At 37.7% G+C, this 478594-nt stretch overlaps 6 protein-coding genes and 1 long non-coding RNA gene across 11 annotated transcripts; 5 read left to right on the top strand and 2 right to left on the bottom strand.

Moving 5' to 3' along the window:
- Nucleotides 1-413: 413 nt before the first annotated feature.
- On the top strand, nt 414-4340 carry trim13 (tripartite motif containing 13). Of its 2 annotated transcripts, none has more exons than XM_087804158.1 (2): nt 414-453; nt 2291-4340. In XM_087804158.1, exon 2 carries the CDS (start codon nt 2298-2300, stop codon nt 3495-3497), a length of 1200 nt encoding a protein of 399 aa, XP_087660284.1. In that variant the 5' UTR covers nt 414-453; nt 2291-2297; the 3' UTR covers nt 3498-4340. The 2 variants fall into 2 exon arrangements, with proteins under 2 accessions (XP_087660284.1, XP_087660283.1); XM_087804157.1 differs by lacking the exon at nt 414-453 and adding an exon at nt 1790-1888.
- A 70262-nt stretch (nt 4341-74602) lies between these two features.
- rnaseh2b (ribonuclease H2, subunit B) lies at nt 74603-81131 on the top strand. Its single transcript, XM_087803950.1, has 11 exons — nt 74603-74754; nt 75235-75303; nt 76645-76752; nt 76832-76908; nt 77473-77587; nt 78783-78847; nt 78919-79024; nt 79149-79230; nt 79288-79330; nt 79528-79605; nt 80968-81131. The coding sequence occupies exons 1-11, from the start codon at nt 74691-74693 to the stop codon at nt 81073-81075; spliced, it is 915 nt and encodes a 304-aa protein (XP_087660076.1). The 5' UTR covers nt 74603-74690; the 3' UTR covers nt 81076-81131.
- Nucleotides 81132-84544: 3413 nt separating this feature from the next.
- Nucleotides 84545-94278, bottom strand: c9h13orf42 (chromosome 9 C13orf42 homolog). Its single transcript, XM_087804525.1, is given in 3 exon segments — nt 84545-84789; nt 85620-85750; nt 93860-94278. Coding segments are annotated over 3 exon segments (795 nt in total).
- Nucleotides 94279-95230: 952 nt separating this feature from the next.
- LOC148068629 (TLR adapter interacting with SLC15A4 on the lysosome) lies at nt 95231-99090 on the top strand. Its single transcript, XM_087803999.1, has 2 exons — nt 95231-95295; nt 96338-99090. Exon 2 carries the CDS (start codon nt 96340-96342, stop codon nt 97258-97260), a length of 921 nt encoding a protein of 306 aa, XP_087660125.1. The 5' UTR covers nt 95231-95295; nt 96338-96339; the 3' UTR covers nt 97261-99090.
- Nucleotides 99091-120294: 21204 nt separating this feature from the next.
- Nucleotides 120295-122044, top strand: nr0b1 (nuclear receptor subfamily 0, group B, member 1). The gene is made up of 2 exons (XM_087803952.1): nt 120295-120925; nt 121718-122044. The coding sequence occupies exons 1-2, from the start codon at nt 120328-120330 to the stop codon at nt 121957-121959; spliced, it is 840 nt and encodes a 279-aa protein (XP_087660078.1). The 5' UTR covers nt 120295-120327; the 3' UTR covers nt 121960-122044.
- Nucleotides 122045-126558: 4514 nt separating this feature from the next.
- Nucleotides 126559-326047, bottom strand: il1rapl1a (interleukin 1 receptor accessory protein-like 1a). 4 transcript variants are annotated; one of them, XM_087804153.1, is made up of 12 exons: nt 325581-326047; nt 296041-296142; nt 236879-237164; nt 230024-230210; nt 225511-225664; nt 187513-187587; nt 144640-144772; nt 138722-138867; nt 136917-137063; nt 133364-133534; nt 131367-131411; nt 126559-128718 (listed from the first exon to the last, which is right to left on the bottom strand). In XM_087804153.1, the coding sequence occupies exons 2-12, from the start codon at nt 296120-296122 to the stop codon at nt 127997-127999; spliced, it is 2148 nt and encodes a 715-aa protein (XP_087660279.1). In that variant the 5' UTR covers nt 296123-296142; nt 325581-326047; the 3' UTR covers nt 126559-127996. The 4 variants fall into 4 exon arrangements, with proteins under 4 accessions (XP_087660279.1, XP_087660280.1, XP_087660281.1 ...); XM_087804154.1 differs by lacking the exon at nt 325581-326047 and having other exon boundaries at nt 136917-137060; nt 296041-296165; XM_087804155.1 differs by lacking the exons at nt 131367-131411; nt 325581-326047 and having other exon boundaries at nt 296041-296165.
- Nucleotides 326048-375894: 49847 nt separating this feature from the next.
- On the top strand, nt 375895-376908 carry LOC148068626 (uncharacterized). Its single transcript, XR_015713187.1, has 3 exons — nt 375895-376483; nt 376614-376648; nt 376747-376908. It is a non-coding gene; the product is annotated as an uncharacterized LOC148068626 (long non-coding RNA).
- Nucleotides 376909-478594: the final 101686 nt, after the last annotated feature.

The following is a 478594-nucleotide window of genomic DNA, read 5'->3' as shown; positions in this document are numbered from 1 at the left end:
GAGGTTTGCCAGTTTCTGCCTATTTGACACAAATAAATGCTCTGATATAAGTCATCTCCAGAGGAGCTCTGCACCAATCCCAACTCCAGCACCAGAACTTCCAATCGCTGCATGTGCTATGCTTCCCGGGCTGCGGGAAGAAACCAGAGTGTCCTTAGATGACTCACACAAGCAATTGCATACAGTTCTTGAAAGAATGTTGAATGAAAAAAACAACAAATTTGGTATTTGACTGATGAATTTCTCATCATAGATCAGACTTGGGCAAGGTCTGGTACGGGGGGCAAATGTGGCCGTTTGTTTGTATTCAGGCAGCCCTTGTGATGTCAGCGTAGAACTGATCTTCTTAGAACATAAAGACAGCTAAAAATGGTATTTTGTATTTCAGAATCAGAAACTTGTATTGCCAGTGTTGTTCACTCTAAATACAACTTGCCTAAATGCCAAGTTTTGGTAAGAAATGTTGAACTTTTGTGTCTCTTAAAAAATGGTGTAAATATTAAGCTTTTAAAAAATGTTATTTTTGGCATTTTTATGAAAGCTTTAATAATATATATGGTTGGCATAGTATGATATGTTAAATGTTTTTAATGCTCATTTTTGTTTTTTAAAAGTTTTCCCATCACATTTTGGCCTGACAGCCCATCAGATCCGTCACAGTATAATGTGGCCCCTGAGGACATTAAATTCTTTGCTCTTGTCCTAGATATTTATATAAATGGCAGCACTATTTTGCTGACAGAAGAATTAAGCAACAAATGCATGCGATGGCATTTTCGGCACAAATCTGATTTGGTAAATTTTGCTAAACTTTAAATACATCCTATACACCTTTGAGTCATTTCCCACGTTTGGGGATACATCCAATTTTTACTTTATTAATGTATGTGCTGACTCCCTCAAGAAATATCTTAAGACTTTCTTATTCGTTCAGGCTTTTCGATGATTTTCTTGGAACTCCTGTGTTGTTCTCGGTGTTATCGTGATCTTTTTAGTATATATTTTTGTTTTAGTATTTTTTGGATCGTTTAAGCGCTTTGTGACCCTGGTCTGGAAAAAGCGCTCTACAAATATAAATTACTATTAATATTATCATATATTACTTACTTACTTATGTTACAAATCATCCCATGACATCACATAAAGTCCTACAGAACATGGCAGGAGCAAAGGTCTCCAGCAAGTCAACAACACCCTGTAACAAAGCCGCAATAAAAGGTCAATATTAAGAGTGAGAGGAAAATATATTTCGCACATTCATAATGCGTTAAACTCAACGTGAAATTGTAAATATATTTATTGAATCATATGAATACATCATCATTTATTGATGGATTACACACATTGTAAAATCTGTCATGAATCAATTGCAAGTATTTCAAGAAGCCTTTTTAGAATAAAAGATCTCGATCTTTTAGATCAACGATGACTGTTGGGTCTGCATCAGCTGTTGTTGCTAGGCAGGTGGGCTATTCCGACCCCGGCATCAACATATGCCCAGTGACAGACACGTGAGCCAAAGTAGGCCAGTTAGAGAATCTGCAAAGTGGAACTAAAATCTGGTTGACAGTTTTTCCACGCTGTAATGTTTTGCATGGCAACAGCCCCTCCCCCATATGTGGGCTAAGGGACCGTCTGCAATTGAACGCACTCGGGGAGAAACGTAAACGTCCGATTAAAGTCACGATTGTGACTTTTAGAATCAAAAAAATGATCAAAAGAGGCTTCGAATATGAGTGTAGTATGTTGGATGAATATTTAGTCCAAAAAGACCGTATTTGGTATTTTATTTTGATTTTAATCCGGCGCCGAAACAGTTAATTCGACACCCGGAAAGGGCGAAGTCTGCACAGCAACAAGCGCCATGATCCAGGCGCTCCTCCGGCTGGTGAGTGACTCTCCTGCTGCTCCACGACTTGTTTCTATGCGCTCGCAAAAAACTTACTCGACACGTCGATCCTTTTTTTCTGCGTCTCGCTGCCAGCTGTGTCGACGCGGCCACGAAAAAAAAAATATCGATCCGAGTCGACGGCGGATCGTTTAGGGAGCGCGTGATTCTCCACTTCCTGTCGGGACTATATCATTGAATATGACGAGTGTGTTTCCCGCGCTAGTGGGTCATTTAGACCCGGTTTCTATACGTGTCTTGATGGATCTACGTGCACATCTGGAACGTGACATCCGTATCCTTTTGATCGAAGCGTGTGATTGATGTGATCAGTCGATTAATATTATTGAACCGTCAACAGTCGTCGATTTTAAACCATCTTTGCTCCACGTGTGTCTCCAGGTGAGTCATGGAGCAGCTGGAGGAGGAGCTGACGTGTCCGATCTGCTGCGGGCTCTTCGAGGACCCCCGGGTTCTGCTCTGCTCGCACAGCTTCTGCAAGAAGTGCCTGGAGGGTCTCCTCCTGGAGGGGGCGAGCCGCGCGACCTTCTACAGGACCCCCCTGAAGTGTCCCACCTGTCGCAAGGAGACCCCGCACAACGGCGCCGCCAGCCTGCAGGTGAACTACTCCCTGCGCGGGATCGTGGAGAAGTACGGGAAAATCCGGGTCGCGCCAAAAGCGTGCGCGTGCGAGGAGCACCCGGAGCAGCCGCTCAACATCTTCTGCCTCACGGACGTCAGGCTCATCTGCGGGTTCTGCGCCACGACCCCGGACCACAGGGGTCACGCGTTCTGCTCCGTGGAGGAGGCGGTGGCGCGCGAGAAGGACGCGCTGCAGGACCTGCTCCGGGAGGACGTGCACGCGCGGCTGGAGACCCTGCAGGTGGGGAAGAAGCGGACCCTGCAGGAGGTGAACATGGAGGCGGAGAAGGTGGCGGAGTACTTCGACAAACTCCTGGGCTCGCTGGAGTGCAAGAGGAGCGAGATCCTGGGGGACTTCGAGACCCTGAAGCTGGTGGTCATGCAGACCTACGACCCGGAGATCGGGGTCCTGAGCGCGGCCGTGGACGAGCAGAGGCGCGCGGCCAGCCTCGCGGACACCTGCGAGGACGGGGACCCGCTGGGCTTCCTGCGGAGGATGCGCACGCTCCGGCGCGCGCTCGGGTCGCTGGAGGAGGAGACCCCAAAGAAGCCTCGACACCCCGCGCGGATCACCCCGTTCGACGCGAGGAAGTGGGACTCGCTGCGGCTGGACGAGGTGGACAAGATGGCGATCCCCCCCGAGAAGAAGAAGAAGAAGAAGTCATCGAGACTCTGGTGGATCGTCGCCATCGTTCTGTTAACCGTTTTATTTTCGTTCCAGATGGAAGTCACCGCGCTTTACTCGCGGCTCCCGCGCGCGGACGCGGTGCTGCGCGTGGCGGGCGACGCGTGGGCTCAGGTGTGCGTGAACCTGCGGGGGTTTGTGGACCTGTGCTCGCCACTGCCGGGGGCTTTTTTGAAATATTTGGGCCACTCGGTGGACATGGCGCTCGACTTTATTGACAGGTGTAGGTTTGAGTTCGACAAGTGGAACTCTTTGGTGCAGAAACAGATCACAGACGCTTAGACAGAAAACACGAATCCGGACTTGAATAATGTTGCACTGCCAATTCTTTTTTAGTTATTAAGAATGTAATTGTATGAACTGGTGCCTTTTCTTTAAAATATATATATATAATTGAGGATAGAACACCTTTTGCTATTATAAAACACACACAAGCTTCAAAAATATTTCACAATTCAGGCCAAATCTCTATTTATATACATTTTTCAAAGAGCAGGCTGTTTCATCTTTTACACCTCGTTACGCTACATTTATAGTTAAATCTGACAAAGTTTTCCTTTCTTAAGGCTTAACTTATACTTGAAATTACACATTTTCTTTGTTTCATTCTATATTCACAGGATTTATGTTATGCATATTTAATATATGGTGGTACGTTTCACCTTAGAATGAATGTATATGCAAGCTGAGAAATAAACCACTGACACAATTTTATTTCACGCTAAATTACACGCCAAAAAATGTACATTTGGGGGGGGGGGGCATCCTTACTTCAGACCTCGGCTCTTGTAAGGGTTTTGCGTGACGTCTTCTGCTGAGTTCACTGAAATAAACACTGCCTTTGTAATGGAATATAAAAGCGAAATTGCAGGTTATTGTTCTTTAAATTAGATTATACTCAAAAAAACATGCAGTATATGTTAGGTGATACTATTATTACAATTTTGATTCTTTAAAAAACTCGTTTTTTCGACAGCTTATGAAATGGTTCGATACAAAAAGCAAAGTTACACGTTTTTTTGGTGCTTTATCGTCACCTTTTTTTCATTTTTGTGGCTTTTATAATGATTTAACGTTTCCTTCTATATCTGACGATCTTAAATAAAAAACTGAGATTTTTCGAGACCACCTTGTTCAACGTTTTTCCAAGAGCTTTACTTTAAAGCGGGGGAGACACACGTATAGGATTCCAGCTCCTCGCAGCTGCATGATGCGGCAACCCAGTTTCCAGGCGGTTATGTAACCAGACCCGAGCACAGATGAAAATCCACATCATAACCATCACAGATTACGGGGTGAAACCATTTAAAACGACAACTATTTCATCCATACAGTAACGCTAGATGTCTTATTTGAGATGTTTTTTTTTTATATCAGAAAGGTTTGATCTGAGTCGCAGGATTGACTCCTTGGACACCATTTTAAAGCTCGTTTTTTTTAGATTTAATGCGTTTTTGCATTTATCACAATAATAAGGGTCAGAGGTCATACACTACTTTGACATAAACACGCACATTGGAGACACGAATATTTAATAGCCAGAAAAAGTCGCGTGGGAATAAAAAGGGACTCGATATTAATATTTTATCGGTCGCAACAAATACATTTTGACATCGTAGAAATGATAGTGTAAGTCTTTTTAAATGGCTAAACTCAATTTATTAAATATATTTTGATGGATTATGTCGTATAAAAGGTTGGGTGAAGCGAATATTGCAGACGCTCGTCTCGAGAGAAACTGTGACTTCCAATACAACCGCAATTTGAGAATTTATAATCATTGAATACATTTTTTTTGTGTAAAAATATTGAAAATTAAAAGCAGTTGTCGTGCTCAATAATAATGTTAATGAAAAACAGCCGAAGGTGTGTAGAATTTTACCCCGGTCAAAATGTAAAATATTTCTACAAAATATACAAAATAAAAAATGTAATGACTAAAATAAATTAATAAATCCTTGTAATATTTTACATTTGCAATATTAGAGTAACTTAGATTTTCTTAATCTACCGTTTATTTAAAGGCCCACGAGGCCATCCTGAGCACTCGTTTCATTCGTCACGAAATTAAATGACCCAGATATCAACTAAAAACGAAGGTAAAAAATAAATAAATAAACAAAGTAAGTGGTCTAGATGTATTTTTACGTCATAAAAAAAAAATAGAAAACGTAATTTGGTAAATACTTCGAATGTTTCGTTTCGCTATGAAGTGGCAGCGGAAGTTACATTATGGCAAAGGCCATAGTTCTTCGAGGCCTAAATGCGAATGAAATAATGAACCTGTGTGACGTGATCCTGCGAGGTTTACGGTTGAAATCGCAAAATCTAACGTCATTAAATGACGAATGACGAAAGAAATGGAATTTAGATAAGCTGCGTTGTTTTACAAAGAGCGATCCTCACGATCAGCTTCAAAGAACCCGAGAAAAAATGCTCAATAAGAAAGACTAGTCGAATAAAACTACAGTATTTATTAAAAACGTGTGAGAAACGCCAAAGTGTGAAAACATCTACATCTTTTAAAAAAAGGAAATGTCCGCACTTTGCCGTGAAGCATTAAAGTAAATGAAGGTTCCGATACATTGCGTGTAGCCATTTGAAAAAAAATAATCAAAGTGAACAAAGGAAAATACACAACATGGTGAAAGAAAATCGGATTTTATTGGAGCAAACAAGATCTGAAAATACATAAAAAACAATACATTCAGCAATATATTTGAACACTTTACACTATTTTAGATAGTAAGCAGCCACACATACAAGTGTGAGTCAATATTTTTAGGCCCTCAAATAAAATGCAGGTGGTGCAATTCCGCAAGTGCTTCTTAAGCCACTTTTATTTATTTTTTTACTAAGTCACATGTTTTGCAGCCATTTACTGTTATTTAAGCAATCAGAGAACCAGAACATTGACTTTTGTAACCCGTGTGGAGACACTGTGATTTTTGCATCTTCTATACTCCAACTTGTGCTTTCAGCGTTATAATGGATAAGTCAAAAGAAAAAACAGGAAGAAAAATTCCAATGTGAATATTGTCCTAGAGTCAAATTACAAACAATTGAAATAAAAAAATATAAAGTAAGAGATTTTTGGAAACATTAAAAAAAAGTTAATCATCTCATTTTATCAAGTAATTCTTAGTTTATTGCTTTGTGTATTTGTGATTTGTGAAGAACAGGAAATGAGACGCATATAGTTGCAGTTGACTTTGACGTTCCACTTCTCACAAAACTCTGCTCCACACAGGTGACCTAAGATTCAACTACATCCAGATCAGACAAAAAAATTAAGTCATAAGTTAATCTATTTTTGGTGATTTCTGGTCCTCCCTACGATACATAGTTGTGAGACGAGAATCAGAGCGAGGAATTTACTTTGCAATTATAGAATAATAAATGTGTTCTGACCATTGTGACGCAGACTTATAGTATGTTAACAATTATCATTATTGTTTAACTTCTCATATGGCTACAGGTTCAAGGAATCCCCAAACATCTTAACATGGAATGAGAAGGTGACGTAAGTTTCAAAGGTTTGGTTTGTTTGATGATTGGCATTATTTGATAATGATCATTAAAACGAGAACAAACAACTAGTGATGTGTTGATGGGGCGTCATGAGGCAGCTGATGCTGTATCATGATACAGTTCGAAAGGCTAGTAGATGAATTCTTTGAATCAGTGGATCAGAGCCAAAGAATATAAAGCAGAGAGTGCCATCTACTGGTCTTTCAGAGTCAAGACACTGTATCATGATACAGCTGATGCTATACCATGAGGCCTCGTCGACCCATCACTCCTAACAGCCAACGTGATATTTGATCGAAACACTGTCAAGATCTGAACTGAATATTCCATTTGAAATTCCCAACCAGTTTCACAGGCAGGAAAAAGACATCAGCATGTTTATCAAAGAAAGAAAAGTCACCTATGATTGTGGTCACTTTGCTACAGCAGCACGATCAATACTGGAGGCTTCAGCTAGTCCTTACTCCAATATTTACGTGCTGCTACAGTGAAGTGACCGGAGGCGGAGCTGCGACCGGTGAAAAGGTTCTCCGTGACTGGGACGTTGGACCAGGTGTCGCGGCGGCAGCACAGTACGGCCTGCATCTCAATGTACCCACAAACCATTCCGTGCTGCTACAGCGCCACCAGAACTCTTATTTTGGTCCAAACCTAAAGTGAAGTCCTCGCTTTTCTTCGCTCTCCATCTGAAACACACAGAAGACGGTTTCATTGATTAGACGGATGGTTTCACGAGCGCCGATAATAGACTCCTTCTCCAGTGAAACTCCTCGGAGCAGATCATTGTTCTGACAAATGAAAAGCACCAGCAGAGACTCGTCGAACGCTAGATGATGCAAGTGCCATTTGATGAGTCAGACTCTGCAGGTCAATTTAGTTGTGCAGCACCAAATGAAAAAAAAAATACAAATACACATCATTCTAGTAAAAAACGTTAAGGTAAGACCGTCACCATAAAAGGGACAAAAATTAAAACATTACCTCAACAGCATGTGGCAAACTCAAGGTCCGGGGACCACATCAAGTTCACCAAGTCCTGCTTTAGTGACTCACATGATATTTCAACAGGGCGGCACCAGTTATTGAATCATTACGCCAAACTGTACGATGACACAATCCCATAAATCAGTTGCATTTGCTGCCCTCAACTGACAAGTCACACAGTAGCCATTTGTTGATGCAGGTTTGGTCACTTGACTACACGGCTCTGGCAGAACAATGGTGAACATGGACCCTAGAGATGAACAAGTTAACTTGTTTAGCAATTTGCATTTAGACACAAAACGGAGGATTAATGGCCGGCATTGAGAGTTGCTTTCATTTGGATGAAAGCATAATGACAAGGGGTGTGAGGATTTTTTTTTTTTTGTGGAAGACTGATATAAACATGCAAAAATGTACAGCTTTTATTCAATTAGGAATTTCATTTAAACGTCCAGCCGCTGATATTTGGGAATATTTCAGTTAAAATGTTTTAATTTAAACAAAAGAGAGTGAAAAAAATAACAAAATGTCAATAAAAATTCAGCGTCTCCTTAAATAATTACAAAAGTCATGCAAGTGTATTGAAATATACTGTTTTGTCAGCTTAATATATCGTATTGTGAGATTAGGGCATCGCTTCAGTCCGAGCAACGACACTCGTCTACTACACACTGGTTTACATTGAAAAATGTCATTATCTGGATGTTTTACACACTTCCTACAGCTTCAGGCAAGTCATTTAAATACTTAAACTCCATTTGAAATTAATTATCTTAAAATCTACCGCATGAATTTGGTTACCTAGACAATTTATCCATTATTTTGCTGCACAAATACAAGTTTCAGAAATACTTTTCTAATACATCCTATATGTTTTTTTGTAATATATCCAAATATAAACACAAGTTGATGGACACCATAATTTATAGTAAATCTTTTTAATCATAATTCTATGTAATATCTTGCTAAAATTATCTACCACACAGATTGGCACCGAATTCTGGTTATGAATAAACAACATGATGTAACCACACCAATTCATTTAAAAAAATGCTCAACATTTTTTATTTAGAAATATTCTTGTGGACTGTAATTTGTTTGATGTTTCAGAATTGCAACGCTGTTGGGAAAGTATTATATCTAAATACCTGTGGCTCGATCAGAATAAATGTAATGCTAATTTGTGCGCAGTGAAATACTAATGCATGTCATTCTTAACTATGGAGAGTTGTGTTCACCTTTCTACCCATTTAACATCCGACAAGTGGAGATTAGAAATGTCAAAACCAAAATACTGATGCAGATAAAAGAAGACGGGAAAGATTGAAAGGTAGATCCATGATTGTCCAATGTAACACAGTATACTTTTAAACTAACCACGCTTTCCTTTTGGTAGACATCATATTCTGTTAGGACAGTCATTTCAACAAACGTTTATTTAAGACAAACTTGTTCAGCATGTAACATTTTGGTAACGATTTTCAGCACTATATAAAAATGTGAAAATCACAATCGGAGAGACTTTAAATATGATGAAGCAAATCAACACTGTCTGATTTTCCAAGGGTCATCCGTCTCAATTCCACCAATTTTAACCATAAATGATGAAAATAGCTGATAAAATCTGCTGCGGGTGAGACTAAATCCAAACAGACATATATAATTGTGTAGGTAAGAAAAAGGAAATGATTATGATACTTATTACAAAGGTCTTTACAATCAGTGATCACACACACACACACACACACACACACACACACACACACACACACACACACACACACACACACACACACACACACACACACACACACACACACACACACACACACACACACACACACACACACACACACACACACACACACACACACACACACACACACACACACACACACACACACACACACACACACACACGAAACGAAACATGAAACGAACTGAGAGAAGGACTTGGCTACCAATTTCCTGAAGGCATCTTAACACCCAAATTAACTAATAAAGCATAAACACAGATATGAGCAGTGATGACTCCCTACAAATGCTGTGGTTTCTTTTCAGAGTGAACCTGCTAGAACAAAACAAACACGCGCCAATATAAATCATTGCCTGACAATGTAATTGACAGCTGCTGTTTTAGTAATATCAATATTCTATGTTAGTTTAAATGCACATAGTAAGTAAGTAAGTAAAGCGCCTTTCTAGACCAGGGTCACAGAGCGCTTTAACAAACAAAAACAAAATACAGCTAAAATATATACTTTAAAAGGTCAAGACACATAAGACAAACAGGAGTTCCAGAAATTCAGGAAAAAGCCTGCATAAATAAGAATGTCTTAAGATGTTTCTTGAAGGACTCAGTAGATCCATCAAAAACAGAGGGAGAGGAAGATCATTCTAAAGCTTAGGAGCAATTGCCAAAGGAACCATCAGTAGATTCTGATCCACAGACCTCAGAGCCCGAGCTGGGGTGTAAGGCTGGATCAGATCAGTGATGTAAGGAGGAGCCTGACCATGAATAGATCTGAAAGTAAGAACCAGAATTTAAAAGTTGATCTTGAAAGAAACGGGTAGCCAGTGAAAAGTTTTAACGATCGGAGAAATGTGAGTTCTTCTACTAGAGCAGGTCAGAATTCTTGCTGCAGAGTTTTGTATTAACTTCAGGCGAGACAGATCCTTCTCGTTTATTTCTCATGGTTTTGTTCTCCTCTTTTCTTTAACTCTGGTTCCTTTTAAAATATGATACATACAGGGTCTCATTTCTTGACACTAGGCATCAATTGAATCAGTCAAGCATGCTGTCTTCCTCGAAAAACTCTTGAGGTGGTTGACTTCCTTTAGTGCACCTAAAAGGAGACCAGGGAATAAACACAACCCATAATTACATCTCCTCTTTAGCAAACAAACACTTGGCTGACTCCGCATTAAGCAAAAATGTACTTTTTTTTGTTGCTTTAACCAGTAATGAGCAAATGTGTTTGCAATAAATAAATAAAAAGATTAGGAAATAAGATATTCCACCACAGAAGTTATGAAAGTAGAGTAACTGGAAAATAAGTGTTGCACCAGTTTGTGACCACCATGATAAAATATATCTGTAAAAGGAAATGTACAAATAAAGTTTCATACTTTCAGAGTTAGCTAATTTGTAAGGTACTGAATGTTCAGCTGAAAGTAGCCAGTACAACTTTCACATCCCATTTTGAACTTCAGCAAAGTGTATGAGAGCATCTTAGTTTCATGTTTGTTACTCTTAACTCGTGGATCTTAGATGGCTCTGCACATCTTGGTCATTTCTATGACACATTATCAATCATTGAGAGGCTGAACAGCAGATATTTTGTGAGTATCAAAGTTGCTCATCTACAAGCTCACGTAATCTCCAGAGGCCGCACAATCATATCGAAACATTCATCATAAAAGGATTGCTAGCTAGACTGTGATACACACAAATATTCATAAACAGAGGTGGATATAAATGTAGTTGCCAATAAAGACCAAATAATTAAATAATTTCTTCAATAAATAAAAATTGTGATAATCATTAAACTGCTCGTCATCTTTGCTGCAACTTTGAAATGAGAATTTTTAGCCTTTTTTAATAAACAAATGTTTACACATTACACAATATTTGACTCAATATTGAATCATAAGACAGCAGTCCCATTTCCCCATGTTCTGATGAAAGTATCTTTGACGAGAGAGACCAGAACAGCCGAATACGTAAATGTCTGTACAAAACAGTGGATGTGTAACTTCAAAACAACAGCTAAATAAATCATTTTAAAGCCAAGAGTAACACAATCTGTCTATTTTAATCCACTCTATGGTCACCTGCGTCACCATTGTTTACTTCAAAACAGCGCCTGCACGTCACACCCTCCTCTTCTTATCGAGCCCTGCAAAAGTCAAACGTGCCTGCAAAAAGGAGGGCTCCCGTATCCCGGTGCTGCAGGTGTTACGCGCAAGTTCAGGGACACGGGGTCAAATCTTAGTAAGCAAAACAGGAAAGGCAGGTGGTTCACACGGGCAGCACTACTGCGCTAGAATCTGCATGACTGACAGGAAAATGCCAGGAAATAACCCTATGAAAAACTCAAATGTAGTAGTAAACAATGTGATGTAACTCTGCGTTATAAGACAGAGTCAATAAAAAAGAACAACTTCACGCCCCAGGTAAGTATTACTCATGTCCACACTTTCTGTTCCTCAAACATGAATCATAACAAGGGTGTGAAGAATGCGTCAACATGCCTTGTTTAATTTGTAGTGAAGTTGTTTTCATTTCAGGGAACCGTTGAATTTTAATATTTGCACACGTTATGTTAATAATTTTTAAATCATATGTCGTTTTTTTCTATAGTGTAGTGTGTCCAGTATTTTTGCATCTATATACCCTTTTACGACGGTGCCAGGTAGCAGGATGTTGTTATTATTTATTAATTATAATTTAACTTAACATTAGGATCCGTTATATTAACGTGGTATCAGGGAAACCATAGTGAACTCCAAGTTAAGTCAGAAACCGGACGCTAAAACGCTTGAAAAAAATGACATGAAAAATATTATTTACCACAAACTATTAACTTGTCAAACATACCTTTAACTAGTGCTGGAAAATATTTGCATGGAGATTTTAAGCAATTAAAATGCTCTTACGGTTTAATTGTATATTTAAAGAGTTCTAAGAAGAACAGGTAAGTTGAGTAATCATCTCTGACGATCGTAACTGCTCAGTGGAGGAAAAAAGTGCTGAATCAGTGAACAACCTTCTCTCGTGTCTGCTGCCATTGTTAAAGAAGGCATGTCCGGACATGTCATCCTTGACGCTCAGCCTCTTTAACCCTCTCTGTTCGACATTTGCCACCCATTCAACGACCTCAAAGAGTCACCTGACCTGCAGGTCTAAGGTCAAGTAACCCCCCTAGACTCCGGCGGGCACGACAAGTCATCACCTCCACCAGATCAAGTGGTCTGGCCCTGGACTGGTCCGTGTCGGCCGGCCCATTGACAACACACCGACCCAAATTAGAACGACAACACAAGCACATTTCGGCGAGAAGCTCCCGAGTAGGAAGGAAAGGAATACAAAATAATATTTTCAACTGGTTGATAATTAAGTGAATGTCAACACAGATGTTTCCTTATCAGATCTGGCAAGTCTCATAAATTGAACTGACATGTTTACTTATTGATCAGGTTTCTATTAATAGCTTTTTTAAATATAACATTGAAAAAAACATAAATATACCGAGCATATAAAACGACAAAAATGCAATTCATACACATTTGGTAAAACACAATTTGTAATTGTAAGATAAAAAAACTTGACATTTTAAATCGATTTTTAAAATATTTATTTGTGTTAAGTCTCAGAGTGTTGAGTGTGTGTGTTAAGAAAATAATAAAAACTACCTGCAGGTAATTCATACAAATAAATCCTAATAGTTAACATTTAAAATGCCAGACAATTACACATCAAGATCAGTTTTCCAAAATATACTTAATTTATATTTTAAAAACAGCAGTGAGAATTTCTTTCTGGAGATTTGTCTTGAGGATACGAACTACCCAACATGTTATTAGAGTAAGGAAGGAAAATGTACAGTATTTATTTAAATACAGTTTTTTTGGTAGACATCATATTCTGTTAAGATTGGTATTTTAACAAATGTTACTTTAGACTTTTCTGTTCAGTGTAAAACTAATTTTGGTTTTCAGCAATGTTTGAGAATGTGAAAATCACAATCTAAAACATCTAAGAGATAAAATATAATTGAATAACACATTAATTTTGTAAAAGCCATGTTACATAAATAATAATAAAAAGGAGCAGATACAGTGAAAGACAAAATAATGTTAAGCTTAGAATACGAGAAATGTGTGTACATTTGTACTTACTTCACATCCACACCCCTCTAATAAATTTAACACTGTTAAAAAAAATTATATATATATATATATATATAAATTCATTACCAGCTATATTTGAAAAAGATAAATGGCAAATTCTAGAATTGTCCAAAAATGAATAAATAAGTTATAAAAAAAAATATTGTCATGTTCAGATAGTATTTATCAAGTTGCAATACAAGTGTAGACTCGCACAGGCGCGTACATAACAACACCACTATCAACCACAACAATGACAGCCACTGAAGTTAATCTGTGACAGAAATTTCAAGTTTAGTCATTATTTGGGTTTCCTCCTACGGCCGCGGAAAAAAACAGCAGAGATAAACAGGATGCAGACAAAGCAGCTCACTGTGATGCAACTTTAGACACCCAAAAGTGGTGGGCGTCATTTACGTTTGACCACCAGCATCAAGTATGAAGAAAATATAAAACCTTCCGAAGATATCATGGAAATAGTCAAACAACCTCTAGGAGTTAAAAGAGCAAGAGTTGGAGTCAAATTGTGTTTGTGTACGAGTAGATATGTAAGAGGAAGCGACGTGACACACCCAGGGACTAATGCACATACATATTACACAAGCAGAAAGTCGTTTTTTTTTTAAACATCGAGGCAAAAGTGTTGTGATGTTTGGAGCTTGAAATTTTTATTGTGACAGCTGGACAATCGTAGGAAAGTGGATCAGTTATGGTGAAGAGCAGTTATATCATACGTTCTTATTTCCATATAAACTACTGAAAGGTTGAAATAGTGATTGCTAGTCAGAGATCAACCATTAAAATTCTCCAATAATTTTATACACACTTGATGATTTGAATACAAAAGTATATTACCCTGAACTGAATAGATGGTATTTAGGTAGACTACACTATTGAAAGTTGCCTAAAAATATTATGACACTTCAAGCGAACAGACACTACAGTTATAAATGTCCTCTTGGACTGAGCAACTGTTATAAAGGCACACACACATACACAAGTCTCTGTTCTAAAGAAGAAGCAGTTTTCTTCTATGTGAAACATTTCATTCAGCATTCTGTATTCATAACAAGTTCCAACAAAACCTACATTTTATTTGTGTTGCTTTTCTAATATTAAGTGAAAATAAAAACTTTGACATTTGTAATGTAGTCTACAAGAAACGAGATTAATGCAAAAAATAAAATGGTTACTGGCTTAAAATAACTAACTAATAAGATGAAAATACAATTACATAATTTGCAATAAGTAAGATATGAAAATGTTATACAAAATATGCATTTGAATAATAAATATCAATGTAAAACAAGAATAAAATACAAAAATACATTAAATATAAATTAGTGTGGTGGCATTAATTGTGTATTTTATACATTTTAAGCAACAACATCCACAAGACAACACTAAAAAAATAAAGCCCTGACCAATAATTCACAAAATAAACATTAACAATTAAATGGTTTAACTGGTCAGCAGTCACACCACCCGGCTCTTTCTTACACTGGATATAAAAAAACGCAGAGATGTAGTCATTACACATACAGACTTAAGCTAAATAAATCCCTAAAGTGCAAATGCTGATATAAGGTTTTAGCCACAGAACTAGAACTTTTCAAAGGAAGCCACCACAAGTGTAAGAAAATATCTGTGGATACTGTAAATGTGCTTATAAATGATGATCTGGGAAAGTGGATTATGCTGACTAATTTCAAAGACCATTTAAATATAATGAATGTCATGTTTTAAATAAATATTCAAGTGTACTCGAGCAGAGATATAGAAACGTACGAAACTGCTTTGATCATCAAAAATGTAATTATCAAGGCACAGCAGTGACCTCTCATCAAAAGCTGCCCTGAAGGCCTCGCACGTGATAACACGTGAAAGTGTGGACGCCACAAACGCCGTATTACACTTATTTACTTAAGAGGAAATGACAACTAGATGATAAATACAGTACAGTAATAAATGTACGGTTTATTCATATTGCTTATGTAGTATTTATTATTGTTAGTCATTAGTTTCACATTCATGCTCAACCTCACGCTACAGTAATTCTTAGATAGATTAAATGAATAACTATAGTGGTATTGGTAAATTATTCATTTTAGTCAGTTTAGGCCATAAACACACCATAAATTAACAACCGGCTGTATAAAAAGGTGTCTCTTCTAAAAGACGTAACACTGACTCATCTCAATATTGTTTTAAAAATGTGAGAACACACTGCATCCCCATCAAATGAATTATATTTTGATTCACAGAAATATGTCATGAATGCCTGAACTAATAAAAAATACAATTAAACACCAATAAAATGATATTGGTCAAAAAGCGCACAAAATGAAACTAGTAATATTATTATTTTCGTAGTTAATATGAAAAAGGGGAAGTAGACAGATAACTATATTGGTTTTATTTTATCAGTGTAAAATTACGGTAATGCAAGAGAAAGTTTAAATAAATGTAAATTCAACTAAATTCCATAGAATTAAAACAGAAAATTAAGCACATGCACCATTACATCACACACCCAGATACAAACATTTTTAGTAGATACCAGAAAAGGTTTAATCACGTTCAGTAGGTTTATTTTTTCTGTCAACTTTCAAAAAGAATATGCTTTTATATGTGAAAGAATACAAGCAAAGAAAATAATGAAAGAAACCTCAAACAAAATCCAGACAAACTTTTTGCAAACCTTGTGTAAACCTGTTCCCATCACAGGCAGAGCAAAAAAAAAGAAAAAGAAAAAGCAAACTGAAAAGGAAAGAGAACTCCCTCTTTCACTCTGCAACACATGCGAGCACATATACGAAGAGCAAAGCACAGAGGCACCGTTTCACCAGGAAACGGGGGTGGGATCCCATTTTGCCAGAGGGGTCTAAGAGACAGAGTGATGAGTCACACAATGTCATGCTAACAGTCAGCAACAGGACAACTCCGCTTTGTGAAAAAAGGAGAGTGAAAAAGAAAAGTGTTAAGCTGTTACACTTTAGCCCAACAAAGTAGTAAAGCATGAGCCAACAACTACAGCCACTTAACAATAATGCACTTTGTCCTGAACACAAGAACTAAAATCCATCAAGTTATGAAGTATTTCGACTACACAACGATGGTACACAGCTAGGTTGTGAGGAACTATGTTACAAAATTGAAGGCACACAAATGCAGCCACGAGAAGCAAGTTCAGTTATTCAAAGAGGTAAGTTGCACACCCACACACAAACGGTTATTGGCTTGAAAAATAATAATGTTAATGTGGCAGTTCCAAGTTAGTGGATTACAAACTGGTAGATTTTGCAATGTAATAGTAAGAATTTGGAATAAGAGCAGGCACTCTAATGTGACAACCACTCCTTGACTTTGACGTCAGAGGCATCATATCTCCGCTGGGCACAGTTGCTGTGCATATTTAATCTTGTGCCCAACTCCTCTTTTGCCTTATGATTACGAGACCCACACACACACACACACACCAACAAAACTACACTGTGCTCACTATACCCTGGTGTCATTTCCTCAATTTATAGATCGGATTATAAATAACCTTCATTTGCGCTTTGAAAAAATGTAATATTTAATGATTTGTATCAGAAACACTTTCCAAATTAATAGGTTGTATTATGTTGATGTGAAAGTTACAGGAATATATATATATTTTTAAAATACATTTTAAAATGGTTTGGTGTGTGACTGTATCCACAAGAATTACCCTAAACTTAAAATGTAACAGTTGTGTAGACATCTTTTAGTTCCCATTAACATTTTAAGTTAAATTTAATTATTTAAGTTTTCAATTTTAACCATTTTGTATTTTTCTTAGTCTGCTGTTTTTTTTATGAATTATTTTCTAAAGACATCTAGGGAGGTGATGTGGTTAAAATAAAGCCATCATTTCCCCACACGTTTTTTTTAAGTATACAACATTTTAATCAACATGGTAGTAACACAATATATGTATACATTTTAATTGGAAATATGGTGGTGCTATTTTTGAATATATCATTTGTTGGAGCAAAAACAACAAAAGACAAAAGTAGGTGAAGAGTGTGTTGTTGTGTAAACTGTTTAAATCAATTAAATGTATATTTATTTAAATATATAAAACATTGCTGATGATTTTCCATCTGTGTTCTTAAGTCACTTTCTGTTGCTGTGAATCGATTATGAACCTAATGAACTTTTTTCATGGGAGGAGTTATATTTATATTGCAATGTCCATACGAAGAAAGAGGAACCATTTTAAATTACGACATTTCATGGAAATTAAGCTCGTCTTAGTAAAAAAAGAGTTCATCACAGTTAACTTATTTCAATTATTAGTTGAAAACATACACTTAATAAAATTAATATGATCATCCTGTGAGTTCAAATACCTAATATAATATTTTCAAACAATGCATGACGTTTTAAAAAATATATCATTTACAAAAAAAACGTACAGTAGTTCAGTTTCGTATGAGAATTAAATGAATTTAAGGCGCTTGAAGGCAGGAAGGCTTTGCATTATGTAACACATTAAACCGATCTCTGCTCTGAGGGACGAGGACGGGTTGAGACACAATTAATGGCCTTATTTCCTTCTTTAATTCCGAGAAAAAAAGGCCATGTGTCATTCAAAGGATTTCACTACATTAATAAATTAAAGATTCAATTTTTTAAAAAATGTCGATGATTCCTCAATAACTTAAAAATAATTGCGTCCAAAGTCAATTCAAGTTATAGTCACAGATTCCAGGGGGTAAAAAAAAATATCTAAGGATTAATTAATTTAAGTTAATATTTTGGTTGTTTATGCGATGAAAACTACATCAGCAAATAAAATGTAACCGGATAAAAAAAAGAAGGGCATCGCGAGCTGTCAGATCCACGGGCGATAGATATCTTTTTAGCTCAACATTTTGCGGGCGTTGCCTCAGAAACCAAAACTCACAACACTGAATAAAAAAAAAATCGATCTAGTCCTGAAACACAAATTCAGCCACTGCCTGTATCCAGGTCTGCCTTCTTTTCCCTCCCAAGTCAGTGTGCATTTGTTGACACTATCGACTGTCTCTCCCTCTTCCTCCCTCCCTCTCCGCGCGAGCCAGCGTCTGATCCCGCTAAAAAAGCAGGCGAAAAAAAAAACAATCCACTATCGCCAAAATTAAATTAAAAAACACCAACCTTAACATGACATATTCTAAATAATCCTGTAATATCCCTATTCGTGGATGAATTTGCGCTCTTTTTCCCCCCTAAAAAAAACAGCCAAATCTCCGAGCGCTTTTTTTTTTCTCCTCCGTTACAGCGAAGTCCGGAATCCCTCTCCGGCTGCTAGCAGGCTAACGTTAGCATCTAGCTGCTACCTGTCTCGTCCGCTCCACTCCACTCGCATCCACGGAACATTATAAAGATGTAAAATATGTTTCCTCCTGCACGGTTTAAAAAATATTAAAAATATTCCATCAATCGTTTTTACCTGTGTTTTCGCTCGGAATCAGGCGAGTTTCCCGTGTGTTAAAGCGAGAGTTTCGAGCGCTTGTTTTTTTTCTCTCCGTGTCAGCAGCATCCTCTCTCCGCAGCTCACTCGAAAATGGCGCCGAAAGATTCACTCCTCATTCAAATTGGATAGCCCCGCCCATTTTTCCTATTTGCTGAGAGGGCAGAGGAGCCCGCGCCGCCGATTGGTCGACGAGGATGCACTTGGCGGTGACGTCACACACCAACAGCGATCGACCGAGAGAGAGATTAACCCTTTCGAGGCTTCACGTGAGAGATCGCTACGCGTTTATTTTTTATTCTAAATAACGATTAACAACATTTATATTTGATTTTAATTTTCACTATATCTATTTAAGAAAAAAACTAGAAATAACTATACGAAAATACACGATATTATTGTCTTAATTCAGAATATTATGTTGTGAACATGTGTTTCAAAAATGTTGTACCTTTTTCCAAAATATATAACGTTTATGTAATATTTATGACGTAGTAAATCAAATCTTGTGTGTCATTCTGTTGCCTCCATGTTTACACCTCCTCCATTGTCTATTTCTGTCCAGGGCTATCTCTTACCAACTCAAGGCTGCTCTTTTCGCTTCAGTCATTTTCAAGAAGAATACGGTCGAAGGCATCTTTCAAGACAATGGCAGTCGGTGTTAAAAGACCTACTACTTTATTTTTTTTTGCTATTGTTGTACCACTGACTACCCGATGATGGGACAAAACTACTTATCTCTCTATTCTTGATCCTATTATCAATGTCTAAAATCGTTGTTGTACTATTCTGGTAGGTGGGTGAGAGATGGTAACCCGGTGCCCATCAATATTCTTACACATGAGTACTTCCAAGCTCAAAAAACATCTGGAGACTCCCTCACGTTACACGTTACATAACATCTTGACATCTATATAAAAAGACAATACTATCAATATCACCATTTCAAGAAAGACCAGATATACTTAGAAGGCCAATAAATGCATGCAGAGAGTGCAGAACCTTTTTTGTACATACAGTTTTATATTAAAATCTTTTTGGTATAAAATTCCTGTACAATTAGACGTATCAATAGCGTATGCTCATTAGAACAGCAGTTGGCGTGACTGTTTTCAGAGCACGTCACATAGCACTGGGTGGGTGGGAAAAAGAAAGGGAGTAGCTGTAGCTGTCCTTCAAACATTTTGCGGATCATATGGTAACACATCTTATTAAAAAATAGTTAAATCAATTTGATCACCTGACAAACATACCCATCCAATGACACTGACAGATTCATTATTGAGAAGTTTCATAAAAAATAAACACAACAAAACTTAAGTTGGAAGTAAATATTCAGTTCAATTAATTGGAAAACTATAAAAAAAAAAGGGAAAGACATATTAAAAATGGTTTTGTTTTCTCTACTACTTTTCAGTCTTGAAACTTGTGTGATCATTTGAAAATGGATGGATTACAGTTGAGTACGATTGTACTCATAAGTTGTATGTACGATGTTTTGATGGAAAATGATGAGATGGAAATAAACAATTAAGACATGAATGAATTTCACACATGTCCTAAACATGTCCTAGTATGTTTAAAATAGGTTCACTGTATGTTTTGCTAACATACAGAAAAACACCAACAAGTATACATTGAACTTTTTGGGCAGCAAATGAAAACGCAGAAGATATGATGCATCTGAGGTGTGCGTTATAGCTAGTGACTGAAAGCCCCCTTAAATTACTTATATACAGTATATTTCTATCAATAAATATGATGAACATGTTTTAACTATAAAACAACGGTGTTAGGAAGGGGAATTTAAACAACTCTTAACAAAAACATCTATAAACAAAAAATAAACTGGACTACAGAATCATAGAAAACATTTAGTGGACATTGGCATCAGCTTAAAGTTCAACTAATGTGTTGATTTAATTGTCTCCTAAATTAAACTTGGACCTCTACTCATCAGTATGTGTCTGTTTGGACAAATCTCTCTTTTTATTAAAATATTTTCATTAGAAAATGATCTTAAGCCCCGCCCACTGAAAACAAATGACTCCGCTCTCGTAACCTCTCATTCACTGAGATTTCAGACGGGGGTGAACTTTATAAAGTAATAAGTGCAAAACATGGTCATGATGAGGAACTTTATTTAATTTTTATTTGTATAGCGATTTTCCAGAGCAGGGTCACAAAGCGCTTAAACAATCAAGACAATATTCAATAAAGTATATACTTTAAAGGGCAAGATAAAACTGATAACACAACAGGAGTGTGAGTGACTCAGTAGAGTTGGGTTTTTACTTTAGTTGCCCTCACAAAGTGATGTTTGACGAAATCGAGGATGTGGGAAATGCATGCTATATTCAGACATACATAGGTTTAATTGAGCTGCAACTTCCTTAAGACTCTCTCAAACCAACTTAAAACTTAAAAACATTTGTTAGTTTATATTAGTTATTTCCAGAGGCTGAAAACCCAAAACCAATCAACATAAAACAATAAGGTTGGCAGGGTTTCAATCCAACATCAGTTGGTCATGAAAGACAATAATCTTATCATGGCAAAAGTTATATGATACTTCAATTTTATTCAGGAGTCAAAAGCAAACAACAAACCAAACATCACAGTAGTAACAGAAATTAAGTTGGGTGGAAGTACAACTACTGTCAACTGGTAGCAGTCGTTAGAAATGTGTCCTTCTCTAGAGATCATAGTCAATGAAACGGCAATATTGAATTAATTCAAAATGAACTTTTCTTTCTCTCTCCCTCTCACACACACTCTCACCAGAGCGCGTTTGAATTAGTTTATTCCACTAGAGGTCTCCCCTCCTCCTTTTTTACTTTTTCACCTGTGACTGTTTTTTGTCTGATGCTTTTTCCTGCCTTCTCATGTGACTATAGAACTTTATTTGTGCTTTGGGCTCTGGGTTTTCTATTGTTCCTCCGTACCCTTCACACCGAATGTCACTTATTGTTCTAGACTCAGGAAAGGCTTGAAATGATTTGATAAAACTCGAAGCAACCCTTTAAGCGATTCCAGTGTGAACTTGATGTTGTCAGCTTCACCCGTGAAACAAAATATGTCTTGTAGAAAAACAAACAAGTGGCTGTGCAGACGTGTGCCCATTGTGTACTTGCACGGTGCGGACAATGGGATAGGGAGGGAAAAAAATTGTTTACAGATTAACTGGTTTGGACAGGAAGCCAGAAAGGAGGAGCTATGTGTTGATAAACAGGCATGTGGAGCGGCATGGATGAGCCAGCATAAAAATTAGCAGTGTGACCAGAAGGAAGATCATGATGCAGGACTCCCACCTGCTCATGGACATTTTCCTAAAACAAGGTTGCTGAATAGTAAATCATGTTCTTTTTGATGATGTGATGAAAATTTGAGTAAGTTAGCTGATTAAAAACTGCAGTTTACTTTTCACTGAGCTATACATATATAGATTTACTTATTGACGTGGGACGCTGAGGCATACTTTATTTTTTTGATTTTGTACGTCTCAATAATTGATACACAACCCTTCTTATCAATCTGTGTGTTCCTACTGACTGCGTGATAAATGTATTTCAAAACTAAACCCTGCAGAATAGATGGAATGCTTCAGTTTTTGATATAGCACAATTCAAGCAAGAGACAAAGTAATGATAATAAATAAATAAATAATAAAACCTTTCAAAACATTATAAACGTTATTTCATAAAGAAATCACATAAGCTGTGATTCCATCACTCAATTTAAAATGCCTAGTAGCCTCTAAACACAACTTCAAGAAACAGTAAATAGAAACCCTGAATTTCTAAAATATATATATAAATATTGCATTATAGTTATTAATCTTTAATGATTTTTTTTCTCTTTATTATAATTACATGTTGCGTACCTACATCAATTAATCCTGAGAAAACATGGTAATATATGTGGACAGAAGAAGACATTTTTCCGTCCACACTTCTGTACACTTTTCTGACAATCCTACTTCAGATATTAGACACATCAGAATGTTTTAAAAATCTACTTGCAGCTTAATCTCTGGGGATTTTACAAAATTCCTATGCAACTGAAACTGAAAATATTGATTTATTAGCGATAATACTGCTAGCTCAGAATGGAGACGCAGCACTAACACGCAGCGCTGCATATGAGACTGTAAAGGAAATCAGTTAAAAAGATGGTATTGATTGTTTAAGTGTTTATGTGTTTAGTTCTGTGTTATATATAGTGTTAATGACTTATTTGTGCATCAACATACAATTATTGGCAGTCAAAAAAGAGAAACAGAAATAGAGAAAGAAGTTAAAGTATTCCTTTAAGGAGTTTTACTACACAAAATGCACTACAACATGAACGTTAACCCTAACCTATGCAGTGGCGGAGGTCATTCATCTTGACCCTGAGATAACACAAGGGTTAAACAAACCCTTGTGTCTTTCATTTACAAAGTAAAAATAAATCAAATAGCTTCATTACTTGCGTCAGACTAAAATAAATCTGGTCATTAATGTGGCTAAAATAGACCGACATTTAATTCACTAATCAAACATTCATTTATGCACCGTGAAAACCAGAAGGTTGTTTAAAGCTTCTTTAAAGCAAACAGAGATAAACGTCACTTCCAAAGACTCAAATAATTGAGCCAGATGGAACGGAATTTGATGAATGACAGGAAAGTGGAACCGTGTTTGTGTTGCTATGAAAATAGCATACAGACCTTTATCTTGAATCCAGTCTTTTTTTTTAACTTCTAAATAAACTCTTGTAAAAGCCTGTTTAACAAAATTATAATTAAAATAAAGTTATCACAAAGCTTTTGGCCCCTGATTAAGGTCGTCAATGTTTACAAATGTTCCTCATGTGTAACTGAGGCTTCAAACCGTTGTGTAACCGGTGACTTGAAGGAGATTTGTGATCTCTGACACGCCATATTTCTATTGCAGTTGTGCTATATAACCATTAGAGCAGGGGTCCCCCAACTGTGGCCAATGGGATACATTTTTATTGGATAATTTTTTTTTGTAATAACCTAAATTTAAAACAAGAATGTGTTATATCCTAAACCTACCTACAATGTTTTGCTCTCTAAGAAGGATATCAAAAAGATACCAAAATTTTAGGGCCTCAAATGTTAACAGTTAACGTTGCATGGACCCGGATAGAATTATTTGGTTATTATTTTGTTAATAGTGTTATGATTTATTTCCTGAGTACATTTCTGTGGCTATTTGTCGCTTTCTGGAAAACAATACATTTTGACGTTTAGGCACATGTCCAATCGTTTTTTGTTACAAATTGACCCTGGTCCCCTATCATAGAAGCGAAAGTAATGTGGCCCTCCCAGGAAAAAGTTCGGGAACCCTTGCATTAGATGGTTCTGTCTCAATTCAAAAACCTTCAACCTATTCCTTTCCATAAGTTTACAAAAAATGTTTATTCTTCCACTAAAATTATAGCCAACATAAAAAATACATCACATAGAACGTTATTCTTTAGATTATGCAGCACAATTAAAATCCTTTAATATTCTTAAAAATCTAAAGTACGCTTTATGAATTAATTCTGTGTTGTGCATATCTCGAACCAATTTTATGTCGTACACAGACTCAAAAATCCGTCCAAATGTTTGTAAACTATGAAGCTGCACCGCGAGTTGCCAGCACATTACTCCGCAGGGCTCCTGACGATAACTCAAATAAAATTGTTGTACTTGTTGTATCTTTTAACAAGCGTTCATAAAATCTTGTGAGTCTTCGCTGTCAAAGTCTTGAAACTCGATTTAAACCACAGGCTCACATCACATGACCAAAACACACACGCAAAGCCGGCTAAAAAAAACAGAAAGTTATTCATTTTTCTAAACAGTTATGATTTAATATCCGTGTAACCGCACATGTGAACTTGACACTTCTAACTCTGACCTATCAGCTGAAAAACATTGAATAAAAAAGGGAATGATATGGCGAAGGGATTACTTCAAATTCAGGACTATTGGAAACAAGCCATTATACTGAGGAGAGGAGCATCTCATTTGGGCCATTTTAATGATATAACTGCCGACCTTCATTCTAACCACTCTGAAACCAAACTGCCCTGAATTCAACCAAAACAAAATGATGAGTTAAATAAGGACATCAGTGTCAAGGTATAAATGCAGCAGAGTAGTTTCAGAACCATGTGGTTGTCTCGCCGAAAACCGTCCTTCTATCATGTTTCCATAAACCCGTTGAAAGACTTTTAAGAGGGTGCAAACATGAGTCTGAATTACGAGTGTATCAGCCTGAGCTCGGGGTGAATACTACAGACTCCCCACAGCATTGTGTCACCATCACATGAGCACACTGCCTTCCATTAAGGCAAGAGATCCTTTGGACTCACGAAAACACAAGTCACATGTTACTATACAAATGAATCACGCAGCAGAGACTAAGTTGTTTATCAACAGTTGCTTTTTTTTTTTCTGTGCAGATGCAATTGAAACTGTGATAATGTCAGCGTTCATTCGGAGGTATAGTGACGTTCCCCCCTCGTCCTCGGCTGGATTCGGCCAAGAGTGTGTGTCATGGGTTGAGTTTGTCTGCAGCAAATCAGCCACAGTGGGACAGTTTCATTTTAGCTTAATTTGATTTCACGTTAAGTGGCTTGCACGCATGGTTTGGTGGTTACTCTCGGCTCCTTCGTGTTCGAGGAAGAGCCTGAAAGATGTTCACACCATCTGCAAACATGCGACACAGACAATGACAACTAAAGTAAATCTAAAGAACTTTTGTTCTGACAATCTCCTGTAAAGCACTAGCAGAGCATTATTGACCTTTTAAGAATTACTATTGCTTGTTACCTCAAAAGGTAAGTTGATTATGCTTTAAATAAATCTATTTAAAATTGTTCAAAATTGTTAATAAGTGATCGAAAGTCATATAGCAGTGTCTTCCATCTTCAGAGCTCGGGAGGCGGGGCTCGACATGCCACGGGTTATTGATTTCCACGAACCTCGGTGCTACTGGCGTCGTGTTATGCATCGCTAGCCCCATGACGAAGATGATGTCATCACTTTTTTTTTTATTTTGGTTTTGCCACTCACACGTACAGTACCATGAACAAGGATACCTATATTCCATTCTACAGAATTAGGGCTTACATATCCAAATAGCTCACATCATCTGGTTACTACGACAACACTGTGTCTTTAAGTGACACCATAAACTGCAGGTCCGGAAACATTGCAGGAGCCGAGGTCCCAAACAGGTAAGTTGCCATGTAATGATGATGTTTACTTGCAACTTTATAGGTAGTTGGATAGGGTTGTTAAATGTTTAGAAAATTAGTGTTTTTGACCCCTAGTGTCTGAGCAGTGTAATTGCAATGTCAGAAAAAAGTCATTTAAAAAAAAAACGGATTTTTGTGTCAATTATCGTTGTATCGTAACGGTAAATTCTAAACATCTCTCTGTAATTCAAATAACAACACTGTTTCTGATTGTCCGGGGTTTCAGGCAAAGTTACGTAGGAAATATAATCGTTACAATAGTAGCTAGAGAGTTCTACATGAGTCATTATTATTCAAATTAAACACAAAATTATAATAGTATTAAAATGTTACATATTTTTGCTTTAACCTTTACTAAACCACACAACACTTTGTATGATTAAAATTTTCAAGAATAAGAATCTATAAATGTATTATACTAAATTGAAAAAATTATTTATTTATAATATTCAGGAATGAATCTTTAAAAATGGGTGTTGAAATAAATCAATATACAAACAAGAAGTTAATTGAATGTGAGCAAAATAGATTTTCAGGTTATTATTTCTACCAAATAATTTGTGTCTTAAAAAGTAAATGGAAAATTAAAATAAAAGGTGATATTTCACAATGTTCATTTTTATTAATTCATTCAAGTAAAAGGAGATAATATTATGGGAAATATCTTCAATTCAAAGCAAAAACTTACACTTTACAAAAAGTGACTTGTGAGATAGTATTACTATCCATGACCACTTTTACTCAAAACAGGTTTGTAGTCATAATAGTCAATTATATCATTATAAAATTAAACAAAAGAACAGCAACCTTAATATTGGGTTATCTGGTGGTTGGTTAACATCATTAAACGACTACATTATAGTTAGTAGTTCTAGAGACTCAATGCTTACATCCCTGTCGTCCTCTTTAGCGATCTGTCCTCCAACCATCTCCATGGACGTCTCCTCAGATCCCCTCCCCCTCCCGTCACCAGACATCTGTAGCAGCTGCCCCCTTGTGCTGCTGTCAGTGGGGCTCAATGAGTGTGATCTTGCTCTATAGTGGAGGTGGGGTTGGCTGGAAGGTTAGTGCGGGGCGTGTGGTGACACCTCCCCCTTTTTCGGAGGGCTGTGACCTAACACACTTGTGGGACGTTGCATTCATCAATGGCTAATAGTCGCTAGCAGGTCACCCTGAAAACACAACAGAGACCTCTGACCTCGTCTTAGCACGACGAGGCCACATTAGCTGCATAAATACACACTCTTTGATTCAATTGTTCGGCTTCAGAAGTCATGCTGGAATATTAACCCTCCTCTCCTCTCGCCAACAGTTCTCGCCACCGTGACTAATAGAACCTTAGGACGGTTGAGGACGTGTGACATGTGGGACAGCATATTGGTATTCAACTGCAAAATCTTGGTTCTTCTAACAAAGAATACTTTGAATAATAGAAATTATATTTTCCAAGTGGTCAAGAGGGATTTAAAATGACCGAAACTTGACCAATTGTCCTGCAGGTCCCGCTCTATGCTGAATGTTACCGCTCAATTTTAAGCCATTTGACTCAAGAAGCAAATAATGGAGCAAAGATTTCCTTTTCCTTATGTTTTTTAGAAATGAAAGTCCTCTTCTGAACATGATTAATGGAAGTAGAATAGCAGCATTGGTTCTCAGTAGTGATGGGTTGATGAGGCTTCATGAAACAGCTGTATAAAGAAGACAATGTATCATGATGCAGTGTCTTCATTATGAAACACCACTAGTTAGTTAGTAAGTAAGTAAGTAATATTTATTTATATAGCGCTTTTCTAGACCAGGGTCACAAAGCGCTTAAACAAACAAAACTCAAAAAAGTATATACACTTTAAAGATCAAGATAATACTGAGAACAACACAGGAGTTCCAGAAAATCAAGGAAAAGCCTGAACAAATAAAAGCGTCTTAAGATGTTTCTTAAAGGAGTCAGTAGATCCATCAAGCGCAAAGAGAGAGGAAGATCGTTCCAAAGCTTAGGAGCAACAGCCTGAAAAGATTTCTCTCCTCTGGTCCTGAGTCGTGTGCGTGGAACCATAAGTAGATTCTGATCCACAGACCTCAGAGCCTGAGCTGGGGTGTAAGGCTGGATCAGATCAGTGATGTAAGGAGGAGCCTGACAATGAATAGATCTGAAAGTAAGAACCAGAATTTTAAAGTTGATCCTCAAAGAAACTGGAAGCCAGTGAAGAGTTTTAAGGATCGGAGAAATGTGAGTTCTTCTACTAGAGCGGGTTAGAATTCTCGCTGTAGAGTTCTGAATCAACTGCAGGCGAGACAGATCCTTCTTGTTAAGATATGAAAACAAACTGTTATAATAGTCCAGACGAGAAGAAACAAACGCATGGATTACAAGCTCCAGATCATGTTCCGACAACATTTTCCTAATTTCCTAGTTGAAACTCTTATTTTGAAAAGAGATTCCAGTTTTCATTGAATTAGTAGTGCCATATATTATAAAGCAGAGAGTGCAATCTAGTGGCCTTTTAAAGTTATAACACAGTATCATGATGCATTGTCTTCCCATAAACTGTTAAGGCCATTACCTTGGACATAGTACTGTTCAACTTGATAGTTATCTGCCGTTTTAAAGCAATTTCAATACATTTTTAAACACCTGGAATAACTAAATACCTAAACTGTTTTATGTGGAAATATATATTTTTTGGTCATGGGTTTTAACTAAAATTGCTGACTCTATCCACATGAATTCACTGAATTGAATCGGCAACAGTTGATGTTTAAAAGAAACTAAGGTTTAAATATTAGCATTATTTAATGTGTATTGTTATTATTCAAGTGCTATTTCATTACAACAAAATATACTTTGCTATCTTCAATTTGTTATTTCAATGGGAGGTGCATCTGAGAGTGTATATTCAAAATATCAACATAAATAGCACAAAATGTTAAGTTAAGAGCTGATATTTGGACAAATTTCATGGTTTTCTTCTAAAATCACTTGAGTATTAGCATCAACATCAGCTATGACAGGCCAAGGGTCTCAAACTCCATCACCCAACGTGCCAAAATATTTGAACAGTCGAGGTCGCAACCCAACAAAATGCATGTTAACGAAAATGTCTGGGGTACATCTCTTACTGTGACATCGTGTTTTCACACTGGGTGGCTCCATCTTAATTATTAGTATTAGTTCTCCTCCATTAAAATTTCCTACCATAATTTCTACTCCAATAAGAAAATATCTTATCTTATCTTTAACGCTGCCATCTTTATTGGTAAAAATATCAACATGGACATTCATCTACTTTTAGTTTTAGCAACCATCTGGCTGGGCCACATAAAATAACTTAGGGGCCAGATTTGGCCCCTGGACCCCAGGTTATTTAAAAATTCCATGTTTTCTTTTCTGTCAAATGATACACACAAGTTATTACAAACTATTGTTTGGAATAAAACAAGGCTGCTCTATGTTTTATATGCCTGTATTTATTAATAAGTAGTGGAATTTAATTGTATTTCGCTCTTTGAACATTCGTTCACACGAAACTGAACAACTTGACGTTCAGTTTGTTTGTTTCCAGGACTATTATTAGCTCACTAAAATAACGGAGAAAGCAAAGTGATCGGTGGTGAAAACTGTTTTGGCTGCTGTGAAAACAAATGATTAATTTCAGTTCCGATTAGGAGAAATAAACATTTCTTAAACCAAACAACGCTAAATCTATTTTGCTGAAGCACTCAATAGAAAAAAAACACTCGTGTGTCACTGAATAAACTACCAAGTGCCCTTAAATATACCACCAGGAAATGTGTCTCTGCAGTTTCTGAAACTGCTGCATAATCCACAAACACACTTTCTCCTTAAACTGAGTATTTTCAACTGAAAACAACTTTCTCCAGACTAAATAGAGTCATGAGCCAAAACCATTGGAACAATAAAACCAATAACCTTCGTGGCTTCTCTTACAACATCGGACGAGGGCACGCCCTGCGCGATGTTGCAGCCAATCAGACTATTTTCCGTTCCAAACCCATGTCATCATCACTACTGTGGACTTTTTTTGTAATTGTGCACATAAACAGATGGAGTAGTAAACATCAGTGTAGTAAACATGTCTTGACTAGATTGACCACAGCGCTCACTTTTTGTCTCCTCACAGGGGCAGACTGTTGACAGGGATTATATGGCTAAAGACAAGCAGGATCTAATCCTGGACCAGCAGTTACTATGCAAAAGTCAGTAAAGAATCACGTTGGTGTTGCGACTCTCCATCTTAAATAACGTGATTCTTAACCTAAAGGGACCTTTTTGTTGCCTTAAAATAACAAACATCAAGTGACACGGTGGTGTCATCTGAGTGCATGTATAATACTTTATACAGTCATTAAGATATTTATGGTCATGACACGACATCCTTGTGACTTTACACTGATTTAACTAAAGAAAGGGGCAAACTGTATCTTTTCCATATAGTTATACTGTCATTCACTTACTTTAGTCACATAAATAAATTACCTTCAGTCTGACCAATGTTTACAGACTACAGTATGGTCAACCAGAAAAGCACTTTGAGGTTGCAGACCTCTAGCTAGCAAGGTGACAGCTGCATACTTTGAAGTGTTTTCCCTTTAGATACTTAAATCCATCTCTATAATAAGGGCTGTAGAGTTAACAAAATTAGTGTAATTCTAATAAACTAACTAAACTACTCCCAAAAAAGGTTCTTTTTTTGTGAGGATTACATGAAATTATTAATGATTGGACAATTCTCATGATCTAAAGTAACATTATGACCACTAACATATAAATAATATATGTGTTCAATGTCCGTAGTGGTCAGTACTCACATTCCAGTTGTGACATTAATAGAAGTATCAAAACAAAAAAAGGTACGTAGATATTGGTGTCTCAACTCGGGTTTGGTGTCATTTTCCCTGATAAAAAATGTCTGAAATACTAAAATTCAATATATATATACACAGTATATTTAAAAAAAAATCTCATGATAGAGATTCACAACAATCTCACTCCGCATTGGAACTCGCCCGACAAAACTGCCATCTAAGTCACCCACAGTAAAGCCCAAATTTAGCAACAAAAGTTGTCTTTGGATACGTTCTAGGTCATTTGTATCAGGGGCCCCAACCTTTTGTGCATCACGGCTAGTTTAATGTCAGCATTATATTCACAGGCCGACCTTCAGATTAAAACATTTTAAAAAATCATATGAAGTGTGTATTCCTCTTGTTTTCACTCGTTCACAGGTTTATTTATTATGAGTAAACTTGGCTTGAAAATGTCTTAATGGTCAGGAGTCACAGGCTAATGTTACTTAATATAATATTTACAACAAAAAAACAAATGCCTCTCGGACCAGTTCGGTTCCCCAGATCGAAGTCCGCTGATTTAGTTTGTTCCGATTTATTTTTGACAAATTCTGTGTTTATTCTTTAGGGAAACCTTAAAGCACTGGCACAGTTTAAAATAAATCTGTTTGGGCCTGGTATCAGTTAAAACCTAAACCCATCCCTGGACATTACCTGATCATTTTTGTTGTCAAGTAGTTTGTTCTTGTTCAGCAAAAGTTCCCGAAGTAAACCGGACCACAGCAACATACAACTTGATGTCTAGTTCACTGGACTTGATAGGAATAGCTTCTGCAAACTGGATGAATTCCGCTGGTGAAAAGGGGCAGGTGGTCACATGAGGCAAGTCTGCGGGCGACAGAGCGGCTCTCTGGTGCAGCCAGAACCATTTGAGGCTCGACAAACTCAAGTCTGTGGTGATGAGAGTGGACTTCCCCCTCATAACCCTGAACAGTTTGGTATCTGTGATGACAGGCTACAGATCCCTGGGCTACATTATCAACCATATATCCAAGTAGCTGACTCGGCCACCAAGCAGGACGAAAAACACACTACAACGAACCTCCAGTGCTGCAGAGAGGATGATCTCACCGACCTGCCCACTACTCGGGACTTCTCACCTTCTTTCTCCTCCGCCAAAAACAACAGACTGTCACACAGCTTCCTCCTGTTTCTGCCACAGCACAGAACCACCAACACCATAGACCAGTATACACTCACAGAATAGTCGGACTGAGGCTTCATTAAACCTGAGTATGTCAAGATACATTAAGATGGATTGTAGTTGCCGAGTTGCATTGAATCAGTTGTTACTACCCTCATGTCAAGTTTGAAACATTCATCGTTGTGTTTGTTCTTGCGGATCAGGAAGTCGTCTTCACTTTTCACTGTCTATTTTGTATTTACTGATAAAATGATTGGGATGTGAGAGCTAATGCTTGTTAATAAAGTAATGGTAATGTTATTTCCTCAATCAAATGAACAGCTTTGCATGCGAGAACAAGCGACCTTAAAGTTACCTACATAAATGTGGTTTCAGCCCAATTTTTAAGACTTGCAGACGCAACTCAAACATTGATAAAGACTTAAGGACCAATGCATTTTATTACATGTAAAAGGAAATTACCCTGCCTACACAGCCAGAGGCTGAATCGAGCTATTTTATGTTTTTGAATTCTGTCCTTCAAAGTATGATATTTGAAATGTCTGATCAAAGTCGGCTGAAGCAAATATTTCATCTTTTTGAGATCTCATATGTTCGTGGTCATTATCAAGCTGCGATTTGAAAATATGGTTAAAATAAATAAAGTATAAAATACTTAAAAACTTACGCAAAAGGTATTGGTTTGAACACAAGAGCAGTGGTAAGCATCTGAGTTTCCTTAGGAGACTTATTTTATAAACAAAATATCGAAGGAGCAAAGGTATAAAAAATAAGTTAAAAAAAAACATTTGCTTGAACTGTTATGTTAACGTATTTTATATAGAAATGTTATGTTTCTCTAATATAAAAGCAAATTGTTTCCAATTTATTTCGGAGGGGCGATAAAATGCTCACAAAACGACAATGACAAAATGACAATGAGGTGGTCCCCAAACAAAATATATATATTCATAATAAATAATAGAAACAAATAAATTATACTAGTTTCAACAAGCTCTAACGTGTGTTTGAAATTATGAGGGTCACCTGAATACATTACTGCAGCAGGTGCAAACAGTATGAATATTTTTTTTATCATATTTTTTGTTGCCCTTTGTCGATTGTACGCTGTCTTTTTGTAAATAGGATAGTTTTAAATTAAAAAATAAGATTCTGGATTATGAATATAAAGTGTTGTATAAAAACAACATTTACGAATCATTTTAATGTTGGCTGTTCGTATTGATTATTTTAAAAAATATCATATGGGAGAAATAAATAAGAAAAAGTGTGATTTTAAGCCGGAAAGTGTGCTTCATTGTCTTGTTTCACTGCTATAGAGCGAGTACCACCGGAAGTCCCGCCCCCCCCTCTACCTGGATGATGTAACCGCTTTCCAAATATAGCATGTTGCCGATGGTTGAGCTCGCACCGCATTGGCCGCGGGAGCTGTCCGTCCCGTGACGTCACCGCCGTGTTATTATTGTCAACAGCCCGCCTCGCTCGCCACCGACGCTCCGAGCCTCGACTTCTCCATCCAGCCCTTTGTTCGCGAGAGAGAAAAAACACCGAGGCGGACGCGCGGATCCGAGTCTCGAACCGTGACTCAAAGTTTTTGACAACAATGAAACAGCCCCTGCCATTGTTATATTAATTCCTTTTTCTTTTCTTTTTTTTTTTTTTTTTTCCCCGCGATATTCAAGCAGCCGGCGCGCCTGCTGCAGGGACAACAACACTCTGTGTGTGCGTGAAAAAAACACATTAATGTCCACTTGTCTCGTCAATGATGTAGCGTGTGGTGCTCGAGACTGACAGCGGTGACAATGGGTTTGTCAAAGGAGTATCGTGGGAACTTAAGGGAGAAAGAAAAAAAAAAAACACAACCTGCACGAGAAATACTGTGCAAATATATATTTAAAAAAAGTTATTCTTGTAGTTCTGAGTCAACACTTTTGCATGAGTTTCGAAGTTGAGTTTCAAACTTGTAATAACTCCACGGATTGTTTTTGTATGTGTGTGTGTGTACTCACGCGTCTCGGTTTCGACCCGCATCTTTTTTCTCTCCCGGTACCGGTGGAGGCGCCGGTTGACAGCCTCGCCCCGGACCTCCACCTCCATCCCCGGGTGGATGACAGTCCGGCTGCCGGGGGTCCAGTTCCAGCGAAAGCTTCTAGGAAGTTGTTTCTTTTGTTCCAGTGTTTTTTGGTTGCGTCAATGTTGCGAAAAAAGAGAGAGAGAGGGGGAGGGAGGCGGAGCGGTGGACACACACACACACACACACACACGCAGAGAGAGAGAGAGTGAGAGAGGGAGGGAGAGAGAGAGACATCGACGCTACACACGCTATACTCTGATGCCCGCTGAGAAAAACAACCTTCATCCAGATCCGCGATAAACACTTTCTTATCTTCCTTCACGTGTTCCACGAAAATTCTTCTTTTTTTTTTCTTTCATCCTTTTTTTCGCTGCTGTGTTCGATCCCCCAGTGGAAGTAAACAACACAATCGCCCGCTTATAAAAAAATAAAAATAAAACATGTTTCATTCATTTATAGTAGATTATTTCAAAATAAAAGCCGCCACTTGAATTATGGTGCGTTTAAGGACCATCAAAAACCTAACCAGTAACATTTTTTTTCAATTATTCTTTCTTTCCACTCATTTTTACGCACGACGTACTTTTTTATAAAATGGGATTCTAAAGATTGTTGATGAATTTCAGGAGGAAAAGTTGTTGTCGCTCGTGGAGACGCTAAAGCGGATTATATGCAGAAATAGGATCATGTTTGTACATCGGATGAAAAGGTGAGCTGCCGTTACAGCAGTGTTGCGTCAGGAGGGTGTCCGTGAACTCACCACCACCAGGACAGGATTCTATACATCCCGCCTGTAAATGTGGGTATTTAAGAATGTCATAGACTGCAAACTATCAGGTTCTTTTTCTGAATGAACATCAAATCTATCATGTTTTACGTAAATTGGATGAAAGTGCTCATCATAACAAGTCGTCTGTGCAGATTGTATAATGTTTGAAGGAATCTATTGTTATATTCCGAGCCTGAGGAAATATTTTCAAACATATATCATTATTCTGGTGTAAAGTATTTCACATCTTTTATTATACCTGGGAAAGCAGGTGTTTTCATTCACAAAATGTTTTGGTTCATATAGTTCAAGTTCAACTACATTATTCGGATCAATATATGTTGTTTTTTTTGCGCAAGGGGACGCGTTTTTATCAGCGTATGTTTTATATCGTATAAAGAGGATTATAACAAATTGAAATAGACTCATATGTCCGCATTAGTGTACGTGAAAACCAATCACTTTATTTTTTACACAATAAGAGATGCAGTAGAATAAAATCTGGGAGTCTTTAGATGTTGAAGTTGAAGTCTAGAACGATTTTAGATGAAAATATGAATGAACTCTTGCCAGTTTTAATTTTAAACACTTGTGAGTTCAAAGACGAACCAATCATTTGGGAAAAGTAGCCAAATATCTTGTTTTTGACTTAAAAAACTTACAGAATCAATATTTATTTCTGTGCTATCCTTTGTGTTATTGTACTTTTTAATTTTAAACACTGTGTTTTGAAAGAACATTGATTCTAGATGCGCAAAAAAGTGGTACAAATAGTTTATTTTCACTCTAGCGAACACTAAACTTTCTTTATATGTCGCTGTGTGTTCCTTTGATTTATCTCAATGCGCATGTTTGTCCGACATAAAAAAGTACAACTTATAACGTCTTCATCGTGCGTCTTTAATATTTCATATTGGTTCAGTTTGCAAAAAATATGTTTGATTTAAATAATTAAGAAAGGTGAAATAGTAAGAAGTAAACTACATTAACTGAAACTTCATAAAAGGTTTGTAAACATTTTATCCACACTATTTAGTAATATCAACTGCGGACATTTAGATTAAACGCATGCGCACTTGTGTTCACGTTATAGACTGTCATTTATGGGGTCGATTAGTATAATAACTATCACACAGAATTTCGTTACTTTTTGTAGTTCAGTTATATCGGACCTACATCAGACTGGGATTAGACACATATATTTATACATGTTACAAAAAAAATAGAAAGTTTTGTGTCAACATTTCGTGTCATTTACAGTAAATTTGAATTATTTTGCTTTTCTTGCGAATATATCATTGTTAAAAACGGAAATATATTAATATTTTGTTCCCTAATTTGGGGGATCCGGATCGAAAATAAAAAACGTCATATGAGGGCTGGTGCACCGGTTTATAGTCAAGAGACAGTTCAAAGAATTACAATATTTGTTTGATATTTCCACTCTGTGGGCAGCAAACCTAGAGTTCACATCGAGTGGGTGGGTTTCAAAAAAGGTTTGATAGAGATCCAAAGCTTGTTTTATAGCTGAAATGCCACAACTAATATTACATTTTCTTAAGTGTAGTGACACAGACAACGTCTTAAAGGTTAAAATTATAATGGATTGATTTTTAAATATAATTTATTTATCATTCAGAGAAGACATTCGAAAAGTAATCATCTTCTACTTCTTATGATAACACTAATATTATTATAAATTGGGGAAAAAAGTCGAATATTTTCAAAAGTTTTTCCCTTTTTACTTTCTTAACGCCGTGCGTCTTGCTACTTATATTCAAAACCACACAAAAAATGCAAATTACTGTAAAATCTGACCAACAATTAGATGTGTATTAGGGATAAAAAATATAAAAGTTTTAAGGATTTATTTTACTTTTTCTGGTTAGTTTATATTGATTGGTGGGCGGGGGGGTTCTTAAATCATATATCGATGTTGAGAAAATCAATTTTAAACAAACTGTAATAACAATTATGCCATTACATTATGACCGTATGTGAAAATAGCAGCTGTTTCTGGTCTTCATTGGTAATCAATAGTGGTGAACTTGCGATGAGGTCACAAGTCTCATTGATGCATGTCGGCTGACCTGAGATAAGCAGACAAAGTTGGTTTCGAATAGAAAGGTGTCACTGTGAATCAGAAGAAAGCTGACCCGTCAGATGGTGACACAGTTTACTAACTTACTTACTTACTTACACCCTCCTACATTAACACGTCTCTGAGTCAGAATCAGAATTAGAGACTTTTATTACCAGTGTTGTGAGTTCAAAGATGAACCAATCATTTGAGAAAAGTAGCCAAATATCTTGTTTTTGACTTAAAAAAAACTTACAGAATCAATATTTATTTCTGTGCTATCCTTTGTGTAATTGTACTAACTATTTTATCTTACAACATTTCAAGTGAAAACGACGTGAATTCACCTTGAAATCATCCGACATGTAACCATAATCCTTGTCAGTCACTGCGGCTCAGTTGAAAGTCAACTAAACAATTACACTGACGGAAACCAGACAGAAGGTATTTATCCTTCGCTATACGTTCAGCTGGATCATCAACAGGCCCAGAGCGAAGCCCGGGAGTGAGGCCTGACGCTGCCAGAGCACCCATGTGTTCAGAACAGAAGTAGGTCAGCAGAGACCGCTGGTTGCTGATTTGGAACCGTGCTACTCTCTCGCACACACAGAAAAGCAGAGAAGAAAAGCAGGAGAAAGAAAATCCTCGCCTTCATTTGAGAGATAATTAGAGAGTGTCTGACCTATTTGTCCCCTTAAATAAACTGTTGGCTGTGTAGCTGTGAGTGGGTTGAGAGCACAGTGAGACCATTGCTGGACCGGTCCAATTATACTTTTTAGAGGCGAGCAGCCGCTTTGACTTCAAAGTGCTCATGTTTGTCGTGGAGAAGAGAGACCGTTGTTCCCTGTCAATAATATAATGATGGTGGACGTTCAGCGAGGAAGAGGTGTGTGTTCAGATGTCGTGGAACTGCAAAGTTTTGTGGAACGTACTGTGTGACTTCTGGATAAGCGTGTGGAAAATATCATCCTTAAAAATGTTCCCAACTTATTCAGCTGGTAAGATCAGACTTTCTAGATGAGTTATGGGTCTGTTATGGTTGAAGGGGCAGTCACTTCTCGAGGCTACGTTTTAAAATATGGATTATGGGGCCTTGAGTTTGACACTTGATACGACCTGTGCATCCAGACGACGGGCTCCCCTCAAATGATTCATAGGCTGGGTTCAACCGTTGCTGGTGCTGGTTAGAAAACATGAATTTCCAGTTTTTGACGGCTTTGTACGAGCTGGTAAAAGTTTTGGCAAAAAAATGGGGTGAATACGGATGATGACATTAGGTCACCTGGATGGTAAAAGGCTGGTAACATCAAGGCGACTGTTTATTCGATGTTTAATGTCTATTCAAAGTAAAAAAGAAAATTTGGTTCAAGATTTATCAATGAAAAACATTTCATCCATATTCATTTGAAACTTAAAGTATCTTGTTCATTTTGTAAATTGATTAAATATCTTATATCCTATTTATTTATTATCTCCTCTTGTCTTTTTCCACTTATTCAGGTCAGCTCTACACCTCGCCTCTTCCGGATGACCATTATTCTCACCCCGTCTCTACGGATATAACTAATTTCGGCCACTTGCTTCCTGCAATTTCGTTCTTGCGGTCCCTTCCCACCATTCATGACCATAAATGAGTGTATGGGAGTAGATGGAGCGTCATACCAAGAGCTTTGTCATTTGGCTTGGCTCCCTTTTTACCAGCAACTGCGTGTGTCATCCCATTATAAGGCGGTCATGTGAAATCTTTGTGAGAAGAAACCACATTTTGCACTACATCTAAAAGAAGGAGTTCATGTTGTAATGTAACCAGGCGCTGGTGCATTATGTACTCCAAGTGTCACTAAGCTCCAGCAGATCCATGCGGATACAGATCCATACGTTACATAATTGACATGTCATCCTATACGGGCTGTGAGGTTATGTAAAGTGGATCACGTAACCCCGGCAAGCTGACATCCTTTATTCACAGGATGCTTATACACCGAGTTCCTCTATTGTCCGTCCGAAGACTCAGATCAACAGGTAACTTATTGACCCAAGACAAACACGGCAACTCATCCGAGCAGACACAAAGGCCGTGTGTGACGGGGAGCGACACAACAACGGTGATTCACGCTCAATGTCCTGTTTTTTTTTTCCTCATGCATGAGTTTCGTTCGGGACAGATTTGAATGCTTGTGGTCGGCGTGAGTGATAAGAGCGAGGAGGGAAAACACACACAAGTGAACAAACTGCGCCCTTACTCATGAGCAAAGGCCTATGACTAACATCCAAGGAGAGTAGGAGTGAGACGATACTGCAGAGAAGGAGGAGACGACGAGGAGCGGACCTTCAAGAAAAGAAATAGGAAACCAAAAATGTATTGGTTTGATATTCGCAAATGATCAGTTCAGTGTGAAAGGGTCATGCATTATGTACTGTACATGCTTAAATGCTTGTCTGTGGTGGTGAATTATTAACTCACGAGGATCGTTTGCGTCTTGGATGCACTTATCAGTGAAAAGGGAAGTTGAATCCCATAAACTCTCTTCCCGTCTGTCTAAAATTGTATGATGTAAAGTTAATATAAGGACCAAAAGTCTTTATCCTGATGGAAATGAGTAATGCATACTCTATAAAAGCAGGCGAACAAGTGAATTTAATCTTCTCAGGATTGTGTGTGCGCTCGTATCGCACAGTAAACACACCTGTTGTTGTCATAGTTAAAGTTCTGCAAATAGTGACAGTGATACACAATCAAGGAGCTCTTTATCACTGCTGGTTAGGAGGTCACATGATCGTATGTTTGCTAAATAATAAAAAAAAAAGAAATTTCAATGCTGAAATGCTAAAGCTGGAAATGTTGATTACAGGACGAGGAATTTATAAGTACATTTTGGTGGTATTCTGGACTCCCATGTGTAATTAGGAAAGTCTTAACTGCTGCTAACAACTTGAACAATAAGATGTTTTTAATTTAAAGAACAAAATACAATCGAGTAGCAAGAAGAAATCCCCTGTTCGTCATGTTTTAGAATTAGAAGGTTACAATTGACCTGCCCATCTCCTGCTGTAGTAAGTAAGTAAGTAAGTTTGTAATTTTTATTTATATAGCGCTTTTCCAGACCAGGGTCACAAAGCGCTTTAACAATCATAACAATACTAAAAAAAAGTATATACTTTAAAGATCAAGATAATACTGAGAACAACACAGGAGTTCCAGAAAATCAAGGAAAAGCCTGAACAAATAGAAACGTCTTAAGATGTTTCTTAAAGGAGTCAGTAGACAAGTGGAGCAAGTTCAATTCCATGTGAGGGCACCTGCTGTGAGCCAACACAATCCTATTTATATGCAAAATAATTTCCTTAACGCAGTATCACAGAGATGGTTTAGTACTTTTAACGTTATATCTTAACAAAAAATGACCTTGATTCATCTTGTTTTCAATGTATTAAATGTATTATTATCTCTCACTAAACGTTATTCATTATCTGACCTACTATACATCAATATTAATAAACTGGAAAAGAGAGTAGATTCAATTTTATAACATTAATGTTGCTTAAAATATTAGGCAGATTTTATTTTAAAAGTCTGTCGTCTCAGAGAAGAAGAGATTTCAGTCGGAGAGAGGACCCAGATGATGCCATAATCCAGGAATACCTTCATCTCCTCAGTATCTTTGTCTGATGGCATGTGGCCTCTTATCACATAAATTCTGCTTAACGCTTGCATTCCTGCTGCTCTCTGTTTGGGCCCGCACACGCCTTTTTATTCTTTCTGTTGAGTCAGTTTGCCACAGAAAGATGGGAGGGATAAGAGAAGTTGAATCATCTTTCTATCTAAAACAGGAACAGAGGGGTGTTAAGATTCTTAAAAGCTGTGGAGAGCTTGGAGATTCCATATTAGGTCATTTTCCTGTGTTAGTTTTTATATTAAATCACAGAAAGCTTTAAAGGAAAATAAACCGAATATATATTTGATTGGAGTTTTTAAATTTGTCCTAACAAACTCATCACTCTTGCTGATAACTAACCATGAATTCAGGAGGAACAGGATCCATTATAAGTAAAGAAATGTTGATGGCAATTTCCTTTTTTAGACGTTGATCTTAGAAGCTACAGCACATAGATTTAAGTCTCATTAAGATCGGCTATTACGTCATCGGTTACACTGGTTAGTTCGTTCAAGTTGTTAAGTGTTAGGTCGAGATGTGTATCGTTTTGTTTATTTGGTACTGATAACGGTACTATTAGAACAGTGCCCATTAGAAATGAATGCAAAGTTTCTTATACAACTTAAATTACAGTTATTTTAAATGGACTGACAGAAGTTTGTCGCAAAAATCCAAGTAGATTAGGATTATTGTGTTTATTGTAACAATGGGAGTAAAAAAGACCAAAAGATATTTGATGGGAGTGTTTGATAAACAACCACAGAGATAAATAAGTTAGATTGAACCTCCAAGAATGAAAAGACAACATTGCAAACAGACGCTTACCTCATCATACTTGAAAGTCATCTAAATATACCTTTAATTTGGCCCACATCCTCGACTGGTAAAAGTTTTTTGGTCAATTACAATATTAAGTTTGTGGTACATTACATTTTATCTCTGTTGGTACATTACATTTTGGAACCCCTGCCATTATTGTACACAATCCACAGTCTGTAGTTCTACTGATATCAGTATCTGGAGATATTAGTATTTTTTGATTTTCACATCTAAAGATATTAGTATCTAATGATCATGCACATTCTCTTCCTACCATTGGCCCCCATTTAAGCTAGGAGGAGTATTTCATTGCTCATTCAATAGTCATAAATATATGTTGTTCTTTAAACTTAAACTAAACAACAAAATACATTTTAGCCAATAGGTAGCAGTAATGAGTTGGACAAAGAAGTACTCTGTTGCTAGAAGACATCGGAAGTAGTAGCAAAGATGAGCAGAGCGATCTATATTTAACAATAGATATAATTATAAGATATTGACACCTGGAGTGCCTCTCTCATTTTGTTTAAACACAACTTTCATTGAAATATTTACATTAGAAAATGTGATTAAGCCCCGCCCACTGAAAACTCTTAGTTTTTCTGGACATTAAATGTTCTTTACCTTAACCAGGCCCACTCTGCTCTGATTGGTCAAACGTCCATGTTTGTCACCTCGGTCATTGATCCCGGTACTCGTTGTATAAACAAAGTGGGAGTGATTATAACTGGCTTAAGAAGGAGTGAAGCCATTATAACGTCATAATAGACTCATAACCTCTTGTTCGCTGAGATTTCTGACGGGGGAGAACTTTATAAAGTAATAAGTTCAAAACATGGTCATGATGAGGGACTTACGGCATCTTAGAGAGGAAGACTTCAACATTTGAAACATGTGAGTGAGTCAGGAAGGATGGATATTCACATGAGTTGCTCAGCGAACTAAGTGACTAAAATGTTTCATCCATCTCTACTGGAAAATATCACTGTTTTGGTTAAGCCTGAGTGTAGCAAACTGGAATGAGTACATCATTTTTAGTCACTTCCTGTAAATAATCCATCTTTATCAACCGCTTTTTTAGGGGGTAAACGCATATGCATATGTCTTCTTACTAATATCAGTTATGTCTTAACAATTATTTTGATTAAAAGTCTTAGGCCTAGTACTAATTGAAAGCTCAAAGACTGAGGCTGAAACAATAGTGTCATTTACCGAGGCTCTGGAGACTTTGCATTGTCAAGTGAGACAGGTCTATAGGTGTGTGGTTTCAGATGTCAGACATGCTGGGAACACAGTGTGGAGCACAGCACAACCATGTGGACAACAATGGAACCATGCAGAGGCACAGGTGTTTGCTTAAACCCCCCTCAAAAACCCCAAAGTGTTTATCTGTCTTAGTGTGGGTGATGTGTTCATGGATCTTGTGTGTGTGTGTGTGTGTGAGAGAGCACGCTAAGGCTTGACGTATGTGTTTGTGTAAGATGACTGGTATCGATTGACGTGCACTCTCGCTGCACTCTAGCCGCACTCATGCATGCTTCCCTCAGGACTGCTCTACCTGCAAATGGACGTTTAAGTATTCCTAAACGAGAGGTGCAGCTCAACAGGGAGGACGTTTTGGAAAAACAAAAAGACCTCTCTCATCATCTTCAACCTTTTTTTTTTATTTTTTATTAATCAGAGTCTTCCTCTTCACGTCTCCTCCTCACTTCCACTCTCTCCTTTTTCTCACTGGAGGATGCGAACTCATCAGGTCCCATGGCTCCCCTCCATGGGATGATGTCATTTTAGATGACATCACCATGCAGCGTGTGTGTGCATGTGTGTGTGTGTGTGTGTGCACACTCACATAATTAACACACACCCTCCCCCTGCTCTTTCTACAGAGGGAAGGTGCTGTTTGACACACACTCTCTACAAGGGGAAGCAGCGAGACGGACGCGCAAAAAACACAAAAGAAATCTGGTCTTTACAACCCTTGGCTGTGGTGCGAGCGCATGAACAGAGGAGTGGAGGTGTGGCACAGTCTGGGCGAGGGGATGGACCCGTGAGTGGCAAGTTGGTTTAATTACACAACATTGGTGCAAACCATAAACCCACAAAGCCCAGACATACACTGTCATTAAGATTAAAGCCAGGACATGGACGAGTGCCACTGGCCGTCTCCATTCTCCCTTTGTCTATTGTCAACACGCGTCTATTTGAGACTTCCCAGTCTGGAATTGGGAAAAGCCGAAGAGGAGATATTTTTCGCCGTTAAGTTTGAGTTAATAGCAGGAAATCACAAGTGACATTTCACGGCAGTTAAGTGTGGAAGATTTTATGGCCACAAGAACTCCACAAATAGTCTGGAGGGGAAAATGATGAGCAGCCATGATGGCATCGAACGAGTTCTTGTTTGACACTGAACTCAAAAATAGGCAGTAAAATAACATTTGGAAGAAAATGTTAAATTTAAGGCTTTAGAGAAGTGTTTGGAATTTATTTGATTAATGGGACTTTGTATTATTATAATTTTTTTAAATGGGGAAATTCATCAAAATTTAATTTGGATTTGTCACGAGAGAAATAGTTTAAAAAAAGTACATATAGTCTGGTTTATAGGGAGTATATGTGTTGGACTTAACAGAAGCTACTTAAGAAACCTGAGCCTGACGATTTATTATATACTGTGGACACCGACAGTGGTCGACTGATCTCAAGATCGCTCCATTTAAGAGTCTACAACTTACTTTAAGATTCTGCAGGACTTTCATATCTCAAAATATCTTTTGTGGCCCTCGTTTCAAGAAGCATTTTTATACAACACCAACAAAGTATCAAAGACAACAGTTAATATACTGTACCAACTTTGGGGTGAGGTTTTCCAAGTGGTTTCCTAGCCAGTGTAGAAAAAATAAAAAATTATAGTTATTCATTAAATGCTGATTCGATTGTCAACGACAAGCATTCCTCCAAATATTTAGAAAGACGAGCTGGAGTAAATAAAAGCTTCAACCTGGAGAATTCTTACATGTTCTATTTGGGTGTCACTTAATAACTTAAGGTAAAGCACCTTAGCACTCTGGCAAAGGTATGTCTTAGGAGGCCAACGATTGCTGAAAAAAATAAGATAAGAGTTCTCTGATGTAGATGAAGATGATGATAATGATGATGAAGATGATGATGAAGATGATGAAGGAGAAGATTGTGAAAATAGTGAAGATGATGATGAAGAAGATGAAGAAGATTGATGATGATGACAACGATGATGATGATGATGATGAAGAAGATGAAGAAGATTGATGAAGATTGATGAAGATTGATGATGATGACAACGATGATGACGATGATGATGATGAAGATGGTGAAGATGATAAAGCTGATGAAGAAGAAGATGGTGAAGATGATGATGATGAAGATGATGAACGAGAAGATGGTGAGGATAGTGAAGATGATGATGAAGAATATTGATGATGATGACAACGATGATGATGATGATGATGATGAAGAAGATGAAGAAGATTGATGATGATGACAACGATGATGATGATGATGAAGAAGATTGATGATGAAGATGATGAAGAAGATTGATGATGATGACAACGATGATTATGATGATGATGGTGATGTGATGGGATGATGATGAAAATGTTGATGATGATTATGATGAAGAAGAAGATGGTGAAGATGGTGAAGATGATGAAGATGATGCAGAAGAAGATGGTGAAGATGATGAAGATGAGGATGATGAAGATGGTGAAGATGATGAAGATGATGAAGAAGAAGATGGTGAAGATGATGAAGATGATGATGATGAAGATGATGAACGAGAAGATGGTGAAGATAGTGAAGATGATGATGAAGAAGATTGATGATGATGACAACGATGATGATGATGATGATGAAGAAGATGAAGAAGATTGATGATGATGACAACGATGATGATGATGAAGATGATGAAGAAGATGATGAAGAAGATTGATGATGATGACAACAATGATTCAGATGATGATGATGACAACAATGATTAAGATGATTGATGATGACAATGTTGATGACGATTATGATGAAGAAGAAGATGGTGAAGATGGTGAAGATGGTGAAGATGGTGAAGATGATGAAGATGATGATGAAGAAGATGAAGAAGATTGATGATGATGACAATGTTGATGACGATTATGATGATGAAAATGATGTAGAAGAAAATTGTGAAGACGGTGAAGATAGTGACGGTGATAAAGATGATAATGAAGAAGATTAATGAAGAAGATTGATGATGACGACAACGATGAGTATGATGATGATGATGAAGATGATGAAGATGATGAAGAAGAAGATGGTGAAGGTGGTGAATATAATAATGAAGATGATGATGTAGATGAAGAACATGAAGACGATTGATGAAGAAGATTGAAGATGATGACAATTATGATGATGATGATGATAAAGATGATAAGGTGATTGGATGATGATGAAAATGTTGATGACGATGATGAAGAAAAATAAGATGATGAGGATGAAGAAAAAGAAGATGATGATGATGGCGACAGCGACGACGGCAACGACGGCAACGACGACGGCAGCAGCGATGATGAGAACAATGTTGATGATGATTCATACAAAACATTTATGTATCATTTATGTATCGTTCCAGTATTATTTCATGGATAGAATGTGTCATCAGAATCAAAGGGATGCAAACAGAGGCGAGTACAAATTATTGATTCACAACAGACCATAATGGATTTCTTTATGGAATAAAACACAACAGTTGGGAGCGATCATCCTGTGTAATGCAAAGATGTTTCACATAAATGGAATGGAATCTACAGCAAACAAGGTCAGGAAACTTGAGAGCCGTGAGAATATTCCAAAAATCTTTTTTTTTTCTCGTTACAAAATATATCAAATGGAAAAAAAACAACTAAATAAATGAGAAATTAAATATTATAGAATAAGAACAACAGATTAAGCTTATATATTTGTAGGACCTTTTTAAAAAATTCTACTTAAAAAAAGGTTTCCCATCATAATAAAGCTTTCTTATTTCATTCCCCTCCTTCTTTCTTTAGGCTCGATGACCCTCACAACACTATATTATGTTGCCCATGAGGAAACGTAATTGCTCACTCCTGGTCTGACAGGCTCGGAATACAACAACTGTCTTTGTCCTCCAACAAGATACATTTATACAAATACAAAACGGTTTCTTTTTGTTCCGGATTTGGGTCACGACTTGTCAATAAGTGGTGATGATGGATCCCAAAGCTGGACCATTAAAAAAAACACATGTCTACAAGATTAGGGATGAATAGATCAAGACACAAACACTCCAGATTAAAAGTAATATAAAAACATTTCCCCTTAATTGAACTCAATTGAAAATAACAACTGCACTTCATTCATGTTTTTTAAGAATTATCTTCCATATCGGTGAACGCCTCCCTGAAGTTAAAACCCAGGCAGTAATAACTAACATTAGCAGATAATAACGTTCCATTAATGTCATCATTAATTTAGCAGAAAGATTTTTTCTCACTCACGTGTTCAGTCTCAGTGCAGGAGAGGCATTTCCACAGAGCAGCGCTCCGCCGCCTTTTCCAGCTCCGCTGGCACGCTCGGAGTCGATGATGTCATCCTGGTGAATGGCCCAGCAATATGGGGATCAGCAGGTTTGTGAAACCAGAGCCAGTGAGGAGAGACGTCGTGTGCAGGAGTAGGTGTTGTAGTATTCTGACGTCAAGGTGAATGATTCAGTTTTTTCTTTTTTTTTTTTTTAGAGGGGTGTGATTTCTTAAACACACACATCACGACCTCACATCACGACCGGCTTGGTATTTATTTGAGAAAGCAACAAAGCAGCTTGACTCTGTGTGTGTTGGTGCGGTTCAGATCTTTGGTCATAGAGTTCATCCATATGTCTCTTGAACCCGAGCCAGGACTCCTGCGACCTCCACCTGCTCCGACCCACGAAGCTGAAAGGCTCATGTTGGATGTCAAAAAGTATATTTGCAATTCTTGTCTGCTCTACATCTAATACACTGACAAAAACAAACATGTTTTGGTTATATTTACCAGGTTAACTGTTGAAATTTTTATTTTCTAATTGTAAAAAGACGAGAAAAAGCTAAAGCAGAACACCATGTTTCAAAAATATCAAAAATGTTTTTTATGTTTTCAGTAGAAAATAAAATAAATGGCCTCATTTTTCAAGTCATTGTTTCATTAAAGAAAAACAAATAAGAACATATATCTAATTTAAGTTGAAGAGAAACTGTGTAAAATGAGGTGTAAACGTTTCTTAAATATAGTCCATAAATAAAAGTAAAAAATGGTCATTTTAATATAATAATCGATCATTTTAATAATAAAATGATTTATTATTATATTAAATGTATCTTGAAAAGCCAGAGTTTAAATACAACTTTAACAGGAGAGAGTACAATTCAATACTAGAGATAAAACTAATCATTAGTAAAGTACCTGTGGTTTGCTAGTAAAAGTAAGTAGTACTTTCTTGACCAGGGTCACAAAGAGCTTTAACAATCAAAAGCAATACACAATTAAAAATACATACAGATTTAAAAACTCTTAATGGCCAAGAAAAAATAGAGAGAAACACAGGAGTAACTTAACTAATAAAATAACTAGTAAAGTAACTTTAATCTAAATGCAAGTTTACTTGATGATCGCCTTTGTAGATTTTTTTCAGGGACAATGTTTGTAACCAGGATGGATGTTTTTAATGTAGTGAAGTGAGGCTCATGGTGCAGACTCAGTACACACTGAGTGTCTCAGCTGGTATACAAACGTTTTGATATTTTAACAGAAAACCAAAATGTTTCTCCTTTTGCATTCTGTGTTTTTCACCATGTTGTCTTGGCAAGCATGTATTTTAAGTATTATTTTTGATTGTTTAAGTCCCTTGTGACCCTGGTCTGTGAAAGGCTCTTTACAAATAACTATAGAATATTTTATAACAAATAACTATAGAATATTTTATCACGTTATCTGAAATAATAATAATAATAATTTAATTGATATAGCACTTTTTTGACATTCAAACATTCACAGTTGCTTCACATAAAAGTAGCGAAATGCATTCAGGGTCAAGGTGAACAATAGGCCAGAAAACAAATGTGTTTGTGGTATCCCTTTACTTGCCTAGGGGTCAAGGTGAGCGACCTCCACCACCGTATAATTATTTATGGTGGCCTTGGGTCACCTTGACCCGGAGATAACACAAGAGTTAAAAATGAATCTGTTATGGCAGCAACAATATAATAAAAGACAACTTATTGAGTATTGTTTTGATTGTTTAAGTGCTTTGTGACCCTGGTCTGGAAAAGCGCTCTATAAATACAAATTACTTACTTACTTACTTACATTAGTTAATAGAATAACATATTAGAGTCAAATGCAATACAGTAATTAAAAGAGAGTCAAACCCATTAATGAATCCAGTTAAGAGTTAACAGCCTCTGCATCCAAATTTGTGTTAAATTGAATTTGTATTTTTTTTTTTTTTACAAAATGAAAGACATTATTTATTAAAATTACCTTGAAGTATATCTTACAATTCCTCATGGGAATACAGACGAATTGTATCAATAAACAATAAATCAACAAATATTTACAACGCAAACTTGACTTTAAAAATACACAAATCTACCTGAGTACATAGTTATAATAGTTTAGTTTTTGTTGTCAGCATTAGATTATTTAACAATGTTTATTGTTGATCAATCGTTGCATCAGATCCTGTGACATATTTTCAGTTGTTTCTTCAGAAAAAATGTGTGTTGTTAACCTCGGAAAAACAAGGTCAAATTCTGATATACATAAATTCATACTAAGTTTGTCGCTTTTTGATTTGTAACCTTGTATTTTTTCCGGTCTATGAATATATATGGACACCTTCCAATACAAACAGTTAGAATACAACCGCATGACAAGCCTGATAGCAGTAACGTTAAGTGCGTGAAAAATACATTTTACCATAATGCTGAATCTGCATGAAATCTCCACCAATGTTTTCTGCAACAAGATGGTCTTATAGACTGTTTGTGTTTCACTCATTTCCACTAGTTTACAGGTACATTTTTTGAGTAAAAAGTTTGACGTGTCAAAAGTCACATGCTAATGCTACGTATGAGAAAATCTTTCTCCAATTAAAACACATTAAAGACAGTAACAATCAATACAACAGTGACAGTAGTTAGATAAATAAGAAACTTTTCACAACTTCTCAAGTTAAAAGTCCTAAAGTAGGTCAATCAGTTTGGGGTCTAAAGTTAGTGGAAGGTGAAAATGGAAGATCACTGCAGATTTGTAGCTGTGACATAAAAAAGCAAAAGAAGATTTGAACGCAGACGTCTTCAGGTCCGTGTCAGCACAGACTCACTCCTACGATCGGTAAACATGCCAGGAATTGTCCCAGAAGTTCATATTCAGCCTCGATCTAAACTCCCTCCAAACCCCACCAGGTCCGAAAGTAACATTGACATGTCTCGGGTCATATCATCTCGGGAATCTCCTGGGAAGAATTACCATGTTTTAAAAGCTCAGTGTTTCCAATTTGCCGCCACATGCTTCAAATTAGCCAGATATTTAGGAAGGTCAGGGACTGGGCACGGCGCCCGCTGGGGAGCCTGGGTGTGGATTTGAGTGAAGGAGCGACAGGCCGGGGCAGGTTTAATTGCGATCCACGGCTGGAGTCATAGCACCGCAGAGTTGGAGCTAAATGCAGCGCAGGACTCGCTCAACTAATTTAACATCCGAGTGCTTGAAAAGTTTATGATTTACTCAGACGGTGCCGACAAAAGTCATCAAACGCCTCAAACTTTTTCTTTTCGGGACCGTTGATCAAAAAATGACCTCTTTGATGAATAAACATGAACACCTACTGAAATCAAACTTCTCTCAAAAAACGAGAAGATAATAAAAAAACAAAACTATTGTTAATGTTGATGATGAAGAAAATAAAATAGAGCTTCCTGTGTTTTGATAACTATAGCAGAACAGCAGAAAAATAAACATAAATAGGGTGGAAAATAAAATAAGAACTTTTTTTAATCTATACATGGATTTAAATTAAGATATATGCTTTTGCGTCATTGATTCCATGTTGGAAAATTACTATATTTACTTGAATAATTGTTTTTCTGTATATGGAAAAAAAAGAACAATAGGAAAAAATTAAGAAAATATAACCATGCTTACAAATATCTACTAATAAGTGTATAATACTACAACAAAGAAGTCCTGAGTGATAAAAATAAATAAATCACATTTTAATTATTATATAATTTGTTACAATATCTATGTCGTTTTTACTTTAAAAGAATATATTTGCGAGGAAAAAGTGTTTTCAGACACAGCTGGAAATATCTTGGTCAAGAACAACTAAAAAAAATGAAAGTATGTAATAAAGAAAAATAACAAATTTAAGGATGAGTTCGGGGGGGAAACAGATTTCCTCATGCGTGGAGTACCTCAAGAATGGTCAGGAAAGCCTCCTGAACAACATCAAATGGCTTCATTGAATACAGTTCTACTTTGGGTCGCTTCTAGATGACGGAGCTTGTCACACAGTAGTCACTTGTCCCTCCTCATGTTTACCCAGTCTGACTTCATCCCTGATCATTGACTGTTTCCACCTGTTCCCCCCTTTCCTCATGTCTTAAATAGTCTGTATCTTCGTTTATCGTAATCTAGTGTTTGTGTTCGTCCTGCTCCTCCAGCCATTGTCTCACACCACGACTTTTCATAGTTACCAAGTTGATCCTCTCAAGTGAGTGACTTTTGTTTGTACATTTTAATAGAGTAGCTTTGTTTAAAGCTTTTTTCTTCCTCCTCTTTGGAGCCACTTTGGTTGTAAAGTTATGAATTGCCAGAAAAGTTGAGTTGCTCTTTTATTTACGGAGTGAGCGATTTTGTCATTTTTTCTCTTTGTTTTAGAGTCTGTTTTGTGTTTGGTTTCTCCGTTTCACGCCAAGCACTTACAGTAGTTCATAGTGTTTTTCTTTATGTCACATTGCTTAAAAGAATCAAGTAAAAAAAGATAATACCTTGTAATAAACTTGCTTTAATTCTGCGTCTTCAGCCTGACAGATCTTCTCCCTTTTTAACTGCTTGTGTCTATGATCTCGGTTATAAAGGGGGTCAAGAATGGACATCTTTGTTGGTACTACAAAAACTAATAAATAGAAAGTAGATATTAGGTTTAATCTGATTAATGCTGCCAAACTGGGACTGCTGGTAAAATACGAAGGACAATAAATGACTACATTATAATCAGGAGTAATTGATTTATTTTGACATTTATTCACACAATAATTTATTTATACATTTATTTATGTATTCATACATTTATTTATGTATTCATACATTTATTTATTTATCATTGTGTCATTTATCGTCCCTTGTACTAAAATGGTTCCCCAAAAAAGGCTTAAAGAATAAAGACAAATTTCTAAAATATTTAATAGTATACTTTCTTTACGAGATAAAGTATGTGACTTGTGTTCTGACACTGTCAATGTCACTGTCACTCAATGGCTGAGTGAAAACACTTTACAGCTAAATGTGGACAAAACTGAAACACTGGTGATTGCTCCTGATGATAAGATTCCAGGGTTGAGTCAGTACTTGGGTGACTTAGGTCAGTCTGTCAAACTGAGCCTGAGAAACCTGGGTGTTATATTTGATAAAGACATGTCTCTTGTTCGACACTGCAGAAAACTGACCAGAAACTGTTTCCTTCAACTGAGAAAAATCTCTAAATTTAGGAAAATTTTGTCGGAACATGATCTGGAGCTTATAATCCATGCGTTTGTTTCTTCTCGTCTGTACTATTGTAACAGTTTGTTTTCATGTCTTAACAAGAAGGAGCTGTCTCACCTGCAGTTGATTCAGAACTCTGCAGCGAGAATTCTGACCCGCTCTAGTAGAAGAACTCACATTTCTCCGATCCTTAAAACTCTTCACTGGCTTCCAGTTTCTTTCAGGATCAACTTTAAAATTCTAGTTCTTACTTTCAGAGCTATTCATGGTCAGGCTCCTCCTTACATCACTGATCTGATCCAGCCTTACACCCCAGCTCGGGCTCTGATGTCTGTGGATCAGAATCTACTTATGGTTCCACGCACACGGCTCAGGACCAGAGGAGAGAAATCTTTTCAGGCTGTTGCTCCTAAGCTCTGGAACGATCTTCCTCTCTCTTTGCACTTGATGGAGTCTACTGACTCCTTTAAGAAACACCTTAAGACGTTTCTATTTGTTCAGGCTTTTCCTTGAATTTCTCGAACTCATGTGTTGTTTTCAGTATTATCTTGATCTTTAAAGTATGTACTTTTTTGAGTATTGTTTTGATTGTCTAAGCGCTTTGTGACCCTGGTCTCGAAAAGCGCTATATAAATAAATATTACTTACTTACTTACTTACTTACTGTGTTCTAGGGCTATATTGTCAGATCGCGAGTTCTCTCCAGCACCCCCATGGACCCTCCTACACTCTCCTCTTTTCTCTCACTATATCCTCCCTCACTCCTCTCCTTATCCATCTGTCTACCCCCCCATCCTTCCTCCCAGCCGGTCAAAGCGGCAGGCCGTCAACAATGAGTCTGGTTCCGCTCGAGGTTTCTGCCTTCTAAAAGGAAGTTTTTCCTCGCCATTGCTCACTGTACAGCTCACTGTACAGTGTTTTGTTTCTTGCTCTTTGTTGAATTGCTGGGATCTATTTTTCCTTAATCAACTGTAGTCTTATTTCAACTGTATAGTGTCTTGAGATAACTTTGTTATGATAAGACACTTTAAATAAAATTGAATTGAATTGAATTGAATTATTGTGTGCATGAGGAGCTATGCGAGGGAGATAGCTCCATGAATACATTTATTAACTGTATTTTTGTTTAATATATGCTGAATATTTGTATTGAACTGGATACCAATGTTTATATAAGAGGCAGCATATAAGTACAAGGAGTATCGACACCCACTCCTAATGACAATGGTGTATTTTAGATATGATAAACAGACTGAACATTGCTTGTTTCATGTTTGGATTCTTATTTTGGATCAATAAAAACAACTATGATAAAAACACTGAAACATTGTTTGTTGAAAAAATTGTGAAAGCTACCTTTGGGAGCCACATAATTACAGTCAAAGAGCCGTCTGTGGCCCCTGGTGAACTGATCTGTGATGTCCATCATTTGAAACGTCACATTCAATTCCGTTGACAACTCCATACAATTCTTGTTTTTACAACATGTGTTTTAAATCATAATACATATACAACTACTAAATATGCTACTTTTAAAAAACGGCATGTATGATTGAAAATCATTTGTTTCCTAGTCGTGCGCAGCGTGAGACGTCGTGGCCTGGCTTCTGTCTGGACGGTTTGCAGAAGCCTCGCGAGCATATTTACTTCTGGGTTTGTTCCGAGACGTTATTACATCCTTATCACATCTGTTGTGTGTTTGTTCTTGTGCGATCACCATTTCTGTGTGAGGCATCTTGAGTGTGTTCCATGTGTGTGTGTGTGTGTCTTTGTGTCTCAACATGCTCAAGAGCGTGTGCGCAGTCCAGCCTAAAAGCATTTAAGCGGGAATGGGAGAGGGTCTGGAATCCTGGGATGACATCATTGTCCATGATGTCATTTCTGCAGGGTGACTTTGGCACATGTGATCTTCGGGTGAGGTCAGGCTTTTTTTTTCGCTTCAGACCGGAGGTAATTGACGGCGAACCGTCCGAGCGAATCGTGAAAATGTGATAACTTTCCTGTCGTTTATCTCGGAGGGAAGTGTTTGGACTCGCTAATATTTGTCTTCCCCGGCCGGGCTCCTGGCGGCTCCTGATGGTTTTAGCATGACCAGGAACCAGACGTGAGCGCAGCATGAACAATGAGGCTCGGGAATTAGGTTTACGGCACTCGTAGGCAATGGATCATGTGTTAATGACAAATTAGAAAAAGAAAACGACAGATCGAGTGGTTCGTTCGGACCACAAGAGCTGAAAGTGGAAACAAACCGCTCCTTTGTAGAGACCTGGTTTTTAACAGATGATGTTCGCGCTGATGAGACTTTAATACAAACGTGGATATTTTTCCAGATGCTGCGAAGGCAGTAAGAAATAGATTAGATGATTAATATGTTACTCCGGTGACCGGTTCCTCTCATTTCTGCTTTGGAAAGTACCAGAATGTTCATGATTAACTCGACTTTGAAACTGGATTTTACATTTCAAACGACCGCAGCTCACATGTCTGAGTATGTGTTGGACAAATCACGCCAGCATGAGCTTAAAACCCATATTTATTACTAGTTATTCTAGTCACTTAGTGGTGTGAGAGTATGAAATCAATTAAATCATGATTTGTGCTTTTAAAATGTGACTTGCCTTTAAAAAAATATTCAAAGATTTCTTGTGTATTGGTCCTATTTATGCTTAAGTTGTTGGGGGTGAAAACATATCGTCACATACGGTGGTCCAGAAGTGCAAAAAGAATTTACAAACTGTGAAACAATATTCATAATCAAGAATTTTGTTTCAGGAAATTGTGAGTTTTTTAGATTTGTTTCAAGAAAAAGTATTTGTCTAAGAGCTTGTATAAATCTGTTTCAGGAAATGGCTATTTTGTTTCAGAGTTTTTAATTATGTTACTGAGTTTGTATTTGTTTCAGGAAGTTGTCATTTTCTTTTCTGTTTTTCTTAAAATTTTGTCTCATATTTTTAGCCTTGTAGACGAAAAGTGTTGGCATATTACCTCTTCCCCAAGTAGTATTAAATCAAAAATATTTTATATATTTTTTAATTTATTTTAGTGTATTTATGGATTAAATCCATTTATTTTCACTCAAAATGAATTTATTTCTTGTATTATCTCAGGGTCAAGGTGACCCGAAGGCCTTAAACAAATTTGTTTGTGGTATCCCTTGTGTTGTCTCAGGGTCAAGGTGAAAAACCCCCACCAGAGCATATGTATTTCTAGATGCCAGGGAAAGAGTCAATTCTCTTTACAACGCAACCAAACAGCTTCCCCCACTCCCAGCATGGTTTAAGAAGGAATAAACGACCTTAATAAAGTTAAGGTGAAGCTAAATATAAATTTACCAAACTGTCCGTCTCTTCAACAGAAAATATAAATATTCGTCTAATAATTTGATTTTATTCCTTTAGGCGTAAAAATATTTTCTACTTCTGTGTTGGTCCTTCTTCACTAACAATCCCATCAAAGTTTTACTCTTATCTGAAGATATTTTGGAAATGCATGTCCAAACATGAGCTTTAAGAGCTGCTGGAGTTGACTGTATCCTCTCATCCTCAGTCATCAGATTTCATTGTTCCTCTAGCGGGTGAGGACGTAATGACTGATGCCCTCTAGCGGCCAGTAGTTTAATTGCAACACAAAAATGAACATGTCGTGAATAATTGCATGTTTTCTCAAATAAAACAAAATATATATATATATTTTATTTCAAATAAACCTTCTTGAAATATAATTCATCGAATAACAATGATAAAAATGAATAGAAAAATATGTATAATTTTTTTTTATTTACTGTTATTTTGTTCCTAAATCAACAGTACTGTTGAATATTGCTACAGTACAGTGATTTTTTTTTCTAACACACCTAGTGATGACATTATCTGACAGATTTTTCTGGTATTTCGGTTTCATGTTTTACCTCCTTTTTTTCACCATGACTAATTAATGGTAGCAAGACAATAACTAAAAAACACATTTAGAAAGCAACAAAAATAAAAAATAAAACTAAACTGAAATCATAATTACAATATTAAAACAGATTTAAATAGAAGGAAAACAACATTAACTGAAAATGAACTATCGACTGATCTTTCAGTTCTGCTCTTTGTGGTTAGATCTTAAATCTCCCCCGGCAACCGTTTGGATGTCGATCCTTTCATTCCTCGTCTCTGATAAGCGTCATGTTCTGTCCCTCGTGTATACGTTCACTCGAAGCCCTCGAACATCTTGTCACACAAACATGTAAAAGCACACACAGCCCTGATAAAAGAAAACCCCGACAATGAAAGTGAAATGTTCATCAAAACCATCTCCAGCGATAAAACATTTGATCCGAGGAGCCGACTGGTCCCGGAGACACTGGGAAGACTCCAGAACATGCCTCGTCCGTGTGTCAACAGCTGCAGACCATTTAATTTGGCACACTTTCTCCGCCTCTTTATGAGCTACTGGAGGTCTCCGTTTAACAATCTATAAACTTTTAAGACGTGGATGTAGTGCCGTGCCACCGTCCGTATCGATGCGAGCCTCTGACGAATGACAACTAAGTAATTGCATGAAAAAAGAAATAGAAAATTAAAAAGTTCATTCACAGGAACAGTCGTCTGTATTTCAGTTTAAAATAATGTTAAAAATACTAGTATTTATTTCAATAAAGCCTAATTTACTGTAGTGAGTAAAAGCTTTTTCTTAAAGTTTATTATGAATGAATAATCAAATAGAAAACTACAGAACAAAAATCCACCCCTAAATAAATACAATATACTGAACAAGAAAATAAAAATGTGAGGTCATATTCAATTCACACCTTCGATTAACACATTATCTATGATTGTTGTTTATTTAATTAACATTTAGTTAGTAGGTATTTAACTGGTAAAATGTCAAATCAAAATACAAATTTAACTTTAAATAAATCTCACTATGGTACATTTTTTTTAAAGAATGTAATTTAAAACGAACTACTATATTATATTTGGCTTTTAAAACTGTCAATGTAAAAAATATTGTAAATTAAACTGTAGTTTTAAACGTTAGTAAAATCTTTTGGAATACCAGACGTTTTTTTTTTCTTTTTTAACAGTAACTCTTCCCAGAAAAGCTGCTGAGTCACCAGCTCAGCTTCCAAGAAAGTTCCAACATCTCATGATCGTGGACATAAAACACCACCTGGAAAACTCACATGACACGGTGTGAGTATCATCACGAGACCGCACACAGAGTTTCAGCAGACGACTCCACAATTCATTGTCCGACCTTAAGCACAAAAAGAAATCTCTGGAGCACAGGTTTACAGCCATTATCTTCTAAAGAACTGTCGAGGGCCCCGCTAGATTAAAAGCCTGTCGGAGCCGTGAAGTGACTATTAGATTTCTTTAACATCAAATAAATGGCTTAAAATTTGTTCATAAAATCAAATCTAAACAATTAAAAAATGTTGAATGAAAATGTGTTAAAATAATAAATAATTGTATGTCATTTTTGTTCCTGTGTTGCTTAAACTTCCTTTAGACACCAGACATGTCCAAAGGGTCATTTTGACAACACTGGCAATAAAAGTTCCTTATTTAGATTTTTATGTCCCTTGAATACAAGTTTACAATTGATGTGTTTTTTTAAAACGTCACATGGTTGAATAACTTATTCATTTGATATTTATGTTGTGTTTAAAATTAAGATTCCTGGAAGCGTTTCCTTCTTCTTCAAATGTAAAGCAAAGAGATATTTTTACATTCGAAAATAAACTACATTCAGCCCATCAGAAAAAGGGCAAATACCATTAAAACAATGGATTAAATGAAAACACATTTGATTTTAAGAATGAAAATAAGACAAACCTTACAGGTCCAGTTCAAAATCCAAACTGTTGTTCAGGAGAACATGGACCAAGATTATTTTCATCGTCGATAATTCAGTAAGTTCACCACAAAGCATAAGCTTAACCAGGACTTAAAAATACTTTCATGATCACAAGTGTAAAACAAACAAAACAAGAGTGTAGAACATAAAATAAAAAAACTAGAACAGCACTCAGACACAGCATACCTCAGACTAGGTGCTCACTTGAAAATGAATTTCCATTCAAATCAGTAAAACTACTATTCAGGATTTAAGAATAAAAGTCACATAAATGTTATTTAAGTGATTTATTTGTAGCATATTTTATGAAAAAAAAAAAAAATCAGTTTTTGTATGGAGGTCTGCGTGAATAGCAGCCAAACAAGAGAACTACGGAGTTAAACTAAAGAAAAATTCCACAAATATCTGACATTTTAATTGTAATATTCATTAATTCATTCATTTTCTACCGCTTTATCCCTTATAGGGGTCGCTGGGGGAGACCGGAGCCTTGCCAGGTTTCACTGGGCGAGAGGCAGGGGACACCCTGGACAGGATGCCAGTCTGTCACAGGGCACACAAAGACTGACAACCATTCACACACACACTCAATCAACCTCTGTATGTTTCTGGACTGTGGGAGGAAACCGGAGTAAACCCACGCAACACAGAAAAGTCACAAGATAATTTTTATTTTAAAAGACGACAAATCCTCAAAATAGGAATATTGCCTCTTATTTCATAAAGTTTAAGTGATAAAGTTTATCAACCGTTAAAGATCACACAAACGTGGCCGAGCTCGGTCGCGAAGAGGCAACAAACAGTTAACAACAGCGACTCACTGGGAGAGCTGCCACTGAACAAGCAGTGGACACAGGAAGCTCTGGTTGCGTCAGACAAACGGCCGCTGAGTCAGAGTCCTGCGATGCAGCCCGAGCGAGATTTGAACTTTGTCTGACGAGGCAAGACGACCGTTGAATGAAAAGACGGCTAAACTTTCATTTTGTACTGTGATGTGAGGATCATGTCATTCAAGAGCAAGACATGTTGTTTGTAAAAGTGATTTTGAAATGAATGACGAAAACATTGAAGTTATTATATTGTAATTATATTATATATTATGTTATTATTCTGGAGTAAGAAAAACTCACTTGACAAAAAAGCAACAAAAGTAAAAACACAAGGAAATAAAGGTAATGAAAATAATCGGAGGAGCTTCAATTAATTCAACTTATTTACCTGGTTTAAATAAATTGATTATAATATTTTATAGTAAATCAGTTTTCATCTTAAATAGGAAAAAAAATTCTCAGTTCATGTTTTACGTCAGAATAAATATATCTATAAATGTATATATTTTTTTATCCCTTGTGTAGTCTCTGGGTCGAGGTGAACAACCTCCCTGGCTTCCATAAATACATATGCACGGGTGGAGGTCGTTCACCTCGACCCCAAAAGCAACACAATGGATAAAACAATTACATTTTTTTTCGGGCCTTCGGGTCACCTTGACCCTGAATTAACACAAGGGTTAGAAAGAATGTTTAAGTTCAAATGTAACATGCCAGATGCAAGCAGATTATAAATTGTGTAGGAATTATAGAAATCATAAACTACAGAAATAAAACATTTAAATAAAACATTTAAAAAACAATGAGTATTATTGGAAAATACAAAAGTATAAAACCGTGACAGCGATGATACTAAGAAGATAAATTCTCTCCTCAGTAGACGGGAAGATAAAAGCATTGCAAAGAGAAGTATTCAACAAGTGTAAGTATTTATAGTTGAACATAAAATAAATTATATATCTTATAAAGAAATTGTAAATATTAATCAAAGAAATATTAAGCAATAATCGTCCATTTGTTTTAAATATACATATTATAACCGTATTTCCAAATAAACACTTTTATTGAAAAGAAAAATGAAATAAAATAGACATAAAAAATTTAAAATTCTTTGACTCACTTGCTTTCCTTGATTTGCGTCTGCTGCTCCCTTTGAAAGATCGTCCGGTCCTTGTTGTCCGACCTCATGGATGGATCATACGTGGACACACACACACACTCACACACACACACACACAATCCATTCTCATTAGTACACGGTTGCAGTTGGCTGACGGTAAACTGGGCATGTGCCAAAGTCATAAACTTCCCCTCCCTCTCGCCATTACCTCATAATCATGATATCACACCAGTGTCTCATAGTGATGACATCACACCTGCAGCTTTTTGTTTCTCTCTGTTGATTCCATTACACTTGCCTCGTCTGTGCCAGAACGTCATCCCCCTGAAAGGCCGGGACTCGTGAGGGCTGAGGGTCCGGGTCTGAGAGTCGTTGTCGAATTTAACATTGAGATGAAAGTGCAGAAATTGATGTTCGGCTTCAGGAGCTGATTGTGGGAAATGTTTTTTTTTTTTTTTTTTTTTTTTTAACGCTCCTAAGTTAATTGTTTTGGCAGACAAACTTGTCAATGGGGCTTTTTTTTTTGGACTCCCATGAGCGGTGAGATCACTGGTTTCAAAAATCTGCCAGAGGTCCAAGGGTTCAAGGTGAGAATTAGCGTCTTGATTGAAAGTTATCGCTGGAAACTTTCAAGTGAATTAAGTGTTGTGAGTTTCAGAGCTCACTCCTCTCACGGCCTGTTGTTTCTGCCCAGCAGCAGGCGATATGATGCACAACCCCTCAATATTTTGAACCCCACCCTCCTTAAAAACAACAAAACAATTGCTTTTATTAAGTTTTCTTTTGCAGTGGAAGTCTCATCCCTGAATGACCACTGGTCTTGATTTGAATGTATTAGTTACTGTCAATGTCTTGTCTAAACATACAAATGAAGTTTAAAAAATATATGATTTAATTAATAATTTCACAACAAGTCTATATTGAATTGTTGTGGGATATAACATCCTCTAGATCTATGGCAGTCATTGATTGTGGGTAAATATTGATTTATAGCTTCATAAACCTGACATATTTGACATTGACATAATAGTCATAGATGAAATATTACATTTTAATTATCAATTTATTTAAAGTTGAGTATTCAAAATCTTTAACCTGCCATATTAAATGATCTGAGACCGTTCAATTGAAAATTGCTGAAAATCCAAATTATTTTAAATGATCAATGGATATAGAAAAATATCTAATAAATAATAAATAATAAAGATTAAACATTTTTTTTTTTTTAAAAGGATTAGCAAACGTGGATTTAATCAGTATACTGTAAAGTTAGACCGTGATAGTAAAGGATTACAAGGAAGACGCAACTGATTCAATGCTCTTAATTTAAAAGCCATGTGTTTATTTCCTCCTATTAAATGGGGTTTACCATAAAGTTTAGCGAGAACTCTCCAGATTTAAGTTCGGCTCAAGAGTGAAGAATCTAGAGCTATGGTGTTATACGATTGGTTCTGTATTGACAGACAGACCCGCCTTTTGTTGCTTCTGATTGGTTAATGTTGCGCAGTGACTTACGTGATGTTGCAAATCAGAACAATGTTTATTATTTTGAAAAGATAAATATTGGGTATAAAATGGGTCAATATAAGCCTGAGAAAAAAAAGGATATTTAATTTAAGGCCAAAATGTAGTTTTTAAATATTCTATTGTATTTTTCTTAGTCTTATCTCTTTTATTATACGATTGAAATTTAAACCGTTTCTGGTCTTAATTTTATCTGTAAATAAAGTCCATACACCTTTAATTCGCCAAACAAACCTCTGTTACTTTGTTGTAAAAGCTCGTAGATCTGTAGATCAGCCGATAAAAATAGAGATGGATATCGTAAAGGTTTGATCAGATACCGGTACCAAACGAGTACTTTTGAAATAGTGCTTGAAGTATGAACTCAGAATCCATCCAAAAGCTTCACTAAAACACTTCAGTATAAGTTTGAACATATTTCAGAAGTAATAGGGTAATGGGTTAAGTTATGTTCTGTCAGTATACATTTGGGGGTAAATTGTGTTTTCTGAAGCAGTTGGAGTACACGCTACAAATCAGCATTTGGCAATAAAGGTTTCTATCATCTTACCAGTGTCAGTAAACGTCCCTGATGATGAAATTGAAAGTTCTGCCTTTTGGCTCAGCTCTGTCATTAGGGAAACATCACTAGATTAGACTCTCAATCCTTCTCGTACCCACGAGAAAGACTTCAAGACATATGAACTATTGTCTTGAAGCTGTTTGCGTACCGTTCTAAGGTTAAACTGTTTTTTCCATCAGAATCAGCAAGCGTGTCAACAACGATGTCCTCCGTGAGTTACTGCTCCTCGAATGAGACGCAAGATTTTTCTGTCCGCGAACAACAGCTCACGTTATTGCAAACATTATTTTAAATGATTGTGTTATTAAGTGAATGGATTTTGTGCATTTGTTACAGCCATCCCGGGCAACAGGGTGACGACTTTTATGGCCCTGGATGAGAAATAATCAAACGTCTTGGATGATTGTGTCGAAGTGAAATGATGAGCAGGTTGCAACGTCCACTGTATGTGTGTGTGTGTGTGTGTGTGTGTGTGTGTGTGTGTGTGTGTGTGTGTGTGTTTGAGGGGGAACGTTGTTAAAGTAACGTGCATGAGGTCATGACAAGAACGGCTTCAGCAAAGAAATGACAGTTTTGACGTGAAAAAAATAAGATATTGATCCATCACGGAGAACAATTTAACTAAAAGTCCGACTGGATGTTTCTATAAAGCAGTCGATTCAATCTGTCTTCTGACGTCAGTTCTACGGTCGCCATCGTCCACCTGTCACTGCCGTGTCGTCGCTCCATCAACATAATCTCCCGCGTGTGTGGATTTTTTTCAAGTCCAAAGAGCTGAAGAAACACACATCATTATTGCAAGAGCTCAATAAAATGCATTGGTTAATGGAACTTAATGGAATAAAGCACCAAAAAAAATCAATTTGTGTTGAAACTGCAAGACTTGTAGTAACTGTCAGGTGTCTGTGTGTTTCATGTCTGTCGTAAAATTAATCGATGACTCGCTAAAATGGGACAGAGGGAATAATATACATGAAATAATGTAACGACAAACTCTAAATGTAATTGCTGGTTACAAAAATGATGAAAAACCATATTAAGAAAAGAAAAGTATTGGAGAATAAGTGGTGGAAATAATAAAAATTCATCTTCCCGCTGCTCCCTTATTTTAATTTCTTTATGACAGATTATATTTTTTAATGGGCGCCTTTGTCGAGCCAAGTGAAGACACTGAGGAAGATAAAAATGATGACAAAACAATGTTAAAAAAAAAAGAAGTTCTCATTAAATTTCATATTATTTACTTTTTTTGTATTTTTTCAAACATATTTAATATACATTTTAAATAAACATGATTAAAAGGTTTTAAAAATAATTATTTAATTTTATGTTGATTTATTTGAAGGACAATAAATGCTCAATTGTGAACAAAAAAAAAATTCCCAAAGGAAAAGTAAAGGTAAAAATGTGTTTACCTTGTGCTGATTATTAAATAAAAGTTTTAAAACAAGTTTGTGAGTTTTAAATCAGTTTTGAAATGTGGCCCATGGGCTCCATATTTCTCCATGTTTTTTATATTTGAACTTTGTCAACACTTGCACTTTGTTCTTTTATTATGAACTTTGTTCTTGCTTTTATGAAACAGTTAGGGATCAAAAACAATAATAATCTCTATTTATATAGCGCCTTTCTAGACCAGGGTCACAAAGCAATGTTAAGTAATAAAACAAAGAGCTAAAGTTTTCATTTCATTTCATATTATTTCCTTCTTTGTATTTTTTCAAACACCTTAAGATAAATATTATATAAAAAAAGGTTTTTTAAATAACTATATAATTTCATGTTGATTTACAATGAAGGACAATAAATGCTCAATTGTAAAAAAAAGTTTTGAAATGTGGCCCCTGGGCTCCATTTTTGTCCTAGTTCTTTACATTTGCACTTTGTCATACCTTGCACTTTGTTCTTTTATTTGCATTATTCTTGTTTTTATGAAACTATCGTCTCCTGGGAACTGGAAACCAAATTTCCCGAAGGAGATCTCCGGAGGGATAAATAAAGTCTATTTAATCTAATCAAATTTTGTCACCATCTTTAAAATGAAATACTGAGGCAAATTATTCTTATAACCTCCGTACACATCACACGTCCAGCTTCAAAGAAACCAGAAAAAGTAAAATAATAAATAAACTTCTTTCTTTTAAAAACAAACTATAGAATTAGGACAACATGAAAAATTGCTCATTTTAAGTAAAGTGGGTCGTCAAACTTCCCCGTCTTTTGACAAACATTTTGAAAAGTGTGACCCGACATCCGTGGCAAGAAAGTCGAGCGTCTCTAAATTATTGATCATGGAAGAATAAAGTTAATATCGACTTCACAGACGCTCAGACTCACGGTGGCATGTTTTATGTCTTCTTGAAGCCGGAACATAAAACAAGTGCAGACATATCAAAGCCAAGTCTGCGACAGAGTCGGTGTAATCTTCCCTCGCGCAAGTCAAACTTCACCTTGTGAATTTATAAGGAATGAATAAAACGACTTTGCTTCCCAATGATCCCAGAATTCCCTGTGAGAGCTCTTGATAATCTTTTAATAGCCCGAGTTGTCAACTGTCCCGCTGCACAGCTGATAAATCTGGAAAGGGAGAACGCTCCACTCAGCAACTCTTGGTCTAATGCACTTTATTTTGCTTGAAACTGGAAACTAGTTTTATGTTATCCTTTCCAGCACGTTTCCTCAACCTTCAAGGCAAATTACAATCTGGACCGCCGGTGTCATTTTTCATATTGCTTGTTATTAAAAAGATCTGTCATGTTGTTGTACAGCATCTCACTCTGCCCACACACCTCAACCCATAACTTGCTGTCCTCCATCAGACCACACACGGAAAGAAAACTCTCCCGGAATTCCTCTCTTCATTATTTGCTTATTCCTGTCAAAAACAAGGATCCGTCATGCTCATAGTTTTCGCTCAGAACATTTTTTCTCTTCTCACCAAGATAGGAACGATTCCGACATCTTTAAGATCTTTTCTTTATATAAAAAAAACAACTTTAAACATTTTAACGAGTCAGTATTTTCAATCATGACACACACACAGCAGGAAATTTGCCAATAAACAGCCTTTTAATGTGGACAAACAGTATTTTAAATGCAGTCGTGTTAATAATTCAGGATGTTTCTGCTTCTTTGGAAGAGGCTGATGAACATGAGGGAATTTCTTCAAATCAAGTCTACATGCTTCGAAAGCTTCAATGTGAATTCATGTTTTAGTAAGTCTGGGCACATGGTATGATGGGAGTCTATTGAGATAATGAGATGTCGCTCTATAAATATAAACTACTTACTTACTTACTATATTACGGTATTGGTTCCTAACCATTTTTGTGCCTTGGACCTGTTTAATAAGGCACAGTTTGACCTTCATTTAAAAACAACAAAAATAAAATAGCATGAGTGGCAAAAATGAACATTAAAGTGCAACTTATGTGTTGATTTAAGTGTCTCTTAAATAGTGTAGTTCTTCTCTCTTTTGTACTCATCAGTATGTGTCTGTTTGTACAAAACTCTCTTTTCATTTAAATATTTACATCAGAAAATGTACTTAACCCCGCTCCATTGAAAAAATATTTTCTGGAGATTAAATCTTGTTTACCATAACCACACCCACTCTGCTTTGATTCGTCAAACATCGAAGTTTGTCACCACGCGTCATCAATCCAGGGAAGTCTTCACCTCCAAGTGAATCATTTTATAAACAAAGCAGTGTGTGATTACAGCTGGCTGGAGCAGGAGTGAAGCCATTATTATATCATAATGGACTCCGCTCTCGTAACCTCTTGTTCACCGGGATTTCAGATGGGGGAGAACTTTATAAAGTAATTAGTTTAAAACATCATCATGATGAGGGATTTACTGCATCTTGGAGAGGAAGACTTCAACTTTTGAAGGTTGAAAAGTACTCTCATTATAACCCTGAATCAGCATTAACTCTGGGCTTGTCTCTCTAGATCAACATGGTCCCATATAGATTTTGTATTTTACTCTTCTGTAGTTTACAGATGTAACTTAAATAAAAAAAAAAAAGTTTTTATGTAAACTTGATAAAACAAGTGACTTGACGAATGTCTCATAGACCAGTACTGGGTCCTGTGGTTGGAGGCACAATTGGATTCCTTCTTGATAACGGTATCGTCTACATTTAATAACAAAAAAGGGAAAAAATGTTTTAATTGCAGATCAAAAGCTGTGACTTGACGCGAGGCAACAATACATAATCTAATAAATCTAATACATGAAACACAACTCCAAATTAGTCATGGTCAGAAAAATCACTTAAATCTGACGACAACTCTGGAAACTCATCTGGACACAACATCAATTAATTTATAATAATGTCTTCATTGAGAGTTTGAAAGTCAAACTATATTGTGACAAAAACATTAAAATTCAACCTTAACAATGAAACAGAACTAAGCAGAACAAAGTGACTTTCCTTTTCAAAAAAAGTGTAATAAACATTTAACTAGCAATACAAGTAACATTTTTTAAATCATTTCTGACATCGCTGGCTCGGATTCTATTTTAAAAGTCGGTGAGAAAATCCAAGTCGTCTGAACCCAGCGACTACTTTCTAACACCCGGTACAAGAAAAGTCTTAACCTCTGAAATGAAGTTAGTGTAATTACCACCTTGGATATTTGCTGACTAGTCCCTCATTTCTAAATGAACACTTCGACCGTGGACCCGTCTGTGGCGGGACCGCGCCGGGGAGATGTAATTACCACATCATCTCAGAGAGCAGGAGACAGTTGAGAGGGAGAGAGACGGGCAGAGCGAGAGATTGATCTTGGTAAACAGCAATTACGGTTAGGGATGGTGCATTGTGGGACGTCTGCTCGACAACTCCGAAAGAGGGAAAGTCGAGTCAAGAGTGAGAGGATGACACAGATGAACAAAAAACAAACAGTGTGTGAGACAGAAAACATTCATTTGTATTTCAGCGTTTAGAGCTCAGTGATGAAGGTTTTATGATGCGTCCTTGAGTTATCTCCGAGGAGTTCCCAGACATTCCTACGACAGAATGTAACCAGTGACTGGTCTCCGTGTTTCATACCAGCTGGACCTCCAAAGTGAAGACGTCTAGAAGACTTTCCTGCTACTTACATTCTTCCAAGATTAAAATTCATTTGGCCATGCATAAGGAAAATGATACCTGCGTTTATACGGCCATCTTGAGGTTACACTAAAACTAAAAAACTGCTTATATCTCTCAGATAGCTTGCCAGCTTACAATTTAAAAGATATTTTACTAGTTTAATAACAAATTTAACTTGTGTGTTATGTCAACATATTTTTTTAAGAGATACTTTTTTTCAATTCCGATTTTTGTGTGTTTCATGTCACATTTAATTATTCTTTTGGGATTTTAGTTTCAAATTAATTTTATTTTAAATGAAATAACAATGCAAAAAATACATTTTGTATTATCACATCATAGTTTTTGTTTCTCTATTTATTAATTTTGTTACACTTGAGTATTTTCCTAAGCCTCCCCTCATATAAAGACTCACTTTTTCTTCCTCCCATTTCCACGTCTTCTTACTGGATCTATCGTGACCCCTCAGGAAGTTTAACTGATGAAATAAAAGGCAACTTTTTCAATTGAATTCAGCCTCGTACTTTTACAAGTCTTCACTGTCATTATAGTGTTTTATGAGCCGCATGACAGCACATGGCATTATTTTGTGGTTTGATTCTGAAAGGGTTAATCTGTTTATATGTCAGAGACCCTGTGGTCACTATTATCATTCACAACTGCAGCAAACAATAGGCTTTATATAGTAATGCCCGAGTTAGAGCACTTTATAAGTAATTCAGCCTAACCTCAAGTAAACTCTGCAGTCAAGCAAGAAACAATTTATTATTCCTGGTTAAGGGTTTTAGATGAGTTGGAATCATTTCTGCTTTGAAGATGCCGGTGCGGACCTATTCCTATTTGTGGTCAAGACAACAAAAACACTGAGCTTCTAACGAAACTGTTGCACTTTCAAATCTGCTTTATTATTAAAATGAGTGAGATAGTTGTAAACCACGGAGATAGTTGTATTGACAGAGCTCTAAAAACCTTTTAAAATATCATTTCAAATCCAAAGTTTTGTGCAAAATGCTTTGAATTGACATGAGAATACGACAACTTTAAAGTGTTGGCGACTTCTCACATGAGGATTAAACAGAATGATGAGTCCAACTCAATGTATCGTATGGCACTAAAGAAGAAAAACATACTTAATTTAGAAGATGGAACTTCAAATAACTGGTACTTGTTGCACTTGCACTTGACCTACTTGAAGTCAGAAACTTTGGTTCCTGTTGAGTTTAAACATCCATGATGGTGTCAGTATTTCATTCTAAGTTGTACTTAAGTGTCAACATCAGAGCATATCATGTGATAAAATTATTCTTGTATTGATTTATTTATACCGTTTTTTTTTTGAGAGTATGAGGATCAGAACTGTGACAAATATGGGGTTTAGCAGATTTAGAAGTTGAATATTTCAAGATAGTTACAGTGGTTCTTCAACTCTATATATGTAATTAAGTTAGTAATATTTGTAGAGCGCTCTACTACTGCTGAGAAACCCTTCAAAGAATTCTCTTTATTCCCGGAGAAGGAAAGAAAAGACGCTTCACACACATGTGTCTGAAGCTGGGAATTAGGAGTCACCGTCCAGAGGGGGCGGATTAATACTTTACGGGAAGGAATAGCTCCCGGTGAGGGCGAAGAAAACAACCCTGAGTGTGTGTGTGTGTGTGTGTGTAGACGTTACAAACATGCTTGAGCGATTATTTAGAATTCCCGGCATACTTTCCTGTGCGTTTCCAGTCACGGCGAGGGGTGCTGTTCCAAAGTGCTGACATCACAAGTGGGGTTCCACATTCTGCCTCGTGCTCGCTCACATCCCACCCATATTAGGAAGCGAGAGGAAGGGAATCCCACACGATGACTCAAGGGCTTCGTGCTGCCAAAGGGAATTCTCTACACATCTGTTTTTTATGTGAGTGTGTGTGTGTGTGTGGGTAGGTGGGTGGGGGCCAAAGGGGCCAATGTAAATGTATCATCCTTTTTTCCCTCCTCGTGCAACGGTGGGATCGTGAAGACTCGTGGGTTAGTCATGACTTTTTGTGCAAATGTCTATTTTTGAAAGTGAGTGAGACCCCGTAGTGACGACGAGGGGCTATTTTTAACCAGCGTACATCACGACCGCAGCACACACACGCAGCACACACACGCAGCACACACACGCAGCACACACACGCAGCACACACACGCAGCACACACACACGCAGCACACACACGCACAGCACCATTTCGCTCTCTAATCTGCCCTTTAATATGGATCAACCACGTTTGTTTGCAAAAAAATTGCCACATTTTGTGCGGCTTTTATATTTTATTCAGGACACGACACGTTTCTTTTCGTAGTCGTGTCAAGTGCATGTTGTAGAATAGTAGGTTTTGGATAAGAACTTATATACATCATCATCATTCATACATTTTCATGAAGAAGAAGAATCTATAATGATTGTTACATGTATGGTTAACCCTTATGTTGTCTCTGGGTCAAGGAAAGGTAAATTCAATAATTTGTATGTTTGAAATAGTAGATTTTTGTTTATTTTAATATTTTTTTAAATACATTTTCATAATGAATTATTGTTTTGACACATATAGTTTCATATTAAATATGTCCTAATTTAAAAATGTATTTATATGTAAGAAATGTATTTTTTAACCAAGAGGACGATGACAAACCAATTATGCCTAACGTTGACAAATCAAGCCCACCAAGTGAGTTTATGTGATGTGATGGATGTTTGCCTGAAAAAAACATTGAAAAGGGCAAATATAGGCAATAATGGAGATGCATCATGACCATGTTTTAAAGATATAACCTTATAAAGTTCTCGCCCGTCTGAAATCACAGCGAACGAGAGGTTACGAGAGTGGAGTCCATTATAGATGGCTAGATAGATAGATGGATAGATGGATAGATGGATAGATGGATGGATGGATGGATGGATGGATGGATGGATGGATGGATGGATGGATGGATGGATGGATGGATGGATGGATGGATGGATGGATGGATGGATGGATGCAGGGAGGGAGGGAGGGAGGGAGGGAGGGCGGGATGGATGGAGGGAGGGAGGGAGGGAGGGAGGGAGGGATGGATGGAGGGAGGGAGGGAGGGAGGGAGGGAGGGAGGGAGGGAGGGAGGGATGGATGGATGGATGGATGGATGGATGGATGGATGGATGGATGGATGGATGGATGGATGGATGGATGGATGGATGGATGGATGGATGGATGGATGGATGGATGGATGGATGGATGGATGGATGGATGGATGGATGCATACATAGATACATAGATAATCCAAAAATGGTGGCAAAAAAAAATCATTTAAAGGTTTCTTTAAACCACGACAAGATGTTTCTACCCTTAACTAAGCAAAATGTATGTATGGTCTCACATTTAGAGAAGCAGATTCTTACTCTGCACTCCGCCTGTCTTTAAAAATTCTGTCCATCAACATTAAGAACCAGCATCTCATTAATGTGCATTTAAGTTATGGGCTGCATATAGATTTCTATTATACCTGACATCCTGTTACAGCATTTAAAATATTCATTCGAAATCGTCGAGTCCCCGCTATTATTATTCACTGCAACGTGTCTGTGAAGGATGCGGTCTCGCCTGGCCCGAGCTCACCAGGAGTCGCACCAGACTTCCAGTCCAACTGCCCTTAACTTAATGTTCCAGCGAGCCGAGGAATGATGAAGAGACCCTCGTTTACATTTAATGATGCACGGTGATGTGATGAAAGGTCACGGCTGAGTGGAACTGTAAACTGTTACAGGTTTGGCGAATACCGGCGCCACAAATGAGGCCACGGCGCTAAATGTGACGGGAGTGACTCAATGTGTTCAGCAGAGTGAGACCAACCGTCGACTCAGCATTAGGACCCCCCCCCCCCCCCCTCGTCTCCGCCTCACCCTGACTTTTACAGCACCTACTGTGTATTTTTAACAAGAAGTCACAAACTTAGAATGAAATGATAGAGTAGAGTGAAGCTTTTGATATGAACCACTCGCGAAAACCCACGTCAAAGGTTGGACGAGGAAAACCCAACAGGTCGTGGATACAGTCACGAGATTGTTGCTGCGATTCTATCAGTAACTGTGCAGGAAAATGAACAAGCAAAATACACCTCATGTTGTGCCATCTTAGCTTAAAGCCATCCAAGGTTTTTCCACAGTGACAAATGTTGTAGTTATGATGGATTGATTGATGTTGAGCAGTGAACTTCCTGTGATAAAATTGACTCGTCACAAAGAAGAACGAATAGTACTTAAGTCAAACTCAAAATAAATCAATGTTCATGTTGATATGGTGACTTTTGGAAAGGCCAGAGTTTAAGATAAGATAAGACTAAGATTAACCATGTAAACTTCTATACAGAAAGAGTGAAACTGATGGAAAAAAATAAAGAAAGAAAGAAAGAAAGAAAGAAAGAAAGAAAGAAAGAAAGAAAGAAAAGACACACAATCAGATTTATACTTCCTTCTGAAGACAAACATTTGGTCTGGCCCGCAAACTTTTTTGACCACTTTTGTCTTTCAGTTACACATCCCTGGTGTAAACCTTATACTAGCAGTGACCACAAGGGGGACTCAAATAATTATAATCATAAAAAATTGTATCCTAAGAGTTGACTTTCTTTAGATAATTGTGTGGTTATTATTAAAAAATGACAACACAAGTAAATAAGAATATTTGATGGTTAAAAAAAAGTAAATGCTATTTTAAAGTTGAATATTGTAGACAATATTACATTTCTTTCAATATAAATCAGTAAGTATGCAGAAAAACAAAAATACATTTTTATGAAAATGAATCCAACATAAATAAAAGATAATACTTCTGTGTACTGTGTATCTGTATATTTTACTAATTTTCTCTTTTAACAAATTGTTACTATTCTTACTATCTTACTATTCCCATTTTAACATCCACCTGCCAAAGGCACTTAAGATGGAAATTGGCCATCAGCTTTAATAATTACATATACATGTCCATTAATATATATATATATATATTATGACTGTTTTAAATAACTCTACAAGTTCGATCAAAACAAATAAATATAGAAAGGATAGATATTTTTAACTTTTATATTTAGAAAAGAAAAAGCTATTATAATATAAGTGTAACTAAAAATAAATAAAGAAACATTTTGATCAAACAAATGCCAACTAAGATCCACTTTGACCTTAAGCAGGCCGGCCACATTTTGCCCTCGGGCCACACTTTGTCGAGGTCAGTCGTCGACGAAACTTAAAAAATATAAAAGTTCCTAGTTTGTGCTGCAGCTTCTTGACACTAAATACAGCAGTCGTCTCAAACTAGACAGTAGCTGTTAGCCCACGGGTTGCTAGTGGAGAACCTTTGAACTTTAGTTTCTTCTTCTTGAGACATAGTTAACCGGATAGTTTTGCTGAAACTTTGGAGTAGACACTACATTTCATGGTTTTTTATTTCGGGTGGTTTAACTTTTTTAACTAAGGAAACTTGTTCAAGTTCGATTTTCGGGACTCTGATCAAACTCCAGGTCTACAAAGTAATCCAGTGCCCTAAATGTAGGCGTGCTTTGTTCTGCTGGCTGGCGACTGAAGACGGGTCTCTGCAGACTCGTCTGTGGTCTCAGAGTGTATCAGAAAGGCGGCTGTTGTTCTCGCCGGCAGCCAGACACGCAGACGTTCCCTCCAGCAGCACCAATGAAAGAGAAAGAAGGCTTTCATGGAATATTCTGTTTAGCTGCTCCGACTGTTGTGCGAGATTCTCCCGGGAGCCAGAAAACAAGTAATTCACAGACAATATTTCACCCACTTGCTCTCTGGAGCTCAGAAAAACGAGCAGCAGCATCTGATTTCAACCAGGTTCTGGTTTTCATTCTGTTTTCCAGCACGTGATGCTGAAACCAGTAAATGGGTGTGTAAGACGATGTTTTGAAAGCAACACAGCTCCAGCGCTCCATCACTCATTCACATTCTCCATCCTCCACTTCTCAACAAGACTCGATGATAAATCCGACATTACACTGGTCGACCACTGTAGTTCCATAAATCTCTCTGAGATGCAGTAAATTCCTCATCATGACCATGTTTTGAAGTTATTAACTCGTCTGAAATTTTGGCGAACGAGAGGTTACAAGAGTGGAGTCCATTATGACGTAATAATGGCTTCACTCCTCCTCCAGCCATCTGTAATCATGCCCGCTTCGTTTATACAACGAGCCCTTGGAGGTGGAGACTTCCGGGATTCATAACATGTGGTAACAAACTTAATGTTTGACCAATCCCAGCAGAGTGGGTGTGGTTATGTTAAACGAGATTTAATATCCAGAAAACTGAATCGTTATCATTTTCATACTTCAGTCTTCCATCACTCGTGAACAAGACCTGAACGTCTCTAAGAAGATGCTCCATCACTCATGCCACGTTCATCCCTCACTCATGAACAAGATCCCCAACATTGTTTTAAGAAACCCCCGTGTAAGGCGAAGGGATATCTTGATCTTGTCGTCATCACTCACAAATGCACCACCGACACGAAACACACACATTGAACAGGAGGAGGAAAAGAAAACACAAATGAGTCACTGAAGACCAACTGGGACTCACAGTGTTACATCCTGAGCTGGAGAGCGAGAGATGCTCGTCTGTGAGAGGAACAGATGGTTCCACCAATCTGCTCTGTGTTCCTTTGCCAGAGCGAAACTAGGCTCTATATATTCCGTTTATTTCTCCTACTATACAGAGGCCAAATTATATTTAGAAAAGTCCATATTTGCACCAAAATATAAATTCAAACTCACCGTTGACTTGTTTAGGACAGCTTCCGGTCGCCCTCTAGTGGGCGATTTGAGTAGTTGTGGTGACTCCGTGATGTCATTTTGGACTGTACCATTTTAGCAAGACGGTAGATGATGTAAAAAGTTGTATTTCTCAATGATGGTATTCGTTTATTATAACTTTTAGCACCTTGGGAATGTGATTTTTTAAATTTTAATCTGAAACATATTTCGTTTAAGTGACATTTTATCTTATTAGAGATGCGTGACCCCCACAGTTGAGAAATAGGTATCGCCGAGTCCGAGGCGCCTTTTTCCTGCGCTCAGTCAATTCAAGCTAAAACTTGACTAACGGCGCGCTAGCTTCAAGTTGAAGTGCGTGTCATACCTTTATCGCTGGAACAATGGCTGCCAAGACGAAGCGCACAGCGACTGCAGAGACGGACAGTTGGGTTGTCATCGCTGCAGGTCGGTTGAGACATCTTCTTGTGTGTAAACAAACCTCGAGCTACTGCTAGCACATGTGATGCTAACGTCGCTGCGCGACTGTTGACGTCAGACTCAGATGCTTATAGATGGATAGAAATATATATACTTTATTCATCTCACAGAGAAATTCACGGTTCAGCAGCTCCAGAATATTTTACAAAGAAAAAGAAACAAAGAGGCATGCAAGTTATGTACAGTCGAGTATATACTGAAACATATGTATAAAAAGGAAAAAAGAAGAAAAAAAATATATATAAAAAAAATATATATAAAGACGTTAAAAAGAATGAGATGAGTCTGTGTCATGTATGATGCAGGTTGAAGAGTGTGATAGCATGGGGGAGGAATGATCTCCTCAGTCTTTCTGTGGAGCATGACATTGTTAGCAGTCTGTCACTGAAGCTGCTCCTCTGTCTGTGGATGGTGCTGTGTAGTTATTTCACTTTCGTTTGTCAACAGAATCCGCCGTCAACACTCAGAAGTCCGAGAGTGATCCCACTTTTGTAAGGTTAAGAAACCCCTCAACAGGTACGACACGATACCCATAAGTCTTATTAAGTAAGTAAGTAATTTATATTTATAGAGTGCCTTTCTAGACCACAGTCGCAAAGCGCCTAAACAATAAAAAAAATAAAAAAAATTATAAAAAGATCAGGGAAATGCTTGCACGAATAAGAAAGTTTTAAGATTTTTCTTGAAGGAGTCAGTAGATCATCAAACACAGAGGGAGATGAAGATCGTTCCAAAGCTTAGGAGCAACAGCCTGGAAGGATTTCTCTCCTGAACCGTGTTCAGGAACCATCATTAGATTCTGATCCACAGACCTCAGAACCCGAGCTGGGGTGTAAGGCTGGATCAGATCACTGATGTAAGGAGGAGCCTGACCATGAATAGCTCTGAAAGTAAGAACCAGAATTTTAAAGTTGATCCTGAAAGAAACTGGCAGTCAGTGAAGATTTTTAAGGATCGGGGAAATGTGAGTTCTTCTACTAGAGCGGGTCAGAATTCTTGCAGCAGAGTTCTATATTAACTGCAGGCGAGACAGATCCTTGTTTAGACATGAAAACAGACTGTTGCAATAGTCCAGACGAGAAGACACAAACGCATCGATTACAAGCTCTAGTTATTAGAAGTATATTTGCTGTCACCCGCGTTAACCGATCTAGAGTATCCCCTCGTCCCAAGTAGCTGGAAAAAAACCAACTAAATCAAACGTGCAAAGAACATAGCTTGTTAAGGATCATAAAGAAGATGTTACCACAAGGGTCTTCTTACTTTGAAAGTTTTTAAGTATTAAAAGAGCTTATGTAATAGTATTCAATAGAGTTAAAAGATGACCTGAAGTATGAATCCATAATTTCACTGTATTTACTAACATATCATTCACGTGATCTCTGGGTTAAATATTTGGTCCCCCCCATTTTGCAACAATAATAATAAAACATAATAAAATAGAGTATAGAAAATCAGAAGGTATTCTCATTTAGCATTGTGCTAACTCTGGTAAAGCCATCTTTTTAATGTAAATGCACATTGTCCTTTTAAATAAACTGAAATTGAAATGTAATTTAAGTAACTGAAGAAGAACAAATTGATAGTTTTACTGCCATGTGTACTTAATCTGTATTTAAAGCATATGCTACTATCAAAAATACGCCAACTGTTTAGAAAGAGTTTGAAATGTGTTTAAATGGCCCATAATTGGTAACAATCATGAATGAAAGATTCATATTTTCACTTTTCTTTTGAGTCTGGTCTGTAACATTTCTGATAATTGAGGGATGGTTCAAATAAATGGAAGCAACTTGTTTCTGTATTTCCACGAAAATCATGTCAAACAAGAATTTCACTCCTCTTCTTTTGTTGCAGACGCAGCATCGCTGTACATGCTGGGAAGTGGTGACGATGGACTTCATGAGGTCAAAGCATTCGATGAAGAATTCCACTCTTGGTTTGTTGGCCAGACGGTGCAGAGAGGTCAGTGTGAAATCGGTTTATTTTTTCTAATTCAGTTGCACCGCCTTTGTTGTGTCTCAATGTCCTTCCTTTGCTGCAGATGGTCGACTCCTGTTTGTGACGCCCATGGATCCGCTTTATCTTATTTTGCCCTACATGATCAAGTCTGCAAAAGAAGTAGGAACATTGCTTTTATCTTTTGTTTAATTCATAATTCAGTGTTTAAAAAAGCCCTGATTTGTGCTAAAAGTACAATCGAGCAACATAACTTTCGACAATTTCTTCCTTTTTTTCTGTCGGTGACTCTTTAAAATCTCATGGACCTCTCTGAAGGTTTCAGGACGTTTTCTATCTTACGAAGGACTATTCTCTTTTTGTGAAGTGCCGTCAAGCAATAAAAATAAAGGAACCTCATCATATGAAAAGCTTAAAAAAAGAACTTGAAATGTCAAATGTTGTTATTTTATTGTGTATTATTTCATTTTATATACATTTAGAAATCCAGTTGAAACACCAGAGTACCAAGAAGAATGCCGTAAAACAATCTATTTAAAAATACAAAAAGAAAAACATGTGATTGCTTTCATAAATATACGCCTTTATCAGTTTTGTATTTTTCTCCTGACCTCACCAGGGCCTGCTTAAATACAGTCAGAGGGCCCCACGAGGCCCCCAAGCTGCACAAGGAATGGTTTATAGTGTATGTAAATGTTAATGTACTTTGTTTATTTGGGTGTTCAGGGGAAGTTCCAGCCGGTGGATCAAGTCGTGATGGACGAAGACTTTCCTGCGTGCTCCAAACTGCTGAGTTGCCAACGATCGCTGGCCTCCATGCACCACATCGCAGAAGAAAAAGGTGAACTTAAAATATCTTTATTAAACTCAAGATTAATGAAGTTAACTTAAACTGTTTGTCGTCTCCTTCACAACCAATCCTTCCTGACTTTGTCTCAAAACATGAGATGTCATTTCTGATCTTGTCTCTCCTACTCACTCCCTAAAACTTCATCTCTGACGCTTTTAAATCTACTTTTTTACTCTCTGAGCATAAATCGAAGCTGTTACGTGAACTCTTACTGCTATTGTGATGTGATCGTGGCTCCATCCTACCTTCATTCACTGCTTCACCTTCATTTATCTAAGTTAAAACAAGAATAACATTGAATCTCCAACATACATGGAGGAATGTTTCAAGAGAACATGTGACATTAGGTTCACATGGTTATTATAGCCTGAGTATCTTTAAAGTTAAGACAGATTTAGTCTTTTTAACTAGTATACTATTATCTTTTAATGATGGTAAAGTTATTACATTTAGTAGTAGGTGCTATTGATTTTAGCATTTTCTTATTTTTTTATTTCTGCAAGATACATTTAGTTTTAACTACAATTATTCAACATTGAAACTGACGTTTTAAATAGAAAAATGGACTTCAAAACTTTTTTTCACTTCAATCAAAATAGGCACTTCAATAAAAAATATAAAGGCTTTTTTTCACTTTGATTAAAACCACAAGATCTCCATTGATTGAAGTAACTTTTTTTTTTAAATTGAATAATTAAGACACAAACGTCCTACCCAAAATGTGGCCCTGCAAAGACGACTTCAATCAAAGAAAACCGTTTGAAAATGTTTTTTTTTTATTAAATTAATTTTTTTTTTGATCAAAAATGTTTATTTTGATTAAATCTTTTTTTTTTTTTGTTGATTGAAGTATTTTTTTTTGATTGAAGAGCCTTTTTTTAATGAAGTTATTTCTTTTTGATTGATCAATAAAGAAACAAATCCAACTTCATACGGGACTATTCAGTTTTCCTGTTCGGTCTTGAACAATTCCTGAACTGAATCTGAACAACATTGACATAAAACAAAACTGTCCAACTTCGAACTAGAATCAATTAACTTAGCAACTCATGCTCCAAACCTTGTCCTAAACGCTTCCCTCTGTTCGTCTCATTCCCTCTCAGTGAACTCATCAGTGCTGTTGCATGCATGACTGGATGGTGTTTAAAGGAAAATAAATGTTTTTTTCTGGTGTGTTTCTCCACAGAAGTGGGGAGTCTAAAGTATTATCGTTACTGTCAAGATAGAACGCTGTCTTGGCTCAAGAAGAAGGTACTTTGTGTGTTGTTGTGAGTGTGTTGCTGGTTTTAAAAAGGGTGACTCACTGAATCGAACCTGTGCAGGTGGAGAGGACCGTCGCCGCCCTGAAGAGGAGAGGCGTCTCTGTGGGCGAAGGAGTCAAATCCTCAACTTTCCTCAGAGTCAAGTTGGAAAACGATTCAAATGAAGGCAATGATCATTTCTGCAGTTCCGCCTGCGAGGCAGCAGATGGCAGCAATAACGCATCCTCCACCTCAAGGAGACGTAGAAACGACCCGAGTGAACCTCAGGACAATGTTGTCTTGTGTTTCAGACGACTACCTGCGCTACGCTCACGGGCTGCTGTCGGAGTACGTCACCGACGACCTCAGCCAAGCTTTGCTCAAACACCTGGGGTACGTTTTTTTTCTCGACACATGTTGAACATGTTCTTAAAGAGCCTTGTGTTGCAGGCTGCCAGAGCTCACGTCACCGAAGCAGGAACCAGCATCAAAGGTTCGTCTGGACGACTCAAAAATAACATTTCCTGTCCTCTATAGTGCACAATGACCTTGATAAGGTTCAGAACATCACTCCCGTCCTCCTCCCCGCATGCCGTCGTTTAATCGCACTTCACCCGGGCCTGTCTTTGTGGTGCGAATGCTGTGAAACCTCTTCCCCAAAAAAACAAATTTACTTCCTCGTTTTGGCAGAAACGGAAACTGTCCGACAAACCCGTGGAGGCTGAGGAGGACTACACCAAATTCAATGGGGCAGACTTTGCGCGCAAAGTGAGTGTTTGTTCCTGAAGAGCGTCGGTCCAATTCCTGAGTTCAGTCAAATGAGGTTCCTCTGTCTTCAGACAACGTTCTGATGTTGCCGAGTGATAGATGGAAAGAAAGATAAAAATCAGCTACAGTGATGAGTTCACTGAGGGGGTGTGAGCACGCTGCCGATCAGTCCGAGAATGTTTTTATTCAGAGACAGTCGTTCCGCTCTCGCACAAAACTATGCCACGACTAAACACGGATGATCAGTAATACTACAGCAGCTAAAGTATTCTCAAATAACTTTTCAATGGCCTAAATATCTTATTTTAAATTTGTCAAAAAGATCAGAGTCATCTCAGTCATTTTTTAATGAAATAAAGCTTTTTCATTTCAATTAATTTTTAGACTAAAAAAATCTCACCGGAATGTGGAAGAAGTGTCAAATATTACAAATGTGACTCATTTTGGAAAAAAGGGATAAATCATTAATTCAAAACACATTTAAATAATTTTAAATCCATAAAATAAATATAAATATGTCTTAACATGGACCTGAAGCTTTACATACTTATTGTAGTTTGGAGAATATTCAGGCGACAATATCTTTGACAACTCTTGGGTATTACTGCCTAAATACACAACTCTATCTGCACTCATTACCTCAAAATGAATTTTTATAAACTATTCTAAAGCAATAAAATACTTATTATGATGTCAAAATCTAGACCTAAAGCTTTTCAGGCGACACAAAGTCCAGTGAATAGTCTGACAATACTGGTTAAATACACAATTGTATGTGTAGTTTTCCCTTATTATTGCACAGTCAACAACTCTCAGTAATGTTGAATAGTTTGTCAAAGAGTAGTTTATTTAGGTTAAAACGACAAAATCGCAATTCCACAGCCATATAATATAAATTATAATGTATAATTTTAGTACTTAAGTAATAAATAACCTTGAATATGTCCTTTTTGCAGTGTGAAAAATATTAGGGCAACAAAAATCTTGTGAATATTAATACACAACAGCATCTGCCTTTGGACCCATTATTACACAGTAATAAACTCACAGTATTGTTGAATAAGTGTCAATTATTACAAGTCTAATTCATTTGGGGTAAAAAAAAAACAAAACAATTTTTTTTTTTAACGATGATAACTCAAAATATTAATTCTAGTACGTTATTGTTATAATGACCTTGAATATCTCCTTTTGCAGTGTGGAGGATATTCAAGCAACAATAATGTCAATTCTTAGGAATATGTGATATTACTGCTTACGTACACAATTGTTTGTGTAATTGTCTTCCATTATTATTATTGTCTTCCTCCTCCTCCTCCTCCTCCTCCTCCTCCTCCTCCTCCTCCTCCTCCTCCTCACCAGCCTGCCAAGAAGATGACGACGGCCCAGAAGTCTCTGGCAAAGGTGGACAAGAGCGGGATGAAACCCATGTCCTCCTTCTTCAGCCCCAAAGTCAAAGCAGAAAAATGATTTATGGCTTTTTACATAGAATTTTTGTAATAAAGAAAAAAATGTGTGTAAAGTGAGGAGTCGTATCTTTCTGTCTGATTGAGACAAAAAATTATGACCATATGACTCGTCATGGCAGCGGTCAATGTAAGTGTGTGTGGTGGTTTTAAAACTCCAGCATTCCAACCCAACAGAAGCACTACTAACAATAACATTTTCAACAGTGTTTTAAAATATCTCCTTCACATTGTACTAAAAAAAACAAAGAGTGAAGCTCAGAAAATTACAGGAAGCAGAATATTATTATTTGAGCTTTCTTTGAAATGTGGCATCAACAGGTTCACCTGAAGTCACTGTTATTTCACTACAAACACACTGAAGTGGAGCAAATGTAAGTCAGGCACCATGATGGCAGCACTTCTCATGGAAATGCTAGTGATAATCAGATGAAGCTTCATGAAGCAGTGTCATTAATTTAGCATCCACTAGATGGCAGTCTCTGCACTATTTTCTGTTGTGAACAACTGCTCTAATGAACCGTCACATCATTTTTAAACTGATGGCGCCACCTACTGACCTACTAGTTCACTTGTAGTTACACAGTAAGTTACACTGTCGTAAGGCCTGTGAGAAAATATCAATACGAGGGATAAATAAAGTTCTATCTATCTATCTATCTTTCTATCCATCCATCCATTTCAATTTGTCTTTTTTGATGATATTGTCGATTTGTATTTTTTATATATTTTTATTGAAATTAATTATTCTTTTATTATTATGAATGAGTATTCAATTAAAGTGTATAAAATAATTCGATTTTCTATTTACAATGAACAAATATTTGCAGCGTTTGTTGTTGTAATTAAACTTCCCCCCACTAGATGGCAGTCGTTAAATCCTCGCAGCTAAAGGGAACAATTAAATTCCGTGATGTAAGTAAGTAAGTAAGTAAGTAATATTTTATTTATATAGCGCTTTTCGAGACCAGGGTCACAAAGCGCTTAGACAATCAAAACAATACTCAAAAAAAGTACATACTTTAAAGATCAAGATAATACTGAGAACAACACAGGAGTTCGAGAAATTCAAGGAAAAGCCTGAACAAATAGAAACGTCTTAAGGTGTTTCTTATGTCCTGGCGATGACTGAGGACGAGAGGATACAGTGGACTCCGGCAGCTTTTAAAGCTGATGTTTGGTCGTATTTTGGTTTCTAAAGAAATGAAAGCAGTTAAGAAATGAGAAGAAAGTTAAAAAAAATATTATTTCAATAAAAACATGGTCATCATTGTTTAGTTGTTCCAACAACAAAACAACTTTTGTTAAATCTTTTGGACAATTTCGCTTCAGTCTTGAATCACGGTGTCAGTGACCTGTTTCAAAAGTATAGATGAACCTGTTTTGTCGAGATGTTGTTCTTCCCTTGAGAACAAGGACAACATTATACAGAAATCCTCCTCAGCATAACAGCTTCTCAAATATAATAGAAGACATGTCAGACTTTACATCCGACCCTGGCCCATCATTCACACTTTTTGAGGCAAAGAACCAACTTTTTAACGAATTAAACCAAGAAAGACAAATCTGTGCGCTTTAAGAAAAAAAACCTTGAGCGTTTTTTGTTTTTTTTTCGTTTTTTTTTGTGTTCAAGTGTCAAACGATTTTGTGACGTTTGTGATCTGACTCGCTTGAATTAATAAACAAAATTAACTTTCTGCCTTTTAACTCTCCCACCGAGGGAGAACTTCAGAAGAATTCACCTCCACTTAATTAAAAAATTAAACCGGGTCCTTTCAGAGGATTTTGCTGCAACCAGACCATTCATGGCGTCTCTTTTGATGTCGCGCTTATTCTACAGCAGGTACAATATTTCTTTGATGCGTTCTCAAAGACTCAAAGTTCTTCTGCGCCAGAGGTCATTGGCTGGTCATGCAGAGGAAGATTTAAACCAAATGAATGTTTCTATTTTAATGAGAATTAAGTGAAATACAGTAAGAATTTGCATTTACTTTATGGCATTAAAATAGTTTTAAAATATGTATTTTCACAACACAGCCTTTGTGTCAACACCACTTCTGTTCAGAGTCTTTGGGCACAATAAGGTGTTGAAGGTCTGTGTGTGAGCATGTCAGAATTATTTTGAGGCATACTTTAGGTTTTAATAGCCTTATCTTATGTTCTGTCTGTGTTATTTTAAGGGACATTTTTACTTTTCGACAGTGTTTTTGTGTTGCCAGTATTATTATGAGGAATATTTTTTGTTGTAACATTCTTTTTATGTTGTTTTCTGTCATTGTTTTTTTTTTCATTTTATAATATTATTAATGGGCTATTTATACAAGTTATTTGATGCATTTTTCATTATAGTATTTTTAGTTTTGTCCCTTTAGTATTATTTTTAGGCCCATGTTTGTTTTTAACGACCTTTCTGTGTTCTATTCTGTCAGTAATATTTACTGTATATTTGTTTAGACATTATTTTTGTGTTTTTAACATAAAAGTTGCAAAAAGTGCTCTTAGGGTTATTTTGGAGAATATTTTTACTTTTCAACTGTCTTTTTGTGTTATTTTTGGTCAGTATTATGTTGACGAATATTTTTGTTTAAACATTATTTTGTGTAATGTTCTGTCATCATTATTTTGAGGCATAGCTTTAATTTCCAATAGTCTTTTGTTCTGTCAGTAAATTTTTAAAAGTGTATTGACCTTAGTTCTGTAAGTATTAGTAGAGGATTTTTTTGTTTTAACCTAATATTGTGTTATGTTCTGTCGGTAATAATTTGAGGCATATATATTTGTTTTAACAGTCTTTTATGAGTTTTGTTCTACCAGTATTTTTCTGTGTAATATTTGTACTTTTCATCAGGTTTAACCGGGCTATGTTCTGTCAGTATGAAATTGAGGCATATTTTCTTTTTTACAATATTTTGTTACCTTCGGTCATTAATATTTTAAGGCATTTCTTTTTTGGCAACAGTTTATGTTATGTTCTGTCAGTGTTTTTTGACGGATACTTCCATTTTTAAAGATCTATTTGTGTTAGATACTGTTAGCATTAGTTTGAGGCACATTTTATTTAATTTTTTCTGTTATGTTCCGTCAGCACATTTTTAGAGGTATATTGAATTTAGTTCTGTAAGTATTATTTTGAGGCATTTTTTGTTTTAACCACATATTGTGTTATGTTCTGTCAATAATATTTTGAGGCATATATATTTGTTTTAAAATATTTTCTGTGTTCTGTTCTGTCAAAATAATTCCAAGGCTAATTGCATTAGAGAAAGAATGAAACCAAATCTGAAAGAAAGCACTGAAATATGTTTTTTACTACCATGTATTTCAGAACCTGTTCATTAAAAATGTTAAAACAATTGACAGCATTTTTTGATGTATTAAAATTCTTTATCCAATTCCATTTTTTTTAGGAAATACAAAATGTATTTGTGTGAGTTCTGTGAAAGTATCAGCTCTCGAATGTCCCTATTAGAGCGTCATGTCTTTTTCAACTTGGGTTTAAAGCGAAGCGTCTGGAAAGCGCTCTCCACCACCTTCGGCAGGTGGATCGGGTTCCTCTGCAGCCGCAGCCTGCTGCTCGTGGAGCCGCTGGTTTTCTTCTTGCTCCGCACGCTTTCATTGGCACTTTGTTCCTCTTTCTGCCGCCTGACCTCCTCTGGGACCCGAGGGACCCTCAGCACCCAGTTGGAATGAAGGTCGTGTTCAGCAGAACTAGTGGCCACTGTGGAGGAGAGACATGAAGAAACATAAACTCTTACATCCACCTCAATGGATGCATTCAGAGTCTATAGATCATTGATCCTTTGAAAACATTTTTTTTTAATGAGTTTGAACTTGTATCTCATTGAATTCATTGAAGGTTCACCCAAGAAGAGAAAATTAAATATATATGTATATAAACGGTATATACTGAATATCTAACGGATTTCTATGATTTATGGCTGTTAAATTGTCAAAGATGTGTTACGAGGAATTGTTTTGTCCTTCTTTTCCTAGAGTTGCATTTTCAATATCTAGTTATGTAATGTTTTCAAAGAGAAAAACACAATTGACATGAATAAAACAACCGAGATGGTTATACTATTTCAAATATAATTAGGATAAAAAGCTTTATAACTAAAATTAAATCGTTCTTACTCAATAAATGCAACTTACATTCCATTTTTCCCCCAACACATCACTCTACAAGTCTCACTCCTTCTCATTAAACTCATCCCATCATTTGGAAAATGTGGCACTTGTCTGACTTAGAAAGTTTCCAATTCCATTTTTTTTTTAAAAATCGCACACATTTTGAACAGAGTCTGTTCAATAACTCAGCCTTGTCTGATCAATAACTGTGTAGCTCTTGACGCATGTGCATGAATCTTGTCTGTGTTTAGGTTTTACCGTCTGCAGAAGAACTGCAGAGATATCTAGTCAGGATAAACCTTTGAAATACACATGTCAAATCAGGCACTATGTTAGCAAAGTTGCCCCAAAACACTTCTGTAGCTAAGGTAACACATCACATTTATTTAGAACGTTTTTTTTTTCTCTTCATAATCTCACCAATAAAATCCACATCAGCATGTCCGTCGTCAAGGAAAGGCTTCTGGGGAGCTTCTGTATCACAGCTGGCGATGACCTGATCGAAGAACTCCAGGGTGTCCTCCTCACTGGGGGCCGCAGGGGCCGAATGTCTGACGTAGGTCTGTAGAAAGAAGAGAGATCATTTTCAATTCCCTGTTTAATGGACAGGAGGGAAGTGAATCCAGTCAGCTAGCTTAAAAAAAGGCTGATGAAGCTTCATGAAGCAGTGTCATTATTTTCAGAGTCCACTAGATGGCGGTCTCTGCACTATTTTCCTTTGTTTCAAAACAACTGTTCATAAAGCAGGCGTCATATTAATTTGAACAATTGACATTGACTTTGAACCAACCATCCGACAGGCCAAATAAAATGACATGATTTTGACACATGTCAAAGTCAATTTCAGCAGATTTTCTAATAAAATCAGACATTATAAGATTCTTAATCCAGATCGTCATTTTCCAAGCAGGCTGACAGGCTAATCTAATGGTCCCTGAAGGCAACATGGGAGTGACCATTGGTATAAGAAAACTGACTTTGTACAGATAAATGATATGACAAATTAATTCAATTGAAAACGGTGAGCCAGGGACATCAGGTCAGGGAGAGGAAAAAAAAGACAACATAATGAATATCCATATTTGTTCACTGATCTTTTCATATGACTAATTTAAATCATTTTTTCAAGATCTCCCTCGCGCCAGCTTCTTACAGGATGTTCTTTAAAGGCTTCTACAAACGTCTCCACAGGTACGCTCAAGTTCAGTTCTTACCTTAGCTGTCAAAAGGTATGAAACTAAAGTAGATTTCATTTGTGCACATTCAATATTGTATTCATGAACCACTAGCTGAAGTTTCTGGTGACTTTTTATCGTCAGTGTCCCCCTGCTGGGGGTTATATCAAAGTGCATCAGGAACTCTAGAACAAAATCACGCGACTGGAGGGTTGGTTGGTTTGCTTTGCATAACTCATCACTTTCTTCTTTCCCCTGTGACCAAGAACTAATGACAGGCCATGTATTTCAGCCTTAGTCCAGCCTAAAGAATCCACCTCATAATAGCATCAATATGACGCGACGGCTGGAGAATCGTATTTCAAACACATCGCATCCACCTTAATACAGGCTGTTCAAGCAACATTTCCAGAGCAAATCAATCAATAAGCTCACATTCACTGTTAAGAGAAGGAAACTAAGATCAAGGATGAATCTGCCAAATATCAAAAATAAAAGAAGATTTTAAGAGGTTAATCTACAAAGATGTAAAAAGTGAATGTGAGCTTCAGCAAGTTCGTCATGTATGTGAATTATCGCCTTTTCATATAAGTCACCAGCAAGGTGGTAAGAAGTAAAATAAATGTAATGCAAAGTGATTCAGACACAAGAATTCACTTCTTTTGAGTCTCAGATGATCTTGGTTGGTTCTATAAGACCTCTCTATTGTGTGTCAATCTACCGCCCGCCTGGTCCTGCGGCGGTGTTCTTGAAAGACTTTAGTGACTTCTTATCTTCCATTATTCAAATGGAATCTGTTCTTATTCTTGGAGACTTTAATCTTCATGTTGATGACGTCACCTCTTGTTCTGCTAAAGAACCTTTAACTTTAACAGAAGCCTTTAATTTTGAGCAACATGTTTCTGAACCCACTCATCAAAAAGGCCACATTTTAGACTTAGTTTTTACTCTTGGCCTGGACATTTCTAATGTATCTGTACATGATGTCCATCTGAGTGATCATGCTCTTGTCTTGTTTAACCTGGACTTCATCCCTGAACCTAAGCCTTTGAAAGTTAGGTCTCAGAGGCGTGTCATCTCAGCCGATACTGCAGACAGTTTTTCTGCTATGTTTGACCGTCTTTCCTTTGATGACTGCCCAGACGTGGACAGTTTGATTTACTGTTTCACTGGTCATTGTGTTGAAATACTTGATCAAGTGGCACCTGTTAAATCGAACTTGAAAATTCAGAAAAAAAGGTGCCCTTGGACAAATGAAGATCTCCTGAGTCTCAAGAGACTTTGTCCAAAGACTGAGTGTCTCTGGAAGTCCATTAAACTTGATGTGCATAGACTTCACCTCAGGGATCTGATGACTTCTTACAATGAGATGGTAGAAACTGCTAGATCTGATTACATCAGAAAACTGGTAGCAGCAAATAGGAAAAACCCCAAAGTTTTGTTTGACACGATTAATTCTCTCGTGTCTCCTGCTCCTCAAATCACGCCTGTCTTCTGTGAAGCTGACAGCAATGCATTGTTGAGATTTTTCATTGACAAAATTAAATAGATCAAAGAGAAAATCTCTCCCCCTTTGTTTGGAACCCCTACTGTCTCTGAGCCCCTCTCCTCCTCTTGGTCCTCCTTCACTGCTGTATCTTTGGGTGATATTTCTGCACTAGTGAACAAGATGACACCCTCCTCTTGTTCAGATGACGTCCTTCCTTGTAGGCTTTTTATCAAGGTATTTGATGTAATTGGCCCCTGGGTTACCAATATGGTGAACCTCTCCCTTTCCACAGGTGTTTTTCCCAATGCATTTAAACATGCCATTGTGGAGCCTCTGCTCAAAAAACCAGGCTTAGACCTCAGTAATTTCGACCTATTTCTAAGCTCCCTTTCTTGTCCAAGATCTTGGAGAAGGTGATGTCTGAGCAGCTGTCTTTGTTCCTGGATCAGAGCGACATCCATGAGAAGTTTCAGTCTGGCTTCCGTAAACATCACTCTACGGAGACAGCTTTATTGAAAGTGTCCAGTGACATCATGATGTCGGCTGACTCGGGTAAATTCACTGTTCTGGTTCTTTTGGATCTGTCGTCAGCCTTTGACACAGTTGATCACCAAATCCTGCTGAGAAGACTGAGGGATGAAGTGGGACTGTCTGGGTCTGTGTAAGAATGGTTCTCATCTTACCTTTCTGGGCGCAGTTTTAGTGTATCTGCCAATCAAATGAGGTCTGAATCGGCAGATCTGTTGTGTGGAGTCCCTCAAGGTTCTGTTCTGGGTCCTTTATTGTTTTTGCTGTACTTGATTCCCCTTGGTAAAATCATTCAGAGATTTCCAGATGTTTCTTATCACATTTTTGCTGATGACATCCAGCTCTATTGCTCTTTTGATCAAACTGAGCCCCAGAGGCTGAACAGCTTAGTCAATTGTTTGCTATAAATCAAACAATGGCTGAGTGAAAACACTCTACAGCTAAATGTGGACAAAACTGAAACACTGGTGATTGCTCCTGATGATAAGGTTCCAGGGTTGAGTCAGTACTTGGGTGACTTAGGTCAGTCTGTCAAACTGACCTGAGAAACCTGGGTGTTATATTTGATAAAGACATGTCTCTTGTTCGACACTGCAGAAAACTGACCAGAAACTGTTTCCTTCAACTGACAAAAATCTGTAAACTTAGGAAAATGTTGTCGGAACATGATCTGGAGCTTGTAATCCATGCGTTTGTTTCTTCTCGTCTGGACTATTGTAACAGTTTGTTTTCATGTCTTAACAAGAAGGAGCTGTCTCGCCTGCAGTTGATTCAGAACTCTGCAGCGAGAATTCTTACCCGCTCAAGTAGAAGAACTCACATTTCTCGATCCTTAAAACTCTTCACTGGCTTCCAGTTTCTTTCAGGATCAACTTTAAAATTCTGGTTCTTACTTTCAGAGCTATTCATTGTCAGGCTCCTCCTTACATCACTGATCTGATCCAGCCTTACATCCCAGCTCGGGCTCTGAGGTCTGTGGATCAGAATCTACTTATGGTTCCACGCACACGGCTCAGGACCAGAGGAGAGAAATCCTTCCAGACTGTTGCTCCTAAGCTTTGGAACAATCTTCCTCTCTCTTTGCGCTTGATGGAGTCTACTGACTCCTTTAAGAAACATCTTAAGACGTTTCTATTTGTTCAGGCTTTTCCTTGATTTTCTGGAACTCCTGTGTTGTTCTCAGTATTATCTTGATCTTTAAAGTATATACTTTTTTGAGTATTGTTTTGATTGTTTAAGCGCTTTGTGACCTTGGTCTGGAAAAGCGCTATATAAATAAATATTACTTACTTACTTACTTACTTTAGCTCGGCCTTCAACATCATCATACCCGGTTACGTCTCCCAGCTGAACGTGACCGGCTCCATCTATCAGTAGATAACTGACAGGCAGGAGCCAGAAGGTGAGACTGGGAGAGACCATTCTGACAATTAGCACCGGCGCACCCCAGGGATGCGTCCTGTCTCCACTGCTCTTCTCCCTCTATACAAACGACTGCACCTCCGAACACCCTGCTGTCAAACACCTGAAGTTTGCAGACGACACAACCGCAATCGGCCTGATCCGTTTTTTGCTGTGTGTTTACTATCTTTTGTATTTTTGTATATATTAAGGATCGGGGAAATGTGAGTTCTTCTACTAGAGCGGGTCAGAATTATCGCTGCAGAGTTTTGTATTAACTGCAGGCGAGACAGCTCCTTCGAAAATAAACTGTTACAATAGACTAAACGAGAACACACAAACACATGGATTATAAGCTCAAGATCGTGTTGCGACATCATTTTCCCAAGTTAAGATATTTTTCTCAGTTGAAGGAAACAGTTTCTGGTCAGTGTTATGCAGTGTCGAACAAGAGACATGTCTTTGTCAAATACAACACCCAGGTTTGGCCTAAGTCACCCAAGTACTGATTCAACCCTGGAACCTTATCATCAGGAGCGATAACCAGAGTTTCAGTTTTGTCCACATTTAGCTGCAAAGGGTTTTCACTTCTGTTTGATTTCTAGCAAACAATTGACTAAGCTGTTCAGCCTCAGCTGGATCAAAAGAGCAGTAGAGCTGGATGTCATCAGCACAAATGTGTTAAGAAACATCTGGAAATCTCTGAATAATTTTACCCAGGGGAATAAAGTACAGCAAAAACAATAAAGCACCCAGAACATAACCTTGAGGGACTCCACACAAAAGATCCACTGATTCAGACCTCATTTGATTGGCAGATCCACTGAATCTGCACCCAGAAAGGTATACAAGAACCCAGACAGTCCCACTTCACCCCTTAGTCTGGTGATCAACCTTGTCAAAGGCTGAGGACAGATCCAACAGAACCAGAAGTGTATTTACCCAAATCAGACGACATCATAATGTAATTCACTTATATTGTTTGAGACACAGCTCAGCTGCCTGGAGAGAGAAATCCTAGCAGGTACTAAAGAGTTCATCAACTCTATCACGTAGATGTTTTCCAACATTCTGCTCATGATCTTGTTGACCAAGTGGAGTTGGTGTCTATTTCCTTACTGGCGTCGCTACATCGTGGAGACAATCCAGTACAGCATGGACAACAACGAGGACGTCCAGCGGGAATATCTGACCTACTTACTGGCCAAAACACACGAGCACCAAAGACGTGTACGGCAGCATCGTTGAGCTTCTGTTGGCTGGAGTGGACACAGTAACCATGTTCTGACATCTCTACTATCACTGCTCACATCATCGCCTGGTTTTCATGTTCCTGTCAAGACGTCCAACACTCTGGTGTGGACTCTTCACCTGCTGTCGAATCACCCTTAAGTCCAAGACCACCTTCACCATGAAGTGTCCTTGAGGGCCCCTTCTGCTGATCAAATCACCCTCATGCCGTATCCGAAGGCTGTTATCAAAGAAGTGCTGAGGTCAGGCCGTTACACCAAAACCAAAAATATCTTGGTTTTAGATTTGAAAGCTTTAACCTTGCAGGTGAAAGATGTGGTAGTCGGTGGATATCATTTGCCTAAAAGGTGCAAAAACTTTTCTTTAGACTTGTTTTTTTAAACTTCTTACTTTGGCATATACAGACTTTTTTTCCTCATTTACTTTTAATTCATTTGTAATCATACATTCATTGATGTTTCTTACTTACGAACAAAATAAATCATTAAAAAGGCTGGATCAGATCAGTGATGTAAGGAGGAGCCTGACCATGAATAGCTCTGAAAGTAAGAACCAGAATTTTAAAGTTGATCCTGAAAGAAACTGGAAGCCAGTGAAGAGTTTTAAGGATCGGAGAAATGTGAGTTCTTCTACTTGAGCGGGTAAGAATTCTCGCTGCAGAGTTCTGAATCAACTGCAGGCAAGACAGCTCCTCCTTGTTAATACATGAAAACAAACTGTTGGAATAGTCCAGGCGAGAAGACACAAACGCATGGATTACAAGCTCCAGATCATGTTCCGACAACATTTTCCTAAATTTAGAGATTTTTCTCAGTTGAAGGAAACAGTTTCTGGTCAGTTTTCTGCAGTGTCGAACAAGAGACATGTCTTTATCAAATACAACACCCAGGTTTCTCAGGCTCAGTTTGACTGACCTAAGTCACCCAAGTACTGACTCAACCCTGGAACCTTATCATCAGGATTGTCATCAGCTGGGCGGCAAAGCAGGACGCTGTTCAGGTCACCGTTACGGAGAGTGTTGTTGAGACGCCTCATATGCACAGTTGAGTTTGCAAGTTAACAAAAGTCAAATAAGCGTTGTTAAGAAAGTTAATGAAGTGAAAAATCATATGGTCATTGCTTTTTTGAATGTGGGAGGTTTGAGAACGTGACCCCTGCAGTAAACGAGGGACTACTATTTATATACATCAACAATTGTTTTGTTTTAAACATAACAGCATTATTTTGTAAAAGAAAATAGAGTAAATATTGAGCAAATATAAACTAGTTTGTCAGACAAAAAATGCAAAACATGATAATCTAAAAAGGTGCATTTTTGTGCGTCTTTCTCTTTGATCAATTTAAAAATGTTTACTTCCTCCAGTCTGAAAACTTTCATTGTAGCATCAGCACAACAAAGTTCATTGAATAAACACTGATTTCTCTTCAGATTTCTTTTAAGCTTTGCAACTACGCCAACAGCTTTTATTCGTGTCGCCTTCAATTTACTTTTTATTGTCCACTTCTTTATTCCGGGATGAAAACGAATTTATAAAGTATTTCTCCTACAGTCCTGATGTTGAAGTATGTTTTTTTCTGCCACATACAAAGGCCAATTAGAGATCAGGGACTAAGTTATGATGTTTGTAAGTAATATTTCATTTTGCTCATAGTAAATCGCAGTGAAAAGACACTTGTTGAGGCAGAGAATACTCCGCCTCAACGAAGGGGGGCGTACGTGAGTCAACAGATGTGCGTTGCTGCTGTTTAGGAAAGAAATGGCTTACTTCGTCGACAAGTAGGTTAACTCGCACTTTTCAAACTGAGTGGTTGTCCTGAATAATGTATCAGAAAGAGATAAACACCACTGCATATATCAGTTAAGGTCACTCTATACCAGAGTTGGGCAGTTATATTCCCTCAGGGGGCACATTATATACTTTCCTATAACAATGATCTTTAATGACTTAAATGATTAAAATAATATCAAACACGTCAGTCATCAGAAACCTTTATATATCATACGTTTTTTCTAATAGTTTGTGACCTTCAAGAGGGCCACATGGATACAGCTAGAGGCCCCAGACTGCAGCACATTATAGCCATTCTCCTACTGTGTCTATTACTGTCAGGTTGTCCTGCTCTTCAATATCTTAAACAGTTTTTTCTTATCTTTACATACTTTTGTTTTTAAACCTTTTGGGTTTAAATATTTGAAATTTGAGCATCGTGCAAGCATGTGACCTGAGGCTGAGGCTCCACGGGCACAGCTCTTAAATCATATATCATAATAATCAATGAGGGAAATTAAAATACCTTTGAGGTTGAAAAACATTGTCTGCACTTGTCACGTGTATGTATATAAGTAGTTCCGAATATTTAATGGTTAAACTCAACATTTTCAAATGTTAACATTTTTAAAAAATTGAATTGTTTTTCTTTTTTTTACAAATGAAATACAATATTAAAGCCGTTCGCATATGCAGAGTGTGACGTCATCACGTAGGAAGTGGGGGGACGGAAATTGTAGGGGTGACCAAAATTGTACCTACACCGGCTTGTTATGAGGCGATCGCGCTGACCAGTGTTTCTACATTTAAATGTTACATTTAACTACAATATTCTGTTGTCACTGATATAATTCTGTGTGTGTTTGTAGTTTTCTGTTTAACTATTAGCTTAGCATGTTAGTCCAGTTGTTGTTGTTATTCTTGAAGAAGTGGTAGAAAAAATGGACATCTGTTGGCTAACGCTAAATTAGCTTCTTCAACATGACAGCAAGAGATGTGTCGATGAGGCTTCATGAAACTGTGTCTTCAGAGCCCACTAGATGGCACTGTGCTCAACCCTCTTCCCTCACCTCTTGCGTGGGCGGTGCAGGCGCCGGCTTCTTCTTGGACGCGGCTCTGGTCTGGGCCTTGACCTCCCTGGTCTTCAAGTCGCAGACACTCTTGGTGTATCGTTGCCTCAACGCCACCAGCTCCTCCAGGTACTCCAGGCAGTTCTGGTTCTGGGAGTACAGCCATATCCGGTCCTCCTGTCTCTGATAGAGGTACAGCGTGGACTCCACGCTCACGGTGCTCTTGCTCCGCTTCAGGGTCGACCCCTCGGCCGCCTGAGTCCTCTGGCCGACCACCAGCATGGAGGTGCTGCGCACCAGCCGGACGGTGCAGGCGCTGTGGTAGTCGTGCCCCGACCGACCGCCGCCATCGCGCTGATGGTTCGGACGGAACACGTTGTTGATCTTCCGAAACATCCCTCTCAGCCCGTCGACGGCCCGAAACCTTCGTCCATGTTCCTGCCTCAAGATCCCCAACAATGTTACGGCCTCGTTGCCGGGGCAACACGAGAGCGGCAGCTGGTCTGAAACTTTACACTCGGTGCCGTCATTATTATTAAGCATCCTGTGTCAGGTATCCTGACTCACTCGGGGACCTTCAGAGCGTCGTCACAGCCTTGAAGACGGCGGCCCTGAAGCCGCCAGTAAATATTTCCACAGAGGAAAAAAAAAAAAGCTCAGAAACGAGTCCCTCATAGCCACGCGAGGCTCGTTGGATCGATGCTTCCGAAACATCGATGAGATGGATCCAGACTTGAGAGTTAACACCTCATCATATTTATTCAGGGCGTCTCTCCTCAATATCTGATCGCAAAGTCTAACGTTACCCTTCGTAAGAAACAGTTTTAGCTTTGGTGTCTAGGCCGCAGCGACGGTTTCGAGAGGGAAATGAAAAGTAGTGGCAGAGTTTACGAGAGCAGCACTTCTGCTTTAATAAGTGTTACAGGTCGTGAAAAAAGGATTCGTGTCTCACCGCACACACCTGTTCATCCAAATCCTTTATGATGACATTACCTCGTCTTTTGATCCCGGCAGAAAAGACGAGCCGCTGATATTTATTGTACATAATGAGATGTTAAAATGCTTTAAACTGGATAAAAAATGAATCATTTAAGGTTAAAAAGCTTTTTCTGTCTCTATTTACATCATAGAAAATGTGTTTATGGTGACATTAGTCATGTGATTATGAGCCTGGATTTACTTAGGATTGACTTGTGACCCTGGTCTGGAAAAGCGCTTTACAAATACAATTTAATTACTTATTTACAGAAAATGTTATTAATTCTTACACTTTTTTTAAATTCACACTTCCTCTTTTCTGAGCATATAAGCTCCCGACTGAGTCTGACTGCTAACCAGCCGTGTCGAGCTCGATCTATATACAGACGCGTATCCTGACGCTGAGGTCGACTATTGTCTGGACTCGTCAACAAGGTAGGAAGGTTTTCGTTGATATCTTTATGATTAAAGTCTCCAGAAATAAAGTGGCGATAAAATAATCGTTGACGATGGAAACGTGATTCAGATTCATTTTTATTGGTGAAAATTAATGAATGAAAGCTATTTTAGTGAGAAAAATATCATTTTACATTTAACAACTTCTTCACACACTGTCTTTTTTAGTTAATTCAAATACTGTTTTAACCGGTTTTAGCTTAAAGAAGGCCCAGGAAATATACTTAATTCAACTCTTGATAATATTCTTTTGAGGAAGATAACTAATTAAAAACGTTTTCAATAATCAGGAAATATTTTTTATTTACATTGTTTTGTGTATGTAAAGAGAGACTCAGCTAAATGATAAGCGGGGCAATTTGTTGACTGTATTTGTTCCCAATTTTATTTATTGTTTTGAATTATGCTCAAAATTATTCAAGGTGATTTTATCATCGCAATTTTTGAATTTGTTTTTACCTCCTCAAAATGATTTAGTTGTATTTCTCCATATGCATTAATAATTAGAAATAGTGTTTTATTAATACAAATGTACAATTTTAGTTTATTAACCCTTATATATTTGAAAAAACTTAAAAACTTACTTTAGACAAAATATTTTGTTCCTGCTCAACAAATTTTATAAAATATTTAACAACTTTTGGAGTGTGGGTGTAATAGGTAATCACCGGAGTTGAGGAAATGTCCCGCAAGCATGTGACCTCTTTAAGGACCCCCCCTAAATGACATTGATCTTATTTATTTAGAAAATATTTTCTGTGACATTTTTTAAGAATAAATATAGAAATGCAAACATTGACTGGATGAGAATCAGAAACTCATCGCAAAAATGAGATTTTAAAAATAATTACAATTTACATGTATTTTTTAACTTAACCTTTGTACTATCTCAGGGTCAAGGTGACTGAGATAACACAAGGGTTAAAAAAAACCTGCCATAACAAAAACAGTATTGAACACATATCTGTTACTCCTTCAATTGCTTTTTGTTTCGTGATCTTTATGATTCGTTCTGTTGCAGCCATGCTGTGTGAAGGACGACTGCTGACGATGGCCTACGAGGAACTAAAGGAGCCGGGAACCCCTGCAGAGAAGTCCGGGTCTGGCTCTGGCTTGAAGCAGACCGCAGGTGTTTCTTTGCCTTCGAACCGCGCAGAAACCTTAGGTGTAAAAACCACCGCCGATGAGAGGAAGCATAGACCCACGGAAAGGATTCCACAGCGGCTGTCGGTGGAGGTCCACAGAGGAGGATCAGACCGGAACATCTCTCCGGAGATTCAGATCCCGTCCGAGATTCAGTCGGTCTCTGATGGCCCCTTTTTGGTTCCTTCGTTCTGTCAGAGCTTCTGCGATAACTACAGCGACCTTCAAATCAGGGGTGACAATGTGCTGGCTTTGTCCACCAGCGACGGCGAACTAAGACCTAACCCTGAAGTCCAAGCCCCGTTCCTGAAGTCCTGCGATGTACCCTCTGCTGTGGAGGACTCTCTTTTAGGCCCGAACCCTCAGGGCGGGCTCCTGCTGCCCTTCAGAAGAGCATCCAATCGCTGGAGACTCAGCAGCGGCCGAGATCGCAGCTTCTTGTTCCAAGGCAGGGAGCGTCCGTTCTCCAACTCTCTCCTGAACAACTACCTGGAGCAGAAGATACAAGATCTGTACCAGCAGTACATGATGGAGAACATGAACCGGAAAGAAGCTCAAGGGCCAGACGCGGGTCAGATGTGCTCGCTGCTGGGCTCAGACATGGTCCTCACCAGTTTGGACCAAATCACGCTGCAGCTGAGTCGGGAAGGTCACCTGGAGGCGGGTCGGGCCAAAGACATGGTTCTGAGCTGCCTGATGCGAGTGGCTGGTGACATGCATTCCAGCGAGATCAGCACTCCCTTCCTGCAGATCTCACTGGAGGCGTATCGCGAGAAGAGCAAAGACAGTTTAGGCGAGTGAGTCATGAGTCATGACAGCAGAAAATCAAATGTGGCTTCTCTCAGATGAATGGTTTCCATTTTGTGTTCGAAAATAAAAAGTATTTTATCCAAGGAAAAGTTTAAATAATACAAATAACGCTTTAACAAAATCTTTTAAATGAGATTTATTGGATTTTTTATCTTGTTTTTATTTGTTTTTATACTGTTTTAAACCGGTTTTAGCTCAAAGAAAGCCCAAGGATATAAAGATGGTCTGATGAAGCTTCACGAAGCAGTGTCATTATTGTCAGAGTCCACTAGATGGCGGTCTCTGCACTATTTTTTTCTGACAAAATATCACGTTTTTAAACTGATGGCACCACCTGCTGACTTCTAAACAACATGACACTGCTTCATGAAGCTTCATCAACCACTACACGAAATACACTTAATTAATTTATTAATATACATATATATAACATTTTTCATGATATATTAGTTAACTGTATGTTGGAATTTCTGAAAACAGGGAGAAAAACGTTATGTTCTTGGTAAAAATAAATAAAACATGTAGATAAACTATTCAGGATGACAGTAAAACATGCCTTTATCAATTCACTCCACTTCACACACAACAGTTTTGAGAATGTTTAATACACTTTGACAGACTTTCCAGAGCTCATGATCAATGGACCAAACAGAAAATTTCATCCTCAAGTTTTCTAGTATGGACTCTCGACATAATATATATTAGAGATAGTCTACAATAAATAATGGTTCATTTAAATTAATTTGAGGTATGTTTTACCAACAGAACAGGAAATAAAAATATTTCATCATTTTTAAGTTGAACTATGTGAAGTAAAATGTCGTATTTGCAGTGAAAAGTGTAGTTTCTTTGGCCTGGATATTATTTAATCATATATATATTTTTAACTCATACACCTTGAATTAGAATGACAGCCAAGTTCTTATTATTATCATACAATTCAATTTACAATAATCAAGTGGAAGAACACAATAGTGTATATAATATGTTAATATTATTATTTAAGTCCCGTAATTTAAAAAAATAAAATATGTAGACATGTATGTTTTAAATGTTATACTTCATGAAGTCAAGTATCTACATTAGGTATGCCTTAGTCAGTGTAAGAGTAAGTTCAGGTGGATAATGGCCTTTAAAATAGCTGAAAGTAGCTAAAACTATTAATATAATTCTCTTTCTTGTGCTTCCCTTTCTCTTTTAGCTTATTGAGTTTCCCACTAAAGAAACCCCCTAAAACCTTCACAGAGAGCCCTGTAGGTCACGTTTCAATTGTTTAGGTATTTTTGTTGAGCAGTTTGGGACATGAAGTCAGAAGTTTTATTGTTATAAAACAATTTGAAAAATGGTCTAAATAAATAAAGGGCCTACAGTGACAATATAGCTGAAAATAACCGTATCACTGAAAAACCAAAGCAATAGTTTGTAAGTTTTAATAGATCACAACCACTATCTATTTGGTGACTTTTAAAGAATTGATGTTGCTTATAGTCTTATCACTATAAACCTGTAGTCATGCTTGCTGTGGCTCACAATGAGCTGGAAGGAATGTGCCCAGTTAGAATTTCGTTTCCAGTTTGTTTTGTTTTGTACATTAAGATAGTGACCTCACCAAAGATAAGGGAGTCGAACTCAGCACACAGGCTATGACGCCCCACTCACTGACTCATACAGAAAACCAGTCTCTGCTGGCTGCGTCCAGCAACAAATGAACAAACTGTTTGTATTCAAGAGGTTCAGTGGTTTGGGACCTTCTTGCTGGTGGTAAAAACTGGATTCTGACTCTGTTTGTTATTCTAACACTTGTCTCTGTTCTTATTCCGATTGTCTGGGACAAAATCCCTGACAGTGACCAGTAACCATTCTGTCGCTCACATCTTTTGGTAAAACCAGTCTGGTCCGACCAGTGATTAAACCGCTAAGGTCCGTGTATCTGCTCCCTTATTCTTTCAATGTGATAAACTCAAGATTATGAAGAGAGGAACACTGTCAGAGAACAAAGCAGAGGCTGCTGGGAAAACACAGACATTTTCTCTAATAGTCTAGCGATGAAACGGTGAGGCTGCAGTCTTTCAGGGGTTCCTAAAGTAATTTCCTCATCACAAAGAGCTTTTAACATGGTGGGAGGCAGAGGCAAGGCCACATATTTCATATCAAATCCAAGGCCCTGGATGCTCACCATTGTGACTTTAATGCTCTGTAGCGCTGCACTGCCGGCTTTTTATTTAAAAGGCTTTTAGTTTGATGCCTTGTAAATAGAGTCATTTTTTCACTTTTTTCTCTCTCTTCAACTAAGACAAAACAATCTCCAGACCTATTGAAGACCTTTAAACACGCTTGATTTACTGGTAAGATACTTACGCAATACAAGACGCTTTCATAAGCCGTCACAAAGTTAGTGCGACGGTTTCCCAAGGTTGATGGTTCGGAAGCAGTTCTTTTGGTACCATGCTAGTAAATGAACATGCTAACATGTGTTAGCATGCCCTTTACGTTCATTGTTTGACTTGTTCTATTAAAATACTTGTAAAAATGTTGCCGATAAATGTGGCTCGGTCACCTTCTTAGGATGCCTGCCTCGGGACTAATTCTGGAAGACATCAAACTGAAAAGAGACTCTGAGGTAGACTCAAAACAGAGAAGGGTATTCCATTAGGTTTTATTACAAACTAGTCAAACCAGTACTTTAGGAATGGTGCTGGTAACAAAACAGTGCGAAAAGAATGACCGCGAAATGGGTCCAAAATAACTTTGGAACATCTATAGTTATACACTTAAGAGCAAAAGTTAAGTCTACGTTAAGCTCTCTTAGTATGGTTTTGGGAATTAATTTAGTCCTACAAATCACTACTGTGACTATATTTAAATACATCTTGGAATGATTCAAAATTATTCATCGCATTGACACCTGTGTTGCTTTTGTTTTTCTGGTACTACAGTACTCATAACCATATTATCGTACAAAGTATTGTACATGTCCCTACCAAGAAAGTCAGATCTTCTTGGCTTCAGCTGATAATCCTTCTTATCGTGTACCTCCGATGAACGGTAGAAGAAGTTATCCAGTAGGTTCCAAAGCGAAGAAACTGAATTGGGTAGTTTAGGGTAGACTTAAACTTTCCCATAAGAGTCAGGCCCAAATGCGTGTGTAATCAACAGATAACAGACAAAATTTGAATTTACAATAAATATATATATAAATATTTACACACTAACTAAAACAACAATGAGATCCACGTAGCAGAATCCAGTGTTTTCTTTGACGATAACAATGGTTAGCTTACTAACACGGCAAAAAGTAGGCACAGGCAATACTGTAGGTGAATTTTAAAAAAAACAACAAAACAAAAGGTAATCCAGAAAAATGAACGTGGAACAGATTCTACTGACATGTACCGTATTTGAATGCTGACAATCTGGCGCCTGTTGCTGGGCTGATGAGTGGATGAGTCAAAGTATAGCAACAGGTGCTGGTTGTCCAGGAAAAACAAATTAGAAAAAGCAGGAAGTTCCGTAATAAAACAGGACACTACATAAACGTTTCATCCAAGAGGCCATTTTCAGTACCAAATAACCGCTAAGAGATCCTGTTTCGGGTCGATAGATGGTAATTTAAAAGCTTCGGATTTAATAGAAAATCAATGTAATACCGACTGTAGTACTAGTCAGATTTGAATAGTTTTACTTTTGGTCATGAAGTTTTTTAAACTCATCAAGGGGTCATTGGTAATATTAATTGATGATTTGCACAGTATAAGACATGTTTATGAAAACCACAAGGGTCCGTCCAATATTATTTATTTATATTTATGTTTGTTTCAGGTTCCATAAATTCAATCTATTGGACTAAAAGACTTACAATACCGAATGTAAAAGTCATTTACTGACGTAAATATTACATGATCTACAATAGTCTTTAAACAGAATTATCACACCCTTTATTCTCCTTAAACATACTTTTAAATGAACACTGGGATGTTGACTCGGTTATTTAAGTACTTCTTACAGGTACTTGATTAATGAAAGTCTTGTGTAGTAAGATTAGGAGGGCACTTTGTGACGGATGACATCAGAAGTAGTATGATCACTTATAGCTATAGGAAGCACAGCTCAGCAAAAGATCTTATCTCTGATCTTTATCCAGTTATTTTTTCCGACAGGTTTTGAGACCAAACCACTTCCTGTTACAAGTGAGAAAGACGTGGGGTGAACATGTAAGGCCGTCAAAAACACACCTATTCAGAATAAAGGATCAGCAAGATGTATTCAATTCCTGTGAGAGAAATCAGGGTCACAATTACAAGGAGCCTTTGATGTGGAAGTATAGATGGTGTTGCATGAAGGACAGCACGTTGAATGAATCTCAAGGCTTTGCAGAGGAATGAAGGAATAACAGTGAGCACTGTCAGAATTCTGAGAACCTATACTGATTTTCCTTCCTATAAGAACTGTAGGCAGCTTCGTTTCTCCAAGAAGAAAACACAAGTCCACATTTGGCAGACAAAGCAACAAAAAAAACCTATGAGGAAACAAAGATTTTACAAGAAAAGAATGGTTTAAAACCCATCTTATCTGAAGGTGAAGAGAAGCTTCTTTGTTAACAGAGAGACAATATCTGACTATTGCGACTTCGTGAAATAGCAATTATTTTATTAAGAGAAGCGAGAAGATTGATTCAATATAAAGAGAATCACATTCTGATTAAAAAGAAAAAGAGACTCAAGTATGAACCGAGAGTACTGGATATTCCAGTTTGAATTCTCATTCAGTCGCCAATTACAGTAGAGATATGCATATGTGCATGTTCAACCTCCAATATAAACGTATATATTTTTGACTTTAAAAAAAAAATCTGTTTTGTTTAGAGAAAAATATTGATATATTATGTTTCCAGAGCTTCAGACAATAGCGGAAATATATATATATTTTTTTATTACCAGTTAATATTATTTTTTCTTGTTACAGATGATTATCTTTTAAAAATGGATTGTATTTATTTACTTATACATTTAGGTGGTTCTCCTCGATTACTATTTATGGTCTGATGAAGCTTCATGAAGCAGTGTCATTATTTTCAGAGTCCACTAGATGGCGGTCTCTGCACTATTTTCCTTTGCTTTGATCTGTTCGAATAAAAACATCACATCATCTTTAAACTGATGGCGCCACCTATGGACCTCCAAACAACGTGAAACTGCTTCATGAAGCTTCATAAGACCATCACTACCGATTACCATCTGGATCTGAAGCATTTTGAAGAATTTGTTTGCTCCTTTGTGTAAGTTTACTGCCATCTACTGACTAATTGGCCTCCTTTATATCCATTATATGACATGTTTTATACTTAAATATGTTTTAATCATATAAATAAAATACATATAGAACCATTATAATTTTTGATAACATATAAACCAAAGGTATTAGTGAAAATAGTTGCATTTTAATTATTATTTTTTTAACTTCGACTTGATGTGATGAGTCTTTGTTTGATCACAGAAAGTATAAGGAGGCCTTAAACATTGTGACAAAGTGTCGTGTCTGAACTGAAAACATGTTTGTATGCGTCAAGGTTGCCTGATATAATCAAGATAAATGTAATTTTCTTTCTTATCTTACGTCCTCCTGTGTGATTCTCAAAGAGTCAGGGCAGTCGCTTCCACAGACGACTTCTCCATAAATGAGATTGAATCGGCCTCATGTTTAAACAACAACCGACCAGATTTACGGCGGCGCCCCGGCGTCCGGGTCGGAGCATGCCGGAGCGTTTAACGGCGGCGCTGCTCTGCATCTGGCTGATCGACGCCGGGGCAAGTCGTTTTTTTTTTTTTCGGGAGCGGGAAAACAAACGCTGGTCAGTTAGCTGCTCAAGGTCTCCGGCAGCCTGCAGCCGGGCAGCCGGCCTTGGCTCAGCTCGAGCAGACAGCGCGAGACCTTGGGAGACAGCGGGGCAGCAGGAGGCGGCTCTCACAGAGCGGAGGCACATAATGAGATAATGCATGACCATATATCACCGCAAAATGGTGATCCTGCTGGAAACTTTTTATGTTCCCCGACAGTGACGATCATATTTTATTACGTTTATTATCATTCTGTCTGTCATTTTCATTATTCAACATGCCGGGGGTCAGTGATTTATTATGGATGGATGCAGGCTGGTCGGCTGTTGGACATCAGATCATCCTCAAAGGCAGGGGGTGCTTGGGATTATGACCACCTAATGGAAAAAGGGTCTCGCTTTAGCTGAGATATCCAGGTGGAAGGCTGCGGCAGGAAAATGTGCCAGGTAAAGGACAGATTGTGGAAGTTGAAATCATTTCCTGGGGAACAAGGTTGTTCACAGAGGGGGGGGTCACTAAACTGCTGTGCCTTGTCACACATTGAATCTTTTCTTACAGCAGTTTTTATCCTGCCGGTGCAATCCACCATTTTGACTTTCCACTGACATAAGACCCATGCAGATTGACTTTCTTTTTTTTCATGACAGTAGAAGGTAATGTTGTGTTGCTAGAAACCAGCAACCACTTTTTGCTCAGGCAGTGTCATCACATTAGGATTCTCACGGTCCCACTGTATAATACTACTAGCCTGGGATTTTTACAAGATAAAAAACTGCATTAAACATTTTAAATGAAAAGTACAAACGTCTTATCATTTAGTTATAATATTTGAATTATCTCTTTAACATGCTTACATGGTCTTCAGAAGGTGCTAGCTTCATTTTTCAGAATATGATGCGATCAACCGACTGAGCTGGAAGATGCTAAGTAAAAGAAGGCTGTTACTTGCCTATTATTTAACCCTTGTGTTGTCTCCGGGTCAAGGTGAACGACCTCCACCACTGCATATGTATTGATGGAAGCCAGGGATGTCATTCACACTGACCCGGAGACAACACAAGGGATACCTTAAACACAATTGTTTTTGGACCCTGAAATAACACAAAGATTAATATGATATTCGGAAGGAGACAAGTGAGCCTATTCACGCTATTGTAGTACTAATAATAAGGAAGTGGTTTGTTCATGACCATTACCTCAGTAGGACTACTGTTGCACACGCGAGAAGATAACAAAGCTAACTCAAGGACCCTATATAGATATAAGATATTATATATGGACTTTAGAAGAGACTGCACCGGCCACCTAATTGTATTATAATTATGTATTTTATTATCATAACTTACTTGTTCCGCAGTATTTAGCATTTTGGTTATTGGTATTAAACTTAAACTTAATAATGTGTTGTGTTGCATTTTCCAATTGTAAACCATGTGGAACCGTCAAGGTCCATTGTACCTCTTTTAACGTAATATATACTGTATATTCAAAACATGTTTTATCATACGAATACTTAAGTGATTATTATTATTACTATTATTTATTCTGATAGTTGATTCTTATTGGATAAAAACAAGATATTAACAAATCAGAATCATCTGTCTCTATTAACCTTTGTGTTATCTCAGGGTCACGGTGAGATACGGTGAGCGTGTTCAGGAACCATCAGTAGATTCTGATCCACAGACCTAAGAGCCCGAGCTGGGGTGTAAGGCTGGATCAGATCACTGATGTAAGGAGGAGTCTGACCATGAATAGATCTGAAAGTAAGAACCAGAATTTTAAAATTGATCCTGAAAGAAATTGTCAGCCAAGAGTTTCAAGGATCGGGGAAATGTGAGTTTTTCTAATAGAGCAGGGCAGAATTCTCGCTGCAGAGTTTTGTATGAACTGCAAGCAAAAACAGCTCCTTCCTATTATGACACGAAAATAAACTGTTTGAGTCTCAAAAAGAAGACACAAATGCATGGATTACAAGCTGTATATTTTGGTACGGAAAGCAAGTGGAAAATTGACCAATAAAAGGTTAGTTATATGGGGACGGGGCCTAAAACTACAGGGCCTGAAGCCTTAACGAAGTCTGACCAATGTCATCTCAGTGGTTAGAGGGGGAGATTTAAATGGCAGTACTTGACTAGTTACATCGAGCTAGCTTGGACATCGACAACTAATACGCTACACTCACAGCGGATTTGTCAGCCTTATAAATCTGCCCACTATCTCCAGGATTCTCTGGCATATCTGTTAGCGAAGGTCTGTTTGAAACTTAATTCCTATTTGGAGATATTAGGCTTGAAAACATTTGATAATACATGGCACATATCAACAGACAACCACTCACACAAACACTGACATCCATGGAAAAATCCTTACTTGATGTCTGTATTTCTGTAAAAAAAAGTACCCTTGAGCTGGATTTCAACCTTCTTAGAGGCTACAGAATGCCTCAGTGTGTTGCTTCACAATCTTGCTCATAAAACATCTTATTACAGACATGATTTATGATGCCTGTATCGTGTCTAATTCATAACTTTTTGATAGACGTTTATTTAAGTCGATAAAACCACTTATGTGATCGCTGATACTCAACCCTTCACCTTCACTTTCAATTTGCTTTGATAAATTCTTGATAAACTTATTTTCCAAGGTAAAACTTAAACTTTGAAAGCAGCAGAATAAAGCCACCATATACAAAGAGGTGTTTTCAAGGTGGTTTAGCGAGATGGAAGAAAAGCATGTCCTTTAAACACAAGTTCAACAAGCTCATCTGGCATTTGGTGGGAAGGCCATGATCCCGCCAAAAAGCATTATGTGAACAAGACATGGAAAAAGAAGCTAAAAATCGCTCTGCTACAAATAAATTAGGAAACGAGGCAGAACAAAACACTTCAGCAAGAATATCTACATATGCAAGGCCAATGGATGAACTTGAAACTGTAAGAAAGTGTTATTGGAAAGAACTTTTCTGACTAAAGAATCAGGGATTTAATTAATACTGGTTCCATTTAAAAGACGCCTGAACCTTGATTAAAGTTGGTGCAGTGGTTTGGATTGGCCTTTGAATATTCTATGGTGTTTGTATGTCAATGCCAAAAAGCATGAATACCAGTGGTGCTAAATCTGTCCAGTTTCCTGAATTGATTATCAATTCGACATTAACGAAATGATTGTATTTTCCAAAATAAATATTGCGACACCAATACCAGCCTTATCTGTTTTAATTTGAAACAGATATTGTTCTACATTTAATTTCTTGCATAATGTGCACAATGGGGGGCGACATTATCCCTTGTGTTGTCTCGGGTCAAGGTGACCCAAAAACCTGAAAACAAATGTGTTTGTATTATCCCTTGTGTTGTCTCTGGGTCAAGGTGACCCAAAGGCCTGAAGACAAATGTGTTTGTATTATCCCTTGTGTTGTCTCTGGGTCAAGGTGAAGGACCCCCACCACTGCATATGTATCACCTTGACCCAGAGACAACACAAGGGATACCACAAACCCATTTGATTTCGGGCCACCTTGACCTTTGTCACATAACATTAAGGAGTTGTTTGTTTCCTGTCAATTGAAAGGAAATACACATTTTAAAAGGAACAATGTTCTATTTTAAATTAATTGAAATGAAAACAACTTAACTAGAATCCTGCTATATTTTCAGATGTTTTTCACTGCTTTAATACAAGTAACCAATTCTGAAATATTTTACTTTTGCTGGCTCAAAGCGAGTGTTTACCCCCCTCAAATGTCATCTTTCAAACACACTCCTTTAATACGTGACCTCCGCTCCGAGTGCCACTCGGCGCCTCGCCTCCTCCTGGCACGCCCACGCGGTTATTAGTGTCGTAATTTACCCCCTTATGCAAACACGACCCTGTCCTCGATATTCTGCGAGGCAAAAATATTCATACAGTAGTCACAGTGAGACCAATAAAGAGGGAGATAAGAGGGACATAAATTACAGCTCCCTCTTGTCTCCCATGCTCTCGACCCACCGGCAGCCTCATGCGTGTCTCACTTTATTGTAATGGACATACGAAAGAACGTTATATCACCAAGTGACATATTTAGATAAGACGAATGCATCAGCAAGGACACGTGAAGATAGAAAAGGGCAAACAAGGAAAAGAGGGATGAAGGCTGATGAATCTGATATATAGGTGTCAGGTGAGGCAATCTGCATTTTAATCATTCTACGTCTAAATATGTTTTTACAGCGCCGCTCTGGACCTATTGTGGGGTACTGGGGCGATACGTGTAGGGTGAACCTTGGCTGAATGTTAACTAGTTTGAGTCAAGCTTGTGAGGCCAGCACAGTGGAACAGTGTCATTACACCGGATTCCATAGCAAATGCAAACTCATGGTTTTGACCTTGGCCGCCTCTCCAGCTTCTCCCTCCACCCCCATATGTTAACACCCAGTCCACCCACAACCCCCTCCAAATTACAACCCCCGGTGTCCCGCTCAACCTTGGTTAATTAGATCACGTCTTGTGGCATATGTTCACAACGCAATTTATACACAACAAGGACGTTACAACTGCAGTGTCCCGCCAGTACCCTTCACCTGGAACTGCTTCGCTTTCAACCGCAAACTTTCTGCAGAGTAGTGACAAACTTGTTTATGGATCTCCATTTTTATTCTCCAGTTTCTTCCTCTTTTCCCTTTATCGGGGTCTCGTTGTGGCTAATCCCAGCTGCTTAGGGAAAGAGGCGGGGGACACCCAAAACAGGTTGCCAGCCGTTCACAGGACATATTAGACTAGTTTAAGGTACTTTTTGATCTACCCCTGTTTGTTTCTGGACCCCCGGGAGTATCGATAGGTCTATGAAGCCTCATGAAACAGCATCGTCTGTCTCATGATACAGTGTGTTTATTCTGAAAGGCCACTAGATGGCACTCTCTGCTTTATAATGTTTGGCTCTGATCTACTAATAAAACCTTGTTTAATTTCACTGTGAGTGCTATCTCGTGGTCTTTAAATTGTATCATGAAACAGCATCAGCTGCTTGATGAGGCCTCATGAACCAAGTTTGTACATGGATCACTTGACACAGCATCACTGAACGTCCACGATGTTTCTAGAAGAGATTTATCAGATCGGATACAAACACACACTCACAGCTGATTTGTGAGCTATTAAATATACAGCAGGCGTACTGTATCGTCCAGCAATCTTTTTAAGAAGCTGCTTCAGTTAGAAGGGCTCATTACTAGGGTCAGGGTTTAGATAAATCGGCATATCAGACTCACGGCTGAGGAAATTCAGATCCGAGCTGGCAAAAAAAAGTCTGCCTGTGAGAAATAACATTTCCTCCCTGGGTTCCACTGCAAACCCCGACACACAACCAGTCAAGATACAAGTTCACGCAGGTGGTTCTTGTTGTCCAGAGATCTGGCTTCACTCAAGACTCCCATGTTCCCATTCTGGCAGTGTACAGTTAACCGGACACGACGCCCTTAGATGTCAAAACGTATCCACCTGCAACTGAAGCAGTTTCTTAATCAAGTTTGTTTCCATCATCCGTCAGCTGGGAAACTCCCGATTGAGAGAGAACTCAAAGAGGAAACAATCTTAGTTGACACCAGTTCGTGATGCACTTTCAAGTGTTTTTTTTTTTTTTACTGTTTTTTAACCTATAATCCAAACCGGGCAGTCTTAAGTTAAGCAGCTCAAATGTGAAATGTTTTATTTAGTTTCGGAAGCTAACGGATGTTGGTTAGTCACATGATAGAACTGCAACTTGTTTAGAGAACTGCTTCTTTTAATGCCATTTTCACTGGTGTTGTTCGTAAGAAGGTACAAATTGAATTAATTATATTTGTGGTGATCAAGGCACCATCAACACACAATCTATGCGGATTTTTTTTTTCATTTAACAAAGCATAGTATTTAGAAGAAGATTATCTCCACACACCCTTACAATACTTTTAAGTAGGTGTTTACCTTCTTCTTCAGGTTCCCTCACAAATGGATCAAGAATTCCATGTGCGTTTACCAACAAAAATGAGACTTCAGATTTGAAAGATACTCTGATGACAAACACTTAATGGTGTATTAGGTGAATCCAAGCTTGTCGACTGAAGTTTTTGAGCCGAGGAGATCAACATCTTACAGTCAATGCGGTAAAGAAGTAATTTGACGGAGAACTCTTCAGAGAAAACGTATGTGTCCTTGTTACTTGACCATGTGTAGGAAAAGTCTGGGAGAGGTACTGCCTCTGGCTGCGAAACATATCCAGAATCTGTGAAATATTTATTTTATTTTACAATTCAGATACAAAGCCCTTAAATTGTTCTGCAGCTCGATCAAACTGCCGTAACAGTTCTTCACAATAAGGATTTCCAGACAGCCATATACCTCTCATAAAACATGTTTATACAGCCGTAAACCTCGTGTTGTCCTTTTCCAGCTCACCCCAAGTCTATGACGTATCAGTGCCTTCCCGCTCATCTGAAATACGTCACTGTGTTTTATCTGACCTATTACGACAATAAGATGAAGAGCTCACCAAAAGTCTCTAAGATGATCTTATCTGGTGAACGTTGATAGCTAGCCTGAGAACCCCGAAAAAAAACTGTCTGCTATCCCTGCCTGTACACTTTTTACTCTTGAAGCACACATAACCCATTATTTTTAGACCTCCAACACAAACTCTCTATCCTTTTTTTTTTTTTTAAGTTTTGCTCTTAATTCTTGGCCCTTAAAAGTTGTGTTTTCATCCAGTAGAGTGAAGGACTTGTTGTCTGTTGCAAGACACAACATGGCATAAACAATATTCAAACAACAACAGTATATATATATTAAGCCATATTACATTTGAATCAAAATTCCTTTATCAAATTCATTGCGAATCATGTTAGAAAAAAAACAGCAATTTTGTAAAAACAAAACAGTAAAATTGAGACAACCACAAGGCAAAGTTTGCTTCTCCAAACCCCTATTATATACTATAAGTTAATGTGTCGCTTTTATATGCGTGAATGTGTGAATAATAATATAAAAAAGTATCAGTTTCTTGACTAGAACACACAAAAAAACAACACCACAACCACCTAATGAAGCCGCTGTGTGTATGCTAACGCTAGTACTTGTATGCTAACAACCATTCCTTCACTAATAGGTCAAAATGTATTCATATTGTGACAATTGTTTTTACATATAAAAAGGTTAAGAACAAAGAAAACAGTAAATACAACACATGATGTTGTGTTTTAATCAAACGCAGTTGCTCCCCCATTTTGTTTTTCGAACTTGAAATGAACTCTAGTCATTTGTTTTTCTAATCTTTAATTCTTTTTACATGATCTTAGCAAACCTATAGCTTGTTTGGTCACCAGAGTCACATGATCATCATTCGCATTCGACCACCGGTTGCATCCCTGAACTCGGAATTTCGAGCTCTTAAGGCGGAGGACAATCCAAGTTGGTTTAACTATTTTAAAGTATTTATGTTTCTTTTATAGTCTTATCACAATAAACATGTAGTCACGCTTGCTGCGGCTCACAATGAGCTGGAAGGAATGTGCCGAGTTAGAGTATCGTTTCTCGAGAAAAGACAGTTTGTGCATTAAGATACAGTGACTTCACCAGGATATGCGAGCTGGTCTGCCCGTGCAGGCTGTTATGCCGCGCTCACTGACTCATACAGAAAACCGTTTTTTGCTGGCTGCGTCCAGCAACAAATGAACAAACTGTTTGTATTCAAGTGTGTCATGCTCTGAGCTTTCGAATAAAAAGGCAGCAAGAAGCGGAGAACATCAGTGGTTTGGGACGAGCCGTGAGAAGCGCTCCTTGCTGATGGTAAATCTGGATTCTGACTCTGTTTGTTATTCTAACACTTGTCCGGGAGAAAACTTAGCTGTAACAAATCAGATCCGATTAATGCAACGCGCAAAATAAAGACAAAGCTTGCGTGCCGCTGTGTTTCCTCTTTAATCACATTTATTTTAGTTTAACTTTTTCGTACCGGCAAGTGCTCGGAATGGTGTGAAATTTATATTTCTTATTTCTTAATAACTGTTATACTTTTTTCCTCTTGAGAATTTCTATTCACTTGTAAAGCAGTTGCGACATCTTACCACTTACCACACAGTTTTGTTTTGAACCAGCCGGCACCAAGATGTTTTTCAAGCTCGCTCATCTTTTGATCTCCTGTACTCCGACTATAAGTAAACTATCATTATACAAAGTTTTAATGAGCAGAACGAAAGCCAACTTCTTTCTTCCTCCCAAACACACACTTTTACTCTGCTTTAAGTTTGTGACATGAGTCCTTGGAGAGTGCAGTATTCAATTTGTAACTATTATAGAGACAAGGACACAGTCCTTTATGTCCGTGGCCACAGAGAGAAAATGGAGGCAGTCACTATAGCAACCGCCAGAAGTGCGCCCAACAAATCAACAAACAATGCAGTACAAGACTTTTCCAGGGAAGCCATTTAATGCAAAGCCTTGAATCATACAAAGTTGTCCTTTCAAGTTTATGAGACCTGTCTTTGAGTGTCTGTGGGTGTCAAAGCCCGAAGTGTTTGGTAAAAAACCTTGTGTAGTTCTGTGCACTTGTTCTTCAAGGCCGGCGTGGCTGAACGTGCCAAAGAGCTGTCTCCTTTGGTCACGACAACCTCCGGGTCTTATTTGTGAGGTCAGCCTTCAGCGATTGCTTACGTCCGCGCGAGAACGGGCCATTCCCGCTTATTGATCACATTTAATTAGCGTGGTTTTTTTTCTGTAGGGGCTCAAATTAAACATTGAGCTTCTCCAACAACAAGATTGGAGCTGACTGCGGCGTTCCCGTCTGTCCTTTTTAACACTTCAATTCCTCTGAGCTGTTTTCACTTTCCCATGGCCTTTGTCTGATTAAACGGCTTCTCCTGCGACCTTGGAGACGATGAGCAGCAGGGAGGCTGTTGCTCCCTGACTCAGACTCTCAGGGTTTCATAGCATCTTACAGAACAGATCATATAACTTCTGTCTCTGCGAGAGGATCCACGCTCCTGTTGCTCCTGCGTGAAAAAACTGTTACGCTACAGCACATAGAAGTAGTCCTTGTTGCAAGGCAAGGGTTAAGGGTGCCACGTTCCTGAGAATTTATAAGGGCATTCAATTCACCTGTACAGTGATCTCAGTGAGAAACTTCCTTTAGAAACACTACTTGAGCAGGATGTTTTGAATTCCATCTCCTCAGCAGTAATGCACTCTTACAGAGATGAAAAGTAGGATTTTTTTTTTAATGAAAGTTGTTGAACAAAATTATTTTCATTCATTTCATTATGTTGTAAATACTTTCAAATATTCAGAACAAGGCTGTCAATCTGTATTTGTTGAGTTCATGTTTGCTCAAAGGATTAACATAGACCAGGGCTGGGCAAAAAAAAGGGGCCGTCAAGCAAAAAGAAAGAACAAACAATCAAACCAACAAAAAGAATAAATAATAAAAAATATTAAATAAGCTTTAATGTTAATCTGATTGTGTATTGTTCAATTTTAATCTGTATTTTATTTAAGGATTCTAAAAACAGAAGTCAATTTTATTTTTTTAAAATTAAAATAAAGTATATCAAACACATTATGCCATAAAATAGGTTTCGTAATATTTCAATTGATTTCATTTTTTAATGTGATAGAAAATCTGTTTATTTTCTGAAAATTAAAAACATAACCTTTACAACAAAAAAAAATCAAAAGAAATAAAAAATCACTTGAACAAGTTACATGTTGAGCTGCACTAGTTATAAAATTGTTAGATAGCCATCGAAAACTTTTTAAAAAGGTCTTAGTGTTATTTTGACCTCACGCTGGCCACATAGATAAGGTTTGAGAGCCCAAAGTGGAAATTAGTATCTATCTCAGCTAGTTCAATGGATTTTGAGAACAAACAAAAGCAAATGATATATTAGTTTGCACAGCTATCATCCGATATCGGTAAGAAATCGGTGAGAAAGGACTTAAACAGTGTCCGAAATGTTCCAATTTAAATTGTAATAATTCTGCGTTGAAAGCGACTCAACAGTACGACAATAAAAGCTGGACTGTGTTGCACGACAAGATATCAGTTTCTAAACAAAATGAGAAGTCAGGGAAAGTCAACAACCCATCAAGTGGCTTAAACAATTCCTCATTTAAAACACTCTGCTTTAATCGTACTGATCTAGTTTTATAAGCATTGCAAGCAAAGTTAGAGACTCAAGCTAGAAAAAAATGGTTGAAAACATCTTTAAAAATATTTACTTTCTACTATTTTACTAAGTCTGGTACGTGTTGCAATTCAAATTTATACACAATAAGAGACCCTTTAGGGAACAAAGTTCTTTTTCAAAATCATGAATGTAAAAGTGAATTTGAATAGGTTCAAGGATTAACAAATCAAATCAAATCAAAAGTGGTTAAAAATCCTTCCTGGTGTCTTTAAGAGTAACTGTTCAAAAAGAAAACTTATAAATGGAAGACAATAAAAAGTATCAAGGCCAAGAAAGTTCAAATCTGACTTGCATTTGGCAAATTGAAATAATATGCGGTGTCTGAAAAAAAAAATTTGGTTGATTGATTGAGGATTTTGCTTTGAACAAATTGAAAGTGCTTTCCTCTGCTGGAGCACATTTCACTTTACAAAACATTAAAATAAGCAAAACAGCTTCCATGATTCAAGAGTTATCAAAGCTCTAGCAATCTTATCTGGCAACCCTTAAACAAGAGTGGATGAACCATAACAACACATTATCACAGTCACATGAAAGTTGTTTTATTCCAAGGGATTATGAAGTTGAATAATCCTGAATAAACGTGTCGTTGTCAGAACAATAAATACTTAATACATAACAAACAAAAAACATAAACCAGAAAAATGACTCACAAACTCACTCTATTTTTAATTTTCACGATTTTTGCTTAAATAACACTGTTGATTGTGTGTTATGTTCTTTGTGAATTAAAACGATTCTGAGCTTTATTCCCGTCCTCGCTTCAAAACCTCCTGCTGCCAGGAGAGGCAGCCAAGACGCCTATCAGAAGGGAAGGAGAACCGGCATTTGTGATGAATAAAAGGGGGTTAATGAGGGTTTTTTTTGAGTCGCGTAATAACTGCACAAATGAAATGTATTGTCAAATCTTTTAAGGGCAACTAATGTGTTGATTAAAGTGTGTCTTAAATCAACCTCTATTGTACTCATCAGTATGTGTCTGTTTGTACAAAACTCTCTTTTAATTCTTACGCATTTAAGCATATAAGGGCCGCCCACTGAAAATGCTTTGTTTTTCTGGAGATTAAATCTTACCATAACCAAAACCACTTTGCTGTAATTGTTCAAACATCAAGGTTTATCACCGTGTTTTTTCAATCCCGGAGGTGTCCACCTCCAAGTGACTCGTTGTATAAATGAAGCAGGCATGATTACAGCTGGCTGATGGAGGAAGCCATTGTTACGTCTCGTAGCCGCTTGTTCGCCAACATGGTCATAATGAGAGTTTGGTTTTTAATTACTTCTTTCGAAGAAAATAGGAAAACACTTTGGCCACTTCAGAACTTAAATCTGAGATAAGATTTTTAAAACATTTTTACCGTGATTACACACTTTATAAATAAGCCATTTAAAAAAGAAATCCATTAGTGGATTTTTTTCGACGACGATTTTGTTCTGAACTGCGTCACTTTTCTTTCTTACTCCAAACTCCTTTAAAACATTTGTTCTGCAGATGAAACTGTGGCGTGATGGAACTCTTGAAGTTTCCCTTGAGAAAATTGATAAACAAATGCAACGAAAAGGACGAACTAAAACGGTGCTTTTTCATGTAAACACTACAACAAGACATAATGCAATCTCTCCTTGAGACCGAAGGATTTTTATAACCTGCACAGGCTGGGCCTTGAGCGGGCAAAGAGAGCGACTGAGTGAAGGCTGTTTATCCCGTGGTGTCCTTGATATAAACATGTGAAAAATCTCTCTGTTTTCTCTTTCGGCTAAATCAATACAAATATGTTCTGCCGCTGAACAATGCGGAAGCACTACCGCAAAACTTTTCCCATCCGGGCTCCTTTCACAGTCGTCCTTCAGTGCCATTAAGAAAAAGGATGCGTAGGTCTTGGTGGATGTAACGTGGATGTAAACATGCACCCAGTTTCTTTACACCTGAACATGGGGCGGGATTGTGTGATAAACGGGCCACATAACTGTGTCCTCCCTTGATACTTCCCTTTCACTGGAGTTGTCCTTCTGTCGGCAGCATCCTAAACTCTTCTCCCTCTGTGGAGCAATTAAGATAAAACCTCTAATTCATCTGCCTTAACCAGACCTGTCTTTCTCGGTCCCTCATTTGCTGACCTCCTCCTCCGCCTCCTCCTCGTTCTCCTTCTGCTCCTGCTCCCCATATCTCTTCAGTGTCAGAGGCGACAAGAGCATTGAGTCATGACATCATAATTCACTAACTCCGGTTTTCACGGTTAAATCAATATCAGAGTGTCCGAGTCAAGGTTGAGGGCTGGCCTTCACAGCTCAGCTCTTCCCACTTCTTTCTCATAGAAAATCATATAAATTGTCCCTAAAATAATTAAGCCTTCAGATCTGTCAGCGGACTATATTTTTTTTACCGGCGCCGGTCTGATGGACTGCTGCGCCGGCGAGTCAAGGCGACGCTGAGAACGGAAAGGACCAGTGATTCTGGGTTTTGCTTTTTCAGCTTTAAAATTGATTTGATTAAGATTTTACAGGTTACAATGTACTTACATCTTAAAGTCATGTATCAATCCGTCGACACCTAGATGACGATATACGGTGTCAAACTATAGTAGTGTCACATAAAAGTTAAATACAGTCTAAAACAAAAAGTTAACTAATTTAAAAGTTGATGAGAGAAAAAAAAAAGAGTCATCATCAGTTCACTCAGTCCATCGCTGACTTTCGTTGCTTTGACTTTGGCATTTTATTCTATTGATACGTTAAGTTAATTTACAATATATTGACACTAAATGGCCACTGAAGAAATGTTTAAGGGAAACGCATGTAAAAACCCAACTCTCCTGACTCACATGTTTCAAATGTTGAAGTTTTCCTCTCCAAGATGCAGTAAGGCTAAATTCCAATTCTCCATCTTAGCCCTACGCAGCCTAAGTCTCTCATCATGACTATGTTTTGAATGTATTACTTTACAAAGTTCTCCCCCGTCTGAAATCTGGACAATCGAGAGGTTACGAGAGCGGAGTCCATTATGACGTAATAATGGTCTTCACTCTTCCTCCAGCCAACTGTAATCACACCCACTTTGTTTATACAGCGAGTCCCTTGGAGGTGAAGACTTCCGGGATTGATGACGCGCGGTAACAAACCTAGATGCTTGAAAGAGTTTTGTACAAACAGACACATACTTATGAGTATAATTATAATGGGCTATATGAAGCATCTGTTGGTTGGTTCACTTCACCATCTTTCATCCAATTAACATCCAAATATAATTTGAAAGTATCAAGAATAAAGTTGAATTTTATCATCTCTCTTTGCAAGATAACTCTAGAACAGTTCACAGGCCAAGACATCAACATGAACGTGTTTTACCTTTAGTCGAATTTACAGAATTAATATATTTTATTCATCATATTTTGATCCGAATACTTGTTTAGAACTCTTGCAGGCCTTTACAACGACTGGGTGGATTTATCGCCCAGAACCTTGAGGCTCACAGAGCAATAATGGATATTAATAATTAAGAACACAATCATAAATAATAAGAAAGACTGTAGTTGTTGCCATAACATGAGGTCATGAATTTACACCAACATGCACAAGAGGTAAGAAACTCAACCACCAACCCACAACTTAAATTAGTATTTATTTATTTGTAGTTCTCGTCACAGGATTGTGTGGCAAATAAATGTAATGATATAAAGTTTATTTTCATTGTGTTATTCAATTATTTTCCTGCAATCATTTCATACAATTAAAGGCATTTTTTGGGCATTTTAATTATATATAATTCATGTTAAAATTTGAGTGGTACAGCAGGTATCAGTACCTACTCTCAAACCATACATATTGAAGAAGAAAGTGCTCATGACAGAGTGAAAAATCCTTCAACAGATTCATGGATCCAGATGGGAACTCAGAACACACTCAATGAGTCATTTGTTCCTTGTTCTCTTACTGCTATTTTAATGAAAATGTTTGAGTTATATCACTCGCACGCTCATAACCTTCTCAACACTGTCGGTGACGATGATGACTAAAGGCACAAAGCTTCGTCTGTGCAGAGAAGGTGAACGGAGTGGAGGCTGAGACAATCTGCGCAGCGAAGGATAGATAAACAACAGAAGAAGATTGTTGAGAACAATGTGCTGTATCTCAATTCACAGTTCGACATCTGAATCCACTTGTTGAACGACAATTGCCTTCATTCTTGTGGTGTCTGCACTCAAACAGAGACATTTGTTGTTTCGACTGAATGACCGTAAAGGTTTAACACAGGAGACTAAAATAAAGCTTATGAATAAAACTGTAATTAACACGTTTACTTAAAGAAAGATGGTGAATCAAAACTTAACAATACGAGAAACGATATTGTATGTTGGATCTTGGTCGACAACCAAAAACGGCAAATAAATGTGTGGAAAAATTGCCTGCTTGCGACCCTGGCTCCTGCAGCGTTTGACTGAGGAGTTATTTTTATTTATTATTATAAAATACATGTTTTTATAAAGTCAATAAATCCCAAAAGGAGAATATGTGGAGTCGATTTGTTGCAACATTTTAAAGGATTTTTTTTTTTTTTTTTTACGGGATTCTTACTCAGTTTATAAACAATATACTAATTTATCTTATAGCATTCCATAACAGAATTATCAGATATTAGCGACATCTCGTCGACAACATTATGTTATGTAATAGTAATGTTAAATATTCAGATTTTTAACAAAATATCATATAATGTCTATCTTCAAGTTCAACAAATCTTAGAAAACCAAGGTAGTACATTCTTCAGAATAACCTCTCTGGTGTCAAGTGTGTAAGAATATACATTTCTTTTAAAGAAAAACAAAAAGATGGCTCCGATTTTTCAAAAGAATGGCTCTTTCTATGTCTTATGAAAAAACTATAAACAATGCCTGAACATTCAGTTAGAGAAACTCATATTGCTCAACATATATTTTTCTTCAGTCGTCTGTTCAAAGCTGTTCTGGGCTTTAAAGTCACTATATGACCTTGCAGAGGCTGTTAAAACAATCTGAGGATGCATAATGCAGAATAAAAGCCCATTACATCATCAGTACATAAGTCATGGTACCAGAATAAAAGGTAAAGGTAAAGGTAAAGGTAAAACTTTATTGATCCCTCAGGAGGTCTCCTTTGGGAAATTGTTATGCCTTAAAGCGATAGTTCACCCACATTTCTAACTTCACTTCACAATTTTCTTATCACCCTCATGTCGACTAAGGGTTGTGATTATATTTAGAGTAATCTGCTCCTTTTTAGAGTTAGAGACAAAAATGTTTGTTCATTTTAATCTAAGTAAGTAAGTAAGTAAGTAAATGTTATTTGTAAAGCGCCTTTCTAGACTAGGGTCACAAAGCGCTTTAACAATAAAAGAAAATACACAGTTAAAATATATACTTTAAAAGATCAAGACACATAAGACAAACACAGGAGTCCCAGAAAATCAGGGAAAATCCTGCACAAATAAGAAGGTCTTAAGATGTTTCTTGAAGGAGTCAGTAGATCCATCAAACACAGAGGGAGAGGAAGATCGTTCCAAAGCTTAGGAGCAACAGCCTGGAAGGATTTCTCTCCTCTGGTCCGGAAGTGTGTTCAGGAACCATCAGTAGATTCTGATCCACAGACCTCAGAGCCTGAGCTGGGGTGTAAGGCTGGATCAGATCACTGATTTAAGGAGGAGCCTGACCATGAATAGATCTGAAAGTAAGAACCAGAATTTTAATGTAGATCCTGAAAGAAACTGGCAGCCAATGAAGAGTTTTAAGGATCGGGGGAAATGTTAGTTCTTCTACTAGAGCGGGTCAGAATTCTTGCTGCAGAGTTTAGTATTAACTGCAGGCGAGACAGATGCTTCTTGTTTAGACACGAAAATAATCTGTTATAATAGTCTAAACGAGAAGACACAAATGCTCAGTTGTCTTCATCTTCGTCCAAAAAGTCACACTAAAAATCATCCAAAAACCTCCTGCTTATATTGAAGTCTCAACATGAGGAATTGTTTCAAAAAAAGTTTATATTTTAAGCTTGTTTTTAGCTAAAACTGCTAGGCTAGCTGCTTAATTCTTGCGCACTAAAACTGACAATGTGTTTCAATGAAGACAGATTTCAGGCAGGAACTGAGAGACCGATAACTTCAGCTACAAACAATCTTAAAATATGCAGAGTTTGCTTTTTTTTCAGAACAATTCCTCATTCCGAGGCTTCCATACAAGATGGACATAACAGACGAGCAGTATGTACGTTTTTGGAGGATTTTAAGTGTGTAATTTTGGACGAAGATAAAGACTAATACCACAGAGTGTTTTATTGAAATATACTTTTTTTTGCCTATAACTCTAAAAAGGAAAAGATTACTTTGAAAAGAATCCCAACCCTTAGTCGACATGAGGGTGAGTAGAAAATGAATGAAGTTCGGGTGAACTATCACTTTAAATAAATAAAGGATGTCAGCCCTAACAGCGCGAGTCTCCTACTGCAGCTGCAACAGAATAAGGTCACTATTATAACCGCTTATCATTACAATCCCAAATATCCGGTTCAAAACGGAATTTTGAAATCAAAGCTAGATTGCCTGAGATAAATTGATGATCAACAAAATACAAAATAAAGTACAGCTGCACAACAAAATCCTGTGCATTTTAAGGATTTAAAAAAACGTAATATTGATAATAATGACATAAAGTGTTGATTTATACTAACAATACATTTTTTGCATTATTTGTTTGATTCCATTCACTTTGAAATTCTTATGAAATGGACCGAACAGTCTGGTTTCGTAGAGATAAAAAAAACGAAAAAAAAACACTCGAGATTTGAGCCCTGACTTTTAGCTCCATGAGAAAGAGTGGAGGCAGTGGAGGAAGGAGGGGCCCCCGACTCAAGGGAGGAGTCCCTACAGCAGGAGCCACGAGAAGGACCTCCAAACACATGGGCAGACGGGAGCCAGTATAAACGCGGGCCCCCCTGAGATCAGGGCTACCAGGGGCTCCAAACAAACACGCGCTACTGACCTCCAGCGCGGCTCATGCATGGACCCGCCGACGGGCTGCCGCTGCCGAGGCTCCAGCCACCGGAGCCCCGCCAGCAACAGCATCCTCTACAGCATTCTGAGAAGCGACGCCGTCGAGGACCAGCAGCACCTGATCCGCAGGAGCTCCGGCGGCGCCGCCGCCGCGCAGGAGCCCCGGCAGCAGGCGTGCTCGTGCGGCGCGACCCGGCGCCGCGGGGTCCTGCGCGCCCCGCAGGTCACCTGCAAGGCTGCCTCCGCGATCCTGGTCAAGACCCTGCGCTTCGTCAAGAACGTCCCTTGTTTCCGGGAGCTGCCGGAGGACGACCAGCTGACGCTGATCCGCAGCGGCTGGGCTCCGCTGCTGGTGCTCGGGCTGGCGCAGGACCGGGTGGACTTCGAGACCACGGAGACCGTGGAGCCCAGCATGCTGCAGAGGATCCTCACCGGGGGGCCCGAGCGGCACAGCGAGCCCGCCGTCGGGCAGAGTCGGGCGGCGGCGGTCGGGGTGTCGGTGGTGGACATCGAGGCGATTAAAGGGTTTCTGAAGAAGTGCTGGAGCGTCGACATCAGCACCAAGGAGTACGCCTATCTGAAGGGAGCCGTGCTCTTTAACCCGGGTGAGAGTTGGCACGTGTGCGGCAAACTTTATTCATTTTAACACTTGAGATATTCATCTATATTCCAGAAATAAAATGTAGTTCATCAGAAATAATTTACACCTGTTATGCAAATCAAGAATAAATAATAAAATAAAGTTAGTAAAAAATAATCTACATTCCAATGTGTTTTCAAATATTTATTACAATACAATATGACTTTATTTATCAATCAAATTTTTATTTTTATTGTTTTCAATATTCTCAACCTTTTGATACGCTTAATACGGATTTAGGTGAGATTTCAGACATTTACACTATACGAGATGTTTGTTCTTTAGTTTACCCCCATCTTAATAATAATTATTAAATAATAATTGCAAAATTAAATGACTTTGCAATGACGTCACAGTCTGGCACCAACTTAAAATAAAGTGTTGACCAAGTTTGTTACTATAATGACAATTTTAGCAGAATATGCCAACTTTTAATCACAGAAATGCACAAGATTTTCTTATGTATTTTATTCACACAGATTTAACGATTAACCATTTGTGCACGTAATTTAGATTATTAAGAATTAATAGGGATTTATCTTCTGTCTGACTAAATATATGTGAAGTTTATCTTCCCATTAATCTGTATTTATCATGGATAAACAATTTAGTTTGCTTTATTTTCAAAGGAACCAGAGTGTCCCCTCACACTCTGATCTATGGTCTCTTAAATATAAAGGAAGGTCTTTCAGATTCATGTTGAACAGGATCTGACTCAAGAAACATGAATGATCAGATCCTATTGTTGTCCCCACAGAGCTGGAGGGTCTGCGGTGTCTACACTACATCCAGGCGCTGCGTCGAGAAGCACACCAGGCTCTGAACGAGCACATCCGAATGATCCACCACGAGGACACCACGCGTTTCGCCAAACTGCTCATAGCTCTGTCGCTGCTGAGGTCCATCAGCCCGCTGGTGGTCACGCAGCTCTTCTTCAAGCCCATCATAGGCGCCGTCAACATCGAGGACGTGCTCATGGAGATGTTTTACGGGAAGTAGGTCAGATAGAGACTGACTGACGAGGACTGGAGGATCTTCTCCACAGACTTGTGTGGATGAGTGAGGAACCGATTGTAAAAAAAAAAAAAAAAAAAAAAGTGGCTGCTGGAATTCATAACTTATTTGTTTTTATATAAACTATTTTTTTATGAATAAAAAAAACAAAACTTCAGTCTGTGTGAAAGTGTGTTTTATCAGTTGCTGCATTACTGACACACTTTAAATGCCTCTTATCAGTATCTAAACTAAGATAGAAAGTTCAACTTTGATGACAATTTCAAAGAACTCAGCTGTTGAAAAGGTTATTACAGAGAGCAGATTTAAAGGCGAACCAAACTTTGACAGGTCAAATTCATGATGCCAAAATTGAGACTCAAAATACCGTGTTAGAAATAAAGTTGTACAAATAATATTTAGAACATAAAGTCAGGCAGCAGGTGTTTGTACCGTAACTTACATTTTTTCTTTAAAATTTCAGGAAAAAACTTTAACAACAAGCTGCTAAAACATGCTTTAAATGTTTATCTTTGGATTTAAATTTGATTTAAATGTTATCCTACCAATCCTCCTGGTGTATTAATTCAATTTTATTTAAAGAGTAAAATAATTGTCATTACCAGCCAAAAATAAATAAAAAATGTAAATTTTCTACTTATAAAATCACAACTCTTCCTAGGTCACAGGACTTACCTTAATTCTCCTCAATATTTCAGTGTTCAAGAACGTTTCCTATTTTTAAATGATGTAAAAAAGACCCAAAAAACCCTCAGCAACTTCAATGCAGAATTTTTCTTTGTGCATCCAAACACATATCCTCTTTAAAAGTTTTAACTCTTTGCGGTGACAGCTTCTTTAACTGGACACGTCCTTCGAAATATTAGCGGTAAAACAATATAAATACAGAATAATAACCTTTTCATTTCAGTTTAAATCTGTAAAAATCATAATCGAATGATGGTGTTTCAATACTTGATGCACAGCGTCCTCTAGCGGTTTAACTATAGACTTGTCACGTGGTAAAAAAATTCTCAACCAATAAGTCGGTGAAGATCATGAAATCGAGCTTGATTTCAATTAATTGACTGTTTTCAAACATTTGTTTTCCTTTGGTAAATTCAATACAATCATCTAGTCTTCCAAAGTAATGGAAAGAATCAAGAAGTAACCTTTATAGCAACAGGTTTTTGCCCCGCGAACTGGTTTTATGTAGGGATTCACGGAGAGGCCACCGCATAAAAATAGCTTCATATGAATAACATAACAAAACAAAAATAAATGTATGCAAAATACATCTGTCTATAACGTTGAATCAGCAGGAGCCCTGGATGGGATTCTCTGCAACAAGATGGTTCCATATACAGTTTTTCTTTTAGTATTTTACTCTAGTTAACAGGTTTGTTTTTCTGACTAATGGTGACTGAGACAAGCTTCTTGTGTTTAGAGTCCAATGTTAAACATTTTTCAGAGGCGAACTGGTCTTTTTTCAAAACAAAAACATTTCCAAACCGTAAAAATATTAACATAACATTCTTTTTTTTTCTTTCTTTGTGGTATTAAATGACTTACAGGGTGGTAAATATTTCCAGATACGTAAGGTTTAAAAACATTTTTACAAAATTCAAGAACAAAAGAAAACAAATAATGGAATGGAAAACAAACAAAGTTTGTCTTCACTGTGATTCACTCATTGTTGGAACCGTTTTACTTACATAGTTTTATTTTAAATGTGAATTTCTTGAGATAACTTTGTTATATTTGAAACTTGAAATAACATGGAATGAATTGAAAATTAAATTAAACTAAAGACAGTCAGAAACACTTTTTAAGTAGTGGCCTGAAAACAATGTACCAGTTTGTTATATGGAAACCTCCAAAAAAATTAAAATAAATGTATCAGTTGTTTTGACAACTACATAAAAGGAGTAATACACAATCCCTACATGAAACCACCTTGTTGCAGAGAAACCAGACCTGTTCCTGCTGATACAGCGTTATTATTTTTTATTTTCAGAGTAATCTGTTCCTTTTTTAGAGTTATAGACAAAAATGTTTGTTCATTTTTAAGTAGCGACTGATGCTCAGTTGTCTTCGTCTTCAAAAAGACACTTAAAAACATCGAAATATCTCCATGGTGATCGTCAGTAGCGTCCATCTTGTATTGAAGCCTCAACGAGAGAAATTGTTCCGGAAAAAATGATCGATATTTCAAGATTGTATTTTAGCAGAAGCCAAGAGTCCATCAGAGTAAATGTTCAATGACACTTGCAATGTGTTTGAATGAGGAAAGATGTCAAGCAGGAGCTGAGAGACTGATAACTTCCACTAAAAACGCACTTGAATTAAAGATTTATTTAAGTCTTTTGCTGAACAATTCCTCTCGCCGAAGGTTTGAAGATAGACGTTACAGACGAGCACCACAGAGGTATTTCAATGTTTTTACAGGGTTTCTTTGGACGAAGATGAAGACAATTGACCATGAGTTGCTAACTTTTTTTGCCTATAATTCTAAAAAGGAACAGATTTCTCTGAGAATAATTCCAACCCTTAGTCGACATGAGGGTGAGAAGAAATAAGTGAAATTTGAATATTGGTTGAACTATCACTTTAATGTCATTTTTATATTCTAACAATTGTCTGATTGATAAAAAATCTGAAGACCCCTGTTTAAAAGTTCCACTGTGATCTGATCAGAGCTGTGTTGACACATGAAAAAGTTGCATTTGCCTCGTGCAACACTTTGAATGATAAAATGCAAAAAGACAAAACACAATTGGAACTCATTCATGCTTGTGACAAAGAAAACACCAGGTGTGAAATCCATGTTTTTAATGTGCAGTGAGAAAAGTAGGGGCAACCGATAATGATTGTGTTTCTATAAAGATAGACATTTGTTTTCCAGTGAAAATCGTGTTTATATGTTTATATAAATATCTATATTATATATAGAATACATATCTATTTGCTATGCATACTCAAAAAACACACCTTCAAATATATTTAAAAAGTCTTTCAAAACACAAATGTATTGTTCTTTCCTTAAACATGAACTATTCCACATGGACCAACAGAATCGTCTGGATGGAAGTAATAGAATGCTTTGAAAAACATTGGAATTAAAATCGTTTTTTTCCCTCGTGGGATTGGAAAAAGCCACCTAATATCTCATAACAAACCCAAGTGTACAAAAACCAGCAGAGCACATATACACAAATCCTCTTCCGGTGGTTGGATGAAATGCAAATAAGTATGACTTCTCAAGCAAACTCTTTTCTGTTACAAAAATAGAATTCTTCTTTTAAAATAATCTACAGATTTCTTTTTAGGTGAGGCATTTCACTATCACTCTAGAACAGCGAGGCTGTTTGACTCAATAGAAAATACTTTGGAGGGAGACGTTAGTCGCTCTGATTGGAGGTGACTCGCACCAACCCCGCTGACTCGCCCTCCTTCTCGCCCTCTTTCTCCCCCCCCCCCCCAAAAAAGTTCAGGTTCTTTTTTTTTTTTGCCAGCTCTTCTGTTGTTTTGCATATTATATGATTCTGAAAAGAGTGTCTGTTCAAACTAGATACACCTTGTACAGGTTAGCAAACGCTCCTGTCGGCTCCTGAAAAGTCCAGGCAAGTTTCAAAGTGTTAAAAAAAACAATAATTCACAAAAAAACAAAAAAAACAAAACAAAAAAAAAAGACATTAAAAGTATGTGATACAATCCTAAATAAGTACTGTCTTAGAAATGTGTTAAAATAAAAAAGAATTCAGAGAAGGCAACAGATATTATTGAAATGAACAACAAATAAACAGGAAAACGATGATGCTACCAATAATTTGAAATATATACAAGACCCTGTTTTCCTTTTGTGTGTGGTTGCAAGAGACGCTCACTGTTTGTCATTTCGCAGAAAAACCTGTTCTGATGGTATTTCTCACCGAGGCCAGAGGTTTGCTTTCAAATGGATCTTAAAGCCCAGTGGAGCAGTATAGTACCTTTATTTGTTCCCTAAATATGAACTGATGTGAGACACATGTGGATCGTTTTCCACTGCGTCAGGGTTCATGTTGTAATCCTTAACAAGGGAAGTTACCAAAAAAATACTTTTAAAAATGCAATATATTTTGCGACAAGATGTGCAGTAACGTACTACTTCAGTGAATTATTATTATTCAAATTTGTTACAAATATTTTTGATTTGAACCCCAAGGTCTACTGAACCTGTGCATCGCTCTTATTGTGATACAATAATTTAACCAGTAGATGGGAGTATTGACTTGCATCACTTCTGCTTCTGACCAACGATTTAATTTGTATTTTTATGATGCTGTGTTTGTGTTGTTTACAAGAGCTGGTAAATTAGGTCAAATTTACATTAACAAAATGGCCGCCAAGTCACCTGCGTGTTGCCTTCAGTCTGACTTCACTGATTGGTTAACAGGTACATGTGACTGCGACCATTAAGTTAGTTCTTATTCTGAATGTTACCAAAATGCTATTATTTTTGTTTCAATAGCTCTTAAGGAAATATGATTACCATTGCTACATTGATAAGACTGATAAGACCTGGGGGCCGTAGCAGATTTAATTCGGCCCAACATTGTTCAACGAGGGAACGTAAAATACTCTATTTTAAAATCATAAACATGATTTGAACATGAGTCGAATGAAAAACAACTAGTTAAAGATGCTAACTGATGCTAATTCTGTCCTCCCGTGAACAGATTTTCCATCTTGCGTTGAACTAAATGATGATATAGAAAAGTTTTACTTTAAATTTTTGATTTAAAGCTCTTTGTATGTCACTGTTTTGGAAGTTTGAACACCCCTGGCTGTACTGATTTAAATGTATTTATCTGCATGGTTAGTTTGGTTTAGTGAATATAAAGTTATTTTGTGTTGCTAGATACAGTTAAGTTGATCAAGTTTATTGAGGTTTAAGTGGTTATTTGAGTCCAGTTTTGACTCAACTAAGTGATTAGTTTGACGCCACTTTGTATTAAAATGATCTAAAAAAGGAATACTGACATCATGTGATGACCAAGCTTTAAAAGTGGACATGCAGTACTTAAGTAAATTATTTTTTTTATAAAATAGTTGGTAGTGATTAACAGGGAGAAAATAATTTGGGAAGCCATAGCATTTAAATCAATGGACCCTGGATAGCAGTGCAGAAAGAATACCAACTTTTATTTTTAATCGTTACCGTCTGAAATGTGTTTTATTTTTACAAAAAGATGGTATTATCTCTAGTAGTAAAACTAGCTTGTGGCTGATGACACGTCAAGTCGCTTTAAGTTTAAGTTTAATTCAAGTATATTAAAGAAAAAATGACTGAAACACAAACTCTATATGATTTAATTTTACTGTTTTTCTGACATAATACCGTTGCGTTGGGACTCCTGCTCTATAGAACTCATGGCTATAGTTGAGAGATCTAAGAAGTTGCCATTGAACAACTTGAAATATAGACTTCAGAGCATAAAAGCAGTGTCTAAGACTATAAACATGTCATGTCATCTACTTTATGATGGCTAAGAGTGATGGCCACTGTTTGGACGATAAGAATAAATTGAGTTAAAAGTGGTTGGAATTTGATTAAAATAAGTCGAAAAGATGTTTGGTTGAACGGCCTCGTTGCTCCTGAAATACTGGCCAAGACTGTACTACTGCAGCTTCTTGAGGTTTTCTTCGACTGTCAGTCATGGCTGCCTCCTGGTACCACACATCTTAAGGCCCACATCTGCTTAAAGCCAACAAAGCTTTTTTTTGCAGATCAAATACGAAATGAGAAACAGTGATCGTGTGAAGTTCTAGCGAGTCCATCATCTCGCGTGTTGGCAAAACAGTGTGTTATTATTGTAGCTCCAGGCGTCTTAGTAAAAAATCCCCTGGAGAAGACGATACTGTTCGAAGAAGCTTCTGCAGCTTCTGGACCTCTTCTGCCGTCGTCGTCCCCCCACACCTTGGACCTGGATCACGTTCTCCTCGGATCACGGAGCCACCAGCTACTCCGAGAGATTCCCTTCCTTTTCGTGGAATCCGATCGTTACCAGATGACGCTGGAGATGCTGGTTTCCCGGGGCAGCAGTGGCAGCATGGCGTTGTTGGCGTGCGCCTCCTCCAGACTGAGCTCTCTGCTCTTGCCGGGCGGCCGCTGTCCGTTGAGCAGAGTGAGCGGGATGTTGCAGTAGGTGTGCTGGTTTCCCAGAGAAGACAGAGGCGGCAGGGTTCCTCCGGGCGGCATGTCGTACTCGTAGCTGCGGTAGTAGTGTTTCTGCCTCATGGAGGTGTGGTAGGTGTTGTGGAAGGAGGAGCGCAGCTCCGGGTGAGCGGTGGCCATCGCGGTGGAGGTGGCGGCGGCCATGGAGATGGCGGAGACGGTCTGCAGTTCTCCGAAGGGCCCCTGCTCGCTGACATCCAGCGCCGGCTCGTGGGTCAGCATGGGCTCCGTGCGTCGGAAGGGCATCTCGTACTGCAGCTGCTTCCAGAACTTGGAGCTGAGCTTGTTGCTCTTGGTGCCGCGCCACTTGATGACGGTGAGGGTCTTGATGGTGTGCTTGAGGGCCTCCACCTCCTGGTAGTTCATGATGCCCCGCAGCTCGGCGCACTCGATCAGGATGACCTTGATCTCGCCGGTGACCAGCATGTTCCGCAGACGGGTCTCCAGCTCGAAGATGCTCCAGCCCCGGCGGACCACGTAGTTGGGGGTCATGACGATGATGAGGCGCTTGCTCTGGTCGACGCATCGCGCCACGTCTTCGATGTAGGCTGGAGGAGAGAACATGAGGTGTCAGTGCTCTGGGGGGCAGACAGGGGGCAGTGTTGTTGTTTTTAAAGCTTTTGTGTCAAAACATTTCTTCTAGATCCATATCTGGAACTCTCTATACAATATATATAGATTAAAATGATTTATTTAACATGATTTATTAACTGTTTTGGTAGTTCGATAGAGGTCGTTAAGATGAACTGAATCACCCTTTAACTCAGACCTGACTCTATCCATGAGGTCAAAATAATACTGTAAATATATTTAGAAATGTTTTTCTCTGGTATCAGTTGAACTCTACATACAACTTTTTAAAGGTCTATGTTTAAATAAATGTTTTCTCCTCCTTTATACTGTTCATTTGTCTGTTTAATAAAAAAAAATGTACAAGAAAGTTTGTTTTCATATCATATTTGTAAATGAAATTCATTATTATTTAATTTTATGGCAAATTACACATTTTTGGAATTCAATGTATTTTATTTTACATGAATATATATGTTATGTCAAATTTTCTTTCTTAAAATTAAAAAAAAATCAAACAAAGATCATTATTTTAAGATGTTATTTCCAACATATGAAAGCTATATGAAAGTGTCCTCTTTTTCTTTTGGCTTGACGGCCCCTTATAACAGTTACAGTACGTAATGTGGCCCCTGAGGGAAATACATTTCTCACCCTTGCTTTAACTTAAGGGTGAGAAATTAAATTTTCTAAGGGGTCACATTCAATACCGTAACCAAAATAAGGATTGAAAAAAATGGCTCTCATTATAATTTCACTTCATTTCATATATATTGATTATTTAAAAATCCTTATACTATGTAATAAAATGTCATTATTAACTGTATTTAGCCAATTCAGCTTGATACATTGAAAGGGCTGCAATGACTCAATGACAACGGTTCAGGACAGTATTAAGAAAATCGAAAGTGAAGTAATTCAATTACTATCTGCAGTCATTCTTACGTTTGTGGTAAAAAAAAGACCCTTAGCTCAGGATAAAATGATAATATATGATACAGTGAAATTGGAAACAATTTCAAATGACCCACATTAATTTACATTAGGTCCTAATTGTGTATTTACAGAAAAATCTTTTTTTCTAAACTTCGTCTGCCTTGTTATTGATCGCTGCTGCAAGATCAAGTTTCCTTTGTTGCAGGATTTGTCTCTTATTGAAGTAACGCTTGTTTGAATGTGTGATCCTTTTGTTTTTCTTGTTGAGTCAGCATTATATGCTGCATCTAATACAGTTAATTGATTATTCTAATGACATTCTTCACCTGGCGGGGGGAATCTGCTGAGTCAACTTGCTAAGTTAAGAATCCTAAAATGCAGTGCAATAATGTAGTTGTCCTCATTCATTTAATTAAATTACGTCACCACAAGGGCTCAGGCTACAACAAAGGAGCGCAGCCTGTATATTACACATTCAATGGATCCTTTTAAAGCTCCGCTGACGTTAAATGAAATGTTACTTTTGAACAACAACACATTTAGCCTGATGTAATAATTCATGCTTTTGATTGTTTGATTGTGTAATAAAATTAGTTGGTGCAGTCCATGCTTACATCGGAACCATTGTCACATAAACAAGCAATAGACAGACACACAAGACAATGGGATGGTGAATTCAGAATTTATCTTTGTTCCATTTAAACTCACGATTTTCATGCTTCTTAGTATGTCTTGTATGGACGGATTGGAGCGCCATCATTTGGAAATAAATACGTAGACATTTACATAAATTAGTAAATGTAACGTATATGTGTGGATATTGGGGATGTAGCGGTACGCTAATTTCACGATACAATTAAACGTGTTATATTTTACACACTTACGCATTATTTTCACAACGCTTTTATTAAATTTTTGTGATTTCTACACTGTATCCTCTTGTCCTCAGTCACCGTTGGGATCTTGCAGGATTTCCAAGAATCTTTAGCTGCAGAGGACTTAATGGCTGCTGCCGTCTAGTGTTGGGAGGTTTAATTGCAACACCAAAATGAACATATCTTTTTTACGTTAATTGTAAATTATGTTATTAGTGATTGAATATCGATTCAGTAGCGATAAAAAACCCCCCATTAAATTGATATAAATCTGTTCATCAACTCTCCATCAACATCCTTAGTGGACATTATAATAATTATTATTTTTTACTTTCTTAATTAAGACACATCTATCACTTCATAACCTGGAACAGCTTTTCAGCCTCACATATTGTCCCCTATATAATCCAGGGAGTTGGGGGCCCCCCCTGGTGTAGGTATTGTTTTCCTTAAGAGCCGCAACAAATCGTCTAATACCGTCTTTCACGGTCTAATACTGATCCAGCGTTCTCTTCTTGTTGCTCTAAATCCATAAGTAAATCCATCCCCGAGTTAAAATTTGCAGAGTGTGTTCATTTGATTGTTTGCTTTTGACCAGTGTGACAAAGTATCTGAGCGTCGAGATCAATACCGGAGCGGACGGATGCTACAGTCGTGAGCTGAGCGCTGCACTAAACGGTGTCAGATGATTGATAAAGCTGTGGGATCTGTTCAATTATGGGACGTGTTGCTGTCTATTAAACAGCCCGATGCTTGGGAAGGACGACAACGAGCCGGCGAAAAGGAAATACGAGGAGAAGACTGAAGTGGAATACCTCCGAAGAGTCGTGTGTCATCCGGGTAATGCTCATTGGTGAAACCTAAACATAGACATGGCAACATTCAGGTCACAGGAAGAAGACAAAAGACAGACATAAACATAGACAGTTGCAAAAACTCATCTCCGCCACTTCATCTCTTGTTTCACAAACGATTAATCACAAACACTATTTCCCTGATTGGACATTCATCTGCGATGATTTAGCTCGCCGCCAGAGCTTGCGGCAATTTTCTTTTTGATTAAAGGCAAGAGGCGGCCGAGTCAGCAAGGCTCAGAGCTCTCGCGCACACTTCCCACTGATGTTTAATTCTCTGTGTTTCAACCGGGATGTGTTTGCGTTTTATCTGTTCCACAGAAAGCCTACAGTACAAACACAGAGCATCACTGCTAACTAGAGCAGGCTGTGTACGACGGCTCAGACAGACTACTAAGCACGGCGAGCACACTTGAGGACTTTTTCTGATAGAATATTTTTGGACTTATAAAAGCATAGATGAAATAGCAGAGCTATAATGAATATGAATACACCACTATTGTATCTCGTATTCAGATTTTTTTAGGTTTCATATGCCGGCCAAACATCGGCTCTAGTAGAGTTGTCGGGTGACTATGAGACTTTTCCTAGAAAACTAGAAAAACATTTACTTTAGAAACTTTTAAATTTAAGACAAACAGTAAAATGGAGAAAGTAGAATGGAGGCGAAAAGTTTTTTGTGGCTTCATAATTCTGAAAGACTTTAATTCATCGCCAACTTCAGCCAGAATTTGACATTCATAATAAACTGAACTGAACTCACTGCTGTCTACCAAAGTACCAAAGTCTCGACACAAACTGACATCGATACTATCACTTATAAAGTAATTAGTTACTTTATATTTGCAAGAAATGATAATTTCAACACATATATAACATTCTATATATGAAGGGCTTATTTCCAAAACATGATAACGGTCACATTATTATTGAACTCACTCGTCATCTTGTTCCACACGTTAGCGTTAGCTGCTTGTTTAAGTTCTATATACCGCTGTTGATTCTGACGTATAATGTTGACGTTAAAGTAATATTTTTGTTTTGTATCCAATAATATGACGTCTACCTTTGCTCTGAGTTCAGCTTTGCCAAATTTAAAAAAGCATTGAGGGGTTTCTCTATGATACAAAGTTTTACCGGTTGTTTTTTTCAACAACCGCAATTGCCAGAGACATTCCATGTCCAAATGATTGCCAGGGACCCACTACACCTGACCCCTTTGGCCCCTCCCACAGGGGGTGAGCCCACAGAGAGGGGGGTGCCATGGGTGCATTGATGTGGACATTTGTTGAGAAGATAGCCCAAAAGGCAAAACCTCAGCTATGGTCACAAACTTTGGGCAGTGACCAAAAGAACAGGGTCATCTAAATGAAAAGTCTGAAAAGAGTATTCTCTGCAGGGTGGTTTGGCGCTCCCTTATCGAGCATGGTCATCTGGGAGAGGCTCCGTGTAGAGCCACTACTCCTTCAGGCTCTGAGATGAACTGACTTGGGCTTCTGATTAGGACTGCCCAACAGTAGGAGGCTATGAGGAAGACCCAGGACATGCCATTTAATCTCCTTAATCCTCATACTGGTTCCTCATGCTCCAAATCTGCAATCCCACGGCAACGAGGGCTGACAAAAATACTAAAACTTGACGAATAAGGAACAATGTAAAGGTTGTACCTTCAGTTTTGAGATTCTTTGGGACCTCCCTTGGTAAAAAGGGGTATCCCAGAATGCCTTGTGCATCAAGCCTTAAATAAATGGCGGCTAATACCAGGAAAACACGGAGCTGACGGTGATTTATTGTCATGTTTTGGAAAAGAGCGATTCATGATTTTCTTTTATGCCTTCTGGCTTCATTAAGTGCATTATAAGACTCATCGTCACTCACAACACACGACAAGACGATGAATAGACACAAGACAAGACGATGGACAACATCGAAGATGGTCACGCAGAAATCTGACTCACTTCCTGTTGGGATGAGATCCCGGTCGGGAATAAAGAGTTTGTAGCCGTAGTGCTTCTCCAGGACGTCTGGAAGGATCTCCAGAGCGAAGCGTTCTTCTTCCCGTGTCTCCTGACTCCACTGGTCAGGATCCACCTTGGTGTAGGACAAGTACGCATCGTAGTCTTTGTTCTCTGCAAGACAAACATCAAGAGAAGACAAAGTTAGTCACCACAACTAAACAAAATCTTCATTCTGTAACCGTTGTTTTATCTCATGGTCAAGGTGACCCAAAGGCCTGGAAAACAAATGTGTTTGTGGTATCCCTTGTGTTGTCTCTGGGTCAAGGTGAACAACCTAACCGGGCATTCGGGTCACTTTGACCCTGATATAACACAACGGTTTAATTTAAAGTTTCATGAAAAAATCTGTGTAAAATCACTGAAAATTATGTAGTTCACATGCCAAACCTGTATGTGGCAGTGTAATACACTTTATAGCACAGATTCCATAGGCCTATAAAAGAGGGAGCACTACTCTACTGTTCTTCCATTGTGAAGTGATGAATTTGGGGTGAAAAACCGTGGTGACAAGGATGGGGTTACAACAATAAATCAACGCTGTTAATTTGATCTTAATTATTTTTATTAACATTTTTCTAACATTTTTACATCTTTTCTAAAACTATTTTCGTTTTGTTCGTGACGTGACCACGAAGTGGGGGCCAAATATCACTAACGTAATCATACTATCCAGAAGTTCAAAATACAAGCTAACTGTTTCATCACAAAATTGAGAACTTCTTTACAAACAGACAGAAGAAAAACAGTATTTACAGTACAATTATTTTGGAATTAGCAATAACGTTTAGCATTTTTGACATTCCCAACATAGCTTCTGGACTTCTGAGATATTTTATAAACCTTTTCTGAAAGTTAAGCAAAAAGCATTTGGTGAATATTTTTCTTTTTAATCCACCATGCGGAGCTCTAACTAAAGACCTCTAAATTAGATTCATTATTATGACCTTCTGTGTGATCGATTGGACTTTTTGTTATTGAAGTTCTATAGTAAAACACGTTAATGGATCCAAACAAAGTGGCACTTCTCGTGGAATAAGTCAGAGCCAAGAACAAACTTTCAGATGTCCTTAGGTAACAAAGTCTGCCAGCGTGTAATTGGGGAAGACACCAAAAACTCGTCAAATCAAGCAACACCTTGGAGAGATTTCCCACAAGACAGAGGGAAGAACTGAGACAGCAGAAAATAGATGATGAGTAAGACTGGTGACATGTTCTGTAAGTCCTAGTCATTATTCTCTGCAGAGACAGGAATATGGGCCAGCCAAAATGGGAAAAAGGGGCTTTATCGCAAACATCTTTGAAATGCACTAGCATGGCCACGACTGAGCTCCGTCGGATCTGAACATCAAACAACACTCTCAAATTACTAACCAACCTTGCAAATAAGCCACCTAGCAACCTCGGGAAATCAAAACAATTTTGTATCTGTGCTCCCTAATGGAATGACTTAAACATGATAAAGTTTGGGCCCACAAAACACAGTGTAATAGATAATTAATGGACTTGGAGAAACAGTCAAATTATCCTTTCTCCAAAAAGAAATGAGGTCATTCTCCGCTGAAGGTTTTGCAACACTCGGATTAATTATTTAAAACGAGAAGAGAAACACAAATTCTGAAGTCGAGCAGAAGTTAACTTCTGTTCCGCAAAGATAACAGAGTTGTACTCAGGTTTTCAAGATGGATTTGACAAGATATTGTGACGTTGAGGTCAGGCGGCCACTACATTTTATGCACTATAGACCAATTTAATGTCTGCTTTATTTTCATTTACCTGACAGTTGGAAAAAAAAGCAAAAATAAAATAGTATGATTCTGTATCAGCAGGACTCAAGATGATGATTTTGTTTTACTAATTTTCAAGTGAACAAACATCTTGATTTGTCATGTCAATAGTTGGACATTTATAATCAATAAATCTATAATTAAAACATTACCGGTAACAAATTCCTCACAGTACCAGGCCCTGATCTGATGCTCAGGGACCAATAGTTTAGATTCTAAAAAAACAAACTAAACTAAACTACAACTGCAGCTAAAAACAAGATTGATTTTGTTTGGCAAAAGAGACAAAGTCCTCCGTGCCAGTTTTCCGTGATTGCTTTTTAATCTGGGATTTCCTAAAAAATCAAATTGTTTTTCTTCAGCAGAAAAAAAGATTCCTCATCACAACAATGGATCCTTAACAAATAATTCCTGTTTGCTTGTTGGTGAGATTCCCCTGTTGTACTGTTGAGTCTTAAATTTGTAGCTTTGTTGGAATTGGAATAATTTCCTCTGGAGCTCGCGAGACTGGAGCCTATCCCAGTTTCATAGGGCAAGAGGCAGGGGACACCATGGAAAGGATGCCAGTCTGTTGCAGGGCACACAAAGACAGACAACCATTCACACACACACTCATAATTACGGACAATTTCCCCAAGTTCTCAATCAACCTCTGTATGTTTTTGGACTGTGGGAGGAAACCAGAGTGCCACAGAAAGGTCACAAGTTGGCTTGGCCTGGAAGCGAAATTAGCAACCCTCTTGCTAACCACTGCCCCACCGTGCACCCCTGACATACATTTGAATCTCTGAATTAAACTTTTAGTTTAGCTTTGCTGATAGACGGTTAGAATTGTAACAACTTTAAAACATTTACAATGTATTGTTGGATTTCAGTTGATAATTGCTTGATTTTAGTTGAAAATTCCGCAGTATTGTGTATACAAAACGAAAAGAAAGTGTATGTTTCGTACTGTAACTGAACTATTGAAAGAAACTTACAAAAGTACTAAAATCTGTAAAGTAAAGTACCAGATGGGATTGAAAAAAACGTTGGTAGTGTAGTGTTAGATCAACTATCCTGATTTTGTTTACTTGAATCCTGAAAGTTGTTTTATTTATTTGACATATACTGTGCTTTATAAATCCATGTAAACACAGCTTTTGGTAGAGAAATAAGTCATTTTTTATTAAACATTGGATTTTTACTTTATTAAAAAAACTCCTTCACTATATTAAAAGCGACTCCGATCACTGTCCATCAATATGTTATATCACCAATCTCCTCTCTGAGGATGTGTTTGGCTGCTCTGGGTTATCAAAAGCAGCTTTGATCCTGCGCAGCCCTTCATCCTCTTATCTGACCTTTGACAGCGGCGAGTGGCCATCACGCCCTGACATATGGAAACAGAGCTTTTTTTAAATGGGAAACAAATTGAAAACCAGTCCCTTTTCTTTTCTATGCAACAGAGACGAGAGTGTACACACAGAGAGGAAATGGGCTTCTGTCGCCGATTCTAGAGTCGTGTCACGATGAGATGCTCCGATACACACATGCACGGACACACACACACACCCGCTCAGTAAATAGAAACGAATCATTCACCTCCCTTTAAACAATCGGAAAAAAAAATCCCACTTTCTCACTGTTAAATTTTCAATCAGAGCGGAGTTTGGAGTTGAACATCGGAGGTTAAAGGGGCTTCGGTCAGACAGTGTGATTCATTTTACCTCCATCCACATCCTCGCTGCCGAAATTCCTCCTGTAGAAAAGCATCAGCTCGATCCGGTAGCATTTATAGAGGGAGATGAGGAAGATGAGAAGCAGCAGGATCGCTCCGAGTCCTCCTGCCAGCTCAACCGTGTACATGAGCTCTGCTGAAGACACACACACACACACACGGCCAGAAATATGAATATGTTCGACAAAAACAAAGCTTGAAAATGCATATACAATCAGACGTTTGAGATTTAGGATGCGTCTGGTCTCAATGTGCGGCGCGGATGATTAAGGTTGAATAGCCTTGTTGGTTCTGAATCAAATCAGATGGAGGGAAAGAAAAGAGAAGATAATGAGAATGTTATTCGCTCTAGTGACACGAGCCTCTGCAGTTTGGCTGCTTTCGTGATGAAACTTGTGAAAATGTTACAAAAGGACGAAGGCATTTTCCAAACAAGATGCCACAGTTTCATCTCCCTCCCCATCACTGTGTCCATCTCCTGCTGCTCTGTCTGCGCCTCTTCATTCATCCCTTGTCTCTATTATCGCCTCTCCATCTGAGCAAGCTGCTGCACGGACTTATGTCCTGTACAGAGGCAGCATTTACCTGCTTGCTACGGCGGGTTCAGTCAGCGGGGGGGTGAAATGGAGAGCGATTCCCACGCTGCCTTTCCTTGCATTTTAATAAGATACCACCAGTGTATCACATTATAGTTCTCTTTTTGTAAAATCCCTACACAAGCAGGCAGTATTGATGTTTAACTTTGACGTTGTAGACTACGATCTGGATCCACTCATCTTCTGAAGAATCCCACTGTTGAGAAATGTCTTCTTCGCTTATACTTATACTACTTATACTTATATGTTACTGCCACCTGGTTTTACATTATGCTCATTGTAATCAATTTTACTTTAATTACTTAAAACGTTTAAATCGATATATTTGAACCAATTATCCGTTCTTCAACCTGTTTTTTTATTTTTTTTTTTATTTTTAAAAACTTTTTTTTTTATTTATTTTTTTGCAGAGTGACAAAAAATACGTACAATACAAACACAATTAGACTGACTCTGTTAAATTAAAACCAAAATGTTCATTGTCGACCACGCCCCATGTTACATTTCACAATAAAACAGATAAAAGAAAGTAAAAAAGGTGCATTGAGATAAGTCAGGCATACATTGCATTTAAACAAAAACAGAAAAAATATGTGGCTTAATATCAGCGCGTTCTGGTGCAAATATAAATATTCAATTTCTTATACTGCTTGCTCTTCTTAAGCTTCCTGGTTACAGTCCGTAGTGTCAGGATGTTCCTATGCTGGTAACGCGATCATCCTTAGTGTTTGTTCTCATTTCCCTGGTGCTTTTCTCGATCTTTCCATGAGTGTTTGTGCTGTTTCTTTTCATATGTGTCGACCTCTGCGGTATTTATGGTTTGTTTTCTATGATTCACAACCTTGTTTTCAATCCGTGAATGATGCTTGTTTTGGTCTTTTACAGGTTTTTCCCTTTATTTAGTTTGTGTATTTCACCTTTTGTTCCTCCTGTCTCAGAAACGATTTGTCTTTTAATATATGTGTGTTATTAAAACTTTCACTACGACGTGTCTCGGCTTCCAATTCCAGTTCCTGGACGTTGGACAGATATCGCAGGAACATACAAGTACGATAGACTCAACCATAACACACACAAATGAACTGTTAGGAAATATTAAACCGGTCCAGAACCTTACTTAGGGGACAACCTTTTTTGTGTCACTCCTCACCTGCATAATTTCCTAATAATGTCATTTTACATCTTTATGAATTCTCACCTTTCCGGTTCAGCTGGATAGTAGCTTGGCGACGACCGATACCATTCTCCACGTAACAGGAGTAATTCCCCAGGTCTTCTTCTTCCAGAGAGTCGATGGTGAGGGAAATGGCCACCTCCTGCTCCCCCAGATGTTCCCTGACCAACCTGGAAAGAAGGAAATAATTAATATAAAGATATTAAGCAGCGAAGTCGAGGTAAGACTCAAGTGAAGCACATCAATCAAACAACATATTGCAGCCCAACGTGTTGACTGTGAATCCGCCATAGTATGTTAATTTCTTTCACTGCATCCAAAACACACGAGAAATGAAAATCAATAAGGACCCTTCTTCGCATTGTGCAGGAGGGGGAAATCAAATAACAGCGATGAGAAGGAAATCTTTTTATAGTGGCTGCCATGGTAACGGAGAGCGGAGAGCAAGTAATATTCCGTAAAGTAAATGAGTGGCCCTGGTGGAGCCTGCTGGAGGAGGCAATAGAGAGGTAATGCTCTCTCACACTATAGACTGGCACTACTTAGCCCACTTTTCTCATGTCCTCAGATTAAATGCACTTTGCGGCTGTGTTTGGGATGTGGCGTATGTAAAAGATGGAGAAGTTGGAGCGATGGGCATAATTACTCTCCCTCCGATCTCACCTTCAAGCTGCCAAGGAGTCGCTTGAAAATGGCCTTGGTAATTGAAAGTGCAGCACACTCTCTGCACAGGGACGGTGGATGGTATTTGGAGTTGAAGCTGATTTTGTTGCGCATCGTTTGTGGGATGGAGTCCTGTGAGATACGAGCTGCTGGAATAATTCATGTCTCTCGGGGGACGAGGCAGATACTTTGAAGCCTCCAGTTTCACACTCATAACCGCGGCACCTGATGGATAAGAATCATAAACTCTGCAAAACACTGGGCGTTGCTGCACACTTTGCATTTGCCTTCAGGAGTTTTGTGCAGGGAGAAGATTCAAGCCATGACCTTCAGTCATGTTATGTATAGCATTCGCTATGTTAAACAACAATAAATCAACGCTGTGTACATGTTTATGCCTATTAAAAGAGCAGAGTTGCTGAAAACTAGTTCAGAAAATAGCCAGAATATGTTCCCCACTCTAACTAACACGATTATTAAAGTGCTTTACTCTCTGCGGGACGTATTTATTGTCAGGTTCAACAAGCAAGGATGAATAAGGATGCTTGGAATTTGGATGGGAGTTTATTTTCTTAAGCGGGACATGCTGGTGAAGCTTCATGAAACAATGAAGCTCAGTCCAGTGTCATTCATAGCAGTTGTCCTGTCACGGGAACCAGTCCGTGAGGCATTTATTACCAGACTGCATAGAGAGAGGAAACCATTTATTTTTCGAGTATTATCTTTTTATAGTTGCATTAATTATTACTCTCCCAGAGTTTAATTTTGAAGAAAATAATGAGGTCAGCTTGTGACTCTGGATTTGTCAAGATGGCTGTTTTGGTTAAAAAATATGCATTTGAAAAATATAAAAATAAATAAAACACAAACTCCATATCAGACAATTTTGTTTTGAAGAAACCAGCCAACAGCCCCCACTGATTTTCTTACGCACGGTTTTTGTGTAAAGGTGGACATTAAACTGGTCTGCTGTGCAATAAAGGTTATGGACCGCTGACCTAGTGGGCTCTAAAAATATGGACCCTGCCTCATGTCAGTATCCCTCTTCTTCTTTTGTCATATTACCTAAATTTCTTCCTTCGCATCCTTTGTATTTTCTAATTCTACTTTTGTCTATGTTTTCTACCAGATTTGCCTGTGTTTGGGTCCTGAGTAGTTTCTGGTTCTCAAAATCAAAATGTATTGTTTAGTAATATATGGACTCATATGTAGTAAACCTATGGAAAATTGAATAATATTAGTTTCAAAATTAATGTATTTTATTTTTGTTTATTCTCATTTCTTAACTTTACGCCAATATTGAACATTTTTATGATTTACATACAGAAATTTGTATTTATTGCATAGTCTGTGCTTACAGATACATGTAGAAGCATTGCGCATATTTTTTTATTGTATTCAACACGACTTTAGTGTATCTCCAGTTGGAACTAAGTCAAGCTAATAGTGCGTTGGTTGGTTTTCCAGCACGATTTTTGACAGTTTAAAGGTTAAACTGTTGAGGTTGTCAGTACATCTGCTGTATGAAGGGCCCCTAAAACCCTGGTATACCTGGAGGGGTGGAAACTAGAGCTTTATCAACTGCATAGGATCACATGACCAGCAACATCTCACTAAATAGCCCTATAGAAGAGTGGTCCCCAATACCCAGTATAGGTCTGTAAAGGCATTTTATACCGGGTCACAGATCCTGAAAAATCGAAACATCAGCCAGTCTCTTTAGAAAAGATGCTTGTCAGGTTTACTAAATTAATACAACTGTAAACTAGAGAAAACCATTTTGTAAAGGAAAAAAACAGCCGAAGACTTACACTGATTCAGCGTTATTTTGAGGTTTTTTTTGTTGCCGTTTTAATCTAAAGATCGGTCTGTTAAAGCAACGCCCCCATTAACCCAATCCATGTATTTTGGGCAAGACATCTATGATTATGGTCCAAAATATTTGCTTTACTTGTCTTTTCTCTCATTCATTTAACAACAATTGTCTGAATGCTCAATCCCACACACACCTGCGAAAACAACCAGTGAATTTGTTCAATAGCGTATTGATCGCTGCCCTGATTATGCTGAACGAGTTTTGTTTGGCTAATTTATTCATCTCTGCGGTCTATGCTAATGTCCAGTCATCCGTGCAACGATAACAACAATAGCTCCTGTCCAGGTTTGGCAAATGAAAATTTATGTGCAGGGGTTGCCATAGAAATGAGTTCCCAAATCAATAGTTTCAGAGTTGGAAAAACAAATGCCAGATAATTTTCAGAGGCCACGGCACCACTGCCCCGCTATAGGCTGGCATTTGACTGTGGCTGCATCGGAATGAGGCCAAAAGTGTGTGGGTGCCAGCCTGAAAGAAGAAGGGACAAGAGAACTTGGCTTGCTCCATGTTAGAGACACATTTTGCTGGTGTTCTGCAAACCTCCATGTAACTCCTGACTCCTACTTTTTATAGCTTTATGCTAATACTTATAATGCATCGACTATGTGCAAAAGGCCTCAGGCAGCGACAGAGTGAACGATCAACTACATACATTATTGATCGACTGCAAGAAAAATTATGATAATCCATCTGCCAGTGAGAAACAAAATCCTTGAACGAAAAAAGTGGAAAAATGAGTTAGATTCTGCCGCCACTTAACTTAATGTGTCTGCCTCTGACAGTAATACATATGAACACAATGTGATACTTAAATTATAGAGTGACTCGTGATGAGTGTGGATTGTGAAGAGCACATTTAAAATTGGTCTTCACATATGTTTGAAAACGATACTTAATACAGTGTTCAGTGAACCTACCTACCTACCTACCTACCTGCCTGCCTGCCTTCCCGCATACCTACATAACTACCTGCCTGCATACCTAACTACCTGCCTGCAAACCCAACTACCTACCTACCTGCCTGCCTGCCTTCCCACATACCTACCTACCTACCTACCTACCTACCTACCTAACTACCTACCTACCTGCCTGCAAACCTAACTACCTACCTACCTACCTGCATACCTACCTACCTGCCTGCCTACCTGCCTGCCTTCCCACATACCTACCTACCTACCTGCCTGCCTGCATACCTACCTGCCTACCTACCTACATACCTACCTACCTTCCTACCTACCTGCCTGTAAACCTAACTACCTACCTACCTGCATACCTACCTACCTACCTACCTACCTGCCTGCCTGCCTGCCTGCCTTCCAACATACCTACCTACCTACCTACCTACCTGCCTGCTTACCTACCTACCTACATGCATACCTACCTACCTACATGCCTGCCTGCCTACCTCACTACCTGCCTGCATTCCTAACTACCTACCTACCTACCTACTTATCTGCCTGCATATATACCTACCTAACTACCTGCCTGCATACTTACCTACCTACCTGCCTGCCAACCTACCTACCTACCTACCTACCTGCCTGCATATCTAACTACCCAACTACCTGCCTGCCCACCTGCTTACCCGCCTACCCATTTATCCATCAAACTGTATATACATCCATCAACCCATCAATTTGTCAATCCACCCATCTACCAGTCCGTCATCCATCCATCCCTCCATTCACCCATCTGTTCATTCATCCATTTACCAATACAGATTATTAAAACAACATGTGAACAAGTGTTTTTTCTTGGAGTAAAAATGGAAACTCAACCAACAATATTTTTATGTATAATGAAGAGCCTTAGAAACCAACCTGTAAGAATGAAATTACTTCTGTCACAAGAAAAGATTGCAACGTTTCCTGTATATATAAGGCACCGTTTGTTAGCAGTTTGGTGTTAATCACATATGTACAAGACTTTCTTGTCTCTGTCTTCTGCCTCCTACTCGTCCCTATGGCCCATCTGCACCCAGCTATAAGGTGGTGTGCATGGAGGGAGATAGCATTAGTGGCGGTGTGAGAAATGGTGGCTGTTAACCATCTGACAGGGTTGTGTCCCCGGAGCGCCCGCGTCTTCAAACAGCCCTAATAGGAAACATGTAGAGGTCCGGGGAATGGACTTGTTTAGATGTGGTCGGTTTAAATATTTCAGTGGACACTTCTGAAGGTGACAGACAATATTTCGTGTGTACTGTTTGTAAAACCGAAGGAGACAACTGCGTCAAACATGTCTCAGTTTGTACACAGGTAGGTAACCAACAAATATTAAAATATTATGGGTCATTATCTTCCATATCTAACCATGAACATTAAAATATATCCTCTTTATTTAGCGTAAGAAAAGGAGCATGAGTATTTCCCATTATGTCACCAGGTGTTAGCATTTATCTAAGTGACCCACCAGGCAAAGCAATACAAATCATTTAGCTACAGGAGACTTAAATACTGCTCAACAAAAGATGTTATTTAAGAACATTGTACATTCAACTATAGAAATTAGCAGGAAATAATTGTAACCTAGCAACAATACTGCAGATCGCGCATGTGTATTTCATATTACAGTAATTCCTTGAAGGTTGATCTAATGCACAGGATTCTCAGTGCAATAACATTGAAGAATCGGTAAGATGTGAAACAGATTTTAACAGTCAAATATTTTGGTGATTTTATTAGAAGAAGGTCAGTTGGTCAGTGACTCCTCTTATCTTTCGAGTCAGAATTTCAAAGAAAATAATGTATGAACTGATATTACTGTCAGATTTGGTTAAGAAAGTTCTAATACAGCAGCTTAAAACACTTGGTTGTGAACTTAAATATGCAAAAAATTATTAAATCTCAGTTTGTTTATACATGTAATTTTAAAATCATTGGCATCAGGTTGAATAATTGAGATGTGTCTTTAAAATCTTCTTATCTACTTTTATCAGCAGTAAAACTCACAGAAATGTGGAATAACTGTCTCGTTTTGAAGAAGTAAGCAAACCCAGACTATTTATAACTGTAGCAGCATAAACTAGAGTGTTGAAAATGAAAAACCCAACAGATATAAAACCCACTACTCACTCTCATCGCCAAGATGATTCTCAAACAAAGTCAATACTTCTCTGCTAATCCTTTAGTTTGTAATAAGCGTTTGATATTTAACAGTGAAAATGGAATCCAAACTGCGACGATGGAAACAAATATCCACTTCTCTGTATTACACTGCAGCATAAACAAGTTGCTGCTGCTTCGGAAGGAAACACAAATCACTGGAAAATGGTTTAATGGACGTTATTCAGAGTTAATGAGCTAAAACCTACAATGCCATCTGATTCTTCCAGCGACTTTTACGACATCTGCTCTGACTTCCCCTCCCGGCTGCTGCGGCCAAACTCCAGCTGTGTGTGCCTTACTTGATCTCGCTCTCTTGGACCCTCTCCTCGTCCAGGTCCTCGATGAACTTCTCCCCCTTCATCCAGTAGACCAGCGGGCTGACGTCGCCGCTGTAGCCGAAGAAGGCTCGGCAGGTCAGGTTCAGGGCCGTACCTGTGCGTGGCAGAGAGGAGAGGATGTCGTCAGGTCGGTTCAGTTCGGGATAATCTTGTTTCCATAGTCTTTATTGAGAAGTGAACGCAATAGTTTCCTCATATTGTATCTGTTAAGAGATAAACCGACTTGAATGTATTGCCAAATTTAACGGCTATATTTCATCATTTCACACATTGCATACCTTCAACCCTAACCTTCCACCTTTTAACACTAAAATAGAATCAAATTATCTCATTCATATGACTACTTTATTTACAAGTATTTATATTCCTTATCATGACTAATTTACAGTGCAGGGATGATAAATGAAGCAGCTTCTCGGGTCTCTTGTTAACAGAGTTGAAAAAGAAAATCAGATCAAACTATGAACACAGGAGGGCAGTACACAGCTACATTAACCCTGTCAGGGTTGCATTCTTCTGATAAAGTTCCGGTTTATCTGGTGAAACACTGTTCTTAAAAGTACATTTTAAAAACAACATCTACATATCTGATGTTTAAGTATTAAGCCAGGTATTGAAACACAGTTTTTAGATGTAGGATTTAGACCACAAAGCTTTATTTTGTGATAAGAAAACGTATGTACTTGGAACTAATGCTTTAAACAATCTTTGTGAAGCAGAAGTTTCAACATTTTAAACACAAACAATGAACAATGAAAGGTCAAAGAACTGATGAAGGCACATTAAGCATAATCAAATTCAAAACTAAAACGTATATTTCATCAAAAACGCTATCACAAACAGTAGAAGACAATAGGTTCAGATCAAATATCCAGCAGTTTTCTTCCTTTCTTCGAATTTATTTCCATTGTTCTTCCTGTTTTCCGAGCTATCCTGATTCAGTGTTGAATTTGAATGAGTTTTGAGCCAACTATAGGTAAGATTTGGACTCTGGTTCTTCAGCGAAACACTTCTGTAAGTTCTTGTGTCCATTCCATCATTCCATCCATAATTCTATCATGATCCATACTTATAATCCACCCATTATTCATAGTATCATCTATGAGCTCTGTCTGTACTTAAACTTTTCTCTATGTTGACTGGATCCAGTTTACTTTATTTTCACATGCACATAAAGAAGTTATCCACAGTATGTTCTGACATTTCCCTCAGCAATGCATTCAAATCCATCTAAAGTGTTTCCATGTGCGGGAGCTCTGTGCTCCTGTCGTCCTCATCCTGCCTTACAAAAACAGATTTAGGGTACTTGATGATCCCAAATTGCACATTTTGATCGGTCGTCTTTGTGCCAACAGTAGCCCTTATGTAACTCCGCTGTAGCAACAGAAGCTATAATTCACAGCATCATAAGCACATATCAAAGAGGATCAAGAACGTCTTCCGACAGTCTCATCCTTTGATCACTAAATCCAAAGAGGACTTCCCAGATTGTTCCACTCAACACAGCTGAAGCGCTCTGAAAGATGACGTCTCCTCGTTCCCGACACCAAAGTGGAAAGATAGGCGGGAGAAGGGGAGGCTTGCTGGGGTGTTGTAAGCAGGAGTGAACCCACAGTGATGTCTGTGAAGAGCCGAGCATGACATTTCCAAAGTTCAACAGCCACTCTCAGTGTGATATTTGTGCACACGCGGCTCCACAAAGGCGACTTGCTGCAGCGACCACTCCTGCCTGTGAAAATAAAACTAAGGAAATGAACACATACTTAAAATGAAATGCGTAACAAGGTGGCGTGGAGATGGAATCACCGATCTCGGAGACACTTGCGACACTCTCACATCCATCTTCGTCCAACACCTTCCGCCACTTATCCGAGTGCTGCGCTAACAACATTCCGTCTCTATGGAAACACAATGAAGCCGGACCATTAGGCTCAGGACCAGAGTTCCGTTGTTGTCGGAGAAGAAAACATGCGTTTACAGCTTTCAAGTGATCTTTGAGAAGCATCACAACGTGGTCTAGCGACATATAAGTGCTACACAATCTAGCAGAAAGACCTTGATAATAACAACCTGTACATTGGACTGAGGGAGAAGATAGAGGCTATTAACTAAAGACAACCAACACAAAAATAGACATATTTTACTCCTTTAATTTCATTTATTTTATTTCTGAAGAAGCAATCATTTAAGAGGATATTTTTGTAAGTAATGTGAACATACAGTACATCCTTTTTTCATTTTCTCTCCAGTTTTAGCAAAACATTAAATGCAAGAATGCAAAACCCCCGAAATAATGATTAAAAAAATGGTGTGAACACATCATTGTTTCAGAAAGGATTGGGACACAGAACTGGAAACTCTGCTGGTCCTTTCTCTTGTAATTGCAATTAAAATGTATCTTTCATTGTTTAAAGAAGGTTTTAAATCTGACAAAAACCTCCTCACAAAAGCCTCAAGGTTAATGGGATTTAGCAGACAACATTTTTCATGATATTTGTTTTCAATTTATCTTGTTTTTTCAAATGTTTTTCTAAAGATGGGTTTTGAAAGACAGTTTAAAAACAGGAAGGGAAGAGTTGAATGCTTAGAAACCACAGCAGAGAGAGAAGCAGGGAGAACAAAAAGCAGCTGATCTAAGGGACGTTGAGGGTGTGCAGGGCTGATACGCTGAAGGCCTCTGGGACAATAAGAGGCAAATAACAGTTTTAAATGGACCCCAAAGTGTACAGGAAGATGGTATAAAGCGGGTTGGGGGTAATATAGCCTCTTTCCCAAGGTAGCATTTGAAGAAAGGCACCAGATATCTGACTCATCCCGAAGTAGTAAAGGCTGGATAACTCTATTCACTCGGAAATAAAACCTTTTATATCAACTCCAGTCAAAGCGAAGGTTAGCACACATGTAAGTAAGTAAGTAAGTAAGTAATATTTATTTATATAGCGCTTTTCGAGACCAGGGTCACAAAGCGCTTAAACAATCAAAACCATACTCAAAAAAGTACATACTTTAAAGATCAAGATAATACTGAGAACACAACAGGAGTTCGAGAAATTCAAGGAAAAGCCTGAACAAATAGAAACGTCTTAAGATGTTTCTTAAAGGAGTCAGTAGACTCCATCAAGCGCAAAGAGAGAGGAAGATCGTTCCAAAGCTTAGGAGCAACAGCCTGAAAAGATTTCTCTCCTCTGGTCCTGAGCCGTGTGCGTGGAACCATAAGTAGATTTTGATCCACAGACCTCAGAGCCCGAGCTGGGGTGTAAGGCTGGATCAGATCAGTGATGTAAGGAGGAGCCTGACCATGAATAGATCTGAAAGTAAGAACCAGAATTTTAAAGTTGATCCTGAAAGAAACTGGAAGCCAGTGAAGAGTTTTAAGGACCGGAGAGATGTGAGTTCTTCTACTTGAGCGGGTCAGAATTCTCGCTGCAGAGTTCTGAATCAACTGCAGACGAGACAGATCCTTCTTGTTAAGACATTAAAACAAACTGTTGCAATAGTCCAGACGAGAAGAAACAAACGCATGGATTATAAGCTCCAGATCATGTTCCGACAACATTTTCCTAAGTTTAGAGATTTTTCTCAGTTGAAGGAAACAGTTTCTGGTCAGTTTTCTGCAATGTCGAACAAGAGACATGTCTTTATCAAATACAACACCCAGGTTTCTCAGGCTCAGTTTGACAGACTGACCTAAGTCACCCAAGTACTGACTCAACCCTGGAATCTTATCATCAGGAGCAATCACCAGTGTTTCAGTTTTGTCCACATTTAGCTGTAGAGTGTTTTCACTCAGCCATTGTTTGATTTCTAGCAAACAATTGACTAAGCTGTTCAGCCTCTGGGGCTCAGTTGGATCAAAAGAGCAGTTAAGCTGGATGTCATCAGCAAGGACCCAGAACAGAACCTTGAGGGACTCCACACAACAGATCTGCCGATTCAGACCTCATTTGATTGGCAGATACACTAAAACTGCGCCCAGAAAGGTAAGATGAGAACCATTCTAACACAGACCCAGACAGTCCCACTTCATCCCTCAGTCTTCTCAGCAGGATCTGGTGATCAACTGTGTCAAAGGCTGAGGACAGATCCAAGAGAAATGTTATCTAAACAAATGCATTGATCATTTAAGTCAACCTTGATGGAGCTAAGGAAATGGAAACAACACACGCACCAGCTCTACACTCGAATGTATAATAAGACACTGATAAAAAACAAACTCTTTAAGGGATGCAGTATTTTGTTTGTTTTCCTGAGTCTCTTTAGGGTTTTTTAAAAGGACTTAATATAAAAGGTATGTATTCATTTTAATTCACTAAATTATCATTTCTACATCAGATAGAACATCATCAAACTACTAGTTTGATTTTCTAAGGACTTAAAAACACTGACTCAACCGTTAAAATACAATAAAGCATGTTCTTTATATTTAAGTCAGACCTGTTGAAGGAGCTGCTCTACAGATTGTGCAGTAAAAAAAATGTTCTAATCCTAAAGTATACTGAGGGAAGAATTGTGGCCACCATTAAATGTTTGAGTGCATCACACGCTTGTCTCAACCGTAACACGGAGCAACTTCTTCTCTGAATACATCATAGCTGTATGTCTGTCTTCTTACTAACAGTAAAGATTTTTAGATCAATCATGTAGTTTATCAACAGCGGATAGAGTTTGATTAGATGGTGATCACTCAGACGGCTTTCCATTAATTCGAAATTGGTTCCAAGGAGAACAGAAAACCATTTTGCCTTATATTGGCATTAATTTAAATACCTGTACCTTGAGATCAGTCTGGTACGCATTACATGAATGTTAACAATTCTTCTCACAGTCCTATCCACAAAGTTCAATTGAAAGCTATGAATTTTGTTGAAAATCGACTTGTTTTTTTCGATTTTTGGGTGTCAGTCTGGTCAGGAAAACACCATTGATGCGGCTTGTCCTGTGATCGAGGTCTCAAGACTCTCTGATCTCGGTAGTGTCTTGATATTTAATGTGGCAAAATGTTATGTCAAATGTAAAGGAGATGTTTCCAACTCTCACCTTCCACAAACAAAGGAATAAGGCCGTACATAAGTTAGTCAAAATGTACATATACTGTCCACCGAAATGTCTCGTTATCTAATATTCTTTTCACTATAAGAAAGTTCAATCCGTGCCTTAAGCCCCTTCCATCCTTTGCTGCTATCTATCTTCTCATCTACGTTTGTTATCTGTCCTCATTTTCCTCACATTGATTTCTGTTCCCATCACATTCTACTTCACACTGCTTTCATCACTACATGGTTTGTATCGACCACCGAGAGGAAGCTCATGCACACTTGTATACACAAATGATATACAAGGAATGAAATTAGTAACAGAGGACCAGTGATAGTGTTACATTGTGTGAAGATATACAGTCATCACGGGAAAGAGTTGGATTCTCTGCTTACGTGAGGTTCATCACTCGCCACAAATGTACATTAAACATGTTGGAGGTGGAGTATCTTAGGGTCTTGTCATGAGTGAGGCAAGGATGGAGTGTTTATTTTGTCTGTCTTGACTCACAAATATTGAAGTCTTTCTCTCCAAGATGCAGTATTTCCCTCATCACGACCATGTTTTAAAGTTATTACTTTATAAAGTTCTCCTCCTTTTGAAATCTCAGCGAAAGAGAGGTTACGAGAGCTGAGTCCATTATGATGCAATAATGGTCTTCACTCCACCCCAACACCAGCTAAATCCTTGTTGCAATAACAAACATGTATTCCCTGAACTTGTTAAAATCTAAAATCATTTGTGAGCCCACATGGCTCTCCCAGACCTTATTGTTAGAAGTTCTTGTTGCAAGACGCCGTTTGTTTTACTCTTGGAGCATATGCAGGTGAATCTGGTCTGTGATCCGACAGACCTCCAACATCCAGGAGAGCTAAAAAAAAAACCCGCTGAGAAGCCAGTGGAGGTCACACCTGTTAGGATGAATGTCTCTCTGGTGAGTTCGGTGAGTTGGCCCCGGGTTTGATCCAACACACGCTACTTAAATGGACGGAGGAATGACCTCCATCTGATAAAAGATAGACCTCACAAGCCAGCGTCTACTTGCAGAGTTAGACCATTAGACAGCCTTAAAAGCCTGGACCACCCTCCTCGTCTATTCCTAAAGACCCACATGCTACTTGGATCTTTAATCTGTTTTTGTTTTTCTTCAATAATGACAGCGCTCATGGCTACAGCTGGAAACACAACAGTTCACAGACAAGTTGTTTAGAGAGAGAAAAGGCATGTCATTGTTGTTTTCACAGGTAAACCTGCCATAACAAGATCTGACGAGATGTGATGAGGAAAATATCGACTGAGACTCCTGAAAGGCATCGAAGCAAGATTTTGTGTCTGTTGGAGCAGATCTGTGTGCGTCGCTGCTTTTTTTTTTTTCTTCTTCACACAAGCGTGGGTGTGGAACAAATCCGTGTAATCTGAGTGATTGACATCCTCCCCATGGCTGGGAGTTGGTCACGGAGCTTGCTGAAAACCAAAATTAAGATCCATCCTCTCTTACATTTCTGCTCTTGTGAAGGTCTCACCACAGACTGGACGATTTAACACAACGACGTGAGCGACTGCTTCCCCGCCGCGCCGCCTCTTCCTACGATCAGACTTTGATTCTGTAGCTTTAGCAACGCCGAGAAGAGATGCTTATCACTGAGAGATGACAAAATAAGCCTTATAGAACAAACACTGAGTCACAGTCCTCTCCGGACGATGGTCATAGATCTCGGAATAAATGACGCAGCTTATTTTATTATGTTGCTAAATGTCAGCCTTAATTTGGGGATGCTTTTAGGGAAAGTGGTGCCACAAGCCAACTTTTTTTTTTTAGGAACAAGATAGTGGCAGTTAACGCAGCACATATAAGATGATGCCTCATCATCCAGAGTGATTCATAATTGATGTAGTGCCAACGATCGGGCCTCCAGACCCGCACTTGTCTCTTTCGTGTTGATCATTTCCTGTTTCATCGTGACGTTTCTGGTTCCTGCACACTTGTCAAGCTACTATGATGAGTGTCAGCCATTCACGTATCCTTGGATTTCCTATATTGTGTTTTATCTCCCTGTTGAGCTTTTTTGTTCAATTTTTATGTTGTAACTTTTGTAGTTTTAGCGGTTTCTTTTTATTTTAAAGTTATATTTGGGGCCTTGGAGATGATATTCTGTGTCTTTTTACGAGTGCCCGACTCGCGGACTTTGTACAAAACCTGTCCGTGGTGCAAAGGACTCTCCAGACTGGTGTTACAATGCATATATAAAGTATATATATTTGATCATGTAGTGGAAAAATTGGAAAAAAAACATAAAATGAAACAAAAAATTAGAAACAGTGAAATCAAAGAAAAAAAACAAACTACAAAATAAAAATACAATTGTGATCATAGAAAGAAAACTTCAATGTGACTAAAGGCTGGCTAACATAAATCTTTGGCCATTTTGAGGGGATTTCATTTAATGTGTCATTGTATTCATTAAACACCGACTTTGAATAGGGTTTTGTTATGAAGCAAAGAACAAAATTCACTGATTAACTTTTTCACCTTATTCAAAGAGCTTAAATGAGAGAAATCCTGGAAAAGCCCGCAATTAAAAAAGGTCAGACATCACAAAAAGATGAACAAAAACTAATTTTCTAGCTTCTACATATCTTACAATGGAGCAGACACGTGATAGAAGCATAACATTTCACGATACAAACCAATTGTCAACGTGCTTATGAGCAACAATCCATATTAGATATTAGTAAGCGTGTCATAAACCATTAACCACAGATGCAGATCCTCTCAATTACACTGGTTTATTGCTTAATTATAAATCCTACATACATGCTACAGCATGTTTTATCACCCTGGCAACCATGCAAAAAAAATAAAATAATATCTACATAAATGTTGATAATTATCGTCTCCACTTTTTTTCTTAAATTCTTAAATATGTGGCAATTAAAACACCCTGAAATCACAAACTTTAGTTTGTGACGTACCATATTTGAATTCTCAATGCTCTTAAAATATATGTATGTTTTTGTAAAATAAAATACTTTAAACCAAACTATGATGATTACTACTATGATCCCTTTTTTCTTCTTTTGGTTATTCCCCCTCAAGAAGAGCTTTTTCTAACTATATATTCTAAGAGTCAGAAGACAACCTGGAAAGGTCCATCAGAGTACTCATATTGATACTCACCACTAATGTTTCCATGCGTTTGTATCTTTTGTTTATACTATTGTAACAGTTTATTGACGTGTCTTAACAAGAAGGATCTGTATCGCCTGCAGTAAATACAAAACTCTGCAGCGAGAATTCTGACCTGCTCTAGTAGAAGAACTCACATTTCCCCGATCCTTAAAACTTTTCACTGGCTGCTTTTAAAGTATTTATTTTAACTGTGTATTGTTTTTGATTGTTAAAGCGCATTGTGACCCTGGTCTAGAAAAATCTTTACAAATAACCTTTACTTTACTTTACTACAGTCAATATGGAATCATATGTTTTTAGACTGTAGGAGTGCCCAGAATATTTAAAAAGATACGATCCACAAATTAAAAGTATCACAAAAGTAAAACCTGTTTTGCGAACTTTTGGCTGGCGTTCTTGTGCCAGTTAATTTTCTGCAACGGAACAGAAATCCTGAATGGCGAAGCAATTTCTTCCAGACGAGGCCCCGTTGAGTAGCCAGATGACTGAATTATTAAATGCACAAATGAAAATGTGCACGCAGACGACTAAATGACTGACTGGAGATCAGATCTCTGTGCGGCAGAGCGTCAGGAATTCGATTTGCTTCACCTAGTGCCGCGTGTTTAGCTGATTTCACAAGTCTTGGCTTTAATTGGGCCTCACAGAGCCGCCGTTCAGACAGAAGGAATGGCTTCTGCGCCGGAGCAGAGGCAAACACAAAAAAACCTGCGTGGAGAGCAGTCGACAGCTTCTGTCCAAATCCAGGGCTGATGCACATGGTGAGATTGACAGATGCACAGGAGGGAAGATGAATGGAGAGACAACCTCGACAATAGCAGGCTGGAGCAGCAGAGATGCAGTTCAATCATGTGCATCTTCTTTTTACTCCTAATGACTCTCTAAATGTTTTTTTCCCTGAGAACTTCTGTTTGAGCTTTGTTCAAGTCTTGTCCCTCAGCTCGCATCAGGGTTTTTTTTGTGTGTAACACAGCTCGTAGCTGAGGTGGTTTGAACTATAGTCACATGCACAACGAGTCATCCACACATGTTCTTCAGATCCACACACCAGGACACTCATAACAACATTGCATCACTTACACATGTGATGATGAGGAGGGAGAATGAAGAGGTTCTTATGTCACTGTGATGGAGTTGATAGTACGTATGGACACATGGGACGTCTGTGTTGAAAATAAATGCACCAAGCATTTGGATAATTGCCTAAATGTATCTTAAAAACATTTAATTAAATGAGAAAGAAAAATGCAAAAATATCACGCAAGGCTATTCAACACATGGTCCACAAAAGCCCCCCAGTGTTCGTTGGTGTTATATTCATCTTTTCTATTTGGTCCTGCGTCAAAGTCTTTTTTTTAGTAATTGTCCAGGAGACTGTTTTTTAAATTTACAAAACATCTTGATTCTAGTTAGCATATGAGCTCTAGTAGAAGAACTCACATTTCCCCGATCCTTTCAAATTCTTCACTGGCTGCCAGTTTCTTTCAGGATCAATTTTAAAATTCTGGTTCTTACTTTCAGATCTATTCATGGTCAGGCTCCTCCTTACAACAGTGATCTGATCCAGCCTTACACCCCAGCTCGGGCTCTTAGGTCTGTGGATCAGAATCTACTGATGGTTCCTGAACACGCTTCTGGACCAGAGGAGAGAAATCCTTTCAGGTTGCTCCTCCAGATCTTCCTCTCCCTCTGCATTTCAAGAAACATCTTAAGACATTTTTATTTGTGCAGGCTTTTCCCTGATTTTCTGAGACTCCTGGTCTTATGTGTCTTGGCCTTTTAAAGTATATATTTTAACTGTGCATTGTTTGTGATTGTTAAAGCGCTTCGTGACCCTGGTCTAGAAAGGCCTAATAACCATTACTGGCTTTTCCTTGATTTTCTGGAACTCCTGTTGGGTTCTCAGTTTTATCTTGACCTTTAAAGTTTATACTTTATTGAATATTGTTTTGATTGTTTAAGCGCTTTGTGACCCTGGTCTGGAAAAGCGCTATAGAAGTATAAAAATGACTTAATTACTTACACATAATATAGCAAAATCCCCAGGATCACCAATTTTTCACGGACTTGCCTCCTGACAAAGTTATTTCTCTTTCGAAAAGACAGTTTGGGTCAAAAGGCATCTGGGCTCTGATTAGATAATTAGCCGGAAATTTGCGCTGAAGTTTAGATTCATCAACTTGGTTGTGAGATAATGCCGGTTTTCGCTGCTCAAAACTACTAAAAAATGCCGTGAAATGCTTCTTCTGCGTTGACCTCCCTTTAAAAAGGAAATGCTTCTTTGTGCAGTGCATCAACCGCTACAGCTGGGGGCAACAGCGAGTCACACACTTTAAAAAAGTGCAAGAAGTGAACTAATGTTAGGCTTTGTGAAGCAGTGTCATGTTGTTTAGAGGTCAGTAGGGGGCGCCATCAGTTTAAAAATGTAATGTAATGTTTCATTAGAACAGTTGTTCACAAAGAAATATAGTGCAGAGACTGCCATCTAGTGGACTCTGACAATAATGACACTGCTTCATGAAGCTTGATGACCATCACTACTTGTAGCTGAGGTGGTTTACACATAGAATCATACTGAAATGAATGCAAAATTGAAACACTTGTGAGTTTAAAAGACAGATAAAGATGAAGCCATCTCATATGAGTCAGTGTTTGATACAACATTAAAACGTTCTGCTCCAGATGAAATCAAAACTGCTGGACTTAAAGGCAGCGTGTTATGAAAGAACATAATTGATTACAGTCCATCAAACATCAAACATACAACTATATAGTTTTATTTCAACTTCAAAACATATCAAAGAAAAGAAGAGCCGGTTTTAACCGGATTGGTGGAGCTGATGGGTCCCAGAAATGCAGCTGTGTGAAGTCACTACTAACATATCCAGGCTTAAAGCTGCATCCTCTCGCCTCCGGACTTTACAGCATCACAGATTATTGCTCAACATTTTCAGGAATTAACTCATTCTACAGCTGCAGCAAACATCTCCACATTGTATTCTTGATAACGTTTTCCTCATGAGAATATTGCTTATATTTGAGCTTCCTTCTGTTGGATCAACCACCACTGAATTGAATCCTTTCTATTATATATCAACATTTAATATAATAATAATACAAATACAATTTAAAAGGGTCGAAAAAAAAACCTCTATATATATATATTTTTAATTTTGACCTACAGTTATTTTAAAACTAAGATTTTCACATCATTATATATAATTATTTAACATTATTTAAAATGTCTATATAAATATTTATTATAAAAAAATAAGAAAATGTTTGGCTTTATTCTATTATTATAAATCATTATTTAATATTTGTTTAATGTCTCTAAGATATTTATTATAAAAAAACAAGAAAATGTTTGGCTGACTTATATTATTATAAATATGATTTAAAAGGTCTTTAAAACATTTATATAAAAAAAGTGAAAGTTTTGACTGCTTTATGTCATAATTACTTCATTCATATTATTTAAAATATCTCCAAGATATTCATTATTAAAAGTGATAGCTTTGGCTGCATTATATTATTATAATTATTTTTTTTTAACATTATTTATGATATTATTATAAAAAATAACTTTAAAAATAAAAACAAATCAAATTGTATCTTTAGTCTTAACTTATCCTCATATTTATTTGCAATATGTCACTGGGATTTTATTTTTTTCAGAAAACTACCTTTACAGGAAAGCCTGAAGTGGCAAATAATGTTTTGAGAAATGGATAAAAAAAATGGAGGCTACGAGGAGAGACAATAAAAGCCATAAGGTCACAACATGAGTAAATATAAAGCTCTTTTACGATCTGTTAAATATATGTCCATTTCAAAATTGGAAATATGATCATAAACACAACTATATTTGCTCAGGGAATGACATGGAAAAGGCCCTGATCTCAATCGGCACTATAGTAAAACATGCTCTACACCAGGGGTGAGCCATTAAATCTGATTATTGGCAACAATATATACTGCGACTGTTGCTGTCATGGTTGAGAAAGAAAAAGAGGATGACGAAAATAAAACAAAAATGATTGATTAAAGTGCAACTATGTCCTTATAAAATAAAGTTAAGTAAGCTAGAAATAGTATTTATCTACTTTAGAATATGAGATGAAGGTACTTTTTGTTTCTTATATTCTTTCAAAATATTTAAAGGGACAATCAAAATCAAGTGTAACAATGACATGATACTATGAATTTAAGATGAAGAAAGTGTTTCATTTTTACATTTAATTTTCTTTATTTTAAACTTTTTTTTTTCCCAAGACTCTCAGGATAAACGTTGGGCTGTTAAAAATACCAAGAGTGAACATGGTACAGTGCATTTGAATCATTTCATATAGATAGAAAAATATTTAAAATAAAAAGGACAGTAGTTAGTTGCAGCTATTTAAAGAAGAGTACAGGAAGATAGAAATAGAAAAGGAGAGATTTCAAAATAATTGTTTAAAAACTAATTTCAAAAAACCCTAAGATCAATTTTCTGTAAGAAAATGTAATATATTTTTGTTTTTAAACATGGTTTAATTAAAAAATGAACAGAAAAAGAAAGAAGCGTCATGACACAAATTAGCTTAAAGTGACCTCGAGCCTTCGATTAGCAAACATGTTTTCAATACACTCTTCATTCACAAAAACCCATCATCACCGCACATTCAACCGGTTGCTGCTCAATGAAATCTCAATTGTTTTCGTGTCCAACTCCGCCTCCGCGGCAGCGTCGCTAATCTGTGCTCACCATGACAACAACCAGCGATAACATCCGATGCGGAGGACAGGTACTGTTGCACATCTGTGCCAGTGGCGCACAATCTGCTCGCATTCAGAAGAAATACAGCAACAAAGAAAAGATTTCTGCGACAATGAAGCAGCAAAAATGTCAAAACAGCTCTTTTTTAAAGCGACAAATAAGGTCAATGTATAATAAATGAGGCTTTTTGTTCGGGGCGAACAACAGATGTGGAACAATGACCGAAGGCTGAACTGATTACTTTGTTTTGGGCTCTGTGATGTAGTGCAGGTGAGAAGGAACAGAACATGTGACAGTAGAAAACATGTGGATATTTGTAAATATTACTTAACACCTAGTTAGACTGTGAATCACAAATGTTTGTAAACTTCCCTCGTTCAACCAACTTTTTCCTTAAACATCAAGTTGAACTCTTCTCACAACCTTAAGACTTTCAGAAGAAATAAATATTGTTTGCAGCCAACAAGGTGAAGTAGGAAGACAGAGGTCACCAGAAAAGCTTCAGCTCATCGAAAAGAGGTTGAAGCTAACAAGGCCTTGATACCAAAATCGTTCTGTGTACAAACCGAATACAAAATATTTGTGGATACGTCTCTCATTGCTGTCATGTTCGCTCATTGTATAAATGGTTTCTACCCATGTGACCAACAAACTGCTTTAAGGGTTGTGAGTTGGGATGGCGGTTGCACTCATTTCCATCCCAAAGTACAGAGAATACTTGAAGATTCCAACTTTCTCTTCTTTTTTTTATGTAAATTTAAATAGTACTTATTACATTTGACACCATGAAGGTCAACAGTGTGTCACTTTAGAAGATTTTAAGCAGGACAATGTCTTCATTATAAACCGTATTATTTGACCAGAAAGTGTAAAAAAAACACAAAACATATTTAATTCTCGTCTCGTCCTTCTCCCGCATATCTGGGTCGCTTATTTCACTATCAAATAGAACGTGTAAAATGTCGCAAAAGCTTTTTATGACCCAACAAATCAAATGATAGAATGTCAAAGTAAATGTAAAAATCTTTTTTGGTGTGAGTTATATGTATAAAGGGCACTTTAGTCAGCTTGGTGACCCCCTCACCAGTGCTACAGGGGTCCTACCTGACTCTTATTAGCCACAAGATGATCGCCATGAACTGATCCGGGGTCTGGACTAAGCCTGATTTTTCGTCCTCGGCATTATTCATTTCACAAAAAGCCAAATAATGGTCAGGAGTAAAGACATTTGTGGGCTTACTTTTCCTTATGAATAGCATTAGTTACGGCCTTTTAAAAGTCGCGACTCCTTCAACTTTTTAATCCTTCTTTTAGCCTTTAGCAGAATTAGCCAAATTTTTCGGAATCTACCGCGATGACCCGAAAAAAGCCACTAGCCCTCTTTATAGTCCACTCAAGCATGATAAAGAGACAATAAAGTATTTAAAACAAAAGATTTTAGAATTACATAAAATCATTACTATTATTAACATTTACTGAATTATTTTCTGATATTATTGCATTTACAGTTTGTCTGTCGTCTCTTCTTCCTGGCAGTCAATGATTTTTCTCGTCCTTCCACTCAGTGAGATTGGAGTGAAAATTGCCGGCCTCGGAAGGAAGAGGGCGGAAGTAAAGGTGGCACCTCCTTCTGTATCAGCTGCTCGCGTCCATCTTCTAACAACCCTCTTTTAACCTGTGATTCTAAAATCATTCCCCGCTCTGGACTCAGTAATTAAGGGAATCACCATAACAAGCCGGAGAGCTCGAGGAGATCCCGAGTCTCTTTATTCGTCTCCTGAAGATCCAGTGAGGAAACATAAGCCTTCAATTACTCCTCCAAATTACGGCCTTGGGGAACAGGTAGTTTGCCGCCCTTGCTCTTATTGCCACCATTTGGTCTCGCAATTGTCACGCAGTGATGACATAATACATGTCCTGTCTGAAGACACAAGTCAAGGACCTATTTTAGAATGACACAGAGGAAGTGTGCCTCGACTCCTGAATCACCAAATAGTTCTAATGTATCCTGGGTATGTATCCGATATCAAACACTTCTGAAGGCCTTGAACGCACCGCGGTTGATCCAGGGATGCTCAACTTCCACTTAATATGTATATTCCAGTAGTAGGTATAAAGTTAATTATCAACAGTGATAAGTCTATGTTTGTAGAACTCTTTACACTGATAAACTATATTTGCGTTGATTCACGTTCTGCTAATAATCTTGGTTTGTACCGTCGTTTTTTATATCCTGTCTATCTGGGGTGTGTGGGGTCACTTTGACAATAGCCCATAAGTGACATCACGTTTATGTAGCTCAGCCAATCACACTTCCCGGAAAAAGTGACGGAGAAGTGTCATCCAAAAGTATGATTTTGAGTGCTTGAAAAAGTGACCCCTGTTGTCGAAATACATAACGCTCGTATCATAGTATTTCAACAGATCGATTAGCTCAAGGACATGGGTTCGATCCCTGCTCCTGACAATTTTCTTTTTTTTAATTTAATTTATTTTTTGTATTGTCTTTGTGTGTGATAATGATTAATTGGTAGAAATTATCTCTTATGTCCTAGTGCACAGAAAGGTTATTATTATTATTATTATTTTTAATTTTCCGTTCTATAAGGCGCACCGGATCATAAGGCGCACCTTCAATGAATGGCCTATATTAGAACTGTTTTCATAAATAGGGCGCACCAGATTATAAGGCGCATAGAATAAAAGATACAGTCAGACGTTTGACTGTGGTTGCGTTATGCATAAAGCTAGATAAAGCTGTGCTAAAGGGACTGTCAACAAAACAGTCATATTTAGTCAAATTTTACTAAGCGTTCTGACAACTCCGTTCACTCCCATGGTAACGATGATCAAATGATGAGTGATTTTGGGCAACCAAGACACACTCGCTCCAACCGGTGACAGTAATCTTACTCCATAGTCGTCTGCCATGATGTGACGTGCATCATTAATCACAGCTTGTGACGTAACGACGTAATCCCGCCCACGGCGTGTCGGCTCAGTCATGAAAGTGTTTCTAAACAAGTCACCCACCAGTTAATGTTCATATATAAGATGCTCTAGATAATAGGGCGCACTGTCGTTTTTTGAGAAAATTAAAGGCTTTTAAGTGTACCTTATAGTGCGGAAAATACGGTATTCTGACTGGGTAACAGTGATCAGCACTCAGCGTGCTTGCACCAGCCCCCACTGGTATATACTAATCATTTTATGAATAAAATAATCATTACGTTGCTACAGAAATACACCACTATTCCCCGTTAGGTCCTCCATACCACTCACCCATTGACAAAATCATGCGACACATCATGTGACACACATTTGAAATGTCAATTATATTCTCAGGTGACCTGCTGATACCATTTGCTGTGATCCCACGCTCAGCCTTTTTTTCCGCTTTAAAGAAATGACAGTCATGTATTCCCACAAAGTGTCTTTGTTACTCGGGCCGTATCATCAATGCAGACTCCTTTCTCTCCTGGCTGCTTTCATTCGCTCAGCAGGGGGGGAGGAGAGCTGCTCTCCCTCAGCTGTGTGCTGACGCTTAGTATCCTTTATTTGTCAGAATTGGACGCCGAGCATTTAAGTTCAATGACACAAAGGAAGCAGATGAAATAGCAGCCTCTTGAATCGCTCCATGTGTTGGAAGTGAGCGCCCGAGGAGGAAAACTGTTCTCACTTTTCAAGACATGTGTGCAGGTGGGAGAGATGAGGAGGAGCTTCTAGGGAAACATGGGAGGAGGTGAACAAGTAGCCTTGGTTACTACGACTTTTCTTTTTTAAACGCTGATGTAATAACTGAATTATAAAGCACGTCCAGTTACAGACGGTTCAAACTTACACACCTTTTTAATGCAGGGGGCCGCCTTAACATTCCATGAAACTTCACATCATTCTTAAAGTGATGGCGCCACCTTTTGACCTCTAAACAATTCAATCAGATCAATAAAGTTTTACCTTACCTTACCTCATCTTAAACAACATGACACTGCTTCATGAAGCTTCATCATAACAACACTAATGGTTTGTTCAAAATGTAGTTTCAAAATTTGGTGTTCATCTAATATGGTGACCTATGAAGATGCCAGTGTTTAAGATAAGATAAGGAATAATTACACAGAGACGTCCAAGAGTGTTTGATTAAGGATGAGAAACCTTAAATACAGCCTTAAATAATAAAAAGTCAATATCACAATCAGACTTCCTGTTACAGCTGGATTGGTGACTATACATTTTGCTGGGCCCATGGCTGTTAACCCTTGGTTTAGCTCAGGGTCAAGGTGACCCAAAGGCCCCTAATTAAATGTGTTTGTGGTATCCCTTGTTATGTCACTGGGTCAAAACGACCTTCCTGGCTCCCAGAAATACATATGCAGTGGTGGAGATTCACCTTGACCCAGAGACAACACAAGGGATACCACAAAAACATTTGTTTTCGTGCCTTGGGGTTACCTTGACCCAGAGACAACACAAAGGATACCACAGAAAACATTTGTTTTCGGGCCCTGTGGTCACTTTGACCCAGAGACAACACAAGGGATACCTCAAAAATCATTTGTTTTCGGGCCATGGGGTCACCTTGTCCCAGAGACAACACAAAGATTAAAATATTTTGGCTACTTGTGTGATTAAATTTGACACCCTTCAAAATATTCTTCAATTTTGTGACCCACTTCTCAATGATAAAAACCTCTTGGTTTCCCAAGAAAAAAAGAAAATATTTCACAAAAGATTAAAGGTTTTAAATTAATATTAAAACTTTCTAAATTAACGCCAAGGATTCATCATATGAAAACATTTTATCCTTCAATTTGTTAATTCCCGCTAAATATGAAAAGGAAAGCCCTTGTTTTGGTAAGTTTTTCGGTCTGTAGAAAATAAAAATACATCATCATAGATCATAAAAAAATATTTTGGTTTACCTGGAAAAATTGCTTTAAAAAGAAGAATCGATGCATCCAAAAATTCTGTTATGCATTTAAAAACATACACAAATGTTGAATAAATGCTAAAAAAAAATCAAGTGAACACAAGTATTTTAGTATATTATTTCAACTCTAACTAGTGGCTTTAGCTAGTATTTGAATCTTTTATCGACACACATATCTCTACACACATTTACAACAAAAGAAACTATAATGAGCAAAGTACACAAGGGTAACGATCGACAAACAAACACGTCGTTTTGATTTAAGAGGCTCAATAAAGTGGAGACGAGCGAAGATTCTTCTGACGGAGATGCAGCGACGGAGGGTAAGAGACGCCACTGGCCTCAGTCCAAGCAGCCAGATGCCAATTAGGTGGCAGGATTTCTAACACTCCGCGAGAAGTGTCATGTAAACAAACCACCCAGAGGTTAGTGGCCGCGGGCGCCGACCCACTGACCACAACATCAACTCGGACATGATGATAAGTGACCGTGACATCACTTTCCCAGAAGCCCCGGTGGAGCTGGGGCTGTAAATCCACCCAATAATTCCTGTAATGGGACTTCTGAAGCCAAAAACACTGATGGCATCATCGGTGAAGTTACTGCATTCATACAAACAACATTTCTCAGCACCGCCTCTTCTAAACTCCACCCTGTCTGCACTCTCTTCTTTACCTTTTTGGACTGCTTTGATCCACAAGAACAACATCAATGTACATAAGGTAAGGTAAGGTACAACTTTATTGATCCCTCAGGAGGTCTCCTTCGGGAAATTGTTTTTTTTTTCCAGAAGCCCAATACATACAGCAATTTTTTATTAAAAAAAATAAAATAAAATAAGAACAAGAGAAATAAAGAGAAAGAACACAATTACACAATCTAAGTCTAAAGATAAAGATAAAGAACATAGATCAAAGAAAAACAACAAAGAGAAAGGATACAAAGACTAACATAGAAATATATTTGGAATTAAAACAATTATTTCTTATTGTTTTTTATAGAGTGCAAAAAGTCATATTTTAATCCAGGCAGCTATTTGGTACATCTTTTTAATTTAACTTTATTGACACCACAAATATTAACAACTGTTGTTTTCTTCTAGATCAAGTGGATTTACACTAGATTTTTAATGCTCGAAATTCAAAGGAATGCAAAAAAGTTAAACAATAGAAAATCAGTATCTTAACAAAATCATAATAGAATGCAGCTGAGATTCCTTGACACATCTTCAAATGATTTGTGGATCCAGATGGTTATTCAGAATTCCACTATCTGTTAATATTAAAATTGACTGTAAAATAAAATAAAAAATAAAAATAAAAATAAAAATAAAAATAAAAATAAAAATACAATTCTTAAGAAAAACAAAACCTTTGCCTGAGGTCATAATGTTTGTGACCCTATAAAATGATGAAATTAAAAAAGATATGGTTTCACATCGACAATAATTTAAATATTGTTAAGAATAGATAGCGATATCAGAAGATGTTGACATTAGAATGTCAACATGATCAATTAGAAATACTTGTAAAAGTAGTAGAAAGAAATATGTGAATAATTGCTGATAAATACAAACTATATTAAACTGGATTTAAAAGAAAAAGGCGACGTATAACGATGTTGACGGAAAGTGAGAATCGTACAATTAAAAAACTTTTCCTTAGACTTCTATCACTCCATCCTGAACACACGACTTCTGACAATCAGGACAAGTTGAGCCTCTCTTCCCTAATCCCTGTCATCTCCGTCTCCTCCCTTTGACTCCGGCATCAAACCAGAAACATTTCCTCCAAGCGTCCCAAACACCCACAGAGGAGGATGTCTGAGGAAGCTTACGACCGTCTTCCACGGACGTGTCCTGTTGATAAATCCAAATCCAGGTTGACAAACGACTCCAGCGGAGTGGGATGGAGATGCCGGGTCACGAGGGAGAACCGACAAGTTTACACACAAGCGTGGCCTGATGACGTCCCCTGGTGCGGGGAAAAGCTGTGGGATAATTTCATGCTGACAAATACCTGTGGGAACTGGAGACTCTCTGAGCAGCCAATCAGAGTGAGGCAGCGGCTCCTGCTAATTACTGCCATCATTCCTTCAGAGAAGTAGACCGTGTCGCCATCGCACGTGGGTTTGAATCATGTCTGCTCTACATTGGCAAGTGTGCGTCTACCCTGATTTCTCAGTTTGTGTCCTCATTTGTTATTTATGATGGTTTAATGCAACCAATCATGCTTATGTGTGTTTGCGTTTATTAATATTTAAATGGGTGTTGTGTGTGGTGTGTGTTGCAATTTGCATGTAGAATAGGGTCGGTATCGACGACAACCTAGTAATATAAAACGCATCTCAATACTTCATGATATTATCATGATATCTCACAATCTCAAACTATTGTGATGTAAAAAAATAATCCACATAGAAAGGAAATATTAGTTCTACACACTGATTTCTGGAAATCAAAGTTTCTGATATTGATTCTGATTCAACATTTGTTATTTGATCCATTTATATTACATTAAATATTATATAACCTCCCCTCCATAAAAACATATATTATGATACTGTACTTACAAGGATTTATTGCAGTATTGTCGAGTACTTGATTCTGGTGTTGCAGGATTTACAGATCACATGATTCTTGATTACCTGCTTTAATTTGTTTTATAACAAATTATTTTGCAACATCAGCTTTAAAAGCTGCTGAAGCCGACTGTATCCCCTCATCCTCAGTCATCGTCGGTATCTTGCAGGATTTGTTTGTTCTTTTAGCTGCAGAGGATGTAAAGACTGCTGCCCTCTTGTGGGCGGAAGTTCAATCGCAAAAATTAAGAAATGCTGTAAATAATTAAAATAAAAAAATATATATTATATTTTAAACAAACTTTATTGAACTTGAAACCACAAAATAACTCAATATCAGACTCATATCAATACAGTGCTGTCGAATAACGATACAGTATTGTGAAAATAAATATATCACTGTATCAATATTTTTTAACACCCCTTGTGTTTATACTGTACTTTTGTACTGTTTTTTAACTTCACTATGGCTTATTGTTGTAATTGTATTGTTTTGTTTTTTGCACTACAGTTATATCTATTACCTTAGTGTTATAGTATATTATTGTTAAAATCATGAATTATTGTTTTAATATTATTATTATTATTATAATTTTATATTATTATTATTACTATTATTATATTGATGGAGTCTACGGACTCCTTATAAAAACATCTTTAGACATTTTTTATTTGTTCAGGCTTTTCCTTGATTTCCTGGAACTCCTGTGTTGTTCTCAGTTTTATCTTGACCTTTAAAGTATATATTTTAGTGAATATTGTTTTGATTGTTTAAGCGCTTTGTGACCCTGGTCTGGAAAAGTGCTCTATAAATATAAATTACTTACTTACTTACTGTTTTTCAAACTGTCTGTTTAGTTAAATTATTATTTATGTTTACTCTATTTTTATATCTGTTTCTACTGTGGATTTTCTTCTGTGACAACTCAATCTTATCTTATCTAAACTTAATTTAACAAAAAATAAAAAACACACTCACACACAAGATATAAGTTCTCCTAAAAAGTTCCTTGATATCTAAAGCGTTTTATGGACAAAGGTTATAAAATTAATGTTGTTATTTTTTATTAAAAAATATAATATCACCAATTTAGTTTAACTACTTTTACACGTTAAATTCTTTTATCCAAAACAATAGAGAAGCATCGACAAGCGCAGATCTCCGCCAAAGAGCTAATGTCCAACAATTTGATTGTTGACAGTCAACACTAATCCAGAAATGTAATCATCATTTTTTTTTTTTCAAATATCAATGTTTCCTGAAAGTTTTAATTTTTTTAAATTTTCATAACTATTCAAGTGATGTGGAAAAAAAAAAATGCTGAAAGATGGAAAAAGTTGGAATTGCTGGAATCTGAATCCTAAATTGAACTCACAAAATAAAAGGCCTAGTCAACAAGGACCTCTCCAGCAAGAGGAAGTAGAATAAAACAATCAAAAGCCACAGCGCCACAACATGTCCAATCATAACAAAACGGACAAAAATGGGGAGGAACACAGTAATTTGTCAATCATTTGAAGCAAAGGTCGGACAAATATCTATTATTATGACCCTTCATTTCAGGGATTTTCTAATGCTTTAACAAAATGTATTCTCCCAACTTTTTTGACGACTTCATCTTTTGTTATTTTGCAGGTTAATCTGACATGTGGTCCACAAACAGAGCGCTGCAAACTGTGTTAGCATGAAGAGAAGGATGCAGCATTCACACAGATCCACTTGAGTGTGATGATGGAAGTAATTAGAGGATTTTTTTTTCCAACAGGTTTTCAGTGAAAACAGAAGCGACGGGTGGTTGAATAAAGAGAGCATAACTCGCTTTACGGCTTCGCATTTTCAGAAAGATGATGGTTTATTGTTACCTCTATCAAGTCTTTGTCTATCTGCAAAATGACTAAACAAAAGGGTTAAAAATGTTAAATGGATTCAAGGGAATAAGTGTTAGAAACGGATGAATACTATAGTCACCTGTCATCCCATCAACTGAATTCCTGTTAATAGAATTACAAAATAAAGGTATTGAATTATAAAAAGTAGCAAAAAATTGTGCAAGTTCACTAAACATGTGGAAATAAGCAGGTCTGGGCTCAATGAGTACTTTTTAAAAAAAATGTATCATGAATCTATGCAATAAGGACTCATATCTTCAAGTTAATAATTTGTTTTTGTTGCATATATTGTAGTAAAGTCTGTTTATTTTTTTTGCTGCTAAATGATTTATACTTCATTCAAGTTACTGATAATGTCAACGATATTCTTTAGCAACTTAAAACAATGTTTTGGTAAAGCAAAAATTAGTTTTTTTGTTTGATTGTATCATGTGTAATTTTTTTCTCTTAATTGTACTTTTTTTGTCCTCTACTTTTCCGCAGCAGAGTGAAAAATCCGTCAAAAGATTGCTGGGACCAGATTACACTCTGAAACACCGACAAAAGAATTGACCCCTTGAGCCATTATATTTCTTGAAACTTTTCTTATATGTAATCTTTTTGGTTATTTAGGTCACAAAGAGAAAGTTAAATTAAACAATAACCCTCTTTGTGGAGGCAAAAAAGCAATAAATATCAATTAACCGTCTTAATTAGCTTAGCATTAACACTAGCATTTAGCATTGCATTTTGTGTAAGACAACGGTTAGCAATTAGAAAAAGCTATTTTTGTAGTAATTAGTGTCGCAATTACTATAGTAAATCATACGTATTATTAATATACATAGAATAACTAGTAGTTGTGTTAAAGCTTCATTATAACAAATATTGGTTTTCATTGTCAAACTAAACAAAGTACAAATTATGCTAACACGTTAGCGTTAGCTTGCCATCAAGCATTGTAATTACTTTTGAGAACTAGAGAGACAAACAAGCTGACACGAAGCAAACAAAAGCAGGATTTAAAGAGGCAATTAAGCTAAAGCTAAGCCCTCTTCCTTAATTTCAGTGGCACTCATAATGCACCACAACAGCTCCACAACTGTTAGAAGATAACTGTGAAAAGCAGAATAAAGTTGCAAGAAGTAACTCATCGATTAAGATCTCAGAGTTTCCTGCGATTGAATTATTAAACACTCGTAATTACCAGCGATCAGCCACATCTTAAATATGGATTCTGGTGAAAAAAAAAAACAAGAATATGATTAATCTTGCTGCTCTTTAATCTGCCTGCGAGGTTGTCTGCGGTGAAATGTCACACTTTTGGAAATATATGAAAAGTTCAGATTGAGTTCTTCATCAGAATCTAATTTAAATTTGCTGCATGAACCTCCAGCTCAGGTTCAGATGCAAATAAACCTGCAGAGAGAGAAAGCGTCTGGCAGAAGACAAAAAAAAAGAAAAGAAGAAGCGAGAGCAAACAAACATATGAGACCCTGCACATGGAGAGCTGCCTGTATCCCCACAATGTTCCCTCTCTTCTTCCACCTCCTCCTTCTTCTTCTTCCCTATCACTTGGTCTTTGTGAAATCATGCGGCAGAACTCTCTCAGAATGCTAATACGCTCGGCTGATGTGGGTCAGGACTTAATCCTGTAGAAATGATTATCGCTGCACGACTGGAACTTCTCCTGTAGGATATCGCTCCGTACTCTTCCCCAGCAGTGCGTTAGATTCCACGTAGACGACATGGAAACTCGAACAATCGGAAACAGCATCGATATATGTGTGCACACATAGTTCCTCCTATGTTGCTGAAGTGACTTAAGAGCGAACTTTCAAATTGTGGCTTTCAGACGTTGAAGGAAATGGCCTCGATCTTTTATAGCGATCTTCAGACAAGGACATTGATTGCCGTGGAATGTCATTGTGCCTCAAAGCGGTGTTATTTAATAATAAAGATCCGTGTGGCGTTTATTCCTTTAAGCTCCGGGAACAACTTTGTGTTCAAGGTGGTGAATTACGAAGATTCTCGCCCCATTTGGTTCACTCTTCATTTAACTGTTATACTTACAAAAACACTTGTTATTCCACGCATTAAATCTATTTAAAATGATACTGAAATGTTATTAAAAAAAAACTTGCAGCCAAATGTGGACAAAACTGAAACTTTGGTTATTAGAATCCCTTATTAGTCCCTAACTAATTACTCCTGATGATAAGGTTCCAGGGTTGAGTCAGTACTTGGGTGACTTAGGTCATTCTGTCAAACTGAGCCTGAGAAACCTGGGTGTTGTATTTGATAAAGACATGTCTCTAGTTCAACATTGCAGAAAACTGACCAGAAACCGTTTCCTTCAACTGAGAAAAATCTCTTAATTTAGGAAAATGTTGTCACAACATAATCTGGAACTAACCAGTTTATTTTCATGTTTTAACAAGAAGGAGCTGTCTGGCGTGCAGTGGATACAAAACTCTGCAGCGAGAATTCTAACCCGCTCTAGTAGAAGAACTCACATTTCCCCGATCCTTAAAACTCTTCACTGGCTGCCAGTTTCTTTCAGGATCTAATTTAAAATTCTGGTTCTTACTTTCAGAGCTATTCATGGTCAGACTCCTCTTTACATCAGTGTTTTGATCCAGAGTTACACCCCAGCTCAGGCTCTGAGGTCTGTGGATCAGAATCTACTGATGGTTCCTGAACACGTTTTCGGACCAGAGGAAATAAATCCGTCCAGGCTGTTTTCTCCATTGATTGGATAATGGATACCTCGCCACAGGACCAACCCAATAATATAATACCCTGTAATTGTGTTTTTTTTTTCTTTTTTCTTTCTTTGTCACTGGTTAGTATGATGTAAATAATAATAAAAAATAAGCAATGCTTAGTCAACGTATATCTATGGCAAACAGCTCATAACCCATAAGATCTTTATTACACATATGTAATTCTACAACTTTTTTAGCATTTGAAATACCAAGCTACAACAGCTTCAGGAACTCACCTGCACAACACACACAGTAGAAACTGGACAAAGATGGTGCGTATTTCAGCACCAACGAAAATGATGAGTAGATCAAGACAGATATTCCGAACACCAGCAGTTCGCCTGACAAATCTTTCTGTTTATTGCATTGAAATTCCAAAGCTTTGGTCAACAGAAAGAAGGTGATATGACCTTCTTAGTGTTGATAGTGCACTTCTTCATCTATGGCTACGAAGTGAAAGAACATGATTTTGGAAACTGAATTCAGAATGTCCGGACTGCTGCATCTCAACTTCCAAGATAAGCCAGTTGAGGTTGTCCAGGCAACTTTTTAGAAATATCTAGTGATAGGTTTGAGCAGCACAGGTTTGTGGGGAGAAAAAGCGGCAGAAGATAGATGGATATAGAAATGTATTTGTACTGAGTAATAACAATCCTTGAACATTTATGTATGGATTATATTATCAAGGTACTGAGATGTATTTACCCAGGTTTAATTGTATCTCAGAAAAAGTCCTTGTTCCTACCATATTTACCAGCTCAGATGACTTCAGATTAAAACAGCGTAAGGCTGTTTGCTTTATCTGATGGTTGAGGTTTGGATTTGCCGTTCATGGAACAAGAAAATGATCCAAAAGATGGAACTGAAAACATTTTTAAAAGAAGTAATTGATGGTGACAAGCAAGATAAGACTTTAGTTTTCCTTTGGGACTTGACGGTTCTTGTTACACCTCTTAATGTAAGTCTTCAAAACAAGCTGCTACACGACTAGTTTGTATTCTCAATATCCTCAGAAATATCCAGGGAAATCCAAACGATCCAGATGAAGAGATTCAAAAACAAGTTTGTTACTCTGATTCCTTTAGAAGGTGCATTAAAAAACGGTGCGATAACCTGACGTTTCGGCGAGCACCGTGACGAGATGGAACACCGGGAACGACTGGAAGCGACAGATCACTCGTGAAATGTGATTTGGGAAAAACCAGTCTCCCCCACACAGAACACGACGCCGGGTCACGAGCTCCGGGTGAAAGCTTGACTACACTCGCACGCTCACCGCATAAAGGTGATACATTTTCTCATTTTCCGGTTGAGGACCAAAGACTGTAATGGCCTTCTCTTTGTTAAAGTCTGATGATGAAGTCCACTTTTCTCCCACATAATTCCGCGCTCGATTCCGCGGCTGCTGCACGGGTCATATAGGAACCTGCCAACACACAAAAGGTCATCTTATCTGCAGTAATGGGGCCTTGGCAATTAGAGAAGCTATGAATAGAAGCCGGAGAGGAAAGAAACAAGATTAATGCTGCTGGAAAAACCGAGGTAAGAATTAAAAAGGTTTACAACATATTAGCCAATAAACTTCATGATTGTGTCTCATGTTGAAGATAAAACTTTTATATTGAAGTCCTTTCAATGACAATGAAAACTGGAAACATTTTTAACTTTAAAGATCTGAACTTTATAGAATCATATAGACTCCTTATGATGCGATAAAATAAAATTCAACTTGTTTCCATAATACAAATAATCTATAAATAAATACGTAAAATAAAAATATGACCTGAACTAGAAGCAAGATAAAATAATTAAATACATTAAGGCAAAAATAAGTTTAGAATTAACAATAATACACAATAATAATAATAATAAAAATGATGATTATTAAACCTCTTTTCCAAGGTCTTAAAATATAAGTTTATTAAAAAACAATTTCTTTAAGAAAAAAGTTCAGTTTCAATTAAAATTTGTTATAATTAAATATAACAAAAAAAGCAACACTGTAACATGTAACTGTAAAATATATATTTTTAATAAATAAAATAAATGAAAAGAAAATATTTTCGTTATCTTAGCCTAAAAACAAAACAAAACTTTGACTCTAAACGCAATGATTATGATATGTCAAATATCGTGAATTAAATATATTTTTTGCATAATCTTGCCAAATAATAATTATTAAAAAAGATATAAGTTCATAACGCAATTTTATATTTTCAAGATCAGTCTATTTACTTTAGGAAAAAAGACATGACAAGACATTAAATGCGTCATATGTCACTGGGCATCTGACAATTGTCTTTAAAAAATACCATTTAAAATATGAATTTTAAAGAATGGTTAACAACGAACCTCCAAAGCATCACTTAAAATAACATTTCTACAAGATCAGTTTGATAGTTTCGCTCTGTGTCCTCGTGTCTCAGTCGACCATCGGCAGCAACTGTTTATTTTCTCCTTCTCTGGGGTTAAAAAATGAGCTGAAACGTCTCTTAAGCCCGAGAGATTTCGACAAAGCAAAGATACACTTTTGCAAATCACAAAGAATGATGTCTCTGACATCAGCCATTATCACCCGACACCGTGTTTACAAAGACAAATGAAGCCCGGGATACACCGAGATTAGAGATGTTTGATCTCACCGTTTCTACTAGTGAGTCAATACGAGCAGCTCTTGTAAATGTTAAACAACTTCCATTCGTGTCTTCCATCCTGACGGATTAGCAAACGCTGGATATGAAGATACTGTTTCAACAGTTTAAAACCTTTTATTGCACATTACCATCACTGGTTTAAATAGAATTTTGCAATGAAGGAAACATTTCTGATACGACCATTATGAGGAGCAGCTTTTGTTTGACAGCTCCAGTTAACCCTTTTCTTAACCCTTGCGATATCTCTGGGTCAAGGTGACCCAAAGGCCCGAAAATAAATGTGCTCATGGTATCCCTTTTGTTGTCTCTGGGTCAAGGTGAACGACCTCCACCACTCATGTGTATTTATGAAAGCCAGGGAGGTCGTTCACCTTGACCCAGAGACAACACAAGGGATACCACAAACACATTTGTTTTCGGGCCCCTGCGATAACACAAGGGTTGGAGTGAGGGAATGAATGAGATGAATAGACATTGTTGTGCAGGGTCACTTTTATCTAAGGGCAATTCATTTTCATAGGTTGGCACTATTGTTCTTTTACAACTATATTTCCTTTATTAATGTGTAAATAACATGTTTAAAATTCCCTTTTTTTCATTTATCAAACCCACTTTGGCCTGATTAAGGCTTCACACCCAACTACTAAACAACCAGAAATAAAAAAGTATAAAAATAAATGTCAATTAAATACAATAAGACTGTTTAAATTCCTTGTGAAATGTGAAAAATGATCAGCTCAGAGGGCAGATGAAGAGTCATTTAAGGGCCGACCAGTTTGTGCTCCCTGCAGTCGTGTGTCCAGTAATGAGGTTGATCTGTGTCCATGTGGCTTAATATGGTTGACAGATTGATGTAGTCACTTCAGAAAATCATCTCAAAACTTAACTTTTGAAAGACTGTAGAAGCTAGGAAGAGAAGCTTGGCCGCCCAGTTAAGTCAAGTCAAGTCAAGATCATAAGTATGAGACAAACTTGATAATTCAGTGTAAAATGTAACTTTTAGAAAAAAAAACCCTTCTTTTTTTTTAAAGATAGTTTGACTCCGTGGAAGTTGTTGTGCCTCCCACACAGGGCTCCAAGAATGACCTATAGAGAAAATAAACCGAGGTTACTTGGAGTATCATGTTTTTTAGTGTAATATCTACATTATGAGTTGTTGTTTTTTTTAAAGGGAGTGACAAAACAACCGCTAATTAATTGTGTTGCTTGTTAACCTGTGAATGGATAAAGTTATCATACGAACTTTGATTAAATTGCATTAAAAATCGAAGTTCAAGTTCAGATTAACTGATACCAGACCTGAAGACTTTAATACCTCTGGAAAAATAAACTCCTCTGTGGTCATAATGTTACGGCCGATGCGCTATTTCCGTGTTTCTCCCTGGAAGTTGCTTTGTCGCTCGTGAAAACGAGTTATCTGGCAACAAAAGAACCCAACAAGTGACGATCCAGCGACACTTAAAGTTGATAGTGCATTGAAGATAATTATGTCTCTAAAACTCTGTTTGTTCACTGAATTATCGTCAAACCACTTCGCCTCTGTAATTGCACTTTAGTTCTGATCCAGTGTTTACAGAGCAGGAGCGAGGAAGACGATGGAGAAAGACAAAGACGAAGAGTCCATTAGAGCGCTTGTAAATGAGTCTTCGCCATTTACCCCACGCTGGGCCTGTGGAATTCCTAAACTGTGCTCAGGATGCAGATTGCAGAAGGCAATTAAAGATGAACCGTCTGCAGACGGATGCCAACACACGCTCCGCTGTAATCTCGTCTACGTAGCCCTACGGCAACAGCTCCTGATCTCCATGGTAACAGGAGTTGCTGTAAGTGAGGGCGGAATCATGAAGATTGATTGTCAATTGAAAAAATAAATAAAACAAAAAACGCCGGAGCGGGGAAATGTTGGAGGTAAGGAATGTTAGGTGGATTTTTTTAATGCGGAGAAAACTGAACGAATGTACTTTTAAACAGAGGTTACAGATGCTTTCATCACATATTTAGTGATTTCCGTCTAAAAAGAGGAGATGATGAAAAAAAATATGCGTGTTGGTTTACAGATATCACAAAAACAAGATAAAATAATTGTCCAACGTAACACAAAAAAAGACGTCTTAAATATCTTAAAAAAGAGTTAAACTTAAGGTCCGGGGGCCACACCTCGCCTCAACGGTAACTATACATGGCCCACAACATAATTTCATTGTATTTCTTATAACAGATTATAAACACGTGGTTCTTCTTTTTTAGAAGTCCCATGATGCACTGCAACAGTTTGTTTCACAGCTGAACAGAAAGGAAAAATGTTCTATTTTGTATTAGTGCCTAAAATATGTTTCATTTAAAATAAGAAAACTGATATTCTCGTAAATAACTAAATAACTAGTAAAAGTGAGTAAAACACAAGCTCTTCAGAAACTAAATTTATGTTTCAAAGTCATCATTCCATTTAAATAATGTTAAAACAAAAAGTCACTCTTCAAACTAGGAGACACACACGTACAGAACACCATGGTCAGCATACAATCAAGTATACATAGATGCAAATACACAAACATGTTGTTGTAACCAGCTCTTACTGGTTCAGCGTTACGGTGAGATGATTTTTTCTTCCCCTTAATTGTAGTTTTTTGCAGGACATGCTATTGTATTTCCACTTGTTTTTAATATCGGTCCGTGAATATGAGCCTGACATTTAACCAGTCCACGGTACAAAAAAAGGTTTTGGAAAACTGCAATAAGCAACAGACGTAAAGAAAATAAACAATTTAGTCATAACGACCTGAGAAAAAAAAATCAGATATCACAATTGATAACAACAGACTGGCTAAAATAATGTGACCCTATATGTGAACAATAGTATTATTAATAATAATATGGTTCTAAACTTAAAATGAGTCCACAACCAATTAAGCTACACAATAAAGTTCCAAAAGAAATATAAAAAAATATATTTAGTTTTCTAGCAACACCAAAAAATATAAACAAAACCTTTTGATCTTCTTCAAATTGATCGATTATTTAAAACTCCTGTGGTTTCGTCTCCGTCATATTCTCTCCGCTTGTCTTCCTCTGAATATTAAGTTGAATTGCTCATGAGGACAGATGCTGTTTTTCAAATGACTCAAGTTGTTTGCGAAGGAAATAAAGTGTAGCAGTTTTTTTTTCACCCTAAAATGAAATAATTGAACAGATTTTTGACACCTCAAGCAGCGTCATCTGTCTGTCTGGAAGGCGTGTGACTCACCTCCTCGTGAACAACAAAAATCGGTTTAAAAGGTGTTACTATTGACTGTGAATTCACCTGAACTAGACAACTTTGAATACAAACTTCACGTTCAACTACAATATATAGAGTTAGTCTCAACAACACAAAAATCCCATAACATCTTAGACATACATGACTAAAAGTAAGAGGCTAGGCATTTATATTTTCAAAATAAAAGAAGCATGGATTGATGTTGCAGAACGACTACAGATGTTTCACAAAAAAAACAACAACTACAGCTTTCAAAATGGAATTAAATACATTTAAACAGTTGATTCAACTAAAAGTATGAAGCTGAAGTTAAATTGCATGAATGAATAAAATAAATGTAATCAATAAATTAACAAGTTATCAAATAAATGTGTGCGATTAATATGACATTATGAATTGAACACAAAACAAATAATAAGTCGTTAAAGATCAACTATTGCGTTGATTTAAGTTTGTCTTAAATATATGTTGGACTCTATTGTACTCATCAGTATGAGTCTGTTTGTACTAAACTCTCTTTTTATTGAAATATTTACTTTAGAAAATGTTATTAAGCCCCGCCCACTGAAAACACAACCGCATTCTGCTGTGATTGGTAAAACTTTGAGGTTCGTCAACGCGCGTCATCAGTTCCGGAAGTCTCCACCTCCAAGGAACTTGTTGTATAAACAAAGCAGGCCGTGATTACAGCTGGCTGGAGTGAAGCCATTATTACATCATAATGGACTTGACTCTCGTAACCTTTGTTTGCTGAGATTTTAGACGGGGGAGAACTTTATAAAAGTTTAAAACATGATCATGATGAGGGACTTACTGAATCTTGGAGAGGAAGACTTTAATGTTTGAAACATGTGAGTGAGTCAGGAGAGTTGGGTTTTCAAATTAGTGTCCCTTTGAGAAAGTCATTTAAAATTTTGAAATAACCTAACATAGCATCTTTGTTTACCAATCCAGAGGCCACTTTTTCTTGAACTCACTCTTTGCCCAACATAGCCGTACCAATAAACCCGTTGCTAGCTTGCTAAAGCAAACTGTGATTTACATTGAGGCAATATGGAAACTTTGGCGACAGATAAGCGGATGACGATGGACAGAGGATATGCACCCGGTATGAAGCTAATCTCCTTTGCTCATTGGTGCGACTGAAGATCCCAAAACAGATCAAGTTCAAAGGGTAGGATCTAAGTCTCATATGTGGTCCTTTCTTGCATTAGGGCATGAACTCAAGTGTACAAAAATGCATATATTCTTAAATAATAAGTAGTAACTAATACTAATTTGACGTAAACCTACTACATAAATGGAGCAATATGTTCATGAAAACAAATAAATTTTGGTCCGATGGACCATATTTGAGGAGGAATGATTCTCCTTTATAAAGAAAAACATGCGGTGAAAGAATGTTCAGGGCGACCGTTTCATCCTGGAAGTGCTCAAGTGGCGCTGTAACCTTAGATAAACACGGAGAGTGTATGAAGTAGAGCCTCAGATGCTGTGATCTGCTTATGTAACGAGAAGAAAAACAAGAAAAGATAGCGAGATGCTGTAGATGGTCCTCCGGGAATCAGAAGCTGACTGAGGTCCCTCTTGCTCCGTTTCTGTTTATCCTCCTTCTTTTTGTAACCACCATTTGTTTCTCAACTTCTTGTATCTCTTCTCAGTATTGACTGATGCCTCTCCTGCTCTTTCACCCCCTCGTCGTCGACTCACACGCTGACTAATTCCCTCGCTCAAAGCGCAGCTGGCTGGAAACATCACAGCTCCGAAGTTTGGAAGTTTTTACTTGTCTTCCTCTTTTTTTTCCTCTGGATGCTGTTTTTTTTTCTTCTGGAACTTGTTTTCTTCATTTCTCTGTTATGTAAGACCGACACAAGTGGTACAAGCTTCAAAGTGAATGGCAAAGCTGTACCCCCCCCCCTACCACCTCTTACTTAGTTGTACTGGTGCTTCCCAGTGCCAACATCCTCCATCTGCTAATCATTCTTCCATTCATCTTCTTACTAAATGTCCTTGTCTGTGGCGTGGCTTACATAAGCTCCGGGCTCTCTGCCTACTGTACCTGCTCTCTGACAGGAAACGCGTTGACCTTACCAGTGACCACGACTGAGCGCTGGGGGGCGGTCAATAAGGATAAAAGGGAAGCTTTTAAAGGGAGAAGTCCTTAGAAAAGAGAGACAGCTCTCATTATTTCTCACTCTGTCTGCCATCTTTGTATCAACAGAGTGATGTTCACTTCAGTAAGGTGAAATGATCAGGATTATCTCAGACCTTCTTGTTCAGGTAAAGGAGTCGACACTTAAGACTCAACTGTAGTCCACATCCCCATTTTAACGCTGAGCTACTCAATACACTATTACATTATATTGTTGTTATTGCTTCCGTGATCTTTCCAAAATCCATTTCTGATAACAAACCACTCTGATTATAAAGGTTTGTATGTTGCTAGCGAGACCAGTCTATGTGCTCATGTTTTCTCTAACAGCACAAATATGTTCTGGAAAAGATGCAGAAAGATACCAGTCATTAGTTGCGCCGATACTTCTTAGATGTCCGTTGCTATTACTTAAAGGCTCAATCTGTTGTGTTTCAAAACGGTTTCTGGCTCCCTCTAATGTCAGAGCAATGTAACTGCAATTTCCTAAAACTCAGACACTGATGTAGGCACATGACACGTACAGACTCTCCAGTCAGAATAACATAGTGAAGAAAATCATGAAATCAATAGCTTGAGCTTAAACCAATGATTATTAGGAAACTAAAATGTGAACAAATTACAATGATGTCAAAATATGGTAACCATATAATGCAGAATCTCTAAAAAAGAGTTCCATGTCAGTAAAACATTTGTTGAAACTACTAAGCTTTAATTTCATCGGAAAGCACATTTTCCTAATGCAGATAAATATTTTGTCATACAATAAGCCTCGTACCCCTTATTTTTGCTGAAAAGATTTGCCGTGTAAATTAAAAAATTGCCACAACAACACAACGATTTGTTTATTCTATACACCCAACACATAAAGCACTTGTGTTAAAAGTTAAATGGGCTCTGAAAAAAAACAAACTGAAAATCACTTCTTTCCAATGATGTATGGAATGAATAATGAGAGGGAGTGAGACAAAGAAAGAGAGAGAGCAATGTTGTAGAGTGTAACAAAGAAAATGTTGTTGTCTTCACTAGAAGGCTTTCTTTCTAATTCAAATGAATCATGAAGAAATATTAGTTTCAGTTTTCATTCAGGAATGTTTCAAGTCCTACCACACCAGACAAAAACACCTGGATATTGACAGAAAGCTGAATAATTAGGATCAATGGACATGTGTAAAGTACAAAATAATGGTCCTTTTTAAAATAATTAAAAAAAAGATAAATCAAAACAGTTGCAAACACCCTGAATTATTATAACTTTTTATTGTTATAGCCTTTTTAGTTAATTAGCCTCCGTAGAGACTCGCAAAACGTGCCATATTCAACTGTATTTCAAGTCGTCAAGGCGAGGTTAACAGATTAAAGTTGTGATTTGAAAGCAGAGGAATGTTGTTTATTTCTGTTTATAATCATGAATAAAAATAATTAACTTTGAACATAGTCAATAGATGTTCTATAATATATATCAGGAGCTTCAGAATTTATTTTTTATTATAAGAGTAGCATCAGGTGGGAGCCCATCCCAGCTACTTAGGGTAAAAAGCGCAAGACACCCTGGACAGGTTAAAATAAATTCACAGGACACATAGAGAAAAACAACCGCTCACACCTACAGACAACTTAGCACTTAATCGAAGGCTGTATGTTCTTAGACTGTGGGAGGAAACCGGAGTGCCCAAAGTAAACCTATGGAAGCACAAGAACAACATACAAGCTCAACACAGAACATTTTACTTTCACGCCACCATGAGGCCCTGACCTCTGGATATGTTAAATAATATGGAAATCTACAATAAGAAATATTAAGAATAAGAGTCAAATGACACTAGAGTAGGAGTGAAATCTGGACTAGGAACTCAACTGAGCGGAAGTGTCACTCTAAAGTTTTAGTTTTCTTGAGCTTGAGGAGAAAAACGGAGCAGAAAAGCACACTAAATGGGTGAAAAAAGCACTGGAGTGAACCGGCAGCCAGACAGCTCTTTCTCACTGACTGCCTCCACCACTGACTCAACATGCTGAATCGGCTTTAAAAGTTGATAAGGTCTATTAAAACTAACATGCTGGACACATCGCTGGAGCTCCAGTCACTCGTCTTCCTCGTGGCCTCGCTGCCAGAGGTGAATGTCAAAGCGACAGTCACGGAGCTGCGGCTGGTATTTTTCAGTATTTGTGTGTGTATCTTTATTGCCTGCAATGTGTTGCCCTCGTCTACGCGGTGTGTTTAATCATTTCCTGTCTTCCTCCTCCTCCTCCTCCTCCCTGTCAGGCATGTGCAGAGGTGCCGTGGGTTCATTTATCATACTGCAGGCTTGGGCTCTCAGCGTCAGACTCTGTGATTAATAACAACCATTCACACAGTTAAACACTTAGCTTTGTTTTGCTGACATGCTAGTTACCATAATAGGAACAGAGGGTTACTTAACACTGAGTCACTGTGGGACTGTCTAGCATGAACAATGGGACTGAGATTGCGCACCGTTTGATGCAACATGACCTTTTAAGTTGTGTCGTCCTTTGGGTCCCCCCACCCCTCCCCACCCTCCATCAACGTTGGATTTAGTTGTTAGAGTTGAATTAAGGGTTCAGATAAATGCCGTAATCCTTCTATTTTCATCTCTATTCAGCCTTTGAGTCTTAAAAAATGTCCCAAATTCACCTGATTTTTGATTATTCATCTTCTAAAAATAAGAAATTACCATCATGATTGACACAAAAATACACACCCAGATGGCAGATATTTCACTCTTTAACTTTACACTTTAATTACACCTCCTTTCTCCTCCGACTCTACCTATACTTTTCATGTAAACACCGTGGGACTCAAGGAAAATATTTTACAGGGACCACCATGGTGCGTTGATAACTCCTCGCAAATACAAACCAACATTGAGGAACATTTATATCTTCATTCATATGACTAATAGTCTATTTGAAAATATACCATTTATATGTACAGACACTCTCTTTTGATATTATTGACTTTCAGTCAAGACCGCCTCGGCGAGACCAAGACTAGGACAGAGTTCGTAGACTCTAGTTATGTTTTTAGTTTAAGACTAGTTTAATTTCAGTAAACTTAAAGTCTTAACCTTTGAGTATTAACAATAAATAAAATGAGAAATGAACTAGTTATTGTGAACCAATATTTTCAAAAGTAAAGCTAATTTCATCAAGAAGTGGAAAAATAATCACAAGCCTTTATGCTTCGAGACCACAAAACTGGGCAAAACGAAAAAGACCATGACCACGAAAAAATGGAATCAGTCTTGAGAACTACAACACCATATTAACACCAAGTTTTTACATTAACGCCCTCCCCTTGTCATGTTCCTGGTTCCAGTCCGCAGTGTCACATCGTCCACTCTTCTAAGTTAGGTTAGGTTAGGTTAGGTAGAACTTTATTGATCCCTCAGAAGGTCTCCTTCGGGATTTATTTTATTTTTCCAATAAGACACAGCAGTGTAGGTCAAATATAATTATAATAAATATGTATAATAAAATGTAAGTAGGTAAAATTATCTGCTGAGAGTTCTGTCTGATTCAGGTTTACCCTCAGTTTTTCGTTTGTGTTTTCCTCCCGGAGGAAGACATCCTTTGTTCTGTTGTTTGTTCTGAATAAACTGTAAAATGTACTGTTGTGTATTTTGCACTGTTAGTTTTGGCTCCACTCTGCATAAGATGACTTCAGGTTCGCTTGATTTTCAACAAACATTGTACAATAAATGTCGAAATTCATTTCATATTCCTTTGGCTTGTTTGGGGAAGTCGTGCGCACACATTAACACATGCCTGTCTCTTTACATCAAGATGGTTGATTTCATATGAGGAAGATAGAAAGGATGTTTTTCAGTTTGTGTAGAAACAGGTGACATTTGTCTGTTAATACTGGTCCTTCTGGCGGGTCTGTCGTTCTAGATTCAGGAAGAGATCTGGATTATCGTGCAACAGCATATCTGTAACATCTGATAACAGCACTGGACAGAATCTGTCACATCCTTCTTCTCATCTACAAACCAGCAAGTCACATCAATGAATTTTTGTCGCGATTGAAAATGCAAAGCTATCCAACCACATCCTCGTCGACTCTAACAACTCTCAACAAGTTTTTTTGTCCCCATTACCATAATCGCCCAAACCTTTATCATTACCATCTTCCCTTTTTATCCGAACAGCAAACACAAAAAATTCAAATACATGAATACATAATGTGATCATCTTTAAAAGATCTATGCACTTTCACTGCATGTCCAAAGTAAAAAGACCAAAACTGAGGGCTTGCAATGAGGTTAGAGGAGGGGGGGTGAGGGGTGCAGCACATCAAAATCGAATCCTGAAGCCTGTTTCATACGGCAATTAAAGGAGAGCCGAGAACAAACAGAATATAAACAATCAGACCCATAGAAGGGGAGAATAAAAGATTGATAGACATTGATCAAAAGAAAATTTAAAAAAGATGATCCCTTTGTGGTCTGAATTCACAAGTTCAGAAAGAATCAACTAATAAAGGTAAATCTTCATTCAGCATTATCGTCTTCAGAAACCACAACACAAAACCATGTCAGACCATATGGGTTGTTAAAAACTAGAGCAACCCTTATACTGTTGAAAGACTAACAGCAGCACATTTTAAGGAAGCAACATTTATTTTCTAGACGGAACAGGGATCGTATGCTGTAGCTGTAGAAGCCATACATGAAAGGGATGAATCCTTCAAAACCTTACTGGATACAGATGGTTTTACAAACACCATAAACAATATAATCTGCTATTCATCCCATCAGCAATCATTTTCCTTTGAGAATGATGCTATTATGTGAATGATTTTACATGTAAAAAGTATCTTTATGCTAATTATTTATTGCTCAAGGCCAACTAATAAAGTAAGTCTCTCATCAAGATGATGTTTTGAAGTTACTTTACAAAGTTCTCCCCTGTCTGAAAACTCGAGGTTATGAGACCATTGTGATGTAAATAAATAATGTATTTACTCCTAGTCCAGCCATCACACCCCACTTTATTTGTACAACAAGTCGCTGTTCTGAGGATGGAGACTTCCGGGATTGATCACGCGTGGTGACAAACCTCGATGCTTGACCTATCACATCAGAGTGGGTGTGGCTATGGTAAACAAGATTTAATCTCACTAAGTGTTTTCAGTGGGTGGGACTTAAGCACATTTTTTAATGTAAAAATCTTTATTAAAAGAGTTTTGTACAAACAGACTCATACTGATGAGAACAATAGAGGTCCAACATCTATTTAAGACACACTTAAATCAACAACAATTAAAAGCTGCAATAATCAAAAACTTCAAAGCCCTTCTTGTACAGTGTTGTTCTGCAGACTCGTGATCAGATCTACCTGGTAACTCGCTAACACACTGTTGTGTTTAGTATAAAATGTTTCACTTTTGTAAATTTCTAAGCTCTTCATTGTTATTGTCTACCCTTCCTGGGGTATTACCCACAAGGTGCTCGGTGTTTGGACATGTAATTAGCATGGACATTACTAGCTGAACAACATGTAGCCCAGCAGTGCTAAAGTCATCAGTTTTGCCCCCCTTCAGTCTCCCGTCGGTTATTATCGAGCTTTTCTCTCTGAAATAATGGATTGTAATTCCTGTCCCCCAGAGTGCATTGATCTGCTGGCTGTATGTGTAAAAGTAAAATCCTCTATCAGTTTCAATTATCCCAGTGATACAGAGAAACGCGCCCCAAGCATTTGTGTGACCCACGCACTCCGATGGTGCGAAGGCACACGAGAATACCAGCAAGCGTGTAAGCGTGCGACTGAGATCAAGGAGTGAAGACGCCTCGAGCGGATTCAGATGAAGCCCCCCCCCACCACCGCCTCTCACCTTCCAGGATAGGAAATCTATGAAGAGTCACTTTCTAACCGGAGTGTGTGACAAGAGAGGTTGTGATTTGCAGTAAAGACATCGACGTGTTCACGTTGTGCACTGATTTACATTCTTCTGGTGGCCTGACGCTCCGGCGTCACTGAGGTTTGTGATCATCAACGTGGAACTGCTGCAAGTTAAAGTTAGTCCCAACTAACTTACCCAACCTACTCAAAATAATTAATTATTGATTAAAATAAAATACATAACTCAATGTTCTAAAATAGATCTTAATATCGTATTTGCCGCACTATAAGGCGCACTTAAAAGCCTATCAATTTCTCAAAAAACAACAGTGCGCCTTATAATCCGGAGATTACCTGGTGGGTGACTTGTTTACACATTTTCATGACTCTGCGCCGACTGAGCCGACACCATGGGCGGATTTACGTCATTGCGTGATCACGGGTTGGGATAAACGACGCACATCACATCATAGCGGATGGCTATGGAGTAAGATTACCGCCACTGTTTTGAGCGAGTGTGTCTTGGTTGTTTTCTTGTGCAAAATCACTATGCTGCGCGCCCAACCAGTCATACACATGTGTTCAACATGTAATAAACGCGCTCTAGCTGTCATACAAGCGCTCAATTTACTTGTTACTCTATATTTTTAACATTGACAAGCTTGCGCCGCTATTAATCCTAGTTGATCTCGTCACCAGGAGAGCAAAACAGAAGATTGTTTTAATTAAACATAAACAGTTGTACGATTGAACTACAAGTATGAATTAGTAAGAAAGACATGACCCGGTGCATGTAAATGTCAAACTCATAAAAAGTTAACATTGAGAGTGAATCACAAGTTCACAAGTTAAGGGTTTTTCCTCTTTTCTTGTCACCCATTTTACTCTTCACCAACAACTGTGGATCAATCCTGGCTGTTTTGCACAATCACCATGGTTTCTATGATCTTGATTAATTCATTATAAATGTAAATGACTGTCAATGACAAAAAAAATAAAAATAAATGCTAAACACTTACACGCACACTGTCGCCTATAAGCTCGAAGATGATACTTCATTTAAAAGAACTGTTAAAGATAACACCCAGAGAGTGTGAACGTCTCCAAATGTTCCCTGTTTAACCTTAAATAAAGGCATCATTAATATTATCCTTCATATTTTCTGTCTGTGTTGGTGCAACTGGATGTTGCAACAGAAATCCTGTTGGAGTGAAATATTGAACTCTTGTGTCTCCTTGTGGCCCTTCGTAACGCACAGCAGACGATGACATTTTGATCCACCAATCAACACCTCTCTTCTATCTCTCGCAACGCTCCAGTTGATCCACTGTGATTTATATATCCACCGTCTCTCCGTCTGCTTCATTGTCTCTCATTTCCGCTCGTTGCCGCAATTCTTTTCTGATTGCCAGCCTGTTTTATTTATGCCTGAATGAGTCTGTTTTTTTACACGCAATTTACATGAGACCTGAAGATAAAGCCAGAAGATAAAGCCAGTTTGACTTTTTTTTCTCTCTCCGCCAGCGTCACATTTATCTCCCCGTGAACACCTCTGTTTTTTTATGGTGCCTCCACCAACCCCTACTGGATCCCGTCTCTTTATCTCTACTTTATCTGGCGCTATCCATATGGGACCAGTCTCCCTCTGTACACACCGAGGCCGTCATAAATCTGACATCTCGCTCCATGAAGTGTTCCAGGGCAAGGCTCAACAAACAGAAAGGGAGGGCAGGATGAATAAATAAAGCTAAATAAAAGGGAATCAGGAGGGAGAGACGATTTCTCTGCAGACAAAATGGAGCCCTACTATAAAATATTTACCTCAGTGTCTCTGTGTTTTAGTCTCTGCTGGGAGCCTGTGTGGGCTTGATGCAAGACACTCTTTCTCTGCTGCTATGACTTTCTTTTTTTGGATTCATCGCTCTTATTCCCGACGTATAACTGCAACCGACTGGTTCTAACATTTTACAGTGTTTAATTCCACGTGGAAGAACTTTTTTTAGAAGAAGAGAAATGTGATAAGAATGAGCAGGATTACAGGAATCAAACTTTTGATGAGATCGAACATTGGAATTGGATTGGTTTTGTTTAGGTGAAATCTGATACTGGTGCCAAACCAATGCTTTTGTTTTTAAGTTATGACTGAGTATATGTTTAACCCAAGGGGCAACATCTGGTTCTGAAAAAGTAAAGCCAGTGCTCAAGCGCAAAATGCCACAGTTCAAGTATGCCCTTGAGGTTGGCTGCAGAAAGACAGGAATTCACATTTTTTTACGAACAAAAAAAACAAAATATTTACAGCCTACTGAAAAACTGGCTTCAGTCTTTAAACTTATCTAAAACAAATCTACTGATGGGTTGATGAAGCTTCATGAAGCAGTGTCTTGTTCTTAAGAGGTCAGTAGGTGGCGCTATCAGTTTAAAAATGCCATCTAGTGGACTCTGAAAATAATGACACTACTTCATGAAGCTTCATCTGACAATCAATACACATATCTCTATCAGGACATAAGAAACCATGGTATACTGTTTTCTCAAAATTTCTCTTCTGATTATATTACATCAATCAGTTTCCCTGAATTTGTATAATAAGGCACGTTGGCAAGTGAGCAAGTATTAGCCATTTTAGCCTCAACTAAATGGGTGTGGCCTAACCACCCAATCATATTTGAGATAACCCAAAATCCGCCTTTTGACCAGAGTACTGTTCCAAGCATTTCCAAGATGTCTTTTCAAGGTGACCCTGGTCTAGAAAATAATATATTCCCCAAAACAAAAATGGATGGAACAAATAAAAAATACTTTAATGCAAATTGATTTCAGACTGTGGGAGGAAACCAGAATTATTGGTGGAAACAACTTGAGCACTCAGTTGCCTCAAGCTTGAATCGAAACCTTCCTTCTTTCTGCTATGAAGCTCTGAGACCTGGTGTTCCTTTTTCAAATAGTTTTACTTATATAAAAGTAGGAAAGTTGGATCGCTGTTCTGAACAAGCCTGAGCCCACACACATCCATTTCTGCACCACTAAAGATCAAGCAGAAGACAAGCAGGGAAAATAGCTGCCGGGTATGTATTGTACAAGCCGCTTATGTATGTGCGCGCACTCTGATATGTCAGTTTATCAACCGCAGCAATTTTTCACTCTTGGTCAGCCAACTGTGGGAATATTTTTAAACAGCTACCTGATTTACATCAACACTCGCTGCAGGACAGGAATCCTACCTCTCGGCTAATCATCACAACTTATTTTCCTCCATGTCTCTCTTGCCGCGTCGTCTGCCAATTCTGTGATCGCGAGCAGTCTCCTCCATATTGTGTTTTCCTGTGACATGGACATTTGTTATTCCAAGCGCCATGTGTAGAGCGGATTGTGCCCAGAAATCAAGCAATACGCTCGCACAGAACAAAAACAAACACATTCCTGCACCGACATTGGGTCCAGCGTAACCCCACGTCAAGGAAGACAAACAGCAGCGACAGACAGCGGCGGCTTCTCCATGTGGCGAGCCAGCGTATGGAGGCCTGGCACCATATGGGCTCACCATTGTTGACAAAACAGCCGAGGGACATTAGCGCCCGGCATTAGCATATACGGAAAAATGCTTCGACAATCGCTACGCTTGTGCCTTTCTCTCCAGCAAATAAAAGTGCCACCATCAATCCGCTTCTAGTGCCTGGAGGTGCGTTCAAGAGGATTTGTAAAGTCATCCATTTCTTGTCATTTGAAAATGACACATAAAGCCGACTACCGCTGGAGGAAATCCCATGGCTCACTTACCTAGCTGCAGCTCCATGTTGCTAATCTTGTTTTCTGAAGGAAACAGGATCTTTGGTGGCTTGTCGGTCAGAGGAGCTGCAACAGAACAAAGACAACGATTAAATAAAGTTGGTTAATGAAGTTAAAGAACTTAATGGCTAGAATCGGGCGAAACAATACTTGTCACGATACAGGGACAACAATACGATATACTGCGATAGTGTGACTTGACTGACTCTTTGTTTTCAAACCAAAATAAGTCCAAACATCAGCTTTACAAGCTGCTGGAGGCGACCGTATCCTCTCGTCCTCAGTCATCACAGTGATTTCTCAGGATTTCATTGTTCCTTTAGCTGGAGAGGACGTAATGACTGCTGCCACCAAGCAGCCAGAAGATTAATTACAACAAAAACACTTTATTGAACCCTAAATCATTAAAGTACTGTTATAAAATAAAATATGATTTTAAAGCAAAAAAACAAACAAAAATAAATGTTTCCAATTTTATATATATAAAAAAATAGATACAGTCGATATAGTATAGCAAAAAAGAATATTGCAATATATCCCCTGTATTAACAACCTGACCCCTAGGTCCACAGGCCTTAAGTTACTTACACATTACTTTTGTGTGAAATGATTTTTATAGTGACATATTATTTTATTCGCCAGGTAGCTTGAGACTCTTTAAACTAGAGGCTTGTTTTTGGCCAAGTTTACTCAAAAAATAAACCTTTACAGTGCAGAAAAATGTGTAAAAAAAACAAACTCTACATGGGGCCATATTGTTGCAGAGTAGCCCAGGGCTACTGCTGATTCAGCGTTATGGAGAGAAGTATATTTTACGCTAGTTTATTTTTTGCTGTTTCTCACTGAGGACCAGTCCCTGAAAAATAATGTCTTCATTAAACTTGTCACAGAAGCCCCCTGCTGTCAGTCATACATCATTTCACACAATCCACCCTACCGTCACTCTCTTCTTGGCCTCCCTCACTTCATAACTTTGATTGACCACATACTCTCACAACACGTTTTTGTACAAACTTTAAAGCATCAAAAAAGTGTGAGACATGTTGTTGCACTAACAATTGTCCCAGAGTTCACACATCTCGTACCATCTTTTTTTTTTGGGAGGCCCAGACCTTTGGAGTCTCTCACTTTTGCCCTACTTTTGGTCATGAATTAATCACTGTAATGCCTTGAGCGTCGCACCATTTAATCTACATCAGTGCAACGCACTTGAAGAGCCACAGTGGAGCGTCTGAGTGTCTCGGTGAGAGGGAGCAGCTGACGCTCTAATGATGCTAATCATCCATACGGTGGATGTCAGACCTGCTGCTGAAGCACTCTGGGGGGATGCTGCTACATGAGGGAGTTTACTGTCGTTAAAAGCTATTTTGTGTACTGCAAGAAAGGTCGCACACTGAAGGGTTGTAGGGTTAGCAGAACATGAAATGGTTTTGTGTCTACATAAGAGGAAAACAAAATCAAGAAGCAAAAAAAAAAGACTCCCCTCCTCTGGCTTCCAGACAAGAAATCTGCGGTATCGTGATGACTTTTTTCACCTAATAAACAAACTTCTACATTAATCATAAGAGATTCCCTTAAGGAAAGAAGGACATATTTTAAGGGAATTCATGGCGGATGTTGAAGAGGACGGTCTTTACAAATAAAACCAACCGTGATGTGTTGCATCCTGTCACCGTTCTCCTAAGAACCAGCTCTGACTCTCCATCAGAATCATCTGTCGGTCCAGAAGGGCCACTTTCTGCTCACCACATGCATCAGTGAACTAAGGCCACGCATGATGGTGTCAAGCTGTATTTGCTACTGGCTATTGCACCCGTGACACCTATCCGCAACACAGATTGATTCATTGATACGAGAGTGTCAATCTAAACTCGCCAGAGAACCTGACATTTGTAAGCAAAGTAAACTCAGATAAAGTAAGAGCCAATACTGAGATAAGAGAGTGAATCAAGACTATGGATTTTTATGGCTTTAATAATAATTGTGCAAAACGGTACTTTTGAAACTGTGCCTGAAACCCTTAATCAAAGTGATTTTTCAAAGATTTTGAAAACAATTAGTTAAATTGTGTGTGCATTAGACTTTTTCCAGGCGATTATGTGGCGTTCAGGTGCAGTGGATCATGACTATAATTTAAAATACATCTTGTATGTTTGTAGATTAGACAACACAATCTATGAGGGAAAATGACAAACAAAACTGAATAAATCATTCTAGTTACTACCTTTTATTTCAGAACCGTAGACATTAGGGTACCAACCCTATTCAAGACTAACATGAGTGTGAAATGAAATAGCATTAATCTATATTTAAGCAGAAGAATCATATTTTTATCTAAAAAACCTGCAGAAGACAAGGCCACATTCCAACATATGATTAATTTACTCAATTTGGAAATGATAGGCTACACTCAAAAATACATTAGATAAGAATGTTTAAAAAAAATCCAATTGTAGCTTAGCGAGTGGCTAACAGTGAAGCCACTCTGAGGTAAATTGTGAATGTACTATGAATATCTGAAAGATAACTCCCTTAATTTCATCTGAAATATCGAAACTTCTATTCCTGATGTCAAATGAAAGGACATTTCTTACAGAAAAAATGTTTGGAAACAAACTCATACATTAAGAACCAGAATCTCCCGCCACAACAACACTAACTTATTAACCTGCACTATTTAAATAATTGAACTGTATTTTGTAATGTTTTTATTAATTTCTTTTCCATTTTTTCCATGTTTAATGTTGCACAATTGTACCCATGCAACTTCATAATTGGTGGAACACTTTACTAATAATGGCTATAAAGATAATTCAGACTCTAATGATGGCGAACGAGTAGTACCAGGTGTACAAAAATGAGATGCGGTCACTTCAGTAATTCTAAAATGGATGGTAAAGATGAATGTATGTGACTATGACTGAGGTTTTCCTAGAAAAACATGTCTTGAGTAATGTGGATGTCTTGAATATCGGAATAGTTTCTATAGAATGACCAAAGTCTCCCATCTATAGATACGCAGCTAAAATAATAGTGTTTTTTTCAAACCTAATTGTGCGCCTCACTGGAAAAGACTCCTGCACACGCTTGTGTTGTAATGAGGCCGAGCACTGATTTTGCACTTCCTGAACAAGCCGAGTATGAAAATAAAAAAAAGCGTTATTGAATAAAACAGAGGCTCTAATCCCAACAGCGCACTTTTCAGCAACATCTAATTATTTTTGCGGGGAATTTGCAACGGTGGCTTTTTTTCAGGACAGTTTGTTGCCCAACCTTTCCATTACGACGCTCCCTCAGAGTGTCCTCAAAACACTCCCTCCTCTCCCCTTATTACAAGACCTTGCTAACAAGCTGCTTACAAACCCGGCTCTCCTTTTTTTTGTTTTTTTGTGCGCATACGGGTTCACGATGTATAATCCCCGGCCATGTTGCGGCACTCCCGGCTGACTGAATTTGTTAGTTTTGTTTCGCTAAAGTGTGTCGCTGCTTGATTAACAGCTGCATGATAACACATTTAGCAATTACTCAAGCTGTCAAAGAGGAGTGTTCGTGTGAGGAGACGAGAAGTGTTAATGTTTGTACCGAGCATGCTGCAGGAGAGACAAGATTTCCTCTCTTTTTTTTTCTTTTTTTTTGAAGCACCTGCTGGTATGTAAATAGGAACGGAGGAGCTCGCTGACATCCATGAGAGGGGCGGTCACGGGCTTTTAGGCACAACTGTTTGCATTGTTAATAGGTAATCACACTGCACAAATTACACAGCGTAGTGGTACCATTTTAATTACATATCAAACTGCACATACATAATTACACAATGAGCGATCCTATAGCTAATTATACGTTGGGCAAACAAATGAGGACCGGCCGGGTCGATCTATGGGAGACGCGAAGGGAGGCAGATAACGCAAGGAAAAAATGAGATGATTAAAAAAAAAAAACTGGTCTAGAAACGAGTGTCATTTTGAAACAGCCTCAAAAACACAATTATCTTAATTACTTCCAATTTACAGTGAACACATCGAACATTAAGAATGTACACTTGACCAGCTACGACTATAGATCATGGTTTAATAAAGACTGGATTAAAGAAATTAAAAAAAATGTTTTAAATGAAAGATGTGTCCAAATTTCTTTCAGTAAAGCAAACATTTGATAATGCTAAAGAAAATGCTATGAGCAAATGTAAACACTGACTTCACGCCAATAGTTATCTGATTCAGAAGTTCCCATTAAAAGTTCCTATATCTTTATCCACTTCAACAACAAATAAAGAACTTCTTCACGGACAGAAAGCGAAAACATTTTTTTATAAATGAAAAACGAGCTTCAACATTTATCATCTTTACTTTGTCTTTATATTTTAATTTGACTCATAATCTTGTCATTAAAAGATTGTAAAGATAAATAATCCCTTTATTCGTCCTATAGTGGGAAATTCCTTGACGTCTAAAATTTTTGTTTAAAAACATTTTTTTTAAGCGGGGTAAATTTTACATCGTTTTGTTTAATGATACATTATAACGGAGATGGCGGACCACAGGAAATCTGCTCAAGGGCCTTGAATGGCCCCCAGTTGATGGTCTAACACCTATAAAATACACAAACACCAAGATAAATTCCTTCTCCTGAGAATAGTAAAAGAAATGTTCAAAAGGGTTTAAAAAGTTGACATTTCATGAACAATGTCTAGTAGACATATTTTTATTAGTCATTAGTCAATCAATTTTTCTATGATATGGTCCAGTATAGTGAAAGTTATAAGTTATATTATCGGTTATAAATTCTTGTCTCCTCTTCCCTCACATGACTAAGACTTGTTGATGACATTATTGTTCACTAATATTATAATATAAATGAGCAAAGATATCTCCAGTATCGTGACCACTATCACAGTCCGATAACAAGACCACCGAGACCAAGACTAAGGCCATAAATGAATTAATTCCTAACCAAGACCGGTGTCAAGAAACTTTAACACGACTTTCTTGTAAAGTCTCACAGCAACCGGAAGGAAAAACTATTTCACAGCCAGGAAGAATTGTGGATTAAGCGGGGCCCCTAAAATTAGCATGTGTCAAACATTGTACTGTATTGCCTAAGTTTAACCATATAAACTATATGATACATTATTTTGGTTCTAGGCTGGTGGTGATATTTTCAAGTTTGCACATTGTTAACCCTGGTGTCATCTCTGGGTCAGAATGACTGGCTTTCATAAATACATATGCAGTGGCGGTTTTCGGGTCTTCGGGTCACCTTGACCCAGAGACAACACAAAGGTTTAAAGAAAAACTTGTGTTATGCTGTAAAATGTAAAAAAAAAATCAAGATTATTAAGATTAATTGATTTTAAATGTGTAATAATGTTTGAATTCCACTTGAATTTAATTTTCTTTTGTTTTGTTCTGTAAGGTTGTACATTTTGCACACCTTATGCCGACTTATTTAGTTGTGTCTAAATATATATCACTTAGCTGGGCCCAAAATTAAATATTTCTTCGGGCCCCATGGTGGCTTGGGTTGGCTCTGGACCTAAGGCGTAATGATGATGGGAAATTCTGCGCTACAGTCGATTTATTCACTTTCTTCAAACATAAACTGAGGCAACGAGACCAATTTGAATAGAACATCATTGCCAACCATCTCCCATGACTGCCATTTTTTCTTTGTGATTTACTGTAAGTATAGTAATTAAAACCCATATGAGTTCTTTATCCCCTTCATGCAGGTTTGTAGATTTAAAAATAAGATTCTTTGGTGTCAGATGTTCATGAGCAGGTGCTGTTGGGAAAGCAGACTAATTGTATCAAGATGGAAAAAAAATTTGCCACTTAAATACTGAAATCAACGTATTCAAGACGCAGATGCCGACATTCACCACAGATGTTCTCATGAGGTGATGTGTACGTCTTCATAAGAAGGAAAATTTACAATTTATGTTTGAATATTAGGCTTGAATGAAGAGAGGGAGGGAGTCCCTGACGGCTCTGCTGGGGATCACTATGTGCTAAGAGTGACCCGGCTTTGTGAGCTTCACCCCAGTTAAATTGCATTCTCCAGGAAGCAAAACAAGTTGAACATTTTCCTTTAAAAGTCACTTCAGGATATATATAACTCAATTCCAGCCCCATGCCAGTTCTTCCAAGAGACGCTAATGAAATATATTGAAACTCAAGATGAGCTGAAGCAGATATAATGTTTGTTTGAAAGAAAACAAGTAGCGAAATAATTATAATTGAAATCCCACTGTGTCGCAATAACTGAAGTTTAAAGTGATGAAGTAAAAAATATTCATTACATTTATTTCTGAGATGTTGGCCGTGTTTACTTCCAGGTTTGCCTGATTAAAGGCATCTTTTGTAAATGATATAAGCTAAAAGCATCCATGCATCAACGTCCACTGGTTCCTGGCGTGCCACAGAGTTTGTGCTGGACCTTTCGCAGCTTTAATAGGCAACAGCGGGTGATCAGTCTCGACCAGCAAATTGTGGTTTTATGCCCTTATTTATCCTGCTTGCATGAGGTCATCCTCAAACTGAGTTGAAATACTTTATTCTATATTTTTTATCGTCTTCTGTATCATTATGTAGATGGCTGGATGATGGATGGATGGATGGATGGAATGATGGATGGTATGATAGGTGGAATTGATGGATGGATGGAATGGATGGAATGGAATGGAATGGAATGGGATGGATGGATGGATGGATGGATGGATGGATGGATTGACTTCCCGTTTTATACCTTAAAAAAATTAAATATTTCACATGATTAATGGTTTTTCTCTTGTATTTTACAAAAGTTGTTTTATTCGGTTTAACCGTATTTACTTGCAGTAATTTAATATTATTCTCCATCCTATAAAAATCTAATTTTCTTTGTTGTTTTACCAATTTCTTTTTTTACTGCTTCAACTATTGGATGGCTCTACACAAAAGCCCTGCTATATCAATAATACCCTGTATATAATACATTTAAATGCCCCAGAATGATCTACCCTATTACAAGTTATGAAAATGTAAATTTTGACTCCCAAACGTATTTTACGACTACAAGGGTTGACAACTGTTTCTCAAAATGTTAAGCTCAATGTCGGATTTATTAATAATTCTTAATATGTTGTTGAATAACTGTTGTTGAAATGTTAAATTAACTGATCTGAATCTTGGACAAGTGATCACGTTAAACTGCATCTATACATGCTTTTTGGCGACTCAATTTATTTCTGAATCAAGATTACTTCATTTAAACTAATGGAAATAAATAAAGCTCACGCACACTTCTACACTGACCCTTAATATTTTGAGTAAGTGTGTCCTGCTGAACAGTGTACGAAAATGTAGTGTGCAAATCGCACTCAATTGGTGCACTCAAATGGCCAGAAAAATCGGGTGTGGATCGATGGACACGTTCCACGTTTTACGGCCGCCATCTTAGTGACGTAGACTTCACTAAACAAAATACATGTCACTGACGACGGGTCTTCGGAGAAGCTACAGGATACACACAACAACAATAAAAAAAACAATGAAACACAACTTAATAATTTGTTTCAATTTGCGAAAAGCGCTGTCAAGTGTCACAATTTGAGCACTGCGCAAGTAAGTGCCCCCTCTTAAAATTGATCCTGAAAGAAACTGGCAGCCAATTTAGAGTTTTTAAGGATAGGGGAAATGTGGGTTCTTCTACTAGAGCGGGTCAGAATTCTCGCTGCAGAGTTTTGTAATAACTGCAGGCAAGACAGATCCTTCTTGTTCAGACATGAAAATAAGCTGTTACAATAGTATAAACCATAAGACACCAACGCTTGGATTATAAGCTCCAGATCATGTTTTGACATTATTTTCCTCACACAACACCCGTACCAGAGTTAGCTTGAAGCTAATATACATCTGCAGTGTTTATTACCAATTTAATAAAAATAACGAACAGCAATACACTAATAGCAATTACTTAGTGTTCTAGGTATAGAAGGTTTAGAATGATTGCCTGTCATGTTTTGAATTATACACATGTTAATAGCTATTTCCAAAGCCTAGTTGATTAAATATTACCGCTGCCATAGCAACACAGATGACGAATAATTGCATTTATTGATATTATGTTTGTAGTTTTAACAGGGAGCAACAGAGGCTAACAGATGTAGAAACAAACACACACTAAAGCTTCAATAGAAGTGCTCGTCCTCCTTCTCAAAATGCAAGAAACTACTTTCCATAACTCCTTCATTACACTATTAAAGTGAGTGCAACACTCGGTGAAAATACAAAAGTGTGTTTCCTTCTTAAAAAAACCAGCAGCCACATTGAGACGGTCTTAATTACCTCTCCAGACACGCGAGGAGGATTATAATTCATACAGGTGGATAAAGTACATTTCCCTGCGTCTTCAAAAGCTACAATTAAGCAGCTGCAGAACACCAAGAGTGCTCGAGATGAATAAGGAGCGTTTCCAACCGCCTATTGTTTTCCGGATTATGGAGCGGACCGGGGGTGAAGAGAACAGGGAGAGACCAACACACTTAAGAGAAAAAAAAATTGGTTTTAATTATAGGTGTTTATCCTCATTTTGGCGAGAGATGAGTAGCAAGTGATTTCGATTCAGTTCCTGGCGCTTACTAGAAAGAACGACGCCAACCTTGACATCAAATTATCAGTGTTAGTTTTGGAATTAAATGTTAATTCAAATGACTTATCGTGTAGATGTACAATTGAAATTATACATGAAACATTACAAATGAATCTCAATAGTCTTGGGTTCAATCAAAACTACAAAGCGTTACAGTTTTCAAAAACGCAATTAAAAATATGAATAGAATTCTAAAAGATAGTGCATAGTTTTTCTTTATAATCTTTCTTTCGTCTTTTAATGGATTTATCTCTTCCTAAACTGTGATTTACAGATGAATATGTTAACATCTGATTGATGAATTGGCATGAATCATACCAGAGATAGACATTTTGAACTTTTTTCAAGTTTCTGCGAAAAGAAAATGAGACGTAACACAACTGAACACAAACGTAAACACAAATAAATCGTGCTTATTTGTGCTGATGGGAGATTTTCTTCAAGAGCACAAGCGACCCCTTTGTATAATTCCATCCCTCGTTTTGACAGTTGATGCTTCCCAGTTGCACATATCACTTCTCCGGGGGCCGGTGGAGGGGGGCATATTCTGGTAACTGTAGCCAAGATTTATTATAAAAATCTAGTTCTAAACGCATTATTGATAAGAACTTTGACCCCCCTGATGTACTTCCCATTATGTTCTACTCTTATAGGAGTAGTTAGCTTAAAAGATAATTTATCCAAACAACAAAAAACAACAATATTATTAAATAGGTTCTTACATAACCGGACCAAAGAGCGACCCACATTTTAAATCAGAGTTTAATATTTGTTACAGTACCTCCCTGCAATTGAGCAGTATTTCCAGATTCTCCTTCTAAAGAGACAAGAGTGACTCTGGATTCTTTGCCTAATGTCTGTTAGATGCAGCTTCAGTGATGAGTTCACTGGGAGGGAACCAGACGAAGAGTGTTAATCGGTCTTTAATGTGTGTCATAAAGTTAAGTTCAGAAAAACTTTTAACCCTTGTATTATCTCAGCGTCAAAGTGAGTGGTGAGTGGTATCCCTTGTGTTGTCTCTGGGTCAAGGTGACCCCGGGACCTGAAAATAAGCGTGTTTGTGGTATTCCTTGTGTTGTCTCACATTTGGTTTTGGGCCTCCGGGTCATCCTGACCCAGGTATAAGAAAAGGTTGTTAAGTACTTCCACAGCAGATTAAAATACCTGAACATATTAAAATGAGAAGAAAAAAAAAGTATAGTTCAAAAAGATTTATAGTACAGTATCATTTTTGTTATTTGAGAAAAGTTAAAATTCACAATAGTGTCTTTATTTGTGTCGTTTAAACTCATATTGCATAAAAATGCACAATCGTGTCAGATAAATGTCAGCTATAAAATGTAACTTATAAGGTATAAATAAAATCCTTGGCTATTATGGATTCTGAGATCAATACAGCTGAAAAAAGGTGACTCACATTGCCATTTATCAAGCACTTTAACTGACTTCAATGTCAATCACATTAGACCTGCTAAGGTAAGAGTTCAGCGGACACATTATCTCCGCACATGCAGGAGAATCTTCAGCTCAATAATGAGAAGAAGAACCTTGAGACGCCGCGGCGCTCATAATCACTTCCGTGGATGTCGTCTTGTCTCAGAGCAGCTACTTATGAAAGTCAATAAGAGACGGAATAATCATTTATAAACTGTGAGAGAGGGAGTCAGTAGTGGGTTGAAGGCAGGAGAAGTCAGGAAGAAGATGAGAAGATCAAATATGAGTGAATCAAAGGGACAAGTCATGTGGAGAATCCTGGAGACAAGGTTAGGGAGGCCAGATGGTTGGAGACGTGGAGAGAGGAGAAAATGTTGGATTCAATCCAAGAGTGTTTTGTTTTGTCATACGAGTAAAATTATTTTTAATTCTTGTAATGGTTTCTTCAAGGTGGCTGTATACTCCTTTTGTCTCCCAGATCACCATCATTCTGTTTATGTCAAAACAAACAATTGGACTAACATAACAAGAAAAATGGCCGACCCAGTGGCGATCATGTGAGTGAACTCAAGATATTTAGGGATATCTTAAGCTCTTGTAAAGCTCAAAATAATTTAAACAATCCTTTAAACAAACAAAAAAGTTACTGTGTACCGCAACAACACACGACTCTATGGTCTTTGTTCTTCTTCCTTTACAACACCAAACACCTCCGCCACCAAACACAACCAGCCCAGTCATCTCTTCTTCAAGTCTGCCACACATATGGCGCTGTGAACTCTGAGTTACTCCACGACTGTTCATCCTTACACTCGCCAGATGCTCGTTTCCCAGCAAGTTTTGACTTAGAACAAAGAGCAGCTTTCACAAAGCAGTGGGTTTTTTTTTTTGTTTTGTTTTTTTCGTTGTTGTTGCCGGAGAAATCTGCGAGTGTAGCGTTAAGTCTTACAAGAAAGGAAGCAGGAAAGTTGTCGTGTGCACAGGAGGTAGCTGCGTCTCTGATCGGTCCGCTTGGCAGGAGAGAATCCACGACCAGTGTTCAAAAGCCTCGCCAGTGTGTCAACCGTGTGAATTCAAGCATGCTTATTTAACATCATTCCAGGTAGGAGAGGCGCATGTACAAAGAGCAAAAACAGACGAATGAGAGCCTGCTGTGTGTTTGTTTGCTTTTTTTTCCTGGGTTGTGCATTTGTTATGTTAGTAAAAGTGAGGAGTGGCAGAATGCACTGGAATGAGAAACACTGTATGACCCTTTCACTTAATATACGGTTTGAAATAACAGTAGATTTGAAAAGTCTTTACTACCGTGTTGCGTTCATTTAAACAAATGCTGATAGACAAGACTCTTTCTTTACCACATCCACCAGTTAATCTCACACCTCTATTATTCCCTCACTCGTGATCAAGAACCCAAGGTACTAAAACTCCTAAACTTGGCACAGTGGAGGAGGTTCAGTAAGGTAAGGTAAGGTAAGGGTAAAACTTTATTGATCCCTCAGGAGGTCTCCTTCTGGAAATTGTTTTTTTCCAATAGCCAATACATACAGCAATTTTTTATAAAAAACAAATCAATCAAAATAAAATAAGAACAAGAGAAATAAAGTAAAAAGGACACAATTACACAATCTAAGTCTAAAGATAAAGACAAAGGATACAAAGACTAACATAGAACAGAACATCATGATACTTTTACTCCACTCCTGCCCCCAAACTCAAATTGTACAATTTAATAGCCCGAGGAATTAATGAGTCCTTGAGTCTATTTGTGTTGCATCTGGGTAGGAGCATTCGTGCACTCATTCTGCTTCTCTGCTCACTGATGACAGTGTTGAGAGGATGACTGTCATCATCCATGATGGACAGTAGTTTGTCCAGTGATCTCCTCTCAGCAACTGTCACCAGTGAGTCCAGCTTCATTCCAACCACAGAGGCAGCCCTCCTGATCAACCTGTCCAACCTGTTGACACTCCTCTTGGACACATTCCCACCCCAACACACCACAGCATAGAACAGGACACTGGCCACCACAGACTGGTAGAACATGCAGAGGAGCTTCTTGCAGATGTTAAATGATCGAAGCCTCCTCAGAAAGTACAGTCTACTCTGGACTTTCTTATATACATGGTCTGTGTTGCAGGACCAGTCCAGTTTACTGTCCAGTACCAACCCGTAGAAGGCTCCCCACCTATATCTCAGATTTGGAGGTGCTGATTAAAATGATTGGTCAAGTTTTGAAATGTATCTTTATTTATTTATCCTGCAATACCTTTGTTTCACCACTAGATGGTACATTCTAGATACATATCAGAGTATTATTCATCATCATATAAGTCACCAAAAATGTTGGACATGCCATTTATTCATCTATTAAAGTTGTATAACTCTCCTTGTAAAGCCAATACGAACTGAGATTCAAGACTTTGATCAATGACATAAGATCTGCAGACATTTTAAATCTTTTTTTTGACACTAAAAGCAGCCATTTAATTGAATTGAATGCTGTTATTGTCATTGTATCACAGCATGAAATTGGAGCCAGCATCAGCACAAAAGAAGACAGTGTGAAAAGAAAGTGTCTAAGAAATGATTAGAAATATATACAAACCCAATCACAGGAGTGGAAGTTAACATGACTGGTCAGGTTATTGCTTTAGGGAAAAAAACTACTTCAGGATCTGTTTTTTTCGAATCTTGCACTTGTAGCGCCTTTCTGAGGTCGGTAGGTCAAGATTGTGGTTTGCTGTAAGGCTATGGTCTGTGTTGGCAAGAGTATCAACATATATGGGAGCTGATGTCTTTTTTGATGCATTCTAAATGAATATTATATATATATATATATATATATATACAGTATATTTCTTTTTTAAATTAAACTTGATACATTAAAAGTTTTTTTGATGGGCCGGGCCTTGAGTTTAACACTTCTCTTCTGTAGAAATAATTGGATCAAAGGATGAAAATTAGGATCAAAGAAAGCATTATTCTTTACAACTGTGGTTTGCACATAAACACGTCTTTAAGATCTCACTAATTTGTATGTTTAGGCTCAATTAATCATTAAATAGTCTTTACAAAATCCAGTAATGCTGCGTTTAAAGACAAATTCCAACTAAGGTACATAATAGGATAATGTCAATTAAAAGGACAAGTTTAAAATTGACAACTATTTGCCAAATGAAGTATATTGTTTTCGATGGGACCACTTTAGGAACCAGAACCATATTTTGGAATAACACAAATGCAATGTACAAGGGAAGAAAATACACTTCCACCATGAGACAAAAGTATTTTTGGATCAGACAGATACCAGCCGCAGGAATATCAAGAACCTACACTGGGAGATGACAAACTAGTGAATCATTGCCAATCTCTGTGGGAAACCCAAAGTGAAGCCTGAGTGCCCTGATGTCCATTCTGTTCGAGCAGAAGGACATGGCTTACCCGGTCGACTGGGGGTGGATTAGCTCAGTTGCGGTGCATTACAAACAGCGTGTGCGGTGTAAAATCCAGTGCGAGGGGGGTTTTATGTTCCTGTTGCATTTAGCATATGGCTTGAATGTATCCAGGTGTGTCCAAACCCGGATCTCGCCAACTGGCTTCCCAACATGTCAGGTATAGGTCGGAGGTTTCTCATGATGAATAAGGAACCGCATAGACAGGCAGCATGTAGAGACTCACCTCAAAGCCATCTGCTCACCGCCCTTTTTAGGTATGTTCACCTACATTTTCTCTAACTAACTAATCTCTTCTTAATTTTGAACTCATCAAGTTATCAACTGAAAAAAGTAAGAAATGAAAAAGCATTGACAGCTCTCGAAAAAGAATACCTGCTTGTGCACCTAAGTTAAACACACTTCTTTAGTTAGAGGAATATTCTGAATACACAAAAGGTTATGTCGACCTCTTGGAGAAAGAAGTTGTCGATTTTGGTTCACCGTTATTGAGAGGAAGCGACTGAATTTGTCTACTTTTAGCCCCAAATAATATAATTCGGACTTGACACCACCTAAAAAGAGGTGTCTGGGTAATAAAGTAATAATCATTTCCATTTTAACTCAACATTATTATTTAAAAAGATGCAAAAATGTCTGTTTGTTCCACTAGTAGTCAAGTTTTTTGCACTGATGATTGATTTTCATGTCAACTGAAAGAATCAACTTGAGATGGAGATCGAGTTATTAATTGTAAAATCAACTTTGGCAACTTAAGATATGAAGTTGAAGAGCAGCAAGTGAACTTTCATTTTACCCACTTAACATGTATCACTGTATACATTTGAATTCAGCACATAATTATTTGTTTCATTAATTTCATGTGGCTTTTTTAAGAATTCAAGGATGATGCCTCACTTTATTTTCTTATTTTCTTTGATAATCTAAGATAGTGTTGCTTTTCAAGTGTCTGCTTGAGAGGTTGCTTAGCTACGAGCTAAGTAGTGGGACACTGGAATATCACGTTGGGTACTGTCAGGTCAGGGAATTGGATAGCAAATGTATTTGCTCATTATATTCACAAATCTAAGAATGTAATGCTCAATATCTTCTTTTATTATTATTAACTAAGAAAACATAGTTCAGTTTGGGAAATAAGGAGGGAACGATATGTTCTAGGAATGTATCACAAACTGTCTTTCTATCGAGAAAAATAACAGGATGAGCAAGAAAGGGTGAAGGGGCTATCAGATTTAGTTCCTGCTGTGCTAAATAGCACTAAAAAGTAGTTTCTGAAAGCTTTCATTACTTAAAAATAGTTCCTACAAAGTGGAGTGTAGAAGTCTTTCACATGTAGGATATATTTTAAATCGAAGTTAAATTGAAGGGTTTGTTGAGTCAACACAAAAAAAGTGCAATTTCTATTTCATTTGTAACGGAAATAAACTATTGTCACAGTCGCAAATAATAGGAATATATCCCACAAAAAATTGGCGTACCCACTTCCTCTCCGTGATGTTGCCACTGCAGAGTGGACAATCGATACTGCATAACAGTGAGAAGCTGCACTCTCTTGCTGCTCACACAATGCCACACACATTTAGAAAAAGAAAAGCCCTACACTTTTCATACAGCACACCATTTGCCGGAACTAAACATCGACCCCGTTCTTTTTGCTTTCAAAATAACACAGATTGGCCCATTCATGAAAAAGTGCCACAGTTATATCTGAAAATCTTTAGGGCGTTTATTTCCTTTCTATTTGGGGAAACCATGTGAGGCTCTTCTCCCTCGGCTCTCCAAGACAGATGGAGATCATTAGACCCTCGCTCTGCCTTTCTCCCTCTTTTTCTGCCTCCCTCAACACCTTTTCCAATCAGTCACATCCAAACCATGGCCGCCACTTCTCTCACCTTTCTGCTCATCCTTCAGATGTCTCGTGCGCCACCCCTTCACTCTCCTCCTCGCTTAGGGCACAGATTAATATCCAGGAATTTGAAACTGGATCACATTAACACGTAGTTCATCATGATTGCAGAAGTAGTTATGACAAATAAGGACATGAAACTCAGTAAGGAAGAGAGATGAGAGAAGGTTTGAGGCAGGGATATTATCTCAATTCCATTGATAGTATACACGCTACTTTTTTTAATGTATAGATAGGGGATCTGTCATTTTTATCTCATGGATGACAACAAGATTTTTAAGTCTCAACAAGTTCTTTTTTAGTAAGGGGTTAAGAAGAACTACACACACAATATACACACACCTATCATATATGAGTACATTTATTTTGAATGTACTTAAATGTGTATTTAATTTATTTTGAGACTGGTGTTACAAGCCTGCAAAAGCAGTACTCTTTCTATAAAAAAAGCTAAAAAGCATATAATTGTATATAGTTAAAGACAATCTTTATATATTGCTGTTGTAATACTATACAGAAAATTGGGATGGCAATTAAAATGGGAAAAAAAGTAATATAAAATATTTGAGAATTATATTTATTAGTCTTGTGTAGTGATGGTCTGATGAAGCTTCATTAAGGAGTGTCATGTTGTTTAGACGTCAGTAGGTGTTTGATGTTTGTTTAAACCAAAGGAAAATATCTGGTTGATGACACTGTTTCATGAAGCTTCAACAGACCATAACAAGTCTTGTTAAGTCTGTGTTAAGTAAAGCATTTAATTGTTTTGGAATTAAAATAAAACATCAAAATAATAGAAAATACAGTACCAAAATATACATGTCAAACCATTAAAGGCAGATTACCAAGTTGTAAGTAAATAAAAGTAACTAAATTGTAAATAAAAGTAACAAGTAGTACAGTTTTTTTTGCCCCTCATTTCACTCTGTCATATCATTTGAAATATCACCTAAAATAATGTGCTTATAGCTAGTGATGGTCTAATGAAGCTTCATGAAGCAGTGTCATTATTTTCAGAGTCCACTAGATGGCGCCACCTACTGACCTCTAAACAACATGACACTGTTTCATGAAGCTTCGTCAACACATCACTACTGTAGCTATAGCAGGTGGAAGTGGATGTTCCTAAATTTACACAGCACACAAAGTAGTTCTATATCTATCTATAAAGTAAAGCAGAGCAAAAGCTGTTCTCACACATGACTTTAATGTCCACATTTTCTGCTTGTTTTGTGTTTTACTGTGTCTTGTGTGGCATTTCCCAATACAATGTTGGAGTTGCTGTGTGCGGTGTGTGTTTGTGAGTGTGTTTCTGTAATTGCAGGTTGATTTGTGGTCATGCCGGGTCAAACCCGCAGCAGAAGAACAAGTCAAGCTCGGAAAAGTCTGGAAAATAAGCACACCACAGCAAGCAATTAACCCTTACCACCCCCAAGGAGGTCAAATCCCTCCATCAGCTGCTCTTCTTTTTTTTCGACCCAAAGAATTTATTGAAACAGTCGAGTTTGTTGTGTTTGGTTTGGAGATGTTTGCTGGACGTCTGCTAGTCAGACATGGACATGCTATGAAGAATAAGATATTATAGATTTGATTTAATATAACGCTTTGGATTAGAGAACATATAATGTGTATTAATTAGTGGCATATTAGCATCTTATTATTCATTTTAAACTTCTTAATTTATAGCATCACTTAATTCTTGCTGAATATAAATCCCTAATCCAAAGTCATACCAATAAAACATACCTATTTTACAGCTTTAATACAACTTTTTGGTGGATCCATAAGGCCACAAATATAAATAAAAAATGCACGGAATGCAAGGTGAGATGCTCACTTTTGTTTGTTTTTTCTTCGCAACAAGTTTATCAAAAAATAATTCAATGTAGTTTATTAAGAAATATCGTTGAACACAATAAGGTTAATGGTACTGCAGTGGCAGTTCCCAAACTTAGTGGAACAACCCACTGAATACAAGTGCAAGGACACTACCAAAATGGTATCCTTGTTGGTTCCTTGTCCCACTATTTCACATATTAATCCTGGCTATAGAACTATTTTGATGCCTTGATCAGAATACAAATCTGGTTTGAAAGTGAGAAAATGTGTGGCTGTTTCCATCCTTTTTTCCCTTTTTTCCCCCCAAATTCACAATCCCAAATAAGTAGCCTACCCTCCATGGAAACTCTCCTGGGGCCAAACCAAAGCGTCCCCCGTCCAGTTGTAAAACATAATCCCTTCATCATAATCGCTGGGGCCTAATCCCAGTTGGCCTTGCCCGGGACACCAAAGTCACCACAAATGGCTTCTCTGTATGTGGGAATAGGGAAGAGGTTGGGGGGCTCTATTTCGAGTTGACCATCTCACCCTAGAGTCAAGACAACAAACAATCCCATTGGAGCTGTTTGTGTTTAGAATTTTGACTTCCAAGAAATCCTGAACCAGAGTATTTGGGTTTTCATCCGCTGGCCATGACTTTTTCATGCCAACGTGCTACTCATGTGATTTATAGCCCTCCACTCAAATTTATTCATCGGCGAGACGAAGCAGACTAACAAGAGGTTTGAGTGGCAGATGTGTTTGTTGTTGCCTGAAACAGTTTTTCACTGGTGTCAAGTAAATAAATCTGGACCCAGAGGGTCGTCGATCCTCCCCAAGCCACCGCTTTTAACAGTCACAAAGGCCACGATTATTACACTTGGAATAACTTATCACAAAAAAACAACTCATTTTGAAAGAGACCCCCGAGGACTGGAGCAATATCAAATCCATTAGCATTTTGGATAAAACAACCTGTTAGCTTCAAAAGAGCGTGAACGCTCGGAAACGCAGAGGCTTTGACAGTAATGACTAATAATGGACCCGCAATACCAAATGAGCCTCTCTTCGGGGATCCTTTGATGCAGGTGAGGCTCGTTCTAAACATACTTATTAGGAGCGGTGGTGGAAAGACGACAGGGAGGGAGAAGAGAAATTTGTTCCGCACGTTAGTTGGCATGCATGGAACGACAAGAACAGAGGGTTGGCATAATGAATTTTGACGTGCAAACAGCTTTTAATGAAATCAGAGCCCCTCCTGGAAGAAGCTGTACGTACTCTCTGTGGGTGTCGTTGTGGGCAGGGAGTCGTGCAAGTGGCATGGAGACAACAACGTGAGAGAGATATGGTAATGAGTAGATCCTTTTTTTTTTCTTTCTATTAAAGCGTTTCCACTCCATAAAATAGATATTTAAGTTGATGGCAATGACTACTTTACTTTAATTGTTACCTCTCGGAAAATTATGTTCTCCTGTTTTAACTCTACTTTAAACTATTATTAAGATAAACAAACAGATAGGTAAATATACTTTTGCTCTATAGTTATTATTTCTTAATCATAAAGTGCCTCTTTCAGCATTTGGTATTTCATTCAAATCATCAACAATCAATGTCCAATAAGCTTAGGAAGGATAGAAAAGAAAGTACTTTTTTGGAGTTCGCCCTCTGCAGCATTCCCGCCACCATAGAGAGTGACCTTCAAAGTATTTGCAGACATAGATGGTAATTCAGTACACCACCAAAATGTCATCATATTTTGTGAAAATTCCATGAATCTGTATTGGACTTATTTTGCTAACAGACAGACCAACACCAACAATAAAATGCGGTAGTTTAGGTCCCATTGACACTACAACTAAAATGTGATAATCCGTCATTGTGTAAGTAAGTAATGTATATTTGTAGAGCGCTTTTAGAGGCCAGGGTCACAAAGCGCTTAAACAATCAAAACAATACTCAATAAATGCTTAAAAGTAGTGTTGTATGCAATGTTTGCATACATGTTGTTGTGTAGATTTGCCAAAAATCCTAATTGAAAACAGGTTTCATAGTCTGTGACGGTCTGGACACTTCCTATGTGATGATGTAACAGACTTTGAAGGCAAACTTCTTTTCAAAAGATATTTTTATGAGTGAACGAAACTTCAACTGAATAATTTTAACGAATACAATTTATACGCCACTGTAATTTACACAGATTGTATCTGTGCTACATCTGCTACTTTTTGGCCAAAGTGTTTTTTAAATGAGTCATCCATATATTTCAACTACATTCTTTAAACAGTTGAACAGCTATTTATTTGGTAATCCATGTGAGGTAGGGTTAAGTTTTAATTTCATCATACAATTACAAGTTTATGATTTTAGTGAAACACCTTTCAGCCAATCAGCAGCATCGTCACATGTGGCGCGGGTGTTACATTGCTACATCCGTCGTCAGACCAGGAATTGATCAAAAAATCACTGACAAAAAGCTACTTGGAAAAAATGGTTTGTGCCCCTAAAGTTTCATTCACTTGTCATAACCTGGTGCAAGGACCGAAACAGTACTTACAAAAATAGTACCTTCACCGGCTTCGTCACTCAAATTATGGTGCCAAAGAGCATAAGATCATGGAAATAACTTTTTTTCAACGGGTGGAAAGACTACCTTTAGGATCAAGGTGCCAGATTGGCCTGGAAATCCTTGGAGTAAGGATGCCGCTCTTCTTCATCGAAACAGCCAATAGAGTCGGCTCTTGAATGTACGATGCCTTCTGCACACCGAGCAAGTCCATCTGAGAGAAGGTATCCAGGGATGCCGTAGGTTAGTTGGAAAGAGTCTTTCGCTCGGCCCGAGATAATCCCAGAACACCTGGAGTACATTTAAAGTCTGATTATCTTCGCTCCGGTTGCAAAGGAAACTCACACTTACAGGGATCGTATAACTAAATTAGTTTTGGAATATACTGTATTCTGCAAGAAGAGTTTCAGCATCATTTCATCAGAGCGTGGATGCCAAACTTTTTTTTTTTTTTACGAGTTGGAGATATTTATTTACACTTCTTTGCACAAATGTGAGCGAATGAAACATGACCCAATTTCTCCAAACAGACATCTCCAAAAATGGAACAGATCACTCTTGACTACCATCAGGGATTAAAAGAAGAAAAAAACAAAACACCAGCAGGAATTGCGTTCTTTTGTGTCTCACATGGTTACACAATCAAAGTTGGTTCTCAGTAGGCCAGGTGGTGGAACACAAGGCTCTGAAGTGATTTCTAAAAGCCTCTGAAGACAGTCTGTCCTCACCCCCTCAACACAGGTTTGCTAATTGAGTGTTAATTGGGTTCTAATTATGTAACGTGTTATTCCAGTGAGACCCCCCCAGATGCCACACGGTGAAGGCATGAGCAAGAATGAGCCCAACAGTGAAGCACATCGTGCACAATAGCTCGCCTCCTCCTTCAACAGGCTCTCCACAACAGCCCTGACCCGAAACAAAAAAAAAAAACGCCGCTCTACAAGAGAAACTATGAATAAATCATTCCCCTGATCGTGTGATTGAAAGTTTAGGTCCTCCATTAATAATTCAAATATTTTATACTCGAAACTGTAAACTCTGCTGCTGAGTCTTTTAAAAGCAGTCGGTCTTCAGGGGTCAGTGACGCAGCTGGGATCTTTATTCCTGTCAGGACGTGGTCATGAATATAAGATTTCTCCGAAGCTTTTATATCAAACAAATGTTGCACAAAAGAAAAGAACACAAAAGCCAGATATTAATATTAAATAATATGTTTGTATGCCCTCCCTGTGTTGCGTGGGTTTACTCTGGGCACTCTGGTTTCCTCCCACAGTCTAAAAACATACAGAAGTTGATTGGGAACTTGGTTAAATTGTCCTTAGGTATGAGTGTGTATGACAAGCTCCAGCCCACCGCATCTACCATAAGGGAATAGGCGGTAGAAAATGAACGGATGGAAATATATATATGTTGTCATTATCACATACTTCTCTCCATCTTGTTCATTCATTTTCTTTCCCGTATTCCTTCTATTATCTCGCCAATTGGGATGTGTACTGTGTGACAATTTGACTATAATCGATCATCTATATTTAGCCGACGTTTCAAATAACAAATTAATTAACAGGTTATTTGATCCTTTTAATCCAATACCCTTGTCAAAACAGTAATTTCAATACGGAGCTTAAAAGGTGAATTACTGCTAGGAATATATTTTTGAATATATGTTGAATGCTGGTATTAAAAACAAATAACTGGGGAAATTAGACAAGAGAAAAACTGAAATAAGTAAGTAAGTAAGTAATATTTATTTATATAGCGCTTTTCCAGACCAGGGTCACAAAGCGCTTTAACAATCAAAACAATACTCAAAAAGTATAATAAGGAACTGTTATCTGCTTCGCTTTTCAGTCTGGTAGGAAACATTCCTATTCGGGATATGTTTGTAATAAAATAAAAATAAGTAGTGGTAAATTTGCATTAACATCCTGTGCAACATGTGCTTCAGGTCAGGTGAAGCCTAAACTCAATTATTAGGAGTTGGTGTCCAATAGTACAGACAGTACTGACCGGAGGCGTTTAGCTGAATATTCATCCTATAAAAGTTCTGCCATTTTGTTCGAACTTTGCCATTAGCACTTGACTTAGATGTATCTGCGATAGATCTCTGCTCTTGCTCTAGGTCCGTGATAAGAGAAGAAACAAGTATTTTCCCCTTGAGCTCATTCCTGTGTGTTTACCTCTGCTACATCTATGATGCTGGGGAGGTTTTAGTTCTGGGGAACAAACCAAACAGTACAAATGAAAAACAGTGGTATTCATGCCCGAAAACCTACACAGATTTTTGTGCATTATTTAATTAATTTTTTGTTATTCGCCCTCCTTGAATTTATGTCTAAGATAAAAACATTTCACATGTTTTCTAAATGAAATTCATGACAGCATTAATTGGAAGATGCTTGGCAAAACCCAACCATGTACGCCATCTCACCCACGATTGAAAAAAGTGCATCTATTGTTTGCTATCACTAAGAACTTTTGACTTAGAAAACAGGAAATACATTTAAAAGAAGGAACCGAGGAAGAGGAAGAAAATCCCATTCTGATGCTAGCAGGTCTAGCGGTGATAGTGAGCAGTGATAATGGATCAATGCGAAAGGTTGACACAAAGAAAAAGATAAATATTAGCCATAATAAAAAAAAACATCATTGTTGTCGGCTGAGACAGACAACATTGAGAGGCAGGCGCTTCAGGAGGAGGTATGTGTAACTTTAGGTTTGACACACATGTGACCTCCGCCCGAGAACATTTGAATAGTTAGATTAAAAGGAGACAAATTAGGAACTCTCTCAGAAATTTGACTTAAATACAGCGAGTTCCTACAGCTCGGGACCATTCTATCCGGGACTGTCAATCTGTGAGTCACTGAAAGAAGGGGTCCGGTCGATCGTTATAAGACGCTTGTATTTTCTTTGACTTGAAGTGATGAATAAAGCAACTTGAAAGTACTCTGGATTGTTCATCTTTCTCCACAAATCGAAGTATAAGACCCGGGACGGAAGTGACGTCGTGTTTGATCCTTTTAATCCAATACCCTTGTCAAAACAGTAATTACAATACGGAGCTTAAATAGTGCCCAAAACTTTGTTTAAAGAAGTGTTGCTGCCTGAATTACTGCTAGGAATACATTTTTGAATATATGTTGAATGCTTGTATTAAAAACAAATAACTACGGAAATTACACAAGAGAAAAACCGAAATAAGGAACTGACATCTGCTTTGCTTTTCAGTCTGGTAGGAAACATTCCTATTCAGGATATGTTTGTAATAAAATAAAAATAAGTAGTGGTAAATTTGCATTAACATCCATGTGTTTCAGGTCAGGTCAAGCCTAAACTCAATTATTAGGAGTTGGTGTCCAATAGTACAGACAGTACTGACCGGAGGCGTTTATTTTAATATTCTCATAAAAGATCTGCCATTTTGTTCGAACTTTTCCATTAGCACTTGACTTAGATGTATCTGCGATAGATCTCTGCTCTTGCTCTAGGTCCGCGATAAGAGAAGAAACAAGCATTTTCCCCTTGAGCTCATTCCTGTGTGTTTACCTCTGCTACATCTATGATGCTGGGGAGGTTTTAGTTCTGGGGAACAAACCAAACAGTACAAATGAAAAACAGTGGTATTCATGCCTAAAAACTTACACAGATTTTTGTGCATTATTTTAGTTTTTCTGTTATTTTCCCGTTTTGAATTTATGTCTAAGATACAAACATTTCTAATGTTTTCTAAACTTTGCTTAAAGAATGATCACAAAATAAGCCCAAAGACTTCTGTCAGGACAAGTTTGGGGCAAAGTTTTGGGTGGATGGCGTGCATTAGACGCTTTGCCTGGTGAGTTCAGATCAAGTGTGGCTCCCTGAATTCCTGCTAGATATATATTTTAATATTTTTATAAAAACAAATAACTAGGGAAATTACACAAGAGAAAAACCGAAATAAGGAACCAACATCTGCTTTGCCTTTCAGTCTGATAGGAACCATTCCTATTCAGGAGAAGAATCGGAACAAACAAAATGGGTGAACAGTTAAATGAAAAAATGTTTACAATAACACATAAAAATGGGAATTGAACAAAAGTCTATATAATCCATTCAAAAAGCTTAGGGGAAAGATGCAGAAATAAATCTGGATCATACAAACGATGAATAATGTCAGTTTTTTCAGAGGTACCAGAGAAAGCTTAGAAGAGGGATTTATAAACAACATGCAGGTCAAGATAACAAAACGGAGAGATATGAAGGTGTAAGCCCTGAAAACAGGACCAAACCAGGAGAAGTGATTGTATATTTTGAGAGGTAGAAGTAGAAACAAGATACTTAAGTCATATATGTCTTTAATTATAATAAAAATAACAAAATAAGTCATAATTATTTTTGTTGTAAATTATGATGGGATGATGAAGTTTCATTAAACAGTGTCATGATGTGTAGAGGACAGTAGGTGGCGCCATCAGTTTAAGAATGATGTGATGTTTCAATAGAACAGTTCAGAACAGAACAGGAGAAAGTGCAGAGATGGCCAACTAGTGGACTCTGAAAATAATGACACTGCTTCATAAAGCTTCATCAGACCATCACTGGTTGTTAATAAGCTGTATAAAGTCGAGGTCCAAAAGTGTCCAAAAAATATGTTAAGAATTTTAATGTGGATCCTTTATTAGTAGATCTAGTTGTTGTGGCTTCATATTGTCTTAATAAAAATAAAAAAAATACAGTAAAAAGGCATCTTGATTTTCGATACCACCAAAACAAAGATGGTGCTTTCAGTATCTCATGGGAAGTAAAGCCACAAAACGACTTTATATTTTGTTTCATATAGGGTTGTGGTTCAGCAACCATTCATTTATACAGCTTTTTAGGAGGTTTATAATCTGTTTTTCATGTCATAAAAAGCCATTTCCCAAGCGACACTGGAAGAAAACCGTCCCACATGGTCAAATTGTCCTTCCCCTGCTTTCACTAATTTCCCTTTTTCTCATCTAATTAAGAGGAGAAGTTCTAAAACGGCTCCTGGAGGCATGTGGGGAGGTGAAGAGGTCAGCGGGATCCATTAGAAGTGATGCAGTTAATTACCATAAAGGCCTGCTCCTGCATATTGCAAGACAACAACTGTTCATTATTTTTAAGTTTGGATCACCGGGATTCATAAAGGAAGCCATATCTGCCTCTGCAAAATTACTTGTTTTTTTTTGCGGCTCACCAGGAACCCATAATAAACCTGCAACTCTAGTTAAATTTAATTACGCCTATGTAGGTACATTTGCAAAGCAGCTCATAACAAAAAGACAACATCTTCACTGTGCAACAGCCTTTATCTTCCTTCTCTGGCAGCAATAATAATAAAACAGTGAGTAAAATTCTTTCTGTTTCCCTCACAGTCGAGATTGAGGTACAATTGGTTTCTGGTTTTTGATCTTCGATGATGAGATGGTTGGCATGGAGACAACAGACGACTCAATAAAAATTCTTTTGTGAAGTATTTAAATGGAGATAAACATGTGTTTTTGTGTAAGATGGTAGAGAGAAAATAGAAAAATGGAGACATAGGCATGCATGTATTAAAGGGAAAAATGAGACTTAAAAAACAAATTCTGTTTTTTCTCATTTCTAGTTGGAATTACTGTTTCAAAAAGGAAAGATCAAGGGTTGTAAAACTAAATCTCACAAAGGGCTTAGATGGAATCCAGGCTGCAGGGAAAGTAAACTAAATGTGCACAATATTTTCATCACAAAGTAATAAAGGTATAGTTTATCGTTTTGCAACAAAAAGCGGTTATATTTCGGCTAAAAGGAACATCAATGCAGTTTACTGCGGCGGGAAATGGGTTCCGTATCTTGAACTGCACCCAAACTCTATCAAATATAAATTTACAAGTTTTGTAAAAAGGGACATTTTTATTTGAAGCTTTCAGAATAAAGTTATGTCTGTAGAAAGAAAATCCTATTAAGTATAATTTCCCTTGGTCATTTGGATATGGACATGTCAGAAAAAAAGAGAAATTTGTAATTTACCACTTACATCTTTGGATGCACTTTAAATAATTGTGTTAATATCTTTAGGCCAAAAAATATGATTTGGCAGGCAGAACTTGGCCCCTAAAAAAAAATAAAAAAAAAATCTAAAAGTGATTATCCATTAGGTTTATGAGGCAAAAATGAATAATGAGAGTTGGCAAAAATGTTAAAATTGAATATTCAAGAGGAAAATTGTTTTAAAAAGTGAAGCAAATGCAAAATAAAACAGAATAAGAATAAAATGAAAATGAGTGAGCGTAAGATTAAATATCAGGACAAAATTGTTCAAATAAATGATGCCGATGCAAAATCAAACAGAATAAGACTAAAATGAGAGTTGCCAAAAAAATAGTTTAAATGGAGCAAATGCAAAATCATAGAGAACAAGAAAAGAAATGAGAGTTGGGTTAAGTGTAAAAACGAACAGAATTGTGCAAATAAATCAAAGAGAATCAGATCCTCAGAGCAACAACTGTAGCAATGTCATTCAAGTACCTGTTGCTCGTGTGTATAAAATATTCATAAATACATTTAGTCTCGAGGAGGCTGAAGTCAATCGCAGATACAAACTGCAGAGGACGCCGCTGACATGTTTCCCATCTATCTATATTAAAGATACATTTCCCCTCACGTTGCCATCCATTTATTTGAACGGCGTACCTGACATGAGAACTTATTTAGAATCACGTGCATATATTAGCAGCAGAAGTTCTGGTCGGCAAATCCTAATGACGTCCGCATCCATCAACGACATCAAACGGGGGACAAACGTCCTCCGAGCTGCTTAATGGTCACCTTCTTCTATTTTAATTGGAAAGAGGAGCTTTCTAGAGTGCTGTTTCCTTGAGGACTCTGAATAATGAGATGGTTATTTAGAGCCTGGTGACTGAACTTCTCATACTCTGTCATGAAAAGCTCAATGCAGATGACACGATTCTGATTAGCACCCAACCATGAACATGTTTCTTTTTTTTTTTCCTGGCCCCTCTGTGGAGCCTGCAGATGCAACGTTGGACAGACAGCGTCAGATGTTAAATGAAAACAAGAGAAGGGTTTTTACATCCGTGTGAGGGGCCAATTACCGCTGGACGGTCGAGCAGAGACTACATTGATGTGAAGATATAATCAGTATCAGAAGGACCAACGGTGTCAAGAGTCTGAGATGATAATGAAAATTACTTTTTAATCAAACAAAAAACGTAAGGTTTTCCCATTTTCAAACACATTTAAGAAAATAAATCAAAATATAAAATTTGGTATTCAGTTACGTCAAAGGTTTTCCGGATTTCAACTTTTTGCTTTTTGAAAAGTTGCAGTGCATTATGTGTTATTGTTGTTGAGAGTGCGTTTTTTCTGGTAATATAAGAATTATATATACAGAAATAGGAAGATACTCCTCATGAAAATGTATTTAAGTAGTTGGATGTTGAAATGTAGAGACCACATTATGCGTGAAAAGCTGTTGCACTACACAAGCGCGGAGGATGAAACGCTTTTCATCTGAATTAATTTTCTCTACCTTTTCTGCCATTTTATGCAACTGTAATTAATGCTGCTTTTTATGATTTAATGTGTTTAAAAAGGATAGGTACCGTGACCTCGAGTATCCGTAAAGGCACCTTAGTGAAGGTAGTAAGTAAGTAAGTAATGGTTATTTCTAAAGCGCTTTTCTAGACCAGGGTCACAAAGCAGAAGGTCAAGGTAGCCATTGAGGCCCACCAGAGATGTAGAAGAATATGGTGTACTATGTGAGAAGTAAATAAATGAATGAACTGAGAGAAGACTTCTTTAACCTTCCATAAAAAAACATCGGAATTTTGGCGACAGAATTCCCGATGCAATAGGTTCCATTGGAACTCACGGTGCTGATAGCACCTTTGAAACAGAGGTCCCCAACCTTTCCTTTTAAACGAAAGACCGGTTTAATGTCGACATTTGTTCCATCGTGTGACCTTGGGATAAAACAGCAAAAGTAAAATAGAATGACCTGCAAACAACCAAAGTCAAGGGCATGAAAAATACATTTCACCATAACGCCGAATCAGCAGGAGGCTGATTTCAACATTGTCCCATGTATAGTTTGTGTTGTTTGTGTCTTTTGTCATAGTAAAACTTTATTTAGACTGTAATAACCAAAAAATACAACTTTTTTTTCCTTCTTTGCCACCTAGCAACCAAATGGCTCTCTTGCTGGTGTTTTTATTACTGTTTGAGTGAAAAAAAAGAATGTGAGGATTAAAGATGTATTCATGCCAGGAAATGATCTCTGAAGGAGTAAACAGCACCTCCGACCTTGAGGAGAATAACTCTTTCAAGCTTCTTTTTGGTGAAAATCTTTTTTAGTAAGATAATTAACGGCTTGTGACACTTATATAGCAGCGAACTAACAGCGCTGTGCATCAGAAAGAATCCAGACGGATGTGTAAACTGTTTTTTCTTTCTCTTTGCGAGTAGATAATTGTAATTCTGTTCTTTTATTTTAAATTGTAAGTCAGATTCCTAACCTGATGAGAGCAATTGAACTTAAGACACACTTTGTTGTTGTTGACCAACTTATTAAAACGTCACCAAAGAGACTATGGAGTGAATAGTTCAACAGGTGAAAATGACATTTGTTGTAAATTTCACATCGAGACACAACTGTTTTAAAGTTATACAATCAACACATAAGAACATTGTACGTCTCTTTCAAGCTCCCCAACATGTCAAGAATATTTATTCATGTAGAAAGTAACAGACGGAAAACAAAACCATTCTAAACAAACATTCTTTGCAATCTTCCCTCCGCAGCTGGAGGCAGACGCTGTTAATTGCTCACACACTTAAAAAAGCTTCAAAAGACAGAATTATGATTTCAATTCCAGCTCCCGGCTCCAGATAATGACCCGGGGGTGTGTGTGTGTGGGCGGACCGGCGTAGGTCAGGCAAGATTAATTGAGGGGGATGTAAATTTCACTCGTCACATGCAGATGGATGTCATTTTTAATTGAATTAAAACCATGTGAACCCCTGAACTGCTCGGACTCCAGGGGGACAGCTGGTGGAACGGTGATGAAATGGGTCAGAGAACACTTAAATAAAGAGGGACTAAGCATAGATACTTGTTAGTCAGGATCATCTTTCCAGACTCTTGATTGTCGACCCTTGAATTACCTCGTAACGACACCATTATTCACCACCTCCACAAATTTAGTTGGTTACATACATGAATCACTATGTGGAGCAGCTGGTTAGAATCAGCTGGTGAGGAAGTGGACAACAGGCAGGATAACATCAAATCATGGAAATAAGTCCAATATTATGTTACCATGGGGACAAAATATATTGCTATTGTTCTTTCTATAATTGTATAATTGTTGTGAGGGATTGCTTGATGTGATTCCTTTTAATTTCAATGACTCATGATAACAGTTACAATAACTTTGCTGCTGTAAAAGGGCTAAAGACACACGTTCATTTGGAAATAATTGTCAAAACAGTCATTTTCATTTATTTATTTTTTCAATCATTTTGTTTCCCTTTGTTGTAAAATTCCATGTTTGTTTTTTTACCCTTCATTTGTGGTATTTGTATCCAAGTGATCTTTTGAAAATAACAATTACACTACTGTAACTATTTCTACTACTACTGCCACTACTACTGCTAATACTACTAACACTACTGCTACTACTTATAATACTAAAACCACTACTACCAGTTCTACTACAGCTAAAAATAATAATTTTTTGACATTAGCGCCTTGGAAGAGTGGATGGATTACGTTGATTTATTTAATGGCATTTTTTCTTTATTTCTTCAGTCAAGTATATTAAAGTTTGTGTCAGAGTATGATTGTAGGTCAATCAATTGCAGGATTTGATTGGTTTGATTGTAAATTTGTAGTATTTTTTTATTCTTTTTCAAAATGTTTATTTCCCTTTGCTGTGAAATGTTGTGTTTTTTTCCCTTCTTCATGTTTGGAATTTGTATATATGAACTTTTTTTTAAATTATTTTCAATAACAACAATACTACTACTTCAACTAGTTATACTACAACTGGCAGTACTACTACTACTTATAATATTAGTACAACTACTACTACTACAATTGCTATTACTAATGCATAATATTAATTGTACAACCACTACTACTAATACTAAAAATACTACTACCACTACTACAAATAATAATAATATGAATTCATTCCTTAGCAGAGGAGATGCAATACCTTGATTCTATTGAAAGGTATTTTTTATTTATTGAAAAGAAAAGTTAATAATTTTTTTGTCAAAGAATGATTGCCGGGTCGATAGTTTGGAGGATATGTTCTGTTGATAATGTCTACTTGTAACCAGGGTCAAGATTTTCAGATCTCAGAATATTACTTTAAGCATTGCAGTGTAACACCTTAACCCCCAAGTAGATACCTTTAGATCTCACTAGTAAATGGGATATTCTCCTACTTGGGGCAGTATTTAAGAAGTCAATGAATACTCTGAGTTGGACCTGAAAGTAATGATCACAGAACCAAACAACCCAAAACAAACGTTCACTCCTCAGGGCGTGGACTTAAGTTGGAAGATCTTCCCTGAGCTTCAAACCTGCATCAAAGATCTTCTAAAGATGAAAGAAAGCTGGAGAGCTTCTATTGTTGTAGTACACAATGGGATTCATAATGAAACACGAGAGTGCTTTTACATGTCGGTGGACACAAAAGACGATTTCACAAGCCAGACATGACTAATCGAAAGTAGCCTATCAATCGCATGCTGGAGCCAATTCAGTGTTCATTCAGGAAATATAGAAAAAAAATGTGTCTTGCAGGAGGCAGACACAGAACTTGTGGATGTCCTACAAGGCCTTTGACCTTCTGTCCAATGAAAGTGGACGACCAATATGATTCATGCAGGAACCATGTGAGCAATGGTCTCTGGTTTTGATAGATGTGTCTCTAGGCAGCTGATATAGGAGGGGAGTCTCCACCAGTCAGCTCGTGAGTTAACACTTATCTCCAAAGTGATTTTATCATCGACTCCCAGAGGACGTGTCGTTGAGGCAAACATGTGGTCAGCACACGGCAGACAGCGGCGGCTCGAGCAGATAGAAAAGGTTTCACTTGAGAGAAAACCATTTCATTTTTGAACTCGCAGCCCCTTCACACTCGTTGTTCCTCCTCTCACCGCTCTCCAGGATAATATCGGTGCTAATCAGCCGTCCGTCCATCTTCGGAATGATAGATTGTCAGGACAATCCCCAGATATTGAGAAGACTCTCTCGTTGTTGGTGTTGTACAGTGATACTTGTCATAGCTGGTGACTTAAAACCCAGATTATTGTGACGTAAACATGCTACTTTACAAAAGCTAATGTTTTATTTGTATAAACAGTTGAACAAATGATTGTCCTTATTACAAATCAGATGTATTGATTAAGCCAAAAAATATTTTAGATTTTTTCTTTGAAATTTGATATTAATAAAGAGTGTCAAGCTCTATATTTAGAATAACTTTATTTATCTTATTCTGGAATCAAAGAAAATTTATTATTTTTGTCATCTTACAAAAAAACTTTATTTGATTTTGTTTACAGAATACTTAATTGAAAAAGAATCATGCCCTTAATTCAACAGAGACTTAAGGAAATAGAGAAAGTGCAGTTAAAAGACATGTTTTTTAGTTAAGAAATAAATAGAAATATTTATCAAATAAAAAAATACAACTATCAACCCCACAAACATATATTAATCCACAGTAAAATCAACAAATAATAATAAAGATTTCACTTAATTACAAAGTAAAGCAGTGAAATTATCTTTTATATTCCTCTCCTTAATGCAACCGTATCGCGTTCACACCAGCACCAAAAACAAAATGCAGGCTTGTCAAAGACTGTCTATAAAATAAATCTCCGGGATACACATGCAGCTCAGAATATCATAGGCACTAACATTTTATAAGGCTTCATGCCTCTGAAGGTGACCCGCGGTAGCAGAACCGGAGCCTTTTACAGCGATGAGACGATGTCCTGAATCACCTTCCAACACCTCAGCTGCTCATTGAATATACCAGCGACGCTCTCGCTCCTTCCTCATCCATGTCATGCAACATGCACGCAGGTCTGTGTGAGACGCTGCCTTAACACTCAAGGGCAGTTTTTTTTTTTTTTAACTCTTAATCGTGTGGTCCAGACTTGCCGGATATCCACAGCACGACTCAAATTCCTTGTTGATGTTAATACTTCAAATTGTTTATCAAAATCCACAAAATAAAGTGTCCTTTCAGAAGAGATTCAAGGTTTTGTGGCAGCTCCATCAAAATTGTTAAGAGTTTCTTTGGACCAAAAAGATGAAGGTGTCAAATCATTCTTGCCAAATCAAGCTGCTTCAAGATCAACAAAAAAATAACCAGAGTAACATTTTTCATGTGAAGCACAAAATGGATTCCTTGTGCAATTATCAGATTTAGCTGTCAGTTACTTTACAGTACGATTCTTACTGAAATGTCAGTGGTATTAAACAGGTACTGATACCTAATGATGTTTGGTAGGTCAAAGCACTAAGCTACAGCCATGAGTTTACTGAGAGGGAGTGAGACAAGCAGAAAGTGGCCTTGGAAAGTTATATAAAAAAACAACCCTTTTTGTGTTAGTGTTCCTTTCTTTTTTAGAGTTAAAATCCAAACTTAAAAAAAGGCATCTTCAGTAGGGAGTAAAACGAGAAACCGAATAAGGGTCTAGGGGTAATGTTTTGGTTTTAAAATAATGTAATTTAAAAAAAAAAATACATTTATAACGGGGGTCTCAAACTTGATATTCTGCAGCCCTCTGTTCAATGTCTATCTTTTAAGAGTGTGATCTGAGCAAGGGATTCCATCAAAACCACGCAAAAATCCTTAAATAATTCAACAATAAATACATATCAAATTTGTATCAAAGACGTGCATAAAAACCAGTGGCTTAGTGTCAACAAGGATTAAGGATAACTTTACACTCCTGGTTTTAATTCATCATTTCAGGTCGAATATAGTTCAAACAAAAGTGTGTTGTCTGTTTAGAGTTCTTACCATACTATAAAGTTAAAAAGTTCAAGAGCTTAAAGACTTTTTTTAAACAATAAAACTGTTATTACATACACTTACACAACCATGTTAAATAATTAAATTAATATTGTACTAAAGGTCAGAACAAAAGTAAGCCACTTAATCCACACCTTTAAAAATTCTACAGCCAGAAGATGAAAAAGAAAGTCCGGGCAACCTGTTTATAATTGTGGTCACAAAAGAGATTAAATGAACAATATGCCGAGCCGGGGACCTCTGTAAGGTTTGTGGCTTCACGCTGCTCGTGTGCGCAGGAGGTTTCTAAATCTGTTCAGCAGCAGACTGCGACCCGACTCCTATGGGACCGTATCGCTCTGCTTGTTGTGGTTTTTCCGCGCTTGTGAAGTCTGTACCATTTTAGCTTTCTGTCTCCTCTCATTACGAGCGGCTTCCCTGACTTTGTTCACTGACCATAGTTTTTAAAAGAAAAAAAAAAGGAAAATCAGTTGCTACCAGAAGAAAGAAAGGAAACTTTTTTCCTATTAGAAATACATTTGCTCATCTTCAGCGAGAGGTGATTGTTTGTAAACTCCTTTCTTACTCTTTGTGTGTCCGTACAATGTATGGAAGATCATTGACAAGAGAAACACGGCTTTCATATTAATACATTTTAAAGTAATCATGGAAAGTTACCCAAGAATCCCATCCTGCACATCCATGTGAAAGCATTCTGATGGTTCCCTTCTGTTTCCACTCGCCCTCTGACACCCCAATTCGTGGGCTGAATGGTTCATTTACATTGGCCGTAACCTCAATCACTACACTCGCAGTGCTGAATATGCAGACAGATACCTCCACAGAGGTGGGATCCAGACAAAGGTATAATGGGAGCGAAAAGATAGAAAGCCTCGCCAGCGGCATCCATCAAACCAAACGACTCCATTACAGTAAGTCCGACAGAGGCAAACGATAATGTGCGCTGTGATAAACACTGGGATAATAGTCTGTTTATGGTCCCCAACACATGGTTTCTGCTGGGAAACACTGGCAAGGAATACAGATAAGAAAAATGCCTCTCTCTATCGTCTCTCGTTCTCTTCATCTGTCTTTTCTCCTTTGCGTTATCAGTCATTTTCATTTACATCGTCTCTATATTTGCGTCTGTACATCATGTCTTTTCTCCCTCACACAGAAAGCGAGCTGCGTAAATCGGCAGAACAGAGCATTGTCCCTAACTGAATCTGAATGAGCCAACAAATCAAAAATAATGGAGGTCTTCTACTGTATTAGCAGACAGACGTATCACCAACCATTATGTGCTTTAAAGACGGTGGTGGATGTATGCAAGCATAATCTCTTGTGTTCTGTATATCACTGCAGTAAATCCTAGGGACAAAGATGGAGGTTCTGCAAGTTCAGAACCGCAACATTTTGTGACTGAATAGATCTGAAATTTCTGGTGTTGAATTCCACGATGAAGTCACCGCGCCTTCTCTCTAGACAATCACAGATTAGTATTGATGGTCTGATGAAGCTTCATGAAGTGGTGACATTATTTTTAGAGTCCACTATATGGCGGCCTCTGCACTATTTTCCATTGTTTTAAACAACTGATCTAATGAAACGTCATATCGTTTTCAAACTGATGGCACCACCTACTGACCTCTAAACATCATGACACTGCTTCATGAAGCTTCATAAGCGCATCACTTCACAGATTCTAAAACTATACTGAACGAAAATATAAACACTGCTCCCACTTTCCAGGAGCTGATCTAGAAAAAAAAAGACCCATTTGGCTCAAATATTTTTCACAAATCTACCTTAAAGTCTTATTTTGGGGAGCTTTTCTTCTGAGAATCCTTCCCCTTCAACAGGTCTGGCATATAAAGATGCTGATTAGAAATAACATTAAACAAATGTACCAGAGGCGACACACTATTTTTAAAAGTAGCAAGGACGATGTGTTTTTGTGTGAACCATGCCTATAACACAAATGGGATGGGCTCAGTAGTGAGAGGTACTGGTTTCAACGTATATGGTCGGAACCAGATTGAAAACCAATGCAGTTTAATTTTGCTTAAAATACACAAAAGTATTGGATAAAATCCAACCAATAGGCATTGATAATAATACCTATGAACTACTACTATCTTTTGTTGCTGCTCTACATGACAGGAGGCATAAAGGGCAGTAAGTAAGTACCTAGTTTCACTTGTGTTACAGCCAAGAAAGAGGACAATATATTCCTCTCCATGTGTCACTCGCCTTCCATTCAGCAAGGCTGAACTCTATCAACATATAAAGCCGGGTAAGAACATTCAAATGAATCCTGGCATTAAACAGCAGCCGAACATAAACCAAGACAAGAGGTCCGTGTTTCTTTTACATTTCTATTAACCCAAGGGGAATCAGTGGTTTATTAAGGCGCTCCTGGATCCGCTTGATCTGAGCCAGTCAGTGTTTATACCCATAGTTAACCTCTATTACAAGTCTGACCTCACAGATTGTGGCTCTCCGACTGCCACTAATGGAAGTGGTTATGTTGTTCACAGGAGGAAATCGGAACTCGCTCGCGCACTTTTTCTTGCTCTTCAACGTGGCCGACAACAAAAGACCGTTTCAGACAGAATTTTTAACAAGAGACCTTTCATCCCTTTCTTCCGGCAGCGATTGTAATTTCATGTAACATTAAGTTCTCCAAAGTAATCCGCGGTTGTCGTGGGGGCCATCGGGTCAGCCCTCCAACAGAAGAGCTACAAATGTAAAATGTTCAAAAACTTATTAAAGGTCCTCTGTGCTCATGCCATGTCCTTTTTAACTAAATACTTTCCCCTAACAATTGACTCCCCTCTTTTAAAATACCTCCTATGAAAGCATTTTCTTTTTACTCTCTCCAACACTGAAGGTCTTTTTAATTAAACAAAAAGTGTTCGAGAAACAGAGTGTGAAGCTAATGGTCTGAATAAATGGCTGTTATTCAGATAGTGAACCACTGAATACAAATATGAGGCATGTGTATAATAAGACCATGTTGTGATCCTCTAATGAACTTTTTTTTATTATCACTTAAAGTAACCAAAAGCTTCGCACAGAGAGGACGATTAGAAGTTTAATGTTTTGTTTGCTCAAGATATGCAAATCTCTGGGATGAGGTGCAACAAAAGTGCAAAATATATGTTGTTTGTGTGTTTGTCTGCCTGATTCCTAATGTCTTATACACTCCCAAACTGCTTAAAATTTATCATGAAGACTACCGTCTTCTTAGCCCTTAGGTGACCCGAAGGCCCGGATACAAATGTGTTTGTGGTATCCCTTGTGTTGTCTCTCGGTCAAGGTGAACAACCTCCACCACTGTATATCTATTTCTGGAACCTAGGGAGGTTGTTAATCTTGCCCGAGTGACAACACAAGGGATACAACAAACACATTTATTTTCGGGGCCTTCGGGTCGCCTTGACCCTGAAATAACACAAGGGTTAATGAATGACTGATGATGGAGGGGAGGGCAACTTGATCAGATCAAGGAAAAAGGGGTCACAAGGGGTGCAGAAGGCCCCAATTAAAAGTCAATGGGTTTGATAAAATTTAAACAATATGTATTACATAGTAAGTAAGGGAGATTTCCAGAACTTTAGCTACCTTTGCCAATTTTATGTGGCCACAAAGGTACGCATAAGATCCACATTAAAATTCAAAACATGTTCAATATCAATAAAAATGATTGGATCTAAGGTAAATAGTGTTTATGTTCTTCTTTATTGTACTTTAAACAAAATCACGTTGAGTAACCGAACCTTCTTTTTTTTACAAAAGAAACTACTTTAAAAGCATTGTAACATCATCATGAGACGGTGCTTGTCCATCCCCTCAGTTCTTGTAAATACAGCAGAATTGAAAATAGAGTACATCTTCTTTCTTCTCTTGACAGCTCCATTTATCCTCCTCCGCATTTAACTTTAATTTACATGTTTGCTATTGTTCTGTACGCCATTGTTTGCTCGGGTTTGTTATGTATTGACGTTCAGAAGCAATTTTCCCCTGTCAGGGATTTCTCCCGCTTTCTTCCCCATTTTCTCCCTCACTTACTCTTTCATCCCCTGTGTTATTAATGAGGGTTCTGTATATTTAAAGTCGTATAAAGATTTGATGTCCTGTGTCACAGGGTAACCTTCAGGTCAAAATGTCATCTGAGGAAGAGGGAACAGTGACTACCAAAAGATACACTGATAAAAGTTGTGATTCTGACAAAGAGAAGTACCAAATATTCTGATTAACACAGTCAGTTATGATTCCTTGTTAAGTAAGATAACGGTTAAAAAGACTGACCTTCGCTTAATAATGTCATGCTTGCCTTCACTGTAAACCATTTAAAGGTTTTGTTTGCAAGTTTCACTAGGCGTAAATTTATCCCCAGGGTTTTACATGGTGTAACCCATCGCGACAGCTGGTAGAGGATCTCACACTCATCATAGAACCACAGTCACAATAATAACCTTGGAGGACTCTAAGCATAACTACCCATTCCATATGTTTTGATGTCTGAATAAGCATTTTGTGGCTATAGAACATGTTTTTGAGGTCTTTTTGTTATGCCGTCGGAAACTTGTATTCATATTGAGAAGAAATAACCTTGGAATAAAATTGCAAATACATACAGCCAAACAAACAGTATAAAGCCCATTAATGTCCTAATCAGAAACTACTATTATTATTATTATTTTTATAATTATTTAGTCAGACAGGTCGAGTTTCTGATCACGCTGAAAAATCATCTTCCAGGATTTCCATGATTCTCTTTTTCTGGGTCGGTTTTGAGGAAAATGTGTTTTCAAAAGGCACTGGAGTTCATTTGAAAACTGCACAGTAGACAGAGATAGAAAGAGAGGGCAGATCGGAAGCACTGTAAATCTCCACACTGTTGGTCATTTACTCTTGAGCCATCTGCGTGAGGGTTTTTCAGCCCCTTACCTTAAATATTTCAGCAGGTCTTGGTTGAATGGAATGTGCTGAATTAGTAAAAGGGATAGAAGCCTCAGCCTCCCCCAGCAATTAACGGAACAGCAGGTTATTCAGGCAGTGATCAGTTTAGTGATCTGAGTGTTTCTAGTTTTTCCGCTACATTAGCTAAGTAGCTCAGAGTTTAAGTCTTACCTGTGACAGTGAGCTCCGTCGTCCTCCTGACCAGAAACCCTCCGAACTGAATCTCGCAGGTGTAATTTCCAATATCGTCTTCTTTCACTTCCTGGAATGACAGGACGTCTCTCTTCTGGATGATGCTCGCTCGCCACTGCTTTGGATGACATTCCTGTCATGGGAGACAAAGAGATGGGGTGTTTGACACAACATTGACAATGTGTGAATCAATTTAGGAGCGCCACAGACTCTCCTGTTGTAATTAGAATATATAGAAGTGATTATATATATCTATATCTATATATATATATAGGATTACAAATTTATTATTAAAAATATGTTTTATACGGTATGTTTATTTGACTCTAACATCAGTCATAGAGTGTCAATCCAAAAGCCTTGAACGACATTTAAAAGCACAATCATGGAACTCATATAGTACTGTAACCGATATCATGTATTGTTTTGCGTTGTCTGTGATTTTAGAGTTAAAAACTATCGTTATTTTATAAAGGCAAACAAAAAGTATTGCATCTTTGCCAATTCTTAACCATTTCTGGATGATGGAATTAAGGAGAAAATCAATATAAAAGGAGCTTTTCTATTAATCTGTTTTATATCAAAATCAATCTTTACATCAGCACTTATTTATAAAGCACTGTGTGACTTACAGCTTCGTGTCCGGTTGCCATAGCAACAGTGGCACAGGCAAACAGTCTGGTTCAGGGGTGTCCAATTCAATCACGAGATTCAAAAAATGTAATAACGAAATTCAATTAAACAAAGCCCAAGCCATGGGCCAAACCAAACTTATTTTTATTGACGTGTATATCTGGCACTGCTTTAAATGGAAATAAGTCTAAAGAGTGTCTCTGTGATTAATTTATGGTAATACTTGAGTGACGCAGCAGCACTTTCTTTTCCTTAACCAGAAACATACACCTGTTTTCACAATTCCCAATGCATTCCCTTTCACAAATATACATTTCTGTGCATCAATAATCTCCTCATCCTCAAACCTGTCGAACAGCAGAAGCTCAATCTTATTTAAATTTGATGAAAAAAACAATCATATTGAATTCAATTCTGAGTCAGTTAGTTGCTCTTGTTATGGAACGTTTATGGCAGACCATCTTGATCTTCTACCAAAGCAAAGAAGGTTTTTAGAAAACCTTTTTTGCAGTTCAGATAGGAAGGTCAAGGTCATCCCATTTTTTTGTATTTCAGATAAGCAACATACTTGTGGTAAACAATAGTAGATGCAGTGAAAATTAATCATAAACATTAATCAGTTCCTCAGTGTGATAGTCCTGACTATTTTCAAGATCCCGTTTTTTTTTTTATTGTGGAATTGCAATTGGAGGTTGTGGGGGGTTCAATTTATGTGAGGTTAAGGATGTTCTCCCTGTGCTTGCATGGCTTTCCTTGATGAAAACTGATTCCCTCCTGGAGACTCCAAGTGTGAGTGTCATTATGTGCTGTGAGTACCCATTAACTTTATTTAAAAATGTCTTACTACACAAGTTACATGGAAGGCTAGTTAAAATCCCAGGGTACCTATGTCCGCTTTGTTTATACAATGAGTCTCTTGGGGTTGGAGACTTTCAGGATTGATGATGTGAGGTGACCACCCTCGGTGCTTGACCAATCACAGCAGTGTGGCCGTGGTTTTAGTCAATTCAATTTTATCTCTAGAAAAGTGTTTTCAGTGGGCGAGGTTTAAACACATTTTCCAATATTAATATTTCAATGAAAAGTAGTTGACCATCCTTTCACCTCCATCCGTTATTTGTTATACTCTCCTTTTTTTTCTCGATTTGTTTCCCACTCAGTTGGCACAATGTTGGACGTTTTATAAGACTTTTGCAGGCTTTTGTCCAATGGGGCCAAAGGGGTTTGTTGGTAATTGGTAGAGTTGGCATCATTGCTTGAAATTTTGTTTTCTTTTTCGACTGTCTATGGTCCATGTTTTGGTCCTGGGTTTGTTTCGTCACGCAGCATCGCCAGTCTTAATAGAGCTCTTGAGGCATCATTATTGGTCCTTTACTTTATTGATACACAAATGTATCACTAAGTGCAAAACACTGTCAAAATCGACGCCAAGCTGATGCTAATATTCTTTAACCTGAGCAAGGTATTGTATTTTGGTACTGTATAAAAAGTGTGTATGATTCTATTTACTAAGTATTTCTAGTCTCTGTTTCAGTCTCAGAGTTAGTCTGGAAAACTGAACTTCAACTGAACTTGAACTTGACTAGGTTCGTGTTGGTTTTAGTTCTGATCTTGGCTCAGGTGTTCATGACTTAAGGCTACCCTAAATATGTATAGGTTATAGTAATAATGTATTGTCAACTAGACAAACAACTGTCCACCTCTGACATTTGAACTCCAAGTCAACGGAGATTGAATCCAAACCTCTTAAACCAGGCGTGGACGGTAAAAGGCTAAGAAGAGCCAACGGTCTGGAAAGTGAAATAAACAAATCCATATGATAGAATGACAAGCCACATCTTCTTTTATTTGATCAAGATGTATTGCCCTGAACTGCACATCCTCAATTCAATAGCACTCTAAACCCACAAAAGTCCTTTAATGCTATTTACCGTCGTCATTGCAGACCAAATCTGAAAATAGTTTTTACTGCAAATGTGCATGTGTAGCGTGCACACGACTAGAGGGTCTTGGCAGTGACAAGGACTGCTCCATGGATTCCAGTCCACCATTTCTCCTGGCAACGTTCAGATTCAATCAACCTGGCTCTGCAGTGGTCTAAATAACTGGAGGTTTCAGGACTCCCAGTCATTACCTTCACTGTAATTGAATCCTGGAAGAAAGCTAGAGGTCGAGCCCTGCCAGCTCATCTACTGCTGATCTGCCTGTGATTAGTCTGGCCTGGGTTCTTCCATGGGATGCATTTGATGTCTGCGGGCTATACCTGACCTGTGGATGGCAAGAACCTACTGGAGGTGAGAGAGGAGGAGCTACACGCTGAATAAAGATCACGGCGGGTGAGAAAATGTAGCACAGCCACTTGTGCCGAGGGGTAATAGAGTGACATTGGACAATATCTAAGTCTTCTCTGTCAAACATCTTCCCTGCGAAATGCAGCTCTGCGCCTGTATCTGTGTGGCCGTGATGGGAAAGTCCTGCGCTCAAGTATAATCATAACATACACAAAATATATGACTTAAAACCAACCTCTCCTAACCTGAGAGGTTGTTTTAAGGATAAAGTAAAATAGTAAAAGTTATCATCAAGAAAGATTAGGGTCACTTCTGTGTCTTTCCTTAATCTGGACAAGACAAAAAAAAAATTCATTAGAGGATCCATTGATACATTATTCTTTTACTTGAAACCACTGATTATTCTGTTTATATAGTCAGGATAAAACCAGATTCCTCATTCCAGAGATGGGTTCATCTTGCTGCCTGTTCCCCATCTATTTTATGAATTATGTATTTTTTGTGTGCTTTTCCCAGTATTTTCAATCGATCGCTTGTTCTGAACTGAATTATTTATTTTGTTGATGTAACTGTCCTTTTTATTTTTTAAATGACAAATAAAATAAAAGTTGTTTTTTTTATCTTAGATGTGAAGACATCATTTCCTAAAACATTTACCCACCGCTGTTGTTAAAGTGACAATGCGCAAGTTTAAAATGTTGTTTCTAGCGGCCTCATGTGTTAGAGAAGTGAAACTGCTTTGCATTAAAATTTTGGAAGCGTCATCCCAGTATAAAAAGGGGTAGATTTTTTCATTTATGAAACCAATCATTACATAACATTTAGAGGGGCATAAATAATCTAAATGTATGTATTATGTATTTTATTTATTAATTTCTTCTTTAGATTTCTTTTCTTTTTTTTTTCTTTTATTTGCATTTTTGCATGCCATTTCCCACAGACACTTATAATTAATGTTCTGTCGGTATTTACCCTTGAGTTATCTCAGGGTGAAGGTGACCCAAAGGCCCGAAAAAAAAATGGGTTTGAGGTATCCCTTGTGTTATCTCTGGCTCAAGGCTAACGACCTCCACCACTGCATTTGTATTTATGGAATCCAGGAAGTTAATTTACCTTGACCAAGGACTAGATGTTTTTAAACTTTGGTCAAAACTTCCCTTGTCAATCTACTCTCACATATATTATGTAGAATCTCTGAATAAAATATAAAATAACATAATTCGATAAGAATTTTCTTACTTTTTTTAAAAATGTTTTTAAGAAGTTCTTTCAATATTTAAAGGTTTCCTTATCATCATTCAGTCTATTTTTTTGGATCCTCACAACCGTCACAGTATCTCATGTGGTCCCTTTGGAAACCTTCGCTCCAGCAGTCCACAAACATAATTTGCTTAAGTGATCTGGAACTGAAAAGAAAGCTTTGCCATTCTTGAAACCAACGAACCATTTCAGAATATTCCTCAGATGCAAATTCAGAGCCAGACCTGGATTCCTTCTCTACATACTGCGAACAAAGCCTCTCACAAAGTCATGGAAATGACATGCAAACGTGTGTCGCCCACGCTCACCTTGTACCACACGATGTCCGGCTCTTTGCCGGGCTCGGTGTAGTCGTCGATGTTCGGGCAGAGAATGTCTTTGCTCTTGCCGAGTTCAGCCTTCTCCGTCTGTCTCATGTTGGAGTTGTAGCACATGTTTGTGTCGTTCTCGGCCACGGTCAGCGACATGGAGACCTTCATGCAATACGTGGAGTTTCTGCGGGAGAAGAATCATATACATCAGTATTTAAACATATGATGACTCGGCAGGAATAGTGATGGTGAGCTACAGGTAAAAAATAAATAAATAAATCAGAAATCTGTTCTACCACGTTTTTCAAAAATTCTGTTAAATAGATTTTTTGTCGCCTCACATCCTCTTTGTAAATGGGAATCACCGATCGAGGGGATTCACGTGAGAGCACCTACTAAGAGAACCCCCTGCTTGCTTTGATGCAGTTATTTTTATCCTCTTTCTCTTCAGCCGCCACATCTGTTTAATGTTAGCGGGCTTAGCAAATAACGACGTACTCAGCAGCTTTAGCAAGTCAATGATTCTCATTCAAGACAACTATCTGATTTATGGAGGATCAACAGAGAATGCTAATCCGAGGGAACACAAACCCCTGAGAGGGCGACAAGGGAGGAGTAAAAAAAAAGAAAAAAAAGCTGCTTGGTCATCACAAGAAGATAGTCCTCTGGACAACCTGACACCGCCCCCATGTCCTTGTCTCCTAGCAACCACCAAAACACTTCCTCTCTTATACACAAGGGCAGGGAGAGGTGGAATCCTCACTTGCAGCTTAATGTCGTTGAATTAATTGAATCACACATGTGGAAAAAACAAAAACATACTCTCAGTAGAGTCACAAATAAAGAAGTTGTTTGTTGTTGTTTAATATCTATAAAATATCAGAATATCAAACAAAGAGAATATAGACATTAACATGTACATCTGTAATTTCTGGTGTTTACTGAAGTAGTTCTATTGATTTTGAATGATGGACTTCTGGAGGAAAACACCGCACACATTAGTGTGAGAGCAACGGTTGAAAATGCGGATGCTCCGGTTCAGCAGGGGATGAATTTCTATCTCGTGAAGTCGATAAGTGTTGAGTTCTTCAAGTCAATTAGCGAGGCCACTACGTGCCAATTAGCAATTATTTTTAATGGCCGATATGTTTGTACTTAATGAGGAGAAGTTGGTGCTTTAAATAAACCGCATGGCGATGTTCACGTGGTCCTAGACGTCTGACCGCGATGACTGATGATGTCACTCAACCAGAGTTTAGATTATTATGGGGCTCAGATGATGATGAATAAATAAGGATGAAAAACTATTTGTTTACCCGGGTGTTGTATCAATAAAGTTAGTTTAAAAGATAATAGGTAAAAAATGAAAGGTGAATTAATATTTTGTAAATTATTTTACTAAATCATACTTGGGTAAAGTGTGGCCACAGGGCCTAACGTGGCCATTTGGCTGTATTTATTTGGCCCTTGTCATTTTTTTGTGCTATTTCCTCCTTCTTTCTGACATTTTTATTCTACGTTTTCCTATCATGTAAAGTTTCCTTTGTACCTCATTTTTTTGTGCCCCTTTAAATGAGTCACATAATTAACTGTATTATTTTATTGTTCCTTGTTTTGAATAAAAATGTTAAGTCACTTATTTGTTTTTTTTAAAAGTGTGTTGACGGAATGAAAAAAAAAAAACAATGTTTAAATACCGGCATCAGTGTAAACAACTGCGTAAATAAAAATTAATATTTAACCAGAATATTTTGTGTAGCTTTGTGGTTTCAAAATGCAGCTTTCTCACAACATTTTGAACATTATCTACCCCACTTTTGAATCACATTTGCTATCTTTACTCCAGAGATAAACACTGTGAAAATGAGAGTTATAAATGGAGTTGTATAATAAAAAAAAAGCAACATGCACCTGGCATGATATCGACTGACGTGTTTTCCCCATTTTGCGATTCCACCGCCAGACATTGGTCGCTTATGTTGCAAAACATGTTTCTCGTTCCGGCCTGAATCAACAGACGTGGTCATTCACTTGGTCGGTCAAATAAAGAGCCACGCGTGTGTTCCCTATTGGCTTTCCGTTCCATTGCATTTACAGCTCGCCAGATGCTCCCATTCACTGTAAATGACAGGGGGTCACATGATCTTCTCAGGTTATGGACGCAATAAGGGAGTCACCTCACCCACATAAACACTACTGACCCCCTGTACCCATAAAACACACTTGCAGACACACTAACAGCATGTAGACAAATGTGGCTGCTTGGATCAGTGGAAGGGAGCGCAACATGAATAAAAGCTGTTGGGAATTGAAAAGATAGCGAACATTCGTACGACATTTAAGATAAGTAAAAGGCTATCTGGAGGAAGATGACCCTTTGACCTTCTCAAAAAGTGGGGAAAAAAAAAACACTTGGATTCTCAGCTCCTCGCCTCTCACTGATGAAGAGAGATGAACATAAATATCTCCCCCGCCTGATCGGAACGAGTCCCCGTCGTGACGATATTCTTTCTTTATTCACAGCAGCAGGTGTCGGCGTTTGATTGATAGACAGCCAGGGGTCAACTCGCAGTGACGTCGCTCGTGTCACACCGCCTTTGACGGCGTCTACTTCACATATTAGTCTTCGCCTCACGTAAGGTGTGATTCTTCATGCATTATTAGCCCACGTTGCCAGATAACACAATCAGGGAGAGAGATGCCAAAATGCTTTCACACACTTTCTCAACACAGACTCATTAGTGGAATTATTAAACCATTTGTCAGACGAAACGGAGGAAGGTGTGTGTATATTAGGAAGTGTGTGTGTGTGTCCATTTGTATCTGAATATTGCATCAGGAGATGATGACATAAATGGAATAGAAGCCTTTACAGACATCCTAATGGATACAGAATAATAATGTGTGATAAAACATTTACGTTATCAACGTCAAGCTTCGCTGATTTTTCTTGCCCTGTCAAAAACTTCATCTCATAGTTGATTTTACCGCTTCAAGTTATTTAATTTTCTATTATTCCTTGGCTTGCAAATCTTTGCATCTTTGGTTCTGTCCTGCTTTGGAGATGATCGTCTGCGTTTAGCTTGATTTTTAATTATGATAATGGAACAAAAATAGACGATTACGTCAGGATCTATGTGTATTTTGAAGGATTTCTCACATTCCTTAAATAATAGAGCCTCATTGTAAGCTCCTAATGTGAGTGTTGTGTACGTGATTTCTGAAACACGAAGCCATCAAATATATTTCAAATGCCGATGTGAGACCTTTTTTTTTTGTTCGGTTCCTTCCATTCCACCGTCTCTCTTGTTTGACAGATAATCACACATACCTGGAACTAATCCACCAATCAACAGCCACCTGCTGATAAGCCTCTCAGTTCCAGCACCATGTGTCAGATTGTCAATACTCTTATGTTGACCGCTATCGCTCCTTGTTTTTGTGTATTTCCTGCTGCTTTTCCAAGGCGTTCTCTCTTCTGGTATGTTTGTTAAACCTCCGTTCACTTTCAGTTTATTCTCTATTTGTTTCTCTGTTGTATGCGTGTGTTGACCGTGTTTGCTAGAGTTTGATTTCTGCAGTTTATTCCGTTTTTATTTCTCCCATGTCTTAAGGTTAGTGTCTGATTCAGATCCCTTCAGTTTGTGTGTACAAGTGTGTCCAGTTCGACGATGACCTTGGTTCACTCGTCTTTCGTTTTTGTGCATGTTTATTAAAAAGTGTATCTCAAAGGGATAGATCACCCATAATTCACATTTCACTATCCACCCCTGTCTCGAGTAAGGGTTGGAATTATTGTCAGTGTAGTCTGTTCAATGTAGATTCATTTTAATTTCGCTTAGTCTTTATCTTCGTCCAAAATTACACACTTATAAAACACCTAAAAACCTCTGTGGTGTACTTTTGTAACGTCCATCTTGTAGGGTTTTCAGTCTACTCTCTTCACTGGAAACGCCCGGAAAATTTACCCGTAGCAATTCTTGTCTTTGTAGGATGTTATCCTAGCAGAGTCCCATAAAAACAACTTTACAATAAAACACTTAAGTTTTTCTGCAACAATTCCTCTTGTTGAGGCTTCACTACAAGATGGACGTTACAGACGAGCAGTATGGAGGTATTTGGATGTTTTTAAACGTCTCTTTTTCGACAAAGATTTAGATGAAGACAACTGACTATCAGTCACTAAATTAAAATGAACAAACATTTTTGTCTTTAACTCTAAAAAGGAACAGATTACTCTGAAAATAATCCCAACCCTTGGTCGACATGAAAGCGAGTAGAAAAGAGAGAAGTAATTCTGTTCACCATCTGCAACACGCCTACAATTGCTTCCATGATAGGGATATTATTAAACTATTTTTTACCTGAAATAACCACAAGAAGTGATTGAAAATCCGAAAGACGGCACAGCAACATGGAAGCCTTTCAAATGCTACTGTAATACCCTAAATACCAACTATGCAAAGCCACCTTGATGGCAAGACACTTTGACGGTAAATCTTATCCTTTTTTTGCCGTCAGTGGATTCAGAACTCAAATCTTCAGCAACTTCTTCTCAAAGACCTATCTTAAACATTTTAAAACACTGGCAGAAGAGGTTGAATCTGGTGAAGACCTGCCTGCCAAAATCAATTTGGAGCTCAGTGTTTTCCTCCAGGACACCACGAGACAATCGCCCATCAATCCTACGCAGGTTACATGATGGACCCTCCTGAGCACGACTGCAGCGAGGCAATAACGCTCGGCTTGTCGTCTCTTTCTTCAGTCATTTCGGTGAAGGCTCCTTGAGTTTCGTGTGAAAACGAGAGTGTTGTACACTACTTACGGGAGGACGGTTGATTCCAGCCCCGGAAGTAAATCCCTCTTTATGAGTAGATCAAGATAAAGGTTTTTAGAATCCCTGTATGATTTTTAATATAAACAGGAGTAATAACTCGTTAGAAGAAAGTGCAGAAAACACTAATTCTCTGGGAAGCATTTGTTCTGGGTGAGTCCTACAGAGTGCAGTAATGAAATGATGCTTAGCCTTGTGTATCGCGGCGCACAAACATCCCACTTCTCACTTCCTCCCTACCGCCCTGCCCGGTCACACTCAATGTATTCCGCAAGCTTCCTTCAGAGGCCCTTAAACGAGCTTATTAGAACGCTGGCAAATGGAGAGTTGCAATGAGCCATTTGAAGATGGATGTCGTCCGGCACAAAGGTTAATAAGTCACCGCGCCGTGACGCTCGCAAACTCAAAATGATTATGATGTTTTGTTATGATAGCTCAACGAGTCACTTAATTTGGAATCAAATGGAGCGCCGCGTTAGTTCAAGCAGAGGACCAAAGTCACACTCGTGTTGGTTGATCGCCGTCAGCTTTGCTAATATGCTTCGTCGTCATTAGCTTCTACACAGCTGGTTTTTTTTAGCTTGAGAAAGACAGAGTATTTTCTAATCTAAAGAGAGTTTTGTACAAGCAGACACATACTGATGAGTACAAAAGAGGTCCAACATCTATTTAAGATACACTTAAATCAACACATTAGTTGAACTTTAACCTTCCTTCCTAATATCTTTATCGCCAAGAATGCAACAACACTCTTGTTCCAAAACTCTGTTAACAAAATATTCTCCTAACCTTGTCTCCAAACACCTTCATTTATATACGTATATCTGATCTAAGGTAAGGTAAAACTTTGAGTCTCTTGTGACTCCCAATGGCAATCTCAGCATCTTCAACTCTGACTATTTTTAACTCGAACAACCCTCTGTCTGATTAAATCTTCCAAAAAAAACCAACTATGTATGTTGTTGACCTTTGTATTATAAGAACTATATCTCTATTTTCTCCTTTTGTATATTTTCATTATACAAATAAAAGGTATAAAAAAAGAGAGGCTATCTAGATATTTCTAGATATTTTATAAATTATAGATAAACAACTTAAATACAAAATAAAATCTACATAATCTCCAACGATTTCTTTAGGTAGCGACAAGAAAAACTGTATTGTCATAAAAAGCTTCATTACGATAGCTCCATGTTTTAGAATAACAAAATATGTATGTAACATTTCCTGGTGGAATAATGCACGTTACAAAGGATGCTGCAGGCTGCCTGACATCTGCTCAATGATCGCAAATGGCGGTATATATATCTGTTCATTTTCAGGTTCGTTCAGGCATACATAAATACCCAACCTGCATATTCTAATCTTCCTCATTTGATGTGAATCTAACAAAATCATTTTATAGTTGGGCTCTATTTGATTATTTATCAAAGGAAAAGATAAGATTTCTTTGGAAAGGTTAGGAAGTGAAACTTGACTTTAAAAAAAATGTTGCATTGTGAGCTTAAAGTTTAAACTCGTTCTACTTTTGACAATTATCGAAGCATGTCCTTCAACATGAACCTCAATAGGTTTCCCTTCAAATCATCTCACAAACAAGAGGGAAGTCTAGTACCATTAAATCGGAGCATTGTTTCCATGTGAAGCCGTCATAATCTGACAGAACTGTGTTATGTGCCCGGAGGCAAGTGAAGTTGAAAACACATTCATAATAATGAAAGCACCAAATTGATAGTATAAAAAAGGCAAAAATAATTATCACGGTGTATTTACAGTCATAGTTTCCCATTGGGAACTTGAAAAAAGGACTAGTTGAAATGACACACCAAAACAAGGACTGCTTTTTAAAACATTTGTTTTGAATATGAAGTTAGACAAACCTCTACCCTATTTCCTTAAATTTTGTCTCTCGATTAATGTGTACATTAATGTTACACAGTCTGGTTTTATTTGACTTCATGGTGTTATTTTATTAAAAACTTTTTCTGCAGGGAATTATAAACCAAACACACTCTTACCTGAGGACGCAGGAGTAGAGACCTACATCCTGGAGGTCAGCAGGTCTGAACCAAATGGCGTCTTCTTCTTTGCTCATGCGCGTCCCGTCGAAGGAGATCGGCTCCTCGAAATCGCTGTGGCCGAGACCCGAGCTTCTGTACCACATGAGGCTGAGGCCCACGCTCTGAGCCTGGCTGTAGTTGGCCCGGATGTAGCCGTAGAAGAGGGCGCACTTCAGCCTCACCGGCTCCCCCTGCAGCACGCGGTACTTCAGGTAGTCCACCGACCAGTCCGTGCAGCCGTCCACTGGAAGGCAAAAACAAAGAGATCTATGAGTAGATAAACAAGGAAAGGTTACTGCAATGTCCTCGAGCGGTGGACGACCTTTAGAAAAAGAGGTCAGGCGGATTAGGTGAAGATCATCAATTGCGCGGTCGATATATTAAGAGGTTTGTTGGTTCTGGATTTACAATAATACAATGTTTTGCATTCAGAATTGAAGATGTGTTAACATGCTTAAATATTAAAAAGAAAAGCTGGCTGAACTAGCTTTGTTGTTGCTAATGTAGCTGCAATGCCAGCCTACCTGGATTTGTATTATACCCAAAGTCCCTACTGAACTAAGGTAAGGTAAAAAAAATATATATATTGTTTAGCTAGCTCACTAATGTAGCTGTGTCTTCTTTACCAATCTAAATTGCTAAAATCGCTGTTGTCTCTACTAAGTTCGATATGGAATGTAGCTATTTAATTATTGTGCTAACCAAGATAAATTGCTATTCAATCTGTCATGTTTATGTAATTACATTGCTAATGTAGCTCTCATTCTTAGTCGGTTTAGTTAGTCCTGTTGTGTTATCAGTTTTATCTTGCCCTTTAAAGTACAGTATATACTTTATTGAATATTGTTTTGATTGTTTAAGTGCTTTGTGACCCTGGTCTGGAAAAGCGCCATACAAATAAAAATTACTTACTTACTTACTTAATAAAGCTGAAGCTAGTGCTGAGCCAGATTGTTAGCGTAGCCGATACAAAACAAACAAAACAAACGTGATAGTTCAGCAGTGGTCCATGATTTGCGAACAGCTTTATTCCCCAGGAACTATAGATTGTTAATATCACTGTCATGTTAAGCAGGCTAAAGTGCTAACATGTCTGTAGTCCCTACTGAGCTAGGTTGCTAATGTAGCTGAAGTGCCTACCTAGCTATTGTAGCCAGCTGTCTACTGAACCAGATTGCTATTGAGCTGACATCTCTGCCAAGCTAAATTCATAATATGGGTATAGTCCCTACCAACTCAATTTTTAATGTAGCTGTCGTTCTAACCACGTGAACTAGGAACATCATCCTTACACAATTTCATTGCTACTAAAGCTACCATGCTAAGTAGGTTTAATTACTTATACGGATGTAGCTGCTACTGGGCAAGATTTTTTTTAATGTAGCTGATGTAAAAAACTAACTAAAATAATAATTAGTTAGTTAATAAGTGAACTTGCTAACACATTATTACACTATTCCCTATGAAACTATATTGTTTATTTCTCTGTCATGTTAACCATGTTAAGTGCTAATATGTCCGCAGACCCTACAGAGGTAGATTGCTAACATGTGTAGCTGGCGTGTATCCCAAGCTAACTTGCCAAGATGCCTGAGGTGGACTGCTAATGTAGCTTTCATGCTAACCAATACCCCTTTCTAATCCAATAACAGCCCCCACTGAGGTAGGCTGCTAATGCAGTCATGCTTACCAAGCTAAATTGTTAATATAACTGAACTCCCTATTGAGGTAGACTACTAGCGTATCTGGCATGTCTACAAAGCTAAATCGCTTTTGCTGAAGGGCCAATCCTAAAATGCACTTTAAAACACTGACAGTATTAATGTACCTTTCCCGACCTAAATCTTACGTAATGTCCTGATGGATTGTTTTTGTTGTTTTCGGCGCTAAGAAGAGAATTTCCTACTATTATTTGATATGCATCGCGTCCCTCACTACCTTGGGGTCCGCATTCACTTCTGCGCCGGCGAGACCACTGAGAAGACAGTTTCAACTCTCTCCTGCAATCTCCAAACATGCAGCCTCTGTGACATTTGCGAACGACTTGGAAAATATCTCAATAAATGATGTCATTCTCTATCAAGTACCTCCGACGAACCCGCTGGCCGGAGAGCGTGAGGCTTTATCTTAAACCGGGAACGGACTCTACAGCGAGGCGTGCGCCTGGTCTTGCTTGACAGTTCCATGAACAGATGCAGCTTTTCTCCTTGGGCTTTTTTTTTCACGCTCAATCGGAGTCCAGATCTTTTTTTTTCTTCTACATAATGCATGCTGCTTTGGACGGAGGTAAGTGTGCCTGAGAAGGTAACAGGCTTCAATCTGCAGATAAGATTATAAGGTTTTTCGAGAAGTGATGTATAAAAAAAGGTCGGCGAGGGCAGGAACAATAATGCGCCGTCCTCTGACATTTAGACAGCTCTGTTGTGAGCATCTCTCAAACCATCGACCCGCGATTAGTCTCCGACCACTTAGCTTCCATTTGTTTATCCAGCAGGTGTACTTGGGAATACACGTGTAGTCAGACGGGATGAGCAGGACGAGCTCGATAGTGCAGGGAGATAAAGTAATAAGAACCCTGCGGTGAGCCAGTCTGTGAGTGATACAGAGCCGCACAGGGAGAAGCTTTGCTTGTAATTAATACTTTTAATTACCCAGGAAGTGAGTGTGTGTGTGTGTGTGTGTGTCGGTGTGTGTGCCGAGGTATGCAAGTGTGTGTTCCCTATATGAACGGTGGTCTGTTAATTACGCGTGAGCTTTGTCAGAAATGTATAGGAAAGTGGAAAATGTAAGCAAGCACATTTGAATGCGACAAGCAGAGAAAGGGGGGGGGGGGGTTGTAGCTATGATTGGAAATCTATCTAATTATAACCTTATAATAAGATTCGAGCTCTTTTAAGCAATAGAAGCCAGATACTCTCCCTCGTGGACTTGACTTGACTGAATGTTTAAAGTGATCGTTCACCCGTTATAGGCAAAAATGTAAGTTCATCTTAACATAGCGGCTAGTGACCCGGAGGCCTCAAAACAAATGTGTTCGTGTTATCCCTTGTGTTGTCTGTGGGTCAATGTGAACGACTCCCTGCTGGAGGTCGTTCACCTTGACCCAGGGACAAGACAAGGGATACCACAAATCCGTTTGTTTTTGGTAGTGATGGTCTTATTTAGTTTTCATGAAGCAGTGTCATTATTTTTAGAGTCCACTAGATGGTGGTCTCTGCACTATTTATCTTTGTTTTGAACTGTTCAATGGAAATCACATCATTTTTAAACTGAAGGCGCCACCTACTGACCTCTTAACAACATGACACTGTTTCATGAAGCTTCATCAGCCCATCACTAGCTTTCGGGCCACAGTTTTGAACATGTTTTTGATCCCAGGGGGAGCACGGTGTTATTTTTTTTACTCTTGTTTGGAACGTTTACTTGTATTAAGCTTTATTTAATTTCTGTCTTCAGGTCCAAAAGTTGCTTTATTAACATTATTATAAGAAATCGTATTATTATAAGAAATCTTTAACGATCTATCTCTGCTTGGAGTAGGAATCTAATTAGTAGCATCAGATTAAGAAGCAAATTATTAACCCGGCACAATCTTGAAATCAAATTAAGGATCTAAATGTATCGTGTTCAGTTGCCTAGGAACACAGCAGCTATTTTTTCCACTAATTTTCTAGTACTTTTCTTCCACGTTATACATTCACATCAGTGAATAATGAATTAACTATTGCTATTGTGAATCATTTGGAACAAAAAATACTTTTAACTAGGATGAGAATGCTTCACACATATTTGGTGTTAATTTACTGATCAACAACTGCTTTAATATCGTTTCCTTATTACCATGATGTTGATCATAAGTATTCTTTGAAAGTGTTTTGATAGAAATTAACACAAAATCATATTCTCCGAATTCTATTTTCACTGTTTGAGCAGATATCTGGAGTCAAGGAAGGAAGAATTTCACAAAGGTCTTGATGTAAGGACTCAACTCTCCTGACTCACTCACATGTTGAAGTCTTCCTCTTCAAGATACAGTAAGTCTCTCATCATGACCATGTTTTGAACTTTATAAAGTTCTCCCCCGTCTGAAATCCTGACAAACGAGAGGTTACAAGAGCAGAGTCCATTATGTTGTAATAATGATCTTCACTCCTCCTCCGTTTGTCTATATTTTAAGCGGATGATATTTGTGATTAGGCAGTGGCAGTGCATTTTATAAACTTGGGGTGCGGGCGTCTTGTTGGGCAGCTTTGCGGGGGTCCTAGTCGATATTTACCAATTTAATACTCTTTTTTTCTTTGGCCACCTCGCTATATTAAACAATCAGAAGCAACATAAGGCGGGTCTTTCCATTTCTTACTATTCATAATAAATAGCGTACATCGTATTTAAGTAAGTTTTATTTGTAGTTTAAATAATCCAATTATTGTTTATAACCTTTTTTTAATTGTCACCCAGTTAATTGGTTTCAGATCATTTAAATGGCAAATATAAGATTGTGATAAATTCATTTTTTCCATGGGTAACATGATACTGATCTGGACTGATACTGACCTCTTCTTGAAGATGCGGACTATCCCACAAACTACCATATCATTTGAATGTAGAATTTAGAGAAATTTATAATTAAATCATAATAGTGTAGCTAAGACAAGTATGACGATTGTCAAAGACGACTGGTTTATGATATAAATCAATAATTATTCCAATTTAATATTGAACGGATGCGATACTGGCCTGATGACAGTACGTCTGATGTTGCTCACAGTACTTGTTTTTTTTTGTGTTTCAGTATATAATAATTAAAGCATAATACAAGGCGACAATTTGTGTGATGTCCTCCACATTTTGCAATAATACAGTAAGTAATCTTTAACACTAAATACAGCTTAAAAAAAGCTGTTTACATTATAAGATCCCCAGTTGAAGCACAGGAGAACACCAAAACCTAGCATTTCCTTGCTCACAATGAGCCCAAAGGGACTTAACTAATGCCACGGCCATTAGTCAGAGGGCACCATATTTATGTTTAAAAACCTAAAATGTTTTCTTCAACTCAATTAGAGGCTGACATTTCACATTTCCCCATGCTGCGCTGGATAATCAATGCTTCCAGCTGGAAGTGCAGTGGCCACCTCTCACTCTCTGTGCTGACAGAACACACACACACACACACACACAGACACGCACACACACGCTAACTATCTCAATATCTCTGTGGCACCGCTGGGACTTCGCAACTTTTGTGATGATCCTGTTTAAATCCACTCGGAGACAATGAGGTGAGGAACTTTCCGTGCGGACACATTCCCACAAGCTGTCACATTGACTCGTCTGCTATTTTTTTTTTTGACTCTTCTAATTCTCACTGCAGTACTTATTTTACTGCTGATGCCCCGACATTGTCATATCACATTACACGAAGGGCAAAACTGCAGGAAAGTTTCAAAGAAATGATGAGGAATGTTTGTACAGTATATACCATGACCTGACTTGACAGAATACTTTGGCAGAATCTTCTATTTTTCCACTCTTCTTTGGGTGATAAGTCACACATTATACGTGTTGAAAATCTTGATTTAACTTTTAGAAAAGCATTCGGCTTTTGTTTTTAAAGAAAAAGTCAACAAAATAACGGACGTGCAACACCCACTCGATTCGCCTGCCAACACACACAGTATTTAGTCCTGTAACAGGGAACCAAACCTAACCAGTATGTTATAAATGTCTGAAAAGCCATTATAGTTTGTCAAAATGCTAGGAAAATGGAAGGATTTTGCAAGAAAAGAAAAAGGTAAAATATACTTTAAGCATTGTTTCAAATACTATTTAACCCTTGTGTTGTTATAAGGTGACCAGAAGGCTGAAACACAAATGTGTTTGAATTATCACAACACAAGGGATACCTCAAACACATTTGTTTTCAGGTGTAAGGGTCACTTTGACCCAGCTATTACACATCGGTTAAGAAAGGTCGTTGTTTCAAAAGTTCAGATTTGGCAGTAGTATTACATTGAAATCACCACAATATACATTAAGTTTATGTTTTTTTCTAATCTTTTGTCAATCAACACATGCGTTGTTTGACTCAATCTCCAACATATCCAACGGTCTCAACCTCCCACATGGAGGATTTATCCTTTTTTTGTTCTCTAAATAAATAAATACAGTGTGGTGATGGAAGGAGTAACAAGATGAGACGTGCATCTTTATGGACAATGATGTTTGTGGATGATGTAGTTCTTTCTAGGAGAGAGTTAGAAGAAAGGTGAGAAGGAAGGAGGAAAGAGGGAACCTTGTAGGAAAGTATTGAACCATTGGTCACCAAACAACAGCTCTGTAGGAATCTCTTTTGTAAAGATTTTTCTGTCTGAGAGAGTATTTTATTTTGAAAAAAATCCCCAAATTACATTACCTCCAGAACTTGTTTTGTCGTGTTTACTTACAAAACTGTAGAAACTACTGAAAATGAGTTTAAAAACAAATTTACAGAACTCTTGTCGATTGATTCACCGTTTTTATCTGGAAGTCTGTGAACATATTTGTTATATATATATATTTTGCAAAAAAAGGTTTTTGGAAGACAGTGCTCGACCAAAAGTTTCTGAGATAGAAGAATAAAAGACATCAACTAATGGGGGTCGAGGGTGTAGTGAATGAAACAGAGGGCGACGCTAGAAGGATGGTCACGATAAGTCGAGTTGGAGAACTTACTCTCTACTCCCTGATCATAAATGGAGACACACACTAGAAGAGAAAGTTCTACACAAACAGGCTTTACTTTTACTTACATAGCAGCTTGAGATATACATTTAATTTAATTTTTTGAAAGGCTATTTTTAGTAGTGATGGTCTAATGAAGCTTCATGAAACAGTGTCATTATTTTCCACTAGATGGCAGTCTTCACGCTTTTTTCCTTTGTTTTGAACAACTGTTTCCACGAAACCTCACATCATTTTTAAACTGATGGCGCCACCTACTGACCTCTAAACAACACAACACTGTTTCATGACGTTTCATCAGCTCATCACGACTTTTCTAGGTCACGTTTGACGATGTTCTCAACTCCTCTCATTGGCTGCAACTCCATGTAAACAAGCCTTATCTCTTTCCTGTGCGCGTCTCTCCGCTCTTCCCCCTTAACTACCTGCTCGTCTAATGAAGAGTAATTATCAGATGTTCAGTGGGCGGCGAGGTTCTCACAGGCCAAGAAGCTTGCCGATGATCTATATGCAGACACGAAATCCAAGTCGCTGTCTGCCTCCATCATTCTCAATTTGACACCCACGCCTCACTTTCATCGTCACGTCGTCACGAGCCGCGAACATGAAGAGGTAAAATGATCTGTGGCTAAAAGCTGACAAATGCTAATAATCTCCAGAAATACCCCCCAAATGGAATCTGACTCAGAGATGCTCGGCCCACTCAAGGTAAATCGCCAGAATGAAGACGAATGGGGCGCAAAGGTATAGAAATTTAGGACAGGTCAAGACAGGTTAACCCCAATCTCTTGGTAAATTGCTCTTTATTTCATTGATCTTCCGTAACTTCAGGTTCATTCACTCATTGAGTTTGTGTTTAGAAGCCAGCTTTGGATGGAGCCATGAGAGACGGGGATTTAAGCACTCAAAGGCAGGTGAAAAAAATAACGTTTGCATTTTGTCTACTTCCTGGTATGACTGTTATATTCCTCTGTAGTCTATTCTTCTTTTTTTTTTTAAAAGGTCTTTCGGGACTCTGTGTAGAAGGTGAGCAACATTACCAGCTAGAAAAAAGCTCTCTCTCTGTGTTCCACAGATTGTAAAGGAAGGAAGGTCACTTTAAAGTCATGCATTGTGAAACCAAAAAAACACTTTTGATGACAAGAGTGGACTTCCTCGTTGATTAAATATGTTCTAAGTATAAGAAAAGACATCGAAAAAAAAAGCTAGAGTCCTTCAACTAGTGATGTTCTAATGGAGCTTCATGAAGCAGTGTCATTATTTTCAGAGTCCACTAGTTGGCGGTCTCTGCACTAGCTTGTGATATACATTTAATTTATTTTTTTTAGTATTGATGGTCTAATGAAGCTTCATGAAGCATTGTAATAATTTTCCAATAGATGGCGGTCTCTGCACTATTTTCCTTTGTTTTGCACAACTGATAGCACCACCTACTGACCTCTAAACAACATGACACTGTTTCATGAAGCTTCATCAGCCCATCACTACCTTTAACAAACTTGATGGAAAAGCACTGAGACCTGTGCTACCTGCTAAAATGAGTTGATATCATGTGACTTGATGAAATACACAAGGTTTAAATAAACAGACCAAACTTCCGTGATTCAAGAATCATCTTCGCTCATGAAAGCCATCCCATAATGAACTCTGTGGAGTTGGGGTACATCAAATATAAATGTTCTTATGGGTATGTTTTCTAAGAAGTGCCACATTTGATGAAGTCAAATTTGAGAAGCATCACACCAAGAGTTATCTCAGTAAGAACTTCAAATCGAGGATTTGTGTTTCAAAAAATACAACCCGTCCCATAATGCATTTCAACACCAAACAAATCATATAAATTAAAATGTTCAAACTAAAATTATAACGAAAATGACGTATTACATATTTAAATTCAATAAATTGCTAACATAATAACAGAATAACTAACAATTACAACTAGTTAATAGATCATTAGTTAACTGTTAATCGATGAGTTATTAATGACTTAAGTATTTGTAAACTAACTGTTCTTAAATGCGCAATAGTTGCAACTTCAGAATAACGTCCCAGTAATGTATACACTTTAATGACTGATACTTAATAAGTCATTAGTAAGTAATTTATCAAAAGTTTGTCAATGACTTATAACTAACTTATATAATATGGTTGTAAAGCATTAACATACAGTTACCAAGTTGTTTATAAATTATTATTAACAATTAATTCATTCTCTGTTAAATATGTTTAAGGTAAATAAATGTGCATTATTATTAATATACAAATTGTAAACGAATACTTAACAAGCCATTACTAACTCATAATTTAACAGTTAACTAATTATCTATGAACTAGTTATAACAGAGTGTTTTTTAAATACACGGTATTTCACTTTCTAATGCACTTCAACAGTCTCTCCTTAATTCTCTAGAAGGACAATGTTCCTTATCTATGTTAACCTTGTGTTACCTCAGGGTCAAGGTGACCCGAAGTCCTGAAAACAAATGTATTTGTGGTATCCCTTGTGTTGTATCTGGATCAAGGTGAACAACCTCTACCAGTGCACATGTATTTAAGGAAGCCAGGGAGGTCGCTCACCTTGACCCTGAGACAACACAAGAGTTATCTCTGCCTTGACAATAATTGGCAAACTATAACGTGTGAATACAGGAAAGATATTTAATGAATTTTATACCATTTTAGTTGATCCTTATCTCATTAGTCTCTAAACTAAAGCTGAAAAGAATTCCAACACAAGTAAGATGTTGCTTGTCATCACCTTTTTCCTGCATTACGAAGATTCAACATGATGTTGCCTAAATGTCCTAAAAGCTTCTGCGGTGTGTTACCGGAAAACAACAGATGACGTCTGAATTTAAAAAGTAGGAATATGAGAATATCCAGATAGAGCTTTTTTTTCTGTTTGTGCAGGCGACACATTACTGGTGTTAAACCAGGTCATGGAGCCCTCAACTGAACCAGATCTCACAGGACAGGCTGACCGGCACAAAACTGGGTTTTACTTCTTTGAATCGTGGACGAGATAAACGCTTGTTTTCCTCATCTGTCAATTCTTTCATTATCACTTTCCTTGTCGCAATTGGCATGGTGTTCCGGCAGCAAATTTGATTCCAGCTTCAAAGGGGCGAGCCTGTAACCATGCTCACACATCCACCATTGCTGCTCCCACTGAGCTGAATGGATTATCATGGATGAATGTGCGATAGCGGCAAGTTTACAGCCACAGATAGAACCAGGGACCTCATCAGTCTTTTGTTTGAAAACACTCTTCTAACTCGAGTTCATGGCTCATTATCTAGACTTATTTACGACTGGAAAAAAGCAAAATGGAAAACACAAATGGGAAGATAAAAAGTACTTTTACTTAGGTTGAGATATTGCAATACAAATAAAAGTTAAAGGTCAAGTTGAATAGGAATCTATTTTTATAGATAAAAGCCTCAACCTGTCGACCTTTGTTAGCTTTTCATATCTTTTAAGGTTGACTTTAAAATCTAACGTTTTCTCAGGTTTGTGAAAGAGGATATTCAAGTGTCTTTGTTGCTTTAAAATTTTTTTTTTTTACAGGAGATAATACAACTAATCATGGGTCAAGGCTGGGCAAATTCAAAATGTAACTATAATATAGTAAAAAAATATATATACTTACAAGAAAAAAATGAATTAGAGATTGGAATTAGGTTCAAGAAACAATAAATAAATCATGGGGTTATATATTTCTTGTTTGATTGTTGTGTACAAATTTCCATCTGGATCTAAAACACATTTGAAGAAGTAAACCTGTCAGTGTAGCATAAAGAAAAAGGATGTTATAACAAACTAAAACTGAAATATTCAATGGAAATACATTGAATTAAACAGACTATTATGTATTGCAAAACAAACGAGGAGAATTTTTTTAAATCATGAAATCTTGTTTCAGATTTCTGTCTAACAATTCTATTATTTTTATTTGTATTATAATTATTAGTTACTCTTGAAATATAACTTGTTGAAGCTCTTTGCTTAGATTTTTTCCTTTTTATTTTATTAAAAGATTTTGATATATATATATCAAGTTAAATAAATATAAAATTTAATATTACACAATTTATTTTATAGTACATTTCTTTACGTTTAATTTATTTTAAATTTAAATTGTAAAATGTAATGTTTTTTTGTTTGTTTTTTTTTAATTTCAAAATATAATTATTAATATACACAGTATATCTATACACACAATCAATGACATACAAACTAAAGCTTATTTGAGAATGTCCTTTTTATTTTTAAATTAAAAACAAAGTTTTCCGTTGATATTAAATTATTTTTTCCTCCTTTTGGCTTAATGGTAACTTAAACATTCAATTAAATAATGTATATTACATGTCCTTGAAGGAAATTAATAGTATAATTATTGTAGTGATGTGTCAGTAAAATGTCCAGTAAACCTCCAGACAACACTTCATGATCATGAGTCATAGTTAGAAATATTACCACTAGAAATACATTTCGGTGCGTCTTTGTTCCGAACCTTTTCTTTGAATCATAGTAAAACTTCATATCTCCCTTTTTAATCTCCCACTCAGTGGCGTGTCACTCCAAATTCTCAGTTTGGGGCTCGTCGACAGTTCGCCGCTGTTCATTTATATGCAAATGTGGAACCAAAACTGATAATTTTTACTCCAAAGCCGTCTGTCAGGAACACAGCATCACTGGGAAAAAAAGGATGAAATCCTACGTCTGTCTGGTCGGATTATTGCAATCATGAATGAAATAAATAGAATTAATTTGCATCCGAAAGTAACGCAGACAACAGTTTTTTTTCTAATCATCAGAAACAATAATACGAAGCTAATCTGTTCCGCGAAGATCAGCGACTTCGATCAAACTTCTTTGAATCAACACTTTTACAAGCTCCGATCCTGTGTCTCATTAGTTTCAATTCACCGTATGTTAAGAAAGCGACTCGTCATCTGAAGCCGACTGACCTTGAAAAGTAAAAAATGAATCAAAGAACAAAATATGCAAAACGATTAGTTCCAATAAATTTTCAAGTTAAATGGCTGGGAAATTTCAAGCAGGCGACTTCGACGGCAAACAAAAGACAGACCGGATTGATGGAATGTGATGTGAAGGCTGCATATTAAAACCCAGCAGAATGTCTCCCAGGCTCGCTGCCACCGAACTGCCCACTAACACCTTCCCTGCTCAACGGCTTCTTGCCAAACCCGGAATATGTCTGAACCACTGGGGTGTTGGCTATTGTTGCAAAAAATTGGCCAAAGGATCTGCGTGATTTACCTCTGATTGGCTAGTCTCAGTCCTCTGGCACTTTTACTGTGGGTTTTAAATGTCAGGATAAAACCCGACGATATTTCTTTCATGATTCAGGATCTAGTTTTTTACCCTTCGTGTCTGTTTTATGTGACTATTATTGGTGGTTTCTGCCGTGGAAATGGGTCAACATTAGCAAACATGCTAGTCCTGAACAAACCTGATTTATTTTAACAACTGTTTAAACAGTTGGTGCTGAAGTTTGTTCCAGATTTTTCAACCACAAATCTCTGAGCCTTGGCGTGAAACATACCTTGAACAGATTCACTTCAATAGATCTTCGCAGGTGCAGTATCTGTCAAGGTCCTTTTGGTGCAGCGATACAAATGCACATATAAATGACGCTTTATAAAGCTTCAGAAGAGTAATTACACTTAATGGTTTTTATGAATAAGGAAAATATGGGATAAATGCTTGTGGCTAACATGGACGTCCAACAAAATTTACAGAGGTTGTTTTTTATATGGTGAAATTGTATTTAAACAGAAAATTATAGAAATATTATTTATGATAAGTAAATAGATAGAAGTTAAAGAGTCTGTATTTAATCATCAATTATAAATGTATTATTTTATGTAAAAACAGTTACATAAAGTTCCTCTATATACTTGTAGATCCTGAAATAGTTGTATTTTATAAGGAGATTTTAATTGTATGGAAAGTCATCATAGTATAACATATTTTTGATTCTTCTCAACTCTTTTTTAACAGATAATGATATATTTATGTATTTCATGTAACATTCTATTTTATGTAGGTTTTTAATTAGTCTTAATGGATGAATTTGTGTCTGAGCTATTTTAGGTATTGTGATAAAAGTCATTGAGTGGTTTCAGCACGGTATCTTCTATTATATTCTCATTTTTAAAGAGTCGTCTGAGTCAGTCATAAAATCAGAAATAGATTTTAGAATTAACGCCACAAACATTTCTACTTTTGACTTGGAAAAAAAAAAAACTTTACTTGATCAGTGAAAAGTATTTTCGTTGGTATTCATTTTTATTTGTTTTCAAAATAAGGAAAGAGAGAGATTTTTAATGAAGAAAAAACTGTTTGGCTAGAAATAACATTTGAAATTCGATTCTAAAAATAAAAAAATTACTACATAAAATAATAAAATATTATAATAAATGTCGCAAACATTTCTAGATCATACGTTAAAAAACATTTTCCTTAGTCTGGTGTTTCGTACATGTGCCTGGAGTCCTTTATTTCACAAGTTGTATCTTGGCTACACAGTAAAGGAACTAGTGACACATTCTTTCAAGGTTTAAAGTCGTCGAATGAGCAATGATTAGACAAAAGTGGTGAAGACTTCCTGCTAATGTTTATTTCTAATACATGTTCATTATATTGACATTAACTTTTAATTAAAATGTCGGTGAGTAGGTTTATTGAAATCACATGATTTAATGCGTTTTATGTATGAACGTTAATGATTGTTTTTATTTTCTACTCATGTGTGATTGTCTTTTCCAGCCCCTTATGTGAGGTGCTGGTGCCACATTTAACGCTGCATCAACAGCGCAGTAATGGATATGGAAACAGTTGGGAAATGAAGTTGATCTAATTTGTGGGGCAGATGTTGATATTTACATACATAGTGGCTGAGTTGTATAAAAAAATACACAAGACGCTCCTACTGAGAACAAAAAAAAAACTACAACCTCAGCAAATCCTGCCTGCCGCAATGTCACGACATAATCTCAGTGATTGCTCGGATGCAAATGTATTTGTAGGGAGAAATTACGCTTTAACACGGAGTACTTATTCAAAAAAGATTTTTCCGAGCTGAATCCAGTTTGCCTGAAGGTTACAGATTCTGTTTGCTGCCCTTGACCAGATTCGGCACGGCTCGCTCCCGTCCGTTAATAACTCCGCGATTGACTTCAAATTAGCCAGAACCCGTTATAGAACATAAAATTCCCCTGCTGTGTGAGAAAGGATGTCAGTGAGACGTTTCCACTTTACTCTTTTTGTTCGTCTCGCTCATCTTTTCTTCCTTTAGTTTCACAAATTGGCTTTTTTTTGGAAAAGGAAAGCAGACGTGTTGGCTCCCAACGTATTCACCAAATTTTTGACAAGGTGTTTTACCTTAATTTTTCATCAGACTATTACAAAGAGAAACACCATTTATGTTCATGTTTGTAGTAGAGGAGGGAAATAAAGAGATCAGATGTGACAAGGAAAGATTATCAATGATTTATGTTGGGGACTTTCTTTGGTAACTACTGATGTGATACATTAAAGAACAAAAACATGTAAAAAAAACAAAAAATAATCAACAATAAAAGAGGTGCCTTGACTGGTACGTTACTTTGAAATGCTATTTATATGTTATAGGAAACCAAAAATTTGAAAAATGTACCAAAAAAAACAGAAAAATAATGAGAGTGAAAATAATCATGAATAATAATTAATTTTATTTATAAAGGGCCTTTCAAAAAAACCTACATACAAACATCTACTGTGACAAGACAGGAGTTAAAAGTTAAGGAGGTTGCAAAAGTTAAAAGAAAAGTTATTTGAAGGGATTTATAGAACATGAAAAATATAAGAACTCATTTTTTAAGACAATTTTAAGGTTTCTTCTCACAATCAGCAAAGAATGCACCTATCAAAATAAGCAAAGCATTAAATAAAAAAAAACATAGTTTTTGGTTATGATACATGTAACATCCTAAAACAAGTTCCTAAATCTAACTTAAAACTTTGGTGATTGTGTAATGAAATATTCTCACTACCCTTAAAAAATGCTTAATTCTTTCTAATTTATGTCATCTTTTGTATGCTGCCTCTGTAGTTCCATTCCCTCCTCTTCAATGAACTACACATTGTCATCTTCTGCACACAAATACTGTATATTGTGAAATGCAAAACTGCTTTGGTTTGCCAAAGATTTCTTGAGAATTTAAATGGCATGATATGTATAAAAAGACTAATACAATCCTTCCATTGTGAGCTTGAACTTCATAAAGTGTAAGAGTGGCAGCAGAAGCCTATTTCGCAACAGATGGTACGTCTAATTCTGATGAATTCATTATGTTTTGAAGTAATGAAACGGGGGAAAGAAGATGACAGAAATTAAAAAAGTAATGGCCTATTAATATCATTTAACTTATTTTTTGAGAATTCATATGAAATCAAAAATTTGTTAAAAAATATATTTTCCAACACCTACTACGCCAGCTGGACTGGTTGCTGGTTCATCCCACCTACGCAACAATTAATAGAAAACTGACGGATACGCTAGCACACAATATGTAGTCAAGTTAAAACTGCTTACGGAAATGTCCAGTTGGAAGATGCATTTGTCACCAGTTTTCCCACAAAGTAACTCAAAAAGATCAAAGGTAAAAGTGCTTGTTGACTTGTTTTGTCCGTGGGAGGAAACCGGAGTGCCTGGAGGACATCGAACACATGGAGAACATACACATGAAAGGCAACCATCGTTCGCAGCCTACAGTGATGCTTGGAGGCTGCCGCCTTCTGGCTCTAAAGCACAAACTGTTCACTTCATAAGTTGCGTTGAAACCTGGGAAAATAAATGATGTATGCATTCATTCATCATAAAAATTCTCATTTGACACTACAATCTATCAACAATTGAGGCTGTGGTTAAGTTCAGATTCACGGCTGTAACTTCATTTAAGCCTGATTTGTCACAGAGCCGGAATTACAGAAAGCAAATCACCACGCCATGATGGCCACACTGGTCCCGGACAGATCCCAGAATCTGCTCACAGATTCAAGTTGACTGCTGTAGATTGAAGCACAGTCATGTGTGAACAGATATAGTTTTGCAAAACAAAACTGCGAAGCGTGTGTGTCGTTTGACTGGCAAATGAAACGCATGCAAATAAATCCTGGTGAGTTACAAAGTCAAGGCTGCGTGTGAACGCCATCCATCATGCTGACGATGTGCAGGAAGGACACCTGGAGCCGGCGTGAGCCAGGAAATCTGTAACCATAAAAAACTGCCTGATGCAGAATACAGAAAAACGCTGTTTTTAAACAACAGGCAGGATCTAGTAGTTGCTGGTCCTCATAGCGGGTTAGCCTTTGAAACGATGATACACTTAAAAAACACTTTTATGTAAGTAAGTAATTTTTATTTACATAGCGCTTTTCCAGACCAGGGTCACAAAGTGCTTAAACAATCAAAACAATACTCAATAAAGTATATACTTTAAAGGTCAATATAAAACTGAAAACACAGCAGGAGTCCAATGGATTTGTCCAATTGGACAATTTGTCTCCGAAAATCCACCAAAATATTATCAGGAATCGTCTGTTTTAGAACAGGATCTCATGATAACTAGAAAAACACTGAAAGACACATAGCTCTGCTAGGGGGCTAACTCCCAAAACAAAAAAAGAGTTTAAACAAATATTTAAAAGAGTTTATTGTTACATGAGGGACCAAGGAGTAGAAGACAATGCAAAGAACACAGTGTGTGTCTGAGTCCAATTCTTAAATTATCCAATTCATAAAAAAAAAAGTGGAAGTCCATAGGCAGTACTGTAAGACAGGCTGACGCCGGTCCATTGAAAGTCTAGCGTATAGGAATAGCAGAGTGATGGCAGCTATGCCACACACTGTCTACAACTGCCCCGTAACTATGTAAAGTAAACTTAAACTAATAACTAAATGTAAACTTCTGACAAACAAGTGGAAAAAGGAGAAAAAACTGAAGGGTCCACACAAAATAAAATGTAGCGGGGGAGATCATAAAGGATAGATTACAACATTATGTTATGTACAAAAATGTATGAAATACAAATGGTAAACTAGATGTAAATAACTCTTTATGACTTCATGAGGCACAGCCAATTAAATAACAAGGATTATTATCCAAGCTTTTTCACGGGAGGTAGCGATGACTCCAAAAGGGAGCAGCACTTATAGCTGACAGATTACTGGAAGTCTTCTATCTGGTTGCATTATGCAACAAAGCACACACTACTCTGCGGTGATATTCATGATTCAAATCCTGCTAGCGTCCTCCATCCTCCGCGTCTCTCTCCTCGCTGCCATGATCTACGAGATCCCGGCTGAGCTGTCAGTCCACTAATCTCCCCCAGTAGAAATGCAACTTGGAAAATGTCATCTGAACATTTCAAATTGTGTTTACACTTGCTTCAGGTTCCATCACTTCTAATTTGACACGTCATTATCACCCGGGCTCGCTGTGCCTCTTGCGGCCAACGAGACGATGATAAAGAGGAAGACGGAAAAAAACAAAACAACAGAGCGCCTTCACCAACACAATGTGTTTTTTTTTTCTTCAACTATAGCGAGAACATTGATGATCAAAGGCTTTATTTCAAACGAGAGGAAGAAAAAAAAATACAACAAAAGCAAATGGAAGAGAGAAATATTAGCTAATGTGTCTGAAGGGAAAATCCTATCCCTGGCTCACTTTTTCATGATACAACACCAGCACGATCATATAAAATTGTATATTGCAAAATGTAAATAAACAAACAATGTTACAACTTAATTTATACATTTTAGATATTAAATACTCACCCTAAAGAGTTGAATTAATTCATGATAATATATTAACACATTTATGAAAAAAATAGAAATTAGCATTATTGTCTTTGGTTTGTTGAATTGCTCCAAGAAAGTGTACTTATTATGGATGCGGTCATAATCCTTATTATACTGTATAATATGGCATAGAGCTATAACCTAAGAGGTCAAAAACGTTTTGTATGTAGGGAATAAATATATAATACATAATTTAAAACAAATATGAAAATGGAAGTAAAAAAGTGAACTAATATATAGATAAATACATGTTTTTGTAATTAAATCAATCAAAACCCATTTTCTTAAATAAATAATAGCAGAAAATATTTATATACTAAAAGGAAACTAGTACTACTCTTATTTAGATTTGAGATTTCAACTTAAAATCAGGCAAACACAAAACTATATCTAAATTATGATGACTTTTTTGCACCATAGGATCATGAGTTTCTATCACTTGTGGAAAATTATCCAAAAGCATATTATAAAGTCACATAGCTGCAACAATGTCATTTAATATGTTGCTCAGTGATAGTTACGTCTGATAAATAGGTGGACTATTAAAAAAAAAAGATAATTAAACGGTAGCGAGATCAAGAGATTGATAGTAAGAAGTCACAGTCAACCACGCGACAAGGACATGTGTTCTCATTAAGTGCCCTCGTTCCAACATCGTGATGTATTTCCATAACTGTGCCATCTCTTCGCCGGTTAATGACAATGATAATTGTTATTTTTTTGAAAACATATCCCAGTTAAAACAGCGGCAGAAAGTGGGATATTGGTTCACGGCTAACTGTGTCAATCACGCATCGGGACAAGAGCGACTGGGGCGGATCTGTCCGTGGTGCTGATCAGTGGAGCAGAGGAGCCGAGCGCAGGCCTGTGACCCAGCTACATGGAGTTTACGGTGAAATGCACTGACCGCGAATCCACATCAAATCCCCCGGCGTGTCACTTTTGCCATCAATGTGCCTTTATTATTTACCATGTTTCATAATGTAGAGAGATGATTTATTAAACGTCTACATAAGGGACGCTTAATATATCAACGACTCTCTTCATTAATAATCTTAAGCTAATGTAAAGCAGCAATGCTCAGGCATGTATGTACTTAATTTACATATTAAGTACTTTTTGTGCACTTTTTTTTACATATAATCATATACGTTTGTATACAATAATAAATATACGATGGTAATTTTGGGGTAAATGTATGATCTAAATCCATATTATTTTCAGTTTTCTATATGTTGCTCTCTATTAAGAATATATCTTAAAAATAATGTTTCACAGCGATACAACATACATTATTAGGTCCCAACAGTTTCACATAAGGGAATAAATATGAGCATTATAGATTAAAATATATGAAAATGAAAGGTAAGAAAGTAAAAAAAACAAAGAATTCCAATAAAAAATGTTCCATTCATTACATTTTTAGATTAAAGACTTACAGCCATACATTTATACAATTTTAATTTTGAGATAAGATTTACAAATCTGATGAAATATGATATGAAAAAATATGTTTTTTTTGCAGTGTTTTGTCTATTTTGATTTTTTAATAAGAATAGATCTTAATAATGCAGTACAATGTTCCGTATTAGGTTGCAAACGTTTCATTTTTAGAAAATAATAATTATATTTTAAAATAAAATATATATGAAATGGACGGGGGTAAAAAAAAGAAAAATAAGAAAACTAATTTGAAAAAGAAAATTATTTGAAGAATACATTTATTTAAAAATAAATTAATGTAATTGTTTCTCCAAAATCGCATATTATGGAAATTTTTCTACACAGATGTAGCTGTTTATAGATATAATAAGGTCTGAGATGCAGTTTCTCTATGTTGTTCTTTATATAGGAATATTTTTCCATGTACTACCTTAAAATTCCACATTTGTTTTAAGGCGACCACTTACATCATACATCTTAATTGATAAAGTTCCTCCATCAATTTAATTAAAAATTGATTTATTAAATATATTTTAAGGGACTCATGACGTGACATTGCCTGTTGGATTCGGCTCCTCGGCCAAATTTTACTTTCCTTGTAATGGAACCAGCCATTAGATTAGAATTGAGAGCAGCTTTGGATTCTCCGTGCAAGATATTTTTTTAAGGAAGAGGACACTGTCTTAAGATGATTCATTCCACCTCAGTCACCCCCAAACCTACGTGATTGAAAAAAAAGAGGGCATGAATGACAAATGTGACATTAAACTATAGTGATAGCATGAGATGCCAGAATGAGACCGGGAGTGAGTGAAAGAGTGGGAGGGATAGAACCAATGAACCATTCTGCCAGTCAGTAAAAGGACATTTTCAGAGGGACTTGGGGCGAGGGGAGATAATGACACATTGCCCTCGGCATGGACCAGGGCGAAGGCTCAGGATCATAACACACTCAGACACAAACCTGATTTCCATTAGTCCTCGAGAGAGATGGAGGTCATATTAACTAGAGCAGCATATAAACCAACCACCATCACATTGGCAGCTGAGTACATACATTTATATCTTTACACTGTGTATAAGTACATTTCTACCTTCACTCTTCTACTATTGCAACACTATTAACGGCACCTACGCTCCTCTACGTCGATTCATACCAAACATAATGTGATATTCCATCATTCGTTAGGCTCCATCCCTCCTTTTCCCAAACACATTTCTCTGCCTCTTCACCTCCCTCTTTTTCATCACAGGAACCACAGGGGAGACGATAGAGCTATGATGCCTCATTAACACATAGCACCTACCGCGAGTCTTCCGGCTTACACTCCTCATCAATTCCGGTGCAACTTAACCCTCGTTTTGTCTCTGCACCGAAGGGGGAAAAAAAAATAACCCTCTAGTTGAAGGCCGGTATTCACAAGGGCCCTGCTGGGTTTTTTTTTTTCGACAGGATGTTATGTGTCACCTACCTTCAGCAAGGTCTTGTAGCGACAATCCACAAACTTTTTTTTCTAGTAGTTTTCTTCTGATAAGCAATAGAGGTATGATGTATTGGCCAGAACCTGGTGATACGATACATATCACGGAATCTGGTTATATGATACGTATCACAATGACAGTGACAACGATATATTGCGGTATATTGTGATACTGTTGTAACGAGGATATATTTGTAGTATTATCCCAGTACTTGAATCTGGTATTGCATAATTTACAGAACACATGACTCTTGACAAAAGCTGCTGGAGTTGCTGTATCCTCTCGTCCTCAGTCAGCACACAATATATTATTTATATATATAAATGTCATGGATGTCATGAATGCTGCCATCTAGTGTCTGGAAGTTTAATTGCAATACAAAAATGAAAATACAGTTTGAATGTTTGAATCTTGTATGTAAAAAAATAAATATTATCTATTATTTATTTTAGAAACGCTTTCTAATTTGATGTGAAGCCAAAAAAATAATACAGGGCTGTCAAATATCGATACAGTATTACAGTAGTAGTAAAGTATTAGTGGACACCCTGAATAGGAAGCCAGTCTGATGAATTTGTCATCAAGCCAAAGCTCCACAACAACTACTTTCTTTTTTTGCCGGAATCATGGCATGATTTTAGTTTCACTTTGGATGCAGATTTTTTTTTTAAAGAAAGTGGATGGGAAAGGAAAAAGCGAGTGGACAATCTATAATGCCAGCTCCACTGCTAAGGACAGTCTGTTCTGACACCTTCCTATTGGGACTAGCATTAGCATGCACGTCATGGCTGCCAAAAGACTGTATCACTGGATCAGTGCGTTTCTTTCTTCAGACCGACTTTGACACATTCTGACAGTGCAGGAGAGGCTGAGCTGCTGACCGACCTATCAAGCTACTTTTTTCTAGTAATATAATTTCAATCATACTTTACTCATTTATGAATGTAATTATCTTTTGATTTTATTACATAGTGGTATTTTGTTTTACTTTTCAGGCAAAGTGATTACACAGCATTTTTACGGGTTTCAATTTCCCTCATTTGACTTTCTTTTCGGTGTGCTGTAAATTGAATGTGTCTTTATCACGGTTGTCAAAAATGTAGATACTCCAAAAATAAGCTTAATTGCTGTTATTATGCTATGGATTTAAGGGTGTGCAGCCTGAGGTATCCAAATGGTTCTGTAGATATGAGACAGGTTAGTAAGGCTCATTATTTCCCTTATTGTTTGGAACTGATGATAGTCTGGCCCTTGAGCATTAATGTTAATGTGTTGTAGTCCACGTTGGCTTAGTTTAGCTCGCTGCTCGATGAATACTGGCTATTTAATCAGCCATTGACTTTGTCTATAAGCCTTAAGCTCACTAACGTGACACAAACGTGTTATTTTATACTGATTGTAGATGTAGAATCAGGGTGTAAATGTGGTTGAGCATGTACACGTATGACCAGGTGTGAGTGACACAAGATGCAGACTGAAGTAGAGAGGAGTCAACGCTCAACTGAACCTTAGATATGCAGGAACTCTACTAATGCTGATTATTAACAGTTTTATTATAAGTTGGAATTTTTGGTTTCGTGACAATCCAAGTGTGTACATAGTTAAAGTGCGACTAATATTGAACTCCGACTTTCCTGACACGCTCATTTTTCAATGTTTGAATTCTTTCTCTCCAAGATGCAGTAAGTCCTTCATCATGACGACGTTTTGAAGTTATTCATTTATAAAGTTCTCCAACGTCTGCAATCTCAGTGAATGAGAGGTTACGAGAGCTATTGATTATGATGTAATAATGGCCTCAGCCACCCTCTTTGTTTATACAACAAGTCCCTTGGAGGTGGAAACTTCTGGGATTGATGACGCTCGGTGACAAACCGCAATGCTTGACCAATGAAAGCAGACTGGACATGTTTTCAGTGCGCGGGGCTTAAGCACATTTTCTAATGTAACAATTTAAAAGAGTTTTGTACAAACACACATACTGATGAGTACAATAGAGGTCCAAGAATTTAAGAGACACCTTAGTTTCCATTGGGTGTAATGCACACTTATTATACAGTAAATGAACTACCTGTGTAATAGTAGCATTTTCTAACATTACAACAACTGAGAGCTTAATGTGCAGCTAATGTGTACATTTTCTGTGCAGTAAGACACAAATTGTTCCTCTTTTCATGCAAAATGACTTTTTTTTTCCTAGCCAGCAGACGTGGGCTGGAAGGCAAGAGTCAAAGCGTCGTTCCTCCCGTTGTACAGATAAACCGTTCCTGGAAAATCAAGGAGTTAAAAGCCGTAACATGTTGTGAGTGTTTTTTGTCTGCGGGATAATAAAGCATCTATAGTGTTCGTTAGATGAATGCTAAGCGAGCACCAGCTGGAGATGAAAGAACATATTCAATTAAAAACTTGTGTAAAAGCGGCTTCATTAATATTGCAAAAATCATTACCCCATTAGAATAATTGCACCCAGTTCAAAGACGCGTGAGCGTGCGTCTTCCTCGGAGATCGTCCACGTGAAACGGAGGATGACTTCCTCCCATATTCTCACATTCTGAGCGACGACTGAGAAAGCAGGACACAAAAAAAGACAACAGCCACACGAAGAGACTCGCCTGACGTGCGCCCCTAAATTATTTATGTGGCTGAAGATCCCTGTTCGCAATTCTGTGTCCAATTAAAGCCCTTGTCTAATAAACAGCGCTAACAGCAGGGAAACACCGCAACAACCGCCTCTCCTTCCTAAAGCATCCTAGTAGCTGAACACCGGGAGAGTAAGAAAGAAAAAAAATACATTGACAACATTAACTGGTGAAAGATTAAAGCGATCTCCTTTACATGTGACACCGGTGAATTATTCAGTGACTCGTCGATGTGTACAGCAACACCACAGTGATGGGGTTGGTGGGATGTAGGAGCCACCACTAATGACAGAGATTCTATCACACTCTCTCTCTATGACGGTGACACACACCTCTGTTACAGGATAGACAAGTAGAAATGGAAATAAATCACGTTTTTGTTTCAGGGCAGGTTATTTAAAGGATTCATGAAACTGGTTACAAACATATTAAAACTTAATATGGAATCAATTTAAAGGGCAACTAATGTGTTTATTTGTCTTGCCTCAGTATGTGTCTGTTTGTAAAAAAAACTATTTTCTTTGAAATGTTTTACATTAGAAAATGTACTTTTTTCTGAAGATAAAATCTTGTTTACCATTAACCACACCCAGTCTGCTGTGATTGGTCTAGCAGAAGTCTCGCCCTCCAAGGGACTCATTGTATGAACAAAGCGGGTATGATTACAGCTGGTTGGAGGAGGAGTGAAGCCATTATTTCATTATAATGGACTCCGCTTTCGTAACCTCTCGTTCGCCCAGATTTCAAGAGGATTTTTATGAAGTAATAAGTTCAAAACATGGTCATGATGAGAGACCTACTGCATCTTGGAGACAAATATCAACATTTGAAACACGTGAGTGAGTCAAGAGAGCTTCCACGTTCGTTGCCATTTAAAGTAGGCCAATGTCAAGATCATTGATGAATTCATTTAAAATTTATGTGGTTATACTTTTTTTTCCAACCATTTTCCACAGCCCCTGTCAAACCACTTTTTCTTTAATTTCAGTTTATTAAAGTATTTCCATAGTTTACCTATGTTTGCTCTCCATTGTCTTATGTCCACAGAAGTAGGTTGTAGCCAGTTTATCCTTTAAAAAGTAAGACATCAAGTAAAATCATGATAATCTAGTGATCAGATTTCCAAACACCGCCTTTAAATGTCCAGGTTTAAAAACAGATCCAGAGAAGGAGAATGTGTTATCCCTGTTTGATTTGGGTTTGGCTCTAAAAATCTCATGAGTTGAAGTTAATAAAAAAGATTTTTGATAAAAGAAAATACACCAAAAGAGCTTCAAATACTTACAATAAATGAGTGATTCTTTGAATCTAACACAGTTGAACCATTTCAGACCGGGTACAGTCCGTACCAATAGAAAACCAATTTTATATCTGACAGTCACAGTGTGAAAAAGAGAAGGGCTTCAGTATTAAATAAAAAAGTTCACTTATATAATGAGACGTTTTTATATAAAAAATAAAGAATACAAACTTAATTCAAGCAACATTTACTGTAGAATAATGCTGCTTTACTGACCAAACGTTGGACTTTGAAAACAAAGAAGAGCTATTCAAAGTGTTTTAACGTGATCCTTGAATGTTTAGTTTCGTTGAGATACACAGAGTTTGAAAAGAAAAGAAATAAGGTTGAGATAACAAAAGCTTTTCTCCCAAGTTCTCATCACTTGTTTGTTCTGCATCTTTAAATAGGAGTAAGCTGTAAGTTGCATAGTGATGGGTGTTGAGTAAGATTCCCTGGAGGACGACGCTCATTGTTACATGTTAATAAATCTATAGTAATCCATCTAATGCGAAGCACAAACACAAGTAACGACAGTATTAATATCTTCAATTAAGTGTGCAGCACAAACTTCCGTATTGTTTTCTCCCCGACATTTGGCCTTCGCCCACTTACTTTGAAGCTCTCGCTGATAAGATTCCAGTTGTTTGTGCGTCGCACGTATGGAAACGCGAGTGTATCTCATTCAACATAGCAACTGTGTGGGTGTGTCGCCACGTGTGTCGTTTAAACAACGTAGACGTTAATGTCGAATGATGACATTTGATCCAGAGCAGAAGCGTTTTTTAATAACCACACGGGCATCTGTGAGTGGACCTGATTTGAAATTTCATAAACCTTCCGACAAGGTGGAGGGTTTTTTTCTCCGGGACCGTTCCACGGCCTTATCAGTTGAGTGGTCTCAATATCTCAGAGTGGAGAGGTGAGTCTGCAAGGATCCTCCGCCGGCAAATCGGAAACGACTGCTCGAGAGGAATCCACAATCCATTAATCCCGACGTCTTCCTGTGGCTCTGGCCGGGGATCCCCAGGATCATAAATCAATTTTGCAGCGTGTGTTAATATAAGAAAGGTCAGATAGAAGGCACGTGATTATTTCTGAGTTTATTTGAAGTTGAATCATTTAAACTATTCAACAATTATTAGTGATGGGCTGGTGGAGCTTCATGAAGCAGTGTCATGTTGTTTAGAGGTCAGTAGGTGGCGCCATTAGTTTGAAAATGATGTGATGATGCATAAGAACAGTTGTTCAAAACAAAGGAAAATAGTGCTTTAATTATCCACCTACTGGCAAACATACTTTAAGATAATCTTAAAAAAGAATCTACACATCTCTCTTTTATAGTCAGAGCTTATGTCTTCTTTTTATCTCCTTATCATTTAACTTTTGTTTTATTTTAATTCATATATATTCGTTTTATTTTGTATTTTATACAGTTTGTTTCCTTGTATAAGACTCATTTCTGACTTTGTTTCTTCGCAGTTGTTTTATGTAAAGTTTACCTATACAAAAAAAAACTACTACAACAAAAAGAAAACAAAAGTTTTTTAAAACTTCTGTGAGGAGTCCCTGAATGCACCGCCACAATATCATATCTCCAGACTCTAGTCTTTCTTACAAAAAAACATATTTATTTACTTCACCTGCTGTTATCAACATTTCTGTTTTCTTTTTTTTTTTTCCTGTGTTTGTTGCACCCAAAGTTTGTGTCTCCAGTCTCCCTATCCTGTTTGGGTTACTTTCTTCTTATTCGTCGAGTGGATGTAGTTGTCTTATACTGTATATATTATTATTTATTAAACACTTCAACTTTCACTTGTTTCTAGAACTTTACTCCCACAGACCCTGAACGCATCACTCTGTAAACACGCAGAACAGAATTGTTCAATACAATAACTAAAACTTAAGATCTTAATTTGTACATTTTAGTGTCATTTTCCTTAATTAAATCTTAATCTTTAAAAAGCTGACTTTCAGCCCTGAATTCTTAAAAATCATGAAATCCAGGAACATCAGATATGAGGTCGCCTCAGGTACAATATAAATCACTTTATTTAAATACACAAAAGTAATAAAACACCGTTCATTATTATCCTTGTGTGACTTCCTTCCCTGCTTGGTGCCCACAGACATACAACTCACGCTGAGCAACAGTAGCTGTTGCTCTTCCAGCCCCTGCCTTTATATTCAAGCGCACGATGTATAAAGGTTCCTCTCTGGTGCACAGTAGGTGTTGTGGAAATACATATTATATACTTCCATCTAATTGCATTTTGTGGCCCTGAGCGCCCTAGCAGACAATCTGCAATAATGCTCTAATGGCTATGGTCCTCGGGGCGTGTGCACACATACACACCATCATTCTGGAGTGAAATTACACGACATTCCAACAGAGACTAATCCAAACCGACTAAGTCCACTTCCTGTTTCAGGGTAATTACATATTGAGATAAAACATTAACTACGATCAACTTCAAATACGATGATTTAGTTTCTTTTCTGGCTATTGATGTTGGTGATGAATGTTAAATTGTTTCATTATGACTCTTAACAAATGTGTATTTTACTGTATTATACAAAACTTTAACTCCACTGTTGAATGAATTGAATGTAGAAATAGATTGACATTGGAAACTCCTTCTTTCAACTTTCCATTCAGGGGTTGCCATTAGGGGTTTCAGAAAATATCGATATAACATTTTTTTATTCCAGATACTGTATTGATAAATAATAATGATCTTACCTTTGAAATAACATTTTCTTTTTTCATTCAAAGTTATTTTATGGTTTATATTTCGATAGTGTGTGTATAAACGACAATCATTCAATGTTTTATTTTACAATAACACTCAAATATTCACAGTGGTTATTCATTTTTTGTCGTGCAATTAAACCTCCGGCCACTAGTAGGCAACCTTGTCATTTTCTCCGAGCCAAAGTAACAACAAAACCGGCGAAATTGCAGCAAAGACTGAGAAAGGAAGTATACACCAGGTTCCAAAGACTACAGTTAAGAAATTAAACACTGAATAAACTAGATCTTGAATGTTTCTCCAGGTTGTTTGAGACTGTTAATGCACTTAATGTTTCTTTAAAAGTAAAAAAAAATGTATTGTTGTTCCTACAGTATTGCAGTATATATATATATATATATATATATATATATAGATATGCAGGCTTTTCCTTGATTCTCTGAGACTCCTGTGGTGGTCTTGGTGTTGTCTTGACCTTTTAAAAGCGCTATATAAATACAAATTACTTACCTACTTACTTAAGTATATATTTTATTGGGTATTGAATTGATTGTTTATGCGCTTTGTGACCCTGGTCTGGAAAAGTTCTATATAAATACAAATTACTTACTTAATTAAGTATATATTTTATTGGGTATTGAATTGATTGTTAAAGCGCTTTGTGACCCTGGCCTGGAAAAGCGCTATATAAATATTACTTACTTACATGTAATATTGAATGTATACGAGAAGTATACATTTTAAAATCATAAGATTAGTTTTGGATTTCCATACTGATCTAAGAAGAGACTGATAAAAACAGGTAAAGTTTCCATTGTTGCTAACTAGCCACATGCTACACCACTGACTGGGGCTCAGGAAAAAATGCGACACATCGAGATAAACATAAAAAAAAAATCCATTCATGTTTACAAACAGAATCAGTCTGATTAAGCTTAATCTTCCACTGAAGGCCTTATCAGCCGATTGGACGCGAGATCAGTGCTGAATCTATATCAACAGCTACGAGGACTTCACAGGCGGCTTAACCCACTCGAACAGAAGCCTGGAAAACCTCAAGCCAACTAAACAAATCCTCCACTCAACAAATCTAAACAACCAGCCGGCCACAGGACAGGATTTTTTTCTTTTTTTCATTTCGGCATTTTCTAGGCTGATTGAGTCTGCACGAGAGACCCCTGGAAGCCGGGCCAACCTCTCCCTCCCACGCAGAAAGAAAGCTGGTGAACAGATGGTGCCATGGCCAAACTTTGCAATTATTGACAAAACAGACAAACCCAAAAGCTCTCCATCAAGTGGCGTGTTCCAGGCTGATGCAAATGGAATTCCTGGACGACCACAACACTCTGATGACTAGATTATCATTCATCAACTTCCACAGTTACATCCAGAGGCCTTATTCAAACCCTCGGCCGACCAAATGCTCTTGGCAGCAACTGATCGTACCTAAAACCAGACATTTAGTAGGTTTTTTGGAAACTGAGAGAATTTAGCTGGAACACTGTGACAAGCCAACATTCAAAACCTCAAAATTGCCATCACATCTGAGTCATTCCAGGAACAAGTCACTCAACTGTTTTCTGAGGATTATTGATGGACATTTATCAGACTCGGAGTAGAAACGTTGCTTCTTCCAATATGAATTCAGAAACCACAAGTTGTAGTCAAGACCGCCCCAGCCCAAGACCAAGACCAAGACTAAGACTAGGACTGATAAAGAGACACAAAAAAGTATACACATACAAACATACATAATCCTTTGGGACCACTGTGACAACACAAGAACGAGTAAGACCAAAAGAACCAAGAAAACAAGAAAAAAGCAAGACCATCGAACTACGAAACTACGAAAAATGAACTGGTGTCAAGTGGGTTGAGTGTGAATGTGAGCATGTTTAAACTTTATACTTTAATTTGTGTGCCGTTCTTAAAGAGCAGACCCACTTATTTACTTCAAATACATACTGTGGGTTTCTTGTATCCTGAGAGATGAATTCATGGAATTGGGATTCTTTAATTTTGGAAAACAATGTCTTAAATTGAGTTTTTTGTTCAGAAAGGCCAATTCTTAAAACAAAGTATTTCTCTCCTCTGGTCCGGAAGTGTGTTCAGGAACCATCAGTAGATTCTGATCCACTGACCTAAGAGCCCGAGCTGGGGTGTAAGGCTGGATCAGATCAGTGATGTAAGGAGGAGTCTGACCATGAATAGATCTGAAAGTAAAAACTAGAATTTTAAAACTGATCCTGAAAGAAGCTGGCAGCCAATGAACATTTTTTTTAAGTAAAATTAGCTCCAAGTAAAATTAGCTTGTGTATCTTGACAAATCAAGACACTTGTTTAAGTCAAGTTTATTTATCTGTAGACTGTTGAAAATGAGTAAAACAAACTCTATACTATTTATTTTTACTGTTTTTATCTGAAGGTCGTTCCGTGAATATAATGCAGACATAATACCGGTCCGTAGTATAGAAAACGTTGGCGACCTCTGGTATAGGGTGCACCAACAAAACCATTTAGTTTTTAATAGCAGTTGGTGTTTCACATGTCTCAGCAGTCAATTGTTAATAGTCCTGCACCTGCCCACAAGAGTCAAAACGTTTGTTGCTGACACACACTAATCAGTGTCATGCAGAACGTACTGTTTCCCCCAGCACACGGCAGGCATTTACATAGAAATAAATAAGCAGAAAATGGAAAAAAGGGCACCAGTGTGAAATAATCCTGTTGAAGATCAAAGAGCAAACCTCCATTTCCTTCCTTCCTTCTGTTCTCCCCCGACTCAATTTTCCTCCAATTTACACCTCACACACCTTAACTCCTCCAAGTGCTCACTCATCCCTTTTTTGTTTTAAAGAAACCTCTGATATGCATTTTTACTGACTCTCCACACCAGCTCCCCCGTCTGCCATTTTCCATTTTGATTTCATGGCATATCTGTAATCTAGCACTTCCTCGTTTTCCCTTCTTCCTCCTCCGCTGCGTCCCTCTCTTCTCCCCAGTGCAGAACTAAATGGAGATTAATGAAGGGAGGAAGATGTGTCTGTCATCCAGACAGTGCGACCGTCGAGTCGTCGGGTCTATCCAGAACAGAATCAGGAAAAAGCTGTTTGCGCTAATACTACTCTTGCATATAACTGCAGATTACCTTTCCATATCTATTTAAACGTTTGCTCATAAAACCTACCACAGCATTCGTCTGCCGTGATGCCCTGCTCGCCGTGGAGGCTCCTCTTTTCTCCGACTCTTTATCCTATCACAGAAGGATATTCAGAGCACAGCCCGTGACTCATTTCCTCAGTTTAAATCCTGACAACCAACGGCCGCTCGCAGCTCACACGCCAGTCAAACAGTCCCGATAAGCCCCGCAGGAAATTGACTCGTATTCTGAAGCCTCATCTAGCACATCACACACTCCCACCACCCACAATGCCCTTGGTTGGAGGTCAAGCCGCTGTGACTAATCTGGTATGCAAATGTACAGGCATGGTAAAGGAGGAATACGATGACTACGTATGTCCGTGATTCAGAAGCTATTTTAAACAATCGATGGTGTCTCCAAGGTTTTGAATCAGCATTACCACTTTACTTGGAACTAAATAGAGCAATAAATTCTCCAGTTTAACAGCAAATCCTTTTGTCTTTTAAATCAAGAGCCGTTTGGTACCAATAACCACATTTATGACCACTTTCCTGACTAAATTCTTCATTAAATATTGGACCAGAGGTCAGTGGGAATCGTTGGTCATTACTAATTAAATCATCTGTCGATAATAATGATGAGATCAATTTGCTCCTTAGTTGGGTCCAAAAAAATGACATTTTGTGGAGGAAAACACAATAACATACGATTCTGGTGACTTCTGACCATCCGTCCAGTGTTGTGTTTTACAATAAAAAGGCCAAAAGTTTGGACCGACCTTTTCATTCAATGCTTTTCCTTTCTATGTATATTTACTGTATATAATAGGTTCTTGTGGAATTATGTATTCAACAAAACAAGTGTGAAATAACTGAATACTTCTAGTTCATTCAAAGCAGATTTTTGATATTTCTTTTGATGACCTTCAAAATATAGTCACCTTAAATAGTACTTTGGGTACTTTTTACAGGTTTGTCTTTTCCAGGTTACTTGGTGGTTATGTTTGCCCTATTTATGGGGTTGGGCCCATTCTTTGCGTTGTGCAAAGATCAGATTGATGCAAGATTAGACAACTCCTAAGATAAGTAAAGAGGAAAGAGTGACCATCATTCCTTAAAGGATCAGTCAGTCCGAAAAATTGCCAAAACTTTGAATGAGCCCAGATGATGTGTCTAAACTGTTTGTACTGTATATATATTTTGTCGTAAATGTTGAGCCATTGTTAAAGCTTTCAGCTTTCCCATCCATCCATTTTCAAAAATGCCAAGGTATTCCACCACAAACCTCTTCTGGGTTAATACCCAGGCCGTCTGAAAATCTGTTCTGGGTCAGAGGACCTCATCAAGGAAGTATCCCAAAAATTTGCTACTTTATGGAAAGCGAAAGAAAGTTGGAAGAGTGTGTTGGAAAAAAATAGAACCAATGGCTGAAGAATCAATATGAGCATTTTTTTCTCAACACCTGCATAATATTGTTTTTCACAACTGAAGTATCTCTCATTTATGCACATATTTATGGCATACCAAGTGTGTGCTTTCACCAGCAATTCATAATCCTTTTGTGTTCCGTCATTCACCAAGTCCCTATTGATGGGTCCTTCAAGGCGCAGTCTTTTCCGTGGAGTTCCTCTGTTGCAGCGTGGATGGAAGCCAGGGGAAAAACAGCAGGGGTCCTGGGCTTATGTGATGATACAGCTGGTGGAAAAAAAATGAGCTCGAAGAGACTCGCGGGCTGACATAGAAAACTGGGAATGCAGTTAAGTCGACAGGGAGAGTCCTGCAGTTATGCATTCAAGTGTTCGCCAAGTTACAGATTCCACGTTCTGGATCTGTCTCCAAGTCAACACCAGGGATTTGTCAGGGAGATGAAAAGTTTACCTGATAAACTGCTTGAATAATACTGGAAGTTGAATTATTTGTATAATATGTTACATTTATTTGCTTAAATAAACAGATTATAGATCTAAATATAACATAATATGTTTGTATGTGTATGTTTCCATGTGTTGCATGGGTTTACTCCGGGCACTCCGGTTTCCTCCCACAGTCCAAAAACATACAGAGGTTGATGTGGAACTTGGGGAAATGGTCTGTAGGTATGAGTGTGTGTATGAATAGTTAGTATGCCTTTGTGTGCCCTGACACATACCGGCATCCTGTCCAGGGTGTCCCCCGCCTCACGGTCAGAAAAACTGTAATAGGCTCCAGCCCTCCCCATAAGGGAATGAGTGGTATAGGATGGATGGATGGATGGATGGATGGATCTTATCTATATATTTTTCCCTAAAAGCATATATTGTCTTGAATTTACTTCCATCTATAGTAGTTTTTCTTCAGATGATTTGTGGATACACTGAACTAATCTAGTTTTTAATTTTCTTTAGATTAAAAAGTTCAATTATTTTTTATTTTCTTTGCCTAACTGTAAGTACTTGAAGATTTTGCGGGCCACTTAAATTGAGTCGGTGGCCTGGGTTTGACCTCTAGGCCTTAGATTTGGCCTGATTTAGATAAAGATTGTTGGAAAATATAATAGAACCACATTTTTCTTTTAAATTATAAAACTTAAAAACCAAAAAAAAAACTGAGTCGAGTTCAATAACTTAAAATTGTGAGCATATGACAAGGCTCTAAACTGACCAAATGAAAAGTAAAATGATCGTAAAAATCTAGATGACCTCAGTGCGGCCAGGTCAGCCGAGTGGAGAAAAACATGGTGCAATATCTTGTTGGTAAAGTGGCTTTGTTTCTGCGGGGCAGAAGCTGTGTGAGCGTGAATGCAAGAATGAATGTAACAGTTGTTCCAGGATGAGAGAGGACAGAAGATGAACATCTATCGTCAGCTGTTTTACCCCTCCTCTCCTTTTTTCTAATATCAAATCATTCCTTCATTCAACATACACTTCCACCTCATTCAAATGCTAATATCCATATTTTAATTCTATTCCCCCTCCCACTTGCTCGTAGCGTTCATTTCCTCCTCCACAGTGTTAATATCTTCATCGCTTTTCCTCCCTTCTCCCCCACACTTCCTTCCTCTTCCCCTCCTCTTTTGATCTGTGAGCCGAATTATTCCATCTTTCCCAGGCTTTTAATTCTCCTGATTGAGCCAATTACCTTCTGGCTGGATCAATGAGGGAAAGGTAATCATTTAAATGGCTTCTACATGAAGCCACGGAACCACTTCAGCTGGCAGAAGGACGGGGGACGTTTTTGAACACAAACCTTGAATGATTCCGCATGTACATGGGAGCGCGTCGTTTTGTGCCGACACGCTGTGTTCGACAATGCAACATGGTGCGGGAGAGGCGGCCTGTGAAAACCTTCTTTCCCCCGGGATTATCTAAAATGTATGGGCTCGGAGGAAACTGGGTCAGTCTGATCCTAAATGGTGCCATCGTGGCAGAAGCCCACTAAGTCAATATTCTTCAGCGCTACACACTCCTTGCCTGTCACAGCGACTCTCACATGACTGTCTTGTTCATGCAACATGTATAACCCCGACACACACTTTCTATACCTCACACACACCACTCCTTCTCTGCCTTGTCATCTCCTGCTGAGTGGCTTGTCCCTTCTCATTTAGTTTCTCTGCTTCATAGTACGATCCATTATTGATGGAACAGGGCATTGTATCTAACTGGGTCTGGGTGACAAGCGGGCGGCCCCGGTTGGATCCGGAACAACAGTTCGGGGCCAATGAGCTCAGACTTGCCAAGAAGACAAATGCACGTATGGCTTGACATTTTGTTTTAGATATCAGACGCCGAAGAAACGTCTCATTGGGTCGGCCCTGTGAGACCATCACTCACATGCTGATGGCAATAGGTAGTGATGGGCAGATGAAGCTTCAGGAAGCAGTGTCATGTTGTTTAGAGGTCAGTAGGTGGCGCCATCAGTTTAAAAATGAAGTCACATTTTATTAGAACAGTAGAAAAAGTCAAATAATGCAGAGACCGCCATCTAGTGCACTCTGATAATAATGACACTGCTTCATGAAGCTTCACTAGACCATCGGTAATTATTGAATAATCTAGAAATACATTATGTAGGAAATGGGTGATAAGTCGTTGCAACACACCAAATTCAAGATGAATACTTCTTCAAGTACATTATCTGCCAGTTGCATGGAACTGTACAGATTCTTTGTCTGTAAGCTTCTTTCAAAAATGTGTGATAAATGAGTGTTTTTGTCTCTTCTGTCCTCCACTATATACATAAGCTGAAATACCTGGTATCCCCCCGTAAAACCTTCACTGAGAGGTCAGTAGCTCCACATCCTCATTTTCAAGCAATTTTATCTTCAATAAAGACTTAAAAAAAAAGGTAACAGGAAGCAAATTTGATTCTTGAACATTGAACTCCAACAGAATGAATTTTATCTATTTAATATAATCTAAAAACAAGCTCCTGAAATATTATTTTTTCACTTTCTCTGCCAGTTGATTATTCGCAGTACAATTTTTACAGCTTTAACCAACAGTACTTTATGCATCTTTCCGAGGAAGACCGTGTCCCAACGGGTAATAACACGACCTAATTATCCCTTTAAATAAAAAATATTTTCAGAAATCAAAACAAAAAACGGTCTATTTCTCACTCCTTCTCTGTGAACTCATAAGCACAGCAGGGAAGATTAAAATTGTCATCATATATCATCAGAAAGCCATTCACAAATACATATTGTTTAAGTTTTCATCTCTTACAGAAAATGTAGAATGATCCCAGAAAGGGTCGTCAATAGGGAGTTACTGTAAAGTGTACAGAAGTTGTATTAAAAGATTGAATAATAACGTAAATGAGTTCATTCCTGTATTGTATGGTTGTGGAAATAAAACTGCTGCTTTTATCTGATTATATCCAAAAAAGGACGCCTTATTGATGAGCCGTATGTTACAGTATTAATGGCAACAACCCAAGAGTCAACTGAGAGTCTGAACTGAGAATTCCTCAACATTGTTTTATGTCAAAACTCATTTAAATAGAATCAAAGCAAAGCCAGGCTGCTTTGCCGAGGACACCGAAACATTGATGATGACGAGAAATGATCTCACGAAAAAAAACATTTCGCTGCGACCTTTGTGGCAAAACAAACCACTCGGGATTCAGGCTGCTTAAATTGGGCCGGCTGCCAGCGCAAACTGGGACAGAAACAAGACCATGTCGGGGTACCAGACGGGAAGGCACGGACGCCTGCGGCCTCCATGGAGGCAGAAAGACTTGGCCTAACGCCTGCTAGAGAGATTGGAAGTGACCATGCAAACCAAACTCCAGTGTGCTTGCCAGTAAAGAGTCTTGTGTCACCTCCAGAGAATTTATTTCTCACTCCACCAGTGAAAGACCCTTAGAGTCACTCAACGTAAGAATTGAGACAAAGACTTAGGAACAAGGGAAGTAGGACATTCAAAGAACTGACCTGTGATTTCATTTATTTACCCCAAAACCAGATCTGGTATTTAGAATATTTCACCACACTTGGGGCACCAACTTCAATATGATTTTCAACCCCTGAAATCATGTCGATTCATATAGAGTATGTTTTTTGATACCGATATTTTTTAACTTTTAGCATTATTTCTTGTTAAAGATTCCAAACCATTTTGACAGTATCCGCCTTCAGAATAAAAGCATATGCAGATTGCTTCTATTTCAAAATATGCTTAATACATACAGGGAAAAAAGAAAGCTAAAAAAAACACAAAGTCAAGATTTTATCGGCTAATTAGCTAATGGATACATTTTATAGAAAAGGTAATGGAATTTTCTGTATGTGCTCCTAAATGCAATACTTTACTAAATAGCTTAACCTCTTGACAGTTCATTAGAGCTTTAAACTTGCAGTAGACGTTCTATAAGGTCTGAGTGTGTGTAAGTGTGTGTGACAACCAATGCTAAATGTGATGACTTTCACCTTGCACTTGACTCATTAAACACAGACAAAGGGGAAAAAAACGTTGCTGAAAACTGAAAATGTTAGAACACTACACAGTCTTTTATGGTTAGTTTAATAAACTGAAAAAAATATTTTGTTTAACTAAAAATCACTTTCCTCTCCCTCTTTTGGAATTTCTTGTCAGGGTTAATCATAGTTAGTTGTCACAGTAACCAATCTTCATCATCCCTTCTAGTTACACCTCTTCATTGCAACATCCGTGAGAAAAATCCAGTGAAAACCTCAGTATTGAAATCTGACATTTTAAACTCTGCCTTTTTAATTCATGGAAGCGCTCACTCAACTCCCTACTACATTCTGAAAGGTAAATGGTCTGTAGCTCAAATACTATGCAACTTACAGCCCTTTAAAAGTTGCCCTTTATCCAACGTTGTTCTTATTTTAGTCCTTTCAGTATATAACTTGGCCTTTGCATTTTTTATTTAAAATATTTTTTCTGTTTCGTATCTTGTAAAAATCCCCAGGCAACGCCGGGTATTTCGGCTAGGAGACCATATGTGTCGAACTCAGGGCCCGCGGCTGAATCCCAATGAATGTTCATGTTGATATGTTGACCTATAAAGAAGTTGTGTTTAAGATAAGATAAAGGAAAGAGGTCATGTGTGTCAGCAACATGAGGAAAACTGGAATTTGTTTTGCGAAAGAGATCAAACACTACAATAATTGGGATGAATTCAACCTCAAAGAAGTAACTATAATGGAGGAAAATCAGACTCATTATATAAGGTTTATGTAATTTTTGTTTCACACTTTACTTGAAATGCTAAAAGATTTTTGGCCCCTTGTGCAATTCAGTTTGACACCCCTGCCACTTATAAAATAAGAACAAATATCTGTGATGTCCACCATCTTTCCTTGAATCACAGTTTTAAAGAGGGTTGCTCTGGTTTAGCCAAAAAATTCAGGAGGTCATGATTGGTTGTACTTTTAACCAGACTGTGAATATGTTTTTTGCTGTAAACAATTTTCTCTTTGTTTTTTTGACAGCCAGCCTGAAGTACTCTTTGTCAACTGCCGCTTTTTGTATTTTCCACGATTCACCTTTTAAAACGAGATGTTGCAAGAAACTTGAAACGTGAATAATTGTCGAAAGTAGCTCTTTACACAAAGCATCACAGTACAATATTTAAGATACAACTGCTTAGTGCAGTGGAGGTAAATATTCATGTGACACTATATAATGTATTTCCAAAGGCGTTGCGATGCTTTTTAGCTATTGCAGGTTTGCAAGACTTTCAACTTTTACCAAAACTATATTAAGGTTCATCTGTTTAGGACGTCATTGCAAAGCAAAAATCAACAACTATGAAGCGCCTATATAACAAGATCACAACGCAGTTCTGATCCAATGAAGCTCATTGAAAGTTAGACGTGATCCTCTGCTTTCACTCGTGCAGGTGCTAAAAAATAATGATGCTGAAACAAACGTCACACACAAAAATTCAAGAAGTCTTTGAAAGAAAAATAATAAATGAATCCAAGAGAACTACTTTTCATTTTTCAGCCATTTTCTGACAAACTTTCGTGAGGCATTTAAAAAAGTAACGGTATGAGTGTGTCGCTGAAATGTGACAAAAAAAAAATTCTATTCTTGCACGCCTTGTTGAACATACTGACAGATTTTTTTTTTAAATCCCTTTGCCTTTCATACTCCTCCACACACAACATCCCACCTGCCGTGCCCTTGGACATCCCTCGTCTCGCTCTTACATGCAGTCCCTGCCACTCCGCCACAAACAGCCTAATCCCTGTCATATTGTCACATTACAGAAGTTCAGATGCTAATGGCTGCACTGCTAATCCAGCTGCTAGTAAGCCTGGACGAGTGCCCGGCTGTACCCGTTCTGCTTGGCTCCGCCACAGCTGCGCTGTGCTCTGTCATGCCAATAAAGCACCGGGGCCGTCAGAGAGAGGTTATGCAGCAGTCAGGCTGGAGAGAGGATTGGACGTTAAGCTGGACATTCGAAATTTGACCTAAGGGCCCTGATAAGGCTGTATATCTGCAGAGGAATTTTCCTTAAAGGAAAGTTTTCCTGGACTGAATTTTGTATCTCTACATGTACCCTGATGTTGGGATTAAGAATTTGGAATTTAATTTATGTATTTTCAGTCTTTTTCCTACTTTACACAATCCTCAAAAAAATAAGAAGCAAATTGGGCAGGTTTTTCTTTCGTTGTATGAGTAGAGCACAATGAAGAGAATACGTCCTTCAATGTGAAGCAGATTAAGATATAATCTGGAGTAAATTAGCCTTTTATTTTTACAGAACAGTTCCTGTTCTCTCCCTCTCAAGAGTTTTAACTAGTGTCGGACAGAAGCCAGAATGTAAAATATTCATCAATGTGGTACAGCTGTCCTTACACATAATGTATTCATGCATTTATTTCCTGCTATTGTTTAAATTCCCACTGATCACTCTTGAGCTGTGTTTTTGACAATGGAAGTCAGTTCAAGACTTTTACTTAGAGGTCTCCCTTAGTTGTACCGTTTACCAGGCTCCATCTTTTCCAACATTTTTATTTTCTTGTTAATATCCTGGGCCACACTTTCTGTGCAAGTATACGCCCTCTTTTACCTTTAATTATTTTGGCCTGTGTATAAAATCCTTCAAATGTCCGGGGTTTTGAGATTGGGTAGCTCAACTTCAGCTGCCCATCACAGACCATAATATTAAGGTAAATTCACTTTTATTTACCCCTTACCATCTACTCTTGTTCATCAGGTTGTCAGTTCAAATCCCACACTTGGATTTGGAATTGTACCGTGTAAAAAATAATCTTTTTTTTCCATTTGTTCAGGCATTTTTTATATATATTTTTAACGGATGGTGCATCAAATGGCAGTTTAGTTTGATCAGCATAAAACCATCTAAATATTTAAAAAAAAAATGTTTTAATGATCCTTTTCAGGAGAAATTTTATTTTTGTGTAAATTTACCTTTTTTCGGTAGTGACTAATTCAATGACTGTAATTTGGATTTTTAACATTATAAAAAACAAACAACATAATTTCTAACAAATTCCCCATAAGCAGTAGCTGTCTTTGAGACAATAGAAAAATTTTTTTTTTATTATTACTGCCTTATAGGTGTTTCATTAGGAAAAAATAAAAGAGATATTATCGGAAATAACATAAGCGTGACACTTTAATAGTGAAAATTAATAAAACACAAACTTTACTTTTCAATCCCTTAAAAAATGCTTAAACAAAAACATGCTCAGAAAAAGTCTCCAAGAGATACACACATACATTACACCATCGTCAGCCTATAATCAAATATACATAGATGTTAATACACAAACATCTTGTTGTAACTGGTCCGGAGCTCTTGCTGATTCATCATTATGGCGAAATGTTTTTCATTTTTCATGCACATTATTGTAGTTTTTTTGCAGGTCATGCTTGTATTTTTACTTTTTTCTTTTTGAACGTCGCCCCATGAATATAATCCTGACATTTAACCGGACTTAAACCTGAAATCTGTCAAACACCCATATTTAACAAAATAATGCTTTTCTACCTGATTTAAGGCATCGTAAAAAAGTAGGGTTATCTTTCATTTTTAGGTGAATCAATTGTTTCACTCACAATCATCTGCCTGACAGCACTATCACATGAAAAGGAGACACGACTCTTCATCACAATAATGAGGACATCGTTTTAAAAAATGAAAATCCTTTATATAAAAAATATATATGGGTAGAGTCGGAGGTGGATAGAATACAAAATCAGGCACAAAGGAGCTCTTCTGGGAGGGCTTTGTGTACCTGCGAAGAGGACACGTCCTTCACCCTTCCACCCCCCCGCATTACAATCCACTTTCCCACCCATTTACACTGGCTCTCCAAAATAATGATCAGCTTCAGTCTGCGTTGATAAAAGCATCTGCGCTGACACTAATAAATACGTGTGTCTTCCAGGGATGGGTGGTCCATCAGCTCCGTGATGAATGGCGGCGACAGTAACCCCGGTAATAGACGAGCGTTGCAACATCAAGCTTTCCCGAGCCACAATTCAAGTCAGGCTACATCTGTAATTCTTCGTTATGGCTCTCTTAAATGAGTGAAATATGTGACTCAATTTCTATTTGGCAAATGTCTTTCACTTAAACAAGAAGTGTGTGTTGAGGTGACATTGCCCATTAAGATGATAAGAAGTGCCAGCCAAAGGTACACACAAATGTATCCGGGGTGTGACAGCTTGATGTGGTGCTACTTCAATGTGTTGATAATTGAGGATGTGCTTCGTAACAACGTTGTCATTGAGCCTCAAGTGGAGCCAGAAGAGTTGGTTGAATCACGACTGACAGCTTCAATGAGAAACTTTAGCACTTTCTATAGTTCATTTGTTTGAGTAACCAAATGAGTAAATATTTCTTCACGCACATTAAATCATCGTTGTACCTTTTTGCCTTTTCACAGCCCGAAGTTGTCAAGTCACTTTATTTTATTTGTAGTACAACAATAAGATAAGACAATCCTTTTTTTTCATTGGGAAAATTAAACATAGTGGTGGAAAGCAACAGTAAACTTACTGTACTGAAGCACATTTTTGGATTATTTAAACTTTACTTCCATTTCTTTTAGCAATTGTTCGCAAACATTTTACTTTTAAAACTACAAAATGTCCATTAATCCTCTACATTTTTGTATTTCCTGATTTGTACCCCTTTTGGTAGTACTGTAAAAATATTGAAAAAAAAACATTAGTTTTACTTTGTAAAATTACATTTTGGTCATGATAAAACATTGTTGTGAATTAAAACCCTAACTTCAAATACCATTAATTTGGTCATGATAAAAACAAACAAACAAACATCAAACCATTTACAGTTAAATATAACTTATTTTAAGTCTTGACCTGGAAGCCATTAATGGTATCTGCACATTAGTGTTTTATTTCACAACAATGTGCCCCATTAGCTAACACGAGTAGCAAAATAAGAATAGTACAATTGGTTTCCAGGAAGTACAATGTCTATGATAGTAACACCACAGATGCCTTCTGTGGATGGAAAAATCGGAAGAAAAAAATAGTTTGGGCTTGTGATTTAAAGCCAAAATCAATTCGATTATCTCTCTCTCGTTACTATCGATTGTCTAAAGAAGCTTCATGAAACAGTAAAGTTATTTTCGGAGCCCACTAGATGACGGTCTCTGCACTATTTTCCTTTGTTCTAATAAAACATTACATTTTTAAAATGATAGCTCCACCTACTGACCTCTAAACAACATGATACTGTTTCATGAAGTCATCAGCCCATCACTAATCATTAGCATTGTTTTTTTTAGGAATTTAGTTTTTATTCAACCATTTTCATTCTCATAAGTATCTATTTTCGAAAGGTCCCTGGAATAACTGTCACACTCGGGCAGTCCTGGATATGCAGATGAGGGTTTTGAGCAAAAGAAAAAGCCAGGAACACCAAATATCTTGTCAATCCTGCAGTGTTTAAAGTGAGTGACCTTTGACACCCATCCTCAAACAGAATGAGGTTTGGTCAGTGAATGGACACACTGTGTACTCAGCTCTCGTGTACACAAAGGATTCAGCTTCTTTTTCGTGTGTTCAAGCTGTTTACTTTTCATTATCATCCAAGACATGTCTTTTTTACCGAGGTTCTATTCCGTGTTTCCTCCTGAAAGACACTGGGAATATAAAACAACACATACAAAGTCTTGATGATTCTTACTGGGGATTCTGACAATTCTTTTGGATTCAGTTTCCTTTGCCTCCAGCGTCTCGAATCAAGTGAGCGAAATCTTCCGCACCTGAAGGCAAATGGCTTCTGGATGGAGAAACCCTGAGAAGCTCTAAATAAATGAGAATCTAGAGGAGGAAAAAAAAGGCAACACGAAGCTCATTCCCTTGATTGTGCAACCTTTATTTGTGGTTTGGAGAGAAGGTCTGGAGGTCAGGGTGGCTGCAAATGTGTGTTAAGGGGGTTGAAAGAGAGAAATTCTGCAGAGCTGGGGGTCTCTGAGGAGAAGCGGTGAGGCATGAGGAAGCCTTTGAAGCAAATCTATCATTAGCATTCGCAGAGAAACCTCGGACGTAGACGAGAGAAACAATTCTCTCACACACAAACATCTAATTGAAGGACTGCGGTGAAGAAAATACTTGACATGTTGGTCGTTGTTATGTGGGCAGTCTTTCAATTCATCACATTTCATTTGTATTCATGCGTAATGGTTTCATGTGTCTAATGGATTCTAGCCAGTCAAATCTCAACTGATTCCTTTTTATGCTCCAGAGACACGTAACCTTTGGTTTTACCTTTTAGAGTGGAGTTCACGCTGCATAACTCATCGTCAGAATACATAGCTTCAGCCTCTCTCCTGACTTTAATGCATTTCAATGTATCTGTGTGTTCGTTCATAACTCAAGATGGGATTCCAACAACATTTATAGGAAATGTTCATCATAGGGAAATAAATATTTTGGTGCAGAATGAAGGGAACTCTGACATAGACTGAGTAAAAAATGTACTCTTTTTCCTTGAATTACCTCTTTGAATTCCACCAATCAGATTCCCACTCTATTCAATGTCGGCCCAGATACTTGTGTGTTTCTGAACATCAAAAATTGATCTCAGCAGACAACTATAGGTGGTGAAAAGGATAGTGTAGACAGGATGGATAACTGTGTATGACTAGCAGTATTATCAACAAGGAGTGGTAGGTAGTAGTGATGGTCTTATTAAGCTTCATGAAACAGTGTCGTGTTGTTTAGAGGTCAGCAGGTGGCGCCATCAGTTAAAAAATGTGATTTTTCATTAGAACAGTTTGTTCAAAACCAAGGAAAATAGTTCAGAGACCGCCATCTAGTTGAAATAATGAAACTGCTTCATGAAGCTTCATCAGACCATCACTAGTGGTAAGAAGTGATGGATTGATGAGGCCTTATGATAAAGCTTATGCATTGTCTTAATTTTTTAAAGACCACTAGATGGCACTCCCTGCTTCAAAATCTTTGGTTAATGAAATGATCAAGCTTTTCACTGAGAGTTCTATCCTGTGGCCTTACAAACTGTATGATGATACACCATCAGCTGCTTGGTGAGGCCTCAGCAACCATCTCTAGTGGTAAGAGTGAATGGGAATTTATTTTTTTTGGACAGTAGTAAGACATGATATATCGCTTAGTGCGGGGGTCTTTGACTACCAGGTCAGGTCCTGTGGCCTTTGATACCGACTGTCTGAATAAAGTCTTTGAAGTAAAGTAAGTCTACAACTCTTGACAAGACACTTTTTATCTGTGAGGTTTACTAAAAAAAGAACAACTCTAAACTATTAAAAATAAGTGAATCAAAAACTTTAAGGCTCCTGCTGATTCAGCATTATAGTAAAATGCAATAAAACTTCATTCTTGGCTGTTTTTAATCAGCCACATATTGAAGGCTTGTCCCTAAAAATAACGTCTAGATTAAACTGAAGGGAAACGGTTTGAAATAAAATAGTCAGAAAAGACTTAATAAAAGAGACCACTCGATCAGAGGGAGTTTGGCGACGAAAGTAAGGACAGACAAACAGTTTTGCACCAAGAATGTTGGAAATGAGGTTCTAAGACGAGTCAATCGAAGAGACAATCAGGAGAGTTAATAGATCAAAACAAAAAGGCAATCAAAGAATTGGCTTGGTTTCTGAATTGATGAACACAAGCCGAATAGATTTTCCAGTTGGTTGAAGGATTTGAGAACAAACTGATTGGGGACATTTTCTGGAATCGTCCGACGTAAACAGAAAAAGGGGGGACAATGGCTCCAAAACCGAGATGCCTTATTATGTGCGAGCACACACAAAAGGCGGACAAATAAACATGAACAGAGTTTGATCCCAGAAGTCCATTGTATGGTAAACACAATGAGGGCTGTTCCAGTAATGAGGGAACCCAGGGCTGTATTGATTACATGCTTTGGTTCAGAGGACCTCTGTCAGTCCCCGAGAGCCCACTTTATACTGCAGGAACACAAGCTCCTCTCTCATTTACCACCTTGCATCTCTGTCCCTGCGCTCCGTTCGGAGTTTCCTGCAGAATCTCTCTTCTTTCGCTGCCTTTCCTTCACGTTTGTGGTTCGTGTGTCTACTTTCTCATTTATGTTGATCCCTTTTGTGGCGGGAATGAAGCTCGTCTAATGTCCTGAACATTGGCGGATTTCATGGCATTTCCTCCTGGTTACGGTGGAATAATGAAAATGTTAATATTGTTAAGCCGAGTGGCTTTCAGACAACCTGCTAATGAAGGGAGAGAAAAACAGACGCATCGGCACATTTCACTTTCAAAGAGCGTCAGTCGCTCGACATAAAGCCGACCAGTCGAGCGTGTGTTCGGACACCGGAGAGTGAGGGACATTAAAGTTATTTTGAAGAGTGGACTCCTTTTAAGAGTCATTTCAACTCGGGTGCTTTTAACACCATTCATGCGTCTCCCCCTTTTTCCTTGTTTGCTTCTTCTTGTGCTGTATTTCCGCCTCGATGGATCCACAGTTTGGCTTCAACGTGACATGACTTTATTTCTACTTTCCTTTCAACAACGAAACTGATCATCACAAGCTTGATTCTGAGAGACATTAAAGTAATTACAAAAAAGCAGGAAGTGAATTAAGGAACGAAGGCTTTCTGTGATTGCATGACATTGAGTTTTTTGAATGACGCTCATAAACTGGTAATGAGCAAAACTGAAGTTCACAAAGAGTCATTTACTACTTGAGATTCTTTTTCGTAAAAAAATGTTTGCCTTTTAAAAAAATGTAATTCCTGAGGCACAGACTTTATTTTGAATCATAAAGAAGGAATAAGACCTAATGGAAGGTATTTGAATTTTTAATAATACTAATATTTTTTCTGACATTCATTTGGCCTCTCAACACCGAAACTCTGTCGAATCAACATTAAACCAGTTCTTGGTTCAAAAACTGACTCCTGCTTTGGTTTGGGTCAATAAGGAACTTTGATGTCAAGTATAATAGTACTACAGAGGTTTCAAACTTGCAGCCCACCGACCATCTGTGGCCCGTGATTTGATATTCTGCAGCCCTTAATTTATTGTCAAGCTTTTATTTATTAGTGAAAGCAGAAAAAAGAAAATCATTTTTTGTTAAAATTGTAAGTAAGTAAGTAATATTTATTTATATAGCGCTTTTCGAGACCAGGGTCACAAAGCGCTTTAACAATCAAAACAATACTCAAAACAGTACATACTTCAAAGATCAAGACAACACTGAGAACAACACAGGAGTTCGAGAAATTCAAGGAAAAGCCTGAACAAATAGAAACGTCTGTGTAAAATAAGACAAAATGGCCCAAATTCACAGTGAAAAAAACACACAAATCTGTAAAACAAAAAACAGGATTGAAATTGAGACTTGTATATAATATGTCTCAATTTCAATCTTCCTCAAATGAAATTTGAAGAAATGTAAAAAATAAAATTAAAGCGATATACACACTTGATCTCAGTGTTCAACTTTGTGACCTTTTTATTCGCATTTTCTTATCTTAAAAATGAATCTGAGAAAAGTAATATGCTTTGACTTTGGCTCCCGAAGAAGAGACTATGACAGTTTTGCTGTACTTTGTGTACTTCTATGATGTCTTTGGTGACACAGGCAACTCTTAAGATAAACAGGCAACACTCTTCTCTTAAAGGCACAGTCATTGTGAAATTACATCATCATTGTCCATATTTATTTAAGGTTGGTATGTTGTATAACTAGGGGCTAAGGCATTCGCCCCAAAGCAAGAAGGTTGTTGGTTCGCTTCCAGGACCGGAGGAAGCCAACAAGTGACCTTTCTGGGTGGGGTTTCTATGTTCTCCCCGTGTTGCGTGGGTTTCCTCCCACAGTCCTAAAACATATAGAGGTTGATGCGGAAATTGTGTGTAGGTATGAGTGTGTGTGTGAATGGTTCTAGTGTCCTGCGACATACTGGTGTCCTTTCCAGGGTGTCCCCTGCTTCACGCCCGAAGAAAATATATATATTCCACATGCCAACCTCTAACTCAAATAATTCTAAAAACGTGTTGGTTTTCTAAAGGAAAATTTCAGAAATAATAATGTTAAAATAAAATAATCAAAAAGAATTTAAATGGTAATAAAAAGGGAAGACAGAATGTCATCCTGTCTAAGTCTAAGTTAGAGAAACAATATTTCTATTGTCGGTTCCAACATGACAACAAGCGTCATCATGGAAGGTTCATATTTGCTTGTTGAAATTTGCTTCACGTGTGTGTTGTAACATGTTCTCGCTCTTTCCCTCAAATGTCAGCGTCTGCTGGAAAAGCACAGATTCTGAATGTTAAAAGGAGCGGAGGTGCTAAGAAGGAGCCCTCCAATACGGGGCCCGTGTGACGGCTGAGTGAGTCACATGAATAAGGGGGCGCACGGAGAGGAATGATTAGTGATTTCAAGCCACGATTAAAAGAGATGGAGTCAGGCGGAGGAAACAATAGAGGCGGAGAACCCGGTGTGAAGCAGAAGAACGGTGAGCGAGGGATGACACATGAGGTACGTCTGGACTGTCGCTTTCTTTATGAGTCGTCTCGCATCTCTTCGCAGATCTTCATCGACAGCAGAACTCTGCTCGAGTGCCCTTGCTGTGTCTCAACCTTGGGATAACTCTGCATTAGCACATCAGCCTGTAAAGTCAATCCAGGAGAAGCTCAGCCAAAGAGCACATTGGCTTGATCTTTGATTGTAAAACCCTGCCAGGCTGGCAAGTTAATCCCAGATCATTGAGGGCCAATCAAGTTGTCAAACCCAGCTCACTGTCAATAACACATTTAGGTCAAAGCAAAGAGTGTGTCGAGCATGTTTGATGCATAAACAGAACACACACAAACTCTCATAAACAGATCAGTAAACCATAGGTAGGTTGAGAAATCATCGCCTTTCATATTGATCACCACGGGAGTTCAGCCACATGACAGCGTGAGCCCGGGAAAGGTTATTGTGCAGTCACCAGAACCACCCACATCTGCGGTGGCACAGAAAAATGGAATCTGAACGGAGTGGAAGGGACAAACGGCTGTGAGGGAACAGTGAGGGCGCCGTGGCAACCCGGAGAAGACACGGAGATGCCGGAAAGGGTTTCATGCAAAGGAGTAAATAAGTGAATGAGCGAAGCGAGGAGGAGCGCGGCTCAAGCACTGTTCATGTCAGGAGTGATATGGAGATGAGAGGGAAGCTGCCAGGTTTGTGCCACTAATGGTGTAAATAAGAAAATCTCCCATTGCTGGACAAAGAGAGAGATTTAAACATCCAATTTTGTGGTATGTATATTTGACTTATTCTGGCCTATATTAAACTTATATTTAAAATAACATTAAAAAACAAACAATGCATCTCTTATTTATATGATAACCGAAATGATGACGCTTCTGACGCATCTAAAGCTGTATCGTGATACAGTTTGAAACATCACTAGATGGTACCGTCAGTAAAAATGATTCGAGATTTCTTTGAGTTACTACATGGAGAGTGCCATCTAGTGGCCTTTCATAATTTCATAATCACTAGTAACGTCCGAATAACGTCAGTACTACCCAATTGGGAACCAATTACAAGACTGACTCAGGGTCTGTTATCTCGAAGAGAATTCTTGCTCTGTATTTGGGACGGTCAAAGACGGTGGTCTCAAAACTAGACTTAGAACTTGTAACTCAAAAAACGCAACCAAAATGTACTGCCGATAAAATCCAAAATTCATCGTCAATATTCGTAAAAAGAGTTGCTCTTTTGGTCACTGAGATCAACACAACTTACAAAATAATAGCTTCTTTCTCCGACACGGAGCTCATGTACGACACGCTGGCCACTTATTTGTAGCAGCTGTCTGTAAAATATTTCCACGAGGGCCAGATTGTTTTAATCAAGTAAAATAAATAAAGTTCAAGATTAAAACACATGTTCAGACATTAACTTTAAGTGGCTTTATATTTTTTCATGGTAAACTAGAAAATACAGCTACTTTAAACAGTGTTAAACACTCTAGTTTTGCTGTTTCTGGTAATATTTTAGGCTGACAAACAATAATATTTGATTACAGAAAGTTTGAAGAATAATTGAGGGTCAGAAATGGCTCCTGGGGTACACTTTTCACTTGAGTTATGGGATACAATTCAGTATTGACGGTCTGATGAAGCCTCACCAAGCAGTGTCATTATTTTCAGCAGATGGCGATCTCGACACTATTTTACTTGGTTTTGAACAACTTTTCTAATGAAACAGCAAATCATTTCTAAACTGATGGCGCCACCTACTGACCTCTAAACAACATGACGGGGTTTCATGAAGCTTCATCCCTATAATTAAGTAAATAATCTAAATAAACAAATGGGTCAACATTGAGGAAGAGAAAAAAATCCAATGGTTTCTCAAACTGAAGATTTATTATTGGTGCCAATTATTATTACCAAATAAGCTTCAGGTTACAAAACGTAGACGAACGAGGATTCAAACTGCCGTGAATATTGTTCATTAAAGGAAGAAAAAGGAATGAAATGAAAAAACCTTGAACCCGAGAAAAGGCTGAACCGCACGTGTACAACCATTAATGTAGTGGCATCTATAAAAGCTTCTCATCCTCATTAACAAGTATTTAATTACCCAACAGTCTATTTCTGTTGCAGACTCGGCTCATTTAAACACACACACACACACACACAGCGACACGCTAATCCAACATGCTTGCACATGCTAAGGACTAGATGATATACGCTTGTGCTGCAAACATGACTGGATCCCTTTGCATAATTGCTTCATTATCAGTGGAGTCCAGCACACGCATCCCACAACAATGCTCTTCAATCATCACTGAAGAACGCAGCCTCCCGCCAGCAGCCAACACACACCAACACAAAACGCACACCCGCCACGCAACTCCCCCGAGAGTGTATTAGTTGAAGGCAGTAATATGTTGTGGGAATTTAAAGACAGGCCACATGAAGACTACTTACTGTCCTTTGGTTAAGTCAAGTGTGGAGCTCCATCAATGTCTTGGCTCTTAACAGCGGCTCGTGTTATTTTCAAGCTGTTTCCCGACACACACCGGGGATTTATTTCAAAGGAAACATTGCGGCAACATGTAGCTTATTACAAAAATAAACCACCTACAGTTGATTCCTTGTGTGTGTGTTGCTCCTCTCTGCGGCGGGAATCAAAGCAAACTGCATCAGTCTACACAATGCACCACAGAAGAGCAGTCTGGCTCTCTACAGGAAAAGCCATTTAATCTCCAGTAGTCTGCATGTGATCAATCTCCCAGCAGAACAGTGTTACTGCAGCGGAGGCTATTCCTCATCATTTAGAGAGAGCAGTATTGACCTGGCCAGGACGGCCTCTGTACTGCTGCTGCGAGCCAGCGGACCAAATACAGTGACTGCGTCTGCCTGGGATTCTTAAATCGGATTTGCCTGAAGATGAAACACTTAGAACTATTTTTTTTAAGAAGCAACGTGAATCCACTTTTGGAATATCTTACAAATGGTGTTTATTTGTCAATTAGGTTTTGTAATCAATCTGAAAATCAAGTATTCTTGGACATATTTTACAAAGATATTTGGAATGTTATTGGTTGGTTTTTCCGATTTACATTTGAATGTCTGAAAAATCTAAATCAAACATTTATTACCAGTATTGTAAAATAAATAAATGTACTTGTAGTGTTTTAAATGCAATATAAAAAGAATAGATGAATTAAATGAATTAAAAAAAGGGACTAAAGTGACCTTATTACAATAAAATTAAAAAAATGCATAGTCCAACAAATCAATCAAATCACTAAAAGACTCAACATCCACATGTTGCCATTTTCCAATCAACATTGTTTAAGGGTTTCCAGATGTAATGAGAATATTGCACGTCTAATATCACAGGTGGTCCAGTAGCAAGAGCTTAACTTTCCGACCTTCTAGTCCCTGGTTTGATTCTCAGGGGTTTTGGGTTTCGTCATGAGCCAGCCCTTTTTTAAATATACGTTTTTTTTGTTAATCACGTGAAATGTGCTCCTTGGCAGAAGTATGTGCTTTCCTAGTGCTTTTATAGATTATATATACTTTCAAACATTATTGCCCAAAATTTGAGATGTTGAAGTCTTCCTTTCCAAGATGCAATAAGTCCCTCATCATGACCACGTTTTGAACTTGTTACTATATAAAGTTCTCCCCCGTCTGAAATCTTGGCGAACAAAAGGTTATGAGAGCAGATTCTATTATGACGTAATAATGGCTCCATAATGCCCTGCTTCTTTCTTTATACAACGAGTCCCTTGGAGGTGGAGACTTCCTGGATTGATGACATGATAAACTGACTCAGTGAAAAACCTAAATGCTTGACCAATCACAGCAGAGTGAGCGTGGTTATGCATAGCAAGATTTTTGACCTCAGAAAAACTTAAATTTCATTTTTTGTTTGTTTGTTTGTCTCCATTACCCAAATAAATCAAATATGTGGTCTATACTGACAAGGAAAAGCAAGTCAAAGGCATTATTCTTTTATATGTTCTTAATAATGTCTAAATAAAAAGTTTAATAAATGTGTTATAATCCTTCAAACAAAGGCTCACTTGTACATATTTTCTATGACAAATCAAAGATGTCCGCCTTCTTCTCATCAGTTCCTCTCATATACTCAGCAGCTCAGATTCACACGGACAGACACCAAGGACAGGCCGATCGTTGTTAATGAGCATCAGATGCAATTGGTGGAGGGAGAAGAGGTGAAACTACTTTTGGATGGGTTATCATTGAGATGTGTCACGTTAAAGGTTCAGAGTGATCGATCACACCTCGATAGACTGCAGCCTTATTATGGTGTGTTTGCATGTCGATACTCGTCCGCTGATCTGCCTCGAACCAATTATTCTCCGCCCCGGCAACACGTTATAGTGAAAACGAAGATTCAACACAATATTTTGCCAAGAAAATGTCGAGTTTTTTGACGGGAAATAGAAAGTCGATACAGCATCTCGCGAAGGGAAGACGGTAGCTGTGTTTGTTAAATGAAGGACTTGACAAAGGCTGAGTGGGATTTGTGTTGCTTCCCTTTGCACTTATGAGCCGTGTGTTTGTTATCTGGGCGTCAGCGTCGGAGACCTCATCCCCCACATTGCCTTGGGACCATGTCAGATTTACAACGCACCACGACAGGCTCTTATCAAGGATTTGGAGCGGGACTTTGCCGAGTCATCTAGAATATTGGCTGTATGGTTTTTATGCTCGCTCAGAGAAAACACCACGCTGCCAATGAGGAGATACTGCGACAGGAAAGAAACTATCAAGCACAGCAACACACACACACACACACACACACACACACACACTCTAGAGTATATATGTTCCTGACATCCTTGACAACTCCTGCTGGGATCTTCAGGTAGCAATCTTATGTCAGGCCATTACAGTGAGCTGACTGTGAGCCTTTAAACATGCAGCAAGAATTAATAAGATATTACTGAGAAAAACCTTGGACAAACGTTAACGCAAAAATAAACATTAATGGAATCTATCTATAAAAATACATTTTTAAATTAGCTGACATAAAGTCCCTACCCGTGAACAAAAGATACATTTGAAAACCGATTCACGAAAAAAAAATTGCGCTTACAAGTGATGAAAGAAATTCTATAAATGGTGGCTAGGGGAAAAAAACTAAAAAAAAATCCTCCTTATTTAATCATTATCTATTAAGGGGACTTGGTTCTACATAACTCTTCTTGGGCTCAGAATGACCACCATGAATTGATCTGTGTCTGGACTAAGCCTGATTTTTCGGCCAAAAACTATTGTTTGATTACTTATAATCACTGCTACCATCGCGTGCATAAGCTTGTTTTCTTTGTTTCATTCCAAGTAAGGTTTTAAACCAAATCATTGGCTCAAATATAAAGCATAACTATTTTTACTCCTCCAATTTTTCGTGCCATCTTTGAGCCTTTAGCAACTTCCATCTCATTTGTTCTGAATCTGTTCCGATTGGCCAGAAAAATTAAACTAGCTAAAATCCACGTGCAATACTGGCTACTTAGTTTCGGTTAGTTCTTCTGCTGCATCTCCTTGCACACCTAAAATTTTGCAAAATGATCTGGTACTTGGTATGTAATGTACAGGGTTTAAATGTTAACAAATTCTGTAAATCTCCCTTGCTTACTACGTAATTTCATTTTTAAAAATTGACTTTTTGATTGATTTTCATGGCAGTTTTTTGCCACCCTTTGGCCCCGTTGACCTAATCGAGTTGCCCTCCGTAGTAAACCCTTCACTGGCAGGTCAGTAGTAAACATGCTAATTTTGAGCAATTTGGTTGAGCCATTTAAGACATTCAAATTCTTACATCACTCATTTTCTACTCACCGTCCTGTCGTCTAAAGGTTGGGATTATTTTCAAAGTAATTTGTTCCTTTTTAAAGGCAGAAATATAAGTCGATTTTAATGTAGTGACTGATGCTTAGTTGTTGTCGTCTTCTTCTCTCTTCAACTCTTGATATTTGCCCGGAGTGTTTCCTGTCTGTGTAGCATGTTAGCCTTTTAGCTCCTGCCACAATTCATTTTGAAGTATCGACCTTTTTTTATTTCTTACCGAACAATTCCTCTCGTCCAAGTGTGACAAAAAGGTGGACATTATATAAAAGCACCATGGAGGAGCTTTATTAAAATTCTCTATGAATATGAAGACATCTGAGCAGCAGTCGCTACATTAAAATGAACATACATTTTTGTATATAACTCTAAAAAGGAACAGATTTCTCCCAACTCTTAGTCGACATGAGGGTGGGTAGAAAATGAGTGAAATCTGAATTTTGTGTGAATCATAACTTTTAGATCAGGCTGACACTCAAGCAAACTAAGGACAGAAAATCTTTTGAAAATATAGCACAAAAGCAGTGGAAAAGTGTTCTGCTATTAGACGTCAGGTAATGTACTATACCTGCACAATGACAAAAAAAAAAGCACGGCCCGATGGACAATAGAACGAAGGGAGACTTTTCTCAGAGGAAACACTTTTTAAACCTCCATTACCCTATATCTGAGGCTTTCAGGATCGTTTTCTCAGCAGAACTGATGGTCCAAATACCAAATAGTCACAGCTAAGGCTGAATTTCCATCATTGGTCAGCATATTTCTTGATGCAGGTGTTGGTAAATCTGCTCTGTGTTTGAACAATCCTAAAGAGACAGTTCTATAAAGAGCTACACAAGCAAAAAAAAACGGAATATTCTATTCATGGATAAACATTTGATGAGCCACGGCATTTTTTGTCAAATCTACTTGGTGGCACCAGGATCATATAGGTTAAAGGAGGGTACTGATGCTACATTTTCCTTCTCCAAAGTCTCTTTTTAATAGTTAAAATACAGATTTTGTTTTCTTAATGAGCCACCTTTTATTTGAACTTGATGGGGAGAGTTTATTTTCAGTGGCCGCACGGTTGGTGGCGCGTCGTCTGCCCGCAGCAGACATATAATGTGCTCACGAACAATAAGCCACACCAAGTCCTGGAGCACAAAGCCATCAAGGGATAATTAAAGCCTAAAGTATCACTTCGTCACAGCTCATTGAAAACCATATTTTGATGATAAATCAACGTCGAATAGGGACTCATGCTTCCCTGAACGTGTGTTTAGATGAATAGCTGCGGATGCCTAAGGTGTTTCAACGGATCAGGTGGTTTGTAGACATGATTGTTCATAGGTACGACGGATAGATGATGGCGTCATTATCATGAGTCACTTGAACAGTGTTGACTGCAGTGTATACTCGCCGCCACGATTTTCAAGACGCTACAGGGTCATTCCGGATGTTCGGACGAGCAAATCATCAAAACAGAAGTAATGAAAGGGTTACCTACATGGACCACATAAAGGAGATGATCCGATTTTTATTGTCATAATCATTTAAATACACACAATAAACGGATAAGTGAATTACATTGCCGAGCAATTTCAAATTCAATCATCAACATCGCTAACTCGAATTTCCGGAGGTCAATGACTGTTGCGTCAAATGAAACGAGTTTCGCGCAAAGGTTCTTCCATATTTAAAATTCATCACAGAAGCCGGCTGCAAACTTGTAATTGGGTTTGTGAGCAGATCGAGACCCCAGTTAAAGAGTCCCTGTCTTGTTTCATTAAAGCCAGGCCCTTTATACGCTGTAAAAAGGCTGGCTCAGGTCTGACTGGGACAGATAAGACCGAGATGGGACACAATTGGTTTCTGACGGATTCATCCTGACAGCTTGTGTCTGTCACAGACCCCGAGTCAACCCCGAGTAAGTGTCAACGGAGTCCCGGGTCATGGCTCCACTAGCCTGGTGACGCTACTTTTTCATTCACATTTGTATGAATTAGAAGACACTCTAGAGCACGAGACAAGCAGCAGCTGCCATTTATAACGTCTTTCAACAACAAGAAGAGAATTTACAAATGTTGAAACCTAAAAAAACCCCCACAGTTTAACATTCACCAATTATCTGAGTGTATGTGGAACCGGTATTTGCTTCAAGGCTAATGAAAGTGGTCACTTTATTAATAGAAAATGTGATAATTGCTTTGAAGAGTTTTGTCATTAGGTTCTGCAAAACTTTTTTTATAATGAGGGCCACAAATGATGAAGCTGTTTTACAAGTTGCCTTTAGAAGTTTATCCGCCACTTTTGTAGAATAAAGATCATTAAACTAAAATGTTCAAATCAAATATATATATATATTTATTTGAATATTTTAAAAATGAGGTCAGACGGTACCGTGGTTTAAATAGGTTCCCATTGAGGTGTTTTCTTTTGACCACGTTCTTGTCATAAAAGCTTGTGTGACAATAATTTGAGTTTTATTTTTACAATTAAAAAATAAATAATAAGAATTATATTAAGAATTAAATCTGCTAAATAGCCGCAAATGTCTTCAAAGAGTCTTCAAATTGTGAACAGTGTTTGACGTGTGTGTTGCCTAAAATCAAATCAAAGACAATTCTTAAAGAAAAAAGTCATGATGGTCGATGGTCAATTATCAGTTTTCTAATCATTTGTATTATATTGCAGCACCTTTATGGCAATCGTAAAGACTATAGTCCTATGAACTTACTCCCTTCTATTCTTCCCCTCTCTCTTCAGAGTTTAGTGGGTTATTTTTTTTATTAGTTATCCTCAGGCAACACAACTCTTGAGTTGTTTAACTTCTGTGTGCTCTGTTTTTAGGAATCATGTGAAAAGAGCTACTATGTGGAGGTATTCATTTTTTGTGAGCTTTTATATGATGGCTCACCAAGATTAGTTGTCAAGCTTTTGTGTTCCTCTAGCCACTTTATAGCCAGCAGAGCTGATGACTGTCATTTAGGAACTCAAATTGAAAGGGAAAAAAAACAAAAAACTGAGCACGTGGAAGGAATTTCAATGAAAGAAAGAAAAGAAAATACATTCTCTGTTGCAATTGGTTACAGAAGTGGGATTGCCACTTTAATCACCAATTGTATGGATTGCGTAAAGGACGACAAAATAAATGCACACATCAACATTACAAGCTCCAAAGGTGTCACGCAATTAGGAGAGTTCAACTCCGACCATCAACAACCAAATGTCATGATGATCCATCGAAAGATAAACGATTTTGGGAAATAAATCGATTAGAAGGAGCTTGGTTTCGTCTCTTGAGGGCCAATCTTGGGCCAAACTCGATCACATCGCACAGCTTCCAACACTGAAGGTAAGGAAGGAAAATCTGACTAAAGGTTATTCCCATAAGGTTACAAGTCATCACTAAACAAACATCCAGAGGTTTGGAACAACATACGATTTATATCAGTGAGGCAACACCACCTTTACAAGAGCAAGAGGAGGTCACTTATATTTAATTTGAGAGCAGCTCATGTCCAGCTGCTTCATCTCTTTCATCTCCAGCACATGAAGACAAATGTCTAAAACCTTTAACCCTGAAAACAATCACCCACCAGGGGCTTTATCAGACGATTGATCTCCTTTATCAACACATTTCATCTTCAATACGGAGCGTCCTGCACCACACTCGCCCGCTCGCTGAGAATCATAGAATAAAAGATATACAGTAGTAGGCAAGTGCATGAAAAAATCTCAACATAACGCTGAATCAGCAAGATCTGGACCGGTCACAACATAATGTTTGTGTATTTGCATCTTTGTGTATTTGATTGTATGCTGATGATGGTGTTCTGTACGTGTGCGTCTCCTAGCCTTGACCAATGAGACTTTGTGTGTCCACTGTGTGAGCTTGTCTTTTAGTAGTATTTAAATACTATGAGGTTTCTAAAGAGTTTGTGTTTTACTTGTTTTCACCAGTCAAGAGTCACACGCTAATGTTATTTCAGAGAAAATCTTTTTTTTTTTTTCAAAATAAAACACCCTTCAGCCAGCAATAATCAATAGAACAGATTATTTATATTTTTCTTTCTGTGCTGCCCCAATGCTTTCCAAAGTAATATAACTAAAAGTTGAGGCTCAACAATATTTTATTGCGATGGTTAAAAGCATTATTTTTAATTTTTATAAAGCTGTTAAACACATTATTATAGTTATATAATATTTATTTTTTATTTCTCTGATGCTTTTTGAAAGGTAAAAGCACAACATCAATATTCCTTTAGGAAAAAACATTTTGTTATTGATAATTATAGAAGCATTTTATCCTTTTGTTGACTTTTTTTTAACGCACATCTTCTTTTCAATGCCATAGTGAGCAGCTCGAAGCATCTGGGCCGGCGTGTGACAGGACAAGTGTTCCACATTACAACTCTAATGGACTCTTGTCTGATTCTCTCCGTGGCTTCATTAATAATCTTCCTGATAGACAGAAAGACGTTTCAGAAGGACATTAAAAAGGCAAACTACATGGTGACAGTGGATCACCTTTGACCCCCGAGCTGGGGGGTTATATTGACTTCCCTGCCATCAATATTTGACCGGGGGACCCGGAGGACTCGCTTGATTGGTCTGAAGTGCTTCCCTGGGTTGGATCCATACACCAGAATCCTCGGAAGACTGAAGCGCACAGGTACGATGGCCCATGTGAGAACACAAGGGATCCCGCCAAGATATAACTGATCCAGCCACCAAAGATAATCAATATCAACCATGTTATGATATAATGACGATTTAATTCTATTATAGCAAAACTGGTCGGATTCCCTCACTCTTGCTGTGACAGCTGTAGATTAAAATGAAGCTCAAGATTTTCCAATATTTGGATTTAAATAAATATCCATTCCGCATTGATCGTATTGTTATCTCAACCGTGCCTTGAAACCAGTCATTTTTCCACCCCAATTACAGGTATCATTGTCTTTTACACTCTGCATTATGCATTAAGGTCTGTCTTTTTTGAGCGCTTTAATCACTGCTGCAGGCTTGTAATTAGACACGTGGAATTTTCATAATGTTTTCCAAGCCCTACATTATCTCTACTTTGCAAGTGGGAGACAGTGGACTGTATTCAGCGGCCCATAAAAGCAGCCATTCACCGTTACTAAAACATTTTCCGGGGATTCGTTTTTCTATTTGTTTTCAGTCGGAATAGCTCCATTTCCAGATTACCTGCATTTGTTGTAATGAGCTCCAAGCAGCGGAGAACAAACTGCGGGTCCACTTGATTATCTGTACTTAGTGACTCTACAGATGATTTAGGTTGGATGAGAGAGGAAATCTGAGAGAGGACAACCTGACCATTTTGGTTCTAGGGAGATTTTTTTTTTTTTTTTTGCTTGGACTACTTGGACGAGTAGTCATTATCATGAGCAAGTAGGAACGTTTGAGATTTTCAGGTTAAAACCTGTTGAAATGTTTTCCTCAACAAATGACAAACATATACATGTTTACGAAAATGATCAAGGCCAGTGAAAAAGAGCAATCGTATTCAGTGATTAAATTAAAAATTATGAGAATAAAGTGATTTGTATTAAAGTGAGATTTCGAGAGGAAAGTGATCACTTTGAGATTAAAGTGAGAAATATAAGATTCAGATAAGAATGCCAAGATAAAAGTTAGTCCAAAGTGGAATTTCTGTGATCAAAGTGGGAATTCAATATTGAACCATAAATCAGATTTTTTTTTTTTTATAGCCAGTTTTGGAGACACAACACAGGAGAGTAAGAATTATAAGAATACAATTAGAATTATGAGATTAAAATAAAAAATAAAGTGCAAATTCATATATTGAAGTGAGAATTACTTCCAGATCCAGATGAAAGTGAGAACTTTGAGATTAAAATGAGAATAAAGTGCGAATAAGCATATTGAAGTACGAATTTTGAGGTTAAATGTATTACTTCAAAGTCAAAATACCAAGATAAAAAAGAATTATGGCATTAAAATTAAAATAAAGTAGGCATTTTCATATTGAATCAGATACTTTTATTTCCAGTGTTGTTAACACAAAAATACAGGAGAGTGAGAATAATGAGAAGAAATTCTACAACACGAATGCCAAGATTAAAGTGAAAATTCTGAAATTAAATTTCCTTTATTGAATTGAGAATCATGAGATTTCAATTATCATTTTCAAATTAGAATTCGGAGATGAAAGTGAGAATTAAGAGAATAAACTGAGAAGTTTTAAATTCCCTTATTGAAGTGAGAATCATGAGATTCAAGTTATTACTTATGATTTTTAGAAGAATCCCCTTTGTTTCTATCCAAAAAAAACATGTTTCTGACTAAATATTCTCAAGTCTCAGGCTCAAAAGTTATCAAAAGTAAAAAAATAAAGTTTGAGGAACACAGCAAACTTCATGTTGTCTTTCTGCCTCTGTCTGACTCATTCTTCAGGTACACACCCACAAGCGTAACAAGACTGGAAGACGGTTAAAGGAGGTTACAGACCTGAGCCTCTCTTGGAGACCACCTTTTGAGTCCTGGACAGCGTGAGGTACAGCAGGATCAGCAGAGGGACGGGAGGTCTCATCTTCCCCCTGTCCGTACAGCCTGCGACAGAGGAGAGGAAAAGGAGTGAGAGGACAGATAACAGCAGAGAAGGAGAACAATCAGTCACTGCTCGTACACCAGATCAGGCACTTTCTTGTCACCGCTGACAGGAGTAAGTGTCAGAGTGAAAGAATCATCTGGAGCAGGCCAAACACTGCAGCGAGCACACTTTTGAACAGAGACCTGCACGTCACCCCCGACTCCGAGCGACACACTTGGGGACTCGCATCAACATGTCATTTCCCAGTGTTCCCCCTGGGGGTCTTTCTTCTCCTCCGCGAATGTAATTGAGGCTGGTTATCGTGGTAGGAGAATATATCACAGAAACCCATTTCCCGCACATGCTGACGACTCAATAAAGACTTAATTGCATGTTTAAGAAACACCTTTATAATTGCCATTCTCATTAAAAGCAGGGAGAAGAAACGATTGAGGAGATTTGAAAAAAAAAAACACATCTTTATCCAGGTGACGCTCACATTTCATAGGAACATCTCATCTTCTGAGTAAATGACATTATCTTGCATGTTGTAATTACCGTCTAATGAGCAGCGTCTGCAAGGGAGCTCTTGCTGCAGTGAAAATGTACATTGAGTCGAGAGTGTGGGCTCTGAGTTGGAGGCATTTTGAATCATTGAATATGAGAATAATTTTGGAGGGACGGGGTCAAAAATTGCGCTAATAAAAGTAGACAAGGTCCTCATTGGACACCCAACCGGAAGTCCCTTTTTGATAAAGAAAGTCATCCACAGATCTCTCTATTCCGGTCTATGAAATTATATTTACACATAAAATGTCAATTACATAGTTAAGATGGAACAGATTTAAAAAACAAAAGATAATTTGTTTAACACAAAAATATAAAACAGCAAAAATCATATTATAATGGAAATATGTCTTTTGGCCAAGTCTGTTCACCAATTGGCCCAGCTCTGGCACCTTGGTATTAGGGCTGTAGGGACACACTAATCTCACCAGACAAACAAATTCATTTTGATACATTTGCAAGATTTAGGGGACACAAATTTGCAGTGTAATTAATGGAACTGAAAACCAAAATATGTCTAAACATCAGTTTTAAAAATGCCGGAGCCGACTGTATCCTCTCGTCCTCAGTCATCAACCAGATCTCGCGGTGGGACTATGGATACACCAAATCAAAATAGCGGATCTTCCTTCTGTGTCTGTATCTCTTGGATCATTGGATTTTAGTGATTTAGGATTAATCTCTTTTGGTTGTATTAGATAGATACAACTTTATTAATCCCTCTGGAGATCTCCTTCTGGAAATTGTTTTTTATTAAAAGAAATGCAAACCAAAATATGTCGAACAACTGTTTTAAAATGATGATGTATCCTCTTGTCCTCAGTGATCGCCGGGATCTTGTGGGATTTCATATTTCCTTTTTCTGCAGAGGACAGCTGCCATCTAGAGGCCCGGAGGTTTTATTGTTACACCAAAATGAATAAATAACCCAATCATTATATTTTACACAAAATTTTATAAAAGTATAACCTTAAAAGAACTATGATAAAAAATAAAATAAAATATTAATAAAATAAATATTTTAAAAACTTTTAAACCTGAAAAATTAATTTGATAGTGCTGTTTTATTAATAAAGTATCATGATAAAAAATATATAATATATATTGGATTCAATCTTTATGCCATGGCCAGTTGAGCAAGTCTTTCAGCCTGAAAAAACAGCATTTAGCCATGACAAGGGAACCCTCATTTGACTGACCACTGAAGCGCTTAAAGGTGGGGTAGATGTTCTTAAGATGTAAGAGTAAGCAACATTTTGAAGTCAAAGGTTTAACCCCCTGTTTTCAGATTGTAACCCCAATATTCTAATTTGCAAGGCTAAGCATATCATGGCTAATTCACTGAGCACTGAGGGGAGGATCCAGAGGGGGAGGGACGAATGTAGGTTATATTGATTGACAACCCAACAAGCATTTCAAACAGGCTGCTTAAGATGCTCAACATCAAGGTCCACGATTTGCTTCCACTGTGCACCGCCATTACAATAAGATATGTGGACACACTAGAGGTGAAGTGACCATAAAAAGAAAGATAAGACGACCCATTACCCCAGTGACCACAGCCATGTTTAGCCCCCTCGTCACAGGTTACACAACAAGCAGCAAATTAACCCAATGAACCAAAGAATCAGGACGGCATTTGGAAAGAGAAAGTATCCGTGCAGAGAGGATGAACTTGACAGTCTGCAGGTCACGTGTACTCCAGATTTGCATATCTAATGAAAGGCGCCTCTTTCTCCGAGTGTGTGTGTGTGTGTGTGTGTGTTCGCGACATAACACACCATCACAAGATCCTTTCTCTCCTCCTCCATCACGGACGCAACATCAAGTCAATGATGGTCCGAGATTCCAATAACAGCCTGGAGAATACCACCACTGACAGATTAGCTCGCCTAAAAAGCCCCTTAAAGACACATGTCAGTGGAGGGATACGGCTTTGGTCAAGCTAAACTGATTTAAAGGGTTAGTTCCCCTACACTACACATTTAACTTATTTTCTACTCACCCCCTTATCCAATGGCCCACGGCCTGTTGGGATTATTTTCAGAGTAATTTGTTCCTTTTTATTGTTATACACAATAATGTATGTTGGTTTTAAAGCAGCAACTGGAGCTCAGTCTTCGTCTTTTCGTACAAAAACAGACGTTAAAAACCATCCAAATACCTCCGTGGTGCTCGTCTGTAACGTTCATCTTTGGTTGAAACTTAAACAAATCTATATTTTAAGTTTTTGTTTTTTTTGCGGACGCTGCTAGGCTAACATCCCACATAGACAGGAAGCACTCCAGGTAATATCGAAAGTGTTTCCAGTCTATAAAGGAATATTTACCGTGAGTACATCCTGTCCCTGTGGGATGTTAGCCTAGCAGCTAGCCTAGCAGCGTCAGCAAAAAACAAGCTTAAAATACAGAGTTTTTCTGAACAATTCCTCTTTTCAACACTTCAATACAAGACGGATATTACAGACGTGCATCATGGAGATATTTGGCTGTTTCTAAGTTCGTCATTTGGGTCGAAGCAAAGGACAACTGAGCTCTGGTCGCTACATTAAAATGAACAAATATTTTTGTCCATTTTTTAACCTGAATGTTTGCTTTGTAAATTACCACACACCAGATCCAATAGGGGTTCTACAAACTTACGTCAAAGGTACCGGTGAGGCCGCTGTACTGCACGAGAGCGCTGCCATGATAGCGAGGTTTTTTAATTTAAGAACCGGAGAAAGACAACGTCGAGCGTGCAGGAGGTTTTTTTCACTGATGTTCACGTTGATTTCCATCCTGGATTCATTCGCTGATGCTAATGAGGCTGATTGGTTGCAGGTGCGCCGGCGTCTGACTCCCGACAGGTATGCTAACACTCACAGCGTGAGGCCGCGGAGATCAACACTTCTGGAATTTGTAGTTGCCGCGATGTGTTTTCAACAGTATCGTTTGAAGACGCATCTGGTCTGAACGAAAAAAGAGAAAGTATCAAATCTACCATTTTGTGCCGTTTAATTGGGCCCCTGTTGGTAGGACTTTGGAAACACATCTAAACCTACAACTACTCTTGAAAAAACAACTTCCATGTGACTGTGCGGCCAAAGCTTTTTTGTGTACATACGTATGTACTGTGTGTTTTGAAAAAAGACCCTTATGAGGCGTTCACACTGAATTTTGACACCTCTGTGCGAGGCACCCAATTGTTATTTGTTTTTATTTTAATGGTTTGATTCATTACAGCATAAAAGACACTCTATAAATCTATCACTATCAATCCGTTTTGGGGGGGGGGATCTCTGTATGTCTACTCATTGCCGTTAAGTAAACTATTTGGATTCTCCTAAGCTACTGCATATCGCGTGAGTTGGTGTACAAGCTAATGTAAAAGCTAATATAGCAGCAATTGAGTAAATCGTTTTAGGTCTGGGCTATTTAACTTATGGTTGAAGAAATTTGAAATTGCTCGCGGCCTATTCACCCATAAATAATGAATGTGTCATCAAAAAGCTTTCGTTTTGCCGATCTTCCACAATTTTTTGACACTTTGGGTAATTTTTCATCGATGGCTGTGTTCCACAGTAAGCCAAGAAGCTTCAGTATAGATAATTCAAATTGGCTCTTTCAGAACGATGTACAGTTTAATCAGAAACAGACAGTTTAACTTAGAATGGACAACAAACATAGATACAGAAAGCAAATACCAGTGGCATTTCCATGTTTCTTATGTGTCATACGCCATCAACAATGAGTACAACTTGAGCAGCCAATTAGCTTTCGCTATTTCCATACTTAAGTGCTTAAAGGGGCAACTAATGTGGAACTTCAACATATACTAAGCGGTCGTACGGACATACTTTTCCACGTTAATGTATATCAATAATGAAAAGAGCGTTAAAAAGTTTGACAAGTACGTCCTTATTTACTGCTCAGATGCACGTCAGCTTCCCTAGTCATGTTACATAAAAGATCAATATTCAATCAAAAATAAATATTTCTTAAAAACGTTTAAACATTAAAATATGTAAATTATGGCGTGGAAAGGGACGAACAAGTCAGCGATTAATTCCACATTGATTGGGATGTACAAAGAAAAAGTAAATAATAAGTAAATATCTTAATTAAAAGAGAGTTTTGTACAAACAAAAACATACTGATGAGTACAATAGAGGTCCAATATCTATTTAAGAAACACTTAAATCAACACATTAGTTGCCCTCTAATGATTTATAACTATTTGTATCTAGTTTGAATCTGTTTTCCAAATATTCAACAGGAAATAGTAGTACAGGGGTTGGCCGGCCCACAAGCTGGACATCCTTCCTTAAATCTGGAAATTTTTTCCGAACGTTTGTCGAGGTAAAGTTGGTGTTTAAATATTCCAAAACAAAGTGTAAGTCTACTTTGTGTTATCGTGTTGGTCAGTTGTTCCCGTCAGAGAAAAACGCCAGTGACACTTGCTGAAGTCACGGTCAAGTCACACATTCACTAACCCCCGTCGGGCACCTCGTGCTGCCAGCGCTGACATCACCCGCCTGAAAATCCTCCAACAAATAAAGCCATTGTGCACCTCTCAAACCCCAACTTATCCGCCGTCTCAACTAATTCCCTCATTCTTGACACAAAGAAGTTGTAACAGCTCCACAAAGGAACTAAATAAAAGAGCTGCAACTTGGTGCTTGCTGATGGACGGATAGGCGGTAAGCCGACAGAAGGGCGAAAACATGGACCCCCAAATCAATTTAACCCTTAAATGAACCTTATATTATTGATGTTTTGAGATTTAATTTTGATGTTTTTTTTATAATAGACACATTCCAGAACAATCCTCACAGATCATTTTGAGTACTCGTGCAGGAAGGGTGAAGCGCTAACAACTACCACAGGATGAACCCATTTGCTCAAACCTAATCTACTGCAGTGGTGTAGAAATCAAGACACCTCATGTGTCAACTAAAATGTTTTACTAAACTCTTTGGAAACTTCAAAAAAAAAAAGATAAGTAAGTGAAATTTAAATTCAGAGACGTTCTCTTTTACATTACCATTGTGTTATCTCAGGGTGGACACTGGGTCACTTTGACCCAGAGAAAAAACAAAGGATTCCTTAAACACTTTTTTTTTTCGGGAGAGAGGGTTAAGGATTTCAAATGTTAAATCACTGTTTCATGTTATTTTATTTTGGCGTGTTTCCTGTCCTCCCTCCTGTGTAAGTAAGTCATTTATATTTGAAGAGCGCATTTCCAGACCAGGGTCACAAAGCGCTTAAACAATCAAAACAATACTCAATAAAAGATATACCTTAAAAGGTCAAGACAACACCGAGACACGTCTTGACAGCTAACATGTGCTGGAAACGAGCGACACCAGCTGACGACTACAAAAGCTTTGTGTTTCCAGTTGGCGTTATCAGATCGATCCTCTTCATGCGATTGCTTTATTATCTTGTGTTTCAAGGTTGTTCTAGCGTTTTTTCTGCGTGAGATTCTGAACCGCTGTCACCTTTTGAGTTTTCCTTTCCTCCTGTTTTATTCCCATCATAACTACTGTTGACCACTGTGTTATTATTTATTTATTAGTTCAATTAGTTCTGTTTGTTATTTTTTTCAACAAACACAGACACCATGTTGTAGCCACCTGGTGATGAACGTAGATATGTCTGTTAAAACACGTCATGCAGTCAAGGGGGACTAAATGAAAAGTGGGTTTAATACTTTTTAAATCAGATGAATCATCTTTAAGAACACTTCTTCCCACCCTAAGAATCCTTTGATGCAGCTGTTTGTTTCAACAATCACGTTCTATTCATCGTGACCCAGATTTTTACTCGGAGTGGGGGGGTTTTTGGCACTGAAATGTATCTGGAAATGTGGAGATGTTGCTTCTGGCTTTTTCTCTGCATCAATAAGAACGTACTTTTCGAGTTGTCCGATCAATATCTTGCGCCTAAAACCAACAAGACTTTTCTTCCCCGCTTTAAGCCGTGGATACATTTATCTTAAATCTGAAGAACGCCGTCCACAAATCTCTGGTTATTTTTTCCCACAATCCCTCATCTGTAATTATCTCCAAGTCATTGTCCAGGGGGGGTTGGAGATACACCCCCTCCGTGGCGACTTCTTGTTACTGCTCCGTCAGTCCGCGGTGTTGAACATTTCACTCGCAGGCATCAGAAGCAGGTGTGTCTGAGCGGGCATTCAGAGCCTCGGCGTAATACCCAGGCTGCAGCGATGCATGAAGCATGAACACGTTATCACACACAGAAGCCCATGTACCGTCTGCCCACTGCTTTTTTTTTTTTCTAGGAAATGGGGGTCGCGGCCCGGCACTGCCGTCCTGCCTTGAATGTGTCGAGTAATTCAGTGTCAGCCCACCTTGTTGTGAGACACACGCAAAAAAAAAAAAAAAATCCCCAAGTGGCTTCACTCACGTTATTTAATGAACACCGGTTTGGAGAAAACACGTTGAAGGCAATGTTTCGCCAAATCTCTGGAGGGAGAGGAAAGCCAACAAGTTGCACATTTGAAGAAGAGCCCAAAGCCAAAACATCTTAATTAGTGAATTTGGCTGCAATAACTTCCTCCCAGCTCATGAATCATGAAATAAAAAGTGTTTTCCAATGTCACGTCATGTTTTCACATACTTGTTTTTTTATATTCGACTTTATAACTTCAAATTTTATTTATTTAACAAGCAAGACAAATATTCCCATTTTAAATTTTTATTTTTTATTTTTAAGATATTTCCTTTGGCCAAAAACCTCAAAATCACACTTAAATAACTACAGAGCCCCGTGACAATTTTCTCAATGTTGTAAATGAAACGTATGATTTTGCTTGATGGTGATGACAGTACAGAATAAAATAATAAAATATTAAAAAAGGCATTACATGAAATTAAATAAGAGATATTACATAATGTAACCAGAGTTAATGCTTATTAAATAAACAAAGTCGCCGCAAAAGCGCAAAAGTACAAAAATGGAAAATAACCAAGGACCTCATGAATCAAGAGTAATGTATTATCTATTGCTGCGGGCTAGTGATAAATCAGAAGTAAATTTAATAGGTAAATTAAATAATTTTAAATAATTTTTGGACAAAAATTAGTTTTGTCATTTCTGAGGTTGCATATATGCTCTCTTTTTTTCTAAATCATAACTATGTCTTGGAAGGACTTTTAGTTTGGTTTGAAAGCTTCCTATACTGTTTGTTCGAAAAATAGTAAAATAGTTCTTTATACAACCTGACCGAAATGTTAATTCTGATGATTCCACATTATTTATAAAAAAAAAAAAGTTTATTGTCGATACATTTAAGGGATATGGGATAAAGTTTTCTCTGTGTGCTTTTATCATAATGATATGTATATCATTTCCTCATCAACTAATTAGAACCGCAAACAAAAAGCACAATACAAAATTCATATTGTTGATTTAATTAAAGTATTAACCCTAAATAATGGAACATTTCCAAAATAAAACAAAAAATATCTTTTTTTCTTAATTAAATTTAAAGAACAACTGTGTTCCTTTTTTGCCCAATGATTTGTAAAGTGTTTTTTCAATCTTGTTAAACAAAGGAACAATATAAAGATAAACATAGCATAAGCAACCTTGAAACAATTATTTTCAAAATATCTATAAAATATTAAGGCTTTCTTGTTGTTGACTTTTCTCTTTTGTACAGCAATGGATGACAATACAAGTTCACAGTGTGCCAGTCTTCATACATACATTTGAATAATTCATAAGAGCTTGAACAAATATAAATATGTAAAGATACTAATGTAAGTATATATATATTCAATATATAGCGAGGTGTGTAGTGTATTAGATCATACTACACTCCTCCTCAAACTTATATGACACGACCAGTTGTGGTTTACATCAATATTTCATCAGTAATAAATGCTGAATATAAAATTCAGCCGCTGGAAAAAACCTCCAGCTGCAGAAATCGTAACCCAAATGTCATGTGACAGAGAAACATACTATAGACTACACCAGCTTTATATGACACGAGCTTCCCATCCTCCATGCCTTGAGAACCTGCATTATTTATACAGTCATATAGCGAACGACGGTATAGAGTAACCTTTGAAGCTGCTCTGCAAGAAACACATGGATTTACATCTAGTGTTGCAGTATTTAAAGACCACTTCTTTAAAGTTTGCAGTTATAATGAAGATCTGAGTCTTTGTATTCCTGTTTTAAGACATTTAAATCATGCAAATCTGGAAAAGATGAAGATGGGAAAAGAGGTTGCGAACGAGTGAGGGAGTCACCTGTGTCTGTGGCCAGTTGATGATATGCTGAATGTTATTCTATATCAGCCTGATCTACAGGCTCTGCCTCTGATGTGTAAATCCTGGTCTTCTTCAGATACAACTCCAGAATATATATCATCTGTCAGCCACATTTCAGAGAAAAAACAACATACAGTGCCTTATGTAGTTTACATAACTTAATGCTACAACGATTCATCACACAAGTGGACACCAATTGGAATTTTGAACCAATTAAAAATCCCTATCTTAGTTCATATTTTACAAGCATGATGAGACGCTGTTGCAGTGCAGAATGGGACTTGGTTGCTGTGGTTCTCGAAAGAGGTCTCAGGTAATTTGTCGTCTTGGTCTTGTCTTTAAAAGTCTTGGTTTTTGTTTCGGCGTTGAAGGTCTTGGTTATTTCTTGGGCTATAATAGAGGACCATGATTATTTCAGCTTCTTAAGTAATACGCACAAATTGACATAGGCAAGAGTCCTTGCAGTCCACAGAGATCAGGGGCTGTATTCCTAAAGATTTTTGCTCCTATGTTTTCTTTGAATTTCCTCATAGGTGAAATACAAAATATAAAAGGATAATAAGTGAAAAAGAAAAAGGGTTATTTTTAAACATAGCTTACTATTCATTTAAGAGATATTTTAAGTTAAATTTTATTGACAAGAATTCATAAGATGTTATCCATTGGGTAAGTTTAATGATTTGAAGGTCCATCCTTTGACTCTTATCAGGTATCAAGTGGGGTATATTTTGTTTCTGGTTATTTACTCAGATTCCTGCGAGACTGTTCCAGAATCACTCCTAAACTAAGACAGTAAGTGCCAATTTTCCTTTTGACATTTTTTTTTATTCATATCAAACTGAAACAGTGAATTTCCTGTCCTGGGTCTAGAAATCCGTTTAGTCCCGGTGTACCGCACCAGAGAGGCGTCCAAGAAGCTTGCCGGAGACACCACTTTTACGAATTCAAACAATTTCTTTAAAGGGAAACTAAAGTCAAACTCCAACTCTCCAGTCTCTAAGACTTTCTCTCCAAGATGCAGTATCATCAAGACCTTGTTTTGAACGTATTACTTTATAAAGTTCCCCCCCGTCTGAAATCTCAGCGAATGAGAGGTTACGAAGGCGGAGTCCATTATGACGTAAAAATGGCTTCACTCCAGCTCCAGTCAGCTGTAATCACGCCCGCTTTGTTTATACAACGAGTCCCTTGGAGATGAAGACTTCCGGGATGGATGACGCGTGGTGACCGACCTTGATGTTCGACCAAACACAGCAGAGTGGGTGTGGTTATGGTAAACAAAATTCATCCCTAGAGAAATGTACAAACAGACACATACTGGTGAGTACAATAGAGTCCAAGATCAATTTAAAAAACACTTCAATCTACACATAAATTGCACTTAAAATGTCCACTTGATGTGTGATGATATTATTAATATCTTTACACTTTCTAACCTATTTGCAGAAAAATGAAAAGGCCACTGTGAAGTTTGCATAACAGTCAAGACCCCCTCGCCCGAGACCAATAATAGAGCAGCTATTCATTAAATCCACGTTTCTGCTTCCGACCGCGGTCAGCCCTTCTTCCTCTCCAGAGATCAGCCCTAGGTGGGCAAAGTTAACAAGCAAGGTGCGGCGAGCTGTGCCCTGCCGTGGTCCCGCCATTCCGACCCACTTGCTGAGTGAGATTAATCACCGCGCTCGTCTCGGCCTAAGCTTCTTCCACGCGGCAGGAAATAGACGTACGCACGCCGTGGATTCGTGGACAACGTAGGACGCTCTGTTGTGTGTGTGTAATTAATTAAAACCGATACAAGGAACGTTAAATCCTTCTCGCTTGACTGATCACGGGCCAAGTTGCGGGAAGTTGGGTGACACTGAGGCAAGCATTTTCTCCTCCTGTGGCTGTTGATTGCTTTCAGCTACGTCCCTCTTGCCCAGGTCTATTGTCAGCTGTCCAAGGGTGACTGGCTGCAGAGACACTCTCATGGTTACAGTCAATGCCTCCTTTGATGGAGAGCAAGGTCCAACACTTTCCTCACCTTTTTAGTGTACACCCCCCGCTGAGGCCAGAAGTAACACAGATTACGCCACACTCTGACACACCATTGCTCGTCATTACTGCTGAGATCTATGAATACCTTCATCAACAATTGTCTTTTCAGAAATTCATGGATTCAGTAGGTGTTTGAAACAAGAAGATGAAGTTGTTTTTTTGGTATCAAAAACTATTACTAAGTAGAATAAAAGAATGTGAGATGTTTACCAATACACTCCTAAGTATATCTCACAAACCAGGTAAATGCAAATATTTATATATATATAAGAAAAAAGCATAAAAATCAATAGTTTATTACAATCTAAAGTATTTTTTTTTCAAACAAAAGTGGTTGAAAAGTAGAGTTTAGATAGAAATGTTTAACATGATGTTTTTCAACTTGTTTCAACTCACAGTTTTTATCAAACGAACATTGGTACCGTTACCGATACCTAGTGATAGACTGATGAAGCCTCATGAATTAGTGTCATGTTGTTCAGAGGTCAGTAGGTGGCGCCATCAGTTAAGGAATTATGTGATGTTTCCTTGTAACAGTTGTTCAAAACAAAGGACATTAGTGCAGAGATGTTGCCATCTAGTGGACTCTGAAAATAATGACACTGCTTCATGATACCTTCACATGGATACCGGTTCCTAAAGGACACTTTTTACGATACCATTTTTTGAAGATTAATTCAAACGAAAAGAAAAATTACATCACAAATGTTTTTTAGATTAATTTTTCAGCATCAGTAAATTATTTTTCTTGAAGAAAAAAACAAAAACAAATAATTTCCAGTGTCAAAGAAACATTTCTAACAAGTAACAAATGCCTTTGTCACTTTTGTTCTCGGTTTTCTTCAGAGAAATCCACATATTATCAGGTTTAAATCACGTGTGATTACTGAAAATTAGCCCTGAAAGATTAAAACTTCTTTGATATCGATACTATTGAAGCATTTCGGTCGGTGCCACAAGAGAACCCAGGTTCAATACCCAGCACTACTCACAGATATTGGTTTGGCATGAACCCAGATTGCATGTGCTAAATAGAACATACAATTTAGATGCTTGCATGCACGGCAGGACCATCGATTGAACTGGATTTGCTAAGAATTTGTGGGTACAGACAAAAAAAACTGCACATTGATTAATAAAACACTCACAGTAGAGCAAGAACAACCAAGCAAATTATATATATGGCGTCTTTTTGTTGCATGTTTACAGTTTAGTTTGTGAAAACCTTTCAGTAAATCAGGTCCTTCATTTTATTAGAAAATGTGCATTCTGTATTCAACATCTTGTGATCATCATCATTGTTTTAGTTCATTTACTTAACGATTACTAATGAACAAACTAAACATCTACGACTCAACTGGATGAAGGTAGTAATTAGGAAAACTATAGCTGTATTAGCAGTGAAATGTGTGAACCTCTGAAAAGATACTTTATAATTCAAAATATTGTTGTTCTTTATGTTTGTCGTACATATAGAACAACCCGCCGGGAGTATGGGGTTAAGTTAAATCTACCCTGAAAAAGGAGTTCACTATAGAACTCACTATATGCCGCTAAAGTATGACCCAGCTTAAATTGCACCAGCACAACCGTTCAATCCTGAAACAGATCTGTGTGCGGTGAGGAAGACCTGGAAGGGCAAAAAGAAAAAAAGTGAATACATTCGTTGCTTTCCCACAGCTGTGAAATGTGCCTCTATTACTGGTGCACAAACTGCATCCATCCCATCTCTTCCCCTCCAAACAAAGCTCCCTGAAATGAGCAAACGCTGCTCACAGCAGTTTCGGGCTGAATCGTGCATTAACACGTTGCTACCCATGACAGAGTCCACCCTATTGTCTAGAGTAGGCGTCGTTGTGTCAATGGAGCCTAAATGAGGCCAATAATGGTTCTGTGCTCGGTCCCCAGAGCCTGGGCTGCTTAAAAATCGATTCTCTGCTCGACTGGGGACGCACTGGTAATGGATGAAACTGGAAGAATTGTAGAGTAAAGGCGTTGCAGATGAAGAAGAGAAGTAAAGGAACAGTAGTGGTGCACCTGAACACTATCGACTGGAGGAAGATCACAAAGACATTTCATCAGAAATCCGGGAACACAAAGCAAATTTAAACCATCGATCTATTTGCCATCTTAGCCACTACAGGGGAACTATTATTTCACGTTATTGTAAAAATAGATTCCCAATAAGAACTGGCGCGGTGTGAATATATAAATAAAGATACAAAACAATACGCATCAAAGGTACTGTATGGCTGCACGTGTATGGCCAACATTATAATCATATAGGGTCTGGAAAAATCTTAATTTAAATCGTATTACAATTAAACGTGAATGGCGAATTTTAAATTTTATAAAAATCGAAAAACCATTTGAATAAATATGCTATTAAGTGTTATTGTAAAGGGCAACTAATAATCTTACTCAGGGTCACTTTATGAGCATTTTAACGAGGTACGAATCATGTGGTTCGCCACCTAGTGGTTGGCTGACTACTGGATTAAAGCCGCCCTTTATTCCGTTGCAGTTGAGCCACATTTTTTATGACATCGTAATAATCTTTAAATTGCAACTTCATTAGTCGAAGTTTCTGGAAAAAGGCCAGAAAACTGAAGATATTACACCTTATATTTTATATTATTATGAAAGTACTATTGCAGAACTACTGCCCAAACAGAGACCAGATTCACCTGCACCTGCGCCACATATTTCTCAGAACAATAGATTCTGAAAAATCAGTGCTATTCCAACAATTTAAGCAGTTTCTTAAAGCTTAAAAAACTGTTTTCCTGACATGATGACTATAAGATAAGACTTTACTTTTAGCTGCAAGTTTGGCCTATAGGAATTTAAGGCTCACCTGAAACCATAACTAAACAAACTTAGCCATTTAAGTTCCAGTTCAGGTCCTATAACTGGTAGAATAAGTACACAATTAAACTCCAGGAGTGAAAGTTTGTTGTTGTAAATGTGTTGAATAGTTCAAATTCAACATCACACATTGTGTTTTTTTAATGTTTCCTTGTAATAAAGTTATAAAATGGAACCTCTAGTTACAGTTTTAACAATCTACAGCCATCATATTCAAATCAACACAGGTGCCCTTTGTGTAGTTGAACTGCAATAAAGCTATTAAAATAAAACCCGGTTTACTTCACTAAGCCGACTTGATGTCGGTCACCAATTATTACATTAAAATGTAATGAGCAGTGATAGCAAGCTGATAGTCATCATCTGTCACAACAATGGAGTTGTGTTCCTTGGTGCGAAGCGACGACTGGAGCTTTATGTACCATCATTTTACGATGGGTCTCATTAAACCTGTTGACAACCGAGTCTGCCTGATGAATTACTTTTGTACGGCAGTTCAAGTTGTCTTTAATAAAAAAAAAATTACTTTTCATACATGGGATTATAAATAATGATAATATCGTACTTTTTCATGTATTTTTTATTCTATAAAAACATAAAAATACAAATGACAAAAATTATATTTTAAAAGTTGTAAAAAAAAAAAACATTAAAAGAAATGAACTAAATGTAATTAATAAAAAATAAAATGTAATAAGATAAAGTAATACAATCAGTAAGTGTACATGTTAATATATAAAACAATATATATATAAAATATGTTACAGAATATATATTACAATAGGATATAAATATAGGAATTGGAAAATATTCAACATACTAAACCTTAACACAAAGTTAAATAGGTCAGAACCAAAAAAATTGTTTCAATAAAAGAAGAAAGACACAAAGACTTACCAAATGTAGGTTCAATATATACTGTAGCAAGAATCTACCAGGGTTGCCTTTTCTCTCTGGCCTTTCCAGCTCAGGAAAAGCTAAATATATGTGCCTTTGTTGAGACCCGGACCAATAAAAAACACCCGAAAGTCTCGTAGAACTAGAGTTACAGCCAACCAGAACCCAGAACTCACACATAATCCAGCAAAAAGAGTTATGAAGAATTGATTTTGAAGGAGACAGGCATTAAAAAAAAAGTAGTCTTAGGCCCAGGGGTGAAGGGATAGGGAAGAGGGGAATGGGATGATGTATAATTCAACATGTGCTGAGCTCATTAACTGTTGTTCTCATTTAAAACCCCCCAATCTGGCTCCCCTGAGTGAGAATTACAGTCCATGAGCAAGACTCAATGACCTTCAACCATTTCCTGTCCAACTCGCCCAGCGGTTGGTCTCCACCAGGGTCATTACGCACACTCCTCTGTGTCACACAATGGGGCTCCGAAACCAATATCTCCAAATAAGGAAGCGCGGAGGACACAGCACAATAGACAATGCTCACCTAGAGCTGTTTTCCGAGGAACAAATGTGCAGCCAATTTGAAGACTGGAAAAGTCCAATCTCCTTTACTGCTGTTGTTCCAGGCTACAAGTTTTTCTTTATGTACGTCCGTGAAGGGCCTTTTTTCGGAGGCCAAAGCCACTCGACCTTTGGCTTCATTATTGGTTTTATGGACATGCACAACGCCACACAAAAGTGACAGATTTTACAAACAGGTCACTAGGGGGGTGTATTGACAAGGATCTGGTGATAGGTATCACGATACTGGGTTAAAAATATATTGCGATACTGCAGGAACTATGATATATTTGCAGTAATGTTGCAGTATTTTAATCTGGTTTTGCAGAATTTAAAGACCACACGACTCTAATGAAATTGATTGATTGATTTTATACTGAAACATGTCCAAACATAAGCTTTAAAAGCTGCTTGAGTTAACTGTATCCACTCGTCCTCAGCCATTGCCGGGACCTTGCGGGATTTTCAAGATTGCTTCTCTTTTGAACAAATAATCACTGTAATTGTTGGCTATAATGACAGCTTATGTTGCGTTGAGTTTATTCTGAAACTTGCTATAAATGATTCAGACACACGTCTATTTTTATTTGCCTGTTTAAGAATTTTGCGTTGCCTCGTGACATTATATTCCGAGAGTCCAAGTCATATCAAGCCCGTGCCTGACGACGCTGGTGTGTGAGCGGAGAGTGAGAAAAGATGGGACGGGAGGAGGCGTAGATGGGATCTAGGAAAAATGCCAGATCACTGCTGAGGCCAAGAACATGAGTGACTGCTCTGTGTGTCGTGTGCAAGCAAACACACACATACGTGATTGTTGTCCTCCGATTGCGGCACTGCAATGTCACAGCTTAGAATCACGCACACTCGGTATTAATATACTTTAGCAACTTATTTACTTGAGTTGAGAGTTTTAACGGTTATGTTTAAATGCAGATGTACAGGCCTAAGATTCAAATCTTTTTTGTTTATTTTCATGTTTAGCCTACACTTTTCTCCACTAGCTAAGCTACCACGTATATTAGTAATGTGTTGAAGCTTCATGAAACAGTGTCATGTTGTTTACAGGACAGTAGGTGGCGCCATCAGTTTAATGTGATGTTTAATTAGAACAGTTGTTCAATACAAAGGAAAATAGTGCAGAGACCGCCATCTAGTGGACTCTAAAAATATTGACACTGTTTCATGAAGCTTCATCGGATTATCACTAACGTATACTATTCGATTTTAAATAATATTTTGGCTCTTATACTAGGGTTGAAATAAATAAATACGTCCCTATCTAGGAGGTGTTAAAGGGTGGTAAGGTAAGACTAAAAGGAGCATCATCATGTAATAAAACATAATGTTTTGGAACACACATACACGTCACATACATAATGTGTAATATGTAACTCATTAATGTCAAATAATGTAAAAATGTTGTGGGAAGTACTTGCTTGAGACCTTGGGTCCTGTCCCCTGCTACCGTATCATGTGAGAGTCACGGGGTGGTGTCAAAAATTACTTAATGGGCAGAGTATATTATTTTAATATGAATTACTTTTATAAATATATATTTTTAAATCTTATGGTTTTAAGGGCATATCTTTAATAACAGAATTAATGACAATATATATATGTATTTATATATATTTTTAATCAATAATATATGTATTAGGACGTGAAAGTTTCAGATTTATATCTATAACATTAACCTTTTGACTTGATTTAGTACCGATACGGTACGTCTAAAAAAGCTAGAGGATTGTTGTGCCTTATTTTGGTGCCTTATTTTTTTTTATTGTTTCTGTTCTGTCTAAAAATTATATACAGATCTGTAATTGAAAAACTTGTTTCCGAGCCTATGAAATTAGCCGGATGCAAACTATGGGTTTAGTAGAATCAACCAATTATCCTCTGCTAGCACATCTATTATAAATGTAATGAATGCATTTTGACTTGTTTTAAAAAAAATAAACACTTTGCTCTTAATGTATAAACTTGATTTCTATCAAAAAGGAGTCGTCCCTTGTGTGCAAGAGGAGACGAATCTCAACTAATCTTCTGACACTAAACACTCAAAGTGAAAAACACAATCTCTGTATTATTCGCCCTCACACGAGGTTATGAAGTTAAATTAGATTTGCGGGTTCTTTCTTTTCATCATGTTAGCTCCAAATGAAATGTATTCCGTGAGGACGACGAGAAAATTGAAACCAAACCAGAAATGAAACCAAATACTTTTTCCTTTTTTTTTTGCTGTTGCTCAGGACCTCAGAATGCCTTGGATGGCCTCTATCTACCCTAGGCTGAAAAAAAAAACAAGACAAAACCCATGTGAGAATTGCCATCGCTGGAGCACAAGAGGGAGAAAGGATAGGGAGGGCGCGGTGTTTTCTGCTGAATGCAAAAGCTGAAACAGTTTATTTTGTCAGCTGCATTGGCCTGTGTTATGGTGCAATGAGTCCTCGGGGAGTTGGGACTGCCATAAATGTTGCACTGTGCTGAACAGACTTCTTTGATGTTGGCTCACATTGTGTACAGCAAACTGGCTATTAGTGCCATCGGTCAGTGATGGGTGGATTCTCAGTCCCCGACGACCGTTAAAAGTCTTTAAACAACAGAGTTGGGCGACGAGACAGACGCGGCAGCTTCCTTGCGTCAGGACTCTTTGTAGATTCTTGGAAATAAAGCATCCATATTTCACTATCCTTTCGTCCAATATCTTCACCAAGCCTTGCATTTTCTCTACTGAGAATTTTCTCCTCCTCTTCATCGGTTTGAGTCAAACCTGCATCATTTCAATTTGGACTTCTTTATCTCCTCCCACAATAGAGACAATAGTGAGTGTACAGTAAGTTGGTCTTTATTATGAACTCCGCCCTGAAAGACAATCTCTCTAGTAAAGACCTAGGAAAAGGACAGTCCGGGGCCACTTCCAGCCTTCTGAATGTAATTATGGGGCCCTCAGGAGGTAAAAACTTTTCATGAAGATATTGTATCTAACGAGTCGATGCTTTACTTTTTCCTTCAACTGAGAAAAATCTCTAAACTTAGGAAAATGTTGTCATGGAATGATCTGGAGCTTATAATCCATGCGTTTGTATCCTCTCGTTTAGACTATTGTAACAGTTTATTTTCATGTCTAGACAATAAGCCGCTGTCTCGCCTGCAGTTAATACAAAACTCTGCAGCGAAAATTCTGACACGCTCTAGTAGAAGAACTCACATTTCTCCGATCCTTAAATCTCTTCACTGGCTACCAGTTTCTTTCAGGATCATTTTTTTTAAATTCTGGTTCTTACTTTCAGATCTATTGATGGTCAGGCTCCTCCTTACATCAGTGATCTGATCCAGCCTTACACCCCAGCTCGGGCTCTGCGGTCTGTGGATCACAAGATCACGGACCAATCGACAAAAATGAGTTCGGTCCACAGGGTAGCTGGGTTCTCCCATATGGCCCCATTCTACTAGCACTCCTTCTTTGTTGCAGTTACACCAGCGGTACGAAGCTGATACTAATTTAGTAACTGCTCCAAGCGAGCCGAGCGGCAAGAAGAAGTTGACGTCGACTGCCTGAAAAGTTGAATGAACAAATAAACAGTCATTCTTCAGTTAATTAGTCCTATAACAACCCAGAGTGGAGATCAGAGAAACACTTCACAATATATGTAGCACAAATAAACGGTTGTGGTCAAAGCCATCAAGGGAATGTTTGGCAAAAATGGTGCGTAAAGTGATTTAGGGGAATTCAATTTGTGTTCAAGTAGAAGTAATTTTGCGAGATGGGGTACACGTTGTCCGTCCAAAAAGTCAGTTTTCCGTGAACGAGGTCCAAACCTTTTTGTTTCCGCCAAGTTTCGTGCCCCTAGGTTATGACGCTGCTGCCCACTGCCAGTAGGCAGCAGGGCTGGTGGAAACACATCAGAATATAAATGGAACTGTGTAGTAGAAAAGCAACACGTAGAATCGTGGCCATCAGATAGGCTTAGGCATCTGTTTAGGACGCTTACTGGATGCCTCGCTGTAGAGGTGTTTACACTCTTAAAACTACTGGGTTATTTTCATTACCCATTTGCTAAGTAACTGTGGATTTAGAGTGGATTGTGGGTTATAAAATAGTTGACCCTACTTTGACCCTACATAAACTTTTGACAACAAACTCTCATGTTCTTCCAGTCCGTGGTGGCCAGTGTCCTTTTCTATGCCGTGGTGTGTTGGGGTGGGAATGTTTCCAAGAGGAGTGTCAACAGGTTGGACAGGTTGATCAGAAGGGCTGGCTCTGTGGTTGGCATGAAGCTGGACTCACTGGTGACAGTTGCAGGAGATGCAACACTAATGGACTCAGGGACTAATTCATTCCTCGTGCTATTAAGTTGTTTAATTCTGAGGAGCAAAGTGAATATATGATTCTATTCTATATTATATTTGTATCCTTTTCTTTGTGTTATACTAGATATTTGTATTTTTTTGTTGTTCTTTTTTTGCACTTAGTTCTTGTTCTTATTTTATGAATCTATCCCCTGTGTTGCTGTGTGTTGGAAAAAGTATTCCGCTGTCTTTTATTTTTTACAAGTAAAATGGTGTCTCTTGTCTATTAGCCACTTAATACGTTTAAGAAAAATGTATCATGGGGGAAGAGGGGAAAGAAACCACCTAGCCTTTTAAATTAGTTTTTGACATTTAATGTGATGAGTTCTTGTACAGTCAGTTGGGAGCATGAGCGGCGATTGGAACTTATTTGAGTGTATGTCTCCTTTCAGAAAAGTCAATGCAGCTATTTAATCAACGAACAAACACTCCACACAGTCATTATTCGCTTACTTAGTACTACACCCACCCAGAGTGGAGATCAGAGAAACACTCCACAATATATGCAGCGCAAACAAACATCCAGACACTCATTTTCTCTTTGCAGGAAGACAATAAGCTTCTGTTGCGGTCGAAGTTAAGCACCTACATGGAAGGAGAGAATTAATTTTGGTTTATGCTCATACACCCTCCCACTCTCTCTGTGACTCCTAAATAAGTTTAAAGATAAAGGAACCTTTTGTTTCTCAATATATGGCAACAACTTTATTCATCAATGTCATCAGTTTCCTGTTTCTTTTAATGCTATTCATTGTCAATTCTCTTTAGAACGGTGAGTCTTAAAATCTACTTGTCTGAATTATGAGGGAAAACTCAGCACCACTTTAGTCTAATCACTGCAACTGGAGACAAACTCGTCTCTCAAGAGCCAAAATTAATTTCCTGAATATGACTTTTAGACAAAAGCAAAGTGGTAACAAAAAGGCGACGAGGGAACTTTAAAAAAAAATTGGAAAAGGGATTCAGGGGAATTCAATTTGTGTTCAACAAAGATGTACTTTTGTGGGTTTAGAGCAAGTTTCTGGTACAAAACCTCACATTTGTTAACCTTAGTTAACACCCATAACAATTAAAATATATTTAATATTTAAATAATTTTGCTAACAACAATAACAAGCACAGGGCTCATGTTATGTCAGTTTCTGCTTCTTTCTGCTGTTAAATTGAATAAAGTATCTCAGTAAAAACAGTAAAACTAATCTCTGACTCACTCCTTTGAAGCAGTTTGTTGGCCATGTGCCTCTCTGAGTCATGACTGCTCAAAATTAAACAAATAACTAATTTTGATACAGAAAGTATGAGGAAAAAAAGGACAATTGTGTTTGTGTGAGTCAATATTCATACTTTCATTTCATCTAATGTCACAATATTAAAAAAAAATTACAAGTGGAAAAAATACTACACTTATTGTATTATTATTATAACATGTATTATTTATCCATAGAAAATACATTTGAATGAAAAGTGAATTGATACAATTAAGGGAAAGCATATACGCTTAAATGTAGTTTGATTTTTAAATTGGCTAATTTTATGTATTATATTTATAATGTATATGTCATCCCCGCCTGAGTGTGGAGTTTAAATATCTGCAAGATGCCAACTGTGAGATGGAAACTTGATTTGCTCTTCATTTGATTCTTCGGACAGGATGTTAATCAAGTTATGTTCTGCCAATTGCATCTTTATTGTCAATCAATATGATGAAGGCAGGCGGGGGCGGTGGGTTTCCTAAAAATTGTTTTGTTTCATGTTCAGTGATGAGTTCATAAATAAGCTATTACTTCCATGTTTATTTTGGATACACAGAATAAACTGACCTGTCTGCTTTGGCAGTTTTTTCAAGACACAAGAGGATTTTTATCCCCCAGTGAGTATTATTGCACGAACATCTGCGCGTAAATGAACGTTTAAAACCCTTCAGCAAATGTGTTTCGAATGAATTCTCAGTTCCCAAATCAAACCGATTTTTTTTTTCTATACAAAGCGTGTTAAATCGACTGCGTGCCTCCGTGGCTCACTCCATCTGGAGGATGCCGTGTGACAGCTTCTCTTAAATTACAAATATCAATCTGCCACGCTGGAAGCTCAGCTGCCAGTGGCCTCTTGGGGGTCCGCATCAAAGCGGCCAGCCTTCGACGGAGCCATCAAAGTGTTGGGGCTTGTTTGGAGCTCTTCTTCTCCAGCACATCAGTCACCTGGTCATTGTGTGAAGCAGAGCCGCCACATATGTAGAGGCAAAGCTAGTCATGTTCCTCTGCAGAGCCATTGATAAGAAGGTATTTGCATCCACCCCCGGACAGAAGGTAAACACTTTCCTCAGACTAGAGCCTTTGCATGTGCTGTTCCATTTGATGACTCCAATTTATACTTTCATGATGAGGATTCATCATTTCACAAAGTTGGACTAGAGTCACTTTTCTGCATATTGTGAAAGATTAAACTTTAACCCTTGTGTTATCTCGACCTACAACACTCCGGGTCACCTTGACCCTGAGATAACAAAAGGGTTAAGGTTTAAAGACAGACTCATCAGACTCATGGTCAATAATAATAGTGAATCCATGGTTTATTGTTACTGAAATTAGCCATATTCATGCTAATAAGTACCGAAAACAAAACTTCTTGTGTGAATTTTCTTGAAAGCTTTTAAGATTGGATTAAGATGCAAGATTTAGATTAAGGTAATATTTGAAATGGGTCATAATCAAAATATCTAACCTGGAAATTACCCATTATTATGTCATTTATGATATGTCTAGCTGAAAAGACCTGGGGCCTCATGAGGTTTTACGCACAAAAAATGGGCTTAGCCACCTTTTCCATATTTACCAATACTGAAAAGAGCAGTAAAAAGTTTGTAGTTCCTGCAAGTCTGTAGGTGGCGGACTCTGCTTCATTTAAATATGATTTAAATATGTAAATGAGGGTGTGGAAAAGGACGAACAAGTCTGCGATTAATTCCACGTTGATTGGGATGTACGAAGGAAAAATGCCTAGATTCGTATCGCACACATATTCATACATCTGAATATTTTTGTGCTGCGCCATCTTGTGGATTTTAGTTTCCGGGCATATTTAGTAGAAGATCTACGAACTTCTTAGTACATGAGACCCCTGGTGTTGAATAGGGAAAAAAGCCACTGTAAACACATCAATGCAGTAATAATGAAATCTCTATATTGGTGGTAAATGTATGAAATTCCTGGGGTTTTTTTTGTTTTTTTAATCAGGATGTACCGAAAGGGCAATTTTTCTTAACTTGATCAGATATTTTTGAGTATCATTAAAGGACATTAAATGAATACATACTATATATACAGTATACACTGTTTTGGTTTCGGTTTTGGGCTTCCACACCTTGAATTGAACGAAAGAATAAATAAATAAAGGTTTTATCATGTTTTGATCCATTTATCCCTTACAATAAACTCGTGGCTCAGTACTTTGTTGGGGTCAGTTCTGCGATGTTCTGGTGACCCGCTCTGCAGCGACCCAGCAAGAAAAGCACCCGAGGCTCCCAATCTGCCTTGTGATCAGCAGGACTCTCCCTGAGCGCGTCCCTCGTCCTCATCACTGGCTCTCTGCCCGCTGCAGCACAACCACTTACACTCCATCCACCCGCTTATTGATACACTTCACCACAGGATTGCTTTCAAGTGCACGGAGAAGCGATGGGTCTACCGGGCGGCCTAATTCAATAAACGTGACGGGGGACAGACCCACACATCATTCATCACTAACACAGCACCAGTCCCGAAAAACGCTCAGTTCCATCTCTGCCCTCGGCCCACGAGCAAGTACTTTTGGGGGAAATCGCAGCAGGGGAAATCGTGGACTTCGTTAGAACTGATCTGACGAGCTTCTGCTATTCTTTCCTACAGTGGATCCCATCGATGGGTCCCAACGAGTTCCTGAGCCAGATAAGATAAAAATTTAATTCTCAAGATATCACCAGCCTTAAAACTTTATATATTTCGATCTTTACACCAGAACCACCACTAATATATCCTGACTCGGTGACTAATCGGGGGTTCTACTCCCCTGTCCCACTTCCATGTCTCGGCTGTTCGCGCTGAAATTTAAGGTGTGGTGAAACGTTTAACAAACGTAATTCTTCAGCAGGCCTTAAAACGTAAAAGTAATATTTATATTTTAAAATGAGCTTTTGTGCCTAATGGAGAATCAAGGTACTTTTAGCTACTTAAACAGAAATATTTTTCATTTTTGATATATTATATGATTCGTTTTATTAATGTTTATTATTATTGCTTTATAATGTATACATATCTTTCATTCTCTAGCTGCTGTTAATTAAACAAAAAAAAACATTTTTGAAATATATTACCATTTACATCTTACTAATATAATAATATCTTCCATTTTTTGGAATTTTTGCATTTTTTTAATTATATGTCTTCCTATTTTTTCACTTTTTAATACAGTGTCTGAACTTACATCTCTAAATAGTTTAATATACAACGTCCTAGGGATTCCATTAAGAGGAATCCACTATTGATCAAAAATATATTATTTTTTTTATTATTATTATACTTGTATTGTGTCGGATCATTTCCTTGACCTAAAATGTGACCATAAAGTTTTATTTAATATGTTAATGTTTGATTACTTTTAAACCATCTTTGTCATTATAGATCTGCTTTTTGTAAAAACACAACATTTCAATATTATAATTATAATAAAAAATAAAATAGTTTTGGGGGGGGTGAATAAATATTTAATTATTTAAAATTACATTGATTTTGATTCATAATTATTTTAGGTGCTATAAATGGCTAAATATGTTTTCATCTATCTAAATAATGTTGCTAAAGTTCGCTTACTTATAATGAATACACATAGAAGGGGTTAAATGAATGTTATTTTCTCAGTATTCTTGTTTAATATGACACAGACAAATGATCCTGCTAACTTTTGCCAAACATACCAGATTTGTATTTATTAAAGCCAAACAGAGAGGAAATGTAGAAGCAAACTAGCAACTGTGGACTGAAAGTGTCGAACCAAATAAACGTCTCTGTGGTTTACGAGCTCAAGGTTTGCTCACCTTGTGACACGAGCAAGCTTTTAGCTCCGATGTTGCTATTGTCGTGTGCAGAAGTCTTTCCTCTCAGCTTCCTGTAGCGAAGAGCGGAGCACAACAAACGCCACCTGCTGAGACCTGAAATCGGTCAAATCCCGCCGTTGTTCACGGACACCACCCTCCTCTCAAAAGTGCCCTTATAAGACAAACAAATTGAGGCGTTCAGCCCAGCAGCTGGGTGGTGGGGAAGCAGCTAAAAGGTTACATTTTACCCTCAGAAGAACATCAACATGCTCCGGCACAAAGAAATGTAATAACACAGCAGCCATGCAGTCCATTATTAGGAGTTAGAGACATCGCTACAGCTCCCCGAGGGTTAATTTGATTTCCATGCAGGGAGTGTGATGGCTCCCACAACTGTGTTTATGCTGCTTTATATTGTGTGCACACCGCTTCGTAGGAAAACGGCAGTGTTGGGTTTATTTCTGCAGCATTCAAAAATATCTGATGAGTCAGAGCCCGAGCCTCGATTTTGAATGATTTGGTTTGACCTCCAACTGTTGTGCGGGTCTGACCTGACAGATGATAATTTACCACTTATCGAAAGACGTGCGATACTAGAGATGTGGAAGAAATTGGTGTTTTAAACAGAATCCCAACCACTAACCAGCAATAAAATATTTATCTACTGAAATTTGAAAGATTTTGGCTTGTTAGAGAAATTAGTTTCTCATTTGTGTGAAACTATTTGCTGGTGTGTGTATCATGATATTTGTGTCAACTTAATACGCATTCTAAAAAGAAAGAAAATGACATTCAAATAGTACAAATCTAGAGTTAAATATTTCAGCTTTGGTAATTTTTCAGTGCAAAAGAACATTTGCTAATAGTGATGGTCTTGATGAAGCTTCATGAAGCAGTGTCATTATTTTCAGAGCCACTAGATGGCACTATTTTCCTTTGTTTTGAACAACTGTTATAAAGAAACAAAAAAAAAAATCATTTTTAAACTGATGGCGCCACCAACTGACCTCTAAACAACATGACAATGCTTCATGAAGCTTCATCAGTACATCAATACTTGCTAACAAGTTAAACATGAATCTAATGTTCACGTTTTTTGTAACTAATCAGCTTTTCTTCAAAATAATCCACATACTGTCAAGTTTCTATGGTGTGTGGGGATCAAAACTAGTCGCCAAAAGATGAAGCATGTTTCCATTCTCGTTACAACCAAAGCGTTTTGGTGCTACAAAGGAACAGAAGTTCAGCCCTACTGGTGACACGATCTTTTACAACTCTTTTATGACGGCAGGCAGAGCAAGTGACTCCATTTTTGGTCAATGTCAGATTAAGGTATCAAAGATCAAACATCGTAATTGATTTGATTATATGGTTATTATATAGTTATACAGTTAAAAGGAGCAAAAATAAGAGAGAAAAACCCAAAAAAAAACATGCCAAAATGACCACAACTGACCATGAACCACTCAATAAAATATTATACAAAATATAAATCAAATTTTTAAAGACTTTCAGATGAAAGATCATCCAGCCTCCAGCCAAGTCTCAACCTCCTGCGGCCAGTTAACTTTAAGACCCCCTGCTTTAAACACCATACCACAACTAAAAGGTGAAAAATTCTGACCTTAAGTGAAGGCAACACAGTTAACAGCACATGAAATATTCATGGAAGTATGAGACCTTTTTGTTTTCTCGTTGATTCTTTAGAAAAGTTGGTATCAAGTTATGCTTCATTGTGGACATGAATACAAGTTATGTTTTCAACTACTCAACAACACTAACATTTAAAAAAACACAGGCATAAGGTTTTAACTAATGTAGAAAAAAAAACTTTAAACCTTTTTTTTCTCTTTCTGTGACTTATCAGGTTCTAGAAATATATTTGAGCCAAAGTTCAAGTTCCTGTCAGACATTTTTGTCATAATTCATAGTTTTTTTGTAAAACAGTAAATATGCAATATTATATTAAACAACAAATATTTTGTGGGGATTTAAACCAATTAAATTATTCAAAATGACATACATTTTATGCATATTTATTTAAGGCGCTATGGCGCAGTGAAATAATGAATAAAAAATGTTTCTATCGACAAAAAATAATGTTAGATAGCATGCTAAAGTTAGCCTACTTGGAAAACAAAACACATAGAAGGAGTTAAATGAATTTTGAAGTCTCTACAATTATAGTTGAAAATTATCTTTTCAACTACTCAACACCAACATTTTACAACAGAGGCATGAGTTTTTAGCTTTAAACATTCAACTTTTCTTTTTTTTTTTCCACTTTTTTAATATTATTTGCAAAACATTCTGGTTTATGAACTGGGAAGAAAAAGTTTCCATAGAACGGCGACTAATCCGGTTTTAGATATATATTTGAGCGGAACTTATCCATTTGTAAGAGGCGAAATATAATGTTGAATTAGGAAGGATTTAGTTTCAATTGTGCTAAATTATAACACACTTTTTAAGACTTAATATGAGATTATTATCGTAAAAAAAAAACTCTTCTCTAAGTGAATAATTTCAGTTAAGAATACCCCTGAAGTGTGTGAAAGAAAAACATTATGGGCCATAAGAGGACAAACTTAATAACCAGGCTGTAAAGAGAGTAACATAAGGGCTGGAATTATAAATGTCAAATGTCCCAGGGACATATATAGGCACGACAAGACCAAGATTCAAGACGTCAAATCGGGAGCATCAGCTGAACAAAGTAGCTGATTGTTCAGGCACCCAGGATAGTTCCCCCGCCAGTTTAATCTGCAGCACTTTGCAACATCAGACGGAAGTGGCTTCAGCGATTAATTAATGCAAAACCCTCATGAAAGTTGGATGGAGAACCAAGAGTGACACAGAGATGTTAGCTGTCTCGACTGTCTGCCTGTCTCTCCATCCGTGGGTCTGTCTTTGTTAGCAGAGTAAGATGCAGCTCATTCTGACTTTGACAAGCACCGAGACGCACAGTCTTCTGGAATACTAAGTCGGCTTGGACCAGTTTCACCCTAAACTCTGATGGAAATCTCAACAAGACCTTCAGAGATCTTACTAGTCATGGTTTAATTCCACATTTCCTGCCTTATATTTTTAACGTCGCTTGGAAAATATCAAACTTGAGGTCATGTTTTTCATGCAATTTCATCAAATGCTAAATTTAAAATGAATTTATTGTGACTCTAAAGAAGTACTCCATCACAGTTTGCCCTTTTACAAGCCGTTACTAGCATGCAGTGATCCAGTGTGTGAAACAAAAAATGTAAAAATAAGTAGGAATATGCTGATAAATAGCAGAACGAATGCATGTTAAGGATATTCTGTGTAGACTTCTAGTTTCTGGGACAGCAACGGACGGAGCTTTCAGCCTAAAGTTGAAACATGAAACAAGGTTAACTTTTTTTTTTTGTCTGAACTTTGAAAAAAGTTACATTTGTGTTTATTTCAGGATGTAGAGCTTCTAAGATAATTCATTATTCATTGTACGGGAGAAAAAGATTTGTTTAATCCTGTTATTCTTCCAATTAATTCATTATCCCAGACTTATGATCTGAATTAAAAAACATGTATATAAGGATTTTAGGTAAAACAAAGGACAAACTTGCATTCAAAGTTGTATAAACTGATAAAATATGTCTTCAAAAAGACATTTGACCAAAACGTTCAGAAAAACCTACATTAAAACTTAAAATAACTAATATTTAAATAGAAGACATTTAATACCTAATATTTACTTTAGTAAAATAATATATTAACCTCTTAAGTAGTAGTTATGAGAAATAATTTGGGTAATTTTTTGTAACGTAGCATGTACTATAAACAAAATAAAATCAAAAATTACACATATGATCATTCCGTATTGTCCAGTTAAATAAACTAGATGAAGTCGTCACTGAAAAGTTGAATTGAAAAAAATAATTTTAAAGATTTGGTTGCCAAAAGATAAAAAAACATTTTTTATTATCAAGTCCGCAAATTTTACTTTATATCTTCCATAATATCTAAGTGTAATAAGTAGCAAATTGAAGAAGCAAAATGTTGAGTTTAATTGGGATCATCCAAGTCAAAAAGTGGAAAGGTAGAACAAGTATGTGACTGGTATGCCATCGGTGGTTTCTCCATGTAATGTTCAAACCCTCATAAAGGATGTTCACCCCCTAAAAAAAACATCCATCATCACCCAGAGTCCTGCGTCATGCGTCGCTATCCGTGGGAGCTTCTCCACGAGAAAACTCGAACTGTAGGTTTGGAATATCGAGAAAGCCAAGTGGTGCAAGAGTGCACACCGATCACTTCAACACGCGTGCGCGCGTGTGTGTGTGTGTCAATATCCATTTAAAAAAAAAAAATACACTGCGATGGACCAGTGACGCACAAAACACCATCACACATGCGCGCAACAGCACGGGTATGGATGAATAAAGAAGTATTTTTAGGGTTAAAAATCGTCAGCCTCCATCCTACAAACAGGATTGTGTGTATAATAAGGCTTACTGGCAGACTGCCTGCGGGGGGAAAAGCTGCCTCTTCGTTTACACCTTTATCTAAATCCGCTCCTTGGTAAGCTCAAGTGCGTGCGCGTCGGTGTGTGTGTGAATGTGTGTGTGTGTGTGTGAATGTGTGTGTCCGCACTGCAGAGGGCTTCTCCGGAATCTCCATGATTAAGCTCACAACAAACACACATCCAAAGGCAGATCCAAGTCTTCCAAACAAACATTGGAAATGAAACTGTGAATTCCTGACCAGACTCAAGAACTGGGAGCATCTCCACCAACATCCAGGAGTTGCTGTGGATTCATCACACACTCCTCAAAATAAGACGCAACTTACCTTCAACTCAGAACGTTGGTCAGTCACACGACTGTGGGCATCACAACTCCAGGGGACCGTGGAATGCGTGGAAGAAGCCGGTGCTGGTGTGTGGTAGTGGTGGAGGTGGTGGTGGTGTGCGTCTCAGCCAGGTCACCCATTCAGCCGAAGGTCCGCGTTTAATCCCGACAGAACCATGAAGATGTTGCGTCTCTGTCCCTTTTTTTTTTGCGTGGATCAAGAGCGCCAGGCGAGAGGTCTCCTACGCAGACTTTGCGCGCTTTTGAATTAAAAAAAAAAAAAGAGAAGAAGAAGACCGGATAATCGTGGACCAAAAAAAAAAGAAAAAAAAAAGCAGGTGATCAGGAGTCACTTATTGGAAAGACTTTTATTTTTCAAAAGCCTGAGTCTCCTCCCCGTTCCATGTCCAGTTCTCCGTGGAGAAGAAATGGAAAAAACCGATGGATAAAATGGCCAGATCCGACGAGAGGTTTCCTCCACAGCTTCTCGGCTGTGTAGTTGCGATGCACACGATGACGAGAAAGAGAAAGTCTCTCTCTCTCTCTCTCTCTCTCTCTCTCTCTCTCTCTCTTTCTCCTTTTTTCCCCCTCTATCTCTCTGCACGGTCCTAGTGCTCCACACACCGTCCCCTGCTGGCTCCAACACGCCGCACCTGCACCCTGTCGTCCCCCCTTCGTGGAAATGGATGAGAGAAAGGAACGAGGGATTCGGTGACTCAACGCTACAGGGTGAAGGAGGGTGCCTGGCGGTGTCCCAGCCTACCATGTTAAAAAAAACAAAAAAAAACCTTCGTCATGTGAAAGCATCAGAGCGACGCAGCGCAGGGGGCTTTAGATGGAGAGTGGAGCCATATGAGAGATTTTTAAAGCATATTTGGTCAATATCTTTGGTCAACGTCATGTAGAAACTCACTCGTGCGTAATAATTACTATTATTTCATAAATATAGCGTAACACACTAATTATTTGGGGGGAAAAACATTTTTTTCTTGTTCATTTAATTGGGATAAATTAAGAGGAAGGCAGTATGACTCTACTATGACATTCACATTATGTATACTTCATAGAAAGTTCCTATTTTAGGTTTAAATCTAAATTAATAATAAAAAATGTTCCAATGTAACTCAGGGGTTGTTTTTTCACAAACAAAACAATAGAAAAACACATGTCCTTTCTGTAATAAATGAATTCTTAATTTGAAATTATAGGTTAGTTTTATGATTGGATATTAAGATCTCTCTCTCTCTCTCTCTCTCTCTCTCTCTCTCTCTCTCTCTCTCTCTCTCTCTCTCTCTCTCTCTCTCTCTCTCTCTCTCTCTCTCTCTCTCTCTCTCTCTCTCTCTCTCTCTCTCTCTCTCTCTCTCTCTCTCTCTCTCTCTCTCTCTCTCTCTCTCTCTCTCTCTCTCTCTCTCTCTCTCTCTCTCTCTCTCTCTCTCTCTCTCTCTCTCTCTCTCTCTCTCTCTCTCTCTCTCTCTCTCTCTCTCTCTCTCTCTCTCTCTCTCTCTCTCTCTCTCTCTCTCTCTCTCTCTCTCTCTCTCTCTCTCTCTCTCTCTCTCTCTCTCTCTCTCTCTCTCTCTATATATATATATATATATATATATATATATATATATATATATTATGTTCTCCCCGTGTTGCGTGGGTGTACTCCGGGCACTCTGGTTTCCTCCCACAGTCCAAACACATACAGAGGTTGATTGAGAACTTGTCCATAGGTATGAGGGTGTGTGTGAATGTTAATCTGTCTTTGTGTGCCCTGTGATAGACTGGAGTCCTGTCCAGAGTGTCCCCTGCCTCTCGCCCTATTATACTGGGATAGGCTCCAGTCTCTCCGCGACCCCGACCCTGGGATAAAGCGGTAGACAATGAATGAATGAATGAATGAATGAATGAATTTATATATATATATATATATATATATATATACAGTGTATATATATATATATATATATATATATATATATATATACATATAACAAGACAGTCAGCATAGGAGTCGACAGATGAGGCCGAAGAGGGTTAAAAATTAATAAAAATCGTATTTATTAATTTCTTTCTATTATTCAGAGAAATCAGTTCAAGAGTTCATAAAATCCAAAACAAGATTCTTGAATCAATGAAGAAGTAACAGAAATGTATGTTTCAAATTTGTAAATACGACCTCGGAATGCTATCGAATGAGTAAGTAAACTGTCCGCTTTAAAATTCCCATCACTATTGACGAGAGTTGAAAATGTATTTATGTATGTTTGACTTCACAAAAAAATATTTTTACTTTTATTAACAAGTTGTTGAAGGGTGGTTAGGAACGCAAATTTTTACGTTGAGTTAACAATGAGGTTAAGATCCTATCTATCGAAAGTGCAAATCATTTGTATTGAATTATGTGGGAATCTGCTTGAGATCTTGGCTCCTGTGAGGGTTTGAGGGAAGTTTAATTATGTGTGACTTCACAAGAAGTATTTAGGGGGGTTCAGAACTGCAAAAAAAATGCTTTTTTTGTCATAAAGACGTCAGTAAGTTGATTATAGAAAATATAATTTTTGTTCGTTTTCAAAAGAAAAGAAAAGTTTTTTTGGAGAATTTAAAAAATATATACTATAGACACATTGTGTTTTGGGGTGGTAAATACTAGTGATGGTCTGATGAAGCTTAATGAAACAGTGTAATTATTTTCAGTATCCACCAGATGGAGGTCTCTGCAATATTTTCCTTTGTTTTGAACAACCGTTCTAATGAAACATTACATCATTTTAAACTGATGGCGCCACCTATTGACCTCTAAACAACATGACACTGTTTCATGAAGCTTAATCAGACCATTACTAGTAAATACTACCTCAGAAAACTTAATCATATCAAATTATTTTGGAATCTTCCTGCTTCAGATCTTGGCTCCTGCAAGGGTTTCAATTCCAGAACCTGAAAGTATTACAAGGTTGTTATAAATCATGATTTTTATATCAAATATTACCCTTTCATTTTTGCAACAAGGCCAAATTTTTTTTTAGAGTTTGTTATCTCTTTAAACACATGTTGAGACATTCTTGACATTTTGTGAGCTCCTTCAAAGTGCAACAGGAACAATCCAGAACACTTTCCTTTCAACACACTTGCAAATTGAGTGGGTTCAATGAAAAATACTCGTCCAGTCCCAATCATCGAAAATGTTCTTCACATTTTCTGCCCAGCCACGGTGAACCCACTCGTTATGTTGTCGGAACAGTGTGGGCATGTGCAGACAGTGACATTGACTGGCGTCAGTTGGCTAGGTAGAAACGACACCTTTATTTCTGACAATTCCAACAGCTGGCTGTTTCACTGTTGCTCACCTTCGACCGCAGCAGCAGTCTGGAGAGGACGAGAAATCCAGAGTGGGTGTTCAGGTACACAAACAGATAACAGCTCCAGGTAGTAGTCGGAAATACCTTCTGCTTATTGAAAACAATTGTGAATGTCACTCACAGCAGGTTTCTTGCTGAATAGGACATTTGTCGAGGCAGCTTTTTTTTTATCCAGAAGGAAAAAGTCCAATTCAAGATGGCTGTGTCCAGAGATCACATAATGTACCACCTTGTCCTGACCCTTGATGTAACTTGCAGTTAGCAAATGTTAGTATCATACATACTTAATGTCATTAGTGACATCAAACTACATCTTAGATATGTTTTTTAATAAATGTAATCCATGCTACTCACCATCCCTCAGAAGTCTTGTTTTATACTTATTTTTAGTTCCCTTTAAAAAACTTTTTTTTTAAACATTTAAAACCACATTCGAGACAAGTGTAGATTGGATTCATGTAGGATATGTTCATTTGAACAAAATGTGACCACATTTATCTCAGGCATAATTAATACTTTTAAGAACATGTGTAAAAGTTGTTATTAAGTAAAGGAAAAAAGTAACTAAGAAGTAGTGTGATTGAGTAAAAGTGTACAAACTAGTAAAGTGTAGTGATGGTCTGATGAAGCTTCATGAATGAAGCAGTGTCATTATTTTCAGAGTCCACTAGATGGCGGTCTCTGCACTATTTTCCTCTGTTTTGAACAACTGTTCTTATGAAACGTCAGATCATTTTTAAACTTATGGCGCCACCTTTCGACCTCTAACAACATGACACTGTTTCATGAAGCTTCATTAGACCATCACTAGTAAAGTGCAGATCATAACTTTTATTTCCAGTGTTTTTTATGGTGTCAGTGCAAACTAAAAGAATGACATAAAATAACACACACGATAAGCAATAGAAAAACAGAACCAAGGACAAAAGGAGCCACACGATACAAAACCGTGAAAAGTATTCTAAATGCAAAATGTAGTGAAGCTAAGCAGCTTCATGAAACAGGGTCATGTTGTTTAGAGGTCAGTAGGTGGCGCCATCAGTTTAATAATGATGTTTAATTATGTGACGTTTAATAGAACAGTTGATTAAAACAAAGGAAAATAGTGCAGAGACTGCCATCTAGTGGACTCTGAAATTAATAACACTGCTTCATGAAACCTAGTGACCTCCAAAAAACATTACACTGCCTCATGAAGCTTCATCAGCCCATCACTTATAATAAAGGACTCGTTAACACAACAACCTCGGTCAAAAAAAAAAAAAGAAAATGCGTGACTCCTGTAGCACACGTGCTAAACCCATAAAGAGGGTCACCAAGCTGACTAAAGTACCCTTTACGATGCATGATAACAATCGGGTACATAGAATGACTGATTCAGTCCCCTTGCCACCATATAATTTTTTTTTTCTAGATCTAAACCTCATTAAGAAGGGGCAGATCTAGATCTTTTTCAGCTTTTGAAATATCCTTAGTAGCAATAGCAGGCAGTAACAATCCGGGTTTGCCAACATAACAAAAACGGGATAAATGATGTTTAATATAATAGTCTGTCAATTGAAAACAAGTTTTCAGAGTGAATTGATAATCATTTGCTCAACTCTATATTTGAACATGTTCGGCGTCATTAAACAGAAGACAATAAAAAAAAAAACAGTGTGTACCTATGGATCACCCCGGCTGACTTTTCTTCACCAGAGAAGAAGTCTTGTGTAAGCACATCTGCCCCGGCCTCAGGAAACTCATCATAGATGTAGCTGCCTCCACACTTTTCTCCTTTTGGACTGTGAGTAGGAATCCGATGGTTGTAGGTCATACAGAGAATATAGAGCTACTCCGCCATGACATAAACCCTCCTCCTCTCGCCTGCCCTGAAATAAACTCAGCGGATCACTCGCTCGCTGTTTAGTAACTAAATGGTGCATGAGTGATGCCATAGAAACGGCAGCGAGATCAGCATCACATCACATTTTCGCCACACTCCCACACGCTTTCTTTTCCTGTTGCCGCTCAACGGAGTACCTCCTCACGGCCGCTTCTTCGTGCACCGTCGCTCGCAGATACGACCAATATCTGCTTTAAATAAAAAAGAAATCAGCTTTGAAAACTAATATCTTGAATTAGCATCCCGTCCCACTTCCACACACAGACGGGAATAGACTTTGTATTAAAAGACAATCAGATAAAGACACGATTAAATCCTCAGTTTTAATCGGAGCCGTGAGAGGAGTCTCGTCGGGAGACCACGGATTCGAGACTGTGACGCACACCGGTCTCGGAATGTTCGTCAGACATTTTCAAATCGATAAAAGTTGAGCTTGTTGCAGCTCAATCACCTGGTGTTAGGGGTGAGAGGAAGGGGACACCCTGGACAGCAGTCGGACGAGTCACTAACACACACACAGTCTGGAACTATTGTGTTCACTTTCACTCGCCTCAGGCAATAGAAGCTTACAGAGGGCTGTGGGTTTGATTCCAGCCGTCTGGACTTTGTATTTCGTCTATATGTGGGTTTACTTCAGGTACTCCGGTTTCCTCCCACAATCCTAAAACATACAGAGATTTATTAAGAACTTTAAATTGTTCTCAAGTGTGAGTTTGTGTGTGAATATGTGTGTGTCTGTGTGCCTTACATCAGCTCCACTGTATAGAAAACAAAACTAAAAAAAAGAGAGTGCAGACCTCTGCCAAGCAGCTCTTTATTCGCCCCTAATATAACTGCCTGACCATAATATTTGAAACCATGTTTAATATTTTGGAAAAATCATTGATTTCAATACAAAAACGCACAGTAGGTGTAAAAAGGAATAATTTCTCTAACAAATAATGACAAATACTTAAGTAAAGATCCAGATAATTATTCAGAAATAAACACATTGCACTCATCCGTCTCCTTGTATAAATATTTCTGAAAACTTTATTAAGATATGTTTTTTAACAATAACGATAAATTAAGAACAAAACCTTCTTGGGGGAAGTATCAAAGAAGAGATCAGAAAGCGGGAAAATAACCCATGGAAAATAACCCATGGAAAAGCCAGAGTTCATTAATAGTTATTATCCACAAGAGCAAAGGAACCAGCGAAAAAGAGAGAAATATTCTGTGTGATGCGTTCAGGGACGCCTCACCCCTCACGAAACAAAGGCTGTTTGTGATTAGTCTTAATCCGCTGCAGGCGGGTGTGAACACATGAGGGCCAAGAACAGGTAGTGAACGAGCAAAAACACATGCTTGCCTGACGTTTCTTACACGATTCATTAAATTATAACCAAACACAGAATACATCTTAGTATGTAGCATGAGATAATATGGTTGGTTTGGTCTTGTCGTTTGAATTCAAAGAGTCAGATTTAAGTTACATTTTCGGTTGCATGTTTCAAACCAAAAATGGCAGCAAGAAAACCTTTAAAAGGTGCCAAACCTAAGAGTTATTTATCCCGCTTTTTGAATAATGTGCGCTGCTAGTTTGCTTTGAAATAATTGAAGGAGATAAAAAACCATTTGAAGAGTGTTTGTGGCAAGAGTGTAGGCACATCAGGAAGTAGATGGTGTCAGCATCTGCTAAATGTTGGTGAATATATCTCCCAGCTAATCATTTTTTTGATCTCGGACCTTAGAAAACGAGTCTCTCATTACTTCTTTTGTGCTCGCCGTTCTTCCGTCTCTCTTTTCAGCTCCTGTTCCGACACACACAAGGGCACACGAACAATGGAATCGTCTGGCACGCGGACAAGCAGATGTTTCCCTGACTGATCCATGCCCATCTCCTAATTGCAGGTTTATGAAATCTGCAGTTCGCCGGTGCCCGGCAGTTTTCCCGAACGCATGCCAAACAGTTGCCACGACAGCGGATTGTGACCTTTCTGTAATTGAAGAGTCGATACCATTTCGCCCGCTCATCTGGCATCCATCTCCGTGCCAGCACAGGAACATTGAGAATCAGAGCTCGCAGATGAAAACAAACAAAAAAAAAACATCATGCAATAAGAGATAGCCAATTGTTTTTCAGTCCCCCAGAGAGTTAATGCCTTGTTTAGACCGAGTTGCAAAAGTCATTTTCTCCATGTGGCGGGTGACATCACATACATACGCTTATGTTTCCATTTTTATCACAATTTAAATGTGTGTCAAGTTGTTTCCTGGCGTCATAAAGTCCTATAAGAGCCTTTCTTTTTGACTCACAATATTCTTCATAAATTCAACATTCATTTGTTACCGATCTGTGTTAGCCATTTGTTACCTTAACAATATGGCGTTGATCATGCCGTTTGGGAAAAGTGTTAAACAAAATGGAACGTCATTTTATGTAGATTGAGCTCTTGAAGTGCAGATTCATGTTAGGGCTTCTGGATAACCGTCTGGATCTGTGAATCTTTTAAAGGATTTGTTGTTGAAATGTCCAGAGAGAGCTGCTGTGCCGTACAGTGTTCAGGGCTTTCATCTAAGCACTATGACTGAATTTTTCGTTAGAACCAAGGGTGTGTCCCAAATTGCGCACTTCTGCACTTACACTTAATAATTTGATCCCGATGGTGCGAAAATGTAGTGCAATATGAGCACTAAATTGGCGCACTCAAATGGTCAGAAAATTGAGTGTGGATCAATAGACACTTTATACTCGCCGCCATTTTAGTGACGTAGATGACCTTAAACCGAAGCTACGTCACTGACGACGCACTTCGGAGCAGATGCCGGCGTAAATGTCTTGAGAAAACATTATTTTTTTAATTAAATGTATTAAACACAACTTAATAACTTGTGTGTAGCCGCAGTATTATTTAAGACAGTATTACCCTGTAGAAATTTGCACACTGCGCAAGTTAGTACACAGTGTACTGAGAGAAGTACACGATTTGAGACGGCACAAGGCGATGGATGTATGTACCTCGCCGGGAACACACGATGGAGGAAGGTCTTAGGAGGTGAGAACCTTTGGGTTAAATGCTGGTTTCAGGTTCAGAGACGAAGAAGCTGCAATGATCCCAAAAGAAAGACACTCAGGCTTATAGAGTCACAGCAGACGACCCCTTGTCAGAATTCAAAAAGAGCCTCTTGTCGGGGGTTTGAACTCTCTGGGTGCTTTTTTCTTTAGCTTGAGACATCTTGTCATAGATATTTCAGGTGAATACTTTCTTTCTATTTCGTCATGTATCAGTCAATAAAAGTGTTCCTCGAGAAAAAGTTGCTCTATTCTTTTTCTTAAAAGAAAAAACTACAAATAGAGATTTCTTAGGTGTTTCAGAATATATCTCAGGGCACAGAAGTCAGTTTTAAAATCCAACTATTTCACTGTTAAATTTTTGAGATTAGCCGAGTTGGTGAACATGCTGAGATCTGCTAAATATTTCAGCGAGGATCTAGATTTTCTCTCTATGCAGCTCAACCAAAAAACATCATCACACACCAAACAATTATGTAAGGATTTTGAAGAAAATGAAAATAAAAAATGATCTTGAGATCGGCAGAAATCGTAAAACATCTGACACAATAAATAAATATACAAATATTAAATATGACGACAGAGCTAAAACTTATTAAATTAAAATGATAAGCTTCATTAAATCCAATAAAATATGACAAGTAAATATATTTTAGAAATATACATTTTACTAATAATTGAGATTCTAGCCAGAGATTAATAAAATAAATATAAATGTATGTATGTATAAATTGATTTGACATTTTAAATATATTTTTTTATTTTTTTAGCTTAAGGTTGTCATGGTGTTATTCTTAATGTATCTATTTGTGTTATTGCTTTGGGTGCATTTCTATTTGAAAATGGAAAATAAAAATTTGAAAATAAAATGAAATAAGAATTCAAGAAAACAAGAAACAACAAGAAAAGAAAAAACAGTAAAACACAATTCTAAATATTAAATTATTATTTCACCCACAGAAATGTTTCCGAACAATATTTGCTGATCTGTTGTTTTCTTAGCTCAGTTTACAGCGATAATCCTCCGGCTTTCATGCTCAGCATGTCTCATATTTTGTCTCTGTGAAAGATCCAAAAGAAGCAAAATGATGTGGACCTGCAGCGTCCAAGTGTGGCAGTCTTCCTCGTCTGAGCCGGGACACTTGTCAACATCATTAGCCAGTCTCATTAGGGTCTCCCAACCAACCTGAATTATACATCAAGCGGCCAATCAAGAGCCTGGATCCAGAGACATCCGGGGAGCGTTCCTCATCATTCCCACCAGCGCCTTCTCTTTTTAATCAGAGCGCTGGAATAGGATCAGTGGTTCTCTGCTGCTCGGAAAGACGGGAATACCACCGTTGACAACAAGGAAGATATTTTAAGGGGAAACATTTGTCTTATGTTCCTGTCATTAACCTTGTTATCAACAAACCCCACACAAGCAACAATACGTCCCTGAATGCATCGTGTACTACCCTCAACGGAACATCAACCAACATTGAGTCCCTCCCCTGCGCCTGCAGACCTCCTTTGCATAGAAATTGATGAGTAGTAATTAAACCTCCAAAGCAAAGTTCAGGCAACAAGGACGGACCGAAAAAAAAACACACACTAATTAAGCCTTAAGTGCGGATATCAGTGATGCAGGCCATGACTCTTCCAAGATGAATTAAAAATGGAAATGGAATCCATCTTATCCCAGGCCTGTGGGATAAATTGAGCAGAGCCCTTCGTGTAAGACGACCTCTGTACTTGAGTGAACATTTACATTTTGTCTCTGACTTCTATTTTCTTTCCACAGGAGTCGCCATCTTGACTTGTTCCACGCCTGGGCCCGTTGCAAAGTCACAGTGAAGCTATTCAACTGAGCTCATGGAATTGTTTTTGGCACTAAAATCCCTGCTGCTAATATGTTTAAATTGCTTTTTTTTTTTTAATTGTGTCATCTGTGGGTCAAACTGAACGACCTCCACCACTGCATATGTATTTCTGGAAGCCAGGTAGGTCGTTCACCGTTACCCTGATATAACACAAGGGATACCACAAACTCATTTGTTTTTGGACCACAGGGTCACCTTGACCCTGAGATAACACAGGGGATACCACACACACATTTTTTTCGATCCTTCGGGTCACCTTTACCCTGAGATAACACAAGGTATACCAAAAACACATTTGGTTTCGGATAACAGCCACACCTTTACCCAGATATAACACAAGGGATACCACAAACACATTTGTTTTTTGGAACCACGGGGTCACCTTGATCCAGAGATAACACAAGGGATACCACAAACTCATTTGTTTTTGGACCACAGGGTCACCTTGACCCTGAGATAACACAGGGGATACCACACAGACATTTTTTTCGATCCTTCGGGTCACCTTTACCCTGAGATAACACAAGGTATACCAAAAACACATTTGGTTTCGGATAACAGCCACACCTTTACCCAGATATAACACAAGGGATACCACAAACACATTTGTTTTTTGGAACCACGGGGTCACCTTGATCCAGAGATAACACAAGGGATACCCCAAACACATTTGTTTTTTGGAACCAAAGGGTCACCCTGAACCACAGATAACACAAGGGATACCACAAACACATTTGGTTTCGATCCTTTGGTCACCTTGACCCCGATATAACACAATGGATACCACAAACACATTTGTTTTTCGGACCACAGGGTCCCCTTGACCCAGATAACACAAGGGATACCACAAACACATTTGGTTTCATTCCTTCGGGTCACCTTGACCCTGATATAACAAAGCGGATACCACAAATACGTTTTTTTCAGATTACAGGCTCACCTTGACCTGAGATAACACAAGGGATACCACAAACACAATTTGCCACAAACTAATAAATTGAGCTTTTTAAAAAAAAGCTTGTAATTGTATTCAACATTTTCCATTCAAGCCTTAATTGTTTGATTAAAGTAAAAGTATGTGTTAGCATTAAGATAATGATCCTAACTCATTTTTCATACGTTTTTATTTTTTATTTTTTGAGGGACAAGATATTATCAAAAAATGATTTATTGCCATTAGACTATTATTGAATTCAATATGTGGTTGTACAGAAGGAAAAAATGAAAATATTGAAAAATAACCTAAAAGGGAAGATCAGATGAGAAAACTGTAACTTTGAACTGAAAACCTGCGAATATATTCAGTTTAGAAACGTACCAGGAGCGAAAATATTCAAGCGATAGTACTTCAAGAGTCCAAACCACTCACTACAGGCTGTAACTGGGTTTAAACGCCGGGGTCATGACATGATATGGTTGACCTGCTGGAGTCTCAGTGTCTGCCCGCACGATCTAAAACATCGCTTTTCTTTGGGATGATGTAGGAATTAATGAAATCACGGAGCGATTCTACACGAAAACAACCTCGAACAGCAGCATCCACCCGTGTCAGCCAACATCAAGTTACTTTATTCAGCCGTGAATCCAGTCTTGTCGGTTTCATCATCTACTCTGAATAAGTGATCGAAGAAATCCGAAGCAACGACAACGTCAACTTGATAAACATGTAACAAAGAGTTGCGAAGACGACTCTTAACGTGCAGTTTGGCGTCTGTGCGAGCGCCGGAGAAGACAGCTGCTGGAACATCTGCTGGCGCCGTGTCCCTCATGCGTCAAGCGTTTCCTGTTAATTCTGGCCTAATGAGAGACAAGCCAAGACACTGCAGCGAGAACGCCGCCTACAATCCTAATCACTACGGTGGCGAGGAGTCACCGACACTTATGGCTGTCGTTGTTCCGCGTCGACGTCTGTCAGCCATGTTTGTGGCGAAGCAAACAGCCGAGCAGTGATGATGAGAAGCGTCGACCATCCGTGGACAACGAATGTTCATAACATGTTTGATTTCCTGTTGAGTCTGAAGCCGTTTCTCTTCTGTTTCAACATTAGAATCAGTTCTGCTGGTGTTCAGGAGGTAGAAGACTGACTTCAGATTTTATTGTTTAATGTTTTGTGAATTTTGTGGCAAATTATTTTTATTTGACTATATAATTGTTAGGTTTTCACTCACATAGCAAAGATGCAAATGATCAAGACACAACAATTAGTTTGAATGTAATAGAATTTCAGTCCAAAATTAAGCTCAAATATTATATATTATTTAACATTAATCAAAGCAGGTGCAGATGATGAAATGTATTCAGACAGAAAAGTGAAAAAATCAGGAAGTGACACAAAATATTAGTGATATTCTGATGAAGCTTTATGAAGCAGTGTCCACTAGATGGCAGTCTCTATTTTGCTTTGTTTTGAACAACTGTTCTAATGAAAAAAAACATCATTATTAAACTGATGGCGCCACCTACTGACCTCTAAACAACATGACACTGTTTCATGACGCGTCATCAGCACATAGCTACAAAATGTCTTTATATGTTGATGACGTGTGACATGTATCAAAAGCTTATAAAATGATTGTGATGTTTATTCCTAAACCAACTGACTTTGAACACGGATGGAGTTGATTTTTTCGCTTTTACGGGCTGCAAGTTAGCGCCCCCTGGTTTAAATGTACATTTTGACTTCGTTAGAAAACATCGAAAACCCAGGGACAAAATCTTGGCCGACAAGTTTTGTCACAAAGCAAGCTTAATATAAATTCTATTTTCCTGATACCAAATTATTATCAGTGCACAGAAATAGACTTAAGACAATCAAAGGATTATTTCCTAGTGAGCTGAAGTTAAAAATGATAAAAGAAAGATGGGAACAAAGAAACGTTTATAATTCAAGGAGAGATTAAATGATCTTTGTTGATATGAGGAGAAATGTTTGGTTTTTTTTAGATGGTCATTATTCTGAACGGTTTTCGACATTCGTTTATTTCCATCAAGGGGTTTAATGAATTTTAGAACTTTACTTCATACTAGTGATGGTCTGATGAAGATTCATGAAACAGTGTCATGTTGTTTAGAGGTCAGTAGGTGGCGCCATCAGTTTACAAATGATTTGATGTTTCATTAGAAAAGTTGTTAAAAACTAAAGAAAATAGTGCAGAGACCACCATCTAGTGGACTCTAAAAATAATGACACTGCTTCATGAAGCTTCATCAGAACATCACTAGCAAATGCAACATTAGGCTTGAATTGTGTTTATTCTCACCTCAGTTTTTAGACACAGAAAGGATGTCCAGAATCGAAAAGGTGGATTAACAGTCTGGCAACACACAACTTGACAGACTTCTATCAAGAAGTGTGGAGTTGATCAGTCACAGTGTGATTTTTCATGAACTGATTATGACATTTATTTATTTTTTATGTCAATATTCCCAGTCTGGCAGCAGCAGCTAATAGTTGCTACTTTAAATGAGTTTTTAAGGTGAGAAAGTTGACGGTGTGTGTACATGTACACAATGTCAAGACAGCTGTAGCTGGAAGCATTGAAGGAAGCTGAAAGTCACTCGGGTTAAAAAAAAAAAAAAGGACAGAAGGAAGACGATAGTAGCCGAAAGTAACAAGAGGAGGTGTGTAAGATTTGTGTCACTTCATCTTTTGGCTGTGAATGATTTGCATTAGTTTGTGGGATGAGTCACGTCGCACGGTGATTGATTTGCTCTGCGGTGAAACACTTGTAATTAGTTCCTGGAGCTAGAAAACTATTGTAAAAACACACACACACCTACACACACACACATACCAGTCTCATTGATCTGATATTGCAGAGAGAACATTTCGGGGACGAATAAAAACTTTTAAAATCAGACAAAGACATGGAAACTTTTGGTAGCTTTTCAACTTGAAAAGTAAAATCAACCCAAATAAAGCGGACGCCAGCGACTCAAACACAATGAGAATCACGTGATAATCCTGGACTTGGTTTTAATTTCGGCGAGAGAGGAGACTATGCCGTGACGGGGGCGTCTTTTTTCTTTTTTTCAAACACAGAGAGTATGAGCTGGCTGAGGAGGTTCGCAAAGATGCCGAACTTAGAAAGTCCACTGTGAATGAAAGTTCAGAAAGTAGTGAGGCGCTCATCTACTTTGCTGCCCACACAGCCAGGCCTTCACGCCGTTTATGTAACCACGGACGGCGAGGAAGGAGAAGAGAGGCTGCGGCAGAAACCAAGATAAAGAGGGGGATTGAAGACGGAAATGGAAGATGAAGTCACAGAGAAGGGGAAGTTTAACGAATCAGTTTTTATAAATACACCCCGATGTCGGCTAAATTTCATCAGCTGCTGCCAGTAACAGACCATTAACGGTAAAGTTATTGCTCGTTTATTTCGTCCATTTCTTTTCTACAGCTCATGCTTGGTATTCCAGGGTCGAGGGGGGGCTTGGATATATTATAAAAGATGATAAGGATAAAACGCTTTATCTCATTAAAAGATGTGCCAGGTGCATTTTGGTTACTTTTGATCACGCAATTAATGTATATTAACAGAGTATAGCTGCGACCTGACGTCTCACCACCGATCAAGAAAGAACCTTGACTTACCTCCCCTGCTGAGAATGTCTGCCCAATCCAATTATATTTTTACTGTCAAATCAAAATGACCGACTGTGAAGATGAAAACTTCCCTTTTTTTACTGGCAGAAACCTGGAGCAGTATAATGTATAATATATATATAATAAAATAAAATGAGTTTATGTAAAGCGTCTTTGTGTACCTTGAAAAGCACTATACGAAAATCTATGTATTATTATTATTAATATTATTTGAGCAGACATTTTTTGGCTTCTGACACTGTGAGAAAGATATAACAGCGAACTAACAGCTCTGTGCTTCATAAAGAATTAAGACAGACATGTAATCTATGTTCTTAATTGTCACTTGTATACAAGTAAAACCAGAGCTCATTTCTGTTCTTTGTTTAAGTAAAAGTGCCAGATCAGATTCCTTTGCCGACATTGGGATGTCCCAAACTTTTTTTTGTTCCACAAACCAGTTTAAAGCAAGTAAGTAAGACATTTTTATTTGTATAGCGCTTTTCCAGACCAGGGTCTCAAAGCGCTTAAACAATCAAAACAATATTCAATAAAGTATATATAAAGTCGACTATTATTTTTGCAGACCCAGTGATAACAGCAAAAATAATATAAAAATTGACAACAAATGAAAACTCATTAAAACTGAATCTGGGCAGGTTTTACTCTTTGTCGCCAGTTTACATGTTCATTCAGTAGTAGAGTAAACTTGACTAAAGAGTGTATTTTACAGTCTAATAAATCCAATCAAAATATCAGAATAAGAGTCAACTTTTATTTCCAGTGTTGTAAACACACACATGTTATGTAGCGACAGTACTTAACAAATGAATAAAATAGCATAAATGAAATAAAAATAGATTAATTGAAAAAAAAAAAAGACTTCATAAAATTAATTTAAATTAAACAAAATACATTAAAACATTTAATTTAATTTAATTTTTAAAAAAAGAACAAAAACAAACAAAACATGACACCCTTCTGATATTAATAATAAATATGTCAGAAATTATTTTTACAATGTCTTCTTTCATTTATTGCATGTATTCTTGATGTGCGGGTCACCATCCAAAGTTCATGACTACAGCATATGTAACATATAGTATAAAGCATAGATCACTAAACACCATCAAAAGACAGTCACATCGTTAAAAATCTAAATGATTTTCTTTAAATGAATTGACCCGAACGAACCCTTAGGAAAGAAGTGTTGTCAAAATGCCCTCAAATGCAAAGGATTCTCAATAATGTCGATAACAGAGACTGTCTCCTAGTCAACAATATGAATATTCCATGAAAGGATTTGTCAGGTAATCAGGGTTTTTTGGGCCACATTGATCACAGAAGTAATGTTTTTCCTCGTGTAGCTGACGGCTGCAGAATCATTTGCATGTACAGAGTCCCAGTAGAGGCTCAATTCTTTGTCAGGTTCACTTGAGGACAACCGTAAACTAAAAAATTCTGATGACAGTTGTGTTTTGTGCGTGCAATTCCCCGCTCTAGCTTCAGGCGATGATAAATGTCTTTAAAACTCACCACAAAGCTGCAGGCATCTCATAGATTTCATATAAACAGCTGAGAAGCGGTGGGATGTTTTATCAAATAGAATCTATAATGATAATGACGGTCAGCAGACAGGCTGTCGATGTCCAGGAAACTAGGAATTGATTAGGAGTTGTATATGGAAAACGATATCAAAAAAATGTTTTCTGAAAAAACAGTATCAACTAGAGTTCAGGACTGTGGTCATCCCGTGGCGTTTGTCTTGTAAAAAACATTTAATTTTCAAAATAACTTGATAAAAACTCTCAGGAAAATGTTAATACTGGGACAAGGAATATATTTTTGGCTGTGTTTGAAAAAAACAATCTGGATCCATGAATCTTTTGAAGGATTATTCACTTCTTTCTATTCGTCCTTGCTTCAATATACATATTAAGAATTTACCATCCATAATATTTTAAATGTGGCAAAAGGTATTCATTTATATATACAGTAAACATTCAATCATATTAAATACGGAAAAACGGTTAGCTGCAATTGTAATGGTTGAATCAAATAAAAGAGATCATTCAAAAAAAGGGTTCTGTTATCAATGGCAACCGTCAAAAGCTAGTAAACAAAAATTAAAATTAAAAGTATTTTCGGAAAACATGTATCTTTTCGTTTGTTTTGGACTTCATTATTACATCAAACCTAAATTAACAATTTAGATCAAATGTTTAATACATTATTACCAAAAAAACCTACATTTTCAATGTGGCTTATGAGAACCATGTTTTCTAAACAGGAAGTAGAAATGTTTGACTCAACATATATAGTGAAAATAGATTGCAAATGTTGATTTCAAGTCAGTGTTTTGGCCGATTACTTGATGACAGGAGCAGCACAGAATCTTAATGTCACTGCAGCTGATGAATTCATTTTAAAGGTGGGGAGACAATTATTACGTCATAATGGACTCCGCTCTCACAACCTTTTGTTCGCCTAGATTTCAGACGGGGGAGAACTTTACGAAGTAATCATTTCAAAACATGGTCATGATGAGGGACCTCAACATTTGAAACGTGAGTGAGTCAGGAGAGTTGGATTTTCACAAGTTTCCCTTTAAATAGTAATGTTTTTGTTGCTGCTTCACATTTTTTCAATATATTTGCTGCAATGACTCAAAGGAACTGAAAGTATGCATACATGCACTTTGTTCTCAATTAGACACTGTTGTCTCCAGTACCAGGTAAATAACTTTATCTTCCTTCAAAGATAATCTTTTCACGTAAAAACGTTCACTTAACTTGTTAGATTTTTTGCTAATTGGATTGGGAATACGACGTAGATCTGACACGCTTCGACTCCTCAAACCTGTGAACTGTACACATGTAGTTATGAAGAGCAGGAATCTTGCTTTCCACTGTGCTTGAAAAAGAGACATTGTCTCCATGGAGCCCTAAAAATAGGTTATGCACTGCTCTCTGATGTGTTCTGTTACATAAAATACACTCCACTCATCTGTGTATTAAAACTTTTTTACTTCCTCTTGCATTAGAGGGAAATGTTTTTTTATGACGTTTGGGGGTCTCAGGCTGCCCCCCCCCCCCCCACATGTGCTGCCTCTGAATAATGCTCATTGTTATTGCAGCCATTTGAGAGGATTATATTGTTAATGTGGGCTCCGGATAAAGTCAGACACAGAAGCTGCGGCAACGTAAATGTGATTTTAATCACCATAGCAGGCAATTCATTAAAGAAAAATCCTCACGTGCAGATGTATTTGCTTTCAATGTGTTTTTTTAATCGTCTGTTGTTGTTGTTGGGCATCATTAGATAGGTAGGCCGGTTTAATGAGGCTGCGTCCCAAATTATGCACTTAGCCCTTAGTCCTTCTTCTGCCCCTTCGTCTACCGCTCCAAAAAGAGTGTCAAGGGATAGGGATAGACATAAGAATTGGGACAGCCCTAACCCTTGCTACTTCATAAATCAGTGCCACTGACTGATTGCTACATTGCCGAAATGACTTAGAACATGTCTGTGATAACAACAGATGCATTGCCATTATACCTGCGTCTTTCCATGGCAAGGTGCAGAAATATCATATAAATATTAAAGTTACAATCAAAAGTCAATGCAAGCGATAAATATGTGTTGCTTTGTTGTTGCTTTTATAAGAATGTGAAAGGTATTGAACTATGTTTAGAGCATATTTGTGGTTGTGCTGCTTGGCATTTGTTAATGTTAATGCATTTTGAACAATCACGTTTGTAAGCGAAATGCTAAAAGTGCTAACAATCTTCTTGTTTAAAATGATTCATCCGTCAGTTGAGATCAAGGTATGAGTCTCAGAGACAGCTACTTAAGAAAAAAGGTACAGATTTCCTTCTTTCCCCAAACATCCTATAGCATCCTGGAACAAAAATCTTCTTTAAACTTTCCTGAGGATGTTTTCGGCTGGAAGTTTTGTTCATGACGGGTCACGACTTCAGTTTTGAGTTTTCAGCGGACGGTGTTGAGGAAAGAGCTGAGCCAAAAGGCTCTCAAACAACCTCCATGTCATGTCTTGTCTCGTGATTTTATTTTGAAACTTGTTTTGTACGTCTTTTCTGCTTCCTGAGTTCCACGGCGCCTGTTGCTCTCACAGCAGCTGCAGGTCGTCAAACAATCACCACCTCAGCAGCAGAGCTTAAAGCGACCTCTCCTGCAGCAACAGGCGCCGGATTATAATTGACGCTCCCTGGTATTTACGTTCTCTATACTCTCCTCATGGATAACATTTCTTTGTAATCACCGCTCTTTTTTTTTTCAGGCTCCTTCAGTTTTTGTTCTCCGCCCGAATTGTGGCGCTCTTTAAGTTTCCTTTGGATTGTGATATGGACACTTGAGAACTTTTTTAAGACATATTGTGATTTAACATTTTTTGATTCATTCCGTTTTTCTATGTTAATAGGTTGTTTGCATCTCTACTTGGGTCCAGCTGTGGTCTGAACATACTTTTGAATTGAAGCAGGAAATGTTGGTAGATGATATTACTGATATTGTTCTGTATCAGGGCATTCCTTTTAAATGGTATTCCTTTGTGATTCGCTTTTTAGGGACTTCTTTGTAACACATAAGAATGAGAAACACATTGAATAAGCTACATATTAACATAAAATGAGTCACGTATTAATCATCATTAAGTACTAACTCACACCTTGTTCATTATGTATTCTACCTTTAATATCCGAATAATAAGGAGTTCGCTTTGAACTTCACCTTAATTACGAATAATTAACAGGAAATACAGAACTAATGAAATAATAACTTCTCTTTCTCTATCATTAGGTGGAAATATAATAAAAGTCTATAAAAGTATTATTACTGTAGAATCCAAATTACTCAAAAATAAGTATTTATAAATGTGATCCAAAGTTGCAGAAATGTCATACTTAATTCACAAGGTGTTTATCACTTTATAGCCTTTTTTACTGGTGGGAAAACAAGTATTAACAAAATTACCGTACATGATCACAATACCAAATACTTATTTTTGAGTAATTAGAATAACACTACTATAGGAAGTATTCTTTTTATTTATATTAATTATTGGTTAATGCGGAATTGCTTATTTTCATCAGAGTTTATTTATATTTCTTGGTTTATTTTCCGTTAGTAATCTTTAATTAAGGTGTTTATATCATGCTATTAAGGGTAGCATAAAGTCACAATGAACGTGTGAGTTAGTGCATCATAATATTTTATAAGTGGCTAATTTACAGTTATTACACATGGGAATACGTAGCTTTTTAATATAAAATATTTGTTCCGGTTCTTTAGTGTTTCAGACTATTCAAATCTAAAGCAAGAATAAGTGGTATAAAGCAAATGATTTCGTTCTCAGCTTAGTTAATCGACCAACATGGATCTGCTTTGTAAGATGAACTGAGGATATGACCGGAGACACCGCAGGGCAAATGATTTTGACTCCAGCTAGCGTCAGACTGATCACACGTGACATTAGCGCTGGAGGGAAGAGACACATCAACCTCACCTCATTCACAAACAGATGTAAAATACTAAAGGAAACTCAAACACAGCCTCATAAAAAATGGAACTTTATCGCTCGAATAGGAAATGCTATTTCAAAATGGAGTTTGCTTTTTATTCCTCCAGGAACAGAAGAATGAATACATAGTGCTGATTTATTTACCACTTATGTATAAAGATTTAAGGGTAAAAATGGAAAAATAACAATTACATAACACTAATTAAATATTGCTGTACTAATCTTGAACAGATTTCCATTATTTTTAGTGTGCTTCCATTTAAATTTGACTCAATAAGTCGCTTATGCGTTTTTGAATTTGATTATAAATGGTTCTGTTAAATCAGGGAAAAGGTTCCTGTAATTTGATTTGTGTTTGCTTTTTACTTCCTGCAGGTTGTTTTGCTAGGTGTCAATCAATTTAAAAAGGTACCTGTGGGCTATTTCAATCTGAATAAGGGTTTAAAATGGACCCTGTGCTGGACTGACAATTTACAGGAACAAACTCATTTACTGTACAATTACAAGTACAAAAACCTAAATTGATTTCAGTTTAAAATATGATAAAGAGGATTTCCGAAAGAGGAAAATGAATAAATACAAGGTAAATATCTGTAGTTTTCTAAGACACAAGATAAACAAAAGACATTTAGGCGTTCTTGACTAAATAAAGTAATTCTTAATGTAAAATGTTTGTGATTGAGGTTCATTCTGAAACCTTATCCTCATATGGTGGCAAGTAACAGGTACAATCTAATTATTTAATCTCCTGATTGCCTGCCTTCTCTGTCGCAGAGACATTCCGCCGAGCATGATTTTATACCGAGCCACTCTAATAGTCTGAACGAGGCCATGACAGTTTTAATATTGTTGACGTCTCATCCAATTTGGTGAATTCTAATAACAGTCAAAACAGGACGGGAAGTGAAAACTTTATCTCGTACTTTTTTGACGACTTACGTCCGGACCTTTTGCTTAATTTGATGTTCATTTGGGGGATTTTAGTTTTAGGAAAATGTTGCAGTGACGAATAGTAGAACCCAAAATCTCCTGCAACATTACATGGTATGGCTGTGGATTGTGAGACTTTTTGGTCCTTGAATCAATGATAATACAGTCTGGTCCAAATTACCGGTAATTACTATGAGGTAGTGATGTTCTGATGAAGCTTCATGAAGCAGTGTCATTATTTTCAGAGTCCACTAGATGGCGGTTTCTGCGCTATTTTAACTGTTCTAATGAAACATCAAATATTTTCGATGGCGCCACCTACTGGCCGCTAAACAACATAGAAATGTTTCATGAAGCTTCATTAGACCATCACTATTATGGGGCAGTATACTGGCCGGAAATGTAATTTAAAATTGAATGTGTAACCAAATTTTCATTCCTTCCACTATTAAAATTATGCACATTGAAAATGTAAAGATATTTTCTTGGCATTAATAATTCCTTTATGTAAGACAAAAGTAACATTGCCTTGTGATGGTCTGATGAAGCTTCATGAAACAGTGTCATGTTGTTGTTTAGAGGTCAGTAGGTGGCGCCATCAGTTTAAAAACAATGTGATTTCCCATAAGAACAGTTGTTCAAAGCAAAGGAATATAGTGCAGAGACCGCCATCTAGTGGATTCTGAAAATAATGACACCGTTTCATGAAGATTCATCAGACCACTACTAATATTGTTAAACATTAAATCTTAATCATTTTGATTTTATCTATTGAGATCAATACATTTTCATGACTTAAAAACTATTGAACATTTTTAAATAAGTGTAAGAATATAAAGGACTGCTTCTTATCAGTTATGGGTTGATTAAAAAAAAAACATCAGGCTCATAATTGATCTAGGACAGGCCAAGAGTTTGGACACACCTAATAGCAAGTAAGTAAATAACATTTTTTTTTGCAATTTTCTGGTTTATACATGTTAAAAAAAAAGAAGAAAAATTACAGTGAGGCAATTTTCACAGAAAATATTAAAATCAAACTAGACTTCTTCAACTACAACTCCGAAAAAAACCCGAATAATACAAGCACAACTTTCCATCTGACCTTTGAAATTTTTTAACAAAGTTTCTGCTATGACATGATGAGCTGCGATACACACACGTGACCTTTAGATTCACTCTACTGTAGCCTCCGCACTAATCACAAACAGGATCTATCTTGTGCGCTTTCAAGCCTGTATTAAAAATAAAGGCAACCGAGATGAGAGGCCATTCTAATGCCAGTGAAAAAAGATCAACTGAACCTCCAACCTTTGCTATTGATTGGAGAGCAACGTGAAGCCTATTGAATATAAAGTTTCTTATAAACAAGCACAGTTTGAAATAGGACGATAATTTCTTTGAACATGTTCCTCTGTAGTTACTACACGCCATAAACAGCTTGAGAAAATCTTCCCAGTGTATTTTTCTCTGAGACAGCTTTTGTTGATCCGTCTGTACGAAGCAACATGGACTTGAGATGGTTAAAAAAAAAAATGTGCGAGCGCTGCCCACTCTGTGTGTGCCATTTATATCTCACAGGATCAAATTTGAACAGTGCTACATATTAATTGAAGTCTAGTGTTCCATAACCATGTCTTGCCAAGTGTTTGCGGGGGTTCGCTCGAACATACGCTCTGAGCAAGGACTGGAATTTGGCTTGATTGGTGGAAAGTTGTCATGAAGTTTCCAGACTTTCTGGACTTTCCGAGCGCTCGAAAAACAACTGCTGGTGCATTTAAACAAAACATGTCATGAGTCAAAACCTTTGACATGAAGTGGAAGAACTGGAAGGGAATAGCCTGCTGCCCGTCTGTCGAAAAAGCTCGTATTCGACGTCCCTCCTGGGCTTTAAATTATGCACACGAAAAACAAACGTTGTACAGAACGTTTTCGCCTCCGACTGCTCTTTGGAAAAAGGCGCCTTGACGCACTGGGCAGGTTGTTCGGTTCTATTCCACCATTGATTTTTGTATCCGTTCAGATATACAGTTATAATTATTAATTCATGATCATTCACACAAGTCTCATCTGGTGCTGGGATTGAACCTGTAACTTCTCAGGCCACAAGCCAACCACTCTACCGACTGAGGCAAGTAAGTAAGTAAGTGAAGGTTATTTGTAAAGAGCCTTTCTAGACCAGGGTCACAAAGCGCTTTTAACGAGAAAATTTGAGTTCTTCTACTAGAGCGGGTCAGAATTCTCGCTGCAGAGTTTTGTAATAACTGCAGGCGAGACAGATCCTTCTTGTTAAGACACGAAAATAAACTTACAATAGTCTAAACCAGAAGACACAAACGCATGGATTATAAGCTCCAGATCGTGTTGTGACATAATTTTCTTAAATTTAGAGATTTTTCTCAGATGAAGGTCACAGTTTCTTGTCAGTTTTCTGTAGTGTTGAACTAGAGATATGTCTTTGTCAAATTTAACACCCAGGTTTCTCAGGCTCAGTTTGACAGACTGACCTAAGTCACCCAAGTACTGACTCTACCCTGGAACCTTATCATCAGGAGCAATAACAGGGTTTCAGATTTGTCCACATTTAGCTGTAAAGTGATTTTACTCAGCCACTGTTTGATTTTAAGCAAACAATTTACTAAGCTGACATTTCACAAACATACAGTATATACAAACATATAAAAATGTATATTTCATTTTTACAAAAAGCATTTAAAGGGAACAATAAAGCATAAACCTCATTTGTCATTTTCTCATTTCATTTCCATTTTTCTGAAATTTCGGCCTTGTCTTTGTGTTAGCAATGCAGCATAGCAGTAGAGATGAACCTAGTATTTGTGACGTCACCCGTCTGTTATTGATCTGCGGTTTGAAAGCCAACCCTTAATCGCAGTCATCTTTGAAATCTCCCAGTTTAGCCAGACTCTTGTCAGGAGTTCTGGCTCAATTATCATTGTGTGATGAAACTGTGCCTATTTAACCTGAGGCTACAGCAGCTAATACACACTGGAGTGAACTAATTCAGTAAAACTAATGAATGGGAATTTAATCAAGAGGAAATGTTCAACCCTGATACAGTGTGTATCGACAGTATAAATGAGACCAAATGTGGGTTTTGAACCAGACTGTAAATGTATGTGTTTTTTAATGTATAAAAAGTCGTTTTTTGCATGACTTAGGGTGTTTCTTCTGCCAGCATCAAGTGGACACCAGATGAACTACAGCTTTTTTCTCTTTTCCATTCACTACCCATTTTAAAACCATTAATGCACCGTAAACGTCATATTAAAAAAACTTTCCACCTCCAAGATAATGTTAATGTTTCAATAGAAGATGTAATTTCAAGTATTTAATTTTTAAATTGAATTTATTATAATTATTTTGAACTTTGTCCTTTGAGATTAGACTTAGGAGGTCCACCAATAAAATCAAAAAAACTCTAGTGTCAACTAGGTTTGCCCCAGGCCTTCCCCCCAACCAGAGAGAAACCAGGAAGCACCTCAGCTAGCACGTTGGGATGTTTAAAGGGAAGATGCTTCTAGAAACTCCCATTTCTTTCCGAGAGAGAGTCTCTTTTGTGCGTCCACAATTCCCACTAGGACACACACATGAACAAAGACAGACACACAGGCCACAGTGAAGAAAGGAACATGGATCAAGTGGAGAATGGGGAGCGTTAGCTTCCAGCTCCGCTATCATCATCCCAGCAGAGCAACACATCATTATCTCCCCCATCGCTCAGCCTCACGTTCGCGTCCTCCCTCTGGACTCTGACGCACTTGAACCACAGGATCTAGGCCTTTTGTATCCCTTCTAATTTAGTAAGATGTCAATCCTGCATGCTTTTAGATCCACATAAAATAACAGTAACAATAACAGAATTTAGACCGAAGCTAATCATTTCCAACATTTAGAACTTTTATCTTTCATAGCAAATTACATATTACTTTTGGATGAGATGTTTATTGCAGAAGGTTGTGGTGGTTCTTTAATTCATATTTTCTCCAAGTCCTTGCGTGGGTTTCCTCTGAGGACTCTGGTTTCTTCCCAGGGTCTTAAACATACAGAGGGTTACTGAAGAGCAAGCAAATTTTTTTTAACCTACTTTTTGGTACATTTTTTGTTCCTTTTTTTTTTGATGAACACATATGTAACTAGCTGAAGTACCCGGCATGCCCCGAATTTGAATGAGATACAAAACTGCGAAAAATATTTTAAATAAAAAATGCAGATGCCATGTCATACTTTTAAATATGTTATTGTCACTTTAATTTGCATAGACTCAAAAGGGTGCTAGCGTCATTTTTCGGTCCATCCCGACAGATTCGGAAATATGTTGCGCGTCTGGAAAACTTGGTTATTTTGCTTTTTCCACTTCAACACGATAAATTCCCAATTAGTTTTTCCAAAAATTCCTGTTTATTCTGAAATCACTGGCAATAAAGTTATTCTGATTACGAAGTTGCTAAGGGATCAATTGCGACTTTTAAAAGGCTGTAACTTGTTGAGTATTTGAGCTAAAGTATGTTAGTTGAGCTCAAATGAACGCTATTGTAGCTCTAATAATAGGGAGTAGTTAGCACACTACCATTTTCTGCCTTTTAGCTTTAAGTCTAGTCCTAGTGCAGACAAAGATCGGTTCATGGCGGCCATTTTGAGCCAAAGAAGAGTTCAGTAGGAACCCTGTAGCACCAGTGAAAGCGTAACCAAGCTGATTTTAGTGCCATTTATAGAAAGAGATATTCAAATTTTGGGGGAAATAAAAAAGGTTTATTTCAGTTGAGCAAATTTCCAGCACTATCTTATTCACTGCCATAGTAAATACTAGTGAAAATACAGCGAAAAAAATCACATAATGCTAGTCAGAGTGTTCTTTTTGTAGATGAGATGAGATCTCTTTGATATATATATATATATATATATATATATATATATATATATTTGACCACTTGATCTGCTGCCACCTCCGGTTCAATTAGCAATGAGTCTTTGTTCAGACACCCAGCAGTGGGTCCTGTGGCCGGGTGTCTAAGTGCGTCTGAAACTGCCAGCAGGCTTGTAGGCAGTGTGAGAGAGTGAGAGAAGCGGGTTATAAGGAAAGAAAAAATAATGATGTTTTTACATAAATATGAACATGATTTCAAAAGAATAATGTAACAAAAAAGATAATAGACTTCAAAAGTAACCTCCACAGGTGGTTTGTGCTCTACTTGCTCCTCTGCTAGCGTCTACTGCGGCACTTAAATGCTAAGTTTATAACCAGATTAATCTGGACGATGGATTTATCTGCGCGTTCATTTCAAGAGCCCTCATATGTACAAATAAATAAAAATTGCGTCGCCGTAGCGATGACGGATGCACCTGACCTCACAAATACATCCGGTTTATTTCCCTTTAAATTATAAGCAACTCTTCAACAGATGTGCTTGTTTCGCTGCGGAATAAATAACACACTCAATCTGCAGGCAGGGTGGGATAATAGCGAGAGCGGGGAGGAGGAAATTGTGTAGTCCAATTTCTCCAACATATGAATGTTGTGTAGAGCATTAATCCTCATACGTCTTCATGCCACGAATAGAAGGGCATGTATAATGCGGGTACGTATGCTCAGTACAAAGACCACGCCTGAGACTTTGAGAGTAAGAAATAAGGAATAATTGTGTATCTCCAGTGTTTGTGCAGCTGATGTAACAACTTGTAAGAGCTGGAGTTGTTTACTCGCGATAATATTCTCCGCATTAGGGCAGATAAATGGAGCTTAATGATACGATATGCATAGTTGTGATCAGAAACAATTGCTTTGAGCCGCTGACGGAGCTCGCAGGAGAGATAATATCTGTCGCGGCTTTTCAGTGCGAGTTCCAGTGAAGCCGCCGGAATGTGATTCGGGGGCAACTGGATGATAAGAGTGAATGGGGCGCCGCTAAATAGCCTGAGAAAACATTGCTAATTGCTGGAACGCTCCGGGCTTCTGTTTACTGACGCAGCAGGAGATACTGGAGAAATTGACAAAGATGAAATGTTTAGTTTTAGTGAATTACGCGTGGTTTTTATTTGATTTTTAAATGAGTTGTTAATACAAATGTGTGTGATATAATTCCCCAGCGAACGCTCTCATCTATCCCTGTCATGATAGGAAGTCTGCATTAAAGAAAAGATAATCTTTGATAATGCACAACGTCTCTTCTAATTGATATCTCTACTGTACTCTACTTAAGTTTGTTTTTATTTCATTATTATTATACTTGTTTTTGAAGCACAAAATTAGCACAGTTGTTTTTTAAATCCATATTAACTTCAAATGAGAGAACTAGGAAGTTAATTAAAGTGAACAAAAAATATTAATAGGAAATGCGCCTTTTAATTTGTTCAGAAGATTAAAACAGAGAAGTAAACAGTCACTAATCTTCCCTCCCTCTTCTCATAACCGTGCTGAAGACACAAGACAGTCACTATGAGTAACTAAAGATCTTGGTTTTAATAAAACATTGTAAAATCCATCACAGAAATCTAAAGCTAAAAGTCATAAAAGGAAAACGTGACGCTGCACGAAAGATCCGTGAATCATGCTCTGCTGACGAAAAGATAAACCTTGTGTTATCACTGGGTCAAAGTGACCCGGAGATAGTAGACTCGGATCATTTCTCGGCAACGAACGAACAACAAAAACGCTTTACTCGCTTTACATAACTCGATAAAACTCATCAAGTTTTCTCTGTCTTACAAGACCAACATTAATTTAGGTTGAACAAAAGAAAAGACCCATAGTTATATGATCTGACAAATTCCTTTTTTTTATTTTGATTTACTATCAAAAACGATTTCAAATCATTTAAAATCCTTGACACTTTTCTCATTATTATTATTTTTTAAATCTTTATTTCATGCATTCATTTTTTATTGTAAATGTTTGGAATAATGTTTTTTTTCTTGGCACTATTCATCTTTCTGCCTCCGGATCTAGATGAACGACCTCCACCACTGCATATGCATTTATGGAAGCCATGGAGGTCGTTCACCTTGAACCAGAGACAACACAAGGGATACCTCAAACACATTTGTTTTTCAAGGGTTAAAGGCAGGTCAAAACGTTTTTTAAAAGGCTGTAACTTGTTCAATATTTTAGCTGCAGAGCTCTAATTTTGTTTAAAGCCTTTCGAAGCCTTTTGAATTAGAAGAAGAAATTAGCCAAATTGCTAATAATAAGGAAGTACTTAGCGCATATCATTTTTTTGGCCTTTGTAAATGAATAATTATCATTATACTATATATAGATCATCTTATAGTAATTATTATACTTTCAACTCCTCCTCATAGTAAGCCAATCCCAAAACGTGTATCTTGTTGATGAAAATTCCACTTAAAGTACAAAAATCTGACAATCAAATGATACATTATGAAAGTTATCGGGGTTTTTTTATAAAGTGGGAGATTTGTGCCGGACAAAAAGCAGAAATTAATTCGACCAGTGAAGGACTACTTGAACTGCAGTGAACAGCTTTCCACCATGGCGAGCCCTCCTGCACCGCTGAGGCCAGTATCAGCCCCTGATAGTGAGTGGATTGGCGCCTGAGTGGGCGTGCGGTGTCATGAGCTATTGTGCTGTCAGATGTGAAGAGATCCGCGCAGATCTTTTTTATCATTCCGCGGTTTTATGTAACTTAATTCACAGCCTCCGTTTGGAATCGACTGATTCATGCCGTGGATTTACATTTTCCTGACGACCTTCGCTGGCCTCCTCCACTCCCACTCATAAATGTGGAGCCAAGCGTCCACACATACGTAGGACAAAAACAAGAATAGTTGATGACCATAGTGGAAAAAAAAAGAAAAAGGAGGGCTGGGGTTATGGAATTCAGACGGAAAATAATGTTTTCGTCTGAATTTTAAAGCAGGATTTGTCACGTCTCGATCCATGAGTTATTCCCGATGGAAATACATAAATAAAACATTTTTAAAAATGAACTTTGATGCTGTTGGTATTCAAGGAGATTGTCCATTGTAGGAAATAAACGTTTAATTAAAGTTTTAAATGTTGATTCAAGAGAAAACTTTGCTTCCTTCTCAGGCCAACAGCGCGTACACTAGTACAGTCAACACAAGAAGTTGTGTTGATTTGATCGTATGCTGTGTGTAATAAATTCATTTTTGAAATATTTTTTTCTAATTGTCCTGAACACAGCACGACCCCGAATCTCTCTTGAGAGGGATTGACAAATCGTTTAAATGAAAATCCATTGTGATTTTTTAATAATTTGATTTTTAATATTTTTTGGATGAAAGGCCCAAAATATAACTGTAACTCTTTCTTTTTAAAAGGTAAAAAGAACAGAATGTTCAACGAAATCAGTGTTAAAGACTCACTTTGATTCATTTGGAGTCATTTTCTTTTATCTCTTCCCTTGATGAGATGGTGGAGGTTGGAAGTCAATCCCATTGATAGGGCGAGAAGCAGGCGACACGGAATGCCGCTCACACAAATGGAAAATATTTATGAACAATGAAGTTTTTAGAAGAAAAAGTTCCTGATGGAAACTGACGAGAGCCAAATCCACACTAAAAGGAAACTAGATTGAAAACCTTTAATAGCTTGGCTTGAATAGTTAACTTCATATAATTTTATGTTTTTTTCCTTCAATTATAATGATTACATCATCTTCAATCCTACTGTAAAGTTTTTTTATTACCCAGGGCATGCGGTCAGGGGAGGCAGAGCCTCACCTCTCAATGTACATTCCATAACAAACTGCGTTGATACATGCAATTGACATGCCTGGCTGATGTATCTCTGAATGTCGTCAATACAACACTCACAAATACGTTAATTTGCCTTGATTTTCCACAGTCTGGCTGATGTCTTTAACCATTAAAGTTTAATGTTTGTTAGGCTCTTATTTAGTTCGGAAATACAACCGCAGTGAAAAGGTAAAGTTGGAGGCACATGCTAATGAGCCTCCACAAACTACGTCACATCTGAGAGAGTTTTAAAAATAAAGAAAAAAAGGTGTACTTTTACAACAAAGTAACAGAGGTTTTTGTGGCGAAGGAAAGGCGTATAGACTTTATTTACAAATAAAATTAAGACCAGAAACGGTTTTAATTTCAATCTTATACAAAAGAGATAAGAATAAGAAAAATACAATAGAATATTTAAAAACTGCATTTTGGCCTTAATGATAATTCTTTTTTTTCTCACGCTTAAATTGACTGATTTTATACTCAATATTTATCTTTTCACCACACTAAACATTGTTCCACTTTGCATAAATCTAGACAATCACGGAAGGCCTGACACAATATTAACCAATCAGAAGCAACAAAAGGCATGTCTATTATAGCATCACTTGTCTAATGTTGACGTTTGGGATTCTTCTCTCTTGAGCCGCTCAAGAGTTCTCAGATCAGTTCTCAGATCATTTTATATGGCAGCTTAAAGATTTTGAATATACACATATAAATAAATTGATAATTAAAACGTAATATTTAATCTATGACTCTTATGGCAGTGCCAAAGAGGACAGGTTTATGGAGCTATACATTAATATTCATCCATGATCCATAGATGGCTGTCATAGATCTAGAGGATGTAGACTAGTATATATAGTCTACATCCAGGGACCTCCCTGCAGTGACAGATCTTCAAAGTAAGATGTTCATACAGCTTCAAAATATAACATGTCACAACAATTCAATATAGACTCGTTGAGAAATGATGAATTAAATCATATACCTTTTAAACTTCATATGTGTGTGTAGAATGCTGTTGAGATATGAAAGAACAAGAAGCCAATTAAATAACTTCACTTTTGGGTATATATTCTTAGAGATCTGACACTAAAGGAGTGAGTGCCTCACGAACCATGAACCTCATCGCACGACACTGTTATTACCCATCATCAACTCGGTAGTGAAAACAAAAAAAATAAGGTTTATTTTAATGAGACAATCATATACCCACGGGTCCCTGGCTGGGTATCAGAGAGAATAATTGCTTTAGCTTTCAACACCGACGTCTTGTGGCTAATTTATAAGAATAATTAATTTGTCGTGATTTGCTGTAAATTGGTTGGACTGCAAATGTTTGTTATGAACTCTTGATAGTTGGAGTGTATTCACATGAGCTTGAGTGTTGCTAATAGAAATAGTGTTTCACGCTTGAATCAATAACGATGGTACAGGTAATTGAAAGAGATAATAAGCAAAAACAAAGGCAGAAATGTTTTTTATTGCTGTACTTTTCTCCTCTTGTTGCTGACTCTCGACTTGACTGACAGGGCCCCATCACGCTGTAATCCCAGATTGTGTAGGAGTGGAATAATTCAGAAAAGTGTTTCTTTTTTTTTTTTTTTCTATATTGCTTTTCTTGTAGATGTAGGTGGATTCAAACCGTTTTCATCAAATCGTCGTTTCGTCTTCCCTCATTTCCCCCGCCTGTGCTGCTGCAGCTCATACGTGTGTGATGCCTTAAAAACACGTTTTCTCTTCTCTTCCATTTGTGTCATGTGAAAAAAAAAAAAAAGCAGCTCCTGCTCTCCACTTCTCCCTCTTTTTTTTTCTTTTTTTTTTCACCGGAGCTACTCAGCTGAATCCCTTCCATTAGAGACTGTGAGAGGGAGATTAGTGTTGTATCAGTTTGTGTGTGTGCGCTCGTGTCTTTGGGGGGTGGAGGCGTGTGAGACAGGATTTCCAAAGCTTTCTTAGGAACAGTTAGACGACAACCAGGAATGCCATCATTGTTGGGAGGGAAGCTGTGTGAAGTCGCTCAGAGGTGCTATTTTTAGTGTTCAGTCCAGGAAAAAACACGTGTTTTTTTCCAACATTTTGGAATCATAGGACGATAAATTAAATAATTATAAATCAAGAAATAAATGTATAAACGTTTAAATACAAAACTAAATGTATGAAATGTTGAAATACACATCTTATTGTAGCGTTTTTCTGAGTATATATACATTAATTTCCTCATATGGACAATATTATATCCATCCAAACATTTATCTATTCATAAATTGACTTGTAATTTTGTCCGATATTGTGCTTCATATATCGGTTTGCAAATTAATAAATCATTTTTTTGTGCCGTTCTTCCTGTGCTTGAGTTGTCCGGTGACAACAGTTGTCAGTCAAGGGGACATTTTGTTTATGTTTTATTTTTAATTTCTGATGAATAAGAATAAAAGAATAATATCCAGCCCCGCTGGTGGAAACAAGTCAACGAGTGGTCGATCCGAGGACAAAGAATCGGGAAGAGTTGAGTCCAAAGTCAAATGTCTTGAATGAGTAAAAATGTAAAACCTATTTCAAAACAGCCAAAGAAAGTTCTATAAAAAAAAAAAAACGAAGACTGGGACTCACACTGGCAAACTGAAAGGAGAAATCAAACTCGTGTGAAACAGGATACACGACCAAGCTTCTTCCTCATTGGCGCGCCTTAAGAAGAGGGAACCTCCACACAGTTACTCCAGCTGTGCACACCTGCCTGCGCCAAGATAAAATACAAACAGAAGTGGAAGGAGACAAAAAAAAAACACCTAGGAAACCTGACATAACTCTTGGGACTTTTCTCAAATATAGCCGATGTAAATAACAAGAACTGCATCTATTAAAAACTATAAATAACTATAAAAACACACATGCAATTAAATGAATGTTCCTTTTTTTAAGTGAAATTTGATGGATACATGTCTCAATAGACTAATCATCCTATGTATATTATTAACATTGGCGAAGTGGTGAGTGTGGTCGCCTCACAGCAAGAAGGTTCCTGGTTCGCTTCCAGGTCAAAAGAGAAGCGTGGGTTTACTCCGGGCACTCCGGTTTCCTCCCACAGTCCAAAAACATACAGAGGTTGAATGGGAATTTGAGGAAATTGCCTGTAGGTATGAGTGTGTGTGAATGGTTGTGTGTCTTCTTGTGCCCTGTGACTGGTGTCCTGTTCAACCCTGTGAAACTGGGATAGGCTCAAGCCCCCCTTGATCCCATTAGGTATTAAGTGACAACTTAATACCCAACTTTTCTTATCACATTTTTGCTGATGACATCCAGCTCTACTGCTCTTTTGACCCAACTGAGCCCCAAAGGCTGAACAGCTTAGTCAATTGTTTGCTAGAAATCAAACAATGGCTGAGTGAAAACACTCTACAGCTAAATGTGGACAAAACTGAAACTCTGGTGATTGCTCCTGATGATAAGATTCCAGGGTTGAGTCAGTACTTGGGTGACTTAGGTCAGTCTGTCAAACTGAGCCTGAGAAACCTGGGTGTTGTATTTGATAAAGACATGTCTCTTGTTCAACACTGCAGAAAACTGACCAGAAACTGTTTCCTTCTACTGAGAAAAATCTCTAAACTTAGGAAAATGTTGTCGGAACATGATCTGGAGCTTGTAATCCATGCGTTTGTTTCTTCTCGTATGGACTATTGCAACAGTTTGTTTTCATGTCTTAACAAGAAGGATCTGTCTCGTCTGCAGTTGATTCAGAACTCTGCAGCGAGAATTCTGACCCGCTCAAGATGGAGAACTCACATTTCTCCGATCCTTAAAACTCTTCACTGGCTTCCAGTTTCTTTCAGGATCAACTTTAAAATTCTGGTTCTTACTTTCAGAGCTATTCATGGTCAGGCTCCTCCTTACATCACTGATCTGATCCAGCCTTACACCCCAGCTCGGGCTCTGAGGTCTGTGGATCAGAATCTACTTATGGTTCCACGCACACGACTCAGGACCAGAGGAGAGAAATCTTTTCAGGCTGTTGCTCCTAAGCTTTGGAACGATCTTCCTCTCTCTTTGCGCTTGATGGAGTCTACTGACTCCTTTAAGAAATATCTTAAGACGTTTCTAGTTGTTCATGTTGAATTTCTCAAACTCCTGTGTTGTTCTCAGTATTATCTTGATCTTTAAAGTATGTACTTTTTTGAGTATTGTTTTGATTGTCTAAGCGCTTTGTGACCCTGGTCTCGAAAAGCGCTATATAAATAAATATTACTTACTTACTTACTTACAACCAATTAATAAACTGAATAATTAGAATGTTTTTAAGCATTTGAAAAGCCATTGCAAATCTGTCGAAAAGAAAGAAGTTAATGCAATCAAATAATCGTAACTCCTTGGATTTCTATCGTAGCTAAAAAAGGTGAACATCATTTGAATGCTGAGAACTGGAGCTTTAAGCTCAGACAATTGTCTTTACAGAAGTCTACAGCAATTCTGCAGTAGAACCATCCAAACATGGACCAGATCTACCTGCAAATGTGTCAATATTTAAGCATAATTTCCAATTACTTTTATTTAAATAATGTAAATTCAGAAAAATATCTTCTGTTTTTCATTTAAACTCGTATTACACAGTCATAAACTCAGTATCGTTTCACTTTATTCTCAATGAAGTGGACGATGCATTTGTAGAACTATGTGGCTTTTCCTTCTTGTGCCGTTCACAACAGACTTCAAGGAACATCAATCTCAATTTCCTCACAAACACACATGTAATCCAGCGGCCACCGGGGCCTCAAGCCGTGGGACAGGAGTGTTGCTTGGCGACCAAGAGGTCACCGGAACAACATAGATCACACAAACCAGGTGTGACATCTGTTCCAGTGCGGCGGTCACGGCCGGCTCTGCACCGAGCATGCAAATGCGGGGACGCAGCATGGCGGCTTCGGAAGCAGACACCTGACGGGGAGTACACACAAAGTCTTTTCATAGTCGACTGCTTCCTTTACCAAATCACTTGCAAATCACTGGACATGAAAAAAAAAAAAAAAACTCTGTGACAATACCTGCGATTTGCATTGTGGTTTGTTTATCCGCCCGAAAATGGTTCAAAACATCGTTAAGCTGCAGGGATTTCTTCAAAGGCGACGCGTTTGCTACCAAAGCTCTTCTGAGTTGTTTTCCCCTTTATAATGGAGGAGATACATTTCACTCTTTTCTAAATATTTTTTTCTGCTTCTAAACCTTTATCCAAAAAAATCCAAACCAAACAAAAGTGTCAGTTTCCTTGGGACATCTCAGTGAAACATGTTTTTGACGGGAAAACTTTCCAAGCTACAAAATTGAGATTCTGTTCTTGCCGTTGACCTCCTTGATTACATAAACATATTCCAAGCCCAACAAAAACAAGAAACTATGTTGCTTTCCTCTTCCCCCCATCAATGGACCAACGCTGTGCCTCCACCATCCAAAGCTCAAAGAGGACCTCCCTGCAGTGACAGATCTTCAAAGCAAGAGGTTATGATCTGCATTCATACGACTTCAAAGTCATGTGTTGAACCTTTACAAAGAGTGTGGACGGACTCATCCTCCAACAAAAGCTCTTTATGTCACGCTTAAGTACCCTTGTTGTAATGGTAATACTCTGGATGTATTCTCAGTTGATCTTCATGTACCCTGGATGTAAGGATTCTTTCACGAAAGAAGGCCCAGACCTAGTAAATCCGTTTCACCCCCCGCTGGTCCACTTGTTCACACCTCTTCCCTCTCTGCTCTCTGGGCTGTGTCCCATTTTTCAGTTCTTATGCTGCACAGTTGGGGGCAGTGTGTGCAGATCTACATGTGACCCACGAGGAAGAAAAATCCTGCAGACCCGTGTTGATGCTCCTTGAAGCCTGGATGTTATGGTCTGTTCTGTCAAGCTGTGTGTGGATCGTTCATCGTCCACTCTAATGATGACAACAAAACTTGAATCCGAGCCATTCGCAGAAACGTTCCCTTTCCCATCCTGAACGTTTTGCAATTTGTCACAATTACGATTGTGTATCGTTTGAATTTCAACCATTCTGATTCCAATTCCCATTTCTTGTTTGAGTTCAGGTTTACAAAGATTCTCGATACCGATTTTTTGAATAAAGAGATTCAAAAAAGTTCACAATATTTGATCTTTCTGTTAAAAAAAGGCTGACTTTCTCCATCAATTTTAATTCTATGAACTTTTTACTTTTCACAAACTTAAGTGTGATTTTCTTACGTCAATCAAATTGAATAAGATTATTATTGATTGCAGTAACTGGCCATCAGGGCCAGCAAGGCCTTCTCTGCTGGCCTTAACATAATCAGAAAATACATTTATTTTTTTAATTTAAAAAAAAAGAAGAAAAAAGTATTGTTTAAATATGTATTAAATTGTTCCTCATAGTATTTTCTCTTCATTTCATTTATTTCCTCTTGCTTGCCCTGCTTCGAGGATTATGTTCATCATATTTGAGCTGGCACGTGTTGCCAGAAGAAATCTACCCGAGGCCTTCAGTCATTTCAAAAGTGCCTCTTGAAATCAATGGCAGCCTAGGATTGTGTTAACCAATCAGATTCCAGTTGGTGACACAACGTCAGTGCTTTGGAACCTACGCTTGTCACAGCGTCCATGACGCTGAACGCGTTGAATGCGTTGAACACGTGACACGTTCATGTCCTCTGATTGGATAGCACTGAAACTCGTCTCATGGAGCTGAAACGTTGATTTGAGTTAATTTAACAGTTTGTTTTTCAACACTATGGCTGAAAGGCTTGATCTGGTCGCGGATATACTTGCAAAGCAATTTTCAAGAAGAATATTTCAAGAAAAGCTGGACGTTGTTAAGAAAGTTATACTAACTCGAGTCTTTCACGAGCTTCAGAGGATTTATTTATTTCCTCCATAACTAAAAAATGTTGACTGTAGTCGGAGTGATATTTTGATATAATGCACTGATGTTGTGTTCATTTGATGATAAACATCTTATTGACCTATAGCAGTACACGCTCAGATCCCTGTGGTGTACAAAGAACCTTAAAGTAGTTATTGAGAGGTGGATTCATTAAACGTGCGTCACTGAAGGCCTATGTGTGAAATGCACGACTCGCCACTAAGTGATGGTCTGATGAAGTTTCATGAAGCAGTGTCATTATTTTCAGAGTCCACTAGATGGCGGTCTCTGCACTATTTTCCTTTGTTTTGAACAACTGTTCTAATGAAACAACACATCATTTTTAAACTGATAGCACCACCTACTGACCTCTAAACAACATGACACGGCTACATGAAGCTCATCACTAGTTTCAGGGCCTCTGGGTCAACTTGACCCCCACAAAGGTGAATAAAAAAAGTGTTAAAGTAAAGTTAAAAACGCTTATTTTAGAAAAAATTGCCATGATACATGTGGACAGAATTTATTTTTCTTATCTGCAACATTAGACAGTTTTGAAGTTTCATGCACACGTTTAAAACACACTTTTTGTTGGCAAAAACTGCGACAAAAACCCAGTTGACGATTTCTATAAAGTATATAGAGTTGTGCCACATTCAAAGGGTGAGGTAAGAGGTAAGAATAAAGCTTCTCAGTCGGGCAAAGAAAGAGAGGTTTAGAACTGGGAGAGGAAAAGAAGTCGGGGACAGGAGGAGGCCAATGAGAGATTACCGACACAGCAAGGTGAATCCAGAAACACAGGCCGACTGTAGGTCAACAATCCAAACAAGGTCGAACGGGCACAGAAGGATCAGGGACAGAAGAATGGAAGGCGGTGAGCGGCTCCAACAGTGTGGTGAAACGGTGAGATTGAACGTTACGATGGTGAAGTGATTAGCCACGGCGGGAAGCCAACCGGAGGAAAGTCAAGATAGTAGGTTGTGAGACTCTGAACCACCTGGTCTGCCATGCAATGTTGCATCAATATCTCTGCTATTCTCATGAATCCCTGCAGAGGTTTTTTTTAATTATTTAAATGTTCTACTTTTCTACGCAGTTAAATTAGTGTTGTTCCGTTTGATGCTACAATAAGCAGTTAACTGCAGACTTAACTAAATCTTCACAACCTATTAGGATAAAATGCCAGACTAATACAGACACTTTTTTCTCTTTTTTTAACCAAAACTGCATTTCTCTATGGCAGACGTGGCCGAGCCCTCAGGGTGGAGATTATTCATGATTCATTATGGGGTGACCCACATTTCTGATTCACCGATTTATTTTTCTCTAAATAGCAATACAGTTATGGACAAGTGTGTTCTTGCATCAGAAGATGCCACAGGAGAGGGACAGAAACATGTCCGCATTATTGCACAATTTGATTACATGAAGTATTTATTAAAGCTGGATTATTATTTAAATTAAGAAAAAAAAGGCAAGAACACTCTATTTAGTGGATTTATGTTCTTCCCATATTCTCTATTACAAACAGTACAAATATATAGAAGGACATTTTAAGACAGACTTTTAGGAAACTAACTCCTGACTCAATCATCTTTGAATGTCTTTAGCCTTGAACTCTTTTTTTACATAAAAAAAACACAGTTCCTCATTTAAAGAACCATGTCTCGCGGATCTGCCCGGGGCCTTCTACCCATGAGACGCCCTGAATAGATGTTTGAGCCACCTCAACTTTCTTCCAATGAAGAAAAATATGCGTTTATTTAGGCTTTAGTTTCACACAAACCCCCTGTCTCTCAGGCCTCTTGGTGCATGAACATAGGATTTGGCAATTAAGAAACAGAAGCGTCGGTGTGTGGGTTACAGAGGTATTGGGTTTTTTTTTTTTAACGGATTTTACTAGTGGTGTGTTTTGTTTTTGTTTTTTTTTCATTTTGTCTTTTTCTTTTTCTTTTTGAATGTGTCGTATCTGGTGTGCTGTGCATGACTTTACACTGTGATTCCAGCGGTTTTTCACAATGTGCTCTATTGTAACGCTCAGGTATCTGACATATTCTGTTTTTTTTATGTATTTTCTGTATAGGGGTGAAAATGGAACACATTTGAAATTCATACAATGATAACGATTAAAGTTCTTTACTGTAAAATTGAATTAAAAAAGTGTGGAAGAAAATATTCCTTGGCATCAGAAAAAAATATAATAATAATATTCTTTTATTAATTCCTTTTTTTTCCCCTCTATCTCTTACTAGTATCAAATGACTTGGGGGCCACTGGTGATCTGGTATAGACCCCATGCTTCACAAACTTGCCTTAAGATGAATTTGTTCAGGAGACGGGCAGTAAAACCTGTCGAACACCAGCCACTTACTTTATTACTATAATTTAATGATTAAATAAATCCAAAAGGACAAGAGAAACTTGATAAAGTGTTTGGTGCCTTTTTTGTCAAAAGAAGAGACAAAGACAATTGTGTTTATGATGAATACAAAACTTTTTGAATCCCATCAATATTTCTACCATTTCCTGAACCACTGAAGCTTCAATGCAAGTAGCCCTTAACAAACAAACATAAACACACAGAATGACTACTTTCTTTTCTCAATGCAAAGGTGCAGCAATGACCATAATAAGATTTTTATTAATTTAGAAAACATAATCAGTATGAGAAAATGTATTCTAAGATAATCACATTTGGCCTAGTTTTCACAAGTGCGAAGTGTATTGTCTGTTTATTAAAAGTTTCATGGGACATTAATGGAAGTTTGTTAGAGACAAACATCGTCAACATTCAGCCGGATATTCAAGACTTATTCAGGAGAGCATGTACGACGTGATTCTGCGCTGCCTGAAATCAAGCAGCAGTGGCAGATCATATCTGTGTTCAGCATCTGCTCGAGTCGTTGATTTGGCAAACGCAGTGAAGCATTAGAGAAAGCTCCATCTGCAGCACCGCTTCAGAACAGCACACTGTGACGGCGGAGACAGGCTGTCATCCAGCTCCCCAAATGTAAATAGTCCAAATATACAACTTTAATGAAGACTTTTTTGTTTGTCTGTGACTCACAGAAGTGGATTTGGAATTCCACACACAGGTCCCGTGACGATAGTCGGCTCTTTATTCAGGGTCACGACCCAAGCTCATCTTCCTGGACAAGTTTTCGATCTGCAGGGCACACGGGTGCAGACACCAGCTCACATTCACACTGACGTCCAATTGAGATTCACCAAACAGCCTGACCACACACAGAATGTTTCTCTTCAAGAGAATTGTTTTGACCTTCCAAAGCACCAAACAGCTCTGTTGTATCAGGGCGGTGATAATGATCTAATAATAGGTGCAAGACTTTAGCATTTAATATATATTTAAATTTAACAATGAAATTCTCGCTAAAAAGTTACATTTAAAGTGATAGGTCACGTAAAATTCACTCATTCACTCACCCTCATGTTGACTAACCGTTGAGATTATTTTCAGAGTAATACGTTTTCTTTAGAGTTATAGTTAAAAATGTATGTTCATTTTATTGTAGTGACTGATGCTATCTTATTTGTTTTCATCTTCCGCCAAAAAGACAAACATCCCAATACCTCAAAACTGCTCGTCTGTAATGTCTTTTTTTACTGAAGTCTTGACAAGAGAAAAAAAAAAAAAATTCTATATTTTAAATGGTAGGAACAGATGCTGCTAGACCATCAGTTTAAACCTTGAACACATGCAATGTGTTTGAATGAGGATAAACTTGTAGCCAGAGCCGAGAGACTGAGAACTTCTACTTCAAACAAATTTAAAAATATAAACTTATGAAATATTTTTCGGGAACAATTGTCAAGGCTTTAATACAAGATGGACGTTCCAGATGAAAAGTGTGGAGGTATTTGGATGTTTTTAAGTGTCTTCTGGATGAGCACGAAGACAAGTGAGCACAGTTCGCTACATTAAAATGAACAAACATTTTTGTCTTTAACTCTAAAAAGGTACAGTTGACTCTGAAAATAATCCCATCTTTTGAAGACATGGGGGTGAGTAGAAAAATAACCAAAACTTTTGGGTAAAATAACCCTTTGATTTGTGAAGTTTGTTACCGTATTGTCTGCAAAAACGAAGACAGATTGTGTAACAAAAGTAGTTGTAATAATATAATGTAATTAAATTGAAAATCTTGTGAGGAACGTCCCATAAAATAAACTTTCTTAAAATCAAGATAACCCTTTATCGAACAAAATCAACATTTTTTAAATGTTAATTTTATAATCATCTGGTTGAAATAACTTTTGAAAAGAAGAAGAACATGATTTTCTGTTATCTATTGAAAAAAAATAGTTTTGTAGAAATCAAGCATCTTTTGATTTGCTGCAACAATGTGAAGAAAATCAAATGTTTGATTTCTCTGCTGCCTGTTGCTCACCCGCTCATGTCAAGGCTATGACTCATCATCACATTTAGTTTTGCAAAAGTAACTCTGTGAAGAATATTTAAAGATGTGTGATTTGACCTCCGTTTCTTTGACTCGTCTCTTTAACTCTTGTTCTCCGCCCCTCCTCTTTTGTGTTCCGTTCACCGTGACATCGGGGGCCAGCGCCACCAGGTGACCCCACAGATGGCACTCTGACACTCAGATGTGGAATCAGGTGTTGTGCTGTACAGATCTGCATATTTAGTGTCACATTATACGCTATATTAACGCCCAATGTTTGCAATTCAAGGTCTAAGTCAACAGAGGCCGGGTAACGAAGGAGAGAGAAAAAACAAATAACTTTTGCGTTTGTTCAGCGCTCGTATCAAGGTTAAATGATGTTTGGTAATTAATACATTCAAATGTATGCTGAAGAGTTTAATCGAAGATGTCGCAGCCGAAAAAACTTTTCATTAATTACACGTAGATGCTTCTGTATTCAAAGTTACTGAGTGGAAAGACTTCATCATTCTGGAAAACATTTCAACGTGCCACAACTCACAATCTTTTGAGTCCTATTCTGACAAAAGGTGGAATTTTTTTTGTCAGAGCCTGAGAAATAAATGCAACTTACAGTACATCCCGTTTAAATATCCATTCAAAGTTGACGAATACCTGATGAATGATCTGCTAAAGAGAGAAGAAAACATGTGAAAGTCATTGACAGGGACATAGTGTCACGTAATGATGGACTGATGAAGCTTCATGAAGCAGGGTCATGTTGTTTAGAGTTCAGTAGGTGGCGCCATCAGTTGGAAAACTGACTTAGAAGTGAAACTCAAAGAACAGAAACCAGACCAGGTTTAAAATCAAAATAATTTTACTTGACTGGAATACAAAACATACATGGTCATAGTCTGTGTTTGCTCTGTGAACCACACAGCTGTTAGGTCGCTACTATATCCTCTTCGCATTTTCAAAAGCAGTTAATAATCTTATTTCAAATGTTTCAACCAAACAATACACAAATGATTAACTGTTGTTGATGGCCCATACTCGGGACCGCCATTTAGTGATGGACTGATAAAGCTCCATGAAACAGTGTCATGTTGTGTAGTGGTCACTAGGTGGTGCCATCAGTTCAAAAAATGATATGATGATTCATTATAACACTTGTTTAAAACAAAGGAAAATGGTGCAGAGATGGCCATCTAGTGGACTCTGAAAATAATGACACTGCTTCATGAAGCTTCATCAGACCATCACTATCGCCGTTTACTTCTTTAGAATTTATAGCTTGCATGAAGTTCTATAAGTTGGACTCTGTGTTCTCACCATAGTCTTTCCTTACATAAGAAATATAATCCGTGAGAAAATAAAATTATGTGTGGTAGGAAAATATGAGAATTATACTTAAGCTCAATCCTTTCTGAACACTTTTTTTCCTCATTGTGAAAATTATGGTAAACTCAAGAATGGAAAATGTAAGAAAAATGCAACCCTCCGTGAAGTGTGTCTCATTCATTTCCACATTTTTCAAGCCAACACAACCAACAATTGTTCAAGAATGTCGAAAATCTATTCTTCAAGGTTTTGCTTTCTTTGAGTCATTACTAATCTCCTCTCTCTTGAGTTTTTGACCAACCACTTTATATAAAAATGACCCAATTCATGCAATAATTCAATCGTCCATCTGATGGCTTGTAGCACAGAACTGAAGCGCTTCAACACTAATTTGTCTGCATCTGTGGAAGTGACGCACGGTTCTGCGTCCGAGGTCAACATGAGGTAAACTGAGTGTAAAAAGGCATATTGCAGAATCTCTGGTGGAACAGATATTGATACAAGTGTCTAGACTTTGTGAGAAGTTTTAAAATGGGACATCACTAAGTAAAAGAACAATGTGAATTAAGTGGCAAGATTGCTGCTTTTGTCGGGAGTTAAAGATGTCTGAGATTATTGTAAAACATTTTGAAATCAGTTTATACAAATCAAAATTTCTAGAAGTCGGAAGAGAAGAATGATTACGTTGCAATGTCATGCGAGGACAGTGAAAAGCTTAGAAATACATTTTGAATTAGCTTTACTGCTGCCATCTTGACTATGTGTATCGTGGAAAATGGTGATGATCTGTATCTGAATAATAATAATAATAATTCATTTAATTTGATGGCACCTTTCAAGTCACCCAAAGATGCAAGATGGTAAAAACTTTGAAAATACACAGTAAATACACAGTAAAACATTTTTTAATTACTACAAAAAATAAGCCAGTTTGAAGAGGTGTGATTTAAGTTGTGATTTGAAAATGTCCAAAGAGTCCAACTGTCGCAGGTGAATGGGTAAAGTGTTCCAGAGTTTGAGTGCAGAGTGGCTGAATGCTCTGGCCCCCATCGGAGCCATTTTCACTGTGGGAACTGTGAGGAGAGCAGCAGATGAGGAGTGGAGAACTGGTGGAATTTTACCGGGTTATGGGGTTCCTTAAATGTGAGGAGGAGGAGTTTGAACTTGATTCTGTACTGTATGGGGAACCAGTGGAGTTGGATGAATCCCATGCCCTTTCGGCAAGTGTCCCACAAGGGTCTGCCTTAAGTCCTCTACTGTTTTTACTGTGTAGGACTCGCTTGGATTTAAAATTTGCATGGCTTTTCATTTCACCTTTCCACACTTTCCAGTGGATGTTTCTGACTAATACCTCAGTTCCCTTTTTTAACATGTCAACTCTGTATCAAATCTAGGCGTAGTAGTTGCTGACTTACTTTCCATGATTGCTGCAAAAACTACTGACCCAGAAAGTACTGTACCAGGCTCCTGTCATGTCGCTAATGTCCTGGTCACCGCAACTCCCGGGCTGGTTGTTCTTCAACATCCCCAAATAGTCCCACACTGGACCACTTTCTTCACAGTTTCAAGAGTCGGAAATTTGCATATCCGGTGGTGAAAGGCTCAGAAATCTTTATACCGGGAAAGGGTTACGCTTCATACCGTCAGCCTTCTACCCATCTTAGCATCAATGAATCCAATGACATCTGTAAATTATGAACTCTTTGAATCTTCAGGGTCATGCTTTAAACCACATATTAAGACTTGTCGTTTTATCTCAAGAGTATTGATACTGCTCAGAAACTTTTTAAAGAAAAGTTCTTCATGCTGAGACAAGCCATCTGAGGCAACTCTGTCCTCTTATCCTCTTAGATGTTGTTCTGGGGAAGTAATCCCGTGCTGTCCAAGGAGTTGCATCTCACGACTGGCATTCATTTCTTAACCATGATATGATATTTTTTTGGGGTAGATAAATATTGAGACTCATCGCCAAAGTGGGTGACCGCACACCCACACAGTAAATAAGAAGAAGAAACCCAATGTTTATTATCAAAGAGTCAAAGGCCTTACTTACCCTCTGAGGTATAAAAACCCTCCTAATGTGATGTCTAATAGCATCAAGTGTGGCTTACTGACAAATGATTTAGGGACCCCAAAAGAATATGCTTCTGCCTCAGTTGAAGCCAAACTATAAAGTGAGCCAAAGATTGATGAGATTATACTCTTTCTGGCTATTCTCTATTGTCTCCCCCTGGCAGGTTGTATATTCCCATCTCCCCATGGGCCTGTAGGAGGTTTCAGAAGATTTAGATGAGAAAGCAAGCTGTTGGAACACCTCACAAGCATACTCCCACTGGGTGCTCCATCAACGGCAGAATTAATCTATATGCACTTTATCACTTAACTACCTCAGGTGCTTCTTTGAGGGTAGTAGATATGTGGAAGTATAGATCTCAAGTGATTTTGAAGTAGAATGGAGTAGATGTTTTATGCACTGCAGTTACATCCAAATCATTAAAATGTTCTCTTCCTGAAAAATGTGCCACTCACGCTTGAATGTGATCGATAAGCTTTTTTTTTTTTTTAGGTCTTAAACTTTTGGTCCATAGGAAGTACAGGAACACCAAGCTTGTCTATAGAAAGAACTTGCCATTGAGAAAGGATGAGAGGTTCTATTCTAGATTGTTGGAGTTTAATGTACTCTTGTGCAGTGATGGCCAAACACTTCCACTAGTTTTTTGAGATGATGCACTAAATAAAGATACTAATGGTCGTAACTTCGGCGTCTACTCCAAGCTTCACCATTCCCTACGACCCTCTTTGCAAAAAAAGTGCTTCAAAATACATGTATATAAAGAAATTGTTTCCTTGAATATATATTATTTGTTAAGTACCTTTCGGCCATTTTTGGCCTGTTTCCCATTTGACCGTGAAGCCATACTTGGTACACAATGTATGCTTCCTCATATTTGGAATTTTAGATCACCATGGGATCTTGTCTGTTTTTAAGATAATCTTCCATAGCAGGACTGTTGGTCTACCTTGGTCTTTTTCCTGTCAAAACAATGGTCCATCCCATTCTTAATAGCTAGCTACAAGATACTTGCTTATCGGCGAAAACAGCCAGGTTGACAGAATGTGTTATCGTCGCAGGTGGTGTGGTCAGGGCACAATCACAAACTTTATTATCTGAAGATTAAGGTAGTTTTCGTATTGTATATTTTTCCATTCCCTACAATATTCCTTGTTGCTTCACTTCGAGAACCACTGGTATACCATAGGAAACCCACCATCACCTTTTAATGGTAAGCTTTAATCGGGTGTCCCATACTATTAGTTCTATTCATCAACGTCATCCATATAAAATGAGCTTCCATTTTTACTGGTGCTTCAAACTTAACCATAAGAACATATCTCAAAAGTTGTATACCAAGATTGTTCCCCCCTCCAGCGGCACTTAAATCTCTTCCAGACACTCTGATACAACTAAGTTCCCGTCACGGGCTGATTCATTGGTTCGGGACGCTGTCACTCCAGTTTTTAATAGCAGTATCGACAGTCTACTTCTTGACACGTTCAGAGCCATTTTTACGGCCTGGCTTTCCTGTCTCTCACTCCCCTCCTTCCCTGGCCCATTTCTGCCAGCATGAATCAGCATCCCGCTCTCTTTAGCAACCTGCACGGTGATGCATGACGAGGTGAGGACAGGGGTGATGAAGAGGTAACCCGCTGTATACACTTTGCTCTTAACGATCACCATTGTGCCTTTTACAGTCTCGGCGTTGCTTTGTTCAAGCATCCGCAGGATTTGTAGATCAGTGAGTCGTTGAGTCACGGTTTAACGTCAGCTTCTCCCACAAGCAGGAGTCACATGATGTGGTTTTTCATTAATTGCCGTGTAGATCCGAGCGGCTCTTCAATCGCCCTGTTCACTCCTGATGACTCAGAGATAAATCATCTCGGTGGGATTGTACCGCCTTGTGAAGGAAAAAACCTTTCCATCTCAGATCCGCTGATCTGCACTATTTCGCAGGTGTGGGAGTCAAACAAGAGGATTCCCTGAGGTTGTTCACCTGAGTTACCTATAGAACGATGAACATGTCAACTTGTGTTTGGTCCATGAGTTTCTTCCTCACCAGAGGGCAACCGTGTTAGATCTTTTATGATTCTCCAACCATGAGTGGCTTCTGAAGGCAGAACTCAAAGTTCAAGGCTAAATACGTAGCATTATAGTGTGTGTGTGGATTCTGATTTAATTATTTATAAGCAGGGATGTAAACAGCTTTAATTGTTGAACATTTTTCAACATGGATGTCTCATGTGTGCTTTTTTTCTTTACCCCCCTCCCCCAATACTGTCAACACAACACAAATGTACCGCTAAAACGCAACACAACAAACACTCTCTGAAAGGCGGACATCTGTCACAATCTCTGTAAAATTAAGCTGCGTGATTTTCATCGCTCCGATACTTCATGAGCCTGTGTTTTCTCTGAATTTAAAAGCCAACTTTGTCATAATCGTTTTCATGCAAGTTGCCATTTTTAATTCTTGTATATATTAAGGCTCATTCATCACATTGCAACAACCATGTAAAAACATCCTCAGCTTTCATTGTAGGCCAAGAGAGCCTTCCTTATATTAATTGCAGCAACCATGTATTTATTTCTAAAGTGTTGTTTCATTTGTTGAAATCCTCCGTGTTGACAGCTCATCACCAATTTTCTAAATTGATCCTTTTTAAAATTGTTCCAGAAGATACAGCAAGCTTTGTTAGCCTTTCCTATTCTATAGGATCACCGATGAATAGTAGAACTAGGAGATGGTAAAGATAGGAAAAATATCTTGTTATTGTTTTTGTGCAGTCCAAGTCAAGGGATTTTTTGTGGATGCATTGGATTTATGTGAACATTCAGAAGCAGCTTGGGCGTGGATGCAGCAATTTCAGCATCAAGTTCACGTTGTCCTCTTTTCTTTCTTAGCTTCCTGGTTCCAGTTCACCTTCAACCTCAGCAACACTTCCTGTGTGCATATGTGCTATGGTTTAAAAATGTTTTAATCAACGGTGGAAACACTTCGAGGTTGAAGGTGAGTGAATTTCAGTTTGATATAACTTAGGTCAACTTAGATTCTAGTCCTTGTATATCGTACTTGAGTATCTTAACTTAAAGTGACGTCACAGTTTTGTAGTGCTTCATTATGAGATGCTTTCCGAGTGTTGCAGAGCTCATTTAATTTGAAATAAAACTTCATTTTTCTATTATCCTTTCACAGTATCGGTCAGATGACACTGACCAGAAGCAAGTGAGTCTCAGACTGCAAACAGAGGTTTTTAAAAGGAAATAAAATGTGCTAATCACCCCTGTTTAAATGTTTAATAGTTTTATAAAGGTTTTGTAATGTATATACAAAATGTATACCATTACAGTTTTTATAAAAAAGCAAAAATGTTCTTTTTTTCTAATCACCACTGTTAGAATACTATGTGTTGATTTTCGTATGTATTCGCACAGTTATTTAAGACAAATGTTTGAAGAAGGCTTGTATATATACTTCAAGGCTTCTCAACACTGTGTGAAGATATGATAGTCATGTTTCTTTATTTATCTATATGGAAAAAAATGTTACCATCACCACTCTTTGAATTTAAAATTATTGATTCTTGGGTTTCTTTATTTGATAAAGTTGTTTACTTCAAATTAAAGGATACTTTTTTTTTAGCCATTTTATCAAAAAGTATCAAAGTATCCAAAATATGTATTGGTATTGGTATCCACTATGGACATTTTGGTATCCTGAAAACTCTAATTAAGAATAAGCTGAGCCAAAAAACAAAACTGCAGATTCGCGTTGTTCAAGTCAAACCCTCAATATTGTCACAAACTAGGTTTGCAGGTCCATCTCAAGAAGAAGACTTGGACTGGGTTCGTCTAAAGAAATGGGTTTTTGCATCTCTGCTGAGCATGCTGCCCCTGCGACCTAATCAAGTGCACGAAAAAAGAATGATGGATAAAGATTAATTAGATAAAGCCTTTCATTCCAATCATAAAAAAAGTTTCCATGACTTCAGTGATGAGAAGTTTGAACGGTTAAATCTACATGTCACGCTGTGATGTAAAACCCAACACAGTGAATCTGCACAGATCATTTCGTGCTCCGACGGAAAGTCAATTTTTACCGTCACTAATCAGGAACAGGTAGCGGCGAGGGGCGGAGGGATCGGGGTGGATGGTGGGTCACATGTCTTGTCCGTGGTCTGTGGTGGAAAGAGCTGACCACCGGAATTCCACGTAATTAATGACCTCGCTTCAAGATGAAGGACTCATAAATTATCCGGAGAATACATACTCGTATCATAATTCTGAGCTGGTGTCACACAGGCCACTGATATCACAAATGTTATAGAGTGGTTTGCAGACACACACATCCACTCTCACTTGTGTAAGGAATCTTTGGTTTATTTAAATTAGAACATCACTTTTCTCATCAATAAACACACTTCTATTTAGTGATGGTCTGATGAAGCTTCATGAAACAGTGTAGTTATTTTCAGAGTCCACTAGATGGCAGTCACTGCACCATTTGCCTTTGTTTTAAACAACTGTTCTAATGAAACATCACATCACTTTTAAACGGATGGCGCCACCTACTGACCTCTAAACAACATGACACTGCTTCATCATCACTACATTATACAGTTTGAAAGGCCACTAGATGGCACTCTAAGTGAAAATTATTCCAGATTTCATTGATTAAGTAGATCAGAGACAAAGATTATAAGTCAGACAGTGACGCCTAGTGGCCTTTAGAATTAAGACACTGTATCATGATGGATTTGATGCTGTATCTTAAGGCTTTTTCATCCTATCACTACTATTTGCATATCAAATGAGGGAAAAAAAATACTAAAGATTAATTATGAAAAAAAAAGAACAAGGAAATAGTATATTTTTTATTATTGTGACACTAGAAAAGCTTATTGAAGGAAGATAATATTGTACTCAATCATTTATTTGGCATTTTTGCTTTTACTTTTATAAAGCACAGAAACTTTACCACTAAACTGAACCTTTGTGCGTTTGTTCCCCTTCAAAGTTATCTGGTTCTCAAGTTGAAATAACTCTATTTAAGTATCAAAGTGCATGTGTACCTGTGTAAAAAGTCAAATGCACACATTTTAAGTGTCAAGTCCATCAGCCGTGGCTGAGCCCAATGAGACCCCGAACCTGTGGCAGTGGAACAAAACCAGCTGGATTTCAAACGTGCAGTCATTCACGTCCTTTGCCCTTAATGGAGCTCCGTCCTGTACTGTATCACTAACGTTCAGAGGGACTATTAGTCCAGCAATTAGGAGCTGATCTTTCCAGGACTTCATTAATAAAAGTCAGACCCAACACCGTGGAAGGATTGATAATTTATTACTTCGACGACACTCTTCCCCTTACATGTCCTTTGAATGTTTCCCTGCTGGAGGAACCAGGTGCCCTTGGAAAACTCCTCCCTGGACCAGGGGAAGAGCTTGTGGACCTTGAACAGGTCTGAGGGCGAGCGGTGAAAAATGTCGCCTGTCACGGGACACTCAATCCTGACTCGTTTGTGTTGACATATAGGAGCCCGGGACAGCGGGAGTCCATAAATACAGTGACCATGTCGAGAACCAACAGATCTGACCCCTGACCTCTCCTTAAAACACATAAAAGCAGATAAAGAATCTGTGGAAGTTAAGTCTTTACCTGAGGAAGTCAGAAATTATCCATATCATTCACTCTGATTACTACAGGGAGTGCAGAATTATTAGGCAAATGAGTATTTTGACCACATCATGCTCTTTATGCATGTTGTCTTACTCCAAGTTGTATAGGCTCGAAAGCCTACTCCCAATTACGCATATCAGGTGATGTGCATCTCTGTAATGAGAAGGGGTGTGGTCTAATGACATCAACACCCTATATCAGGTGTGCATAATTATTAGGCAACTTCCTTTCCTTTGGCAAAATGGGTCAGAAGAGGGACTTGACAGGCTCCGAAAAGTCAAAAATAGTGAGATTTCTTGTAGAGGGATGCAGCACTCTTAAAATTGCCAAGCTTCTGAAGCGTGATCATCGAACAATCAAGCGTTTCATTCAAAATAGTCAACAGGGTCGCAAAAAGCGTGTGGAAAAACCAAGGCGCAAAATAACTGCCCATGAACTGAGAAAAGTCAAGCATGCAGCTGCCAAGATGCCACTTGCCACCAGTTTTGCCATATTTCAGAGCTGCAACATCACTGGAGTGCCAAAAAGCACAAGGTGTGCAATACTCAGAGACATGGCCAAGGTAAGAAAGGCTGAAAAACGACCACCACTGAACAAGACACACAAGCTGAAACGTCTACTTGTAGACTGGGCCAAGAAATATCTCAAGACTGATTTTTCTAAGGTTTTATGGACTGATGAAATGAGAGTGAGTCTTGATGGGCCAGATGGATGGGCCCGTGGCTGGATCGGTAAAGGGCAGAGAGCTCCAGTCCGACTCAGACGCCAGCAAGGTGGAGGTGGGGTACTGGTATGGGCTGGTATCATCAAAGATGAGCTTGTGGGGCCTTTTCGGGTTGAGGATGGAATCAAGCTCAACTCCCAGTCCTACTGCCAGTTTCTGGAAGACACCTTCTTCAAGCAGTGGTACAGGAAGAAGTCGGCATCCTTCAAGAAAAACATGATTTTCATGCAGGACAATGCTCCATCATTGCTGGCAAGAAAGGGTCTAAAAGAAGAAAAACCAATGACATGGCCTCCTTGTTCACCTGATCTGAACCCCATAGAGAACCTGTGGTCCCTCATCAAATGTCAGATTTACAAGGAGGGAAAACAGTACACCTCTCTGAACGTGTCTGGGAGGCTGTGGTTGCTGTTGCACGCAATGTTGATCGTGAACAGATCAAAACACTGACAGAATCCATGGATGGCAGGCTTTTGAGCGTCCTTGCAAAGAAAGGTGGCTATATTGGTCACTGATTTGGTTTTGTTTTGTTTTTGAATGTCAGAAATGTATATTTGTGATTGTTGAACTGTTATATTGGTTTCCCTGGTGAAAATAAATAATTATAATGGGTATATATTTGTTTTTTGTTAAGTTGCCTAATAATTATGCACAGTAAAAGTCACCTGCACACACAGATATCTTCCTAAAATAGCTAAAACTAAAAAAGCCCTGCTCCAACTTCCAAAAATATTCACCTTTGATATTAATGAGTGTTTTGGGTTAATTAAGAGCATGGTTGTTGTTCAATAATAAAATTAATCCTCAAAAATACAACTTGCCTAATATTTCCGCACTCCCTGTAGTAGCTAAATAAATAATTCATTTTAATATTTCCTATGACTTTTGAGGATAGATCAGCTTTAAAATAATTATTAAAGTCATTGTACAGTGCAATGGAATCAACAGTACAATCCCTAAAAGTGCAACTATACACTGATCATTAAGAAACTTTTTTCTTTGTTTTAGACCTTTAAAAGACACGCATATACATAAAAAAAATACACTCACCTTTTTTGGACAAGACAAAACACTAGCATTCCACAAATAAAGGAGAGCAGTCAAAGCAAATATTGCAGCCTGTACGTAGAAGTATTCCATGATACTATTGAACAGAAAATAATATGCGCGGTATTAAGTGCATTCATAGCTTTAGCACAGAAAAGTTTCTTTAATTCTATGTGTCCATGCTTTAAGTGCCCTGAAGGGTTTTTTTTTTAGTTAACTTGGATAGGGAAAAGAAAGTAGTTTAGATGGTCTGCCATTGAGGTTTCACTGGAATTAGTCGATGTGTTACTTGGGCGCTATTGGTTGCCAAACCTGCTGGTCTCAAGGTAGCCCTCAATTTCCAGACAGTTTATTAGAAAGATAGACAGCTATTGTTTCGGAAGATATTGGAAGTAACCATTTAAAGTAAGTGAATAGAGGCTTAATTATTTCTAAATGTATTACATTTTATCATATTAACACTTTTGTTCAGGATGAAACAATTCATTTAACTTTTCAAGTGGTTTAAAATGAAGACCGTTTCAAAGCTAACCTTCAACATTTAGCTCCAAAACGCTATGCAATTTTATTACAGGGTACCCCCGACTTGTTTTGCAACATAGACTTGTTCATTGTCTGCATTTTTTCACAGACCCACCCTTAGTTAAAGGCATCCTAAATAAAAAATTAAAGGCAACTTAACTTTGATTTACTTACTCTCATGTTTCAGTTGTTGAAGTCTTCCTCTCCAAGATGCAGTAAGTCTCTCATTGTGATGATGGCTTTAAGTCGTGACTAAATAAAGTTGTCCAGGATTGATGACATGTGGTGACAACCCTTGATGCTTGACCAATCATTAGCAGAGTGGGTGTGGTTATGGTAAACAAGATTTAATCTCCAGAAAAACAAAGCGTTTTCAGTGGACAAGGCAGATTTTCTAATGATAATATTTCAATGTAACAGACACATACTGATGAGTACAATAGAGGTCCAAGATCTGTTTAAGATACACTTAAATCACTCATTAGTTGTCCTTCAAGCGCCTGTAAAATAAACCTCATTATAATGCTGAATCAGCAGGAATGCTGGGCTGGATTCTCAGCAACAAGATAGTTCCATAAAGACTATCATATACATTTACCGATTTGCTATCTCGCTAGTTTACAGCTTTATTTATTGAGGAAAGTTGACCAAAGAAAGCACCTTGAACAATCAATCAAAATAAAACACCTTTCATACATCATTTCATACAATTAAATGACTTTTTTCATATTAAACCCAAATCCTTAAAACATGCCAAAATTTTTTTTTTTCCTGAACTAAAACTTAAAAAGTTGCTTGTCATCAGGAGCTTTACACACCTGCTGTTTGAAAAATACATTTATGTTGAGCATCAATTAAGCGTTTTTAACACAGAAAACAGTCTCTTGTCATCTCATTATTTTGATGTTGTGTTGTTCAAGGGGCTCATCACAGGTCGGTGCGTTTACTGATGCAACCCAGTGAAATTGTTTTTATTTTTTAAATAAAACGCGTTTCATTAACGACCTTTTAGCAACACGTGACGTTACCTACAAGATTTTGTTTTGTATAATAATATACCATGTTTTCCTATCATGAATGTTTTTATAAAATTGTTTTTTTCTACGTATTGCTTCTGTTGATGGTTAGGCTGTTTCTGTTAGAAAACCTTAATTATTGACCCATTATTTCGCTATGAATTCAATTTTAATTGGAAGTATTCTGACTGGGAGAATAAATAGTTTTACCACATTAGTTTGAAATGCATTCATTAAAAAGAAAAGCTTGTTTTTTTTTTCTCGTAATTTCTGTAGTAACAAACACGAGGAGGGTGAATTTGCAGATCTACACTTTTCCCCACTTTCCTCCAAAGACGTCTTGCGTCACCTGACAGATGCTGTTAAAACAGTCCACTAATGGCTGCGGTTCAGCTGCTTGGGTCTGATTGAAGTTTGTACCCGAGTGAGCACAGGTGCCGCGCTCCACACCAACTGTTCGCCGTGTCACGACAATATTTGCCCTTTTTCAGAGCGTCAGCATCACCCCCCAACACCTGCCGTCCTTTCAGAAACAAATATATAAGCGTGATATTAGATTATAAACCGTCGTATGGTACGTGTGCCCCCTGACGCCGAATAGCATTTAGTTTGATGGCATGTCTAAACTAGCAGCATGTGACACAAAACCGAGCACAAATTTAATTAAATACAATTTTTCTATCAAGGGACCTGGTGTTAAGTAAATATTACGAGAGATTTTAGTCTGAATGCACGGTTAGTTAAATGGTTTATGAATACAATGCAACCGTGTAAACGTGTTTAACTCCTGAACCGTGGACTTGCACTGTTTTTGAAACCTGTGTTTGCCCTGAATTAGACAAATCTTTTTTTATTCCATGGTATTCAAACGAACGCATGTTATGTACTAGGGTGGGTAAATCGATTTAATATCGATTGTGTTAACATTTTGAAATATCATTTAATAAACAAAGAGCACAATGTTTATAAGCCTGCATAGCATACACACACCATGGCTGCTGCCCAAATAAAGGTCTGACATCTGGTACATTTCAGATTTAAAACAACTCAAGACACGGATCTGGATGAGACCAAAGTCATTTGCAAAATTTGCTAAACATGGCACTCAATAATTATACTACAAACCCTGACGGGATATCACCATGAGCACACACTTATGTATTTATTCATGAATATGTCCATCAAACGTATAAAATGTTGAAAAAAAACATGAAATGGAGCGAAAACATCAGCATCAAATTGATCACTAGCGATTTTCTGTCTACTAAAGCGAGAGTCACCACCGAGTTAGTAAATCAAAAGAACAAGTATCTTCCCAGGTAGCATCACTGACATTTGTTTCGTGTATTAATCAGCCAGTAAAACTTGTGATGAAGTGATGAATCCCTGGGTACATCTGATGCAATATGAGCAGTGCTCAAGAGTCACTTTTCCAAAGATTGATAGAAGAGATAATGAAAGCAAATAGATTACTTGCATTGACTTAACATACCATTGTGAGCGCTCCATTTGAAGTGTAGATAAAGTAGTACATAAAACGTTTAATCCAATTTTGGGGAATTATTTTGCTTGGACAGTTACCAGGATTTATTTCAATTGTTGTATATGTAGCATGTACTTCACTACAATTTTTAAATATGAAGAAAGTCACTCTTTAGGTTTGAAGGTACCACATATTAATTCAAGTGCAATAGACAGACATTCACCAATAATACCCCAAAATAAGGATGGCCAGGTATAAGGACAAAATGATAATTGTAATTCAGTTCATTCCTGTAAATGGAGGAAAATAAATAATAGTTCAAGGCTCTTTTTCTGACCAACTGCATTCAGGAGTGGACACAAGTTTAAGAGTTCTTTCTCTATGATGCGAGGACAAAAAGTCGAACAGCAACAGTATACGGATTATACAGGATTTTTACAGGAGCCTTCCACCTCAAGCCATCAAGGCCTGTACAAAGGACAGGTTCCAGGCTTAAGTATTGTCTCAATCTTATACTCATTCATCTTATATTTGAGTTTTATATTCCAGTGTGCACACAATTCAATCGTTAAATACACGGGTTGTATTATCCATTTAATTCTAATCATGATTAATCTTTTCATTTATAAAATAAATAACATTAATATAAATTATTCACCACTAATTCATTTATTCGGTTATAACCACTCCTAACAACAGATCTATTAAGAGAGGCGGTTTACAATATAGAGACACATGACAGGGATGTTTATATTGTAAGAAGTTTTGCATTAAAAGGCACTGATTTGTTGACGTAAGAATGAATGAACGCTAAGCTAATAGCGCGACTCACCAAAACAGACGCGTCTCTTAGCTCGTCTTCGATCCGGACATTCAAGATGATCGACACATTTAGTGGTCGACTCCTAAAATGAATGTTTTTAAAACAGAGCAATCTTTTGAAACTTTTACTGATGAGTCTTGACATTCCTGTAGCGATAACTTTCGGCGCGTCCCTCACTCTCAGTTTGACAGCTCGACGCTACCGGCTTTAGAAGCGTGCCTTGATTGGTCAACTTTGTCACGTGACCGCGCGCCGCGAATGTAAACACGATGACGTGATCGAGCGGGAATTTAAACGCTTTCCACGGGTTTACATATATCTATGCAATTAAAAAATGTTCAGGATGAGATTACACATATTTTTTTGCAGATCAATACTTTTTGAAATAGTGTTTCTTAACTCATGAGGCTGCAGACCATTATAATATTTATTTATTTTACTAATTATAAATAAAAGGTCTTCAGAATTCCTCTCGCTTTAGGGACGGGCACATTTTTAAGATTCAAGTCTTTATTATCATTATACAGCATTTGTAATTCACAATAACTAAACATTATTAAAACTCAGCCATTAAGACAGTACATAGAACAAATATGTTTTCTGTGGATAACTTTCATGACAAGCCAGAGACGATGTAAGTCCTACGTTTTCTTATTTAGTAGCGATGGGCTGATCACACTTCATGAAGCAGTGTCATGTTGTTTGAAGGGCAGTAGGTGGCGCCATCAGTTTAAAAATTGACGCCATCAAGTGGACTCTGAAAAATAATGACACAGCTTCAGATTCATCAAACCATCACTACTATTTAGCGAATGCTATTTTATGTTTTTGTTGGTCGGCAGGCGCTGTCATTGACCTCCGCTATCATCTCTGCTTTAATAATCAAGTTTAGTAAAAGGTTCTCTGTTTAGATAAAGTTGAGCATTTATACACATCCAGACATGTACGATTGACAACGGACAAAATGTCAATATATGTATTTTTTTATTTTCTGTTTTGTAAACTGTGTTTGTATTTTGACGAATATCTGATTCTGAGTTTATGACTATTAAAAAAATAGCTTTTAAAGACGTCAGTCACATCTGTGTTAGATTCCTATCGAGATATTTAGTGTTGAAAAAAGTTTGTTGAAGCCTTTCGAGAAAGACATCTGCAAATTAAGCGTAAAATGTGTATGGTTTATAAGTCCCGACAATGGACAAACAAATTCCACTTTTTTGTATTATATAAAATATGCACAGTGCATGGTAGGTTAAGTAATCTATAGTGACCTCTCCAAAGCTTATTGGTGCCAGGAGTCCAATCAATCATTCAGTTTTGCAGGAAGACATAAGACCATCTATTCAGCTGATGAAGCTCAACAGAAGATGAGTGATGCAGCAGGGCAACGACTCATAACATGAAGTAAATCTAATACAGGATATGGCTAAGACAATGGAAAACATGCCATCTGAGTGGCCCAGTCAGAATCTTGACTCCACTGTGGTATGACCTCAAGCGAGCAATTTAAATCAGACACTGTAAGAATATTATTGAACCAAAACAGTTTTGAGGAAGAGGAATGGTTCAAAATTATTGAAACAACAGGAAACTTTTGGATGAGGTTTTTGCTGCCACCAGTTATTAAATCCTAAACTACCCATATTTATTCACCAACTTACATTTGTGTTCAATAAATAATGAAAACATGTTATTTTTGTACAGTTCTAGTTAAGCAGAAACTGTTTTCACTAACTGTGTTTTGCAGTATTTTAACTTGTATTTACTGAGGATATGAAATAGAGCTGAAAACCTCCTCTGTTTTTTAACCAATAAATGATTCAAAAAGTAGTTGGAAAAATGTTGACTTCACTAGCACTTTAACCGCATGAATGCAAACCAATCGTATTGTGTTGTTTTCAAAAGTCATCCTGGTCTTTTGCTTCAGATGCAGAAAATTGCCACTAATTTGCAGAATCAGACACTGAACACCACAATCAGCCACAAAACTGTTCCTCCGCTGCCTCCGACTGATTACAGTCGCCCAGGCAAGTTAAGATGTCAAATTCTCTTACATGTGAAGAAAATTGAACAGTGGGTAATGACAATCAATTCTAGTCGTGACAATTCAAAAAGTCTCTTTTTGTAAAGACTTCAATGCCAAGTAAGTCATGGAACAATTGCAGTACTTCAGTGGAAATCCAACTCATACTTGCTGCTGAAGGTATAAATGATTCTTATGCTATTCAGGTAGAACTTTATCTTACCTTGAGGGCAGAATGATTATGTCCATCGTCGAGGTAACTATGTTCATGTCTCTCTGTCTTTTGAAAAAATAACTCAAAAGAAGATTTAAATTATAGGGAATTGAATTGGTGTGAAAATAAAGCCTAGGTCCCAACATGCCGTACTTGCACTTGCGTGCTGTCTATTTGCAAAAACAGATTTTTAAGTGCGGATTTTGGAGCACGCAGACACAACGTACACAGTGCACTGACTACGTGAGTCAAGCTGAATTGGGTTCTTTAATTTTTGTATGTCTTGTGAAGTTCTCTCTGGTTCCAAGAATTATTTAAAGGCGTTTAATAGTTTGAGTCTCTGTCACTTACTGTTTTTGTTTTTTTTCATTCCCCTGCATTTTGTCTTCTGAGAGGTTAATGACACCCTGCTGAAACCAATCTGCAATCAGTGCCCATGCAGCTGTTGCGTAACCTTCCTGGTTCCAGTCCGTGGTGTCAGTCCCCCTTTTTTCCTATGCTAAGTTTCCTTCTCTATGTCTTCCTATACTAATTTTTTGGTTCATAACTATGTTTATCTTGCTGTTTCGATTCATTCTGCCTGCTTTCATTTATTTCAGGGTCAAGGTGACCCAAAAGCCTGAAAACAAATGTGTTTGTGGTAATCCTTTGTGTTGCCCCTGGGTCAAGGTGAATAAACACATTTGGGTCACATTGACCCTGAGATAACAAGCAATTAGCACTTGGATCCAGTTAGTTGCCGTTTAACTTTGATTTCCATCATGACAAAAAAAGTTTCTACAAATTCACCACTGTGTGTTTGGCCATGACTGTGTGACAGAAGGTTATAGGTTCCATTCCCTATTGTGGGCCCATGGGCAAGTTCTCAGGCTCCAAGTTGCTTGAGGCAAATTTTTTAGCCAAATCTGTGTAATCATGTAATTTACAAAAGTGTTTTAGGAAAAGAGCTCCTGGTTTCTGTACTTGTATCACACAAAAGACACAGAATAACAGTGAATATGTAGTTTTATCTTTGTGGCACCAGCAGGATGCCATAATTAGCACTTTTACGTATAAACCACTGACAAAGAGAACGGTAAGGAAGAGCAGCTATTTCACCGCCCGTGAAATCGAAGAGGTTAATGGGAGTGGAGCACTCTTTTGTTTATTGGTCTCAGCACTAGAATTATAAACAAAATTATATACGTCTCCGGGCCCTCGTTCCTGTTTCCCTCTTCCACTGTCAAAGTCATTTAACAGCACCAAAGCTGCAATTGCTGCCATTACTGGCAGCCATTACGCACATCCCTGTCCTGTTACAGCGCCGCTGCAGACCCGTGATTCATGGTTGGTGTGACACTGCAGGAGACAGTTTCCATCAAACTAACACTGATGAATGGGACATAAAGAAATCTGGCAATTGAGTTAAAACAGACAGATTTTGCAATGTTACCTCATTTGCCTCTTTTGAAGCAAATCCATCTCTTTTGAGTGTGATCACTCCCATCCTGGGACATTTGAAACATTCTGTTACTGGATAAGATCAAATGGGTAGTCCAGTAGGTTCAGCTAAAAATGTCTCTTTGATATCAAATAAAAAAAAATGTTTTTATGAGTTTTATGTGAACATTCTTGTAGAGACAAAAGTATTTTGAACCACCGATACATAATAATTGTTAGCAAGAGATTTTCAAGTAATGCAGTAAATTTATTTAAATATAAGGTGACTTTTGACTGAAATTAAATGTTTATATCAAGGTTCTCAAACTCTTGATAAGTAGAACTATGATAAAAAAGATTTAATTCCTGCAATACATATTGCAAAGAAAACAATACATTTTTCAATTTCTACATGTATTAGTATTATATGTATATGTATTAGTGTTAGACACTATACAATAAAACACAAGTTAAACACAATATTCTTACTGCAACATTTTAATTTTATTTTGTAGATTTTCTTTGTTATAATGAGGGTAATGACAATATATAAAAATTGATCATGTTTTTTTTTTTGTTTAGTTACTCTATTGATTTATCTTTACTAAAATAAACAAACATTAAAAATGACCAAAATAATATTCAGCTGATTCATTATTATTTTAAAATGCCTCAAATAAAATAAAAAGCTCTTAAAAAAGGACTTTAAAATGTTTGTTTTAATGATTGCATGCATGATGGTAGTTGAAATATAGTCTGGATGAACTGTCACTGAGGATAAAGTTAAATTGGCAAACATATTTGATGCAAGGATGGAATGAAATCCTGGTTAGTATAATAAGCTCAGGGATTTTATAACATCATACATTGTGTGTAACAGTGGCCTGGATGTCTGAGGTCAACATTGTCTCAGCTCCTCACACCTCATGGATTAAAAATACCACAGTCAGCTCTAAAAACACAGCAAAGAAGAATGACCTTTAGCACCTTAAGACTTATTTAACTATAGAAAAATACATGTTAGCTTCTTAAAATAAGGTTGATGCACCAACTAAAAAAAAACAACATGTCAATGAATGTGATTTTCTTTGATTGGCTGAAACAACGACGAAAATACACCACTGGAAGTAACCAGACTTTGGTCAAAACAAAGGAAGTAGGCAAAGAGTTGTCTGGACAAGAGGAAACTAAATTTGGTTATAACAGGTATAGCTTGATGTCTTCCAAAGAGAAAGAAGCTCATTATCTCCCTAACAGGAGGTCGCCAAATGTTGTCCAAAAAGCCAAAGAGTCGTCTGAACGAGGAAAGAGTAGAAAGAGAATCTTATCCAAGTAGCTAATTGTCTTCTTTTACAGAAAATAGTAGAAAAGACGATGCAAAAGTGGTCGAACCTGAAGTAGATGAAGACTCGTCCAGGCAAGAAGGAAACAAATGTTGTCTGAACAGTAAATAGCCAAATGCCTGACAGAAATTCATCTACAATCATTTTGGGAAACAGGGAGGAGCCGGAGAGATGTCTGGTCCACAGGAAGCCGAATATAATCCAAACTGGAAGTATTAAATTAATGGCAAATAAGGAAACTACGAGGGTCAATCGCGTAACAAAGACACTAGAATTTACTGGTTTCCTGCTTGTTCTGTGTCATATTCATAAATCTACATCTATTAAAACGTTAATACCGATTTCTCTCAAAATTTTGGATGTTCTTCCTGGTTCCTTCATCAACTCTTCCAGTCTCAGGGCGGTCTAGACGTTTCCTGGCAGAGAATCATGACCTTGGAGGTGATGGACCTCCTTCCAAACTTCGACCTGAGTGAGCCATCAATCAAAGTTGCATCACAAAGTGGACACATTTGCTTAAGGACACCCAATCATTAAGCTTTTTTTTATTCAGTCTGAATTGGCTCCATCTGCTCTGAAACAAGTAGAAATGATTGTGTGAAGAAAAAAGGAAGATGCCATTTCCTCCTTCCTAGATTGATTAATGTTCTCCAAGTAAGACGTACAAAACATCAGACTGTATCCATGACGACTAGAAACCTCCGACTGTTTTGATAAAGGTTCAAATTGTTTGATTCTAAGAAAGAAAAGCGTCAGTTTCTTCAATTTGAATCTAATGGATGTTTTTTCAAAGACTGCCACGTGTTTGTTTTTTGAAACACTGCACGTCAGGACGACAAAATTGAGTCCGTCTTGTTTTCGACCTTCCACATGTTCACCCACTTTTCAAATTCTCAGTTCAGGTTCGACACTTGGACGTGAACTGGCTCACAAATTCAAATGCTTCAAAGGTATTGACCTTTCTCTCTCTTCTCATCAGCCATGTTGCTTCTTCTACTGTCAACAATCATGATAGTCTTCATCACAGCTGCCAAAGAAAATCAGTATTTTCTCTAAAATACAGAGAAAGCCTGTGAGATACATAGGCTGAACGATTTCAAGTATCATAGGGGGTCAAATACAAATCGAGAAAATCACTCAGAGAGAGCATACCATTGCCATGGAGGCGAGGAGGATATAAACAAATACAATAATTATTGATTTTTTTTATTCTATATATACTGCATTAGCTGTATCATGATACAGTGTCTTCATTTTAAAAGGCCACTAGCACTCTATGTTTTAATTATGTTCTAATGAAATATTTTACAGAGATCTAATAATTCAATGAAACCTGCCAACATTTTTAACTGAGAGCGCCATCTAGCGGTCCTTCAAACTGTATCATGATACAACATCAGCTGCTTCATGAGGCCTTATCAACCCATCACTAGTAGAAGTTATACAAATGAAGAATCCTTCCAAACATTCTTGGATCCAGATGTAATTTGTCCTTCGTGCCATTGTCTAGTAATGGTCTGCTGAAGCTTCATGAAACAGCGCATTATTTTCAGACTCCACTAGATGGCGGTCTCTGCTCTATTTCCCTTTGTTTTGAACAACTGTTATAATGAAACATCACATTATTTTAAAACTGATGGCACCACCTACTGACCTCTAAACAACATGACACTGCTTCATGAAGCTTTGTCAGTCCATCACTACCAGTGTCAAAATCTTTAGAAAACTTGATCAAATAACAAGACAAATAAACCACACGACGCCTCACAATCATTATAAACCTTTCCCAAAAAGTAACTTTTTATTAAAAATGTCCACATTCTCACAATGTTTAAACCTACACCATTTTAACACCATGACATTCTTAATAATTGCATATATTAATGAATTGTAACACTGGGGTTGATGGGTTTTTTCAGGTTTAAGTACAAGGTTTTACAGGTTAGTGAAGGTGTCAAGTGACCGACTCTGATTGGCTGAGTTGAAAGAAGTGTGTTTCTGGGTTCAAGAGAAAGGAGTGAGAGTTGTTTGGTGAAGTCAGTGATCAGTTATTAATTAAAGTTATAAAAACAGACTGTCTCGTAGTCTCTCCAGCAGTGCTCCCCAAACTATGCCACTACATTTGTCCTGGCCCTCTGAACAATACCCGGGACACATTTTATTTTATTTTTTCATATACAGTGTGTATCAAACATATAGGAACACCCATTTTTATTGGTTAAATTATTTAAGCTTAAAAAAATGTGTTTTTTGTGTTTAACTGAATATTTTTGCTTTCTAAGAAGGTCTGTTTTTTAAAGATGTAAACATTTCTCAACAATGATGTCACACTTTTTCTTTTACAACCTGACCCCGGCCCCCTGAGAAGAGAAATGTTACATGTATTTAGACATGGAATCGTATCATTTTTAGTATTGCCATTACCAAAAATAAAATCCACGGAACAGAGAGACTACAGAAGGCGAACCGTGATATTCAAAACGGAGCTAAAAATGTTCTTTTTTTTAGATTAGATTAGATTACATTTTATAGTGCTTTATTAGTCCCACAAGGGGGAATTTCAGATCCAGATTTTAACATCTGATATTCTTGCTCAAAAGGAACAGTTTTTATCATAATGACCAAATCATTTATTTGATTTCCATTAATTCATACTTAATTTTAGGCTAAATTAAACCAGAGTTCAGCACCTCACACGTACCTCCAATTGAGCCGTCTTTTAAACATTCTTACGGCTATTTTTTAAGGAGATGGACCAGATTTAGGAATAATTACTTGTATAAAGAGCATTAAAAGGTTGTGATGAAACTCTTCTGGATCTCCGTATTAAAGCTTCTTATTTAAGGTTTGTCTTAACAATCCTCCCTCTAGCCTTAGTTTCAACAGCAGCTCATTATTTTTGTCTTCTCTCCCTCATTCTTCTGCCAGACATGGCAAAAAAAAAAAAAAAACTCACCACCTCAGTACCGAGGGCAGAGATGAGACAGGAAAAAAAGGGGAAGATTCTGCATGGAAAGTTCAAGGTGTGTGTGTGAGAATCCCGGCTATTGAAACCGATCCGCAGGAGCCATTTGTTGCCATGTGAGGTGAAAGACAGGATCACAACACTGATGCAGTCGGATGAACGGAGAGAAAGTTGAAGGACAAGAACCCCGGGCAGCTGAGAACATACAGGATTGCCGTGTTTCATGGATCTCAGAGAACTGAGTCAACCCCGCACCAGCTGGAACACGTAATCAACCATTCCATGAAAACCTCAGGCATGCATCCGTTAAAACCTCAGATCCAGATTCTTTTTTTTTTTGACTTGGAGCCTCATTTTAATGGTGGCAGGAAACTGTGACACCATTCCCAGACACTTATTCATCATGGGCTACACATTTATAGAGATAAACAAATGATACACAACAGAAATCACCTAGAATAGTTTTCTATCAATCAGCCCGGATGAGGAAATAACATCTTTGATTGGTGGGAAATAAATGGAGGTGCTGACAGCCGGCAGCTCCCTGACAACTTGCTCTCTGCCAGATATCATTTCAAGGTCTCAGGATGTCTCACTTTGGCAATCATCAGGGATATAAAGGTTGTCTGTCATTGTCAGCTGCTGTTAGGTGACGACAATAAAACTTGTCACATTATTGATGTGTCATGTACGCTGTGGCACCATCACCATGGTTTCTTTGTTTGTTCTCATCTTAATGTAAAATGTGTAAAAAAAAAGATGCTACATGAAGTATTGGGGATAGGTTTAGTGTTCTAGTGAAAGTAACACTTTTTACTTCGGCGGTTGCTGCACTCTTGGAAATTAATAGTTTCCATTCCATTCAAGAGGTGGAGTATTGAGTAGACGGAATTATAAGTGGGTGACGCCCATTTAGTTGGTTGATGAAACCACGCCCATTTATTGGAGGCTATGTCAGTCAAGTCAACCGTGGACCTTTTTTTTTAAGCAGGCTGTAAATAAGGGGCCTTCAATGCTGCGTTTGTTTTACTGTGTTTACTGTGTAACTTTAGTGTAAGTCACTCACTGTCTTTCTGCAACCAGCATCAAGTGGACACTCAATGAACTGCAGGTTTATTGCCACATGTTTTTGGGCACATTGTCACGTTAGGAATCTGACTTAAGGCTGTCAACTTGGACAAAGAAGAGACATCATATCAGAATTGGTTTAAAGTGACAACCATTTTACTTGCAAGGAGAGTTTAATACAGAACATTCTTATTGAACATTCTTATCCCCCTTTACACTAACTTCTTTGACTGCCTTTTCTGTTCCTCTGCTTTCATCTCAAGGTCGGCCAAGGAATACAGACACAATACTGGTCAATGCTTCAAAAAACGTTGGGGAACCCTGCTCTAAAGGATTTGTTGGACTAAGAAACGTTGGCGTCCAAATTTGTCCTATTTATACATTTTCTCAAAGCTACAGTTAATTCTGCCTCTGCCATCCACCATTTTGACTTTCCACTAACTTTAGATCCTTAAACAGATACCCTCAGGGGTAAGGTGTTTTATTGCCCAATTTTTTAAAATAAAAGCACTATTATAAAAATGGTGATTAAGTATGATTAATTTTTTATTAATGGCTGATTGGCCCAAGGTTTTATAAAAATCATGTCATGAGACACTGCTGTCAACAATGTGCAAAAGATTGTAGTTTACTTTCCAATTTGGCAATTTATAATATTAGCCAAGAAAAATTATTGTCTCCACATGTAACGTATCGTGTTCTTTGGTCATGAAAACCACATTTTTTCAGTGGGCTACTTATATTTTGCACATTTCTAATGGTGATGGAAACCCTTGGATACCATTAAGAATAAGAACATGTTGTTTTAAATGCAAAAAAACAAGTTGAAATCGACCGTTTCGAACATGAAAGGCAATGTCGGTCAGCAGGATATACCCGGCTGTGCCGGGAACAAGGTGCAAATCTAAAATCTGGCAGCAAGCTCAGGCTTGAGGTCAGGTGTGTAAATTGATGATGATCACACCAGATTGATAACAGGTGTGGAAATGGTAGGATCGGGTGCAGCGAGTGGATACGTCTGACAACCTGAAGTTACTGATAACTGGCTCAATTCCTGAAACCAAAACTTTCGATTCACTTTATTCCACTTTTTTTGGTTCATCGCTTCTCCAGTGGAGTGGACTGTTAATCGGATTGTGAATTTGAAATATGCAAAAACATATGTAGCAACAGTCGATAACACAGCTGCCGGGGATGCACTCAGCTGTAGATTTGTATTTTGCTTGTATTTTTTGTGCATTTTTATTAAATCCCTTATGGGAACATTCAAGGAAAACATCTGCCAGAGAAAGAACCAGGAGCAATTTAGGTTCTTAAATTAAGATTAGCTTTATCTGACTGTGTTTTTCGAATGTGAGAAGATTATGAAGTTATTTATATCTTATCAGTTCAGTCCATTTAAACATTTGGATCAAAGCTTGTAATATAATTATTTTTATTCACCTTTTTTTTTTTTTCACTAATGGCTAACGCTTTCATCCAGAAATTATTTTCACAGAGGTGAGGCAGGTAAAAACTGCCAAAATGAAATAGCATGACTGGCAAAAAAGAAGTACATGGAAAAATACATCTCACCATAACGCTGACTCAGCTGGAATCCTGGGCTTCATATAAAGTTTGTGTTTGACTCATTTATTTATTGAGAACTCTTGACCAGAAGAGAAGTATCTACACGTGAAGAGTTACAGGCCAGTATTACTACAAAATCTGGTCAACAGATATTATTTTTTTTTTCTTTTTCACTGACAAAAATTACTGATTTTTTCCAAATATTTTATTAGGTTAGATGAGTTTAATAAAAATGTATGTATTTGCGGCGGCAACATGTGGCTTGATGAAAGATTAAGATGAAAGAAATGATATTGGCTTCTTTTCCCAGATTCGTTAAGAAGTTCTTAAGTCCCACAGTCGTCTTAGCTTAAAAAGATCTTCCACTAAGAAATGTTAGATCTATCTGACCCACGCTCAGCAAAAAATGGTCAGTGATCAAGCCCCGTCTGCAAAATGTTTATCCACCACTTTTCCAAACATAAAACAATGGAGATTTTTATTTGTTTTTATTTGTTTTTATTGAATTAGACTTTTACGTTTTCCACACCTGTCTATATATATATGTGGTTATTGTAATACTATGACTAAACCATAAACATTAAATAACATTTGTGAATAAAATTAATAAATAAAACAAAATTGTTTTCATTTACAAATGAGACTGGAAGAAATACCCCTAAACTTTTGCTAAGGGTCCTGAACTATTTTCCTTTGTTTTTAACAACTTTTCTAATAAAGAGTCAAATAATTTTTAAACTGATGGCACCACCTACTGAGCACTGCTTCATGAAGCTTCATCATCACATCACCAGTAAATAGATTTAATTAAACACAAAGGTGGAAAAGTTCCATCTTATAAAGGCGTTCCCAAAGTACACTAAGAGCTTCTTTCGAAGCATTTTTGGCTTAAGGTTCACCTAAGAAGGCCATTAAGATATCGCCTGGGATCTTAGCGCTCCTCCTTTGCTCACCCCTTTTTCTTCTTCACATCTACATATGCAATGATGGAGGTCATTCAACTCGGCCCAGAGACAACCGAAAAAATGTTTTTGGGCCTTCGGTAAGAGTTAGGAGCCTTCTTACGTCCTTAAGAAAGATCGAATCGAGATACTAACCAATCAAATAGCTAGTGGGAGACTTCTGATTTCTACGATTGGTTGAACATTGACACAAATCATGACAAATTCTTGATAGTGAAACAGAATCCCTACTTTTCCCTGGTGTCTCCTTCTACAACATGTTGTGTAACAGACTCGCCTGCTGCTTCTAGATTTCACATAAATGTAGAAACGTTTTTTTCTTTCAGGTAACTCTAATCACATTTTCTTGTGTCAATTACCGACTCTAGGTGCCTTTAAAAACATGTTGTTTTGTCGCACTTGTCTCCCTAATTGTAGAAAGTGTGTGGGAAGTGCTTACTTCTGAGTATCTTTAAGTATTTCCATGTCCTCTGAGACGGTTGTTCATAAAAAAAACAAGTCAGAGCTCAAACAGGCTGTTTATCGCGTGGATGGAGTGCGGACGAATGGAGGTGTAATTATAGCGTCGACTGCAAGAGACTTCTCATCGCGATGGAAACAGAGCACTCCTATGAAATGAGTCAGGGTAGAGAGGTGGAGAGGCATCACTTGGCACTGCCACGAAAATAGACGCTGAATATTTCAGTATCAAAGAATGTTCGAGTGGGAACTGTTTGTCAACAGCATCCCAGAGGGAGGATCATATTTAGTCAGCGTGGAGGAGAGACTTGTGGGACGTAGAGATGCTCGTGTAGCACCTAACCTCACTTGAACATGCCCGAGAAGTCACCTGAATGAATTATCATCCCCAACCCAACTTATAGTGGAAGCAAAATGTTTTTGCACTTTTTCAAAGCCAGAATAAAGGTCTTTAAATCACATTCCTAAATCTACAAATAAGGCTTTCTTACTTTGAAAATGTCTAAAATATTCACATAAGTATGATGTATGATAAGTATGTTCTGTTGTTTCAAATCTTAAATTATATGGTAACAATTTTTTTTTTTTTATAGTGCAATTGACTAAGGGCAGGGGTCCCAAAACATTTTCCTGATGACCAAATAACTTTTCCCTTCTTTGATGAAGGGCCAGGGTCAGTAGGTCAAACAGGAATAGTGTGAGGATTGCGGGGATGGTTAAAAAATGTATTGTTTCCCAAACAAATAACGCTTTCTGGGCTCTTCACCGAAAAAAAGGCAGAAAATTGGCCCCAAAAGGTTAATATCTCTCAAACTAGATCTTTTTATAGAGTTATCAGGTGTAGAATATAATAGTGATGGTCTGATGAAGCTTCATGAAGCAGTGTCATTTTCCACTAGATGGCGGTCTCTGCACTATTTTACTTTGTTTTGAACAACTGTTCTAATGAAACGTCACATCATTTTTAAACTGATGGCGCCACCTACTGACCTCTAAACAACATGACACTGTTTTGTAAAGCTTCATCAACACATCACTAGAATATAACAACCAAAAATATAGTTTTGAGTTTTGAATTTCACCCTGAAAATGGGTGGATCTATATTTTTGTCACGCACTGTATATAAAAAAGAAATCCAGATGTTGTCTCTGCGTCCACTTGTAGGAGTTAATTCAATAAGAACATTTTTCTTTATGGCTAAAAGCTGTACTAGGTTGTGTTGTTTTTTATAATTCAACCCAATGGAAATCAAGTTTTTATTGTTTTCTTAAATTTCATTTCAAATGGTATCAAAAAAATTATTGCAAAGACTATTTAACTTACCTTAAGCTTTTCATTTTGCGGAACTTATTTCGCTCCCTATTTTTGATTAGATTTATCTGCACATCTATTCCTTAAGATAAAGTAAGACCTTATGTTGCCAACAGTTAACAGTTATGTGTAGCAGTAACTGGATGGAGATCAGCTCCTCCAAATCTCTGACAGGCAAACAATGAAATTCCAAAGAAGGTCTGTAATTCTTGGCAGAAGTCATTTGGTCACAGAATTTGCTTTTCACACAAAGTATTTTCTTGTTTGACTGACAGAAGGACGAGTTTGAGCGAATAGTATTTATCAAGGTTTGTCCTGAAAAATAAACTCACCTGATCACAGATACAAGTATACAAAAGGAATTTCCTTTTTAGGATGTCAAGAAGGGAGTTTGTCTTGGTGATATTTTCTGGATTGATAGAAGCCATTTGAGGTGGCCCAGGTGACAAGATTCTACCAAAGATGCATCAAAGTATGCCAGGGGCTTACCGGTGAGAACAAAATCGACCTGTCATATGGTGAATCTACTACAGTCCGTTCCTCCTCCTACAGCTGTGCAGTGGTGTCCCCTTACATCACATCTTATGTCACTGCTGCATAATGGATTTTTCCGAAGCAAACACCATGAACATCTCCGCCATCGGATGCAGACAAAGAGCTTGCGGCGTTGTGAAGGAACTTGTCCACCCTTCACTTGCTCAGGTGCATATCATTACGTTTATCTGATTCTTTTTGTCTTCACCTGCGTGTTGTCTCAGGGTCAAGGTAAACGACCTTCACCACAGCATTTGACCCAGAGACAACACAAGGGATACCACAAACTAATTTGTTTCCAGGACAAGAGAGATAACGAAACTCTTCAATGTGCCTTGTCCATACATATATGGGCATTAATACCTTTTGCCAAGTAGGTTATCGAGTATTATCACTTATTAGTATGCTTGCTTTTATGTTGTTCTCACTGAGCTGCAATTGCAATAAAATGACAATAAAATAAGATAGCCTGTACGTTCTTAAGAGCTGTTGCTGTGTGAGTGGTTGTCTTTATGTGCCCTGAGTTGGACCAGTAATCTTCTTAGAGTACCCTGACCTATGTGGCACTCGTTTTTTTTCCAGGCATTCCAAGTCCAAGAAGGGTCAAAATGGATGATATAACAAGGTGATAATAATTTGTTTACAAGAACACACAACCTTATTAAACTCAATGGTTAATACCGAGGATGGTTAAGAGATAAGAATGGGACTGAAAATGCTATGAGTGTTTGGAGAAAAAACATAGTTGGGCCAAAAGAAAGAAAGTAGTTTGATCTGCTTGTGGGTAAAAACTTTATGGTGAATCCATAAAAAGAACAATCCTGTGTATTGTCATCGAGGCTACAGAAATAAATTCAAGGTTCTTAGAGAAATACAAAAAAAAAGACGACAAGCTTTAATATTTTACAATACAAGATATATTTAAAAAGCAGTGGCACGGACTGAATTAAATCTGGTATCTTCATATTTAGGCTATCCTGAGGGAACGGAAGATTACGTGTGAGAAAGATCACAATAAAAAAGAAAAGCCAATTCTGGAGCCAGTAGGCGTGTGCCTGCGTGCATCTTTTCTTTCTCCCGTTGGATTTGTCTTAGTGTCAGCGCTCCAGTGTTACATTTGGCAAACGACTGCGATTGAAAACAAGAGGTGGCAAAGTCAAACAACTCACTGATGGATGCAAATAGAAATGCAGAGAAGTAGAAGTTTAGTTGAGGGACTTTTCACCTACAGAATGCGGCAGATGCTGTCTTGAATATTAACTCACTCAGACCCTATGGAACTTCAATTATTGATTACCAATGAGTTTATTCACAGTATAAGCCGACTTTTGTCTTCAGAAAAAAATCACCTTGAAGGACAATACGGCATGAAATAAAGGATTCCAAATGTACATTAAAAGGTGAAATCCTTAGGAGTGCTATAGCTCTGGTTTTATGTCTTATGGGAACATGAAGAATAGACCGCATTGCGAAATGTGAACTCTCAGAAGTTGTAAAAGTTCAAATGTAGAATAATTCAATATTACTTTAGTTTGTGGAGTCAGTGGAGGCAGCTTTACAAAGGACTGTAGTTACGGTTGGAAAGTTTCGCTATGCCAGTGACATTTGTAGCTTGGATTCTTGAGAGTACTGTCCAGCAAGTCAGTTCTGGCTGGGGGAGAGAAGTGGACGAGAGCATAGTTCAGGTCTTGTATGAGCAAAGCAGAAATCATTTCATGCAGCTGTATATGTTTAAATGGAAGTTCTAGTTCGTCGAGAATCTCATCTTGGATATTTAGTGAATTCTCATGCTTTCATTGGGAGTAACGAGGAAAGACAAGTTGTGGCCCATTTGGAGAAGTTTGGATGCAAATTTTGGTAGGCTGGTTGGAAAAGAAAGACAGGACTTATTGTGGAACCGGGTAAAAAGGGAGGTGGTAACAACCACAGTGGATCATGGATGTGAGAAAAGTTTCTAAACATTTTCAGATAAGTACTCTTTAAGATTGGCGTGAGCTATTGACAAAGGCCAGTTTTAAGGCGATATATGACTTATATATCCTTTAAGCATGAAATCTCTATGTTGTGAAAAACAAAAAAAGGGTTTGTCATGAAAACCAGGCTCTTTATACTGCAACATCTATGCCTTTTAGATGGAGATTGCAATTCTTGAAAGATAGTGATTGATAATGATGACCTTGAGTTCATGGTAATACATCATAGTTGAGCTTTATTTTCCAGCCACTCTTACTTCATTGGCCAGGAAAAAAGGTGTGGTTTGTAATGTTGCTTTCAGACCCGACTCATTGTATCATGTTCGGATTGTAGCGCTTCAGAAAAACATTTTGCAAATTATCCATCTGGAGCAGAGCCAGTGTAAGGCCTCCGTGCTCCATTGAGTAAAGAAAATGTTGTCAAGTTTGAAGGGATGAGATCAGTGCAGCAAGAGGAGGATCACAAGGATTTGCTTCACAACTTGTTTAAAGATGCGATGATTTGTTTTCTTTCAACATATCTGACGTACAAGGCTGGTGAACAAGATGCCTTTTAGATACACCAGGGCAACAACACACTGTCGCAGATCTGTATTGACTTTTTCAAGGAAACATTTATGGTGATGTAAGAAGAGAACCTTTATTCATTATCTCTCAACAATGTTTAACGTTATTCTATCTTTGGTCGCAATACGGCTCTGGACCAATTTTAAGTGTGAAAGTAAAACAACAAAACTTTTGGTGTTCTTATCAAGGGGAAACATTTGGTTTTTGAAAAAGAAAAACCAATGCGGAAGAGAAGGCCGAGAAAACTGTTTATCAGTTAGAAACGGTTTCCATCACAAATACTTTGTCCATATTATATACATTCAATGATTTATGTAGAAAAAAATCTCTGGAGAAATTAGATCTGGTTCATGAAGCACGAGTAAATCCCGGCGCAGATTTGCACATAGATATTTATGCAACGAAACACCTATTTCGGATTCATGAATCTGTAGATCTGTGTATCGTTTACTTTGTTGACAATCAAGGTGCAAGGATGTTACAGATGCCATAATCATCATCCTAACTATTTTATCAGAAGATAAATATAGAGAAGATTGGACCAGACCGTAACAGAAGAACCGCTAAAGCTAAAGAGGCTTTTGGAAGAACTTTACTTTCCGTTTGCTACAGACATCATTATAATAGTAAAGGTCAGGTCATATATACAGTATGCAGATACAGCACAGGTTGACTGTGGAATCAGAAAATGTCTTTACATTTGAAAGATGGCGAGAACGTCATGGGTCTCAATGCAATTGCAAGTATATAACATTTCCTGAAAGATGTGACCCTGCCCTGCAGGACGATGTTAGCCATGCTGTTCAATTGAGCCTCGACTTTGTTCAACACTGGAACGTTAAAGAAATTTGATCTTGCTTCTTGCTCTTCAGATCAAACTATCACTCACAAGTTCTGACAAGACGGGAAAAAAAAACTGATTTTCTCAGTTATCTCTCAGCTCTGACATGCACAAGGCCTCGGGATATTACGTTACCCTGTGTGGCAGAAACCGACTCGGGGCGGGACACTAGAGCGAAAGAGAGGTGAGGGCCACGATGTCTTGCAGCTCTTTGACTAGTTCTTAATCTTTCTGTGGACATGATTTCATCAAAGACAAAAAACGTAGAGAAATCAGGTGTTTCTGGAGCTGCAGGTGGTGACGGCTTCAGGCGTTTCTGAATGTGAGCGTTTTTTGAGTTGTTCCGTTGAACCGACTCGCCCATAGTGAAGGCATTGGTGGTGGTAAGAAGGACAAACAGAGGAATGACTTTGAGAGAAAATGCTCTTCTAGTGAAATGTTCAAAAGTGAGTTTAAACACATATATAATCCTGGACCCAGAGCAAAAACAGAATTCTAACAAAATTACGTATATAAAGTTAAAGTTAAAACACAATGGCTGTTCTACTGTATAAAGCATAGATGTCCAGCTTGACGTCCATATTTGTTGTAAGTCTATTATTGGACAGTTAAGGTTGAATACATCCTCTGACCCTGGAGACATCTTTGCACATCAGCTTAACACATGAATAACTCAAATTGTACTAAATGTACTGTTGGAGATGAGCTGACCTTCAGAATTCCCTTGTGTGTTCATGTACTCGTTCTCTTTCTCTTACCTTGGCTTAGCTGAAAGTTTTGACTGCGCTCCAGACTTCCTCAGAGCTTCTGTTTTTACTTCGGGGTATGAAACAATTTTACAGTTCCTCAAATCAATTGTGTCCGCCACCTTATTTCTATGACCTCCTTAATCCATCATCTGTATTTGTTGGTTCCTGCAGTGGTCTGTTATAGCTGATATTTGGTTTCCTTGGTCTGCTGTGTGATTTTTGTTCTTGTTAACCTGCTCACATTCCCTCTATTATACTTTTTACAGGTACTGAAAGCTTGACTGGTTTCTTATGTGTATTGTATGTTTTTCACAGATCTTTTACAATTTAACAACTATTTTTATTTGACATTTCACGGGTTCCGTTCCGCATTTCTCTGATGTAAAGTAGTGTTATTAAGTCCCAATCTTTATTTTTGGTTTCTTGTTTATGTTCCATTTTTCTTTTGCCTTTGGTTTATGTTTTTGGCCTATAATGGCAGCGTGAGTGTTTTCTTCCATCTGTTCGACTTCATTATCCATTAAGATGCTGTTCCAGTTGTAAAGGTTCTGGCGACCGGTAGTTTGAGTGAGGTGGGGTGTTCTGAAGTCCTTTAGTTGGAGATGTTGATGCTGCCGTCTTGTATGTGGTGTAAGTTTATGTCCAATAATGGTATAATATGCTTGGATTCTTCTTGTTTGAAACATAGATTGCTGAAGCTGTGAGTCTTTGTGTGCTGCCAGTACTTACTGTAACTATTTCTAATATGTTGTCTATGTATTGTTTACAGAGTTTGGGTTTGGATTTCTGAGGGTTCAGTCTTAACAGCTTTCATTTTCAAGTCCTACATAAAGAACCCACTTACGAATGGTCTCCCATTGCGATGCCTCCCTTTTCTCTGTGATGAATTGTGTTGGAAGTATGAGTGTTTCGTCTGCAACTATGTGTAAGTGACATCTACAGGTGTTTTTGCAGATGATAGTATTTAAGCCCAAATGGACTTGGTCCTTGCCAAATAACAACATGTGGTATTTGTTAAAAAATGAGCACCAGATGTTAAGATTATCAAGTGTTGTTTTAGGAGCTGGGAACATTGTGTCCATTTTTTAAAAATCAATCTCTGCAGTGTTGGTCTTTATAGTTCAATTGTGTCCAATTACACCTTATATAATTTTTTCATAATCCTGCTTATCTCATTGCTGTTCATTTTTGAAACAATTATCTGTTTTTTTTCGACACATAAAAAGGCGAAAATAAAACTGCATGGATGAGAATCAGCACCTCTAAATCCAAGATCTCAAGTTCTGCATTAAAGGAACACAAATCATTGGTCCAGTTTCAAAGAGTATTTTACATCTACAAGATCCTACAACGAAAGCGTTGTAAGTTACTATTCCCGAGCACCGCAGGAAACCTGTCTTATCCAGGTGAAAGGAGAGATGCTTCCCCAGGTATTTCGGGGTCTTGTTAAGAAGTGAGGAAATGATGGAGATGTATGTAAGTAAGTAAGTAATTTATATTTATAGAGAACTTTTCCAGACCAGGGTCACAAAGCGCTTAAACAATCAAAACAATACTTAATAAAATCTATACTTAAAAGTTCAAGATAATACTGAGAACAACACAGGAATTCCTGAAAATCAAGGAAAAGCCTGCACAAATAAAAATGTCTTAAGATGTTTCTTGAAGGAAGGATTTCTCTCCTCTGGTCCTGAACCATGTGCAAGGAACCATCAGTTGATTCTGATCCACAGATCTAAGAGACCGAGCTGGGGTGTAAGGCTGGATCAGATCACTGATGTAAGGAGGAGCCTGACCATGAATAGATCTGAAAGTAAGAACCAGAACTTTAAAGTTGATCCTGAAAGAAACTGGAAGCCAGTGAAGAGTTTTAAGGATCGGAGAAATGTGAGTTCTTCTACTAGAGCGGGTCAGAATTCTCCTTGCAAAGTTCTGAATAAACTGCAGGCGAGACAGATCCTTCTTAAGACATGAAAACAAACTGTTGCAATATAAGACACAAACGCATGGATTAGAAACTCCAGATCATCTTGTGACATCATTTGCCTAAATTTATTGATTTTTTCTCAGTTGAAGGAAACAGTTTCTGGTCAGTTTTCTGCAGTGTTAAACTAGATACATGTGTGTATGTATGGATTTTGTCCATTTGCAAATCAATTTATGTTCTTACTCTCATCTGTGGTCACAAATATCAGGTATTGTCGGAAGCAACAATGGCGCAGGTACGAAAAGTGCCGAAGCTCAGAAGCAACACAGAACGTAGCAACACAGAGACAATAATTTCTCAAGGCCACCAGACAAGGTTGTTTTTAAAAGTCAACAAAGTCTCTGCACATCAACAAGGTCACAAAACAAAAAGTGAACTACTTTCAACCGTAGTCATTCAAACCTTCATCTGTAGCAATGACAGAGATACAACAGAGCAACACTTCCAATTCTATCTGAATAATTATGTCTAAAAAGATCATATTACACTCGATCAAATTAGGAGGGATTAACGAGGTTGCCTTATAAAAGCCTGTGAGGAATTTCATTAGAAATATTATTGTTGGCCATAAAAACATTAATTAAATCAAGATCTTAGTTACCACCACTTTAGAATTAGACTCCTAAATCAGAGACGACCGTTTAGACGTTGGAATTACATTGACCCTCGTAAGTACCCTTAAAATGTTTGCAGATGAAACTCAATGTAAAATATACGTTGGTTAATTGACTTTTTAATGATCTACAATCACCTTTTCCCCTCTGAGGTAATTTCAAAGTGTTCAGTGTCTTCGTTCTGATTTCAACTCAAGTTTTTGTTGAACTCACTGTCAGCTTGTGGTTTGTGTCCCTGGGGCTGTTTGTGTGTACATGACACCATCTGTGCTCTGGTCATTCGCCCAGAATTCTCTCCGCCAGCAGCTCCGTTAGAGGAGGATTGTTCCAGGACATGTCGAGAATTATTGCCGATTCCCCCTCTTCAGACCTAAAGTAGAGCATAGCCCAACAAATCAGGGTTAAGATGATGATTAACTGAGCAGAAACTAATGTATTACAGTATGTCCAGTGTCTTCGGCTTGATAAGATGTGTGGTGATACAATGCTTTTAAAAAAATATTAAGAAAACTAAAAAGTAAAAATAGTTAACGTGACTTGTACCTGCAAGGCATTGGAACCATAGCTAATAGAATATCAATCAATTATCTGAATGATTTGCTTGGTCCCAAAAAAAAACCATGAATGAAAATGGCTGCAAAAAACACATTCAATTCTTTAAAATTAATTGCACCATTACACCGATTCATGCCCGATCACAATGAAACTCTAAATCGTTCACCTTGACCCAGAGATAACACAAGGGTTACGAATATACCTAGAAAAATGAAGCACCACCTTTGAGTATTAGTCCAAACAAAACTATTAATAGGAAAACTAATAAACGTATAAATAATTTTAAAACACTAGTTTTGAAGCTGGAAGCAAAGACCACAGTGAAGACAGAGTCGCGGTGGGAAGCCCTGACGTCTGGGTCTTCTTGGGTCAGGTCTTGGTCCTTTGTTGTTTACTTAGTAGTAAACCATTCCGTGGGGCCACATAAAATGACTTGGCTGGCTGGATTTTAGCCACCCACCCTTTACTTAACACATAGCATAGGATAAAGAATCATATCAAGGATACAAGTGGCCAAAGGGATCAGTGTTTGGTCTCTTTGTGGTTTTGCACGTCTTTCTTCGGGTTTTCTAGATCTGGATCGAATCTACGAATCAGATCCGGGACAAGATAGAGCGTTTATTCGCTTGATCTGCAACATACTCTGTAACTTTAATAGAGGCGCGTAAATTGATTGGTAAATTAGAAAGCGTCGTCACATACAGTCAAATTGATGTCATCATCTAATCATTCAGACACTTGTTCAATGCAATTACTGTACAGTTACAACTATATTGCTCATTTGTGAATCCATTAAGTACGCTCTTCTCCTCCTCCTGAATATTCATTGGAGGTTTATGCAGACTAATGTGAGTCACCAAAATAGCTTTAGTGTCCTTAAAATTGAGGCCAATTATTCTTTCTTTGATTTTGTTCTCCCTCTCTTCCGCCTCACTCTTTGCTTTAAGCTGCCATCACCAGAGAAAGATGGAAGAATCTGCCGTTCACCCAAGGGTTCCCTATCAGATCAAATAGATGAATATGAGCCTTTAAAGGGGATCAGTCTGTTCAATCCCATTCTAGCAGTACAGTTCTCCTGACAGCTGCGTCTCTGATGAAGTGTTTTGAAGGGGAACGAGCCCAAAAAACCACTCCAATGTCACATCATAAATACAGCTGTGCTATTAACTTATCTTTTACTGTTGAGGGAGACAGTATTTCAATAAGAATGGTGGTTAGAGAACACAGGGAATGGTGTTATGAGGAGGAAGAGCTATTTCAGCTGTGAGGCGTGTGGTAACTGCCTTTTGTTCGCTTTGCTATGGTAACATTCATCTGCTGGTGGTTTGCTGAATTATGGCTGCTACTCAGGGAGAGGCTGGAACACACGACCGTGCAGATGCAAAACACAATCTTGACACGTCATATTATGCAACAGGAGCCTGGGGTCGGTTTCTTTTTGGGGTGCAGAAAAATGCCATGTAAATTAAACAAGCCAAAGTTGAAATGATCACGAAGCTGCTCCTTGATGTTTTCAGACGATTCCCCTTTTATTTTATAAACTCAAAGGTCTTTGGTTTCTTAACAACCTACATTTGGCAATGCCCCTGAACAAAACCAGATTTAGATTTTTTTTTTTTTGCATAACAAGATATATGAAACCCATTTTTAAGGGGTGAATTATTTTTTAGAGTATATAAAATCAAGACAGTATGTATTTTGTTATATTCTATACCTACTTACTTTTTCTGTAAGGTCTGGTTTGAAATATTTCACTAGATTTCCTGACTTTTTCTGTAAGAATCCAGAGTAGGTTAATTGATTATTATTGATTTCATAAATAGTGTTATTTTTTATTTCTGTTTTCAGTCAAGAACCTATAAAACGTTATTTGATCATGTGTGGCTTTCAGAAAAACAAAACATTTTTACATTAACGACCTGGCATTTTTGACTTGGACTCAATGAAAAGAAAAACTGAAATCATTTCTGTTGAGGACTCATGTCTTGAGGGTGTTTTCATTTGAAAAAAGACCATGGTTTGCTTGGTATTTGAAGTACTGTTTTTACAACAAACTTGCTTTTTCATTGTTGATATTTTTGATCTAAAGATCTTACCTGATTATTAATCCTTTCCATGGCGTTAAAATAAGTTTGAGACCAAGGATTTAGATGTTTAGGTCAAGTCGTAGTGGGAAAAAGAAGCAAATCCTCTTATCTCTAGAATGATTAGGTGTCCAAGTCTGTGACAGTAGCAGCTAGATACCACACAGTGATAGAGTAGCTGACAATGGATATTGGATTTGTGCGACTAAACCGACATCTCCAAAGGGAGGTTACAGAGGCTGTGACTATGGGAGGAAGGTGCTCTACTGCCGAGTAGATTCCAAAGTATATTACTACTTTACTATATTACTTCTACATCTATATACTGAACATTTTATGTGAGTGTGAGATAGGTTCGCATTTGCCCAGTGCCTGGGATGGATGATATCTCATCACTGGTTTCCTCAGAAAGTGTAGGTGCTGATTAACATCTTAACATCGTGGCTTGTTTAAACAAAAGTGCTTCAACAAGACAAGACGTGGTGAGTCTTCTTTTTTTGTCGCTGACCACTTCTATTCAAGGAAATATCACTTTAGTCGATGTGTAACATTATGAACGAGAAGGGTTAAGTCCAGAAAGAGGAAAGGTGAGCAAGTCAACCACAGAAGAAGTGGGACAGACTGGTCAAGTAAAAATGACTTGGTTTATTGCAATAGCCCGCTTTGGCGCATTTCTTCCCTGTAAATGGAAATTGGGGTAAGCTCTTCTCATGAAACACAATTTAACTTTTTCCATCTTGTTCCCCGAAAAAGCGCTGTGTAAAGACTAAATCAGAAAACACAAATGAAGAACATCTATTAGATATGCCAAGCTGGAAAGTGGATTTGGAATGGACTCGCAAAAAGACGTGTCAATAAAAGCTTGGACGTTGTGTAAATTATTTGGAGTTGAAGATTTTGAATAAAAAAACTCTAGCAGATAGAGATGGGGCTACAGCGTCATCTTTCAAACATTAAAACAATATATTGGATTGTCCAATGTCTTGACTTTGCCCGTCCTTTTTTTACAATCTCAAATAAAGCTGCCATCATGCTGGTCCCCGTGGTTTTTAATGACGTTGGTCTCTTTGTTTGTTTCTAGCTGGCAACTCTCTGATGCTACATGATCCTAAAACATTTAATAGAGACTTGTGATGCATGACTTGTTTCCATACTTTAATTCTTCTGCGGATGGTGGACTCATTTTTAATGAGGCTAACTGACGGTAACAGTCTAAACATGTGAATGTTCTTCGGTTTATGTGTCACATGCTTAAGGTGCAAAAGCTTTCAGGATAGAGAGTAACTTTAATATGGTAATTTATTTGGGATCTAAGGACACAACTTTGCGTTACTGTATTTGGCAGATACTGGCTTATTGCTTCAAAGTATTTTGTGTGTTTGTTGTGTTTGAGATAAACAAACATAGATATTTGTTCTTTCATCTTGTCTCTTCACATGATGGCTCGACACTTCTACACAAGTCTTGTGTCCTGAAACATGAAATGCTCAGTGTAAACTGTTTGCCGTAGTAAATGTGCGTCATTTGTGAAAAACTGGCATGCACCGTACCCTGACAACCGTGACAACCACAGATGAATGAATGAGTAAATACGATTCTCCACTCATCCTCTCGAATCACCTCATGTGAACACACACCTGCTCATCCCAAAATTCTTCCAAATGTGCCTCACCTGACTGTCATTATCTCATCAGTCCCCGAGTTAATTCAAGGCCCTACCCTCTGCCAGCGTGCAGATGCTCTTTGTTCCAGCACCTTGAACCTGTCCAGGATTGTCGCTGTGACCTTCTCTTTAACTTTGCCTCTTTGGATTTGTTTACTTGTTGAGGCGGCTTGTTGCAGCACGTTAGCTGTGATCTACATTGTCAAAGAGGCGGCGTTGACTTCGACAACATCCAGGAGTTGTCTCTAAAAATGTCACGAACGCTCTTGTCGTGTGCGATCATGGAGCCAGGAGGGGAAAGACTGTGTTACATTCATAAATAGGATGGGATTTTAGATATTTTAAAAAACAGAGAAAAAAGGGCAATAAAATGATTAAAAGCACAGTTTGTTAAATGGATTTCTTGTTGTTTTTATGCAGTTTGTTTCAAGAAATGTAATTTTAATCAATGCAAAAAAAAAAATCAAATCTTTGTCAGGAATCGGAGCAGGAAACCCAAATGCAGAGGCGGTAGAGATGGGTCGTTGACACAAACTCATGCCTTCATGCAATTGAAGAAGGCTGGTTTGAAATGCTGCGTCGATGCTCTCTATGACGTTTTAAGCGTTTACTTTACTACGAACCACCAGACGTGATCTGACTGTTTAGAAACTTTGGTGCGACTTCATTCATTATATATATCTAAGATGTGAGAAGATTTTATTGTTGCACACATGTAACCTAATATTTTTCTTTTATCAGTGTCCAGGAAAGCAACAGCCTTGCTGAACCTTGTAGTGATGGACACACAGCCATTGTCTGGCCCCGAAGGCTTCAGGGCCTTTGTCCACCTCCTGGATTCAACATGCTCTGACTGGGTATTTCATCACAGAAGAGGTCCAGCTCAACACTATTCTGCTTGGTGGTAAAAAAAAAAAAAGCCAAAGCCACTCTGATGGCAGAATGAAGTTAGGCATCAAGTCACAGACTCTGATTGCTTGTGCCAACTTACTTAATGTGCGTCACATTAACTGTTTTTGCCCATAAGTTAAATCTGGTGGTCACATCTGGCCTGGATGACATACGCACCAGGCCACGCAAAATTGGGGCAAAAAAAAACGAAGAGGTGGGCTTCTGCAGCACAACAAGCTGTTAGGTCGCGGTGGAAAGGCTAACAATGTCTGCAAATATAATGTCTGCACCGGCTCTGCCACTGCCACGTGCACAGGGTCCATCCCCTGTCTAGAGCAACAGCCTCTTGGACCTACTGGACAGCCATGTGGATGCACAGCGTCCATCAAATTGTCCCACCAGTACAATTGCAGAGGTCCACCGGTAAAGCCAAAAATGTACTTTACATATTTTATTTTGTTTTGTATTCATCTCTTGCTGAAATAATTGTGATCTTGCATATTTTTTTTTCATATTTTTGGGACAGAGGACCCATTAAAGTATTAGGTCCTCCAAAAGGTTACCTAGTGCCTTTTTATAGTCGTTATGCAATATCTTTGCACACAAGCATCGTCTGTCCCCTGTGAGAGGATATTTTCGAAGGCTGGTGAGATCGTCAGCCAGAGAGAAGCCGCTTAAAGCCAAGCACCATCGGGCAGATTCTGTTTTTAAATAAAAACTTGGAATAAAGTGTTGCTCAAGCATAAACATCAACACAATAAGCACATTTCCCTTATGAAAATATTCAATTTCTTTTGACACTAAATTGCATAAAAACTTCTCACAAACTCGTTTCACACAATAACAGGTAGTAACAGGACAACAGATTATATAGCAACACTTTCATGTGTGAACAATGATTCTTAGAATGAAGACACAACTGCTTTATGATGACTTTGTTGCTTGCGTGTTGGAAATGAAATCAATGATTTTTTAATCATAGGTTCGAAGCTTCAAATCATTGTTCGGTACAATCAGGAAAAGCCTCAAGAGATTCACGAGGCTTCATTTGCCCATCTCTAAGAAGTAAGTAAGTAATTTTTATTTATATAGCGCTTTTCCAGACCACGGTCACAAAGCGCTTAAACAATCAATAAAGTATATACTTCAAGATAAAACTGATAACAGGAGTTCCAGAAAAGCCTGAACAAATAGAAATGTCTTAAGATGTTTCTTGTCAGAGTCAGTAGACTCCATCAAGCACAAAGAGAGAGTAAGATCGTTCCAAAGCTTAGGAGCAACAGCCTGGAAGGGTTTCTCTCCTCTGGTCCTGAACCGTGTGCGAGGAACCATCAGCAGATTCTGATCCACAGACCTCAGAGCCCGAGTTGGGGTGTAAGGTTGGATCAGATCAGTGATGAAAAGAGGAGCCTGACCATGAATAGCTCTGAAAGTAAGAACCAGAATTTTAAAGTTGATCCTGAAAGAAACCGGAAGCCAGAAGAGTTTTAAGGATCGGAGAAATGTGAGTTCTTCTACTAGAGCGGGTCAGAATTCTCGCTGCAGAGTTTTGAATCAACTGCAGGCGAGACAGCTCCTTCTTGTTAAGACATGAAACCAAACTGTTACAATAATCCATGCGAGAAGACACAAACCCATGGATTACAAGCTCCAGATCATGTTCCGACAACATTTTCCTAAGTTTAGAGATTTTTCTCAGTTGAAGGAAACAGTTTCTGGTCAGTTTTCTGCAGTGTTGAACTAGAGACATGTCTTTATCAAATGCAACACCCAAGTTTCTCGGGCTCAGTTTGACAGACTGAACTTAACCCAAGTACTGACTTAACGCTGGAATCTTATCATCAGAAGCAATCACCAGAGTTTCAGTTTTGTCCACATTTAGCTGCAAAGTGTTTTCACTCAGCCATTGTTTAATGGAAACATTAAACAAAAAGCCAAGAAGCAGGAAACCGGAATGATACACTAATTTATTAACAAAAAAAGCAGCCAAAAGGCACGAAACATTGGCCAGAACTGAATATATACTTCACTTGAGCAAGAACTCATACCACAAAGTTTGACGTCACGACAGAGACTGACTAACTCTGGCTGTGTCAAAATCGCGCACTTCTGCACTTACACTCAGTACTTTGAGTGCACAACTGCGTCCCAATTAACAGTGTGCGAAAATGTAGTACGCAATGATCACTAAATTGCTGCACTCAAATGGCCAGAAAATTGAGCTTGGATCAATGGACACTTTCCACCCTCAACGACCACCATCTTAGTGACGTAGATGACGCTAAACGGAAGCTAAGTCACTGAAGACATGTCTTTGGAACAGATACCGGCGTAAGTGTCTCAAGAAAACACTGATTTTTATCACAACACAACACCAGTAATAACAAAATGAAACGACTTAATAACTTGTTTCGATTGGCAAAAGTTGCTGTCAAGGTGATAGTGTTCCAACTTCCGGTTGCGATCAGCGTTAAAAAGTAGTAGCCCTTGCAGAGTGTGCGATTTGGGACACTGCCAAAGGAGGGTTTTTAAACACACAACAATCAAGGGCAATAGGGAACAGGTGAGATGAAGACACAGGTCAAGGAAATGAGGACTTCACAATAAAACCAGGAAGTGAGACGAAAGGGAACATAAACGACAGGACATGACAATCTTAAAATCATGTAGTCTCATCGCATTAAATCATGCAATCAAAATAAAAGTCAATGTTGCCAAAACAATACATACTTTGACAATATTTCTTATTTAGCCGAGCACCTTCTTTTAGGTTTTTGGCTGCAGAAAAATAAAAAATAACAAATAAAGTAAAAACAAGTTAAAGTCAAAATGATCATGGAATTGTTGTAGAAGAAGGTCCTTAATGGTCTAAGACGACCGCCTTAGGTTTTATAAAAGTTTAAACGTTTTTTACTTCCTGTGTTGAAACACACAGGAAGTTAAAACACTGATGTAAAAATGGTTCTTCTGTTTTTTATTATTTTAATGTGAAATGTATCTTAAGGTGGGTAAAAATCACTTTTTTCAAAGAAATGTAAAGATATAAGGAAAGTTAAACCCCATATCTATGCAGTAAAATCTTAATTAAATAAAATACATGTGCAGATTGGGTTTTTTAAATGTATTTTTTTCATTCGGTCATGTTAGAAAATGGGCCCCTGTGTTACACAATCTTGTCAGAGCCCTTGAACATGCAGGAGTCACAGTTAGTATGTCTTCTTTCAGTGACTCTGAATGGCCTTGATTAATCACACGAGTGTGGGTCTCTCTTTAAGACGTTTTGTATGGCATTTTTGAGGAGAAATCTGAGGCATAGAAAAGGATAATCCCGCGACTGCCATGCACCGTGACAGAACATCCATGAAGTGTGCTACATAAAGGAGACAGACAGCAAGAGATTCCAGGCTTCCTCTTCTCTGCCATCCAAAACCTGAGGTCAATTGGAGACGTTTCACAGCTTGATCACGGAAGGGCTGACGAGGGCTTGCTTTGTTCTGATTCAGTGCGTCAGCTTTTCTACCGTGAACTTTCTATTGACAAATCCCTATTATAACCTCTTTGATTTCCCTTTGCAGGGCTTTGCCTCGCAGTCAGAGATGACACGCAGGTGGTGGCAGAGATACTTTAATTGTTAAAACACACACAAAACCGACTCGGTACAATCACATGAATATTTTATGAAAATCTCCGAGATACAAGAGTTTGCAAAGAGAAATGGAACTTTTAATGGTTGAGTTTGCCTCACAGCAAATATCTTTTCTCTGATGTCTCCGATTGTTGCACACTTGAACTTTTTCTTTGCCACTCTGTCCTGATGCGCCTCTAGCTTTGCCAAGAACTCTTCACCTGTGACTTCTTCTCTTGAAGTGAAGAAAATATGATTCTTTCACCCACTTTATCTTCCATTGTCCTCAACTTCTCATGGAACTTTTGACAGAATAATGAAATAAATCTTTCAAAATATGTAATATGAGGATGAATTGTTGCTCTGGAAACAACGGAAGTGGTGATCGACAATGAAATGAATATGAAGGCACTAAGTATAAAAAATAACTAAAAAGGATAATTTCAACTGAATGGATGGATGGATCAACTGATGGTTGGATGTATGCATGGATTAATTGATGAATGGATGTATTGATGTATGGATTTAAAGGTGGTAGATCCGTGGATGGATGATGAGTGTATGGATGGATGAATAAAAAGATTGTTGGATAGTTGGATGTATATATGCATTCATTGATGCATTGATGTATGGATTTATGGTTCGATACTCAGATGGCTGGATGATGAGTATATCGACAGATGAATGGACATATGGTTGGTTGTATTTATGGATGTATTTATTTATGGATGGGGAGATTGATGGATGGATGGATGAATGCACTTATACTTAGATCAAGGTATAGATTCTATGATGCGTTGATCTATTGATATATGGATTTATGGATGGTACATAAATTGATGTATGTATGGATAGTTGTATGTATGTTTGGAGTCATTGATATATCGTTTAGATTTACGGATTGGGGACATCAATGGATAGATAATGTTTATACAGCTGAATGACTAGATAGATGGATTCACTAATGGTTTGATATAAAAATGAATTCAATGATGCATGAATATGGATGTATGGATGGGTACTAAGATGGATGGATGATGAGTATATGGACAGATGAATGGACATATGGTTGGATGTACGTATGCATTCATTGATATATGGATGTAATGTATTTATTTATGGATGGGACATCGAATGATGATTATAAGGACAGATGAATGGAAGGTATAATGTAAGTATAGAGTCTATGATGAAAGGATATATTGATGTATGGATTTATGAATGGTGACATGAATGGATATATAATGTGTATATGGATAGATGGATGGATGTACGAATAGTTGTATGTAAGTATGGATTCATTGATAAATGGATGTGTACATCAATGGATGGATGATGTGTATATGGATGGATGGGTACATCAATGGACGGATGATGAGTATATGGATGGATGGATGGTTGGATGCATGTATGAATTTATTGATGCTTGCATATATTGTTTTATGGATTTATGGATGGTACATAGATGGGTGGATAATGAGTATATGGATAGATGGATGGATGTATGGATAGTTGGATGTATGTATGGATTGATTGATATATGGATGGGTAGATCAATGGATGGATGATGAGTATATGGATGATAAGATAAATGGATGGGTACATCAATGGACGGATGATGAGTATATGGATAGATGGATGGATGTAGGGATAGTTGGATGTATGTATGGATTCATTGATATATGGTTGTATGGATATATGTATGGGTACATCAATGGATGGATGATGAGTATATGGATGGATGGATTGTTGGATGCATTCATGAATTTATTTATGCTTGGATATATTGTTGTATGGGTTTATGGATGGGCCGCCTTTGTATACCAGACTTCAAAATGACTCACAGTAGAAAAAGATGCCAGAAACTGTTTCCTCAAACACAAGTTAAAACTAAAATGGCTTTTTTTTTCTCCAGAGAAACTGATGTGATGCAGTTGAACAGACGGTTCACATCAAAGACAAGCAGCCAACAAATCTGAAGCAAAATCTGAGCGTCCGCTGACGTCACTCAATATGGATGCTGATATCTTGGGATGTTTGTCCAGGCCGTCATGTGGTTTAATAAAAGTCACTGTCCATCCCAGCTACTTAGGGAGAGACGGGGAGACAACCCTGGACACCAGTCCATCAGAGGATGATAGCCTATGGAGAAAATCTGTTCTTCGACTGTGGGAGGTAACCGGAGTTTCAAATCCACATTTACAATCAGAATAAAGGTAGAAAACCTACATTGGAGCAAAGTTTAAGATCGCAGTGTGACTGTTCAAAGCATAAAGTGGGAATAAAAGCCACACACTCTCTCGGGTGGACGTGAGGCAGAAATCAAAGATCAAAGAGTCCAATCACATCTTACGACTGAGACCATCAGTGAACAGAGAGGCTCGTTACGATCCCCCGTCCTTGATGAGCTGCCACGACTCTGTGAAATTGCTCCGAAAAGTTTTGAAATGTCTAAAATTATCGGTGAACTCGATCATTTTTGTCAGGGTGACCTGAACTGAGGCCAACTCTGGGGTCTCCTTGGATGGTAGAGCAAATTCAATATGAACCGGAACTTGTTTTCCATTAGGAAAATGAAACAATCTGTGTTTTATTAGATTTTATTTCGTAATATTAAGAAATGGGGTTTGAGATCGAAGTACTGAAATCCTGATTAATAAAAGATGTCAATGAAAAATAGAAAGAGAAGTTGGTTTGAAGGTTGCTTCTTAATTGAATGTATAACATGAATATATATGAATCTCATTTTTTAAAAACGTTTTAACCACAAAGTTCAAAGAAATCCTATTTTTCTGTATTTCTGTGCCATTTATCAGATCAATTATCGTTGGTAATATGGAGTTTTATGCTAGTCTGAAAATCACTGCTTTTAATTCTTCTTAGCCTTCAATGCATCAATATTCTGCAGTGAATAGATTTAGTGCACATTCCTGTGGTAAATTATGAAGTGCTTTAGAAAGATCAAAGGCACTCGATAAGATGGGCACAAAAAAAAACAAGAGATAAGATGAGATATAGCTGTATTTGTCTAACAGTGGGGATGTAAGATCAACACATAATTGATATTGGAAAGAATAAAAAAAAAGGAATCAGGGTAATCTTAAAATTTTGGGGAAAAAAAGTTACAATTGGAACATTGGATGGAAAAGCAATGATGGACAAATTGGTGAGACAATGTTAAAAGGACAATTAATGTTAAAACACAACTATCCTGACTCACTCACATGTTTTAATTGTTGAAGTCTTTCTCTCTGTTTCCTTCAACTGAGAAAAATCTCTGGAGCTTATAATCCATGTGTTTGTGTCTTCTCGATTAGACTATTGTAACAGTTTATTTTCGTGTCTGAACAAGAAGGATCTGTCTCGTCTGCCGTTAATACAAAACTCTGCAGCGAGAATTCTGACCCGCTCTAGTAGAAGAACTCACATTTCTCCGATCCTTAAAACTCTTCACTGGCTGCCAGTTTCTTTCAGGATCAACTTTAAAATTCTGATTCTTACTTTCAGATCTATTCATGGTCAGGCTCCTCCTTACATCACTGATCTCATCCAGCCTTACACCCCAGCTCGGGCTCTGAGGTCTGTGGTTTAGAATCTACTGATGGTTCCTGAACACGCTTCAGGACCAGAGGAGAGAAATCCTTCCAGGCTGTTGCTCCTAAGCTTTGGAACGATCTTCCTCTCCCTCTGCATTTTATGGATCTACTGACTCCTTCCCATTTATGGGGATCCTGTGTTTGACTTATGTGTCTTGACCTTTAAAAACATGTATTTTAAGTATATATTGTTTTTGATTGTTAAAGCGCTTTGTGACCCTGGTCTAGAAAAGCGCTTTACAAATAACATTTACTTACTTGCTATTATATTATAGGTTAAGAGTTAAAGAGTTAAGGCTAAAAATGACACGTTTAACGACCACATCAGGGGTCACATTTGATCATGATTGTCCAATAAGAGAAACAAGTGACAAAAAAATTGAAATAATTTAATCAAAATATGTTTTTTTAACACATATTCACCTCTTAAGTATCCCTGGTGGGAAGCTCGGCGTAACAGCATCCATTCGGAATCGTAACTCGTTCAGTGGAGTCGAGGGGTTTGTGTGAATTTGGTTTACCTTAAGGAAATTGGTAACACCTGATAGGGCGGTTGTTTTCGCAACCTTGTACACGGAAAATAGAGTTTTAAGCGAAAGTAACAGACCTGGAGTAAAGATTAAATCTATCTGGCCTCTTCAGTGTGATAACGAAAATGAACACGATGAGGAGAAACCTCTGCATCCGTCATTTTTGCCTGCAGGTGTTGCTTTTTTTTCAAAGACTTTTGTTTATGCCTTGATCAAAGATTTAAAGTCATACAGTCACAGATAGCAGCAACACCTTTCCCACCAGCGAAGCAAAAAGACGACACAAATGGTATTGCCTTGGGTCTGCAGCACCACCTTCTTCATGCTACATACATGATACGCAGTGAAATCCTTTAGATACGCCGCGTTCAACCCCCTGAAGGATCTGTCGGATTAAGCATCTTCTGACAATCTTAATTTAGAATCTATAAAGGCTTGTTGATAACCTGAAAGAAAACCATCAAAAGCGGTTGTTGCTCTCGCGTATGAAGGAAATAGAATTGCTTTCTGTGAAGGTTTCGCTTCTCTTGATCTTCTATGTTTTCTACACACTGATGTGCATGTAGGGGGCGCTGGTCAGCAGTGGTCAATAAAGACCAATGAGACTTTTTCATTAGGATTTTTCCACAGGAGCATAACAATTAAAAGTAATAAATTAATAAATATAATATATCATTTGAGCAGTTTATTCTATATATAAATATGTTTTCATGTTCATTTTTGATGAAAGGTTCAAGAAATGAATGATAGTATTTTTGTTTTTTTAAACGGTTAAAATGTAAAGAAAATCATCGGGTAACAAATTAAATTTAAAAAAAAGGTACACTATTGTTAAATACAATATTTAAATATTTTCCTAAATTTAAATCGCTGTAACAGTCAATATGAGTAAGAGAAGATTTTGAAAGCATATATATTTAAATTATAAAAATTAAAAACAAAAACAAATAAAAGATAAATGTTTAAAAAATGGTTTGATTGATGTGCTATAATTATGATTATATATTTTTTTTAAACATAAAACATACATACAGATTTTATTAAGACATACAATACAATTATACATTACATTAGTATAAACAATATAACATATATATCAAATAACAAATATAAAATGATAATAATTTAATATAAATGACAGTAATGAATGATTAAAATAATGAGAAAATAATGAGGTTACTGTTGAATAATAATAATATAATGATATGGATGCATATATAATAAATCCAAAAAACATAAAATACAAATTCATTAAGAAAAGTGGCAGAACTCCTCTTCCTGCAGATTCAGTTTAGAAATAAAGGTGTTACAGAAATCCATAATAAAATACAAAAATAGGAATCGATAATGATCAAAGTGGAAATGTAGTGAATAATAAATGTAAGGTAATTCAATAATTACAATGAAAAATCCTTTATATTATTTGTTATAGTTTTATATGATATAATAATAATATATATATATATATATATATATATGTGTATATTTGTGTGTGTGTGTGTATAAAATAAAATAATATAACGTATTTTTCATTTGATTTCTGAACTATTGCACTCCAATCATTCCAACTATAAAGCTTAGTTTGAATGTGATGTTTTGACCTTGTGATGCGTGTCCCACGAATTTAATGGATGTAAAACTAGTTTATCTCATGTTCCTTTAATTCTCCGCCAACACACAGCTTTATGTTCTGGTATTCCAATTATAAACACAAATAATTGGCTCAATTAAAACATTTAATCTGAGATAATTATCTCTCGCTGGTTCCACTGAGCAACAAATGTATCTCTTTCTCGGCTGACGCTCCGCCGCAGGAAACGCCGCTTGACGACACCTGCGAGGACCAGGTAGCGACTGATTGACTGACAGGCTGATTTACTGTGTTCCCCGGCGCTGTTCCCCTCCACCAGGCCGAGAAAATTAGATCTTTTGTCGCCATGCTAATGTCAATCAAGTACTTCAGTGATTCTGCAGAATGTGAATGTGCAACCTGGAGGTTTAGTTGGGTTGTTTGACGTGATGTTGATGGATATTTTCCTGAAGATTTGATTGTTGGATTGTTTATATTTTCACTTTTGGTTCTCTACATAAATAACTATTTCAGATACATTAAATAATTCCTTACAAGACTTATAGTTTTGAGCAAATTCATGGCCCGGGGGCCCATTCTGGTCTACCAAGTCATCTTACGTGGACCGCTCGATTGTTTGTTCAAAATCCATGTAGATTAATGTTTATGTTGACATTTAAAGATGGATATATTCAGGATTAGGATAAGAAACAAATATTATGTTTGTCTAGAGTTAGACTTCCAATACTAGTAAAACTGGTTCAATTTAAGGATGTTTTGGAATTGATACTTCCAATGAAAGACCAGAGCGATCGAAACTGCTCTTTTACAGTAGTACGTACAGTTGGTAAATATGAAATTAGTTCCGCTAACATTGCTAAAACTGACACATATAGTCTAGAGCACGGGTCTCAAACTGAACTGTCAGTCTGGGGGCCTTTACTGAATATCTTTATCAAATTTGATTTATATTTCGTTGTTAAATGGATTCCTCTGTGGGTTTACTGTGTTTTTGGAACATTCGTGTTTCATTGTATTTATTATAAAACTGTTCAATCTGAACTCTACAATCAAAGCTATAAACTATATATTTTGATGTGATCATAATTATTTCTTAATCATCTGAAATTTAACAAAAATGGAGTGCCTTGCATTGTGCAAAATATCTGCTATATTATTTGGTACAAATACTGTTGTTTTGTTGATAAAAGTTAACAGAAATGTTAACAAACATGTCTTGCTTACTCATTAGATTATATATAAGTGAAGAATAACCCATAAAATATTTATTTTTAACAAAGAGTAGCTGCTGAAAAAAAAACTAAAATACATAAAAACAAAAAATATATTTACATTTTTTTTCAAAACAAGTTTCTGTAGTTATGGGCTAGAGAAGCTTCATGAAACAGTGTCATGTTGTTTAGGGGTCAGTAGGTGGGGCCATCAGTTTAAAAATGATGTGATGTTTTATTAGAACAGTTGTTCAAAGCAAAGGAAAATAGTGTAGAGACCGCCATCTAGTGGACTAGTGCAGGTTTATGTAATGACCACGCAGATGGTGAAATTACACATAAACTAGTGATGGTCTGACGAAGCTTCATGAAGTCCACTTGATGGCAGTTTCTGCACTATTTACTTTGTTTTTAACTGTTGTAACATCACATCATTTATAAACTGAAGGCGCCACCTACTGACCTCTTAACAACATGCCACTGTTTCATGAAGCTTCTTCAACCTATCACTAGTTATAGAAAGATAAAATTAAATTGAGAATTTGATAAAATGGTAATCATGTAAATCTTCCATCCATCTATCTATCCACTCATCTCTAGAGGAGAAGAAACTGGGATAGATTTGCAACATAGCCAGTCCAATGAAGTTGATTATAACACAAGGTATGACCAATAGTTTGCTTTAGGAATGTCTTTTCTGAGAGTTTCTCTGAAGGGTTTCAGCTCAAAATACATTAACTTAAATCGGTGTATCTTGCTGATACCAAGACACACATTTTGAGCTTTTGACACATCTCGACGTCTTCATATTGGGGGGTCCTCATGTGGAACCATTGGGTACCGACCTCACAGTGACCCCATCGATAGCCGAGACGGAGTGAATGTAGCACTTCTATCTGTTCTATCATCATAATGAATTCTACTTTTTTGAGTTTTTGATTTGAGAGAACGTCGGTTTTGGCTGACGCTGCAGAAACAGATCGGTTGGATAAGAGACTGACGCTCACGAGTGTGTCTGAATTAAAGAAAAAAAAAACGAAGCCTATGCTGATTCCAGGCGTTGCTAAGTGCGTTCTCTGCCGTCGGCAATAATCCCTCTTACAATGTTTAAGCGGGAATTGTGGTGGCAGGCTGGGTTAGGAGGCAGATTTTACAGTCGTTCTCATCTGGCCCACTCACTCTCTCTTAGCCTGATATGACTGCTCGGCTCATTGACTCGGTGTAACATCGTATCATGACCAGGCCTGCGTGCATGTGTGTGTGTGTGTGTTCTGTAATTCCATTTTCTGTTTGCATGTTACACTCCACTGTTCAATCAGTGTGTGTGTGTGTGTGTGTGTGTGTTTGAGCTGCTCAACGATGCCTTGCTTCGGAGACTCGTCTTCTAAACCAATGCAGAGACAGATACAGTCATTACAGTGTGAAGTACGGCGGAGCGTTGCAACACGCGGCCCTGACCCAGATCCCAGGCGAAGAACAGTTTCATCTTCTCTCTTTTTAGAACAAAGGCGCCTCTCGCCCTCAGATACACATCTCCGCTGCACTCGTTTCCATCTTTTCTCCGCCATTCCTTCTTTTTCATGAGGCGAATCCCCCTGGTGGTGGTGGTGGTGGTGGAGGGACGCTCGCTGGGATTCGAACTGATGAAAGCAGCCTCCCGGTAATACCCGAACCGGGATGTAAAAGCAGTGGCGGTGCTTTGAGGTGATCTAACCCTTTTGAGCATCAACATGATTGCTCCTTCAGGTGAGTCTCCGTCACTCTTCCCGAAACAACCTCGTCCAACGATCCCCCCAAGATTCCTTCACCAAATTAACACAAAATCAATTAATGCATTAATTAGCTTGTTTTAATTACACTACCATTGTGGAATTATTTATTCTATCGTTAATTAATAAGACGTAATTGGCACCCCTGATATCAATATTAACTACAGTTAAAGTCTCTGAGTGAAGTGGACATCTGAGGCTCCGTAACGACTGATCTGCGGGAGCCGCTATCTCGACGAAGCTAATTTGAAGGCTACCACTCACGGGGCGTCCTTTATCATTTCGCAGGCAGCCCTGCTGGGTATTGACTTTTTCAAACAGCTTAATTACCTGATCATTTGGGCCTCGACAAAAGGACCGGGGTTGTCAATCCGTCTTGCGGGCCCTCCGCTAATTAACTGCCGCTTAAACGAATAGTTTGATCGATACGACGAAGAGTCACGCATCGATTCCTCGATTGTCTGAAATGTCGCGGACTGATTTTTATATCAATGTGATTGTAATAATGACCATGAGCATCATTGGTGAAGTGAATAACTATATTTAAATGACTGCTGCAAACATAATTAAAGCCAGATCTAAAACGTTCTTTGGAACTATTGTTTGTCCGTCAAAATAAAAACTATATTCAAATAAAGATCCTTATAATGTCCTCTAATATTTATATTGAGATAATCTAGTTTACCCTCTTTTATTGCAGGGGTTACTTTCCAGGATCAACCGCAAAAAGTAAAAATCCTAATTTACAAAAATTCAGTATAAGTTAAATAAATATTTATAAGCAAAGACAATAGTTGTATTTACCATTGTCCAGATAAAACTTCAATGATGATGATAAATCTGTTGTAAAGTACAGAGGGCGATGACGATGATTATGTCAACTGCACAGCCAATTATGTGAAGGCACAATTTGCCGAGGTATTGTATCTTCAGTTTTCCACAAAACTTTCGACAAACTTTCACGAGCGACAACAAAACCAATCGGCAGCCAGGATGCAGAACTCTGAGTGGCTAGGGTTCTTCTGTGAGCCAATAGCATGCCTTGTTTTATCTAAATCGTGCATCCAATATCCCTTAAAATCAAGTGCGATATCATGAGGAAACCAAAAAAATAATATTTTGTAGATATAAGTTCATATCATATTAAACTATTTTTTTTATTTGTCATTCAGTTCATTTGTTCCAAAATGGCAAATCCTTTTTACCAGTGGTTTCTGAACTCCAGGTCTTGGCTCAGTACCGATCCTGTCTATTGTAAAAAGTGGTTTTATTTTGGAACCAGAAAATGTTTTTTCTTTAAGGGAAAGTTCAACCAAAGTTTAAATTTCACTCATTTTCTACTCACCTTCATGTGGACTAAGGGTTGGGAATATGTTCAGCTCTGTCTTCTTCATCCAAAATCATATATTTAAAATCGTCCAAATACCTCAGTGGTGCTAGTCTGTAACGTCCATCTTGTATTGCATGAGGGATTTTTCAACTTTTTTCAAGTTTATGTTTTAAGCTTGATTTTAGCAGAATTTGCGTAGGCTATTAGCGTAAATCTTGCACACATACAGTTGCAATGTGTTTCAATTAATGTGACTTATGGCTGGAACTTCTGCTACGAACAACCTTAAAATATAGACTTGTATAAGTATTTCCGGAACAATTACTCATGTTGAGTCTTCAATACAAGATGGACATTACAGACGAGAACCATGGAGGTATTTGGATGTTTTAAAGTTTGTCTTTTAGGAAAGAAAATGAAGAAAAAAAAAAGTTGTGACTTTAAGTCACTGGAACACTTGACAAGTTAAATCTTGTTTAAAGTTTGTTTCAACATATATGAGCCTGAAGGTCCCATAATGTTGCAGAAAAAACCGCCCAAGGCTTCTTTGGATTCAGCGTGATCCATGCCAAGTTTTCTTTTGCAGGTCATGCTATTTTATTTTCGCCTCTGTAGTGCAAAAAAGATTAGAGACCCTTAATATACTCAATATGGAGCTTTGAGAAATGTCTTAGTCCAACTAAGTCTAGATTATTAGCGATAAATCTGATCCCATGAGTCATTGTTTTGTATCATTCTAAGAGACTACGATTCATTTTTGTAGCTGATGTTTTTGGCATTCATCTGAAGTGTTCTCCGCCCCCCTCGTCCGACTGCTGGGACCACAGCTCAAGGTGAAACACGTCTAATTACCAGAATTACCGCCGACCCTGTTAACAAGCCATCATTCAAACCTATTCTTTCCCTCAAGAGTCCGACACCGCTGTCTGGAGCCTCGAGGGGAGAGAGATTTAAGACATTCCGGGGGAAAAATATGGGATAAAGAATTTGAAAGATAGACAAAGAATCTTGTGAAAATATGCCTATAATGAGAAATAAAGAACGAGGCACGGAAATCCTATCAACCGTGAATCAAAGTGAAATTAATGCAAACACACAGGCGACGAAAAACTTGAGTACATCTCGGAGATGGAAATGGCTGAAGTGATGATTTCTGCCTGAATGAGGCTGGGCAGATAAGATCCTCCCGTGGTGAGGTGAGGACAGACCTCAGAGTCTTCCACAGCCCACAGCATACAGATGGCGCTGCTAATTACAATCGGCAGAGGCAAAACTCCTGTCTCTTACGCATCAAAATGGCAGAATAAAGGACAGGCTGAGGATGAGTTGGGAGAGAATGTATTTAAATTCTGATCTTGTCACAGAGACAAAGGGAATTTTGATGAAATTTGAACAGTGATGTTTCTATAAGTAAGTAAGTAAGTAATAGTTATTTGTAAAGCGCCTTCCAGGGTCACAAAATGCATGAACAATCAAGGCAATACACAGTTATATATACAAACAAATTTAAAAACTCTAAAAGGCCAAGACACATAAGACAAAGACATAAGTCCCAGAAAATTTGGAAAAAGCCTGGACAAATAAAAAAGTCTTCGTGCCGATATATCAGCCAGAGTCACAGAATTAAAGGAGGACCACAGGCTGGAGACAGAGGCTCAGTGACAGCAATTGCCTGTCATAAGAAGCACACTAATAGACTTCCACCACCAATGCTCTTATTAATTTTTTTAATCTTTATTTTCATTTAAAATTATGTATTTAAAATACAAGGACAAACACCAGAAGGAGCTACTTGTATGCTGCAGTGAGATGAACTCCTTGATCTAAGCCATAAAAAGTTTGTTTGCGAAAACCGTGTCTGTTGAATTTCTTCTGCTCTTCACCTATTCATGAATTTCCCATCAGGGTTTGCCACAAGAAGTCCTCCAAGAAAACTAGCTACATCCCTACCTTTTCTGTCCTCACTCACAACATCCACAAACCTGATTGTTTGTCTTCCGCTTTCTAACCCTTTTTTTTCACTTCAACCTTCCTCTTCAGATGGTAAACTAGAGTCAGCCTGAAAGATACAATTTAAGTTTGTTTTCCTTTCAAGGTTACAAAGCAGATTGAACTCCAGTAACCTCATCCGATGTTGTCAAACTTCTTTGAAACTTCTGTTGTGACGACCGAATATTGGAAACAAACAAGCTTTCCGAAGACGTGAAACTGATGTGGAATTGAGGCCGTCAGATTTTAATCACTCCCCAGAGTTGGGGGTTCATTAGCGACGACAAAGCTTTTATCCTTACGTAAGAGCGTTTGGGACTGAAGTTACATTAAAATATGAATAGAAAATAAAACATTTAGATTTCCAAGAAGGGTTTCGCCCTCGATAAGCTTGATAAGAAAAGGGGCGGTGAAGATGACGATGATCAAAATGAAGTTGCGTTTTAACACGTCTTGGCTAGCGATTTTGTGTAGCTCTATTTCTGGGTCACAGCAACCCAGAGTCTGGGTCCAAATAATGAGATAGCAGACAAGATAGTAGAGTTTGTGTCATCTGCTTCTGTGTAATTCCTCAAAATATGAGGTAGTGCACAGGCTTTATTTATTTAAGGGCTGTTGCCGAATGAACTTCTCGATCTTTCCTACAACTGGACATGAATATCTCCACAGGTAATTACAACTTTAATTATCCCTTTACTATCTTTACTGTGTGAAAATATGGATGTTTCAGATTTAGATCTGGTAGCTTTTGCTCACATTCCTGCTGCTTTTTGTTTGTTTCCCCTGCATTAGTAGTTTTAATGTCGTAATTACTAAGACTGTATCTGTAGTGTTCCTCGATGTGGCTAATAGGTCCAAATTTAAAGAGGATGGGGCATCTGAGAAGTTTAAATGTTATTAACGGTCTAAGAACAGTCATGTTAAAAATTTTAAACAGGAGAAAAAACACACAGAACTCAACATGTGTTTTACATTCAATCAAAATTTGGTGTGTATACATATTGATGGACTTGCTTGTCATTTGAATTACTGTCTTAAATAAGCATTTGCTTATGAGAATATTTACCAGAATTACTTACTACAAGAAGGAGCTGTATTCACCTGCAGTTAATACAATCGTATGCAGCAAGAATTCTGATCTGCTATAGTAGGAGGACTCACATTTCCCCGATCCTTAAAACGCTGCATTGGCTGCAAGTTTCTTTCAGGATCAATTTTAAAATGTTGGTTCTTACTTTCAGAGCTATTCATGGTCAGGCTCCTCCTTACATTAGTGATCTGATCCAGCCTTACACCCCAGCTCGGGCTGATGGTTCCTGAACACACTTCCAGACCAGAGGAGAGAAATCCTTCCAGGCTGTTGCTCCTAAGCTTTGGAACGATCTTCCTCTCCCTCTGGGTTTGATGGATCTACCGACTCCTTCAAGAAACATCTTAAGACCATTTCGTTTGTGCAGGCTTTTTCTTGGTTATCTTGGGGCTGCAGTATGTGTCTCTATGTGGTCTTTGTATGTATTTTTAACTGTGTATTGTTTTGTTGTTTAAGCGCCTTGTGACGCTGGTCTGCGAAATGCACTTTACAAATATAAATTACTTACTTACGTACTCACTGTGATGTTCCTGTTTTTGTCTTGAAGTTTGAGTAATATCAGGTTGTAACAGCTTTATGCCAGTTAGGTTCATTTTGACTCCTGAAAAGCGGGTTAAAAGTACTGACCATATGTTATTACCTTGGGCCATTTTTTGAGATACGTTTGGTCCAGAAAAATTTGGAGTAACTACTAAGTTGAACTTCTAAGCTTCCAATTAAGCTTTTTTAATCCAGATCTGACCCAAAGAAGTGTGTTTCAGTGTAGCACAGCTCAATGTACAGAAAATGTTAGGTTTCTTATTTTTTACGTTTAGCATCTAGAGCGTTTTATTTTATCTTGTAAAAAAACCTTTCCACATTTTCTAGACTCTCGCTTTCATTAACCTAAGTTCCATCATAGGGAATAGGCTACAAGAATATCGCAGTGACGACTCACGGGTCAGGACCCCTCTGATTCAGACGGGAGAATATCTCATTAGGAGAGAAGGCCTCTGGGACGGAAAAGCAATTTGGCTCGCCCTCTGTTCGCGGGAACCAATTAAAACACACGGCGAAACTATCACCGAGCTCGCAGATGTCATGCACCAATGGCCGCTCTGTGCGTAACATCATAACGATGACACAAAAGTAGCGTACGAGTCTTGACTAGTCCAGGTTATTTCCCGTCAGCGTTCGCTTGCGCCTCGTCAACGGCAACCAGAGATTGTTGATTTAATTGTAAATATCCCCTTAAAACAGAGATAAAAACTAACAAAAACACTTGATAGGATTTAATATGTACTAACAATGAACTCTTTGACCGCTTGAAGGTTCCCATTAGAGTCTTACTTTTGTTCAAACTCTTCTTTTCTGCTGTTTCTTCTTCTAAATAAAACCTCTGTGTCTTAAAAAACGGAGACATTGTGAACTCGGTGAACTGTCAGTGTATTGATTCGTCTCTCGAGCTCAGCCGGCTGAACAAGAACACCTTCAGCCTGACCTTCGTTAAACATGTGCCATAGTTAACTTTTCCCAAGTTAGATTAATGTTGGGCCGCCGCTGCATCACTCACGGACGCTGTCAAGGTTCTCGCCTTTTCAGGATTATTCAGGAAGGATCAAGGGATTACGGAAATTACAGTGACCTTTGGCAATGAAGTATTAAGTCTGTGTTTCGTGGTGGCACTAAATAGATATTCCAATTTTTTTCCCCGGGCCATTATATGTGTAATTGTCATCAGATAATCAAAGTTTAATATTTAAAGGTCAGTAATTAAGCGGTTGGTGGTAAGTATCAGTTTTTCTAACTTCTTTGCCGCTTATAGTTTTCTCTGGAATAATAGTTTTATTTTTGTTTTGAAATTTTATTATCGAATTGATTACATTTATCATTGTCACTTTTTATCTGTTAACTTCACCGTCATTTGCTGCAAAAGTGATGACATAGAGGTGAAATAAGTAGTATCAGCTGGAGGTGGACTTTCATCAGGGTATCATACCGTCTTTTTGGCGGCTTCCATGGAGAGTTTAAAAAATATTTCAAATGTCTATGGTTTTTAGTTTGTGTAGTGTTTCCCCTATGTTTTTGCATCACAGACCTTGTAAAGTGCAGAGTACGAGAAACCACACAAGTATATTGAAGTCTCACTCACTTCGGTCCAGCCAAGGACACAGCGTCAGGCATTTATTGGAACTCAGCATGTGAGATGCCGTCCTTCTCAACAACACCTCTTAGTAACAGTGACCTGAAATCAACCTGAATAACTCCCATGATGCTTTGCCACCCAGCCAACCAATAATAACTCTAGATCACTACAGTGTTTACCGCACATGTCTTTCAAGAAACATCTTAAGACATTTTTATTTGTGCAGGCTTTTTCTTGATTTTCTGGAACTCCTGTGTTATCTTTACCTTTAAAGTATATATTTTTATTGAGTATTGTTTTGATTGTTTAAGCGCTTTGTGATCCTGGTCTGGAAAAATGCTATATAAATACAAATTACTTACTTACTTACTTACATGTTACTACATTCTGAAGGATATTCTTTTATAATGTTATCTTAACATCGATATTTCATTGTATTTTGTTAAAAGTTGGAATATTTATACAGAACTTGTGATGGTCTGATGAAGCTTCATGAAGCAGTGTCATTATGTTCAGAAACCACTAGATGGCGGTCTCTGCACTGTTTTCATTTGTTTTCAACAACTGTTTTAAACTGATGGCGACACCTACTGGCCTCTAAACAACATAGACTGCCTTATTAAGCTTCATCAGCATTCATCACTATACAGAACTCTAATGGACCCAAACTTTTGTTAAAGAGATGCCGTTTTATGCTGGTAATTCTGTTTTGAAATGCTTTGGATGAAGGAATATATTGTTTATAAATACAACTTTGTTCTTCAAGAGGCCTGATTAAATAACTTTTTTGGAACTTATAATATGCATATACCTGAGTAAGAAGCGATTAAAAAACATCCCAAATACTCTCAACATTTTGTTGTCTACTAGAAGACACAGTAAAGACTGTTTTTCTTTAGGAACTCTTATAGTCAATGGATTCTTTGGAGTGACGTGTTGGGCTCATCATGACTGAGCCTTCTCTATGCAAAAGTAAATCACAGACTTGTCAGAATGAGATAAAAACATGCTGACAATCATTCATTTGTTCATTTTCCATACTGCTTTATCTCTTGTGGGGGTTATGGGGGTGAGATGCAAGGGACACCCTGGACAGAAAGCCAGTCTGCCGCAGGGCACCCATTGACACACCCAATTCCCAATCAACCTCTGTATGTTTCTGTGGGAGGAAACCGGAGTGCCAAGAGTAATCACGCTAATCACTGCACCATCGTGCACCCAACATGCTGACAATTCATCAATATTTTCATCAAAACAAAAAAGATGTACGCGTGTATAACCAAATATTTCTTACCCATAACTTAAAAGTTTGAAGTTGAGGATATGTAGTCTTCCTTGGCAGAGGTATGCACCATTTCAGTGCTTCTCAATTAGGACAAAAATGGACAAGAAATGTACTAAATCGACAAGTTTTATTTTAATAACGAACTTATTTCTGAGTTCTATGTTTGAAATGTAAGTTTTCTGTGGAAAATGTAAGTTAAAGTGACTTTGAATTTGCTAATATTTCCTTCAGTCAAAGTAGCAATGACCCATCTTTAGCTCTGATGACACAACAGCTAAGAGGAAGAAGCTTTTAAGAATTGGACTCGTTGTGGATGACGGACGATGAGGCTGAATATGCCGACTTTGCAGGCTATGTCCCGTGGGAGTGACACTGAGAGGTCATGCGATGACAATTTAAAGTATTGGGCCATTGCCCTCTCGCCCCCGGGACAGATGAAGCGAGAGGTTTGAATTTCTACATCTCATTGGGGCAAATGACACACAAAGCAAGAGTATTACAGACGAACCATGAGAGCTGAAGCTGAACGACGATCACTTCATCTCAGTCAAATCCATTGAAAAAAGGCCACAGACGTTTTTAGCAGATTATAAACCGGATTGAGGAGTTTACACGGACCTAAAGCTAAACTGATCAATTCTCTGATGTCACTGATCCAATTGACCTCTTGACGCAGGATTAGCGTGCTGGAGAGATAAAAACTGCCCATCATTTTTCCAGAAAACATGTCATTGTTGATAAGCCGTTTGTAAATGTCACTGCACAAATATATAGGAAATACCTGTTTCACTTCATTGACTGACTTCTCTTGGAAAATTTGACACTTTTTAATTTCCTTTTTTTCTGGAAGATTATTGAGCCAGAAACAAGTGCATGGTATGATTTGGGGCCCTTCAGGAGTTATAATGTGGTCCTTTGTAATAAAATGATATATTTAAAAGACATTTCTGGATATTAAACTTCCCTTTTATTTATTTTTTACTGATGTATATTGCCATTACACCTGATCCATTAAGGACCTATCCATTATATGAAATAGGTCGAGCATCAGGAAGTAACAAAAACACAATCATAAAAAGGCAAGGAAAAACAAAACTAAATAAAAACTATACCTTAAAACAAATTCTTAACCTTAAAATAAGACTTAATTTTTTGATTGTTAAAAACACATCTTTTTTAATGTCACCAAAGCTTTTTAGGTCAAGATCACTACACTTTAAGCTTATAAACTTTAAATAACAGGCATGTTTTGGAACATGAAAAAGTAGTTGAGCTAACTTTTACGTTTTTTTCTGATTGATAACTATTAGAATCAAATCACTAAATTAAAAAAAACTATATCTGAGGCATTTTTGCCATAAAGCCTCAAGTTTGAGTTTGAGCTTTCAGACCAAATTTGAGCAGTAAAACCAAAATTGCAGCGCTCTTTGAAAAACTTACTTACATAAAACAAAAGATGATGAAACGTTGGCCAATCAATTACCAGCTATTATTTTGAAGAGACGGTGTGGAAAAACTCCACTGCTTGAAAAAGTTAAGTTCAGCTTTTGCAATATTTCACGGGTCAGTACTTCGTCATGTCTTTTTGCTTCAAATAAGTTAGAAAAGAGACATTAAAGCTTCCACTTGAGTTAAGTTTTAGTCTCAAAAGTAAAGGTGTATTTCTGGGAAACAGTTTAAAAACTAGCACATCACATAATATAAATATTGAGTACAATAAATAATATATAAATGACCTTAAGAAGAACGAGTTCACCTTTTCATTCTGGGGTTCACTCAGATTAAATTCTTTATAAAACCTGTTTTTATGTTTTTTGCCAGGTTTCAAAAAAGGGACACACCTCGACTGTCACAGAGACAAACAACCATTCAGGAGGAAACCGGAGTCCCCAGAGTAAAGAAGGCCAGAAAACAAATGTGTTTGTGGAATCCCCTATGTTTCCTCTTCCTCTTGTGTTGTCTCTGGGTCCACGTCTGGGCCTCCGGGTCACTTTGACCCAGAGATAAAACAAGGATTAAAACCGACAAAAAAGCTTGACACATCTACTGTTCACTTTCAAAAACCTGTTAGAAGTCTGCTTTTTCAGAAAAAATACACAAATCAGAAGCTTCTATTAAATTAAATTGTTTTATTAATAAAAATCTAGATTAATAGAAATTAAATAACAAATAGTGTACATCCTTTCCTAACTTTGTCACTTGTTTCAAATGTTAAAGTTTTCCTCTCCAAAGTTAAGTTATTAATTTATAAAATTACCCCCCATCTGAAATCTCGTCGAACGAGAGGTTAATTAATCCATTATGATGTAATAATGGCTTCATTCCTCCTCCAACCAGCTGTAATCACACCCCAATTTGTTTATACAACGAGTCCTTTGGAGGTGGAAACGTCTCGGAATTGATGACGCCAGTGACAAAACTTTATGCTTGACTATTCATAGCAGAGTGGGTGTGGTCGTGGTAAACCAATGATATGAATCTTTTTCAGTGAATTTTCTAATTTAAATATCTTTATTAAAAGGGAGTTTTGTACAAACAGACACATACTGATGCGTTCAATAGAGGTCCAAGATCTATTTTAGAGACATTTAAATCAACACATCAGTTCATCCTTTAATATATTTGTGTTTTTTGGAGAAAATAACCAAATCAATTGTCTTGACTTGTCACTTGTAGCTCATACCACTTTGGAGAACATTTTTTCTCAAATAAAAAAACCTTTTAGACAGTTATAATCAATACGAAAGAAATGTAATACATTCTTCTTGTATGATATAATACAATAAAGTGTTCTTTCATTCTGTGCAGCCCGGTGAAAAATGCCTAAGACACGAATACAAGTACTTGGCCCGACAGTTGGGGGTCACTGGCCTAGATGGTACATCACGTTCATGATTCTGCTGAATATTTCCATCTTCAAATCTTTATTTCTATCAAGCTTGCTCCTTTTTTGCTGGTTCTTTTCTATTCAACTAGTATTTTGAATCGTCCTTCATATCCTTGAAGTGAAGTTTGAACAACAAAATGTTTATTCAATATTTTGTGAGGGATTTCACACAAAAGCTGCTATTGATAAATATCTGTCAATCTTTTTCTTTGTTTTTATTTAGATCGGAAGTTGTTGTGTACAGGTTCACACACCACCAGAAACAAACACACAAACACACACACATGCACACACGCTTCACAACAGCCCTTGGCTATCTATGACCCAAATCCTTATTGAACTCCTCCCTGTTGGCTCTTCCAATTCTGTTTTCTCACAGTCTGTCTTTCTGGCTTGTTGAGACCTCCGACGCCCGCTCATGAATTCATTTGAGATGGAAAAAAAAAAACTTTATTTCATTCATGTCTTCTGGGTTGAAAATGAAGAGTTATTTAAGATCTGTTTCTGCTGTATCCACAAGAGGATGTTTGATTGGAAAAACAGAACCAGGTGTTCGGTCAGGGGGCACAGTTACAGGCTGAAGGGGGTTAAATGGTGTGTACGACCCCTGCTGCTCATCCTGCTGAGTCGACTGTGCCACCCGCAGACCCGGGCCAGAGGGAGAGACACTCGGCCGTGCGATTAGAATACAAACTAGGATCAACTTTTTGCGGGTTGAAGGGAAATAGAGGCACGGAGTTTCAAAGGAAGTCATCTGAGGAGGAACTAAATGCATAATAATCCCTTTAAAATTCATGCTTTTTTCAAATAAGCCATCGATGGTATGACCCTGGACACTATCCTTTTTCAAACTTTTCCTTTTAAGCGTCTTCAGAATGGTTTGAATTTAAGTGCAAAGGAGTCATTTAAGGTAACTTAAGCCTATGTATATGTGAAAGGCTTGAGAATATGTTTGCTGTTGATTTTAAAAAGCATATTTTTCCTCTTTATTTTGTACCTCTGAAAAGTTAGGTTGGGCTTTTTGTCAGCAGCTTTCTGTCTTTTTAAGTAGTGGTCTGTTTCTTCATCTTGACTTAATAAGGTTTTTACTTGTATGGCCTCTCACCCCTAATGATTTTATAACATGAAGCAGAAAAGAAAAAAAACAACTACAAAATCTCTTGTTATTGTTTATAAAATAGTTTATTAAAAATGTTTAATATTTCAATCTCTAGACATTTGTGCTTAGTTAAATTTTGCCCCCTGCGGTTTGGTGGTTAATAGTAGTTAATAACTTTTTTTCCTGCTGAAAAACGGTTGGTTAATGTGACCCAGTATTTCTGGAAGCCGGGGATGTTGTTTATCTTGACCCAGAGACATCACAAGGGATACCACAAACACATTTGTTTCCGGGCCTTCGGGTCACCTTGAACCTGAGATAACACAATGGATACCAAAAACACATTTGTGTTCAACTTGAACCTGAGATAACTAGTGATGATCTGATGAATCTTCATGAAGCAGTGTCATGTTGTTTAGAGGTCAGGAGGTGGCGCCATCAGTTTAAAAATGATGTTTCATTAGAACAGTTCAAAACAAAGTGAAATAGTGCGGACACCGCCATCTAGTGGACTCTGACGATAATGACACTGCTTCATGAAGCTTCATCATCAGACTCATCACTAGAGATAACACAAGGGATACCAAAAACACACATGGGTTAAGTAAACTTTAAATTAGTGCTGGATTTGGCCTGTGAACCGTGAGTTTGACAAATATGCGCTGTAATATAAAACAGCGGATCAAAGCGTTGCTTAAAGATCGGTGAGAAAAGACGGTAAAATTTCATCCCAACCGTGCGAGAGCTATAATCAGCCTCCGCTTGTTCTAAGAGCCGCTCAATTACATGGTCAACCCCTTCATTTGGAAAGAAGCGGATGATACACTGAGCCGCTGTGTTGCAGGATAACAAATATCTACTCCAGACTGGCAGTGATGAATGAGATTCCTGGACTATGCAGAGGTGTATTGAGCGCGAGGATGGGGAGAAAAGGACGAGGAGAATGGAACCCGGCAGCCAGGTCATTAACCAAAGGTTGTGAATATAGAACCTCTGATAGTTACTTCACGCGTCCATTGTTAGTCGTCACTGTTTGAATGCGGCGACCTTTATTATCGTCTCTTGGCCCGTGTCCTAAAACAACACAGATCGTTGCACCAGGCAATTCTTTTTGTTATTTTTTTTTCACGTGTCGTTCTATTATGAATTTAATTGTGGTTTCAACAAAGCTGCCATTTCACAGAATCCACTCAGCTGCAATCAATATTTTATCACTCATCTGAATTAAAACTGTGCGAGGGAACCAAAGACTTACTCGAGCATTGAAGAAGTGGAAATGAGGACAATGTCTATAATGAATCGCTTCGGCTTTACTTAACTAAACGGATGAGATGCCAGTGCATCCATCTGTTTGTTCAAAATGAGTCAATATGTTAACTTAAGATGTTTTAATCTAGTGTCTGGTGGAATGTATTCATGGCTTAGAAAGTGGAAAATACTCAACGGTGGCTTTAAAGAGAGCTGCATCGTCAAGACTCAAATGTATCGTATTTTAAAGGGAAATTATTGATGATAGGAATATTCTTGAGTTCACGACGAGTTGAAAAATAGTTGATTCTTAAAGTGAAAGTTCACCTAAAATTCAAACTCCACTCATTTTCTACTCACCCTCATGTCGACTAAGGGTTGGGATTGTTTTCAGGGTAATCTGCTCCTTTTAACACTTATAGAAAAAAATGTTTGTTCATTGTAATGTAGCTACTGATGCTCAGTTATCTTCGTCTTCATCTTCATCCAAAAACACCATTCATTCATTAAAATACCTCCAATACTGCAGTTCATCTTGTATTGAAGCCTTGACAAGAGGAATTGTTGTGAAAAACTTACAGTAAATAACTATGTATTTGTTGTTTGTATTATTGTATGTATTATATTTGTCTGTAGCTGAAGTTATCAGTCTCTCAGTTCTCGCTAAAAGCAAGATCAACCTTTTTTTTTCCATTAAAAATCCAGGAGGAACATTACAGACGAGCAACAACTTCAATGTTTTTGAATTAAGTTATTTTCAGACGAAGATAAAGCAGGCCTAACAGCGTCCGCTTTCAACAAGCTTAAAATATAGATTTGTTTAATTGTTTTCCAAAACAATTCCTCATGTCGATGCTTCAATACAAGATGGGCATTACAAACTTAGACCTAGACTTAGTTTTCCTTTTAATGTCATTGCACAGAAAAACACAGCAGTGAAACTGGTAACAGAATTTCGTTGCTTGGCAACCGACGAGCAGTATGGATGTACTTGGATGTTTTCAAGTGTTATTTTTGGACGAAGATGAAGAATCAGCTATAACAAACTTCAAATATAGACTTGTTACATTTTTTTTCCGGAACAATTCCTCATGTCGAGGCTTCAATAAAAGTTGGGCAGAGGATCACCATGGAGACATTTTGATGTTTTTAAGGGTCTTTTTGGATGAAGATGACGACAACTGAGCATCAGCCTTTACATTAAATGAACTCTCTTTTTTTTCTATAAGTCTAAAAAGGAACGGATTACTCTGAAAATAATCCAACCCAATTTGAATTCTGGGTGAACTTTCACTTCAACATTAAAGCAGGATCTGTTTATGTACTAGAGATGTAACCACTTTTTAGTGTTCTCTCTCTTTTGTTGGTCTTTATGGTCTTCGCTTCTCTGGTTCTCTCTGCATCGCCCGGTCGAGAAGCATAATGGTCCGTGACTATTTCCCCCCCGTTCCTTTAATAAGCATGGCACGCCTCCAGGAAGTCTCGGCCTCAGTCTTGATCTCGCTCTGTATTCATCTTGGTCTTGGTCTCGAAACCCATAGGTCTTGGTAGTGTCTTGATCTCGGTGGAAGCGATGAGCAACAAATAATAATTTACGCTTTCAACATGCCTGCAAAATGGCTTCACTTGAGTTTAAGAATTGATAGAAAGCAGACAAACCATCTCCCAAAACTAGGGGTTAAGGCAGACCTGGGAAAAGTTTAGCCCAGCCTTGACTGTATTTATGTGGCCCTCATATGGATAGAAAATCTAAAATGTATTTTTTAATGTATTTCTTATATCCATTAAACGTCTCTTAATATGCGTTTTTGTTTCAGGACTTTTGTCCACCAACATGTATGTGAGTATGTATTGCAGCTCAAGGATTTGGGGTAATATTAAAAAAACATTTGTGAAAAAAGGTGACTTTTATATCAGATATTTTTATAAGCAACAATGAAATAATGATTTAGCATATTTTGCTTGTTAGTATTACTTAATATTATACTTTTTGTTATTTTATTTTTTGCTCAATGGCCCCTCATAGCAGCCACTATATAAAACATGGCACCCCAAGAAAATGATTTGGGTTAAGGGGACATGACATGCTTTAGTTTAAACTCCTGTTTTGATTCTTTTTCAATGCTAGAATATCGGCTCAAACATGGCTTTACTTTGAGGGAAAATATAAATATTTATTGGGGTATTTTGGCCAAAAATAAATAGCTAATGTTGTTGTTAACAAAAAAAATGTGTTTCTGAAAAAGGGAAAGTATTTCCTAATTTGTAAGATTATTTTGTGGGTTTTTTGGTAGTTTATGGGAACATTGGCAAACAGTATTTTTGTTTGTTTATTAATCTTCTATTTGACCGAATGCCCTTGCCATGATTTGTTTCTGAAAGCCCTGCAGCTGCCGCAAGAGCTGGTTTTGCCTCCAGGTAGTGTGCCAGTGAAACTTGAAGTAGTCAACACATCGTAATAAATGTTGCATTTGATAAGGATGATGAGCAATCCTTTTTGTAAGTTATCAAAAGAATGAATGATGATACATAGCTTTGAACTATTTTCAGTTGTTGCTTTTTTACTCCAAGTTAACTGAACTATGGAAAATAAATCTTAAATGTTGTGAGTGTTTTTGAATATTTATTAAAGAACTTGTAAAAGATATGTTTGTCTGACGATCATAGTTGCACATTTTTTTTTAGATTTTTAAATGTAATTGTTTTGAGATATTTAAAATTGCATTTCGTACATGTGTCACATCTTGTTCACAAATATCTCGTGTCACTCTGACCTCTTGGCGTTTCCAAGAAATGCATAGCACCTTGTTACGTCTATAAATAGGCTTCAGATAAAGCATGATGACACCAAGTTGAAATACTTTGTCTTTTCATCAGGGAACAATCTGATTGATTCTTTTCTTCTGGAGCAGATGCACTATAGGAATGTCCTTTGTTCAAAAGGACTGATAAATCATCTTTGTAAAGATTCCCGACAAAGACGTGGGAAACTCAGCCTTTGAGCACTTCATCGGAAATTAATGCCCTCCCAAATCCTTTCTGCTGTGATTTGTTATATGATATATGTTACATCATATTGGCCCCTCTGACAAAAGAGAAAGATTCAGTGTGTTTACTTATAACACAGTCAAATTCTTGCTCTGTTCTTGCACCATAAGGCTCCAGATCAAGAAACATCAAGTCAACGATGGACAACGCCTGATGGATGGACTTTAAACTTTGCTCTGTTCTCGAAAAAACAACAACTTTTCTACTAATCTTTGTCAACACAGTTAAGTATACACAGCTGTATACGTTGTTTATGTCTTTATGTGGATGGTAACCCCTCTTGAAAATGGGTTGTGATTGGCTGTAGCCTCCCTGAAGTTGGTTAGCCCCTTTTAAAACATCTACAAGATGATGCAAGAACTAAAACAACCATTTTAGGAGGACTAAAACAGCAAAAAAGTATGTATGTATCCTGCGGTTTACTTTTAGACCTTTCCTGGCACGCCTTGTCCTCTGGGTCTCTCTAGAAGTGATAGAATATACAGAAAGGGGGAGCTACTTTCCATCTCCAAGAAAAACATCTTGGCTCGGGGCTGTTGATTGTAACATAACAAAGATGATGATGTTTTCATGCCCATAAACAGTTCAGGCGGTCTGCAAAAAGCTAATGCGGCAAAAAACTGCAGTTCACCGAGTACACTTGAGGCTGACTGAAAACAAACTCAGAAAGTTATGTACACACTTGGCCTAAAAACACTTTTACAAACACATCAAGAGCCTGTTTTTCCTTGATTCTAGGAATGCACAAATGCACGTAGGAACTAGAGGCGCCAATATTGACAATTTATGTATACATGTGTAACCGAAGCTTCTAACCGTAATGTAATGGGTTACAACGGAGATTATCTTTTGCATTTGCGTTATACAGTTTAACGATTACAGGGTTAGTTATTCATGTTCACCTACTTCAAATAGGTACTTCATTATGGCCAAAATAACAGATATCATAGAACTTTATTACTATATTGCCCAGTTTTATGCAAGTTCAGAAAAACTTATGAATGGGAATATAGGCTCTTGATAAGTTCGTCTTTTTTGGGGAAAGTATGTACATGACTTGTGTTTTTTTTTTGGCAGCCAGCCTCAAGTGGAAACTCAATGAACTGCAGTTTTTTGCCGCATTAGCTTTTCCTTTTTGGATGTTGCCTCGTGGTCATCCCACATTCACATCCATGGTGGTTAGCTACAGTTACTTGACTGCTAAGCAAATTTCCCTCTAATTTCTTTAGCGCTTGAATAAACATCTCCCTGAGTGGCCCCTTGTACTACTGTGAGCAACACCGGACTAACTGTTGTCAGTTTTACAATAATTCAATGTTATCTTGGGATAAAATTCAAATTCAAATGATAGGATATTTTGTGGGATGGTCCACATCTTCATGAAGAGATCCATGGCAGTCCATGAGTGAGAGGATCATTGGTGTCTCTCCCCACCCCCCTCCTGGACATTTATAACACCCACATCACCAGCACAGCCTCTTCAGCCTCCTGCCGTCAGGCAGAAGAACTGCACAGTCTTCAGGCCAGAACCAGCAGGTTAAAGGTCATTTTCTTCTACCAGGCTGTCAGGAGACTCAACTCCCTCCCTGTCCTACCATCAATCTCACCTCCGCTTGCACTACCTGTGCATTAACTTTGTTTTTTGTTGATATTCTGTTTATTAGTTAATTATTTACGTATTGTTGATTATTTATTTCATTTTTTTGATTATTTGTTTTTATTTATTATTTACTACAATTTCATCGATGCTGTATGTCTTGCATACATGTATATTTGACAAATAAAAGAACTTGATGATTGTTACCCATTTAAAGTACTGATTTATCACGTGATCTGAAACCTATTAACTGGGTAAATTTGTTTTAAACAATTATTTTAAAAATAACCATTTATTTCTGAGACACCTCGGACCACACAGGTGACACCAAAGAACAGTCACAACCAGTTGTGCGTTGGCCTGTGAAAGAGAAACAATTTTTGGTTGAACTGAGGTGTAAAGAAAAACTTGAGGGTGTTATAATGAATAAGTCATGGCAAGCCAACAAAAAATCCTTAAGAAAATGTTACATGGACTTATGATTCTCTAAAGCTGTGGATGTAGAAATAAACACATATTTCCGCTCCAAGTACAATTTCGCACCTTCTGTTAGATCTTATTTTTTTTACTTTTAATCTCTTGAACATTAACTGAATCAACAATCTTCGCTCTGAATATGCAATAAGGCTGAGGTCAGTATTTAGGTCCACAAAAACAAAGATGCGATAATAAAAAGACATTGATCACATTTGAACTAGTTCAAGTCTTTTTCTTGTCTTGGTCAGACAGAACCTTTCCTTTTTAAAGGTCATTCAGGAAATAAGTAGGAAAAAAAAACATGTTTCTTTTGTACCTGGATCAACCTTTTAAAGTCAAATTGTATCTTTTTGTTAATGTATTTTTGTACGGGGAGTGACACACTGAACCTTTAAATACACAGTTATTGACCAATGATGTGTTTAAGTATGCATCAGAGTCTGAGAGAGTTCTTGAAGGCTCTTCTGGAATCCTCCGCTGATTAATATTACCTCCGCATCAGACTGAGTGATGGAGCTGAAGAAACGAGGAGACAAGGACGAGGCAAGAAGGCTTCGCCCGCCGTCACTGCAGGTTAACAAAAGCTGAGGGAGAGTCTCATTGACAAGCATTCTATCATTATGAGCTTCAACATATTTGGGTTGTGAGTTGATGATGATGTTGATGCACTTCAAACGGACTGGATAAAGTACCTGAAACGACAGTAAAGCGAGAGGAGAGTGAACAAACAGAATGATAGATTGAACATGTAAATGATTTATTGCTTTTTCTTCCTTAAAACCGCTAAATAAAGTGAGTTTTTCAGGGAGATTTTTGGCTTTGATGAAGCACTATCAACACAATCAAAATAGTGAACCATTGAAATACATAATATTATATATACCTTATATATTGTATATTTTTTCATTGTGTTTGGCAAAGTGTAGTATTTAGAATTAGTTGTGTGAGAGTTTAAGTGTGTAATTATTAAGTGGCTCAAAGATCATTCAGACTTTTATATTCCTCTCAATGACATTGAAGGAAATGATTGACAAATGGATGTAGGGAGTAGGGACGTCAATGGTTACAATTCTTTTTTATACGTAATCAAAGCTTCTGACTGAAGTATAACCAGAGATTAATGATCTACTATATGCCAACTTGTATTGCAGTTACACTAAATAACCATTAGAGTGTTATGTCTCAATTTAACCACCTCAGACCTAATCCCATTACAGCAAAGCCCTTCCAATAGTTTTACGGTACACCCACTTCAAAGAGGCACTAAATCATAGCAAACATAAAAGATAAATTAAAGGAGTTTATTTACCATATTTTTGGTACTATAAGGCACACTTAAAGTATTTTAATATTCTCAAAAATTGAGAGTCTAATCAACTTTATGTGGTACAAAATGTTTGTAAACTACAAAGCTGCACCGCAAGTCACTGTAGTATTATTACATTTTTGCAGTAATGCTGCAAATTCTCACTAAATTATTGTTTTTTTAATTTTAACGCTGTATAAGCAAAATAAAGACTTGTTACACTTGTTGATCTTAACAACAATCATCATAAAACTTGTGAGTAGTCGCTGTCAATAAAGTCTCAAAATGTTATTCTAGTCTCCCGTTCAAGTCCAACATCACATGACCAAAAGACACACGTATCATTGGTCAACAGCAGCTCCGCGTCACTTGCAGTCATGTTTGTTCAGCATTGGTCAGAAATGAACTTGAAGGAGGAGGAGAGAATAAAACACTTGAAAATACTCAATATATCTGCCTTTTGGTTATGCAGTGCTACATTTAGCATACCGAAGATTCTACACATTTTCTTTTCTGTTTTTGGTAGTTGATCTGGATTTTGAGAAGGTTTATATCAGAATTAATTTACATTTTAAACCAGGAAAGCTTTGGCAACCCGCATGAAATCCATTTCCTTTGTCTTTTGATTTGATGTGAAATTCACTTCATAAAAAACACCATGAGCGTGATACAAATACATCTATTGTTCTCAACTGGTTGTTTCATACAGCTTAAATAACATGAACTGATAATTGAAGTAAAAAAAAAAACCTTAATATGCGTGTAAAGATAACCATTATGCTGGCTTAATTGTATCTTCAATGGTTGTGGAGGTCTATGTGGTTGCTAAGCAACAATGTCAAAAATAGTGGGAGAAAGCGTCTCTCGTCAGAGTCAGTGTGATTGACAGGTGCAGCTGGTTAGAATTATAAATTCTGCACAGTTGCACAGGGAAAAAGAGATGAAACTTGGAAGTTAGAATTGGTGTGAGAAAACAAAACACATATTTCTCAGTTAATTAATTGTGTTCACTTACGAGTCAGGAGTTCAAAAGTATTCAAGGAATTTGAACTATTTACTTATTTTTTCATTGCACTGGTTAAACACTGAACAAACCTGGTTCTGTTCTCTTTTCCATTACATGTTTTAAATGCCAGGCAGTTACGGATTGTGACTGGTTGTAAAAGGCCAATATCCCTCTGACATCTGATTGGTCAAGGGATTTAGCCGTTTCTTTAAGTGGGCTGTCGTCACTAGCGTCTGATTGGCCAGTAGATGTAGACGTATCTTAGAGCATGGTTTTTGTACACTGTATAGTAAGTAATATCATGACCACGCTTTTAAGTTATTACTTTATAATGTTCTCCCCCGTCTGAAATGTTAGCGAATGAGAGGTTACAAGAACGAAGTAGACAAGGTTATCATTATGACGTAATAATGGGCTTCACTCCTCCTCCTGCCAGCTGTAATCATGCCCTGCTTTGTTTATACAACGAGTCTCTTGGAGGTGGAAACTACTGGAATTAATGACGTCTGGTGACTGACCAATATCAGAATAGTGGGTGTGGTTTTGATAAACAAGATTTCCTCTCCAGAAAATCGTGTTTTCAGTGGGCGGGGCTCAAGCACATTTTCTAATGTAAATATTTCAATGAAAAGGGAGTTTTGTACAAACAAACACATACTGATGAGTACAATAGAGTCCCACATATATTTAAAACACACTTAAATCAACTCATTAGTTGACCTTTAAGAGGAATGCGAAGGATATTCGTGTGCTGCTCCATGGCCTCAAAACTTTTAAAGAGTATACTGCTCTGCTGCTAGTAAAAAATATACTGTATGCCTTCTTTGCTTCCCATCATGCCCAGGCTTGGTGGAAAAAAAGAAGAACTAATACAGAATGTTCTTTCTACTGTCCATTTTCGACATGGACATTTTTATAGTCTGGTCAGAGGGCAGAGCATGAAGTAGCGGGCACTGAGGGTTGGGTTCTCTCATCCAGTGGATTATGGGAAGAGGTGTGTCACCCGATTTTATATATTATATGTGTAGAGCATTTGGCGCACTGTTATATATTGACCTTTACCTGTCTCTGCGTTCATTGTCCTGCCAGAATATCATCTTAATATAAGCTATACGTTTATCAGAATTTAAATGGCATTTGGCTAAATATTCCTAATGCTTGGAAATGTGAAAATATTAACATTAATAGTACAAATAATATACTTACTTACTTACTTACTTATTTACCATGATAATCAGTAATGTTTTTTGAACAGAGGATTGTTAGTGGTGCCATTAAAGAATAAAATAATTGAATAATAATTAAAATGAATGAATGAATACAAAACAATACAATATCAACAGCTATTAATTAAAATATCTGTTTGATGCTCACCTGTGTATCTGTTTGAATTGTTTTACACTTTTTTTTTGTTTGAATTAATAGCATATATTTGTTCACATTTTCACATCAGAGAACACAATGGATTCATTGAAACGGGCCCTTTAGAACACAAGCCTGATGCATATAGACTTGAAGAGGAACAACATGTCGGTGTAAACTAAGCACAGCAGCCAAATGTCAAGGTGAGGCCACAATCAAAGACAGCTGTTCTGAATGAAAGTCTGCACTTTCCATCTATAAAAATCAATACCATGGCAGAGGGCCAGCTTCAGAGAGGATTGCAGTGATTTACAGTAGCTGCCTGTCTACAGCATCTGGTTACCAGTGGCAACACAGGTGCAGTGCATCACCCATTGGAGAATATAGGAGGTAAACACAAATAGTGTGTCGCTGTATAGCGCCCTAGAAAAATGTATTCTGATTCTATATGATATGTCCCACCCACTGAAAACCCTTTTTTCTGAAGATAAAATCTTGTTTTCCATAATCACCCCGACTCTGCTGTGATCGGTCAAATATCGGTATTTGTCACTGCGCATACTGTATGTTTCCTACTCCAAGTGACTGGTTGTATAAACAAAGCGGGAATGATTACAGCTGGCTGGAGGAAAAGTGAAGCCATTATTATGTGATAATGGTGTTCGGTCTCATAACTTCTTGTTTGCCGAGATTTTAGTTTCACGTTAACAATGCTTATATAAGATACACAACGTGACTGATTGTCTGTTGAAAATGATTAAACAAATATTATTTTGGGGTCCTTTTTTTATTTTTACAAACCTGACTTTAGAGGAGTTTGTGACTCACCAACTGTTAACCTCTCTGCACGTCACTACATGTTTGCAATTCAGAAGATCTGAAGAAGTTCTCACCATTAATCAATTTCTGACTCAATCCATAGCAAAAAAAAATGAAAGATAAATTGAAAACTTGTCAGCTAATACTCAAGCTCACCTGTAGTCGAACAAAACTCATGAGAGATTCTCAAGGCAAGAGCAGTCTGCAAAAGTTTATTTTTTTAAAGTTTAAGAGTTTTTTATCATTTTTAACAAAGGTCTATTGGATAAAAATTTAATCTAAGCCATTCGATCAAAATTAACAGTTCGAAATCAATCTTCAGTTAAACCAATGAACTAAAAACTAAAAAGTTCTGAATCCAAAATCTGTAAAAAGGTGGGCGATGGTTGGAGACAAAGCTCTATAATGGTAGAACTTTACTAGGAGGCAAAACTTTGGTCGGTACAGCGTCAAGTGAAAGGACAATCTGGCGACTGTCACGAGGTTAAAGCTGCAACAAGACTTTGATTCATTCGTCAAAAAACGAAGATAAATAAAACACCCAAAAGTAAAAGCTTCACTACAAAACAAAACTTATGGATTAGATATCAAAGGAGCAAGTCGGTCAGTTAAAACCAAAACAAAGTGAGATCAAAACATATAAAACTTGAAAAAAAAAAAAAATCAAAGTATTTAACAAAAAATGCAGAGGAATATGTGGTTTATTTCATTGAAAGTAGGACAAAGAATGTAGGAGATAAAGATAGCAGGAAGACGACAAATGACGTGCATGGATGACGTGTAGAGGATTGACGTAGCGGTTTGTAACAAGTGTCCGTAACAAGGTCAAGAAGGACATTGACACACATTAAGGGGCCTGCTTCCTCGAGCCCCTGCCTCGCATCTCATGTATTTCTGGGTCTACTTCTCACAACTAATAAGACCAAGATGCCAGAGGTGATGAACCTCAACCCACATGACTCACTTGACATCTTATTGTTCTCATTGAACTCACCCCGACTGACGCAGGCCCTCTAAGACTAACATTCCAGGCTTTCTTTAGTTAGTCTGTGATTTTTCCTTAAATGTATACGATTAAATGATAATAAAAAACATACATTACCTCTCAGCCCGATTTAATGTTCCTTTTATATATGAAAGTCTTTGGGAATTTACCCGCAGATATGAAAGCTGCAGGAGTTCCAAAATTATAAAAGGTGATTTTACAGATGATATTGCTTTTTTTTCCCCTCCACCAATGACTCATCAAAGCTTCATTAGAGCTTCACTTGCTTCTTTAGAAATGTGTAGTGGTACAATAGAATAAGAATTTCATTAACTTTATGATACCCGCTCTTCACAAGCTCCCCAGTAGGAGCTGAAAAAGATAAATGAGTGAATGCAGCATATGATGCGTTTGATTAAATTGTCTTTCCGGTAATAACCTTGTGATATGCTTGTAGAACTAATGCAGTTAGATCTTTTTAAGTGAATACCTTTTTGTTTGAGTGACTCAATCCTTCAGTCATGCTGAATAGAGACATCAGTGTTTGGAAATGTTTCTGCAGAGTCAAGACATGCATCAAAACATGCTTACACGGCACTGCTTCTGTGTGCAAATCTCCATGTCGGTTAGACACGCGTGCAACTGGTCAAAGCTGTCTGTACGATTTAATCATTTATTTTATTTTATTTTCAACCAAAAATGGCCTTAAAGTGCATTTTCAGTAGTGATGGGCTGATGAAGCTTCATTAAGCAGTGCAATGTTGTTTAGAGGTCAGTAGGTGGCGCCATCAGCTTAAAAATGATGTTATGTTTCATCAGAAGAGTTGTTTAAAACAAAGGAAAATAGTGCAGAGACCACCATTTAGTGGACTCTGAAAGCAATGACACTCCTTCATGAAGCTTTCTGAGATAGTTTTATCACCGAAAGAACACGGCTGAGACAGGATGTTGGGATGACGCAAAATCGGACAAGCTAACATCGTCTGTCTTCACACGCTTTACCCAAATTTAATCGGATCCTTTTCACTTCATCAAAATTTGACTTGATTCATCTTCTTGCCTTTACACACATTAATAAATCAACACTTTACACTTTAATAATAGGGAAAAAAACTTGAATACACATGATGTATGTTTAATTTAGCTGCATACGCTAATGATGCATTCAATAACGTTGGGATTGCTATGGGGGCCTTCAAGAGCGTTTGACATATTGTAATGAAATGCAAATCACTATAATGCACTGTCCTTTTGATAATAAAATCCCTCAAAACTCTCGCGACAGAAGACAAGCTGAACTGCTCAGCTTATCCTTCAACAATTGCACCTTGTTGTAGTTGAAAATGTTGCAGATGTTTCACCAGGCCTGGATACTAGTGTTGGTCTGATGAAGCTTCATGAAGCAGTGACATTATTTTCAGAGTCCACTAGATGGCGATCTCTGCACTATTTTCTTTTGTTTTTAACAACTGTTCTAATGAAACATCAAATCATTATTAAACTTATGGCACCACCTACTGGCCTCTAAACAACATGAAACTGTTTCATGAAGCTTCATCAGACCATCACTACTGTATACCAGTCATGAGTGTTGTTTAGTTTAACAACAAAACATTTTATTTGTATTTTTATTTTATTTACAATAATTAACGTAATAATTTAGGTTACCTGATATTTGGTAATTGGATTCGGCCAATCATTTTTCATCCCCTATATTTAGATGTTTCTAAAATTCCTGCATCTTCTTATAGTTGGATTCTTTGTATTAGTTTCTTTAAATGCTGAAATAATAATGAACTATTGGAGAGAACCAAGCAAGCATTTGTCACATTTTGGACCAATGACTGCCTTACTCGGATACATATACTGTAGAGGAATATGCATGCAGTATCTGTGAAGTTGCCAACATAAATTCGCTACCCTCTTGTAAATTCAATATTCCAGTCTAGCAAAGTTCAAGTCAAGAGGCGGAGTTTCAGGTCAGGTCCTTTTAGGTGCGGATGAAGTGGTTAATACGCACTTATGTAGCAGTCAAGTAGACTACACCCAGTAAACAACCAATATATAGGAAAATAGTCAGAAAGGAAAATGTTTATAAAAATTAAAATGTTAATGAAATAAGTTTTTAGGATGGAAGCTGTTTTTGAACCAAGTTGTAAATATTTTTAATGCCGTAATTCCAGTTGTACTGCAGCACCTTAAGTGGACAAAACACTTACACATTGGCTTCATCTCTCACAATATATACTTTCTAATTCTGAAGTTTGTCCCTAGTTTCATTTGTGGCCCTCAATAAAGGTTGCACGGCCCTCTGCTTTCATCATGTTTTTGTGGCTCACAAGCATTGATAACTAAAGAATAATAATAATAATAATAAAATGTTATTTGTTTGTTACAACAATATTTGTGTTGGAACTTGCTCTCATTTTTTGGTTTATTGTTTTGTGTCCTCATTCTCGAGCCAGAATGTTCATTGTTGGATGGAAGCAGTTGTCGTTGGAATCTGCAGAGCTTCAAAAATCCTTCAGTTGCAACGATGTGCGCCAGTTCATGAATCCAACAACTGATGATATTTCCTGCCTTTTAGCTTTTCTTATGGATCATCGCTCTCTGTGGATCATTTACGTTTGATTGCTACATTCCAAAAACATACGGATGGTGGATTGAGAACTCTCAATCGTCTGTAGGTGTGAGTGTGTGCGTAACAGTTTCTCTGTGTGTATCTTTGTGTCTAGACTACAGACAACCATGATTCCAATAAGGTAACAGAAGGTAGAAAATTAAGTTATATTACGGAATTACATATTGTGCTGCCATTACTTTTAAGCTACTTGTCAAACTTAATGTTGTTGTTTTTTACTGCATGTATTTCCTATTGGTCCAGTGAAAAACTAGGAACATGTCCACGGTGCCCTTAAGCATCTTCATTCAAGTAGCTGTGGCACCCTCATGTCGACTAAAGGTTGGGAAAATTTCAGAGTAATCTTGTCCTTTTTGGAGTTAAAAACAAACATTGAAATATTAATTGATATTGAATTGTTCCGGACAAAAATAAACAAGTCTATATTTTAACCTTGTTTTAGCGGATGTTGCTAGGTTAGCTGCTAGGCCAGCTTCATCGTCATCCAAAAAGATGCACTTAAAAACATCTAAATACCTCCATACAACTTGTCTGTAACATCCATCTTGTAGTGAAGCCTCGACAAGAGGAATTGTTCCTGAAAAAAGGAAACGGGTACATATTTTAAAGTTGATTGTAGCTTAATGCTAAGGTATTTGGAATGTTTTTTGGTGTGTCTTTTTGGATAAAGTAAAGTGAGCTCTAGTCACTTCATGAACACATTTTTTTCTCTATAACTCTAAAAAGGAACAGATTACTCTAAAAATAATCCCAACCTTAGTCAACATGAGGGTGAGAACAATATGAGGGAATTTTAACTATACCTTGAAGTCCTGTTTATTATTAGTCTCCGATGGTGTGTAGCTACTGTTGCCATGATAAACATGATGCTTCCACTCGTACACATGTTACGGCCTGAAATACTGTTTCACCCTCATACAGTGGGCGACTGACCAGAGATCCGACTTCATGGTGTCAGAGACATGTGCTCCAGCAGATGTGCCGGTAATTATAGGGGAATGAATAGGGACGCTTTAAGCCGAGATCACAGGCAATTACAGTGATTTAACACGAAGGAGTCAGGTCCAGATCGCACACCTTCTAATTGCACGGCAAGACTTGAAATTTTCCAGGAGGACAATGGATTCTGTGCACATCCAACACGATGTGTATCTTTCAATATTTGAAACTCTGGATTATGCTCCGACGCGTCTGTGTTTGCTTTCTATTGTAATCACAGTTAATGGCTTTGAAGGAGTTGGCTGATATATTTAGCAGCTAATCAGACAAAATTAATCTAAAGTCATTTGGAAATTTCGGAGCGGTACCGTTGGCTCGGAGGATGGCATTAAGACGCCACTGCCTGGGCGGGTGTATTCACCAGAGGCAGAAAAGGGGGATATGATTCCATTTAATTGTCACACTTATCAAGTCCAAATGAAGATTAATGAACATATGATGGCGGATTGAAAATAATAATATCGCAGTTGTCTTTAAGGCTCTAATTTGTTTGAGAACACGCTGTCACGCACCGGAGGACTTATTGGCATCTGCTAATGGTCTGTTCAGAGAGGAGAGAGACCAGAGCCACTGGCGAAGGTCAGAAATATACTATTCTATAAATCTCGGACCAAGCACAACATAGAGAGACTTATATACAGCAATATAGGAGCATTAGGGCTGTGAGTAGGTGGTGTCCAATTCCCTGAATAACTTGTTCATCGATCGCGGGCAACTAGATGCAGTATTGATAGTGTTGTTTGCCCACAGGACCCAGTAATAATTAACTAGGATGGAGAAGAAAAAAAAAAGAAGTCTCCACTGCAGTGCAGCTTCACACCTCAGATGCTCTGCAACAGCTTCTAATCCTTTAAGAGCGTCAAAATATTTCATGAGCTCCTGCAAGGACGTTTCAACAATGGCAACGATGATAAATAACACCGGAATTCAACGTTTCTTACTTCAGAATTCAACGTACACAGAGATTTTACTTGGTTGTATGTAGAGGGGAAAACTAAAAGATGAAAAATTATGGATGAAGTTCTGCGATAAGTTGAATTAAAAGAAAAGGTTGTTTAATTAAAACGTTCCATCAAAACCTATGATCTTAAAATTAACTCTAAACAAAAAAAAGGTTTTTTATCTTGTTCCTGTGCTCATATATTCTTTCTTTTTTTTTTTCTTAGTTGTTTTAAGGTGAAGGATGAAGCTTCATGAAGCAGTGTCATTCTTTTCAGAGTCCACCAGATGGCGGTCTCTGAACTATTTTACTTTGTTTTGACAACTGTTCTAATGAAACATCACATTATTTTTAGACTGATGGCGCCACCTACAGACAAGCAGGAAAATTATGTCACAACACGATCTGGAGCTTGTAATCTACGCCTTTTTGTCTTCTCGTTTAGACTATTGTAACAGTTTATTTTCGTGTCTTAACAAGAAGGAGCTGTCTCGCCTGCAGTTAATACAAAACTCTGCAGCGAGAATTCTGACTGCTCTAGTAGAAGAACTCACATTTCCTCGATCGTTAAAACTCTTCACTGGCTGCCAGTTTCTTTCAGGATAAATTTTAAAATTCTGGTTCTTACTTTCAGATCTATTCATGGTCAGGCTCCTCCTTACATCAGTGATCTGATCCAGCCTAACACCCCAGCTTGGACTCTGAGGTCTGTGGATCAGATTCACTGATGGTTCCTGAACACACTTCCGGACCAGAGGAGAGAAATCCTTCCAGGCTGTTGCTCCTAAGCTTTGGAACGATCTTCCTCTCCCTCTGTGTTTGATGATCTACTGATTCCTTCAAGAAACATCTTAAGACATTTTTATTTGTGCAGGTTTTTCCCTGATTTTCTGAGAAGAGAAAAACAGATCATAGCGAATCCACAATGAGTGAATCACAGTGAGACAGTGGCGAGGAAGAACTTCCTTTAAGAAGGCAGAAACCTCTAAGCAGAACCAGATTCCACGTTGACGGCCCCCTGCTTTGGCCGCAGAGGGGTGGGGAAAAGAGAGAGGGAGGATAAAGTGAGAGAAAAAAATCCTTTCTTTTAAAGCAGCGGTCCTCAACCATCGGGCCAGGGACAGGATCCAGTCTGTGTGGCATTTGTTGCCGGGCTGCAGATAAAAAGAAAATAAATTATTTCATTTTGTTCATCTGTGTTGATTATTACTGTCTGAAATGTACTTTAATTTGGAAGAAAATACCCGATTTTCTCAAATATAGTCATATTATCATTTTGTCTTTTGGAGGTTGTGTGATATAATTTTTGACGTTTTTGTCCGTGAAAATAATGCTGTGGTGCAAAAAAGGTTTAGGTCCCTTGTTCTCAAGAGTAGGGCAGGAGATGTGCTCAGACAACTTGCTGTGCCGTGCACGGGGCCACGTGTGGCCCTTTGACTGTTGCTATGTGGCCCAGGTTATAATAAAACTATAGACGTGTTTCGTTGGCAATTTTATTTATAATGACTTACAAAAAATATTTTATAATCTAATGTAATTCTCAATTTTGAGAAACACATTTTGAGTAAAAAAAAACAACTTTCTATACCCTGTATTTATTTATGTTTTAATTTAATAGGTTTTGCATGAAACAAGTGTCCTATGTGTGACAAAAAAATAAAACTTCTTGTGTCTCTCTTGCTATGACGTTTGTGTCAGTGAGTTATTATTACCTGGGTGACGCTCATGCACTTGGCTTTTGTCTGCTGACAGTGCAGCTGTGCTGCGTCATATTCCGGGAGATGTCCAAGCCACAAGTGCAGGAGGAGGCTGAGGTTTATCGGTTCTGTCACAGCCCGGGCTGAAACATCACGTTCCACATGCTGCACGGACGAAATGCATGATTCAAGAGGAAGCCAGATGACAACCCTATTATTCTCTAAGTCATCAAGAATTCACTCAAATACGTCTCGGCTGCTTTTTATTTAGCCTCCGAATCCATGTTCACTCAAATATTCCGAAGTCGGGAGACATACACGTCTGCTTAATGATCGGTTTACTATTTTAAAATATACAAGAAGTTGAGTTTTTACCACACGGACTTTTCTTTCTGCCCTTTCAGAGGAAAGATGAGCTTCAGCCCTGAGGTCATCTTTGATCAAACTATAATATAAGTCAATAATTCTGTTGCGTTTTATGACACCTGAGGGAGAAGTCAAGGCTTGTGCCAGAAGGTGAAGTCTGGACCTGAGGAAATGTGAGATAGAAAAAAAAAAGAGGTTGATTTCTTGAACTTCTCAACTCTTGAAACTAAGGCTGAATAAAAAATCAAGAATATATGTTATATTCACTCAGCCCGTATGTCTTTAATCACATTTTTAAATTGTTTTAAATCTCATTTTAATTCAATATTGTTTTCTTTAAATGTATATTTAACTCTTGTGTCATCTCAGGGTCAAGGTGACCCAAAGACTGGAAAACAAACCTGTATGTTTCATCCTTCCTGTTGTCTCTGGGTCAACGTGAACGACCTCCACCACTGCATGTGAATTTGTGGAGGTCGTTCACCTTGACCCCAAGACAACACAAGGGATACCAGAAACACATTTGTTTTCTGAGACCCTGAGGTAACACAATGGATAGATTTATACATTACATGAATATCTACTGTATATAACATTAATGAGTATGATTGATTTAGTAAATACAAGTAACAAAAGAGGTACAACAACAACAAACAATCATATTTATAAACAAAACCTAGTGATTATATTTTTCTTAAATGCCAGAGTTAGTGTTTGTGTTGGAATTGAGTCGCTAAGCCTCAACAATGAATGTTCATCAATACCTGAGGCAATTTTTGCATCACACCGTGAACTTCTTCTGATTTATTTAATGTTTTTTTTTGTTTTTTGACATTTAAAAAACAACCTGACCAGGTGACTTTATTGTCACAGACCAATACCTCACTTTCAGACGCTGCACTCAGCCAATTAATATGGAACATATTGGCGATGCACAAGTGAGGCTGTGGAGAGATTCACCAGCTGGTGTGTGGAGAACAAGTTTCCTCTATATGCCGGTGAGACAAATGACACTTTACACCAGCTTGTTTGCATCATTCCTTTTCTTGAGTGAAGTTTCCTTTCCGACCCTTTTCTTGCATGTTCGGTCACATTTTAGTCACGTGATATTCAGGAGCTAACAACTATCCTTATATTATTATTGTTATTTACTATCAACGTTTTAAGAGTGATTTGTTGTAGCTCTTCAGAGATGCTCTGCCTCAGTTTCAAGCTAGCTGCTAGCCTACAGAATACTTCTTATGATAGTCAAATGTATGTGTCTATTTTATGATGAGTTTTGTTTTCGATGGATATCAGATTTTAAATATACAAATGAGCGGCAACATCCTGTTTTGAAAACTACAAAAAAAAAGTTGAAGTTCATCGAGTGTCCACTTGAGGCTGGCTGACAAAAGAGAGGGGCTGATGATAAATTGGTAAATGGTTCTCATTATATACTTACTTATAACCTTATATTCTCTTCTTTTCAGCATTCAATGTACTTTACACTAGGTCATCCATTAATCAATTCACAAAGACAATCACACACTGATGGGAGTAGGCCGCAACGCAGCTCCGCAAGTTCCAAGTATAGTCACAAGCAGTAAACTAAGTAAACACATCTACATAAAAAGTTATTTTATATTTTGTTGGCCAAATCAGCAAATTAGATCTGTGGCATCATGAAAATACGTCCTTATCTTAGAGTGTATGTTCATAATTATCTTGAACAGTTTCTGGATAACGATAGTAATAATTTTGTTGTATAGTTCTAGTCAAAATTATTTTAGAATGATAAAAGATTGAAGAAGAACAAAACCTGTCAATGGAGGAATTGAGATAACATAACAACTGTATGTACAGCTTACAAAAGGTACAAATACACCAATTCTACATTGATTTGTAATACTCCCTTAACCCTTGTGTTATCTCAGGGTCAAGGTGACCCGGACGCTTAAAAACAAATGTGTTTGTGGTATCCCTTGTGTTGTCTCTGGGTCAAGGTGACCGACCTCCACCACTGAATATTTATCTTTGGAAGCCTGAGATAACACAAAAGTTAAAACATTATATTGAATTTATTTTTGTTAATGCTGCAATAATGGTCAATGCCTACAACCATAGGCATAAACTAATCGGATTAAATAAGATGTTTTACTAGTGACTTTTATTTGTCTTGTGTCCAGAAAGAAGCCTAGTGTTACGTAGCCTCTAACATAAACAGAAATTCATCAATAACAGGATACAGTTTATGGCTAAAGGCATCTAAACTACACACGGTACGACATAAGCCACCTTCAATATGAGCGTTACCTTGATCACGAGTGATGTATCATCAACCTGAGGACAGAGTGACAGTATTCATCGCGTCTTAGCAGCTTCATCAGAAGCAAGATATTGACTTGGATCCTCGCCTAAAGGAATGATGGGAAGTGTCAGCATGCCTTGGACGACTGACAACAGATAGTGGTTTTTGCTGCTACCTCTTTAGTACCATCCATCGCAGGCATCACTTCCAGGAGACTGGAGCGAGTGTGTCGGCTTATGAGACATGACATAAGGGGATAAGGGTTATGGTGCTCAACAGACAGTGTCTGTTTCCAAACCCCTCAGCCAGATGGCCACTGTCTGACAAATACTTCCTATTTTTTCCTAGTCAAACTGCAATCATTTCACTGTATTTTTTTCTGTAAATGATGCAAAATTGATGGTGCAAATCCTCACAAAAACAAGCAGTCACTCGTGCGTTTCCAATGCACTCAAGTGTGGAACATTGGCTGTAGTGCGTCAGTCCCAGACAACGAGGCTCGGAAGCCGGAGCTCACTGATAGCTGGCCAGTCAGATCTGTTCCAGGGGGACATGCAACGGCGGGTGAGCCCTCCAGATCCGTGGACAGATGGAGGTACTCTTCGTCCGTTCCTTCTTTTCTCTCAGGAAATGCCGACGGATAAATCCCAGCCCCAAGGAACCTGTTTTTTCTTTGGTCACGGAACAATGTTTTGTAAAAAAAAAAAGCCTCCTTTTATTGTTTTGCCACCTCTGACGATGTATGCCTGGGCTCCACGATGTTCAGAAACAAGACCTTTTTCTACTTTTTGGAGCTTTTCATTCTTTTTTAAGCTGAATAAAACATGGATTTTGATTCATGTAATGCCTGTGGGCAGGTCAACCCCTTGATTTCTATTTCCTGTTAAATATTTGGCAAAATGATTAAAAAATATATACACAATGTTATAAATCATTAAACACCTAATTAAATAGCAACATCTCTGTTGTGTCTCTTCACGTAAATCTTTTGCTTTCTGTGTGACTTTACCTTGCTTTGAGAGGGCCATGTTACACAAACTGAACTTCCTCATCTTACCGTAAAACGCAGTCCTTGCCATAGATCGTGAACCTTTTAACTGCTTTTTGATTCATTATTCATGGTTAAATGGGTCATGAGCCAGTCCAAATTGCTTGAAGGGCCAGATCTGAATAGCCCCGCTCTATACCAATGGATCTGAGGGTGGTGGTCCTTTTAATTGTGAACATAAACTCTTCAAAGTGTTCATGCTAAATGCAAAATCTTTAATAGAAAAAAATAAAGATTCACACGGTTGTTAATGTATTCAGTACATTTGAATCCAAAAACATAAAGAGGTTGATTGGGAACTTGGGGAAAATGTCAGTAGGTGTGTGTATGAATGGTTGGATGTGAACCCTAGAACAGACTGGCATCCTGTCCAGGGTGTCCCCTGCCTCTCACCAAAGAGACTGGGATAGGCTTCAGCCCTTCCTGCGAACCCCATAAGAGATTAAGCAGCATAGAAAATGAATGAATGAATTTACAAGGTAAACCTGTGCATTTATTGTATGAAGATGCTCTATTTTCTCTGCATCTTGCACGGCGCTGAGCTGAATTTATGTTATTTTTTTACTCGTTGTCAAACGCAATCTGTTACCGTATTTTCCGCACTATAAAGCACACCGGATTATAAGGCGGACCTTCAATGAATGGCCTATTTTAGAACTGTTTTCATAAATAGGGCGCACTGGATTATAAAGCGCATAGAATAGACGATACTGCAGTCAAACGTTTGACTGGGGTTGCGTTATGCAACCCCCAAAATTAGCTGTGCTAAAGGGAATGTCAACAGAACAGTCAGATAAAGTCAAACTCTGTTCACTCCCATTGTAACAATGTTCAAATGATGTTCAAAAAGCTTCAAGCAGCATCTAACTTGCATTTAAGTTTTATCTATCTATGTCAAGCGCGAGACTGGTGTTGTGAGCAGACAAATGTTGTGAGCAGACAAATGTTTATCGCGCAGCAGTGAAGTTGAGCATGTGTATGGCAGCTACAGTGATTGTATGACTTGTTGAGCGCGCAACAGAGCGATTTTGCACCAAAAAAAATGTTTTGAGTGTACAACAACCAAGACACACTCGCTCAAACCGGTGGCAGTAATCACACTCCATAGATGTCAGCCATGATGTGACGTGCGTCGTTAATCCCACCCCGTGATGATACAATGACCTAATCCCGCCCATTGAGGCGTGTCGGCGCAGAGTCATGAAAGTGTATGTTAACAAGTCACCCACCAGGTAATATTCATATTGCACTGTCGTTTTTTTGAGAAAATTAAAAGTTTAAAGTGCGGTTTATAGTGTGGAAAATACGGTACATAACCTCCTTGATTCTAATAATTATTCACTACTTGTGAAAGTAGCAAGTCACATCCAACTCAGACTTGAAAACATCTGAGGATACTTGTGGGTAGAGAACTTGAAAAAGTACCTCGCGAGCTAAGAAGGTGTGGACACGTTCGTAAGGGGGGTCATTCCTGCTGGACAGTAACCAGTGAGAAGAGTATTATATTCTCACACTCTAGCGATGAGAAGAAACACCAGCTACTCTTAAGGTCTCCCTGCTGTATCACAAGCAGCTCATTAGGATGTGCTAACTCCTATTCAAGTATCTGGGCCACACAGGAGACGAAGAGAGCTCCAGCGCTGTGCCATCAGTTAATTGGGATTTTACCTCCAAAACTGTCTGGGACCACCAAAGGCGATTTTTCATGGCAAATTACATCCACATTCATTAACACTACATTCCATTTCGAACGGATTTTGATTCTCCTTTCTCAAATAACCCTATTGAAAGATGAAGTAAGATGAAAGGGAGCTGAGTGGAAAATGCTGCGCTCTGATATCGCCGCCAAACAAACACACCTTTGTGGTATGAAACAGTGTGTAATTACGCTGTAAAAGCATCTCTCCACCGTCAGACACACAAACAAATGAATAATGTCGACAGCAGGGGAAAAAAAAGAGGCGATTGGATGCTCATTAAATTTTCAAAAGACCTGATGGTCCTCTGAATATTGAACCAACCGTTTAAATGCAACCTCAATTTTATGCAACAGTAAGTGCAAATTAGTTTCACACAAAAAAAAATGTAATTACACTCAACAGCGTTAATTTGCTGTGTGGTAATTTTCCCTGCTCCCTCAGTATCGCGCTCGCTCATGAACCATGATGTTGTGTATGATATGTGCCTGCCCTTGTCCTGCCCCTGCCTATATTTTATACACCATTTTACTCATTCTTCACCGGTACTGTCAATCCTCTCTCATTCGACACAATATTTTCACCCTCCCCATTTTAATGTTAGATATTGGGTGTTTCATAGGTAACTCAATGCTCAGATACGATTCACATACGGAGGTAATTCAAAGGCTGTGTTGGTGTCAAACCATCCACACTCACTCTCCTCCCTTAGCTTCAAGCTAGCTGCTAGCCTAACCAGCATTCATTTTCAAACAGCCTTTTTTTTCTGTTCCATATCTGCTCTTCTGATCGCCTGCAACTGACCTGTGTCGGGTTTCCCATATTTGTTAGGAAGCCTTTAAGTTCAATCTTCTTAGAAGCACTCTTAAAGGGTAACTAATGTGTTGATTTAGGTGTGTCTTAAATAGATCTTGGACCTCTATTGTACTCATCAGTATGTCTCTATTTGTACAAAACTCTCTTTTCATTTAAATATTTACCGTAGAGATTGTATTTAAGCCCCGCCCACTGAAAAAGCTTGGTTTACCATAGCCACGCCCACTCGGATGATTGTCCCTGGAAGTCCCAACCTCCAATTGACTCATTGTATAAACAAAACGATGTGTGATTACAGCTGGCTGGAAGAGGAGTGAAGACTATTATTATATCATAACGGACTCCACTCTCATAACCTCTTGTTCGCCTAGATTTCAGAAGGAGGAGAACTTTATGAAGTAATAACTTCAAAACATCTTACAGACTTACTGCATCTTGGAGAGGAAGACTTTAACATTTGCATAGATTAGTAAATTAGTTTATAGTGCTACTTAACCGTAAACATTAAGTTTTGTCATCATTGTGAATTCAATGAATCCATAAAACAACATTAAACTCACTCTTTCTAATTTAAAAACTGCAATAAATCAAGATGTATGGATATGAAACTGAAAGAAACACTCCTCAACCTTTGCTCCATGACAGTCATACATGAATGATGCATTCAAGGGTGTAGGAATTTTATAACGAAATTAGAAATCACACCGTTACGTTTTCCGCTTGAACTAAGTAAAACGTGTAAAACAAGCCCAGCCCCTGTCAATCTATTCTGACATCTATTGACAACCACTCTATCCTCGGGATCTCAATTGAGTAATATTTTAGTAAAAATGTGATTCATTCTGGTGTAAGAAAATGAAAATTCTTAACAACCCACCCTGAGTACAGGTTGAAAGAATTTCTAGTGACGGAAAACTATAGTTTCAAAGTCCTTAAACTGTACTTTTATTTATCTAACATATTATTTTATAATGTTGGTTTGTTGCACAATGTACCAAAAACCTGATTAGTGGACATAAAAAAATAATTCTGATTCTGATTCTTCGACCCTATACACCAGATTTACTGTTTGTGGACTAGTTGATAAAAACAGCAAAAGATGTTCTATATAAAGTGTTTTACTCATTTTCTCTTACAAGTGTCCTCACTCGCAACAGTAACTAATGTTTTTTTGAAAAAGAACCAGTCTTTTTTCAAAATAAACACTTTTTAAAAAGTAATAATGAATAATAAAATACGTTAAAAAAAGCCTCACAGGCCTGGTGGATGGGCAGGTTATTGTTGACCTTGCAATGTTTGTTTAACTCCTGTTCACTGCCGTCGACTGCAGCTGAAGACGGATGAGTGGAGAGTAAAATCTCTGGTCTTGAAATCTACATCTATCTCTGGTGTAATACAAACTTCAGAGTCGGCCGCGTGTTTAAAACTTAATGACAGCCTGTGTTGTTGGTGAAGCAGAAGTCTGCTTTGTTCATGCTGCTTCTGCTCTCACCGAATGGAAACCGACTGCATAATTGAGCAACAGACGTCACAGGAAGACTTTAAAAATCAGCCCAGTCCACGCTAAAAACCATATCTGAGGACGACATTTGACCCTGACAAGCCTCCGTACTACTGGAGTTAATTGAGTTGAGCTGATGTGATTCATTATTTAAAAAGCAGGACTCACAGAAGAGAAACTTGAACAAGGTTGACAGACATAATAAAACCTGAGTCAGACAAACATCTCAGTGCTAAACTTGGCGAGTTCATGAATTTTATAAAGCACTCTCGGTTTCTTGATTAAAAAATACCTTCGCTGTAGCGTCTCAAAGGTTCCACGCCTCGTTTGGTGTGCGACGCTCTTCAACCCAAAGTTAATTTTTAATGGCACACTTTGTTATGTGGGTCTGTGGGGGACCCTTAGCGACTGCGCTATAATAAAGATTGTCTCACTGCTTATTCTCCTCTGAGAAAGCTTCATTAAAACGGAGGACTTAAAAATATCCTCCCACTTTTTTACTCAATGGCTTGTTGGTTCGCTGTGGATGTTGAATCCACGAGTCTTTCTATATTCTGTTTTATGAGATCTAAAAAATAATAATAATTTTCATTTTTATTTAGAGGGAACATTTTTCAAAGCACACAATGACACTTTACAGACAGATTAAAAGAAACAGAAAGACGGGTATTTTAAAAGTTATGTGGGTTACTAAAGTTAAAAAAGTTAGTTCTTTTTAAGAGAAATCTTTTGAGTTGAGATTTAAGTTAAGTTACACAAGTTGTATAAAATGTAAATATATACGATACATATTTCAATACACTTTTAGTGTTTGAATTGTAGGCCATCAAATGTAATTTTTAATATAAAATGATGCTCTCGATACTATAATATATTTTATTTTCTTCTTTATTTCTTATTATTTGCTTCATTAAAATTCTGATTCAGTAAGTCTTACTGCCCTGAAGCGCTTGCATATTTTGTTTTTTATCAAAGACACCTGTTTTTAAGGGGAGCAGGTTACATCACTGAAACACACAAGGAGCCAAGGCCTTCTTCAGGCAAGTTTCTACAAAATTTCACATTATTTTTTAGCTTTTTTGGTGGATAGAAAAGGTCATGTAAGCATGACCGTTCTACCCTGTAACACAGGAAAATAAATCAAAACAAGTATGTTGTTTTCTTTTCATTTGTTCTTTTGTTGTTTTTTTTTCAAATTGTATTAAAATTTCCAAAACATTTCAATTCAAAGATATTTTATTACCTTTAAGTCTGTTGTGGGGTTGTATTCAATTTCAACTGTATCTATTTTTTCTCATCAACATTTAAATAAACCAGACCACAAGTAGAAAAATCTTTTTTCCCCCCTGAAAAATCGATTCAAATAAGGACATATCTAGGGAGAAGAAAATGTACCTTTGTCATCTTCTGAGTCACTGTCATTTTAATACCAGTGGTGTATTTTGTAGCTGTTGTGCTGATCCAGCAGGTCACACCCACTCACCAACTGTGCATGAATCACCTACTCCTAAATAATTATCAACCCTTTTTCATTTAAAACCACAGCTGGAGCTCGGTTTTTTTCTCTCATCTCCTGATCGAATTGATAATTACTCTGGAATGAATGAAGTGGTATTTGGGATTTTGGCAGGGAAAAAAAGGGAAAAAGGCATTTGTTTTATACTCAAATTTTCATAGTAACACTGAACCATGAGAATTATTTTGCTTTATTACATTTCTACAAACACGACAAGGAAGTGGACATTTGAGTCAACCTTAAAACATAACATTGCACCATAATTGTAATACTAAACTTCAAACGGACCACTTAGAAAACACATTATATTTTATACTTTTTGCACATATCTTTGAGTAGCAGAATTAATATATGTTTGTTTGTTTTTGTGGGCTAATGTTATCATTAAAATGCTTGTGGTTCACAAAGGATTGACAAAATACACAGAAGCACAAATATACATTTACTTTCGCCTCTTTTCTCTTCCATCTACATCTACAAATTTGGCATCTTGTTGGAAAAAAGAAACTCAAATACTGCTCTTTGGGGGGGTCTTGACATCAAAACATTTTGTTGTGCATTAAAGGCAACAGTAAGTCCCTCATCATGACCATGTTTTGAACTTTTTACTTTATAAAGTTCTCTCCTGTCTGAAATCTCAGCGAACAAGAGATTACGTTATGACGTAATAATGTCTTCGCTTCTCCTCCAGCAAGCTGTAATCATGACCTGCTTTGTTTATACAACAAATCCATTGCAGGTGGAGACTTCTGGGATTAATGACACTACATGACAAACCTCGATGCCAGACCATCACATTAGTGTGGGTGTGGTTACGGTAAACAATATTTAATCTCCAGAAAAACTTTTTTTTTTCAGTGCGCGAGGTTTAAGCACATTTTCAAATGTAAATAAAAGTGTTTTTCTTTTTTTTTTGGTGTGTACGTGACCTCTTGTCTTCTTTACAACATGAAGTATCTGGCCTAAGTGTCCATGCAAGTTTTCTCAATGGGATTTGAACCAGCACCTTGCCATCAGCCTGTGATTGACCTAGTTCATGAACTAATATATGCTACTGTACAATTCTATTCCAGTTTTCAATGGTGTAACACCGCCTTAACAGGGGTTGCTGTTGCCCTGAAACCAACTCAAGTGTATTTGCATGTATGTATTAGGCACTAACCAGTCAGCAGGGAACCACAACAAGCTGTCTGCCACTGGCATGAGATCTGTCTGAGTGTCAGCGGAAAGCAATATTTTCACCCTACGGAAGTTTTCCACGACTGTCGACCGATGTTTTCACTAAATGAAATGTCTTTTTCAGCACAAAACATTGTGTTCCAACAACTTGTCCGTCCCTTTCCTCATATTTTCGAGTTGAATGATTCAGCTGATTCACTTGGCATCCTTCCTGACACAGCCTACATATAAGGCGAGTTCTGTGGTCCCTGTACCTTGTTTCTGTGTTGCAAGAATGAAAAAGAAAAACGTTTTACCTTGTTGTTCAAATCAAGAGAATCAGCCGGCGTGATAAAGTTTATCTTCTGGCTTGATTTAATCGCTGAAAATTGATTAGACAGTTCGTCGGATGTGTCGCCTTCCTGTTTCTGTCTGCTTTTTTTTTTTTTTTTTTTTTTCCCTCGCACACCTCTTAATCGAAATAATAATTACACAGCACAGTGATGTGAAAGCTAAATGAATGCTATCAGTGATCCAGATGGAAAATGTCACTATTCAAAGTCTGGGCCACTGCTGTGGGGACTGATTAAATGTTAGAGTCACACAAAAATAGTTTTGGAAATAGAATGTGAGGAGTAGAGATTAGGTCGTGCCAGGTGCGGTCTTTAAAAGAGTAAACATTTACCCCGACCTGTAGTAACAATAATAACTCACTGTTTGGTTGAAACTTATAAAGTAAGAAATTAAAACCTTTTCAAGCTTTGTTGACTCAAGTCAACACACATGGACTTAGACTTAGACTTAGACTTAGACTTAGACTTAGACTTAGACTTAGACTTAGACTTGGACTTGGACTTAGACATCCTTTATTGTCATTCTGGATTCACAAAGTGTACACGTAACAACATTTTGTTTGCAATACTGGCTCCGACAACTTATAAAGTGCAAAGATTTAGAAACAAATACTATCTACTGCGTCTACTAAAATAGGTGCAAGAAGCAGTTTTTAAACAATTTAAAACCTCACCATAAAAACCTTACTAAAGATATGTTAAAACAGTTTAAAACTATGGCTGGAATAAAACATCAATATACGATCAATGCAGCATTTGCTTTGGCAGTGAACTTCAACATACAAACATCACTTAGTTCGAGTTCAGTTTGAGTCTGATTTAAGCAAGGGGGAAGCTAAACAAAAATAAGAGATTCAAAATTGTATGTCACCGGTATCAGTACTGTGTTATTGATGTATAATTCGTAAGTTTGGAAAAGTAGAGAGTGATGTTTGCAGAGCTATAATTTGAAAGTGAAGTGATTCCAAACACTGTTGCAGAGTGGAAGCTGTGATGTATACCTGTGCTTGTTTAGCATCGGGGCTTCAACCTGACAGTTTATTTTGATTTAACTACAATTTCTGATCGTTTCATCATCGCCGTCATCACACCGAGACGTTTTGAATCTCTCACGGTGGCACTTCCCTCATTACTCTTTATTTACTTTATGTGATGTTGCGCCGCCACTTAACAGGAGCGGATGACATGTTTGCTCGTGTTTCTCGGCGTCTCCTTCAACACGCCCCAACATTGTCGCTTTCCCTTCCACTCAGCCTCTCGTCGGAGTGACTGTCGAGCCGCCAGGGCTCGTTCGTTTTTTCCAGCACAAGGCTGCATCCCGACTCCCTCTGCTCTGTGTGCATCGCAGCTCTGCCCCAGTTCACTCGTGGCTCACAGTCACGTTCCACGGCTTTGAACTTGAATTTAGCTCAATCTACACCGCTAGCCCCCCCCCCACCCCCCCGACCATAGTTCTGTCCCCTTGCTCTCGCCCCATCCCTCGCCTGCAGCCCCACTCAGGGCGACATGATAACACACTTTGGAGGAAGCCACTTTCCCCGCGGGGCGGCCCGACGACGAGCGTCTTCACGCCATCAAAACAGCACTGGAGCTCAACTGCTGTCACACCGAGTTTGCCATGCTAATGGTCGTCTCTGCGCCACTTCCCTGCCCTAAAAATAATACGGTGACAGCGTTTGAAGTATTGTGCGGAAGCTGGTAGGAAGAGGGATTGGTTGTAGATGTTTCGGCAAACCACAATACCGGTTCTGAAAGGACCCGCTCCAAGCAAGGCAAACAGTGTTTGATGCATATCACAAAGTAAGACGCACGTTCTATAGCTGGCTCCTCTCTCCCTCCCATCTACCATCGGAGAGAGATGGGAGATGATGCTTCAAAGAGCTTGACTGACACCTTACAGCTCTTTGAACCTAATCTTTGGACTCTGATAAGACAAGACAAGCTAGTATATAATCAGCTGCTCAGATGTTCGTGTTCCTAACAGATCCTAAACCAAAGCTTCGCAACAGGTGACGGCCAAATGAGGGCGGCCGAATTCACGAAGCCTTCAAAGATGGTAGCAGACAAGTTGTGCTCGTATCAGTCGTATCTTTGAATGCAAACAAGAAAATTATTTTCATTCAACGACAACTGCTTGTATTGTTCGACGACAAGAAGCAAGTCCCAGTTGAACAGATAAACACAAGACAATGTTCTTTTAACCACAAATAAATTCTTCAAGATTATAGGAGATAATTGATGTATTGATTGGTTATATTTTATATTATTAGTATTAGAATTATAGTGGTAATTTTTATTAATGGTCAGATGAAGCTTAATAAGCAGTGTCATTATGTTCAGAGTCGTGTTCACCTCAACAACCGCCTGGACTGGGTGGATAACACTGCTGCTCTTTATAAAAAGGGGCGGAGTAGAATCTACCTGCTCCGGAGGTTGAGGTCGTTTGGTGTCCGGGGGCAACTCCTGAAGTCATTCTATGACTCAGTAGTGGCCTCTGCCATCTTCAACGGTGTGGTCTGCTGGGGGAGCAGCATGACAGCAAAGGATAGGGCTAAACTGGACAGCCTTATAAAGAAGGCCGGTTACGTCCTAGGGCGCCCCCTGGATCCTGTGGAGGAAGTGACTGGAGGGAGGATGCGGAGCAAGCTGGGCTCCATGAGGAGGAACTTGTCTCACCCTCTCCAGCACACACTGAGGGCATTGAGGAGCTCCATCAGTGATAGGATGCTCCATCCCCGGTGTGTGAGGGAGAGGTACCGCAGGTCTTTCCTCCCTGCTGCCATCAGACTCCACAACAAGAACACACCAAGATAACTATTTAACTGCACCTCTTGTTATTTATGTAAATATGATTGTGTATATATTATATAGCGCAGATTTATCTTTTATTCTATTTAGATTTTCTTTCTCGTTTTTATTTCTGGGTGTTTTTATTTCTCTTGCTGTTGTTAAACCGAATTTCCCCTCGCGGGACTAATAAAGGTTTTCTGATTCTGATTCTGATTCTGTCCACTAGATGGCGGTCTCTGCACTATTTTCCTTTGTTTTGAACATCATTTCCAATGAAACATCATTTTTAAGCTGATGTCGCCACCTACTGACCTCTAAACAACATGACACTGCTTCATGAAGCTTCATCAGACCATCACTAGTTATTTTGACATACACCAATACATTTTTGTAATTGTTGTTTATCCGTCTTTTCGTCTTCATTGAAAAGTTCTTAATCTATTTTATTGAGACATGATTGAACAGATGGTTTTTTCCATTTCCGTAATGTTATTTAGTTCCATCTGGATCTGGGATGGTTTTGAAGAATTTGTCATTTACTCACTTTACATCCAAAGTTTGATCCCTGTTGGAAACACTTGACAAAAGTCAAATAGATTTTTATATTTAGTAAATGAAAGATGAAAACAAATGATTTTGGACTTTATTAGCAGTTTTATAATAAGATAGTTATAATTAGTTTCATTTAATCACATTTATTTAGGTTAATAAAAAGCATTAAGTCCACAAAATGTGTTTTTGTTGTTGAAGCTTCATTTATTTAATTTGTTTATGTTTATGTTTTGTTCATCGCAATCAAGGCTCCTCTAACATGTTCTTGATACTACAGTACTTTGTATGTTGGTGTACTCTGAAACTGGTACACTGAAAACCTTCCTTTTGAAAATGTATTTTAATGTCTTTAAGCTGTTGTTATGTTGTATTTTTAAAACGAATTCATAAAAACGATCGTGGTCGGAAAAAAAAGTAAGTGCAGAAAAACCTTCCTCCATGTGTCGGGGTTACTTAAGTCAATAAATTCAAATGGACAACCGATACAAGGCCACTCAGCTTATTATAAAAACATGCCTCTTTGAAAACTGCACACATGAGATGCTGAACCTTTTGATGTTTTACTAAAATCACGATACGTCGAATGAGTTTCAGATAAGATGGAGCTGATTGTTTTTCAGCACTTAAGCAAATAAAACAAGATGAAAAATTATAAAAACTCTTCAATACCTTCTTTATTAAGTATTCTGATGACGGCCTTACTTTTGTGTTTTCACTGAAAATGTGTGATACTGGTGTGATACCACCAACATGTTGCTTGTAGTGGCTGTAATGGTTAAATTTGTCTTTTGAATTAAAAGAAAAAGGCAAGTTTTGTTCAATTTAATCATACGAGGAGCCAAAGGCATTTCAGAAAAATGTAAATTGACCAAACTTGTGATATTTAATTTTCCTTCTTTGAGATTAAATCTCTATATCTTAATAATAACTTCAACAAACACCATGATTTTAACCCCTTTTTTTTTAGTTTATGAGTTTTAGTCTCTGTATGATTTTTGGGAATCCATACTCTTTTGTTCCTAATCTTATCTCAAACACCAGCATCTTTTAAGTTCACCATATCAACATGAACATTGAACTACTTTGCTTTTTGCTTTTTATGTCTTAACAAGAAGGATCTGTCTCGTCTGCAGTTGATTCAGAACTCTGCAGCGAGAATTCTGACCCGCTCTAGTAGAAGAACTCACATTTCTCTGATCCTTAAAACTCTTCAGTGGCTTCCAGTTTCTTTCAGGATCAACTTTAAAATTCTGGTTCTTACTTTCAGAGCTATTCATGGTCAGGCCCCTCCTTACATCACTGATCTGATCCAGCCTTACACCCCAGCTCTGGCTCTGAGGTCTGTGGATCAGAATCTACTTATGGTTCCACGCACACGGCTCAGGACCAGAGGAGAGAAATCTTTTCAGGCTGTTGCTCCTAAGCTTTGGAACGATCTTCCTCTCTCTTTGCGCTTGATGGAGTCTACTGACTCCTTTAAGAAACATCTTAAGACGTTTCTATTTGTTCAGGCTTTTCCTTGAATTTCTCGAACTCCTGTGTTGTTCTCAGTATTATCTTGATCTTTAAAGTATGTACTTTTTTGAGTATTGTTTTGATTGTCTAAGCGCTTTGTGACCCTGGTCTCGAAAAGCGCTATATAAATAAATATTACTTACTTACTTACTTACTTAGTTTTATGCAACCATCCAGCGGGTCACCTAAAATATCAGATTTTGCCACTGTGCCTAGAGTTTGACACATAAGAAAAAAATGTTGATTATTGCCTCAATGAATGATGATGTGAAGTTGATCATCCTTAATATTTAGATTGATATATGAACCCAAGGTACCAGCAACATTTATTTTATTTCTTTAACCCTTGTGTTATCTCAGGGTCAAGGCCCCGAAAACAAATGTAATGTAACGACCTCCACTACTGTGTATGTATTTCTTGTAGCCAGGGAGGCTATTCACCTTGACCCAGAGACAACACAAGGGATACCACAGACTAATTTGTCTTCGGGCTTTCGGGTCACCTTGACCCAGAGACTACCCAAGGGATACCACAAACGCATTTGTTTTCGGGCCTCCGGGTCACCTTGACCCAGAGATAAGGTAAGGTAAGGTAAAACTTTATTGATCCCTCATGAGGGATACCACAAACACATTTGTTTTCGGGCCTACGGTTTACCTTGACCCAGAAATAACACGAGGGATACCACAAACACATTTTTTTTCGGGCCTTCAGGTCACCTTGACCCAGAGATAACACAAGGGATACCACAAAAAAAAAATTCGGGCCTTAAGGTCACCTTGTCCCAGAGATAACACAAGGGGTATCACAAACACATTTGTTTTCGGGCCTTTGGGTCACCTTGACCCAGAGACAACCAGAGGGATAACACAAACACATTTGTTTCCTGGGCCTCCGGGTCACCTCGAACCAGAGACAACACAAGGGATACCACAAACACATTCGTTTTTGGGCCTCCGGGTCATCTTGACCCAGAGATAACACGAGGGTTAAGCATTTCTTATCATTCTCTCCTGAATGACTGACTCTATATCAATTTGATTTATTTCACTTATTACTATAACCAAGATCCTTCTGCCGTGTTTAAAAAGCCTATATCATGTAATCTCAGACCCCCCCGTCAAACACCCCCACTGACATAAATCAGACGTGTCTTCCTATGAACCCATCCTCCACAGTCAATTATTGAAATCACAGCCATTAAGCCGAGACCAAATGAAAAGGTTTGATTTGTAGACTGCTAAGTCTCCTCACATGTTGCATTTGATGCGCCTCATGAATTAAACATGCGTCGGCCTGTTGATCGTTTCCTGCGCCATCGAGTCATGCAACCATCTGCGTGTGCGCACCACACACAAAAACAGGTCAGGAGTGAAACGAAGCACTAAAGTTGTTGGTGGGATGGAAACGAGGCGATTGTTAATTCATGTCACCGATGAATAAGTCATCGGCTTCGGCGTTGGGGGGTTCAGCTCGGAGGCACGGGGCATATGGGAATGACGAGGGGGCGCAGATGCTCCTGAGGGCCACAGGGCTGAGCGGGGGGAAACACAAGAGGGGACACAAAGATGAGACAACACACTAACCCTTCCACCAATGCCAAAAAACGCTTCCCACCATGGACTCCTTAGCCCCAAACTTTCCTCATAAGCCCAGGAACTAGAGTTCGGCGCCGCCGCCGGGGCCCGGAGACACACTAGGAGAAAGATTCCATCATGGTCCGACCCCCAACAAAAGTGTTTGTGTCAAAGTGAGGAACTCACGAAGGGAGGGCAACAGATGGACTCATTTGATATTCCAGCTCACACACGCAACATGCATGAAACATGTGTACATACACCTATGATCATTAGGTGTTCTGTGCTGCGACCCCTGGAGCTTTGAGAGGGGCTCGGCTCCATCTACTGGTGGTGATGTGAACCAAATGATGCACCGTCATTAAGAGGATGAAGAGAAGTGTTGTATTATTCATCGTTCTGACTTCAAATATCTCTATCATATCTCGGTTCTATTGACAGAAACAAAGCAGAGTGCAGACTATAGACAATGATACTGACCCAGAGAGTCTAGAATCTAGATCAGCACATAGAAATATTAAAACCAGGGGCTAAAACGTGGAACTCCTGTTAGAGGCAGGACAAAGACTTGTTTGAGGGCGTGGGGGTATACATAATACATATTTTGGGTAATAAGGTTGCTATTATGACTTGAATATTTGCTATTTTGTCATTCAAAAGAGACTATTAATGGTGAATTACCTCTCTCATGGTACTTACACATAATAATGGGTTAATAGAGAGAAGCTAGTTGTCATGATAGTTAATTTCTTATTACTTCTTTTTTCCCTGTTATAATCATTAATTAACCGTGAACTATATATTGATATTATTGTTTAAAGAAAGGAAAGAATTCTGAAAAAATGCAAGGAAAATACATTTATTGTAATCATTATATTGAATAAAAACGTACTGCTACAACTAAAATAATTACATTACATGATACTGTATATTTAAAGGATGGATTTTAAGCAGAACATTAAGAAGTCAAATTATGAGGGTATCTATAGCCCTTTAGACAAAGTATTGAGAGGCGGAAAAAAATTGCCAAATTATACTAAAACAATGTGGTAATGCAATCAAAGGAAAAATAAATACAGTAAATTCTAAGTATAAAGATAGAAGAACTGAATTATTTCAGAGAAAAAAAAAAATTACAATGAAAGAATCGTTTTTCGCTAATTAACACTTTTACATGTTTTCATCTATGATATATGTTCATCTGAGCCCAACATTGGTTATAAAGGTGCATAATCTCTGGTATGTTTTAAATTTAAGCCAAAGAAGGAAGTAAATGTTTAATCTCACAGTGTTTATAAATGGTTTTAGACTTATAGAGCACCCTTCGTGTTATTTTAAAGTGTAGGACAGTAATACAATAATACATACGATAAATATTTCTGTTTATATCCTAAAATAGCTTATACATGTATATTTATCTTTAAGCTAGATGCGTTGCTCTTTTTTCATTTGTTCATTTCAGATAATTAAAGTAGATCCAAGACTGCATACGGAATAGAAGCAGCTCGTAAATGCATATTAAACAAAACAAAGTTACACAACTTTCCTCACCCGGGGAAGTTTGAAGCCGGAATCTCATTTATTTTCCCTGCACACTGTAGATGTCGAGCTATTTGTAGTTAGATTTTGCTGGCAGTGTACTTTCCAGCGCTTATCACCGCCAACAGCAGAATATTAAAATCTATTGTGTAGCCAACTTGTAAAAATCTTCTCCCAGCAGCAAGAGCTTGCAATAAAACACCCCGAGATTAGGTTTTTAATTGATGTCAGGGAAACGCTTGACATCCCATGTGTCAATACAGAGGCTTCAGATAACAGTTGCTGAATATTTACGCAGGTGAATTGGAGTCTAGATAAGTCGCTGGATCGTCCCGGCAGTTACGGGTCAATATACGTCTGCATAGATTAAGAATACAACCTTTTTTTTATTCCATTATCAACAAAAACAGGTGCTATGAGCTGATTGTAGAATACGGACGGGGAGGACAGTGACAAGATAAATATTCCTCCTTGCACAATTGGAAGTAGAATGTCAGTAAGCTGTGTCAGGAAACGGTTATTACCGGACAGTATGGACTATCATTTGTTTTGCTTTCTTCAGCATTGCAGGGAGATGTTTTCTTTTGAGTCAAATTCTCTCTTTCAGGCTCAATAGGGAGGCCTGTGTATGTCCTGGGTCTGAAATCTCAGCAAACGAGAGGTTACGAGATCAGAGTCCATAGTGAAAGAATAATAGGCTTCACCTCATCCTCCAGCTAGCTGGTATAACACCCCACTTTGTTTATACAGCAAGTCCCTTGGAGGTGGGGTCTTCTGGGATGGATGACCCGCAGTGACAAACCTAGATGTTTGACCAATCACAGCAGAGTGGGTGTGGTTAATGTAAACAAGATTTCATCTCCAGAAATTTCTAATGTAAATAATTAAATGAAAATAGAGTTTTTTACAAATAGACACATACTGATGAGTACAATAGAGGTCCAACATCTATTTAAGACACACTTAAATCAACACATTAGTTGACCTTTAAGTCAATTATTTAGCAAATTGGTGTTTTAAAGTGATCTTCCGTCAGAGATACATATTTAACGAACCAGTGATCCTCATAATCGGAGTCATTTGTTATCTTGCTTACACTGTCTAATCCACTATCAGAGTCATATGATGAAGTATCTCTTTTTAATAATGTAACACTACAAACCAGCAAAAATATAAAATTCACACAGGTTGTACACAAAAATATTTCCCAAACGGAATAAATAGGCAACCCATTTGTGAAAAGAACAAATGAAAAAGGGTGTTTTTAAGTGAGAAGGTTGTTTTAATTGTGTTGCTTAAGGTGCCTAAATAACTAATTCTGACCACCAGTTATTTTATGTGGCCCGCTTGATGGTTTGCTTAAAATAAAAGTAAATTAATGTTCATCTCAATATATTGACCTATAAAGATAAAGATAAGATTGGGAACAAAGATGTGAATGGATGTCAACTATTACATATAGACTTCCAATGACAGTAAAACAGATGTTGATTGGACTGTTATAATCCCAGTTGAATATAGTCTGATAAATATAATTTGAACTCCAGAAGATATTGACCCCTTGTTTGATTAAGACAGACATGTAAAGGGAAATAATAATATGTAGAAGAAGCAGATGGAGGTCAGCTAGCCTTCATGTCATAGTAAATATTTTCCACTGCTTGAGTCGCACTGTAACGTCCGTTTTAATTTCTAAATTCTAAGTTATCTAGAAAAATGCACCACTTTTTTGTTTTGATGTCTTGTAAATGCCTGATACATCCCCACGCTAAGCTCAGCAGCAACATCCCTCCGTTTGATTTTGCTAAGCAATGATGTTGTTTTTCTCTTCAGAAGTGACAGTGAAGTTAAAGAGCTCGGGGCTGATCTGCACAGCTGGGAGACACCGAGGGCTGCATATTTTTGCACCAACACAGTCATCAGTGGAGTGACGCAGAGGCTGCTGTCGGCATGCAATTAGTTTGTGTAAAGTGACCCAGTGGCCAGGGCAGAGGGAAGTCATAACCTGGGCTTTTGTTTTGGAATATTTGGGTGAATTATAGTGTAAAATAATAAGCTTGTGACCTCAAATTGTCAGCTGATGACCTGTTGGTTTTAACATCTCAGGTTGACACATAATGCAGAATTTTAAAAAATCCAACACTGGTTGCAACAGTTAAACTGAAATAAACTAAATGTAGAAACAAAAATGAGCTCCTTGGCAGTGTTATTGGCTTTATTGTGTACCTTACGAGTTTTCTTTATATTAACATAGATCTTCAAAATGTTTTCCAACATTCTCATCAATCATAATCCCTTTTAAATTCTGATCAGGTCAAGAAAAAGGGGACACAAAGGGGGCAGAAGACCCCCAGAAAAATGCAAATATTTCTTAAACTTAAACCATATGTTTTACATACTAGTAAGTAATAGAGATTTCTAGAATGTCAGTCCATTTTGTATTTTGCAAGGGGGCCCAAGAATTGCGGTAGACCCCCATATTGCAACAGTTTGTTGTCTTGTCTAAACAAGAAGGAGCTTCAGTTAATACAAAACTCTGCAGCGAGTATTCGGACCTGGTCTCGTAGAAGAAATCACATTTCTACGACTCTTCACTGGCTGCCTGTTTCTTTCAGGATCAATATTTTATGGAGTATTGTTTTGATTGTTTCAGCGCTTTGTGACCATGGTCTGGAAAAGCGCTCTATACATTTAAATAACTTACTTACTTACTTACCATCAGTAAATTAAATTTATAACATAATTATTATTAATATATTCAATAAGGCTGAGTTCCTTTTGGTTAATTGTAAGGTCTTTTATCCGCATGAATGTGTTGTCTTCTCTCTTCTCCCTCTTTATTTTTAAGTTATTTTGTTTTCAAATCAATATCTTTGTATCGCCCTTTGTCCTTTATCCAATTAATGGTTTAATTAACTTATTCATGTAGAAATCTTACTTGAGAGTCCATCTTGTTTATACATGATTTTAAAGTATTTATGGACTATTTTAAAACACAGTAACACTTTAAACAAATGTAAAGTATGTAAGTAGTAAGTGTGCAACATACACTTATTTTGGACCTTCAGTAAAAAATGGTAATTGTTTTTTAACTTTAAATTAGGGTTGATTCATCGATTTTAATAAAGCTTGTCTCTACAAATGACAAGAAAAGATAGTAATCTTAGATTGCTGGAGAGCACCTGACAGTTCATGACAGGTGAGGCACAAGAACTCATTGATTTTTATATTTTTTTAATAAAACATTTAAAATATTCCTACAAAATGCCACTCACTGTTGTTCATCTCTTGATCATAAAGGATGCATGACAATCTTTCATCCGAGCAAACATATCTATATCCATGGGCATGATGAGGTCCCAAACGTTTAATTTCTCATTTTTGCTCACGTAGCAAAGCCTTTAAGAAAGAATTCAAGTATTTTATTTTCTTGGTTTGTTTTAACTAGTTCTGTTTTGACGAATTCAAGTGCAAAGCAAAGCCTATGGAGGACATTTTCTTAGTAGCATAATTTATCTTTATTTTAAAATTATTATTCTTAATTAAATATTATTTATATAATATTGCTGGAAAAAGTCAAATTTGGTTACCAGTTATTTTTAGTGTGCCAATACTTGAGCATTGTCCACTCATGACTTTAAAGGTCAAAGGTCAAATCAGGCGATGCCAGGGGCAGTCTTGAAAGGTCTGATTTGACTCCCATAAAGATTGAAACAATGAAGAAGGCCACAACAGAATGATAGAACCAAAGTGTGACTTAGCCGATGCACAGTGAGACATTGACAGTTGCTCTAAAAGTTGCAGGCACTTTCCAAAGTTGTGCTTTCCCGACAGCTCTGTCAGTACGTGTGACGAAGGCTCTAACTGCGGCTCCTGAAAATAAAAAGCAGGCAAACAAACAACACTGTGAATAGACATGTTGCCTCGGAGATTCAGAGGCTAACAAGAAAAACAGAACGCAAAAAAAAACAAAGGAAGTCCTTGGATGGCCTAAAAAAAAACCTCCTAAAAACTACAAAAAAGTTAACAGAGAATATTGGAATAAGGGTTTACGTTCACATCATATTACACCTGTAGTGATTAAGCTATTCCTTAAGGTCAATTATAGGGAAAGTAGATGGAGCAAAGACCCCTTTCTCCATAAAATCCAGCTCCTCTGATAGGAGTCATCGGTTTCCCATAGCCTCCTTACAGTTAGTAATTGGCTGAGTCCACTCTTTTGAATGTGGAGTAGAAGCAAAAGCAAAGCAGTAGTTTGATACATCTTATCTATCACTAGGACTCAGAATATACATCATGAAATGACAACAGTAATGTAAGCTGTTATTTGATAACTTTTTCTTTTGGGTCAGCCAAACAAGAAAATTCCTTACGTATTTATCCGTTGATCTCTTTCGAGACACTTTACTAAACTCATGAATACGACTCAAAGAGACCCATCATCCCTGGCCAAATTGCCAAACTATTCAACTCTGCAGTGTCAGTCTCCTGATGGAGAGATTGATCCTTAAGTGAATGAAGTGAAGAGTATTTCGGTCGTCTTCACGAGTGAATGAGAGATGTTGAAATTTTTCTCAGACCTATGGTTCAGTCCGTCATAGTTTGGAAAAGGCAAAGGAATCAATCCATGCTTCAGTGCTCACCTATGTTCACATACATTGGGCATTAATCATAAGAGCAAGATCGCAGACACAAGTAGTTTTCTTCACAAAGACTATGCCTTGAAAATTGGTTAAAGGCCTCGTTCAAATTGGAAAGACTTAGAGTAGAAAAGCACCTACTGTACACTGATAGAAACCAGTTGAAGTTGCTTCTTTATCTTTTAGGTGCCTCTTGGAAGTCTCCCAAGTGAGGTACTCCAGGCAGGTCATAATGGGAGGAAACCATTTTGCAAACCAAGGGCTCATTGGATGGACTATGTTAATAAGCTGCAATGGACAATGGAGCAGGTTTCATTGGAGAGGGACAATTTTTTGGGATGGATGGATGGATGGATGGATGGATGGATGGATGGATGGATGGATGGATGGATGGATGGATGGATGGATGGATGGATGGATGGATGGATGGATGGATGGATGGATGGATGGATGGATGGATGGATGGATGGATGGATGGATGGATGGATGGATGGATGGATGGATGGATGGATGGATGGATGGATGGATGGATGGATGGATGGATGGATGGTTGGATGAATGATTGGATGAATGGATTGTAGATTGAATGGATTGATGGGTGACTGAATGGATGGAAGCATTGGATGGATCGATCAATGGTTAAATGGGTGGTTTAATGGATGGATGGATGGATGGATGGATGGATGGATGGATGGATGGATGGATGGATGGATGGATGAATGATTGGATGAATGGATTGTATATTGGATAGATGATGGATTGATGGGTGACTGGATGGATGGATGCATTGGATGGATCGATCAATGGTTGGATGGATGGATGGATGGATGGATGGATGGATGGATGGATGGATGGATGGATGGATGGATGGATGGATGGATGGATGGATGGATGGATGGATGGATGGATGGATGGATGGATGGATGGATGGATGGATGGATGGATGGATGGATGGATGGATGGATGGATGGATGGATGGATGGATGGATGGATGGATGGATGGATGGATGGATGGATTGTAAATTGGATGGATCGGTCAATGGTTGGATGGATGGATGGATGAACAGTGTAGGCTACAAATCAAGCAGGACCATCTTCAAAAGGCATTCAACAATTCTCCAGGTCACCAGAACTATTTGACAGAGTCAATGATTTAAACATGTGACGTCAGTAGCTATGGGTTCCTTTGAGTCAGCAAAGGCTTTTCAAAATGCAATTCAAACTACTTTCCTTTCAGTATTTGTGATGCGAAGGGAAAAGCCAGCGTTGGTAATAATTCTTCTCTGGGAAAGCACCCAGTGAAGTACTTAGCGAGTGAACGCATATTCACTGCCAGTATTAAACACATCAACAATTAACAATAATTATAATACAAGTACCGAAAACTGGCACCACTAAATACCGGTACCCACGTACCGGGTCATAACATCTCATCTAAAGTCATAACAGACAAATATGGTGCCATAGATCCAATGCTCAACTTGAAGGTCACCATGTAGAAAACCCCCATTTAAAATTTGTTTAGAAAAATAACGTCCATGTTTATAATCGTCAACTATCTATTTAACTGTACAATCTACATTACGTAACTGCAAACGCATGTTAGTGGGAAATATGAGAGGGGATGGATGATGAGGAAAGAGAGAGAGAAAAAAGGGGGAGGCAGATTGAGTGTGACTAGGAGCAAAGCAGTGAGGGGGTAAGTCAGGATGTCCCGGAGGTCATGAATAAAAGATGAAAAGAATAATTTGGGCGTTTTCAACCGAGTACCGAGCGTCAGCCTTTGGATATCAAAGAGATTAGTGACGTTGAATCGCACCTCCCTTATTTTTTACTCTTTTATTTTACGTCCTTGGAAGCCACAGCTACCGCACTCTCGCCGTGCACGTGTCTCACTGCAGAAGGTTCTGTCAGCAATGGGAATTTTCACGGCGCAAATTAGGTTGGATTTGATCCTTAGAGAAGCTATCAGGCCCACACCGCCTCCCTGTGTGTGCCTGTTGAGTGATGTTATCACAGGAATCTCAGCTTCATCAGTACAACATGTTCTATCCACCGGAGGAGATTGACTCTCGTATGGACACAAATTTAGATCTTATTGTGCAGCCGGGACAACATTATTAACGGCTATTCTTCTTCTTCAAACAACCTCCTTATCCCTTCATTCTTTATCGTTTAAGGAAAATAAAACATATGTTATTATATCATAGTATGTCACAGGTCATTACGCAAAGAAATACATCAATAAAGTCAACTAACCTCAAGTGAGTTTATCAACCATTTACCAAAAATATTTTTTGTTTTTTGTTTTTCATAAGAAATAGATACTATTCTTGCAGATTAAGGGGTTAGAGGTGGGCTGTAAAAAATGTAAATCTTTGACGCTAAATTATAAAAGGTTAGAAACCCCTGGTCTAAGCAGATCCCATCAAGAGCAAATCTTTGTCTTTGAAGAAGATGTTATATAAATGTATTTGGGAATCTTCTTCCACCAATCAGGATTCAGAAAAAAGAAAAGCTAATTTCCTTTTGTGTAGAAAAACATTTGAATGTAATGATTTGGACATACAGTTTAATTTCTCATCATCATTTACCTATGTTTTTCTAAACCTAATCATTTTTTTATTTTAAATTAGATTAAGATAAATAAATAAATGTCAGTATCTTCAACAAATTTACTTTACTAAGTGCACCTCCCCTTATATCATCATGACCTTTTGCCACAACTTAAAGCACCAAAACGTACGATAGTATGATTGTTTCTGGCTCCATCTGGTGTCAGAATGGTGTAACTGTAATACAAGGAATCTCTGTGGCACCTCTGCTAGATATTAGTAGTGATGGTCTGATGAAGCTTCATGAAACAGTGTCTTGATTGTCCACTAGATGGCGGTCTCTGCATAGTTTTCTTTGTTTTGAACAACTGTTCAAATGAAACATAACATCATTTTTAAACTGATGGAGCCACCTACTGACCTATAAACAACATGACACTGTTTCATGAAGCTTCATCAGACCATCACTAGTGAGATTGTTACACCGCTGCTTTTATATATCTTGTCAACTGTCTTCCTCTTCATTAGAAGATCCAAAACTCTGTGGTTAAAGTATTAAACCATGTTAAGAGGTGGCAGTGGCCCGGTGACCTCTTGCTCTTTTCAATTGCCTTCGAAACTCATTTGTTAGGCAAACCCCTTTAACCCAGGTTGTCACGTCAAACACAACGGTAGCGCCTGACCCGGTCGTGTTGAACAGCTGGCAAAAGATGACAGTAATTGGGACCTCATGACATCACGCTCTGGCTTCTCCTAACCTGATGACACGTTAACAAAGCCGTGACACGTTCGTGACCCGAGACATTTCAATCAATTCCGAAAACTTTTAACCAGTGAGATAGTGACAAATTATTTACTGACATGGACCACCAAATCATATATTCATTTTTATTTAATAAAAAAAAAACATTAGAAAGCATTGACAAATATTTGTTCAGTGCCGCGCGACATGGAGGTCAGGAGAAGCCAGATGCTCATAAATACACTTGTAGTTTTGAGAGGCTCAAGGTCGCTTCATTCTATTCACAAATTCATAAATGATGACGTATGAAAAGTAAGTCACTGCAGCAGAAAGGTTGTAGCTGTGATTCCAGCTTGGGGTCGCCTGTATCCTTTCTTTGTGGAGTTTGTATGATCTTCCAGGCGTCTCCGGCACAACTTTAAATTGTCCGTAGTGTGTATGAACGGTTGTGTGTGCCTTGGTACAGATTGCAGACCACTCGCCCGGAGTACCTGGGATAGGATCCAGCCACCTACCACCCTGATGAGGGAATAATCATCAGAAAATTAATGAATGAATAAAAGGAAAGTCATTTGGATGGATGAGGACAGCGGTGTCTGCCAGCAGGAACCACACGGACATCTGCAGCTTATTACGAGGTGAAATGAGAAGCTCAGGTGGGGGGGCTCCTTTAAATCTGAGGATGTGGTACCGACTGATGAATCCTTATTTTCTGTGCTTAATACACGTCAAACTTAAAGTGATATTTTACCCAAAACTCAAACTTTACTCCTTTTCTACTCACGCTCATGTTTTCTAATAATTATTTTCTGATCAATCCGTTCCTTTTTAGAGTTACAGGCAAAAATGTAAGTTCATTTTAATGTAGCGACTGGAGCTCAGTTGTCTTCAGCTTCTTCGCACACTTAAAAACTTTCTTGCGATATTTCGTTGAGTGAATTTTGATTTTTTGGTGAACTAACCCTTTAATACACATCTAACTTGAATTGATAGTTCGCTAAGATTTCACTTATTTCACTAATTCAACACCAGAAATTTGTGTAGGAGCAGAGACATTGGGAGCTAAAGCGAGATCAACCCAGAGATACTAGGATCTTCCACTACAAATAATAGTAAAACACATTTTTTAAGAGATTCGTATCAAGTTTGAATGGATGTTTTTTTTTTTGTTTTGTACAAAGTGAAGTGAGCCCCACTCGTAATGGTCACATGGACATACATAACTACTTTTTACCATGAAAATTCTTCTTGTAATTTTGGGTTAGTTATCACTTCCAAATCAAAAGTACTAGTCAGAGTGTTGTGACCGACTTAGATTATAGTGTTCAAGTATTGCTTTTCAAAAGAGTACGGTTTTCAAATAAATAATAATGATTAAACATTCAATTAACCTGGAGCATCTGGAGCAGAAGAGAATGAACAAAAATGGCCAAGATTGCAGCACTGGGCACCAAACCCCCGCGGCTGCCAGGGGAAAAAAATGAAACAAATATGTGCATTTTTCTGTCGCAAGAATTATTTCGTTGAATGAAACCTTTTCAAAATCACGCTGTAACTTTGTGTCGACGTCTATCTAAGTCGCCTCATCCCTCAGACGCACAGACGAACATCTAAAAATAACAAATCTTCCTGTGATCATTCAAATGAGAAAGTGGTGGAACAGCTGCTTCCAACTAAATAAACACATTAACACCAGCAAGCTGCACAGTTTGCAATCGCACAGTGCCAACCAGGCATCTGTCTGACTTTAATTTCAATTAGAATCATCGTATTTGCTCCCTTTCAACATGTTTCATTTCTCATGTCTGCGCGATTCCACGTAGACGTCTGTTGTTCGTACGCACAGAGGTGCCCGTTCATTCTGTTCAGAGCAGGACACTTTGGAAAACTAAGGTAATACACACAAGATATTTTGGGAAACATCTGCTGTGATCCGAATGTAGGTCATTCTACGATACTGGTGCCTTTGTGTCTAGTCCTTTTCCCGGGCTCTTAACAATGTATCAACCTGTGAAAATGACTTTGAAATGATCAAAACTATCTATTTAAGTGCTTTACAAAATAGATGTTGTTCGAAATATAAATCAACATTCGGTTTGTCATTATTCCAAGATACATCAACCAAGGGTTAACAACCATCATTGGAATTTAATTTAATTTAAATTTAAAATGTAATTCATTACATTATTAATATTATGACTGATACATTTTTTTTAAGAAATAGATAGATAGAACTTTATAGTTCTGAAATAAAAATACACAATCACACAAGAACACTTACAGGAGCCAGGTTCTTAAGCGAACAGGTTTAGCCGAAATGTTATGTGATTTATTTGTTTGTTTTTTGTCAGAGAGGGTCAGTTAAATTCACGTCTCTATCACAGAATAAACTTTTTTCAGCCGCAATGTA

Source organism: Callionymus lyra, chromosome 12, assembly GCF_982586985.1.
Source record: "Callionymus lyra chromosome 12, fCalLyr1.hap1.1, whole genome shotgun sequence".
Taxonomy (NCBI): Eukaryota; Metazoa; Chordata; class Actinopteri; order Syngnathiformes; family Callionymidae; genus Callionymus; species Callionymus lyra.
Note: the sequence above shows the minus strand (reverse complement) of the source record. Positions and strands in the feature narration are given on the sequence as shown.

Bases quoted from the DNA above. Each gene is read 5' to 3' on its own strand.
- trim13 (XM_087804158.1), top strand. From the start codon at position 2,298: ATGGAGCAGCTGGAGGAGGAGCTGACGTGTCCGATCTGCTGCGGGCTC.
- rnaseh2b (XM_087803950.1), top strand. From the start codon at position 74,691: ATGGCTGCCAAGACGAAGCGCACAGCGACTGCAGAGACGGACAGTTGG. The intron at 76,753-76,831 runs GTCAGTGTGAAA...CCTTTGCTGCAG, and splicing joins TGGCCAGACGGTGCAGAGAG to ATGGTCGACTCCTGTTTGTG. The intron at 79,331-79,527 runs GTTCGTCTGGAC...TCGTTTTGGCAG, and splicing joins AGCAGGAACCAGCATCAAAG to AAACGGAAACTGTCCGACAA.
- LOC148068629 (XM_087803999.1), top strand. From the start codon at position 96,340: ATGCTGTGTGAAGGACGACTGCTGACGATGGCCTACGAGGAACTAAAG.
- nr0b1 (XM_087803952.1), top strand. From the start codon at position 120,328: ATGGACCCGCCGACGGGCTGCCGCTGCCGAGGCTCCAGCCACCGGAGC. The intron at 120,926-121,717 runs GTGAGAGTTGGC...TTGTCCCCACAG, and splicing joins AGCCGTGCTCTTTAACCCGG to AGCTGGAGGGTCTGCGGTGT.
- il1rapl1a (XM_087804153.1), bottom strand. From the start codon at position 296,122: ATGAGACCTCCCGTCCCTCTGCTGATCCTGCTGTACCTCACGCTGTCC. The intron at 187,588-225,510 runs GTAAGACTTAAA...GTTCTGTTGCAG, and splicing joins GACGGAGCTCACTGTCACAG to CTCCTCTGACCGACAAGCCA. The intron at 138,868-144,639 runs GTAAGGCACACA...CCTTCTTTCCAG, and splicing joins GTCCAAGAGAGCGAGATCAA to GTTGGTCAGGGAACATCTGG.